Here is a 468,253-nt window from a genome sequence, read left to right on the forward strand (position 1 = left end):
TAATTAAAAATTCAATAAACGATATCGATAATAATTAAATAATATTGAATAAATATTGTTTATCGTGAATTTTGTTTGTATAATAATATGATTGTAGTCATTTTTTGTTATCTCATCCTATACATTACGTAAGTGAGAATTGTTTAGAAAAAATGATATGTTGTATCATCGAGACGGACAATTTTATTTGCAATCAAAATTGATAAATAATATGCTTTGTATAGGTACAATACACAACTACATAAGGTGAATGGTGAATCACCTGCAAGCATACTCACCATATTTTTCTTTAATAAATTAGTTAATTAAAAATCTAATTTTTGTTGTTTTAAATATAATAGGCACTTAAGACCATATTTAGACCATATTTTCTAATTCTTAAAATTTTAAATCTTCTTGCTTTGAAATGAGAACTTACCTTTTCTATACAGTAAATTATATAGAGATTAGATTTTCTGAAAACTTTCAAGAGTCAAAATCAAAATTCTAACATCTAATGTTTTAGTTAATTACTTTTTTGTGGTAATAAAAAGTAAAAATAGTAAGCCCATAATAATTGGTTTGGAAGATATGAGTAAATATTAATATTTATCTATCAACATTTATAATTAGTAATTATAAATTTTAATATATGCTTCAAGTATAATAAATACAAGATCAAATATTGCATCCATTTTATATGTCTGTAAAATCGTTTTTAAAGACCATTATCTTTAATATAAACCTTTAAATACCTAACTGAAAAACTACACGTTCAAATTTCGAATCAGATACATAAACATTTTCGAAAAAATTATTCAATAAATAATTTATAGTACATTAGAGAGTTTCTCACTTGTAAAACAGAGTTTGCACGGTTACAGAAAACTTTTTACATGGTACGAAAAATATCAAAATTTGAAAAGATCGTCTTCAACTCTTCAAGTAGGTATGAAAAAAAAAATTAAAATTTCAGTAAATTCACACAAAAAACGGGGGTGAAGTTGATTGCCGATCGGTGAATCGTCCTGTATAATATATTTTAATTATTATTGTTTAAATAATACAACGGGCGATCGCATCCGCCAACAGGTCACGCACGTGCGTAGTGTGTGTTTTATGCGGTAGATGTTGCCACAGTAATATCAATGACCACCGCTTTTATCATCGATATCAATCGTCGCGGCGTCATCATCTCTGGAAATCGGAACGGGCGGCGGGAAAAGTTCTCTCTTATTTTACACGACGATACGCGGCACTCGGCCCGACAAAATAATAATAATAATAATACGACGTGTAGACGTACGATTTTTCCCCCCTCCATTTTAAAACATTTTTTCTCTGCGGACACATGTGGCGGCGGCGGCGTGTCCTTCCATGCGCCGCTGCGATCCCGATATTCGTCGTCGCCGTCGTCGCCGTCGTCGTCGTCGTCGTCGTCGTCGTCGGCTTCGGGAATCTCAAACGGCCCGCAGTAGTCGGCTACGGAACACGTGTCCGCTCGTGTCGTCCGTTCTGCCCTCCATATCGTCGGTACACGCTCTACCCTCGCACCACCGATCTATCTGTCATCGTCTCTTATGCATATATCTTATCGTATTGATAATGAATAACGATCGTGTTTTACAAGTATAACGTAATAATAACAATCATAGTTGTGCACGATATTTTCGTCAAGTCTCGTCGTCCGCGAGGTATCAGCTCCTCTCCGATCCCGGTAAGATTTTTTTTTCTCTATATACAGTTTATTATTATTGTAAATCATCGATTTCTATACACAATATCATACGCATAACTATAAAGCAAACGATAACACTTATTGTGTTACAGTAATACAGTATGATATATTATTTTATATTATTATTATGTTTGTGTGTACGTTTGTACAGAAATTATACAATAACAGTATGATGTGATTGACGTTTTAACGCGTATTTTTAATTTTAAAATTTTTATTATTTCCATTATTATTATTTATTATAAATTCTTTAATGTGACATTCGCCGAGATTTATTGTCGACAATATAATAATGTTTTTAAAACACAGATCGCAATTAACATTAAAAATAATTTACGCTTACCACTAGAATATAGTGTGGCGTGTAGTTTATAAATATTGTTCGGTGCATAGCGATTCAATCCAATTCGTTTATTAGCATTCGATGTTTATAGAAAAACTTTCGGTGCCAAATCGAGTCGCGTGCTATGGAAACGGCACGCTATGATGCTATTGCTTTTAACTTAAATAATAAATGGTAATTTTTGGTTTATTTTTTCTGTATTATATTTTAATTACGTTTTTATATTATCGACGTTTCGGTGTTATTTTAATCACGCTTAGTTTTATAATCATAATGATATGTATCAATAGATTCAAGTGTTAAAACAAAAGGAACAGAAAAGTTATTAATTATCTTTCTGAATGTGGCTGTGGCATTATTCTAAAGCAGATATATAATTGCAAGGTTGACGTTTCTGTCGATTATTCATTAAACACGGTCCAAAATCTATGGTTAATGTTTTCATACGCGTTATTACACTTGTTAGTTATTGCATAACAATTAACATTAACCAGTTAACCGTATATATGCATTTAACATTGTAATGAATTGACGACGTTTAAAAAAATGCATTATCTGATTCTGATATTATTTACGTTTAGTTTATTATTAATCAAGACGATTTGCCATTAGCGATTTAAAATATAACGCTAAAATTAGGTTTTAATATGCATTATTATTAATGTAGTAAATGTCTATTCACTAAAATGTTATGATCTTGTATTGTCTTGAACTTTTCGATAGCGAGTTAAAATCTGATAAACGTAATTGTGCCTTATCTAAACCCAACACGGTTCTTTTAATATTATGTAAATATAATAATATGTGAATGTCACCACACTATTGTCGTTCATGTAGAAGAGTTCCTGTTACTTTTGTCCGAGACCGACGAGTTTATTACTATTTTCGTGTTTTTTATTGGCAGGTGAAAACTTGCAGGGGTCGGGTCCATATGTCCTTACTTCTCAGGTGACAATGTTTTTTTTATCTTCTCCCGAAAGATCAGAGCACGTTTAGTAAACGCATATTACGCGCATTATAATATTTAAATGTACATAAATATATAATCATAATATATTGGTTCATTTTTTTAATAACTGTTAATAATTATTATTGCGCTGCGGACATATTATAATGCTCAAATCGTATGCCAGCTCAGACTCTATTCGATAACACCAACCAGGTGTTCTCACCAAAACTGGTCACATGATGCATCTGCCCCTACAGTACACTAGTACACAGTATTTAAATATATATTATTGTATATTTTATATGTGTACTAGCTACTTCGTCTTTTGTAAGCATCGCCTTCAGATAACGTACTTTTTCGAATCCCAAAAGTAATAATCCCAGGTATTCCATTCAAATGTTTCCGCCCCGCGTAACGCGATATGTAGTGTATTATGTTCATCTAAACTCCCCTCGACAAAATGTTGAAATTGGGTTAGAAAAAAAACAAATAACAATATCAAAACGTTTTAACCTCCAATCTTGTATTTAGTATTGTCGTGTCGGACGTGACAAAACTGCTGGTTGCACATTTGCATAATAAAATCATCATTGCTCATTATATTCGACTTGCATAAAACATTTATTGTGCTTTTAGGTTAAGCCGTTGTATAATATGTATTATATATTATATATTATATAATAATTATAATTATTATTGTTTGTCAATACATATTATTTGTGTTTATTCATGGTTTATTCCGTATTCGTGAATTGCCGCCTTAATGTCCGTATTTGTCAATATTATATACCAGATTTTAGATTTTCGTCCAATGTCATCTAGTACCTATGTCTTATATAGTATGAATGCATACTAAAATATAAAGGTATTAAATGTATATAGGTTTATTGTGTATTTTATATATGTATAGGTAATCATACTACCATGTTTGTATATATAACGTACAGTAGCTGTGTACTTATAGGTATTGACCATATTCTCGTATAGATTAGGAACTGCTATACGTACAATCCAAGTAGAACATTTCCACGGGGTTCATTATAGCCTACTTGTCAGTCGCGTCTGTACTATGTAAACGTCATAATACTGCTGCAATGATATTTTTAACCTTTAAAAGAAATATTATGATTTTTATTGTTTCTATAATATTATAATATATTAGGTATATACAAGTCGATAAGACGATTGCCGAAGACACAGTCCTCATTGTCGTCCCACTTGTCTACTCGTTAATACCGATTTATTTCCGACGATAATATGTCATAACTTCCACCAGGGTGGTATACAGGGTGTATAATTGTATTTCTATGTATATACGAGTCATAAGACCAATCGGTATAATGACACGTTGTGTTCTGTGATGTGTTTATAATATTTACCCGTCGATGGGAGGCTCAAGACGTTTAATATCTAATTTTTTTTATGGACGTTTATTATGTATACATCAAACTGTATATCCAATGGACGATGACAAAAACAAAGGATTTAAAGGAAGCTCGTGTACGAGGCGAGCCCCGTGCGTACAGGAAACCTCGCCCATTCTATACAAACTCAATTGCCGGATCACGTCTGCCGGCTGTCGTCGAGAAATGTTAAACCGCTATAATATAATATATCTGGTGACCCATTTTCCTTAGTAAAATTAGGAAAAAATACTATATAATAGATTTTAACCGTAACATCAACGTGTACATAATCAGAATCAATAATAATTCTGCATATACATGCGAGAATTTTGATATTTATATATCTTAATAAAATTTTAGTATACAATTTTCCCATTTTTCTAATCGTTTGTACTATATTATAATATAAAAGTATTGGTCATTCAGATCTCAGATAAAATCAACGGAGGTCTCGATATTTTTAGTATTTTGTATAAACTGTTTTAAATAAGCCTTTTAAATTTTAATACCTGTAGGTATACAGCTACAGAAAACAGTATATTATTTATAAAACGTTCACTATTTCACGTGTTTTTTGTCCTGTGGGGTATGACCCGTTGTAAACATGTTTTCACGAGTAGGTATATATTATGTATATAATAGAAAATCATTCTTTTCAACCTTGCATTGTATTATAAATCACAGTTATCAACAAACAATGTTCTTACCTGTTGGTTGTTGTTTATTATGTTTGACTTGAACAAATATTGGCTTATGTATAATTCGTATATTCATTTGCCAGCTTAAAACAAGAACACAGACGAGCGTGCAAATATTTCCTGTACATTAGGGTTCAACGAATAAGTTATAAGTTATAAATTATAATTATACAGTAATAATAATATTACTGAAATTTCGGAATCAAAATTAGACAATTAAATTTAAAAAAATACCTACCAATCTAAAAATGTTATATAACGGCGTTTAGCTGTAAATCAAAATATATATTTTTATTATATGAAACCAGTTGTTGAAACCAAAGTATTTGTGTGTCATCTCTGTAGTAGGTACTGTAGGCGTTATCAAGAATTCGTCTTTTTACCTTAAGCGTTAAGCACTAAACCAGAAAAGTTATTCTGAATGACCCGTCTAATTGGTTAGGTATGCTGATATATTTTGCAGCCCACCGCAAATAGGTTTTGTCTGATTTTAAACAGTATATAGTATCTCTAATTATCTTGTTATATTTACGTATTTATGTAAAAATACTATTATATATTATCGTCTAAAAATAATTAATTAATAAAATTATTGGATTGACAATAGTAGCTACTTATTAGTTAGTCATTACTCATTTATATTATCGCTTACTTAGATTTATTAAACTTTTGTAACTTGTTTATAAAATATGAATTATTACTTTAATAACAATTCAGTTTTCATCAAAAAGTGAATGTTATTTTTCTTAAAAAATTGATGCTTTTAAAAAATCAAATATCAAATGATTTTTAAATAGGTAGATCGTAGATCATTAAACAGTAATTAAGAAAAACTCATTAATATCATTAAAATAGTTTTTACTTTTTACGCCCATAATAATGTTTATACATTGTTTTAGACTACGATAATAATCGTATTTATTTATTTGGGTTTGATTATAATATTTGTTTCCATATTTTCAAATCACACATGTCAATAGCAAATGTTTATAGTACTGTACTCTTTCTTTGCTATCCTGTGCGAAGGTTATTTATAATTTATATTTATCTTCAAACATAATTTTTGTCTTTTGGCTTACGGCTTATGCTCATTATTATTTGAATATGAATTCAAGTGTTGACTTGTTAAATATATTTGAGGTAAACATTTTTCCTTCTTTAAGCGTGTGTTGGTGTTATGGATATTTTAACCAAAAGTGTATTATATCAGAGTTTAACGCCAACAACATTCAGTGCATGTTGGGTTCCTTGAATGGCGATTTCTCTTCGTTTGTGGAAATGCCGTCTGAAGGGTGAGTGCCAGCAGGTAGCTTGTCTTTATTTTAAAATTTGGGTCCAAAATTCCTGAACCCAATGTCCAAGCAAGAAAGAAAGAAAAAGAGACCTTCAAATATATTGCTCTCGTTCCAGTTCAAAGAAGATAAATACAATGCCAGATATTCAGGTATAGGGTATAACACGTGTTTTGTTGTTGGGATAAAATATAATAATATGTATAATGCCTGTTATACTAGTACCTATACTAGCTATACTAACATAACCATAGTTCATAAAAAAAATTAAATGTTTTCAATTTATATAGTTTCTTAAAAATATCCTGGCTTTTGGTCACCACGATATTGCAGACTGCAGTGCATGACATACATGATAAAATATTATAAAACTTGTAATCCATGAAATCTAAACGTAAACGTCCGGAACGGATGGCTTTACATTTCCTATTAGGTTACGAATGAGAGTTGTGTATAGAACACGTGACAGTAAAACAAAATAATAATAATAATAATATCCATGCATTTTTCAATTTTTCACATAAAGTTTTATTTTTAAAAAGCATATGAGAAAGGTCATATATGATTCTTCTTTCGAAAGATAACGCCAAGTCCCATTATACGTATTATTACGTACACATACGTGAGTTTAATGACACTCGTAGAGGTCATTGGCGACACGAGTTCCAGAAAATGTATAAATCGCTATGCCCGGACATTCGATAACGTCAATAATATAACACATCAGTTTGACAAAGGTCGTTTTATAATGTATATGTGTGTGTGTACATATTTAGTCATAACTCGTGCAATAGTAGACTACCCTCGGTCGTAAAAATTTAAAAATATTGTCGTAAACCAGCTATATACAACTAATATAAATTATAATATTGTAGTTTTCTATTTTTTCTTTAACTGTCAATAGTGAACGAACTCGGTCATCAGATATAGAGAAATTTTTTTTTAGAATTTTATTTTGCCGGTACATAAGCATATTCCAATTTCCAATGTATGTTTACACTTTTTAATGCGTATGGAGGTGTTGTCTATATATTATTTTATAACAATGGTTTTTTTCTTTTTTGATGGCGTTACCCCAAGTGTTAGTATCTACGTATTAATGTATACACTGTACTAATACATAATACGGTGAACGATTATATGCATATCTTGTTTGTTTGTAAACTGCGTCTACAAGTCGGTGACATATTATTTTAAATAATGAGAATTGCAAAATAAACCAATCGTTGGATCGCCGTTATTTTTTGCGTGCATTTTCCTATTGTTGAATTATGCAACAGGTAGATAATATAAAGAATAACCGAATAACCGATATATATATCCGTATATCGATCTGGTGTAGCTATATATATGTCGCATGTATTTGATAAATAAATTATGTTTAGAAAAGCATTGATTTCGATACGGAAAACATTGCATAATCGCCATAGGTCGTTGGCACCATCTCTCGGCATTTTCGAATTATTCGTACCCACTTGATATTATTTTGTTTTTAAACCTAAAATGTATGTATACCTTCATCATTTATTAATTTACATATTATCCCCGTATTATATATTTATATGTTTATGTATTAGGCATAGGTACGTAGTTTATAAATCATATTTTACGATCTCATATTTCAAATGCATATTGTTTGTGTACAATTTGAGAATTAGCCGTATCACACATTTCTGGGATTGGATAAATAATACAAATTCATACAGTTAGGCGCTATACCCATTTATATATAGACGATTGAAATAAAAGCGTTATTCAATTTTAACGTCATGAAAAATCTATGCGTTGTTTAACTTTTGTGTTTAACGTTCTAAAATATTTACATAAACTTTATACGTAAAAACGACAAGTTAAAAAATTATTGAACAATTATTATACGACCGTATTTTATATTGTCCAATATGTATGGCAGTTCTTTATGTTTTGAGTATTGCTGATAAGATTTAAATTTTATTTGAGTATAATTTTTAAATAATGGCTGCTCAGCTGCAGTGTTATTATTTCAATAGTTATAAAGTTATAAATATATAATTTTTATAATAGTTTAAAAAGTAGCTAATATAACGTATAATGTATCCTTTGTACAATAAAATATAGGTAATGAAAACATTTTAAGATGTAAAATAATGTTTTACTATGTAAAATCATTTGTTGAATTTGAATTTAACCTCGTTACCATTTATATTTTTCTGATATCCATTTCAGTTGAGTAATTGACAAAGTTAAATATATAATAATTATTAATTATATTAAAATGTTAATATTTACCTAATATTAAAACTATTTCACCTACGTCTTAGCAGTACCATTACTATAGCCTATAGGTGTAGTTGTGTAGATTATATAGGTAGGTACCTACTTAATTGTATAGCTTATATTATAGGCATAAGTATGTAATGCTTTAGATCTTAACCTGTGAAAAACGTACATAGTTTAATAATTGTGGAATACTGATTAAAACCAATTATGTTCTATTTGAATAAAATAATAAAATACAGACCATCAACTTTTATTGGTTTAACATTATGAGTTTACATATAAATGATTATATCATTATAAATCATACATTTTTAGTGTTATTGTACCTAAAATTTATCGGGGTTATACGCTTATAATAATTAATACACGCGTGTTTATTCTGTGATATTTATATGAATTATATACGTTTTAGATGTAATACAGTTATCTAAGTCTAAATCATTCTTATCATTGGCGATATAAGATAACACGAATAGAAACTTATAGCCCATAGGTATACATATACCTAACAATAATATGATGTATGAAATTATTAATTAGTATTATAATATATTATAGATCAATAGATGGGCGCACATTGTAGGAGATATTATGATTCAAAATAATAATAATAATAATAATAATAATATCTAAATTCATCTGTGTAATAAAATTATAATTTTTATTTACTATTATTTAAATTAAAACTGTAGTAAAACTTTTGTAGTCGAAATAAAACCAAAATATTAAAATAGTATTTATTATATACTTTTTAAATATTTTTGCGTGTCTTGGTTGGGTAACCTTTGCCATTTCTATTATAAACCGCCAAGTTGTAAGTTGATAGATTGTCCGATTGTTTAGTATTGTCATCCCAGATCGTTGACTATAGTGAAGTTGAGTAATATTTGTGTGTAAGGACTTGATTTTGACCAATAGGGAAGTGTTATTTGGATAAAAAAAATTACATATATATAATAATAATAATAGTTACTTCCTACCAAGGGGGAGAGCGCGTGTGTTGTAAGAACGTATACTATAAGCTTGTAATGCAATGAACAGGAGGCCGATAATAATAAAAAGGAGCAGATGTATAGGAGTTTCATAATCAGCTACGGTTGGCCAACAACTCGGCGACAGATGGTAACGGGTCCGAAGGAATAGTTTTTTTTTATACGCATCCCTTTTGAGTTCATCCATCTTCATTCAATATTATTTTGAATATTACACACACTAAAAAACCAACGATTAATACCATAATTATTATGTGTGCAATAGATAAATAATAATATGTAAAATGTGGTTACCGTGTACACTGCGTATAGTGTATACGTAGAGTAAGTGTGCTGAGAGCAACTGTTGATTCGTATTATAACATTTATTATGATGATCACACGAGTATTTGCTTTTGTAGGTCAGAGTCATCAACAAATTAATTAATTTTGCTGATACAAAACTCGGAGAATAATTAATAAGACTTGTGGAATACATAATATTTAAACTTTATTTGTTTTTGTTTGATAGGCATGTGTAATAATATATAATGAAATATTATTTATGTATTTATTACAATAAACTCTGCTTAAAATAGGATTATCTCGCAAAAACCAATTGAGAAATAATTTAAATTTCAATATTAATTCTTAATTTCTTTTCATAATGAAATATTGAACGAAATATATTAGAAATGCTATTGTCCAATTGGATGTTCGACAATTGAGCTTGTATGTTGGATAAAACTATCTAATTATATGTATTGTGTCGAGTGCCTACTATCTTGATTAAACCTGATAGTTTTATACAAATTGTGATAATTAAAAGTATGTTTTCACATACCTATATCACGTGGATTATAAATACATATTAGCTATTAGGTTATATTATATTTAACTAGAGTAATGAGCTAAGTGTATATTATAATATAAAGTATAATATTATATAATGATTTATATTATATTATGCAAGTTAAGATATATTTTTTTCTCGCAAGTCTTGTTATTTGAACTTAATTCTCCGCTGTTATAAGTAAAACATAATTTGTCATGCTGTTGCCGTAAAATAGTTTCTTGAAGAGTAAAGAATACTTTTCGGTACACGTGCAAAAGTTGCTTGTTGGTGTCTCATGGTGAATTTCGTTTTTATAGGTTAATTGGTTGATATACAGTGAGTACTTACACTGAACCATACCGCTGATTCAAATAAATAATAATTTCACCTCAAATAAATAAACCTGGTGTGTAATACAATATACTTTTTGCATTATGTTTTAATAAAGAAAATTTATTTCATGATGCGTTTCATAATCAAAATGACGAATCGAGTTTTCCCCTATTCACATGTTATATAATATATTATGTGTTTATATGTGGTGTATTTTTTTTGTTCTCGATAAATTTTGCAACGCTCGTCGTCGGCTGATAAAAACAACAATAATAGTAATAATGAAAAAAAGAGTTGTGCAAATAAATATTCACCCTCAAAGCCTTTGCGCAGTGTTCAATGTCACGTAATCGAGTCCCTGTATTTCAATTTTTAAAATGGACCTTTATCGGTATAATAATGTCCCTTTAATGGTCCAGCCGTCGCGAGGGTTTTGAAACGATCATCAAGACGAATCTGCTCTCTACAAAAAAAGTCTACATCTCCCCTCAATAAAGTCATTTTCATATGGTCGTAAAGTATGGATGAAATAAAAAAAAGTTTCCGGGGTAATTCTGTGGTGAGGTGGCGCAGCATAATACATTATATTAAATTTTTTACCGATTGAGAATGTTTTATTACATGTTTTATATATCATTCAATATATTGTATAATATTATATGTATACCATGATCCATTGCTTTTGAAAATATATAAATATAGCAATATCGTTTACGCGGTGAATGATATACACCCTTCTCAGATTTTACTAAGCCCAGAATATATTATTGTCAGCGGTTTCGTCTCGCGCACGCGCGCTCTGATCAATCATGACTGATGACAGATTATTCGCGCGATCCAGGTGCGGGCGGAACTCGTATCACAGAGTTGTAGTATATTGGCTTCGAAAATCGAATAAAATCGAAACGAAAATACTGTTCGGGTCCAAATAATATGCAGCAGATGCTTTTTCGGTGGTTTCCATTATATTATTGTGTTTCATCTGCCGAGCGGCGTGCACACGTCGACTGCTGCTGTGGGATTGTTTATTTTGCCACTGCTGCGGTGCTGCAGTTCCGATAAAACCAATAACTCACGTACCTCCCCAGGACAACGCATGCACGACATCGATAAAATGGCAATACTATTTCGTATATACTTGGGAAATTCGATAATGTCGATTTAATACATAAATTATGTACGACACGTTTGTTTGGTCGCATGAAAAAATGAGTCGAACTTAATGTTATATTAAATAAAGCAAAAAAGCTCATGAATAGGGCTATATTATGTGTTTGCTGTATTATTCTTATACAATTCGTCGTGTATAATTCATATAAATTCATATTCGTATGTATTTAAAAATATAACTGCAGTTTATAAGTAAACATGCCCACGATTTATTTCTTCACTAGATAAAAAAATTGTTATATACATAGAAACTATATACCTAATAGAGTGAGTATTTGGAGGAATTTAATTGTAAAAAAGAAATCTTAGCGTTTGCGATCACTTATTATTATTCTTCCTCTACATACATATTTTATTATTTTTTCATTCGGCTGTATATGTACACGAGAGGTATATAATGTTTTAATGTGTATGATGTATAGGTATATATTGTATACGAAAATAAATATTTTGAGAAACCATTGGACGGCGGCGGCGGCGGATGTTTCCGTTACGAAAATCGCACTCGCAGTCGGCTGCCGCAATAATACATAATATAATATAATATATTATGTGCGCAGTATAAATCGTAGTAGGGGTGTGTGCGCGCACTCTCTCGTCCACGCGGTATATCGTAGGGGTGGCGCGTACGCCCAGCGGAGGGGTTGGCTCGGCAGAGAACGCGTTTCACGTGCGGAGTGTTGTCGACCGGGGCGGGCATCGCAACCACCGGCACTACTATATAGTTTATGTATGTGTATGTGTATATATAATACGCGTTACCAAAAACCTTCAAATTTCTCACGCGGGGAGAGGGGTGCAACCCGAGCGCCGCCACTGCAGCGCGAACTCGTTGTTTTGGTTGCGCACCGCGTGTTCGTGTTTACAATATTATTACTATTATTATTATTATTATTGTATATACCTATATACATTATATACGCGTATATTCCACAGCTCGAGGAAACTACCCTCTGGTGCTGTTGCTGCGTGGAGGCCGCGCGCATCCCAACCGGCGATCTGTTGTCCCAGGTTAGGGGCGTGCGGGTGCGTGCGTCCGATGATCGTTCGCTACCCGCTCCGCTGCGCTGTCGCCGTTTTTATTTCATCTGCGATTGTCGTCCGCAACGCCACGTCGCACCGACGATTTTACCATCGAACCGCGTTCTTTTATATAGCGACAAGCGATTTTAAAACCCGTGTCGTATATTGAATAGTTTTTTACGCCGTTTATAGTGATCTATATTTATCATATAATATAGTGTATTCGCAGTGATATTTCGGATATATGTTGTGTCCTTATTACCGCAGTTGCTGCATCACGTCGTGTCCATCTATATATTTTAATTGTCCGTATATATAGCGGTAAGACAATTATTTATATTAACTTATTATAATATTATACATTTTAAAATTACACTTAATGTACTGATAATCCCGGGTTAGGTTTAACTGATTAACTGCAATCATTAAATATTTAATTAATCAATTGTGATCTAATGGTCCTTTTGAAGATGATTTAGAGGCCCGTGATTAAAACATTTAATTAATCAATTTTAATGCTACTCGGCATAAGTCTATATATTAAGTTCAGCTACCGAACCGAAAACTATAGTCGGTATATTGTATAATATATAGTTTATCGAAGCGATATAAAAAAACAAAATACGTTTTTGGTTATATTACAGACTCGAATTTTGTTTCGTTGTTTTATTTTTATGAAGCCGCGAAGTATTATTGGAAAGACGATTTATCTAGGATATTTTTATAAATTTTAAATCATATTATGTGAAGTACATATTATTATATGTATGTATAAATATAGGTATAATACTTTATCATGATGTAGGAAAATTAATTTATTAAGCACCCAATAGCGGTCGTCTTTGCACACTCGCGTACTATTCTCTAGAGGGGAGGATGTGGTATTATTATTATTATTATTGTTATTATTATTGCTTGGCAACGACTATAAAGAACCATGTGCACTACAACCCTTTTCTCGCTTTTCGAGTTCTGCGCAGCGCAACACGTGAGATTTCGTCATATTGCATACATTATTATATTAATTTATTGCATTATCAAACGGGTGTCGGTAACTCCGCGATATGCAAATTGGAAAAGGGGAAACTTAAGCAACTTTTAGTCGATTCGTGTCACGCGCGTATATTCGCATAATCTTATATTATATTAATGTATATATCTAAACTCCGCAGTAAATAAATACACACATACATATATATTTTATTAATGTGGAAGATTTTAATGCACTCATTATTCGCCTGTGTCGTGCGCTTTGTAGTAATGTATAAGTAATTATACCTGAACTCGTGGTTAAGCGGAATTTTATGTTAGATTTTAAGAAATTCGTCAACGCATACATCGCACTCTATGTTTAAAAATATATAATTTATGCGTGTTGAGAAGTGAGTATAGTACACGTTTTTATAGAGCGTGGGCCTTCAACATACACTCTGCACGTATACACATGCCGCAAAGTTCTTCTCGCGATGCATTACACGAAATCGTTTTGACACGAACAAACATAATATATATACGTATAATAAATGTGTTGGAAAAAACAGCTTGGATTTTGAAAAAAAAAACAGCCGCGATACAAGTCTATACTGTGCGCGTTGCTCGGATGACTGATTAAATTATGCATGGTGGACGGTTTTTGGAAAAAAATTTTTTTCTTCTTTCTATTAATTTCACTTCCTTGGCATTCGGGCGCGCAATATAGTATAAAAACGCTGCCGACAAATATAATAATAATAACGATACATACTTCATTACATTTTTTTGTCGGGAGAAAAAAAATTAGTAATAATAATAATCGGTCTTGTTATAATAACGTCAGCCAGCAATAATGTCCGTGTACAATACACACGGCGCGGCATTACATCGCACATACCCGCGACACAACGAGATCGTATATTATATGATACACAATATAAGTAGTACTTCAAAAAAATAAAAGCCGCCGACTCCGCCGTCGCGTCTCTATCAGCGTTCAAACGAATCGACTCTGCGGCATAGCATATATTACATTTACGATAATATGTGCGTGTACAAAATATGTATTTTAAAATAATTATTATGCTGTAATATAATATTCGCGCGAGTGATAAATGCGCGTTTATGCATACCTATGTATACTGCATATTATATAGATAACGTTCTCATATATATATATATTGTACAGTATTGTAATATATTGTTTAGGAATAATATAAATTATATATTTTATGCACCCCAATGCATCCTGCAGCGCTCGCGGTTTTCCCGCTACAACCTTTTTCTGGAAATTTCGTCGGTGACTCACTCTGTATATAACTACGATATTAACACGTATATAACAATAATAATAATATAGGCTCGTATAGTTTTATTGAAACTTCACTATATACGTACTACCTACAATACGATATCGTCGGGGTAACCGTTGAATATTGTTATTGCGCAGTGTGCTAGGGGAAACGGACGTTGCCGAATCTCGGCGGCAGCTGCTCTTGTTTACCGCCACGACAGCGCTCGGGCGTTATAACGTATACGTCGACGTGATTGTGTGTATGTATATATGCGCCGTACCCTGAGCAAGTCTTAAAAAACGTACTTGAAGGGGGATTAATTTTTTTTCGATAAAAAATGATTTCCATTGTGTAATGTTCTCGTTTTCTGAACCGAAAATGAGAATGTGGGCCGGCGGTAGTCGGTCTCCCGTCCGTGCGCGCTCTCTTCGCACAATCGCACTGCACACTTCATATAGTCCACGTTTGTACCTACATAGCAGTGTACGTACATACTATAATATATTATATTATAATATATTGTGTTTATAGGTATGCCTCGCAGAGGGCTGCGCTGCTAATGTCTCTTTTGTGAGGTCTTTCATTCAATTCTTCTCCCGACCGGGGAGGCCGTGTCAGATGACAAGAACCTTCTGCCGAGACCCGGACACCTCCTCCTCCTCCTTCTCTTCTTCTAGAGTTTTGTTCCGTACGGGGGGTATATATTATTATACATTATACCTATACACTTATGTGCATGCGCACGTCACTCTTCATAATATATTGTGCTCTATAAAAACTATCCCTTATATACCCTTCGTTTTTAACTTATGTATTATATTATGTACATATACGTGGATAGTGTCGTATATAGTAGGCTGCAATGTACACTATATTATGTTGTACGCATTTTCGTCTCCCGGTCTCGTGTGGTATTTCGTCGATCCGACTGTATTTTATTATATATAATTTTTAATATAGGTATAGGTTTATGCAGTTTCCATCTAGCTTAATATATTATAATACGCATTTAAGTATATACTTACACGCGTTTATGCAGCAGTTTTTAGTTTCCATTCGGTTTAAAAATATTTGATTTTGTCAGGGTTCGAAAACATACTATTTTGACTTCAAACACGTAATCGTGTTGTTGTGCGTACACTTTATATATTATAAATAATAATAACGCTTTGTTTCTCGCGTAACTCGACACCGCGGCGGCATGTGTATATAATGTATATTACTATATACATATATAATTATGATACTATGTATACAACGATGTATATATTATAATTTAATATCGACAGAAACAGATCGGAAACCGTCCCAACAAAGAATACGCGCTCAACTATATCATTATTATATATTATATATATTGTACTTAATAAACTAAAACAACGGGGACGAGTAAACTGGAACCTGTTATACGATCGGTATGGATAGATCGTGTGTACACATGACACACGCACACACATCGTGTGTATAGAGAGCGCGATAAAATTACGGTCCTGGGTCAACCGGTACTAAACGAACAGCATCGCACTAGAGACTAGACCGAACTTAATTAAATTACTGCAAGCCGGCGCAGCAGGAAATGAATAAAAATTAAAGACGATCGCTCGCTTGTAGAAGTATACACAACAATATTGTCACGCCTAAATGATATAAACCAGTTTGCCGCACTTGGACCGACCCGCGAATAACGCGAGCGTTCGCGCATGTGCACCGCGGCCGAGTTGTAACAAAAAAAACGACTTTATAGCACTCTGTTTTAGCCGTAACTATAACACACGTGTGCGCGTTTTAATATATTATTATTATATATATATATATACAGAGCGATTCACAAAATCTATTTATTCATTCGACGATGTATAGTTATTCCAAATCTGATGTTTGAATTTTTAAACACACCAAAAAACGATATTTTCGTATTTTCGTTATTTTTTTGTAACAGTTACTTTAAGGAGTGTCCAGCTGTGGTGATACAAACTTTTGATTTTAAATAATTGCGATTTTGGAGAAAAAGGGGTGAGGCATGCTTGCAGGTGATTCACTCTGTATGTTATACATAGTTATAGTTATATTATTTATTGCGCTTCGAATGACGAGTGTGTAATAATTTAAGTAAGTTATTAGAATATATCTATATGTATAATATAATTGGTACCCGCCCAGCCGACCATTTTAAGTTTTCGCGTGACTCGAAAGACATTATCTTCGAAATCGTATATCTGGAATTTGTAAATTAACAATTTTTATGCATAGACTCGCAGTTAATATTACATGCTTAAATATACACACATATTTTTTTTTTAAACTTTTTGTTCAATAGTACATATTATATTATACGCGCCGCGGTCGATTCTCAGAGAAAGATTATCGTCGTTAGCTTAAAAACAACGACGCGTATGAGGTCATTCAAAAGCGATTTCTTTTATGCGGTACACGATGTACAAATAACGTTTATGATAATAATTATAAAATAATCAACGTGAGATTTTTTTATCGTATTTCGGATAGTGTTGAGATTTTTTTCGTCAATTCCATTGTACTAAAGGTAAATTACTTATTAAGCAGATTTTATATATTTTAAACAAAATAAATGGAAGATACCAAATAGATACACAAAGTTTTGAATTCAAAGCATAATGCTCGTAATTACTAATTAGCATAATTTTATAGAAATTTCATGAAATAAAGTAATAAAAAAAATTGTATAATATACCGGCTTGCCGCCAACTGAATAATCTATGTACATACTAACCTTGTTTGGATACCGTCGTCAGGGGCACCGACATTCATAAGTTTTTCACGTTCGTTCGTATCGTCTATTTTGAGACCAACGTGTTGGCGGGGAAAATTTCATTCCTAGGATCGTAAATTTTTATCCTATTCTCGTTTCGGTCCATAGCGGAGTTGTTCTCGAACAACCTAATACTTATTGACGGCGATTTGTTATTATTTTAAAATTCAAAAAATATACTTATTTTTGAACCCCGCGGAAAACAAAATATTTCTACACTACGACGTCGTAGATCGTGGTGTGCTATTTAAACTTTTGATTGGAAGAGTGGACGGTGTATCGCCGTTAATGAAGACATGATGGCTCTACAAAAGAGCTCGGATTTTTTTGATAAAATCGAAAATCGTTTCCGGGCGACCCTGCAGTGAAGGATGGTAGGGTCATAGGGTAATAAGATACCTCTCCTATCCTCTCTTAGGCACGCGTGAGTACGTTTTAACCGGATGAGAAACTAAAATATGTTAATATAAGCTGCAATAGTCGCGTCGTCCTTATATTTTATTATCTAAACGCAATAAACGGCACGGGTGACAACGTCGACGACACTACGATGATCGTTATCACGCGTATGCTTATAACAACACGTGGATTTAGATCGCGTGCTACGTATAACTCGTATATTAGTAGGCATAATAATAATATAGAAGGTACATGGTATTCGTACTCACACACTCCATCAATCGCCCACACGAGAATACACGATGTGTAATAATATAATTTTCAAAAACGACAGATGTGTTTTTTGTTGGTGGCTTGGTGGCTGGCGCGAGCGTGCGCGCGTGACACGGGTCGCCTCGGCGATCAGATGTTCTTTTTTCACCTGGTCGATGCGCGCTTGCATTTCCGCCGTCCGTTTGGTGGAATCGTTCGCACACACAATAACAATAATATAATAATATAATTCAATGGTTCTTATGTGTATTTGGCATTTTCAGTATATTACATATTATTATTATGTGTATAACATATTAAATATGGGCGCATAAAGCCCGCACGATACCCTGCTGCGGGGGACCCTGAAAACCGTATTTCATCGCGTCGTTATTTTTACTATCATTATGATTATTTGAAAAAATCGCTGGCAACCTAACCTTGTCTTCACGACGTAACTTCCGACCACCGTGATAACTGCAGTCTTTTTGTCGTTCGAATCCGGCATACCAGGGTCAGTGCTGAACCAAAGTATTTTTTTAATTGTGCCTATTAGGTCATGAAGTTTATTCGTTTAGAACTTTAGAAGTATAAACATTTTTTTACGTTTTTTGAAGGCATTATACATTTTTGGTTTCATGTTTTAAAAATGTTAATAAATAAAAATTAAATTTTAGATGACTAAATAATTAATTACAACTTATAACTTTATATTTACTTAATATGTTTTTAGATAATAATATTATGTAGTGCTATAGAGTAGTGAAATAACGTTTTGCATAACGCTTAATTTATTTCTAAAAACTATAATAAACCGATTGTACCGTGGCATATAGTAGGTTATTAATTAATATATAAGTTATAGCGCTGCAAATCATACTTGGACGGAAGTGTCATGCGCGATCCGTTCATTTTTGGTGGGGAGGAGACTATCGTTGTCGTCGATTAGCGGTTGCAGGTTTGCGGTATGGGCAGTGTAAAATAATTCATAATAAATAAATAAAAAAACTCGACGTCGACGACTGATAGGTAGGCAACAGCAGCAGCAGAATGGGTATAATAATAATTAATAACATAAAGCGAGTGCATGCGCCGATAGCGACTCGTACGTATTGTAGGCTGTGGCCAGAAGCCTGTTGACGATACAATATAGGAGCGGTTTTTACCGTTCGGAACGAGATTCTTCGGATGATTGGCAAAGTTCAACACACAGCCTCACAACATATATATATTAGCCTCACACAAATGTAGTATAATATGTATCATGTGAAAAAAAAACAGACCACAGTAGTGGCAATGAGCGTTTACGTATTCATAACATGTATATAATTATGTATTTATAATAGTTTAAAGTTTGTGCGTGCAACAATCGTTATTATTTTTATCATAACCTACATGACGTACAAATAGATGTAACTGTACAGCTTTTAGACGTATTCACGTATTTGTATACATGTATTATCCTACTACGGGTTCCTCGGTGTCGCAGTCGCTTCGATGTCGCGTATTACCTCCGTTTTTTTTAAATAAAATAGATTATATGTGTTTCGACTTTCGACTGCACCTTCTATAAACGATTATCATTTATCTTTATTATTTTGCATTTTAAATAAATAGTCTAAACATCAAAACACCTATAGTTCCGCGACATTTTCGATACAAAAATCAAATCCAATAGTTTTTAGAAAAGGCAGAAACACGCAAACATTTGCAAATATTTCATGTTCATAATTTCGTAAATCGTATATGATATTATGTTTAACAATATTGTGATGTCCGTAGCTAATTTATTAAACGTAAACTCGTACGTTTGTTCGTGGTCAATATCTCGTGTTCGATTGATTAAAAGATAGTAGACTCGCGTGGTGGGGTAAATCTTCTATTATTGCGGGAGATCACGCGGTATACCTATGTATAAATATTCTAATACACCATTCAATATTTACTCGAAAAGAAAAAACTGGTTTCCGTAGATTTTGGGTATTATTTTGTTCAAAAAACAAGTAGTTTCTCTCGACCGAGTTGTATCTATGTGGTGTATAACCACAATCGTTTGATAAAAACCCATCACCGCTCGCCAGAATAAAATAAAATGGGCGCACTCATTTATACTAAATAATATCAGGTATATAATGATTCTTAAAGACAAGCGTTCGTTTTCTCGAAGACTTAAGAGTATTTACTTTTTACGAGTACTTATATAATACTGACAATACAGTAAAATACTTACAATGTACTTATATAGTTATATCTGTATAAATTTGTTTTAAGTTCAATTTGCAGTATACTTTGAAATGCTCAAAAATATATACTGTAGCTTCTGACGTTCCGAAATATTATGTATGAAATAAAAAATGATGTTTTATAATCTTTGAATTATATAAAAAGAAATATTTTCTGAAACGATATTTTTCGAGAAAATTTGTGAGTTTACCTTTACTTTAATCGCGATACCACTGTACTCAGGTCTCAGCTAAATCGATACAGTATTGGTTCAATCGAAAATTCGAATCTAATGCACTCATATACCTAAATATACACATGCAGTGGTCGTTATATAGTCGTAATCTCTTCTCATCATATAGTTTAATCTTTTCTCGTCCTTCCCACCATGCTTCACTATTGACAGTTCAAAGTACATTTTTAATGTATAACACGCGTCTCATACATTCGATCATCGCTGTCTTTTAATCATATCGTTCTCACTATCAATAACATGAGCCACACAAGCTACTACAGTGATGTTATTCAACTATACAATGAAAAACTAATATTTTTTGCGAAACTGTAATGTAAGCGATATTGGTATGTTCGTAGGAATGGTGGGAGGAAGGTGATTGTGATTATTGCTTAAATTTAGAATCAAGTGTTCAAAAATGATACTATAGAATAGTATTTAAAATATTTTGTTTCATATAGCGAAATAAAAAAAGAGTTTTTTTTAATAAAGTATAGCTACGAGTATATTACTTAATAGTTTATATATGTGATAATATGTAAATAACTTTTGGGGAAAACAAACAAGTAGGACAAAATCAAGGGATTTAGTTATACTTTTAGTAACCCTATAGTTTATTTTTATTTCTTGCTTATAATATTAAACTCGGGGGTATAATTTTTTAATTTTACGTGGATGCAAAATGTTCACCAATAACCAACTGCGAAGTCAACCAAAGGCGCGAAATAACGCTTCTAAATATGAAATTTTAATAATTTTTCGTGTTTTCTTTAATACAAATGAAAATAACAGTATACTTAATGAAAAACTTCAATAATACATTTTCCAGCTATATATGATTAAATCAAGAAAATAATTTTAGATTTTTAATTTTGAATCAATTACTTATTGTAAACTCTCTGTTACAACTCAAAAATGAGCAATTTATAGACACGTCTCATGAATAGAAGTATATTAATTATTATGTAGAGCTTTGGAATTATTTTCGCCCTAAGCCTCGCAAATTATGTGGACGTTCCCGCGACGATACGTTATAATAATACAATATATTAAACGTCCAAGGACGATGAGCTCGTGATATACTTGCGATGTAGTCGCGGTGTACTATTTATATGTACGCCAATATATATGTAGGTAGTGTGTGTATTGTGTATATATGATTATCGTATGATAATTGAACGCGCGAATCACGAAGTACGGTACAAAACACATAACCCGCAGATAGTTCAGTATTATAAAACAATATTAATATATAGGTAAACCGCTGCTGCAATAAAAAAATTTTGTCATAGAGGTACATATGCGAGTCATCATTATAAGTGTATATAACAGACGTTGTATACGTACAATTTATATTATTCCGTCCGCACCAAAACGAGAGCACGCATCGGATTCATTGTTCGCCGTAGTATTTTTAAATTTAACATTTGGTCGCGTGGTGGTCAAAAGGAAGATGGCAGATGTTTGAATGTTTCGTCGATAGCCCGAGGCCCGGTGGTGGTGTCATCATGTACGCGCATACATCGCGTTTAATATAATAATATAATCGCAATAGTATCTATTATATTTAAAATCGTATTATATTTATTAAAATCGTAGCCATCATGCGTTATGCGTATGTATTGAGTGTTGTACTGCTCATCCATAACGTTATTTGCTGGAACCAATCATTTATAAATTTATAAATAATGTTAAGTGGATTCAGTGTGTATCGATTATACCTATGTATATAAAATGGAAAACCTCATTTTCATACATTTTAAAATCCCTGTCTCTCTCTTCGAATATTATTCTTATGTTATAATTAGGAGGTATTTTTATGTAATAGTAAGATAACCGTAGATGGGACACGCGGTAAGAGTGGTCTGACATAATTTCCCACAATTGGAAACGCACACTCGCCGGACACACAACCACTGTGATAATCGACGTAAATATAAACTACAATCGATGTACCATCATCATCGATCTGAAGAGTGTCTGCCGAGTGAATGTCTGGTTTCCGGTTACAAAATAACACAAGGTTTTAATATATACACAAGTTAAATGCCTTTGCTGCAGATCCCGTTACAACACGTACACGCATTGAGTACGAGTATAATAAACCTATTTCATGTTTTTAATTATTGTGTCATTCTTAATCGCTCTGTATTTAATATTTTATGTTTCCCTTTGCGACGTAATAGTGAATGAAAAACAATATAGATATAATAATAGGTATAGTTCGTTACCGGGGATCGAAGACCCTGTATATTATGTTATTATCGTATTAATTACCTAATTTTTGTTTTCTTTATTCTGATATACAGGGACACGCGACGGAAAGCTTGATTATTACTGCGAAGCGTTTCACCAGTTGGTCGTTGACTTGTGCAACTATTGTATTTTGATCAAACTAATATTGCACATGTCCCGGCCAATTGGGGGACTATGCTAAAATTCGACGGTTGCTGATACAGTGCTGCAGGGTTCTTCCGAAGTTTTCGAGGCCAATGTAGTAGACGGTTTTTTTATTCTGTACGCCGGCGACGAAAAACAAAGAATGTAGCAAATTAGGTTGTGTTGTTTGCAATATGTATTATATGCATCACTGTGTGCGATTTGTACACGATCTCATATTGCACTTGACCCAGCCTGCAATGCACATTTCGCATCGACGACGATCTACTAAGACTACGCACACAGACATAAGTCATGACGGAAATATGGCGGCGAAGGCTTTAATTTTAAGTTGGCTATTTTACACACACATTGTCTGTAGAAAAAATGTCACATCGTCATCGCAATACTACCTATTGCGGCTATTCCTGTAAACACATCAGAATTTAGTGGATATGAAAATAAATTATGTACTATATTGTAGATATATACGTCATCTATTCTGAGGTTGACGCACTGTGATGTGGCATAATGTAATAATTAATAATAGTGTTTTAATTTAGTGAGTACTTTGTGTATGTTTATACTGTTGAGGCAGTTGAGCATTATGCACACACACACACTTACACACAAATAATTTATTATTATGTATGTTAACTTGTTAACATAAATAGATTTGTATTTTCTAAAATGATACTTTTGGTAAAATATATAATACTAAAGACATTTTACTAAATGTAAAATTCAAAAATTGAGTTGTAATTTGTAATTATAAGATACCTACTACAAATTTAAATTATGTATAATTATCAATATCTACTAAATGAATTATACATTTTGAATAGGTATTTTAAACTATTTTCCATAAAAACTTTTACAGTTGTATTTATAATTAAAAATATTATAATTGTAAATACATTATCAATTTAAGCATGAATCTGTATGTTATGGACAACCGACAAACACTCATAATAAGATTCTATTAGCTTCTAATTAGTGTAAATTCTTGTTAAGCAGTTGTTAGAATCAATTGTTTAATTAAATTAACAGTATAATTAATTGTAATAGAACATACTTGTGTAATATCGACTTTGAATAAAATTAATTACTAAGACAATATAGATAAATGTTCAATAAATACTTGCTCATAGAACGCCTGTGATATTTTCTTTATCTGTTAATTATTTACTATTTTCAGCTGCTGTCAATGTTGTTACAATTATTACTATTATTGTTCGTTTGTTATTATTATTATTATTATTATTATAACTGTTATTACTACTATCTTTAAGTCAAAATACAAATGTCATATTATATGCATAAATAAATTAATACTAGTAATAATAGTGTTAATGCATTGCTATTTATTTATCTCATCAATAAATCATTAAAAAAAATGGAAAACACGTGACTAAAATTGTATTACAATTTATCTAATGTAAAAGTTACTTATAATTTAGTTGTTTTAAATTATACGAACATAGGTACATTAATTTACAAAAGTAGTTATGGAAACTTTGCAAAACTTTTTTAGATCAGTAAACAGAGGCATATTTAGAATTTTGTTGCCCTGGGTACATATATATATATTTTTTACAACTGTTTAAATTAGTTTAAAACTAAAACCTTCCAGTTACATTTACTGCTCCTCAAACAAGTGCTGCCCAGGGCAATTGCCTCCAATACCCCCCCTAAATACGCTACTGTCAGTAATGTAGCAAAACAATGTAAGAATGTTACACAATATTAAATAAAACATTTTTTCTAACAGTACTAGTACATATAATTATTTACATGTATTAGTATCTAGAATACAAAAACACATACTAATTAAATTAATTATTAAAGTAAGACAGTATAAATAATTAAATATTTTGTTAAAACGCTTTATAACAAACAACGATAAACCTTTATTAGAACATATGAATAAAAATAATAAAAGTACAAAGGTCTTTAACATAAAAGTATAACACATCGAGATGTATGGACGAGAATGTCAAAGCTCAAGTGTCGAGCAAAAAGTGAAAAGTAATTGCAGGGTGGTAGGACAAATAAGCTTAGACAGAGCGACATGGTCAGTGTTGCCAAGTTGCTAACAATTTATAAGTGAATACAAAAAGTACTGTGGAGTTAAAAATTAAAGTTCCTAACATTAACTAAAAAATAATATTTATTATTTGTCAATACTTAAGTAGATTTTATATTTTATTTTTTATGACTTACAAATCCATATTATAGTTATGTATTTAGAATGTTCAACTATGAGTCTTTAATGAAACATTTTGAGTAAAACTACATTGCATTGTTTTTTCTTTTTATTAATACTTAAAAGCTACAAATTGATGACTTTGGCACATGCAATACTTTTAAATCAACTTGCAACAACGAAAAACAAGCAATAATTTATACTTGGTTAAATGATTTTGTAACTACTAATTATGTTCTTAAGAGTTATAAAAAAAAATGCGTAAAATATTCTATAATTATAGATTGAAAGTTTTCATAAGCTATTTGATATAAAAAAAAGCAACTTGGTCTTCAAAGAGGTCAAGTAATGTAAATTTTTGGTACACATTGGATTTATCAGTTTAAGAACTTTTAAGCAATTATTAATAATTATAAGGCAATTGTAGAAAATTGTAAACTTATTTACTTATTATATAATTTTGTGTACATAGAACACTAATGTCTTTATAAATTTAAAAAATAAGTTGAAGATTAATATGACAAATATGTAGCACAGGAATAGGTGTTGTATAGAAATTATTATGCATGATTCATAAAAAGTTAACAATGAATTTCTAAATTAAAATTGTTTTTTTTAGATGTTTTAAATTCAATACAAAACAGTGATTTTGTTTTATTAGAATTCATCCTTTATAATAAATTGTTTTTAATCTTAAATGTGTCAAGTCACCAGCTTCAAAGCAAATTAGCTACTTTTGATAAATCATTAAATGTCATGAAGTATTATCAATACCGTCTACAGGAGGTTAGTTAAAACATTAACATGTTATTGAATGAAATGAATAGATATCACTTTTATTTTTAACTATAATAATTTCATTGTGATATGTGGTTATTTATTAGTATTACTTTATTTTGTTCAAAGTACAGGCAATAAGTAAAAGAAGGAATCTATACTTCAAGACTATGCTTTGACTACTCCAACAGGGCCAGTATGTAATTTTAATAAAGATTTAAGCGCGTCTATTAATTATACTTCATAGTTTTCCTATATCGGCTATACTTATATTATATTAAACCGTATTATACATTTATTTCACCAATTTTTATTTGTTACCATGTAATTATTAATAATATATTTATGTATATATTTTATTTAAATATATAATACAAATTATTTTAATAATTGATTTTGTATTGCTAGAGAAGATCTTCATTAATATTTAGTAATAACACAAATAATTAATAAAAACAATATAAATAGATTATTATTAGGTATATACATATTACATATTATACTATATTACCTTAATGGAGATTGAAGAATTAGTTAATAGTTCCACATAGTACATTTTTTTGTTCACAGGTGACAAAAAACAAAAAATGTAATAAATTAGGTTGTGTTGTTTACAATATGTATTAAACACACATCATAGCGTACGATCCATAAAATTGCACATAACCTAACCTTCAATGCACATTTCGCATCAACAATTTACGACTATGTGCAAATAGGGCTGCACTCAGCTTTGGTGTAGGTTCCGAACAAACTGAATCTTCCAATTCAAGCACATAGCCACTAGCCAGAATTTTATATTTTATTTTACATAATGGATGGTATACAAAACCATTTATTTCTAATTTTTAAAAACTTTGGTGATGGTAAGTGGTGAATTTAGATCCTATAGACCCCCCCCCCTATAACATATGTGCATATTCTTAGGGCCATACTTTCTTTTCTTAGGGTTAGACATTATTTTTAAAAGAAAAAATTGTCTTATTTTAAACAAAAGTTAATAATTAATTTATAAAAGTTAATACTACAATATGTGGATTAATAAGAAACAGGGAATGGTTTTAGATGTAAGGATGTAACAGAAAAGTACATGCTTACTAGCCTACGCTGATAATGTAATGATGTTTGAATCAAGCGAAGAGTATGTAAAAATACTACTTACGAAAGAATTAATAACCAAAACACTAAATATGGGATTAATAATAATGATAAACTTCAAACGATGAGCAAACTAAACATATGGTAGTTACGAGAAGTAACCAATTAAGACTAAAATAGAAAGTTAAAGATAAAAAGTTATTGTTTGAAAATGAAGTAACCTTTAAATATTTTGAAGTTAAACATAAATAACTGCAATCATTTTCACAAGGAAATAAAGCTAAGGATAAAAGCTGGTAACAGATGTTATTTTGCGCAACAGAAAACTTTCAGGTCCAACTTATTATCAAAGAAATCAAAATGTGATTATACAAAGTTTAAGTAAAACTGGTAATTTTATACGCATGTGAAATGTAACCAATACTCCAATATTGAAAGAGGACTAAAAAAGCTGACAGTCTTAAAAAGAAAATTCTTCCGATGCATAATCAGACATAAAAAAAATGATCAAGCAGGAGAAGATAAAATAATGAAATTAATGAACTTAAGGAGAAAGGGACATCATACAAATACTTGAAGGAAGACAAATGAGCTGGCTGGGATATGTATGGACAGTGACGTAACCAAGAATTGCCCAAGGGAGGGAGTTTATCTTTTTGCATACCACTAAAATATGTTACCAGCATGATTAATCATAGATCATAGAAACACGGATAAGACAATTAAATTCTCCATTTTTCTAGGTTAAGGGAAGAGTTTTAAGTTTGAACCCCCTCCCCTGGGTACACCATTGCATATGGAGATCGAATGGGATAATGAAGGATGCATTGAACTAGAAACTATAAGGTAAGAGACTGCTAGGCGAGTCGAAGAAAAGGAGGATAGATGATCCAAACCAGATATTCCAGATCCTTATGGTCGATAACCAGAAGGGAGAAATTGAGAATGCTATGTGGAGCATTGTCCAACCTTAATGGTATATAAAAGCCGAAGAAGAAAATGCATGGAAACAATGTTAATAAACGAATAAATTTTAAAGAGTGGTTGAGCCTTATAATTTTTTTGAGCAACAAGGTTTCTTAAAAATAGGCATAGGTCAAACCTAGGATAAATAACCTGAGAAAACCTGGTTGAGAACCCGGTAATGATATAATACTTTTGTAAAAACAAATAAATTTGTAGTTATGATTATCATTGAAAACAATAATACTAAAGACATTTTACGAAAAGTATAATTCAAAGTTTCTTTAAGAGTTGTAATATGTAATTATAATAAATTGTAAGTTAAATTAGGTAGGTAAATATAATTATCAATCCCGCAAAAATAAATGGTACATCTTTTGAATATTTTTCATCAAAACATTTATAATTTTAATTATCATTATGATTGTAAATACATTATTAATTTGAGCATGAATCTGTATTTAATGAACAAACACACATCATTAGATTCTAGTAGCATGAAATATAGATAAATGTTCAATAAAAACTAGTAATAATCATGTATTTTGAAAATACAATAATTGTAAGTATATTTGTTTATCTCATCAATGTACAAAAAAAAAAAAAAGGAAAGTACATGACTTAAAATATTTTATTACTTTCTATCTAATATAAAAATTACTTATATTTTAATTGAATTAAATCATACAATAGTGTATAAAATTACACAAAGTAGTCATGAAAACTACACAAAACTTTATTAGATCAGTAATGTAGAAAAACAGTACAAGATTGTAACACATAAAAGTATTAAATAAAACAGTTTTTTTTGTCAAATTGTACATTAAAACAAATAAATTATGTAATTTTGTTTATTATCCTAACAGTACAAGTTAATATATTTATTTGTACCTATTATTATCTAGAATACATTTAATAATACATTAATACATACTAATTAAATCAACTATTACAGCATGACCCTATAAATAACTTAATATTTACAAGTGAATACAAAAGTACAAGTACTTACAGAACTTCCACTGATTTTAAATAATCGACGACTAATCCAGAATTCAAACAGGCCATTTATCATAATATACCTGTTTACAAAAATGTATTATAAAACAATGTTTAAGTTTAAACACAAAATTAAAATTTATTGGTTTATAAATGCTTTTTTAATTCATACATTTATAAAAAAATGTCTAATAAATTCCTGATAGTAATAATAATTTTTTTTCTAAAATGCAATATTACCCTATAGATTACAAGGCTTTATTTAAACAGTCTTTATCATTTACAGATAAATCCTAATAAAGTTATGTAATTTATAATTTAATCAGAACCTTACATAAAACCAATAAAAACTGAAGTAAAACAGAACAATTAAATATATTCCCATGGATTAAAGGCAAAATAATTACTATGAATGTTTTCTAATTTTTATTCTAAGTTCAATATTGAAAGAAAAAAACAATAGAAGTAATAACATGAAATAATAAATATATATAAATATTGAATAAAATATTAAATAGCCAGTCTCATAGGAAAGCGATTTGGAGATGACTAATTGTGTTCCAGTTCTGACACATACTACTGAATAAGTCAGTTGTCATTTTTTAAGCTTTCATGTTCAACAATCCACCACTGCATTTTACCTCATTAATATAAGTAAAATGCAAATTAGGCAGTTGTTTGAATAATTAAGAAATTCCCTGAAGTGTGCATTAGTCAATACTATGTACAGAAAATCATCGACTAATGTCACTCTTATACGAGTACGAGTAGGATAGACATGAATCCTGATTTATTTTGGTAAAATAAATTTATAAAAAAATATAATATTGTGATACATTTAATGTAATATGATACCATGATCAACAGTTGATATTATTCGTTTTTAAATTTTAAAGACATGATATTGCAGACATAATTTTTATAGTACAAAATATATTTTATATCTTTAACTTTCTGTTTTTTCTTAAATAAATAAATATAAAGAATACTAGGGTAATTGGTTTATACTCAAAGAATAAAAATTAGAATTATTTAAAAAAATAAAACAAAAATAGGAAATAATATAAATATATATAATATATGTATAAATTTGATGATAAAATAGTTGATTTTATTAAGTGGTTATATAAAAATAATAAGTATATGATTCTACTAATTATTTTAGATTAATATTGATATTTTTTACAATATATTTGAAAATCAAACACCAAAAATACTATTAAAGAAATAAAACATAAAATGAAAAATATTCAATAATTTATACAATGAGGAAGATGGATTTAATATTAAAAGGTTGGTAACAACTAAATATAACTTACATTATAGGGCTTTGAAATTCTGGAATTGCATGTTTTATGTGGCCATAGGAGGTGCAGGTGATGCAGGAGCAACATGTTCAGGGTTTGAAACCGGAGGAGGAACACCTGCAGCTTGTAATCTATGATGAGCTTGTTGGCGAGCTCTGAATTCAGCAGCTTTTAGCTGTTCTAAATGAAATTGTTGTCGCTCTTGTATCAATTGCTGCCTCTGGTATTCTAATCCTTCACGTTCCCTTTCCATAGTTGTTTCCAATTCTTCAAAGTGTCTTAGCTTTATTTCTAGTTTTTTCATTTGTGTCTCTACTAGTAATGCAACAAGAGATTTTATTTTTCGTTCTTCTACAGCTGCTAAATGTTTTGCTTTAACAGCAGCTGCGGCTAAAGCTGCTGCTGCAGCAGCTTGTACTTCAGAATCCTAATAATTTTACAAACAAATATTAGTAATTGAGATAAAATAAATTTAACATTTTAACTTACTTTAACAATTCGCTCAGGTTCTTCTTCTGCAGTACGGTTAACAGTAGTAGACTGTGTACTAGCTGTAGTTTCTTCACAGGGTTTCTTGTCAACATCCATAGGTTGCTCTTTATCTTTGTCAGACACTACTTCTTTATCGGCTCGGATGGATTTATCATTTTCTGATGTCAATGATGGATCTTTGACGTCTTCTGGTTCTTTCTTTTCTTTTTCATTTTCTTCTTCTTTTTCTGGGAAAGTACCGGCAATTCCACTCTATACATAAGAAGAATTAATATTATAATATACATTGTTCAATAAAATTTGAATATACAGTAATACTTTATTATTTTACCTGTAAAAGTCCAACAGCAGGATCATATTTTCCATCCGTAGTGGCTGCTTCAATGTTTTTAACGTGAGCATCCATCAACGCAGAAGGAACTTCATCCTAAAACATATTTATTTTAAAAATTGTCTTTTAAAATAGCAGCAATATTAAATTAACTTACCCGTATCGCAGCAAATTCTTCCATAGCAGCTTTAGCTGCTGCAGCAGCAACTCTGGGATCTACTACAGATGCCAAAAAAGCAACAGTAGACATAATTGGATTACCAGATTTACTAAATGGAATTGGTTGATAAGACAAAGGACCCAAAGCACCACCTAATTAAAAGGATTAGTACATTGAATTATTTGAGAAAATATAATGATATTAATCCAATTATACTGGATATAATATATTCTATTATTTAAGTATACATAAGATGTTTAAGGTAATTTAATTTCATACCGATATTGTGGTATTACATTAGAATGATATACCATAACACCAGAAAACCATTATATTAGAATTCTGAAAAACCTTTATAGGGTTGATGGTTATTGAAATCAGAAGCTAATATTAAAAGCCGTATACAGAAAAAACCACCAACCCATAAAATTTATAATAAGTAATATTATAAATATGTTTAACATGTTTAATATTCATACCAGTTTCAAAATCTTCTAAGTAGGGATCTTCTATGGGTAAACGAAGAAAGTGTAATATACATTCATCTTGAGTTCTTGTGCCAACATGTTCACAAACTTTGTTCCAATCATCTTTATACATTTCTAATCCTTCAAGTAGTAATAAAGTTTCTTGTTCAGTCCAATCTCTTGTCATCCCAGCAGCTGTCTTATTTCGTAATAAACCAGGTTTTTGGCATATCTAAAGAAAAAAATAAACAATTATTAATAAAAAGAAAAATATAAATTTAATATTTTTAAAATCATAAATATAATTATCAGATTTTTAAATACTTACTGATCTAATTTAAGTCCAAAACTAGATAATGGTTCTGGATGATGACCAATATCTTTATCTGCTATTACAGGCTTTTTCTCTAAATCTAATAGTGTTTTAGCAGCTGAAGGTTGTTGGGTTCTAGGAGGATTAACAGGTTGTAAACCAGAGGGTGTATCAGATAAGATATGAAAATGAGATGTAGGTGGTGGACCCATTGCAGTTGGTCTACTATCAGCATCAACCTTAATTATTTATTATTGTAAATTAATATATACAAAAAATATTTTAAAATTTAAATAAAATAAAATACTTACTTGATAGTTAATAAGACCCCATTGTTCCAAAAAAGCATGAACTCTCATTATTGCACAAACATCACCAGCCAAATTACGCCTAGCAGCAGTACTTGTCATATATTCAGTTGGATTGAGTCTATATGTATCAATCATGAAATTTCGATATGCCAAGTATATTTCAGGGGTTTTCGATTTATTCTTGTCTGAAAAATTATATTGGAAAATTATTAGCTTATTTAAATCATAAATATAAATTTATTAGATACATACTATTGAAAAATTCTGGTAAGGCACGTTTCTCAACTGTATGAATTGAATTATAATCAAACCATGCAGCATAACTTGGTATAACAATATGATGCATTTGTTCAGTAGCATTATCTTCTGGTCCTTCTTCTTTAATAATTGATAAAGCACCTCCAGTACTAGATACTCCAGATGCAGGACAACTCGTACCGTCTTGGGCGTTATTATCATAGTTTTTATTATCTTCACTTTTATCCAAATCTTCATCTAAATCCATAAGAGTACCACTTCTAATTGGTTGAGAATCACTATCCTTCTTAGATGAAGATGATCCTTTAAAGAAATATATTATGTTTAATAAGTACGTTATGTATAAAGCATCATAAGAAATTACCAGTTTTTATTTGAGAAATATTTAAATTAACTTCAGAAATATTAGGTTCTGAAATCGGGTCTTCAAGATCTCTAGTTAGGTCATCACTATCATCATCAACTTTATTTTTCTTTACATTCATTACAGAACCTCCACGTCCACTATACAATTTATAGATAAAATTAAATTACATAATAATTATCAGTTACATCATTAAATAATCTTATTACCTTTTACGTTTATTTGGTTTTGAAGGTGGTGATGGTGTTCGCTTTCGTTTAGGTTTTTTCTTACCTCCAGATGGGTCATTACTCATGAAATCTTCAACTGAGAGACGCAACTAGTACAATAATACAATATTAAATAATATATAAGATATGGTTCATGTTTTATTATTTTACTTTATGAACTTTTTTTTTGCCAGTTTCATCAACTTCATAATCTTCTTCATTCATCCACTCATTATAAGTATCTAAATCTAAGACCCAAGATGCAGTGACCTAAAATATAAAAATTGTTTATTGATCTTAAAAAAGAATTTGGTTTGTAGAACTATTCTTTATTATATTTTAAGCGTTTTAATTTAATAAAATGTGTAATGTTGTAGTACTACATCATACACAATTACATTTGAACTGAAAAGTTAAATAATATAATAATATCAGAAAACATATTTAAAATACACATTTAAGTATTCTACAATTATAAGTTAAGGAAAAAGTAAATATTATAATATCCCATAACAGAAATCAGTACTAATTCAAAATTAACAAATTAATAAAAAAATAATAATAAATAATTAAACTAAGTTACCCTCCATGGAGTAGGGTGTTGATTGCCGTATAATACTTCAGGAGGTTCAACAGGCAATTCAGTAGTTACCCATGAATCATGAGAATCAGGAAAATAATACCAGTGCATTTGTATCCAACGTTCTTTATTTTTGTACACAGGGCGAGCATATTCTTCATCCAATGGATCAACAACCGGAAACAGGATATGAGTAGCTTCTTGTTCGTTTTCTAAAAGATTTTTTTTTTTAAGAATCATAGTTTATTAAAATGTGTGATGATTAATGCACTTTGTGAATTACCAGTAAGTGTTCCTTGATGCCTTTTGATAATATCCTTAATGCGGTTTTGAACTATTTTATCAACATCTGGATGAATAAGTATAACTGGCATAGATAGACATTTGGCATGAATTAAAGCCTTTTCAACATTCATAAACATTTCAATACTTCTATCCATTCTAGAAGGACTCTGTGAATAAACCAGAACAACTTTTATGATCAAGTAAAAATGAATTTACATTAATAAATATTAGAATAAAAATATTATATACACAACAACTTTTATGAAGGATACTAGAAAAATAATAATACACATTTCCACAATTTACAATTGCTACTAAATTAATTTATAAAGTAATGTGATTTATTAAAAAAATATGTATAAGTAGCTATTTTGCATAGAAAATAATATAGCAACATCACAAAGTTATAAAACAGTGTTTATGAGAATGTGATTTTTAATGTAGTATACTTCATAAAAGTCATAATATATAATTTTAAAATTATATTTATTTTATTTTAGTATATAGTTAAGACAAAATAATTAACATGTACAGTACTTTAAAATATTATGTAATATCAGAAATGATTAATGACAATGATAATAATAAAATAATGTTGATCATAAGTAAATGAAATTTTAAAATGTTAATTAAATTGTAGATATGATGGTTTTTAAAAAGTATTAACAAACATATATTTTGGACTACTATCAATGTCTTAACATTTTTAAGTTCTGTACATTATTATTCATGATATAACATATTGACAAGTGTTCTCCCTAACATGTTTAATAACTGAATTAGTATAAGAATATAGAAGAAAAATATTAGTTCACATGAACAAGCACACAAATGTTGTTAAACTATTTCTATATACACCAAAATATTTATAATTTTAAACATATAAAGCAGTTCTTAGTCCCAATTATACTTATAATACACTTGTATATTCCCAATAAATTTTTGTTTGCAAGTAGTGCATTGTGAAAAATTCTATAATTATTTATTATTGATAACACTATTATTTTATACTGTATAAAGATTTTGTTAATGGCTGATAACAATTTTATTTTAGAGTATATGTTATATTTAAATAATATAATAATTTAGAAGATACACATATCACATATTATATCTATATTATTTTGATAAATAATTTTAAAAAAGACCAACTTTAATAAACTATTCAAATATCTATAAAAAGAAAATAACTTAACAAATAGTTGGGAATTTATTACCAGAACATAGAAACAATTAATTATAATTGTAATTATGTAAATACCATACGACTAAAACATGTTTAACAGTTTTGATCATATTATTAGCTAAAACATAAATTTTTTTTTTTCAGTCGCCCAATCGTAAAAAAAAAATTAGGCTTTTAATAGCAAGTGTTACTGATCACTTATATGCCTTATAACAGAATCATGCGTATAAGGCGTTTTTTCCAGGCGTATAGCTTAAAATATTTACATAGAATACACATAAAATTAATTTTTGTTGATGATTTTAAGAGTGAAATAATATTTGTTTAATGGTTATATTATTTCTTGTATTATTCTTACAATTATGTAGACTATATGACTTGCAATAATATCAATAAGATTAGTGCTAAAACAAAACAATATTAAGTTTTAACTATAACATAAGTAAAATTAAACTAGGATTATTTGAAATTTTAAGAAATCACTTTCAACATAATATGTCGTCTTCATCTAAGTAATTTATTACATAGCAAATTATACATACAAAATAATTCAATTTATTAAAATAAAAAAGTGAAATGATCTGTTATCAAAGTTAAAAGTAAGAACATTCTCCAGGATTCCACATTTGAAACAAATAATATGCATTTTAAAATTAATTTTAACACAAATCGCAAATAACTTGCTTAAGATTAATATATAGGTATATATAAAACATGGAACCCTGCATAAGGTCAATTGACACTAATATTAACAGAAACAGAGTAAAACGGATTCTTCTGAAAATCTAAGCATAAAGATTTTCTGTTATGCGTTAGTATAATAGAGTTGATATATGAGAAAACAATGTTTTTTTAAGTAAATAACAAAATTTGCTAGAGGTACAATCGTACAGTGTTATAGTTAACTTTAAGTTAGATTTAAGTTTTTGAAAATAGTAACAAATGAGTAACATTGATTGACTTTTAATAGCTGATATATGACACAAGATAATTTGGTGGACTCAAATTAGTTGATGAATATTAATAAAAATAAAAAATATATCCATAATTATAGTTTCATTGGTACCTATTTAATGTAATTTAACTTTAAATATAATATTTAAAGTAAAAAAATGACTTAATTTATGAGATTATATATTATCTACCCTAAGTATAAATAGTAATTTAATAAAATATATAGAACTTATATAGATAAACTGTAGGTACATAATTATTGATAAACTACTAAATTGTTAATCTACATATAATACAAAAAAGTATTTGAGTAGTTTGTGTTACTTGTATAATCCATTGATGTACATATTGCAAAGGATTAGGATATTATCCTATAGGAATAAGGAGAGACAGGTGCAGAAAGTACGTGCTCGGCATGTAATTAACTTTGTGGTCACCACAGAAAAAGCACACAACACGGGCAACATGAACAAATTTTGTACACATATTATAATACCAATAATAATAAATTGGAGACGAGCTATAGCAATACAAATTGACAGCGTGGGATTATAACAACAGGTCAGGCGTGCACGTCCGATTAGTGGTTAGTGGTGAGGTGAAATGAAGGCTCGTCTCGCCAAATCATACCTTACTGACCTGGAAATCGAATCTTCGCCACCCCTGTTCCACCTTAAACTTGTACACGGTAGCTAGCAAATGGCATAGAGCACCTCCAGGTTTGAAGTCCATAAAACAGCGCATCTACGACAGAATGAAGATAACAATCCAATTGGTTGATTAAAAAATCATAGATGAACAAATCTAATAAGAATGTGTCAATGTCATTCATTTGTCAAACCAACTTACAGGCAAGCGAGTGAGTGGTGGTTTGCTGACATTTTTGCCAAGATTGTCTTCTTGGAATTGAATGAGCTGCAACACAAGAGCTGCAAGGGTTTTGTTGGTTGGTGGATCTGCTTGAAGGTACTGAACAAGAAACAGAACGAAACCGTCAAAACGCACAATTCAATAGTCGATACCACGAATCATGAATACATCGGAACATTAACATAAACAAAAGTGTACGTACCTTTTTGTGATTTTTCATTAGCCACGTCCTAACGCCCTCCAACATGTTTAGCGTTTCGGGAGATTCAAAAAATTTCACGTTCGGACTGCCATCCTTTTTCGGACCCAAGGCCAACATCGTAGCGTCGAGAGGTGGACGATTGGACGACGAAACAGGGCGGTTTGTCGAAAAACCCAAAAACGAGCTTTCGGCAAAACTTTAGAAGTTAATATCTAATACCACAAAACCCGGTGAACACGACAAGCGAGAAACAATAACAAAAAACGTCGATAATAAATATGGCCGAATTGTTTGGATTTTGAGTACAGGGCTGACAGTACGCCAACCCAAAATTACCAGATACAACCTTAAGAACTTGGAAGTATTATTTTTATCCTTAATCTGGTAGTTGTTATTTATATTGATAATAATTGTACTTAACGAACCCAGCACGAATTAATCCCGATATATTGTGTTAAATAATAATTTCTAGTAATTAGTAATTAATTACCACGAACTATTAGTTACTCCGTGTAGTTGTATTTAATTTTTAGAATCATAGTTTTCAGTGTTTTCAATTGCATTTAAATTCATGTCACATGGAAAACTAGAATTTATATGTATTGGCACGACTGTTTGGTAAAAATACCGATTTCCCGCGAATTTTGTTTACATCGGTATCTATTAGAATTATATTGTATGGTACCTATGTTAACTCATAAAGTTATAACAATATTTTAATAATAATTGATGATAAATTAATGTTGAATGTTGATGTTATTATTTTAATTATACTTTTAAACTTTTTCGTTGTTACGATACCACGCCATTTCGGAGTGTTGTTGAGTTTCAGCTTAAGAATATTTTTTCCAACAACTATATGAACGATGAAAAATATCGTGCAATCATATTTCTTCAAAGGCACAAAGTGTTCGACTGTAGTTTAGCCAATTCATCGCGGTTGCTGTAGTGTAGGGGTTTACCAGTCCGAGTCCGGCTTTTGTTCGGTGTTGTTCGTCATTTATATACTATAGCGTAGGCCGATAAAACGCTTTTTCACATAATATATGTTTATATTGTTAACCGTTTCACTACCGTAACATTTTACATTACTACTTAATTTTCATCGGACCATAGGACACAATATCGTTACAGCTGACTTTTATACTTTCGCACGCTCGAATTGGCCAAATCATACATTTCCTTTGTACGTTGTCTTCCTGCGCGAATTGTTTCGTAACGATACCGCGATGGCTGATGTAGAACGAAAACTTAAATCCACTGTCACAGATCTATCTGGTAAGAGTTGGGCTGAACTCTGTGACAGTTCTCAATCATCACAGTCGCAGACAGACATTGATTCGCCACTAAAACTCGTCGACGATCCGAGCACTAAGAATGGTGATGAAGAAGACGATCTATACGACATGGTTTTCCAGCCAGTCAAAAAAGAGTTTGTCAAAACCTCGACACAGGACGACCTCAGTTTGACTTCCTTCATGAACAATGTACACATGGTAACACCAGTCAAACAGGAATATGATGAAAAGACACCTACATTTGATGAAGACACCATTTGTAGTCCATTTGTTAAGGAAGAGTCAAATAAAACACCAGATAATAATTCTAAAGAAGTGGTTTGTAAGGAAGAAAACCTTAAGAATGATTTACAGCATGCCAAAAGAAGATTGACTTCCGAGTCTGAGTCTGTGGTTACTGATTCTGTATCACCTGAGCGAGTCAACAAAGTTAACAAAAAATCCACAGAGCATAAAAACATACATGATTCTGTAACAAGTCCCAAGTATGCATGCATTTCTGTTAAATAATTTAATAAAATAAATAAAGAATTACCTAGTTAATGAAATGTTTTTAATCTTGTCGATTTTTGTATGTTTTAATGTTTTAGTTGGAGGAGTTTATTTTGAAATGTTTCATATTTATTATTATTTTATTTTTATAGAGTACAATTGGGACGTGAAACAGACCCATTAATTTTAGCAAGAAGACAAAAACAAATAGATTTTGGTAAAAATACTATTGGATACGTCAAATATTTAGAACAAGTTCCTAAGTATGCATTTTTATATTTTTAATAAAGTAATTTAACAAATTATCATTAGTGTTATTTTTTAGACATGAACGTACAAAGAGGCATCCTAAAACCCCTCCAAAAAATTTAAAATATACTAGACGAGCTTGGGATGGATTAATTAAAAACTGGAGAGTTAAGTTACATTTATGGGATCCTGATAGAAGACGTGGTGGTGATGATGATGATGATGCTCTGACTACGGGTTCAAGTTCAAATTTGTGCTCGTAAGTAAATGAATATATAAAATATGTGCATTATATTTATATAACAATGAACAAAAGTAAAAGTTGCTAGTTATATATATATATATATATATATTTAGGATTGATCGTTGATCTGATAATAATAGCACCAAAGAAAATCGGTTAGTCTTAGTGTTAGCAACTCAATTTGATATTCTATGACCAAAAATTATTTTTTTGTGAATAAACATTTTATAAATACAATTAATATATTAGTACCTACTTTCAATTTAATCCGAGTAATCAAGTATATTACATCATGAACAGATGTGTATTTTTATTAACTGGATATATTTGTATGCCTATTCAAAAATAAAATGCTCTCAATACTTTCAAACTGCTTATAATATATTATACTAAACAATCAAATATTAAAAGATAAATATATTTATTAATATGATAACAATTTATTTAATGTACAACTTCAAGCAGCTTATTTCTTAATAATATTATTTGAATACATTTTATTTAATCAATCATCAGCATAAAACATTTTTCAAATGTCTTAGACCCATGTATTTTTTTAGTATTATGTTGTCCAGTTACAATGAATGGTACTAATTTGGTATTTGTTCTATATAATATGTCGTTTTGATTGCTTTTTATTTTATTGTTTATTATCTCATTTGGCACTACTGTAGTGTAGGAAAAAATTATCTCTAATATGTCTTCATTTGTGCCACATATTTTCTCAAGAATTTTTAATTTGAGACTTCCAAAGACTCAAAATTTTTTTAAATTTTGGTGTTAACATTTTATCTATGGTAGAATACAAAACATTAGTTCAGTATACCAATACTACTAATATACTAATACTTATAATTAAGTAGTATACAAAACGATTATAGACTGCATATTGGGAGATAGCCATAATTTGAATGACAATGAATATCTTCTATAAATTGTTAATATTAATGATGATGAAAACAAGAACAACAATTCTTTTGATACTATTATTTAAAATTATGTGAAATAAAAGTTTAGCTCTTTTAAAATAAACATTAGAAAACGTGAAATTTGAAGATTTTTGTGTTTTACTTAATATTGTTATTGTTAAATTATGACTTAACATATAAAATAATATGCAATACCGTCATGTTTAAAACATAATACATCATAAAACTTAATTCCAAACTATAAATTGACTTTGATGTGTAGATAATATTGTAATTAATTTATAGACTAGGATCAATGACTAGTTTAGACTCAAGTTCTCAAGCCTCAGATTCAAGGCCATCAACACCACCACCAAAAGTGTCTGAAGATTCTTCAAAACAAAAACGAGAAAACCATGAAGATGGTCTTAATCAAAATCAAATGAAATTTAAGAAATCTAAAACTGATAATAATTAGGTATCTATGTATGTATACATTTTACTCCCATAACATTTATTGACCATTCATTAAAATATTTTTGAAGTCTTGAGGTTATATATTATGTATATTATATTTAGTTATAAAATGTTTATTTCTCTATAACTCAAAAAGAATTTTATTTATTTTTCTATGCAGTAAAAACTAAATATGTTAAATGTTAAAATTAATGGATACCAATTTTTACTTTATTTTTATAACTATATTTGATTAAAAATATTAGTAACTTAATTTGGATATATGTATGACTATCTAGATATGTATATATAATCTTTATTTTTTATTTTTGTAATAATATTCATATTGAGTCAGTTTTACAATATTATAAACTATGTGTTCATTTTCATTGATTAGAACCTTGTTCGAACAATTAAAAGCTTTCATAATTATGTATTGTACCAATTTATAATTATTTTAAATTTATTATGTCTATTTATTACTTTTATTTTATTACTATGAAATGTATTAAGAATTAAATTTTGAGTATATTTGTATTACATCCTATTTTGTATATTTGATACTTTAATAGGTGTCTATGTAATGAATAGTACACAATAATATTTTAATTATCTAACTATTATTCATTTAATATTTTGTATATATAGAGGAAATTGTTAAATACGCACATAATCTTAAGTCTTAGTTGCATTTCTTTGTATCATGTACAATTTTTCAGTGCATTTGATCACATTATTACGCTAGTCCTTTTATGTCACACATCATATTAATGAAATTCTACCATTGGTATATTAAATATATTCAATTTTATTTAGTAGATTTGAAGTGGAAAATTAATTTTTTACATTATTATGATACAAGAATGAGAACTGTTATTAATTTATTACAAAATAGACCTGGGCCCTAAGCTTTCAAGAATACATTAATTTTAAACATTATTAAAGAAGTATTAATTTGGAAGACACATTCAGTGAGTTGGGTAGTTATGAATGTAGTTTTTGATATATGACGGACCTTCAAAGAGGTTCGTTATAAATATTGTCAAATTTATAAGCAGTGTCAGTAAACATAGACCTTAAAATAAATTCTAAAAGTTTTCAAATTACTTTCTTTTTAGATTTTTGAAAGTCAGTATACTATACTAAGAATAAATTTGGCAGCAAACTTGTGTACAAAACATAAAAGTATAACTTTACTAAATGTTGAGTGTACTGATATTAGATATTATGAAGATCACACGACGTTTTTTTTATCTTAGCATGATTTTGTTGGAGGCCAGGACACCAATTGGGGAGGGTAAAATAGGGCACTTAACCTGAACTTGTAGCTCAATAAATATTACCATAACTTTATTATCTAACATTTGAGAATTTTTTTATTTTAACCCCCCCCCCCCCCCCTAAAATGTTATTTATGGGTGCCAATGTTGGAGGCACAGTCTGCCGGAGTGGCCAGTGCCCACCTGGCCCCTCCCGTAAACACGCCTATGGAGTAACATAGTTACATAAATTAAAATAAATAAATTATACTAGTTTCTCATTAGTTTTTATGTTAAATATTTCAGTCTGTGTATTCAATAAAATTAAAATATACATTAAAAATAAAATAAAAACCATTTCATAGTTTGTGAATTACAGTAACCATTTAAACAAAGCAATATTATAACAAAATATTCTTATCACAAAGTGCACTTAATAACAAGTCAAACTTTTTATTTAATGTTTCAATTTTATTCTCAATTGTATTCATTTGAACAGCCATAGTTTGAAGTTTGTCTTCTACTTTTTTTTCAAAATGTTTGAAACTATTTGATAGGAATTGATTGCCCTCTGGATTACTATTTGAAAATTTGGAGCTTTCCTCATTATTAAAATTCGACATTAACATGTCATTATTAATTGATTTTGATTGCTTAAGATTTAATGAAGAAAATAGTTTTAAAGCATTTAAGTCTAATGGTTTTGATCCCAACAAATTTTGAACATTCTGCATATTTATAGGGCCCAAGAATTTGTTAGGATGCTCTTTCATCTCGGTTAAATAAATAATTATGCCAAAAATCCAAATGAAACCGGAATCCTTAAATTGTTTTAATTTCAAAGCACATTCTGTACTGTCGATGGGTATCAAATGAGAGTACATTTGTAATCCATCAAAATCACTGTGACTTATAGACTGATGTATAGACAAATATTCTCCTGTCTTTGCAAATAGTTCGATGATCCTGGCCTGAAAAACAAAAAATCAATTGCTTCCACTTTTAATATTCATAATGCAAAATGACATTATCATACCTCAGAACACACAGCTATTGAATCGATTACATACATCGGATCACTATTGATATTTATGAATAGGTCACTTAAATGTTCAGGTTTCTCAAAATTCACACTCTTACAATCAAATTCCTGTATTGATTGCAAGATATCACTGCAACAATAATTATAACAATAATTACTATTAATTACATTTAAAAAAAAATTGTATTACAGATTTTTGGCATCAGTGTAAGATTGCTTTGGACGAGTCACAACACAGTTTTCGATGTCCAATCCACAAACGTTTGACTGCCAGTCACACTTGACTTTTATAGTATTAGCATGAAGCATAGTGAAATTCATAAGGTCATTTGACATTTAAATTCTCAAATTAGCAATGTCGTTGAGACTCGATAGTTCAAAAAGCTTAAAATTAAATATTATAAGCTGAGAATTGTTTAACCTTAGTACTGTACTGTTTACTGAGTGACTAGATTCTTTTTATTTACAATTTATAATATAATATTCAATAGTTATTACAAAATATTATATTATTTGTTCATAGTCATTAGCTAAAAATGAACTTAGAACTATAATACCATGATATAATAAACTTAGTTTAATATTAGTTTATTATATCACGGTAGTTAGTATTTAGTATTTACTACTTTTTGATCCTAATAAACAATAAACATTAAACAGTTAATAATATAATCACGATTTAAGATTAAAATTATCTTAATTGTTGATAAACTAACTTTCATGGATAAAGTTTACAATTGATCTTTTTCCCCATGACATTATATACCCACATATTTTTCCTTCAAATCAACGGAATTGTAAAGGCTAGAATTCAAAAATTTTTAATAATCCATTTTTTCGTAAAAATCAAGAGGTATTGTTCTACGTTTGAGTAACATAATGTCATAGTTGATTATTCATGTGTATTTAAAACGATGATAATGAATGTCTTCTTACTATTTTGAACAATCGTAGGTTGATTTGTTCCAGTGGAGCTCTTAAAGGTTATTGACATTTTGAAGTTTGGTAACACTTGGTTTTATGCTTATCAGTAATGACGTCATGAAATTTTTCTCATTTATTGAAATTTGACTTTTAGCTAATCACAAGGTTACAAGAAGTTTCAATTTTCACCTTCAATAGTTCGTTAGAAGACTTCAATATTTCCAAATTTCCGATTTTCATAAGAAACACAATGGCTAAGTACAAGGTAGTAATGGTTAGACACGGTGAAAGTGAATGGAACCAAAAAAATTTGTTCTGTGGATGGTATGATGCTTCGTTAAGCCCCAAAGGTTAGTAATATCATATTATTTGTAGACTATGTGCTATTTGCATAATTTATATATTATTTATTTTAAATTATTATAATATTCGGTTCTTCCAATGTTTTGGAATTCAATTGTACCTAAAGCACTTAAGGCTTCTTTTGAGTTGTGTTAGAATTCGATTTGATAATGATAATCTGTTAATTTAAATTTAACACATTGACCGCTACATGGCCGTCGATGGTCATTTAATTTGTATTTGTTACACACCTAGCATATTTTTAATGTATACCAAATTTGTATATCCTAAATATATGAAAAAATAGAAAAATAAAAAAAAAACATTATATCAAAAAAATTGTAATGATTCCCGTTATGCCATGGTTCTTATTTTAGTGCATTATTGTAGCGCCATAAAAAATTTAAAAATACCAAACCAGATTAATTTTTGGTTGCTGGCAGTCATATGGCATGGTAGTAATGATGAACTATGGACGCTAGCATTTACAAATGCATAACATTTGAGAATTACAGATGACTGTTGGCGGCCATGTGACAGTCAACATGTTAATAAGGATTTGTGCCTTAATTTGTTAAATAGGTGAAGAGGAAGCAGCAAACGCTGGTAAAGCATTAAAACAAGGCAATTACAAATTTGACCTAGCCCACACATCTGTATTGAAGAGAGCACAAAACACTCTGGGTGCAATATTGAAAGAACTTGGCCAAGAAGACATTCCGATATCTAAAACTTGGCGTTTGAATGAAAGACATTATGGTGGCCTCACTGGATTGAACAAGTCTGAGACCGCAGCCAAATATGGCGAAGAACAGGTAATAATCTCACTTATTTAAATTTTTTGTTATTCAAACATTATATTCATGTTTAAATTGTTTAATTTTCATATCTAATTCTAATATTAATTTTTATTGTTTAATATTATGTTTTTAGGTTCAAATTTGGAGACGTAGTTTCGACACTCCTCCACCTTCCATGGATACAGACCATGCATACTATGATCAAATCGTAAATGACCCTCGTTATAAAGATGAACCTTCAAAGGAGGAATTTCCTATGTTTGAATCATTGAAATTGACAATTCAAAGGACACTGCCTTACTGGAATGATGTTATTATTCCTCAGTTAAAAGAAGGAAAACAAATATTGATAGCTGCTCATGGAAACAGTCTTAGAGGAATAGTCAAACATTTAGACAGTAAATTTCTTACTTATTTATTTTTAATTATGTGCAATCAGTATTCATTTTTGGGTTCTGGCTATAATTTATAAATTCTACTCTGGCCAGCGAGTGATCGTTATTCTTTGACGCATCCAAATGTACAAGCTCCCATTTTACTACCTAGTCGCGCTTTAAATTCCCTCATTTGCTTCTTGGTGACTGGTGGCCAGTGGTAGTGTGAATTTATTATTTCAATGACAAAGTAAAAAAATTTTCAATATCCACCCACCAACACCAAAGTATTATAATTTATTTTATGTATTTTATATTAAATCGATGGTGTTAAAATAAATTCCTAACATCAACTTTCTACATCCACCTGCCTACCCACTATTTTTATTTGTGACTCGGATGCAACCAATTTAACCTTGTTTACGCCACCACTGCTGGTGGCAATGACAGCCAGCATTTGTACAGGTTTAGTGATGGGAAATGCATGAGTTTTGGTAGCCACCCTGTAACGTTCTCTTGCTGGTGGGGGTATATTCAGTCTATAGTTCTGAGATTTGATTGAGAAAGTACATTGATTACGAGATTTTTTTTTTCTGCTATTTCATATAAATTTAAAAAATAGACATATGTTTGTTTACATAATCTATATTTTTCAGATTTGACAGAAGACCAAATCATGTCTCTTAACTTACCTACTGGTATACCATTTGAATATGAATTAGATGAAAACTTTAAACCTGTGGTTTCAATGAAGTTTTTGGGTGACGAGGAGACTGTAAAGAAGGCAATTGAAGCTGTTGCTGCACAAGGCAAAGCAAAATAATTGTTAAAAACAACAAGCCTAATTCATTAAAAAATATTAATACTTATTAGTAGCATCAACTTTTTTTAATGTATTCTTTACATTGTATGTTAAATTATTTATGCAACTATTAGGTAAATATAAAACTATTTATACACTAGATACAGTTAAAAAGTACTTTAATGTATACAAATAATATACATATTTTAGATTCTGAGTGAAGTGAGAAATGTATTGGTAAATACAAATAATGATGTTTATTTCTTTTTCTTTTTTATTCTGGAAACACTTTTTCTCTCCATAACCTTTTTAAACTGTTTTTCAGTTGATTCCTTTTCTTTTAATAATTCTTGATCCTAAATAGATAATCAATAATTATTATCAATACATTTTAAATTGTATACAGTTATAATCTGCTATGTATATATATATACATATTTCATGCAACTATTTTTTTAGTGTGAAAATATTGAAATATAAATTAAAATTTAGTGAGTCTTGAATGTAATTTGATTACCTAGAGCCTAGAGGTATTTATTTGTTATTTGTAATTTAGAATGTAATTGTTAATATTGACTTTTGTTTGTGTTATTACAATATGTTGCATTTATTCCTTTTTACCTCCAAAAATTATAAATATCTTTTTAAATCATTGAATACCTATAGTATAATTAATTTCAATAATTCAATACATCAGTGTTCCCCAACTATGGAGTTTGTTAACTTTTTGTCTTGTATATAAGTATGCTTTTAATTCTTTTATCGAACTTTCCTTAAAATTTAATTTTCCATTTTTTTAAATTAGTCAGTTTCTGTATTCTAATTCATTTTTAAATGATAAATGTGTTTCGATCATGAGTATTCCTTAAACTGTATTAAATAGTTTCATAATTCGACAATCGCAAGCGTATCTATCCAACTACAACTTATATTACAGTCTCGTTATTTGTGGAAACTGGAAATAATTGTCAATTGAATGGATAAGATATCTATCATATTGCTAGTTGAGAATATTCAGGTAACGGGCAATACTAGCTGTCGGGTTATAATATTATATTTATACGCTGATTTTGATGCACAATAAATTTAACGATTAACAGGAATTGATCGGTTATTAAACTACAACACTCAAAATAAAAGACGCGTCATTAACTAATTTGCAGAACCGATTGAAAACCATCGGGATTTAATTATGTTAATTAAAACTGTATTTAAAATATTTTAATTCTATTATTTTAAATATATATTATAATCATATACATTACACATTTAATAGGATAAATTTTTTTTTTTGGAAAAAAGTGGGTAGGCCCAGGCTTACCCATTGGCTACGTCACTGCTTTTTCTATATTAAATAGTACATCTATAACATCTTACCTCTTTTCATTTTTGATGTCTCTAATAGTATTTTTAATGATATACCTATCAAAGATTATATATGAAACAAGTAAACAGGAAGTTTCTATTATCAATTATCTAAACACTGTTGCAAATAATGCTTTAAAAAATATTCAAGAATTTACTAAAATACTAGTATCAAAAAAACTTAGATAGAGTATTACAATTACTTTCAAATACAAAATAATTCAAATTGCTACTGTTATATTATTATTTTTTCAAGCTTTCCATAATATGATTATTGATTAATCACAATTGTAAAAATTGATGGTTACCTAATGGTCCGTGTGGAAAAATTTAATCATATTATATTAATGCCATTAGGTATCAATTTTTTCATTGCTTATCAATTTTACAATTATTTAACTTAGCAAGTAGTTACCTATTGTGTAATATCTTGAAAAAGACGAAAAAATTAAACATTTTCATAATTAGTATATTATAACACCAGAAAATTAAACCTATTTACAAAAAATATATTTAATACATAAGCATTTTCTAATATTCGATTCTAAGAAAAATGTTAAAATACCGGTACCTACTCAAATGCTTCACAGTAGTACAGTACTGTTAAAAGTTACATATAAATTAAAATCATAGGTAACAGTCAAGAATATTAATAAAAGTTTAAGCAACGGATTTATCTTAATGAAATTCCAGAAATACTACTATAAAACTACGTATTTCAATATAAATTCAAAGGCGTCATTCGTTTGGTCGGCTCTTCCTAAATTTACCCGAGTAGAGTATTACTATGTGGGCGGAAAGTAACCGATGAAAACAATGCGTTTATAATGTCCATGCGTAGAAGTCATGAACTTGTGAATATTCATCTCCATGTAACCGAAGTGTACGTTGCGAGGGAACAGGGAAGTAATAACATCATATAACAGGGATGGCCACTAACCTTAACTTTGGGAGCCGCAAATTTATAAAGTTAGTTTGAGGTGAGCCACATTGTAAAGAAATATTTATAAAATAAAGATACATTTTTCATTTTAAATCAAATGAAAGAACATTTATTTACATTTAATTTTAGTCTAAGTTAAGCCTCGTTGTGGCCACTCCTGTCATATAATATGGCTATCAAATTTTTAACCGAAAATCCTAAAAAAATGGGAAGGAAAACGTATCATCATCCATATAAATTTTGCCCAAATCCAAAGTTAATTAACATCAAACCATTAAGTTTTACGTTGTGTAGACAGCAGCAAAACACATTTTTTTGTCAATTTTATGTTTTTTACAATTGACACCCGCTGATAGGACAATATTGGCACCGAATATAAAATTTATAAATACTGAATAATCAGCGTATAATCGTATAATATAATAATACAATTCAAAAGTCTATTCTATTAAAATTAAAAGATAAACTATTTCGTAAATATTAATTAATATAAATATAAATAATAGGTGATAAAAATAAAAGATAATATTCAAATTTAGTGTTAAATTACTTTAATTAATTAATTTAATGTTATAATCATTTATTATTACTTTTGTTATAATTATTTCAATTATATCGGAACATTCTGAGTCCATATTGAATGAATATTATGAATCTGTTACTTTTAAATAAAACTGCAGAGTACAAGACTTTGGTCTATGACTATACACTACTATACAGACACTAACTAATAACTAATAACTATATTGCCTATAGGTACTTACCTACTCAGGAACATGGACCTTATACTACTAGATAGGAACTGTAGCTGATGACAACTGCATTACGAACAGCGTAACAACATCCCGCAATGATGGTAAGCCGTTTTGGACGACAGGCGTGCGTATGTATATTATGTATTAGAATTTAGAAATATATAAATTGTGACATTAGGCAATTAATAAAATAGCTGATAAATCATTAATAATAGTTCTAATAGTCAATAGACAATATAAATAACCCATGCTGCGGAGTTACCAATATTACCGTGCGCATGATAAAATAAATAAATAAATTTATTTTATCATGACCGTGTGTACGAGTAATCGGGTAATCAAACAGCACCCTCTATCTTGTTATGCATTCCATACGCTCATTGCTTATCTATATAGCAGTATAAGATCTATGCTCAGGAATTATGCGATTATCATAATCGTAATCGCTCGGTGTCAATTGTCCGTGTTCTAAAAATATCGGGTGTAAAAAGTCCGATTATCGGCAAAACCGTCGGGTGTCAATTGTCCGAATACCAGGGCCGTATACAGGGGGGGGGGTAGGGGTTCAAACCTCCTCGAAATGTTTAAAGTAGGTATATATTTATAATATAACAAAAACTAACAACGTCTTTATGTGTAAATGTATATTTTAAACCCCCCCCCCAAAATTGATCCTGGATACGTGTTTGCCGAATACCCACATTTTCGTATCTTAACAATTATTATTGACTATTGTAACGTTTTTATGGCGTAGGCCGTAGATATACACTGCCGGAGTGTTGTTTACTTGTTGTTTCCAACTGTTGCTAATCTACTGTGTATATATCTAATAAACAAACTCAACAAACATACGTCGACAGCAATAATAAATACGAATTTTATTCATAAAACGGTCTGATTGCACTTGGTAATTCGTTGATGTACGGCGAACGATGACCACTGCTACGAAGATCGAATTGGTGAGGAACATCATCGACGAAGCGTTGAACGACAGATCGAAACCTTGGGACGCGGCGTTCCGGCGGGCGGAAGCGCTGACCGGTCTGCCCAGGTTCAAGGTGCTGCTGTGCGTCATTCTGTTCACGTCGGTGCTGTTCGTGTACGGGGCCAGCGCGGAACTGATGAGCAACGCCATCGGGCTAGTCTACCCTGCGGTGACCACCGTGTCGCTGATGGTCTCGCCGCCGGTGTGGCGCAAGTACGACCTCGTCACCGCCGCCGCCGAGGCGCGCAACGAGAAGTACACTTACTGGATGACGTTCGCGGCGATGTTGATAGTGGAAACGCTGTGCCGGCCGATCCTGCGGTTCGTGCCGCTGTACCAGATGTGCAGGACGTGGTTCCTGATCTGGTGTTTCGCGCCGATCCGGCGCAACGGTTCCGCGTTCATATACGACGCGGTCATACGACCGTGTTTCGAGCATGGCGTCGTCGGACTCATCTCCAACAAGTTATTTTAATTTTTTGATTAACAGAGCTGAAAATATAAAAACTGGAATTTAAGTATTAATTATACAAACAGTTAGTTTCTTTTATCATTGCGGATTTTATTTACACGCCTAAAACACGTGACATGGGAATAAATTAGATCTTTTAAAGCTCTGTTAATCATAATCATGTTATTATTTCATCGTTTTAATTAGTTTACGGTGTAAAATAATGCGTTAGTTAATCATGTACCTATGTTAAATAACAACAAATCTTGCAGTGTTCTCATACAAATCGACGTGTCGCACTACTTTTTTTTAGTCGGCGATTCGAGCGTTAAAAACTCGCGACAATCTCAAAAACGACGTGACGTCTCGATTCGTATGAGAATTTCGCAAAAAATACAATTAGAACGCTTATTTTTACATTTAAGATAATGTTCTAAAAATAACTAGAAGAAACCCAGATTTTGAAGATAGAAAAAAATTTGTCCTCATTCATTTCAGAAACACCTTAATTTATGTATATTGTATAATACAATATGTATAATTTTTCCATTTCGCATCTGACCCGTTTTGCAGGGATGTAATGGAAGGAGTCGCCTTTCTATTTAATCTCTTATCATTATATCATTATATCATCATATCTATATCATTTATGTCGATATGTCGCATCCATTTTACAAAACGGGTCAGATACGTCATAAGCGTTCTAATTGTATTTTTTGCGAAATTCTCATACGAATCGAGACGTCACGACGTTTTTGAGATTTTCGCGCGTTTTTAACGCTCGAATCGCCAACTAAAATAATAGTAGTGCGACACGTCGATTTGTATGAGAACACTGCAAGATTAACGGTGGTATTAGTTATTTGTTGTTATTTAACATACACGATTAGCTAACGCATTATTTTACACCGTAAACTAATTAAAACGATGAAATAATAACATGATTATGATTAACAGAGCTTTAAAAGATCTAATTTATTCCCATGTCACGTGTTTTAGGCGTATAAATAAAATCCACAATGATAAAAGAAATTAACTGTTTGTATAATTAATACTTAAATTCCAGTTTTTATTTCAGCTCTGTTAATCAAAAGATTAAAAGACCTTATTCAGAGGCGAAGCTAGGATTTTTTTATGGAGAGGGCTAAACACTTTTAACTTGAGTTATTGAAAATCAAAAACAACAAAAAAATTAATAAACACTTTTAATAATACTTTTTTAACTCAAATATTCTATTATACAAGTATAGAATTAATAACAAGAAATATATTAGTAAAATGTTTAAGGAAATTTAAATATTTCAAAACAATATAAGAAATACAGCCAATGGGGGAGGCTATAGCCCCTTTAGCCCCCCCCCCTTGGCTACGCCACTGACCTTATTGGAGATCAGTCCGACGACGCCATGCTCGAAACACGGTCGTAAGACCGCGTCGTATATGTACGCGAAACCGTTGCGCCGGATCGGCGCGAAACACCAGATCAGGATCAGGAACCACGTCCTGCACATCTGGTACAGCGGCACGAACCGCAGGATCGGCCGGCACAGCGTTTCCGCTATCGACACCGCCGCGAACGTCATCCAGTAAGCGTACTTCTCGTTGCACACCTCGGCGGCGGTAACGGGGTCGTCATTAAGACATCAGAAAATAGATAAAATCGCTACGACAACGACACAGTGGAAATTCTAACTTCTAAGTATCTTAAACCATTCGCTCATCAAAAACAACTTACTCAAACCGCATCTCTCGCCAATATTATAGTATGTGGTATTGTGGTGGAAGAGTGTTCGGACAAATCAATCATTAGCCGATTATTCGTGACGGAAGTAAAATCGGCCGCCACCAGTTCACGCTCTTGACGTGCGGTAAGTGTATGATTTATAAATATTATGTGTAGCAAATAATTTTTAAGGATAATGTGAACACTGTCTCTACTATTAGTCTGAACCGCGCAATTATAAATATTGCATAAATTACGGATAATGTGGCATTGTGGTGTGGCGTCTATTTTTAAGTAATAAACACGAAGAGAGAAAAGACGCAACGTCTAAAATATTAGGCTAGTCCGGATTTAAATAACGTATTTTACTCTAAAATCTATTTAAATTGTATATTTTATTAATTATCTACACCGTATTCCTGACGATAACAACAACGCTGTCTACCGGCGTGCATTTAAAGTTATCAAAATCGACTGGTAGACCACTAGAATGTGATGTCGCATATGCGATTTTCGTGTTTTTGACTTGTCCAGTTTACAGATTACACTTTTTTTCTGTGTTATTGTCAAACGTCATTTTCCGTGGAGGAAGGGGAGGGCGATTCGAAAATCTTACCATTGACAACGAATGTTATGTTTATTCAGATCTATCATAGTATCATGTAAAATAGCTTATTACCTACATGCCTACGTATCATTATTGATAGTATCGATCATAATAAAATTATTATTATTAAAATAAATAATGATTGACGATGACATATATTATCATGCATCGTAACAGAAATATTTACACTTTAAGTCGATGAGCCGATACCGAAAATATCCAAACCGACACTTAAAAACGAAGGGCAGCTAGGATTAACACATTTAATTAGAATTTAATACCTCCCTTGGGCTCTTCTCAATGTTCTAACTAAATGCAATATAGTAAAATAAGAATATTTCATGGGTTAAACGTTTGTAAACTATTTTAACATTATTTTTTCAACTTTGATTTATTTTATACTAAATACCTAGCTAATTACGTTTTCTATAAACGTTAATACTTAATATTATGCTTTATTTTTAAATTTTTTTTTAAATGTATTGCTATTTTTCGTTTTAATTAACATGTTTTTCAACTGTATATAGTCAAAATACAACTTTATAAATTTATAATCATTTAATCTATGTAATTGTAGTGTTGTACACTTTATTATTCCATCCTCAAGTTGCGTTATTTTGAATCGTCAATATTTGTATTAAGGCGCAGATTATCATCATTTTACTCTCTAACTTAACCTTACCTAACTGTGGAGTGCGTTTGAATGTTCAAACGTAGCGTACCGTTTTATGGGTATACACTTTGATGACTGTGTACAATGCTCAATTAATATTTCGATTGGATTTAGAGGTCATTCTGTCTCTGTTTGCTGTTTGTTTGATTTTAACTTGATCGTTATATCGTCTATTTTATAACAACATAATTAGCTTGCCGCCGTTAGTTTAATCTAGTCAAATAGTAGGTAATATATTTGATTAAACATTTGAAAATAAATATCGACCGTATATAATGATATTGACTAAAATTCAAAATTTATTTCACTATTCCACAACTTTTAGGAGGTGTTCAAAGTTTTAATTAGAGAACGTGTAATAATCATATTTATTTTATATTAAACACACATATTATATACATATAGTATTTATGCATATGTCACAATAATATAAAGTTGGCCAGACCACTCAGATATATAAAATAATAGTTCGTGTGAAATCCTTATTTAAAGATACCTACTATATTTGAAACTATATTTATTTACATGATTTTAGTCCCACTGTCATTCTAACGCTGGTGTTAAAATTTAACGAAATTATAATTGTGATTGTAGTAACGGCTAACGAGGACGGTGATTGATTATTTAATGCGAGCGTATTTATTCGCAATGGCGTTCCGTACAAAAGAATAATTAAAAACACATTAGTGACGGTCGTTTAGTGTTTTTTAAGATTTCGTCCGACATGATCGAAATTACGTAGCTAATTAATATACATTATTATAAACTTCACACTTACATAGTAAGACTTAAGCTTATCGTTTAGGTACCTAATATTGGCAGGGTAAAATACTATTTTCATGAAATCGACTGTGCTTAATCTTTTACTCGTTGTAACTTACATTTAAATGTTTATTTGTATTGCGATTTTGCTAACATCTAATCATCTCAAAAAGTTAATGAAAATATATTTTTTTATAATATAATAGGTGTATAGTTTGAAATTATTATAAAATATAATTTTGAAAATATTTAAATATGTATATGTTTTACTATTATTATTGTTATCGTATTGTTTTTTACTGTTTTGAACGACGATATGTCAATATATCTTTTACCTCCACATAGAGCAAAATATATTTCTGACAATTTTCACGACGTATAAAAACTACCTAATGAATTTCGAACGAGTGACCTAGCGAATTAGTTTTAAAAATAAATTCAAAAAATATAAAAGCTATTTTCAAAAACAGAAAATATACTTATATAATAAATATTGAGTATTTATAGTTAAATAATCACCCTGTATATGTTACACGGGTGCGCATAAAATTAAAAACACCGTGTCGAGACGATGAGTGATATCGAAAAGCGATCGTTTTTTCTTTCTTTTGTCGTCGTATCGATAATAATAATAATAATAATAATAATAATAATATGACCTCGGCGAGGCCGCGATCACCGAATCCGATTGTTTCTGGGTCGACCGCGAAATTTGTCCAAGGACTGTGTATAATATTATTATTGTTATATAAAAACAAGACGAATGCGTTTTATGTTGTATAACGTTAGTAAAGATATTTTGCGTTCAAGGCTGTTGTAAAAATGAAAATTAACGAAAAATAGCTGCAACCTCTACAGATATATAAACATCTCGTCGGCGTCTTCGAGACGTATTCTAGACAATGTATAAATGAAAATCGTCTACAGCGGCGGGCTTACTTATATAGCACATAGTGTTCATGGGGTCCCAGTGGAAATGTGCCACATTTCAACTGTCATCTGGTATAGATTGTTTTTGCGTAATTTAAGCGACACCGGTGTGAACGGGGTGGATGGTAGGAAGGGAAATACCTTCAAAACGAGAACAAGTGCCAAACACACACACACACACATATACATTATATATATATTGTACAACGTACAAAACACAAATCGTCCTCGGAAACGAACCTTTTTCCTTTTTCTTTTACTTTGTTTTTCGAACGCTAATCACGTGCAAGAGACTAGAAAACCGACCCCAAAACGAAGCATAAATATAGTGTCCCATAATGACAATAATTCACAGTATAAATAGATGTATATACCTAGTATCTAATGTGTCTCTTGCGTGGTTGCTGTAAGTCGGAGGGTTAAGCTAAAAGTATATTATGTATTTATATTTTATATATAAATACAGCTGATATGGGTATATGCTGTATCAAACACATCTGTAAATTTGGTTTTTTAGTAAAAATATAAAGATTTTTGATGTTAATATGATAAATATTTTTTAAAACGTCTACGGATTGGTTGCCAATTACGGAATTGGTTGTCAAGTAGGTACTTCTATGTTAAATAGAAATTAATTTCTAGGTGGACTAAATAGGTAAAATACTACTTGATGATGACATTTTGTTTTAATAATAAAACTGTATTAAAATATACTTTTTCAACTGAAGTTGAAAAATTATTGTATATTCAATAATATTTTAATAACCGAAAACAGTTTCCTTATATACTTGTAAGATTGAAGGCGTGTTGTTGTGTATTTACTTTATGAGAATTAACACGGCATAACACCCTGCAGTATATATGGAATATGAATGTGTTATGGATATACGTAATTCAGTACTTGCAATTTTTTAAATCAAAAAATTTGTATCACGTGGTTTCTGGTTTCCACAAACTTAAAAAAAAATAAAAAATATAGACTATAGAGTTTTAAATAATTGTAGATTTATTGCAGATTTTATGATAAGAAAAACATGTTAAAAATAAAAAAATACTTAGTTAAAATATGGGATAACAAACTATTTACTATAATATTATATAACAGTTAAAGCTTGTAACACCGATTACGCATAAACTTACCATATTAAACAGAATAATTAAGCCATTTATATATACCTACAACCGTTAAGTGTTTATAGTGTTTACACTTAACATATTTATTCTTCACATTGTCACGTACTATTTTTATTCAAAAAACACAAGTAGGTATACCGAGCAAACATTATAGGTGCATTATTATATGGTAATGTAATAAATACATACCTAGCTAATGTGACTAAAAGATTTATTTTTATCATTTCAAAGGATTTTTGATTTTGGTTATTTTTATTGTTTTCAGGAAAAAGAAAGTGCTTGAGAATTATTTTTATAAAAGGATTAAAATAGTCCGACGCTTTTTTCACCCGAACCTCCAAATTATCATATTATAATAATTTGGACTTATAAAAGTCCGTTTCACTCGACGAATCGATAAAAGCAAACAAACAGACTGACGAGGAGGAAGAGGAGGAGAGGAATAAGAAGAAAAAGAGAAAGAGGTGGAAAAGAAAAAAAGAAGACGACAAAAAATAGGGAACGCGCGAAAACAGCCCTTTAAGCCGGACGCGTGCTGCAAACTCGCTGGGAATAACTTTTCAATTTCTTCAGCACAAACGTAAACAACACAAATAAACGACCTGTGGGACTAATTACACCGCACCCGGTATAGGATTCACAAACTCCGTTTGTCCCGAAACTGCAGAGTGAGATTGTATTTATTTTGATCGTCATCGTGAACCGTAAACTTATGGAAGGGACGTTAAATTCGTTTTTGCCAACAATAATAAACATTAATTACTGCAAAGAAGAATATTATTATTATTTATCCACCGCGCAGAATCATAATATTATATCGCATAATCGGCGTTTATTCAGCGTAGGTACCTATATAACAATAATTATGCCGGCTAGAAAGTACGATGAATTTAATATAAATCTTATGTTATTTTAATATACTTATTCAACGCGTTAATGAAATTATTGAAACATTTATTAGCTTATTACGTAGTTGCATGTACATAATGATAATGATAACACTCATATTATTATGTGTTTGTATTGGGTACATAAATGTGTACTGTTGTAAACAAATTAGTTTGTTACATTATCAATGAAAAATTACACACATAAAAAAAAATGTTTCGTACGATAAACCGCTAATTTTAAATGTAATAATTACGTATACACTTTAGTCGTAAACAAAGCTACGGCTTATACTAATCTGTCTGACATCTGTAACTGTAAATGAGTTATTAAATACTATGAACGGCTTTTGATAATAGTCGTTGTTTTGATTGTCGAATCAAAACGAACGTTTTATCTTGTCTACGGACTACGATTTAATAACTACATTATAGTAGTTTCACAAAGGATTCGTTCAAATTAACAATTCGCACTCGATAAATTAAAATTCTTAATCGTTCAACACACATGCGTAACCATAATAACATACAGTGTCAGATGTCAATATACTTATAGTACCTGTATAGTAATATCGCAAAAACTAAATACGTCAAAACGACAAAAGTGTCGTTAATCAATTGATTTGTTTTCACTTTATTGGCATAAATAATATGTGTAAACATACTGGTTGAGGTCAGTGTGCAGTGTACGATTTTAAGCATCTATTTCTATAATAGTATTGTAGGTTCATGTGTAAATATTTTTTTAAATGTAATTATGATATCTTGTCTTAAAACGACGAATAAAAATTCATTCAACAAGACTAAAATAGTTTTGTATGTTCACATTTTTGAAGTCGCATTAAACAAAAGGAGCATATTTCATACACAAAGAAAAATTAAAATACCTACTGTAACAAAATTCGAACGATTTTAATTAAATTAAATTCTTAATTCAGGTTTCAGATTTAAAAGTGCATAATACGTACAATAGACATCATACACTATAATATAAATATTAAATATTATTTAGTGAATGAGATTTTTTTTTTATAAAAATTTGACATTTTTGTGCCGGTTACAATTATAAAATATTTAATAAATAATGTTGTATATTTTCCAGATGTAAGTTAATATAAAATTAAATAGAGTAATTACGCTGGAATTTGTATTTTCTTACCTCATCTACTAGGACAAATATTTTTAACCGCAACGTATATTTATTTAAACGGTCTATAATAGTCAAAAAAAAAAATATATATATTATTTTGATATTAAATGTTTGAAAAATGTAGAGTTATATATTAGTATATATATAACGAGTGCATTATGATTCATGTATTTTGTTTTTCTATTGGTAATCAATGACCAAGGCACCTCTCCCCTTTTTACGATTTTCGTTATTCGATCCTACGAAACATTACACACCACTATCGTATGGGATGATATGAGGGACCATAATATTATATGCATGTCGTATCAAATTTTAGTATAAAAAAAGCCCTTTTATAATGAATTACAAAAACGGGAAGTGAGAACTTTTGTTTGCGTAGTGTGTGATATATATCTATAGGCGTAGCGTGATCTAGTGCACAAGGGAAGGCTTTAGTCGCTTTAGACCTGGCAATGGTTTTTTTCCTCTTCATACGGTCTTTGTAACGATATAGTAGTGTCGTATTAAAAGTAAATATATAAAATAACCGAACTAAATAAATGCATTTATCATTGTATACCATTTATCATTTTTTATTCAAAACTAAATAATACGAATCGCAAGATACGCGCATCCGAAATGTTATTTAAGATAACAATACTTACTGGTTTAAATAACAATTAAAAATGTGCATTATAAAAAATTCAAAATGATTTTCTGTTATTTTACTGAAGCCTAGAGGTACATTTTATAATATTTGTTTAACAATTGAAACAATTAGTTATTTTGAATACGCGTGTAATAGAGATGCGTATTAATAAAATTAAAATATACAAATATTATTGTAAAGGATTATTGAAGTAGTTATAAAAACCAAACCAGAACACGATCATGTTTTATTTCTCGTTTATTTTGTTTGAACAAACACTATTCCGGCAGTAATATAATACTAATATTGCAGTATTGCGCTGCGAGGTATTCGAGTAAATAAAAATAATAAATGGACTTTAATAAATGAAAGTTTTTCATACTGTGTAGAGATTTAATACAATATTGAGGTTTTATTTTTTTTTTTTGGTGTAATGGAATAGTATAAGTATGTTAAAAAAAATGATGGCACAACAATATTAAATTACTAAAATGTGTCCTATATTATATAGGTAAATGTAATAAAAATGTTAATTGATTTTTAAAATTATATTAAACTCTCAACGCCATTTTATGTTTAATTTATTAATATATTTAGTATGTACATATTATACACTGTGTAGGTAGAATGTAGATGAATATATGTACCTACCTGTTGTTGGGCAATGAATTTATTTTTTATTATTTCTACGGTAAAGAACTCGAAAAATTGATTTTAATTTGTATTTGCAATAACAATTGTTTATGAACATAAATTTACAAAATGATATATACATGCATTTTACACAGTTAAAATAATTTGAATACGATATTGTTCATTTTAAATTTATTTAAAGTTGAACTATATACTGTATAATATCATAGTATTATTACTTGTCAGTAGGAATGATACATGTTGTGTTTACTCTTTCAAACATAATAGGTATTACATAATATTTTCAATGTAATAAACATTTTTTGTAGAAAGCTCAGTACTTTTTTTTCTGACTACTCCATAAAAATAAAATATAATATTTATTTAATATTGAAATTCTTTTACTCCTATAATTCATAGACGATGGATTCAAATCTTTTAAAATATTATGATATCTATTAGTATTGTTAGGATTTCAACAATATAATGGAATTGGGTAACGTGTAAAAAATTAAAAGCGTTTTTGACATAATTTTCAAATATTATATTAAATAGAGACTAAACTTAAAGTGTTTAGTGCGGAAAAACTCATATAATCTAACTATTAGTTGACACGCCGGGTCGTTGGCAGCGTGAACAATAAAAATGGAAGTTGGATTATAAAAGGTTCACCGCAGCTTTTCGAGTGTATCGTTTATTTATAAACTCGAAGTTTAATGCGGAAATCGATTAAATTCTATACCTAGGCATATCGCAATTCGCAGCATAAATGTATAAACCGTGAATTACTAACCGTTTGACAGGTTATCATTATTCACCGACCATTGTATATTTTAAACTATAAAACGAATCATAGACTTCTTTCAATACTATAAAATAGTTATTTACTCTTAAAAAATATTAAATGCTTATAAAATTCAAACATTTTCATGAGTTATAACATACTATATACTGGTCCATTACATTGTTATAAATATATGTTTTATCAATTAATTCAAAACAAATATATAATTATAATTTATTTCATATTAATTTTGATTTTGGTGATAATATTTTAATTTACATTTGCATAATATATATATATATATATATAATACTAGCTGTCCTGTCTATAAAATGCGTCTTTGTTAAATTTGGTTGCTAATGTAATGTTTAATATTTGATATTAATAATAATATTTAATTAGCGTAAAGTGTACGCGGTAAAAATAATATTTTCAGTTTTTTTGATTTGGTGTACCTAGGTAAAATAATATTTTTGACATATCAACTTGATACAACTATTTCAACTGTTGTTGCCTGTGTTTTTTTAACCATTTAAAACTTGCATTTTATTAAAAAAAATTTTCACTCGGATGGTTATGTATTTTCTATCGATTTTTTATTATGTTATTTTCTATATTTTCTTATGTGGTTTAAACTTTATTTAATTTGTTATTTACAGAATACATGGCATTCCTTTTATACTTTTATGTACGTATTTACCAATTGTTTTAAAAACTTATAATTTGATTGTTAATTAGTTTATAGAATGGACTTAAAATTATATCCGCCTGAACGTTCTAAATCGTTTATCAATTAACTGCCAAATTATAATTTTTTTTTATCATTATTTAAGTTAATACAATAGTGATAATTTTTCTAGTTGTATTAAGACTGACTTTGCCAGGAAAAAAGTTTTACCATTTTTTAATTAAATTAAAATTTTAAAGAATGTTTCATTGATATATTATTAATGTTTTATCGCTCAATATTCCATGAACGGAAATTGGATCCATAAAATTATTTGCTTAAAACCGGCTCCATAGAATATTCTTTTTTTAAAAAAAAAAAAACTACACGATGATGGGATGAGTGGTTCCCGAGATCATTGGCATCAAAGATACACACATATGTGATATTTCATTTAAGACATATTAGTGTCAACATTTCCTAGAATCCGATTGCAGAATTACTACCATGCCAACTTTGAATCTAAACTATCCAGGGAACCACTTAAATAAACAACAATTTCATCAAAATCGGTCCAACTGTTTAGGAGGATTTCAGTGACATACATATTAATATGTACAAAAGAATCATTTATTATTACTAATGTTTTAGTAACTACTCATTACTCATATTATCAAGTAATAGTTATAATAAAATATTTATACAATATATACAGTTTAGTTAAATTAAATAAAAATGTTTGTTTCAATATAAATAGGCAGATAAATTATTTTAAATTGTTTTAACGACATAGTTTAAAAAACAACATATTTTCCGTGCAAAAAATACTGGTACCCGTATACGCGTTTGTTATAAATAATTAATCAAACGCGTATAATAATATTATATTACGCGCACTCGAAAAATAGGTATTATCGGTACTTCATCGTATACACTCCGTGTGAAAATTGTTGTCGACAGTATAATATTGTTTTCGCCGTACCCGGTACAGTCGTGTAGGTAAAGATCGTGCGCGTCCGGTCGTCTTGTACGACAATCGATTCAAACGATATATAATATACATATTTAATACACCTAATGTAAACTCTGCAATGTATATAATATGTATTCGTTACGCCGTCATCGGGGTCGACGACGGAAGACGGCAGCAGCGGACTAAATTGCGAAGAGAGATTGTTCTGCGGCCGACACGATTCCGCGAATGCTCGGTCCGTTTGACGCCGCGACGAATTCACGCGAATCGCAGTGCAAAGAGGAAGAGAGAAAGACACGGAGGCAGAGAGAAAGAGATTTACCGTTTTGGACGCGTGTAAAGGACCATAAGACCCGAGAGAAACGGAGAGGTAAACGACGATATAAACGGACTGCAGAGGTATAGCTATAGGCGCTTTCGCTCTCTCTCTCTCTCGCACACACGCACTACACCGAAACAATACGATAAACTAATATAATAATAACGGAGATTCATCGCGAAACCCGCGAAATGTATATGTCTGCGTGTGGGTTAGTAGTGTGGGTGAGAGAGAGAGAGAGCGCGATAAACGTGGCGAGAGGAAATATTATATGTATATATATACGAATGGCGAGGTGGCAGAGACGGCAGTCGGGTGTGTTTTTGACGGCTGTCATCGATATCAATTTCTTGTCCCTACGCGAAAGTCCCCCGAGGGGTCTTATTCGTCCCAGTCACTTTCCGCTCTCCCTTTTAACCATCGGCGGCGGCGACCGGGGGGATGAGGAATCGTCTACTGCTGCAAGGGCTGCGGCGGCGTGTTGTCGCTTCGAGAGGGGGTGCGCGGAGGCACGGTATACGCGCGCAACAAAAACCGGACAGACGTCCGCAGCCTCGCGCTCGCAGTAACCATGGAGACGGACGTGCCGGTGTATATATACATAGGGTTGCTGGCACAGATCAAACGGCACAATTCAATCCTCGGCAGTCGTGGCGCGTCAGTCCCAACCTGGCGCGCACCTACCGCGGGGTACAGCATCCCATCCACCCCCCACGTGTAGTCGTCTTCCGGACATCAACCACCCCCGCCACGGGTCCCTTTAAGGAGGCATATTATATATATATATAATATATATATATATATATATATAATATATAAGTAATATCACGTGATATACATCACGCGCGCGGGACAACGAAATAAGAGGGGAGAGAAAAAAGTAAAATATATAATAAACTCTCTCTCGAAAAAGATATAGTATATAGGTAACGAATTCATTTCTATACAAATCGAAAAACCGTCGTTTCTCTAGACGACCGCAATCATCGAGATTACATCATTATATTATCGTCGTCGGATGTTGCTGATGCGTCGTCATCGTTATATGTATACATATCGTATTATTATTATCATTGTTATCCAGCGACGAGATCGTATTTTTTGCTTCTTCATCTCGCTATACGTGTACGAGTATATTATATATATATTTATAAATACACACGCCGGCTAATAGTTATGCGAGTGGCTTATTAATTTTTTTTGCGAGTTTATTTCGTTCTAGATTTTTTTTTTTTTTTTTTGATTTATCTATAACCAGAGAAATAATTATCCATGAATCTTCTGTTTTCTTGGCGAGTATACGCATTACGCAGTTGTCAAAATTTAATACACATTCGATCTGCTCCTGCAGTAAAAATCCCGGAGATAGCACCGACGACTGCGGTGACTGCAGCCTCAGCACCTATATAAATCAGTATATTATATTCTAGAGTTAGCGATGTTTTTTCGATTTATTTTTTTAGATATCTTTATTAATAAGGCATTTATGCAATAGTGGTCACGCGCTGGTTTTTTTGTCATTTTATCACGACTCGTCTTCTCGTACGACAGTATCTGATCGTCGTCATCAAACGAATAAAACCTGTAGCAGCGGCCAGCCAACTGAGAGCAATAAAATACGTGGATCGTTCTAATTATTCATGATCATGACCATTTGAATAAAATAAAATTCTAGGAATAAAGGTATACGTAAAAACAAATTTTCTACGAGCACATAATATCAATTAAGGTTTTTTTTTTATTGCACTGCTACTCTCATAAAAACACCAAGAATTTGAATGTATAGTTTGGTTTTTTTTTATTATTGATTTCTGTATACTACTTTATGTTACTGATAAATACTGTCACGCACTGGTTTAGACCTTCATGGTTCATTCTGGTTTATTATGATATCACAATATCATAATATTATATACCTACTAAATGTTATGTACTAATGAGACTATAGCTGTGATAATATTTTCTGCTGCAATAGTATACGAAAAATAATCGACAATCTAAGTGTGTTCAGCAAGGCTGCAGGGGATATGTTATAGTCATTACAGACGCACTTTTGGAATTGGACATACTTTTTATACTCCCATTAACGCAGCTATAATATTATTATAGCCAAAAAAATAAAAATTCAAATAGAGAAATTAGTGAATGTTTTTTTTTTTTTTTTAAATATAAACAGCATAATATATTTTATAGTTATACAAATTCCTAACGACACTCGTGTCAACAATAGATGGTATTGAAGTATGGTTTACTATCTGTATCGAATACAATGTAATTAATAAATTATGCATACAATACTTTAGGTTCTAGTTTTGAGAGCAAGAGATAAACACGTAATATCAAATTAATAGACCGTTTCACCATTATTATAGGTATATCACCGCTATCGGATATAACGATAAATCCTTGAAATTAATTGTGTTATATAGATGTTATTTATAATTCTGTTTGAATATTATTTTATCTCAATTTTAAGAGTATTGTTTGCCATTAAAAAATGAGTAATTATGAGTTTTTACTTAGTAATGAAATATAAAATATTATAGATAAAAATAATTTATAGTCCAACAAAAAATTTTTTATCATACAATTATTTTATGATACATATTTTTTTTGGTTGTTCATATTATTCTTTATAGCAGCATAATACCAATACCTACTAGGTCAATAAACAAAACTCAACATTTATCATTCAATAATTGTATGTTTACATTTTAGTATGCTTCACCTGTTCGTCGCTATTACTTGTACATAATACATACACATTATTTTTGAGCGAATAATTTGTAATTAATAATAATAATTATATTATTATTTACAATTTAAGCCTATAATTAAGGCATAAATTAATAGTAAAAAGTGTAAACAATAAAAAGTTTTAAACTAATGCAGTGGTTATTATACTGGTTACATAATATTATGACATAAGCAAATAACATATTTGTATTAACCGATCAAATATTCAATAATTCTATGATACTGATTCACTGTTATAGATAAGTATTCTCATAATAACTCAAGTACAAGTAGGTAAATAGAATGACATGAAATAGAAAAATCGATATTATAATTTATAATATAATGAATATGGTTTTGATGTCTATGATTCCAAAAATAAATACAAAATTAATGACAAACTCTAACGTTTAGGAAGTAAGTTCAAGGTTAGGTTAACCTAACCTAATCCAAGGCTATGAAGTATTGGAGATGTCAAGATTCAAGAGTTAATTGGTTGAGATTCGAGATGAATAAGGTTAGACATTATTAAATTAATACTTACATCTTTGTTTTTAAACGGATTTATACTACATGGCTTAAAACTTAAAATACATTTATTAAATAAAGGTATAAGTATACTATAGTACATTGTAAAAAATAAAATTTTTATTAGTCATGTGTTATTTACTTTTTTAAATCTTAATAATATTTAATATTCTTGTTTTTTGAAAATTTTGAGGTATCATTATATTATTATTATATAATTTGGTTTTGAGAAAAAAATTAGAAATATGATTTATTGTAATTTTTATTTGAACTGTATAGTATTATACCACGTGTATTATTATACAATACACGTGTTACAGGCATATTTAAATTATGCAATGAAATCGATTTGTAAGAAAAAAAATTTTTTACACCAAACGATTCCTGGAATGATAAATAAAAAAAAATACCTTTTTATTCCAGTTTTACCATACTGCATGCCGACCTTTTAATGAATACGAATAAACAATATTAGGCATTACATAAAGCTAGCCACAGGATTTACATAACTAAATCCAAAAGGCGATCAATTATAAGACTGTTTTTTAGCTTCTATACTCTTTCATATTATTTTGTTATTATTATTGTTATTGTTACGGTACAGTACGCTCGTAAAACGGAACCGGTCTCAAACTGAAAGTTGTCTTCTGAAGTATTTTAGTGTGTTTTTACAAAAATCGTGCAACTCTGAAACTGTCATCTTGTACTGTACTATGCGATTAGGTTGGGCTCATTGCCTAACTGTAATATTACCGGGTGTCTAAATTATTATGTGGTTATTCGTGACATTTGTTTTTTTTTTTAATAATACTAAGTTATTTCAATTATTAATTTCTCACCAAACTCACAACGCACAATAATATCGTAGTAGTTTTATTATGCATGATTACATATAATCCGTAAATATAATTTTTAACTACAATGTCACATATTAGAATATTTCGACAATATACAGAGCGATTCATAGGCATGTCCAACCCCATTTTATCTTTTAATAATGAATTTATTCAAATTGTGCTTTTAGACATTTTTAAATAAACTTAAAGATTTTTTTTTACAGTTATTAGATATATTTATGCTATTGCTTAACAGAATTTTTAAATATAGTCTTAATGTATACTTAAAAATTCCAAAATTTGTATTTTAAATAATTATTAATTACACGATTGTAGAAGACAAAAGAGATGAACATGTTTTGTGAATCACCCCGTATAGTATAGATCGCCTTAGTCTTAAAAAAATTACTAGATATTACCTATATTCAGTGATATTAACTGATGTCAGTTAATTTTTATTTTATTAGGTTTAATCATTATTACATTTTGTAGTTATTAAAATAAAGTAAATCGATTTTCAGTATTTTAATAACAAAGTGTGAACAAAAAGTAATTATTAATTTTATACTTACCAGACACAAGTTCAAAAGATAAGTTTATACTTTATTGTAAGCTCTGTTATATTTTAAAATATAAGGAGCTGTTAGTAAATTGTAATATTAGCTGTGGTTTTATGTTTTATAACAGGGGTAGCTAAACTTCTTTTGGTCACGATCTACTAAAATACACTTCACTTTTGAGGATCAACTTCCAAAGAAAATTTTTTTTATTATTCAATAACTATAATTATAAAGAAACATATAGGGCGGGTGGCCCTAAAAATAAATTCTAACATGATCAACTTTGAAATTGTTCTCGATCGACCGGTCGATCGTAATCGACTGTTTGGCTGCCCATGTTTTATAGTAATTATGATAATACTCCAATAGTACAAAGAGAATTGAACAAGATATGTAAATTATAAATGTTTAGAAACATAATTCCAAATCTTGGTGTTTTTAAGATGTGCGTATAATTACAGAAAAGTGATAAAAGGAAACAATTTTAGAATAATGTTTATGGATTTAATTATGCAAAAGTCAATTAAGGCGTATTCATCTGTTTATTTTCTTTTGTTTTTATACAAACAATAATCAAAAGGGTGAACGCCACGAGAGGGTGTATAGTACCTATAATATAGTACCCTTAAAATAAATTTTCTAACGATAACATTAAGACATAAAGTGAGTAAACCGACAACGATAAAATAAGTGTATTTGTAAATCGATGAGCTTAATGGCAAGTTTATACCATAAACATAAAATTGAAATTATTTTATATGGCCGTTTGAATAGAAAAAAATTAAATAGAATTAAATCAACCAAATGTATACTATTAACCTATTATTATAATCCTAAATTAGTACGTTATTGATACATACTTTATAATAATTCTATTGAAATATCTATTATTATAATATAATATAATGGTACAATTCATAAAAAAGGTTTTTTTAACTATACATTTTAAATTTACCATACTATAAAAGAATAAAAAACACTCAACTAAGTGATATATCAGATACAATTCTTTAAATACATATTCATATTTTAGCAAATAATAGTTAACATTTTAACTTGATTTATAATAGATCTTAATTTTTAGACTTGACTATTTTATTATTAATTTATATACATCTTAAAATCAGTATAATATTTTTATAAATAAGAGTTGATGAAGAGTATTTATTTGAATTTTAAATGTTAGTTTCAACTAAAGGTAACCTATTCATATCATTTTTTTAAAAACTGAAATTGTATAATAATTAATAAAGAAGTAATAATATAAATAGAATATCTTTAAATATAATAATTTAAATACAATAATTTGTTACAGTTTCAATTGATGACAATAATATACAAATTAGCCAAATTCTAAGTATACTCATATTTTGTCTGTGAATTATGGTAAAATAAATCTATTGCATAAATTAAATTGATGATTTTTTAAAATAATAATAAGGTCATCGTAATTTATTAATACTTTTAATTAAATCATGAAAAAGTATTTAAATACCAATTTGCTACAATATACCAGCTGAATTACTTAAACGTTTTAAATTTTTTTATAATTTTCTTTAATATAGTAAATTTATTCAGTTGCAGTGTTCAAATATATATTGGAAATATACTTCCATAATTGTTTTAAAAAGACACCAGGTTTTTATAAAATATTACTATATTATTAAAAAATAATAGAAATAATCATTAGAACTTCACGTTTTAGTACCTATACTTTTTAAATGATTAAAATGATTAACTTCGTGAAACAATATGTAACTTATTAATTAATTTATCAAGTTATACGCCGTTTAACCATTTATAATTATAAATTAATATATCAATATATTTATACAGTTTTTATACATCCGTCTATTGAAAAGTCAATCAGTTTTAACCATCTTATAGGCATTGAGTTAAAATGGTTATTATAAGTTACTATAAATTAAAATAAATTTGTAAAACGCCGACAAAGTAAAACAAAGTGACATTTTTAATAAATTGTTTGAAACTCGTGCCATTTTTATAATATAATTTTATCAACGAAGAAAAAATATTTTATAATATGCAGGAGTTACGCGTCATGCACGTTAAAATACTTAATAAATATTTGTTAAATTTATAATTATTTTCATGACAACCTAAAATACCAATACTTTGTTTTGTAGATATTAAAGAACATTATAAAAAATTTATCGAAATATGTATTATGTATATAATATTAACTTCATAGCTAAAATTTACTTAAAAATGTATACCTAATTATAATTGGCGTTTACGGAAAAAAATTAAGTTAAGGGCCGTTAAACAGTGGTTCTTTAAGAAAAATCCTTCATGTTAACATACTATCATATGTACTAGGAACTTATAAACTTACTGTACATTTTATTGTATAGAATAGAGATTATTAATTTCATAAAATAATAGTAATGAGAATAGGTACTTAGAACTTGGTACTTATACTAGTTATACTCAACTTTGAAATCAGATGGTATTCTTGTTTTTAGTTTTTATTGAATATTTCTATGTTCTTTTTTTATAAATAATTTAAACATTTAATTCAACTTTAATATTATCAAGCAGTATTAAAAGTAGTTGGTTAACTACTTTATGAGTGATACGTATAACTTCACTGACGTGCCCTAAAATTTTTAAAGGGAGAATACCAGAGGGGTTATATTAAAATATTATAAAAACATTTTTAAATTTTTAAATTATAGTTAAAAATGCTAAAATAGAGTGTTTAAATCCCCACCCCACTATCATCCAGGTTAGGTTGAAAAACAATCATGAATAATTATTTAACTTTTTTACATATGTATATTAATTAATTTTCATTGTAAATTACTTTCCTAATTACTTAACCTACTTTTTATATTTTAATTTCATTAAATTATAGTAAATTAGCTGCTAAATACAAACATTATTTTTTTAATTATTCCGGTATTGGTAAAAGCAAAATAATTCTTACTTCATCATACGTACAAGAAATAAAAATGTTATCGCCAAAAATACACCTGTGGCTATATGCCTATATTATAAATATTTACAAGGTAAAATTATAATTATACATAACATACGTGTATCATAAATTATAATAATATTATTTTACTAGAAAGTTTAATAGAAGATTTTAAAATAGTAATGCTATTTAGTTGTATCATTTTACAACGTGCCAATGTTTAAACATCACTCACCACTCGCTAGCGATTAAATCATCATATAATTTTATTAGCTTAAATTTCTTATTCTAGTTTCATCCATTAAAACAGGAAAATAAGAATATTGTGCAGATGTTTTTTAATGTTATACCTTATATCAGTTGTATCTGTGTATTTTAGAATTGTTGATTTTATCTTATACTTAGTAAATAATATAATAACGTTTGGGAAATAATACTATTAAAACTAAAGTTTTAAATGTTTTAATATTTAAAAAGTAAAACAAAATCTGCCGACTTCTACTGAAAGAGTAAAAGACACACTAGGTTGTTTACAGTTATCTTAATTCTTAGTACCTTTTTTCCCCCATAAAAATTATATTACATAATTTGTGTGAAACACAAAAAGAACTTTAACTCGAAAAATATATTCCCACGCGCGTGAAAGCTTTTGTTAGCAATTATTAATGATTCTTAAATCAATTTGTGTATTTTTTGCTTTATTTGAGCATGAGCGATAATAATGAAGAAAACTATTTTCTTTTCGAAATTTATTTAGTGTTTATTTAGTATATATTATATTGATTAATTAATTAATTTAATATTAATCCATCGAGTTACTATAATAATAGTAATAATAGTAAAATAATTATAATAATGGCTACCTATCGTAAAATATTTTTTTAAATAAATGAATTAGAAGATATGTATTAGTAAGATATGGTATTTTATATAGTTTGGTGTTGATTATTTCAAAATGTTTACTAAATGCATTTTTAGATTTTTTTTTTTTTAAGAAAATTATTATTTTCGTATCTTATGTTTAAATACATTGCAGGTTATAAATGTTGTAATTTAATTTGGTTTTTCAAATGAATATAAAATACTTTTAAATATATTATTTTAATATCTAGATAACACGTTGAATTATATGTAAGGTTTAGTTTTTAGTATAATACATAATATGAACACCTTAAGGAAATACACAATACACATAGTATCGTTTGAATGTTATAACAAGTATAAGTAATCAATAACACGTAATAACAAATTAGTAAGTATAATAATATGTGCACTTGATTACGGACCGTGTAAAATTGTTTTATATCAAAAGAAAACAATAAAAAATCCAAAAAATTAGCAACCAAAAACCATTTACCTATACTTAGTATTTTATCGTATTATCTATATTGCAGCATTATCCTATCAATTTAAGATGAAAATAATATACAGTATATTTTACATCAATACATTATAATGCATGTAAATAGATGTGTAATCTATATGTGGTCAAACAAAAACCTGTCTATATACTTATATACCACATAAACTATATTATTATAAGTACATAGATCATGCAATGAGTATATCATATAGTATTATTATGAACACAGACGAACGTAGAAATGAATAATATACACATTACATGTGTTGAGGAATATTATTTTAATATATACGTAGTTACAATATCTAAAAGTAAAACGGTCAAGTCAATCCGCTGTCACCCTATAATATATATACAGATTACGGGCTTTCGAGCCGAAAATTACACATACTCGTAGTTTTTATACACGCATCCTGTTTTCACCTATTATAGTATTATGCAATATTATTATTATTATTATTTTATACTTAAATGTAATCGGTGTACATACCTACTCTACATAATAGTAATATTATTACATTATCCCAGCAGCAGTATTTTGTGCGTGTGAGCACTCGCAGTTTTCGCTCGTTCCGGTATAGGTATACTATACATCATCGACATGCTAATTGATTTCCGTCGCCATGTCGGTCCACGTGGCTGTGACGTTGCCGCGTCCTTTAATGTATAATATACAGACGCAGTCCTAACAAGTATATTAATACTGTATAAATGAAATATAAACGTGCCAACGTGCAACGGTCCGTTGCGCAATCTAATGATAAAAGGTATTGAGAACCGACGACTATACACATTTTTATATATACGACGTCGTTTCGCGAATCACGAGGAAATCGGGTCAAATCGTCAAAATTAAAGCCACGTGCATATATTATAACAATATTATATAACCATAAATGCACTGTAACAGTTGACATAGACATAACGTTTAATTTTCATGCAGTGTCTATAATATATATTGTGCAATTTTTGAACACTGATTAGCCATTGTGAACTTTACACCCTCTCCCCGTACTCCAGTAAAATATTATGTGACATTTTTCTTTTATACTTACAATATTAACTATGGACGATTACAGCAAAGACAACTTTAGTTTGTTTTTAGAAATGTTTTAGTCTTAAATCAAGTACAAACTTAAATAAACCATGGTACCTATTAACACTTTTAATGAACTTTACGATTTGAACAATGATACAATTGTATAAAAAACAAATAATTGCTTGACAAAATTATACGTTTTAAGATGAAATCAAGTTCAGATTATTATTTATTAGTATTAGTCTAGCCCACTCAGCTACCTTACAACTGCCAGGGGCCAGTAGCCAAATAGGAACATGTATATATTTAAATCACTATTATAAGTTGTGACTCGGACATTTCAAATTATTTTTTACTATATAATGAAAAAATCTGATTCAAAATATCATTGAAATACGTTCTTAAATTTACACAAGGTTAATGTATGAATAAGTATTTACAAAACTTATAAAATATTAAAACTCAAACTTGGATCTTTTCATCAGTCAATAATAATATCTGCATCTTTTAATTGTATGTTTGTAAAAGTGGATATTTAATTTATATAACCTTATAGATTAAATTATTGCTATAATTGCTAAGATTGATATATTTTTTGTGTACTATTATAATATGACAGAGGAATTAAAATACTGTTCATTATATATATATTTTTTTTTTTTTGAATAGGTAATTATAAAAAATAATTGTTTTATTATAAAGTAGTTAAATTTTTTCTAAAATTTTTGTGGGGCGTCATATAGCGGTAGCGTGATAAAATTTACTGCAGGGTCTAAGGATCAATCATGCAAATTATTTGAATAAATTTTATTTATTTACAAGAATTCGATTAAACATAATTTTAAGTAAATATGCAATCAGAATCCCATTACGTCTAGCCCGGGCGATTAAAGCGTTTATTATATTTTATTCTGATTATATCTATTAAGCTTTTGAATTTGCTTTCTTCTTTTGAACGTTGACTCGTTGGTGGGGAGGAAAGATTTAAAAGACAGAGCTACGATTTTACTAATTGTCAACAATGAAAAAAATATTTCAGGAACGACCAAAAAATTATTAAGGGGGTGGAAAATTAATAATTCAAAAAATAAGTGTTTTGTGCTCATTCCTTATTGTCTTTAATGTGTAATATTATACATATAATTAATATTCATAATGTATGATTCAATAATATATATATATATATGATATTTATAGCGTATTATTAGCTTATTAAAATGTAATAGTAAATATTATATAATAGGACATGATTTAAATACAGCTATGTATAACTATAATACACTCGTATAATATGCGAAAATTACCTACCCCCGCGGTATCGTGAGCAGGAAAAATATCAAGAAGCGGTACCTATAGATAGGTTTTCATACAATAAATATTAAAACCGTTGATAACAGTATAACGATGTCTGGGCTAGATGATTTTAATATATATAAAAAAAAAAATAGTAAAACATAATATAATATTAAATGTTTATTACCAATTAAGTATTTTCTTTTTTTTACTTTTCCTGGATCACGTGCACGATATGTTAAATAATGATAATTTAAAATGACAAAAAAAAAAATACTACCCAACAATAAATAAATCTATTAGGTGGGATAAAATCTTTCTAGCGACGTACTTCGAAGGTTCAAATAGTCCTTATTCAAAATTTCCGTTTTATACGATTTTAAATGTTTTCTGCAATTATTATAAAACGTTTACTTTATATATACTATATAAATATATATAGAACTCGTGCTTTCTAACGATAGTATAAGATTATTCTTTTTGAAAACTTTATATGAATTTGTTTTCATTTCTCATAAATCACAGAAAACATAATTATACATAATAGGTTTGTTATAATTTGCATTTAACTACTTGCGAAATAATAATAATTAATAACAATTTTTACAGGAAATCTTTATTTTATCTTCAAAGTTATAACGCACAAGGCACAAAATATAAATTACATCAGTGCTTCCGAAAATACACTACGTGTAAGAAGTTTATAATCGGTTGTCTTAAAGTTGTCTTTGTTTTTAAAAGTTACAAACCACCCTTAAGTTCAGCTTTTATAACCGTACAAAACGATCCTGTATTAACTCGCATATTATTTTACCCTAATATATTTTTAATTTAATTTTCCCACTAATTTACACGTTTAAAATTTTAGATTAATTTGTTTATATAGGTATTAACGAAGTGGGTATTAAATTTTAAACTTTCACTACGTATAGGTTAAAATATAATTGAGTAAAATAAGTGGTAAATTATGGTAAAATGCCGAACTAAACACCTATACTATTTATAAGTTACCTTTACTATTATAAATGCTAATAAAAGATCAAAATAAATCATAAACACTAGTCACCATTATACATGTACGTTTACTGTTTAATTTTAAAAAGTAGAACGAATTAAATCTATATAGGTAATTCAATAATTATGAGCTGTGACCTACCTACTCGAAAAACGCTTTTAAATGCAATATATGTGTTTAGAAAAATAATGTATTTATTACTTTTTTGGTTAATTACATTTACTTTTACTCCACTTATTCTGGTTGTTTTCTAATTATTATATATTTTATGAATATTAAATCAAACAATACGCATTAATAATTTACCTTTTTTTAAATTATTGTGTATAATATAATCAAAACAAAAACCCTCCGTCTAACTCCGTGTAAAAATTAGCTAAGTAAAAAAAAGAAGAAAAAAATCAAAAAAAAAAATCATTGTATAACCAAAACTTTTTTCGCTTCATATAGAATTTATAAAACCAGTAATTTCAAAGCACTATAAAGATGTGATATCATAAATAAATGCTAAGTAAACTGAATTTAAGTATATTTAGTCTGTTTCGATAATTTATTTACTTGGCGAGGAAATTTTAGTATTAATATAGAGTATACAGTGTAAAGTGTTATTATTGGTTGTAGAGTATTATTTTGATTAGTATAGAAATGTTAACTGTAATATTTTTAATTTATAATGTCTTATTGTCTAATTATTCATCCAGCGCCACGGTTCTTATATTGTATCATTGTATCGTATGAAGTAAAAAATTTCCTCGCCAAGTAAATAAATTATCGAAACAGACTAAATATACTTAAATTCAGTTTACTTAGCATTTTTTATGATATCACATCTTTATAGTGCTTTGAAATTACTGGTTTTATAAATTCTATATGAAGCGAAAAAAGTTTTGGTTATACAATGATTTTTTTTTTTGATTTTTTTCTTCTTTTTTTTACTTAGCTAATTTTTACACGGAGTTAGACGGAGGGTTTTTGTTTTGATATCACCAATTTTATCATTTATACCTAAATAATAAATATATTAATTAATATTAATTATATTAATGTTTATTTAACATATCATATATTAGTGTTTATTTCCCGGTCGGCACGACAACGCGAGAAGCGGCCGCCGTGATTCCAGATTTCAATATAATTTTTCATTAAAAATGTTTCACGTTTCCTTTGATAACTTAATTTCTAACAGTACGATTTTTATGATTTTTACAAAAGGATCATCTGCATGATTTTCCTCATGTTTTGCAATTTACTAGGTATAAATTGATTCAGTAGATAATTAATTATCTCATCTGACAAAAAACACCGAAATTTACACGGTTTTAATGTGAAACTCCTGCTTCGAGATAATATACACTGTCGTGCCGCCGCTTTTATTTTTTTTACTTAGCTCGCGCCACGACCGTGGCGCTGGATAACAATATATATATAAATATAAATACTTAATTTATGATTATTATTAAAAGTACCGTATTCAGTATTCAAAATAAAAAGCTGTATAATAATTATATTTTTTTTAGTAACCAAACATTTAAAAATACAAACAATGGTTATTCTGCAAAAAAAAAATGTATAAACATAATAAATGTAACGTAAATAAAAAAAAAAATTATTAAATACTAAATACTAAAATCACTAAAATATTATACGCATTACTGGTAGTAGACCTTGTGTGTTAGAAAAAACATTAATTGACTGACATTATTGAGATGGCTTATTAATCAAATTAAATCATTATAATATATTAATTATATAAATAAAAAATATTATAAATACTTTAATATAATGTATTAATTTACTGCTCATAAATATGTCTTACTAAAAAATATAAAACGTTGCAATTACCATTAATTACACATAACATTATGTTATTAATTACATTAAATGAAAATCAAACAGAATAATTATTGCGACGTTATTATTACACTATCCGAAAATTGAAATAATAAAACCTTAAAGTAATTAGTTGTATTAAATTTATATGCGTAGTCCGTAGCATGATGATTATATAAGTTCATATTCAATCTGTAGGTACTCATGTATATGTAATGTGTTTAAATCATGTAAAGTCACATTCAAAGATGATTGAGTTTCTTAATTAATTTATCGACTATTATTATTAAGATCGGTATGGTATAAATATAGCACATTTGAAATGAACCTTGCATTTATTTTAGTTTATGCATTACTTTTTTTTGGAGCATATTATCGTAGGAAGATAACGAACTGCTATAGTGTTCAGCAATAGCTTCAATATAATTTTATATTATAAATAGCATAAGTTTCGCATATTTTAAATTTTGCTATACATTTTGTACAATATAATTTACACTTTTAAACTAATCAAATATTTCTACTTTATATTCAACTAAAATAAATATAATTAATTTTAAATTAAAAAAAATTATACACATTGTAAGAAAATGACATCGTTTCAGCCATATGGCAAGCATAACCTCTTGTTTAAATAAACATAAATTAAATTACATTTATCGGACACTGCCAGATTTAACAATTTTGATTGATATTTTCCTTTCAAGCTAGATTTTTTTTTTCTAATCAAGGCTTATTGATATTACTTTTTTTAACTAAAATAGTTTCGAAATATAACATCCTATATTAAATAGTCATACAAATTTATATACAATTATGGAATTTTTATTTTTCATTACCTATCTTATATTGCGATAATAATAGCGCATACTGTAAGAAAAGTATATTGTATATAATATATAGGGAGTGATTTTCAAGTTTTAAACACCGATTAATACTGTTATATGGTTGTTCATTTTTAGTTGTAGAACAGAGAAGTAATGATTTACTTGAGCTCTATTAAGCTCGAAAATGATTATATTCTATGTTTATAAACCACACACGATCAGCAATAATTCCAATATATGCGAACGAAAACATCATCATCACGTAGCATTGTTAATGTTCTACTGGCCTCCGTTTCTTTTAAAAGTGTAGGAACCCCATATTATATTATATTATTAAACAGATTTGTATCAGAGACGGTTTTGTGCAAAAGCGATAGTTTTACTACGGAGCAGGTACCTTTGTCACCCAAATGTTTGTCATAATTTACTACATTGTTTTTTATTTTTAATTCGACAATTATGTATATCACACTATCACGCAGTATAAATTGTATGTAATCAAATGAAATATTATGTTCCGTCATGTGTTCTGTAGCACGCTTCCACAACACAGACATATCGTCGTGCCCAGACATATAATATAGGTACAGTAGTGGCAGACATTTGTATAGGTATATATTATATACATACTAATCAATAATCGCGTCGTAGAAGTCATTGTGGACCTATACGTATATAATATACTGACAACAAAAGGTCGTTTCGATTTGGATACGCGCGTGGCTGATTATATACAGTCGGGTGGTGGTGCGTGGCAGAGAAGTTGTGGTGAGATGGGTTGAAGCACCGGAGGCCAGGAGAGGGTTGTTAAAAATGATCGAACTTTGGCCGTTTAACGAAACGAAAGTTTTATACCCTTTGCCGGTGCAAACCGCGGTGGTTTGATATATACCACCTATTTACCTACCTGAGTCTTCGGCCGGAGTGGAGGATAGGACGATGTTTTATAATAGCAGTGGATGTAATAAGGACAAACTATTACTCGCGGAGTGAGTGAGAGCAGATTAAAAAAAAAAACTTAACTTGATATGATATTAAATGACGCTGCTGCAGTCTTATTATGACTATATTATCAAATGGAACATCAAATTGAGTTTTTGTGTATGTTTATATCAATGTATATAATTATAAATCAAACGAATTGATTGGAAAACCTTCGAGACAAGTTTATGTAAGCCGTACATCGAATTCGAGGACAAGTGATGACGGCATTTAATCTAGAAAACGTATATACTGTGCAGCAGTCATATATAATATATCAGATGTATTTATACATATATATGTGAACCATGTTTAAGTGGAATTAAAGGGTTAACAGTGCGGCCGGTCGATGCTGTGGTATATACTGCGTAGCTAGTCCGGCGGAAAAGTATATTATATATATTATTATATTGTTCGACGCAGAAATCCTCGTATATGCAACGGCAGAAGCGGTTATCTTTGCCGAAAGTCACGCTCTACTTAACCGCTAAAGTTCTGCGGACCGACAATAAACGAGATGGATGTTCACGCAAACGTTTTGACCCAATCCGGAACTCTAGAGCTGTCTAGTATATATACCGTGAATGAATAGTATTAAAGTTTATTTGAGACCAAATAAAACCTATATAATTCAATATTATAAATCTGCAATAGTGTATAATTATAGCAGTGTTCAATAGTTGTGTTCAACAGTGGTATATTTATATTTTAAAAATCTAAGCCAAGACAACATTACATTACTCCCTCGAAAAAATCGTCATTTCTTTTTTATAGCTGATTCTTATTTAAAACATGTTATTGAATATATTTTTAGACAGTAAATAATAAATTCTAAGATACAAACAAAAATTTATGAGCAGGTACAGGTGTTATAAAAATATTAGCTTTAGAGCACCTTTGTAGTGGATTTCATTTTGTCACTAGTATCTTACAGTAATATAATATCTAGTATCCACTCTTGGTTGATAATACACATAGGTACCTATAATTTTGACTAGAGTGTGTCTATTTTAAAGTATTGTTAATTGATTTTGTTATTATATTGGTTAACAATAATTATTTAATACTAAGTTGCAGGTTTGCTTTTTTCGAGTGTTTATGTCAAAAAGAATGAAGTTTAAAGCTGAATTTAAATGTTTATATTTATCAGTCATCATAGGTGAAAATTGGACTGGTTAAATGGTTGGAAAATTCACTTACAGTGGATTGGATACAACGCCCGCAGTGTATTTCGGTTTAAGTGTGTCTCGGTTAGGGTGAAATAATTATATAGGCAATCAGTTCAGGTTTATATATTCGCACTCGATAAAAAATACTTACATAACTACCACTGATATATTTTTATCACAATTCTTATTGAATTTTCCTTAAAATTAGGTACTCGTTGCATTTTATCTGTAAATTAGATGCAACTTGTGCAATCAATGGTTACTATATAATATAATATAATATTTTTTAATTCATATTTTTTCTCGCCAAATAGTTGGTTATTGTATATGAGTTGGAGACAATCATACGCCCCCATTGCCACAATGATTAAAATGACCTATATATGGCTATTTATATCACTAGTTTAGTGACATATTATATCGTAATAATAATTTATATGATACTAAATTCGTGTTAAAATAAAAAATAAATAAATTCTATGTGTTAATAATTATTAGAGAGGTAACAACATAATTAAAAAAAAAGAAGTAACTTTTATTAGTTTTATTTAAATAGACCTATCTACGTAGGTATTGCAGTTGTATAATAATATCATTAAAAACCCTTAAACCTATGTAAACAAAATATATTGATCGGCATTCTCCGATACTCACTATACAGATACATAGAATATACACCTATATTGTTATTATGTATATATGAACGTATGATTAAATCGGAAAACATGTTTCCCTACTATATATATATATATATATATATATATTTGATATTATTTTACTCGAACAAATTAATTTGTATGTCCGACGCACGTTGCGGATGCTATATCGTGAGAAAAAGGGATGACAATCGAACCACCCTGTTTTACATTATAATATTATACGTACCGCGTACACGGGTATTAATCCAATTTTGACGTGTTCGTTCGTGCGTGTCATTATATAATATTATTTATAGAATTCTGTCAATTTGCCGAGTGATTTTATTATTATCTCATAATTTAAATTTCAGAGAACAAAATACCAATGTCCGCCGTCCGGCTAAAATCAGAGGTAGATACTTATGCACATTTATATATGTATGATGAAATGAGTAAAAAATAATATTGATTTAGGTTATAAAGAAGAAAAAAAGAGAAATTCGTGCATTTATTATTATTTATGTCTATCACTGTAAGCTATTGTTTAAACGATTATAATTATTATATTATGGTGTATGTATATATTTTTTCAATCATAAACGGACCTTGTAATCGATTTTATAGCATAACATTTTTATATATTATAATTGACTTTCGTAACTAATTATTCAAAAAAATTGTATAACTATATATTCTTAAAACTATTTGTGGCGATGTACATTGTTCGCCTATAAAAGAATAATAGGTAGGTATGTAAAAAAATATTTAATATAATATTATTTTTATCAAAAGCAGCATTGCTCACTAGGTGTAATGCTGTGAATATACACGTTTAATGGCTAAATTAGAATTTATTTTATAATTTATGATTTTATTCTAGGTTAAAATATTTATATGAATATTATATATTTTATTTTTCACTTTACATGTATATCTATTTAAAAATAAATTATCTTAATTTTGCTATTAACCAATATGAATAACAAAAATCGTTTTGTTATTATAAATAATTTCTGTAGTAATAAATTATAATTATTGAAAAAAAAATGTTTTTTTTTTTATCATTTTTATATAACTATTAATCAGTAATTATTAGTCATACGAATATTAGTTTTTCAATGACTAATGACTGTATTATATATATACCTACACTAATTATTTTAATAAAACATGATCCCAATAATAAAAATACAAAATTCTATTTAGTATTTACCATAAATGCATTGCACACGTTTTCAGTTATGCTTCTACAAGCGTGAAAGTGGATGTAAATTAGTTTTCCCGACCAAAATGTAGCTTTTTTAGTTGCGTGTATTGCACTGTGAGTACAAATGGTACAATGGTACAAATATATATAAAATCGAGTAGGTTCCTATTTGAATTTATCTGTTTTTTATGTATTTAACAATTGAAATAAATTCATATACAACTGTAAAAATATATTTATAAATTATAATATATTAAATAAAAAGGTAGAGTAGAATGGCTCGAAAAGAACTTAAAAGGGAAATACTCAAACAACCATTAACCGTCATTCCTTCTAATTTTGAGAGTCGATTGAAATAGTGTGAAAGACATATAATTGCCAATTGAAATAATATTGTTCGATGAAAATACAATAATAATGTGTTTTTTTTTCTACGTAGTAAAGCAACGTTTTTTGAACTTCTATTTAGAAGTCAACGTACAATCACCATCGGATTTCACTTGGAATATAATTAAACAAAACGTTTTCCATTCTTTTGTCGGTGTTGATGAAAAAAATTCTAAACATGTTTCCTATATGCATTATTTTAACACAATTTTATCGTGGTGTATCATAATAAAAAATAATGAATTATTAATTGCTATTGTGTTGGCCGCGTCAAATAAAAATAATAATCGTTCATACATTATTACAGTGTAACCACTCAATTTATGGGACGGTCACGCGATTGGTTAACAGCTATAGTTGTGTGCACAGAAGTGTATTAATATTGTGCACACGTAAACATACAAAACCTGAAACCAAGTTAGTGCAAACCAAAACTGTCCCCCAGTGATTAATATAGCTTAATCAAAATGTTTTAACAAACATTTAAAAATATGTAAATGTATTCAATAACTTTTTGTACACGAAAACATTTTCAATTTGATACAGAATTTCATTTTCAATGTTGTTTACAGTAATTATATTATAAAATAGGTAAACGCGCTCATCTTTGAATTCATTATTGAATAAGTTGTGTTAATTAAAAGCTTTATTATTCGTAATAATTTTATAATTTTACTGTGTGTTCTAAGTTTATGACTAGGTATTACTATTGAGTATAGAAATCTATAATTCTATTTATCTTTATAATCAATAATACTTAATACTAATGAAAATTATTGGATATAAAATAAAATGTTCAGCATAATATTATTATGTATTATAATATTCATTCTAACTTTATTATAATCGGTTATTAGGTTGTATAACTTAATTGTTGCAAGTTTGAAGATAAAAATATGACAATTTAAAAAGGAAAATAAACTTGATAAGTATAATTACAATAATTTTGGTTTAACTTACGTAATGTAGAAATAAAATAATGAAAAATGAAATTTATCTTATATAGTTATATATATAATATAATATATGAACAGTATCACGCGGTGACCACGGTAATATTTTAAACGTTAGGAAACAGTTTATAATTTCGTATCGCTTTAATCAGTGGACCATTTCAAATGAAATCGGTACCTACTGGCTACTAGGTACCTACGTTAGATTAATAAAATAAGTCACGAGGCCCGGAGTTCAATTACCGATATACATACAAAACATTTCAGAGAATTCATTCTATTATAATAAACGTAAAAGGTATAAGGTATGTGATTGTGATATTGACTAATAAACTGAATAACGATACCATGATGAACTGTGTTATCAATTACAGTTATTTTATTGAATAGTATGTATTATTACATTAGTTAATTAAATATTCATATACCACATTAAATGGCAAAACAAATAAATTATTTCAAAGAAAAAAAATATTTTAGTAATTCATACAAAACAATAACTAACTTAATATTATTGCAATTTCTATGAATACACAAAAATAAATCAATACTAAACATTTGTAGATAATAATACCTAAACTCTGGAGTAATCAATTCTTCTTGTAGTTTTGCAGTATTATTAGATTTTTGAATAATTCCAAACAAAAAATAATTATCCCAGCGTAATATTTTATATTTAGTACATTAGGATTGACTTCAAAATAAATTGTTTTCATAGGTAAAAGATAGATATATTCTTAATATAAAATATTGATTAAGTATTATGCACATCAGCGGCTCTGATCTATTAATTTTTAATGTTTTCTATAATTATTCCTTTAGTAAAAATATGTATTTTTAAAATTATTGGGTTTTGTAGGTTTTGTTTAAATTCTAAATTAATAATTAAATATCTGTTGACATTTTTCAAGTAAGAATGATGAATTATGTAATTCTTACTGGAATATAAACGAATATTACATAAATTAACTAAAATCAAAATTGTTATGTTATAGGTATATATTATTGGAAATGTTGGAATATATTATACTATTTTCAACAAACCTTTTAGTATTATGTTAAAAGATGTATAATGTATATCTAGTCATTTAAAGCTAATGATAAATCATCGTTAAAATATGGTGTCAAGTGAAGTTCGTTTAATGATGAACAATAGGTTGACAACTTATTTAAAGAAAAAAATATATACACTAAAATGTATTCATGAGATATTTTAATGAGAGTGACCGAGTGAGAATAAATCGCTGACAGTTAAAGATAAGACAAAAACAATAAAATGTACAATCTTTTTAATTATTAATACACTGCAATATTGTTATCTTTTCGATTACAAATTAAACCTTTTATTATATGTATAATCAATAATATAATGAATCAATTTTATTGTTAAGGCATAAAAAATAAACTATTTAAACTTCCTAAACTAACGGATTATAACTATAACTTAAATATTACAAAATATACAAAAAATACATCACTACACCAGAGTTATTTAGTATACAAATAGGCGTAAGTCATATATAATACATGTTATATTATACTATATTAACTAAATAAAAGGTTCTAATATTTTACCATTTAAATCTTCAATCTTTAGTAATAAATAATAATATTAAAACTAAAATGAAAAAGGTAATAATACTTATAAAAATAATTATTTTAGTACGATCACGTGTTAAAGAATATCAATTTTATATCATTTTAATATGTACAAATCTATTGATTTTGACATTACATATAAATAAATTAAATTACGGTATGTTTTACTTCTTAAGTCAAATTCGTCATTATTTAATTTTAATTTAACGAAATAAAATCACTAACTTAAGATGGCATAAGGTTTTGAATCAAAATAAATAATTTATACAGACACGGAATGTTGGCGAGAGATCTTCCCTCCATTTAGAATTTTGTTAACAGCCTTTATTCTGTAGTTTTTTTCGATGAAATCTCAAGACTCAAGAGGGTTGAATAATAATTTGGCCAAATGCGAGCATCTTTATGAAATTTGAAAGAAACGATATGGTGACCATAATAATAACGAACGGATTTTCTATGTATAAAAAAAACACATCAATTTATTTTTAATCTGTTTAATATTAATATTTAGTATAAAAAAGCATTTTATGTGTATACAAATAGACAATAGTACATGGTTTTACTCGTAAGTATTACATAAACGATTTGTCGTACAAAGTACTGATACGGTTAAAAAATATTTGAATATTAGTTTTATAATTTATAGTACATATATACTTTTATATCGTTAAGTTGTCAAGACCATTAGAAGTAAAATAAATGTATTTATGATAAGTTAAAAGCTTTAAATGCCATCTCATTGTGTAGTTAACACACTATTGTTCAATATTAATTATTGGTATAGTATAGTTTTTATATAACTATACTTACAATACTAACAGTGGGAAGCGATAATACTCTGTCAATAAAGACTTTAGACGTTTTAATAATTGATCCAGCACATAATGTATATAATAATATATACACAATAGCATTGAGAACTAAAGTTCGCCAAATACGTCGTTCACAATTTTCAGATCAAAACTTCTAATTTGTTCGACAATTAATTTCAATTTTTTTTTTTCATAAGAGTATAGTTATATCCGTCCAAACATACGACATGCATAAATCGTTGATAGAAATTGTCGGATTTTAAAAAAGCAAAACTGTTTGTAATATCCGTCGACTGTAGAAAATGGCTGATTACAGATTGGACATAACGAGATGCGATGTATGATGAATTGATGAATAACACTGCAGTACATAATATGTAGATTGTAGGTAAATTGTAGATGAATAGATACTAAATCGCTGCGATTATAAACACTTTCTTCGGCCATCATAATCTATATTTATTAATTTAATTTGTATAGCGAGTAGAGAGTCCTTTCCGAAAATCTATACAGCAGTATAACATCCGCGCATATAGTGGCGAGAAAAATTTACGTAAAAAATGATTGATAATTATTTTATAGTACTTTGTAACTAATTACACACATATAGGTACTAGTACAATGATTGAATTGTCAAAAATAGAAGGGAAATACAAAAATATAAAAAAATTTGCATAATCAAAAATTTAAATATTTTAATAATTAGGATGTAATTAGTACAGGGGGTACGCTTAAATATTTTTAAGTAGAAGGGGTGCTCTAACCTCAACGGCCCCTCCGATTCGTATTACATTAATTTAACTAAGAGTTCACCGTCGTCGGGTCGAGAATCGTAATATTATATAGGCAGGAAAGCGCACGGCTGTGGAGGCTGCGAAAGAGGGAGAGAGAAAGAGACGGAGTGAGAAAGACAGAGATGTTTATCTCTGCAGCACTGAGTGAAGAAAACGCACGTCTATACACTGAGAGGAAGAGAGAGACTATGTCAGAATGGAGAGAGAAAATCATATAGGTATATATATACGCTTGTAAGTACACACATGTGATATACATACATACACACTCACGTAAATATATATATATATATATATATATATATATAACCCGTCGAAAAGTAATTTAAGGTGGAACCGTTTAGCTTTCAACAAGCGGCGGCGAAGTCGGCGGCGGACCCTATAAAAGGGTGGGGACGGCACGAGACGGCGCGGCGGAGAGGAGCGCACGCCCCGCGCACCCGTTCAGTAGCTGTTAAACTCGCATTACAGTCACGTTTATAGTCATCGGCCGACCGTTCGTACGGACGTTATACACGCGCGCGCGTCCTCGTCTTCGTCTTCGTCGTCGTCGTCGTGGTCGTAATAATAATAATAATAACAACAACAGTGTAATATTATTCTCACTCACCAGTCGAGCGTTTGCGTGTATTATTGTCGTGTACGGATTTTTTTTTTTTATCGTTACTTAATTTTTTTTTTTTTTTGTATCTCGAACCTCTCTGCGTGTGTCCGATCGTCTCTGGCACGACGGATCGTACTTAATTGTTTTCGGCCGAGTGACACGCGCTACGTTTCGTCTTCGTTTCTCGGCGGTGACAAAAATAGTGTTCCGATTACACAATATAATATCATACAGTGCATCGCGAGCCGTGCGCTAAGGGTGGTTTTTTGTTGTCCGCGGGCCCCCGCGGGTGTGTGTCGCACGCGCGAGATGCGTCGTCGTCATCCGTCGTCGTCCGTTGTCGTTGTTCGTACCGGTGTGACGCGATTCGTGTGAAATGTTGATGATGATGGACTGCAGCAACAGGAAGCCGCCGGCAGACTTGTCATCCGGCATGGTCGTAGCAACCGTATCGTCGCCGGAGCTGGCGGTTGCTGGCACGTGGCACCCCCACGTGTACGGCAACCCCCCCAGGACGCCCACTGCCCATAATGTGGCCGACATACTCGGATGGACCAAGTCCGGTACCGACGAACAACCCCTGAACCTGTCAACGGCTAAACGGCCAAACGGTACCGTGCTGGACTTGACCAAGATCAAACGGAAAGGTAAGTCCGCTTTAGTTTATTATTATTGTGATAACAATAGAACCGGGTTCATCACCACACGAATATCGTGTAGAGTCGAATATGTATCCCAATTCGTAGGTACAGGTAACGTGTTACCTAAGTACGTATTAAATACGGCACGATGCGGTGAAGTGTAAACCCGGCTTAATAATATTAAGACGACACGACAAACATTTATTTTAACGACAGACCCGTTATTGATACCATGGGTTACGTATATTAGTGGTAATATGCGGTATTGTGGATACCGTGGTTATATTTGCATCTATGTATCGCGGTCATGATGTAGTTACCAGCAACAGGGTTCAGGTGTATTATTATTTATGTAACATATTACGTATATTAAAATATTATTTTATATTCGTGGAATTTTTTTTTTTTAAACGTTCTACTCTATCGCCGCGTCGTGACAATGCTGTTTTTATTCTCGACACAAAACGCTCCGTGCTCTGGGCATTCGTTCGTTGTTTTTATATTTTTCCTTCGCCTTGACTGCCGCAGTCTTAGTTTTTCAATCTCACGCTGTTTTCGTTCGCGCGTATCTAATCACGACAAAAAGGATGACGGCGACGGCGCCACGTCCTTCGGTCGCGGAACAAACTACGGATCATCACGGATTTAAGATAATGACACACGCGAAAAACGTTTCCAGCTACGACCTCACCGCAGCAGCCGAAATCAATCTCCAGATCCAATTTTTTCTATCTTCCAGACGGAGCACGGCTGATTTATTGTAAATCCATTATGATGCGCGTGAGTTTAATTATTATACCGCTTTATAGACAGCTAAATTAGGTTTATTTTTTCCTCTCGTCTAACGATACACTATACACTATTACAGTCACATCTATCGATTCGACCGTCCGTTGTTTTTACGACAAACTATTTTTTTCCTCCTCTCTAGGCCGACGGTATTACATACATATACAAACTCGTCGAACGACGTTAATTATCTTCGTGCAGTGTACGATAAACAATAATATAGCTGCAGTTTTTTTCTTCCGTATCGAACCATTTTAAATAGCATACTTGATTGCACAATAAAAATTCTATTTGAAAACGATATAGGTACGCGTTTATTGTCGTGTTAATACATAAGTGCGTGTGTGGGTACTGGGTGCGTTTTCGATATTAAGGTGTAATTCCGTTGACGTCTTAATAGTAATATGTCGTTTACGCTCGGCAGGAGTGCAGCGGCGTCGTTTCAGGTGCAGTGCAGGCGCCAATAACGAGAATTAAATAAAAATAAAACCCGTACTAAGCGCATTACTCTAATAATAATAATAAAAGTAATAATGGTTATAATATAGTATATAGTACATAAGCCTATTATGAGTAAACTGTATATCGTTTAGTTACAACTTGCTTTCTCCCGTTAAACGCCTTGAATTTAAATTAACTTTTTTTTATAAATAAATGAAATAAAACATACAAATTTTCAAAGACATATCGTAGGTAGTCGAGAAAAATGTGCGTAGATTAGGTGTAACGAATAATCAGGTACAATACAATTTGTATCGTGTGCGAGGGACACGACGTTTGGTGGTTCGAATGTCTAGAAAATAATAATAAATATAACGGTCACCCGTATTGCAGCGAAGTGACAGGTTTTCCGCGAGCACGCGGTATATTCTGACGTGCGGGGTAAACGTTGCGTTATAATATTATATCCCATCCCGTCATCCTCGCGCGTGGTGACTATAGGTCCGTCAGTGACGACGGCAGCGGCCGGTGTAGTATAATCGATCCGTATAATTCCCCTCGTTCTCTCGCAACTATAATTGAACGCCAAGCCGTATATAATTGATAATCGCCCGGCTTGTTTGCGTCTACCGAGCTAGTGATCCGCGTTATGTATTGGTATTACCGTCCGATACCACTGCGATGTATGGTACCTATTTACCTATTTATTAATATGCAGGATAATTTACCGAATATGTTCACCTAATTTTTTTTCTCTTTAATGATACAGTTACTCAAAATCCGTTTATTGTAATTTTTTTTTACTTAAAAATCATATTTTAAGATTCTAGACATTTTTTTTTTTGTACTACTTACTTAAGAAGTATCCTGTGGAGGTACAAACTTCTGCTTTTTAAACGCAACCTCCCTCTTTTGTAAAGCAAATTATTTAGTTTGGATTACTTTACTGAAAATATTGATTTACCAAAATTACAATTTGAATTATAGTAGTTCTTAAATCATTTAACTTAGTGTAATAAAGATGATACGTATATGTCTATGGTAAAGGGTTTGGAAGACATGGGTTGTATGGTGATTTTTAAATTTAGTAATTAATATCAATTTATCAATATTAATAATTTAATAAATTATAATTTGAATATATTTATTCTAAAGAAAAAAACGAGGGCGAGTATATATTATTATGCTTGGCGAATCACTCTGTATATCATTACACAAACGTCACAATCAACCCCGTAGTCGTCGAGATCTATAAAATACAAGTGATAATATTTTTTTAAGGCAGGGTACCTCCTATTTTCCCAACCGGTTCGAGGACATTTAAAATTCCGAAATCGCTATTCGATATTTTTATTTTTTTTTTGCTATGAGATACGCTTAAGACGAAAACTCTATTTTTTAATAGACAAAAAACATGTTTGTTTTATGAACGGAGAAGAGAAATTTCGAAGAAACGCCAAAACATCAACGAACGATTTTACACCGGTTTTCAGTCGTTGCAGTTGTTTGTATATACTGTAAATTTAATATACCGGATTTGTCGTACGCATGAAATGTATAGGCGCAACTAGACATTAAACTTTTGGGGTGCTAAAATTATACAAAGCTTATGCGATAGAAATTACTTTATTCCCTTATTTACAATTTGCATAATGAAAAATGATTATTAATTATATACTTAGTAAAATACTAACTGTATGCAACTATATATATTAAAGAAATTCTCCTGTCTTCAGTAGCAAATTTATTTATTATGTCTTCAGTTTTCAATCGATTTACATATAATATTTAACAGTACGACAAATTTTAAAATGATTCTTGTCATGTTAGACAGTAGCCAATTATTTATTTGTTGTATTATATATGAATTAATACACCATAGATTACTAGAAAGTAGAATAAGTACATAATAATTATAACCATATTATTTTAAGGTAATAAAAAAATTAATTAGGGCCATAAACACCCCACAGCTTAAATCAAGTCGCACCCATCGTGTTGTGGTAATTGATGTATTAAAATTTTGAGTAACGTTAAAAATGGGAAATTAACAATTTTTTCTAATAATAATCTATAAGAAAATTTCAATTTAATAACATACATTAAGTATAGATTATTGTTGAAAAACGACATATAGATAAAAGATATTATTACATTGATTTACCCGTGAAATAATAATAATTAGTGATGATACGAAATTATGGGAACACAAAATATATTGACATTATTTCGTGGTATCTATACTATTTTAATATTGCTGTACTTTAACGTTATATAGGATTAAAATATATATATATATATATATATATATACTAGAAAATTGGAAACGTGTTTCTAGACAATTCTTATTATAGTAGTAAGTTGAGGTGTCTTCTATAAAATATAGTATAGTTTAAATATGTAAGTACCTACATAATATAAACGTCACGATGGAAACTATCTTGTTAGACTATTAGGTATATATATTAATATTATAATGTTTACGGTCGCGGTATTTTGCACTCGTTGATTTCTTTTTTTTCCTTTTTAAAAATATTTTTTACGGTTTCGAATCAATGAATACTATATACGCGCCGTCGTTGCGTGTTTAATAAACGTTTTGGAAAGCAAACACGACGAGGACTAATTATTATTATCGTACAGTTCCTTCGCATGATTCATTAAAACATTTAGTCGTCATTCGCATAAAATATAATTATATTATTTAAGGACACTAAAGGAAACACGCGTTCTGCTTTATGTATAGCCAAACCCACACACAATTATTATTATTAATCTTCATTTTTTTTTTGTGATAGTAAAGTAATATAGTGTTCAATCTCCTCTATATATATATGTATACACACAATAATAAATTATAAATTGGTATTTTTATTTAATATCGATAGTTTAAAACTCAGTTTCCGAGTATTTGTTACTTTTTTAAAAATTTAATTTGAAATCATACACAGCACCATTATAATATTATATTCGTATTGAACCTAGTTAATTTATATTATGTATACATACAAAATGTTTTTACTCGGAAGTCACGTTTGGAAAACGTTTCAATGAGTCACATTTAATGATCGTAATTTTAATTTTAATTTTTTTTTTTTTATAATAAACGTATGCAATACAATTTGCGTGTATACTAAACATTAAAACATGGACATTTTTCGACGAATCAGACCATGTGATATTATTAGTTTTTTTTTCTGTGGAAACACATACTCGTTTCATATATTTAGTGAATCCTGCTATGACATACTATGAACTACATATTTGTCATATTTATAATATTATAACATAATATCATCATCCCACGCTTTGTCTTTCAGCGTTGTAGTACTACACGTCTCGCTCGCTATCGGTCAGCACAGTCGTATATTTTGTTAAACGTTTGCAGTCATACATGATATCATATTATTATATTATATACACAATCTACAAACATTATTTTGTATAAAACGTTTGGTTTTATTTTTTCGCACCGACAGCAATTGAAATCGATTACTTCAAAGGGTCTGGAAGGGGAGCATAATATAGAGGGGACGGGGTCTCGGCGAGAATCAATAATATAATATAGAGTCGTTATAATACGCAAAACAAAGAGTATACCCACGCGTCCTATATATACGATGTATATGTATATAATGGTGCAAAGGCGCGCGCGTAATCGGTGGTGGTGGTCGGTTGTCGAATAATAATATTATAATAATGTTCGGGCCGGGCTTCTGAGAGAGATGATATTATTGGCGAGCCAAAGGTTAGCGAATATTATTGTTGTATTATTGTTCGCGTCAAAGTTTCGTTTTGTAGGTACCGCCGTTTTGCACTGTCATATTATTATTATTATTATTATTTTATTCTTCTCTGCGTGTAATATGATAAACAAACAAAAGGGGCTTCTACTGCTGCTGTTGTTAGTAATTCGTTTTGCCACTGTAATCCTTTTTTCCTGTTGCCGACGACGACGTGCCTGTATATGTACACGCTGCATGTATATAGATATATACTATATAGATATAAATATATTGTCCTCATGTCGGACGTGCGTGCACAAAAATTATGTTTGTTTTGCTTGTTGTTTAAATATAACGTGCACATTTTATTACACATTACACGTATAAGTGCCAATTCAAGATTGTAAAATTAAAAAACAAAACTGACGTCGATCATGCCCCAATAAACGATGTTGTGTTTCAGTAATAATTACGAAGGTGATATCATTTAAAATTTTGCTGTTGCGATTGTCGATCCCGATCAGAAATATCAAATGCTCCTAAACTTTTAAACAATGAATCATAATTTTTTGTATGAAGGTACTCTTAGTATACGCTGAAACGCATAGTATGGTATAACTGTAACTTAAATTCTATTATCGTAGAACCTCGATTATCCGTCCCCCGATTAACCGTCAGGCCACACTTGCACGGACTCTACTTGCGTGTTGAAGTAAAATCTTATTACCTTGTGTATGCGAGTATGTATGTAAATTGTAAATAATAAAAAAAAAATAATAATAATGTACCAATAAGTAATAGTATCTAATTATATCAATATGCATGTTAAAATTATCAAAAAAAATAATAAAAAATAAGTACTTCTGTATGTTTAAAAAAATATTTGTTGCTCGCTTAACCGTCTTTTCGATTATCCGTCAAAGCTCCAGTCTCGAGACTGACGGTTAATCGAGGTTCTACTGTATAATCAATAATCATCTTTCTGTTTCTCACTATAGATATAGTAATGCTTAAGTCTGGCCTCTCGCAGTACACTTTCGTATTATATGATTATGTTTGTAAACAAAAACAATAGTCATTAGGTCGGCGTTGCGTTTAAAATAGGACATACAATAAATCGTTTACACGCAATTTATCCTAATGATAGAAGACGTAGTGCAAACTCGAAAATTATACATTCACCAAAAACAACAAATAATAATAATAATAATAATTTGTCATATGTCCACCAGGTCTGTAGCCTATAGGTGTAGTAATTAAGATGCAAGTGTACTATAATATAATACGTACTTAAATATACAATTTATACTCATGCGTACTAAGTATTAGTACAAAGCAGAGTATTAAAAAAAAAAATCGTTTTATAAATTGAAAAATACTCATATGTGTACATAATGCAAGCACTCTTAACGTTTTTCTACTGCGTTTACTATTAATGATTCAATATAAGAATACGTAGGTTTATTGTATGTATGACCTGATAATAATAAAGTCGTTTATGTTTATTTGATAACGAATTTATCATCGCACATTATATATTACGATCAAGACTTCCTCTGTTTAAAATATATCAATATATTATACAACATGTTGTGTATTTATTATTGTTAAATGCACCTCACACCTGTCCGTGAAATAGTAACAGTAGTCAAATTTTTTGTGGAAGAGTACCTAACATCGGTATTAATAAGCACTAAATTGATCGTGTGATGGCTATTGTGGCGTCACGTTGTGTTTTGTTTATAATAAATAATAATGTAGGTATAGAAACATATTTTATGGAACACTATATACAAATTCAGTGAAAATATCAATGTGTGCTGTGTTCATAATGCAAATGTGTAGTATTCATTGCAATAGCTTTGGTTTAAAGCTTGTAAATAAATTGTAATCAATAATTATTTTTATATCGAAAATAGTGTAGCCAACTACTGTAACCAAACTATTGCAGTTATTATTTAAACCAAATACAATTTTTATTTGAATACTAATTTTTTTTTTTTTTGAAAATTAAAAAACGATTACAGTTGGTTATAACATTCTAAAAAGTGATTGCAACGACCTAGGAGGGGCAATCCATCGTGCGGCGCTCGTTGCAGTCGTTACGGTTGCTGATTTGTATACAAACACACTCACATAATAATATAATGTAAACCGTTTAAATGGATTCCTGATGTTAACTCTCTTTCTCTCTCTCTCGGGAGGGCTCGGGTCTGGTCAATAAATTGTTCATATATGCGGAACGGTTATATTAGCGTATAAATAGTGTCCTCTTTTTTTATACAAACGATATTATCATTATTATTGTTGTTTAAATATATTCGTAAAGGAGTTCAGAGAACGTTTTTTTCAAATTTCAACTTTTATTTCGTCTCATAATTACTGCGTCAAAACCACCTAAACTAGTTTCGTGAACTATAATAATATAGGTATTTATTTATTATTTGGTAATAATAATAATTTGTATTTAATATACCATTATTATCATAATAATATATTAATATGTACCTATACAGCATACTTCGAAAAATTAATATTTTTTTTTTAATACAAAAATGCTGTATTGACTTTATTATTATTTAGTATTCATTCACATCGTTTACTGCTGTTGTTTGTTCTTTACTGATGAACGCCATTAGTTATTAATTTATTATATATAACACACAATACGTCGTTATTTAATAAAACATAAATTCCCATTAAAATAATATTATACATCAAACATTACAACGGTATTTTTTAGTCCAATTGTGATTTCCAAAAACTGCTGAATGCGTCAGTTAAAAAAATCACCCATTTATGGTTTTATATATGTCACTGTTATTTACTCAGTGCGTTTAAAAACAATGGAATCGTTCAATTTTATCGCCCCCTTCTTTCAACGACACACAATGATCAATATTGTGTCGTGTCGTTGCTGTGAACGGCCAGTAACCTTAAACAGCCTGCAGTATCTGCGTATATTATGTAATGTATTAAATCATAAACAGCAGTGTTTTATGTATCAATAGTAAAATGTAAACAATATAATAAATAATGTTTATACTTGTGATTTAGGAAATATTAGTATGCGTGTTCCCCGTCTCCCAACCGATTTTTTTTTAATTTTTTGAGTATTGTATGTATCCTTAGAATATAAAATATTACATTTATCGTCATTGTAACGATGTTCATTAAACCACCACGTTTTGGCAAGCTCTTTTGCAACGTTTGTCATGTGCATAGACGTATAGTATATAGTCGTCGTGGTACCCAAGTACCCAAGTAACTAAATTCTTAATTCTTATACTCTATAGGCAAATATATTTATTATACCATACCTGTGTGGCTGTGTTCGTATACCTACAGTTGTTGTACACTGTCATAAGAAATATTTTTGTGTGTTGGTCATGACTCATGATCTACCAATTTTACCGACGTAAATCACTCTTATGAGTTTTCCGTTTTTCATTGTTAAAATACTATAATTTACATTTTATACCCACAGCTTATGTTTGTAGTCATCGATAAAGTAACATAATATATATTTTATTATAACTTTTACTTATAATGATGATTTTGATTTTTAAATCTATAAACATAGCTGCCTCCTCCTTTTCGTTGGCTATTTCGACAATTGACTATCATATAAAAATAATACATATCCTTAATTTGTTGGTAAAAAAAAAACAATTCATGTAAATGCACTTTAATTGAATCAAACACGCACTAGACGGGAAACGTAATTATTCACGGAACAAGAATAGAAAGAGTTCAAAGTGTGTTCTCTTCGTGTGTAAATTATTGTTTATTGTTTGCAACTACGCATTATGTACACGCCATTATAATTTTTAATCGACGGTCAGCAGCGATGGCAATGTGATTAGGTACTTATGTATACACGTAAAATAATATAAGTTAAACAAAAGGTCAAAACCAAAAATACATTTTTCTATGCACTAATTGATCGATTTCGATCAGATTTAAATAGTCTAAAATTCTACAACAAAGGTAAATCTATCTATACTATACAAATATATTTATTACATATTATTTCTCTAAGCATAGGAATCCTGAATGAACAACCAACTTCTGTGTAACATCCCGACATCCATTCTATTGTCTCGATATCAGTAATACATTAATACGCGTAAATGACACAATTAACAATCCGTGTATATTATAATACCTACGTTGATACATATTATTATCATTTTATTATTATTAATACATATTATTGTACAAGCAGATTAGCAAATAGTGGCAACATCGCGTAATCGTTTCGTTCTTAACAATCGGCGACTATAACCTATTTGTTTTCTTTCTCTAGCCCACACACAACATAGTCAATTTTCGTTTAGCAATTTAAATTTTGTATTGTTAGCTTTACTATAAGAGTGTATTGACTTATCATCAAATTTAAAGGTAAGAATAATATCTAGGATACCGCATAGTCCAGCGGACTCTATTTATAGTTTAATTAAAAAATTAATTATAACTATTATATGTAAAATATTACGTTTTTAAAATGTCCATAACTCATTTTAAAATTAAAATATCAATATGAACCTTAAGGTATCAGATATTAATATTCTTACTTTTAAGTTTGACAATAGGTCAATTCATTCTAATATCAAGACTATCTACATGCAATTGGAGTTATTGTGAACGCAAGTTTGCTAAATTTCATGTGGGTTAGAGAGAGAAAACAAAATGGTGCAACTAACACCTCTTAGTTATTTTACTGTTGATAAAATTGCGTGTAACAAACAACTGGCAGCCAATCAACCATCCAATTTATGATGCACACGAATATTTTAATCGTTATTGGAATTTAATGAGTGAGTTTAATGTGTTACGCAGCCGACCGTGGTCTGCGATTTCCGACCGACTTCCTCCTCAAGTACTATAGTATCCACGACAACAACGAATTAATTATTATACTATCTTGTAGCCTATAAGTAAATAATATAATATAAACTTCGAAAGTGCATTTTTAAACACATATGAGTATTTTATATCTTTACATTTGTTGTCGAATCGTTATTATCATAGTCACGAATATATTCTATCGAGGGTTTTCGGATATTTGGCAATAATATACTACATTAAGGAGCGCGTTTGTTACAATGGTCATAAAATATGCATATTTAATGTGATGTGTGATATCGGTATAATATATTCTTTTAAATTGTTATTGGATTAATACTTTATATACGTATATTGTTGGTTTACCTAATTTTGAGATAACGTTTAATATTATACTCTGTGGCTATTATATTACATGCGTGCAATTATTAGTGTGACTGTGGCATATATTTTACATTTTGCTGTGTATTATAATCGCTTCGTCGAAAATGTATATTAACTCTATAATATGTACTCATGTGCCGCTACCGTATGCTAAACCTATTTATATACTAAAATACTATACACAATATTTGCGCGACTTATAAAAAAAATTATATAAGTCCTCGCGCGTCGCAAATACTTGTCAAACCAGATAATTTTTTCACAAATTTGGATCACATGAGAAATCGGATACGATAAGATCAAAACTAGTTCACAGTTTTCAGTGTTAAAATATTATTATCGTCAACGGTAATTTAATATTTCGCAGCAGAATTCGTGTTAATATTAGTTAAATTATATGACGTATTCTATAATAATTAACTGACTGTAGTAAAAAAAGTAAAAATATATAAAAACGCAACTATTAAAAATATATTTTTAATCGTTTACGAATCGTCTTAAGGAGCACTGCACGATAATCATAGTATACCATCAGCAAATTTAAATTGAAACTATGCGCAGAAGGATATGTGAACACACATTTTTATTTGTTTGTTAGACCCGATAAAAAATTTAAGAAAAAATGATTTGACAATTTATGAGCATATATTGAAAATAATCGCAGGTTGTTGCAATAATTGTGTTAAAATGTATAATATATTATTGTGAAATGTGTGCGCATAGTTGTAATACCAATAGTAAAGAAAAAAATAAATGCGAATCGGCAAGCGGTGAGAGTTGACGATTACCGAAAACAAAACCATAACAATCGAATACTGCACGCGCATATATTATTATATATACATGCATATATTGTTGTTATGACAACGTGTTGGATATGTACATAATTTTATTATTATTATATTTTATATAGATACGCGAAGAAAGCCACCTGCGAGTACATAGGTATACCGGAAATCGGTATTATCATTATATAGGTACATAAATAATAATAAACGTGAAGCAAGTACGCGGGACGTGCATAATATTATTTCTGAAATCATTGTGTTGCGCATTTTACGACTGTGACAAGTGCGTCGGTTATGGCCATTAACGTGAAACGGAGAGTAATCATAATAATAATATTATAATATAATATAATATATATATACATATCTATATAGTGTGTGATGTCATTGGTGTGGCGGTAGTTTTGACATTATTATTATTACTATTATCATCATCATCATTTGTACATTTTACCGTATCTCGTGAGCGGACTGTTTGCACAATACTAATGGGCACACACGCGCGGCTGCGTAAAGAGGAGAACCACCGTCGGTTTTTTGGACGCTCGAATATTTACATTTTTTATTCCACTCCACCCGTAATGGTTTTTCTCCACTCTTGTTTGTTTTATTTGTACGTGGCGTACGTCTGTGCGCACGTGTGTGGGTGCCTATACAATGGATCTATCGAATATCAAGCGACAAGCATATTATATGGGGTGATCTGTGAAAATCTGTGAAAATACCACAGTGTAACCCGACCCTAAGATTCATTATTTCAGAAAAACTGAGGTTTTTGAAAATATTTCTGTTTACACTATTTGAAGTAGTTGCAAAATAATAGTTGTGAAAAAATTATACTTTTTTTATTTTTAAGTTTTGTACTGTTATAGATTACAGCATATATTTTTAATTTTATATTCCGAAGTAGAAGATTTCAGTCTATGAGAATCAAATTTCGGACAAATAGATTAGTTTATTAGTATTTAAAGCTTGATTATAGACACACGGAGTTGTGGATGAACATTTTGTGGAATGCCCTGTTTGTACTTCTCTTCTTCGTTCATCAAAACTTTAAATACTCAGTCATAGGTTTTGAAATAATTAATAATGCCTTACGTTAAATAAATCACCCGGTATGGTGTTATCCACACGGCACACACGAACGCACGATCACATAAGGGTGTGTGACTATAATATTTATTTCATAAACATATCCATTGTTAATGGTGTAGTTTGTACATTTCTCTCTTAGTCCTCTGTGTTTATATTTGACTAATTTCCATTTATTGGCTTCCGCCGCGATATACCCGGACTCTACGCGTCGTATAGTTTTAACCCAATTTATCAATGATTATTAATAATTAATATATTATAAGTATTCACCGAAGTATTCCTGTGCTGTGTTTATTGTTTAGCGTACCACAGTAATAATGATTATGTTGCATAATATGCAAAACATATTATGTTTGTAGGCTAATAAGTAATAACCCATGTTGTCAAAGCATTTACCTTTAATTTAAAAAAACGCTTCCGTATTCAGAGTTCAGCATTCGAAAACCGTTTTCATCGCGACTCGCGATAATCAACTTCTCACACCTAATCTAATAACGACTTACAGTGCCAGTATATACTTGCAGGATACACTGCTTTTTTAATTTGTACGAATACAACTGTTCGTGGGTGCACGTGGCAGCGACCAGCGAGATTAAATTTCTAGCACGCTTAAACTCGTTTATTATACACAGTAGTAATGATCATAATATTATTAATGCGTAGAGTAGTAATGTATAATTATATTATATATCTATGTATTTTAACAATAATAACATTCATCGAACGATTTGCGTTTACTTTTTAAAAAAAAACACGTGCCAGATTTTAATTTTAATTAAAGTGCGAATACATAATCTACGCGTATATAAAGCCTATGAATCACCAACTATATAGTAGCCTCCAGTAGGTATTATAGGTATCATTATTATAATGGGAGACGAGATAAAAAAAACTTTATATCAACGATTGTTACAATAATTCCGGCTCATGTTGTTTTATCCTCGAATTTAAATTTAGTTCAAAGTGAGTGTCAACAGTTATACATTAACAAAAACGTTTTTTAATTTTTACGACTCCGTAAACACCCGGCGGAATATTATTATTTTTATAGTAACGTATGCGTACAGCGGTAGTAGGTATATATTAATATATAATAACCTATCCTCAGAACCGAAAGACATAAAACGAAAAAAAGATAAGGCCAAACCGACAGTAATAATATAATGTAATATCTCTTTAAAACTTTAAAAATCCTATAAAATTGATTTATAAGATTTATGTCTATGAAAAGCCATGCGTTTTTATTTCGTTACATAGACGTGTGACATGTCGTTCAAATTTAACCAACATGTTATAAGCAATGAAATTGGTTTTTATTATTTTTTTATTTAGTTTCGACAGCGAATACGTAGAAATGAATATAGATTTTGTTTCTGTATCATAATAATATAGAAGTGTTGAAATACATATACTCGTTTAAATTTTAGATAAAAACTCTCAGCACGTTAGTATTTCTAATTTCATGTCTTTTCTTGTTAAATTATTTTTTTTATATGATAACAAAATATATACAATTAATAATAAATTATACACTACACATTGCATATAATATTTTATGTTTACATAACATTTGACAGGTCGTATTGTATCATAGTCGTTGATATCGATAAAATAATAATATTATTAGGTAATGTACGTATGTTTTTACTTCTTACATTATTACTCATTTATAATTAGCAATTAACAGATTCTAGTATTTGTAATAAAAAAAATAATTCATTTTTTTCTTTTATAAGATTAATATGATCATTAATCATTGAATAATAAGATAATATTATATTATGGTACATTTTCTAACTCTATTTATTTAAATCACGAAGAAATCTAGGTACTCGTTTTATCATAGACCTAATTGTTTCTATAAACATATTTTTATTAATTTTTCATTAGTTTATTACCTTTGAACATGATTTACTTATATACGAATATATATAAGGTTAGAATTTTTGATACCTATTAATCATCATATAAAATATTTAATGTATTTCTTATGTTATGACTTATGAGTCATAACTTATGACTTATGGTAATATGATTATATATTAATGTAATGGGATTAATATGGGACTAATATTACTTAGGTTTATTATTATTTATGCTATAATAATATTTTGTTGATAGTAACTCATTAGTTCATTAGTAATTTTTCGTTAATCGCAAAATACTAATAATAAAAATAAAACATATTTTGCTTCTTCGAAAATGTTGATATAACACACAATCAGTTTTTGATTAGATTAGTTTACAAACTACGACCCATTATACATTAACCACTTAAAGTTTCTTCGAAGGAAAGTGAAAATAAAGACGGTTTTGAAGAATCATCGTCGCCGCACCATTTAATATTCTTTTAATCACTTCATGTCAACTCGATAAATAATAATAAATAATTATTGTAGAAAATCAACTTTGATTTCTGAAAATTTAATTTACCAAACTAATTAAAATTAATCAAATGTTTAGATAAACACTTGTAATGGGTTTGTACATATTATTGCAATACATAAATACACTCATTTTATATGATGAGAAACGCTATAAACGACGGCTATAAAGTCAACGGAATACTATAAAAATAAAAATTTTACAAACTCATAGATTTTAATATTATGTATATTATAATCTATGTAGACTTTAATTATCATAGGTTTAAATAGTATATTTGCTGGCGACCCTCTAAATCGTTTAAAAAACGGCGTATGCCTTATAATCAATATTGTATAACATCCAGCGGCATACGGTAGTGACTAATAGCTACGTATGAAATTAAACTTATATTTTTCAACGACTACGACGATAAAATACAAAATATTGATAGATATGTTAAGAACTTTGGTACGGTTTCATTTGTACTAATGTACCTATAAATATATTTTTGGAATTTTTGAACAAATCTATAACTAAATCAAATCTATCGAATAATCGATATGTGCGATATATTTATTCTTTATATCTGGATGGTACGTTAGGTTATACTTTAACTGACAACTGTGATGGTTCGTCAGAAACAAATGTCTGTGACTAAATGGAGAGATAGATTTTGACAATTGTACAGATTATTAGGCCCATCTCTGTTCTCATACTAATTATAGTGTGCAGACTATAATATATAATATTATCATAATATGTGACAATCCTTGTTTTAGTATATTTACCTGCAATACCCTAACCATTGAGGTGCAGGCATTTATCCTCGATGCATTTGACCGTATGCTCTGTCGATTGCTTATATTATAATGTATCATCAAATGCCAAATGACAGGTCCATGTCCTCAACACCCCCACTGTCCAATTTTGAGATGAACCCATATCAATCGTTTGTTTGGTGTATTTGATTGTACCTCAAGAACCGTCGTTTGACGTTTTGATTGTGATCATATGTGATAATGATATATGATACATTTTATATGTACAATGTACATGTGCCTTAACACACACACATATACACTCATATACATATATTATATACATATTTACACCGTGATATTCAAATCACATTATGTAATGTTTGCCTTTCACTATAGCTCATTTTATCGTCATCGTTATGAGTGCCTGTGTGTGTTTTTGGTCGGGTGAGAGTATACAGTAGGCATATTATATATTATTATAGTATATTATACGCATCACGAAAGACCGGAAAATGATTACTAATTAAATTATCTAACTTACCTATCTAACCTATATATATGTATATTATTAGTTTATCGAGTACATATCTATAAACTATAAAGTTTAATATCTTATTCGGAAACTGTGCTGCAAATTGCAATAATTATCATATACCTAGTGTAAATTACTTGTGTACACGGACGGCGGATACCTACACAAGTTTTAATCTAAAAAAGTCACATATAACTATTTTATGGTACCTATTCTTAAACTGAATTACATAGTAAATAGTGAGTTTCATATTTGAGAGTTTTTTTACATATGAAATAATATACAACTATAATATTGCAACGTTGACAAATGCCACTCCAATTTTCATACTTCAAAAATCGAAGTTTTTATGTAGGACTTATAATTTTTTATATTAAACGAGTGCATATAATTATAATATTATGTGTATACAACTAAAAAAAAATGCTTGTAAAAAATAATATAATTGGGCGATGAATGAAAGAAGAAAAACAAATAATTGCGCTTATCTGCCAAGAGGTAATCATTAGTGTTACATAGGTGTACCTCTATATTTATATGAACGTGATAAGACTAACTATTACAATTTTATATTATTATTACATGCATGTAATAGCTATACACGTTGTTAAATAAGTCTTTATCTCCGAGTCAATTTCACGAATAGGCGGAAAGTGTACGTCGTTATGATTAATCGGTAATAGAATATATTGGTTTTATTGTGATTTTTTTAAAATACGCATACACACGTTTTTCGTTTCATAATACATTTTATACTTCATTTGAGTTACATGATCATTAAATGTTTTATTTATTTTTTTTTGTTTTGCTAGACTCCATCGCATTATTATTGTTGACACCGCCAAAATCGAAATCCAATAGAGAACAGATTTCGTTTGGGGATTTTATTTTTTATTTCCACCGAAAACTCCATTGTCCGATTTACGAAGACCGTCATCGTGATTCGCGCGTTTATAATACATCGTAATATCCTGTCCTGCGTGTGGTCTAGTGGTCTATTGTTCGTGCGTCCAGCATATACCCATTAGATGTATAATGAGCGTGTAGGTCGTTGTTGTGGTGTTGACTGTTGAGCTCTCGGAATAATCAATTTGGCCGAGAGGTAAATTTGATATATTTTATATCGTGTGCATCGCATATTTTTTTCTCGATCGATTTATAATAATACATATATGTATTATATGTTAAGTTTGTATATATATTATGCTGCCCTCGAGAAACCACGACGAAATCGATTGCGATAGTGATGATGTTAGTGTGTATGGTATATTTTAGCCGGGGTTGGGAGAACGTTGATGCGTGTTAGAATACTTCAATGACACGCGCTGTGCTGCAGCAGTTTCTGTTTCCCCGGAGTGATTTTTGGCTCAGCACTGAGTTTTTCTCTCCTGCTGAGGCCCGCCATCATGACGCCAAATAATACATATACTTAACTTGTCTATATTCGTAAACGTGCAATCGGTAAACGGATATTAATCTCGTACGAAAAAAAATCGTCTTCGTCGAATAATATACAATATACAATTTATATATGAGTATGTCCCCGTAGTCCAAATGCTGCCAAACGAACGGACAGCGATGCAGCGGGATCCGAAAGGGACGATATACACTCCGCAGAGATAATTTTTACGGCGGAAAAGATAATATTATTATTACACACGGACGAAATCGTTTTACTATAATTATAAACGAATGGTAAAATCACATCACGCGCGTGCAATAGCAGTCGTGTATTACACAGCAGTTAGAACGTTGCCAACGAATCGTTTCATACGCGTGGACGCTCCTTGTCGTGTATAATACCGTGCCAAGAAATGTAAAAAGAATAAATATACTAATTTTCGCTTTCCTTGGTGGACCCATTATGTACAGTGACCCAAAGATTTCCTCGTGTGCGAAATACTTTCACGTCATCACCAATTGTCATCGAGTGCAAGTCATAAATCTCCTATTACTCCTATACGTTAGATATATTTTATTGCAAATATAGAAAAACCTGAATTTTTCCCGAAAACGTGACTAAAAAAAAAAATTTCCGTTACTCTGCTTGGTTTTCGATTTTTTATTGAATAATTATCATTGTAGATCCACTCGTATTATAGATATAGCTATATAATTCATATACCTATAATTATTCGTGTTACTCATTATTCATTAAATATATTACCTATATAATTCTGCAGCATATTGCATATAGATTGGTTAATTGTTATACTGATAAGTTCAAATAGCTGATTTTTTTTTATTAATATTGATCAGATAAATTGCTCACATCTTCTATATTTATTGAAATCTAAATAAAATGATTGTATCTTAGCATTATATAAAGTTTAATTATGAAAATAAGAACAATATGTCACATTTTGAATATAGAAAAGATAATAATTTATAATTATTATACAATTTATCATAATTCACGACTCATAGTTCTACATTACTCTATCTCTAGAAGCTCAATATTATTCACAACTTTATTAATTTAGTTTAATTTATTTAAAAACTTTTTTGACAAGAACATATTATCATAATTTTTTCTTAGTTACAGCTTACAGACAATAATTATAAATAAAGTACTACTTGATGAGGACTTGATTTGGGGGAACTCAATAGAGCCCACTCTTATTTCTTCAATGATGTAATATTGATTTAATAGCTTCGTCATAAATATACTTAGTGTTTGTTATTTGTTTATTAATATACCTAATTATTATGATAAATGATAATATTTCAACCGAAAATATCCTTGGCTGTGTCAAAAACTCTAGCTCTCTTTATGTAATTATGTATTATTTTATCAATTAATTTTAATTTTATACCCAAATATACGCGGGCTGCAGCACGTCTGTTGTATTTGACATTTGTAGGTATAGAGATAGCAGAAATTTTTGTTTTTATTTTAAATAACTACGTAGTGTATACTATTTCGTGACATTAGGTACTTGTAATATCGTTTTAATAATGAAATCGAAAATATTGTGTAGAATTTATAATAATATTATACTTATAGTATAGTCTATATAACATAATTACGACTTTTTTCTTTGTTAGTACAATTTTTATCGTATTAAACATAAAGAGGTAGATATGTTCACTGTTCTCATATAATATTTTGTTTATTATTCATTCAACGTTTTTGCGTCTGATGTTAACCGAAATTTGGCTGTAGAAATGAATACCAAGTGGTGTAAATAATGTGTATGAGGAAAGCCGCACTACACATAAATAATAATAAAAAAAATGATCTATACCCTGCTGCATAATATCATTATTATATACTTAACGATAATAAAATGCGAATTGTTATTTTAACTGCAGCCGCTGCGATCTGTTCGTTTCATTATGCTCGAGTGCCCATAATATAATATATGCTATTATATTATTATATACGATTTGTGTGTGATTATTCATTGAATGAGCACAAACACGAACGTTTGGCGATCATTATTATCGAATAGCACCGAAAACATTATTGTAGTTAACGATGCCAAACATTTGCTTTCTGCCGGCATATGGGTTGTATAATAGGGATTTTAGGTTTTTTTCTTCACGTGCCTGTGCGCGTGTGTGTGAACATATTGAACGTGAAAAAGGACTTGGCCAAACGCCATGAGACATAATTATTAATTAAACGCTACTTGACCGAAAAACACATTTAACGGCGAGTGATAAACAAATATATACTGAATACTCCGTATGATATATATTTGTTTTTCGTATTAATATAACAGTGCCGCCGCAACCCACTAGAAACCGTTTACGCGTTTACGCGCTCGAGTCGCTTATAAGTTATGCTCATGACCGTCGTACGAGACAATGATACATATTATAATAATAGTGCTTCTACAACGATAAAATATTTCGTAAGCAACACTTCGGCCGAAAGTTTATTTTCGTATTTATATTATATAACGGACGCGTTAAGTATGTACCTTTACGAATAAAATAGAGCTCGGCGCCGCTTGTTATATTTTATAATATTATAATAATAATATAATAGGTACTATATCTGCAGATATAATTGTACTCGAGCTCACTGACGTCGCGTTTATTGCATTTTTTTTTTAACAAATGGAAACTTATACAGAGACATGTTCAGGGATTTTCTTTTAGTTGATAAAAGTTTAGTAATTTTTTTTTAAATATCCTTAATTGAAAGGGAAAAAGATGAAATACTAAAAAAAAAATACAAAATTGATAAGGAATGATAAATATTTTAAATAAAAAATATTATATTTGTTCTAAAAATTATTTATTTATTCAATTTAAAAAAAATAAAACTAAGAACCGTATAATAATTATATACATTTATAATCCACTTAGTGTTTTTATCTTTTACATTGAAGAATAATTTGTAAGCAGTATATTGTATATAGTAGAACTATTTGTTATGTAGTAGATTGCCTGGTTGAATCAAAATTTCATAAATCTAACGGTGGTTTAACGATTAAACCTTAATGGACCGATTCCTGGTCACTAATTGATGTCTAAAAGGGTCTGATAAATATTTTAGGATCTGTGTTGAAATCTGTATAACGGAAGTCTATGAAACCCAGCAAAACATAAGTGTTTTGGTTGTACATATATTATATTATAATGAGCGTCTTAAGAACAGCGTGACGCACAGCTGACGATCGTTTGCAGACCATTATTATTATATAATACGTATAATTTACATCGATATATATATATTTTTTTTAACCACGCGTGTGTTGGTAAATCAAGAATGTCTAACTTTATCTGAAATAAGCATAATAGAGTATATGGCGTTGATATTTCTTTGATTTAATCCCTTTGCACCGTGTGTAACTTTGTCACAAGCCCAAAACTAATAAAATGTATTTGCTCATAATATATACATAAAAGCCAGTCTGACATAGACAAACCGTTCATATGTATAAGTTGAATGGCTTAACTACAAATAGAAATCTAAAATTTAAAAAAAAAAAAACATTTTTCTTTTTAATTTATCATATTATATTATTATAATGTATATATACTTAGACTAAATAATATAGTTTAAAAAATACGTTTTGTTACGTATATAAATATCAAAAAATGTTATATCGTTTATTTCTAAATAAACGTTTCATAAGCAAAATATGAACTTGTGTATAATTATATAAACAGTTATCTTATTCGTTAATCCGTTAAATAAATTAATTTTTTTGGTTATTTATGTCATTATATAAATACCATTTTACAAAATATAATATTTATATTGCATACACAATAGAATAGCCCATATAAATATATACATAGTGCCACAAGTGCCATGGGTGTTGCCATGTTGGTCCTTTGGGGGTGCCACACATCTCCAATTAGGGCCATTAAGTCATTTATACCAAGCCGATCAGCTAAACTTTAAATTGTTAACTATATTATTAGGATTTATTTTATTGAAATATTATAACTGTAATCATTCGGACCATACAAAAGTGCGGACTGTGGTATTCAAAATGTTTAAATATACTTTTGATACGTATCGCGAACTGATTTTTAAAAATTATAATAATCTGAATAGACTGCATAAAATATGTTTTCATTTGCATTCCTTCTGATAAATACCTGTGTTTCGCGGAAGTAATGCGAAAGCTGTTCTTGCGGCGCCGTCGCCGACCGTGCAAACAGAAAAAAAATACCTGTAAATAATTACCCGTGGCTATGTGCATGTGTACCTTTTGCTAAAAAAGTATGAAAAGGAATATAACATTGGTTGGAAGTTGCGCGCACTACTTTTTAGTTTTTTTTTTTTTAATGGTACAATATAGTAACTGTATTGGTATTTTTTATTTTAGTAGTATAATAATACATATTATACATTTTTGAGTAACACAATGCAAAAATGTAAAACTAGTTATCTCTTACAAATCTTTATAGCTTCAAAATAATAAAAATCTTAAGTTAAAACCAATAAGATTCATTCTTTTTCTAATTTAAAAATGTTTACACATGGTATACTATAAGTCTAATTATTATTTGTAGTGATCACTACATCAAATATCAAAAATACTGAATTCTACCTCTGATAAAAGTAATATAGTTTTATACGTCGTGATTAATAGTTAATTTATACCTGCTATATTATCATATTGATGAAATAGGTTTTAATATCGATTACATGACAGTTATTAACTAGTCTACATACATTATTATTATATTATTATTGTATTTGTCCATGTTAAGTCTGTTAAGATGTTATTTATATGAAAAATAAATTTAAACCAATAACTTAACAGTTTATTGTAAAAAAATATTGAATAATACTGAAAAAACGATAAGAACCCTTCAGCTTTTTCTCAACCAAGATTTAAAGTTAGCCATTTCATCATCAGAATTCAATTTTACTCCGAATAACTCCTGTATTTCATGGAAATCATTTAAGATCTCAGACATAATTCCAGTAATTCATTCATAACAGATACTATTCGGTACTATAAACTTCGAGTAACTTGACCTCGTTAAAAAAATCCACAAAACCCTCAATGTATGATCAAAATTTTCTTCGAGTGATTTAAAAAAAACGGATGAAAAAATATATACAGATACATCCCAAAATCCAATAAGAGGTGTAGGCTCAGTAGTAAAAATGTGGAAAATATTGAGTATAAGCCCAAACTCTATTACTCATGTTTTATATACAGTTAGCAGAATTTATAGTGGTACTAAAAGTTCTCAGTCTAATTAAATAATTGCATCTTCCACGTACAATAATTTCAGACTATCTCAGTGACATAATTAAATAAAAATAATATCACCAACATATATATTATAAATTATTTAAATATTATTATTATACAAATTTTAAGTAAAAGTTCGTCTACACAGCATATTTAAATATAAAGATATTACAATAAATCTATGTTGGGTACCAGGGTAATTGCGATATTGAAGGCAATGAAAAAGCAGATCTATCAGCAATATAGTTAAAAGCGACACCACCTTTAACTTCCCAAGATCAACATATATTCCACAATAAGATCAAATTGCAACTCCAACTGACAAGTTATTTGTAACTCTCACACAAAATTAAATTAAATAAAACAAAACGAAATACATAATGAACATACCTCCAAAAGATTCCAAGAAAACTCAGAAGTAGTTACCCATCATGTTCGTATCGGCTATAGTGCTATACCCATCTCAGTCTCTTACACTACCTATAGATCTCTTATTGATGAAAAAGAACATTCAGTGTGTTTTTCATGCAAAATAACCTTAGTAACCAAAGTACCTTAAAGTAAAACACATTATAAATAAATTCCGCACGTCCTTAAAAACCTTCCAGACCAATTATCTATTTCTCAACCCATACTCATACTTCGATTAAAACAATAATTAATTTTATAATTAGGTACCTCAAAAACTTTAAACGTATTACAATACTGCTATAGTATATAATATATAAAACTATAACATGTATCTAATGTTTTTTAGATACCTGATTCATTATTATTACATCAACACTACAACTGTAACTCCTTAAATCCCACTAGCTATAATGCCAAAGAAAATAACAATAATAAAAATCCAACCTATCTATCTGGGACTACTCTGGATAAAAAACGCCATGATAATCGAAAATTGAAATTAATAAAGACTACATTTTTACATTCATCATTTAAAATGTAAAATTTCAATAAAATAAATATATAAATTAATTAAATTAAAAGATTAAGATGCTGTTTAAATAGATTCAACCATAAAAAATAAGTTGTTAAATGTATCATACTTATTTTATTATAATATATTGACTCATAGGTAGGTAATACATTTAAAAAAATTCAAGAGTAATATATGTATCATACATTGATATTTATACATTATATATTTATATCTAATGATATATAATATAATATTTAAGCATAGATTAATGACATCAAGTGAAAGTATCACTACCTCTGTATGATATTATTCTATATATTGCCTATAATATTATATTATTGATGTATACATGTAACATGTGCATTAAATTTATGACATTTTTTTTGGTATACATCAAAACGAATTTATTATATGTTATGATTTCAGCGGACGTGATACCCACGACAGCAGTGAAGTTAAACAACAATAACAACAATAACAATAACAACAACGGCGTTGGTAGTCATCTACAACAGCATCACCATAATCATTTTAATCATCAGCTCCAGCATCATAATCTTCAGTCGCTGCCGTCTACCACGCAGAATAATAACATGACAGCGGCAGTAGTGGCTACAACAACAACGGCGGCAGCGTCAGCGGCTTTAGCCACGGTCACGGCGACGGCCGCTCCACTGCCGGTACGGAAGAAGTCTCGAAAGGATGTACCACCTTCGTCGTCGCCGGGTTTACTGGTGAGCTCGTCTTCCGGTTCACCGGCCGGGCAGCTGGCTGGAGAGAGTGACGGTGGACACTCGTCCGATGGTTGTGGTGACCGGAAACGGAAGAAGGCGCGGACCACGTTCACCGGCCGACAGATATTTGAGCTGGAGAGGCAGTTTGAGTTAAAAAAGTACCTCTCATCGTCCGAACGATCCGAAATGGCGAAAATGTTGGGCGTCACCGAGACACAGGTAAACAATAACAAAATACATCACATGTGTAATATAAATTGTTAAATATAAGCGCAAACCAACAAAAAATATTAGGTGGCGCTTAAGCTTCAAATAAATATTAAAGCATGAGTTGCTATTGGGTCTAAATCGAATATGGGAATATATAATTTTGGATGTGGCCCACAGGATTATAATAAATTTCATTCGTAAAATCTTTCGAGTTTACCACCGGGTTTTAGAAAAAATGAACCAGTGAGGGGATTTGCCACTCGCGTTCTTTATTAACCACACCATCTCCGATAGAATTAAATTAATCTCCATTAATAAAATCAAATAATTTATAGATTTAAATAAATTACAACATCTTATGCAAAAAAATTATTTTTATTTATTTATAATCAATAATTATACTAGATACAATGTAGGTACACTTATTTTCAGAATATGTATTTAAAATATTTTCATTATTATTAGGACTATATCTCTTTCGATGTGGATAGTTAAGTTCGATAGTTCGCCTTTACCCTTAGTGTTACGCGTCCAAGATTTTAAATTAATATTTAAGATAATCAAGAGATTTGGAGTGCTAGTAAAATTGAAATTTTGAACACCCTTAGAAATGCCTCTCTAATTTTCACAAATATACCGTTGGTTATTATAATATGTATTTATATTTTTAATAATGTGGTTGGATATATTTAATATTGCAATATTTTAATTAGCTGTTATACCTAGCAACATCAATCGGTAATAGTGTGTTTATAAAGTATTAAGCCATGGTAGTAATCAGGTATAAAATTCATAAAAACCTAAAATTGTATTAAATACCACACAAATACATAATAATCCTAAAAGTATCACATCTACCGGGATCTACCCACTTGGCCACTTAAAGTACATAACTTATTAATCATTAGTTACTCATGATATGACTACATTTTTTAAATTTTAAATTACTTTTTCCAAAAATTAGATATTCTTGATTTAAGTCATTTGTACCAAGCAATTATCATTATTATTATAATAATTATCATTATCATGGAGAGCGGTTGGTATAATGGTTGGCGACCGTAAAATAACTACAACTTCTATTTAATAGTGGTGCGCGTGGTTACGGGTCACGACACTCGTCCATAAATCTTCATTACCGCCGCCGCCACTGCTCTCATTATTATTGTTATTACTTATTATCGCCGTCTCTGTTATATCTTATATAGGTATTAAATCGGCGACGGTCGTGTGTTGTTTGTTTGTAGACGTAATCGAAAATCGTTTTGTTTTCAAATAATAAACGATAAATAAATAATCGTGGTAGTGAGCTAATATAATTTATATTATAAATATTATTATTATACTGCAGAGAAGGTAGTGTGAGTCCGTAATTCGGTAGCCGCACGACAGACCGACCAATGAACTATCCACGCCTTCGCGCGTAAAACAATATTTTTTTCACACGATTTCGATTTCCCAATCATTCTTTATTATTATCAGCGACGTTTATTGTTATAAGTTTACATTTATTTGCGCTGTTGGCATAATATATACATACATTTTATCACTTAATCATATAATAGAATTCTTAATGTGTGCACAGCAGTATTGTATATAGTAGTTCAAACTATATATAGTATATAAACCGTTTGAAATAAATTGAACGTTAAAAAATGACTAATTGCTTGGTTCTGTGCCAATAACATTTCTTCATCGCGTTATTATTATGTAATAGCACGCACGAGGTTTTTGATTGAGCGCAAACCGTTTTAACTTAAATATTATATGCGCGTATTATTAAATCGAAATAAGTATACATTGTATTATTTATTTTATCCGATAAAGCGGTGTTGCTGGGAAAACTGAAAAAGTGTTAAATTTAATGCAATAATTTGTGAGACAATATCAAAATATTTAAAAACACATCAATTATTTAGATATTTAAAACCTCATAATGTTAGGTCTTGAAGAAATATAAGTAGGTAACTATATTATGTAAAAGTGGCTTACATCTAGTTAATAGTTATTATACCTATAAGTATTTAAGTACATAATATACTATAGGTTGCAATTATATGTCATACTTAAACAAATTTTAAAAACTTTAATTAGTTTATCTCTGATGAAAAAAAATTGAATTTTCCGTACATGGACTCGATATTATTATGAATATTATTACTATTATTCCTAGTTTGACTGAGGCAAATGTATGTATGATGTATGTACGTATAACAGGCTTTGGACGATTACGTAATTAAAGTGGATAACACATCACGCTTATAAAATGATCTCAATGATTATCGAGTACCTGTGGTGTACCTGCTAATTAAGTTTTATAACAAGATAATGCGCGTATAAAGTATAAACGTTACGCAATTGTAGAGGGAACTAAAATAAAACATACTATTTTAGGACTTTATCGACCAGCAGCTTTTCGAATAAATTCTTACAACAATGTCGATTGTTGTTTATACAGCGTACAATAACGAAAATAACAAATATATAGGTACGCGTGAATAGCTCCGGGAACGATTTTTTTGCGTTCTCTTCCACGAATCGCAAAAAGACAAATAAAAATATAATATTGTCAAGGAAATTTTCGCAGTGGTTTCTTTGAAAAGTAGATAAATTAACGATCGAGATACAACGACCTGAGTTTCTATCATATCACAATTAAATAATTAATAAATAAATCGTTTTTACTATTATTTCACACGTTGCACACCAGTAGACTGTTTAATAATAAGACACACGAGTCACGTATTTTTAACGCGTTTTTTTTAATACTACGACGGAGCTCTTACTGTAGTGCTACGAACGTATTCGTCTCGTCCGCTAGCTACTGCTTTAGTGACTATAATAATATGATAGTGTTTAATATATATATATATATATATTCAATATTTCTTTTCTATTTCTAGTCGTCGTGGTCGTGTGCGTGTCACAAGAATACGAGATCCCGCGGAGTTGATCCTAATTAATAAATCGGTTTCGTATATCACGCGTATACTATGCAATTTATTTTTATTATAATTTATAATATGTATATGTTATACTGTATATTATAATAGGTACACCTATATTGTACATACGACGCGTTTATTTCGTGCATGTTCGCCACCACGCCTTTTAATATCTTCTCATCCCGTAAAAACATCACGAGCCTACCTGTGCGTATAGTTCCGGCCGTAACGCGTTTGGGTTTATTGACCTAAAATAGAACTCATTTACATTGATTAAAATATATTATATTCAATACATTCAATCTGATCGTTGTCAACCACAATTTATAATATAATGTACGTTTCGGATTTATTACACTATAGATTCATAATATGTCTACCCATATAATTCTGGTTCAAAAATATACCTATTTAGTGTCGTTGATATTTGTGTAGAATATCTGAATATTACGTAATATTTATTAGTTTTATTTCAGATTTTTTTTTAAATAAAAGTATATTTACAATATGTAATATTATTATATTTTCAAAAATATAAAATATGTAAATAAAATGTAATGCCGACCGACCGATCAGCGTAGCTTTATATTACAGTAAGTCTATATTATAATATATAGATACCTAAATGTGTTTTGTGTTTCCTTGTCTCCATTTGTCGCTGTCTGTCCAAGTCGTCCGTTCGTCTCTTTCAGATTTCGTGCAGCTATGTACATAATAATATTATACGCGTATTAAACGGGTGCACTGATATACACGCGCTCGATTTCCGTTCGGGCCAAACCAAACACACGACGAATTTATCTTTAGACAGCCGTCTAATTTCTGTAGGGGCTAGCACATACCTATATATGCACACGTGTATAATTATGTGTTGTTATTGTAATATTAGATACCGAGACGGTGGTTTTATTCGTCTGATGCTGCGGGAGTGCAGATTGCGTTGACGGATTTCTTAAACGCGGCGATTACGTTGTTTAAAATTAAATACGAAAAGCGTCAGTACCGCAGCAGACATATAATATACAACTTGCACATTGTACACATCTACAGACCTATTCTGCAACGACCATCGTTTTTGCCCATCCAAGTTTTATACATTTATTCTGCATGTTCAAATTCTGATTTTTGGAAATTTACAATTATACTAAACATAAATATAGACTATAGAGATTGTATGTACAAAAATTAATGCTTGAATTTATGAATTTGTTTGTGTTATTTGAGGAGCACGTCTTGTATATTACACATCATATAATATACTCATATATCTCGTTGACATATACTATGTATGGTTGAACTTTAGTGAATTGTTCCCGTGCGTGTGCGGTTTACGATGTCTATACTATATAATATTATTCGTGTACTATACATCTCTATTTGAAACAATTAATATTATACTCATCGAACGTCTAGACTACAACGCGATTTTTGTCTGGGATCGACTCGTGTCAGGGTGACCCAAATAATTGTAATAATAATAATAATGTGCGCAGTATATTATATATGCGACTAAAAGTTAAATATGAATTTATATAATAAACGTTTCGAGAAATTGTGTTGTTGAATACTCCGCTCGGCTTGACGCAATTAAATGATGTGTTTAATGTGTATATATTATGAGCGAGCGAGTAGACACGCGAAAATAATTATTATGACATTACGCATGTGAATTTTTATACATCACATAATATTATAATAATGCTATACGCGTATTTCGCTCTGACGGATTTTTTAAACTGTATTCCTTATTATTATTTAATATTATGTCAATGACATTTTTTTTTAATACTGTGCAGTTACTTAGTTGCATATTATTTATATACTTGTTTACGTTTTAGTTTTTTAATTCATTTAAATTCGGGTTTTACGAAGCTTCGGGCTAACTAGTTAATTTCAATACTTATTATATTTATTTCACAATAAAAACCTTATTATAATGACTTAAGCTAAAATCTTTTGAAAAAACGTTGTACAATAGTAATAATACAATGTAAAAAAGTTTTTTACTTCCCCCCCCCCCCCCCCAAAAAAAAAGGATTCAAATGCCGATTGGAATGTTTTACAATTATCCGGAGAAAAATTTTGTAACCTAACCATAGCGTTAGAATCAAACGCATCCTAAATAACCCATTGCACTAGTAGTCTCGAAAGCCATATAAAATAAATAATAATAACAGGCAACAAACAAAAACAGCTTCACACGCGAGTTGTACTAGTATAACTATATCTTCTCGTTTCCGTGATTTATGGCCTCCGAATTAAAAAAAAAAAACCATACGTATACATTTGCAAACATGTGCAAGCTAATTAGTCATTGTGCTATATTATTTAGTGTCTACACTACTGCAGCACATAAAAATTTATATTTTAAGACATTAATTTCACACCAATTTATCGCCAGTTTTTTTATTTTTGTTAATTACTCAAAAAAGTTTGTTATAATTATATAATGTGCAGCAGTAGCGCCGCAGCTGTCTTTGATCGGGTTCCACTTGTTGAATGCGTGCACGACAGTAAATAAAATAAAGTACATATTTCAAGATTGATTCCGCGTAATTACACATCGAGCACACGCGTGCTAGCATACGCGTGACAACTGCCCGACATTTTAAAATTTCGGTAAAAATGAATAATTTTTCGTTCACCGCTCGATTTACAAACAACTTACTGCAATTATTAAGAATACATCAAAACGTATATTTTAATATTATGTCTCTCGTCACGCCGCGGAAAGTCTATTACGATTTTTCGCCAATTCGTCGTCGTCGCTGTCGTGTGCGATACAGTAATATAAATATAGTACAGCAAATAACGACTAATTATTATACACTCGACCGTGAGTAAATTTTAATCTTCAACACCGCGTTGTATTAACGATTTTTTAACTGCTCAACGTCGCTTTCAATTAGTCTGCTGCTGTTACGCGTACAATATAATGACGGAGGGCGTTTCGTGGCTATCGCTTTGTGTATTTTTTTTTTCAGTCGCTGTGCGATAAACTGCAAAAGATACAAGTATAATATTAACTATCAACAAACTATTAATTTAATTAAACATTAGATTAAATTACGGTTTCAAACCTTATATTATCATATAATTATAAATGATTTATGATCGTATAAGTTCATTCACGAAAAATAGCCTTTATAGCATCTCGTATATAATATATATATATTATATACTAATAATAATATATATATATTAATATATTATACTAACTATTATTAATCGATGCCCGGACGATTTGTATTTAAAATTATATCAATAGCATATTATTAGGTCCAACATTTTTGGAGTTAATAACACTGAAATAAATGCACTAATAAAAAACTTCCTATTATTTTATGTCTACTTATTAAATCATCTGGAACTAATGATTAATAAACTATTTAACTATCGTCGCCCGGGGACAAAAGATCTTCACAGACGGACGGACGAGACCAGATTACATGTGTACGTAATATAGAAACCATAATAATATACAGTGTCTCTTTTTACCAACCGTTCCTTTTATACATAGGTACGTTTCATTATAACATTTGTCAAGTCTGATCTCGTACACCGAATACCTCAACTGTATAATATATTTATGCGCGTAATTAGATTCAACGCGTGTATACGCGCGTAATATTATATGATATATAGTATGTACGTATCTACTTATTATTGCGTTCGTTTGTATTACTGTCGTTTGCTTTTTGGTTATTCGATAACACACACACAGTAATGTAATAATAATAATAATAATGTTACACTCGCTGCACACATCAAGACGGACGTTTTCCGAAACATGTGTTCTTTATTTATTTAATTTTCGTTATTTCGTCGATGTAATCAACTTCTGTCTCTCGGGCGATTACAATTTATTGTTATTTTTGGCACGTTTACCGCGCGCGCGAAACGACGAGTAAACAATTTTCGAGTTCATAAACACCGCCGTCACACACACTAACACCACGTATATTATATACCTGTTGCCAAACGTTTCTGTTCGGCTGTCCGTCGTTCTAAACTCGTCCGTATGCACCTTGTGCGTATAATAAAACGTAAAATGTCTTTAGCGCCAGAGATATACATACTAAAAACGATGGAGGGGAGAGATTGAAAGTGTCCTTGGATTTTAAGGGTTCTAAATTTAAATTACTCACGATTTTTTACTGATATTATGAATTTTTAGTGTGATTTGTTTGAACGAGAATACATAATATAATTTTCCCAGCATATTTAAAATATGTAGGTTCACGTCTATTGGCGTGATTGTTTATTTTAGAGTACCTACCTATGCACACAGTTTCGTACATTTTCGGTAATTAAATAAAAACACATTCATTTTTAATACCCAAATCGATCGATAACACTATATCAATAATTACAATAACATGATAATTTCTCCGTCCACTTTTATGAAATTAAAAAAAACTAATCTGCAGATTTTTATGATCTCGGACCTCCTATGGAAATTATATAAAAAATATTTCCACTTATACCTAGACATTATCTATATAGGGTGAAAACTACAATCGTCTATTATTTTTCATAATGGATCGAGTGGCGGTGATTTAAATAAAAAGCCGGGATTGCGATATGTTATGCAAAAAGAAAAATCTAAAAAACTAAACTGTAACATTTTTTTGTATTATTATGCTTGTAAAATGACGTGTTTTTAACGAGCGCCACAGCTCAGTCGTTTATGTCAGGAGCTGACTAAGATGATGAGCGATGGCCTTTAAATTAAAAATAACGCCGTAAGATACCTTAATAGTTAAAACAAATATAATTATTATATTAATCTTCTGGTGGAATTTCATGAAAAGTGGATAAACATATTTTGTTTTAACATTAGCGTTGCTGATTGTAAAACCGCTGAGAATTTATTATTATTATTATGATTATAAATTGTTAATATTTTTTTCTGTATTGAAGCACGTAAGTGACGACAACTGCTGTGTGCATTTCTTTTGATAATGCCGTTTATATTTTAAAAATGATTTTAATCTCAAATTATACGAATATAAAAATAAAAACAATAATACTATAATACCTAATCTATAATATTTTTTAGAATTTTCATTTTTCTATCATATAACTTTAGAGCCGACGCTAGGTTTTTCGCTGCCCTGTGCCAAACTGCCAATTACCTATAATATGCCGCCCTTATATAATTTATATATTTTTATTTATAAACAATGCCACCCCTAAAATTCCAAAAAAATTTGCCACCCAGTGTGGTTGCACAGGTCGCACATGCCAAGCACCGGCACTGTATAACTTTGTATTGGCGAATATCAAAGGTAAATTTTTATACAACGTTGGAGACCTCGTGGGGATTTAGATGAATCTGGATGGTCGATAGGGTATACTATATATTATATTGTACACATTATACTCGTATATATACATATTTCAACTGAACCAATATGTAATTGCTTTTAATTACGCTGGCAGTCGCGACAATGGGAAACTTTTAATTGGCACGTTTCCAAACGAAAGTGACGATGGCGAATCGCGCGTGTATAAATTGATTTATGCACGCACTCGTTATTTTCATGGTACGGACCTGTCGCAACAGTATATTATAGTTATTTCGACATCGAAATCGTCTCCGAAAAACCATACGGTATGTTCGTTTGTGAATCGCATAATATATTATGCATGTATAAATAATTGTACCAAAAGTGATTTCCCGTAGTCTAGAAAGACAAAACGTAGAAAAAAAATAAAATGTAAAATGTGACTTTCGATCGAAAAAACAAAACTACAAAACCGCATACGCGCGCCTCCGTATCGAGTTCATAAATTTTCTAATTGGACAACAACGATGAATTCCGAACAATACCGTACACGTCGGATACGCGTTTTTAATTGGCCAACATCTGTGCTTGGGCTGTTTATTGTCTATTGTGAGAGGCGAGGAGGAGAAGGGTGGCCGATGGACCTCTCACAGCGTCATTCGTTTGAAATAGGCATACGACTTTTTTTTTTATTCCCAGTTCTCAAACCCGACAAACGGGAAAAACTTCGTCATCATCGTGTACCTACACTTCACACACTCGCACGAAAATATCGTCCAATAAGAGATTTCCTACGAACGTCATTAAAAAGGTAATAGCTATTAGCGAGTCTGCACACAATGTGTGTATTAAATCTGAGTTCAAAACGATACTTGCATGCATGCGTGAGTGCGTGCGCGTGTGGTTGTGTGTGTGTGTGTGTGTGTGTGTGCCTACGGACACTTGCCAGAGACGACGGATGTGTGGTGTTTAGTGTTTACCAACCAACCCGGACGACTAATTTTACAGCCAGTGTATAATGTGTGCTTATATAATACACCCGGGGTGGGTAGATTGGTCAGGGGTGGTGGTTTTGTCGGACGTGTGGGGTAACGATAAGGGTGGTTCGCGCAGCCCCACATGTCGATCCACCATGGGTCCCTTGCAATGTTGAGACACTGCACAGCGTTATGATATTGTTTACAACACGTTATGATGAGCGTGTTTGGTATTTTTTTTTTTAAATTTAAATTTTCATTTCTTTTTAACGCGACGTATTATACCGCACTTCCGAAGAATACGGGATACCCGCATATAACAATACAACAATATACGTGTTTACAATTATTATTATTATTGTTATTACCACTCGCTTTTTATTCACCTGTCAGGCTATATGAGTATAGAAGGGTGTATAATATAATGTATAGTTATTATTGCTCTACATCTACTGCATGTCTGCATTTAATTATTTACCTATAATTAAGTACAGTTGCATCGACGGTGTCTTAGCTCTTAGATAAACAATATTTATCAATTTTTAGATTACAAATAAAACTGTATAAAAAAAATCAATTTTTTAGTTATAATGTTTGTTTTTGCAAAATTTTAGGCTTGAAGCATCAGAAAATTATAATTACTTAGAAAGGTATTGGATATTTAAAAACATTTAACTAACTCCGCCTTATTTCAGTTTAAAAAGTCGTAATTATTGTGGTGTAGACTATTTTAACGTTTAAAACATTTGTATTTACTGTGTATGATGTATCAACATTGTTAGTTTTATGTATTAAAAAAGGGTGTCTGAAGATAGACGTATATTTTTCCATGTAAAATAATACAGTCTGCAGAGTACTTACTTATATATTATTATTATAACCAGCAGTCGTTGTATACCTTCGGACGATGTATAAATGCGGTCTGAAAGGGATGTGGCGAGGGAATATTGCGAACGGCTTCAATTAATTCAATCCTTACCCTGCCGCGCAAGTTGTAACATATATTATTACTATTATTATTATTATTATTATTATTACTATAATGCCGCGTGTAGTATAACTCCCTTGCCGTCGCCGCTGCCACCGCTGCACTCTCTGCCGAAGGCTTCCTTGCCTTCACTGCCGCCGCCGCCGCCGACGGGTTTAACGACACTGCTTTTAAACTCCATCTCAGGCCAATTAATTAATTAATTATACAACGTTTGCCACCGCCGGCAGTCGCGATTGACTCCCGTAAACCATTATCGTATTATAATATGCTACTGCAGCGGTATATATAATTTATATTATAGGTAGGTTGTAGATACTAGATAGGTAAGTATTTGATATCGATACTCTACAAAGATATATACTTTTATTTTGTCATACGGTTAATTGTTTTTCTTTCACGTTAGTTCTGCAGTGGACGAATTTCGTTTGAGATTTCACCATTGAAAGTTGGACTTTTGTATCAATGTTTTATATAAACAAATAAATAAATGTTATTATTTTTTTTTTTTAATTAAATTTAGTATATATTATTCGAATATTGCAAACATATTAATATTTTTTATTTCATAAAGTATAACTTTTTTATAAGTGTATTCATAACCCCCCCCCAAAAAAAAAGTATAATTAAGCCACATCAGAGGTTGAAGCATCTAAAAATATGTGTTGACATGGACGAGACAAACATGTTAAGCTCCCCTCCTACAAATGTGACCAATTATTCGCTTATGTGCGGCACAATCACAAAATAGATTATTACGTTTTTTTTTCATGACCCACAAAATGATGATATTTCATAGTACTTGTCAATTTAGCTCTCTTCTGGACCGTTATTTATAGACTATAATAGTGACTAAATAGTAAATAGATTTATAGTTATCGTATCTTGATGTTCCACGCATACACTAGTCATTTTAATCCATGGATAGTATGCGAGAAACTAAGTAATTACAATATTATTAACTATTATATAGGTATTCGAACAATCTAGTGGAATTAGTTATTAAGAATTGGTGTTTTTTTCCTCTATCGAAATCCGGTCGATCAATGTCACTTCTCGGAATGCTTTCTATATGCCTTTAGGTCCACTCATTTTGTTTGGCGCAACTTGCAGTATAGGTTAAAAAAAAATACCTACACATGATTCTCGATGATTCATCAATCTTTCGCATTACCTTTGATTTCCGTTCTCAAATGAATTATTTTTATATTTTTTTTAGCAAACGTTTAGATATTAGTTGAGGTAAATAATATTTTCAATGGCAAACAATAATATTACCAAAGTAATATTGGAAATTCGATGGTTAAACATGATGTGTGATGTTTAATTTTGTTTTATTTTTGATTTTAACTTTAGAATTATATTATGTTATATTTCATTAGTGAGATAGTTGAGTTTTTATAATTCAATTAAATTATTTTGAATGTTTAATAACACAAAAAAACATTTCTAATAGGGTATTTATAAATGTGTGGATATTCTAGTACTTGTATGCGTAGTATTGTGAGAATAATATCTATACATTAAATGCAAGTCTTTAAAGAATTAAATAAAAAGTATGTTCATGTAAGTAGCTAAATTATGTAATATAACAACTACCTATAAGTCTTCGATTTGACCACATTTTTATAAAAAATATTTACGCGTCTCACCGTCGTATAATAACAAAAGTACCTAATACTTGTATTGCGTATTATTTGTTTTATTTAATTATCAGTTTTAAAGAAGCGTTCTCAAAAATGTTATTTGATCAGTAAACATTACTAAATACCGTCGTGCGTTAATCACTGAAGTTATTAAGTTGCTATAAAACTATTTCTTTTCACTCTATAGCATATTCTCTAGTTAATCACAAATGCGATTTTAAAGAATATTATGCAATAAATTATTATATGTCTTTAACAAGTTTGATTATATATCTTAGATGTCTACATTTCTGTTGCAGTACCTACTCGACGAAATAGGTATTCATTTGTTTTACGATAAAAACTTCAGACTATAATTCGCACTTTTGACAAACAAAAATACTATGTTTCATTGTTCAATCGTTTTTAACAATAGATGAATATTTAGTGAAGAGAGATTATCACGAAAACAACTTCCTACCTTGGGAAATCTAATCGGAATTTTTGTCCATATTGTCGTAAACGCCCTAAATTATTACGCACTACCATTAACCACCATCATTATTATTTATTATTATTATTATCATGTATAATTTATTAAAACAGAATATTTCAATAATAATATCTATAGATAATAAGCATTGAAATCATTGAATATTAAAAACGTTTTGGTCAAATTGGAGGAGTATACGAATATTGTAATGTCTATTATATTATTATAATAATACATACATATATAGGTACCTATTAATTTTTATACTTAACGATTCTCGATCACCTTCTGCAGACGATAATGTGCTTACCTACATAGTATCTACAAAAAAAAAAAATAGGTGTATTTATCTCATAAAATTTATTAAACTAATATTGACACTCTATGCGCATATTTATAGATTTTACGAAATCCGTTTATTTGAAGTGAATTATGACTAATGGCAGCAGCACAACTTACCCACAGTTCACCTTTTTATGTACATTCATTATCGGCATCAATGAGTATGATCATGTGATAATATTATTATATAGTTATAGTTGTATTATAACTGTACGTCGTATGTTCGGTGTTTTTTTATTGAATTCTATTTTTGTATAATTATAATGTATCGAAAGATAAACATTTGTCGTCAATAACGTTATTACTACTTTGCAAACAGTGTTTATCAATTGCATGCCCGCAATTTGTTCAAGTTGTACCCGAGTCGGTGGCTCAGTGCACGTTTGCCACATATATTGTGTTTACCTTTAATTTATATTTATGTATATTGAGAAAGTGAGAAACATGGATCATACGTGATTTCCTTTTCTGACTAATTATTATCACGATTTTCAAAACCGTACGTGGTTATCGAACTGTTTTTGTTTGCCAATAATTTATACATAAAAGTATAAAACCGGCGCAAATCTGTCTCGTCGGTGGCAATAAACACATATAATATCATTGTATAAATTGTCGTGCGGTGACGGTGTGGCGATGGCGATACGACAAATTGCAACATGGAAAAAAAACGTCAAATCGACGATTTATCACTCCGTCATATTATACACGTGTGGTTTAAACGTTTAATCTCCCCTCCTGCAACTGCGAATATGGGTACACACATACGCCACTTATACCTTTTCCACCACCCCTTATTCGACGCGTGTATATACAACACACTACAGTTATTGTGATCATTCGGCGGTAAAAAAAACCTTGTAAAATACCACGCGTTGTACAGTCGTATAGTATAGTGTAGGTAATAGGTATACTGTATGCTTATTTGTGTGAATATAATATTATTATAGTGGTATATATTATGGAATTGTGCAGCAGTGAGGAGAGAGAGAGACAAAGAGAGAAAGATTGTATATTCGTATGTATGTGTAGACTGTAGGTTATAAATGTAACCAGAAAAAAAAAGAAGAAAACTGTCGGTAGAGGAAATGAAGGACAATAAGAAATCGTTCTGAAAAGAATCGATTATTTTTTATTTGTTCTCTCTCACTCACACACATACTCACAATTTTGAACTTTGTTTCTCACCGTTTCTCTCTTTCGGTACGTCGTTAATTCAAATACTCGAATCACCCGCGAGCTATACATCTTCTCAACCCTTTAATATTTCCCCGTACATATATGAACATAAGACCAATTAACACCTACAGTCATCGCTGTAAATGCAATGATTACCTAGTTTTTCTACTCTATATAATTCTGAACGATTATGATATTTTTATTATATAGATTATAGGTATTTCTGGTATTTAGTTTTCATATAAATATATTGGTATTACATAAAAATAATTCGTATTTATCAATCACTTAAATATATAATTGCTATTTTATTTACGCAAGCAAAGGTAATATATTTTTTATGATTAAAACAAAATTATATAAAAGTAAATAATGTTCAAGAATAAAAATTTATAATTTCTCAATGAGAAATAATATTGTATACATATTTTCTAATTATCATATTCAAATCTTAGACACCATAATTGCAAACTTGAAATCGATTCGTTTAACTTAATACATTTTTCAACCTACATTTGAATCCAATAGAAAATACATAAAAAAAAAGTCTTGTCTTATAATAGATACTAATAATGAATATTTGTAAATTAATTTAATAACAAGGTTGTTAATTATATTGTATGTATTACATTCTATAGTTATTATTTATTATCCAACGTTTTAGTAAATAAACACCAGAATATTAAATCGTATAATATACATAATTGATAATAATGTAATATTGCCAACGACGGTGGAGAATAAGACAAACGGTTCGTATACAATCAAACCGCACGTTTAAAATCAAGCAAGTTTAGTGTGGATAAAATGATATAATACCGCATTACCACGGACGATATATATTTTGCAGTCCCTTATTATTATAATCAGTTTGTGAGCTCGAGCAGTGAGCGCGCTATTATATCAAATTATTATATTCAGCACTAATTTAATTTAAATAAACCGCATACAGAATAATTTTTATTGTAACAATACTTGAAGCTATTGCTTAGTATATTTAATTAAAATAAACGATAGCGTTTTTAAAATATGGCTAATATATAATATAATATAATAGTTGCACGTACCTATTATAGTAGATGATATCATACAATTTTATATAACTTCCTACCTAATGTACCTACATAGAATAATATAAATGCAACGTCATCATCATCGTATATAATACAACCAATAACGTCGAACAACGTTATTGTTTTTCGCGATAAGTACTTATCAACAAGTAACAATTTATTCATTAATAATATAATATGTTCGGGACTATAAGATTTGTAGGCATAATATAAAATCGCATTTCATTTTTAACCTTCATTCTACATCTATAAAGAAGTTATTTTCTATGTATAAAAATAGTAAATGTCACAATGGTAATTGTTGGTGTTTTCTTATAATATCTATTTTATATATTTTATTTTATATGCATTAGGTATACCGGTATACTAAAGGTATGTAGATTAGTACTATATTTTGATATTAAAAAATATAAAAATGTACACGGACCATAATCTATAAAATCATCCTTTTTTGACGTCGTATTGTATAGAGCAGTTAATAAACCAAATCAGCTATACATATTATTGTCATTATATTAATCTTATCAATGTGCCTGGTTTTCGTAAATTAGTCCAATAAAAAAACAGATGATAATAAATAGTTTTCACACGTGTGGTAGTATTGTTGAAAATGAATAGAAGTTCTGTATGTGTGAGCATAACATTATAATATGATGGGTATAATATTACACAATTCGAAAAGGTTTTAAAAAATAAATACACCAAGACCGTTGTCATAATCTCATAGTATAATGTTTGCTGTATAAATGTATAATATGTGTGTGTGTATAATGTACATATATAACAGCAGTAGCTGCAGTGCGAAGGGAGCCAAGAGAGTATTATAATTATCGCGACGGGTCGATTTATAGAAAATTAACGTACATTGAACACGTAAATCGTATTTATTTTTTTCTCCGGTCTCGTATGTCATGCTCACAGGTTTCCTCCACGCGTCTAATTAAACTGCACCCTTGTATGTATAAAGTACTAAAGTGTTAACTGTTTACCATCTGGTGACACCAAAGTCAAGTGCAGTTCTGTAATTAATACAAGGACATACACCTTATATTATATAGGTACCCTTTTTAATAATTTAATACACGCGCGTGGAAACGAATCGCGTTTTCTCGTCTCCAGGTATAAAGTGTATGTATGTATATATTTTATATAATAAATGTAATAATAATAATAATAATAATAATAATAATAATGGATTGCCGCAGTCGTCGACGAGTGCGTACAACGTAATAGTGTCAACAATAGGGTACCATTAAAAACGTCGGCGGCGTCTATCCGTCCGTCCTTCGCTACATGTCCATCCGCTCGCACCCTCGTTGTCCGTGAACACGATTTTCCCGTCACACACAAGAGTATACGAATCATATGTGTGTATGTGTAATTCATTAAGGGCCGAATCGTATATATGAAATGTGCGGCTGTCAAAAAACTGTCAGCCTTTTGGAGTTCGGGTGGGCGCGAGAACAGAGAGCCACCCCGGGCTAACGATTTCCTCGGGGAAACGATGCCGTCGCTATCCCCCAGTAAGCCGAGTTCCGTGGCGCGTAAAAATAAAAACGAAATACAAAAAAAGAAGAGGGCGTTTCGTAACCCTTACGATGACTACCATACATTATATACTACGTATACGACCTTATACGAATAATCGACCACGTCAAATTCGTGAGAGCGCAACCCCTGTATATACATGCTATTATTTTGATGCACATACTAGTATATATAATATATACGATAACACCATAATATATGTACGCATTTAAGTGGCTAAACGCGTCGCAAATGTACTTTTTACTGGATATGCGTTCATGTCATTATATGCATATGAATAAAACATGTTTGTTTTTATTTTCCGTTAATCGACGTCAGACTGTAGACAAAAATTGTTCACCCTAATTATTATTACTGCTTTTATTTTAAGCTGACTCGACTACTTATAATATTATTTTTATTGATTTGTTTGTCGTGCGTTACAACAGTAGCGGCGGAGAAAGTACAACGGATCCAGTTTATCCGGATCCCCACAATAGTGTATACAATATAATGTCACACAAACACTTGTTATTATTACTCTGACTATTGCTGCAACTTTTTAATGCAGCATGTTTCATCGTGTTCTCGTCAATTACTTTTTAATATTTACTATTTTAGAAAAATTTTATTAGCTATAAACTTGAATTTAAAAGCAAGGTTTTTTTTGTTTTTTTTTTTTTTAATTGTAAGGTATACAGATATATTTCTCGATTTGCGATTTTTTAATAGATACCTACATTTATTTAAAATCTTTAGTATGTTTTCAATAGCAATCCAATAATCAAAAACTTGTTAAATTAAAAATAAATATATTGATTTAAGATTGTATTGAATTCATGACCAATAATTGACGAACAATTTATTTTGTACTTCAAAGCTCGTATATATTTGTATAAGATTATACGAACTACTACGTAGTCAAAATATGTACCTACCTACTGTTAATTCGTTTGAAGATTTGAAGGGTATAGATAATCATATTAATATATTAATATATATATAAAATATATATTGGTTGATATGCAAGATTAAAAATAAAAGTTGGTTTTAAAATTGAAATACAAATTTATATTAAGTGGGTACATAGTGTTGACTGGTGGGTGGGGATCTACTAGGACAGATATAACGTGACACTGTATATTAGGAGGTACCTGTTCCTACCGGTGTAGCAATTATTACTTATTGACGACAATTTTATATGAGAAAATAATGCGACTGTGCATAAGCATCATCTCCTTGCTGTAAAATACTACAAGTAGAAATTCCCATAGTGAGAGCTTATTAATATATTGTCAACAACGCACTTAAATAGTTTACAGTCTGTTTTTGTTTTGCGCACGTATTATGTCGTCTTTATAAAATATCAAAGACAGCGAAATTTACTCACAATAGAATGTTACACGTTTACGAGGTACGATCGATCTTAAGTTTGTGGATGCAATAAAGAGCACGTCATAATATTTCGTAATTCGCATAATGTATAACACCTATAACAGATTTATTTAATTTCAAATAACCAAACCGACAAATTTTTATTTTACGTCATATTATTATTGTTTTAGTTATAAATCAAGCATGCTCACCCCTGTTTTCTTTTTCAATAATATTTTTAGTTATTTCTGATACAATATTTAAAATACTTAATGACCATATTATAGTTGAGATTTTCTGTACAACTTAAGGTGTATTTTGTAAAAATACAAACTTCTATTTTTCAAATTTTTATCCACCTGTTTTTTGCTATAAATCATTTAGTGAATATTTTTTTTTTGAAAATGTATTGAAATTCAAATTCAAACTAGTATAGTTTTTAGTTATTTAACTTTATGCTCTAAGGAAATGATAGGTGTATTAATAGGGTGACGAAAAGATATCGGGATATTTTTGATTGGGCAATTTTAACATTAACTGACATTAAACTCTCAATATTTATAACTCTTAAAAATGATCCAAGCACATATTATCCTATTAGTATAAACATTTTGATAATTAAAAAATTGCTCGCTCGAATTTTTTATTAATTTAAAAATTACTTTACATTTTAAAAAAAATTATCTATTAAATAGTTTATATTAAAAGGGAAGTTTTCATTTGAAAAACTGATGTTAGTATCGCAACAGAATACTTTTTTAATAGTGTAAAAGTGTCAAATATTTGAAAATACGGTGTTCATTTAATTATAAGTTAAAATTTTAAAATAAGAATTATAAGATACAAAATTTGAATAAATTCACGCATGTCTTACTTACTGTCGATTGCCGTGTTGTATTATAATATTATCATTGTATAATATAACATGTTTTGTTTATACATTTCTGAGGTTTTTTGGTTGACTCGCGTTAATAGCATTTTTATTCAATAAAATAGGTATTATCTGTTTCGTATGTGACAGTCGTATTAATAATATTATATTATAATTTATGGTATATTATATACCTTTAATATTTATGCCGTTCTCGCCACGTGGAACTACATCACATTGTATCAGTCGCAAGCGGAGAAACGACCATAGAAATGTCGACATGTACCGCATAATATAGAATATACGTTATAATAATAATAATAATAATAATAGCATAACAACATAATATTGAAACGGTGTAGTGACCATCAGTGGTCGATGTTCACATTCCGACGATGATATTCCACTATAATGTAGGTGGTACGTACGATTGCAAACACCGACGATTCGTCAAATTAATTGTTTCGGCATGCGCTTATTATAGTATATTATAGTAATAATATTAATAATATGTAATCATCCAACGTACATCTATGTATATGAATACATATTTTAATGTATGCGTAAATTATCTCCTGATATTTTGTACACAAATACACATTACACGATATAACATGTATATGCGCTTGATATCAAAATAATAATATTATATTTTAATTTTTCAAACTTCTGGTGGTTTTCAGAGTTTCAATAGTATTTTGTTAATTATAAAGTCATAACTTATAAGTCATAGGATTTGAAATTTATTGTATCTACATTCTACATGTTAGTTTTATTTTTTTATTGTTGGCTTACTTGATTATCAGGTAAACTATATATTAGTTTCATTAAATCTTAAAAAATAAAAAATTTAATGTTTTTAATGATTTTTTTTTTATATTTGGCGCATTTAAAAACAGTAAAAACAAATCTCTTGGCTATTTACTTTTATAGAGTATACACTTGATGATAATATATAACATGTTTAATAGTAATATACAAATCAAAAATAAAGACACTGATATGAAATTAAAATTACACATTTTGTTTTTTAAATTCATACTTTTGCTTTTAACTTATAATACTACCAATAATTGTAGTGCAACGAGTGAATTGTGATTAATAGTAGTAATAAAACAGCGCTCTAAAGTTTTTGGAGTGATGCATAATAATAATAATAAAGAGTGGAAAAAATCGAATGGATGGACTAAAAAATACAACAAAACCGACACGTCATCCGTTATTTCAGTTATTTGTTTCCGATCGATACTACAATATTATTATTATATTATAGTTATTTCGCGTGCTGCGTATAGTGAACATTTTAAAACTACACACACAACACACTCATACACATATATTTTTTTCGATGTTACGAAACGTCGAGCACTGACTTCCGAACGACGACGTTTCAATGTTTCAAAATAGATTCGTTAAATATGTATAAGCTTTGTAGTGGACGTTCGCAGGCCAGTAACGCGATTAGACGGTGCGAAAAAAAGTCACATTTCGCTATTGTTTCGACCATAATAAATTATATATTCAATAATAATAATAATAATAAAAGTCTTCTAAAATGTTAAGTCGTTGATGCGAAATCTATGTTGTGTATTTATTTTTATTTTGCTCTCGTTTCGTCGCGTTGTCGTGATGTGATAATAATAATATTACATTTATACCTCAATATTAATATCTGCAGCGGTGGTTCGAATTCGTCATCGCACGTGTAACATATATTATAATTCGTTCTGAATAGTTTTTTCTGTCTAATTAAAAAAATAAACGTGCCGACTTGAAAAATATTATCGCTGCCCCCTGGGAGTTGAACATTTATATACGACGTTGACGTCAACGACGGTGGAATATCATTTTTCGGCCCCTCGTGTAGAGCCTATGACAACGCTGTCGCGGTATATACGGAGTGATCCCCGGTTTGTTCTATACTTATTTTTAGTCAATTTTTGTGATCTTGAAAAAGATTATCTCATACGAAGGCATCACGCAACAAAAATAACGAGTGGATAGTAGTTGCAGTATATTCTTTATTGCCATTTTTTCGTTTAACTCGGCTCGTTAAAACTATATTTAAATGCTAATAAAAAATTATTTGTTCAATGTTTATAATATTATATGTTGACATTTTTTTGAGAAGTATTCCTCTTCCGGTTATCAATAATATTCGTAAATGCTTCAAAACACTGAACCGTTTTAAAATCCAGTCCTTCAAAAATCGATTTGGAAAATTAATGCGTAGTATTAATATAGTCTGCTATGTTAAATGGATCGCCCCGTATATGTAAAATACGTTCTCCTAAAAACACGTGTGCGTTTGATTGCGCATTTTTCCCTCGATCCTACCCACCCCATTACACCATCAACAACTCGTTCCCGCATCGCACTGGCTGCTCCGAATGTTAAAACGCTGAATGTAAGTGGATGTTTTATAATTTTTTTTTCTACCGTATACTACTCTCGAGTCCTAATAAATCTGGCCGCCAACGCATACGGCACCATTATATATTTATGTTATTATGTTATTCATATAATACACAAAAATGTGCAACGATGACGACGAATATTATTTATATTAAATAATTTTTCGCTTCCGATTTATAATACACGAAATAGTATATTATATTACTATTATATAATGGAAATGTTGCGACGCATTTTTACGTATATTTTTTTTTGTCGTGGCGACGAAGCAATGCCATATTATTTTTATTATTATTGTCATCATCTCCGATTTCGCGACTCGGCGTTTGGACATTTTAATTATAAATAATTCGTTCATCCCCTTCGGTATGCCATCGTACAATATCGCCCGACCGCCGCCGGTTATTAATATTGACAAAAATCCGTGCTACCTCCTCATCCTCCCCCGTTTATCGCATTGCTGCATTTTATAATCTTTCTACCCCTCTATCATCTTTTTGCAAACACATAATATTTGAATATTTCTCGCTGTGATTCTGTCAAAACGTTCCGTTATCACCCCTCGGCGCCCTCGCGGTTCCTCGTCTCCGCAACCACTACGCACTCTAATATAATAAAACTCCGATACTCGTATATATTATAATGCGGAATTGCAAACACGTGTAATATCTGAATCGCTTACAGCAAGCCCAGACAACAGAGGAGTGTCTAGTATTTTTTTTAGGGAGCCACTAAATTCAAATTATTAATACCTACGCATATAATTAATGTATTATTATAAAACATTAATATTGAAATAAGTGCATTCGTGTTGAAGTGTAATTATCACGGAATGGAGTTAAATTAATAAAATTAGCAATCAACTTCTAATTCATACAGTTAAATATGTTTAAATACAATTGTAATTTATTATTATTAATCATCAAAATGACAGTAATAATAATTGTGTTATTCTAATGAATAATCCTAGTTAATATAGTTGTTGATTTAACCACAATTAAAATGAAAAAAAATACATCGCAAACTACTACATTTTTACAGTTTTTTTTATATTTATGAATTTTGGATGCAATATAAATTAATTTATGTTAATGATTAATGATTTGTTATTACGAAACAGGTAACAAAATAATTTAAACGTATCCTTTTAAGTCCCAATGTCTATGACTCGAGCGCATATTAGCGTACCACATTCTAGTTTTAAAATACATTCTGGAAAATGCCTAATACGCTGTTCCGCTGTTCTGATACCGACTGACTGTACTGATTATAACTTATAAGTAATCTTTTATATTTATATGACTCGTTGTAATAATGTTTTTTTGTGATTTATTAATATTTTTTATTGATTTAGTTATATATTATAACTAATATATATTTTATTTATAATGTAAGACGTAAAAAAATATTATAATCCAGTTATCTAAGTAACCCTTTCTAAGGAAGATGATGAGATTCGAATTAAACCACTGAGATTGAACGATAAAAAAACTCATTTTCGGGCATTCATCACTGTGGCCATCTTTATACTAATAATGACTTATTTAAGACGTCATGGCTGTGCCAATCGGCCAGGTGCTTTTTTTATATTAGTAGTTTTGAATTAATTCGGTTAATGTTTTGATATATATATATATATATATATATTATGTTGTTTGAAAAAACATCAAGCGCATTCCGCAATAACGTGCTTAAAATTTCATTGTCCTGAACAAATTACACTGCAGTTACACACATTTATACATATATATAATAGGCTGCAACAAACGGCGTGTTTACGAGTAAGCAGAGGGGATGACGAGATGGGTTTTTATAACTTTTCAAACCGTTAAAGAGTTAAAACACGCGTTCATTTGACCCGTTTTATTTGTAATAAAAAAAACCTGTACCTAATTTAATCGGTTTTATTTGTTTCCGTCGAAAAAATCCTACCTCCCTATTATAAACAATATAATATGTATACATATACATATATGTAGGTTATTATGTGTTGTACTGCACTTATACATACTTGCTACAAACTTAAAAAAAAAGTATAAAATACTGTTAGGAATAAAAATTATTATAGGGTTGATTAATTAATATAAATCAATTAAATAATTAAATTAAAATACGTTTACAAAACGTTGATGGTTTTATTTTTTTATTATATTTAAATTATTTGCATGAACACGTATGGCACTTTATACTCATATAGTCATATATACCTAAGATATTTATATAGTTTTTAATTCTGATTTATTTGCGTTACATGAATAAAACCTAACTACGAGTTATAATATAATATATATATATATATTATTTAGACATAATATGTATCAAATAATATGTAATATCGTGGGAATTTTCCCGACTCAATTGCTCGGCGTCGTGTCAATCTGAGTTGAAGTCGATATTGTCTCAATCGGTCGTTGTTGTCGTCGTTGTCGGCATAACGACATTACGTGCTGCAAGTATATGTAGTTATAATATATGTATTATGTACAGTATAGTGTATGTCGTATATTATATTATTATAGTAGTTGGTGCCCGTGGGCCGATCATTAATTTGTCGTTCGGTCACATTATTATTATTATCATTATTGTTATTATCTTCGCGTCCTGTTTGACTAGTTACCAAGTTTGAACGGACGAGGTATATAATAAAATATAATATGATGTCGCGCGCGCGTTCGAGTATCGCGTTTATTAATTCGCTAACAATTCTCGACTAATAAATTGTACTTTTATAAATAGGTATAATCATGTACAATAGGTATTAGGTACGCCGCTTTCTTTTTGCCAAGTGACGTAGATCCTCGTTCACGTTGCCACGTGTCGTGTAGTACCAGCTATAGGCCTTATCCCAAGGATTCTATTCCAGACTCTTATATAGAATATATTGATGTTTAATACTACTCTATCGTAAGTACAGTAGTGTATTTACAATATTTCGATCAGTTATTAAAAGATTTTGGAAATATTTTTCTTATTAAAAGCTAAGACGAAAATATAATTAAATTACTTATGTCTTAATGATGAACATAGTACAACAAGGCCACAAGGGTCATACTTTTATATTTCAACTGTATTCATTTGCCATGAGGTTTAATATTTTAATAATTTATTTTGTATTTATAATATACCGAAAAAAGTAAAATAATATTGCATTATCAAAATTTAAAAGTTGCTAGGATTTTATATCCCAAGTAGTTCTTGCTCTATGTGAAATAGTTTTTATTTTTTAACAAATAATTTATGTCCGTGTGACGTTAGCTGTACTTTTTTAAATACCCATATACGGGTCATTTTGAGTTGTATTACCCATTAGAATAAGTTAACATGATGTGGCTAGACTACTAGAGCAAGAAATGTTTTTGTGCGTATTTGTGTAGTCGTTGCCAAAAAACAAACTATAGAATCGCTGAGGGATGTATATCACTATATTTTTACGTTATTAAATTAAATATGTACCTAAGGGACCCATAATGGCGTAAGTACATCTACATGCGGTGGGTGTACCTACCTATTTGTAAATGTTTAAGCGTCGAATTATGTTGAATGCGAAACAGCGGCCGATTATTATTTTGTCGGAGCAAACGAGACAGGCGGCGGTGTTATAGTTATAGATGACGGTTGTATTTGTACACATATAAATATATATGATATACATTATTTATTGTAAATAGTATCTTCTCACGTGTTACAAACAATTATTATATTTTTTTTTTGTGTACACAACACAATAAACGATTGTAATCCTTTCCGAAAACGGTCATCGAAAAATCGAGTTTTTGCATTCAATACTATATATATATATATATTTATATATAAAGCGCATAAATAATACTGACAGACTAATTGCCGTGTAATGGTGTAGTTGTAACACAAATGTAAAAGCCTGCAAAAGTGCGATTTGTCAACTGTCATTGTTGTATTTCGGCTGGCTTGAATGGGAAAAATAAAAACCAGAGGTACCTAAATTATAAATGTATGCACTAAAAATATTCTTTTGTTAATGTCCTACCTGCGATTTTTTAAAAAATAAAACCATGAAAAAAATAAATTTTATATTTCTTTTTTTTAAAACACGTATCATTTATTATGTCGCATAGAATAATATTATAATACGTGCGATAAACTGTTAATATTTGTATAATACAACTATTAAACTACAAGGGAAACGTGTATACCTATTTTCGTGGTTGATTTATAACAATATAACCGATAATACGAGTTCGAGTTAAGTAGGGATAATACTATATAGTATTGTTATGATTTTATTATAATGTAGAAATTATGATATTTTAACGATACAAATAAGTAAGTAAAAATAATAATTGATTCTCTTTTCTCTACACAACGGTTTGCAGCTTAATTTACCGAGACTAAATCAAAATGGTGTTACTACTTTTTTTTTATTTATTTTATAACCTACGATAAAATAGTTTTATTTCAAAAATATACTGCAGTAAAATCGACTTTAATTTTACCGTTAATTAATTATGTTATATTGTTATAGAAAAAAAAGTAGGGTTTTAATCATTTATCAAATTAACGTTATAGATCTATACACGGATAAGCTTAGATTAATAAAACGATAAAATAAATGGTAACTAATAATATTAATAATTATATTATACGAAGAATAATATATTTAATATATATATATTTTTAATAAAAATAACCTTTAAATAAATATAATTTGATTTAATCCTAAAATTCTATCGTTTACATTAACAGCTAATAACAAATATTTATTATTGTCTTGTCTCGCTTTCTGCTGCAGTGCTCGTATGTTTAACATAAACCAATTTTAATATAATAGAGATTAGGATTTTAGTGGTATTGTGAAAGGGGATCCTCGTCGTTATTAACAAAACTCTTATAATACCATATCAAATGTATTACCTCGAACTCGTGCTGATCCGCTCTTTTCTATATGTGTTTAAAGTATACTGTATAAACACATGGGGTGATTCACCAATCATGCTCACCCTTTTCTTCAATAATACAGTTACTTTATTTTAGCATTTTTGTTTTTAATTTTAAATAAAAACTAAAACTACTGATTTGAATTTTGACATGGATTTATCAATATTTAAAAAAAAAATATTCACTAAATAATTTACTATTAAAAGAGATATTCTCGTTTGAAAAAATAGATTGCCACAAGATACTCCTGTACAAACATCTTAAGAATTTAAAAGTATGGTATTTAAAATTATTATTTAAAAATTTTAAAAAATCAAAATTTGAATAAATTCACTATCAAATGAAAAGTAGTAGTAGTAGTAAGCATAATAATTGCATAAATTCGGATTCCGCGCGTCGATACATTTATGTTTTTCACTTACTGCAGAAAATATACTAACCTATTGACTTGAACAAAAGTGTTATGACTTAATTAAAATATAAAACATAAAATTCGTTGGGTTTTATAATTATGTAATTATACTATGTATATTTATTAATTATTATGTAACTTTAAAACCAATATGTATCATAACTCATAAGTATTAATTAATAGGTCGTCGTAGAGGCCTGAGGCGTACTTAATTTATATCAGAGAATTTGGGATAAACTGTTATTTTCAATTTAGGAAAAATCAACACTTCAGTACACAACGACGTAGTTTATTAATACGCCACGGGGACTGTCGGCATTCCGTGCGCTGTCGGGCGTCATCATATGAGGGAAAATGACAACCGGGATGATATTATTGTTATTTATTATTATACAGCACTTCGCAGAGATGTGTGATGTAATCCTCGCCATCAGAAAGCTATAGTGGTCTGTCGATTTTATAGATTTCTCGTAGTCATCAGATCCATTTATTATTATAGATTATATAATACTATATAGTATCGCAACTAAACGATTTCCGCCAAAATTTAAACACAATAAATTACAATGACGGCTTACTGTAATATTTAACAAATATATTTATAGTAGGTAGTTATCTTTATCGGCTGAAATATTATAATATAATATCGTTTTTTTGTTTGTCTCTAATTTAATATCATATATTATGTTTATACCCTTCAACAGAGTTCCTAAACTGTAAGTCACGACCCAAAATTTTCACATTTTTAAAAAAATAGCTAATTTTTTTCTAAACAAGCTATTTCTTCTACATTTAAATTATTGCAAACATAATATTATATTAATATATTGATTATGTTTGTGAATAAAAATCTTGAATAAATAGTTTTCATTTAAAGTTTATAAAGATGAAGTCAGTCTTCGATAATAGACTTTAAAAATTTAAACTTAAATTCGAATGTTTTTTTCAAAAACTCAATAGTTTATTCTTTTATAAAATTAGCGTAGCCGTTAAACACGTTAAACAGATTATTCCATACATAAAACGCACCCATTCATCTAAGCTAAATACCTTTGGCTTTTTAGTCTTAAATTCCAAAGTCTTAAATTCCTCCAAAATTCGATTTTTATGTATAATGTGTAAAAATGTATAATGTTATTAAATAGAGTAAAAAAAAAATTTAGAGTAGGTAGTACACAAAAATTCGTTTACAAAAATGTCAATATTTTTTTTAATAATGAGTGTCTTACGTTTTATGGATCACCCGGTATACACATATGCGGGCGGTAGAAGTCGTGAAGCGGCTGCACTGCACTGTTGCCACTGTACTGCATATATATTATTATTATACACACGCACGCAGACGGCTGAATGGATCGTTGGAGCTCTTGTCACCCTCGTTAAAACTATATACATACGTACAATATATATATATATATATTATATATAACCACGTGCAATAATAAATGAGCCGCCGCCGCTCCAGTTGTCCGCCGTGACAAACTACAACTGCACCGCACTGCATAAAGGCATCCAGCCACTTTCCGCGATCCCTTGTTTTAGTCCGCACCCTGACAAAATATCTAAATATCATAGAAGATATACAGAGTGGTTCACAAAACTTATTATAATTGCCGGTTTATAATCTTCCGTTGACCGTTCATTCGTCAGCTACGTATTTACGTGTGGTGGGCACAATTTTGGCAACAATTTGGAGGAGAGGTGCACCGCGGACGTATGTTTGAATTGTTTGATCACCAGGATTTTATCTATTCTATATAAATATCGAATTATGAATAGAGCTACCCACGCGTTGGTATTTAACAAAAATATTATATATTATTAAAACTATACATTTATTTTAGTAATTTTGTATTTTACCTACCCAAAAAATGTATTTACGAATTAACGACACACGTAATATCGTTTGACACCGTCGTTTGTTTTTATTAAAGTCGGTAGGTGGTGGTCCAAATTATACTGTGCAGGCCGCGGTAGTCAAAAATACAATTAACGTTCTTATTAATGTTCTTTATTGCATATATTAATTATTGCGTGATAAATGATACCATATTTACAAAAGCAATTAAATAATATATTACACTCCTAAGTCCTAATGTGTTTGTGTACTAAATGATGTATAATATAGATGCCGACACTTGTAAGAGCTTAAAAAATAATCGTCAACGTCTTAATATAGATGCAATAAATTTACTCTCGTGGCATGTTATGAGGGCTAAAAGATTTTTAGTTAAAATTAACTTAAGTAATGTAAATCTCATATAAAAGTAGAATATAATTTATAATTGTTTAATTTAATCCAAAAAATGTTATGAAGTTTGAGATTTTTCAAAGGCGTAGATTTTTATAATTGTTGAATTTTTCTTAGATGTGATCTAACAGCATTTTTATTTGATTTTGTATTGATTTTTATATGATAGATTGGACAACATTAGTGATGTATTACCATATTGCCAATATTTCGGGGTAATAGTATGATCACGGAGAGCGTAAATATTTTAAATACGCAATATGTATTAAATATTTGACGGTTTTTTTTTATGTTTCCGTATACGTTTCACACTTACATTCCATATCATAAGGGTATACTCACGGGATGATAAGGGTGTCATACCCCCTTTTTAAACTTATTTTTAACTATTAATTTCTCAAAATTTATATTGTTTAAATAAAATTCAATATATTTTTCTGTTTTTTTTAATTTTCATACAAATTTAATTGATTGATAACAATAAAAGAATATTGATATTGATATTTACCGCCATTACGCCATCACAGGGTGATTTATACCATTTTGCTTCTAATAATTAATAAATAATGATATGCATAATATAAAAAATTTCTCCATTTCATCCAATTATTAATGATAATTTATTATTATAACTAAACTAGCACCCTGATATAGGTAATTGCGACAATATAATAAAATTTCGCAATATATAATATGTACTATATAGGTTTTGTTATATAACGTGGTTCGAGAAAAGTCAAAAATCTTTCCTTCCAAAAAATCTAAGTACGCCATTTTCATACCACTCAAATAGTTTAATTTTATCCTTGACAATGACAATAACGCCGAAACGATATCGACGAAAAGCGCCCCGTATAATCGCACGGAACAGCCGTAATCGCAGTACACACAGTGTATATACTGGAGAACGAGACCGCCATTCGTGTGTAAATACACGTTTACCCAAAACGGGGTCCGAGGACGATCGACGTCCGTTTCTCCGAACGGCACGGGCGGTGGTCGTCGCCCGACATTTCCATTCGGGTCGCGTGTGCTGTGACGGTTGCGCGCCTTTTACGGCCCCGGTCGTCCGACGAACGCGTTAATTGGTTTACCGAGAAAACGATCTCTGCGCTCGCGTATCGTATTTTAAGTACACCGCGACTCACACGTAACATCGGGGCGAGTGCCGGCCAGCATACTGAACAGTGGTTTAAATTTATTGTTCCAACGGTCTTCTAAAACTACTCGACATTCTTACCCAACCTTACAATATGTTGTTTTTGACGAATCAATCGGGGCTCGCCCATCAGTCGAAGTCTCGGTTTGAGCACCACTGCTACAGCATAGACTACATAATATGGACCAGAAAATAGTTAGGTACAAGAAACGGAATTTTTCTAAACAATTTTGTAATTTAGGAATAGTATTTTCTTAAAATTATATTTAACAGGAGTTATAAAACTATGGGATTTTTTCGGAATGAGAGACAAATATTTTCACGAAAAAAAGCGGACAATGATCCATATAATAATTTTCTTAGTTTATATAATTATATAGTCCCAATTTCAAGATGAAAAATAAAAAACTCCACAGATAGGTAATTTTTTCCATTAGATGTTATGTTACACAATATATCAATATATTATTGTTTATAATATTAATTATTGCCAATGAATTTTCGGACATGTGGTCCCGAGTATTCTGAAAGGACAAAATGTGAAATGTTAGTTTGTAAATGAATTATAATAATGTGTCAGTCGTTCGCGTTGGAACTAATGATGTATCTATTTTATCGATTCATGGGGTTTCTAGGGATTGATTTATACTTGTAATGTTATATAATTTAGCAAAAACGTCATTTTCCGCGTCCGACTGTCATATACATACTACAGAGTTATACATTACTGGTATTTCGTGTACATGAATTTTACATTTCGTCAAATATGCAATAATAATATTTATATCGACTAATTGATTTGTCATTTCTCATAATGATACGTTGAAAAAACTACCGTAATATATAATCGACCGGTGTAAACGTTTGATATTTGACGATCGAATTAACCTGCTACAAAATAATATAATATTATTTTAAGGTATGTATATAGATATTTTATATTCATATATATATCTACTTGTCGGAACAATGGGCTATTGTTGCAATATACGACGAACGGTGGTGTGCAGTTGTGAATAATTAATGTGTCGATGATTAAAATTAAAAACTGTTTAAAAATAGTTTATTGTCCGCCGGCGAATAAAGGTGAACGACTACAATAATAATATTGTTTAAAGGACTTCCTTTTCGATAATATAATATATAATAATAACATAACAACGATAATAATAATTAATAGACTCGACAATATTATGTTTTTTTTTTTATGAACCCAGAGTTACATTATAATACACCTCTATAGGATAAAATATAATATCGTTTGTCTTTCTTTATTAATATAGGCATACTATAATATTATAAATTATTATGCATATTGTGCTCGATGTACTGCATAGCTATTCCACATCTACCAGTTAAAACTGAAGTGTAAAATTTAGATTTTGTTATGTGGTTTTAAACGAAAGAAATTACTTATGACTTATAAGAGATTACCAATCATACTTTAAAAAGCATATTACGGTTGTAATATTGTATAAGATTTATAACCTATATCATAACATTCATAACGCTGTGCGTATTTTAAATAATTTGTCTTCCTTGGGTTAACATCGATTACGTATGATATGAGTATATATAATATATACACTGTATACTTTATATATATATTTACAAAGTTAGTTGCTTTTGAGGGTGGCAGTGGCCACGTCGGTGACTGTGTGTAAGACTACGATATACCTATAATATATGTATAAACGTAATTTATACGTTCATAGAATGGTCGAGTTCTGCCAAGTTGACACCGTTTGAGCACACAGCGAGATCATCTCCACGGTGATAATATACCTATACCCCAATAACATGTATGAAAACCATGGTATTCAAGGGTTATTATTTATTTTTTACAGCACTAACGATTTATGTGTAAAGACACCAGCTATAAACAGTACATTAAAATAATTATCACAATTCACAATCGTATATTTCATTCTTTTAAATTTATAAATTTTTTAAATTGTGAACTATAGTTATCTAATTCTATTTGTGTCATGGAGGATATTCGAATAAGAAAATCCATACGCTGATGTATATTGTATAATATAATAATACAAAATAATACAATTAACACAATTAACGAACACTGATAATACTCTCTTTTTGTCAAATTTATTTTAAAATGTTGATAAGTAGATAACCTTAGGTAGTAGAAGAGATTTCAATAGAAGTCAAAAAAAATTTCATTTTCCTTAAACATTGACTTATCTAAGTCCCATTGTATACGTATATTATAGCGGCGTAGGTACTTGAAAAAATCTAAGCCCACTTATACAGTGTGGTACTGATATTATTATTATTATTATTATTATCATCATACAGTTGTATTCGAGTTTTGGTCACCAGCCTGTATATGTATAAAATACTGCTCACCGTGTATTACTGTCGGTTGCTGTACACGAAGGGGATGAAGAACGAGGCAGCGGCGTTGGATATAACGCGATATGAATTATTTATGGCCGGGACGACTCGCGGATTCGGCAAAGGCGAATGAGCGACGGGGTGGCAGGACGACGCTCGCTGTTTGTAAGCAATTATGCAATACGCGAGCGCAGGACGAAGCGCGTAATCTCGTCGTCCCTTACGTATATATATATATATGTGTATACCATCACCCGCCGGCAGCTCGTTCTTCTCACACTCCGGTTCCGTCGTCCTCGTCGACCCTTTTAAACGTTTTCTCTCGTTGCGCAGTTTGCACTTCCAATTAAGCCTCGAGCAGGAGACCCGGGGGTTGTAGAACGGGGCAACGGCTGTCCTTTCCCTGACGCGTGCTATATTTATGCGACGACTGTCCCTTATATTCATATATAATAATAAATAAAAGTATACCTTCGTTGCCGCCAACTACTTCCATACCTATCGAAGTGCCTTTTCGTCGTCTTCGTCCCGAGTGTATACATGTATAACACTGTACGCGACTTGCTTTCAGAAAAAAATAAAATGTTTTAAATATAATATTTCGAGCTTAAATATTTTATATTTGACGTTTATGGCAACGTATGTAATATTCGTCAAAAATGTAAATTAGTTTTTATTTTTATGATTTATTTTCTATGAAATTAGGTTATATTTATTTAAGTTAAAGCATTAGATCAAAGTAGTGGTTCTAATTTATTTCTAGATAATACACCTCCAGCAAAATTCTCAGATATTCAAATAATAATGAACGAATACATTGATTACCCTTTAAATACTTTACAGTATAATTAGTATATTTTTTACTTTTTATGGTTTATAAGTTATAACTATACAATATACGTTTATCTTTACATAATTTAGGTATACCTTTATTTCATTTATATTTAGATGACTATTATTATTATTTATTGGTGTATGTGTTGTCTAGCCTCTCCTCGTTTTGTCATTTTTAGATCCGCTCCAGTAATGGCTTAGTATAAAATAAAATGATGAATGATGAATTGATTACTGATTGTGAACTGCGTGTTAGTTGTTAGTAGTTATTCTTCTCTGCTGCCGACGGATTATACGTACTCTATAGGTACATATATGTATATAAATATATTATGCGACGAAGAGGTATGCTGCACCTGGACACGCAGGGCGTAAGCGGTCTCAAATAGACACGCGCATCGAATCGATCGTTCGTTTCGCGCGGATTTGTAGTCAAGCTCTTTTATCACGCGAGTGTGTGTTTTGTATGTAGTCCCCTATTCGCGTTAACGTTTAAAATATCCTTTATACACGTGTCTTTTGTATCGTGCGACTGAAATTTGTCTACATTTTGTGGTTTCCATTCTAGTTACATTTATATACATATACATATACCTCGGAAACAACATCTGAAATATTATAATACTCTGACATAGAAATTAATTTTAGTACCTTTTAGACCGGTATTTGATTCGTTTAGTAGAACATTAGTGTAATAAATTGTCATATATTATTACCATCATACAAATACTTGTAATTTGTATATATTAAAGTTTAACTATACGCTCTTATGGTCATATATATGGTGTATTTATGTTGCATATTATGCTACTAAATATTTTTAGCATAACGATATTATAATATTATTTTAGTATCTGGAGTATTTTAACAACCGCTCATTTTAATATTGTTGTTTGTTAAATTCTTCAAACACCTACAGTTACTGGTTATAAGCGCACTAATAAGAATGTTTATTTACAAAATTAAATTATAATTATAATCTTATAAAACAGTATAATATCACAGAATTTAACAATACAGTTTATACAGTGTAATATAAACATATAGGTTATGATGTTTATATTATATTAAACATAGATTTATAATAAGAATAATCTTAAATTAAAATAAAATATAATATAGGTACTTATATAATAAAACATTATATACAAGGAAAATCGGTTTAATAAAATAATATACTTATTTTATATATTTTGCATAATTCTGACAACATTGCTTGCACATTTTTAGCGCGTTCGCGTGTACTTTTTTTTATTAAAAAAAAAGGGTTTTCTTTGATCCAACCGACAACGACTCAGCTCCAAAAAGGTGTACTTATCAAAAATGCGTAATCGTAATCTACCCACTTCATAAATATTATATTCCAACTAAACGGACACCGTATACTATCTTAATATTTAAGTGTGACGTTTATTTATTTTTATCTCTGCCGCTATATATTATATACACTATACATATTATAGACTTAAGTAATTCCATCGATATAATTCATGGATTTTTTATCTTAGTCGGCTGTTAGGCAGCATGTATCAATACAAAATATGTCAACATATATATGAGGATATGTACTATACTGAACATCCCACATACTTGTATACAATACACACACACACACACACACACACATATATATATATTGTGCATACTGCATATAATAGATTTCGTTCAAATCGATTCGTGACGACTGATGATTGATTTCTTGACTGATATTTTAACGAGTACCGTCACTATAAATAAACAGTCACAATGACATTTGAAATTAAAAATCATTAGTTCAACGAAATAATAAAAATCTGTACAACTATTTAATGATTTATAAAAATAATTATAATAGAATTATATAAAATATTCGGCAGCGGTTTTATTGCTTTGCATTATGACGATGGTCGTCAATTTTTAAACCTAGGTTTACTTATTTCATTTTTTGTTTCATTATCCATCGTTAAAGTTAGTGCGTTATCTCAATTTCCTTATATTTATTAACTTGCTTGCTATGTATGTTTTATCGCCACGAACGGCCTAAAATAACGTACATAATATTATACAACAGTTATATATAGTTACTATAGTTGATGGTCATGTTAACTATAAATTCGAGAAAAAAAGCAAATTTAAAAGTCCAGAAATTTACATATATATATTATAGTTTGGTATTTAAAGCCAAATTTCCATCTTATATAAGTATTTTTATAATATATTATATGTATATCATTATATGAATATTCGGGGTGACGTCCAAGGGGTTGGATAAAACTCTCAGACTACACGTGATATTTACTTAGGTTAGGTGATTGATGAATAATTTAATATTATTGTATTATACCAATAACCAGTGCGTTACTACCTATGTGATATGTTATACATAAATAATAGAGTACGTGTGCAATATCAATAATAAGAATACATTATTTATAGGTACCTACAATTATATATTTTTTGTTTACGTCTTCTATCGTCGATATATCGCGGTAAATAATATGCGTGTAATACTGAAATAGGCTTATTGTTTCATAATGTACCTATTATTATCGAAACCTTTGAACACGATTTTCTTCGCGCATTTCGCCTTTTATGGGACGTGCGTTTCAAGATCGTTTTTATTTATAATATATTATAATATATTAAGGATATATTATGCTCAATGGTATTTTATGTTTTTATGTCGTAATCAGCCGCGCGCACGTATACGCATATCGGATCTTATTAATAACAAAACGCATAATAACTATACTACAGGGTGTCTCACTGTGTTTTCTAGTTTTTTACATTTAACTAACTTTACTGGAAAACGCGAAATCACGATGCGGGTCGCCCTGTAAATTGTACAAAATAAATCGTAGTAATATCGATTTCGCGCATAATTTGTATTGAGATTTTCGTAAGCCAGGAGGAAAAAATCCTGATACGCTCTGAGGATAATCGATTCACGCGCTACACATGTAGTTTATAATACATTATATACGTTATACCGGTCATAAACCTACCGGTATGTGACATGGAAAGATATAAATAACGTAAGTAGAGAACCCGATTTGACCCGCAGGCGAAATTCAAAAAAAAAATATATATATAATAGCCTTATGTTTTCTCGTTTCGGATTGTTTGTTCAACTGTCATCGCTGCCGCCGTTGTGTAATTGAGACGCCGCCGACACTGAAGCAGGAGCAGGAGCAACCCAGAGAGTTGATTGATTATTATTATTTTCGTCGCGCTCGAATAGGTCTTCGGGGGCAATTAGCGGGGGAAAAAACAGATTGACTGCTACCGCCGCTATTGCCGATAACAATATAGGTACCGCGAACACTTGCATGTGAGTTTTATTCTCACATATTACATACCACTCTAATTTTCCACGTTTTAACGGCACTGCACAAATTAAACTCGAATTTCTGGAGAAAAAAATGAATGTAGAAATCGTAACAAACCAAACCAACGCATCTATATAGACTGTTCAGTGTTCAATACATTACATTCACAACCGTTTTCGGTACTAGATGGATATTTTCAAAGTAGAGTTAGACGATTGAAGCAGAATAATATTTAAAAATTTAAGACTCAACGTAATTTCGTGTACATGACGTTATATTTATGATTGTATACCTAACAATGTATTTTAGAATGAGTATACTTGACGGCCGGTAGCAGCAGCAGTTAATCATCGCATAATAAGCACGGCTCGCTGAAATGGAATTTTAAGCGATTTATAATAATAAAATAAACGTCGTAAACTCGCCCCCTCCCCTTACGGCGTGAGTTTTCCGACAACCGACAATAATAATAATAATTACTATTATTGTTATTATTATTTTAATCGGCACTGATACTAATTAGTATAAAGTAAATAATTGCTAATACGTGGTTATAATTTTTGTTTAGTTAGATATTACTATCGTTTTCGTAGTCAATTTTTTGTGTTTTCAAAGAATTTAAAATACCTACCTAATGTACTCAGAAAACGCATATTAATAGGTATAGATACAGTGTTTGCGCAATAAACGGAAAATATGTTTTTTTACCGACATTTCGTTGTCATAGCGATCGTCGTTTTTTTCTCACATCGTTATTTTTAATTTTTCGTAATCGGAAAATATCGTTTTATTAACACGTGTTTTGAGTTTATTCCGCTACCTATATAGTTGAAAACACAATATGACTAACCTAATTTTATATAAAAAATGTCAAAAATTCTCCGGGGTAAAAAAATATATCAAATTTTAAACATTAGGCTTGACCTTCCTACAGTCGAAAATTGTTTTGGAAAAAATTCTCCAAACGGAGTATTTCGTTTTTTAAATTGCACTGTTATTACAAATATACATACACGTATAAAAAAATGCAACTACAAAATATTATTATTTTACATTTGTATAAGGCAATGTGTGGTTTGCGGGGGAGTAGCGGTGGTTGTCGGCATCGTAACTAAGTCCAATATTTTTTTATAATATATATATATTATATTGTAATATAAAGTCGACTCTGCTCGTGTGTGTGTTCCGTTTATCAGGAATTTCGTTTCGGTGTATTTTTTTCTTTTTCCCGGAACCTCGTTTGTACGTTTATAACTACGCGTCGTGTGTGTATATTATTATTATTATACATCTTTCAGATACCGCCACAGGACGGCCCCACACGAGTGTCATCCGATTTACACTGGACCGCGCGTAAAATAATCCCGCCCGAGATGCATGAGTTAGGCTGGATTGACATTTTCTTTTTATCCTTTCAAAAACCAAATTTTTTTTTACCTTATTTTTTTTTTTGTTTTATCTATTTTGTGCGGTCCACACGTTGTCGTTGTTGTTACCCATATATTATAAAGTCTAACAGATACCTATAGAGAATTAAAATTATCTATGATGCCGTTTAACTATTATATAATATGCGCTGACTGTTTTTTAATTCAAATCTTTATTATTTGTTGCTTTTTTTTTCTTAGGAAGAATATCCAAAAGTATAGTACTATTATGTGTTTACCAATTTTATGTGTTTAAACAATAAGTGTGTGTGTTTATTAAAATATATATTATATTATATATATTGCTAGGACTGGAAATCGTTTTTTATTATTTATTACATTCAAACTTTTTACTACCTACTTTAATATGATATTAAAATAAATAATTTTTTAAATTATAACCATTGCACTTTTATATACCAAAGTGATACGCAATTAGCTGTCAATTATATTTATTTAGTGGTTGTCAAAGCGTCAAAACTAAAAGATCTCTCTTCCTGCTGAATTTCATAGAACTATACTCCGATAAAATAAATAGTAATATATAGTATTATATTGTTGGAATTTCACCACTATAATAGGTACTATACTGCAGACTTCAGTAAAATATATTGTTAATATGTAGAATACAGAATAATGATATGATGAGCATTCGCTTTAATCACAATAATTCATTTTATAATAATATACGTATTATACAATTAAACCTTTTGGATTTTGAATTTTGTAAATTGCATATTATTACTATTTTTCGATAAAATTATGACATGAGCAGTGTGCTATGTAACTTTGTATTTTACAGATTTTTGATAAATCGTTTAACACATTTCTAACATGAACATTTAGTCATTTTTAATGATAATCGATATTATTTTAAATTTAAATTCTCCTTCTTTTTTCATAATATTATATTTCTTAAACTTTAAAAGTACTTATAATTGTCTTAAAAGTATCTAATTGGTAAATAAATTATATTATTATATTACTGTCGAAACTATAAAATATTCCACCACTCCTCAGGTATGGTCCTAACCGGGGTGACCGATGAAAATACATTCTACTACTATATTATATACGTAGCAGGAAGCGTTTGTCTGAAATGTCCAATAATTTGCAGTGCTTAATTCCGACGACTGAAAAATAATGACGATAATATAGTATAATAATAATAGGTACTGTATGCGTATGTACGATAAATACACTCTATATACATATAATAATACATCTGTGTGTTGTATATATACATATATATTGTACGGATTGTGTTATTATGCTTAGAGGGATTCTCTCGCGGTATGGTTAATATTGCTATATTAATGTAAATAAAGTTATTAAACGCTCGACGGGCGTTCCGCATCGTATATAATAATAAAGCATATACAACGTTTGTTCCGCTAATTACTATAATGGTGTACGGAGGTATATATGTATGTATGGATTTCGTGCAGATAACACACATACACACGTATATATATATAAATTGTAATATGGGCATTGTAATAATAATAATAATAATAATACGATTTATACTGCAGCGTATATATATGTATATGATATCGACGGCGGTGATCGTATATAGAACAAACCCCTGCAGCCCGATGTCGACGACCCTTTCGCACTCGGCTTTGTACGCAACTAGGTATGAAATATATTATAATGTGTATATACTCTGATCACTCGGCGACGGGATATAATAATAATATTATATTGTATATTATGTGTGTGTGTTAATAATACTATAATCGAGAGATTATACAGGTTCAAGCAATTGAGATACTCGATAGATTCATTGGAAATATTTAAGTATATTTAACAAAACGAAATGCTCGTCTGATATTATGTTGTATTAGGTATAATTCAAAAATCATAAATAGGTTTTTTTTCTTGTACGAAATGTAATTTGATTAGAAATCAATAGACTATATAATTACCTATACGTTTAAAAATTAACAAAATTAAATATTTTTTGATTGTATAGACTAGTATAGGTATAATAAATTGGCATAATGAATATACCTCTTCTATCATATGTCCTGATATTCAAGTCCAAGTTGTGAAAATGTACACTTATTTATACTAAGATGGTATAAAAACATTACAATGTTTGAGATCTAAGCAAATTGAACAAACACACTTATGCCCAGATAATAATCTTTGTAGCCTTTTACTCGTGGAATATAATGAACACTTTTAAATAGTAACTATATAGACTATATTTTCAAAATATATTATTTGTAACATAACCTACTGTAAAACAACTTGACAAATGTAAAAAAAATCTAAATCTTTAATAAAAGCTCATGTCAAAACAGTGATAACATATTGTTCTCAGAAATTATTTTGATTATGAATTAACTAATTCAACTTAAAGTGATTTCCTTAAAATATAAAACAGGGATTTCATTTATAATGCTTAATATAATTTATTTTAGTATCATCTTTTGTTTTGAGTTTGTAAAACCAATCAGTTATTATTACCTATTTAATATTTATTAAGACTACGTCATTTCGATTTAATGGTTGATATCGGTGGTTGGAGGATACCTCATCTATATTTTATTAAATTTTAATTTTCTACTCTTTTCGCGATTATTTCCATCAATAATAATTATAAATCGCTAAACATTTTCTCGGTGAGCACGTATACAGATAATATTATATACTTATATTATTCATATTATATACATATATATTATGGATGTATAGTTTTGATGACAATATCTATTTGGCACAAAATCTGTTGCTTTCGCAAAACCGTATTATAAATTTAATGTATACCTATAGGTATATAATACATTATACGATAATAATATTATTATTAGGCATTATTGTTGTATTGTACAACTGAAATAATCTTTTTACGGTTGGGTTGGTTTTTTTTTCAATCGACATCGATATTGCAGCCTATATATTATTATAATGTTATATTCAGCAATTCTCAAACGTCCTTGTTTCTTGTATACATTTGTTACTTTAACAAAGACGTCATGCCTTCACGAATTGCGAAACGAACGACGATTAAAAACTAATATAATCACACATATTTGGCCTTTGGTGTACCTACTTTTGATTGTTAGGTATTATTATCATTTTCATATTAAAATAATTAATAATCAAACAACTAATATATTATAATTTTATATTTTTAAATTAAAAGTTTCGTCAAATCATTTTATTAATTTATTATAATATGCACATTAATTGCTATATCGTAATAATATTTAATAGTAGATAAAAACTATAAAATATTATAATAACTGTTATTGGAATTTGTATTTATTAAACATAAAAATGATTATATTTATATAAATTTTAAGTGAATTAAAAAAACACATTTTGTAATCTACCTATATCTAATTATAGATAATTCATTAAAACTTAACTTTCATCCAGATTTTTCTTATTTTTTTTATCTAAGTACTCGTATATTTTTATATTTTAATTATTACTTTTAATTTAATTTATTATTTAATCATATATATACCTTGTAGATATTTAATGTTTAAATTAATTTTAAACGAGATATTTTAAACGAATGATATTCATTAGTTACAAGTTTACTGGCTATAGCTTAATTACTAAAAAGTTTTCAGCAACTTACATGATCTTATAAGTTGGCAGCTGTAAAGTGAGAACTCGATAAATGACGTGTATAGTGAAATGCGACCGTTTATAGAGTTATATATAGGTACATAAGTGTAATAAGTGTATTACATCATCACTTGTCATAACTATTTGGACGAAAAACAGATTTCAATAAAATAATTATTCTAACACTGAATTTTAGTGATATGTAATAGAATCGACATTTGCATACAAAAAAAAAAAAACGTGATAACACTGATAACTAAGTCTGGGTATTATTAAAATAATGGAAATTGAAAATGATATCGTAATTTATAATAATTATCTCTCTTATTTTGTTTTTATACATGCGTGGACGAAAACGATTATATATGATGTGTTAACAAAAAAAAAATCGAACAATTTTACACATTTGATATAAACGCGTAGGTATTACAATTATATTTTTAAAGAGCTGCGGTGTGTTTGTGCACATAGCCGCAATCATTTATATTATTTCTAAAAACCCCTTTGAAAACGTATTAAATAATAAATATATATAATGGGAGGTATTTGTTTTGTTCGACTAAACATTAAACTGATTAAACGTGATACAATATATATGAACTAAAAAACTAAAAACGTTAATGTGTTACTTAATATAAGCAGTGCGTTGTTATTATTTTTTATTGATTTAAAAGTGCAAAATAAATAATACATTCTACTATGCAGTTCCTCTATAGATAATAAAAAAAGAGTCATATGTAAATTGACCTTGTTCGACGATTTTGATACGAAATAGGACACCAATAAAGTTATAAAATTGAATATGGAAAATTATTGATTATTTATTGTAAGCCCGTTGTTTGCGTTTTGTTGATTTAGTTCTGTGTACATACTTTTATATTATATTATATACATATTTATTATACGGATGATATAGCCTGCTTCGTCACATTCGAGAGAAATACGAATTTGATCTAAACCGAAAATTGTTAGAATATGGCTTTATGCATATTGTAATATATTGTATTCTATGTACTACACTTAAATCTAGATGCTAAAAGATCATGTTTCGTAGACGTACATCTGACAATATATTTATAATATTGAAAATAACGCGGTCTACTGCGTATTGGTTTCCTAGTTCGCCTGGTTAGGGGTACAATGGTTACTGCAATATATAGCACACACTAACACTATCACATAATACATACAACAGATTTAATAAGTGCATAATATAATATACAAAGTACATACTCGTACATATATATTTTATAAACGTATATAATACAACATATATTGATTATAGAAAAAGGATAAAATTGCTACGATGGTTCTCAATTGTGTACTCACAAAATATTGAAATAGAAATGTATTATATACAATATTATTAATGCGCAATTAATATAGCAATATTATATAGTATAATTCAGCGCACATTATATAATATAAATATGGTTAGTCCATGCCGCTTGGGGTTGTTTAAATTTTTCTAAGCCCTCGTCGAGTATATTAAGCGAAATACTATAATAATATATCAGTGAATTATTTATATGATGTTATCTTTCATTGACAAAAAACCCTCGACAGCAATCAGTGTGACGGCGATTACAAATATATGTATAATATATGTGTAATGATATTGTTACTTGTTAGTATAGGTTACGATTCTTTTTATACTTATGATACAATGAAAACAAATAATTAACAATAAAATAGTAGAGCTAAATTATTTTTTCTATTCCCGATTCTTTCATCGTCAGATTATGACCGATATAGAGTTGAAATACCTAGGTCGTCACGTATAAAACCGTTATTACGTATTACGTTATTAACATTTTTTTATAGGTAGGTACCTACACCGGCCGCATAAATTGCCATTAAAACAAAAATATAAAGTTCCATAATTCTTTCAAAATCTTTTACTAATACATTTATAAAATTATTTTGCTTTACACTGCAACGTTTCGAGTAGAACTATACAACATTTTAGACTATATAGGTAGTACACTTATTATATTATATTATATGACTATTGAACATATTATATGATAATATATTGCAATATTATTGTTAATAGGATTAAAAATTTAAAAAAATGTATATTCTTCTATTGAAATATCATTCAATTTTGTTTCTGCATAAGCACAAATTTACATATATAAACGAATAAAGTGCTTGTTATTGCGACTAAAAACGTTTCCATTGTTAACGTGTTATGTTTTTATAATATTAAAAACTAAAGTGACCGGATGTAATGTTTTTAGAACTCTTTAAAGCTTATATATATATATATATATATATATATTATGGTTTTCGTTGCATTGTTGCGTGTTAAACAAAATTTTTAACGTGTGCAAACATAAATTGTATTAATGAATATATTCATCAGATATTCAGATTATCAGATTATACGCATGTTTACTTACACGAGAATAATAATATACCAAAAATTCTAAAACTGTGCAAAAGTATTAACGAAAAAAACATACTCGAACGTATATAATTATAATTGTAGATAAAGTTATGTATTGTGTTTATGTAAGGTTAATAAAGCCATTTTATCGATCGATGTATATTCAAACCGCAACAACAACGGCGTTTCCAGTTATATTGTTTATACCATTACTGTAAGGTACCTGCAATATCAATGTATTATAAAAAATGTTATTACAAAGCTGTAATGTGTATGGTTTTACTTTCGATTTTGATCGTTTGATTTTTTTCATCTTTCGCATTCTGCTGTCGTCTAAAATATGATTATTTGCACTATTTTTTTTTTATCGTACAATAATAAATAATACATTTTGTTTATATATTATATAAATATATATTATTATGTTAGTGTATGTTTCGCATGTATATTATACCTTTTATTTCTATGATTCTTTTATTTTATTTTGTATATATTTTAATTTAACCGTTTTTTTCTAATTCTTGGGGCATACCATGTGGCACTTATATACGCTTCTTCTTCTTTTTAAAGTTCTTATATTCACTCTTGATGTTAGAAACCTTAATGTTAAAATCTCTATTTAGTTTAAATCAACGAGCGGGAAGCGTGTGTTATATGGATATCGATGTTTGCTATTTTTGCAGTATCTACTACTTACTCATCAGTCTGATCTCGTCAATACGTCCTTCGTAATTTCCCGTTGAAACGATGTAATAATAATAATTGGTATTTGTCATAATAAACTACTTTGTTACAGCAGTTTAGGTATATTATATTAAACGGGTTGTTCAGCTAAGACGGTAATTATCGCAACGTTTTTCTGACGATTATAAAAACGAGTAAACTTCCACCGACCATAAGACTATATTATGTTTCTACGTGTTCGATCAACACGTTTTTAAACACGTTATTATTATTATTAAGCCGTTGTTGGAAACGGAAATGGATGCAGTAGATTCGAAGGAGTGTTCAGTCTGTGCAGGAAGCTATTACAGGTTCAGTTTTCGACGATTTCGATGCATAGTAGGTTATATACACACGTACATCTTATGTTATATACTCGTATACATTATACATATAATATGTAATATACTTATAATTTATATATTCATTGATGCGAAATATATAGGCATTGGCATATAGTTATTGGCAGTCATAGAGTGTTTTTATGTTCGTTTGTCCTGTACAGTGTACATTAATAATATTAATATATGTATAATGTTGTTGAGCGTAGTGTTGTTTCTGTCGCCGTTAGTGTCACGTTGAAACGGTTTTGCAGCTCTAATGAGACGCAATTTATCGTATGAACTACGACAGTATACAGTACAGTAATACCGTACATACTTTAGCTTACGACGGCATTTTGTATAGTTAAACCACGTGATTTGTAAAAAAAAAGAAAACATTTTCTTGTATAATATAAGTATATAGGAACGTAAAAATTATTCCCTATACGTAATATACCTATTACCTAATATAGTATTTACTATACAAATACAAATGCAATACAAATACGACAATTTGTCATTCGTTTGATGTGTAAATTCTGAATCGCTTTTCAATAGTCATATCGTATTATTCACCGTTAGACGATTCTTACTCATATATATTATTATTATTACACACATTGTATCGAAGTATAATGTTGTATAGGTATCATGTATCATGTATTATACATTATTATAACACAAACTTATTTTTGCACTGTTAAAACGCTTAAGTTATTTACTTTATCCATTGTCAAGTCCCGTATATGGATATCTGGTACCTACCTATATATACAAACTAATACGGTGTGTTCACTATTATACTTATTTTATACTTAAACATTCTACAACAATACATATAGAAACGTCGTCTGTATTCTTAATTCTTATAGCTCATACAATTTCAGCTCGTGTCAAATAATTTCAAATCGTGGTGAGGGTTGTTTTTATTAATTTATACTATTATATATTATTATTTACACAAACGTATACAAATTTGCTCAGCCTTACCCCATCTACAAAACGTATTAGGTTTTGTGAAAATGTCTCAAACTATATTGATAGTTTCCGTATACAGCTGTATATATACCTATTATGTGAATGTAACGATCTATATAGGACGAAAAAAACAAATTTTACCAATTAAATTTGATGTTTTTGACGTGTATCGTTTCCCATAAAACTACGAAATTCGTTGTTTACTTTAAGTATAAAAATGTATTATAATATAACTCTTAAAAAAACATATCGTGCACATCAATGTCGTAATTCCTTTACAGCCATACCTACATTGCTTGTTTGTTTATTATCCGAATGTCGTTATACATTTATAATATATGCGTTTTAAAGGTGTAGGTAAGTAGGTACAAAATTAATCAACATACGACAGTGCATGTAAGCAAAATACGAAAATAATAATATTATCCCTATGATTTATGCGCAATCGTTCACGAACAGTGACGTCATTGCCATCCGCTTTCTAAACGTCTCGCTTGTCGTATGTTATTCAAATAAATAAAATCATAATATCTATAGTATAATATATATTATACCAAACAATACGATATTGTCGTCTCGGCAGCATTTTTACGTCGCCCACTTGTATTATAATGTAATAATAATATAAGGACGAGGACTATTAAATGGTAATTTTTGTTTTCTTCACATGAACCTTTATTTTATCTAAACGTCGTCGTATGTTAAACATTTCCCTATACATATTATATTATATGGCGTACACATATAATACGCGACAACAGTTTATTATGAGACCACTGTATATTAATATTTAATACATAATATTGTTAATATTATTATTATATAATGCTGGATAGACATAATATAGGCTGCAATATAATAAAAATTATATACATAGCGAGAGATAACGATCGAGATGGTCCGGCGGAAAATAACTATCAAATTAAAATATATATATATAAGCCTATAGATCTGTATCGAATGAGAGAAAGACCTAATAATATTATACAGTATCGTATGAGTGTACGCACAGTGGGCGATAATCTTTGAGCCGCACGTCATATACGCCCACACGATGTTTAATATTTTCGAGCAATATTGTGTACATTTATGGAAAAACAATACCGTTCTCAATGGATACGGAAAAAAGTGATTTGCTGCCTATCTTTTGGTTTTATAGTGTAAGCACGTTAATAAAAAAAAAACCATCAAATTACATACAGCTCGTATAGTATCGTTTCGTATTATGTTTTTACTTGTCGATTTTTCCCTACTATTAAAAAGTCAATATAACATAGATAATATATAATTTTATACTTAAATAAACGAAAATCGATCTGTTTAATACATTATATAATATAACGCTGTACGTATCTATTATATGTATCACAACGCTTCGATTCGAATGCGTCACTAGAAGTATAAATAAGGTATACATATAATACTAAATTGAGCAAACCTGTGTCAATTGCTTTTGAGGGAAACTGTGTTGATTTTTCTATATGTGATATGTTTATAATATAAGTATTTATATTGTATTTATTAACCAATGCAAGGAGAGATGGAGACCAGCACCTATATTCCCACTTCCTGTAAAAACCAGTACCTACAAATATTTAATTTCTTAAGGTAGCAGCTATAGTCCTTTAATAGGAGTTTTTAAAATTTAATTTTATCTATTACATATTATAATATGTTATTATATTATACTGCTACTTGCAGCGTCATCCAAATCGTTTGTCGCATGTATTAAAAGAACAGTTACTATTTATTTAACGCATAAAATCTCCAGTAATTTTGAAAGGACTTATTTGAATAAACCTGTATAATACACGACTATATGAAATAAGTAAAACAAAAACTGCTGTTTGTTATGTTGAAAATAATAGGATACCAGATAACAGAGGCCCCCACCCCTACCCGACACCCAATTCATTCGGCGCCGGCGCCAGTGCGTCGATTATAGAACGCATTGCAGTTTGATAACTGTCTCGTGTAAAGCAAATAATATATTATCGTATAATTTACACACACATACACACACAAACCTGAAGGTGTATATAGAGCAAAAGTTAAGCTCAATATGTGTGTGTGTGGTGCGTGCGTAGATTGCCGGGGGCGGCGTAGGCGTAAGATATTCGTGTCGATGATGGGCATCGGAGCGTTGCGTGCCGAAACGAGTTTCGCAATTACGGATATTAATTCGCTAACGAGCCGAACATTCCATCTGTACCGCTAATTATCGTAAAGTATTTCAGTGTCGGGGTTTATTGTTATTGTGAATTACCTCCCACGTTTTCATCGAGCAATTTAGGTTATAATAATACTATACGCACACAACTTAAATACCTGTACTGTGCCCATCAGATTCGTCTATCCCCTTTCTCCTAGCTCCTACTTTACACGCCTACTATACTAATATTATAATATATAGATCTGCATATTATAGTTATATACACGCGTCATCGGCGGTATGCGCGTGTGTGCGGTCGGGACACATGAGTCAATCCACCTCCGCCACATCATTTCGATATTCCGAAAATTCGTTCATTGTCGACCTTTACCCGCAGTAAACTGTACGAACACGACTTTTCGTTGTTGTTTTCTAATTATATGTTGCTTAGAATCTATTATAATATACACTACAGCAACAGCGTAATATACCCACGTAAAGTTAATAATTAATGAAATAACGATGAAATCGGTGGCATGGCGAATATTTAAAAGTCATGAACGGCCCCAAAAGCATGTTTACCATCATCATGCACCCCCTAACATGCTATTAAACCACGTGCACGAACCAAATTAGTATTACTACGGTTTTAACCCAAACGCTTACCATCCACATCCGCCTCGAAAAATTCTTTTCCTTCCCTCTCAGACCACTGATATTGTCACTCCTTAATTAAAATAATATAACATAATGTAATGTATACATAGCTCGAGAATTTCGTAAAAATAACTCGATAAACTATAACGTGGGTGGTGTAGGGTTAATTGGGTCCTATCGTCATAGTAACATACGTATGCGTAGTTTTATGCATGGTCAAAATCACAGTTTTACATTTTTACCTTCTCCAAAAATCGATATCCTGATCTACCACTGCTGTGGGTTTGCTACGCAGCACACCTTTTCTCGGACCAGTAGATACATATATATATATATACATTATTATGAACTACGGAACAATGGTTGTGTGGATACGTGATGTGATTTGTGAATTTCAAATGGAGAAAAAAACGGATTTATAGTTCGGTGAGTGTGGGAAACGTATACATATTATACGCGTAATTGCTCGTGTCGGTGGCGGGTTGGTAGGTACAAGCGCTATGTTAAACGTATTTCGTAGACGACGATGACGACGACCTCGGGCACAGTTTTTGCGTATGTGTGCTTCGTCGGACGAAGGGGGATAAAAATTGTCAATTCCGATTCGACAACGAGAGATAATAAAAAGAAAAATCGACTGCGCGTGCAAATCGCGCGACCAACGGTAAAGATTGAATAGAAAAAAAATGAAAATTGTTTAAAAAACGTATTTTACGTGAATAATATCTATCTGTGGGCGACGATTTAACATAAACGTGTAATTTATTGTATCTCATCTCACACTCCCGCCGACAAATGTTTGAAAAATTGCAGATAGGGGCGTATTAAAATAATATCGTATATGAACGCTTCGCGTGTAATTGTTTTCTAACCAAGTCTGTAGTTAAATTATACGTTAAACGTACGCACATACACTGTTTATAATACTAATACAAATAATTTATTAATGATTGACGTTAGCATCGCGATCGACTGAATATCGATGAAGATAATAATATATTGTCGTCGGGACATCATAATAATATGCTCGCCACCGTTTAAGTGCGTTGTCGGTTAAAATATGCAAAGTGATTCATCAATCATGCTCGCCTCTTTTTTTCTTTAATTTTGCAGTTATTCGAAATCTGATTTTTCTAATTTTTAAATAAACTTTTAGATTATTTTTAAATTCTTAAGATATTTTTGTACCTATTGTTTAAAGAGTTTCCTGTAAAGATGCCAGCTTTTGTTTTTCACATGAGAACCCCTTTTTCTATTTGAATTATTTAGCAGATAATGTTTTTGAAAATGTTGACATATCAAAATCAAATTTCGAACGAACCTGTTTTAAAATTAATAACTATTTATTTATTTAAATTATCAACATATATTTTATAATTTTTTAAAGAAGATCTAAATTTAGTTAACACTTGTTCCGACATTACATCTTTTTTATATTCTTATATTGTTATTTTTTAAGGACTATTATTGTATTATCCGTAGTATCAGTATTTTCAAAAAAAACTTTCCACTAAATAATGTACAGTAAAAAATGGATTCTTATTTGAAAAAGCAGAAGTTTAATTTACTGCCATAGAACACTCCTTACAAAATTCAAAAAATCAGAAATTTCAATAAATTATTCATTTTCAAACTAAAAAAATTGGGGTGAGCATGCTAAGTGAATCATCCTGTATATTATAAAATAACCCGTATACATCGTTTTATTATTATGTATTATGTGTAAGGCGCGTGATTTGGGACGAGGGCAATTCGTATAGTCGAGTCCCGTGCCACATCATTAGGGTGGGTAGGTCGGCAGGTATAATACAGGTATAAATGTATAATGTATATAATAAATAGGTGGGCCGGTCGTTGCAGTACTTAATTGCCGATGAGAGATAACTTCGTTATTGCAGCAGTCCGTTTATATAGCTGCAATCTAAAACTACTTTTCTCTCTCAGATCGCAACTCTCGATCCGTTTATAATGTTTATATCATCATTATCATCTGGTATACTATGTAAGTACAAAACGAACTCAATAGGCAATATAAATGTCCGTCGTTATGTGATCCGTTTAGTACATTGCCTACGTATGTAACGTCACAACTGTTTAATGTGTAATATTATTATACCTATATCCAAAATAAATGTCGATTAAACCTATATATTATTATTATTATTATTATTATCGCAATCACTACCATTATTTTCATGTATTGATACATTTAACTTTGATATGTAACAGTTTGCCGTTTGGCATTTAAGATTATCCTAAATGCAGCTTAACTTTTATTGAATGTAGAGATTGTCCTGTACTTATATACCACGTATATGGTCATATTATACAAACCATACAAACGGTATACTTATACCGTTCTGAGCATTTATCGTATAATATGATGACCATATTATTTATTATTTATAATAATGTGTATGTAAGTCTTCGTCGTCGTCTCCAAATAGTATTTGAATAAACACACAAGTAGCTTAATAGCTTATGTATAATTTATATTTTATATACTCGGATAATATGTCTTAAAACATACATAATTATGCCTGCAGTATTTAATAATAAAATGTGCTTTATATTTTAATTCGTTTTTCATGTTGTAATATTATGTGATTGGATGACTGTTAACACAAAAGCAGGTATTACGTCACGTATTATTATATAGTTTGTCACCACACGAAATGTATTTTAATTAATAAACTTAATTTACCCAGCCGTTTACGAAACTGATCCGTACGTAGAATTTAATTACAATTCTCATACAGTCACCACGACAAAAATACCTATGAATATATGCGTTTAGTATAGACTATCAGAATTTCAAAAATTATTTTTCTTGGCCTATTGCTGTATATTTGAAAATTTTATCTGTTTATCTAATTAACTTAAGACTCGGGCTGAGTAAAAATGCATAAAACCAGATTCAGAAATAATATTATCGCATGAATCTGGAGTGAACAATAATTTCAAACGGAAGAATGTTAGATTTTCGTACACGGGAACAAACTGTTGTTGAAAAGGGCTACGGACATTTTTGAAGTAGAAATTCTTGAAATGAAATTCGGAAAGTGGCGGAAAAAATATGCAAAAACTTCTTGGGTTTAACGTGAAACGGCCGTACGGAAAACGCTATATTTCATCACTTGAATTACTCGTTTGTTGACGTCACGTTCACGTTTAAATGTAACTTCCTTTTATGTTCTTTGTAAAATTGTTCAGATGTCACTCCAAGAGTCTGACGTATTAAAGGGGTTGCCTTTCGTTTTGTTTCCCATTGTTCTGTGTGTGCATATACAACTACCGAAGGGAAGTGCAACCAACGAAAAAGTATATCTAATATGCTAAGAGGTCGTTCTTTACGATAGTTCATATTGTACATTATGTTGTATATTGTATGTATATGGCTATATGTGTACTTTGTATACAGCGCTAGAGCAATGTGGCAGTTGGTCAATAATTCACTATTTCACGAGTACCTACGTAAAGGTTTAATGCTTTACACTTAAACGAAACTCAAAATCAAAACACACCTAATTACAGCGCAGTTCATTGCATGTAGTGTAGATAATATTATAAGTATTATTAATTTTATAATTATTATTCATCCACGAATGTTCTAAGAGAAAACTCAGAATACGCTCTATTCGGTAATTGTTGTTGGTGTAATATTATATAAACGAAAAAAAATTAGTGCTTTGTGCTTCGATGAGGTATGAAGATAACGATAACGACGTTGATGATAATAATAATACATCATATATTATAAACTCCGCGGTAAACGTTATATTGAGGCTTTTAAAAATAAATTATTAACACTAAAATAAACTAAATCGTTTTTTTGGCAGCTTGCTCGTGCAGAATAAAACGACCATTAGTCACAAGAATAAAGTTTATTAATAAATGTGTTGTTTTGAAATAAGTCGGACCAAGCGTAACTTTTTTATGGTTGTAATTAAAGTGTTAAAATATTTTTATAGAGAGTATTTATCAAATTAAAACTTTGATTTAAACTAGTTATGGTACTCGATAGGTGAGTTATACAGTATTATATAATAATATATATTGTGCATATATATCAATAATAGTACTATTATTATTCCCCATCACGCATATTTATTTTGCATGAAGAGTAAATAATATATATATACATCTATTTTATAGTATTGTTTGGAATTATTAAGAGTTTTAAATAAAAAGTTTGCCTGTTTAACATTATCATATTTAGTAATAACAATGCAGCGTTTTTTGTTTTTGTTTTATAACGATGGTTCTTGCGTATTTTTGACTTTTTATAACATTTTTATTTCAATAACTCAGTTATTTATTATTAATTTTGACAAAAAATCAGTTACGTTATTGTTGTAATATAACCATTATATTTAAATAATACTACCTATATAGTTATTATTATGTTTTGCTTTTCAGAACATTACACGAGTCGTCGCAAATTATTTAAAATTAATGTATTCACTATTCAGCTATTGTGTATTATATTATTGTACCATTTTTCTTTTTATTTCGTTTTATAAACCAACACTTCTGCACCCACATATCACACGTAGATCTAATAAAATCCATAAAGAAAATTTATATAAATAAACTGCAAGAAAGACAAAAGTTATAATATATTATAATAGTATATAGTATGGTACCTACGCTTTATTCATAGAAACAATGATATTATAATCGAATAGGGATCATAATGCCAAGTTGAGAAAGTTTACGACCGTATTATACAGAGTGATCACCAATTATATCCAATCTCCAATTTTCTTGTAAAAGGAATTTATTCAAATTCTGATTTCGGGGATTTTAAGTGTACTTAATAAGAATTGATTTTCTTGAATTTTTTATACAATTATGTATGTAACTATATAATTATATATGTATTGTGTGACGGTGGGGTAAAACTTTTATTTTCAAAAGAGTGTACCACCGTTTTTGATAGTTATAAATAACAATTAATATTTAACTTGATTTTTTAACAAAAAAAAATGTTGAAGTGGATAAATCGATAATTGAACGAGTAGTTACTATAGTTTCTTAGCAATTAATTTTTAATTACCGAGGATATACTATTCAATGATAATAGGATAAAAATAAAATGAATTAACCTTCATGGCTATATAATATGTACCTATTGACAATTATAGTAATGCTTATTATTAAGTATTACAATTTTGTAACATGTAAACATTGTTTAAATATTATAAGTTAATACTGGACTAATATAGGTATACCATTTATATACTTAAAATGTTATGTATAACTATTATTGATATTTCAGAAACTAATTTCCTTCAAATATCAATTAAAATGCATTAAAAATTAATAATAATAAAAAAAAAATGTTTCTCATTCTGATAATAATGTGTATTTAACCATTTACAATAGATAGGTTAGGATACTTCTTAAATAGTAAAAAATCTAAGTATTTGGAAGTAAAGCTTTTAATTCCAAAAAATTATAATTTATTAAATGTATTATTAAAGAAAAACAGAGTTTGTGAGTCATGCTATAGGTAAATAGTCAATCATCTTGTAAATATTATGTACACTATGCATGTGTTTATAATCGACCCATCGTTTACCATCATAGTTATAATATTCGTATATGGTATATGGTCGTGTTTCCTCGTGGCCCCGTCGGCTCCGAGTGCTTAAACATTAAATCGTATTCATTTATTGAGAAATCGATTTTTAAACATGGCTTAATAGACGCAGTTAAAACATAACATATTATATTGTACATGCTGTAACTATGTATAATAATAATATTTCCTGCGTTTATGCGGGAAAACAGATCTTGTCCATATAATTAATGGGATTTGATACGAAGTGTATTTATTGCTATAATCATATTATAAATGGATAAAATGTTGTACTCAAAAAGCTTATTTATACTTGTCTTTATTATCCCGATTTTAAAATCGTTCTTTTGCGCTAACAAAAATCTTATATATACATTGACATTTCAAGCGTATACATACACGAGGTTAAACGGTTAAACCTGTTGAATGTACCATTTAAAATATTTTCATTTTATCGTACGTAGTGCTAGTAATTTATTCGGTGTCAGAAAATTAAAATATTCAAATAAAAGGAGACTACTGGCTGCTATAATAATAATAGCCTATAATTACCCTTACCTGTATATAAACAGGTCGTCACGCTTAATGCTTATAAGTTAGAGTAATTTATACTAATAAAATATTCGATTTTATTATTTATGTTATATTTTTATACAGTTTCGGTTTTCCAAGTTTTACAAGTAATATAAATGTTCTCCATAAATTTGTCTGACCGTTTAATTTGGCAGTGTTTAAATATTTGATGTTCGGAAAAATTATAGCCTAACTTCACACTCTCGCATGCTTGTATGAAGTTCGCAATACTATATTATGTGTCTACATAATATAGATAGGCGTCTATCTATCTATCGGCGCACGCGAGTACCTACCAATAGAAATGCGAATTGTGACACGACAACTTTATTATAATATTGTAATCTACAAAGACTACAACAATTGCCGTATAAGTCCTACGTAAAACGACGCAGTCCCACGATACACCGAAACGGAGGTTTACATTTACATTAATTATTATTATATACTTACTGTATAAGTATATCGTACCTATAATTTTATGTCCACACAGTTATCGCCTAAATCGGGTGTGTGTACCTATGACAAAAACGAGCAGACGTCGAATGTATGTTTATTATCGTGTAAGGGTATATAAGTCTGCGTATGTGTTATTTTATCGTAGTTATAGTATAATGTATGTGTACCGTTCGAATAGAAAATCGAAAACTTAAACGGGAAAAACATACCGCTCTCGTCTACTGAATTTCATGTATATATATTATAATAAACTTATTCGTTTGTTATGTGATGTGAGCATGTGCATGGAAAACAAATAAAACGTTTTTCACGGATCGTGAGTTTTATTATTGTTAATAAAACGGCAACGGCTATATGATATGGCGGTGTCGGTAGTATTACTCGTATTATATAATAATAATAATAAAAAAAAAAAAATCAATAAAGAGAGCGCTCATTGCGCACGTGTGTTATTATACACACATTTTCGTATAATAGTATTATTGTTATTGTTATTTGTCGTTTTCCGAATAACCACGACGAACATTATCGTACTACAATACTTTTGTATTGTGAGATTGTCCGGAGGATAATTAGGTATTCGTTAAACCACTATAGGTATTATTTTGTTATTTCAGTTATTAAATTATATTATATGATTAATTAATCAACTGTAGATGATTAAGTCACTGACGAGAACTGCTGCTCTGTCGCCCAGAGAGAGTATGTATTCACTCTTTTATACTTAATTACCCATATTTATATATATATTATTATTATACTGAATAAAACATTTGATATTAAATCGTATTAAAATAATAATTATGATGATAATATAAAAGTTTTCGGGAAGCGACCGAAGACCGCGCTGTGCCGCCGCCCACTTCACTGCCACCATCAACCCCGCGCAGTTTCTGTCGGTGCTCCGCGTGCAGCCAGGACGCCGTGACAAAGCCACTCCTCTCTACCACTATACACATCCACCCTCCCCGTCGTCCGCCGAAAGTGTAGCGCGCGTGGTACAAAAGGTATATATATATATATAATAGAGTTAAAACGAGCGTTTTATTCGGTACAAACGGTTTTCTAACAAGAGTCGTAGTAATATCGTTTGTGTGTATATATATACACGCGTATACCTTCCCCTATCCCACCCACCCCGACGGTGAGTACGGACGATTTAGGCGGCGGCGGCGAGAATGGCATACGGTACGGTAGTGGGGGTGGCGTGCAGCGGAGGGAGATCAATAAAACGAACTGTTCGCCGCCGCCAAGAGAGTATATAACAACGAAGGGTGGCGGAGCAAAGTGTTTCGGGGGTTGCGGCGATGGGGACCGCTACGACGGCGGCGGTGACGCCTATTATAACTACATAAAACACGCTAATGGCTCAATACGCGCGCCACACACACACACACACATACACTCATAAACATTTTTCATATATATATATATATATATACGAATTAACGACCCTCGCCCGCCACCGCCGTTTCTTTTCCACTTCCTCTTTTGCGCGGAGCGCCCTCCGACGACGAAGGATCTCCCCGAAAATGTATAATAATATAACACTGTGCAGTTTAAGTACGATTGGTAGTGGCGGTGGTGTGCTTAGTATACGAGGTGGTGGCCGTGCGGGCGGTGGTGGCAAGGCGACTCTCCGCTCGCGCGAGGTCATTAATTCGGCCCCGGCGACGTCGACGGGATTGACACGATTATAACCCCCGCCAACCCTTCGAGCCCGGACCGTTGAACTTATACAAGGGTAGTATCATCGGCGGGCAGCTATATATAGTATTTATTCCGTGTCGGTAGTCGTATTTTTTAGTTTTCGTATTTTTTTTTTTTTTTTTTTTTACCGAGGTAATCAATCGCGTTGGTCCATCCCCTTCCTTCGCCTCACGCGGCCCGGAACGATTAAAGCGCGCCGAAAAAAATAATTATATATATATATATTAAACAATGTATACATATATTCTATGTGCCTACATAGGAATTGCCATTATGGTAATTGGATTTTGTTTTTTTTCTTCTCCATGAAATCGTGTTTTACCTTTTTACAAAAACAATAAAATAAAAAAAATATAACGGCAAATCGCGTGCGGTGGTAAGTGTGCAGTAGTTGTATACTTGCAGACGGCAGCGATCTATGTACCTATAATACATATAAAATATGCACACAATAATGATTGTTGTCGTCGAACTATACGCGTGTCCCGTAAATTACATACGTGTATACAACTAATATATTATTATATATCGTGTGCGATCGCGTTTGTCGGATTTATAAAGATTTATAAACTACATAAACTATATAGTATGCTATTTATTGTAGAAAGACCGGGAGGTATGGCACAATGAATGCGGTCATTATGAAATTCTATTCGATTGATCGTGGAATAAAATTAAATCGATTTGAATATATTTTAATATTAAATAAGTGTATCGATTACTCTATAATGATTTAATATGAATCCAACTCGTGAGTAGTCATGAATTGATGAAACAATTAAATCATGTTTATCAAACCGTTTAAAACTTTATGATTTCTGCAAACCATTGAATATTAATCTCAACTAATTCTCGAGTGGGTTGGTTTTATTACGAACACGTTTTTTTTAGAATATTTAAATGTACTATCACCTTATAATTGAAAATTAACTTCATACCAGTTATTTATAGTTAAAGTTTTCGCCGAGTTTTCGGCACGCAATATCTCATTACCTAGTTTATGTTGTTGTAATTTATTATACTTATAGTAATATACCTAGGCGCATAATATTTTTGACAAAAATGAATGTATATAACACATATTATATTATGTGTTATTTATATTAAATTTTTATGTTTTTAGAACTATAACCGTTAACTAAGGTTTTATTTATCTGTAGGTACATAGTACACGCGTCTCTTAATAAAGTAATTAACATTTTGAAAAAATGAAATGTTTATTGTAATATATTATCAGGGACATATTTTTTATCGGAACAAAAACATTTTTACCGCCCTAATTGATTCGTTGGCCAGCGTAGACTTATCTGGCTTTGTGCCCGATTTTCAATTATCATTATTATTGTTGATGAAAATAATATTTATTTTTCTTATAAATATAACCGCGGTTTAGTCGTGTATACATTTCGTTAAAATTCAAATGGTAACATTCTATAAGAGTTTTTTTAAATATTAAAAATACTGCAGTTGATGCACCTTGATAGCAGTGTTACTATATTCGTTTCATTTTTTACATGCAGATTTACAACACTCAACGTATTATATTGAGTTATTAAACAAAAAAAAAATAATAAAAATACTATCAATCCGTGAAAACTCAGACGAAATGCTCCGACTTGTGGTGAAACTGCTGTAGATTATTATTAAAAAATAATTCGAAGTGGCGTGTAACTGTGTAAATTCGATTTGTGCGCAAGCTCGGTTCATTACACTAATGGTAAAATGTCGAAACGTGAGCATATTAGTAGACCGCGTGCAATCGTCATATACCCGATAGGAGTGATCGGCAAGGGTGGCACCGTGTGGTGTAGTGGTTCGTCTGTAGCGGGTTTTCCTTTCGTGCGTTTTATCGAATTAATAATTATTAGTCTGCCGCTGGCGGAAAAAAATACAAAAAAAAAAAAAAACTTACAAAACTTCACCGAAGCGATCGTTAAATGGTTAATCGAGTTATATTATAATAATGATGATATTTCGTAATAATACCTATATTGTTGATAGGGTTATCATAGCATTTATAACTGCAGTTGCATTATAATACTCGCGTATAAAAGAAAAACTAAATCAGGGTTTGTACGATACAATTGCGCGATTTTCCGAGTAGAAAAATGAAAATCGATATCGTTATTACTTATTACTTATTATAAACGTGTAGGATACGATTTTATGTTGTACGAATATCAATCTACGTGACAGAAATATCAGCGACTCAGCTCTAAAATATATATTATGTAGATTTATATATATTGTTATGTCGTTAACTATATCATCAATATCTTAATGGGGTATTTTTTTTTCAATGTTTTCTATTAGCCATATAATATTACTTTATTCGTGATATTTATTATATTATTATTATTATTATTCTACTCGTATATTGTAATAAATAAATATTGATAGGTATTTATATAGTGTTGATTCCTATAATATTGTATTTGTATGCAATTTAACTTTATATTACGACTTATATGGTAAAAACATGACGCAAATATATTGTTGGATAAATATATATATATTTATTATTAATCATAAAAAATATATAAAACTAATTCATCCCTTATTTAGAATCTGAAATTTAAAATTACTACAATAGAACGAATCTTAAGTTTAAATACTTATAATTTATAAATAAATCATATCTACATGGTGTTACAATGGTTATTGATTATCTATGTTTTTGATTTTAAACAGTTAAGTGATAAAGTTTACGCGTATAGTTAAGTTAAAATCATATTTGTCTACCTATATCCAGTTTTTAATGTAAATATATATGTGATAATTACATATATACTTACATAGTCGTAAAAATAATGAGAAATCACACGACTATACACTGTGTGTATCCATTTATTTAGAAGTTTGTAGGATTTAGCTTTTAAAACTGCCGACTAGATTTAGAAATGCTAAACTTTTAATTGCCAAACAAATTTACCAAGTACCCACTGTCAACAGAAAGTCTAATATTGATACTCCACCCCCAAAACCCCTTCATTATAGTTTATTCCTGTAGAAAGGATGTTACTGTTTATCATCAGTTATCGTAACATAGGTACGGTATATACTTCTATAGAATATAAAACTTATCTAACTATTTAAATACTTAATTGTAATTACTAATTAGTAGTATGACTTGTTAAATATTATTAATTAGGTATACAAATTGGCAATCTCAGATTCGTACATCCTGTATTTATTTTAATACTCCGAAATCATGTTTCAAGAATTTCAATTACCTATAGAAAAAAGTGGTTGATGGCTACGAACGTGAGATGCATCTCACATAATATATTATTATTTCTGTATTTTGTTATTCAACCGAATTCTCGGCTGCAGCAAAAGAATAAAACATGTATAATATATTATAAACATTATTATCACGATACAAAATATTATAAACTAATATGAACCCGAGTTGTGGTGCTTAAATGCGACGCGTAATTTATTTTTCGTTTCAATCTGAAGCTCTACCTTGGCATTGATAAAATCGTATAAATATTGCAGTTTAACATCATCGCCTGAGTGCTTTACACGTACACTTATTGTGTAGTCAATATCGTGTTAAAGGGATCAAATTTTGGGGGAGGTGAGATGGAGATAAGTCCCCCCCAGATACGGTCTTGTAACTTACTTTTAGTAAATGCAGTTGTTTTAGTTATATAATAATAACACGGGCAACCGCTGTATAACAAGAGTGCAAGGTACCTCCGTACTCTGTAGTGCTGCGTGGTAGGTTATACATTATTAAATTACTCCAGATTTTGATTCGGTTACATAGCTGCAACGCTGTGGTACGCGTGAAACGACGATTATTATAATGTGATATATTATTATATATACCTACCTTGTGCCTACCTATATACGCTCGCGGTGCACGACGTGTAAAGCAATCCACTTTGCTTTTAAATATTTTATTAACGAGACCCTATTAAACACTCACTGCCACGGTTAGCGGTTCGTAATGCATTTAAAACGATATTGTGAGTAGTGACGGTTATTTTGATTAATATTTCGTTTTCGCTTAGAATAATAATATATCGTGGTCGAAAAAAACGGTATTCGTAATTTTGTCATTTTACGTAGGTAGAAGCTAATAGGTAACATTGTGTGTGTGTGCGACGAGTTGGTAACGTTTTATTAGCATACGTATCTATACGTGTAATTTTTCAAACGCGTTAAACAATGTGCAAGTGAATTAAAAGAGATTGTTAATAATATGCTAATATCGTGTACAGTATTATAATTTATAATAATATAATAGGACCCGGTGTAGTGTAAGCGATATTATACGATCAGGTAATAATTAAGTAGTTACCGATATAGCCATATTAGTATAATATGTAATATAAGTGAATTATGACGGCAATTTATTATAATATGATTTATTAATATACCTATTATTCGTGTTATCGATAAATACTTTGAACTATCAAAACGAAAAAAAAAATTAATAACTAACCCATCTAATCCATTCAAATAATGTCTCACCGCTTATTATGTAATTATAATATACAAATTAATTTATAAAATATGTAATTATGCTATTTGTGTTTTATATTGCCACTAATTATGAGTTATGTATATCTAAGTACACATCTATATTATTAATAGAAGATTATCTTTTTTTATGGACATGAATTAAATACGATTAACGGCGTCAGTGAATGATGCTATTAAAAATTGTAATTTTATTATATTATTAACTCACTTATTTTTATTATTGATTTAATTTTAAATTTGAAACTAATTGATGCTCGTTAAAGCTTTCTATAAGTCGACATTATAATAATATTATACTCTATTACAACACTAATTTAAACGATTTAAGCAGAAAACAGATTTTCTTTACGAATTGTTCATCATGATTTATACAATTTACATTTAATTTCCAAACTTTAAATTGCATTTTATATAATATAGAGAATAATAAACCTTGAGAATTATTAAAGCACTTAATTGAGGTTATCCATATTATTTATTTATTTTAATTTTCAATTAAATAAAATGTAAAATTATAATTTACTTGATTATTATTATGATTCGTGTACCTCTGTATACATAAACTATAATCTACAGTCGATAGTTTGTTATAAATTTATAATATTATAATTATAAAATACCTATAGTTTGGTTTTGTTTTAAAGTATAAGTTAAATTACGAGTTTGTTTTATTTCGTTTATTAAATTACGTACCTGTTAAACGTTTTATTCTATTTATTTTTTTATTATTATTTTAGGACTAGTATTCACGTAGTAGGAAATATAATACTAAAAAAAAAAAAAAATATTCGCACAAAAAAAATTATGATCTTAGATAAATTAGCTTTGTAATTTTATACTGGGAAATGTTTTGAATTGCAAATAACACTTGTGGACGTCTTTGTGAGTTATGGGGTCTACATATATATATTATGTATATATATTGTATGCGCTCGCATATATGTGTGTGTTTATGTTTAGACAAGACCCCTTATATATATAAAATAATAGATGGTAAAAAGTTTGCAGTGGTATTTTTTTTTTACGAACCCATAACGGTCCAGTTGCTGCAGTAAGGGTGTTTACAAATGGTCATGAAACGAACAAGCTTTCGTGCAAAAATAAAGAGGAATTTGATCGAAAAGCTTAAAAAGAATAAAATGCTGACCCTATTTGTCAGATGAAACTAATTTTTATAGCTGCTTCTCATTGTAGATTATTACATTGAATACTTTTTGGTATTAATATTGTTCTTCAAAATCTATCATAAAACATACGAATAATAATTATAATATGTGCATCTTTTGTTGATGAAAACTTAATATTTTGAATGATAGTATGTGTAATACGTGTACAATATATAGTTTATAGATTATAGGTACTTACCTATTTTACTATTTTATTTATATGCATATAGCGATGATTATAGGTTATGTACATTTTACGATTATGTTACAATTGAAAGAAACAACTTTTTTAACCACTATTAAAATAAATGATTCTAGAAATGGTATCCTAAATTATTGTGGATGGTTAATTGATTTATTTTACAAAAATTTGTTTTAATTTATTATAATTTTTTTCTTCTCCAGAAATGTATATTTTATATTTTTATGTATCTCTAAACTCGTGAAATATATCTGCGTTATTTTATATTAATTATATTAAAAAAAAAAAAATTCCTTATTTAATACTGTTGATTTTTTTATAATTATAATATAATCTTTATTATCAGTACTTGTTATAGTAACGTTATGCTATAATTATACATTTATAACTATAATATTCTTTTTATTATTAGGTATACGATAATAAATTAATTAAACGATACCATTTATTTATAGTTATACTATTTATTTACAATTCATTATATATTATCATTGAAAAACGGAGCCAAGTATTATTTTTTTTTTTTATGCGATTTCAAAGTATAAATTGATTTAAGCCCCATTTGTCAGATCTTTATTATTTACTCAAAGGAAAAATATAAAAGAAAACGACTTAAGAAATACAAGTGTTTTCTTCTTCAATTGCCATTTTACATTTAAATGGTTTCCTCTCGTGAAATCGATATAGGCGTGACAAAAACAGTACAAATGTTTGTTTTTGACAGAAAAGTATTTGGAGAAATTGCTTGTTGCTATTCTATGCAATATCTTTTGCGTTTTGTTATGTAAAATCGAATTGAAAATAATGAAAAATCGAAAACTGTTATACAACCTTTCTTTAACTGCATTCAATGAAATTTTACTTTATTTTTAATATTTTTTTTCGTTATTTTTTGTGGTTTTATAAAATAAAAACGAGGGAGTGTTATAATTTTAATTGACTGGTATTGTAATGGTATCGTGTTATTCTTTTTTATTCTTTTTTTCTATAGTGAAGAATGAATACACCGATTTGTACATTCAAACGGACGTCCAATCCAGATCATTGGTTGCATTTTTACGAACGAAGGGTGTTTAAACTTTTTATTTAAATTATTGAATTCACAATATTCATTAAATACTTATGGGAGGTAGTTTTTGGACAACAATACCTATACGACCTACCTATAGTTTCTATATCAAGGCGGGTTTGGGGATTTTCAATGTGAAGGGCGGAACCACTATTTTTTATAAATCAGCGATAAGTGGGACGTAATGACGGTACTGTAAATCAAAGATCACAGATAAAAATATTAAATAAACTAAATACGTCATATTTTCAGTTTAGAAGGTATAACGATATGCGATATTATATTATTGTATAATTATATAATTGCTCATTCTTCACGATTTATAATGAAATTTAAATGCCTCAATCGAGTTTCCAAAATTTATTCGGACAGCTCTTAAACAGATAGCTACGGATATCCTTGTAAGTCGTAGTCCTTATTAAATCGAGTATTAATTTATTGTTATACGTCCATACTTAATAATCCATCATAAATAATTAAGTCGATAAGCAATATTATGTTTCTCTCCCTCTTTTAAATTATCGAATAAATCTCATATGACCTTCCTCCCACGAGCAATACTATGTATAATATATATATTTACATTAACTTTTATAACTGTCGTTTCGGGTACCGGCTGATGTCGCATCGAATTGTTTTCGTCGAAAAGAATAAAATATTGTATTATGTGGTTGGAAATAAGTTATCATTATTACATCTTTTGTTTCGCGTGTACGTGATTGTTTGAAAATTTGTAAAAAAAAATGCCGACCTTCGAGGGTGGCGTAAACGCAATAAATATATATATATATATGAAAAGGTGTCGGCTTAGTATAATATGTTTTATAGGCGTTCACTTGGATTTGAATAATGCGATACGGTGTTTTAGTCAATTCCTCGTACTTATGTATTATTATAATATGCACTGTTTTACATTATATTTACCCTATACACTGCATCACTGACAGCACATAAGAGGCTATACACTTCGAATACTCGCGAAAACGTTTTTGGTATTATATATGCATATATTATTGAATTGTATTGTGCTCGATATCAAATAATTCGTGTCCCGTTTGGAACAATTCGAATAGGGATGAAATAATCATATCTAAACCATACACTTGCAGAGATACAATCAAATATTAATATATTATAATATACATAATATAATGTTTGTCACGTAAATAATATTATAATATTGGAAACCTCGGGAAACAAATACTTCATAGTGCAGGTACCATCGAGTGCCATTGAACGGGATAGGTATTTCGTAATAGCATTGTGTACCGTGCCCGGTCGTGGTATTTATTATAATCATTTTAAGGCTATTTATTAGTGTGAAATGCATACAACTATGTATACGAATTAGATATTATACCAACTATGTACAATATAGTATTCTATAATGAAATATAATAGGACAATAAATACATTTTATTCGTTAGTGAATTAATTTTTATATATTTAACTCGCTTCTGTGCGTGTGTATGTCAGTGAACTCTTTATAAATGATGACTGCTGGACCGATTTAGACTAAAGTTTGTTTTGAATGTTTGAGTGGGTCCCTGGATATTTTAGATTTAGACCCGGTATATGACGCTGAAATCGAGTTCTAGGAAACAATAATACGACTGATATGTCTTAAATAACACGTGTGAAACTTAGATGACAATGATCTCGGGAACCATTCATCCCATCGTCGTGAATTTTTTTTTAAATGAAAGAGAACACTATGAAACCGATTTAAAGCATAATTTTATGGATCCGACTTCCGTCCACATAGTATTGAGCGATAAAATATGAATAAATCAGTGACACATTCTTTAAAATTTAAGGTTAATACAAAAAATGGTAAAACCTTTCTCTTTGTGAAGTCGAGATTAATGTAACTAGAAGAATTTTCAATATTATATTATATATATATATATTTTTTTTTTTTATTATTATTTTTAAACGATATTATATACATTCTTTTTTCAATTTAAATTTTTTTAGTTAATTTGGAAATAACGGATTAAAATACTTTTGAAAAAAATTAACGATTTAACAGTTAACTAATAGATACATTAAAACCGTAATATAATGATGTAGAACAGCACGTTCGTTCGAGCGGAGAAGGTTTTAAACTAATTTTCGATTTTATAAGTTATTAACAAACAAGTTATTAGTTTTTTAAATAATCGGCAATTATACATAAAAGTATAAAATAAATAATTTAAAGTCTATACGCTGGTATCAAATACAAATAATATCCTATCATGTTAACTCGATATAAATTAAAGCTTATACATTGTTATTAAGACGTGGGGTTTTCGCTTATTTTTCCAAATCTGTCTTCATTAGGACATTTTTGGTAGGCTTATGCACCTCTTCCTCTGTGATTTATAAATTGTAATTGATTACTGGCAATTTTTTTATAAACTCTATTATAGTAGCTGATAAAACTTATTATCATTTTAGTTAAGTTAAAGTTAGGTTAGACTAAAGCTCCTCGACCATCCTTAACGATATTCAATGTTTCTTCTTATATTTCTCTAATTTTCATTTATGCTATTAAATACCATCAATTACACTATAGTAAAGTACCTTTAAAAAGTGAATGATATTGATGTTAGATCATGTCCCATATTTTATTTCTTTCATCCATATTGCAAAATGTATTTATACCCAACTAGTTTATTTTCTGTAATGTTTTCAATGATTTGTACGAAAGGATAATGTTGAGAGCTTCTCTCCTTGTATCACGATTTTTTCTATAACGATTCTTCGTCTTGTCAACAGGTGAAGATTTGGTTCCAGAACAGACGGACAAAGTGGAAAAAGCACGACACCGTGACGACCACGGAATCCGCAGATCCGGCTACAGCTGCCGCCGCCGCAGCATCGGCAGGACTCGGCGGCGGAGGTGGACTGGCTAAGTGTTCGCCAAAGGCCGCAGCCGGCGCCAAGTTTCTCAGCGAGGGCGACGACCACTCGTCGTTGGAAGACTCGGAAAGCTGCTACAGCAGCGTGGACGCTGCAGAGTCCAAGGTGGTCATGGCCCGGACGCCCGAGTCGCTGCCACCCACGTCACCGACGACGGATAACGATACCGCGGCCACGGCAACTACAACGACAGCCATGGCCAGGGCGCCCAGCTAGAGGGAAAACTTTAGTCGTTTTTCTTAAAACTTATATAAATGTAACGATATTCGATCAAATATACCTTACGAACGGCTCGCTCTATTGAATATAATATTGTGTTTGTTTTTTTGGTTTTTTTTTTTCTAGACGCGCGGTGCGTGTAATAATAATAAATTATTATTATTTGTCTGTGTGTGTTAAAAATTAATAAATAAAAAAAAAGACAAAAAAAGCGTCTCGGGAGGAAATTAAAAAATGATTTAACATTAATATTAATATTATATTATTGATGTAATATCGCTATACTATTATATACATAATATATTATATTATATATATATTATATTTTTTTTTTATTAGATTCCTAACATTTAGTAGTATAACACATGCAATATATATTTACCGTGGTGTGATCAGCAATGATATTGTACAGCTAACCTTTAACGGATAGACGTCGTTCACGACGCGAACCCAAACTTTATTATGATGATTACCCATATATATAAAAGTAATATATATTATATTATGACGACGTGTCGCCTGCAAACTATTTTCGCTATTATACTTTCGCACTGTTTATTGTTATAATAATATTGTGTATTTCGAGTGTATAATACTGTTATAAACTAAACGATTAGGAAGAAAGTATGTGTGTTCATTATTTTCTGTATTATACGCGATTGTATTTATTATAATATAACATTTATCATTAAAAATGTTGGACACAGGGCCGTGTTTGTGATTTTTAACCTCATGTTTGAAACAAAATAATACTCTCTTGTTTAAAAAATAGTAAATAAATAATTCGTTACACTCTGGAAAATTAAAATATATATTTACATAAGTATTGAAATGATACTTTACGATTACTGGCAAAACAAATAACACTATTTTGTAGTGTTGATAATAATTAATAAACGATAAGGTGAAACGAGCAAATATAGGTACCATCCCTCAATTCTCAAATACGGCTCTGGATTGTTGTGTTGAATTTTTCATTTATCGTTTTGTAAATAACATAATTATAATAACATTTTATCGATGTAGATGACACGCGCACAAGAGGTCCTTTGAATGTTTTGAATAGGTGTTCCTGATAAAGCGTCACATTTCTCCCATCACCCGTTTGCACACGGGATTTTTAGTTTTTCTTTTATCCGTTGACTCGCAAAGTACAAAATATGATTATAAACATCGTGATTTTTCATCTCCGAGTATTAAATGTACGTACCTCTACCTCTCTCTCTCTCTATCTATTTACGATTATGCTCTCTTTATAAAATATTTTATCGCTGTACGTTATCAATATTATTATTATTATTATTATTACTATTTGTATTGTTTAGAGTGTATCTATCGTCCATACGAATATCTTGTATTTGTTTTTATGTTATAATGTGTAATAAAAACGTCTTTATTTTGTAACGCCTTCCTTGCGACGGACGAATTATATTAAATAGGAAAAAAAATATGGTCTTTAGAACCTAAACAACGATCGATTATACCTACATAAAAATATTTTTGAATATTAATTAAGCAGAACTCTCGCGATACTTTTCCTTAATTATTACCTATATGATAATTACGTGTCCATGATTATTAATTGTATATCTGTGCACGCTGCACGCGCATCCGTGTGTTTATTATTTATTGTGTATAGAATGTGTATTGTGTATAGTACCTTCATAATAATATTATGTACCGCCTTCAATGGATATTTGTGTATAAAAATCGAACGTGTATAATATGTATGAAGATTTATTTTCAGTGTGTTACATGTTATTTTTTTTAAAAAACCAACATAATAAATGTGAAAGGAGAATTATAATATTATTTGCATTTTTTTGCGTTTTCAATGTTATTAAAAGTGATATTATTGTAAAATAATATTATTTTTCTTATTAATCCGTACTTACTCCGTTATTACTCCACGAGGATAGTGTACGTATTCAGTCACTTTAGCGACACCTGTTATTTAAATAATAATAATATACCACTTGAAATGTGCTATATAATGTGTGAGACGCCATCTAGTTTACACTTCGTCAACGCGTACTCTGGTTGAGAAAATACCGACATTGGGATAAGCAACAGTAATACGAATAATATATTAATATTATTGGATTGTGTTAAACCGCAAACTAAGAATTAGGAAGAAAAATTCCTCAATTTTCATCGTCTCATACTATGTAATGAAAATTCTACTCCTTTCAACAATACTCTTTCCATCTAGCGGTAAAAGAATGATGCTATATTATGTAAAATACATGAATACTTTATAGCTCACATTTTCATGTGTTTACACATTATATAAAACATATATATATATACCTACAAAAAGTATTATACAGTAAATTTAATTTATATTAAAAATCCATCTTTTATAAATGAATTTTAAAATGCTGTTTATGTCTTATGGTGTTATGATTAAAGTGTATTTATTTTATAGTACGGTGTAACAATTTATAAACAATCGCTTATACTTATCGTATATCTCACTATAATTTATTTAGTTCATTAATTAATGTACTTGAAATAAATTTTAAAGAACTCATTAGTATAAATAATAATCTATCTTAGTTCATGAGTTAAACTTAAACTTAATAATGTACTGAACGTGTTTATAAATAAAAAATAGTTTCCATTCGACTTAATTTATATACCAGTGATGGTTCACAGTTAATTGTCGAAACAACCATCCTCAACGACTGTTTGACGTAATTAGGAAAAGTGAACTACTTTTATACGCAATCAGTCTCTTTTTTAAATATGCATAAGAAATAATTAGAATTATAAGATTATATTAAGATATTTACGATTTTATTTATAATAAATATATGAGTACTATGGTGACCGTTGACTGCTGACATTATTATATACCTAAGTCATATTATAATAAATTATTTCACAATTCTTATAAACTTTAGTTCTTGAATGGTAAATACTATACCATTTATCTATAGTTGGTTCTACATAATATAACGTTGAACATGACATGCTAAAAAAAGTTACGACTTAAGGCTTGTAATTTAATTACAATTTAATACAACATTTTTCTTGTAATTTTTGTTTGTATAAAAATCTAAATTAAAGAAATATATTGTAGTTATTATAGTAGATTGGTAAAAAACCCATCCCTAGGGTTTGGTGACCTAGAGCAAAAATAATTGTGAAACCTAACATAAGTTGATATTTACAAGTGTCTTAAAAATATCTACTGTTTTACTATTATTCGAATTTTAATTGATTAAAAATCAACTAGCTTCAGAATAGATGGTTTCTATTTTGAGAGAAGTGAAAAAAAACGCAGTCTGAATTATTATTCAACAAATTCATGGCAGCTGTTATGATAATATACCATATTTTTTTATATATTATCAGTTATATTAACAAGAAGTAAATTAAGGAAAAAACAACTCTTTAAGGCTTTCTTAAAGTATAACTACTATTAACTGTACTTCTATACCTCTTGGTTTTGTCTTACCATATATTCCTCATGATCATATTGTGATTGACTGAGATGTATACTTATTATTTGTAATTTAAACATTTTGCTACTCTAGTCTTCAACGATACAAACATCTTTTAATGTTGTGAAATTATATAATGTTTAAAAACAACTTTATTATTATTATTACCCTAGGATCAGGATTTGATCTGAGCCATGTTCTACGAATAACTTTTAATAGGTATACAAATTATTTTATGCAGTACCTATCTAAGTTTAATAGTGCACATTATACGATCGTGATTTGTGAAGAACGATAATATATTATGAAAATGTTGTCTATGTATAGTGTTGGAAAAATAACGTTATCCCTATGATTAACCATTAACCGATGATTGAGGTTTATATTTATATAAAATATATAAAAATAATATTACATTAATTTTATTATTTATAACTTAAAATATTGATAAATTTCAATATATTTTAATTAAAGAATTCGTTAAGATCGATGTGACGTACTATTAATGTTAAAATAGATACAATTTTATTATGAAAAAACAGGTTATTAATATTAATCATATTTCACGATTAAAAATGCAATTACCATATCATGGCTAATTTGTATCTATTTTATTGATTACTGAAGATATTATTATGTGTTAATATTAGACAATATAAAGAATAAAGATGATCGCCGTGTACGGTATTATATTTTAATTCGTTTTGTATTAGAATTGCATATACAAAGCGCCGTCTTACAATTTTGTTATTTGAAATATAAATTTATTTTTAATAATTATCAATAAGAACTGTTAATAACGTCTTAAACTGTTGATGATTTGAATATTGATGATCACAGTTTATTTAATTGTAAAATAATAGCACTATTAAATTCAAATAGAATGTACATAGTTTTCCGTATAAACTTGGAGAATGTTTTTATGTTATGCAATCGAAAATATAATATTTAGCTTTTTGTTATTTCAAATGCGAGATTTATAAGGACGTTTACAGTAGTCTTAATTATTATTTTAAAATTCCTTAAATTTAGAAGTAAAAAAAAAATCTAAATTTAATGTGACGTATAAAAATATGAATTTTAAAAAACAATAATAATATTATCATGGTGTTTTTACTATTTGTAATATTTTTTTAATTCTACTCATTAACATGCGATTATTCTTAATATTTACATGGGAAAAATTAAAATATCCTGTAGGTAAACTATAAACAGATCGTGATGTGGGTGAGTTGAAATTTATTTAGTGCTATTAATAGGATCAAAATTAGAGGGTTATTTATAGATTACAAAGTCTATTATGTACGTAATATAATAAATGTATTTTATACTTCAATATTTTATTGTAATAATACACAAAGAGTATAAAATACATACGTAGTGGTAATTGTACAAACGAGACAAATTGAGTAGACGTACCTACATGCATTTTCTACGTGTGTATGAGTACATAACCTATAACCGTGGTCGCCAAACGTTTCAAACAAGTGAACTGTATTTGAAATGTTAAGTCTCTGGTGATCGACATTCAGGGCTCAGGTAGATGAGTAAGAAAAAAAGGTTTACAAAGAAAATTATTTATTAATTTTATTTTTTCATTATAATAAATAATAATAGCAATTTAAATATTGATATAATCATATAGTATACACGAGAATAAGTGTATTTTAAAATTTTAATCATCTAATTATTTATTACGTGAACGACCGATAATGGTAAAGTTAATTTTCTTATAGATCGACCTATGTTTCTAAAAAAGTCGACCAGTTGATCGCGATGTTTGGTGACCCCTGACCTATAAGATCAATGTATTACAGTAACGGCAACACAGGTTAATCAACTAATAATTTCCGAATCTTGAACGAATTTGGATAAAGCATAAGTAATAGATGGAGATGGATTGTTAAGGTTTCTTGGGTTACTAAATACTAATGGATATAATTTTCTTTTAAAGGTTATGTTTGTGGTCAAATTTTTCGGTAAGTATTGCAATTTAATAATGCAATAAATAATGATATGAATCATCAATATTATCTATCATTGGCTGTAACCTCATCATTCGTGTGAAAGGCTCGGTTTTTAGCATTTTGTCTCGTCTTAGCTTCTTTGCCTAGAACTGTTTGATGTTTTTTATTCTACCACTAGAGCGCAGTCTATATACCTTAAAGGCAGTATTACAATTATATTTTTTTACAGGAATAGATAGTTATATATATATCAGTATAATAGGAGATAGAGTTTCTCTCGAATCTTACTTTTTGTACTTCTATTAACAGTGAAAAAGGCTAGATTCTCTCGAAATGTTTAGATATTTTTAGATATTAAAGTCTAACAAATTGCATTATTGAAATTCAATTATTTCGTTTATTTATTCTGGTTTCTCGAGCGTTTGTATTACCCAAACTATCGTTAGTCATTTGAATCAACTAGCCGCGGTATATTGAATTTTACTGTATTAAGTTTTTAAAAATAATTTAAAAACTATTAACGCTACTTTTATAAAAATACTTTATTATGCATTGTTTAAAAGACATATTTAAAATATTTATAGAGCTCAGTCATAAACTGTCAGCTCACAAAATAACAAGAAAATAAAACCGAATGAGTTGTTTAGACATTTTATACGGGTTTTTATGAAATTTTGTGAGATTGAGTGACCAAAGGTCAAGTATAGAATGATATATTTACCAAAAATACTTAATAGTATGGCCATATGTAAGCAGAGGGTGTAGTAAGTAATTGTTTATAAATAAGTAGGAAATATTTTTTCGGTATTGTATACTTCCTATTATACATTTGGGAACAGAATGAATCGCTAAGCGTTGGTAAGTATATACAATTCAAATGATAAGTGCGGCCACCAAGTTAATCTTTTGTCTAATGTTACTCCAAAGTTACTTGACGGTTGGCTTCCAAGGGATATTTATTCTTAAATACATTGTTAAAATTTAACAATGGGGAAATATGCTTTGATATTGAGTCGTAGGTTGAACAACATGAAACACGATTACCTATACTTTTTAGTTTTTAATGGATTTATTTATACTTGTTTTCAATTATTCCATCATTGTAGACTAAGTTTATAGGAATATGGTTAGTGGTTATACTAAATAAACAAATGTTGCCGAAAACAAGAACAAAACAGAAACCCTTTGCTTTAAAACAATATTTAATAAACATGATTTTATATTCTTGAACATTATTTACCACTTTTGAGCTGATACAAAAATGTCTTAAGAAATACGAAAATGTGTTGTAAGTTTGGATTATGTCATGGAGTTTAATCCATTTTGTCTCCTATTTATCGCAGATTTGTCGGAAATAGAAAGTTGCTATTTTATCGACTTTGTGTAAGCTTGTCATTAAGCGCCTATATACATAGCATTTTCAAAGTCAAGAGATGAAATTTCGTTTAACTTTTTGAACAAAAATTAAATAACCATAAACAGAATTAGAGTATTTTAATTGTTTTTAGAATATGGTATAATTTGTCTTGGTAATTCCATTGCCTTAGGTTAGTCACAGTTCAATATATTATAGTTGCTGGTAAGTACTGAGTCGTGAAAATACTTTATGACTTCGTATATTTTTAAGTATTTATAATATAATTTTTATTGATTTTAAAAAAAGAATAACTAATGAAAATTATGAAATGCTTTGAATATTTTATGTATTTTTATAAATTAATCAATGTTCCCTTTAAATTTTAAATTATAATGCAATAATTCTGGTACTTAATACCTTCACTCATATTATGTGTTTACATATTTCATATTTATCATTTCTACGAAAAGGTCAAATAGACATAATATTTTAGAGTTTTTACTATACTTATACAGCACTTAAGCATATCGACCGTCCTAAAAAGCGTTTTTTAATTTACACGTATTTAATATGAGAATAAAAAATTAGTTATAACTTATAATACAAATTTAATTTAAACATACAATATAATAAAACACTATTGATAAATAGATGATAATTTAATTTGAAATATTAAATAATTATACTCAGACCGATATTATGCCTATGTCACATAATACTCGAAATAGTATATTATTCATTGTAAGTAGATTGCAGGTTGTAACTTATAAGCACTTAGATGGTACTAACGTCTAACACTGCTCACTACTTAGTAAGTATTTTACATAAATTATATTATTATTAACCCTATATACATTTCAATTTTATAACTTTTTATATTAGGTACCTATCTACAAAATATTAGTACTAGTATAAAAGTATAGGTAAATATAATCTTGATTTTTCTCAATAAGATAATTATCATAGATAATATTATTATATTAGAAATTAAGTTTTATCGAGATTATGATTTTTCAGTACCGATACTTAGTTATTACTTTATTAGTTATAAATAAATTTATTTTTGCTTTTTCATGTAAATGCTGTTTTTGCTTTTTTTTAATTATTCCAGCTGTGAAAATTGTGTTATATATTTATTATGTTATAATAATGAAAAAAAAAAATTAATAATTAATGTAAAAACCCAGAATGCGGAAATTGGATTATTATTGTTTTCGTTATCGGCTTGTTCATTAAATGTATTAAATGTATAGATTATCAATCTACGTATAACCAGAAGTACTTATACAGTGGTCAGTATGCCTATAACATCGAAATCGATCGTTTCAAAATTTAAGATTTGGTGCTGTAATTTGAAACCTCTTGTATGAAGTATTCATCGATAACTTCAGCGGAGTTCATTTTCTACGTTTAAAAATATTCTGTCGGACAATACTAAAGAAAATCTAGGGAAATATAGGTATGCTAGTTAATTCTCTTTTTTAAATTTAAATTAATATTTCAAAATAGTTTATTTATTCTTGTGACTAATTTATGTTAATTTTTGATCATGGTTTTTTTTCGCTTTTTTTTTTAAAATAAATATGCTTATTTTTTACTTTTTTAAAATAATTGTGTTCTTTTAGTCGCTTATTATGCTTTTAGACATTTTTTAATTTACAAATAAAATAAAATTGATTAATATTTTAAATTTTTGCAAAAGTTCAAGTTTAAAAAGATCATTAAAAAAAACGTCCGATCAAATACATATTTAAAAAATATTTATTATTTTATTATTGATTAACCGTTTGATGATATCAATTATTTTTTATTACATGGTAGATATTACCTATCCACCTATCTATTATATGGCTTTATAGATACCTTTGAAAACCTAACCTTTATAATTATAATATGTAACCATTGTAACCTATATACTACTACGATACGCTATAATTAAAATAACTATACCTATAATTATAATTGTATTTATAACTATGAATTAAACATAGTAAATACTAAATAGGTGCTAAGATATTATTAGTATAAATTTATAACAAAATGTTATAACTACCAGGCGTCTGGACCCGGGTGGAGAGTTATTTTATGTACCTCGCATGTGGGCTAAATTTATTTCTCTAATTATGTATATCTACTACCTAATACTTATATACATTTCTGCAAAAGAAAAGCGAGATTGTAAATTGCAATGACTTTTAGATATTAGAATTTAGGGTTGGATTTATTACGTGTAAATTTAATAGGTATTTTTATTTTACCTGAGAAACAATGTAAACTTCACCGATGGAAAACTACACTGATTACTATTATTTTTATAGTTGTATAGATAGTAAATGAAAATTTAACGATAAATATATAATATGACTTTTTTTATTCATTCTTTTTTATTTTTAACTCATTCTTTACAAAACATACATCTAATTATACACCATTTTAAGACAGAATAGACAGATCTATTATAAATTTGAACATTCCCTAACATTACACCACTGAACCTAATAACCTCAACAATTTTTTGTCAAAAACAAGCTAATAATACCTACGTATTTAAAAAACCATCATTACATTAAAAAAAAAAAAAAAAAAATAAATAAATAAAAATATTACGATTATGATGCAATTTGTCAAATTTGCATTTATTTTCATCATTATATACGAGTACATTATTATAGTTTCAAATTTGTATTTAACAATAATTGTTTTTATAAATTTAATTTTAAATTAATAAAATAGGTATAAGTTATATACCTAATTGTAATGATAGCGTAATAATATTGGATAGGTATTCATATTATACCTACTTATATTATATTATGTTAATGTTAATTTATTAATTTTTTTAGAACTAATTATTGATTATTTTTGTTAATTATAGAGTTTTTAAATGTATGTAAAAAAAATATTACTATCTGTATGTATTATAATTTATAATTTAAAATACCTATATAAAATAATTTAGACTAAAAATTCGTTAGAATTCAAATTAGGTATTGTTAAAATGTATTTTAATTTATTGTTTTTAAATTATAGGGTTTGATATATTTCAGATTGATTTAAAAATACATAATTAAAAACTAATAATTTGAACTAAAATGTAATTCATTATTTTTATGGATTTAGCTTAACTAAACATGTTTTCGCATTCAATCTACATGTCAGGATGGCCGAGCGGTCTAAGGCGCCAGACTCAAGGTTACACCTTGGCCTGTAATGCAGGTCGTATCGAGCATTCTGGTCCTCATCTGAGGGCGTGGGTTCGAATCCCACTTCTGACAAACTTTTTGCATTTTTTTTCATGATCTTTAAAAAAACAATAACAATATTTTTTTGTTTAAAATTAATTATTTCTATAATATACGATTACCTGCTTGATATTTTATTTTGTTTTTCTGTTACGAAAGTAATAATATGACAGTTTTTAAGTTACTGAAACATGGATACGCATAGCGTGAGTATGTTATCATTGTTATCTATCCTAACATTTAAATTTACATTGTATTTTTAAATTTAATTTAATAAAGAATAAATCATTATTTAAATTTTAAATACAAAATTGTAGTATAAAATTCAATAAAAAATTATGATAATTTCAATGTTATAAAATATATTATGTCTAATATATTTTAAAAAATAAATTAAAAAAGTTAGGTATTTAACTAGTTTTTATTGGTATTAAGGTTTTTGATATATTATATTTTGATACGCTTAATAAATAATAGTTTAATAAATCTATTTAGCAAAAATTTACAGACTACAGAGAGCACTATGTCACTATGAAGAGTTGATTTCTATTGAGTACTCTACAATAAATAAGTATTTGTAATTAGTTGTTAAAAAAATATTTAGATCATATTGTATTTGATGTGATTATTAATTAGTAGGTAATCAAGTGATTGACGATTGTATAGTTGAAGGCCAAGATTTAATAAATTCATATTGACTTAACTTTCCTCTATTACATTGTCGGATTTTAGTTTCGTTTTATAATTGACATCATTTTATTTTCCTATCTTCAGAAAAATATCGTAATAAATAGATACTATTTAATTTAATATAACTATACAATAATTATTTTAATACAACTTCATGAATACAATTTTTTAAATGATATAATAATAATTTTTATGTACACTAATAAAATACATTTTTGGAGAGTAATAGAAACCGCTACCTCGTAGTGCTCTATGGGTTGTGCTAAATGGTTTAATAATTAAGCCAATTTTGATACAGCGCTTCCTAAAATGTTGAAGCGAAACCGTGGTCAAAACGAATGCAATTATTTTTAGGTAAAAGGAGGAAACTACTCTGTCGTATTTGGTTGTAAAGAGATCGTGAGGGACAAGATGATGGTAATTTTTGGGCAAAAAGAGTATTTCCTATACATTGATTAAAGGATTAAACTATATTTTTTCTGTAGTTAAGTAACATATTGAACCACAGCCAATATTTGTACTTGTGTGATAATACTACTTGACTATCATATCACTACTATACATGTCAACATAATTTGAATTAACCGTATAGTGTGCATTTGGTGTATAGATTATATATTGATAATATTATATCAATCGTATATAATTATTGCAATACGAGTTAATTGACCTTTCAGCTGAAAGGTGTTCGAGTTGTGCCAGTACACGTTGTAGTTCGTATTCATTAAATACGAGGAATGGTAAATAGCTAGGTACTAACAATAATAAGGATAATGGACAGATTAATCCAAACAATAGTGTGTAGGTACCAACAACTTAATGCACATTATATTGTACATTATTGAATTATTATATTATGATGTTGTGTATAATGTACATGTATTGACGCACTGTAGTACATAGTGACTGCAGTTGTATATTGAGAGTTTAGTCTTTGACTAGTGATTATTTGACGTAGATAATATTTTATCTATAGATCATTTTAGGTACTTAAAATATCCAATGTCTATTTTGTCAGAATCAACGTTGAGTATATTTCAATAATAATTTTTATTGTTAGGTACGTTACGTATTTAATATTTGTCCATAAAATAACTCCAAAGTTGACTTCATTAAAGAGTTCTGACGATGGACAGTTAAAGTCATCTTTCTTGTTTTATTTATATCAAAAAATAAGTTCTCGGAAATATTTTGTTTTGAGTCTTTTGTTACATATTTTTTTGTTACAGATCGAATAAATTTCAAAATTAATAATAATAAAAAAATTCAAAAGAATCTTGAATCTTCATTTACATTTAGTATATTTTGACGATAAAAAATAAGATATTATATCCAAGAAAAAAGTAGATATCTAGACACAACATTAGATAAAAACCATACTTCTTTGGATATGTGTTTATTCAGAATTTTGCGTGAAAACATAATTCTATGAATAAATATTTTTTTGGAATGCAAAAAAAAAAACAAGGTTCCTAAAAACGTTAATGTGTGTTAGGTAACGTTTATGTGTAGGGCGCTTAGTTATGAACTGATTTGTCTTCATAAAATATGTACATAACATTTAGTTTTCCATTGTAATAGTGACATTATTTTAAACGACAATGATTACAAATAATAATTTATTTGTTATTTGTGAAACAGTACGCTAACTATACGGTACAGTAAAATCCGTTAGTACAGAAAATAACGTGTGGTTGACCTACTGAATTCTTGTTTTTTGTATAATATACGGATGGGCAGAATATTATTCAGTCCTTCAGATATCTAAGAGATCTAAAAATCTTATAATTTATGGCTTCGTATACCTGAACATGGATGCCCCAACTTCGTTTTATAAATTACATTGTACTACTGAGTGAGTAATAATAACACTCATTATTTTGAAAAGATTAACGCTTTGAAAATATTTTTTCTCGCACAATTTTAAATTCAAAATAACATGATATATACCTTACGATTTTTTTATATTTATCATGTTATTCTTTTTATTATTGACATTGTATATCTATAATTCCATATTCCAAAGTATTTTGCAATTTTATAAAAATCAAATTTTCTACACGGTTAATTTATAAATCAATACAATAATAGACTAATATTTTGTAATATCATTCCGCCTCGCTCATATAGAAACTTTAAATTTATTTATAACTTACGGTTAGTTTTTATAAACAACGAATTGTTATATTTCAAAAATTTAAATACAATTTTCATTTTTGCGTATAAAATAAAACATTTGTTTATTTTTTTATATTATGCATGATTAATGTATTAATGTTTAAAACCCTATGATTTTTTTTTTTTTTTGTAGATCTTTGTTCAAAATTATGAACATGCTACATGTTATTTTAAATAAATCTAATGATTTTCACAAATGAAACATTCAAAAAATAAATATATACTTCATATGTACGTTCGATTATAATAATAAAATGAATCTAAAACTGTATGCCTAAAAACAAAATATTTTTTATTGTGCATCAAATTTTAATATTAATAGAGGGAAGTTTGAAGAAGAAAAACAAATTGTTTTGTAAATAAACAACATAACTTATACATAGTATAAGTGATTATACAAATTGAATTATTAAAATAATAGTAAAATCCAATCAATATTACAATAATAAGAACATTTAATTTTGATCTTGAAAATAATAATAGTAATAATAACCATAATTGATGTATATTCATATATTTTATGATTGTATATAATTAAAAATGAGGTTGACAACGATCACGCAAACTGTGAGGTTTAAAATTTCTAATGTGCGTTGCATAACTTATATAACTAGGTATATTTACATAAAATATACTTAAGTGTTGTGTTATTAAAGAAAAATCCAGTCTAGGTACATGCAATAAAGTAATTTAAAATGTTTGTACCTAATAAAATTATTATTACAATACCTACTACCAACAAGTATTTTAAACGTTCATATTATTTTGTCAAAATTTTAAAATAATATAATAAAATTGGTGTGGTTAATAAATGTATTATTATATTCTATATCTTCAAATTTAGGTTAACCGAAGCTCAATGTGGAAAACCTAACTTCGTTTTCTAAATTGACTTTCGCTAAAAATAGTATAATATTGTTTGAGTACTTCATTTCTTTATATTTAACGGTTTATTTATTTTTATGTGTACTAGGTATATTAAATGATACATGTACAGTGTACATTCATAATTCAAATTACATTTACATGTTTATTTTATAGGTGTATAGTATGAAAACTCACAGAACTTATTTTCAAAGTTTATATATTTTAGAGGTCAACTAATTATTTTGAAATGTTTTACACACACATTTTTATAGTAACCTAAGCTCTTAACATTTTACGTCTTTTTTTATAAGTTCTAAAATCTTTTGAGAATTATATTACGACTTAAACGCAAATAAATGCATTTTTGTTCAAAAATAAATCATTCTTTGGAAATATTCAACATAAACTTGATTTTTAAAATGAGAAATATAAACAATCCATGTACATATTGTATTTATTGAAAGTAAAAAAAAAAGTATAATGTATGTATAATGTATATGTATCATAATTTATTGTGAATGGAAAGTTGAGTATTAAAGGAATACCATTTAAATTAAAAAAATAAATAACAGATAAGTGATAAAGTTTTTATAGTTTTGATTCACAGAAGAATGAAGTTGAATTTTCGCGTGTCGTAGTTAGACGTATGATAATAATACGTTTGTCTTTACACTAGATTGCTTTTGTACAATAAAATTATTTTTTTTCCAGCACATAATAAAAAAAAGCTCATCAAATGTATATTTATTTATTTATTGTATTACAAACTTTTTCTAGTATGTTATATCTGTTTTATTAAATTCAATTTTGTTTTACAACGTTTTCAAGTTAGTTTAAATTGTTTAAATTTTCGCAACGTAATTACATTATGTTAAAGTATTCGTTTAGTTTTCAACAAATCACTAGAAAAGATAAAATAGTTATCTTTTGATTGCATATTATTTTAATTGAATACATTCTATTTGTATGATAAACTTTCAGAATCATAAAAAGTTTTATATTAGCTCCGTTCTTCCATGTCAGGATGGCCGAGCGGTCTAAGGCGCCAGACTCAAGGTAACCCTTGGCTTGCTAATACAAGCTTAATTGAGCGTTCTGGTCCTCATCTGAGGGCGTGGGTTCGAATCCCACTTCTGACAAACTTTTTGAATTTTTTTTCATGATCTTTTTATGATATTTACTTATAATCAGTGTTTGAATTAGTGGGAGTAGGGTAGGGGGTACGTAAGAAGAAGCAAATTTAATATTTTTGAGTATCCATTTATTGTATATGTTTTTTTACTGTCTCATGAAGGACGTGACTAATGCTCAAATACATTTTTCTTCAAATGGAATTTAAGTTATTGTTGAAACGACACTGCATTGTTATTATCAATAATTCATTTAGAAAAATTTTAAGTAGGTATATGAATTTTAAATTCTCAGTACTCATCTTAATAATTAGGAATAGGGCATTTTTACGCTAAACCAGTTTACGACAAAATTGATTTCTTTATTTTGTTATAATTAAAAAATTAATAAGCATTAAAACTTGAAACATTGATAAGTGTTTACAGTGGCATATCTAGGATTCATTTTACGGGGGTGTTTTAATATTTAATTAATGTCATGGAAGATGGGGGAGGAACCCTCACACCACCCATACCTTATAATACATTAACAAAAATCATTTATTGATATAAATTATTATATTAATGAAAATTACTATAAGTATGTGTAGGTTGTATAAAATTTTTTTATTCTAAAGCACATAAAATAAATAATACTAATACTAAGATAAGATAACAATAACAATATGCATACGGCCTATGGGGGGGGGGAGTTTTAACACCCATATCACCCTCCCTCCCTAAATACGTTACTGAGTGTTTGTATATTATTATCCTTTTTTATACATGGTAATTTTCAAAATATTTTGAATCTTTTTAAGCTGTATTTAAACATTGAAATATTCAAAAAAAAGTTTATGTGATCAATCTATAAACAATATATGATATGATTTTCAAAATATTTCTATACACTTGTTGCGTTATTTATAGACAATTTAAATTTTCTATTTTTTAAAATTATTTTTTATAAATGTCAATGAAAAATTATTTGTTAGGAAACAATTCTTGAAAATTTCATACATTGTTAGTACCTATAGATACCTACCTATGTAAAAATATGTAAAAATATTTACAAATATGTAGGCGTACACAATTTATTTTTATAAGAATTTGAAGTTCAAATGTTGACAAAATTCTTTAAAATAATGAAAATTTACATATCCTTTCGCAGTTGAAAATATATAAAATATGCAATATTTTTAGCTAGAGCTTGAAAATTTAATACAAAGTTTCTCATAATATGTACTATGTAGTTTATATAATAAAACCAAAAAAATCTAAAATATATATACAACAAAACTTTTTTTTATACATACGTTTTAAGTTCAAATTTTGAACAAATTACATACTTGAACAACGTTATTCGTTAACATTATTTTGTTATAGTTTAAAAACATTAATTAAAGGGGATATACAACTTTCATGTATATTATTATATTTTACACCTGTATGCGATATTTTCAGTAAAAATTATTTCAACCTTACTGTATAACTAATAGTAAAATAAATTGCTTTGCCTAATAGCAATACCAAAAAATGTAACATGAAATATACTTAGTGATATAGGCTGATATACCGTCTTCTCTATTCATTAAATTTTCTTTTTCTCGTTTTGAAATAATTTGTATTTTAATATATTTCAGTTAAACCAAGTGATGATTGCCGACTGAAATACTAAAATTGCTGTGTGGGAAGGGGGAGTTTGCGACCCTTTCCACTACGATCTACCTTCAAATCGTCATAATACTGCATAGGTATAGCGTAAAAGTCTTAAAAGTAGAAAGTTTTGACCAAACTTTAAAATTTGATTTATTGTGCTCGCATAATAAAATATGTATTAAGCATTACAAAAATAAGAAAATCGTATTTTATAGTTGAATCAGATCTTTTTTTACTAATTTTCAGTATAAAATATAGATAGTAATTTCTATAAATTCCATGCTTGATTGTTGTATACATTCATAATAATTATGTTATGCTGTATTTCTGTTTCCAACAATAAATATGTGATTCAAATTTAACAATTTTCTTCTGATATAAATATTTATACAATTATTGTTTTATTCTTAAATTATTTATTTTGGTTAATATAATATTAAATTAAGTTGAACGTTTGAGTACTTAAAAGTACACATATTTTCTCGTTTACCAATATCTATTTAAAAATAACTTGTTGCATTTAAAAAGTGTAAATACTGTTATTACAGTTAATATAGTACTATTAAATTATGGTTATTTAATTTGAACAATCCATATTTATAAAAACAATACATTTTACTAATATAAATATTAAAAAATTTAATAATTGTATAATTTATAGTTAATATTTTTATGTACTATTAAGGCTAATAGATCTTAAATATTAATGCTTATGATTGATGATCTTATTTCTATATATAAATTTAAATCAATTGTGTATTATAGAGCTTAGGTATTTATTTATATAGTATTTACGTTTTCTTAGGTAATGATATTTTTTTACATAACACTTATATTACTATAAATAAGTTCAATACACATAATTCATATAATAACACAATATTATATATATTTTTGTTTTTATAGGTATTTGGACGATAGTCATATTATAATATTATGAGTATGTTGGCTAGAAAGTATTGATTAGTTAAATCATAATACTGTGCTGGCTAATTAGTATAACATACGAGTGTATTATAATAATATTTAAACCTATTGTTGTTTTTATAATTTTTATCGTCAGTCAATATAGTTATTTGAATTCAATTTCATAGTTTATATTATTTTTGTACTTGAATAATTTATCTGTTAATTGTTTTCATTCTTAGTACACTATCAGTTTTTTTTTAAAAAGTGTTGTTTTACAAAAATTATCTTTGATTTTAAATGTTTTTATTCTAATTTATAATTTTAATTGAGTGTATAATTTTTCAAGAATGCATCGCGATCAGATGAGTATTTGCGTTTTCTAATATTACCCTCACCATTCTGGGTATAGAATCATTTGATTTGTTTTATTTTATTTTTATCATTGGTAAAAAAATATTCAAGAAAGACAAGCAAGATTTTAGATGTACAATGGGTTATTAATAATGATACGTCAAAAACATGTTACTTTCTATTACAGAATTATTAAAATATAATTGATAATAAACAGGTACCTAAGTTTAATAAGAAATAATTTTAATAACCTATTATTCAAGTTAAAATACTACTCATTTCAATAGTATAACCACCTAGTATTATAATATTAGTTTATACGTATTAATTATATTTATTTTAGCTATATGTGTACACATATTATACCAGTATTGAATTCAGTAGACAAAAATATATTAATATAAACGAAATTATGTAACAATGTTAATATATAATTTTTTAATTGTGGAGTATGTTTTTATAAATTTGTAATATTTAATCAGATTGGACAACAACGATTACCGTTTTTTAGATCACCATTAATATGATATATACGTCTTGAATTCAGCACTGCCGATGAGGATAATGGCAGATTTTCGGTCGTATAAAAGATATTATTTCATTAAATCAAAAATTTATTTTAAACATTAAAATTTTGGATTAAAATATGCATAACACGATAAATCGTGAAAATTTCACCTACTATAGTTGCCCGACAGTTAACCATTATCCTCTATGTGGATTAGGCCTAACGTTTATACTCGGGGATACCACATTAAAAAAAACGCGCCACATGCAATACCTCATGCGACATTAAAGTTGATATAATATCGATTTTCATAATGTGCTAAGGTGGTGAGGAAACTTGCATTGAAAATTGAATACAAAATTCTTCATAAGTTAGTCTTATAGTGATTCAACAATTATAAGAATACATTGGTAGGCACAAAAAAGGTTGTTCAAATATTGACAACATATCGTCAAAATCATGAATATTTGCAAATTATTTTGTAGTTAAAATTTATAAAAAAATTTTTGTAAGTATCATCTAAAAGTTGAAAATTGAATACTAAATTTTCCATAAGTTTGTCTTACAATGATAATAAAAAAACTTGAACGTTGTCAATTTTTGTAATTTAAGGTGTTTATAAATTCTCATATATATATTTATAGATAATAAAAACAATTTTTTCCTCACATTAATATCATTATTCTCACGCGAGAGAAATATGTTACATAATAATATTATATGAATAACAATAATAATGATTATTAAATAAAATAACATTGGGCATGGCATTTGTGGGCTTTCGCATAATACAGCCAATCAGTGCGCTACTGACTTATCATACTACTTTTCTATTGGTTATTAATTTATTGTAATTATTTTATGTGTTTTTCCAATCTTAACTACTCGAGTCTCAAGATTAAGTACTCCAATCGTAGTTAGAACGCATCGATTTATACTTCAAACCCTGCTAGACCGTTCAAAGCACCCAGTCGTTGTCACATCTCATTTACGTCGACAATAATAATTGATTCATCGTCGATTCTATACACTCATTCTGAGGTGGGTCGTGGACTATTCCTTAACCAGGTACGCTTTAATTAATTATTTTAATATATTATAATATAAATACATCATATACGTCGAAATTTAAATTTTATAGGAAAGACACATAACTTATTTTGTGTAAATTATGTTTACTTTTCGAAATAAATTAAATAAAGATAGGTACACAAACTGTTATACTAAAGGATTAAGGCTAGGGATTATTAGGAATTTACATGTTTTTCAATAATCATTCAAAACATAACTAAGTAGTTTAGACATTTGTTTCATAATATTTGAAGTTTAAAGCAGTTATTTTTATTTTGCACACTTTGCATATTTAGCTTCTTTTTCCTCTATAAGTTCATATTTTGATATATTTATATTTTAAACACACGTTTATCCTCAACCATGGTTATTATAAAATGTATATTTACAAATTTATGTATTAAAAATAAAGGTTAAAAAAAATACAATTTATTTCATATATTTTATTCTAAAAAAATTTTATAACAATATGTGATATAGAAAATAATATTTTAATATTTTATACTTACCTACCTACAATAATTAACATGTGCTTTTTAAAAAATTGAAAAAAAATAAGATTAAAACGATTTAATATAAATGATTAAATAATCTATCTACCATGTATTTTCCCAATAATTTGTGTACTGTAAAAAACATAAAATTGGTTGATAAGAAGGAATACGTCGAATACGATCAATTGATGTCTATCGTTTTTTTGTCTAAGCGTTTCCATTTTGTGTCAATATAGTTAATGTAATATTCTAGATTAGGTACAGTTTTTTTTTTAATTCAATTAAAAATGCCTAATTTAATAATAAATAAATTTGTTAATTTTTAGTTTTTTTATGAAAATTAAAATATTTTCAAGAGTATATTTTAGCATTTTCGCATATTTCTAGAGTATATTATATGATAATTTTTAAGGATATAAATGCATGCATATTTTAAGGTTTTTTAGAGCACGAAATCCCTAGCCTTAATTATAATATAAAAAAAAATATTACATTTTTATAGTTTCGATTAATATCAAAATAAATTAATAGATATACTTGTAGGTATTAACGGTTTTCCCAAATATGGCCATACATTTTGTATGTTATATATGAGTATATTTCTATATAATAATTTAAAATTTGTTAGTGCATGTTATGGGTACCTATCTTAGCTAGTCCTATTTAATGGAAAAGTTAAATTAATATTATACGAGGTTTTATTTGCTATTAAATCTGTTCCGACATTGAACATTGAAACAATAAATAAAACTATAGTTTTTCTTTTTTGAAATAATAGGTACTTAAAATTGTTGATGTTTGTTTGCTTGCTTTTACTATAGATTCTACTGATTCAAAGAAATGCTATACTATTAATTGTTGTCCAATATGTATTTAATTTTTTAGTTTATAAATCATAACGTATGAGCAATTTGATACGAAACACATGTAACTACGGAAACTTAAAATATATTTTCAACATAATTAAACAAACTCATAAATAATATTTGAGGTGATTCACCAAGCATGATCATTCCCGTTTTTCTTTTAATACAATTTTTTTCCAAATTCTAGCGGTTGTATCTTTTAGTTATACTTAAAGACCATATTTTTAAGTTTTTGAATTTTTTTAAGCTACTTAAGAAATACTCTGACGTTACAAAATTAAAAATAATAAATGTTGAAATATATTTGTACTAAAATTTTCAAATCCTACCACTGTGGTATTCAGAGCGTGTATTGTCATATCTTGAAAATATATTAACATTATGGAATTATTAAATTCTTGGTATATAATGCTTAATGACTAAAAAACTACTCCAATGAATTTTTATTTTTATAAAAAAATGTTTTTATAAATAAGGCCGCTAAACAATTTATAGTAGAAAGGGAAATTATTTTTGTAAAATAAAAGTGTGTATCTCTTGAGACTCTAGACTCCGCACCACACTATTTATTTTATGTGGTGCACAAATTCTTCAGGATTTAAAAATATAGTCTTTAAATATATTTTAAAATTCTAAAAACCAGATTTTGAATAATTTAATTTTTAAAGAAAAAAAGTATGAGCATGCTTATTAAATTACCTATAATTTACATAATATACAACACAAATAAAATATATTATTAGTATTCTTAAGGATTAGTGACGCAGATATAAGTAAAATTAATTTTTTTAAAGGATTGTGTTTATAACACGTATAGTTATAGTGATGATATATTGATTGTTTTGTCAAACCATCGGCCTTAGAATCTTAGAAATTAAAAGTAATGATTTATCATTGAATTAAAAAAATACATTCATTAATAACTAGATAGGTACTTTTAAAATCTATACTATATAGTAGAGTTTTGCTATTCATATCGTAAAGAACTATAGAAAAATATTAAAAATTCATTAATTTTAGTGAATATATTTTTTTATTTAAATATTTACAAAATAATAGTCACGAAAAGAGAATAATAATAATAATTTATGGTACCATCTACTTATAATTTAATAATATTATATTAATGAGTGTAGCTACTGGCAGATTTTATACTTATATTATTTTTAAAAAAAGTTCTTTAAGACTTTTAAAATTTGTTACTTATGAAAAAATAAAACAAATATGAAATAATAATAAAAATATAATATTCTACGTAGAAAGGTATGAACCACAGAAATACACTTTATTTTGGTTTCTGTTTGTTGGTGATATAAATATAATATTAAGTCCAAGAAAATAAAATAATTTTGAATTTTCTGAAATCTTTTTAATATTAGTAAATTAGAAGAATTATTTGTGAACTTCGGGTATCCATCTATAATTTATTATACAAATGTAAATATTTTTAAAAGTAGATAAATTGTCAATTTTTATTTCATTAAATGTGTGTCATATAAATATATATAGGTATGTATACAAGCCGGTCTCATTCCCCAAACCTAAATTAATATTATCATAAATTCCATTATTTTAAAAGTTAATTAATAGAGCCAGAAAATAATATTTATAATCTTTCGGTTAGAATTTACTTCCTACCCGTTTAAGTTTTAATTTTCATAATTGACTTCGAACCTCTATTCTTTTTCAATTCACCGCTGTCATCATATTATACGTAATACATATATATAAGTATATAAAGTATATTACCTAAAACTTTCCAGACTATCAATTTGTTTAAATAATTATACTTAATATCCATCAACATTTAGTGACGCATTATACTTACTTGTGAACAAATCTAAAATTAGGATTTTATGGTCAAGGTAAGTGGTTGTCAGGCAGGCATTTTATAATAAAAAGTTATAATATTTTAAATTTCAGTATTTTACATACAAACAAGTTGTTTTTCCAGGAATCCAGTATAAATTTAATGGCTGTATATAATATCGATACTGATAGGATAATGAATTGCGTTGGTTTAATATTTTACTGTTATTTTCGTTATAATAACTTTGTTGTTGAGTTGAAATATTATAATTTATTTAATATATATAGGTATGTATACAAGCCGGTCTCATTCCCCAAACCTAAAATATTATCATAAATTCCATTATTTTAAAAGTTAATTAATAGAGCCAGAAAATAATATTTATAATCTTTCGGTTAGAATTTACTTCCCTACCCATTTAAGTTTTAATTTTCATAATTGACTTCGAACCTCTATTCTTTTTCAATTCACCGCTGTCATCATATTATATGTAATACATATATATATATAAGTATATAAAGTATATTACCTAAAACTTTCCAGACTATCAATTTGTTTAAATAATTATACTTAATATCCATCAACATTTAGTGACGCATAATACTTACTTGTGAACAAATCTAAAATTAGGATTTTATGGTCTAGGTAAGTGGTTGTCAGGCAGGAATTTAATAATAAAAAGTTATAATATTTTAAATTTCAGTATTTTACATACAAACAAGTTGTTTTTCCGGGAATCCAGTATAAATTTAATGGCTGTAGGTATATAATATCGATAGTGATAACTGATAAGATAATGAATTGCGTTGGTTTAATATTTTACTGTTATTTTCGTTATAATAAATTTATTGTTGAGTTGAAATATTATAATTTATTTAATAATATATAGATTATTATTATATTGTAAACGTTTTAAACATTTATTCAATGTTATTTTAATTTAATTAGTTATTAATTTTATCTACATAAGCTAAAATTTATCGATTGCAGTATGTCAGGATGGCCGAGCGGTCTAAGGCGCCAGACTCAAGGGGATCCCTTGGCCTACTATGTAGGCTTGATTGAGCGTTCTGGTCCTCATCTGAGGGCGTGGGTTCGAATCCCACTTCTGACAAATTTTTTATTTGAATTTTTCTTAAATATTTTAAGCAATTAGTAGATAATCATTATTATATAATGATATATTTTCTTTATTATTTTAACTAATAGTTTAAAATTGTTTTTTTTCAAAAGTACCTATAGCATTTTTATAATATTATAACTATTTGATACGTATTATGATATCAAGGTTATCGTTTAAAAACTAAAAGTTAACAGTAATTTTACTAACAATAATGAAAGTGAAAAACCATTAATAACGAAAATGAATGTTTTTAATTTTCCAGTTATATGTTTTGTTATAGTTTATATATGAATTTAATTTATTATTCCTTAATAAAACAGTATAAAATATAACGTATAAAATTAGTTTATAGTGATTTTCATGTATGATTTAATTTTTTTGTACTTTCTTGGACACTCAAATTTCCACCGAGACTCGTTACTGATAATTAGATGAATTTGATTAGTGATAATCGTTTTAGTGTATAATTTGACATTTTTTAAGTGAAGATTCATAGGTAATCTTATTACTATAGCTATAGCATAATTAGGTTTAATTATATCGTTGATAGATCATAATAATATGAATAATATTAGAAATGCTATAATTATTGGTACTTTAATTAATATATAATTAATATTACTTTAGTTAATACTTTAATTATAGTATTAAATGTCTGAAATGGCATGGAATAAAATTGATTATAATCTGCTTAAACTGATACGTGTTGTTACAGTTTGTGGCGAGAAATATAATTCCAAGTTAAATCAGTAGTATTATTGTAACAAATTAGACACTAACGAATAAATATGCTCAAATACGGTAGGTACCCACCTAAATACATACATTACAAGGTACGCTTAAAGTTATAAGTAATATGCAATGAACTTTTGTTCAATTATTTATTGTAATTTAGAAACTTTAACGATATGCAGGTTTTACCAGCAGGACTATACTGAAAGTTTTTACTTACCTACTTAAATTGCGTTTGAACGTGGCTAAAATGATTATCGGATAGAGCAATAGAGATTAGGTTAAACGATCCGAGCAAAAGGTTAGGATTTTAGTAGAAACTAGAAAAGATACAAATAAAATAAGTATAACTATACAAACACTAAATAATAGGTACCACTTTTACTAATAAAATATACTAAAATATAGCATTGTTAAAAAAACGGAAGTTAAATAAATGTTATGTGCGGCCGTGTAGGACTGTAACATAAAATTCAAGCTTTGACTGCTTAGGTTTCATTTTTTTAAAATTAAAACATACATAATATATATTATTTAATAAACTTAAAACAATTATTTAAGTTACTATCTATGTGTACATCATTGGTTTGAAATTTTAAATTTTTTATAGGTATTTTTTTACAAAAAAGCTTATGGCTGGTGATAAAATATTTACTTTATATAATAATCACGTATTTACGTATATTGAATTATTCACACTACGCGATAAAAGTACTTTCCATTAATCTTTCTGGGTTAGGCGCTGGACAAAATTGATTGTGCATAATAATAATAGTAATGTGTTGCTCATGGAGTCGTAGCGTTTACATTACGCTCGTTGATTACATGAATATTCAGAATATTCCAATACGTTTTCCATGGTACATATATGTATATGTATACGTAATGTGTACCTAGACTAATGCTTACCACATTGATAAACACGCACGTCATTGGTTAACCACAGCTGGGGTATGAACGTAAATATAATATATTAATATTATTATTTTGATTTTAAAAATATATATGGCATAGCAATTAGTTTTGACTTGTGCGCGCACTTTTTTTCTGGTTTACCTTAACAGTTAACATCTACCGCATCTGATCGTATAAACTTTATATCGTGTATGTACCTGTTGGATTTCAAATATTACGATTAATTTCACACTTATAAAAACAATATGAAACAATAACAATAATAGGTATTATGCATTAAAAAAAAAAAAAAAATAGAGATATATTTTCGTTTCGTCTAGTTTTTATTATATTTTTAATGGTTTTATTAAATTTATGGTAAAGTAGTAGTTAAGTAGTAGTTAGTAAATTAACGGTAGTTAGTTTGTTTTTTTTTTAAATTTTTATAAATTCAAGAGTTTCAGCGGTGGTCTTTTGTTTTAAAAAGCCGTCGCTAACAAGATATTTTTATTTTGAGTGAGTGACTTTTAAAAAAATATTTTTTTTTCTAAAGCTGTTATTTTTTCTTTGAAATAAATTTCTCAATTTCTTGGGGATTTTGATCCATTTGGAAATTGTCAGTTGTATACATCGTTGGAAAAATTGGTCTTATTCAAAACTATAAATAGATAAAAGTTAGCCTGTTGGCTCACGAGAATGAGCATAATGTTCGCTGCTTGTCAAAAAAAAAAATTAATGGACTACATTGTTATTATAAACGTTAAAGAATACATTTTTTTTCGCCTCGCCGAGGATTAATGTTTTCTTTGTTTTAATTGACCTATCAAATTCTGAGAATATTTCGTTTGTGGAATATGCACGAGAATACGAGAAATGAACGACGAAAAAAACATTTTGCGTCTTATGAACTCTACTTTGGAAGGTCAAAATTATATTTAAGCATAATAGAAACGATAATAACCGTTTTGTGTAGGTATTATTGTAAAAAACGCTGCTTCAGTAATATATAGAAGCCCCACTAGTCACTATCGAGAGTTGATTCGGTACACTTCTGATTTTTTTTTATTTTCGAGTAAAATATTATTTTTTTACTTATTGATATTGTAGTCCTTCCAAACCGTTACAATATATTATTTTAATAATATATTATGTACAACGAGTACAATGCGTTTCGTCGCCGTCCATTTCTCCGGCAATATTATAATAGAAATGAAATGTGTTTTTATATTGTTTGGTTACCTTGACTACGCAATTAACGTATTGAAGAAAAAAATAAATTTTTAATTAACAATGGACACGAGAGAGTTCTAAGTGAGCTTGGTTAACCTTTTATGTTTTTTTTCCCACTTTTTCTGCCATGTGTGGGTACCCTCAGAGTTTGGGTTTCATCGAGTTAAAAATACGGGGATATAAAGTAATTAAAACCAATGGGCTTTTCAAGTACGAGAAAACTGACAAATTTGGTTTCACGAGTGTTGTTATATGCTGTACGTATAATAGGCAATACATATTACAGTTGTTGGTATACAAAAGAAACTTTCTACGTAGAAATGCCAACAATGTATTCGAAATCTTTCAAGAAGAATGTTTTTAGTTTTTTTTTTCTAGTCGATTCACACATACATGGGAAGAAGTTTTGTGACAACATTACGTAGGTACGTGTCTTTGAAAATACATTATGATTTCGAATTTCTTATAAAAATTATATAAGAGTTTTTAGGAATAAGGTCTTCTATTAATTATTACGATAGCAATTAAAAGTTAAATTATGCTACTTAAATATTTTATTATTTCACTAATATACGAATAATAAATATGATTCAAAAGATTCAAACAAACGATCAGATTTTCTAGACATCTAGACAAATTATTAAATTGGTTTTTAGAAAACATAGTATAAAACTATAACGTCTATAACTGAAACTATATTTTGTCGTTATTTGGTTGCTTATTAAAATTGATTTAAGATTAAATAGTGATTTTTGAACTTTATTTGAAATCAATGAAGTATATAGTTTTTATATTTATTTTAAAACTGACATTTTTAATAAAAAACAAATAATAATAATGTGTAGCAATGTATATATTTTATGTTAAACGCTTTGATTTATAATTTTATATTATATCTTTGAAATGATCCACAAATAATTAAAACCAATATATACGTTTTACTTATGTTATTGATGTACCTACATTAACATTTTATTATTTTAAATATGCAAACTAATCTGTTCAGTTAGCTGTTGTTCAATACCTTAAATGTCAATTTTAGTTTTCAGATTCTGTTTAGATTAATGAAAATAATTGTTGTAATAATTTAACAAAACTCTATACAGTGTCTTGTAAATAGGTTGCTATTATAAAACTTGAAACAAAATTAACTTTTTATAAAAAGCTTATTTGGATTTGATCGTTTATTAGAATATAACTCTTGGGAGTACTATATCAAACTTTATCAAAGGGGATTTTTTTTTAGAATGGTACATCAAGTAGTAATTTGTAATTGTTATAGTTAAAACTTTCTAATGACGAAATATACGTATATTAATCACACTAGTTTTCTTGATAAATAAATTAACTTCGGTTGAAACTTTAAATGTATATATTTCGTTTTAAAATATTGATTATGATATTTTTTTTCTTATAACATAAGCGACTCAGACAAATACTGGAATTGAACATCTATATTATGTAAAAAGTGCAAACAAAGGTACTACATAAAATTAATTCATTAGGTACAATTTCATTTTTGATTACTATATTCATCGCTTTTAGATAGTGTTATAGACTTTGATCAAATATGTTAACAGTTTAATTATTATCGTAAAATATATACTTGGCCTTAAATATTGAGTTTTTCTTTTTGACCCGTATAACTATAATGTAGTTTGCTGATTGTATAAAAACTGTGGAAAAAAATTTCACTAGATAATAACTGCATAGTATGTAATATGTTTGCATACAAGGACGAAGATGTACATACAATTTATTATACAAAGATCGAATAACAGAATGTATATAGTGCTACATCGTTTGGAATCGAAGGTTGTGGTTAGATTTGACGTAGATTGTAACAATAGTATACCACCACCAGACCATCATCACCACATCTACCCTCAACACCATTTCCACCAGTCCATTCGTCGAGAGGAAATTCAACAAGCGTGTCTTAGATAGTTTATAGACGTCGATCTGGCTGCACAACGAGAAAGAAAATGCAAAACGAAAACAACAGCTTTGAAAAAAAAAAGGTCTTACGCTAAGATGAAGTATTGATCAAATGACGCTAACAAGTCACTGTGTATATTATACACGTGTGATGGTATTCATTGTACCTATGTATACCATAAATATACGCGTCGGAGACAACTCAGCCTAAAGCCATATTATATGCGAAAAAAAAGTTGCGATTGTAACAAACGCGAATGGCACTGTATGGACATTAAGAACTAAGTTTGAACAACAATAATAGTTAGGTAATATATTCTCGAGAATCAATTATGGCTGGCTCGTAGTAGAAAATCAACGAGTACAACATGTAAAACTCTTCGGGCTCGTCTGGTTGTATATATTAATACATAGTTACGCTTTTAGTCTGTGTACGTTTACATATTATACATAATAATAATGATATATAATATCATAATTCATAGCTCGCATATCATTATCATAGGACGGTGGTAGGTCTGAAGCTCGAACATGGTTAGAGGGAGGGATATACGTATATCAAGAGTTGTATGAAAGTTACCTTCTCAGTTCTCGACAGTCTTAATTGATTCCAAGAGACTACTTGAACTATTGTTTTTTAACGGTTATATTGATATTTTATAAACACAATTAAAAATGCATAAAAAAACCTAACATCTAAAACCCGATCCACTATTTTACTTCCTGTTTAAATAAGCCATTGTTCACTACAGATATAGTATGCATTAAATCATTGTTTAGCCGTTAGCCTTACACATCCATTCATCGTACACACATCACGGATATCCGTAATTCAAATATATTATAAATGTACAGTTAGATCTTTGTAATAGGCTTTAGTTGTATTATAGCTGTCGTAATAAAATATTTTAATACATGTGGTGGATATAAAAAAAGTTCGTAATAATAACAAATTATTAAGTATAAATCGTTTGTTCTTTTGGTTGAGAAGTTGATTGCAAATAGATTAGAGTGGAGGAGGTCTATAGTTTTGTTCGTAGGTGGAATGTAATGGCAGATGACCACTTTTTTTAGATACATATTGTTATGGGTCAGATGGGTTTAAATAACGAAAATAAATAGCAGACAGAACAAGACATTATATTCATTATAATGTTTGAATTTTATCAATCCATAGTTATTTAGCTTTCAAGTGTTAAATATATGATTATTAATTAATTACTATTTTATCATTTTTAATAAATCAACCAATAATACTCGTTAAAATACATTTATAAATAAATAAATGTATAAATAAAACGATGACGTTACCTGTACTTTATGTAATTTGCTTGATTAATATAATAATACGCGTCATAATATACGCGTGCTCGTATCATATATACACGCCGGGAGCCCACGAGACGAATCATCCCCATGGAATATAATAATTTATAAATACCCACAGGCGATACAGATTTGTCTTCGTGCAGATTTGAATTTTTGTGTAAAAAACAATGCACATTTCGCATTTTGCACATACGTATGCTTGCAATTCAATACTAAAAAGTAAATATTAAAAAGAGCGTATTTTACTGTTGGGTAATTTTTATGCAGTGCACTTTTTTTCTTTTTAAGCATTTTTGCTGACATGACTTTTTGAAGTGCAATTATCACACCGACTATAATAGGAATTTAAAGTTACAGGAGTACATTTTTTTTTAAAAAAAAACGATTAATGTTAATATCGTCTTACTATTATATATAATACGATTATACTTTGATTAACTTTTAAAAACTCAAGTTACAAGAAATCTGGTTTTAAGCATACATAGATTTTAGTAAAGTTTATTTAATATTAGTGTGTGGAAAAATCATATAATATGGATATGATCGTAAAATAACTGAAATGTAATATATTAGCATTTTCATAAAATTCACTAGTTATTTATATTGTAATTAATTGCAAATTTAAAATATATACTATATTTTATATTACAATTTTTAGATTATTTATTCGAAGAAATTGTAAGGTTATTCATAGTGTATCGTATCCTGGAATCTATATAAATTTAAAATGAAATAACTAAAGCTAAAAAATTTAAATTTCAAATACATGACTTTCCATAGACGGGCAGTTTTTTAATAGACGAGTTCTCACAGTTTTTGTGTATATTAACTGTTAACATTTTATTGTTGTATCGATGTAATGGAATGTGTAATGTGTATTTGTGTATGTACAAGTATACGATTTAACCTATAAATATTTTACGTCACTAAATACTAATAAATAATTTTCTCAACCATTATAATATAAAAATATTTCATTCAATGTTTTTTATTCGAAGAATATTGCTCTCTCATTATTATATTTATAATATATGACGTATAACATAAGTACACACACATGATACATTACATAGCTTCGGTACTAGCGGTATTGCATATCGTTATCCTATGTACATACGTGTTGTCAACAATGAGGTTAAACATTCAATAGTGATAGTGATGCATGCAATTCTCAAGTTTAAAATTCAATGGCGTACCTATACCAATTTTACTAAAACGTGAATAGTACATAATAATTTTTGTTCCTTAACATAACTTACAACAAAACTGGAGTGGATGAAGGATTTAAATTAATTAATTTATATAATATGTGAGTTATATAAAAATTGATACATCATAAGGTTAACAAACCAGGTAACATAAAGATATAAGCGACTTAATGATCAGTTGATGGATACTCAAGTTTTATGATGAAATTTGAAAAATTTTGTTAAATTTATGGCGGTCGATGGAGATAGAGTCAGGGTTCTGATTATTGAGCGACACGTCCAATGATTATTCTGAAAACTAATGCATTCAATGCATTATGTTGTATAACAAAATAATATTACTTTGTTTTAGTACTTTTACTTCTATACACTAAAAAAAAACATGATAATTCTTACTGACTTGAAAAACAATTGTTTTTAATATCTTCATAGATACCTATCATAAATTAAAATTGCAATTGTTCATATTGTATATTTCGCACAAATACTTCTACTAAAAAGTTATTCAGTATCATAAAAAATAAAAAATTACATTACACTATAATTTATACTCTATTTATAATTATAAATAAGTGTAAAATATTATGTAATTATAACTATGTGATAACTTTTGTTCTTGTTAATAATTAATTTGATTTTAAATGTATTACTAAATAAAATAATAAAAAAAAATAAAATTTAAAATTTAAAATTGATTAAGAATAAAAATAATTACATAGTTAGTTAATTACAACAAATGTCAGTTTTTTATGTGACATATCTTTATAATATCTGTGAAACATATTCTTTCAATAAACACAGTTCATGTTGTTTGATAAGTATTGTTTATTATAAATAATGTCAAAAATTTGAAATGTCTTATAAAATGAGGATATAATAGTTTCTTTCATAAATTCGATATAAGTTTGGTATAATATGTGTTTTGTTATCATAACTTACATAAGCATTTTTAACTCACATAAGCAGTATAAATATTGTACATTCGCATCGAAGTAGATAAATAGTTTAGTGCACTTGGTCATTATATCATAATTATCAAAATTTAAAATAATTCATAAGCACACAAACTTTACTATATAATATAAAAGAAATGTATTGCATTTTTATAACTGATGTAATAGATACTAAAATTCTGTATTTGTAATTATTTATATTCTGTAAGAGATTAAATTCATTATCGCTGTCGATTATTGTTGAAAACGTTGTCTACTACACGATGGCAAGCGATTTTCACAAAATAAAATCGTAATATTCTAAAATCTACAAGTATATAAATCTGTATATAATAACGTGTACCTAGTATTATACTAGTATATTATGCAAGGATAACTGATATTTTAAGGTATGTGGCTAAAAACCACTATCGTAAAAACGACTTATGACCGAACACCTATATGTATAATACCTATATCACGATTATTACTTAGATTTACTCGACCTTATATCTTATATGCAAATTATTAATGTTCAGAAGAACGTATAGCTTTATTGATTTAATGATTTATAAAGTTTGAAAAACCATCTAAAACAAATAGGAATAAACATTATATAGGAGTATAGGACACATGATAGATATTTATTATTTATAATAATTTTTTTTTAAATTATAAATTTCGACCGATAAAATAAAACACACTGCTATTGCGTATTAGCTACAATAATTCCAATAAATATTAAATCAGAAATATGAATACATGAAAAACAACAGAGTAGGTAGGTATAATATCTACTCTAAAAATGTCGCAGTGAAGGTAATATAATATTAATATGCATGTACATTTTTCGAATATAAAAAATAAATATAATGTTATAAATTGTCAAAGTTCTTTTCGTAAGGTCAATAGTATATTAACTCAAAGATAAATTTAACAATAATATTTTATTGCGTTATAAGTATTCGTACAATATAATATGTATATGATACCTACAAAACGTTATTTTCCCACCGTAAATAGAGACAATAAAAATTGTTTTAAGTAATATTATAAAAATCAAACGTAGTCGCGTTTGTTGTGATTTTTTTCATAAAATAAATATTTTCCATGTCCGATGAGAATTTTTTGTCACGCAGAATATTATACTACCTATTAAATGCGAATTTGCAATATACTACATTTTAGGAAGGACCTCATTCATATTGAGCCGTTCGATTAATTTCCGATGTGTATTCCATTTTTTTTTTATTTATATTTGTTTTCATTACGTTCTGCGTGTGTAAAAAAAAATATATATTCATATAAATATATGTAATAACAAAACGACCGAAAGTTTGAAGGCGCTTTGAGCGGAGAGTTGTACGTGCTGACGCGATTGGTGCGTGGACGGAGATGCGCGAGACCGCTGAACGCGGCTACAAAAGTACCGGCTTTTGGGCTGCTTGTGATTTAATAATTATTTAACTCTTTGCGGGATAACATATACGCCTTGCCGGACACTAGTCAACCAGGTAACGTTTTAAAATTTTTTTTATCGCTATTTTAATCTTCTTCGTGTATATATTATATAATACTATATAGGTGCTAATTATTAAATGCATTGGTAAAAATATTACGATAATATAATTTGATGATATATTTTTTGTGTCGGAATAATTATTTAATATTAGTATTAAATTTTAGCATTACCTACAATATCCACTTGATTGTATTTTTAAAGTACAAACATTCGATTTAATAATATAGCGAATAATATAAGATTTTATAAAACATACAATGCATAGATATTTATCGGTTTTTTATTATTTTACATTACCACGCGAATTTATCAACAATAATGATTTCAAAATATAGTAGGTTAAACAAAAAAAAATGGAAATTTTAATTCACTCAGTTTATACACACTAATATTCAAGTATCAAAATTATTTAGATTTTAAATATTTTTTGAACTATACGTTTAAAACGAAAAAACACTGATGGACATCATAATTAAAAATACATTTAAATTAAATCGATTCAATTGAATTTTTAGAACGACATAACTCCGTTACACAAAATGAAATAAAAACGATTATTGGTTTAAAAAACAAAATAACATTGCATTACTTACATTATTTTATTTTTAAACTAAAATAAAATACATATATTTATTTTATAATTTATAATGATGATTTTTCTTTATACATATTTTTCATTAATATATGAATAAAATATTAAACAAAAAACTATCATTTTTAAGTTTTTAATATATTTTAGTCTTATTTTCAACAGCCATAATTAATTTAATTTTCAACAACTATAAAATATCTTTTTAATTATTAAATTATCTAATATTTTTTACTTATAATATGTTTGTTTGTTTAGGACGGTTTAATTATTACCAAAATATTATTTTAATAACCAAAATAAAATAACAGCGATACACACACAATATGATTGCAATCTACAATATTCTAATATACTTCATTTATTTTTCACGGTGTTTAATGGGTATAAATTATTATTTTTAGTTTAGTAATATATTAATATTAATATATTACTATGTATGCAATTAAAAACGGTCTTAATTTTTACATTTTATAAAGCGTATTACGTTAGAAAAAACCGTTACCTAACTATGTTATTATAATACTTTAAATTATAAAAAAAAAAAAAATATTTTGAATATAATATACATATACGAGCATGCGTACTTAAAATCGATTAGGTGATATTAATTTGATTTAGTTATTTTATCCGATGTTTTGTTATTTGAATCAAACATTCCCCACATTTCATATCCATTTTATTTTTATAATTGAAATTTAAATATTCAAACTATACACATGTTTGTCTCAGTTCTAAATTATTTACAGTGCATATTTATCATTTACCATTTATTTTATTATTATTATTAATAATATTATATATTGCCGTATTTTAATAAGTATTGGTGTGTAGAACGTATGTATAGATAATCAAAATTATCTTTAGGCTTTAAAATTGTTCATTATCGATATAAATAATTTTATGATTTGATTTATTTTAACTAATAAGAAGGCAACTCAAAACGATCAGTTTGTAATAAAAAGTTCTCTAAAGGCAATTTTTAAACTTGTCATCATATATTATATTGGTTAAATGTATTATTTTTTTATTTATGTATACCAATTAATGAGATTATCGTCTTAATATAGTAATAGTAGGTATGTTAAATTTAAATTTTTGATCCTATAAATTACACGAATTTCCTCGAATTCCATTTATTTATTTTAAAAAGACGTAATTCACAGTTGTATATTGTTTATAAATGTTTACGTTTTTAAGACTAATTTTGATAAGCTAAAGTCCAAACTTGTCAAAAGTTGTTAGTAGGATTTAAAGAAGGCTAGACGAAGAATTAAACTTGTTTTCAAATTTTTATTACGTAATCAAATCGATCATTGCTTAATGGAAAAACAGGACTTTTCAGCAGGAAAATGGTTTCGAATCCTATTTGTTATTTTTATTCTTCTATAATCGTATACTACTTACAAGTAACAGCGTATTACCAAATATAACATACTAAAAAAGTAAAAAAAAAAAAAAAAATACATTTATAATAAAAATATGTTATTTTAAACTGTAACAATTGACTTTTCCACTGTCAACTGCGCTGGGTACTTATAATTCTATTCGATTTTACGTTTTGTATCACCGCATAAAATCTATTACGTATAAACTTTGTTCAATAAAAACATAAAACTTTGGATTCCGAGAGGCATATTTATGTGAAATTTAAAATGATTTTAGTCAATGTTCAAAAAATTATTGAAAAATAATCGTCATAAAAAAGGAGTACGAATCCAATGCCCATGATAATTGATTAGCGTTAAAAATTTGGAGCGCGAGTTTCAAAATAATAACACATTCATATTTTAGTAATTTTTGTTTACCTAAAATTGTAGTAGTGATATTATCGCGCGTATTATGAATTTTTAAGTTCCGGCGTACACCGGGTCTTGACGTTTATTATGTTGTACCGTGCAAGTTTTTTATAGTCTAGATTTCATAATATTTATATAAAAAAAGTTTTCGGCGAATATATAATATATAGGGTGATCCAACAAGTGAGCATACTTGCTCACCCCTTTTTTCTTCTCAAAATAAAGTTATTCAAAATCTAATTTTTTAATTTTTAAATAGACTTAAAGACCCTACTTTTGAATTTTTGAGATTTGTTTATAAATCTATAAGAGTGTCTTGTTGGAAACAAAAACTTTTTTGTTCAGATGATAACATCCCTTTCTAACGTAAATTATTTAGTGTATAATTTTTCTAATAATATTGACGTAACATAATACAAATTTAAACGAGTAGTTTTTTTTATTCATTTTATTTTGTATAGTATGGATAATAAGTTTATGTTTGTATTTAAAATTTTTAATAATTATTATTTATTTATTAATATTTATATATTAGAAAGATGTTCAATCTATTAAAAATACTATGATATATTTTATATTTTTATCAAACTATTTTTAAGGATGATTATCCTTTATGTAAAAATGTTTATATCTGATAAACTTCTAGTTCAGATTTTAAATAAAGTACACCAATATCTTACACTAAATAGTTTACGAGTTAAAAAGGGTGTTTCTTATTAGAAAAATAGAAATTTGTAACGCCAAATGACATTTCTTATAAGTAGTATAAAAATTTAAAGAATTTTAATACATTTATGATTAAATGATAAAATGGGGTTGGTGAGAATTCATAGTGAATCACACTGTTATACATATATATATGTAAATAAATTATGTATCTAAACTAATCTTTCCGGAAATGATGGAAACTTTCGTGGCAAACGAATCTCGGTGGAAAAAATAAATAACTAAGACAATCTGTGGTAAAAACAATATCGTAAATCGAGTCATCCGAGCGATTCTAACGACGATGGTGACGCTTTGCCTTCTCGATACGTAATACATTATTATTATAAACTCGACCCCGTGGTTTTTCAGACTATCGTCAGACGTCACGGCGTTCTAGGAATATGCTACCGTCACAATAATAATTTAATAGTCCCACAACGTAATTAATTTTTACTACTTAATTGTTTAAGTTAGTGACGTCTCAAGCGGTACAGTATTGAATATAATGTACTCTAAATGAGTTCTTGATGAATTATTACCACGGAAATGGCGATAATTAGGTACGTTACTAGTTCAATTCATACTCGTATTGTAGGAGAAATTTTATGTTGATACTAATACACACGTTGATTTGCCAATCACCTATACCTCTATTTATTATTATCTTTAGGACTTTTATGCATTTACTGAAATGTTGGTTTTAACATTTCATATTTTATAAATTTTTATACCATAATGTTATCTAAGTACTTTTAGATTTTTTTATTGGTTTTTTAATCCGAATGTTTTAATACATTAATATGTTGTTTAACTTTATATACCATCTACAAAGATAAAAGTTCACATTCTAAGCCATAGAAAAATAAAATTAAAATTCTAAAAAATCACACAATTTGAATTAATGCATAAATAAATGTAAGATGCAAAAAAAAATATCACGCTCATCGAATCATTGTGCGTAGTCAGCTAAGACTTTACGGGTCCTTTTGTACATCTATAGTATTATTATTGACACACTTGCGTCTTTTCAATTTTAATTATGGTTTTAGATAGTTATGGTTAACATGGTGTGCGATCACAAAATCAGATATTGGATAAATTACTATCAAATGATGGACGCCCAAATAAAGCAGCACAATGTTACTTATCGAACAATGCTCTGCAACCTACGTATATATTCATATGAAATATACGCAGTATCTATGTTTAATGTATAAACGCGCAATTACTTGCTTAAAGTTAAATGGAAAAACTTGTTACTTCTGTTTTGAAGTCCACGCACAACCACGTATTGTTTACTTGCGTTTCAATCGTGATAAAACTCAATTTGCCGCTTAATTCGTTACACATATATTATTATACAGTAACAAGACATGATAGCTCTGCAGCCGAGACTATTGTTTAAAAATGTATTTTTAACATTTTTTTATAGGGTCCTTTGGTACCTGTCCCTTATAAATTTCCCATTATTCCCATTATGCAATTATCATTATGATATCATTAATTACGTTTAATTTGGGTGATATAGTTTCAATTTAAATGAATTCTAATTCGTTGATTATTGACGGGTTTTAAAAGGAGCTATATAGATATATGAATATTTTGACCATAAAAATACATTTCAATTTTGTAGTTATTTTAATAAATTATTCATCCTTTTTTATTTTTATAATTTAACCGGAATCACTATTACATTCAATTTTAACGGACGATTTTTTATTTTTTTTGGTAAATATATAAGGTGTAACAAGACTATTTAACAAATTTACATTACAAATGTTACTACATTTGTTAAATAGTCTTGATACATCCTGTATAGTAACTTTGTCAATTAGCGTATCTTTTAGAAGTTCAAGTGAAAATATAATATGATATGACATATATTATTTTACGATATACTTGTTGATAAACTACTACCCACGAAATTTAAAACCTTTAAAATGTTAGGTTTTTTTATAGATATAAAGAAATTAAATTAAATCAAATATCAATTGATTTAAAATGAATTAAATTTATCACTGCAACGGAACAAATTTAAGTTATTAATTTTATTATTGTCAATACGTTGAACAATGGTATAAGAATTGTATGAAAGTACAATTTATGTACTTACACTGGTTGTTCATATAAGGGTGAAATTGTAACACAATTTTTCACGGTCAAGACGTTAAATAACAAACTTAAACTCACAAGTGACAATGTGAGAAGTTTAATGGTTAATCTTTGAAATATACTACGTACTTGAATCATACATCAAATAGAAAGTTTGCTCAGTTCAAACAATTGTTTATATATTTTTTTTCTTTAGAAAAAGGTTTCAAACATTGAAGCTAATAAATTATAAAATTAAATTTGCATAGATGATGACACAATAAAAATATTTTTTAATACGTTTTCTCAACAAATACATTAATTCGAATTAAAATTCCAAGTCGATGTTATTTCAATTATCAGTATTTGTTTATTTATCGTATGGCTACTATAATTATTACAATCATTAAACACTCACAACATCAAAAATAAATTAATGTTAATAAATATTTAATTATAAAAATCTATAAAAATCCTATACAGTCAACATATAATAATAAAAACAAAACAAAAAAAAAAATAATAATTGATCACTACAATTTAATATCTAATTTTGGTTATCCAACCTACAGTTGTCTCTGATAGGTTTATTAGTTCTTTCTTGGCAAAAATGCTTTCTTTAAATTTCTTTTTTGGGCAATTCATGATAATGTTGTTAATTGTTTGCTGACTCTCGTAGCAGTTACACGTCGGGTTGTCTTTAAAATGCTATCTGAACATAAGTTGTCCACATCTACCATTCCCTGTTTTTAGACTGTTTAGAGTAACCCAGTCATGGCGTAGAAGAAAAAACCAAAATGTGAAAAAAAAATCCTGGGATTAGAGATAAGTTTATTCTTTCTGAGCTTCACGTTTTTCTATTCATTACATCGGTTTGTGGTTCCTCTGAACACGGAAGTCAATAGTGCCTTTTCTGATACCCATGATGATGGTTTTCTAGATTTCAATCGAACTCTAGAGATGATTTTCATCATCAAAAATAATACTGATTTATTTATACCTTCGTGTTTTCTGAAATATTTACGAGGGTTCCTTTACTGCTACAGAATAACAACATTCTCAAGAAAAACGTATTATTTATTTTAGAATTGATTTTTCCTGTTTGTCTAACTTTTTCAAAACGATAAATTAAAAAAAAAATTGTTTTATAATTATTTAATCGAATATTATGATAATGCAGATCATATTTGTAATTATTGTGGTATAATATATTTTTTATATTATTATTTTCCTATTACTTTTAAGTCTGAAACGTATTAATTTTTAATTTCGAAATACTTTCAACTTTTTTACTATTAACGAATAAAAAACAATCATAACGTGGGATTGATATTATAATATATTCATGAAAATATTTAAAAAACATATATATAATAAAATTGAATTATCGTTACCTCAAAAACTGAATACATATTAAAATTGTCGAAACTCGTATCGTTATTGTTGTGTGGGTAGTATTTAGTTTTTTTAGATGAGTAAAGCATTAGCCGCGTTGTAATGTCCGGATTTTGTAGTCTTCGAGTTTTATTACAGACACATGCCATGTTGTTGTTGTTGTTTTTTTTTTTTTTAAAAAAATGGTATACTAGTTTAATGGTATAGCAATGTGAACTAATTTGATGTATTATCTATTTTTCGAAAAGGAAACGTGCAATTGTGGGGATCCCCGAGGAAGTGTGTGAAAGCGTGTTAAAACGCACCAGGCGTAAAATAAAAATAAAAAACCCGTTACTAATTCTTTTCGTCGTCGAATTGGGACTTCGCGTACTTCACCCGTTCTCCTCGTGTATTATAATAGTAGAGGTGAACAAAAGGGGTTGGGGGGATTTCTGGATTTCGCCTCAGGGAATCATATCATTTATCAAGTTTTAAAAACACAATTGGTGAGGTGGAGGGAATTGAGAAATACGGAAAAACTTTGTATATACAATAATAACAGTACCGAAGAAAGACATTATTTTTTTTTTTTATAAAAAAATTAATCTCCCGAATATTTTATTTCTTAGAGGTTGGCGTATTATATATTTTATATGTATGCTGTACTATAATCATTCTCACGTTAGTTCGTCGAAAATTGTAATTATTAGTCAAAAGCATAATTCCAAACATTGATATCGAAAATATCGACGTGATTATTAAAAAAAAAAAAAAAACATTTCCAATATTTTTGAATTTTTTATATTTTTTAATATTTATAATCAAGCTAAATATACCAATCAGTATTACAATACTCATAGTTTTCGTAGGATTTTTTGTACTCATAAGTGCAGTAGTTTAATTTCAACTTTTTTCTAAAATCATTGTTGAGAGTTCATCGGATAAGTGTTTTAACTCTCGAAACCTCGGGTCCGTTGTAGCAGCTAATTTCGATTTTTCGAATAATATTCTAAAATGACACCGGCATCGAATACAATATCGATATCGTTAGCCTCCACTTATAAACTATGTACAGTGTACACCTACGTAATATGTAAATTATTTTTATTATTATTGTAGGTCAACAATTAGTATTGTTCTTTTTTCGTCATTGCGTCTATACATACTGTAGCCCCGCCGAAATTCCAACAGCAGAACGTGCTTTTTTGTTACCTTGTATTGTTAAGTACAAGAAGTAGAGCCGTTTCTTTTTTATAACAGGAAAATAATATAAACTAAGCAATAATAACGAAAATAGATTAATTTTTAATCTTAAATTTTTCGTGTTGTACTGCGAACTGTCATGATTTTTAAGGGGAAATAAATTTTGTTTACAATTACATGAGTATCTGTATAACTTATGTTCGTTTTAAATTTTTAATGTTCATAATGCTGTGTATTGCTGTTTTTAGTGCTCTTTTTGAAATGGTATAATATGTCTAAATAATTGAAAACGTGGACTCTAAGTATTTAAGTATACTTAAATGTTCCTAAAATCAAAGTTTGAATATAAATTCATTATTAAAGGAAAATGGGCACTGCTAACATGTAAATTTTAGTGTTGATTTTATTTTTCAAACTATTCACATGCGGTCACCGTCCGCGGATCGTTCCTACTCACATATATCGTCCTCAGTGGTTAGAATTACTTATAGTAACGCGAATATTATTATACCGCGTGTTATCTCTGGATTACGCAGATGAGAAATGTACACGGCGAGTCGGGCAAATAATAGAAGGCGTATCCCGTGCTTCGTGCCCGAAATGAAGATATGCTTATACATCATACTAATATTACAATATATAGTGCTCGATAACAACTATAAATGCAAAAAAAAAAATATATGATATTTTCGTCCCGCGCATATATATTATAATATTATTGTGCACGCACCGCATTTGTCCGTGTACGGTTATAATATATCGTGATGAATTTTTACATTCATACTCTATACATTATATAATATTATTATTGTGATGAATGACCGCTGTGCGAGTTCCGAAATCGATTTCAATATTCTCCGGAGATAATATTATCGGAATATACGTCGGATTCGACCCGGCCAGTACACACAACGTTCCGCCCCTTAACGTTATTATTATATTGTTGTAGATGTCGTTGTGTATATTATATTATTATTTTGCCGTACGAAAAATGTGTTCATCTTCCTCCGTGCACGCCTCCAGCGCCGTATAATAATAATATTATAATATTATATTATTATCAATATCGCGGACGAATGTATTTTAATGGTATAAAATTATTGCGAGTAGCGGTACCTTTTTCACGAGCGCATATTTGTCATGTAATCATATCATTATTGTGTGTACGATTTTCCAATATGTTTAATTTAAAACCATTTCTGTATCATGATACATACATTATATATGTGTGCACAATGATTTCGTATGACGTATCACTCCGTGCAGACGTTTTCCGTCCTTCCGGCGCGTAGGACGATCCGATACGCCACCGTCGTCGAACCCAATCAATCGGTCGGCCGTCTGTCCGAGTGCTCCTCTCGGTAATACAGCCGTCATCCTATGTACATATATTATTATTCTGTTGACTGCAGTGAACTCGCATGTAGTGTCGTTGGCCGCTTACGGGTTCGGAGACGAGATGATGATTACCATCACTAAGGGGTCTAATTAAATTAACAACAGTATTTTATTAGAGATAGGAGTAAATGTATTCCCAGAGAGACGGCGGAGACCTTTTCAAACCACAGGGATTACTACTATTGTGTATATACCTTTACTTAGCGAGTTGTTTCTACGTGCAACGGCTTCCGTTAAAATAATAATTTATTTCCCATCTTTTTTGTTTAATCTGCATAATATTATATGTTGCAATACACCGAGCGTTAAATATTTACACAGGACTCAAAACCTAAAAAAAAAAAAACCGTATTTGTTAATCAGTATAAATTATCGAACTACAAAAACGTTTTTCGCTCATAGAAATATAATAGTGGTGCACAAATACGATGTAAAAGTTAATTTTAAACGAAATATATTACCGATGTTAAAAACAAATATTATAAAACACTTATTATTTGACAGTCCAAATAAAGATTTCAGAACAATATTCGTTTGAATAATATTTTATAATATCAAACGAAAAATAATTCTTATTATTTTAGTTTGTTTAACCCATAAAATATGATACAAATGTTTAACGTAAAAGAAATTAAAGATTTATAAATCTAAGAGTACTGAGTAGAATCAGTTTTTATAAATGTAAAAGCTAACAACCGTAATTTGTGATAAAAAAAAAAACTTATAGTCTTAAAAAGATTGATCTTAAGATTACATGATATTTCGCCTTTAAATATATTTATATTTTGCATTTTATTAAAAACTTTTTAATTTGAAGAAGTTTTAAATTTATTATTATTAATTATAGTGACTTATTTATTTACACTTAAATAACAGTCAATTATTAAGATTATTAGATCGACACAAAAATATGAAATACAATTTGTTGATGTTAAATTTGGATTGTGTACAGTTTATAATATTATGTCAATAACAAAAATATATAAATTAAATTCTTCATATTAATTGGTTTCGAAAATAAAAGGATTTTTTCCAATGTACACCTGCTGTCGACTTGTAAAAGTCTTCATTATTTAGTATTTATCACAGTTTAACGGGAAAATCACTGAACAAATAAATACATAATATTATATCTTATAAAACTGGGTATTTATTTTAATTTCTGTATAATATTATACTCTCATTAATCTTAGTTTATAATTAGTTTTATTATACATATATATTACTTAGTCAGGGATTGGTGAATTATAGAACTTTATCACATTATTTTATCTGATACGAAGTTTTCTATTTTATTAGTCATATTATTTATATAACGTTATTATATAAATATTTCATTTCATTAACTACGTTAAAACGTATTTCTATACGAATTAAATTATTTTATAATGAATATTTTCAATAATTAAAAATATTGTTTTAAAATAAAATTATGTATTACATCAATATCGAGTTTCGTATTCTTTTCGAATTATTAATGATGCTTGTGTCAAGCCATACATCGATGAAGTATGTGTGTGCGTTAATTAATATATAATATTATTAAGTTATATAATATTATAATGAAGTCTTTGAGTAACTTTGTTTACGTTAAGTGAAAAAGTATTCGTGGAATTATATGTTTTAATGTTTTATGAATATGTCAATCGTCTATAGAAGTGTGTATTTCGTATATTTTAATTCGAAATATAACATACATGGGTAATAGTTTCATTGAGGTTGCGAATATTGATATGTGTAGACGTGCAGCGACGGCATCGTCGTAATAAATTTATTTAATACTAGAAAAAAAATAACGTCATCGTCACCGAGTTTTTAAATTGTTAACTTTACTTTATAATTTCAAAAATCCGTTGGCTCATCGAAAATATATTATAGTATACTAGAGTAGTACTTAAAATAAAATCATGTTACCAAAAGGAAGTCGTTTTATAGATTCATTTTAAATACCGTGTCGTATATAATTATTATATAGTATGTTTACAGTTTATGTAAAGTTTAACCAGCCAGGTTAGGTTAGGTTAGTTTGGGTAACCCTTAGGTTAGATTATGTTAGGATATGTCTGCAAATGAGAAATAACTAATATTTTCTTACCATTATAATATGTGCATATACTAATATACTTTATCTAATCCAAAAAATTAAAAAAAGGTGTTGTTATGTGTGCAATAACAAAACAAATTGCAGCATGTGTCTGTATTCTAAAAATAAGCTGTAATTTTGATGCAATGTTATTTTTTTCCAGTGTTATAGAACGTAAATTCATACTTAGAAAATGTGTTTTACACGTTTATGATTATATTTTGAATGTAATTTTTATTTTACAAGTTTAAAAAAATATACTTTTTAGGGAATTTTACAACTTATTGAATATAAAATAATATATTAAATTCCTTTATTATAACAATTGAGTTAAGATTTCAATACTAAGTGTATTATTTTTTGGTATTCAAATACATGGTATTCTAAGTAAATTTCAATTTTTTAGTATTGTTTTAGCATATTTAAATAATTTTAATGATTTTTAGTGTTTAAGAAAGATGCTTTCATAATATTTGGATACTTTAAGTATTTTTATCATTACAAAATGCCAATCTGCAATAATTCTAATTATTTATATGAATATGTGTTATAATGTATTATTTTTGACATAACATATTCATATATCTACAGCAATTATCGGTCATGGTGTACTCGAACAATTAACTACTTATTATTGGTCAGTAAGCCTTTGATTGCGTTTATTTCGAGTTTACTGTTTATTTATTTTACGAGCTTAAAAAATTTAACTTTTTTTAATCAGTACTTTATTTTTGCATTATTATTAGTTTGAATAATATAAAGAAGTAACAACATTTCTGAAAATTAAACCGTTGATTTCGTTTTGCTTGCATTAAAATAAATTGGGTTATTATTTAAGTAAACCCTTTTTTACATTATTTTAAAAAGGTATTTTTGGTCATTTTTTAGAGAATTTCTTGATAGTTTTTAGAACATTTAAAACTGGGTTCTAGTCAAAAAGTATAACAGTACAAGTTATAAAAACCCATCATAATTGGTTTAGGTACACAGTGGACATAATATTTGGTGAATTTGTTTTAAATAATATTATATTAATATAATATGCAACACTCGTCAACTAACGTGGCCATTTTGAAATCTGTTACATTTTTAAAAATGTGAAAAAATAATTTTATTTTAGTTTTTCTTTATCAAGCTTTATACGGTCTATAATATCACTTATCAGGCCGTATTTGAAGTGAATTTTTTTTAAAGAATTTTTAAAATTTAAGAAAAGTATATTTTAGATAGCTTATTGTAGTGAATTTTTCCAATTTTCATACTATCAAAATCTTTACTTAAACCTTAGCTTATTAGGTTGAATGTTGTCAAATTTTTTAAACAAGCCGGGTCAACAGAATTCAATAAAATACAACTCATAAAAAATAATCGTTATCTCGATTTCATTTTATATTTTTGATCGTTTGCTTTACAGGCGTTTGCTGTTCCGCAGCAATACGTTATCGATGTCTGTAATCTCTGTATGTTATTATTTTGTGTATATGCGACACTCGAAGCTCAATACTCATTTATGCGAGCATTTCAATTACGCGACGTTCAAAAATGAATAAAAACACAAAGACTGTACGACTTCTGTGTATCGCACACAAAATAGACGGATTGTTTTAACTTTTGTTCCGAAGTCTATTTTCCGCACACATACCTATTTGGCGCTTTTCTCAACGATCGCAGCTGACGACGATGACGCCATAAAACCATATTATATTCGCGTAACGACGGCGGCGCCGCAGTAAAATCGTAGCGAGCGTGGGTTACAATAATTTAACACAACGATCAAACTCGAATACGACCGCGGACTTATACGATCACAGTAATAATAAATTATTATACGGAAGCACAGATCGCCATTAATTCAATTACTTAAATTTAACTCGCGTGACCGAGACTGCGCAAGTCTTTCGAAAGTATAAATCGTCGGGCCGCAGTGTCGTTAAAAATAAACTCCTCACATCATTGAAGCAATTTGAGCGAGGAGTGAGCAATATAGGCATTCGATTCCGATCGTTTAATCGACAGACCGGCTTAGTTTATCAAGCCTCTCGCTATAGTTCGCTATAATATCAAGAACTCACGAACGAACCTTTGTATACAAAAGTGCAAGGATGTATTCAATTGATGGAGGGGGCAGTCATAACCCCTACCTATAGCTCATCAATGTCTTGACAAATTTTAAATTTAGAATATTACTCAGGAATCCACGTGAGTTTTTGATGTTTTATTTGATTCTGAAATTGTAAAAAATAATATTCTTGTCTTCAAATTGTTAACAAGTCATAACTAGCGATACTATTATGTTATGTTATGCATCAGTAAGACTGAGACAAAAAATGTGGCTATGGCGACGTTCTCTTAAAACCAATTTACGAAAGTAAATAATATGTAGTATCATCAGATGTTGCACTTCAACGCTAAAAGTGCAACGTAAACTGCAAAATCTTGTTCTAAATTGTATAGTGTACTTGTACAGTATAGGTACAATGAGTGTTTAAAAATATCGAAGTTTATGTATTAAAATGTAATAAAAAAAAAAATTCCCAGTTAGCACAAACTATTATTTTAAGGGCCGGTCTTAAAAAAATATTAAAATGAAGCCCCTGCTCTCTAAATTCGATTGTATTACAACTACTATCGATTTCACGACCGGATTGGTTATCAAAGCCATGCCGGGTATAGACCTCAGCGTCGTGCGTGGGCGGTTTTCATGTTTATATTCCGACGGTCGAACCTGCAACTATATAACACTCGTGAGTCTACGTGCGGTTCGTTCTACTCTGATAATCATCATCATTCGTCACCCTCGGGAGAATGACGTATGGTAAAGTGCTGCACTTGTTGACCGGTTTTTCAGATCAACGAGCAATTTGTCAGAGGCCTCGTGGACTTTAATTACTTAGAGTACTCGCCTACCTATGAGCTTACTGAACGTATAGACATATTAAAGTATATGCTTGCTCATTGGAAAATTCGCATAATATGTGTACATATTATATACATACAAAGTGTAGATAAATCAAGCATTCTATCTACCAATTTTTCCCTTTGAAAATGAATTTATACGAATGAATTTTTTTAAATGTTCGTGTTTACTTTATGACCATTATTATGTACATAATATAAATGCCAATCCGACATTATTTTTTTTTCAAATGAGAATCTTTTTTTACTGTACATTTTTAACTATCAGACAATTATTTTGAAAAATTTTTGTATCTAATAAAAATTCGAACAAATACTTTAATTAGGTTACTAAAATATTTATACTAATAATAATAATTAATATGTTTAAACATTTAAAAATCACTTTTTTAATAACTGTATTATGTTGAAAAAAATAATAATTTCGTTACAGCGTGTGTATTGGTGAGATTTAAAAAATGTATTTAATGTTAGCCAAACTAAATTTTACGTTCTCGTACAGTATAACGGTATAATAATTTGGTAAACGAAACGATCAATTTAAATCGGAGAGTATTTAACTCATATTATTATTATAAACTCTTATAATCCCTCCTTACATAACCATTGTCAACTTAAAAATATTTATCACATTCGGCGTTACGTGTTAATAATATTGTTTGGATGAGTATCGTAGGTATGATGAGAAGTAGGAGTCCTTTGTGGCTGAGTTTTCGATGCGAGCATCAAGTGTTTCGATATTAAACTATAGATCGGTGTTGAACTAATTTTCGACGTATTTTATGTAAAACGTTATGTACAGTCCATCCGTGTCAGTGTGTTACACTGTTACGTATTATAATATTTTATCATATTACAATTTCAAAAATTCGTTTTGTATACAAGTAAAAATCTCTACACATTATGTATAGTATTGTTTGCTATATTAAACTTAATACGTAGTTCTATTCAACTCACAAATTGTATGGCTCTTTTTATTTACGATTTTGGTATAGTAAAGAACTTTTTAAAATCTATCCTAAAAATCGTATACTCAAGAACGTGTTTTACATATAACGCATCTGAGAGCACTTTATGAAAACATACTTTATACTTAGTGATAATATGCTAACGCTTCATGCAAGTTAGAGTTATTTTATTTCAGATGCGTCTTACCCAACAAGTACTTTCAGACTAACTCACGTGTATATTATAAAATGGTTATCCAGTCATTTCATATAATTTGACAAATAAAATATGTATATGTATACAACTAATTCGATTATAACTGTATTAGACATAAGTTGTTAATGGAAAATAAATTTTCTGTACAAAAACATAGAATAAATATCATATAAATAATGTTTTTGTATCAATATAATATATCACACACACGTGGTGTACTGGTGTAATGGTTTTCTAATGGTTTAATTTTTAAAATGGTTATGTATTTAACGAACTTTGATTATAGCGTGTAAGACGTTTTTAGGTCACGTAATGGACAACAATTTCACCCATTTCATGAAATTAAAATTTTAAGTTTATGTTTGGTATACATTGTATTTTTTCAATTATACCACGTGTCTGAGTAACTATTTGTGAAACTCTTTTTGTGATTTTTTTTTTTTACTTTATATCATTGTGTGATTTTTAATATCACGTATATATTATATTGTCATATTATACTACGTTCATATAGTTTGGAAAAACTTTTTAAGTATGACTTTTCTTAAGCAAATCAGTTATGACAAAAACTATTTGATGATATTTCATTTTGCGTGTGAGATTTGGACAATATTTTTCCGATGACCATTTCAAAAAAAGTTACCCACATAATACAGTGTAAAAAAAACTAAAAATAAAATAATGGTTTTCATCTTACGAAATGCATAAAAAATGTGTCCATTATATGAATCTAAAAAACACTTACTATTGTTATGATGGATATTAATGAAATTGATATCCGTTTCGTGAAGAGTTCTACAGTTATATGACATATCCGTATTTGTATAAGTATACAAATACTTTTGACATAAGCTAGGTGGTAGTTGAAAAAAAATATTTTGAAATACACTGTACACATCGTTGTATTCCTGTTTTCGAACAAAAATTAATTGAAGTTTTCAGCTTTATTAATCTGCAAGTAACTCTTAGTTTGATTTTAAGGAGAAAACGTAGATGAATTTTAAAATTACCTATTAAGCGAATACATTTTTGGTCTGAATATTTATGAATTATGGTCGTCACTAATTTATTTATGATGTATTTTCAAATGTCTGGACAACTGTTCACCCTTTCACAGGAGCGTTAATAATAGTTGTACTCTCGAATGAATTTGATATCATTTAAATAATTTAATTACAAAAAGAGTTTATTTTAAATTCCGCTTATTTTACTTATTTTAAACACAGCTATCTATAAATATTGTATTTTTATGTTATCAAAAAACAATAGAATGAAATGCTATATTATTAATAATGCTTTGCTGATATACTTTTTAGATATTTCAAATGAAAATATCTCTACATAACTATTTTTTTTATTTTTAATAAATAAAATATGTATTCATGTGTTTATATTTTTAATATAATATGCGCTTGTAATAGTTTAGAATAATATACTATTTTAAAACATAAAATTTCATTATGATTGAAATTAGTTCATCATTTGTATAAAAAAAAAAAACGTTATGCATGTATTGTGATATTGGATCGTGTGTTTTAAATGTTTAAATGTCATTATTAGATTATTAGATAAGTATATAAAAATATTTAACAATACAATTACTTAATTAATTAACTTACTTGCTTACTTACTTAATAAACTAAATATATTAAATCTATTTTATATTTTAAACAGAAACATTTTAGACTAACATAATCATATAAAATAAAAATAAAAATATAAGTCAAAAACGATAAAAACTAATTATGTGCAGAAAAACAAGAATTTACAGAATAAAGGTACATTTTGAAAAAATATGTTTATATAGCCGTTTCTTAGTATAAAAAAAATGTGGTCTGTAAATATACTTAAAAATTCCTAAAATCAGTATTTGAATAAAAGTATTATTAATAGATAAAAGAAGAGGGGTGAATACTGAACATGCTTGGTACCATGTACGGTTCCCATTTTTCACGGCGCATTTACTTTGTATTTTTACCGATACAGTATCAAAATGAGATTCGATAATGATTTAAATATTACTTCGTATATACTTTGAAGTAAAATTACATTTTTCCGAAACTCGGAGTTACCACGAAAGTCTTACAAGACTCAATATTTTATAATAATTGTAAATATCAATTCCGGATAATATACTAAATAATAACTTGCTTATACCAACATATTAAATATAATATTATACTAAGGTCTAAGAATTAATATTAATTAATGACGTTGTCCTTTCTACATGCTATACTTTCTTACACCTGCACACATACACAGATACACAAGTATACCTATATTTATAAGGTAATTTACCAAGCATCTTTTTTCACTTCATGGAGTTATTCAAAATCTGGTTTTTATAATTTTTAAATACAATTAAAAACTAAATGTTCAAGTTCTTGAAAATATTAATTGTGCCACTATAGATATTTCTTGTGGGGATACCATTGATAAAAATTTCTATTTTTCAAATAAAAACCTCTTTTTTTATTGTCAATTGTTTAATGAACAGTTGTTCTGAAAAATATTTATGTATCATGATAAAAATTAGGAATTTAATTTTTGTCATAATATTTATCATTAGTTAAAAAGTATAAAAGTTTCATTATAACGGATTTGGAAGATATGAGAGTAATAAATAAAATATTTGGTTTTTAAAATTGGATCGATTAATATTAATTTATTAACATTTTTAATTTTTAAAAATGGCCCAAGTATATTACACTACATCAAATATTAAATTTATTTTTTTTCCTTGTAAAATTATTTTTAAATATTGTTATTATCTATAAACATTTTTGTAAATGGATAAACACACGAATTTAAATTAAGGGCCATGTTTATTTCCTTAATTTAAAATTCGAATGGTTACTCAGTCATAAAAATGTTTATGTATACTAACAATCCTTAAAAATAATTTACAGTAGAAAAAGGGGAGGATTTAGTTTGAAAAACAAGTCTGTATTGATAATATCAAATAACTTTTCTAAAGCAATTCAAAAAAATCCTAAAATTTCAAAATATAATACATAAAAATATAAAAAAATCCAAAATACAAATTTGAATAAATTAATTATTAAAAGGAAAATTGGGGTGAGCATGCTTAGTGAATTACTGTATAATATATATCAATGTATTGCTCCTATAAAAAATGTATTTATAATATGTTTACGCATTATCGAGTACTCAGTCTTTTTTATTTTGAAATTATTCACGATCGGTCAACAATAGCAATAAAAACTGCACACAGCTCGTAATTTATTTTCATCGTTGTTGACGCAAAAAGGTAGGTATAAATAAAAACACGTAAAATAAATCATAATTTTCGGTAGGTACAATTATATTACTCTTCGATTCTTGTCTTTTTCGTCTCTTTATGTTATTAATTTTTTGCGATCGCATCGTATACGTTATTTTTGAAAACCTATACAGCATATTATTTATTAATAAAGCCCACTCGGTCGTCATTCTTTTGTCTGATGTTCGTGATGTCCACTCATTGCACCGTCACGGAGGTATTGGTGTAGGCGATTTTCTCTAGGGAAATCATTTTCGTCTATATGTCTGTGGTCATAGCAAGATTAATAGCCGATTATCGATAGATACATGTATGTACGAGAAATAATTTCCGGAGTTCCAAAGTAACAGTCCATTACAATTTGTCGGTGCTTTGCCATTGAAGTATCATTTGTCTGACAGCGTGCTTACACCGTCAAAATGACGTACGTAAAACCGTCCGATAAACAATATAATATAAACTTAAAAGTTAGATAATGTTTTATCTTATTTTTATCTCATCTTCAGATCGACAATAAGGACTATGCAATCAATGTGTGTATAATAATATATCGAAGTACAATATGTATCAAGTCTAAGAAAATCTAAAAAGTATATTTTACTCGATTATTGGTTATTAGACGTTCTATTGTACAGAAATATACGTCTTAAACTATTATAAAATTAAAATTAAATGAATTAAAAGATAATAGTTTATTGTAAATAAATTCTACCCATTATCGTCTGTGACTTTCGAAGTAGTTAATTTCCATTTGTGTATAATAATATATTTTAATACTTGCACTTTTGTAATATCACGTTCCTGCGTGGTTAAGCGTCACTCTGCACTCAAGCGTTGTTTCCTCGAAGTAAGGTCGAATTTTACTTTGATTCAAAAAATAATAATGGTCGAATTGCATTTGGTTTAAATAAGAAAATGATACACTCATCCTGATTATTACATGAAACTTATTTATTAATGGATATCAATCGATGGTCAGGAGAATAATTTGATTGTTTAATAACCTAAGTTTATTGTTTTTATTATAGTATTAACATATAAATGTAATTTAAAATCAATAACATGAAAGTGAGTAATCATGTTTGTTTCTAAACAAGTTAGATTATTATGCAATTCAAATTGTTTTATAGCTTCATTTCAAAACCTTATTGATATATATAGTTATCAATAGCTTCTATATCTTATTGTATAAAACGCAAGTATCTCTTAAGCTACCATTAAATCGATGTTTTTTTTTTTATATGACAAAAAATATACTAACTGATTTTTAACCACTAGTTAATCGAATATTTTTGAAATGTTTCTACAAAAACAGATGTTGTATTAATTCAGCTTTACCTTAATTGACCAATAAAATAATTTAACTACTAAATAATTTTACAAGAAGCAATATTAGTTTTCGGTGTTTTTAAACAATGGGTATTCTTTTATTAATTTTTTCATTAAATTTTGGTTTTCAACAAATACAATTTACAAAATAATAATACTTGCACAGACTAGACATACTTTTTTTTATTCAACTATTCAAAATTTAAATACCTAAATTATATAGTAAATATTTTCAATTAAAAATTATTATTATCACAATATGTTTCGTTTCATTTCCGCATGTTTGGAGAATTCAAAACAAATGATATTCGATGATGACATGCATAATATTATGATCAGTGAGATGTATCAACTTGTATGTATTTTAACAGTGTTATCGTAATGTAATCAGTGAGTTGTCTGTTGAAGAAATTTTAGTTAGGCATTTATTAAGGACTATACAATTTATAAGTTAAGTTCATTTGTGTATGTACAAAGTCATGAGCACAATATTATTTATGATACGAGCACAAACCGTATACGATGACGTTAATTATTATCAATCGATGACTGTTGTTATATGTGAAATATAATAAAATGTTCGAATAATTGTAAAACACAATAGTAGTACAATACGAAAAAAATGAGTGGTACAAAATAACAAAAGTGGTCATTAATTAGTTAAACAATTGAAAATAAGTGTTAAAAAGTTATTTTTTAAAAAACTATAAGTAAATTATATTGTTAATTTTTTTAAACTTAAGTTGTTATGAAATCCACTGTGATACTACTAAGATTTTCTAGTCAATTTTAAAAATAATAGGTACTTTAAATTAAAACCATGATTATACGATATACATATATAACTACTATGTAGTTATAACTAATACATTTATGATATTTTTTCTATTTTTTAATTAATCTAATAATCTATATATTATTTCATAATTTTAAAAAATAGACACTATCATTATAATATGTGTGACTCAGTCAGTAATCAAAAAGAATGAATGGGCTTATTTAGATTAAGTTAATTTAATACTTTCTATATACAAACTTTACATTTTTTAAGTAAAATATATTATTTGCTAATTATTAATTTATAGCTTAAGGATCTAAACATAAATCATTTTCACTAACTTATCAGCCTTTAAAAAATAGTTTAACACGTGTATTGTAAATTGTCACATCAAATAGTCAAAATCATATCATATGTAATTTTGTAACTATAAACAAATTTCGATTATCATTAGCAAACAAATGATAAACCTAGAAGCTCCTTTTTATGATGACGTAAGTGGTTGGTAAAGCAGATCACGATTAGATCATCTAATATTTAGATAACTGATACGTCAGTCAACAGTTAAGTACAATCCTATACGTCTGTTTTTCGAAAAATACGTCGGAGTGCAGTTAATTTTAAGTGTACAACTAAAATATAAAATATTAATAGATTTTTTTTTTTGAGAAAAAGTCCTTAGAGACGTATAAATATGTGATCAGTCATCCGCTGTTTGCTGTTAAAATGATTTTTAAGTCGATGCAGACAGTTGACAACCACTTTGTGTACCTACAACTTATTGGCATAAAACTCTTTAGGGAGAACAAAAACATCATAATATTATTCGCTTACACGAAATTCCTTTCACTGTTTTGTGACTCTTGCACGGTCCATTGATATTAAGAATAAATGTATTTATTTTACAACTAAAAAATCGGCTAAAATTGTTCTTATTATAACGGTTTGATATCCAAAATTAAGGAATAAGTATTGTCATATCAAATTAAGCATACGCACAAGTTACGCGTTGACTTAAATATTTTAAAAGAATTAAAGGACTATATTATAATGTGTTCACCCATTAAAATTCCCACGTTTTTGACATGCCAAATCTCTCTTAATTTGTTTTTTGAGTAGCTCAAAGGACTATTAATGACTAAATTGGAGTCATCGTGACTGCGTCGTATAATACAATATCAACTCTCTGTCACCTTTAAATTTTTATTTGATTTATTTGTGTACAATAATGATACCTCTGAATTTATATTTTATATTCGTCTTCATATAATAATAAATAGTGAATATATAATATGCTGTGTTGCTCGATTTTACACATAATTTATAAATATTTAAGGTTGCAAATCATGTGAACGGGAAAAAATAATTGAGCAATCGCAATAATAGTAATTAATCCCGTTTACACATTATAAAATTCGTTATACGTGTCACTAATTCGAATCATTGTGTGTGAAAACGATTTATTATTGAACAATATTGTAATTATAATTCTGCAACATGATAACTATCGGTTTCCCCGCAAAATGATATGATTTCAAAAATGTTATGTCCTATATAGGGAGATTCCTTGACCATGCTAAATCCTATTTTATTCATTTAATAGTATTGTTACGCAAGTCTTGATTTGAAATTTTTAAGTATACTATTATTTTAAATACTTAAATTATTAACACAATTTAAGGAAAGTTCTGTGATGATACAAAGATAATTTATTCAAATAAGAACTAATCTTTTTTATTGTAAATTATTCATTGATTCTTTGACGTAATATAATATAAACTAATAGTTTTTGAGTAATTTAATTTTGTGTACTAAGGATAACAAGTTCGTGATAATGGTTTCGGAAGGCTTACCTAAAATTTATATTCATAATTTGTAAACATGGTCTGAGTATAATATATACTAGATCATGACATTCAATGTTACATATATTTTATGATTTTTAATTAATTTATAAGAAAAAAAAGTTCTTATTTGAAATTACAAGTCGTGCAAAGGGAAACTCTTTATTTAGTACAAAAAATCTCAAGAATTTGAAAATATAGTCTATACGTAAATTTAGAAATTCCAAAAATCAGAATTCGAATAAATTAATCATTAAAAAAAAATACGATGGAGACGTCCACGATCGGTGTATAATTGTCCTGCAGTATAATACGAACGTTATCAGTAAACGCAGTTTTAATTTCTCCTCGCTTGGGCATAGCTACACATATATCATAATATTATATAATCGTGTGTGTGCGCGAAACACATAAATCATTGACTACAGTGGTATAATATTATTTTATTGCATCGCATGATTTTTTTATAATAATATTATACACATATATTAAATACGGATATTGCGATCGATAAACACGATCGCCCGCAAACGTTTTGGCGTCTATGCAATATATGATTGATGTGCTTGACGGGGCTTCCTAACCATATGCGATGTATGGTATACGGCCGATATGTCGTTGGATTTGCCACGAACGTTTTGTGGGGTGCATAAAAACTGCACACCGCACACGCATAAATCAACTTGGACACCATCGCTACCGCCTCGGTGGAGCGGATTTCGGGTTTAACTGCTTTTTAGTGTAGTGCTCATAATATTATTATTATTATTATACACCGAGCCACTGCAAATGGGTAACGTTTCTCATGCTTTCAATTAGTGTTCGTACACCTTCGCGACGCGGTTCGAAGGGCGAGTGGGGAGGATAATGTAATGTATCGCGTCATACCATTATTATTATTGTTGCGCGTTTGCGCGACGATCGGTACGCAGCGGGTATATCAATGTCAACCGTGCCCTTAAATTGCATACACGAGACGCCGCGTTACACAAATCATCGTGATGATAATAATTATTATTTCAATCGTGTATAATTTGTTACGTTTATGGTATTATTTTAATATAATATAATACGATTAAAATACGCGAATTAATTATATTAATGCGTCGTCGAACGGTGACGTATAGTCACGTAAATCCGCCATATCGTCATCAGTAGTAGGTATATATTATAATACGACTGCTACCTATGGGGCTATTACGATCGAAAATCCATTTTTATTCACACATTGTAAGTTATAACGTTCCCAATGTCAACAATATTATTGAATTGATTACATAACTTTCAATTTTAAACGGTATATTATTACGACTTCAATACTTGACAGTTAAACTCACAAATATTATCGTTTTAAGTACCTTTTATAAAACAATAAAATAATCTGAGAGTCTGGATTACACTTACCGTAGATTCACGTTTAAAGTAGTCTACGTTCTAGGCTTTTTTATATGATTAATTCAAGTAAACTAATAATGTGCTGTATTAATAGCGAAACCAAGATTCAATTCTTGGAGGAAGCTTTTGAAAAAATTACCTACTAAGTGAAACAGAAAAAATTACGTGTGAAACCAATCATAATTACAAAAAGTAGATTTTTTTTAAATTAATACTAGTAAGATGCTTATAAAATTCATGAATGAAAAGATAAAAAAAAAACAGTACCTAACAATAAAAAGTAGTTTGTTAAAAAAAAAATGAATGATCCTCTTTGGAAAGTTTCGATAAACGAATATAAGGAGAATTAGACACATATAGTTATAGGTGGATAAAGAAATACAAAAAGAGCCGTGTCTCTAGTGATGCTTATTGGAATAACGCTGAAACTGAGTTCAGCTAGCAAATAAGAGTCAATATAATGAGAAGTCTAGCTAGTTGCTAGATACTTATGACCAAAAAGTCTGAAGGCGTTTGTTTATTCATCAATATAATAGTATTGGTATAATAAGATTGTACTAAAAGTTTGGACAATATTACTATGTACAAAGATTTTAAAAAATTCAAGAAAATTAATTTATTGGATTATTTAGTTAACTTATTTTCCATATCTTAAACTGGTGGTAACGATAGTGTATGACGTTTTATGTTAGGCGTGATGTAAGTTTGAAAAAAGTGGTTTTCTTTTCTACTTTGTTTATATTTAATGAATAGTTGCTGTCATGATTTGGTATGTGAGTTTTAAAAATTTTCCCTTAATCCAATCAAACTAATGATATTCGAGTAACTTGCAGATAATACGTGCATTTATAAACGTAATACCTTATTTTTTAAGTATTTTTATCTTCCGAAAAATATATTATTTTTCTGAACTATAAAATGTTTTGTTAAAAACATATATGTACCAATAACTGTGAAATATTATTAAATTAATAGATACACTCTTATGCTCTTTTATTTGGGCTAAAAAAAAAGTGTTAACATTACGCCATGTGAGTCTAAATGGTTTTTTTTATTCTCGTGCATTTTAAGCTTCAGTGACATCCACCTTGTTTCGTGAATATATCCACAGGGAATTCGGTGCCTTCTAGTTGTACACATTTACTTTTCGTGACTTTTATGTGAGACCCGAAGAAGTTTACTTTACAAAGCAATTGTTCACTTTTTAGTATATGAAATAATATATTTAAAAGAAAGTTGGTTGTTTCTTCGAATTGTAGTTTTATATTTTAGATTTTTAGTGGAAGATGAACGTATTTACAATGATGTGTGTATTTTTTGTTTGTCTAACCTTGCCTTTACTTATAGGAGCAATGAAAATGCTTCAATTTTAAATTGAGATTTGAGAATGGTTTTTGATTAGATTATATCTAGTTGATTTTTTAAGTGTGGGTATTTGTGGGAGGGTTAAGAGTAAAATATTCGCAGTTATTAAGAAAAATGGGAATTTTTACTCTTAACCAATTCACTACAAAATATATTTTGTTTCATTAAATATTGTAATTTTAAAATTGCAATTTTATATTTATTTTTAAAAAAAAAATTCTATTTGGTTTTTGAAATATTTAGCACTACGTTATATTATTATTCGTCAACGAGTAGAACGAATTTCCCGGTTATTATATATTCGAGACATGTATGATTTTCTTGACAATTATTTAGTAAAAGCATTCACAACAAACCAAATAATAAACATAAGTACACGACATAGAGTATAGTATTATTGTGTACTATATAGTGTTGATAGGTATGTTTTTAAATCGTTATGTGTAATAATAATAATAATAATATTATTTTTATTTTTATGTTCACTCTCATGCAAATATATTATATTTTTTATTTCCATACAAATAATTCTATATAAGAGAGGTCGAGTAGTAATAATAACACGTGTAGGAAAATATAATTAATTTTATATTTATATTCAAATATTTTATGGTATCATTTTATTATTACTCTATTGTTGCTTATGTTTTATTATTTCCTGCGTATATTATAGCCATTCATACAAAAACAATTTCAATCAAACTCCTTTAAAATATATATTTGAAATAGATTTTTAAATTAAACACAATTAAAATAAATAAAATAAAATATTAGAATATCAGTTTAAAAAAATAACTTAATTTAAAACGCAAATGTAGAGGAAATCATTTGTATACGCATTCCCTCGATTGTTATAAAAATATACTTTTCAAGAAACGTTTAAAAATTATTCTTTACTAGGAATTATTGTTATTTTTATTTTTGTTTTTAATTTACTCTTGAGTAAAATATTTATTGAATTTAACTATATACAACAAATCGATGCCATTCATTTTATTATTTTTAAAAAGGCAAGAGCTTCAAAATTATTATTGGAAAAAATAAATTTCATTATTTTATAGTCACAATTTTTATAAGTGATTTACACAAGCCCACGTTTTAATTAAAAATTTGTCAATAACTTAGCTACCGTATCGAATTGAAATAGAATTATAATTTATCATTTTCAATAATCATACCGAACGTGTTAACAGGTTTTGGTTTTTAATGTTTTTTTGTCCAAAATAATTATACCTAGTAAAAAAACCATAGTAATACCTACAAGTTTAAAAATATCATATTTATTAATTTTACATTCTAGCTATAGGACGATTGTATAACAAACTGTTTAAAATAATTAAATTACTTTTATGCTAAAAACTCCTTGACAGTAGTTTACACGTTATTTATAACTTAAAAAATAAAAAACAAGCAAAGTATTTTAAAAAAACATTAAAATTGAATGTTAATGTATTATATTTTTTAATTATACTACGAAGTGTAGTACTTTCTTATATACATAGTTATAATACAAGAGCGAACGAGTAATAAGTTCGTACAAAAATGTCTGATTTTAATGAAATAATTATTATAATTATTCGACAATTTTATAGCAATTCAAAGGGAGAACAGAATACATATAGTATTCTCTCGAACTAAAAATCAAGTGTAAAAGTTAAAAAAAACACCGGCGGGCGGCCAAATTGTATTACACTCGGTAATATGTATATCATGTTGTTTTAAATTAATCACGCTTTGATGGACATTCTCGTTAATCTTAGGTAATGATTACGTGTAAAAGCCGAGAAACGGAGAAAACTGAGCATGTGTATGTGTGTGCGTGTAAGAGAGAGAGAGAGAGAGAGAATGAAAGTGAAACAACGATAGTGCTATAGTTCGAATGAGTTGCGGCGAGGAAGGTCGGGTAAAGAAAGTCGTCGATATATCGTTTAAAATCGTGTCAGTGGCGCATTTAGTAGTGTCGCGTAGTTGTACGACGTTAGTGACAAATTATTTCAAACTATTCAAGTGGGTGTTTCGTCGAGTCTTCGTAGAGTAGGTGGAAAAAAGCGACGATTATCACAATAACAATTTTATTACTATATCGTGTGTATACGGAATTAGTCGGATTGTAATCCAGTCGCAGTTAGAGCTATAAACACCGGTCGGAACGCGATCTATTTATAAGATGATTGTTATTATACGGAAAAGTTTTCGGTAACAATTCGATTTGACCGGATCAAGCGCGTATATATTTCAATGCACAAAATCGGGTATTAATAGGGGCCAGCGAGTTTGATGACGAGTTTCCGATGACTGAGCACTCTTGTAAAGTTCTTTGTGTGTGTGTTTGCGTGGAAAACGGTCGTAGCGAAGTTTCTCTTTAATCAAATCCTGTATACATGTCGGTGGGGGCTATAAGAATCGAAAAGGCTAAAATAAGAACAAGTATCGACAACTGTCTGCGTGTATATAATAATAAACCACGGGTCTTCTGCAAAAGGCGTGAAGACGAGGTCCACGTGATCGTCGGAGTGTACGAAAAAAGCCTCCCGGCGAATATTTTAACAGACCGGAATCGAATCGTTCATGCGAGCTGTTCGCCGCCATGTTTACTTCGAACTTAAACGAACGACCGTAAAAAAATATTTAACGTTTTATTTTCTCTGTTTTAATGTCCAACGTTTTTTTTTTTTTTTGTAACAGTCGTTTTGACAAAAATATCAATTGTGAAATTGTTATTGCTCGGAATTTCGGATAAACGACATTTCATGAATACATCAGAATACATTAAGAACGATTATGGTGTTATTGTTGTAATCAAAGGCGTTAAAAAAATATTATCAATTAAACGATCAATATTGTTTTATTTTGTATTGGTATTGTCACCTTAATAGTGTTGTTAAGTATGACGTTGCTGATGCATCTGTAACAATGAAAACACGAACATTTTGTTAGTATTTTATTAATATTTAGAATTCTAAATTTTTTTTATATTATTCATAGTAATTATTTTTTACTGTAAGTATTTACTTAATGTATTCAAACAACTCTCCCATATAATATATGTGATGATTCAACGTTAGTGTTACAAATTTGAACAAATGAATCAAAATTAACTGTCTTAGAAGTTGACTAAATAATATTGTAATTTAAGTTTATACATGTCATTTTTTTTTTAAATTTTATTTATTGTAATTAAAAAGTTGCATTTTAGATGTGAAAACTAGATATTTACAATAATTAAATAATAATTACATTCGGGTGGTATAATTAGACTCGTAGATTTATTGTAAACATAATACAAAAACTTTATAAAATACTGTCAAAGCTTTTCTCTTGAAACTTTAAATTTATATTATACTTTATAAACATATAATGTACTTAAGAACACGTGGCAACAAAATTAATGGCTCATTAATTTATTATTTGGATACTAAAAATAAACAGTAATGTTTCCAATTGATTATGCGTCTTTTGAGTATACTAACAAATTAACAACTGTAATTTTAAATACAATTTATATATTCTCAATGGAACCATGAATGAATTTGTATTTGATATTACGATTTTGTATATTTTAAATTTAAATTTTTACTATGCTTTTACGCAAATATCCACAACGGGGCGTTGACACGTTATGTTTCTTTGTTGTATCTTGTATACAACAAAGAACCTGTAGTGATTCGTTTTACATATCATGAAGTTAACACTAGAGAAATTATGAATACTTCCAAAACGTTATAACTTTTAAAGAAATTAAATATTTCGTTTAAAATAATTAAAATGTATACATTAATATATTATGAACATATATTTAACTATGTTAGCTCAACAATATTATAACTAACAAAAGATAAATATGTAATAAAAAAAAAATTAATGTATTATAAATTAAGTTTTCAGTATAAATGCAATCATACTATATATATGAAAAGTTTGGAATTAGTTAGGTTAGGTTAAAGATGCAGAGGTGGTTAAGAGATTATGGAGAACTGAATCTAAACGTACGCTTGCAGACAAATAAGTCAATCGAAAGGGAAATTACTGGATCACAATATAATGTATGATGTGAAAAATTGTTGCGACCTGGTTTTAAAGCATGATCAGGTAATAATAAATTATCCATAGTAAACATTATGATACATCACAGTGATTTAAAACCAAAAATAATACATCAATGTATCGTTATATTTTAGACCACATGTACATATTAAATCATGTACGCGTATTATTATACAACTAATATTACGGACTTGACCGAACTTGACCGTGTTCGACTCGAATACATAATATTATAATATCTATAATTATATTTTAAATAAACACTAGAGTTAGTTTGGCGAAGTTGAAAAAACAAGACCATTGTTTATAAAAAAAATTATTATACGCGAAGAGTTCATTTTCATATTAATTTAGCACTTCAGTAAATCCTTTATTATATTTTATAATATAATATAATATTATGCGATATTTTACCGTGTATTACCCTCTACATAGTCAATTTTATTTTTTAAATGGTGCACATATCACCGGAAACACGATTTCCGTAAATTAAATCCAATCATCTGTAGTACGCTGTTGAGTTTCTTGGAGTTATTTCTACCAATGCAGGACAATCACAGTTAAAGAATACCAAGTCAAAGTTTTTGTTCACATTCTCGTACGTTTCTTTGTGTACAAACTACACGGAAAAAACTTTTATTTGTGTGCTCAAAATTGTTTGTTATAATAGCAGTCAGCACGGTCGGTTATTGTATTACCAATTTAAAAAATAAACATATTGGTTTTGAAAGTTGTAAGTAAATAGCAAGCTGTGATGTGATATATTAAACGTCAATTTTTTATACTCAACTGATGATTTTATTTTTTATTTTTACGCATGAGATATAACACTAACTAATCTGTTGATTAAATTTAATATAGTTTATTTGATTTTAAGTACTATAATATTTATTATTTACTTTTATTTTTGGAGTAACACGTTAATGCTCATTAGTCCGTCATGAAAAAATATAAACTGCGTAAATACTGTAAAAACCGACATAATTTAAAGTTGAAATATGAATTGCATTAAAAATATATATTTGTAAGTATATTATTAATTTTGAATTTTAAAATCATATTCCATTAATTATTTTGTGCCCCATTACGTTTAGTTACTATAAACACTCAAATATTAGTAAACATGTAATTTTTTAAATCATTTACCGAACCCAGTTTAATAATAATGTAGGTATTTCATTAACGTAAAGTTTTAACCTAAATGTGTGGTATATGTAACACAGACTTGGATGACTTGGCTATTATGTATAGCAGGGCAACCGACTAACCATAATAATATTTTATTGGCAATTTTTACATTTCCACGCATACTTTATGCACTTTTATTTAGTTATCAATATTACCGCTCAAATTTCCATTGTTACTTCCGACTCTCTATCTATGTATAGTGTATACGCATATAGTCTTTAATTATTCGCCACTCTTCAGAAATTTTTACCACTCCGTCGCTTTTCGCCGAGAATATGTAATTATGAACTTAATATTTTAAAGTCCGATTCATTTATTCAAAGGTACGTTTTGAACTTTACCTACATAGACTCCATAGTCCATTTACTATGTACCTAGAATAATATTTTCTCATTAAACTCTATTTTTTGTCATGAATCGAATTCAACTAGATTCGATGCGATTTGAATAACTAATAACGTCATAACTGCATTATAATGGTATACATTTTGTTTTTTTTTTATTTCAAGTAGAATAAAATATACAGAGGAAATGATATTTTTTTGTCTTTAGAATGACGAATCGTTAAAAATGATGCTTATTGCGTAATTGTAAAAATTTTAAAGTGTTCATCTACACGAACATTATGAACAACATTTCCGGATGAAATAAACAAGAAAAATATCAATTACGCCGACATTATAAAACCATTAAGAAACGATAACCGTCATATTCCGTACATAGTATTAATAAAACCACGAAATAAAAAACTGTTCGTTTAAATTCTTAGTTGAAAATAAAATATATTTCATGACACAAAATCGGCAAACCACAATGATAATAATGCGTTATGTAAATTTATTTTAAGTTGTATTATTATCCAAACACAAATTCTACAAAAACTCGTCGAGGTCCGTTCGAGCATTCTACACTCATAATATGCGTTTTAGATAATTTCCATTTTTCATGCAAAAAATTGATAAAATGGAATAGATATAAATCTATACTATATGCACTCAAATTAAATCGATTAGGAACGCATTGAATGGTCTGCATCAAACATGCTATAACATCGTCACTGTAGAAGATTTATCAAAATCGATTTGATTAACACCGGACAAGGTCTCTCACCAATGTTAATTTCCAGTGTTGTTTTATAGTTGTTCGTCATCTTATAAATGTTTCCTCATAATATTATTTCATAAAATATTCCATTATTTTAAAATCTCATATCTTGCAGATGTATATTATTACATGTAGTTCGATGACAGTTATTACCAGGGTTAGATTTAGGGTACTGCTTTAATAGTTAAAGCTGTAATCGCATTGAAATTGAAATATTTTAAAAAATTACAGCACAAATAATTTTTTAAAATTTAAATTTGATAATAGATTAAAGTACTATTAACTACTAAGTCATGCTGAACTCAAATTACGTTTTGCGCTATGTTGCTAGTGGGTCAAAGAGAAAAAGCAAATAATGTGCTGACATACTACTAAAATGATTTTATTAAAATTTAAGTCAAAGAATTAAATGAAAAAAAAACAAATTTCCACTTTTTAAACGATGACTATACATATTTTACATAGTTTAAACGTCTTTTATTGCGTCACCAACAAAACACAATTATTATTATTAGATATACAGTAGCACTTGTCAATAGAACAGCAAAAAACTCCACGTCCATTGAATACTAATCGAAAATAATTACTGAAGATAAAGAGGTACAAATACGTGTATATATGCTATTCGTACATATTTTGAATGATTAATTTTCGTTGAATGATTTTAAAAATCCGTTACAAAAAAAAATCCACTACAACTAGTCGACGGCGATATTGTGTTCAATGCAAAATTAAAATAATAATGATAATGATGCACGGTTGGTCATAGCGACGACGTCGTAAAAAACGTTTTTAAAAAAATCAATTTACAGATTGATGCATTGTGCGTTTTATACATAATATTAGAGCACGTAAAAAAAAAATTAATTTAAACTCATTTTTAAAATAGTTTCGTAGACAGAGTGAAGGAACAATTCTTCTTTAAATGTACAGATATGCGTTTATTATATTCTTACAGTACTCGTAAATAGCACCTTTTTCGTTTAGTCATTTTTCTTATCACACAATTAGTAAAGAACACAAATAAGTTTCTCTTTTTCGTGTAAATAAAACCGACCATTTAAATTTGTTAAAGACAATCGGATACTGTGATCTTCTTGACCATAAGTCCATAACTGGCAGTTAAATGTTTTTGATACATCGGTCAAAAATAATATCAGAGCTATTATTAAATACTATTTTATTTTATCAGATGAAAAAAAAATGTCAACGTATTGTGTTATAGTATACCCTTTTAGTGATACTGTTGATCAAGACAATGTAAATACTGTCGTAAATTACAAATACCAATGCACTTTATATAATTTCGTACTACTCACAACGAATTTCATATTGCACAAATTGTGATGTGTAATACACAAAAATATGCTCTGGTATAGCTGTGTATATCAATTTAGTTAATAGATGACACACTTGAACAGTCACTCAGTTAAGACATAAATTGTCGGATAGTTAAAACATGTTTTTTTTTTTAATCGTAACTTTTATAATTATCCACTGAAAGCTATATATTTTATACCGTTACGAAACACTTGTAAACAGAAACTCTCGACTAATTGTTGTTTTCGTATAGTAAATATAAACATTATAAACGATACGACAGTGAGGCGACGAGGAAATTAGATTTAATCACTTTATCGCGTATTTTATGGGGAATTATCGGAAAAAAACTTTTCACATATTATATTAATAATTCAATTTAATGTATTAAAGTACTTTAAAATAACATTACGAGAGCTTTCAATGCAACGACTGACAGACTTGTCAAGCTAGAAATTCGAAATTTCTATAGTATAGGTACTATATATTATGCTAAAAGCTAACATATTTCTAAAGTGTTTTTTTTATAGTTTGTTAATGAATATTTTTATTTAAAAAAAGTATTTTCGTAATAACAGCTTTGGATCCCAAGTGATGTGACAAACAAATTGATTGTTGACAATGATATATTTTTTTCATTTATGTTTTCCATATATTATTTATAGATGTAGGCTACCAGGCTGTTCAAGTGGCAACCAACCCTATAATTGTTACTGTATTATTTTTTTTCAGTAAGAACCACTACTCAAAAAGTGACTACATAATATTATAACGCATTTGGTATTTTAAAATTTTAGTTTATTTATTTGAATGATATTATTCAAAATTCACATAATAGTTATTGTAACTATTGGTTATTGGTTCGGAATGTATCACAAATCCTCCCAAAAAATTATAATATAATGCTTAAAAACGCAATATTATATTCTGTTATTTGAAACGATTATAACTGTTACTATATGTGTATATAGTTTCTATTTTTGGATACAATATACTATTATCGTACACTTTTGATCAGGGTCTCCTTCAATAAAGTTGTATACAAAAATGTAAGCACATCGCACATGTATTGCTAATTGACAATCTTGACCCAATTTCGAAGTGTATTATTTATTTCTATTGCAATGTTCACTATTCACTTATAATAAATAAAATACATTTTGTATATTGACTGTTGTATTCTGTCGATTTACCCATTTATAAAATTCCAAGTGTAGTGACTATAGTATTGAATTGCTTTCAAATTAAGCGTCAAAGTATTATTTTGTATATCTACCAGTCAAATAGGTTGAACTTGAAAATTATTGACCATGTGTAACATAACTCATAACTCATGAACTAATGTGAAGTCATTTAGCAATGTGGTGGTCAAAATATAATTTATATCTCGCAGTTAAAACACCTCTGTATGCATATGAATGATTTATTCAAATATCGACATAACGATAAAAAAAAATTCGAATCTATGTAATTAACGTTTCGTTTTTAGGCGTACACTCTTCAATTCTATAAAATCATCGTAAATGGTTTTCGGGAAAAAAATAGTAGCAAGTAATAGCCTGGTAAATCCCGATTCATGTATATTGTAAATTGCAGCTCTTTCTTGACGGACGGATTACTTCGCCAAATTGCGTTGAGTAAAATTAAATGGTTTCGAAAATATGATTTATATACAAATAAATAAAAGTTTTGTTTTTATAACGAATAAAATTGTACAGATATATAATTTAAAATTTATTATTCAGATGATTTTTATAATAACGCATATTGTAGGAGACTTTGAGTTTAGTGATGAGTTACCGTAGGACAGATAGGTATCTAGCGAATCAACGCATACGAGTAAAATATGATTATAAAACACATACTATAAAGCATAATATTATTATTTATTTAATATTTTTTTTGTTGTAAAAATAATTTTGTTACCTTAGTAATATTATAATATAGATTTTTCTAAACGAAGAATACAATGACATTCTTAAACATTTATAGCGTGTAAATAAAAATGCGCATAACTTAAATCAAAAGCTTTTATAACAACAAGCCTCGTGTTACCTAGAAAGTTTTTATTACGTTATCAAACCGTTAGAAATTTGTCACAAATTACGTGTTTGTTTTCCACGCAATATAATTAATATCGTTTTAAATAATTTCTTAGTCTAAAACTAATGTCTGGAATAAAATTTTATCTCGAAAAAAACTTTTTTTTCTGTTTTTTAATCTTAAGTTGTATTCTTTATTATGTATCATATTACTCTTAGTACTAACAAGTTAATACCACAATATCTTGTATAAATATAATATTTTCAACTAGCATAACATTTTCCCAGTATTTTTAAATCAATGTTTATTATATCAATAAAATTCAGGAAATATAAATAAATAATGCTAACACATTATTTATAACATGTTCTATGTTCTAAAGTTTTTCTTTGAGAAATTGAAAACTTGGGTATTTACATTTTTTTTTTTTTTTAATTTAACATTTTTTATAGTACACAGTTTTGGTATTATTACTAACATAAAATATTTGAATTTTATTGAAAAAGTTTGTGTGTTAACAAAAATATTAATTTAATATATTTAACATGGTCTTTTAAAGTATCTCCTTTTTTTTAACTTAAACAAATAGATTATAAATTAATGGTAATAATATAATTTTTTGAAAGTATGTTATATTCTATAGTATAATGTCATCATTATATCATTTATAGTATCATATTGTCTATTGTACCATATAATATAAACTTTAAATCTTAATAGAATTATCCGATGTATCTGTTTCTAGCATATTATTTAAAATTAATAGTAGTTAAAAGTTATAACTAATATCTAAATAAAATACTGTTTATTTTATAAAATATTAATTAGTTTTATTTATTCAATTACATTGATAAAATTAAAACACTTATTTGTTTTCATTATTAAATGTAACATAAAATACTAATTTATTATGAAAATAATATTGAAAACTTAAGCCTATTCAGTTTGTGAATAATATATATCAAACTTTTAACTTTCAATAATAGCATTGTTTAAAAAGGTTATACTTTTATATAATTCAATAATTATATATTTTATAATATCGAAACAATAAACAAAAATATTTTTTTTTATGAGTGCCATATAATCTTTAAATAAATTTAAATTGATTGATCCATAAATTCAATCCATGATTTTTGTGGAAATTCAGTTATTGGATTTCCTTACTCATTATAATATATTTAAAAATTGTTGTATATTGATAAAATGATAAAAACACATCTTTTAAAACAGTATTTTACTATTATAATCATGATTAAGTAATTTTTATCATGCTATAATCCACTCAAATAGTATAATGCTATTTTTGATATAATATAGCATTTAAAATTTTTAATTTTACTATTAAGTAAGTATAAAATAATTGAATAAAAAATAAATAGTCCAATTTTTTTCATTTTTTTGTGTATATTATGTTTTATTTTATATGCTACAATAGTGCACTTATTTAAATATAACTGTAATAATATTTAAAATTTAATATAACTTGACTGCTCGTTTAAAATAAACAAATTAATTTATCCCAGCTGAGTGGGTGACACTTAAAGAGCAAAATAAAATATTAAATTTGTTTTAAGGTATATTATCTCGAGCTTTGAGATTTAAAATATACAACCTACGATTTATTTCTGTAGTACCTACGTGTTCACTTTATTACGTCTTAAGTCTTGATGTTTTAGTTTCACTATAGGATATATTGTTATAATTTAAAATAAATTGTAATTTGTACCTAATCTAAATTGTATGGTACCTTTCTACAATTCTAATAAGAAAAGTTGTAAAATTTGAGAATACAGAATTTGTCTAGAGCATTCATTATTCATTGTCATAGCATATCATTATTGTTGAATGATACTAGTTTTTCTTTCTTTCTTCTTGAATGTTGTAACAGATTTGGTCTAAAAATCTTGTAGAAATCTTCAATTTATAATAATGTTCAATTATTTAAACACTAAATAAGCCATTAAATAATGGTACAAATTAACGAATTAAAAAATGAACGTGTTATTGTTAGTGTTCTTGTTTAATTATTAAGTTAAGAAAACCCAAAACCAAAAGTTGCTTCGTTTATTTTTAATCACAGTGTACAATTATATAATTATAGTATAAGAAAGTTCATTTTGTTTTATATTTTAAAATTACTTAGTAGAAATATTTAACGTATACCTGTTAATATTAGTATTCCTACCAGTTTGTTATTAAAAATTTAAGCTTAATTTACCACGCATTATTTTAAATTTTCACTTTTTTAGATAGGTATTTGTTATTATTCTCTCCCCCCTCCAATAATTTATATGATAAATCAATATAATTATTTGTTTTGAATTTGAAATGGATTTCATAACGGATAGCATTTTCTCAATTGCTTTATTGAAATTTAATATTTCTTTTTTTCTGATATATTTTTTATATATATATATGTGTATTGTTTTATTTTTTTTTCAACAGTAAAGCATTTCAACAGCGTACGAATTCCGAGCACAACGGTAGTAAATCGTTTTTGTTTTCGTACTGTTATTTTTTCCCCGCGCACTTTGCTCCTAATGTTAATTGTGCAATGACAAGTGTGTGGCTTTTAGAAACCAGCAAATGCCATGCCCAAAACAGAGGAAATTATAAACGGCTATGCGTGTTGTAATGGATCCGTGTGGTTTGGAAAAGTGAGCATTTTCGTCCCGACCGTTTGTGCGTTTGTTTTTCGCGGAAACGGTCGGTTATATGGCTGGAGTAGGTTGACGCACGTGTAGCGCGAACTCGAATTAATGGTCAGCTGAGGTTTATTTATCGTGACCCTGAACACCTCATATACTCACCCCTAGTGCAGAACATTTTATACCAGAGATGATCCCCTTGATTTTAGTGCCCCCGTGTTCGAAACAATTACCCTCGGACCATAAACAAAAAAAAAAAAATCTCTCAGATTTTGGTTACATTCTAAAAGGTTGTCGTGCGAACACGCAAAGATGAAGTTGTAATTATTATTTTGAAATCAATTAACATATACTATATAAAGAATTTAAGAAATACTTCAGTGAAAATCTTAAAGCAATAATTTTAAATCTCAATTTTTAAGATATTATTCAAAACTATTTTCATCGTAATATTTTTATTTGCAAATTATAAGTGATATATAACAATAAAAATATTCATTGCAGTATTTAAGATTAGTGATTACTTTTAGTGAATGCATAAAAATAACTTTTACCCACACTTTATAATTTATAATGAAACTTTATGTATCAAAAATATTAATCTTGTCAGTTTTTCCTAATTGTAATTATTACAATATTAAATTCGAAAAACGAAAATGCATTAAATAGTTTCATAAAGTGATATACAATTTTAACTTAAATTAAATGTTTCTAATTTTATTTTTATCAATTTATGAAATAAGTGATAAAAACATATTTAAAATAATACCAAAGCATATAGTACGTTTCTAAATGTGTTCAGATATTGTTTAAAAACATTTTGATTTGAGTGGAATACCTACTTTGAATGGTGTATAGAAGTGTTAATCAAACACATTTTGTTGCATACGAATAAGTCGAATAATATAAATCCAGCTCATAAAAAACAAATAGAATTAAATCAAACTATCGCAGTCAATACTCACTGGTATATTTTATTTTAAAATTTCATTCTCCCAGAAAACAATATGCTTTTGAATAGTTTATAAAAGACTGAGTTTTAAAATTTAATTCGAAGACCGGTTTACAAAGCGATGCTTAAATGATTCAAATAACGTAAAATAGTAGGTGTACTATGTATATATTACATATTATACTAAAATGAAGACATTTCTGACAGTTTAACGTTTCATTTAATCAACTTTTTCATTTGAACTTTCTGTAAATCTTTGTGCAGTATACGACGTTCTCCGATCAAATATTTCTTGTTAACATTATAAGACTTAAATACATCCTACGCAATCCTCAAATTGAAAAATGTTTAGTCTTTATACGAAGTTATAATAATTTTTATATTTATATTTATATGTTTGATTAAGTTTTGTTAACTCTATTCAAGTAACTATTCAATTTATCTAAAAATTAAAACGATTAATCTGATTAAAGTATTATAACTTATCTTCATGCAGAAACAAGTTTATAATAATAAAATAATAATTAATAATGTGTTCAATATATTATTATTATAACATCAGTAAAACACTATTTAGGTTTAGAGTAGAAATTGTAATTATAGACATCAAATCACGCATAAAAACAATAAATTACTTTAATAGCTGTAGGTAATCATAAAACGTTAAATTGACATAAGATATACATTTATTGTTTTATAAAATATCACACTGAAATATACAGTACGAGTACATTATTTATGAATTGTGTTTAAATAATGCACTTCATATTTAAAATTACATAAATATTTTATATCAAAGGATAAAGAAAAAAATGTTACATTTTCGCATTGTTCACTATAATACAACCACCTTAAACAGTCTTAAAATAATTTTGAACGGTATTATATTCTTCTTTAATTATCTGTATTCCATACAATAAAAATTTCAAGTAAATAAAACAAATACAAAGTTAACTTTTCATTTTTTTTTTTTTTTCATTGCGTAGGTATATCAATTGATATCAATAAGAAATACATATCTAATAAATATATTAAAAATAATAATGAAAATAAGTACATAATTTACATTGGAATAAATATGAATGAAACAATTTGAATGCATATTTTTAGCAATTAATTTTATTAAATATCCATAGTTAAATAATTTTATAGTTAAATGTTATTATAATTGTATTATTTAGGTATTAACTAAAATTATAGCGAAATATTTCAAAAAATAATAAATAAAATGTGTATATAAAATAATATTATGTTAAACATACGATTGAACTTTGAAGTATTACGAATAGAATAAAAATGATAACTACAGAATAAAAGTTGTGTAAGTCCTAAAGTATTCTTGAAATGAAAAACAATAATGCAATTCCTGAATAGGTATTGTTTAATTAGTAAAATGAATCCGTTGTGTAAATTACTAGGTATGTAGAGGTAATTAATAACTTTATAACACGAACACTAATTATCATGTAAATTACACATTGTTAAATTCGTGTTGTATATGAAATGTTCAAGTTCAAACATTTCGAGACGTATCTAGAAATATGATTATCAATACGGATTAATTGTAATTACAATTAATTTACAGAGATTTTATAATGACATAGTGCTGTTTTTTTTTTTCAAATTTGGGCATATAACAAGCTAACCCTCTGATCTCGTCAAATCGTTACCCACTTAATTACAAACTTACCGCACATTGTGTATACCTATCTATTAAACTTCTTGACATTTTCGTTGGTTATACAGACTATTATTTCAAGAGGTTAATGAACGACAATTAGTGTATAGACATAGTGTATGTATTCAAAATATAATTATATATTCTGTAAAACATAAGCTAAGCTATATGTACGTCAAAATAATGAAGCGTGTTAATAATTATTATTACAATTAAGCATACATCGAAATAACAATAATTGATTTTCTAAATTGTTTTAATCCAATCAATTCGTGTTGTTAACTTTTGTCTTATATTCATAATAACTGTCGAAATATACATAGTATATCACAAAATACTGCCATACTATAATATACATTATTATATGTTAAATTTTTGATATTTTAATTATAATATCCGTAAACCATAATATGAAAATAATAATTATGAGAATTATTATAGAGTAATAATTATCAATACTATTGAATTAAATAGATAAAATAAAGGATTAATAAATATCAATTTTTGTATTTTAAAAGTTAAGTTTGTCATGATCAGTTACGTCTAGATATTATTCTAATTGAAAATATTTTTAAAATTTTATAAATTTATCTCAAAATTAATTGATTAAAACTTTTCAAACTTAAAATACAAGTATGTGACACATCACTATTCTTGGTCAAAACAAATTTTTATGACTAACAAACAACCTCAGGGTCCCAAGAAAATACATTGATAAAAATACGAGAATTGCTATCTGTATTTTGCTCGTGAATATCTCCATTAATGCACTATGCACGTGAACATAAATAAAATGTAAATTATAATCAAAGGTTATAAACAAAAATCAAACCATGGCACATTAATATTACAGTTATTATTTAAATATTTCATAACAAATTTATTAATATAATTTACCAATAAAAAACTGATGTTTAAGCGAAATTATCTTTAGTCTCTACTGTCTCAAACTATTTGTTTTAAATGTAGTTAAGTATATTATATTTTATTATTACAATACAATTATATAATATTCCATTAATTCACAAATCATTTTTGGCAATAGTTGAAAGCAAAAATTTTTGTACCTATTATTTATTAATAATTTAACAAAATATATTGGTAAATTATAAAATGTAGAATTCCGTACTAATGCTGCTATAATTCTAGTGCACCTGGGTTCGAGCGAAATGAATATATTTTATTTGTTATTTTTTATTTTTTTTTGACGTTAAAGTAACGGGTCTAGATCAACAGGGTCAGGTGGTACCTATGACCATCTATTACATAAAATATACCTATAAATCATAGTTGGTTACGTTTTGACGTGGACATTATTGGTTAAATGTCAGTAAAATTGTAATCCACTAACGATTAGTTGGATACAGCCGCATATGCTCATATATGTTGTAATTAAAATGAAAAAAAATAGTATGAATATGTCAAAATACTACGAAAAATTGGTAAAACGGCCAACGGTGTACTTAGATTGCTATTCAAGTCATTGTTCTACCAAATCTGCAGTATTATTTCAGAGGAAAATAAAAAACGAGTCATCTACTCAAATCGGTATAGATATACCTGAATAAACGATCGAAATAGCGGTACAAAACCTTCATTTAAAATATCGAAAAATATGCCAACGCCGTGCGCTTTTAAGTTGAAAGAGAAACGTTTCATGTTATTCGTAAGTTACAAAGTTCTGTTTTGTCTGACGTTTTCATCGTAATAATATTAACATAATTGTTTGACGGCCGACTTCTTCAGAATATTCGCGTTCACTGTATCGTCTCGCATCAACGTGAACCGACATCGCATACTTAACAAGGTTCGAAAAAATCTCTTTTTAGAAAAATAAAGTAGTTTTATAAAAATTATTTTTCAATTTCAACTCCGTGAAATGTTTTTATCTAAAGTCTCCCCAAGTGGCGATTTGTATAATACCGTCGTCGGCCATTAATCAGAACCGTTAGGAATATATTTGTTCAGGGCCGACAGAGGCTAGCGTGATTAAAATCCTCGACTAATTTGTACGGTAAAAAAATAAATAAATAAAAAAAACCGTTCCTATGAAATTTACTTCCGTCCATAGCGCCATATCGTACCCACGGCGGTGTAATACGCCTCCCTCTTCCCACCTCTAAATCATCCATCTCATCCACGTGTACAATGCATTTCTCTATTTCGCTCGTTCAGCCCTTTTAAACGGTTCAGTAGGGAATAGTATCACGTACAGTCGTACAGGAGGGCTTGTATAGTATTATAGTAGTGCTGATAAAACTCCTCGTACACATCTCATCGTTAAACTGACAAGGGTTGTAAAAAAAAAACGCACACAAATTTAATTTAATTTACCATATATACATTATACGAGCATAACTTTTTCTTTTGTTTTATCCTTTTTCGGGAGAAAAAAATTACACATACTTCATGCTCGTTTATTGTGGCTACCAATATCTATATTATACATCTATCTTTGTGTATTATTAAGAAAGTTCTTTTAAATAATATAATAATGTACGTCAATAGATTATGTAGATTCTAGATTATAAATAATATACTTTAACTTGTGAGTATTCAACTGGTCAATCAGGACAGATGTATGTTAGACATTTTGTATTGTAAGGTATTTTAATCGATGGTTATTAAGTTTAACGTCAATCATAATATTTTAAAAAATATCAACGAGAAAAATTAAACCGACTTGTGGCAGATTCAACCTGTGATTTAACCTGCAGGGCTTTAGATTGTAAGTACTTTATTAATTATTATAAAAAACGCTGATTACACTTTTTAAAGAATAATACTCTCGGCTCGGGGTCGTTCTGTCTTAAGTTCGCGGGGACGTGGATTAATGTTAAACTAATACAACCGAAACTTGATAGGGGTATGCTTACGGTGTACATATGAAGCATAATAAATCCATAAGGTTCACTGCAGTGCACATACCTATTGATGTAGTTCACAGATCACAGGTGAAATCGAAATAATTTACAATACATGGAAATCGTGATAACATAAAACAAACAAATATTTGTAGAAAATATTTTAAATTCGAAACGAACGAAACGAAGAAACTGCCGGGTAAATGTTATGATCATAATAATACATCTTCATTGAATGAAATATATCATAAACAAACGTAGTGGTAGTAATAAAAACTTAAAATGTGTTCAGAATACAAAACTCGCAATTTTTTCAATAGTTCCACTATTCATAATAATAGATTATCTCTGTAGAACGTAACATCGACAGATGAACATTTTCAACACGTAGGTATATGTAAATCGACTAACGTTTCGTTTTAAGCGATTATTGTAGTAGTATTACGCATATTATAAAAATGGAAAACACTAACATTATTAAAGGCTTTTCTTTTTATAAAATATTATTTTAACAAAGAGCCACAATAGTCATAAAAAGGAAGAAAATATCTTTATAAATTTAGAAATATACTTAACATAACAAATCACTGAAATGAGATTCTTTATAAAAAGTTTTTATCTTTCATTTTCACAAATAGTGTTTAAGCTATAAAAACAAACCAGAAACAATAATTGTAGAGCTAACATGTTTTAATTATTTTTCACAATGATTTCTTTATCATAAGTAACAACAATCTACAATTTTATGATAGCATAAAGGGTTATTAGCTTATTACTCGTTTCTAATCAAGGTTTACGCGGGGCAGGACACTAAATCCCGCGAATTCCGATCGCCGATGGCAGTGATATTATATATTATTTATATTATTATTGTTATTGATTTAATCGTGTTTCTTTCGTGTTCGCATATAGGCGTGCAGCAGAGCCCGATAAATGCCACACAAAATCAACGTGGGCCTCGTGGCGCTGGCCGCACTGGCGGCGGCCGTATTGGCCGACCCGTCGGTCGATAGGCGCGCCAGCATGGGGTTCATGGGCATGCGGGGCAAAAAAGACCGGGATCAGGGCGGTGGAAGCGGTGGCGGTGGCACGTCCGACGAGACTTCCGCCGCGGTCGACCTGGACAAACGGGCCATGGTGTTCCGGCGTCCGATGTTCGACGGCAGGACCTCAGTGTACGGCGTTGGTCCAGCGGAGGGCTTCAAGAGGGCCAGCATGGGATTCATGGGCATGCGGGGCAAGAAGGGCTACTACAGCAACAACAAGGGTTCCGCGGCCGGGTTCTTCGGTATGCGAGGTAAGAAGGCTCCGTCCGCGGACGCGTTCTACGGCGTCCGCGGCAAAAAGTGGCTGGACCACGAGGACGCCGTCGACGAGGACGGCCAATTGTCACCGGCATATGTCCTGTACAGGATCATAGACGAACTGAAGTCGGAACTCTCGGACAGAGGTGAGAGTTTTGTTTTATTATTATTGTCCTGCGGTGGCGGATAGATGGTTAGGTAATACCGTAAATCGACCAACATTTCCCCGCCGGCAAAATGTAGTAAAATGATATAGAACACTTATAGGTACTCTTTGATAGTGCAATTTAATATATTTTATATTCGATTAAAATACCTATGACCTCAATAAATACACAACTTGAAGCTATTTACATTTTACTAGTAATTTACTGATGTACAACAATACTATGGTAATGATATGATAAAATGTCAAATTCGTCACTGTATTAAATATATAGATTGCATAGATTATAGCGTGATGTGATGTTAAAAAGTTTGAGCAAAACTGTTCAAGCAAAGAAATGTCACACGTAAATAATACCTTTTAATGATGAGATGGTTTAAAATTTTAGATTGCGTAATGAAAATGACTGGTGTTCGTAAGGAGGATGCTAAGGATCGTAGTAAGTAGAAATTGAGGATCAGGGTGGTCAACACCAAATAGTTGGGAGAGAAGGCGAAGGAAAAGGAGAAGAATCGTATTTAACACTGACAAATTCGATGAGTGTGTCTTATGTTTATTGAGTTTTATCAATATTGTATCATATAAATGTGATCTTTATAAATTTAAATCGTAGGGACCGTCGAAATTTTCCGTTCAACAATAAATACAATGTTCATAATAAAACGAGCGTTTTGCGTTTTCTAATGACACATTTACAATTCTATTAATATACGCACTTGAAACGCACATTTTCTGAAATAATATTTGGTTGTCTCCTAATTACTCGATTGTACATACTTAAAATCATACGTGCTCATATTATCTAATAGTTAGTAATAAAAACTAATTGATGGTCGATCGGTTCTCGACGTACAAAAATATAATTAACGACGATATGCGTTTTGTTTCAGAGCGAAATTTGGTGGCAGCTAAATTCGACGAAGAAAGAGAAATGCGTTGAATTCGATTTTATTTTTTTTAATAATAATACCGTAGCATGACATTAATACCTACTATATTATAATATGAGTTTTGCTATTTAAATTTGTTTAAGATTACTAACTTAGTAGTTAATATCTATAACGTTAATAAATAAAAAAACATTCTATTAATTGTATAAAGGAACTACATATAATAACTAATTTGTTTATCTACATTATATTATTATATTAGATAATTATATTATATTATTATATTATATTGTTTACAACTATTAGTTCCGCGTTTTATTTTGTCCATTTAATTTTTTATCTAAAGAAAAAAACACAAATATTTTGGATTATTGTGCGGAAAATAAATTCAATGATGTTAGTTACACCCACTCTTGGTGAATCATTAATCTTTCTTAACATTCTTTTTTCTCGGCGTTTTATTTACATATATAATATTCAAATAAAAATATGACCATTAGTCACCACTAATAACGAATGAAGTCGGTAAAAATATTAATGGAAGCAATTTTTGCCTGAAAATAATTGCCAGCGATTGGGTGCTATAACTGTGCCTATAATAGTATTATATGTTCCTATATGATTATTTGTACAGGTTTATGTAAAAAAATATTAATTTATCTCGTAATTTATTGTTTTTCTCTAAATTTAAGAAAAAATATGAGTTGATACATATTTATATAATTTAATACACAACTCGAATATTTTAGTTTGTGACATTTACTGGCATCTTCTTTATTACAAGGATATGCTATATATTATTCATTTTTAAATTTACAATAAGTACACACAAACTGGCTATTGGTTTAAATTAGATTTTTTATAAATGTCGAGACATTGACCGACTAGATATTCAATTAAACATTTTTTAGCTCTACCATTTCCTCGCTGGAATATTTATTCGTAAACAAATAATGATAGTTAATCTCTTGGTTAACACAAACAAATAAAACCAAATAATATGTTACGCAAACACAGTTTCACATCAGAAAATAAATATGATTAAACTTGCATTATAATTTTATTATTTAAAAATAAAAACACGTTAATCCGTTTTTTGTTTGAACTAGACTTATACAATATGCATGATTAAATATAATTTCAATTTCGATGCGACGATACCAGAACACAAAATGTTACACCGAATTTTGATATTTTTAGTTTAGGTATAAGTTATCTCATACATTTTTCCTAGAGCATAATATAAATATTTTAAAGAAAAACAGGTTGGTATACAGATTTCAGTTTATAACAATCAAAAATAACTCTTTGAATTAAAAATAAAACCGTTGTCATCGTATCGTACCTGTTGACTATTCTACCTAATATGCATAAAATATAAGGTACAATAAAACGATTATGTTTTTTTTTCATATATAAAATAGTGATGGCATTTAAGTATTAATAGATAAATACACACTACTACCCTTCCTCAATAACACCCCTACAGATAAAAAGGCCAGTACTATAGTTCAGTTTTGGTATCGCATAATGTAACATGATACACATGGATATTGCACTTGAGCCAAGTGCCTAAACCCCAAGAGCAACCAATATTCATCTCCTATATTTTTTTTTCCTCATTTATACACTACCTGTTGTATATGAAAATAAAATGTCTATAACATTTTCATTTTCATATTTGTCCATAACAATACTTGATGTATTGTTTTTTTATTATCTTGATTTGTAGTTTATAATAAAATAAAGGTAGTCAAAAGGTACGTAATTTATTTTTATTAATCTACTATAATTTATCTATTTATGTTTTATTGTAGGATATAATATTTATCGAAATTAAGTGCAGAGATAACGATAATATTACAATATCATAGTCCTCTTCCTTCCAATAACTACTGAAAAAAAAAATATATTTCCTACCCTAGTAAAAAGAGTTTGGTGCGGTGTCTATATTGATGATATACAATGTGTTGGTAATATTTTTGGTTAAAAATAATAAAGACGTAGATTTTAGTATATAATAAGTGTATATTTTTAGCATCGATAGACAAGATTTTAAAAGATATACTGAAATATGAATTTTTTAACATATATTATTATGAATCAAAATCCAAACAATCTTACGTATTTTCTGAAATAATGAAATATTAAATTAATCATAAAACATTCTTTAGACCGATCTTCCACGTGGGTGTACTATTTATAGCCATGGTTTGTGGGTGGGTTGTGGTAAAAACTAATAACTATAGCACAAGAACGGTGAATAATGTGCGTAACAAATCGACAAGAACGTATCGAGTGGTCAGTTTGACTTGAGTAGGTGTACATTTGTACATTAACATCATTACATGAATTGTAAAGGAGTTCAACATCAATGGTGTCGGATCTCAAAAGTGTAGACGAAACATGACGTAACTATGGTAAAGATATTGTTGTAGAGAAAAATATCAACAACAATAATACAATTCATAAGCTACATTCATATTACACAAGTCAATAAATGACTATGTGAGATGAGATACTTAAATAATATTTAATATTGTAGTTTCGATAAAAAATTGTCAGATGTTTGTAATACGCCACGTGTTTGATCCTCGTATCACAATTTAAATACTATTACGGTATGCATTTTGTTTGTCATATTTTAAACAGCTTATTCGTTTATAATAAAAAAAGACAAGACTTATGCTTTAAGTTTAAACGTATAACGATTATATATATATTTGTTTGAAACACTAAAAAGTATAAATTATTAAAAATGCTATTCTTTTTTCTAAAATTCTTTATACCAAACAAAAGAAATCTATAGGTCCCTTTAATTGTTTTTATAGAGAATATTACGCTGTATAATATACTATTATGATTTATATTTTATAGATACGTAGATCATATTTCATTATTAAAATATTGAAATATATTTTGAATAATATATGTATGACGGCGACTTGTATAGGCAATTTTGATACTTACTACAGTATACAAAATTGGCAGATTAGATAAAACATATTGTAAAAAATATTACAAACTATGCTCCTGGATAAAGCCAATACTTAAATCATACTCTACGAGACAAAAGAAGTGAGTTAAAACTAAAAAATGTATGTATTACCTTTGTAAGTAAACAATGAACAGCTATTAATATGAATAATTGCAGAATAAGTTAATTTTAATAGTAAATATTATGCATACAAAGTTTAAAAAAAATATATAAATATATAAAAATAATAGTATTGTTATAGTTATAATTAAATGTTTCAATTTTTACATTTTTTTTTTTTTTTAAAGAACATCAGAAACCAAAACAAACCCTGATTTTTTCAATCTTTATTCCATACAAAGATTAAAATATAATAAAAATTGTTTAATTTAGATCTAAATCTACTTTACATGTAATTATAAAGGTGTAATTTGCTGAAATCATAGTATTTGCTTATGTTAAATACCTAAATGAAATTTCTGAAAAAAAAATTATGATAATTATTTCATTCAACGGGTAAACCATCAACGCTTAGAGCATAGTGATAAGTTACCCACATGACAATGGCTGCACGTTGAAGACAAAACGTCTAAATCGTGTATATGTGTAAATGTGCAACAGGTATTTACTATTTATATATTATATGCCTATATTAACACGTTTGGTTCACTGTTCCTTTGTATAGTATTACTATATGTAATATATATTATCTTATAGTTGAACTTTTTTATTTTCTCGCTATAATTTTTTTTATCAGAAAATAATTATTACCGTATTATATCATCGTGAATTTATGAAGTTTCGAATACATCATAGTTTGTTAATTTTATTCTCAAGTAAATATTTTGACCTAAATCACATAATACGTACCCTACACGAACCCTAATTTGGTAACGACTAATTAAGAATTTTTTACCTATAAACAAAATTAAATTTAGATTTTATTATTAAATTATTTATAGTATCAGTCATTTATTATTAGGCCTTTAGAAATATCACTGATCTCTACAGTCCTTATTGTTCCTCGTAATTTTGCTTTAGTCAAGCCGTTTATCATATAATACAAATCCTAATTTAAAGATTTTTTTTTTTTTTGACATTGTATTATTGTATTGTATCTAAATATTTTTCTTTGAAAATTTGAAATTGTAAAATACAAACTTTTAAATTAGAGCAGCTATAGATAATAAATTCAAGTGAATGGCGTCAATGCGCCCTATACCCATGGTTCCCATTATGCAAACATTCAGTGTAAAAGGCACTAAAAGCATAATGATTACGATGCAATAGTTCGAGGGTCGACAATAATTACGAAAAAAATAATTTGATATTAAAACGTTCAAATATTATTCCTTATCAAACCCTTGAATACAAATCGTGTTCAAACTTTTCAGTCAAAATACCTCCGTAAAATCACTACTATGTCTCCAATCACACACTATATACTTATCTATCTATAATCCCTCTTGTCTCCTTGTGTCTATAGTCACCAATCTTTTTATAAAAGATTTAATAGTCGTCTTCAAAACTACCACAATCCACTTGTGAAGGAACTAGTTACCCTCCTCCACACATCTAATGACCCTAAGAGGCATCTAAAACGTAAGTGGTGTCAGAGCCTATTAACTAACTGAAAACTAACACTTCACACCAAAGTGCCTTCGTTTGGAAAGTCTCTTCATTCAAGTATATACTAAAGCCACTAAATACCCACAATACTTACATTTATTGTAAAAATATTTTTTTTATAAATGATGTAATAAAAAAAGTTAATGTTAAAGAAATTAAGTAACCATCCAAACAACCTTCCCGACGAAACAGCGTACGCACTAATAATAAAAATATACATAATTCGCAGTCCTGGCCCAAAATATTTGGCACACTATTGCTTCGTTAAATTAAGTTACTGAATATCAACACTCGACCAACGATTTAACGTCTGGAGTACACAATTTTCAGAAAAATATAAGCGCTGATGAAATATTAAAAAAAATAATAATAATAAAACATTTTCTAGTTACGTGTAGCCCCCCCCCCCCTTTGGCGATCTTTCGATCTTATACATTATCCACTCGTCGTCAATCACCGTAATTTAAGTAGGTACTTTCCGTCGACGGAGATCGATCAGAGACATAAAAATAACCTCATTCGTGGCATAAAACGTGAATGAAATATTGATTTCGCTATTTTTATCTACGTCTCGACAGCGATCGAGTCGAATACCTAAATATTTGAATTGAACATAAAACTATATAATGTCATTATATTATATTATATTTACGTATTGCGTAGTTAAAATATACCATAAAGTCAATAATCGCAAAGGTGAATGATTTATATACCTTCGACATTAGTATTGCATTTTTTTCATTGTGGCGTGTACACCAATCTGTACATTAGTACGGCTTTATGTGTGTTCGATCTCAAATATTTCTAATTTAATTTATTTTACGATACGGTTTATTCATATACGTGCAATCACGTATTCTCGTAAGTTCGCTGCAGCAAAGTTCCCTATATAAAATGTATGTATGTCCAACTGTAGAAACAAAATATCAATACATCGCGCAGAAACTCTGTCGAATCACATGTGTACAGATCTTAGACTAGTCTTTCACTACGGCTTTATATCGTATAACTTCAAAAGGCTCGCTACACGACTATTTATATTTAATACCTACCTACGCTCTGACGAAGATGACTTTTCAACTAATTGCATTATGTGGAGTTTGTAACAATAGGTATACAGACAATAAAGAAGTCATACAACATGGCCAATACTCACTCTTGTTGTTGTTTTCGTAGGTAAATGTTATTCTTGTAAATTTGGTAACAGTATTTGATATATTGGATAGGACTTCCGAGGTTTGCGAAGCCAATTAATGTTTCTATTTTGATAAACAACATTTAATGAAATCCTTTATATATTCGTGATTTCGATTATCGTGTAGTTTTGACAATAAGTGTGTTATTCTAATGACGCGATAGTATACTATGTACTGGCTACTATGTAACCGTCCAATAGTTTGTACATGAACTCGTGTAACAGATGAACCGCATCTCCTTTCAATCAATATCAACATTTCTATAGATATATAACGTTTAGATTGATTCAATCATACACTTTACCGACTATGATGGCATATTTGGATTGTACAACAACAGGTTAGAATAAGAAAAAACATAAACAAAATAACTGAAGAATTTAAATATTGTGTTATTCAAAATAACTACATACGGAATTAAAAATTTAGTGTATCAGTATTAGAAAAAATGTGTTGAATTTTGATAAAGTAGGTATAAGTAAATACCTGATGATTAGTTTTGATTACAAACAAATTGATAGAATTGATTTAAAGTAACAATAGTGCTTGTACTACTTCGTTTTTTCTTATATGGCTGTAATTTTTCCTATTTCAGTGTGCTTAATAATTGAGAATTACATAATTCTACGTATTTTTTTTTATATTTATACTTTTACGTAATGATACTTACTTTATCCACAGTATAAATCAGAAGAGCTTATTTATTCGTCCTATTCGCTCTTACGTCTACGGTGCAAGTGCTTATAAAATAACATCGATATTTTTGCACGGCCCTTACATATAACTGAGGGTGTACATATTATTGTACATCGTATAATTTATAACAATATAATACAATCCTCTGGGATTCGATGCATATAGTTAAAATATCGAAAACGTCAATGTTGTAAAACGAATTGAAAATCGTCCGGAAATATAATATAATTATCCTTTTTATATGTATCGCTTTTACGCGTTGCGTTGACGAATTGTTTTTGAGTATTTTGGGTAGCACGGTCATATTGCGTATGAATTTCATATACATAATAGCATCAATATAATATGGATTTATTTTTAACGACGAGTTAAAATATTAAATGCCTTCGGTAATGAATTAACTTTCGAAACGTCATATATTATATTATGTCGCAACCGAATCCGATACGGTTTTGTCACCGGCTGGGCGTATTTTTTTTAAAAGGTAATACGTTATTAATATACCTAATATAATATCAAACATCGTAATTCATCTAAATAATGTAGGCGATGTGTTAGTGAAATAGTAATAACTAATAACATTATATTGGTTTGATTGATTTGTTTGATGATTTTTATTCGATTAAAATCATTTTGCGTGGCCACCTGTCATTCAAAAAATATAATATCCGTAATATCGCAACATCGCTTTATTCTGTGGTGCACAATACAGCAATTCGGTAATCGGTATCTTTAAATGAATTTGACATTGCAAACACGATGACGACAATCAACAATAATTTTAATAAAATATGTCAATAGTCAATACGGTATTATCACGGGAGTACCTATTTTTATATACATTATATTTTGTACGGTTATGTCAATTTAACATTCATTTTTCCTGAAATGATATTAATGGTATTACAATATTTTAGTAATTATTTTCCTGCAAATTGGAAGCTTAAATAAAATGACAATTTTCAAAGCTTTAAGAAATGGTTATGTGTAATATTAATATCCCAGTAAACTTAGCTTTCATGTTGTATTTCTAAAGCGAATATAACACATGTATATCTATATATAATAATAATAATATATTCTCCGTATAGGTATTTTAAAATAGGTAGGTACTTTCTTTTAAAATATATTTCATTGATCCAAAAATTTTAAAAGCATTTAAAATAACATTTATATTAATATAATAAAGATCAATATTCAACAGATATATTATATTACATTATATCTTACTTATATTTATCGAACGAACATGGTTTAATTAAATTAACGATGATTCACATATCACAAAAAATTCATCCAAACAAATAGCTATGTGTATGTATAGGTTTTTTTACGATTAATTTTTATAATTTATTTACTTTATAATTTTTTGTCTATTTACCTATCAATATTATAGGTGTATTTTATTTTGTATGTTGGGTGTGTTTAGGGTACCTATTTTGTGATTGTAAGTGTGTAAATAATCTGTGTATACTAAGTAAAATAGGTTTTGAATATGTTTTATATAGTATTTTAGCAATTATAATTATAATTAAAATTAATCTATCAACATTTATAAATTGTAAAATCGTTTTTAAGGACTAGACACTAGTCTCAATAATATCCTACTTATTATCCTTAGTATAAACATATTATTAATAACTAGAAAACTAGGTACTCGATAAAATGTTGAACTGATTAGGTATATACACGTTTTCAAAAACATATCCACTAAATAATTTATAGTAAGACCTAACCTAACCCAACATCTAAAAAAATATAATTACCTGTACCAACTATAAACTATAACATGGTAGATTACATTGGATACTGGATATATTATATAATATATAGGTATTATAATATATTATATCCACCTTGCATTTATCCATATATTTATCATAGATCTCATAGGTTAATTTGATAAATAACTAGCGGTGTAAATAGGAGTAAAATAAGAAAGGATCATGTAGGAATATAGAACGTCTTTGAAGAACTTTAAAATTAATTAAAGATAAAAGGTACGGAAAATCAACTTTGTGGTTTTACCTCATCGCAACCCATTCGGGTATCTACCTAACTTCCTTTAATCCCAAAATAACTCTACGATAAGCCAGCAAGTTTAATTCAAGGAGTTTGGCAATATGGTTCATATACTTACAATTATATATCTTATACTTACGTGTTCTTGAGGTCTAATAATTCTCGTCGATTATTGTTATGTATGTTTATATATTGACTTAAAAAACGCTTACGTTTACGGGTTAATTCCAATTATTGAAAGACTCGGAACAACAACCAGATAAATCCACTTTTTCATGAATTATTGTGTAGGAATGCGTTTATGTAAAATTACATGCATTATTAGGTGCATAACTATCAGTTCAATTCGATAAATATATTTTATAAAGGAATTGGATTTATTTTGTTATTATTTTTAGTGCCGCAACCAAATAAATTCGAATTTGACTGATTATTATTCACATAATATGAGTTATCTATATTATAGTTTATGGTTTTTACTTTGTCGTTATAATATTCTAAAGTTAAAATTCAATGAGAATTATTTTGCTATTTTTCATTGTACATAAATATTTTATTGTAAGAAATAAAAGGAAAAAAAAATCTGTGATGAAACAAGAATTTTTATACCATTTGCTTTATTATAACTCATTTTAAGACTTAAAATACCTACTGTTTTATTGCTATGTTGTATTTGTATTAAATAGTAAATAAAAATTTAAAAATTATGGGTAAATTTGATTACAAGTTCCCTTGAAAAACAATAGGTACCTAACAATAAACAGATAAATTCATAGGGTCCATAATTTTAAACTAAAAAGGTACTTCTATCAAAAGATAAAAATAATTTAACTAAATTTCAAGTCCACAGTATTATTTATCATCATGTGGATAATTAAAAATATTTTAGCTGTAATACCTATTCTTAGCATTGTTGGATCATAAAAATAAAACTTGTTTATCAGCCACGAACAATTTCAAAAAGTAGCTTTTCTGGTTGTTGTTCCAAGCCCTTCAATTGCTTAATTGGTTCCCAGGTAGTTTAAAGGCATAACAATGTACAAATAAATTGGTTATGATGAACTTTCACATTTTAATTATAAAACTTTGTTAAAATTAACTTTTTCAACTTAAATTGAATAATTATTGTACATTAAACCGACAACAGTTGTCAGTTTCACAGTAAGTACATGTTAATTTATTATACATTTATTGTACATAAATTAACAGATAAAAACATTAACAACAAAAGATATAATATCATCATAGATGACTGACGAATAATGATTAAAAATTAAATTTATTTATTAAAGGTTTATTTTAACAATATTATGTGTAAATGTGTAATATCATAACATTAATATCTACATTATGTTTTACTCTTTTAGGAACCCAAGTACAAATTCAGTTGTACCTACTTATAATATTTTATGTTAGTGTCGATTACTTTTCTAGTAAATACAGTTTTTTTTTTTTTGTTATTTAGTAAGTGATATACTGATATAGTGATATCAAGGTTTTTTCTGTAGATATGTTATGTAATACATTATTATTTAACATACATTATTCATTTTTTTTTAAACGTCTAATCAATAGGTACCTCACCTAATAATTACTTAATTATTAAATAGGTTACTATAATCGCACAATCCGAACCTGGGACTAATCCAGTAAGTATCTAAAAAGTAAAAACCACATCCTATGTAGACAGTAGACGCAGCAGCCTGCGAGAAAAGGTTTGGCTTATTATGAGTCCCGAAAAACCTAACCGCAGCAGCTCGTCCGATGTCCGTGTCACGGGTTTAGTCCATTCGAATATTATCACCGTTAATTACCGTATTTTAAAGGTAAAAATATTATCTAGAACACCTCAAAACGTCAAAAGGTTTTTTGTATTTTATCTTTGAAGAAACTTGTAAGCCTTTAAAATGTTCAAATTCTGAATTCTGATCATAAAAATTTCAATGTGATTCATTAGTAAGACGGTGACAACACATGTAGATAATATTATATTATACTATTAATTATACCAAGTATATGGAAATTGGAAGATTTAACAATTTTTTTTTGAAATTACATCTGAAAATATAAAATTTTCATAATATACTTTATCATGTACCTATTATATAATAATATTAAGTCACAAAATGTAGTCCTATGGTTCATTATGACTAGGGCTCGGATTTTAAAGCATATGCTTCTTTTTTTTATATATAATATGAAATAGAAATTTAATTCTTATACATAAAATCCGTTTCATGTCATTCTAATTTCAAATAAACCAATTTTTTTTTTTTGTGAACACTTTTTTTAAATTATTCCAGCTGTGGATTTTTTATATGTTTATTATGCCATTGTAATAAAAACAAATTAATTAACAAGAAATCTAAAAACCCAGAATGCGGACTAAATGGTTACCTATATTGTATTATTTTTGTTTTCGTTATCGGCTTGTTTATTAAATATATTTAACCTATAGATAATCGATTACATAATATATAGACTGCAGGCAGTGCTACAGTACCTATACTATCAGTATGCCTTTAACATCGATAACGACCATTTCAAAATTTAAGATTAATTTAGTGTTTTAATTTGAAACCTCTTGTATGGAGTATGCTAGTTACGCACCGACCACTTCAGTGGATGTAGTTAGTTTTCTATGCTAAATGTTAAACATTCTGTCGGAAAACCGAGTCAGTTTCACTACTGCAAATCTAGGGAAATAGGTACATAGTAAATAATTCCTTTTTAAATTTAAATTATTTTTCATATTTATAACTAGTTGGTGTTAATTTTTGATTATGCTTCTTTTTTTGCATTTTTAAAATAATTGTATGCTTTTGTGGTTGCTTACTATACTTTAAAATCCAAGCCCTAAATAACTAATTATAACCATAAATACATAAAATAATAGCTATTTTCATTTTAATAGTGTGATGCAGCATAATAATATGAAGAAATCTTTACCTGCATCGAAATTAGTTAACACTATCACATCATTATTATATTTCATAATTAGTAGTAAAGGTAAGGATTAAGAATGTGTAAATTGGAAGTAGGTATGTAATGTGATAAAATTATAATTGTTTTATTTTATTTTTTTGTTATGTACCTAATTACTACAATTAAGTACAAGCATGTTTATAATTTCTATTATATATTTTAATAGGATCCAACCCAAAGGAAAAACATTTTTATCACAACACTTACACATAGTACGAAGTATATATTAAAATAAATAATAAAAACCATCAATTTGAGGTACAAGTATAAAAAATATATTAGGTATGTATAACATTCTACATGTATTTATCATATTAGCAATTTTAAATACACACATATATATATATATATATATATAAGGAACACAACATAGGGGAAAAATGAAACAAAAATATGTCATGGGATAAAAACCTATATAATATACAAAGAGGTTTGACTAAATAAAACCAGTAAGAGACAAAATTAAATTACTAGAAAGCAGTGGCACAACTTGAATATTTTCAGGGGTCATGTAATACACAAAGTTAACTAAACCAATTTTTTTTAAATCCGTTTTAGGAGTTTAAGACTGAATACAAGTTTTTTCATATCAACCGTTACTGTACTTGGAATGAATGTTTGATTAATATTCGAATATAATTTGCAGTGATATTGTCTTTCAAAATGTCGTAAAAATTATCAGTCAATAAACATAATATAATGTACAATATTGTTTTAGTTTTTACAAATTACATATGCTACCAATCCTACAGCTCACATTGCAGTATTAAAGATGGTTATGTTATATTACAATGACTTATTATATATTTATGGAACTTCGGGCTCTTGAATAGGTATGACACCAACTCCGACTCCACCTTCATGGGCGCACATGGAAGCTGCGAACATCCAGCAATCAGCTTTGGGGTCATACACTTCAACAGTGGGTAAATTCAAAAATCCATCATATCCACCAATGGCCCACAATTTTCCAGCATTGGCAACCAATGCCACCCGGCTTCTTGTCACATTCATCGAAGCCACAAATCTCCACCTACATAACCATAATATTCGATTGAAGTACACTATGATTAAACATTATTTAATAAGTAACTACTTGTCTGTCTGAGGATCATATTCTTCAACAGTTTGTAAAAACGTTGATCCATCATATCCACCACATGCATAAAGTTTACCGTTTAACGTGGCCACTCCTAAGCGACAACGTTTCATTAACATAGGTGTTACAGATAGCCATTGACCTGTATAAGTATCATACCGTTCAACCTATAAGTAAATATATAATATTAATTATTAATACAACAATAATTGTAATACTTCTTTTAATTGTTTAAGAGATTATGTTTATGGGGTCACATAGTTGGAGTTACTTATGTAAAATTAAATTTCTACTTAACATTTTAGAGAATTTTTACAAGGTTTTGTGGCATATTCAAAATTTATCTTAATTTTATTGTATACATTATAACTTTTATGTATTTTTTTATTAGAAATGTTATGTATAAAAATAAAAGGAAGATAAATTTAATTTCAAATCATACTTAAAAAAAGAGATAAAATTTTTGATACAAGATTTTATAGCTATTTAATCACTTATTTATTAATTTTATAGGGCATAAATCATATGTATTAACTTAAATCATTATTAACTTACAGAGTCAAAAATACTTAGGCCATCGTGACCTCCAAGTATATAAATATAACCATCAAATGCTACAACACCACCAGCACTACGATGTTTTTGCATTGGTGTAATGATTGTCCAGCGATCTAAATCAGGCTGATAACATTCAACAATATTTAATGAACTGACTCCATCAAATCCTCCACACACGTATAGTCGATCATTTAGAGCGGCTGCTCCAAGGGCACTAAAGTATAATATTATTTTAATTTTGAACAATATTTTTATAAAAAAAAGAACTGAATAATTATATCCATAAATGTTAAACTAAATAATTATTTCAATAAATTTAAAATTTTAAAAGCCTGCAATATGTCAAAATGACTAACCTGCGTTTACGATGCATTGGTGAAACTATATTCCAAGATTTTGTTATAGGATCAAATACTTCTACTGAAGATAGTCTTTCAATTCCATTATAGCCTCCAAATGCATATAATTTATTATTTAGTACAGCTACTCCAACTCTACTACGTAATATGCTCATTGCTTCGGCAAGTTCCCATCGTTCAGTTATGGGATTATAGACTTCAACAGTACTTAATGAATCACCTTAATTCAAAAATTATTCATAATTTATTATACATGTAAGAAATGTTATCAAAATTATATAAATACACAAATACCTGATTTAGTAAGTCCACCTACTGCATATATGTGTCCTTGAATATAACTGACACAGCGAGGTCTAGTGCGAAAGCTTTGTAACAAAATTCGTCTTTCGGGCATTAAATGGTAATCTTTAGCTTCATCTAATAGATCTCTAAATAATAAATAAATAAATGTAATATACCTATTGAAGCTTATAACAATATAATACATTTAAGGTAGTAATTGTTTTATATTATAAGATTTTAAGATTTAATAGTAAGTACAAAGCATTTATAAATGAATACCTATATAATTTTGACAGTAACCGCCTTGTTCAAATATACTCAATATACTCATCAATTAATTGGTTAAGTTTATTAACTAACAATATTTAGGAATTTTATAATATTATTATATAAACTGATTTCTGTTTAAATATTATTAATATTATATTATATTATTTTATATATTTTTTTTTGGTTTCAGTCAATTGAAAAATAGAATAACAAATTAAATAAAATTCTTTTAATACACTAAAAACAATTGATTTGTAGACAAAATTTAATCATATGAATACTTTAAATAATACCAAAGGTACAGCGAAGTTAGTATGAATGCAATAAAATAAAAATTTTAAAGATCATTATTCATTATCAATAAAATAAAACAATTAATATTTATGGATATAGGAACACTTATATTATACTGCAAGAATTTTTAACCTGCATTCGTGAGAAGATCTAATTAATTCTTCTGTAGCAACTCGATCAGCCAAATAATGAGGTGAAAGTAATGGCAATCTTACAGCAGCAAGCAACTGAGAAAAACATTCTTGTCTCGATTTTTCTTGTTTAACCCAGCGAATAGCTGCTTCGAATACCTAAAAAAAAAAAAAAAAATTGAATAGGTATTTATTCCATTAAGTTTTTACTTGATTATTACAAATCAAATAACCTGTTCTTCCGATGCTTGTAATTCATCTTTATAGACAATGTCTATTATTTCAGATATATTGAGATTTAAGAAGTCTTCAGACAATGATATATCAGGAAAATACTGAGCTATATATCTATTAGCATCAGCCAATAAGCCATAGCACCCTAACGAATCAGCTAATGTACGTACTTTTAAAACATTATTTTGATGAAACCTAGAATTTAATAAATTATAACATTACATAAACAATCCAAAAGTCTAAAATATATATTCAGAATTTTATTGAATTTGAAACTTCAGATTTATGTATACAGAATATTGATACATATTTTAATAGTATTTAGGTACTGCACACCATAATACAACATTAAATTTTGTTTATTAACCATTTTTATTATTATTATGTACAATTATATATTATGTATAGGTACAAGTATTAAAATAAAATTATGTAGTTAACAGATTGCACAAAAAATTTAAAACTATAATTTTATTGACTTGGATTAAATAATTGTATATTGAGTTTATTAAATTTTAAGTTATTTTTTCAACATCAATAACATAAGTAACCTCTCTATTAAAATAATGTATTTTAATCATTTAACCATAAAAAACAAACATGATTTTATTACTTGTATTGCACAAAATATAAAAAATTCTCAAGAAAAATATTAGGTATATGAACAGATTTGTGTTAAAGTCAGAGACTATAGGTCACTATATTTCACTAGTATACTACACGTTATGTAAGTTCTTGAATAATCAATATTGAACAGATACGTTTAACACACTCCATTTCATTAAGATTTGAAAATCTTAATACACAATTTTATAATAACAAATTAATATTTTATCTGTACCTGCTCACTAGTATTATCACCTATTAAGTCAAATGCTTTTAAATATTCAAAAAGAAATATTAAAAAAAACCATTTAATTACAAATTATTGTTGAGTAACATGTAAATGATACTAACCACACGTAATTAAATTTTAATTACCTTTCTTTAATGAATGTTGCACATGCATTTTGCACCCATTTCAACTGCAAATACGAGGCCCCGATTAAAAGTGACTGAACATTATTAATATTTATTGATATTCGACTACTGTATGCAAAATTAATCAATGCTTCCAATGCTCTTTAGAAGATAAAAAAAAAATTAAAACATTATTTACAGGTACCTATTATTTTAATATTTAATAATTTCTTTAGCTTTTAAATAAATCTTACTCAGGATCAATGCCATGAATCACAATATCTTTTTGAGTACTTTCAATCATATTATGTGTAAACATAGCATTAAAATACGGTATTGTGGCGGCCAACACTATACGATGAGCACTAAACGACATGTTGTCTACCTGAATAAAAAAAATTAGTTAACTAATTTATAGACGAAGATTAAAGAACAATAGGTAGCCATTTATTATAAATGAACTTACTGTCAGCGTGACATCGCATAGTTTTCCCATACGACGTATGCCCTCAATCACCGAAAAACTCTGAGAGAACAGATCCGACTGATTATAGACAAAGTATTCGCTTTCAATCGATGAAGATTTCGGGAACGGTATCTTAATTGATGAATGCAACTTGGCCGGATTAAACGCCATGTTTTGTTGATCAATCATCGTCTCCAATTCCATATCGAAAAGCATCGGTCTGTCTTCAACGACGTTTAAGGCTTAATCAAGCAGAAAGGGATAGCAAAAACTAAAATCTACCAACAAACACGAGTGGAACGGACCATTTAAAACTGAATAAACTGATACGTTTTGGACAACTCGATAATATCGGGAATTTGGTAATTAAATTAATTACGTACATTAAGTATTATGCATTGTTAGCAGTTAGCCATAACGTTAGGTATATTACTTATATTAATATTTTAAATATAATAATTGCTTCATGCTTGGATAAAGTTAAATAAAGAGGGAAATCCCTTAGCTAATTATTTTATTTATAATATTTATATGAGTCATAAATAGACTTAATACCTATTGTTCTGTGGTTATAGTAAATATTTACTCTTCATCTTATCTCAAAGTATTTCTCTATGACTTATCTGTGGGTTTTATCAGCGGAGGAACTACATTTTGTTCCATTTTTCCTTTGACGCTATTTATTCTAACGACCAATTGTTCCACAAACTATTTATACCACTACTGTTTGGAAAAATAATAATTTGCAGAGCCCAGTCTTAAAACTAGTTTTAGGCGATATGGGCATATGGCCTACGACTACGACATAAGTGCAATAATAAAATAGGTACTGAATACAAATACATTATAATTTATGATTATGTTAGTGATATCACTGATGTCATAATAACTCTTTTTCACGATTTAAGATATTAAATTAATATCTTAAAACATGCTCTTTTTCACCTCCCCCCCATATGAAAATTTTTGGATCCACTTCTGCATTGACCCAACTATCTTCTAATGCAACATCTTTGTCTAGTTTTTTAGTAAATAACAAGAGATATCTCTATACTTAGGTATTTTGTGTGTATGAATAAAAAACCCTATATAAATTACAAAACAGTACACATATTTTTTTACTTTGTTTTAGATTATGTTATTGAGACCAAAGTTTTGTGTTATGAGTGGCGGCAAATAATTATTGTTTGCCATAATGTACTATTCTCTATTGCCTATTTGAGGCATATTACAGAGTACTTACAATTCTATGAGCCTTCACAACAAAAGCTACTCTTTACTTTAGAAAATAGAGAATAATTATTATCTCCAAAATGAAAATTTTGTTAACAATATTTAGAGGTATTATTTTAAAGTTGAGTCAAAATAGTTTACTTTGTTTTTTTATATATAGGTATTGTTTTATGTAATGCTAACGCTATATTTCAGTAATTAAAGGTATTCTATTAAAAAAAAACTATTTGTTTCCCACTACAGAAAATTGCCACTTTACCTATTTTACTTAATTCGTATATTTTGCTTAGATTTGTGCCCATTGCTAAATTTAAGTTACCACATTAAATTTAATTTGATTTGTGTTAAGTGTTTTGAAAATTCACGGAGTTTTACTAGGTCTACTTTGAGTAGATATTTTCTGAACTGTTTTATTTAATCTTTACAGTGCAATTAGTCATACTTTTAATTTATTAATTAATCGATTATGTCTTGTATCCTAATTTCTTAATGGTATATAAGTTATTAATTCCCATTGAGCTCTAATTATTCTGTTTCACCTAGATTTTTTTTTTTTAAATATGGTTGTTTCATTTCTAAATTTTTTGATACAGTATGACAGTTTTCCTTGAACTGCTGTTAATTAATCTATCGTTAACTACTTTCATAGGTACTACATCCTTATACAAAAATCTTATAATAAGTAACACATTTTTTCATAATTATAATTATTTTTTTATATTTAATTAATGACTAGTTTAATTTTGAACAAGCTCAAGTAGAAAAAAAACAGACAAATCAACTGCTACTTACTGGTATAAATTTTTAATCTGTAATTTTAAATTTACAGCATTAAAAATATTTTTTTTAGAAAAATTAAACTAAATAGCAGTATGACAATAAATAAATTTAAAAAATAATAAATCATTAAGTTGTTCTTAATACTTGTTCTTTTACATACAAATTTGTTTATAACTATACAATATAACTTAATCACCTAAAACTTTTAATCATAATTGATTTTAATAAAAATATGTTGATATCATATAAGGTTTTAACCACTTTATCTAAAAAGACAGCTATAAACTAAAATACATAATAGCTTATGTTATGTGTAAATTGTATTGTTGATGAAATTTTTTAAGAGCTATCTGAATCGGAATCATGCATTCGTTGTTCAAGGAATCGGGATTTCATAGCATCTTTTTCTTCCTTATCTATTTTTTCAATATTTAAACTAAAATAAAAATTATTTTAATTACATTATAATATAATATATAAATATTAAAATATAAAATAAAGTAGGTACAAACCCTAGTCGTAAAAGTTTCAATTCTTCTGGTGAAAGAAATGGAAATCTATGATTTCCTGAATTTAAATCATATTTTATGTGTTTTACATATCTTTGTTTCATAGATTGCCATGTACGATATTTACATACCTATAAAATAGAGAAATATGTTTTTTTTTAACTAGTTACAAAAATATATGACAATAAAAATTATTATTATTTAATAGTGTATTATTACATATTTAAATATTTAACAAAGGAATAAATTTAGATTTTGAATTACATTAAGAATTCAAGAAATTAAGTAAATATTTTAATTTTTTTGAAAAGTTAGTTCAAGTTAAATACATACAAATACATTTTATTAGCTTACTCTGTCACGTTCCATTTTTTGCCACATTGTTACCCCGGTGACGTTGAAAGCATAATTGTTTTTGATTATGTATTTCACAATACTTATCTCTTCTTTATGCGAATAAGGCATTCTCGTGCTTCATAAAAATGATTTAAACAAAATACGATAATTATAATATTATATACACTAATAAATAAATGTGTAATATTTACTTTTTTTTAATTTTCTGATCATTAGACATCATAATATCATCAAAATCATCATTAGATCTAAAATTAAAATAATTTTTATTCAATAATATAAAATTTAAATTTGCGTCATTGAGTTATAAAAATTTTTCATTTACATTAATATACAATGTGTTCCGGGGGGAGGGGGGGGGGTTGTAAGCCAACATTATATGAAAGTATTCCATGGAATGAGATATATACTTGTATTTAAAAAAGATTCATACATCTAACCGACTACAAAATAAATTAATAATAATAAGATGAAAATAACAATTAACAAAACATTTTAATTTTATTTCCTACCCTTATGTATTATGAATAATCATGATCATCAATCTGTATCTATGTTTGATGTAAAATTTTATTTTTAAGTTAATAACTTTTAATACATATAAAAAAAATAATAACTTAAAGTAAAAATTAAATTTAAATAGTAGGAACATGACATGGACAAAATCAGTGACGTCAAAGTTTTTAAAATGTGGTCGGACAATTTCAAAACTTTGTGGCCTTAATACCCATTGACGTAAAAAAGTATTCAATAAAGGGTATAAAATAAATACCAGCCACATTTTTCAAAAGAGGTTGAGACATAGATTTCAGTGCCACTGGATAAAACCATTTTATCTGTGGCACTAATAGAGCCAAGAGGTTAATTTTTGAATTCCTAGTTGACAATGTGTTCTTTCACATAGCATAAATATGGCCTAAACCAACGATCCATCGAATGATGTGATTAGAAAGTTATAATCTCTCTTGCCTGATACCTCTTAAATATAAGTAATATTAAATGCATATATATTAATGTAAACAGTATTTTATGGTTATAACAAAAAATAAATAAGTAAAATAGAGCTGGATTACTGGATATACAAAATTGCTTTGTTGAAATAACTGAGTTTACTTTGTATGTGTGTGTGTCAATATGTTTCAATACATACCTTTTGGCTTTAGAAATGAGATTAGTAGATGACGAAATAATCTTATGATTATCATTTTTGTTTTCTGAAATTGAGACTAAATCAGACCATGATTTATTTTGATAGAGCCAACAATCAAAAATATCATTTTTTGTATAACTTGCAGGACTAGTGTTTTTAATTCTATAAAATAAAAACAAAAAATAAATAGTTATCATAATTTTGAAATGTAATCTTTTCTTCTAAAACACTTAATCAATATAATTATTTAGTCTAACATAAGATACAAAGTAGTACTTTTCATTACATCAATTACACTCTTAATGCAAATAAGGATATAATATAATATGTGTAATAATATAATAATATAAATTATGTCAATTGTCTTTTATTTATATTTTTAAGTATTGCTAGACTATGACATCCATAAAATGTTAGAAAAACATTTGGATGAATTATAGTAGTAGATAGGACTAATTATTTAGAAAAAGTATATAATATGCAAAAGCTATGGTAAAAAAAAAAGAACAATAATAAAAAAATTGTTTAAATTTATGAGAATTTTTTCAAAGAGAAAAATTATTAACAATAAGTTGACCAGTTTTTATTTAACAACATGTTAAGTAAACTCATTGTTTCATTAGAGAAAAATACTTTGATCTTTATGATTTCAGTGGGTACCAGAGATATGCTGATACCACAGTAGTCATCTAATGCGCATCACACATATTGAAGTTATGTAATTACTGGTTGTAGATCAATTTGAAATTTAAATGTAATAGGTATTAAAATACATTTATTATTTACTAATAAAACAAATAAAAATTTTACTATAATTATTATAATAGACGGACATGGTGGAGTATTATTGAAACTGTTCAGAAGTTTATAAATGCTTAAGCATATAAAAATTACAACAAAGTAATTAGAAAAATTGAGTTGTATGTTGTATCCCACAATCCCCTCTCATACAGAAATTTATGATTAATGAACAAAAAACAATAATGGAAATACTCTTTATACTCACAAATATTTGGTTGGATCTGGGAAGTCTTTGATTTTAAAGCAATCTTCAATATATTTAATATCAAATGCTGGAATCTTTAAATGAAAATAATTGGTTTTTCCTGGTTTTGCAAGTACCATTGAATGATCATTTGGTACATCTAGTATATCTGCATAGGACTTCTGTTAAAATAAAATTTAATTTAAATATAAAGATTAATAAAAATATAAAAACAGGTAAGAATTAAAAAGTTATAAAAACTGTTCACCTTGGCAATAAACAACTAATTCAATCAAAAAAAAAAAAAAAAACAAGTCGAAAAATTTTGCTACCTTCTATTTGCATTATACACATTGCATAAAAGATTTCAAGCACTAGGTACAAGTTAGCAGAACAAAATAATAAATATTAAAGTTTTAAGAGGACACTTTACCCACATGTGTTGTCTCTATCTTACAATACACAAAATAGTAAAAACCGTTTCTTGAGGGCAAGGACCACTCTGGTTATAGTCAAAGTTAAGCAACCAAACGTTCACACTAGAAAGAGGAGATTTTTAGCTATGCAAAATTGTTTTTATTTTTTCAACATCAGAACTACAAAAAAAGTTTTTATCGTTTCAAAACCCATTAATTTTGTGTTTTTCAAACTTGAATAACTCGTATTGTAGTTCTGATATCAAAAAAGTAATAACGATGTTTTATAATCCAAAATTTTCTAATTCTAGTGTCAAAATTTGGTAGTTAACTCGGACAGTTGGACTACAGTCCAAGTGGTCCTTACCTGCGAAAAACAGTTTTTAGTTTTTTACTGTAATGTATGTTTGTTAGATGAAGACAACATATGTGGGCGAAGCGTCCTCTAAAGGAATTCCACCTGGTGATCTTCTATTTTTAACTAACTTACGAGTGACATAGGATTTTAGATGTTTTTTTTACAAACGTACCTACCGATTTTAATACAGTTAAGCGATACGAATTCTGAAAATAGATTTGAATTTGTTGTCAAGACGTCTAATTTAGATGAAATTACCCACATTTTTTATATTACCCTTACACCCCCTAACTCCTAAAAACTGTAACTAAAAAATTGTCAAATTTTATCTTTAGATAAGTTAAAACCAAAAAATCAAAAATGTGGAAAACTCAAACTCAAATATATTTGTTAAAAAATTCAAATCCGTTTTTAGAATTCTTACCACTTCATTGAATCAATTGGTATTTTTGGCAAAGAACACATCTGTCGTCTCACGGACGTTAGACAAAGACTAAGACAGAGTATCGCCAAGAGGAATTGAGTTTTAATTTTTTAAATACGTACGTTTTGTGTGTTTTTACAAAATTCTAACAGTAAGTGCTATTAGTAATTACTAATGTTATTCACTACAGAGTATTTTCACAATGAAATTGAATTTTAATAATTTCTTATTGTTTTAAAAACACTAAATTGCAAAAAAAAAAAATTTAACTTTTGCTAGGTATAGGAATACAATTAGAATTTTCTTTTCAATAATAATAAAAAAAAGCATTAAAAGATATTGTTTTGTCAAAAATGTACACACTAAGGATGAAATGGGAATTCTAACACATACTGTATATAAATATTATGTGTAATATATACATGTATAATATGATTACCATGCATATTCAATATCATTTTTTATTTAGTACTTAATGAATTTATTCAAACTCAAACCTTAGGAATTGTTCAATAATCTTAACGACTATAAGTAGGTAGGTGTATTCAAATTCTTGAAATTATTTCTACCTTTTAAGAGATAAGCAAATATGTGATTGAGTTTCCAACTTACATACATATAAAATAGTAAATTTGTGTTCAACAGAATCTATTTTATATTTTTAGCTTTAGTAAAATTACTTTTTATCAAACTTAAAGGTAAGAATATTACCTAAGACTTTTATTAATATTAAAATATTAAAATTTAAAAGTTGTAATACTTTACATAGCTATATAACTCACTTAAAAATAATAATATTCATAAGTCTGACAAAACATGAAGATGTGGCATCTTCTTAAAGAATATAAAGCAATAATGCTAACTTTGGTTTTTTAAATGAGAACCTACTTTTTTATTGTACGTTATTTTGTTTTTAATTCAAAAATCTAAATGAGTACCTAATTTTAAAATCATTAAAAATGTTAATAATAAAGATAATAGTCCTTAAAAATGGTTTTAAAAGTATATAAAATAAATGTAATATTGGATCTAGGTAGTGTTTATAATATTTGATCAATTTTTATAAATTATAAATGTTGATAAATTAATATCAATTATTAAAAATTTCCAAGTCACAATAAACTCCATTTTTCAGACCCGTTATCATGGACCTAGCACCCAAAATTAAAAACTCCAAAACTGTTCGTTCAAATTTGTACACATTTACATATTCAGAAAATTTATTTGCTAAATAATTTATTGTAAAAAAGAGAATTCTCATTTAAAAAACAGAAGTTTGTAGTTTGTATAGCCACAGGGTATTCCTCGAGGTATTTCTTAAGTAGGTACTCATAACAAAAATCTCAAGAATTTTAAAATATAGTACCTATTTAAATATAGATAACTTATTAAAATGTCAATAATCAGAACTTGAACTATTTCTTCAACAAATTCATTAGTAAATGAAAAAATAGAGGTGAACATTCTAGGTAAATCATTCTGCATTATAATATAGATATGAACCAAATAACGATACTCACCCTTAATAATGTCGAATAGAATTTATCTTTTGTATCCCAGTCAAGCACGAACGCCAAACTTTGTATATCAGCATTGTGGAAATAAAATACGTTTTCTGCCAGATCAAAATCCGTTGACATAAAATCCATGTTCAACGGTAGTATGGCACTTACTTTTGATTTAATAGAATCTTCAATCTGTACTCTGTAGACTGTAGAGTATAGAAAGAAATATTAATATAATTTAATTGAAAAGAATATAGATTTAAATCAATCGTTAGGTACTTAATCACTGGAAATACCCGAAATAGTTAATAATATTATGTATAATAATACCTAATGTACACATATAAACAACATCGTAACCATGCCAGAAAATTTAAAACTATGATTTAAGATAATAACGAACAGGTTGTATATGATAAAAATAATAGGTCTTAAATCGTGGCTCCAACCGTGGTTGGATATCCGTTATCAGTGCGTTTATTAAACATTATTATATATAATAATAATTATTGTTGATATTTCTCTTCGTATGATTATAATATTGGTTATAATATTATATTTTTTAAATAGGTAATGGTACCTATGACCCAATAAGTGTAACAGCTCAGCTATCATGCAACTATGTGGCGGCGACGCGGCGTAGCACAATTTAAAAAAAAAATTCTCTCCCGTCGTCTGTTGTTTACTCTACTAAAATAACAATCATTAGTCGTGATTGAGTTTACCAGTTAATTAAATAAAACAGCCGAATGTGTAAACATGTTTTTTGTGTTCCTAAAGAGAAAACAAAATCCCGCGTTTGGTGCTCACCACTGTTGTCGGTTTAAAGCTACCACAACCGAATGCACGTCTGTATTTCCGTTTTAAATCTGTGATTGTTTTTATTCGACACTCGCCGCCATGGATGAATCGACGTTCCTGATGCTGCTGTCTGTCCTAATGCTGGTGGCCAGTTACTTATCTGGCAGTGTTCCACTAGTGATGTCAATGTCTGAAGTGAGAATGATTCATGCTCGTGCACAACTATTGTAATATCAAATACTTATATTGTGTTTCGTAGGCCAAATTGGAACTCGTATCCCTATTCGGAGCTGGCCTCCTTGTCGGTACTGCGTTAGCTGTGATAATACCTGAAGGAATCCATTCCCTCTACTCGACTGTGGCACCTCACAAAAGTTTGTTCATTGATTTATATGTAGGTGTACTATAGAGTTAGATAATTTTGAACATTGAAAAGAACTACCATAAATGTTATGCACTGTCAAAATATGTCCATTAACTACCAAAGAGTGCACAATACTATAATAGAAATTAGAAAACACTGAGATTCATTGTGTTAACATATGGAAGTGTAATTTTATTAACTCATGCTCAAATAATTCATAAATTATGGTTTACCTATAATTTATATAATTCTCTGATGCTGGTTTTTTATTTGCTATTGCCCCTACACAACATAAAAAACATTAATCTTTTCAATAAACTTATAACTTAATGCTACATTATAGGTATGAATGTACAGTAAAACCTCATTTATCCTGATCTCATTAGTCCGGAATTTGCTTAATCCAGACAGTTATTTAAAACTCATAAATTTTATGCCGTAGATGAAACTAAACATAAAAACGAATTCTATAAATTGTCCATGAATGCAGGTTATTGTGATTACTTATTTATCAATACCAATTGTCATTAACGTTATCTAATTGTTATCCATACGTATTTGATTCAACTCCATACTTCGGCTGTTTTATACATACCATTGTGATGTCGTTAAGTAAAGCTAATCAAGGTAAAAAGCGTAAACATATATCTCTTTCTCTTAATGATAAACTATGTGTAATAGAAAAACTCGAAAAGGGAGCTTCTGTGTTAAGTATTTGTGCTCAATATGGTATTGCCAAACAAACCGTCTCGGATATAAGAAAGAAAAAAGATGATATAAGAAACTTTGTTCTAAAATTTAATATGGAAAAAGAAACAAGTGCTGTAAAAAGAATGCGGTTGCCACTAGATCAATCCCTTGATGATGCAGTTTACAAATGGATTTGTCAACTTCGTTCTTCTGGATTAGCAATCCGTGGAGTTGAAATTCAGGCTGCAGCTGATAGATTAGCTAAACAGTTGAACATAAATAACTTTAAAGCCAGTTCTGGGTGGCTGTTTAGGTTTAGAAGGCGTCACAATATAACAAATAAAAATATATGTGGTAAAAGTCTCAGTACTGACAATGAAACTATTGAGACATTCAGGAAAAAACTGAGTGACATTTTAAAAACCGAAAACATACTGCCTTCGCAACTGTATAATTATGGTGAGACAGCGTTATATTGGAGAGCATTACCAGATAGTACCCAAGTGTCCAAAGCTCATACAAGCACACCTGGTTGGAAGATCAGTAAAGATCGAGTTTCTGTACTGCTGTGCGCTAATGCTGATGGAAATCATATGTTAAAACCTGTGATTGTAGGAATAAATAAAAAACCACATGCTATAAAAAATATTATGGACAAGTTACCAGTTCACTACTACAACTCTAAAAATGCACGGTTCACTTCAGACATTACAATAGATTGGTTTCACAAAAAAGCAGTGCCAGAAATTAAAAGATATCAAACAGAAATTTTGAAAATTCCTGACAATAAAGTGAAGGCCTTAGTTCTACTGGATAATTGCCCAGCACATCCACAAGTTGAACAGCTTACTAGTGATGATAAAAAGATCACATGCATGTTTTTGCCAGCAAACACAACCTCTCCGATTCAGCCTATGAATCAAGGTGTCATCTACACAGCCAAGCGTCTATACAAAAAGAAGTTTTTAAATGAAATTTTGGAAGTTGATGAACCAGGTGCAGGAGAAGAGGATAAAAGAGGTTATAAAACGTTACAGAATCTCAAAGATCACAATATCAAATCCATGATTTACAATTTTGCATCTGCTGTCAAAGATATAAAACCTTTAACTTTGATTAACTCATGGAAAAAACTTTTAATAAATGAAGAGGTTGAACCAGATATGGCTGACTTGGAAACGGAGGATTTTCACAAAATCTTCCTCCGAGGAGGTGAAAAATCAGTTACACTGGAAGACATTGAGTTTTGGCTAGAAGCAGATGAATATGATCTGGATAATCATATTTTAACAGCAGAAGAGATTGTTGAAAATATGACCACTGCAGAAAGCTCTGAAACAGATGAATGTGATCAAGATGAAGCAGAAAATAATATCAAACCTAAGCAAAAACTTGGTGAAATTAAAGATCATCTAAACATTGTCATTAAATATGTTGAAGATAACGACGATGAAAACATATCTGCGTATTATGAGCATCTAAGGCATCTTCGAGAGTTAATCATTAAAGATTGTGAAAGGAAGAAAACCAAAGATTAGCAGTCTTTTCAAAGCAGTAAGCATGTCAAATATGAATAATAAAGATGTGCCTTAATGCTATATTCATATATTTGCAATGATTGTAATATTACTATGTAATATTTTTTTAAGTTAAAAGTAGTTAGTTCTTTATATTAGATTAAAATTTTCTTAAATTTATAATTTACAATTTTTGGTTGTTTTGTTTAATTCGGACAACCTAGAGCCCCAATCATTCCAGATTAATGAGGTTTTACTGTATTATCAATATTATATTATGTATATTGAATAATTATGGTATTTAGTCTATAAAGAATAAAGAACATCACTTATTAATCATATTCTGATAGTGGTAGTAATTTCTGAAAGTGTTTTCTTTATCCCATTTTGATGATCTTGTGTAATTGTTATATTTGTATTCCTTAAGTCTAGACTCTAGAATGCATCGCTTATAAATAAAAATGTTACTAATTACCTAACTTTTTCATATTTGAATTTATTGTTCATTCTTTAGTTTATCCAAAATTTTCTTATTCAAAAGAAGGTCACTATACAATAAACAAATTTAAAAAGTACTGATACCTAATAAATAAAATTATAAAACATTTACTATGCTAATTAATATTACTTTTATGTATAATATACTTAATTATAATTTATGATTGAATAATGATAGTGTCCTATAGGTAGTCCTCTATTTTTTTTCTAAGTCTTGTATGTTTTTATATAATTAATTAGATAAGATTTCTGCTATCATTCAGATTTCAAACACAACAATGTCTTTTAGTTGCAGATATAGTTCATCAAATGTCTATTTGTATTGTATTGAAATTATTAATTTTTCAGTGTACAAAATTACTCTACTTTCTTTTTAAAAATATAAATCGTTAAATTAAATGTGTATTGTCTAATAATTACAAGCTTGATACGTCAATAACAAACTAATACATTTTTAAATTTTTTACAATACCTAGTTGAGCTTGAATAATATGTAATATTTTGGTAATCTACCTATTACAGATGTAATCTCATATTTTTTCTACCCTTATACAAATCACTTTATTTTTATGTATTTTTTATGTCACTACTGCTTATTTTAACAATACTATAATTAAAACATTATCCTTAACGTAAATTAATTTATGCTTATATTTTAAAGACTTCAGGCACGTACACAGAAAGTTATATTTTTTGTTTTTGGATTTTCATATTTGTTAATCTAATAAGAAATTTACATAATTTAAATTATGAATCTATTTATTTTTCATTTAAGAGAATGTAATTTATATTATGATGGCAATGTGGTGTGCGTGATATCGCTATATTTTAAATTAAAACGTTTAATTATTAACAAAACTAAAATTATATTTGTTTTCCTTATTGACAAAACCACTTTTACTGTACATCGATTTACTTAATAATTTTCCTAAAATGTAGGGGGTGGAGAGAGGTTTGAACCCTTATCTCGCCTCTACTTGTACACGTGCCTGAAAGACTTACAACTATCAATTTAATCTATATCATTCACTTACATAATTAATATGTCACTAATTTTGTATTTGAATTGATTTTTACAGCTGCTGATAATATAACAGTCTCAGTAGATTTTAGTGAAGTTAATTTTCATTCAGTAATTGGAGTTACATTAGTATTAGGATTTACACTAATGTTGCTAGTAGATCAACTGTCATCAAAATATACAAAAGGCAAGTATCTAAAAATGTCTTGACAACCAATATATATTAAATTTGTGAGTTTTTAAAGATTTATTTTTGGAGACTTATACTATATTTTCAAAGATGTAGAAGCCGGATTAGCCAGTCGTAACTCTGGTAGTATGACAGCTACCCTGGGTCTTGTGGTGCATGCTGCTGCTGATGGTATCGCTTTGGGTGCTGCAGCTGCCTCGACTCAAACAGAAGTGGAAATGATAGTTTTTATTGCAATAATGTTACATAAAGCACCAGCAGCCTTTGGTTTAGTCACCATTCTATTACACCATGGACTTGACAAAAAAAGAATACGTAGACACCTGTTAGTATTTTCTATGGCTGCACCGGTGGGTGCACTACTCACTTTCTTTTGCATAGGACAGGTACTTGAAATTTGATACAGATATTTGCTGAATAAATTATACTTTATGTTTACAGTTATTTAATTATTGTGGTAATACATTTCAGGAGAGTAAAGAAACATTATCGTCCATGAATGCCACTGGAGCTGCCATGTTGTTCAGTGCAGGAACATTTTTGTACGTAGCTACAGTTCATGTACTTCCAGAGTTGATGGTCAAAGCTTCTAGAGGTGGCACTGATACTTTTAACCCACTACAATTGTTGTGCTTAGTATGTGGTACTGTGACACCATTAATGTTGTCGGTCCACCACGGCCACTAAGTACAAGGCCAAATAAATTTTTATAACTGTTTCTTAATTATTACATGATAAAAATATTATATCAACAGCTCATAAATTATCAAGTTTAAACACAGTTATTCTCAATATGCTACAATGTTTCTGAACCTTAATTTTGTATCTTGTAAAATACAAATGCCAACATCAAAATGCCTGTACAGAAAAATAGAATTTCAGTTAAACATTGTAGTTATTTTTATTTATCAATCATTTAGCATATCTAACACATTATAGAGCTTGAATTTCCAAATATTTGGGTTCAAGTAGTAATATTTTAAGAATCAATGACCAAACCATTTTTAACTGATAAACCTTGAATTTTTTTTAATTACCATAATCGATGAATAAAAGAACACATTTTATAGTTGTTTTTAAATTGTTTATTGTTGTTATTATGTTAATACTAATTTTTTTAAAATAGGTATAAAATGTATAAATAAAATTATAAGTTTAACCTAAATTAAGTTTATATATTTTTTTATTAATTGAAAGCTGGGTTACAAGTTTTTTTATATATAAATATACTTATGTGATTACAATTTTTAGTTTAATAAGACATTTTATTATATTATAATAAAGAAATAAACATATTTTTTTTTAATCTTCAGCTTCTAAGTTTATATTGTTACCGAATTTTCCATATAAATGTGTTTTTAGATCGCTCATAGTAGATGAAATATCTTTGAGTTTTGTTTCAATATCCTTCATCTCTTTTCCAACAGTTTTTTTCAGTTCTTCTAAATTATTCTATGCAAATATCACATCAAATGATTGTAGAAATTATTGTTTATTATAAATTGTAATAATAGAATTTATATCTTTCATACCTGTGCAGTTTCTAGATTATAATATACAAAAGTTTCTCCAGAAAGGTATGGTAGATTAGGACAATCATCTTCGTCTAATAACATTAACTCTTCAGAAGCATCTTCCAGGTTCTTTAATGTTGTCTAAATAAATAAATTAAAGATAAGTTGATTTTAGAGTTACAGAAATAGATTGTAAGTATTTTTGTTTATAATTAGGGCGCAGATTTTAATATAAATACATAATTTGATTAAATGCAAAATTCTTAATTCTGATTTAAAATAATCATTAATCATGTTTCATAACACCCTAGATAACGGAAACTTTTATTTTACAGATTTTGATGTAAATACATAGTTTCAAATGTACTAATATTCACTTATTTTGTAAATATTTCAGAGCAAACATATTTCTTGACAAAAAAAAAAAACATAAAATCTCATTAATTGAAAGTTTTGCAGTAGTGGAAAATACAACAAACAAGTTAAATGAAGTTTAAGAAATTTGGGGTTATAATAAAGAATAATTTAAACACATACTTGCTAAAAATGAAAAACTATAAATGGATATTGAATTAACACTATCTGACATATCATAGTCTAAAATATGACCCATTATCTTATTGGTTGATGTTTAACACTCCTTTAGCTACTAAATACAATGTTGAGACTTAAAATACATTAAAACGTACATTGTATTCAATTTTATCCAAAAAGAACCATGAAGATTATTAGATGAATTATTAATTACAATTTCGAAAAATATATATAATAAACCTATAATATGGTTATATTTACAACTGGTACTGTGATCATTGATAAGTAATTAAAAATTAATGGAAAATTGAAAATACCATTTTTTGTGTTAAATATTTTCATATTTTGACTTTTTATTACATAAAAATCAAATTATATTAAATGTTATTTTAGTTTACAAAATAATACAATTAAATACAAAATTGGACAGTTTACCAATGTCTTTACATTCTTAATTTACAAGTAACTAAGATTTTATAATTTTGATTACTTAAGAAAAACTAACTTACTTGTTTTGCTTTTAATTCATCTCTGTATTCATCAACTCGTGCATTAAGCCTTGCAAATTTGTTGATTTTTTGTTGATCTTCAAATGTAATATGGACATCAGAATCCTATTTGTCAATATAAAGTATAAATATCATAATGCAACTACTATATTTATAATAATAATTCATTTATAATAGGCAAATCTATCAATAATATAATTTAATCCGTTAAATTAAATAGTGTAATCTATTATATTGTTAAGTGTTTATGAATTTTACAATTTAAAAATGAAAATGGAAATATCGATATCTAGTGGTGTTAACAAATACCTAACAAAAAAAGATTATAATTGATGTGTGAATTAAACAAATATTATTTATTTGTCTTAAAATTTTTTTCATAAATATTAAACTGTATAAACTGTATACATAATACTATAATAGGTATGTAAAACAGTTGCTACCAATAACTTTGAACATTACAATAAAAGTTGAAAAATTTACCGGTTGAAATGTTCCTTTAGACACTGATGTTGAAGCCATTTTGAACAGTTTTATAAAATATTTATGATTTTAGTAGTAATTGAATATTAAATTTGTTTGTATTTTGTAACTCGATATGACGAATACTCGTGTTTCGTTAGGAAATTTACTGTTTACACCTATTGAATACTTAACTGGCTACTCGACACTCGTGTTCTTGAATGTCCATGTTCGGTGTTGATGTGATAATGTGATACTGCAGTGATATGGTATCTGAATTATTCAGTGATATCCCAAAGTGATAAGAAATAAAATTAAAAAATAAACCATCGCATGTCATGCACTCGCGACTTGCGTCTCGCATAGTCGCACAGTCGGCAGGTCGCACTTAGTAGTTAGTGTTTCTCACGAGTTACGACTTGCCATTCATTAACGGACTAGGTATGTTATAATTGAGCGAAGGTATGTGAAGCCACTAGAACATAAAAACATAATATTTATTAATTAAGTGGCCGCCACACCAACATTTATTTTCTTTGTCTATCTCCCACGTAATATTGGATATTATGGGAACAAAGATATTCCGTATTTTCACGATTAAGACTCTGATTCAGTTTAGGACAAAGACATCTATTAAGTATTTTATAAAGGAGAATTAAATTTCCTGTGCATTGACCTAATAGATTTTTAGTATTTACATTTTTTTTTATAAATATAAGCATGTTGTAATTTAAAATGATTTCGATGATTAATTATTAAATAACTTATTAAAAAATGTAAATATTAAAAAATCTATCCGGTCATGCACAGAAAAATAGGTGCCTTTGCGTAAACTGAATCAGAGTCCAGAAAGGCGTAATCGAGAAAATACGAAATATCTAAGTTACTATTTTATGTGGGAGATTGATAAAGAAAACAAATGGTGTGGCGGCCTCTTAATAGTGTTCTCCGTCTGTATAAAATTCAATTCAATATAATAAGTATAATTAATATTGAATTCATAACTCTGAGTACAATATTTGTACTTGAATCACAGAATATATTTATTTATTTTGAGCTTAAACTACTCTTGACTTATGAAGATTTTATAATATTATGATTATTATTAATATGCCTATAAAATACGTAACTATACATATTCTAAATCATGATGCACGACGATCATAAATAATAATATTTAAAAAGTATAGTGCGTTGTACGTATACCTTGAACATATTATGATGTGTGTACGTGTAGGTATTAGGTACCTATTTTATTTCTTTACCTTAACCCTTTTATATGCAATTTTTTAAGCTTATGTAGTAAGGTACATATACTGTAAACGACTCAGTGAATTCAAAATTTAGTGATTGTAGTCTTTTACTTAGTTTCGAAGTTAGTCATTGAAAATTTGTAATTAATCAACAATGGAACTATTGGTACCTACCAACTGCAGCCAGATAGCACATTATTGTTCAAACTGACAAATTCTGATTTTATCGTTTTTAGCATACCTGTATAAGCACTGAAGTGCCGAACATAGTTAAAAGAAAAAAATGGTAAAAAGGATGTGCGGTACCTACAGTAACAAAGTTCCATCAAATTATATACCTATCATCTATGTTGGATAATTAAGTAGTTAAAAGGATTTCGTCTATTTGTCTACCCCGTCGGCCGTCACAGAATAGATTTATTTTATAATAATGGATGAGTTATGTATTCAGGTATGTTTAAGATATGTTTACAATTTATATTTAAACTACAATTAAATTAGGTTTACATTTTCATATTAACTCCAATTTTTCCGTCGTTAAAAACGTTTCTAAGCTATGTATAGGAAGTATAAGTCTATACTCTATAGCATTAATTATAGAATACAATTTTTAATTTTTAAAACTTATACTTAACAAATTATATACATAGCTTCGCCAATAATACATAATATATATATATATATCACTATATCAGTATATGTACCCATTACCTATCTAATAATTCCATTTCAATACACGGTTAGACAGTTTAAGTGATATATATATTCTTTATGAACACATTTTGTTTGTTTATATAATGGACATTGTAGTATAATTAATATGTAATATTATATTATATCCTCTCATTTCATTACTATCACTTACTCGTAATCACGTATAGTTGTGTACCTATTCTTAGGTATGTCCCGTTTCTCGCGTGTTATATATACGAATACGACTAAACAATTATTTATTTTTATAATACATACAGGGCATTGTCCTATTTAAGAGGGCGTAAGTGAATCAACTAAAATTAAAAAAAAATTGGAAATTTCTATAATATATATTATAATAGATGATAATGTTTATTCACAGCAAAATAACTTTACAGTATGTTTTTATAGTGACTAGTGAGTAAACTAGGTGTATAAAATATACAAAAGTTATTTTGCATAATATACAATTCATAGTTATTATAAGCATATACATATATAATCTAGAAACATATTATGATCATGTTCTTGTAGAATATCTATTGCATAAAGCGACCTAATAGTAGGTACTAGATATATACATTCGGTGTTCGAAAATAGTCACACTTGTAGATATACTTTTGTTTTTACACTACAGTACGTCTGCATGTTTTATATCTATAAACGAAATATAAATTATAATCGACATTCGACATGATATTAAAGTGTCCAAATATTTAAATATTTTATATCTACTGCATCACTCGCACATTAAAGATATAGAAATGCTGTAGGTAGTTAACTGCAGAATGCAGATAACAAGTTTAAGTATACCTATTTACAATAATTAATAGTTGGCTTGATAAGTATAAATTCAGTAACGCGTTGATAATTTTTTTTAGGAGCGGCTGCTCCGCCAAAATTATAAGCAAGGCTAGATCTAGGGGGACTATATAACTCCGGGCCGTAAATTGGAAGCGCGGGGCACAATGTATTCAATTTACCCAAACTGTTTTGGATTTAAAAGGGCCTCGCCAAAAGTAATAACCACCTTATATCATGACTATAATTCGGCCGTAAGACTAGAGAGATCAGAGATATATTTAATACTACAATATTATATGTATTTAAATGTATAAACATGTTCTATTACTCTGTAATGAACACGAACATACATAAACGTTGTGCTACGAGATCGTTATCTATGACTATGTGACTTTGTGAGCGTGCGAAGTATGTAATGCGAATGAAGAGAGCGGTTTTGGAAAATAGGTACATATTTAAACAAAATATGGGTGGGTGTTATGTTCAAATCGTTGTTTTTTTTCAGTAAAAATAGTTCAACGTGCCATTGGATGAAATGACGTGTACCTTGCTACCGCTTTATTTAAGATATTCTTTAAATACTATAAAGAGCAATAAGGTATTGCCACATGTAGGTACTCGTACATTTTCTAAGAACTGAATTTTACACTAAAATCTTCGTAAAACCAACACACGGTAAATGGTTTCTCCGCTCCGTGGTTCAGAAGTTGGAATTTACTTGTATAAAACCTACCTAATTACTTATAATGTATCCGGCTCATTCAATAAATAAATATAAGAGAAATCAAACAAAAATTCGTTTTTAAAATAGTTGTTTTTCATTTCTGGAACCATTAGCATAATTTACAAAGCGCTGGCAGGCATTCGCTTTCAAATGATAGTGTCTGTTTATTCGTTATACGCCTATATATATATATATATGACTGTATTCTATATAGTTATAAATTATAATATAGTTGTTCAATAGGTAAATAAACCCATCAAATAAGTTATCTGTTCTATTTGGTAGCTCGATTTTAATGTTTGTTAGAAAAATAATAATATTTTAAGACTTTTTTTACAACATCTTTGAATAATCGAAACGTTAAATCTTTTTCTTTTTGGAATGTACAGTTTTATTTTTTTATGATAGGTATTAAATAAATATGATTTTAACTATTGTTAGAACTTGTAATTTCTCTAAATTAAAAACTAAATGAATATGTTTTGAATAGGTTGTAGGTGTCCACCTCGTAGTTTGAACACGGCTTTTATTTAATAGCTTTAAATTATGTTTCTTTATTTTAACTTTTTTATTTGAAATTATAAAAATTACAAACATTAGTAACAGTGCAGAGTACAGACTATATTTTATATTATTAGACAATTATAATGATTATTATAACTAAAATAATTTCATTCCAATTTCATTTCAAACCTACTTATTAGTTATAGCCTATAATAATTGTTATACATATAAGATACTCAGTCAATCATTATTTCAACTATTAACGTTTTTTTAAAAAATTGTTTACATAATTGTTAGTCGTTTCAAAACAATATTTTTTATCGTCAACATTTTTAAGTTTTATTTTTTATAAATGATAATACACAGTTTTTTTATATTTTGTAGTAAAATACTGTTACAAAAAATAACATTTTAAACAAATGGTTTATATTAGTTATAAATTTATAATAATTATTAAAAAATTAGATGATCAGAGACAAATATTTTATAGAGTATATTTATGCCATCCCACTTTGCTCATCTAAACTTTAAACATTTAAAAATCATAAATTACATTAGTCTAAAATTCGGTTTTATTTCATAGGTATATCAATAAAGTACTTCAAAAAAATATTCTATTTTGAAATAAAAAATAAAAAATGTATTACCTATAGTATCTTGTTTTAAAAAGAAGTAAAAAATAAAAAAACATAATGATAATAAAAATTTTATTTTTGCTTAATGATTATAAAAAAGTTTATAGCCTTTAAAATAATGAGTATCCTTCTCTAAAAAAAAATCATTTTGTGTAAAATTTTAATGGTTTTCATTTTAATGTAATATAATCTTATATGAAATAATGTTATTTATAAATAATTTATTTTGTCTTGTATACGTAGTTACATTAAATATACAACTATAATCAATGATAATTGTTAAAATTAGGGCTCGTATTTTAAAGTATATACTTCTATTTTTTATATACAAGAAATAGAAATCTAATGTTTATACATAAATTCGTTTCACGTCATTCTGATTCTAAATAAACCAATTTTTTTTTACTTTTTTTTATGTAAATGCTTTATTTTCAATTATTCCAGCTGTGATTTTTTTATATGTTTATTGTGCTATTGTAATAAAAAAAAATCAATAAGAAATGTAAAAACCCAGAAAGCGGATATTGGATTATTATTGTTTTCATTAATTCATTATCGAATTGTTTATTAAATGTATTAAACGTATAGATTATCGATCTACATAATGATTATAGTCTGCAGTACCTATACGGTCAGTATACCTATAACATCGATATCGACTATTTCAAAATTTAAGATTTAGAGTTGTAATTTGAAACCTCTGCTATGAAGTATGCACTAATCACTTCATAGTGGATGTAGAGAATTCGTTTTCTACGTATAAAAATATTCTGTCGGACAATAGAGTCAGTTTTACTACTGAAAATCTAGGGAAATACATGGTAGTTATTTTTTTTTTAAATATAAATTAATATTTCAAATTTTTATATTCATTTTTATGACTATTGACTAGTTCGTGTTAATTTTTGGTCTTTCTTTTTTTTTGCTTTTTTAAAACAATCATGTGCTTTTTTAGTTGCCTATTATGCTTTAAAAGTTTAAAATCCGAGCACTAGTTATAATTAATAAATAGGTACAGTATTAAATAAAAAAAAAGGTAGTGGTAAGTGTAGGTTATCGTATTTTAAAAATTATTTTTTTGAAATTGTTTTTTGGTAAATATTAAACGTTAGGATTTAAGTATTTGTTAAGTATTTAAGTATTTTTAATGTATTGAATTCAAAGACATATGCTCTATAGAGCGTAATATATTTTATAATTAGTGTATTAGTGTACTTCCCTCTATTAATGTGGTGCTTTAACTATTGCTTAATTGTACTTAATAAAGAGTTTAATTTAAGGTGTGGCGTATCACATACTAGTAAGTATATATATATTAAATAAGTCAAGGAATAATAGTGTACATATAATTTATATTATTATATATCTTTCATAAAAATACAACTCTTTTTTTTTAAAAAAGTCGTATTACACAGCGTAGGTTTTATTTACAATAAAAGTAGGTATCCGTGATAGATATATGTTTTTAAAAAATAAGTAGATACGTTATTCTAAAAACAAAATTACAGTTATCATATTGAATTTGGTAAAATACTTAATTAAAAAAAGAAAAATGTTTGATTCATATTGATATAAAAAAAATAGTAAATTTTATTGTTCTATGTGTTTATTATTTATTTATACTTAATTTTTAATAGTACGATTATTACATAACACAAAAAATCAATTGGTATTTATATTTAATTTATTTAGTTTTTTTTTTAATAATAGTGACACATAATGTACTTAACGTTTGTAGTTCAATTTTAACAGTAATAATTATTATAAATTATAATATTGTAATAGCATTCCCGTTTGACAGTATATATTATTGTTCGATATTCGATAGATATCAAAGCGGAAGCTTGTACAATAATTTATACAAGTTATTAATCATATTGCATATTATAATATTATTATGATTACTATATTATACGAATCAAAACGTAAATGGTAAAATAATATAATCTACGAAATTATTTCATAGACACAATATTTTATAACTTTACTTTTATACGCCTATTTCCTATTACATATCCTTGGCTGTGCCTATATTTAATATGTGTACAACTATACAAGACGTGTTCAGCCTACATTATTTTATTCTTCTATTTCAGAATATTGGCATGTAGGTACATAAGGAGTTTTCTTTGTATATTACTGGTACTTATTTATGAGTATAGGATGTTCTGAAACTACCTATTAGTGATGTATAGTAACTAAATTCATTTCGAAAGAACCGATATTATATCCAGAGTAAGACTGTGAAAAATATTTTTAAACCATATAGGGGACAAACACTTATGTATTAGATACATATATACAGTGTTTTTTATTTTAAAGCAATCACTGATTTATATCAAAAAGTATTTAGAATTTATGCAATGTTTTTGGAAATATTTTTTTTATGTATTATTTTCAAAAGACATAATAATATGTATATTTTTTAAAACTTTATATTTAATAGTATATTTCGAAACAGAATATATTTCAATATTTATAAAAACCGAATTTCAAAACAGTAGTTTTAGCCGGTACAAGTACCTACTCCTAAAACAATGTAGGTAGTAGATTAATTAATGGTTCTCTCCACTCGTCTGTACTATAAATAGTTACTATTAACAGTCATAACAGCTCATTCGTACTAAATGAAATTTTTACATATTAAAAGCTCCGATAAATGTTTTACTTCGGAATAAGAAATTCAAAATTTAAAAATATAAAAAATTAAAAAAAAATTAAAAATGATAAAAAAGTAAAAACTATAATACAAGAAAATTAGTGTTAAACTTTTAATTATGAACTTTTTTTTTAGGAATTACCTTATATAATATATATTAATCACAAGGTATATATATAGATTTTGGAAAATCACAGCTATGTATGTATAGTATAGTATTCCCATAAGCCTAACGGTTACCTATACACAAGATTGCCGCTACAGTAGCGTAATCGTTTGACCGGTACAATAATTTGCAGTCATTATATCTCCGACCTAGAAAAACAGCAACATTTTTGTTTTTATAAACATTTTACAAATTTTAGTGCAGGTATAGCTATAAAGACATATTTATTTAAAAATATTATCAATATTCATCATAAATCAATCGAATAGTCAGTTCCGTTGAAAAATACATAATCGCAAAACTTATCACAAAACTATAATATTTTTTTATTTTAATTATAGATCAATAATTAAAAAAATATAAGCATATTATATCAATAACATGTATAATTCATCTTATAATATTGACATGCAATATATTTTATCACTATTATAAATAAATCCATTAACCATTTTAAAATATAGTAATATATAAGTATGGTTAAAATTCTAGGTACTTATAGTATATTATTAATTAAAAATTAAAATTTTTAACTGCGGATGCATCTGTAATAAATGTGTAGTGCTAAACAAAATTTAAATGTAATACATTATTTTAAACTAAACCGCGTGGTTATAAAAAACTTAGGTGGTATATTATAATATATATTATACGTACATAATATGTAAATCTATAAAATTACACTTTATAGGTTATACCTATATTTGAGAAACATTCGTTACAAATTTATTTTTAGCCAATATACATATATATTATATTTTTCCGAATAATATTATAAACCCGTGTAAAACTATATAGACTAATATTATAAAAAAAAAAAATTGTTTGTTTAGGTCTGAATCTGTCACATATACTATTGACAACCGCGTTAATTAATATACATTATGTGGACTCTGAAAAAAAATCTGAGTAAATACAGTGAGAAATTGAAGGTTTTGGGAGAGAAATCGCTAACTGCGTATAATGACAATAGTTATAACTTATAAATTAAAATAATACATATATTATGTGAGCGTGTAAAAACGGTACAGCGCACTGTTGGCATTTAAATTTTTAAACATTAGCCGCGCGTGTAACATATAGTATATTGTATTGTGATCAAATGTTAAAATATAACCTATAGCTAATATACCAAACACATAAAGTAGTGCCCGCCACAGATTGAAATTGCTTATGGAAATAAAATATGTATGTAGCTTATATGTATACTTTCAATAATTATCATCTACGCGTTTAGCTCGTAATAACCTATATTATATTATAATTTATATGATATTTGATAAGAGTTCAATCCTTGGAACAAAGAAATGTGAACATAATACGGTTATGGTGTTATATTATATGTGTATTATTATATTGAATTTAACTCTGTGCACAATACGATATAATTATTATTTTTTGTACGAGCGCATAATAACGTATAGGTATGATACAATAACGATAAAACAAATAAGATTCTAGTCCGCTGCAGTCATAAATATATTACCTCCATCGTTGGAACAATATTATATTTTGAAATTACGATTTATTACACCTATACAATATTTATTCGATATTATAAATTATTATATGACGACATATTAAACGAGGAACTCTGCGATTAAGCCACGCACACGTAAATAAAATTATAATATGTGAAAAATTAATTCTCGTTCTATAGGCTTTAAGCACCTACCATATTCTTTTGATACTAAATTATTCCATTAAAAAATTGTTATTCAGCGTGTTTCATAATGTTTTGCATCATTGATATTAAATTAGGCTATCTATATCTATTGAACCACGTGGAGACTTGACAACGCTCGAGGGCGTATCACGTATATTAAAATAACATAATAGGTACTATATGGAGTACACCATATTATATGTTGTATAGTGTATATTATGTATAAGTATATATATATATATATAGGTATTAAAATTAGATAGTATACTTAACAATGAAAGATTTTGTAATGATTTATTTATTTTTTTTAATATTGTAGTATAGGACTTCAGCTATTAACTGATAGTACCGCCAACTTTATATAGTCTATAAGTATCCAAAATGTTTATTGTTTATACAGAGTTAGTATTGAGTTAAGATTAAGTTAAGATTTTTTTCCACGGTAGCATTTTTAAATTTTTTAATAGTTATATGGTTATTATGGAAGCCTTCACGAAATGTATAGTGCAATTAAGTGTTGTTTGTGCTCTAGTGCTCGAGTACGAAATTAATCTCGTAGTTCGTACGAAATGATAAGATTATGCATTATTACGGGAGATTAATGATTTATGCTAATTTTTTACTAAGTATTTATAAATATTATGTATAATTCATCACTACTACCAGAACGAGTATTTACATAAAAAAAAAAACTTTTCCCGTAACTTTTGAAAACAAAATCGTGTGCACTATAATTAACAGTAGTAATTTATATTATTAGGTATTTTATTCTTACTTTCCTCGTCGATCAAATAAAACAAATTTTGTAACATTAACAAACAATTTACAAACTACTATAAATGCCTAGAATTTAATGTAGCGTGTCTTGTTAAAAATTTTTAATAAGGTTTTTCGTCTATATAACCTTGCCAAGTTTATGTATATACAAACTTATAATAATACGTAAATATCGAGGAAAGTCTTAAAATAAACAAATCAAATCAAATCTAAATTTATTTTTTTTTTTTTTATTAGACGAATAAATACGCGAATTTATATATGGTTTATGCCGTGTGATGGACTCAAATTCAATACAGCAACGTAGGTATAATATAATTTGTGCACTGTCCGGTCAGCACGGTGCGTGTATAGTGCATTTGGATTTTAGCCGTTGACATTTAAATATAAGGATAGGTACCTATTAAGCTCGGAATTTCGTACGGCCTCGTGCGCGTGTATAGGTATATTATAGTCGTTATAGTATTTATGTGTATAACTATATAAGCTGTACGGTATTGAACTCAAAACGTCTCTCAGTCTATTAAAAATAAAACCAAACACGCGCACACACGAGTACACTGCAGTATCGAAATACCGACTAAACCCGAACACGATCGCGTTATAATACGATACATATATAAAAAAAAAATCATACCTACATCTATAATATAGTTATGTGTAACATATTTTTAAAACCATTTATATATATATATATTTGTGTTGTGTAAACACGAGTACACAACGCAAATACGTATAGCCTGTATGTATATGCTTATAATAATATGTATATTATTACTGACGTTCACTTTAATATTATTATTATAATAACTATAGAGCATGTGCAATGTGTGCACTGTGTGTGTAGTGACACCGCCGCCGTGCGGGTGCAGGTTTTCTGAACACAATAGATCTAGTTTTCGCGTATATATTACATAACACATATAGTATATAGGTAGGTTACAAAGAGGATATACAATACTCGTATCGTGTGAATTTTTCTCTTTTCCTCCTCGCGGACTTGAACCGATTTGTATAGAATTGTTTACTATTTTTTTTTTTTACTATTGCGCGTTATTATAATATCAAAGGGCATTCGTTTTAATTTGGAGTTGATACTCATACTTAATTATTATTGTTATTATTATTGTTAGGGTGCACTACACTCGCAGGTCACTGTTAGAAATGTTGCACTTACCGGAGTTATAATACATCATTGATATTATATAGACATACGTTATTTGTATGAGATTAGAGATCGTATATTAAATATAATATTCTAGACATTTTTTTTTAATCACCTATAACAAAATGTTTATTTTTACTAAACAATAAAAAGCCTTTAAAAACTAAATCTATGCGTAATAATATATAGTAATTTCAACAATAAAACTTTTAGGTCTTTTGAGCAATTGTTTTTTTTTGGTAAATTACTGCATGTAATATTGTGACATTTTAAATCATTTCTGATCGAGTTTTAAAAAAAAAAAATGTTAATATTAATTAGATTCGTGTTTCACATTTTATAATAGTTCGTTCCTGTACATTATTCTTCTAGCCAATCTCGTCCCAACAACGTATATGCTGCCATCATTCGAATGTTATGGTCGCGTATACCTATATGTCATACTCATTCGTTTAAATCATAAAATAATATAATAATGAAATATACGATATCGAAGAAGAATTATTATTTTCTTTAACACACATTATTTATTATTTTGTCGAGGACCTAGGTATACCACGATAAAATACGAAGAGAAAGAAAAGTCTCGCGTCGCAATAATAATAATAATAAAAGGTGTCTGCGCGGTGGGGGCCGAAGACGTCCGACCTACTCTCGAGGTAACCAGCTATAGAATTACACAAATACTCGCGCGCGCATTATGTTCCGAGACTATGATACGTCTTGTACATAGTTTATAATTTTATATACCTTAAACCGCCGCGGCTGTCCGTCCAGAGCGGTCCGTGCACGCGAGTCTGTCGGCTTGCCAAATTTTTCGAACGCGCTTGCGGGCCAGAAAAAAATATTTACAACGGTCGAATATTTGATCGATTGCGGTACAAATTTTTACGACAATAAGTCAGCATACGTTTTTAATACTGTGATCGTAACTCATAGATCATAATCTTGTATACAATAGGTACATTGCATTTTGTCGTTTTCCACATTTCGGTTTTACTTAGCGTGCGCATTTCAATCGACATTAATAATAATTATAAATATCGTTTGCGAAATCATAATTTATCGTAATCGCGTCACCGCAGAAAAATTGACAGGAAAATTGCGCGCGGATTTCGAACTCAGTACGTCGTCGTCCGCCGTCGGGATTCATTCGAAACCGCTTTCGTAAAGTTTTTATTACGCCAACCGAAGATCTCCTCGACTGCACATCCTCTCAATCTTCAAGCATAATATAGACGTAAGTGATTCATATGATTTTACTATCCATTTTGTATAGATATGTTTTATCGACGCGTATTCTCGATTTACGATGATTTTATTCCAAATTTAGACAGAAATATTATATACAACATGTCCAGAGCATTAAATAATATTATACATTATATTATTAAATATGTATGTAATTAATCACTGACATTTTTTGGAAGAAAACACATCTATTATCATTCATCTCTCGATTTTTACGTAAACGATAATACAAAGGTTATAGTCAAAAGAATCTAAACTTTTTTTTTATTTAATGTTTTAAACAACATTTAATTTAAATTTTTATTGTGTTTTATTAGGCACAATTAAAATTTTAATATTTTTTGATTTTCAAAGTAGATATACATTGAAAAATAATGAATAAGTAAATATAATCGCTTCATAGTAGATACCTACCTAATACAGATGTATTGTTAAACTATTATTATCTTATCTTTATGCTGCACGTTTTACGTGGATTTCGTGTTTGATAAGAATTAAATTGATCGCAAAAATGTGCGAATATGTTTACACAAAATGTTTTCGGTAGCTAACACAAAATCTTTGGTTAGCATTTATAATTATATTGTTATTTGTAATTAAAGATCCAATCTGTCCCGTAAACTGAATACTTGATTAGGTTTTTAAATTAATTTTAAAACAACCTGCGCTATGCACATAAACATAAAATGAAATAAACTAGGTATTTAGTAAACTATAAAATTAATAAACAATAAATGGTAAATATTGATAAAAATGTTGCGAAAAATATAATTTTACTATACACAAACTTAATTACATAGTTTTATAGTTACAATTAATAAAAACTCATAATTTAAACTATACTTAAATCAATATTCTATAATAAGTTAAACTAACACGATTTATTATTGAAGGTCAACGCAAGAAACCTATTTTGAATTTTGTAAATAAATAATAAAGCATTTTTTAAGCATTCATTTACTGTAATCTTCAATAAAAAATGTAATTAAACTAACAATTAAAAAAAAAATTATCACATTATTCATGCTAATATTTAATAATATATTAAATAATGCATTTTATACATATATAAATATATAAAATGTTGTAATTTTGATATCGTTACAAAATCAATAAATGACTCAACTGTTAAATAATATTTAGGTATTTGAATAATATTTATAAATAGAAAGGTATTATAACGTACCTATGTATTATGAATTACAAAATATATTTAAATTTGGTACTTGTTTAGTTATTTTTAACTTAATATAATATGTTATAATGTCTGTATCTGTTAGCACTAGTCAGTAATTATACATATCAACCGTATAATATTCAAAGTATCTTTGACTTTGTTGAGAATTAATAAATAAAAAATTCATAATTATGTTTATATAAAGAATAAAAAATATAGCTTATTTTATATTTTATTTACGTGTTTATTAGCTACCAACAGTCCGTATAAAAATAAGTAAAAAATGTAATAAATACGTCTAATTTTATAAAACCTTTGAAAGCTTGGTCAAGGTTTAATCCATGACGAATAGAATGTATTTTGAGAAAACTACAAAAGTTCAATTATACGAGTAAAACATATTAAAAATTAATTTTGTGTTTATTGTTTTTAAAATAGTATATCATAACATTATGTCATATCATATCATTATTACATTATTAAATAAATTATATTTATTTCATATATTTTAATTATAAATACTTTGGTACCTGTGTATAAAATATTTAAGTATTAGATTATAATTTTAATATCAATGTGTTTATTTTTTATTTTTATTTTAGAGTAGTTTCGCTATGGATTTTTCTAACAAAATTGGAAATGACAATACACCACTTTCTGACGAAGTTTTGGAAGTTCTCGAGTCTCAATTTAATAAAGTCAAAACTCTTCATTCTACTGATTTAGAGATTATTGCAGCTGAGTTGGGTGTCAGAGATTGTGATGTTAAGGTAATAAAACATCATAATATTACATAAATTATAACCATTTGAAAATTTATTCCATATTACTAATTGGTTAAAAAATTAAATTAATTATTACGTTGCACTATAAAGACAAAAATATATCATACCGTGTATGACAGTTATATATACTTGTAATATTACTATACCATTAACCTACATCAGGGTACTATGTAGTTTTAATTATATGCAATTGTGTCTAATCAAAAAATTATTAAAATACGCGACCATCGGTTTTAAGACCATCCATAGATTTAAACTTGATTTTTATGGGACTTTAAGAACAATATAGTTAAATAATAAGTTTTTATTATTTTTATCGTATCACACTATAACCTTGCAAGCTGTAAGACAACAATAATAAATATTTATATTGTACATTATTTCTCTTCTATTAAATAAATATAGGTACATACCAATTACAAATAGAAACTACAGAAAATTTATTTTGGAATAAAAGTATATTTATGATTTTATTGTTGTAATTAAGTCTAAAATCGATGTCCTGTATGAATATGCTTATAAATGCATATACCTAGGTAGATACTAGACTTTTGGTAACCATATAAGAAATATTAAGGATAAAATGAATAAAAATCACAAGGGTAATTTTTAATTTTTTTTTCTCCAGATTTTTTAGTTGTGAAAGGTTTTGATAATTTCAAATGTTTATCAATACTTAATAATATAATTGATATTTAGTCTTCCGGTATCCATATAATAAATAATTACCTATAGTGTGTATGTATAAATAATTAAATAGTTATAAAATCTAAGTACATAGTATAGATTTTGTTTATAATTGTAGAAATGATTAAAATTAATAAATTATAATATAAAGGAGGTATATTGAAATAATTAAATGTTGACGTTCTTGTACTTTACTTGTCAATATTATCAAGCAAATGAAACGAAATTAGTTCTGTTGATTACTAGGACAAGGATTTCAATAATTTGCAATGCTATATTAAAATTAATTTTCTATTGTCTTTTATTGTTATCACGCAGTATTATAACAAAAATATACAATACAATGGTGTATTAAAAATAAAATATATCATTTCGTCAATCTGAAGATAAAAATCTGTATACCATCTGTATTTTTGTTCGATTTGCGTGTTGAGACTCGTGCGTGGTCGTTTCAGTTTTAAATTTTGAAACCTCATTTTATGAATGAGTTATGAATTTTATAATATTTATTTTACGTTTAAAAATAAAATGTAAAGTAGCCAACAGTTTGGTGCCAATAATATAATACGTGTTTACGTTTTTACTTATTTTTAGTTAAAATAAAATATATAACTCAATTCATATTAGTAAACGAAATGGAATTTTAAACGAATTGGTATAGGTCTATATGTTTAAATGTTTTTATATATAGCTAGATACTTATTAGTTTTTACATTAAATATTTTATTTTGTTATTGTTTAGCTTCGGTTTCTCCGACCCGTTGTAAACATTTATTGCAGTTTAGTATTTACATACCTAAATTCATATAAAATCCACGCTATAGTTCATAAAAATATTAAAAAAATAAAAATTATACGTGCGAATATTGATTAGCCTTAAATTATTATTTATTAGTTGACATCATAAGGCATATTATCCATTTATAAAAGGTTTAATGTTTATTATTTATTTTTTATTAATAATTTTGATGTAGTAAATCACGCAAATAAATTAACAAATATACTTAAAAAAAATAAGAACTAACAAATAATTTTTTAATTTATATTTTGTAGACAGCAGTTAGTAATCACAACAATTTAAATAATATACTGATAAGATTCTTGATACTTAAAATATTTATCAATGTTATTAATGAATCTCAGCGATTTGAATTATTTGTACACTCCCTTGTTCAGAATGTTCAGATTTAAGTCAATCGGCCGCAGTTGATTATAGAAAACATTATTTTACATTTTTACTGTAATTTTATAGGAAGCTTTAAGCGTTTTAGGTATACTAAAACCTGCAGTATTAAAAACATGTTTCTTACGGGTATTACCTATGTATACATATTAAATAATTGGAGATACATTTAACGATTTTTAACTCATAATATACGCTATTAAAATTGTGAAAGGTTAAAAATCCAGTTCAATATAGTTTTAACGGAGATCTAATTTAACAACAACAACAAATAAAAACCAAATAATTATTCTGTACCTATTACAGCTAGTTATTAAATAAAGTGTTTAAACCAAATTTTTTGCAAAATCGTTTTTAAACAAATTCCAGGTTTAGAATTCATTTCCATGCTCGTATAAATAAATTTAAGTTTGTATTAAATATATTATTATTATTAACACATTTTGTTTTTTTTTTTATTATTGGTAGCGATAATTATTTACCTATATTTACCATGTACCATTGTAAATTGTAATGTATTTATGTATTATAGATGTGGTATACCAATCGTTTGGCGGCATGGAGAAGGAGCCAAGGACTTTCAGATTGTTTTGGGCAATTGTGAATTTAAAAACACACCAACAATAAATTATAATTACTATATTGTTTAAGTCAAAGTTTGTTATGCATAATATATTATTATAATAGTTATTTTACGATTTATATTATGAAATTCGGTAAAGTTGCAAACCTATTTTGTTTTTGTATTTTATTTAGTTGTTATTAGCACTCATTGTTTTATTTTGACTATTTTGACTATTTTATGAATATTATTACTATTGTTATTATTTTACACTCACCGAACTTTAAATCATGAATGTATTTATAATAATATATATTATGTAAATTAAAAAAAAAAAAACATTAATTATTATTATTTATTTCAATTACATTCACATTAATTAATGTAATGATATATAAATCGAAATTATTACTTTACAGCACGTTGTTTAATTAAAATGAAGATGCATAACTTTTCAAAATATTGTCCGTGATTTGCAATATTCTACATTTCAATTAAACCATGTGGCATATGGTATTTTATGAGTTTAAACTTCGTATCACTCGTGTTTATTTATACTTACCTTACGTAATTGTAATAATTTTATTTTAATCAATTATGTAATACATAACAGACGAATTAGATTTAGAATGACGATTCTCGTAAAGTACCTCGTAAAACTAAACTATATAATAATTGTTTTATAAATAAAAAGTTTCTTTTATTTAAATGAATATAGTTTTTGTGCATTCCATAAACGACCGTCGAACTACATTTTATCAATTTACATCCATAATAATATTGCTATCGTCCACGTGCAGTAAAACGATAAAATATCTACTAAAAATATGTTTGAATAAAAATTATATTTTAAGTTTTTCATAAAACGTAAGTGTAATTTCTACGTTTAAGTATATGCACAGTTTTATCTTCATTTATATACGTAAATTGTATAAATTTTAATATACCGCGTGTAACAAATACAATTATTTATTTAGGCACTTAAACAATTTACAGTTTTCTTGTTAACGCTTGGCGCTTACATACCACCGTTATTTGAAACATTCAAAGTAAATAAAATATGTAGACACTCGATCGGACCGGGAAAATCACACAAAGAAGAAAAGAGTTTAAAATGACGTTATTCAAACTTCTAAGTATCCAAATATTACTATTATAAGAGGACGCCACATCCGCATACCTATGTGTTGTCTCAGTCTTACGAGTATACACAACATGCGAATTGTACGTATATCCATTTTACTCTATTGTTTTTAAATTAAAGTGGATCGAATTATTGTAATAATTATAGATAAAGTTATTGTTCAAGGCATCTCAGAGGTTTTTAGATATTTTATCTACGAAGAATATTATGAGTAATTTAAAACTATAATTTTATTATATTTACTAGATTTTAAAATTATTAATAACTTGTTTAAACACACGTGGCATCGCTGACATCCTCTTATGATGGTTAATTCTTACGACGATAAAATACATATTTTTACTATTATGAAACTCAATAACTTGGCAAATTTAATAGTTTTTAAATTATCATATTAGGTATAATGTAAGCCTACTTTGATCGTATTTATTTTTTTACTCGAAAAAATATTTCTACGTTTAATGCCTATATACTACTGCAGTCAGTCTACAGCTTATTGATACTTGTTGTGTAAATTTAGAATGAAGACATATTACAAACAAAAATGTAAAAAGTTGACACAGGTAATAGGTAGTTTTATATTAAATTAAATATCTGTATTATAACATATTATATAACGATCATCAATAAAACATGGCAAGATATGGTTTTTCCGATGATTTTTATGATCAAATAGATTTTTCGAATGATTCGTTAATATTGTAAATTTATACGAATTATCAACTTTTACTCGACGTTAAAACATTGAGTTATATTTTAGCAAGAGGACAAAAAAAAAACGAAATATTTAACATTATTTTGTCACGATTATAATAAATTACAAAAGTCTGATGTTGTGATAATTATATAATAGGTACATTTTATGTGTGATAATATTTTCGACTTATTGATTACCATAGTTAAGCCAGCAAATAAAGTAAAGAAATATTTATCACATATTTATACTCTAAATAAATAAATTATTAAGGTAATTAAAAAAAATACCACTAATATAACAAACGAACCGAGGTGAGTGAAGCGAAACCAAAGTGCTCAAACAACCGGTCTGTGCACGACAATGCTGTTTTTACGTATTCTTCCACTGCGACCTTACTATTTGGTTAACACGTCTTAATACTTCAGTGTTAATACGTCACATAAAAGTGTTTATGTCGTTTCGTTATGTTTATTATTTAAAAGCGATTTGGTCGGGTAGTTATATTATGAAACGACAGGACAATCGAAAAGACAATATTATTATAGTATTAAATATGTGCCGTACGATGTTATTAATTCATTATTATTTCTAGACGTTAGAAAGTAAGTTGTTATTAATAGTAAATGATACAACGTAAAACTTAACGGCTAGAGCGCGCCACGTAATACGAAGTGGTTAAATTAATATACTACTAAGGACCAATAGTAAATAGTAAGTTAACGATAGTTGGTAATATTAACGAAATGATTTGAATTTCAAAAACTTATATCTCGACAGTGTTTTAGATCCAGAGCGGGGCGACAAATGAATTGATTTTAAAATGCTGTTTTTTTTTTTTTTTGTGAATGAGTACACGGTAAGTGATAAATAAAATACTTCGATTTTCAAAAATAAAGAGGGGTTTGGGATATAGATCGGATCATAATTTGCACTTTGAACAGGTTAAACTAAAAAATTTCCAACACTTATATTAATAATTGGGATAAATAAGTAAAAAAAAAGTTAAGGAAAACAGGAATTTTTACACTAAAACAATTTTCAAATAATGATTTTGGTTTTTTAATGTAATTCGAAAACGAATAACCGTAGACACTTAAAATTTTCACCAAATATTTATAATATCGTTTTTTTATTGACCATAACCTTTTGAATTTTTTAATATATTTCAATTTTCTTTTAAAATTATTTATAGACATAAGCAATTTTCAATTCTTTTAAGATTTTTTTTTATCAATGTCGATAAAAAATTATACGGTGATTCAAAATGATTGAAATTTGAATATAAAACTCCTCATAAGTTGTTTGTTATTTTATTAATCAATTAAAAAAAGCTAAACTTTGTAGTTAAAAATTTTTTTTTTATTATTTGTGAAAATATTTTTACAATAAATACAAGTGAGAAAAGCTCTTAACAATATTTACAAATAAGTTATCATTGAAACAGTAGTTATGATCGTAGAAGCCAACCGTTGTTGAGATTTCGGGTTATGAGCATTCAAAGTTTTTTGATAAAATTGCAAAATGTTCATATTATTGGAACCATAAAATCTAAAAAAATATATAAAGACAGTTATTTATTATAGATATTTGAAGTTTCGATTTAGACTAATTACTCATATAAATTATTAAAAGAGATTTTTATATAATTATTCTGTTATTGTATAAAAAATTTAGCGTGGGAACTTAAACTTTTATATATTTTACGTAATATTACATTATTACTACGTATAGCCGTCATCCGTGTGCTCCGCCTCCGTGGATAGTTGTTTGCAAATTCTAGGACGGTTTTTTGGTCTCATAGTTATTTCGATCATAAAATGGTATAAAGTGTACCTTATACCTACGCAAAATAATATTAATTTAAGATGTTTATAAATTTTCATAAATATACTTACGGCCAGGGCAATATAATAATATAATATTATAATTAACAACTGCCGGTCAATAAATTTAAGTACAAAATATCTATAGATAATCGAATGATGGTCCGGGCGAAGATTTCAGTTAGTAGATAATAAAAACAATTTTTTTATCACATTAATATCATTATTTTCACATCCGGTAAATATATTATATAATAATATTATAATGACATTAAATGAATAACAATAATAATGGTTATTACACAATAAAATTGGGCATGGCATTCTGTGGGTCTTCGCATCATACAGCCAATCAAAGCGCTGCTGACGTATTATGCTACTTTTCTATTGGTTATTATTTTATTATTATTATTCGATGCATTTTAGCCTATTTTAACTACTCGAGTCTCAAGATTAAGTTCGTCAGTCGTACTTAGAACGCAGTGATGTATACTTCGAATCCCGCGCAAGACGTTCAAAGCATCGGGCCGTTGTCACATCTCATGTATGTCGATAATAATAGTTGATCCATCATTGATTCTATATTATATACACGATCTGAGGTAAGTCGAGGGGGATTTCTTAACTACTATACGCTTTTAACATTTATTTTAATATTTTATAATACAATAGAACCTTGATAACTCGGTAGCATTTTCGATAACTCGAAGGAATGCCTTGTCCCTGCCTTACAATATATATTTTATATATTTTCTGTAAGTCAAATTTTTGTTAACTCGAAAATTTTTTTTTGCCCCAAACCGATTTATTTAGATTTCACTGTATATTATATCTATTATACATATACATCGAAATTTAAATTTTACAAGAGAGACACAAAACTTATTGTGTTCCCTTTTCAAAATAAATTAAATAAAGATACACATACTGCTGTTACTATAAGAATATGTAGATATGTTTCGTTTTCACACCAAATATTGTGTGTTTAGATACAAATAACATATTTCTGTAAAAATTTGAAAATGTCAAAATATTGGACATGTTTTCAAATAAAAGTGATACTAAAACCTTCAGCAAACTGTCATTAATATGCGTGATAAAAAATTGGGACTTGCTTTTAAAGTACCTATAGATTTTATACGTAATAATATTTTTAGTTATTTTAAAATATTATCTATTTAAATCTATAAATTTCGCATACATATTATAGTGTGCTTACGAACATTTTATTCATCAAAGTTAATGATACATTTTATCTAGATAATATCATAAACAATGTTTTAGTTTTAATTTTTTATTGGTACTAAACAAACAAACATAATTCATAGTTAGGCGTAAACTAAAGATGAAAAGAATTAGGCTAACCTACTTATAACTTATTGAAATATCTCTGAAGACCGTTCTAGGCTTAGTACCTAAATGATTCATATATTATATTATTTATTATATATTTTTATAAATAATTTGATTATCGTTGAGCATTAAATTTATGATTAACACAACTACAGTTTATATTAGTATGAACCCAGTTCATGAAATAAACAACTATTTTTTAAGTATACATTGTTATATAATTTATTATCTGGGTAAAATTGTGAGAATACTACACATTTATCCATTTATTAATTTATTAGACAATTTTAACTTTAAAATATTTACAATCTTGATATCCAGAACAGCAATAATATTTCCAGAAACTGTATCTATATCTCCTTAGTTTTTTGGTGAGTATTTTTCTATATTACTATTGTTTAAAAATAAGTAAAAATAATGGTATGTGTACAATTAGCTAGTCGCTTTTATTACTTTATTATATCCATAAATTACTCGACCTTATAATGCCTTACTAACGCTGATTGCACAATATTTTCTGAATTCTACACATGAACGCCCCTAAATTGCATACTTTCTACGCCGTTTTAAATGTTCACATTTCAGTAAAATTCAAACACCATAGGTTAGCTTTATATATAGGATAGCCTTTATATTATTTATAATATACCCATTACCTATAGATTTTGACAACTAAGCTTTCAAATATTGTTAACAGACTATTACAGTACAACATGAAGAGGTTGATAGTTTTATCTTATTTAGTAAGGAATCTTAGAATAAATATAAAATGATGTGCACATTATTATAATATAGCTATATAGCTATAGTAATGCAATAGTAATAATATGACTATAATAAGCAAACATATTATACATACAACTTTTTTTGTTTGTTTCTTTTAAAAGATAGCGTTGATTTTTAACTTCACATTGAACAGAGTATTATTGTAATTCATCGAATAACAATCTAATCTCGAAAGAGTGGTTAATTAGTTATCAGTATCTATATTTTGTTATTTAGGATTAATTAAAATTGATGCATAAAAATCAAACTGTGCGCAGTATATTAGTTTTTGTAGAGAATCAATCGTTTACATAAAATGATTATTATACAGATAAATATAAATGAATAGTTATATGATATTATACAATAGTAATTAGTAATTACTATTTGTTTTATGCTACAGGTTATATCGTAATAACTGTTCGTTGTCGCCTGAAGTTGCCGGTAAACATGGATTCATTTGAACTTTGTTATGGATAATTCTGCAATTCTAGATTAGGTAACTAGTTTTTCATATGTCCAGTACCGGGTATAAGGGGAAAGCTATACGATCTCATGCATTATGATATTCAAAAACTATAAAACTATTTTAAAAAACCAAAATACAAATTATTATGTATTAATTATTAATAATTATTAAAAAAATGAATTAATAATTTAATTTAATTTAAAGGTTGTGATGGTATTGATGACAAAATTGTTATATTTGGAACAGAAGGTGTTTTAAGGAGACTATGCAGTAGTGAAAATATTTTTATGGATGGGACATTTAAATCAGCACCTCAGCTATTTACCCAAATTTATACATTGCATAGCCATGTCATAGGAATAATGGTACCATTGGTAATTTTAATGAAGTTATAAGTCATTTAATACGATTGCTTAGTACATAATTATTAATTATAATAAATTCACTTTTAAGGCGTATGCATTGCTACCGAATAAAAATACAGCAACTTATTCGAGAATGTTTAATATAATAAAAGAAGCTGCTGTAAGAAATGGTTTAGTATTTAACCCAAATACATTTTAAATAGATTTTTAAATAAATTGGTATGATCGTGTCTATTAGAGAACCATTTGGCTATGAAACATCTATAAAAGGATGTTTATTCCACTTCGGTCAAGCATTTTGGAGGAAAGTTCAATATTTAGGGCTTGTTCATGATTATAATCAAAATGACGAAATACAAAAAAAGGTCCGTCGTATTTGTAGTCTTGCTTTAGTATCAATAGACTAAATAGATTAATGCTGGACAGAAATTCATGCTCAAGCGCCTCAACATGAAAGTAATATTTAAAATTGTTATAGTACAATATATTTTTTTAGTATTTAACTTATTTAATAAATAATTTAGATTTAGATAGATTGATGAGTTACTTCGTAGACACTTATTTGGATACCGACATCTGTATATTTCATCGTAACATATGGAATCACTAAGAAATGGAACATACAAGGACGATTAACCACCTCGAGGGTTGGCATGCAGTTCTTAATAGAACTATATGTCGACCACATCCAAACATTTTTATTCTGATTGAAGAATTTAAAAACCAACAGAAAAATTTTGAGCTTGATATTCTGTCCTAAAAAAAAATGTGATCAAGCTCCAAAAATGAGAAAAAAAATACAGAACGTTAGAAAACAGATTAACAACTACGAAGGAGCGGTAAATAACAGTTAATTAATCATTAAATTATATTATATTGATGTCTAACATGTATGTTTACATTTAGAATGGAAAATGGACAACAAATAACAATCATGGAGTATCTAGATGCAATTATGTACGACTTCCATCTTGATTAAAATTACAAAACTATAACTATAATTATTATTAATTTGTATTGACTAATATTTGATTTGTACCTAATTTATTTATATTTGACTATATTGTATGTAAAATGAGGTATTAATTTTTTTTTCTAGTTATTCTATTTGTTTAATTTTTTTATAATCTTAATGTGCTCCCTCAAATATTATTTATTATAACAATTGATTAATATTTTTGATTGATTTGTATTTGACTATATGTAAAATGAGGTATTAATTTTTTATTTATCTAATTTTTCAAAAATTATTTATTATAGTTTATAACAAATGATAAATATTTTTGATTGATTTGTATTTGACTATGTGTAAAATGATGTATTAATTTTTTTCTAGTTATTCTATTTATTTAATTTTTTTATAATCTTAATGTGCTCCCTCAAATATTATTTATTATAACAATTGATTAATATTTTTGATTGATTTATATTTGACTATATGTAAAATGATGTATTAATTTTTTTTCTAATTATTTATTTATCTAATTTTTCAAAAATTATTTATTATAATTTATAACTGTAATTTTTTAATATTTTTTAATAACTTTTTAAAACTAAATTCAGTGTATAGTATTTATTATGATTCGGTATAAGATGGAACTTGGCGGAATGAGTTTTTGGCAAGATGGAACTCAGCGAAATGGGATGTAACGGTTCTAAACAACGACTTAGCGCATAAGATACAAAAAATATGTACCTCTAAATGTTATACACACTCTCTAATTTATTATTTTATATTTTCAAATTGTTTCTGTAACACTGCATTACAGTATACGGAAAGTGGAAATTAGTCATTAATAATAGAAGTTATTCATGACTCTATGCACAGTTAAATCTAATGTAGGTATGAAAGTAAAATAACTAAAATAGGTATATAGGTAAAATTGATTTTATTTAAAAAAAATCCACAACACATTCAAATTTCAAAATATCTAAAATTTACAATAATTTATTAGACTCTTTATAATAACAAAGTTTATTAAAAATATAAGTATCATAGTCAAGTGTGTAAAATTTCAAAAAATTGATTCGTGATCTCAACTACAAACTGCTCTGTCTAATTCATTTTCATTTATTTTTATTTTATTTTAACAAAATCACAATTCTTTGTAGGCTTGAACATTAAAATGTATAATATTTTTTTCGCTTATAAATCACTTCCCAATAATTTCATGCATATTTTCTATAGAATTCATGAAATTCAGAGTTTTATCAGAGAGTTTCTTTTTCCCGTGAATGTGGTTTCAATAAATTTGATCCAAAAAAAATGTGCTGTTTTGGATCATTTTGAACTAACAAATTAATCAGAGTTAATTATTATGTACAGATTGGCATACAGAATTTAATTGACTAAGAGATAACAGTAAAATATTATACTTAAAAATCAAAATATTTTTAACTCCACTCCATATTATATGTATATTATTATTTACAACATTCGACTACAGTACATATTAAACTTAAAAGATACCAAATGTTAATTATAATATACAATATTCAATTTTTATTATTATTGTAGATTATAACTTAGTTGAATCAAAGATTATGTTTATGTGCTTGTGTCCTTAACAAATAGCTTTATTATTATCATATATTATAAGAATGTATTTTTTTTATCCTCATTTTAGATGGCATGTAAGAAGTTTATGTATTGTTGCCATTTGTGATATGTACTCTATTATTTTAAGTCTTTTAAAGCATAGATAAACATTTTATTTGTATTGCATTTATAAAAAAGAAAAAACATTCCATTTTAAAATAATATTGTTGATGCGTATATCTGTCCTAACAAACGACTGGAAACTTGAGATTTAGTTTTAAACTAAGAATTGTACTGTTAAATTTTATCAAATTATGTCTTATATATTAATTAAGCTATAAAAAAACATTGTATTTGTAAATGTATTAATTAAGGTGTACATTTAGTGTAAATAAATTAAATCACCCTTTTTTGTACCTATATCGGCATGTACTGATTATACACCTATATACACCTATATATTTATAAATTAAATTGATCAAGAATTTATAATAAATGTATATTATCCTAAAACGATTTTAAATATTTTTTATTATTCAAAAAGTATAAGTCGCATAGATACTTGAAAATTTCACCAGTTATTTAGAATGGCATTTTCTTTATATGTTTTAATTTTCAAAATATTTCCCCGCTGCTCCGTGTCGTGTCAGTGGCCGTCGAATGTTGCGGCGGTCCCGTGGTCTGTTCCTGACCTAACCTAGTCATCTGACCGGTCGGTCATGTACCGTCGACGAACTCGGCCGGCAGAGTCAGCAACAGAACACGGGACCGGTGCAACACTCGACGGTGACATAAGACACGGAGCAGTGGCGACGAATGCCTCGGTTGACCAACGTTATTGCCGCCGTGCGGCCACGCGCAATATCCAATCACAGCTCCGCAGCAACCACGCGCAATATCCAATCACAGCGTCGCTGCGGCCACAAACCTGTCAAAAAAAAAAAAAAAAAACGTTCATATTGTTACCCCCTACCCAAAAAGTGCCAAACGCGGCTAAAGAAGTTTTCACTTCAATAAAAATTAAAATTAAAAAAAATATTGGCAGTACATGCAGGGACTGCCGATAGAAGTGAAAACTTAGAACTTTTAATATTAAAAATTTGAAATTTCATTATGTTTGAATTATAATTACCATTTACCAACATCAATCTGGTTGACAACTCCGAGCAATAATTATATGCATGTTTATTTTATAATTTTTTGTGTCTGTACAGCATAATTTGTTAGATTCTGAACTAAGTGATGAATGTATTGATGTTACAATGATGTGTGTGTGTGTGTTTTTAATCACTATTCCAAATTTAAAGTTCGTACGATGAGTCGTTGAGTGATTTTTGAGAACAGCAAGCGATCAGTGAATGAGTGGTATTTGGAATCTATACAAATAAATTACTATAATTTTGCATAAATAACCATGTTTTAAACTTCAACACATTAATCTTAAATTATTATTAGATTTTATAAAAATTTTAATTTCAAAATGCACAATAAAAATATGATTGAACAACAGAACAACTAGAATTTTTTTTTACCACGATAGTAAGAAAACGCCCAAGTCACTGTTAAATACTAATTGCGTGATTTATTGCAGAGGTTAAATATTAGAAAATAAAAATAATACAAAGTTTTCAATCGCCAAAATAAATACGAGGATTTAAAATAATTTTCTGTTATTTATTTATTTTTTTTTTACTTGTATCTTAAAATAGTAGTATATACTCAACAAAATATTATACTGCGCAACGATTCTACAATTAAACAATTTAAATAATATTTAAAAAAAAACTGAAAGATTTTGTGCACCGCATTCGTATCTATAGCTTGGTTTCGCACGCTGCGGCGCTATGGTTAGATATTGCGCGTGATCGCACGGCAGCAATAACGTTGGTTGCCCGAGGCATTCGTCGCCGCTGCTGCGTGTCAGTGGCTGCGTCGAGTGTGTTGCAAGGTAGTTATAATACATGGTAGTGGCACTACCCTATAATAATTGTATTAACCAGCTTGCAATAACCATAGATAATATATTATCTATAACAACGACCGTGTTCGTATCTAACACCGAGTGATAAGCACTTGTCCGAAAAATGATAAGGAATCGAGATATGATAATTGAAAACTATTACCAACCGTTGGTATTATTACCAACTCTCCAACACCACTGTCGGATATTTACAAATTTGAAAAAAATAATCAATAATCGTTGTGCGTTGTGCGCATGCGCACGAGACGTCGTCAAGACAGCGTCCCTAGCAACCACTAGGAAATTAATCAAATCAATATCACTCTGCCAACGAAAATGGCTCGACTGCACGTAATTTTTAGCACCGCGCACCCTCGCCGCCGCCATTTTATGTTCAACGTTCATTATTCGTTCAGTCATTATTCTCTTTTAGTCTTTAGGATTCACCGGCGACCTATTAATTATCCTCTACTATTTCGTTGTCGACTTTTCGACTATAGTTGATAGATTCTCCGTTGGGTAACGATAACTAAAACGGTAACTCCTCGTACACTAACCAGAACGCTCGTCTGAATATCACCATTAAACTCGACCACGAAAATCAGGTTATTAATGTGTTTTGGATAGTTTTGGTCATGATTTAGAAATTTGTACTCTTAAAGGCTGGCCGTAGGTACGAGCAGATAAGTTATCCTCGCTGAGGTCATAGCCTAACCTAACCTAACCCGAACGCTAATCCAAATATCGCTAATTAACTCGATGATGACATCAAAACAACTATCCATAACACATTGATAACCTGGTTTGCGTCATAGAGTTTATTAGCGGTATTAAGATTAGCATTCGGGTTAGCGTACGAGATACCATTCAAGTTATCGTTCGCCAACGGAGAATTCATCAACTATTGTCTGAAAAGTCGACAACGAAACGGTAGAGGATAAATAGGACGCTGATGGGTTCTAACGGTTGAAAGAGAATAATGACTGCACAAGAAAAACAACGTCAAACAGAAGCTGGCGGCGGAGAGGCTGCGGCGGTGCTATAAGTCACGCGCCACACCCGGTCGAGCCAATTGCGTTTGACAGAGTGATCCTATTCAATCTTTTCCCAGTGGTCGCTGCGAACGCTGCTCTCGTCAACATCGTCTTGTGCGCATGCGTTTATCGATTATTGTGGGCATTCGAAGCAATACACGCACACGCACGCAATCATACACACACAAGTATGCACAACAATAATGTCATACCCCATTAATATATATCCTATACCTATCATTACATTTTCCTGTCAATTGTAAGATACTGTCACCGAAAAAGTAATTTGGTATATGTCATTGTCATATGATTTACTGAAGACCAACGTTATAACTGCTAATGTGTTGCGTATGGTAATAATTTAAATGATATTTAAAAAAAAAAAAGTCGGCAAATGGGTACCGCTCTGCTGTACATTAGGGGATGGGGTGGACCTCGGACTAGGGTAGGTTAAATTTGAATGCAATGATAGGTATTGTATACGAAAAATGATTCTGAACGGAGATGATTTGTTAGTCTAAAATATTTAACGTTAGATATAAATACAAACAATTTTATGAATTTTGAACTACAAAATAATTTGCAAATATTCATGATTTTGACGAATTTTCGTCAAAATTTGAACTTCAAATGCTAATAAAAAAAAATTGTGCCTATGTATTCTTATAATTTTTTAATCACTATAACAATAACATATGAGGAACTTTGTATACAATTTTAAAGTATTTTGATTGGGCCAAAAAAATTTTATCGACACTTCAAAAAATTTTTTCATAAGAATTGAAAATTTCAGTTGACTATAAATAGCTCCAAAAAACTCAAAATATTTTGAAAATTAAATCATGTAAAGAAAATTCTAATCTAAATAACTAGTAAAATTTTCAAGTATCTACGACTTATACTTTTTGAATAATAACAAATATTTAAAATCGTTTGAGGATAAATCGTTATCGTTACGTGATTTCGTAAAAATTTAAAATTCAAACGTACTTGAAATTTTTCCTATAATAATGCTTCGAGTTTTCTCTATAGCTACTTGAAGAAAAACCTATGGAAAACTTAGTGTTGTATTTTTAATCCTTAGTTATAAACATAAAACATAATTTTATGATTTTACAACTTCAAAATTACTTGCAAATTTTCGCGTTTTCGACAGATTTTGTAAAAATTTGAACTATAAACACGCTTATAAAAAAAAAATGTAACTAACGATTTTTAATTTTTTTTAGCTACAATAAGAACAACTCATAAGGAACCTTGTATTAAATTTTCAAGTTTTTTTGGTCATCTAAAATTTTTTTACCGACACTTCAAAAAAAAAATTCGCATAAAAATATCGAAAATTTCAGTGGTCTATAAATAACTCAAAAAGTCAAAAAATTTTGAAAATTTAACTGTATATAGATAATACTAACATAAACATTTGGTCAAAATTTCAAGTATTTACAGTGATTAGTTTTTAAATTACAACCATATAAAAAAATCGATTCGGTCGAAAACTGGTTTTGCGGTAAAATTCCCGTTTTTCCGTCATTAGATTTGTCAGTCTAGAATATTTAACGTTAGATATAAATATAAACAATTTTATGAATTTTGAACTACAAAATAATTTGCAAATATTCATGATTTTGACGAGTTTTTGTCAAAATTTGAACTTCAAATGCTAATAAAAAAGAATAATTGTGCCTATGTATTCTTATAATATTTTATCGCTATAAGAATAACTTATGAGAAACTTTGTATTAATTTTTCAAATATTTTGACTCCGCCAAAAAAATTTTATCGACACTTCAAAAAAAAATTCTTAGGAAAATTGAAAATTTCATTTGTCTATAAGTAGCTCAAAAAAAGTCAAAATATTTTGAAAATCAAATCACGTAAAGAAAATGACAATCTAAATAACTGGTAAAATTTTTAAGTATTTACGACTTATACTATTTGAATAACAACAAATATCAAAAATCGTTTGAGGCTAAACCGTTATTTAACGCGGTTTTATAAAAATTTAAATTTCAAACACTAATAAAAATTTTTTGTCTGAATCCGGTAGAGTTTTTTTTACAGATATTTGAAGAAAAATTTATGGAGAATCTTGTACCAAATTTTCAAAACTTAGTTATAAAAGAAAAACTTTTTACGATTTTCCAACCACAAAATTACTTGCAAATTTTCACATTTTCATTTTTTGACATATTTCGTATAAATTCGAACTTAAAGCACTTATAAAAAAAAATTGTGACTAACTATTTCGGATTTTTTTTTATCACTTTAAGAACAACTTATAAGAAACCTCGTATTAGATTTTCAAGATTTTCTGGTCAACCAAAAAATTTTTATCGTTATTTAAAAAAAAAATACTTAGAAAAATTGAAAATTTCAAATGGAAGATGGCTATAGAGAAATATAGCCTATGTCCAACAATATCCAGATGTGTACAATCGCATGCAAACATTTTCATTTGAGTATGTTATCAAAATATATATAAGTAAAATATGAGGTTTCCATTCTAAATAAAATAAAAATAAAAAAAAAGCGGGCGAGTTGGTACTGTTCTGCTGTACATTAAGGGGTGGGGCGAACCTCGAACTAGGGTAGATTAAATTTGAATGCAATGATAAGTATCATTGTACTTATACAAAAAACGATTCTGAACGAAGATGATTTGTCAGCCTAGGATATAATTTCCAGTGGTTGGTGAAAAGGGTGGTTTATGTTTTAATGGCCTGAATACAACAAAATTTAAGTTATTTTATAATTATTGTAAGCTAAACTTATAAAAAATCTTGAAATAAATTTTCAATTCTTAGCTACATATGCAAAAAATTTTATGAATTATACCTACAGAATAAATTGTAAATATTCATGATTTTGACGAATTTTTGTCAAAATTTGAATTTGAATTTCAAATGTTAATAAAAAAAATTGTGCCTATGTATTCTTATAATTTTTAATCACTATAACAATAACATATGAGGAACTTTGTATACAATTTTCAAGTATTTTGATAGGGCTAAAAAAATTTTATCGACACTTCAAAAAAAATTTTTCAGAAAAATTGAAAATTTCAGTTGTCTATAAATAGCTCAAAAAAACTCAAAATATTTTGAAAATTAAATCATGTAAAGAAAATGCCAACCTAAATAACTGGTACAATTTTCATGTATCTACGACTTATACTTTTTGAATAATAACAAATATTTAAAATCGTAATCATTTCGCTATTTCGTAAAAATTTAAAATTCAAACGCACTTAAATTTTTTCCTATAATGATGCTTCTAATTTTCTCTATACCTAGCTACTTGAAGGAAAATTTATGGAAAACTTAGTGTTGAATTTTTTGTTCTTAAAAATTTAAAATTTTAAAATTTTTTTGATTACCTATTCAACTTCAAAATTACTTGAAAATTTTCGCGATTTTGACATACATCGTAAAAATTTGAACTATAAACGCATATAAAAAAAATTGTAACTAACGATTTTTAATTTTTAGCTACAATAAGAACAATTCATAAGGAATCTTGTATTACATTTTCAAGTTTTTTTGGTCATCCAACATATTTTTAATGACACCAAAAAAATTTTCATAAAAATCGAAAATTTCAGTGGTCTATAAATAACCCAAAAAAATAACTGTAGGTAGATAACACTAACATAAACATTTGGTGAAAATTTCAAGTATTTACAGTTATTATTTTTTGAATTACAATAAAATAAAATTATCGATTTTGTCAAAAATTGGTTTTGCGTAAAAATTCCTGTTATTCTGTTACTTTAGGGTTTTTCCTAATGCTTTTGAAAACTATTGGAAATTTGTTTACTTTTAACCCCTCAAAGTACCAACTAAATTCACTTTCCTATCAGAAACGAGGCTGAGTCTAAAAAATGAAAGTACTGCTTTTACCGTTCCAAAATGTGATGACAAACACAAAAAATAATAATAATAATAAAAAAACACACAAAAGTTGGATAATGTATTCTTATAATTGTTGAATCACTTTTTAAGACTTTAACTAATGAGAACCTTGGTATTAAATTTTCAAGTATTTTGACTTAGTCAAAAAAATTTTATCGATATTTATAAAAAAAAAACTAAAAAAAACGATTATTTCAAATGCCTATTAATAGCCTTTTAAAAGCGAAATATTTTGAAAATTAAAGTGTGTAAAAAAAAATGCCAATCTAAATAACAGGTGAAATTTTCAAATACCTACGACTTTTTGATTATTCTATACTATAAACACAAAACACATACACACTATTAGGTGTGAAAACGAATCGTTTTACGATTTACGTGGTTCTATAGTAACAGTATATATGTGCACCTTTATTTCATTTATTTCGAAAAGGGAACACTATAGGTTACACAAAATAAGTTTTATGTTTGTCTAGTAAAATTTGAATTTCGCGACATAGGTATAATATCTATGTATTATATATTATAATATATTAAAATAATTTTTTTAAAGCGTATAATATAGTTAAGCCTACGACATACCTCAGAATGTGTAGATTTATAGGATCGACGATGAATCAATTATTATTATTGTCGACATAGGTATATGAGATGTGACAATGGCTCGGTGCTGTGAACGGTCTTGCAAGATTTGAAGTATACATCACTGCGTCCTAAGTACGACTGACGAACTTAATCTTGAGACTCGAATAGTTAAAATAGGTTAAAACGCATCCAATAATAGTAATAAATTAATAACCAATAGAAAAGTAGTATAATACGTCAGCAGCGCGCTGATTGGCTGTTTGATGCGAAGACCCACAGAATGTTATTGTTTAATAATCATTATTATTGTTATTCATTTAACGACATTATAATATTATTATTATATAATATTATATAATATATTTCCCGCGTGTTGGAATAATGATATTATATAATGTGAGAAAAAAATTGTTTTTATTATCTATAAGTATATATTTATGAGAATTTATAAACACCTTAAGTTATTATTATTTTGCGTAGGTATAAGGTAAAGGTATATAAACTTTATACCATTTTATGATCGAAATAAGTATAAGACAAAAAAACAGCCCCAGAATTTGCAAACAACTATGTACGTTGGCGGAGCACGCTGGTGCAGCTAGGTACCTAGACAGGTAGTGACAAATATTTAAAATTGTTAGATATCGGGATTTTGTAAAAATTTAAAATTCAAACGCTCATAACATTTTTCATACTATGACGCTTCGAGTTTTCTCTCTAAATATTTGAAGAAAAACTTATGGAAAACTAAGTGTTGAATTTTTTAACCTTAGATATAAATACAATATTTTTTATCAATTTTCAACTACAAAATTACATGTAAATTTTCGCAATTTTGACATATATCGAAAAGATTTGAACTTTAAACGCTTATAAAAAAATTGTGACTATCGATTTTTGATTTTTTTAAACTACAATAAGAACAACTTACAAGAAACTTTGTATTAAATTTTCAATGTTTTTTGGGAACCCAACATTTTTTTATCGACATTTCAAAAAAAAATAATACTTATTTTAGAAAAATCGAATAATTCAGTTGTCTATAAATAGCTGAATAAAAAAAAAAATATTTTGAAAATTCAACTATAGGTATATAGATAACATTTATATAATATACATTTTGTGAACATTTCAAATATTTACAGTGATAACTTAGCTTTTTTGTTAGGTACAACTATAAAAAAATCCTTTTTTTTTTTTTGAAAACCACTGGACAATTTTTACTTTTGACCTATAATGCTCCAAGATTACCAAGAAAATTCACTTTGCCATCAGATTATCAAAAACCAATGCAACCATCCCCGAAGTTTGAAATTGAAACATATTATTTCGACAAGTTATGTTGTACAGAGACAAAAAAAAACACACACACACATCATTGTATAAACAATAAAAACCTATGCTTTAAAATTCGAGCCCTAATTATATATATGTATGTTCATATTGTAGATGCATAAACCTTATAATTATAATTTATAATATATCACATAAGGTAATATGAATTAAATAATAAATAATTTATTTAGGTATTTATCATTTACAAAACAAACTGTAGCCTTTATTTTTTTAGCTATTTCGTCAATAATTTCTTTAACATCTAATCTCATGTGGTTATAGCTTTGTAAGTCCATTCAATCTGGACTTAAATTTAAACAATTAGGTAATAAATACAACAAATATTTCATTAATGAATATTTACCTACCTCCTTTATAGAGTTTCTCAAATATGTTTTTAATGTTTTCATACAAACTAATGCAGTGATATAAAAAAAAAAAAAGGTCGAGGGGGAAGATATATCTCTCTCGTCTCCTCTCATAAATTCGTCACTGTAATTTATAATTATTTGAGATAGATGTACCTACATTGTACATAATATTATGGTTCAATATGTATTTCGTACCGATCGATGGGACAAGACTGTCGGTTGTATATTAGACACTCTGGAGCGAACGACTGTCGACCTAGTCATGGAGTTGTTCGAGTTTTTCTCTCGTAGCGCGATAAGGCGTGTGATAACGGCGAACACGAATCTGTTTGGTGATTAATGATTGTTTTCGTTTACAGGAATTCGGTTTTTTCGTTGATTTTTTGATTAATCTATCTTAAACAGAATAATCAGAGCAGCCGACTTTCGTTAATTCATAGATAGGTACTGTCTGGTTTATCCGTCTGTCCATACGCCATTGCTGGTCAACCGACATACTAACAATTTGAAATGGTAAGTCCTACTAGTTTGATAAAGAATTTGTTTCGTTTTCTCAAAGTGTAATTAGACAATAGTTATAGTAAACAACCGCAAATCGAAAAACTATGCATAATTACAATTTGTTTTTATTGTTTTTAGTGTTCAGTGTTAGTGATTGGAGATATGCATGTGCCGTTCCGTAGTAGTGGACTACCGGCCCAATTCAAGAAACTGTTAACTCCGGGTAAAATACAACACGTCTTGTGTACAGGCAACTTGTGCACGAAAGAAATGTATGAGTTCTTAAAGTCGATCGCCAATGATGTGCACATTGTTCGTGGTGATTTTGATGAGGTAACGTATTGGAAAATTGTGTACATCAGCATTTTGACATTTCTAATTCAATTTAATATTCTTAGAACCTCAATTATCCAGACCAAAAGGTAGTGAATGTTGGACAGTTTAAAGTGGGCTTATGCCATGGCCATCAAGTGATACCATGGGGCGATCCAGAATCTCTGGCATTACTACAAAGGCAACTAGATGTAGATGTACTGGTGTTCGGTCACACTCACAAGTTTGATGCCTTCGAACTTGGAAATAAATTTTTCTTAAATCCAGGATCAGCTACTGGAGCTTTTAATCCATTGAACCCGTAAGATCTTCTAACTTAAATAAATTAGTTTTTTGTATTTGAAATAAATATAAATTAAGATTTAATTATAATATGTCATAGTAAGCACTATATTTTTATGTAATTTAAAGTATTATTGAATAATTTCTATTCTTAATATAATATAGTAAGTATTTTGCAATATTACTATCTCCCGTTAATAATAAATTTCAATAGTGTAGAATTATTGTTTAAAAAAAAATATAAAGTTAAAATAGACCTGAATTACAATTAATTTAATTTTTATAAAAAATGGTTTTTGATACTATGCTAAAAATATTCATATTGAAAAATAAATAATATGCATTTTTGATGTTATATAATTATACTTAATTATAATCGTTTTAAAGCATATGCCAAGAGTCAAACCTTTTTTCAAGCAAGCGCTTATTATTCACTAAACCTTCCTTTATTTAAATTAACAGAAGCCTATATTAATTTATCTAACAAGTAGTATAAAATATGTGGTAGATAATTATTTATAAGCTTATAAAAATTGATAAAATTTATCTTATAGATATGTACCAATTGTCTTCTATTAAAGTAAATACTGCCTTAATTACAAATTAAAATTAAATATACATTTGTACCGTTTTAGAAGATAACATTTTTGAGATAAAGTTGATTAAGGGTTTAATATTTTTAAACAATACTTATAATGGTCACAAATTAATATAACAATTATAGTATTTTATTAATGTATATAAAATAAAAACTATTTAGCGTATGACTGCAATCACTTAATAGCATTGTCTAGCATTGTCAGCTCTTAGATGGGTGATCATACCTTTCCTAACTTGGATTTTTTGTGGTGAAGCCATGTTCCTCATAAGAAAATACGTGTTCCAAAAACCTAGAGTTCCATACCCTATAGTAACAAACATACTAATCCTACAGCTAATGGTCTGTTTTCAAAGCTTTTAAACATAAACAATAAAAATGTTATTATTATTATTTCATGATTTCTGGATAGATTTTACTGCATGATAATGGCATTTTTTTTATTAACAGTACTTTAACACATTAAAAACTATTACTCAATGTTTAGTATTCATGAAAATTATTTATTGGCTTAAATAAAATAAAATAAAAATATTTTGAATTATTAACCTTGTAATTTTTTTATTTTTTTTTAGAGACATTATTCCCTCCTTTGTGGTGATGGATATCCAAAGTTCAACAGTGGTATCATATGTTTACAGGTTGGTTGATGATGAAGTAAAGATCGAAAAAATTCAGTACACAAAAAAATAAACTGTGATATTTTGTACCAATAATTTTCATATAATATATTATTTTTATAATGGCTTCAAATTGTTATCATCCATATTATTACTTTTGTTTGTACACTTATTTATTTATTGCAATTTTTATAAACTATATTATAAATTATAATATAGCTTTAACTAAAACTTATATAATTTAAGTATAATATAATTATACTATAAACATCTTCTCATTATACAGAGTTATATTATATCTCCACAATTACACTATTTTAATTTGTAAAATTGTGTGTATATAGTAAAAATATAAATTGAATCTATAAAATAAATGTTTTCTGATTATCAAAGAATTGACCCTAAGGGTACAGCTGTTGTGTTTCACCTTGTCCTTTAGAATGATATTTTTTTTTAAGTTAATAACCGGTTTTTAGAAGAGAACAAGTTGGAATACAGTCATTAATTGATTTGTAAGTTTTATTAATTTATTATATATAAAGGCGCCTTATGGGTAACGTTTTTGTCGTGTTAAAATTTTATATAAAAAAAAAATTGTATCTCGAAACAAAATATGTAAACAATACAATATTTTGTTAATTCCTAATACCGATTGCCTACTCGGAAGTAAAATGGCACTATAATACTATATAATGTGGCTCTCCAAAGAAAAAATGTTTATCATCGCCGATTCACATAAATGCGAACGATAGTCATGTCCGTCGATGAAACGGGTGAAGAGGTCGAGGAATCTTTGCACTCGGTATTCCTACCTCCATCGTCGAGGAGAAGTGCCTCCGTGCCTAAAATACGCTTAACCTCACGCACCCCTTTCAAGAGTAATTAAATAATATTCCGATAACGAATTCAATACCATCAGTGTCACTACGACGGTGCACTATTTCATGTCACACGTGACCCGTATTATAATAATATTATTGTGTTGTTGTCGGTCGGCGCTGAAAACGAAAGTCGTCAAGACGCCAACCGCCACGAATCGAATGTTGTTGTCGGCTTGTCGCGACTACGATATCCGCGCGCGGCCGACGATCGCGTGACGTCGCGCAAACGCCGGCCCGAGATCACCTTCGGAAACCCGGTCTAACCGGATAACTGGTTAGGTTTTATTTTTATTTCGCGCTCTTATTACAAGTACACGACATAATATACATTTTTAGTGTTATTGAATTTTGGCGGCGAGACAATAATATTAGCCGCTCGCGTCCAAGGACTACCGCAATCCAGCTGCTGCTCTGGCGTGATCGTGAGTCAGACTGCTGCAGCTACTCTATGCGGTGCAACGAGTTTCCTGGTGTGCGCCGGTACCTATAGAGTTATCGTATAAAGTGGACGATAGTGTAAAATGTCTGCCGCGTACGTCGGTTCGCAGTGAACGTTTGAACAGTTCCGTCGTCGCAATTTCTCGTATCCGGCGTTTCGCGCTATCCGTTATCGTTTTTTCCGTCCTGTTATCGATCACCCTCGTCGCGGTTGAGGCGACCTCGTAATCCTCGGGACTTCCGCGACCGGCCAGCATGTACCAGCTTTTCGGAAGCGCGGGCATCTGCAGTTGTTAGTAAAATCGAAATGGTGATCGTGGTATCGTCGTTATAACGCATAACAGCAGCAGCACCAACATGAACAGGATGGGCAAAGACCGGAAGTCGGCGAAATCCCTTTCGCTGGAAGAAAAAAAGTATCTGTTGGCGGTACAGCGGGGAGACGTGGCCAATGTACAGAGGTGAGTTTTCAACCGTTAAAACATGACTTTCCGGGACTTCTCGGCAACCGCCGTGATAAAATATTTATATAACATAACGTTCTCTCACCCAACCCCCGTATAAAAACTATATTTAGTATTGCATGTTCAATATGGGCCACGGAGACTAAGGTCATATAAGGACCATATCTTCTATACTGTTTTTGATAATATCATAGGTGATTTTTCGGGGGAAACATCCTCAACGCCCATTGTAAGAGGAAAATAATTTAGCTTCTTCTCCGGTAGCGAATTTAAAATACAGTCACTAGAGAATCTATTTGTTATAAAATTGTAAATGAATAGAAGGGTCCGCTGACCCACATAAGGCGATTTAGCCTGGCTAAACGCGAGATAATAGGGAAGCTCACAGAGTCCTAACTTCCCCTTAAATAGTTTGAAAGATGTGGCCGAATAGACCAAGGCGTTTCAACGACAGATGTAAAAATTGTTATAATTATTTAGTTCTCGACTATGAGATCTACAACCACGCAATGTAGCGCAATAAAATCGGGTTTTTTTTTAATCTACGCCCTATCATATGCCAGTGATGCATCTAAAGCAGAATCGAACGTAGCATTTTATCTCCGAGAAATCTGCATGTTCGTAAGTATAATATATAATGATACATTGTTATGTTAAGAAATCAACAAACGCTCACAGAACACTAGACTACTAGAGTATCAAAATATAAAAATTGTAAAACATTGTAAATTTGAGTAAAGCAAAACCAATTTAGTGTTAAATTGTAGGTTATAGCTTTCAATTTTAATATTAGTGTTAGTTTACGTATTTTTATCAAACTTAAAAGTAAGAACATTATATTTAATATGTGTTTGGTAAAGCGAGTTATATCAAATAATAAAATAATTTAAACTCAGTTATTAAATTCTAACCTTTAGTTAAGTTAATATTTATAATAGCTGATAGGTGATTTCACTAAAATATATAGGTATTAAAACTAATAACACAAAATTAAGTCTGGTTCAAATGTGTTATATTTTAGGTAATTGTTAGAAGAAAATAACACATTCGGGTAATCGGTGTTATGTCCTGTCTTAATATAAACGAACGCGGGATAACATAACGATTTACGACGAAGGACATGCTTGTAAATTCTCGTGTAGATTAAAGTGACCTTATGTATAATATAATATTATAATTATGTACTCACGTATGGTACGTATGATAACACCAACATGTTATAAAATTGAGATGTGACAAAATTTACATACACACACACACACACACACACACACACAAACATATATACAGTATATCTATAATCATTGTTTATTTCAAATTTTTTATCCGGGGAGGGGGTGTATCGTAAATTTTCAAAGGGTATGGCTTAGAAGTAAATAATTAAGGGAAGTAAAGATATCATCTTAAACTCAATTTATTGGTATCAGATAGATACCTAAGAATACATAAATTCTTAAAAATCTAATCTTTGTATGAAAAAAAATATAACAGACATTTACTATAGGTTCATACTTACTATAAATTACTATATATTACTAATGATACTTCATTATGAGCTTATATATATATTATATATAATCATATATATTTTAATATTTATTGTGTTTAAATTAAATTAAACGAATCCGGAGCTGCTTTTGACGCTCGTACAAATCAATTTACAATTACCTCATGCGCAGTATCTTCATTAAGTTCTAAGGATCCCTCTGTGCTAATTTTCACGCAGGATTGCAAAGTTTCTTATCCCATTGGAATTTCTTGTTTTTTTTTGTAATCCCATATTTATCGTACTAAAAAAGTGCTCCGTAATGGCCGTTGAAACTGGTACACACATTAAACATTCAGCCAGTTTTTCCAAATTTGTATTTATAAATATGGCAGTGAATTTTTCACGTTTTCTTCTACCAAACTATTTGCAACATACTTATATAATTCAAGTATATCCAAACATTGAATCATTGGTTGGTTCAAGACTATTTAAAAATATAAACAAATTTTCAATACATCTTCTTCGGTTAGGTTAGGTTAGGTTAGGCAAGATATTTTTTCTATAGCTCGCGCAAGAACTTGCGCAAGCCAGGTGTTGATGTTTCTAGATAGTTTAAATATTCTGTGTTGAATGTTGATACACTTTGTGGATGTATTTCCTACTAATAAATTTATTTATGATATTGTCGTACATTCACTCGTTTTAAATTATCGACGAGGCCAAACACTAGTAGTAATATTGGACAGTATATTATACAATTGTTTATAGACGTTATTTTATCGACACCTGTAGTTTATGAATTTATATCTTTCATACGCACACTTAAGGTAAATTATCATAAAATCAAATCATTGTCTGTACGATAATGATATGCAAGTAGTTTATAACCTATTGGATTTTATTGAATTATTTATTATATCAATGTAGAACCCAATTCGGTTAACATTGTACGGATATTTTTAGATAATTTTTGAATTGCAAAGATTTGTCTGCATGCCTAACGATTTTATATGAATATGAAATTATCGTGATCGAAACATGTTATTAAAATTGGTAATAACTATATCGTGTAGAATATTAAAATATTAACAAGGTAAGTAGTACCTAAGACTATATTCGTGTTAAACTATCTACAGAATATTATAAATGTTAACATCATAGCATTTAATATAAAAGCCAAGACCCGTAAAGTTTTAAAAACAATAAAAATGATCAGTCGTGAATTTTAATCGGTTATATAATAATTAGAGCATGAATAAGACATATCTACTTAAAAATATACCTATATTATATAATCAATGTGATATTGGAAACCATAGCGAGAAAACAAAACGATTGTTTACATTTCGATGAACTATTATTTATCGTACATTCGACTTCGTGCAAATTAAGCTCGAGGTCGTGAGTATATATTAAGTATATTATACATACTGTTGACGAAATATAGGTACTCACAGTAATAAATTATAATATATTTAACTCCACTTAACCACGAATGTAAATATAATCACTAATAGAAAACTCCGTTCGCCTACCTATAAAATATTTATATTAAAAGTTTAGAAGTTGTACAATTCGATTTAACTGTACATACGGGACGCGTTTCTATCCATATTAGCATACACATTACATATCATTACTATATTTGATAACAAGCGCCCACTCACACATATAGCTATATTCTTATTTAGTGTTCAGGATCAGTGACGTGTGCGTCAGTCGACTTCGTCGGTTGTTTAATTAATTGGATTATGCCTTTGGTCGTACCTAATGACCGCGACCAGTGATATCCGAACCCAATATTGTTGGATAAATTAAAACTGCTCGCCAGTGTCTAATGAGTCAAGGACCAAGGTTACGTGCACGCGCTGTATATTACGTTTAATTATATGTTCAATAATAATAATTAATAATATTTTATATATGTAACAAATGCGCACTATATAGAAACAGATTGTAGCCATCAACAATGTCTACGGACTGTCGTACCATCACAATATTATATTATATACCACACTATGTGTACTGTGGCACACATAATTTATTGGCAACGAATTTCCAGACAAAATTATCATGTTAAAATATTAGAAAACATAGTATAGTATTTAATTAACAAAAATTGGTTTAACCGTCTAGAAAAAAAATGTCTGCTAGATGGTAGCACACAAATAAGCAATTTGTGCAATAATCAAACATAGCTGCAAGTATTTAATCAATTAGTTTTAGTACCAAGTAACTTAGAAATATCAATACAGTACAAAATTACAGACAAATAGTATATAGATTAATTTAAATGTTTGAATTAAAAAAAAATAATAATAATTCTTTTTAGGAAAAACACAAGATTATTATTATGTATTATGACAAACCATAAAACACATTAATAATTTTATGTCCTGATCTTGTTTTTTTATTTATTATATCAACAAGTAATTGTAAGTTATGGTTTACGGTAGGAAAAGTACAATATATGATTTTGTATTTGTACACGTTGAACATGGAAATGTTAGAATATGTATTTTAGTATTTGGGAACATGTTACTCTGTTAATTTAGTATTTACATCTCACAAAATAACACGTTGTTAGGGAAACTATCGTTGCTACATTCCAAAACCGTTCCATTTTTTTCGTTACATTTATTATATTTTTTTTTGCTCCCAATCAAGTCACTTTAATGTTATTAAGATATCAATTGCTTAACATTTGAAAATAGCTCATTGTTTCTTATAGACTTTTCAGTACTCAAAATTCATGCGATTTCAGATCTCATTAAAATTAAGGCAATGTGTGTGACTTTCATTTGTAAATTTAAAAATAGGCATAATGAAGTTTTAGTAGGTACATGCAACAACATATATCAAGTATTTTTAAGAGTATCTGATGTAACCAAAATGCAGTATTAATAATATTAAATGGCTATTGAAATTATACATTTAATTTCAATTTGAAAATTCTATTCCTACATACTAATGTAATGATGGTGGTTCGACAATTTTATTTGACCGGGACAAGCCTACAATATACCATCCACCACTGCACAAATTCGATATTTGACTAAATAAAATATCAGTTTGACTGAGTTATTAGTACTTATAATACTTATAGTTTTATATTATAATGTATTAATATATATTATTTACTCATAATACAGATAAAAAAATATTAAAAAAATCTCAGGATAAATAATAAGCTACTATGATTGCTATTTCAAACAATTTCAATATAATCAATGATGACCACCCGACCACCCACCCTAAATTTTGACTCATACATGTTTAAATCACCTCTGAATGCAATATAAACGGTTAGTTTTCCTTATACGGGTGTGAAAAGTACGCACATATTATTATTACGTTCAGAGTGTTAGGCAACCATTATCATGTCTTTTGCTGTAAAAATGGTAAACCCAAAACTAGTACGGTATTTATTAATGTGGAATACTGGTACAATCCTCAACCGTCAAGGTTTCCTAAACTATAAAAATAAAATAGACTCATCACTCATAATTTATAAAGCTATAATCTTATCTCAAACAATATGAAAATATAAAAAATTTTAAATATTTTAATTTTTACCGTTTACGTTAATGAAATGTGCACAAAACCACTTTAAATTATGACAACAGAACAAACAATATCTTTATTAAGAGTACCTAAAATATGTATTAGAATAAACTTGTAAGAACAAATAATCCATAATTTTAGTTAGTTATTATAGAATAGTTAAGTTAAAAAAAATTACTTTGCAAGACAAACTACACAAACAACTTATGAGCCACTTAAATAAAGATATTAATTTAAGGCATTTTATGGATTTAATACATTTTTATAATTAATGTATAATATACTAGTAATATTATTATTCTTTTTAAATATTTGTTTTTAACATATTATTTAAATTTAACTATATAGTAGAGAAAGGTTATTTATTAATTATTAGAACTATACAAACATTGTAAATATTTTAGGACCCCTGAAAACGAAGTATTGAAGAGAACCAATATTCTGCGTTTTTAATTTCCTTTGTTATAAAATCTTTTTACCGTACTGTCCGTACTAATATTTTAACAATTATAGAAATTAATTCGCGAGATCTCGTCGGAAACTTGTTATTTTTCAAATTACCTACTCATTTAAACGTCGATGTGAAATATTCAATTATTTTTCTCCGGCCAAGTTGTTGTAAGTTTTAAAATATTTTAATATATTCCCGTTGAGATGAAATTTTTTATTATGATTAAGTTCTTTAAAAATAAGCATGTAAACAGAATTTAGAGCTCTTTTAACAATTAAATACAAAAAGATGTACAGTAATAATATGTGCATTTAATATTTAAAAACATTATTTTACTGGCCTTATAGAAATTTGTATTATCATAGGAGTATAGAACATTCCTTAAGTAGTACAAAAAATTTTAAGAATTTTAATATATTTTGCTTCATGAAGTATATTTAAAAACTCAAAAAATCAAAATTTGAAATGTGAATGAATTCATTATTGAATAAAAACGGGGTTAATCGGGGTAGTTTACACAGGAACTGTTAATTACTTTGTAATATTATTATTTTTATAGTAATATACTATATATTATAATAAGTTATATATATTGATATAATCGGGTTTTGGGATGTATTGAAGCTTTTAGCTTTTGATATTAAATTAGAAAAAAAATTAGATAAGACTAGTAAATATAAAAAGCCTGTGCCATTATCTTATTATAATGAACAAGCTGAACCCGTGCACTTCGTTGCCCGTTAAAATGCCAATTCTATAATATGATTCGAATTTTGATTAATTTGTTATATAATATTCAGTTTAACGGTGGTCAAAACTTAGACATTTTCATTGGCTATTTTGATTCTCAAAAGTACTTGTGTGCGCACCACTTTAAAATCCGAATTTTGTAACTTATCACGCAGCGTAAAAACTTCACAGAAACAATCTAAATATCAATCTTAATATGCCCTGAAATTTTTATCGAAATCGGTTTGGTGGATCTTCAGTTATAAAATTTATTCAAAATGTACACTTCTTTTTATATATATAGAAGATTAAAAATCCCTATTATAATCTTTAGACTATTTACAATTTCACAAAATGTACGACACGATAAAAATAATATTAAGTAATATTATGTTACAAAAATCCTCCAATACTATAAGTGTATAAACATATCATACATATATATTGCGATTATAATATTTTTATCTATTGATTAACCATTAATTACTTGGAAATAATTATATTAAAATTTTGTAAATTTTATTTTTTTTTTCAACGGGCACATAAAATAACTTGGACCCTGTACTACAGATCCCATTCTCCCCCTCTGTTAGGACTTTGAGTGGTATTGTATCACTTTGCAAGTCAAAAATCTTTAGTAAATAATGTTATTTATTATAATAAATTTTATAGACGTAAAACTGCTACCATTATTTTATGAACGTAAACGAAATCACGTGTTATTGGGAACCGATATCACGGTAATCCATATAAAGCAAGTATAATATTACTTGTAAGATTGATAAAATAATTAATTGAGGTATGGATTCAACCGTAAAGGATTGGATGGACATCGATTATGCAAAAGGTATATTATCATAGCCCTTGCGGCGTCATTAATAATGAAGCCGCCAAATATAATACGTATTATGATATAGGTATAAGTCGTGTGTTTACAGAAGGAATTGGAATAATTAACAATTATACTTTATCATAGCTAAAACATTGTTAATACGTCTGCTCAGTTGTATACGTAGCTATTTACGGGGATTGGTGATAGAATATTTATTTTTTAAATTAAGTTCAAAGGTATTAGAGAATAAACAATTCTCCAATTAAGGTGGTGTACTATCATAAGTTTGCGATACAATTATTAAGAGATATATATTTCACTACACTATTTATTTATAGCCCGTTAATGATTATAGCTGATATAATTGGTATACCTAATGTAGTTAAAGAGTAGTTAATAGTAGGTAGGTACCTATCGGCTATCATGTTATACATGATTATATTTGTTTAAAGCTTAAGTCAAAAGAGATATAATAATTAGATATATGTTTAGATACATTTTGTTAGGTACTATTAAAAAAAAAATAATAATAATTGTAATTTAATATTAGTATAGTTGATTTTTAATTAATATATACGTTTTCACTCATCAACATAGTTAAAAGCTAGAATCTATAATGAATAAAACTAACAATGTTTGACCAAAAATAAGTTATTGTATCTGAGAAAAAATAATATATAAATTTTTTTAATTCTGAAAATTCTATACATTTAGAACTTTGTATGATTAACAAAATATATTGAATAATGAAATGGAAACTAAAACAAATAATGAAATGTATCACGATGAATAATCTACAAAAAACAAGTTGCACAATATTTAAAATATCTATTATTATAATTATTGACAATCAAGTTTTAAAATATAGTTTATAATTTAATAAAAATGATAACCTATCAGCAACGGGTTTAATATCTAAACACTTCAACAAATGTCGACTAAATGAATAACAAATAGTTTACGAATCTTATTATTTCAATCACGCGTATAATTTTATTTAACAATATTATAATAACATTTAATAATTATTTTAACGTACTTTTACACTTGTACCTAAGTATATTTAGCGAATAAACATAAAGCGGTGACCTGTCTTTTGTGTTGTACTTTGTAAAATATTAAGACTAGATATCGATCACAAAATAATTACAGTATTATATAACTATTTTCATTGTAAATTATAAAGCAAATCATTATATGGATTGTAAATTATTATTTAAAAGAGGCAACACATTAATAAACTATATTTATCTACATATAATTTTAATGACATGTATAAATATTAAACATACAAATATTGTATAGTAATATTTTAAATATAATTATTTAAATTCAAATAATGAATACCTACCTACTAATTATACCCAATTAGCTCCCATATCTTTATAACTAATTATTCTTAATACATCAAGTTAAATAACTCAAAAACTACTGGTTCGAATTTTGATTTTGATACGTCAAAATTTTCAGAAAAATTATCTTTTAAAAGCATTTAACATATAAAAACAACATTTGTATTTCCATAGGACACTCCTTATAATTAATATGAAAAATCTTAAGAATGTGGTCTTAAAGTATATTTAAAAATTCCAAAGATCAGACGGCTTAATCCAAAAAATTAATTAAATATCATATTTATAACGCTGTTTGGGTAATTAAAATTTATAAATAATACGTTTGATACCTATTTTATTTTTATAAAATTATAGTATACGTTTATGCAATAAAACAACTAAGATTTTTGATTCAATTTTGCTGTAAATAATATTTCAAAATTTTTTATACTAGTATTAGTATTATCTATTTTTTAATATTAAATAGTCGCAAGTAAGAGTTTTTAAATTCTGATAGTGTGTATATTTTTTTAGGATAATATGCCTTACGTTTTTGGTTTCAAATGAATAAATAATATACAATGTTTTAAAATTATACATGTTATAATATGTACATTAAACATTTTTGTGGAAAAGATAGTGCACTATATAATATTGTTTATAAGGATTTTTATCATCCCTGTTTGCCGGGCGCCGTCTGTCTAATGTAATATGGCTCTGATTATACTACGACATATTATTATATTACGTTGACGTCACAGTTTATAGCAGATAACAATATATATTATAATATTACCATCCCCAAACACATGCCATACATAGACTATCTGTTGAATAATTATCTGTACTTATATTAGGTATATCGTGTATAATATAATAACAGTATATTATATTACGTATATTATATTCAACGAGCGTACGCAATAACCACCGACGAAAACGTGCACCTATAGTTACGCGTTGATTACGCAATACGAATTTTAGTCCGGCGCGCACGTTTTCGTTAGGTGTAGTATAGTGAATATGAGTATATCTTAAAATGATATTATTATAAATCATATACCGATATAGGTACAAATAAATGAAATCATTAGATACCTACGTTATTAAAGAAAAATAAATGTAAAAAATATTGGGATAGGTGTAGTACAGACGAACGTTTGCATCGTAAAATCAACACACTGATGTAAATATATAAAATAGACGTACCTTTATAAAACCTACGACAGAACGTCTGATTTTATATAAAATTAGAATGTTGAGATAATGACGATTTCTTTCAAAAATTCAACAATGTAAAAATCGTAAAATATTTTATTTATTAATGTGCGCCAAATCGAATTGACAATTGTGCGACCAACATAGGCGTTGACAATTTTTTTAATTTTGAATAGCGATTATTATATAGATGATTCATATAATAATGTTATTTTCAATCGACGATTATACAAACATCGCGAATCACTGCATAATATTATAAATTATAACCAATGGCGTGCACTAAAACGCGCTTACAATGCACTGATCGTGCACATGATGCACATTTTGCGTTAAATTGGCTATTGTGCGGATTAGTTGATTGTAAACACATTTTGCGCTTTATTGTTTTTAATTACGATAATTATATTTTATAATTATTTACAAACAAAATCAACCATACCTTCTTTATTAATATTAAAACGATTATTTTCGCATTCGTACTAGATAGTAGATACCCCTACCCAGTCATTAGAATGTTCTAATCGTAAAATATTGTATTCGATATTTAAACTACGGATCTAGTTTTATCAAATAAATAAATAAACTTGTCAGAAACTCGTTTGCAGACCTATGTATTAATATTGTCTTAAAATGAAATGAATGTAAAGTTTATTGTTCACGTGATTTTGTGTATACGGCGATTTTTGAAATCCTGCATGTCGGATAACTTTGATTTTGAGATTATGGTCACACTGAAACTAGTTTAGCTTGTAATTTATTATAAATTCAAATAATTCAACGACATGAAAATATTAAATGCATAAAACATACTATGTTTTGTTTATTTACTAATTATATAGTTGATATTATGCACATTTATACTTGACTTTTGTATTTATAATCCAACAATATTTATTTTACTACTTTAAAAATATTTTAAGGAAAAAATAAATAAATTAGTTACCTACCTACTTATAACGATTATATATTAATTTAAACACACTATTTTTTCCATCTTAGAATACCACAGGTATACATTTTTCCTTAATATAATAAACTTAAGTGAAAATTGTAAGTACCTAGTAATATTTACTATTATTAGTGTTATACAATTTTAGTTTAAATTAAAATGTGTTTAAGTTGTTTTTAATATTTTAATTTTAAAGTAGACTAGTAACTATACAACTTATTGTTGAAGCCTAAACAGTAATAACTTTATTACAGAGATAGTAATAAAATATATATATATGTATATTTCTTTTTCGTGTTTTAATTATTAATTTATAAAATTTACATATTTTACATATATTTGTACGAATAATATATAGTTCGACTATTTTGTTTATTAATTTAATTTTTAATCATAAAAATAAAAAATCGAATGAAAAATAATTAAGGTTTATTATTCAAAAAGTAGAAAGTGATAATAAATATTATACTACAAACAATGCGAATTATAATGGAATTAAAGAAATATTTGAATAATATCTTTTGTATAGTATTCAATATAACGCACATAATAATATACTGAATTATCCAATTATTCAAACTATTTATTTTTTTCATAATCTTTTTAATTTTTCAATCGTTAAAATGTTTTTTTTTTCAACTAATTAGGTTTACATATTATTACATACGGTGAACTTTGACATTAACACGCAGTTTATAATACTATTTATTCATAATTTATTTAAATAACTATTCGTTCGTAGTCTATCGTTTCCAATAATTTAAAGTAGGTATACTATGTATACTCCAATTACCAATAGCTAGGATAAATCAATTAATTTATTATGAATCCAATAAAAATATCATTAAGTATAATTATTTTTAAGTATTCATGTTATAATTGATTTATTTAGATATTTATTTGAGCATATTATGTAATTTATACAAACCGTTGTTTCGATTTGTTGAATATTGTTATCGTCATTAAAACATCATGTCTGTATTCGTAAATTTCATATAACTATGCCCGAACCAATCATTATATAAAAATGTTCAAACTGCATTCAGTTTGATCATTTCATAGAACTTATAAATATTCATTTTATTTGAAAGTTGTATGCGTATTTCGATTAGCTTAGTATTACATAATGTCGTTATTATACAATATATAAATAAATATAAATACGTACTATTATAGTATAATTTTGAAATAATAAATACCTACCTATATATAGTATCTAATAATATCTAAATTGTAACTTTTTATTCATCTTAGAGAATATAATTCGTTTTTATACTATTGTTATTTAATTTGAAAAAATTTAAATATTTTTATAACACATATTATTATTTAAACTATATTTCAATAAGTAACTATTAAAATAGAAGCAATAATCTATATATTAAAAATATTAATTATTCTTACGACCATTAATTGGTATTCATCATAAAATAGATGTTATAATAATTATATTATATTATATAATGATCGGTATGAGTGCAATTAAAATAATACCTTCTTCTGTCCTGTTTGTAATTCTACCCTCACTTGTTCACTTATACGAGCTTATTATATTATTTTCCAACTGTATTTACTTGTCATAGAAGCTTAAATATTACATCTAAGTTTAATCGTATCGAAATTAGCTCCATAACAGTATTAATTCACGAAAAATTGTTTTTTCTTGAATAGGATGATCCAACGAGCTTTTCGATCGGGGCACATAGACATCAACTGCGTTGACTCTTTTGGTCGAGGTGCCATCAACCTAGCGATCGAAGGTGAAAATTTGGAGATGCTCGAAATGCTGGTGGTAATGGGTGTGGGACCCAAGGACAATCTATTACATGCCATTAATGCCGAGTTCGTCGAAGCTGTGGAGCTTCTCCTCCAGTATGAAGAGCTAGTGCACACAGAAGGTGAACCATACGTGAGTAACTGTAAAACGTCTAATTTATTGTATTCAATATAATATATTTTTGTTTAACAGTTGTTACATTCAATCTATTTAAAAATTAAAAAACGATCAAGATCAAAATTATTATTATTCGTTTGGAAACAACCATTTAATTAAAATAATATTTTTCAATAATTTTAAAATTATATAGATCATAATATATTACTACATAATTATTTTAAAATACCTTAAATAATATTCTGATTACTATTTACTATGCATGCTAGTTACAAATTGTAGCTGTTCATATATCTAATATATGAGTATTATATGCGTGGTGGTTAAAATTTTATGTTATCCGTTTATATAATCATTATAAGTTATAACTAAGTACCTATTTATTTATTTGAAACCATTAATCATTTAACCTTGTCATTATTAATACGTTCAATTATATTAATAAAACCAAAACATAGCAGTTGTTATTATTTACAAATAGTGTTAACTAAATAATAAATGTTTACATAAACATTAATTATAATATGTATTTATTATTTATAAATGATGCATAATTTATAGTCCTGTTATCACGGTTCTTCGCAAATACCATATTCTATTGGCAAAATCAGTACATAAGATTTAGAAGAAACATATAAAAACCATAAATTCATAACATTCTAATTTTCAATAGGTAATAAATACACGACACTTAGCATTAGTTTTTGTACCGATGAATTTGAAACCCATAAACAAACTTTATATTAGTATATTAAATGTAATTTAAAAATGATAAAACAGTGTTTAATATTTAATATAGGTACCTACTCAATAACAGTATTATTCTATCGCTCTTTATCTACTTTGAACGACTTCTTCAATGATTAATGCTATATTACGATAGAAGTTTAACGGAGTTACAGAAAATAATTTAACCCGCTGCCTACCCAAATGCCATACAGTGGCATTTACAATATACCAAACTAACGTCCAAACTCTCCAAACCCTTTTAAAAACTAAAAAACACCTCCTGGCCCCTCTTGAACAAATCTTTAGAGTTTCTTCTCGCTACTACGAGTTTGACCCACTAACCAGTTAGCCCAATTTATTATATATTTTATAGTTTATATAGTTGAATTGATACCAATGTCCGATAATAAAGTATAACCAATATTATACATACCGAATGTATATTTGGTTATGCCAGTCAATAATTGTTGTAAATATTCGTAGATATACGCGTATATCAGAACATAGATTGTTTTAATAATCCTAATAATATTTTATTAGAGTTGGGAAAAAGTCGATTGGAACACTGCTTATTTCACTCCTGATATCACACCGCTCATTTTGGCTGCACACAAGAATAACTATGAGATCATTAAAATGTTACTGGATCGAGGAGCAACACTTCCGATGCCACATACAATCAAGTAAACTTATATTATCTATTGCGATAGACACCACATTCGTATATTGTACTATATCCGTCTTAAAACATAATAAAATATGGTGAATTAGCGTTTAAATTCTACAATACCGATTTTGTTTTTTTTAGCTTTAATAGTAAATTGAACTAATACATAAAATGTAAATTTTAGAACATTTCTTGTGTTTTCTTGCTGGGTTTTCACGGTATTTATTTTTAAAGAAATTATGTACCTAGGTAGTTAAAATATCGTAAAAAGTCAATGAAAGAACACAAATAATGTTCTTTATTTAAATTTAATGATATGGCAATTCACTCTAATAATATTATTTAGCTAACAGGATAAAATTGAAATAGGTAGCTAAACGAAAATTTGTTTGCGTTATACATTTATACGTTTGAAAGGTGGAGACAGCATATACGGGTATGGGTGTTATTCCTCTTTTAAATGTTATTTTGTTTTATATAAAATCTTTTTTTATGAAAATTCGCATGCTAATACCAACAACACTGTCCAATGTATTATTTTTATTTTTTTCTCCCTTTTTCCTTCGATTACTTTATTAATATAGCATTATAGTATATATTATCAAACAATTTTTTATTTTTTTCTAGATAAATTCTCTTATCTTCAATTATCCGCGTCTTGAAATTATTTGAACTACATCCCATGCTTAACAAACGTTTACTACATATATTGTACAATTACGTCATAAATACTATAATCTCGGCGTAGTCGGTTACTATTATAACTGTTTAAACGTATTGATAGTTGTATATAATATTATACGCATACAGAGTGGCTAGTCAAAAACTAATTACTTTATATTATAAGAAGAAGGGTACATATAATATTTATATGAATAAGATTTGAGAAATTTAACTCTAGTGGGTTAAAAACCTTGAATCACAGAGAAACTCTATTTAATTATCATTCGTAAAAGCGTGAAGAAATTGTCATCAGGAAATTATGTACCCGTTTTATTATTAATTATTCAATTGATTTTTAATAAAATTATATTGATTATGCTTGCACAACTTATAGAAATTCTGATACTATTTATGACATCAACCGATTTATCACGCTAAAAAAAATTAATAGTTACATTTAAATATTTAATAAATTATGATATGTATACTGTATAGTAGGTATATAAAATCTTTCATAACATTTAAAAAAATATAATTTTCTTTAGTTTCAAATATGGTATAGTCATCACATTCAATAAGACATTCGTTGTTCTATAGTTATATAGAGTGGGATCATCATTATACTATTCAAAGGTCAAACGACTCCGAGCTAATGATTTTAAAGTTACCTACTATTTGAATTTTTAGCATTTTAAATACCACCTATGTACGTAAGTAATTACTAATTATATAGTATACGAGTGAGTTAAAATTGAATTAATGTATATAATCAATCGACACATTATTATACATAATATAGTTTTTCAAAAATCGGAATAAAATTATCTTTTAATTCGCGTGGCTATTATATAATTATGCAGTAACTGGCACGTAGAATCATGAACAGATTTTAGCTTATAAATTGTGTTTTAAATTAAAATATATTAATTATTCTACATAAAAACGTTTTTTAGTATGCTGACGGAAATATTATATATTTTTTATTAACGTATATAAATAAATAACGTATATTTTATTGTTTTGCCCGTACTGAATTTCATCGATATTTATATGAGTAAAATAATATTATAGTCCCGAATTAATGAACGTTAGTCCGAAGAGCACGTTAATTATTTATATTAGTAATAAACTAAACAACAGGCTCACACCCATTACATTTAACCATAGGTTCCTTCTTTGAAATGTATATTAATTATAAGTACCTACCTATTACTTACAACCCGTTCGTCAAAATACGAGTTATATAATATTTATCAATTTTTTTTTCTATTTTATCTAACAGCTTGTTTCCATTATTTATTACGCTTAAATTATTATTATTATACATGCTAAATCACCAATTTAAAGACCTATAATTTTAGTACCTACCTATAATCATGTTATCGTTTTCATGTACGTCACAAGTAAGGCTCGGAAGAAAATGACTTTTTTTATTATTTGAACATCTTAAATAGTGCTTTCATTTCTAGAACATGTGTTTAATATTATTCGAATCTAAATAACGAATTTTTGAATGGCATTTTTTTTTTTTGTAATTTACATTATTTTAAACTTATTTCCAATAATTTTAAAAAAAAACGATCATGCCTTTTTTCATTTATTATTTTTGCAACATTTTACAACTAAATTTGTTTTTAAATATATTTTTAAACCATTAAACAATTTTAATTAAAAATTAGTTTTTTAAACAAAGAAGTTTTAATGATTTTTTTAAAAAAAAATATATATATATATATAATTATACTATTGATTCTGTTATATTTTATTACTTTTTATTAAACATAATTTAAAATATAAAATTTAATACATTTAAGTTAGTTAAAAAAAATTGTTTTATGATTTTTTTTCAAAGTTTCTTGATTATTATTTTCTGTTTTTAATTTTGGAAGTATGAAATCCTATATTTTTTTTCCTATTAATTAGCTTTTAGTAAAAAACTATTCCAACTTAATAATTAAATTTTCTTCATAATTTTAAACAATTATACACCATTATTGACAAAACAAATAATATGATAAAAACAATATGAATTTAAATGACAAAACCCGCTTCTAATATAAAGATTATTGTTTTAATCATAATTAAAGTTGAGAACGGAAAAAAAGTTGTGAGTGATATTAGGGAATCGAGTAAAATTTAACGTTTGGAGACTAAGACGACTAATCAAAAATTATATGTGAAAAGTCGTTAACACTTTCGCTAGAACCTTTATAAGTGTGCAAAGAGGAGAGTAATTTAAACTAAGTAAAAAAGGCATGCTTAGGTAAAAGCGAATGACACGCACTCAGAGTCTGTTGAAAAGGACAATAGATAGTAGATCTGTGTTGTTGAACCAAGTTTTTTTTGGGGTATCCTGGGGACAATATTTTTGTACTTGAATTTTATAATTTGGGAGTTAAGTAAGTTCCCACACGAAAGATAGTAGGCAAGTGGTTATGTATGTAAGTTCTTACACGAATAAAAATATATCTGTACATAACTTCTTAAATACTAACAAAAATACACCGACCGGGTATAATTCTTTACGCAATGATACAACACGATTACAATCTACTTATCTCTATTACCTATGATTAGATAAAGGGTAATCCACTGGTTGAATTCAGTACTCGTCAATCAATTATTAGTAGAAGTAACAATACAAGTTATAAAAATGGACGTAATTTCTTATATGTACAGTGAAAAGGGAAAACTCTTTTAATTCATAATAATTATAAATTGTATTAAAACACATCAGTAAATCAAATATATGTATAAACTTGGATGTATTATTTATTATAGATTAGATGCATTTTTCGTGTAGGATAACTTACGTATGCATGGGTTATTTTCATCTTCTACATCTTGTGTGGGAACTTACATTCGCCCATAATCCGGCGCATCCGAGTTGGGTCCCAAGTACTATCATCTAATCGCAAGTACTACACTAGTTGAGTCAGGGATTATTTTCATTTTTAAGAAAGTAACAAACTTCTTATGTAAATATACAATACAAATGAAAAAATATTAAATATGTTGACATTGAAGGACACTTGTCAATTTTTTGAATTCTCATAGCCCTCTATTAGCTATTTTAGCGATTCCTTTTTTTGATCTTTTCTCATATTAAATGTGTAAATGTCAAATTATTATATAATTTTATTCACTAAAAGAAAATTAAGGACCCAATTAGGATGCAGCTCTATAATTATTACGATAAGTATAACAAAAGTACCTATTATATTGCTTAAATTATTATTATTTTTATTATATAATATATAACTACACGCATTCGATATTTAATCGATTTTTAAATGTTTTATGAAAATCTATTTTATGATTATAATACTATGATAATGAAAATAATACAATAAACGATGATAATAATAATAACGTTTTATTCAGGTGTGGATGTGATAAGTGTATTACATCTTCGAAAACAGATTCGTTGCGATACTCGATGTGTCGAGTAAACGAATATAGAGCATTGGCTAGTCCATCGCTGATTGCACTTTCATCAGCTGATCCAATACTCACTGCGTTCCTGCTGTCTTGGGAGCTGAGAAGATTAGCCAGAATTGAAAAAGAATTCAAAAATGAATACGTGGTAAACACATTTCCAATTTATAAAATCGCAAGCGCAGTGGTATTTTGTTAAATTTCACAGAAAAAAACCGTCTACCTAGACGACTTTCGTTATCGCCAATAGACGCTTACGTTTTCTTTTTTTTAAGATTCTGAGCAATAAATGTATTTATATTACAATGATGTGTGTATTTTTTTGTAAATATTTACAAGATTTATAATTGAAAAAATCCTTTGACTGTGAACTTACAACTACTGAAATACTTTTGTTAGAAAAAGTGAATCTAATTAATATTTGGGTCAAAATTAAAAATTCCCAGTAGTTTTCATAATAATTGGTAGAAACAAAGTATAAATAGGGGAAAGCTAAAATTTCTAGGCAAAACTAGTTTTTGAAAAAATTATTTTCTTATTTTATTGTAATTTAAAAACAAATAACCATCGATACTTGATATTTTTGGCAAATGTATAGATATGTTAGCATTTTTAATATACATGGGATTTTTTATATTTTTATGGTTCTTAATAATTGTGCCATACCTAAAAAATATTAAAGATAAAATGAAAATTTATGCAAATAATTTTGTAGTCTAAAATTTTTAATTTTTTTAACTTAGACTCGAAAATGTAATAAAAGTTTTCTCATAAGTTGTTATTAGAAAGCTATTTAAAAATATTACAGATATTATATAGGAACAATATTTTATATAGATATTTGAAGTTTAAATACTGATAACATTAGATATTTTAACGACGAAAAAACATTTTAGTTATTTAGTTTTGGTCAAAAATATTATTCACGGAGACTTAAATCTTTTAATATATTTAATATAGAATATATATATATGTTATACATGTTTATTTTAAAATAAAGTTTTGAAAATAGTATATAGATACCTATTTAGTTGTATGACTGTTTTGGAGCAGATTTGTTTTATTTATGTACTGAATTAATTTAATTCAAACTTAACACATACATTTATTACAGTAACTTACTTAGTGACAGCACAGTTACATACTTTCCTCTCTTTTTTTTTAAGATTTATTAAAGTTTCGTATTTCTAATATTTTCTACACATTATTTTCCTTTTATAAATAATTATGAGATTATTAAATGACTTATAATTTACAGGAATATTCAAATAAATATTTATTTTTATTTTTAATCATCTATTGTGTCTATAGAATTACAAGGGTTATAAATATAGCTCTCAATCTAGTATATAGAGGTTATCATTGAATAAAAAGAGATGAAGTGATAAAAAATTGTAATTTTAATATAACTTAATAAAACAGTAAATCTAGAAACTAAAAGTTCAAATTATCATCAGAATTAACCCAACCTATATTAATTAAGACATATTATAATATTATACAGTAATATTTGTTTATAATAATAATACAAAAAAAAAGTATTTATAAATCAAACTAATTACATAATATGGTTCTATATATAATCATATCCTAATATGTACTCAAATAACGATTTTTTTTTTTAAATATCTTAAATTTTCGCTTAGAAGTTAAAACATTTTTCGCTTTTTCGGTAATTTTTATGTTTGATTTTAGGCAAATAATATCTCATGATTTTCAATACAGTATCAAATAGTTTTAAAATATATTCAATTTTAATGGTTGATTTATTAATTTATATTCAATAGGAACTCCGACAACAATGTGAAACATTCGCTGTTGACCTGCTTCGACAAACACGAAGCTCTCACGAATTAGATGTGATTTTAAAACATGACTCGGAAAATGCTCCTAGCATAGGATCCATGAAGCTAAGACTCATTGAGCTTGCAATAAAATACAAGCAAAAAAACGTAAGTTGGTAACTTTTTCATATTAAACATCAAAAATAATTTGATATTTTAAAATTATTATATTAATTATTACATAATATATTTTTATGTATCGTAATTACAATCATTTTAAGACTAATAACAATAATATAGATTATAATTTAATGATACGATTTTGAAAATATAGAAGGTATTTCGAGATTAGCTTGAACATTGAAAGTAAGCAAGACGTATAAAATAATATGATAGAACTTTTTGTTTTATTTTTATTGTAGTTTGTAGCACATCCGTATATACAACAACTTTTGGCAACTGTCTGGTACGAAGGTCTTCCTGGATTTCGTCGTTTACGACTTTATAAGCAAATAATTGAAATCATCAAAATCGTTTACTTTTTTCCATTCTATTGTCTTGTGTACTTATACGCACCCAGCGCTCAGATTGGAAAAGTAATGGAAAAACCATTTATGAAATTTTTAATTCATTCATCTTCCTATCTTTCATATTTAGGTAAGTAAATATACTACATAATATGCATATCATAATATTAAAATTGATAACAGTAGGTTTCAATCATACGTTTAGAATTTTTAGATAAGACAACTATTACGGCGTAGGTAGTTGTCACATTCATTATTAGTTATTACGTATTGGAATTATTTGACATTTTTTATTTTTTAATAATGTTGGTGAATTTTTTCCCGTGCCTAAACGATAAGTTCCTTATGTCTCCAATCGCAATATTTCCGGTAGTTTAGAATGTACTTTGAAATATTTTTTAAATTACAAGACTTTACCACATTGTATTTAATAAATTGATTATTATTTTTCATCGTAGTAATATTTTAGATTTTACTTTTTAAATCCATATTTTTAATTTATTGCATAAACACTTAATTAAATTTCTTTTTTATCATTAATTATATATCTATCATATCTATTAATTTCAAAATTCTTAGTTTTTTTTCTGTATAAGCATTTAACGTTTTTACTTTTTATGACCATAGTGGTACTGTGAATATTTGTCTTAGTATCTTGTGATACTATCTTAACTCAGCCGCCATAATGTCATACAACTCTTGCTTTTTTTCTAAATATGCGGAGCGTCGGAACCACGGCTATAGATAATATATATATATATAGAGATAATATAGATAATATAGATAATATTATTATCTATAGCCATGGTCGGAACCTATATAAATAATTAACTATTAGTTCTATGTCCGATGTTTAAAATTAAAAAATGTTTATCCATGTTTAAAAATGTTTACCACTATCTCTATGTTTAATTAAATGAAGTAAAATGACTGCAAACATTGAATTCGGAAACACTGAGGACAATATCTCGTGAAGTATACATACGCATGTTATATGAGTATTATCAAATTTTATTATAAATTAAATTTTATCTGTATTAACGGTTTTCTAGTAGTTATAAAAAACAAAACTATTACACAGATATTTAATTTAGAAGATATAGTGGTTAACGTTTTATTTCGTTTTGTAACGTCAATACCTTATGTTAATTTTCTTGGTTAATCAATGTACCTATGTGTTATTTCTCATTGTGTCTGTATACATATTTATATAGGAAATTATAATATTATAATAGCCACAAAACTGGTGAACGACCTATTTATCATATTATATGATTCAATTACGTATTTGTTATTGCTTTGTAAAAATTTTGAATAATAAATTCACATATATTTAATAATTTAAGTTAGATTATCTATGTATACGTACATCTGCTGTTTAAATATGTTTTAGTAGGAATATGTTTACGTTTTTAACTAATAAATTGATAAAACTTATAGCTAATAGTTACTTTTATTTATTTTGTATAGAAGAGATGGACAAAATAAAAATAAAACCATTAATTAATACATTCTTAGCAGATTCCTATTATCACATCCCGTTATTACCCGTAGAATAAAAACTAAACATCTATCTATGTTTAACAAATATATAGGTCAAATTAACAAACCGTTAAATATTATGTTAATTTGAATTTTTTAAGTATTCAAAAATGGGGTATTGTATCATATAATGTTTATTTTCAAATTGATTTTACACAATAACAGTACTACAAACACAGTGAAATTCGTTTATTTTTAAATAGTTAATAGTATCTACACTTAGATCAGTGGTTTTCAATGTTATTGAACTCACTCTCCATTTTAGTAATATTATTATTTATTTTACAGCCGATGATTCATGTTTATTGTTTATATGTGTAAATTTTTTTTTTTAATTAAGTTATTGATGTTACAATTGTGTTTATTTTATTTACTTTATACAATTAAAAAAATATATTTTTTAAACTATTTAAAGTATATCGCGATCCAATTTCGGAATGTGAACCAACAGTCATCACTGATCTAGTTCATTTATTATATTATTGATGACTCTATACATAAATTAATTAATTACCTAATAATATTTCCTAATTATACATACAATAATAAGGATCTACAAACTACAAAGTATAATATGAACTAGCTTATAGGTTCAGTGCATATTATTATAGTTAAATAGTTTCTACCTAAAATATACGAATCATCTTACATTCTTATCATTAATAAAAAAAAGTCAGGAAGTTTCAAAATTCCAAAAAATGTTCACGCTATAATTACATTTATAAACTATAATTATAGTCGGGATACTAATAAATTATAAGTTTTAATTCTTAAGTATAAGTGCAAGTCTAATTATTAAACAAACGGTTAATATAATTCAAATGATAAGAACAATTAAAAAATTAATTATCATAAGATAGTATCAAAAGTAAGAAGAAGGTATTTAAATATTTGAGTACATTTCCGTCATGTGCACAACTAAAAGATAAGAAATTTATTTTTTATTTTTCATTTTCGAATAGAAAGTCGTACTTATAGGTCTAATACAAGACAAATTAGATATTCAATTTTTTTTTACCTTTATACGATTATTTTTGATACGTATATTAGAAAAAGACACAACTAATAATATCGACGCACAAAGAAGATTTACAATAGTATACTAATGTAGCACACGTGGTTGCTGCGCGAAAATTCTAGAACGTTCAATGATTATGACGGTACATATACAACGATATTCAACTATAACATTGAGACTATTGAGAGATATTTAAAATGAGATAAAGCTCTACGGTATCATTTTTTTTTTTTTTTTTTTAGGGGGGGGGGAATCGTACAATAAGTTATTTACCACGGTAAAATTGTTTATAATTATTGCATAAATAATTAAATGGTATACTTACATCAAGTAAGAACATACTACACCGCTGTGCTTGCAGTAATATATTATTAAAACATAATCACTTAATTGTATTACTTTATTGTACATATTGTGCAAATTATAATTTAGAAAAAAAATGCATGGTACCAATTATTTCATTACATTATTAACTTTTTGGATATATCAGTTAAAAAGATACATAATAATCTTTATTATTTTCTGTCCAAAATGCTAACAAAATAATAATATAACAAAATAAGTTTTTAAAATCCACGTATATTTAAAAAATTATAAAACATTCTAGTATATGGTTTACGTATAATTTTCTGAATGATCCTTTTTCCATATGTATTAAAATAATAATATTTATCATACCTAATGGCTTATTATAATAGATAAACAATCAGTACATATATTTACAAATTTTAATATAAGTATAAAATGTCTATATTCTTACAAATGTTACTATAAAATGTAGTTCCCGCTACCTGCAATAATTTACTATTCAGTTATTTATAATTATAAGTACACATTGTTTCCAAATACCAATAATAATCAGGAAGGAAACATATGAACTGACTTTGATAAAAGTGTGCAGTGGTGCTGTAAGAAATATATAATAATAATAGTAATTCGTCATGATTTAAATTTAAACCATATGTATCGTATTATATCAATGATTAAGTGCGTACAAATGTTAGGAATTTTTTTAGTATTTTTAAACTTAAAAAGTACAAATTTAATTTAATTTAAAATAAAAATACATTACTTAATATAAATATACTTATGAGCTTAACAACATTGACACTTGTTTTTTTTACTATAGGTTTATTGGTATTGGTGTCGCAGAGGGCCGAAACGCAGTTTATAGAGCTCTTCGGGTCCGAGTCAATGAATAAAAGTTTGCGATTGCGACAACTTCGGCAACGCGGCAATGGACCATCGTACATAGAGCTCTTGATCTTGCATTTTGTCATCGGTAAGATGAGTGAATAGTGGATCCATATGTAAACGCGTATTGCATATATCAATATAACATAAGACTGTATAGTGGAGTAGGACAAAATTTCCCCACTGATCAAAGGTCGTCATTTTTAATAAAACATGACGTAATAGTTGAAAAAGCATGAGTTTTAATTTAGAGAAACTAATTCTAGACGTAAAATCAGAAATTCGTAGATTTCGCCAGATCTTTTATAATAAGGGGGAAAGTATATTATTTACAACAGTATAAGATAGTTTAAAACAATCTATCAATTCTGCCGATTTGAAAATGCAAGTTTAACCAAACTTGGAAGTATAAGGAGAAAATATAAACTTCCCGACCCAAAACTACAGGTTTATTTCAATGAATTTTTACGTAAGTATATTATAAATGTAATTTATGATTATAGTGTTATACAATATTTATTTTTTATGTAATTTAGCGTCATTCATGTACTCCGCCCCCGTGGATAGTTGTTTGAAAATTGTGGGGCTGTTTCTTTGTCTTATAGTTATTTCGATCTATACTATATAATACTATAAAGTGTACATACCTTATACCTACGCAATTTAATAATAATTTAAGGCGTTTATTTAAATTCTCATAAATATACTTATAGATAATAAAAACAATTTTTTTCTCCTGAATATCACTACATAATTTCCATAAATACATTCCCTAGAGCCATTGTGGAGTGTTGTCGAGTAGATAATATTACAATATGAGATGTATGTAACAGTTTTACACTACTCTGTGTATACAGTTAAATTTATCCTCATATAAAAAAACATTGTAAGATAGACAGACAGGATTTGTGGAACCATTAAACAGTCCCACAATTTGCAAACAACTATCCACGAAGACGGAGCACGCAAGTGATAGCTAGTTACCTATAATTGCGACTTGCGAGTAATGAAATCAATATAAATTATTTTATCGTTTGTGTTTGATATCAAATTATTCTTAAACATTTTTCCATAAAACTTTAATCGCCAATCATATAAAAGTGTTATTTTTAAAAACTAAATTTTTTTTTTTTGTATATAAAAAAAGACAGTAATATTTTTAACTAGACTCTACTAATTGAGTTTTTATTTAAATGCTCAAGTAGCTATTTTCTATAGTTGCCCTATACTTATAAGTTCTGAAAAAGTGACAAAGAATATATAATATTTAAGTCTACAATATTTGCATGCCATGATAACAAATATATGGTTTTCATATTATTCTTCTTTCGATTAAGAAACATCGTAATATACGTAATATTAGTTCAATAGTAGGGATATCAATTGACTTATTATCTCAACGATAGGCACATTTTTACATTTTTTCGTTTTTATAAACGAATGCTGGTTGACAACTAAGGTGGGGTTTTTATGTAATATATAATATATTTTTATATGCAGGATACATCTGGCAGGAGATACTGGACGTGCGCAGGGATGGCCTGAAGAGATACCTAGCACACAACGCTTGGAATTACGTGGAATTTGTCAGAAACAAGATGTACGTGGCAGTGATCGCGCTGCGAGTTTACGCATATGTGACTGAAAACTCACAAATATTCTATGACCCCTCTTCGGCGTTCATTCCCAGAGAGAAATGGGAAACTTTCGACCCTCAACTCGTAGCCGATGCCCTATTTGCTGCTTCGAACATACTGAGGTAAGTATTTTCTCAGTGCTCCAGTTTTCTTCGAAATTTTGTGTTAACATTTAAAAAATTATCCTTAAAAATAATATAATAAAATTAGTATTTTTCTTTGGTGAAATCACGTTTGGATCAAATAAACAAATGTATGATTTCACATCTATAAAGTGCTAGATAATTAGAATATTGATATATTCGTAAACTAAAAACGGAAACCTATTTTAATCTTACAAAAATATAGAAAAATGGGATAAGCCATTGTTTTTTGTTTTAATTAAACAAAATAGCATCAATAACAAAAGTTATTATTTTTTAGTTTTACGTCGTAGTACATAATATGTGGTTGATTAGATATAAGATAAAATTAACAATCCTTATATTATACTAATCGTGAATTCATAGTAAATCTAATTTAATATATTATACATATTTTATACAATCAAATTTATTAGATTGTATTGTATAAGTCAGTTTTTCTTGAGAGGTTAATAAGTTTAAGATGTTAACAATGCCTGGACCTAATATTTCGTACATTATATTGGGTGGAATGTTGTATTTTTTAAGTATTGATTCCACTCTGTTAGGTAATAAATATGGATGACTATTAAAATAAAGTGTTGATCTATTAAATTGTTAGAACTGCAAATTCGGTACAAAAATTAATATTTTCATCAAAAATCAATACGTATAATGATATGTTTTGTTTACAGTGCTTTAAAGCTGATCCATATGTGTTCAATAAGTTCACATTTAGGACCGTTGCAACTGTCATTGAAACGTATTCTGATCGATATACTCAAATTCTTCAGTATTTACAGTTTGGTTTTATTTTCATTCGCATGCGGACTCAATCAGTTAATGTGGTATTTTGCTGATCTAGAACGGAAAAAATGTTACAGCTTAATAGAAGCTGGATCTGGCGAGTCATGCTCTAAATGGAAGAATTTTGGAAAGTGAGTCATTAAATAAAAATACATTTTAATAGTTAACTGGAGTCAAATTAAAAGTTAAAGTAAAGTTATATTAGAAAATATTTATTTTATAGAAAAATGTAATTCTATAATAGTTGGTTGAAGTAAACTTGTTAAAAATTAATTTTGGAACAAAATGAACGCAAATATAAATTTCTAAAATGTATTTAGAAATCAAAAACTATAATTAATAATAAAAATATAATAATACTAAATAATAATACAACCTTTTGTACACATTTTTTTTTACCAAGTTAACAATACAAATAATAACAATAATAAAACTGGGAAGTAATTATTAGCCTATTGACCCATATAAAGTAACAAGTTTGTTTCAAATAGGTTTTTTAGATTATGACTTAATAATATTATATACAAAACATAGATAGCATAAAAAAATATATTTATATCAAATCTACGATATTCTTATATAGTACAATTTTTTTTATTTTTTTAATAAGATTAAATATAAAATAATGTATTTATTGCTAAATAATTAGTGTCTTATAAACTTATTGGAAATTCATTAATGATATTCAATAACAACAGATTTTGATAATATCTAGTTCTATTTACCTACTGCTATAGACTTCTGCATACCTATTGATTACCTATTTTAACCATAGAAACAACGATTCTTTTTACAGTACTAAGTTTAAAATATATGATCCTAGTGAGTAGTAACCAAATGATTTCTAAACGGTTTATATGGAAGGCTGGACATTTACGAGTTAAAAAGTTAAAGTTAAATTACATTTATTTTCATAAGTAACTTCTAACTTCGAGTTAATTTATGTAATTCATACAACTACATAAATTTTTTTTTAAATAGTAAAATTTTTATTGTATTATATAATTTATTAAGCTTTAATAAAAAGGTATGATTATTTATTTTATATTAAAAAATAATTTTCAACTAAGTTAAGTTACTTTTTTCATTTTAACTTTTAACTTTTAACTTTTAACAAGTTAAAGAAGAAAAAGTAACTTTTAACTTACATTTTTCTATATTAACTTAACTTAAGAAGTTGAAATATTTAGTTAACTTGCTCAGCCTTGTTTATATGATTCTACCATCAAATAGTTTTTCATGGTTAAACTTATTTTAGAGGCGTTGATCGTTTTTTGACTTTGATATTTTTCCGTGATCTGTAAAGTTCAAGATTCAGACTAAATTATAAAGTATGTATGTGTATTATGGTCAAACTTATTAAATTATTTACTATAAAAACAATCACACTCACGCCCGTTCTTTATATACTGAAATTACCAATATTCATAATGTAATTCATGAAAATTGTACATCGAACTAGGTAAAGAGCTTTTAAAATGATTGATCATCACTTTCAGATATTATTCATACATGATACATTATGGTACCTATATTGTACCAGCTATAAAGTCAACCCTAATTTTGCGTTATTGATTATTGATTAGAATCGTTTCATTTTAAAAACGTCAATAGTTTGATATATAATTACCTACGTCTTTTTTTTAGAACAAGGTCGAATATGATGTTTACGTATACCACGTGATAAAGATTATATTACAATAACTGGCCTTATTAATTTCTAATTATGACTTAAATTAAAAACAAAACTACGTAGTAATTGTAATATTTATTGGTAAAAAAATATTTGATTTTATATCCGGTATCCGAATAAATGGGTTTTTTTTTAAATTCACTATAATACCGCATGTAATATAATATAGTAAAGATTCCGTTAATTGTAAAATATTAATACTTTCAAATCAATTTTTGTACACAACATTTTAGAAATAATACAGCCTGAGTGGTGGTTTTTAGATAGTGCATGTGGTAGGTTAGGACTTAAATAATAATTTTTTAACTTGGTAAAAAAACAAATATACTGTCATATTCCATAGAAACTAAAATTTGCACATCAATAGCATTGCAGATATCATACATGGTTGACACTTGACAGTTGCTGTTAATTTTTTCACTACTACTTTTTTAAAAATAAATACACGAACAATAATACTTCTCTTTACGTTCATACTTTAAAATATGTTAAAATAAAAATAAAAAACTTCAAGTGATATATTATGTATATTTTGTTATATACTGCAGTAATATATGTATTAATGATTTATTATTTGAGTTCCGTATTATTATCTATGTGATTTATATTCCGTCTAATTACATTTTTTATAGATATTTGCTTTGTTAATTATTGCATATAACTTAAAAAAAAAAAAAAATAGCAAATGCAGCATAAATATACGTGACAAGCAAAAATGATAAATATTTTTAAGTTTATAAATCAATATAAAATATTTAAAATATACAAGAATAAAAATATAAAATTAATTTATTTGTTTTTATAATGTAGAAACATACTAATGTAGTAACAGCTGTTACAATATATTATTATACATTATAAAAATTTTAGACGTAATAACATTATGTACATACCTTTATATGTCTTGTCAAATATTATAATTTAACAATATAAATAAAATTTAAATTGTACATTTTTCAGTGTGTTTGAATCCATACACACTCTGTTTTGGACGGGTTTTGGTGAGGTCGATCTTGAAACCTTTGATTTACCAGGAATGAAACCTTATACGAGATTCTGGGCACTATTTATGTTCGCTACTTACTCGGTAATAAACGTTACAATTATGTTGAACTTGCTTATTGCTATGATGTCTAATTCCTATTCTGTCATTGAGGTATATATGATTTTTTTCATAATTTACCAGTAAAATTAACAACCATAATATTAATAATTGTATACTTGATAAACTACAGGGTCAATCAGACGTGGAATGGAAATTTTCCAGATCGAAACTGTGGTTGAGCTGTTTTGAAGAAACACCGACACTCCCTTCGCCTTACAACGTATATCCAACTCTGAAACACTTTAAAAAACTTTATTGTTACATATGGAAGTCTAAGAAAACTGATTCATGGCCTCAGGTATAAAATTTTAGTTTCGTGATTGAAAAAAAAATGATTTTTACAAAATAATAGTATTAAAATATTCAATATTTTCCATATACACTGTTCTTTTTATTCTCTCAAAGATAGGTCTAACTTTCAAGGATGTTCCACTTTTAAAATAAATGTGAAATTCAAACCATCTTTAATACTTTTTGTACGGAGACACACTTTTTTAATTAATTAATTTTCTTTTTCGTCTTTTAGACGATTCCTACCATGTACATTTTATTCTTACACTAACAATCAAAGTTAATAAACAAAGCGTACCTATTATTATATTTATATATTTATATATTATTCTTAAATTATATAATATGTAGTCATATAATAAAAAGTCGGTTAGCGTTAATTTTAATAAAAAAAGTTAATAATAATAATAAATAAATAAAATATTGAATCTATATTGATAATATATATATTTTTTTACCTGGGAATGGAAAAATCCGTTTTCTTTTATCCAGTAATGCAGCAGATGAGTAATATTTATAGATGACAAATTAAATATTAACTTTATTCTATGCTAATTAAAATGTAAAATTATTGCAGAGTAGTAGGTTAATTGTGTGTACCTACCTATTATAATAGTTAAAAATATTTTTCTAACGAACTTTAATCAATTGGTTGTAAATAACAATTATATAAGTATATACCTATATTATAATAAAACTATTTTACTATATAGTACTATGTTTATGTCGATTAAAAGTTGACATAACAATTATCTATGTTTTTGCAAAACATTCGTACAATTATAATTATTGTATTATTTTATGTTGTATGCAAAACGTATTTTTAGAAAAATAATAAAAATAATATCATTCTGCTATTATAATGGAGTAAAGTAAATATAACCTAACCTTGCATACTATTTAATGTGTGTCTGTACTACACATGTGAATCATAATATAAATTATATTATATAGGTATGATAATTATATTATTAAGTACATTATCTCAGACGAATTGATCTTTGAATATTTTTTTTTCTAAACCCATTAAAGTGTCTATAATTTCTAAGCATTAGCCATGATTTAATATATTATAATACTGAACACGTAATGAATTACAATTTGTATGTCCGCTCAATAACCGTCTACGGTGTGCACACTGATATAGGTACGAGCATAACGATGAAATTGAAAATTTAACTATTATGTATAGGTATTAATTCACTCTAAATATTCATATTTTTATCTCTATAAAATATAAGCTGTTAAAAGTTAATCATCCGGGGAACAAGTACATATGGCTATGTTGTAATCCTTATTAAAAATGCAATCTACTTCCAAATTATTAACACGATTAGTGTTTATATACAATCTTGAACTATTAAAAATTATTATTAAATTAAATATTATTATCATTAGATCATTACTATTGGTAGTGTTTATGTCCTTCCACATCATAATATTTCTAATGCAACTTTTACTGATTACTTAGTGGTAACTTTAATGCTAAACTCAGTTTTGGAGATGTCGTTGAAATAACCTCCATGCATCATTATATATAATGTTGTTGACATAAATAATTTGAATGTATCTACTCTCATCACAAAACCCTAATACATTTTTTCTTCCTAAATTATTTCTATTAATCAAAATATATCTTACAGACCAAAACTATTATTGGTTTGACTATAAAATTTTATTTATTAAAATATTTTTAAATATTCGGACATAAATTTATTATTGTTATAAAATATAATTATTTAAATTTTCCTATTTTTTAATATTTTATTTAAGATCGAAAATTTTTTTAAAATCAATTTTGAAGAAAACAATTGAAATTAATCGAATTATTTTAACTTACAGAATGATAAAACCAACAGTTTCATCAATCAAAGTCAAAGAGAAAGTGAGTTTGCCACTGTGATGCGAGCCCTCATCTGGCGATATATTTCCATGAAACATCGAGAGATGGAAAATGTGGGTGTAACTGAAGAAGACGTAAACGAAATAAAGTCGGAGCTCAGCACTATGAAATACGACTTTCTTGAAGTACTCCGAAAAAACGGTATGGAAGTGCCCAGCGATCATCGTAAAAAGACCAGTATGTATATCATTTTAAGAATTTTTAAAAATATGCAAACCGATTTTGATTTCTATTCAAATAAAAATTAATTTTAAATATGAAACATACACAATTATACTAAAATATAAAATGTTCCCTTCACTACAAAATTGCTATGAACTTAATTAATTAGTATAATTTTATGATTAAAAAAACAGTTCAATCTGTACCTTAAGTTTGATTTAAATATACGGATACCTAATTAATAACTACTAAAATAACTAATAACAATTATGTATAGGTAGGTACGTATGTTGTTAAACCATAGTAACGTATGTAGTATCTGATTAGTATTTTGTGAGTGTAGTGTAAAACATAAATATACATATACAAGAAAAAATTCAACTTTTATTAGCCAAAATGGAATTCATATTATGTTATCTATACTATAAAGTGTAGAGATTCAAAAACGAAGCAAAGAACACTTCCCATAGTTTTATTTTTATTTACAAAATATAATACAAACGTACATTTACTTTTATACTCGTGTATACATAAATTCAATTTATGTGTTATAGAACTAGGTATTTGGCAATAATCAACACAAATAAAAATATATAACTATACATTTTTATTTGTGTTGATTCAGTTTAGTTTAAATTGTGATAAGACATTTGTACATCTATTTTAGTATTTTCAACCATCTACAGAGTGTAAATACAAATAAAAAATATGCACTTCAGAACTGTTTCTAAAATTAATTGGTTTTGGAATAAAACTTAAATTATTTAAAACATTTTGCTCATGCTGCTTAAAAAAATTTCAAATATATACAAAACAACCCCTGAAAACTATATACCTACTGTATAATAATTAATCTTAACTTGAGATTTTAACCATATTATGGATAACTTATAAAATAAAAACAGTACCAAAAGTAGTAAAGCACTCATTATCTAAAAACATTGTTTAATGTATAAGTAATGTTTACACTCGTAAATAATCGTTTAATCGAATGTTTTAATACTTAAAAGTTTAGTTTAAATATTGTATTATAAATAAATACAACCTATTTTAATGCCATATATAAACAATTTAAAACAAATGCAAACATTTACCTATATTTTAATATTCGTTACATTTGTACAAACACTTTTGACATAATACACACATTTTATCACTCTGTATAAATATATATAAATTACAATATTATTAGACAAGAAGAGAGGAAAGGTAATGAAAATTTATCATTTTTTTTATTATCTTTTACAAATATATATATACATATATTATACATTTTATCTGAAATAAAAATAATTAATTGAAATTATATTCTTTAATTTTTTTTATTTACTCCAACAATTTATAACGTATAATAGTTATAAAAAAGTATACTTATCTCAATTTATTCTAGTTTATCGTGTATTTGTCTTATACGTATATATTTCATTTAAATAATTGTTTTACTACCTGTCTTATTGTTTACCCTTAAATAATATTTATGATGTTTAAATATAAATATGCTCAAAAGTATCATACTATGTTATTTAGTTTTGATTACGTATTAAATATGTTTGTTTATTAATCAATTGGTTCGTATAATCAAAAGTAACTGTTTACAATTCAAATTTTGCGCGTTTTTAAATTTCCGATAGTTATACTTTGAATACGACACACCATTCATAGATCACTTGAAATCTTGTCAATCCACAATATGTTGGTGATCCACGACATGATATTAATTCTTTATTAAATAAAAAATACTTAAAAATGCATTAATACACGTTTATAGCCAATATTATTAATGAGAACTTTATTATTTCTCTTTATAAACCTATCACCGTAGAATTTCCGACGAGAACACAAATAATAAATTTGAATATTATTACATAATATAATTTAAAACTACGATAAGTAAACGAAAACACGATGAAACAAGAGAAGTGTTTCCAGTAATTAATGGAGATTAATTAATTAATTTTAATTAACCACGGTCTTAACTACTATATTTAACTATTTAAGGTTCAATTAAAAAAGAGTTACAAGTTTACAACATTTAAAAGTTATCATTGAAAAAAAACGATTTGAACTTGTAAGTAAATAATTATGGCCAGCTGCTATCAACTGTAAGTACGACAATCGACGAGTTTATCAATTCTTTCTAAATATTAGAGCTGAGTATAAATAATATGGCGATGCACCATAAGTATATTAACTAAAATATTTAATTAATATACAAGGTTGATGAATATAACTTTATTTTAACGTTTTAATGATTTATTGAATTTGTTATTATATCATTCGTATAAGTCTGGCACGCTCAGGCCTTAATAAATTGTTTATATCATACAATGAACTTAAAGCAACGTTCAATTTGCTGTTAAATATATATATATATATATATATATTTGTTTTTAATGATATATTATAAACTAAAATACTAGAATTATAACGTCATAACGTAATACCATTACAAGTATTCGATGTCTGATTGACTTCAAAAATATGCTAATTATAAAAATAAATTTAAATATAACATAAAACTATTTGTGCTATAACCGATAATCGCGTATAAAGATATTCAAGTGTGTATAATGTACATAATATAAAACACGTCTTGTACCTACTCATGTCGCCTAAAAATATTTATTATATAATCATTAAAAAATACGCGTTATTAATTATATCGAAGTATCGAATTGGAATTAGGCATTAGATTTTAAAAATATAAAGCATTATATTATTGCCACGAAGTACTATCGTTAAAAATACTTATAACTAATACCTTTTTAATAAAAATATTTCACGAATGGCCAATACAATTTATACATAGGTTTTCGTTTTTATTATCATGATTTAAAATCATTTATCTGCTCTAACAGTTGTTCTTTTACATATTTTGATATTATTCTGAATTGGATTTAATTTAAATAATAATTTATTAATTAATCGACTGTATAGTATATGCTAAATGTTAAAGTAGAATATATCAAATCTGAAATCAATAATAAATACTTACATCCTACTATTAGCTATTATTACCAATACAATTTACCCCAAGAAATATAGGCACATAGTAGATAGGTACTTTTTATACCTACAATATCAATTATAATTATGATTAAAAATGTTAAACATTGATTTTGACCCCGTGACACTAATGTTGAGTGTCCGTGGAGACTATCGATGGTTGCAGCCTGGACACAACGTGAGATATTTAGCAAAAAAAAGGTATTCGGGAGAATATTTGCGAGAGTCTCGTGATTTCTGAAGAAAGTCTTTCATCGGAGATATGTGTTCTATAAAAATTAAAGAATCACCGATCTATGTTCTAATCATTTCTGGCGTAAATCGTAGCCGATTGGTTTTCAACAATTCAATATATTATGTTAAAAAATGTCTCGAATTGTGTACGTATAAAATTTATCGTCTACATTGTATAAAATGTGATGTCTTAAGACGTACTATCCACAATTATTCTGCAGTTTTTTCTTGTTTGAAATACAAATGTTATTATTATTATTATTATTACAAAATAATTCCTCGGTTTAAACTATGACCTAAAATTCTATTATAGATACCACTTGGGACCTCTTTCCTACCGTCTGAAAATCGTATTAATAAAACACTATGTTTAGTTATTAGATACTATTTACCTAAATACTATACTATTATATTTAATTTTCTCTCACAGTGGATAAAAAGTCCAAAATCTGGGAACGACGGTTAATGTCGGACTTTTACGTGGCACCAGTGTTTCCGGGCGGTAGTACTTGCAGTAGCAGCAATAGTATTGATCAGTCGCTTGAACATCGATTGCGGCCGATCGATCGGTTCCGACAAGCTGTTCGAATGGTGGTGGCCAACTCGGCGTCCGGCAGATGGCGGACTACCATATATGGCGTGTATCAAAAGTAAGCATAATATAATATTATTAAAAGTACTCGATGTAACGCCGCCTAATGTTTTATTTCAGGTGTAATTAATGTCTGAGTAATTCTTATTTGTTATAATTATTTTTTAAGATCAGTGTCCAGAAATTGAATAACTGTAGATACCTCAACAAAAACTTAAAATATATACTTAAAATTATGACTATAAAAATATTGACATTGGAAAAATTAGAATTATGTATGCATAAATACTTTTTTAATTGACATTAGATGACGTTTTTGTAAACAGTTATTCGATGCTTCTGTTTTTTAGCACATCGTTACGTAACTAGATGTAATATGATTTGATAATATAGGATTATCTAAAAAAAAAAATACTATTATTATTATTATTCAATAATTAATTATTACTTATTATTATACATTTATCTCCAATTTTTATTAAACTACTATTTTTCTATATAAATATGATTGGCCTCAAAGTATAATTGCAATTTTTAAATATGATTGCTCCTGAGAGATCAAAACGTGGGTTACTCGTATTGTATATTATATTATATTATGCATGACTATTAATAAAACTTGTTTTACGTTATTCGTAATCGTCGAGAATCTAAAAGACGTTTAAAACGAAAAACTGCTCACCAAATAGTAAAATTACAAAGTTGTTCAGTTATTATACTTTTAAAATATTATAATAATATTATAACTAATGCCGTCTTTGCACTACCTATTACACCGTATAATATAGGTGAATGAATTTATCATATTAGACGCATGACAACAGTGTGTACGGTCATTGAATTTTGCAGTTCTCCGAAAACCCTATGTAATTCCTATTTTTCGCATCATGATTTTATTATCATCATAAAATATACTTGAGACGGTATTGTTTATTGTTCTTGCAAAATATTACAATAGTGTCTATCTCGGTGGGCGTGCTATTTTACATGTATTATTAATTGGTATTATAATGTCTATGATCTATTAGGTATGTATAGGAATTGAAGTCACCCGATTTAATGTTCGTATTATTTAAATAATACAATACAGTAATAGTATGTACTAATCACAAGGCTATTGTAATTATTAATTGTATAATAACTAACAAATAGTTAATGTAAAAATTGTAATTTACAATAGTTGTTTTCTACCGTTTTAAAAAAAAAATGTAATAAATAATAAAATCGATGATTCTAATTTATTAAGTTTTATAAACTTTAAAGTTATTATGTTCATAATAATAAAAACTCCTTAATTCATTTTATATATGACTCATTATTCACTCAGTAACATACTTAACTCCCTTATCAATAATATTTTACAAAATGATAATTCTATCAATACTCATTTTGATTTTTTTTCATGAATCTTAATACATTGATACATTTTTCTTTTATATTTTCTCTTTTTTTGATTTTGTTTTTATCATCAACTTATTGCTATTTTTCTCGTTATGAATAGCTATTTTATTAATCTTTTTATTTGGTTCAATTTGTCACTTAGCTATAAGTTTTGTAAATCTAATACTGCATTTTATCTTGTAATTGGACCTAGGTCTGTAATAAATAAATGATATTGTTGGCCAACGATTGAAACCTAACCTTTCTGATACACAACTTTTGACTGAAGATTTTGTTTTTCTACAGCTCACAGATAGGCACCACAGCTGGGCTGGGGTCTTTCGTCAACAAGCAGAATCTACAATGGGCCATGAACGAGGTGTGGGCTCTACGTGAAAAACGGCCATCGACAAATTCCACACCGACGACGAAAGTACAGACGGTGTTTACGTCGTCCCCGTCATCTAATTCGTACCCGTTCGAACTACCGGAGCGCCGGAGCACTCTGCGTGCGCTCATCGACGAGTTCCGCCGAGGTGAGCATCAACTCCACCGCGGGCCCGGTGGGGACGCTACATCGTGGGCGGCCTCCGCACCGGTCCGCGGACAACTGCTGAAAGCGCCTCCGCCGTTACACCAACCGCAGCAACATACCATGAAAAAGTCCGCGTCAGTCTGGTATGCCACACCACCCGCACCCGACAGACCGCTAGTCACCCGGATGAGCATGCCAAACTTGCAGTCCGAAACTACCTTCGACCGTCGACAGCAACCACAGCAATCCTCAGGACCCATACCCGAAGAACTCTGACGTATTGTATGTATATAATACTGCTGCAGTTTTCGAGAATTTTTTCAACTTTAAGGAACTTATCACCTGATCTAAAACGTTTTAAAAATACTTTTATTCCATTAATTTGTGTATTCAAGAATTTTTGCTAGATTGAAATGATTCTCTTATTAAGTATTAAATCTGCAAGATAATAATTATTTTCTTTAAAATATTTTCATATTTTTATATCATTATTTATTTAACATATAATATTATTCCAGGGACATATTTTAAATCATAAAAATATTATTGTCTTTTTCAAAATTAAATTAATATTTGAAAAGATAGAGACGTTACGACTAGATTATTCGTCTCTTGGGTTAGACTCGATCGTCTAATGCACTCGATAGTTTGATAAGGTTAATTTGGTTTTGTACTTAATATTAATACACTATCAAATTTATGTAATTTATGATTAAACTATTTATTATTATTATGTTATCTGCACATATAAAACTATTGTTTTTCAGTTATTATTTTACTAATAATATTATGTATTTACATTATTAATATTATTTTTATGTACGATAATTTATTGACAATATGTTTTATCGATAACTTTATTATTTTTGAGTTTGTGACTATAATCATAATAATCCTTATAATTTCTTATTTATAATTACAATCAAATTTTTTATATAAATTTTACGTTGTTAAATTTTTAAAAAATATATCATTGTAATATTATATTTATGATAAGCTCAAAATAATTAGGAAAAACACTATGACCGTACAATGGATAGAAAAAATCTGTAATGGTTAAATTATTAAGTCGTGTCTTAAACCTTAAACAATGTTCTAAGACTATTATCATAGACTTTTATCCTTAATACACATATTTTCAAATACTTAGATTGTTCATTCCATTAACATGTCAACTTATAGACTATAATAAAAACTTTCTAAAACACATTGTACACCAACAACACAGTTTCCGCTTTACTAAGAATTTAAAATATGTTAAAAGTTTAAGTGTTAATAAAAATGTATTTAAATGATTTAAGTGCAATTATTATATTATTATTTATCAGCTTATTATCATACAATTAATTTTTACAAATACAATTTATCAAACAAGTATGTTATATTGAAAAATTATGAAAATGATTTGCAAATTGTTTTGCTCGTGCCTTTTATAAGGACATTCTAAAATAGCTGTCTAGTATCTGTTAATTTCTTAAGTATAAAATATTAAATATATCATGTTAAAGCTGCTTAAGAGTATAAAAAAAATTCTCATTAGTTGCTGTCGTGTTGACTATTGAGTAGTTTAGTTATAATAGCAAAAGTGTGCATTATAGTGTCGACAATAAATTGAAAGATTATATCACAATAATAATAGGAGGTATTATATTATATATTTTAAATGTTTCAATAGAGCAATTTAGGCAACTATTGTAACAGTTTCGATACATTCTTCGTTTGTATAAAAATAAAAAAACAAATTTTAGAACGGCAACAACTTACTTAATTTATTTTTACATCTCGAAATCATAATATAGGTACGTTGGCATTTTACGGCCACACGACGCGTGACGAGAACTCGGAACTTCTGCGATTTACCCAAGTCTAAAGGTTTCGCCGTTATCATAATACAAAATATATAAGTAAGTATTTATTTCAACGGTTCCGTGTGATGAAAAACCATCAGCCGTCCCGATTATTATAATGTGCCTACTTATAATTTATAAATATAATGTGCAATACAATGCAGATTTTCAGTATACCTATATAATATTATTTATGTGTGATACGAATTAGTGTTTTATAATTAAAGATTATTATTATTGTTATTACCTATACGGCTGTACACTGTACAGTAGTGCATATTCGTAATGGTATTTCAATTGTATTCGTTATATTTATACTATCATAATCCGGGCGCGTGTTCAAAAAAATGCATACCAAATTTGTGTGTATGTGTGGGCGCAGATGTAAAATTGATATCATTTTTTTTTTGTATTATTCAAAAATGACAAATCGCACACGCGCGTTCATACAATTGTATAATGCTTGTTAACTTATAATAATATCCGAGTTATCAATCGCGAGTTTTTGTTTTATGCGAACAGATAAAATTGTAACAGTATATAATAATACTAATAATAATTCGCGAGAGATAAAATAGCGACAAGGACAAACATTATATATAAATTTCATACAACCAAATACGAAATTAGCTCAAGAGCCAGATACTGTAAAATTAGCGACATACTCGTTATTTTTACAACCCGATTGAGTGAATAGCGGCGTGTCAAAGAGATGCATTATTTAATAAGCTGAACTATGAAAAAAAAAAAAATAAATACGAGTACCGTAAAAAAAATTGTCAGCGGAACGTTGCCAAATCGTACGTGTTTTTATGCTGAATTAAAATTTTTTTACACTCGGACGAATTTGTGTATGGTCCCACTCTAAAGTGATTTTTATATAAGCTCACCCTTTACTATGACCGTATTGCATAAAATGTACTCAAGATAAATAAAAATATACCTCTAACCGAGAATTAAGTTTCAGAAATTTTAAAAGAAACTTTAGTTACCCATATTTATTATAATAGTCATAATTCCTGAACAAATAACTATATTATATTGCTATAAACTCGTATTGAATCAGAATTGCAACAGTATTATTATAGTATTATTACATAGCATTTGTTGACGTCTGCAAAAGTTTACAAACCCGCAATGAGAGTAATAGTGACTTATTATCGATACATCAGAACTAGTCATGTACTCGTGTGTACCTAAAAAATAATTGGAAAAACCAAATATGTTTGATTAAAATATTATATATATATATGGTTGATCGATCATCGTGTTAGTATTTTGCGCTGAATAATAATTGTGAAGGAAAAAAGGCACCTACATATTATAATGATAAAATGTATTATATGGCTATATTATAATAATTATAATTTATCATATTATAGGTGTATATATGCTCGATCTGCGTTCACCCGTAAAATTCCCTTTCTTCCCTGTTCTGTTATTTTTATTTTATTCAATAGATACGTTCAAGTCCAAATTCCAAAACAATAACGTTATATTATAGCATTGTGTGTAATAAGTAATAACACTAAGAATTGATTAATTTAAATAAATTGATATATTTAAAACCTATTAAATACTAATCAGTTTTTATTAAATACTACTATGTATACAGAAAATAAAATTTGATGATTCGTTTTGTTTAAAATTCACTAGAAACGGGTACTTAATATTACTAAATACATAATAATATATTAATATATAACATACTTACCTATATAATGTACACTTTGTTATTATTTTGTTTTGTTATTTTTTATCGTTATACATAAATCCTTCGAATAAATCTAGCTGTCGTACTCTTATGCAAATCGTAAGCGTTTGGCGCAAGGACCCTTCAAAGTCCTGTATATAATTGATCAAATCAATATCTTCATACGTCACCGCCATTAGCGAGACATGTAACGCCAGCAATTCTATAGTCAGTCATGTCCTGTAAAACTATGCGTCGAATATCGTGAGTATAATATTGTACATGGTTATTTTCAATGCAAATACAGGGTGAAAACATTAATTGGTTCCAAAGGTTTTAAAAGTAAAAAACAATTTAGCAAAAGTTGTATCATATATATTTACTTATCAGTCATTAATGTAGTCATAATAGTTCTGCCGGGTAAATATGGCACTCATGATTATTCGAAAAATAAATTCAACGAGAACGAAATAAAGGTTATACTATATAAACCATTTAAACACACAATACTAAGCATGAGCCAAAATCATCTTTATCAATTTTTATTTACGAGTTACATCGTATTAGAATAATATATGAAAATAACAACATCTAAGATAACTAAAAAATATTGATGTACTAAATTAAATTAATTTTTTAGAAAATCAGAAAGAACTCATTCAACGATATCGTAAATATCACCTAGCATGATATTCAAATGCCAACTTAGTAAACAAAGAATTAAACCAATGAATATTTACGTATATGAGTATATAATAAATCGATAATCACCAAACATTTATAAAAAGTTAATAATCAAATAATATATAAGTGAAATTTAAAATTTAAAATATTATTACGCTAAATAAGTAATAACCCAAAACACTTTAAATGTACTATAATATGTAGCCCACATAGTGTAAGTACTGAATAGTTAATACGACGTATAGTGTTTCTATAGGTAGGTACGTCGATTTCTTACAAATATTATACAATCCCATGAAGTCTATTCATTAATTATAACATAATTTGCTAGTATAATTCTCTTCGCAATCAAAATATATAATTCGCATTATAGATAATTTAATAATTGGTATACTATAATATTGTATCAGACTCATATACAAATAAAATAAATACCTAACAATGCATTTTTATATCATATATTATATGTGTTAGAAACAGATTAGAAACAGAACTAAAGATTTGAAAAATCCCCTTACAGACTTGATAATTTACATTGTTTTGAACTAGAATATAATTTACCTTGAACAGTTAGTTATTTATCTTATTGTACAATATATATATTATTGATTACCTAGGTATATACCTACCCAGTCGTAAACTTGAATCAGTTGAATCATGTATACATATTTTTTTCATACATATAATTATCTAATCATTTTTATAAATACTAATTGTATGGATTGTTTTTTATCCTCAAATCTACTAATCAATTCTTGTATTTATAAAATAATTGATCCTAACTCGTGGGTTAGGCTAGGTTTGCGTATTCGAAAAAAAAGAATCTTATGATAAATTATAAATTTTACAATATAAAACCTTAGATCGTAGTTTTATACATACATATTCCATATATAAAAGTCTGATTTTTTTACTAAGCTTTTGATATTTATTTTGATTCTTGTAAACTTTCGGACAAACGTTTTAGTGCCGGTTTCATCATTTTATTTTGAAATGACTTATTCTAAAATTCATTGTTTTTGTTTCAGTTCTGATTCTAACTTTTGATGATTGTGCTGATGCAACTACATTACGGAAGTAATTAATGTAGTTATAGATTCATGACGATGTTTACACTAACGTAAGTTACCTAGCATATACGTATTTTATGTTTAATTGTGATTAATATTTAATTGTCACAGTTATATTTAATATTACTACCTATACATTATTCATTGTAGTTTTTAAACATCAAATTATCATTAATTCGTATAGTATCCAATTACTTGCGGATAAGTAAATTATTTTATCGAAAAAAAGTTTAATATACTTTTTAACGGTTAACACTCACGTAGTCACGTTAATCAAAATGTGATAAATTTAAAAATTACAAATTTATATTAACAATATAATACATGAATTCTTGAATAATTTTAAAGGTGTGTGAATGCAACATGTACACCGTACACGCTGATATTCCCACACTCTATATGTATTTATGGAAGTGTTGCATCGTCACATTATAGCTGCATATACATAAATATTAAAATTGATATATATGACAATTGTACGAGAAATTTTTTTAATGTTATACTGTAGTCACGAGTTGCAATTGTATATGTTAGTGTGTTACAGTATGAAATTGACGGACAACGAATAATAGATATTACTTAGATATTTATCTAACACGTCACTGATTTTGTTAGACTGAATTCCGACGGCCGATCGTATAGCCACTAGGAGGTCGCCACATGTAGACGGAGGTGGCAATCAGGATTTCTGTGCGCTAAAATTAAATTTGCGAGCAATGGCACACCACCGCGATGAAAACACAAACATTGTCTGGGATTGCAACAGTATGAGAAACAAATAATATAAATAATATAATATAAACAGTGTTTAGTTCATCGTTGCATAAACGTTTTCAAAGATTTGTTAAACATAGTCGGAAATACTTAGATGATTCTTACTTAAATTTAGTCACATATATTATATGATTATGACTTAGAAAAATCCCGAGTACTCAGTGATGTTATTTTATTGTCAATTCTTCATTTTAATCTTTATAATGTAATTTGCTTTAAAACTTCTCTTCCTATATTTCCATTAAAAAACATAAAACATATTTAAATGTTATTTCTACCATATAATCTTGAAATTATGTTAACATTATATTGTATTATGGTTATTAAATTTTTGTTTATAATCGTATTTTAACTAGCAAAATATAAGTATAATAAACTATAAAGTTAGTAATAGCTTAAAGAATGCATAGACAATATATTATAATTTTAAATTACAATCACATAAAATCAATATGGATGTAGAATTTGTTTATATATATTTTTATATTTCGTAATAATTATTATTATTATTAAATATTGTATCAAATTCAAAATACATTTTACAAAAGTAAACCACTTTTAAATGTTTTTCGTTTGAGTTCAAATACAATCCAAATAATAAATTCTTATATAATATTATTTTTTTAAATAAAACAATATATTTGGATATTGGATATATATTATAATGAACAAAAAGATTAGCTATCATTATATATACTTGTTTTGGTGTTCTTAAATAAGAATATAATAATTTGTTTATAATAATCAAATGATTAATATGGAAAGCTAAATCTGAACATTGAAAATATAATAACAAACAATTGTTATTTATTTACATAATTTTATCACCAGAAATCATAACATAGTTATGAGTTATTACAGATAAATTGAAAACTAAGGACCTACCACAACAATATTTGTGAAGTTTATCCATGATAGTAGTTAATAACTGTAATAAATATATTTCGTATTATTCAGTTATTGTACTTTAGCACTCGTATAGTCATGTATTAAATTTAAATCGAATACGCTCGAGCCCTGATCCCATTGCATTTAACTGTAATCACATCGTAACACCATTCATAAAATCCTATTGCAACGTTAAAATAAAACGTGATGTCAAAAAGTAATCAGTAATCAACGAAATGCTTAAAAGATCAAAATGTTAGGATATCCAAATTTAATTTGAATGTTTACACTTGTCTTAATAGTTACTATGTAAACAAGAACAACATAATTACTTTAATCTGAATAGTGCAGTGGTCCATCGGCCAAGTTTCCTTAAATTTGAGAACAATACTTGGTGTTCAATAAACGATCCTAGCTTAAATTCTGTCTCTGTTATATTATTTTTTTTATTTTTTATTGATATCATTTTCATTAAGTACCTACAAAGAAATTCTAAAAACAACACAATAATAGTTGTAATCAATACAGCAGTGCACATATTTTAAGATTTTCACTAAATTACAAAACCTAATTATTTAATTCTATACGTCATAATAATATCAATATAGTAATCGATATTGAAAATCATTCAATAATAATAATTACTCATAATGTATACGATAGATATTATATAAAATATATTATATTGTATACTTAATGGTACATTAAAGAAATATCATTGTATAAACAGAGTACTAATAGAGCAATATAATTTTATGTGTTTTATACGTGCTATTTTAAAATAAAGTCATAATACAATAAAATGTAATTCAAATAATTTGTTTAATAGTTATTATTGTTTACACTATGTTATAATGTGATTTATGATAGTTTCATAGATAGTTTTTATATATAATAAATATATATTATATAGCTGACCCTGCAAACATTGTATTACCCACACATATTTTTTTTCGGCAACAACTTAAATATATAAATAACCACGCCAACCGAACCTAATACATGTGTGATTTGACTTCGATGGCTTTTATGGTTTCTAAAATTACCGCAAATACTAAGAAAATTACAATAACTTTTTTAGTATGTATTATATAAAGAAAGTTTTTTTTTAATGAATAATAGTAAAAAGTATACTATAAATTGCAATACATTTTTCTAATTTCTTTAAACTAATTTTAATTATATTGTATAGATATATTTAATTTAGACGTATAAATAGTTTTAAATCAATTTTTGATCTTTATATTTTTATAGTTATATAATATTTGTTGTTTTAGACTTTGTGCTGTTGAATAATGGTTATAACTTATAAATATAGTATTCATATACCATAAGTATTGAACAATTGGTAAAACTAAGAATTCGTAATCGTGTATACACTAAAAGTATGTACACTTCTGTAAATTATTTTAATAGCATTAAATTTTAAAATATATTAATTCTAATAGTCACTTTATAGCAATAATGTAAGATTAATATTTATATTTCGAAGATGTTTTATTTTCCATAATTTACTGAAGATCAGTGTATTAAGGAGAAAAAATTTAGGCAATTTCTACAGTTAATTTGCATGGCGATCATATATTATAATAAACCGTACAGAATAATAATATTGAACCATTTTGCCTTGTAAAATAATCAAATTTTGATAATTGTTTTTTTTAAATTTAAAGTTTTCATATTTTAAATTTAAAAAAAATATATATATTGAAATCTGACACGACTATTCACGATACATGGGTTTTCCTGTCAATGTTTGTGCAAGTTTTGTACTAAACACGCATTGATTCCAAAACCATAAATTGTCCGTAATTATTAACCGTACCTAGCTTTTGTACATGAAAACAGCTTAAGTTTGCCTATCAGAAAAAAAACACGGAAAATTCGATATTTCTGTGGCTTCAATCAGCCAAAAATTACAGTACTAAGTTCTCGTATATTATAGTAATCCTATAATAACTGTAAATGTGGCGTATAATTAAATCGCGTCAAAATATTAGTCATTATTGTTTTCATTAATCATAATTGTATAACGTCTTAAACTTTGAAATAATTTATTTCTTATAAAATAAAACAGATTTGTAGCAAAATTAAAAACTGTGTTTTGTATGAAACACCCTGTATAACTAAATAATAATATAAACATACATTATATGGTGCAAGTGTAAATTAACACATCGTACGTTTCTAAATAGTTAATATGTAAATATGTACATATTATGTAAAACAACGCCTACACAGTGCCATTTCAGAGTTTAGTCAATAGTCATGTCTGTAGTTTACTTTTAACACGTTTAATGTCTTCAGAACGAGATCATGAGTATACAAATTTTATTACACCGGAAACGTATGGATAATTTAATTTGTTTTTTAGAAACATTATTATCACAATACTTTACGGTGAGTCTCGTCTGTCAATAATATTATACTTGGTTAAAAAAAATTTGCGGTATCTAAAAATAGTTTATAAATCTACTGGAATTTAATATAGTACATAGTACATACACTAATACGATTAAAAAATATATGACGAGTAACTTCGAAAATATCGTAGTATTATTACGAAATAGTCGATAAGTATGCTAAAATTAAAAACACACTCATGCGTTTACATTATGACAGTGGTATTCGTGAACTCGTTTCTACTATAATCCACATGTGGAAAATATCGAAAAAATCCCTTGTTAGTTTTCGATTAAGTATAAATTATAATTCTTAGATGATCACAAATCACGATCGTCGATCATTATGGTTTAATAATAAAATAATTATGTTTGTTATTGTATAATATATTTCAATATTTATGACTTTTTGTGTTTACCAAACGAATAAAAATAATTACTATATAATATATTAAATTTAACCCGTGTAATGTGTATCAGACACAACAAATTTATTTCTTCATACGTTGTTTAAATACGGTTTATGGACTTACCTCAAGTACAGATTAATAAAGAAACTATTGCATAACGAGTGTGTACGATGTAACGCGATGACAACTCACTGTACCTAAACACCTATGTTATTATTTATTATACGTACACGTGCCTAAATATTTTGCTTACTGTAACTTATCTCATGAATTGATTTCGGTCAACGGGTCAAAATCAAATGACAATATCAATTATCATAATATACCTATTTCAGTGGTATCGGGTAAATAAAATTCAATTGATATATACCGCATAAAACCTTCAAATGTACCTAATCGTATATTCGTATATAGTAACTTATTGCGGTCGAGATTAGTTTTGCACTATAAAGTGCAAAAGCTTCAATATAAACAGTATGTGTAATTTATTTTTATATAAAACATTGATTAACTACTACACCGTTACTCGTTCAAAAGATCAAAAGGCTAATTATTTCGTACCTTACTCATACACAAAGTATTCACTAATAAGTAATAATATGGTATGAATAATTATAATCTTTCATTGCATAAATATGCCTTGTTATAAATTGTTATACAATAAAAATAAGTATTTTATATTAATTATTATTTTAGTATTATAGATACCTCAGACGTGCACGTTGTACCTGCCTACATCTTTGGTGCAAACCAATGGTATCGCTGAAACTAATTAATATGGTGTCATATTTTTTCCATAAGGTAGATTAGGTTATAAGTCATACATTTAAATGCATAAGTGGTGGCTGGAAAGCTCAATAATTTAAGACATCAAACCAAGACGATGTATTATTTCCACGTATCAATAAAAAGCAAAATAATATTTCATAAAAAAAATATGAAATAAGTTTTTAACCATTTTAAATTTGTCGAGAAGTGTATTTTAATAAAAAGAACAGTACAGTTGTTTTCATTTATATATATATATTATTTGCACATGAACTCATTATTCATTTTAAAAATGATTTGTTATTAAATCTTTTGAATTATTTAGCTTTTGTTGTATTAAATTAAAAAATATAATAAGTTAATCAAAGAGTACCTGTTGAGCTTTAAAAAATTACTTCGTTTAGTTCGCCGTACGAATGCAAAACGCAAGTTACCTACAAACCGCAGCGACCTCAGTGATAATAACAAATTGTAGATCCAAGTACATGATTAATGTGTATAGTTTTTTCAATTTGTCTACATAAATATTTTGATTTTTGGGTCAACTTCATATTGAGGTCAGAACACTCTGAACATTTAACATAATTATTAACATTGTTGATTAGTGCAATCATTATTATATTGTTATAAGTCTTGCAGTGTCACACGATCAAGCAGAAGAGTAAGGATCACATTACTATAATAATGATAATATAGCAGTGTGGACTGTGCATACGTACTACAGGTGGCGTTCTAGATATGGCGCGATAAGTATACGCTATATCATGGGTGTCCAACATGAATATGTTCGCGAATCACACTCATAAATACAATAATGATATCAAGAACCGAAATGTTTATAATTACATTTTTTATAATTTGATTTATTTTTTATGAATATATACCAGAAAAATAATAATTCATAATAATAAGTACATTTTTATTTCATAAACTATATACTTTACTAAGCTATACTATACTTTATTTTATAACTCAAGTCGTATCTCTATGACAAGAGCCACAAGTTGGCCACCCCTGCGCCATATAATAATGGTGACAATCAGTTATCGTGATTTATCAAAAAATATTTTGTCAGTAGATGCTTTAAAAATCGTTGTAGCGTTGTCCTTACAAACACATGAAACACAAGTCATATCTACAAATATAATAATACAATAAATAATTATTTGAAAGTTGAAAATTAAGTTCGAAGAATTATTTATTTAAGAAGAATTGCTATAGAAAAAAAACAAATTCTTCAGTACCCATCAACTTCTTAGAAGTCTATATGTGTAGTTAATTAGAAAGATTAAGATAAATGTGTACCTACCCAAGATTAAAAGTCTAGTTAAGAAAAGTGTGATTTGACGTAGAAGTTTCAGGCGATACCTTCTTCGGCAAAATGAACCTTTTCCTTTTCAGCCAATATAACTTTTCACTAAATTTTTAGCCAGTACACTATTTTGATCGCCAATGTAAAATTGCATTATTAATTTATTGTAAAAATTATATCACTAGTCTTAGGACTTAGTTCCATATTTTTGCCTATTGCTATAAAATTACTATTTGTAACATCTCTCTAAAATATTATACCTGTATGTAATATACCATAAGAGGATCGGAGGATTTTCATTTTTCTGTTGATATTATCATATAGGTATTAATTGTAATGTACAGTATGTGTGTGTAAACTGCAAAGCAACTATAGGTTAGGTGATTCTTATTAAAAACTCACTGGCGTTTAATTTAATAATTATAAGCACTTCTAACAAGCATACCGATTTAATATTTTTAATATAATAGTGTAATTTTACGTTTATGATCAAAGTAAAGTACTGACCAAAAATGATTATTATACAAAATGACCAAAATGTCATATTGACCGAAAAGGAAAAATTTCGTTTTAATCGAAAATGATTTCGCCCATAGTTTTCATGTCAAAACTAGAGAGACGTTATGAAATAACGCCAACATAACGGTTATGTTGTATCAATACATTTTTTTTAACAGTTTGATAAAAACTATGGACCTTCCCCACGTTAAGTTATTTTTCCCCTTGTAATATCATTGTATGCAAGCGCATTAAATTTTATTAAAATAAATATTACCAGATTACCTACTGTAAATATTATATTATATTGTTTAATTAACGTTAAAAACGTATATATAAAATAATTTATCAATAATAAAATCTTCCTATATATCTTCAGCAGTATAACATGATAAATGAAACATCATGTTTTCAAGTTGTGGGTATTATTTTTTCCGTTCATATATAATTATCTTTTAATAATTATTAAATAATCATTTTTGTACAGAGAAAATATAACTTCTTCTGAGTCACGTAAAAAACAAGTGATCCGTAAACAAACATTCTTCATTATTACATTACACACTTTTGATTACATGTAATACGTTATTTTCAATTCAAAGTATAAAATTGTGCAACTTGCATTCCTAAAAGCTAAAAACTATATCATGATGTGGATTATTTATTTTATCCCGACTTGATGCAAAAAAACTACATACCAAGTAAAAAATTGTAGTTAAGAATGAAAATTATTCTCGTCTGCAATTTATCTACATCTTGATATTATTCATTATAATAATTATATTACATTAGAAATAATAGCCGATAATTTATAATTGTAATTAATTTAAAATAAGTACAGTCTAATATATGCTTATAGGTATTAAAAAACGGACAATTTTTCAACAATTTTTTATAAAACATATAATATATAAATATAATACGAGAAATGCAATTTAACTTTTCATTTGGATTCATAAAAATATGTATAATATAAAATTAAACTTACGTATTATTTGGCATTACTGTCTTATCATAATATTATATAGAGTGATTTATCTTAATAATCATGCTCACCCCCGTTTTTATTAAATTTTTATTTCAAATATCTATAATTAGCTTAAACATCTAAAAAAAAAAATGAAAATGTTATTACACATAGACAATGCTATACACATTTAGTAAAAATTCCAAGCATCTAAGAATATTTTATTTTGTGTCACAACAAAAAAAAAAAATTTTGAGTGTATCAAATAGGAACATTTTATGGAAAAATATCGAGTTTCCTTTGCTTATTTTTTTTTGATTTTCGATTTTCGATTTTTGATTTAATCCGCTGAAAACTAAATCACACATTTACCAGAAAACATCTTCAAAATTGAAAAAATCAAAGCATTCTTAATATTTTTTAGTGACTAAAGGTAATAACAGATAGAAAACAAACAAATCATGGTGAAATCAATACACTCGTCATTCCATAGAAAAACCTAAAAATTTCATTACTATTATATTTTAACTAATATCCATTATTGGTACTAAAAATTGAAATAACTCAAAACTATTTGTCTGAACGAATCCTACTCTGTTCCTATTTAAATTAAATCTATATAAATAATGGGTCTTTAACGTCATTGAATTCATATCTAATCTCTGGATTTATCTGTAGTATGTTCATATAAATGTTATATAATTGTATAAATGTATTAGTATAACAATATCATCTCTTTAATAAAAATTATTACACGCACGTATTATTTATACCAACGTATATCTTAACCCACTTTTGGTCGTGAATAATCTTGAGTGAATAGCTGACAAATTAAAAATTAGAATAATATTTTAGTTTTAATTGTCTGAATTGTTGACACAAAAAATTGTATTAAACTTATTATGTTAACTATTATCCTAACGAACTCTTAAAGAATATTACATATTCCTCTTGAATGCGATACATCGTATAATCAATTATGATTAATCATTAAATTAAGGGTGGTGTGGGAAATGTAATCTATAAAAGGTGGCATAAAAATGTGGAAAAATATAGTAGGTCACATTTATACACAATGATGATTAACATACACAAATGTTGAACAGTGTAAAACGAATCTCTTAGTAAGTGGTATAACACAATAAAATCTACAGTTAACTGTTGCTCAACAGCAATCGCTCGTACAAGAATATTATAGCGATTTCGAGAACTATAATATATCATTTTTGCATGCAACTATTTTCAGAATAAATATATTTTTAAAATCACAATATTAGCTTCTCTTCTTAATTAATCAATAGTCGTATAAAGTTTTTCGGAGAAAAATAACCTGTTGCATAATAATCAGCTACTTATATATCTTCTCAAAAAATATATCTCACCTAATTCCTAGTAATCTCATAAAAGTATTGAAAAAATACTAGTATTGTACTCTATATTCCGAGGTATAATTGTCAAGGTAATTCTTTTATTCTATTAATACAAAAATATACTAGGATGGGGTTAGGTACGAGTGCTCTTCAAAATTATTTTTAATTATTTTTTTAAAAACTCAAAAAATTAAAATTTTAATAAATAAAAAAATTGGAAAATTCCTGTTTGGTGAATGACTCTGTATATACCATTATATTAGTTAAAACTATTAAAATAATAAAATAATTAACTTTATACGTTCATCAATACATAGGTAAGTACATTGTATTAAATCTACGACGAAGAGATGGTTATGCTATCGGAAATAATTTTAATATTTGATAAACAATTTAAAATTTCATAATTATTCAGATGTAAGTGGGGAGGTAATAATTTTAGTTATTTATTTATTAATAAATAAAACTATTACAATAATTATATAATAGTATTATTATAATGTATAACTATTTAATAATATTTTAATACACAATTATATAATAATATTAAATTATAATAAAAAAAAAAAACCTAACCTTTGTAATTATGGTGAGGAACCACGATGTACATATTATATTTTAGTATAAAATAATTTTCGGTCAGTTCATATTTTAATCTGAACAGCGATAGGTCGCCACGGAAGTCTATTTTATTATAGAAATGTTAAACCTATTATTTAATATCAGAAACAACAAAATATCCGATTACCGCATGTACCTCACACGTGTCGAAATATATCATATGATGTTCAGTATAATAATATAGTAGGTAGTCGGTACAGTAACATGTACAGAGGCTAATTTCTATATTATACGGTGTTTCGCACGCGCGATAAGTAAACTCGCTAATATACATCAATTATAAACTAATAACAATATAATATATTGGGTAATAGTAATTAAAGAATAATATAGTTTTATTATTATTATATTTCGTGATTATTATTGCACTTGCGAATAAAACTATAGTAAGATGAGTGTTATTGCCTACGACGTCGACCAATAAGAACCCCGAAAGATTATTTGGTTTAAGTCTGATACTTATATAGATATGCGTGTGTGCTGGCGAGCTCGCGCGCGCTAGTATGTGTTTGTGTGTTGTACGTATCTATGTAATATAGTTTACAATACGATTTTCTAATTGACTAATTACGTATGGCATCATTATTTTAATCAACGATATATTTATATACCCGAGATTGTATTTAAAAAAATAAAAATAATTTTTTTAATATTTTTATAGACATTAATATGTGTTGTCTATATTTAAAAATTGTTATTATTTACATAATCATTAGGCCAAATAATTGGCTGGAGTACCTAATCTAAAATAGGATTCTTTAGTATAAATAAACAGTATATTTTAAAACGTTCGAATTTCAGATAAACCTATGGACAATTCTAAAACTAATAATACCTACTGCTTATCTTTTTAAATTTTAATTCTAGTTCATTAACTAGTTATGCCACTTACTTACTTTTTTAATACTCAAACTTTGTAGCAGGCGTCTGTATTTTTGTAGATCACATTCCAAATTCGAAACAGGGACATAGGCCACAATACTATGCTATATGAAATTTTAAATACATAAATATAGTATATACCTTATGTGGTTCAAAATATTTTAAATACTATTAGTACAAGTAAAATCACTATCTACTGACCGTTATTACACGAAGCTACTGATCAAAACATCATGTAAATTTCACTCATTGGCCGTGTAGGGCCGTATTCAGACCGCTTTTCTCGGGTCATATGTCCGCCGCCCAAGCCTATAAAAAAATAAAAAAATATTTAAGTAATAAAAAAATTACCTAATTAATAATTATTTGTATTTCTATCAATAAAAGAACAAGAAAAAAGACCCTAGGACATGCAATAACATGATATGAATTATAAATTTTAAGTTTCATATTATTATGTTTATGTAGTTATAATAGTTATATATAATATAATAATGTTAGTTATTAGTTATTATTTATTTAATTTATGTCTTAAAATTATTTAATTTTCTTTCAAAAACATAACAACGTAGTTACTAAAAACATTATCAGTATATAAAATGAATATTATTTTGAGAACAAAACAAAACATATTAAGCACTACGATTGAAATATTTAATGCCAAAACCATTCAATTATTAGGTTGTATGTATAATTAGACAATTTTTTCGCGTAAAAATTAGACCTAACCCTTAAAAAACGGGGCACGGAAGATTTAGTTTTCCCGGGGCCTGGCAAAACTCAATACGGCCCTGATGCTGTGTCGTTTTCGTAGTTCCTCAATATTTCGTCGCATCGTCTTCAACCGCGTCAACAGTATTTTACACTAAACTTTTTCAACTGTTTTGAAATGGCTCATCGTGACATATATAGTGGAGGCGAGTGTAGACCTAGCGCAAGTATAGTCTAGTTAATTTTCTAATCTAAGTGAAATAGCAAATAGCGGAAAAAAATCTTAACATAATATGTAAAAAATTTATAATCTCGTATTATGATTTCGAGTTGCATAAAAAAAAAATAAAAAGATGTTTAGTTTTTAACGATTCGCTAAAAATCGTCGGACCGATTGTCGGGCTTCAAATCGTATTCGAGAAACCGTTAGCTCAGCGCTGAGTTCATATTATTATATTGAATGTTTAACGATTGTTCGTGCGACCTGGCTTATTATATATATATTATTATTAAAATTTACACCTATAGTGATGATTATGATAATCGCATAACGCTCGTCGTTGTTCTCGAGAGCATATTATTATAATATTAAATAGTAAGTCGTTCTAATAATAGCGCACACACTCACACGGCAACGGTGCGATTACGCGAATATGCGAACGCGCGCACACACACACATGCCGTCGGCCAGCGATGGTGATGATGATAATAATAATATAATAATGGGATAAATAGAGGGTGATACGGAGAGCAGACGGAAAGCCGACAACGCCGGTCATGTGCAGCAGTCAGTCAGTTAGTTAATGGCTCAAGACCGGAGTACATCTACTCAGACCGACCGCGTTGTCCGATACCTCGGCGATTCTAGATCTCGGCTAGAATAATTACCCACGAATTACAGGTAATTAAAAAAAAAATGAAATAAAATCAATAACACCGGCAATAATTCCAAATCTGTATGGAATTATTATTATTATTACTATTATTATTATTTTATTATTTTAGTCTTATTCTTCGATCGACGCGCGTTGTGCGTTTAGTTTTTAACCGATCGATGTTACGATCGAGTGTTGTATCTTGTATAGGTATTCAAACGTTGACAGATCTCGTGGGATTTATACAGGGTAGAAAATATTATACTAATATAGATAATATTGATAATATTAAATTATTATTATTAATTTTTTTTTTTTTTTTTTGTTATAAATCTCGATCAAATTATTTAATATTATTTAATTTGTTCAGACAACCTGTTTTTTTTTTCGTGAATTTCAAATTTTTGAAACGTCTCAGTATTATCATTATTAAAATTAATTTTTTCCCCGAATGTTAATCATTAAAGATACGGATTTTTACAAAAAAATCCAATGGTTCTCTACTAGTTTACTTAGTCAACTAATGATCATCATTTTTCTGAGCAACCGTAACGATTTATTAATGGATTCGAAAATAAATAAATTGTATTATTATTCTATTTTTTTTTATATCTTAGTGGGATTTCAATACATATATTTATACATTTTTTTAAATTCTAATTTAAATTAACGAATTCGTAATAACAATTTAAAAAAAAAGAAAGTTAAAGTTCAATAAATTTACAAATTTAATTAAAAAGAAACTAGAAAATAATAATTTACTGTATATTATATTAGATTTAGAGTACCTATATCTCATCATTGAGTCATTTTTTAAATCACTATTGTGAGTATTAAATTTTAATTCAATAGTAATCATTACATACGAAAAATGATTCTGAACAGAAAATGTCGGCATCTATTTCTAATTATTATTAAATTTTATAATTTATTTATATAACTTTAAATAATTTGTTTTTAAATAAAAACAGTGACTATTTAATTTCGTTATTTTTGAATTGATGTATGAAAAACTATTAACTGAACACTTTATTAGACATTTTCAAACTTTTTAACTAAAAGAAAAGATATATTATATATCAACATATTTGATCGAAAAAAAAAAATTAAAAATGTATAAAAAAATATATTGTCTGAATATATATATTTTGAGAAAATTTGGTCGAGTACATTTAAATCAAAAAAAAATTTAAATAACTAAAAAAACAAAGCCTAATTTTTCGTAAATTTTACCGTTTTTCTGTAATATTACTTTTATTTTCTCCCTTTATATACACTGGGAATTTTTTTACTTTTAAGTACTACATCCAATTTTATACCAAAAACCATGTTCATAGTAAGTTGTAGTTGTAGGCTGAAGCATTTGAACTACTCCAAAAAGTTTGATACATATCATTGAGTAACCAATAAATTCATTACTTCATTACTCAGAGTCTAAAATTAGTTGTAGAAAACAATTTCATTGGGACTTTGATCTAGATATTCTCTAGTTTAACATAAATATTTTACACTATCACTATTTACCAAAATACTAACTGTAATAACTCGAAAAGATAATAATATGAAATATATCTTATGGCCTTCATCTCTCTTATTTCTGCGTGTAATAAGCTTTATTGGCTCGTTCTTCAGACTAGACAAATTATAGACATGCCGCGCGCAATTTACGCACATCCATTATCTTTTGATCATCGGCCACTTAAAAGGGATGTACTATATCACTAGATCTCTATGTAAGTCAATAAACTAGTTATGACATTATCGTTTAAACACTTGATTACGCTGTTGTCACAATAACAAAGGTTACTTAATTTATTAATTATAATTTGAAATAAAAATAATTTTTTTTTATCAAAAATTTGATTTTTTGGATTTCACTTCAGTTGCAAGTCAGATAATGAACTTATGTTATTTTATGTTATGTTGTTTTTATTTATGGTAATGTGTGTCAAGTATATCTATTGTTTACGTAATTTTCATACATAAAAGTAATCATTTTTAATTTTGATAATAATTATCAAACAAAAAATATATTTAAAATATAACGGTTAATACATATACCTAATAAATATTAAATAGATATATAAAAAAGTTTTTAGTTAACTCATATAAATAAACTAATTATTATGGTGTAAATGTACTATGTAGTTATATTTATTTTATATTTTTAAGACTCAAACAAAATTTAACTATAAATATTTGTCTTACAAAACTTATGCTTTGACATTTCAAGAACATGTAGTATGTTTGTTATTCTCTTAGACGAATAGGATTTAACGTATTTAAGTATGTAGAGATATTAAAATAATACTAAACCATAACTTTGGCATAAACTTTAGTAGTCTAGTTTTATATCTACCAAATAAAATGAAATAATCTTAATAATCATCATGTGTAAAAACGTCACTCATTCTAGAAATATTTACTCGCACAACTACCTGTCAAATTAGCATTATAATTTTTAGGGTCTACTAAATTAAAGAATTTACCTCACATTATTTAATTTTAAATATGAATGATACTATAATATCATTTGTTCTAAATTTAGGATACGATTTTTTTCAAAATTGATATTGTACTAAAATTTTGGCTGCGATTAAGAAATAATAATGCACTCCGATTATCATGTAATTAACATATTTACTATTCAAAATATTTTAATTATTTTGTCAGATTACTCAGATTTCTACATTGTAATGTGACAAATATAATGATTACAACTATTTTCTTTCTTACACAGTGGGTAGAATAACGAAACGAAGTTCAAAGACACCATATATCTTATTTATTAAGAGTTAATCCAGGTCAACTATTTATAAATCGTCTTCACTCTTCAATAAAAAAAAACAATATAATATTAAAATATTCTAAATTATCATCTATAAAATTCCACAGTTAGGATGTCTGGCTTGCAATGTTACTATTATACATACATTCCATTATGCTAGAAAAAATCTTGAAATAACTTTTGAAAAAATTATGAAGTCAATTTTTTGTAACATCATCATCTTTAGAGTTTTATATTTTTTATCCGTTTATCAACGATCGCAATCTCTCTTAGTGTTTATTTCGATTTATTCTCGTGGTATTATTTTATGTAATTTGATAGGTAAATTAAATTGTTATATTATACCAGATACACGATTATGTAAATTGTTGAATAATAAATTGAATACTTAAAAAACTACATATTTTGTTAGCTTGAAATATAATATATTTACGAATGCTTCCTTTGTCATAATCATAACATACGAACAGGAATACATCCATAAATGCAGAGGTCAACAAAATTGTCGTGCATTTGTTTTATAAAATGTAACGATTCTCACGTAATAAATTGACGAAGTAGTCATGAAACCAATTGTCATTGCTCTTGTTGTATTAATATATTTCAAAAATCGGGATTGATTGAGACTTTTAAATCCCATACAATTTAAATGACAGAAAAATATAATAATATTATATTATAATTTATAATTGTATACCTACATAATAATACTATGATCTTTAATATTTAGATTTTTATAAAACAATGAACTAAACTAAACTCCCTTTAACTATTTTATATATGATTTGATTTGTTTAACCTTAACTGTTATGAATTTACTCCTATAAGTTTACACAATCTGAAGTATTTGAAAATAAATCAAAAAACCTTCTATTATATTGCAATAATTTAATGTTTTTTAAGACTTATCGGAATACAACAATGTTTATGGATAATCTTAATCATTGTTAGTTGGATTAAGCTAATATAATACCTAGATAATTATTTCTATTGAAATTAATATTTTTAAAATATTTAGTATAAAATATGTAGTGTTGCACGTTTTATAAAAGTGTATAGTATATATTATATACAGATTCAGATATAATATTTTTTGTTTTTTTAACTAAACAATAAAATTAGCATTATAACAACAATATTATAAATTTCATCGTCTTTATCTATTTATTTGATATATTATATACCATGATTTATAGTTTAGATTATTTTTAATCATAAAATAATGAAAAATGATAAATACGATGATATAAACAGTTATTATACCTACAGTATTATGTTGAAGTCCATTCTACTATTTGCAACTCACAAATAATACCTAAATTTATTTTCGTTTTGCAGTAAGTAGTACAGTTTGTTCATACTGTTTCCAAATTCTTAATGATGAATTTATTGATGTGTTATTCTCAATTACTTCTCAATTGCTATTCATCTAAATAATGTATAATCCATTCGACGAACTATACTCGAAACACCAGCCGGTTTTAATGTCATATACAGTGTATGTTCGTTATTATTGCTATTGCCTATTGACTGTAGGAAACGAAATTATTATTATTAATACTGTCACTCGAAGGTACCTTAGTATAAAGTTTCAACTACTATAATATACAAAATAGGTATTATAAATGCCAAATAGATAATCGAGCCACTAGTCATTTAGTCATATGAAAGCTGTTTAATACTTAAAATAAAATAATACCAAAATATAGTTATTTTATATCTAGTAATTATAACGGTTAAATATTAATATGTAATACAGAAAACAATATTTCAAAGGAGACTTTGTATGTATGCTATACGAATAATGAGATTTTGATTCATTCAGTCGTTAAATATCCAAGTAAGGTACATTTATAATGACTTACATTTTAAGCAAATTCGTTTTAATATCCACACGTAGGTGTGCACTTAACTGTTGTGTACTCTATGGAGAATGATACATACACAACTCTCTTACACCTTATACCCAAAATTTTAGCAGCTTTAACTTTCATTACAATCAAAAACCTAATCAAATTTTACATACGCGTGGTAAAACTTTGCATATAGGTACGACTACGACTACGACTTCAATGTCTATGAAATATTATTAATCATTAAAGACATATGAATATAATTTACCGTAGGTACCTATTATAATTAACAGACTATACGATAACGACGGTTGTATGTACAATTGTAAAAATTATCAAGTTATTAAAACATTTTAATGTGATTTGATAAAATATTATAAAGTATTATATTGAGTATAATTAAATAATAATTGTTGTTTACTCGTTTTTTTACTGTTTCTGGTGTTCGAATCGCTGACACGTGTTTGTCTTGAACAATATATTATATATATGCTCGCGAAAATAGCCGCACTGCTACAGATGATTTGTAGGTACCTGGCCATGTGTATAATTTTAAATATTAAACCGAAACCATTATCACACGTTTGTAATGATTTGTAATTAAAATGTTTTTTTCGTTAAATTGTGCGGTTCCTCGTCTTTGACCCCGCGACACAAAGTTCACATCGATACTGTACAATATATTATATTGACTGCTAAACGATAACAATTATGGGAGTAAACTTATTCTTTTTCCTTCTGCCTTATCGCCGGAAAAATAAAGGCTTTTTATTTTACACTATTATGAAGTGAAAATATCGCGCTTGTGTATGTGTATTCTACAAGGTGTAATAGGTACGACGTTAATACAAGTCATTAAGTACCTAATTTATACTATACAATGTTCTTATTGTGTTATTGAAAAACGTTTGCCGAGCGAATAAATCAATCGTCGAGCGGCTTGAGTAACAATTACATTATCGCATAATACATTTTAAATTAACATTTCAATTGAAATTCAATCTGTTTTTCTTAGCCCTTGATTTTTTTTTACTTTGTAATATAATATTATTGTTATATTCTATTTTTATTTTTGCCGTCAAATCATATTATAAATCATTGTGCATAATATATAATTACTGTATCATCCCTACAATATAAATTCCTATATATATATAATATGCATAGGTATTATATATTTATATCATATGGTTAAAAATAGACTGCAGGCATGACGTTGTAAAAAATTTGCAGCATTTTATTATTTTGCGAGGTCATCGTCACCTAAATATACAATAATATTTTCATATTTTTATGCTATATGCTATATTATGTCCATCAAGTAGAGTGTCAACTAAGATTTTATTTAATAAGATATAGGTCAAATAAAATGTAAAATATATAATAATAACAATACAACTGAATAACTCAACGATTTTCGATTTGGCTAATTCATAAAAAAATTTTTACTCAAGCCAAACAATTTTGAAGGGTTTTAAATACAAACTGTAGTAGTTTTAAGATTCGTTGAACTCTATCGTTGGAATTTTTAAAGACTGAAAGCATTTCGGCCAAACAACAAATGTTAACAATCATTCATCGATATAATTTTATAAATATTCATATGGTTTTTTTGAAATTAATAATATTAATAATATGATATAGAAAGACCATCAAGTGCATTATTCCGAGTAATATATCTCCCCCTCAGAATTTGGTTTTTTTTATATATATAGGTTAATATCAATAATAATTTAAGGAAATTATTACAGTAAATAACATTATAAAAATTTTAAATTAATAATATATAATAAGAATAAAACTCAAGTTCTCATTTAAAAAAGTTTCGACGAGAAAATAGAAAAATACATTTATTGTGCCTAAGTTAAGCATTAAACTCCCCCCGCCTGTCGAAATCAAAACCAGTACTGATGTCTGATCATACTCGCAGCTTGTGAAATATTTAAGAACTTTATATAAATTGGCATATTGTATAGATAATAATATTCATAGTAGTATAGTACCTATTATCACCGCAGCATAAATTATTTAAGAACGTTAATTATTAATTTGTATACCTACGTGTTTTTTGCCGCTAACGTGTTTTATTCTTATATTATAGCGTGATCAAAAGTGTACATTGTACTTGCACAAGCATAAGAATTACTTAGTTGTGTACGAAAAAAGTTTGGTTTAATTGTATTCCAATTTACAATAGTTTACAGTATTATATAATATTATTAAATTGTCGCGTGCGCAGAGGATATAATAAATCCACTTAAATTCGTCGAAACGTTTCGACCATAGATCAGGGGTCACCAAATGTCGGCCCGTCGACGAATTTAATCCGGTCTGCTAACAAGAATTTTTTTTTTTAGTAAATTAAACAAAATGTTAATAGATTTTCATTTTATTTTTTAAATTTACCTTTTTTTGCTTTAAACAAACACACAAATTAAACTTTTATGGCTCCTTAAAGCTTTGTATATTCCTGAAGTGGCTCTCCAAAAATATTACGTTCTATCGATCTTTTCTATCTCTAGATTTGTTCGATGATTTGTTTCAATCTGAATTGAAATTGAAGAGAAACTTTTTTTTATCGACTTACGCGAACAGTAATGACTATAAATTAATGTTGAAATATTTTCTACTACGTTCTGTCGATTTTGATTTGTGGTAAAAAGCATAACATACAAAAATTAAAATTAATTTATATCAATATCGACCGCCAAACGATAATACATAGTCATTACTCATTAAACAAAAGCACTAGTCGTATGCGATTTCGAATTAAATTGAGGACAAACTTGAAACCGTATAATACGCACGTTTAGTATAGATATAACATTATCTCTTGAATGACCTTTCGAAAGTCCGATTACCGAATTTCATGGTTCATTTTATCGGACTTGCGTACTCGAAAAATTAATATTTATAAAATTATTAGCTTCTAAATATATATTATGATAATATTATAACCTCCGACATAACCGGTTGATAATTATTATTTTATTTATAAACGGGACGTCGATAAATAGGAGCGTCACGCGTGTAAATACAGCGAAATCACCGGACGTTTTAAGTATATAATCGTGACACTTTCAGATTATTATCCTTAGTTGAGGACGAAAAAAACTTTTAAACTCAGCTTGTAATTCCGTACAAAGTAAAAATCCCGTCTATTGTATTATCAAAATCATATAGGGTGCAGTTGAACTAACTCTGAGTTTATTTGGATTTCAAATATTTAAAAACATAATAAAATGGTTAATTATTTGTACACCAAACATAACTCGAGATGAATAGTTTTTATTGATTCTAAGTATTTAATTTTAAGCCAACACTTTCAAAGCTTACTATAGCATTTTATAATTTGGTTATTAATATAAATGCTCACTCTACAGTTTTATAATTTTAGAAGCACGACCCACGGTGTGTGACGGAGTAGCCAACACAAGATTACCCTGTCGGTTCAAAAAACTTAGCCAAAACAACAAACAAAATATTATTATTATCATGTGATTACCTTGTCACTGTTTTATGTTTTATATTATTTTATATACGAGACCGACTGACGCCCTTTTGGCACGAGTCAACGTCTTTTTGGCGACCTTACCGCGGTACAGCTGTAAACGTTATTATTAATTAATATTTTCAGTGATCACGTATAGGTACACCTTTACGCGTAACACAATTTAAAAATCATCAATCCTCATTTATCAAGTGGTTATGGGCACCTCGCATAATTCCATTATACATTTTTATATGCACATATACAATATATAAACGATGTACAATAAAAATAATCCTCCGTGTAGACGAATTTTTATTGAAACCAAAGCGCCCTTGAACGAGCCATTGCCATACGCGCGAAACGGACTTTCGGTTCATTCGGATATTATATTATATTTTATTAAATTATTATACAATATACAGACGGCGATAAAGTATTAACGCATTATCTCGTCGGAGCGAGGCGGTTTTTGAGGGACGTTTTGATATTATATAAATATATACCGTCTAAATGTCTAATAACTTTTAAACGAGAGAACGACAGCGATCAAAAGTCGTTATTATTCGCGAGGGCAACGAACAATTATTTCCTTGGTTAGAAAGACATTCGAATACAAATAAACAAATATGATAAAAAAAAATATCTTACCTAAACATTTTACTCAAACTTCTGGCGTACTCCCATCACAGATATAAGACAACACGTCTGTCACAAATCCAAGCTTGCAAATATATCGTAAACTCTTCGATCTCTCCAAAAAAAACATAAGTTCTAATATAAAATAATATGATATTACAACTATATTTTACTTCCACTTACTTCACAAATTTTCGTTCAATCTAGTCCCATTTCGGTGAGGAGATGTCACGGGTCGACATGACCAACTGAATAATAATAATTTCTTCCCGCGATCCCACAATAATACTAACTATAATAAATTTAAGCCACAGATCTGTCTTTCGAGTGATGGTTTATATTTTGACATATATATGACTTTACTTTTGAAAACCACAGTCAATATTATAATGTTTAAATAACCTAGATTTTGTGATGAAAAAATTAATATAGGTACAATAAATATAAAATATACAAATAAATAATATTCGCACAATTCGTGTACAATTAATTCCATCTGATCGACGTAGATTTATATTTTGTTCTATTGTTACATTTTCTTAAAAGAAAATCGATTGTTTCACGCGCATAATGCATATACATAATCAGCATTATAAAATAATTTATTGTTTTCAATATGTCAGACATTTGAAACACATATTACTCAACAAAAATATGATATGATATAATATTCGTGTTTGTCGTTGAAATTAAATAGAAACGCTATGTTGTTCAAAAAATAGCATTATTATTATTATTATGTCACCAACTCTTGCGACCGCATATTGTGCAGTATCTAGGAGCAAAGATCGATTTTATATCGTCGGTGTCAACATAATTTTTATAAATGTATATATTATATGTATATTTATATATCATTATTATATAACGAGCATTATATTATTTTTATTATGGTATGATTTATATACACTCACAGATACAAATAGTATAAATCTTGGAGGCTAAGCACCCAACACCTAGAAGTCCCTAAAAAAAACGAAAAAAGAATATAAGTTGGTAAACATTTAAAAGATAACTCTGAAACGTTGAGCCATCTTAATTTCATATTCACTCGTATACGTATGTTGTACTTATCTTTATCTCGAATACGGAAAACTTTAATATTAAAAATGTTCACACCATCGATACTATTTTGTTCGAAAAATTCCATATTCTTGTAATTTATTATTCAGTGGTAGATTTCCAAATTGTTTTCTAATTTCTATATCTAACATACAATAAAATCAGCAACGTGAATTCCACTTCTACACATTTACGTGAGATATTATATTCCTCTGTTTGCCCATACATAAGACAGGACAGTTTACACGTTAGTAAAAATATTTAAAATTATTGTTCAAAATATTATTTTGACGTTTGAGAAATTAAAGTAAAAAAAAATAAATAAACACCATTAAACGATTATATAAATTAATTTAACAGTATTCAACACAGAGTGAACTTTTCAATTGTAAAATTGTAAATTTTACAAACAAAAATAGTTAATTTTCGAAGTGGTCTTTCTACTCTTTCTAGTATTTAAGTTCAAAAACATTTAGGAACGACGAATTAATGAAGGCAGTGGGTCACCCCCGTGGAAAAAATTACAAGCCTTAAATAAAAATGTAGAGGTCTATATGAACATGAAAAAAGAGCAATGGTTATTATATAATTTTAAATAGTACTTACCTCCAAATTTATTTTCAGTTGTACTATACTATATTATTACTACCATTAATAGTATAATCCATAAACATACATTTATGTATTAAATAACTTTGAAATTATCTTTTTTAAAAAAAAAAATAAAACATTAAGTATATATGATTAAGTTGGCTCTTCCTAAAATATTTTAAAATTTTACTAAAATATCTAAACATAATTTCTAACTTGGTTGATAACTGATAAGCGAATATGTATGTTACATCCATTGAATTCTATATGATAAATGGATTGTCATTTGTCACCTGTGGCCTGCCATATCATAAACTATAAAGTAACAAATTTTTTTGTCAAAAATCAGTGTCGAACTTGTTTGGCTGTTTTGAATTAGAGTTTCCACAGATGTAAAAAATGAAATGGATCCAATAGGCAATAACATTTTTTTTAAATTTATTAAAATTAGAAAATATAAAATTTGAGATCATAATTTTGCAACTTTTGTCATGTATAAACAAACACAAATTTTCTTATAAATACTTAATATACTACTTTATTTTGCTTTGTTTGTGGCGGAGCTTTTAATATGATTATCTGAAAAGCTGGCGTGTGCAATCAAATCTCTACAAGAAATAAAACATTTTATCAGTTTTTTTCCTAGTAAATTTAAAAATTTACATTATTTATTTGTTTAATTTTAATTATTATTTATGATAAAAAATATTGTAATGTTTTGATGCATAAACAAAATGTATTGAACTAGTGCATAAACTATGGAAAAAAATAGTATATAAGGTGTAAAGAATGTCATGATGATATGAAGAAATCTGAATTGTAAGGCATCCTTCCACTTATTTTAAGCCATTTTGACCACTGAACTTTAATCCAGTAAATAATAAATAAAATAATGATAATAATTATAATTATAATTATAATAAAATAATTTTTAAGTGAACAATTTTGACTGCCAGTCGTATACCGTGTTGTAAAATTTATATTACCAGATTACCTAATTCATTTGTTTTTTACACGTTGGTCAAACTTAACATTTTATTTGGATTATGAAAAATGTTAAGTATTTAAATTTTTTTTTGACAATTATTATGATGTTACATCAATATTGATATAATAGTTGTATAATATAGTTATATTTAGCAATTATTTGCATTATACATTAAGACGAGCGTAGCGATGAATCGCTATTCTTTTTTTAACTTAATAATCGCAGTTGTTTGAGAACAAATATTTACACAATTTTGTTTTCCATTTTAATTTAAACAAAATCGAGTCCTTTAAGAAAGTAATATGGTGTTTCATAAAGAACGCAGTTTTTAAAATGCTGGGTAATTTTTTTGTTATTAGGTCGGTGACACTATTCTTATAATTTCTGTCATTTATATAATTGTTGAGGTTTTTAGTGGGTGTATTTAGTGATAGTAATTTTGTTTATTGTTCGTCATGGAGTGGTATACAATTGAATTCGTTAAATTGGGTTTTAACGAGTCAACGTCCTGTTGATTTTGTGAAAAAAATCATCTTAAGTGATGAAGCACATTTCCACTTAAGTGGATATGCCAATAAACAAAATTGTCAAATTTGGGGAAGTGAGAACCCAAGGGCAAGCAAGGAAAAACAAATGCGTCCACAGTGAGTAACCGTTTGGTGTGGCTTTTGGGAAAGTGGAGAGATAGCAGTCACTGCGTGTCGAGCAATTAGGGGGGGGGGTCATATGCACGAAATAGTATTTCAGATTTAAACCTCAAGTCATAGTAAAATAATATGTACCATTAATAATGTATTTCTTATAGAATAAAATTTCTTTGTAGCAAAATTAAAAACTGCGTTCTTTATGAGAAATCCTATACTTATTTAAAGGGCTCGAGTTTGTTTAAAGTATAGTGGAAAACAAAATTGTGTAAATATTTGTTCGTAAAAAACTGCGATTATTAAGTTAAAAAAAGAATAGTGATATGCAAATAATTTCTAAATATAACTATATTATACAATTATTATATCAATATTGATGGAACATCATAATAATTTTTCAAAAAATTTTTGAATACTTAACATTTTTCATTATCCAAATAAAATGTTAAGTTTGACCAACGTGTAAAAAACAAATGAATTAATGTAATCTGGTAATATTTTAACAATAGTTAATAAGTCATTAGTCATTATATTTTTCATAATGACGTGTAATAAAGGTCCTGCTCAGATGCAACCGAAATGGACTTTACCATCGTCATAGGTATACTTTTGTTATTATCAATATTTTGTACCAGAATCCTGCGTATAATTTTTTATATAAATTGTATATATATAATATACCTACCACTTTTTTTTTTCTGTTTGAACCGACGACCGGGAGGGAACCGCTTTCGCATTACTTCCTCCCCCTAATATACCTACCACTATTCCGTTCGAACTGATTTAATTATTAATTTAATTTTTTAATAATTAATTATTCCTACTCCGCTAATACCATATTGCAGATTGCTATAATCTAGTTCCTGCCTGTGTGGCGGGATCAGGAATTCATAACACGTAGGTATATAAAAGGCGCTCACTCGCAATTATCGTCAGTCGTCACTGTTTCATTTCAGAATTTCGCTAATACTGATCGTCGTTGACTACGTGTTTGTAAAAATTCATGATATTTGGTATATAGGTAATATATTATTATTATTTCAGTTGTATAATTATTATATCGATTTATACACCCACGCCGATCTACGGATAAAATAATTTACTAATTATTATTATCATTATTATTATTATAAAAAAAAACATATTCGTACATCGACAATTTCTTTCAAATCTCAGCAGAACTTTTCATACTAAATTTACATTCGTAAACGTATCTACAGAGTGCATACAATTTGATCGAGAACTACGTTCCAGTAGCAACTCGCTCCGATAACTCGACAGAAACGTAACAAGAATTATACATTTATCATTATAATATACAACATTTGTATAATAAGTGATGTTTTTATTAACCTTACCTATGTAAGATTCGATCAAAAAGTTTGGATACAGTTTTATATCCACAACTTAATATAATATCAGTTTCCAAACTTCTTGAACAATTCGCAGTATACGCGAACAGGGTTTGAAGTTGAAACAAAATCTAATATGATATAATAATAATATGTGTAGGTACTGTTATGTATTTCAGGTGTGATTTGCGATGAACTCAGCTGTGGTATTGGTGATAGTCATGTTGCTGGCCAGCCACGTTAGCAGCTCACCGATCATAAATTTTTCGTGGGACACGCCGAGGCATTTTTGTGGATCACAACTCGCCAACGTATTGGCGTTGATCTGCAGCAATGGATACAACTTTCATCCGGCGAGTGATGGTAAGTCCGAATCCACTTTAATATAATAATTCTATACAGATGCCGTGATTAATGTTTTTTCCTTAAAATAAAACAGAGATTAAAAAAATAAACCACCGTTTTTCACACTTTTTCCCCGCTCACAAATCCTTTGATATTAGGTAATTTATAGTTGAGAACCTGAGGCTAATACATTGCACGTTGGTATGATTTTTTTTTTAAGTGACATACAAAATAGTTATGCGATTAACAACTCGTCTATCTATTATAGATACAAATTATCTATTTTTTTATTTTTTTATTTCGCATATTTTAATTTTTTAACTATAAACACTAAAATGCATTATGAAATGTGTCATGTTATACGTTGGTAATTTCAATTCCATAAGACCAGTGAATTTTTATTGATTAACACTCTCTTCTCTTAATTTGAAAAATGGTTTCTTCTATATGCCAAGTAGCTTAATTAACGGTCTAGAGCTTAAATCCCAATTGATACTGCTTAATCTGCCATAACTGTTCAAACAAAAATTAAAATTACATTTTCTCAAAACTCAAAATATTTAAATATTTTATTCACCTTTATTGTGGAAACATAAATATTTTCTTTTAAATTTAAGACAAACTTTTTTGAAAAAATATTTTTGTGGTTAGAAAATGTACCTACCTACACGTTTAAAAGAAAAAAATTTGTTCGAAGTGCCAATATTTATTTATAACCGAAAATTATAACGTCGTTCTTGCAATCTTGCTGAACACTACTTATGAAATTCAGTGGCACGCTTTACACATATATTTACAAATGTAGCAAATTAGCGAGCCACTAAAAATTGTAAAGAAAATTTTTTCCGTCTTAACTACATAATGGTCTATTAAATATACTACTAAAAAGTATTATGGTTTAGCAATTAATTTCGTAACCACTCGCAACGATTCATTAACGCTAATATCGCATCATATATTTGCAAATATTACATACTCCCCTACACTGCAATACGACCCACCTCAGTAATTTTTAAACTAAAATTTAACTTAAAAACATAAAATATATTAATATCATATACTTACTTGCTTTATGAGTTTTGGCGTTTATAATGGAATACTCGTATGTGAAAAAGATTTTGAATATAATATTTTTATCTAACCAGTATAACACAGAGTTGCAAAGATAATCCTTGAATAATTTTAACTCCTCGGTCATTATGACATTAAAATATTACCTAAACGTCCTAAACATAATATTATGATTCGTAATTACACTACGAATCACAATGAGTAATTAAGTAAATAATAAAATCAAGATTTCCTAGTCTAAATAAAAATATTTATATATATTTAATACGAAGGGGCACGTACGGGGAGTTTTATAAATTGACAAAATTCTAATATCCTTTTCAATACGTTTCACATATTTTGAGATACTTTAACAACTATTGATTCTACTCCGAAAAGTGTCTTGGGGCTACACATTAGTATGCGGTCTACAAAAATGTTCCCAACTATATTATATTATTACAATATAATGATTAGAATTTGATAATTCGACTGTACTTGCTGAAAATGATTAACATCTGCCGATTAGGAGATTCGTTCGATTTCAAACAAAATTGTTCGACGTACCTATAGATGAAAATTAGGGAAAAAGTTAACCATTTTATATTAATACCTACTAATTATTAGTCTATACTCTATAATCACTGTCGAATACGATGACATTATATGGTTATTATAATCTACGAGCGTCTCTAATATGTTTAAGTGAGCATATAATAATATAATATATAATACGTCACGTACACGTTAGACATGTTACATAACGAACATTGTTAATTGTTATTGTTATTTATCACATTATGATATTATTATCATGTTGTAATATATATTTTTTTTCAAACATTACGGAGCATTATTTTGACATTTATTTTTTGTTTTTGTTCCAGATGTTACCGTCCCAAGCCGTCGTCGAAAAAGAGTAATAGTCGAAGAATGTTGCGAGAACACTTGCACGCCAAAACACCTAAAATCCTACTGCTGGGAAAATCGAAGGTACTTTTACATTTAATGAATACACTTAACCACTGCATTTGTTCACACGATCTCGAAATACGAATCAATAAATCAATATATACACACGGCCTGTAGTGCGCGACGATATTGTTAGAAAATATCACGCTTGTCGGCTGTATTTTCCGTGTCTCGTTTCCACTCGCGCACTGATGAATGGCTATAATATTGTATATTATATATACATATATAATATAATATCTAACAAAAATTTCATAATTTTATCATCAAAAATCATTATAATATAGGTACCTACTGCAACTAACATTTAAACACGCCTAATAATATATAAGTATTGAAGTTTGCTTGTTCGCTTAACTGTAGAAGTCTGCACTGTTGTCGGTAGTTCCGATTAATGACGTGCACATCCACGGTTGAAATATACAACCGGGTAACGGGATGGGTTTTTGTAATCAGTGTTGTAGCTAGAAACCTTGCTTGGAAGGGGTTTAGTGAATAAATAGTAACATATATGTAAGTGTATCCACAGAACATAGAAAGCATTTTTAAATTTTGGGAAAAGGCTTCAACTTCCTCAGCCGAGGAGTTCATTGCATGCAGATATACTCTGTGTGCTATCGATTACAATATTACATTTCATCATATTAAAATATGAATTTAAATAAACATCACCTACTTATGGCATAGCATAACCATGGTTAACCAACTGCTTAAAAATAAATGTTTTTTAAGTACAAAGTAGGTATATAACATAAGAACAAAAGAACAGATTGTGTATACAGATATAATCGAGCTAATAATTTAATCGTAAAAATTATTTAATGAAAAAAAATGATGTTTCGAGAACAAAACAACCTAGAAGGTTTGCAATAACGTGAAAATCGTATCCTAACCGTGCCGTCTTTTGCGGACATTATATTTGAATGTCAAGCATTTTCATTTCTAGTAGCGCCAATGGACACAGATACTTAAGCGTGAATTTAAACTATTTAGCCAAATAGCCTTTTTCGAAAGTTCTCCAAACACAATTCAAAGAAACAAAATTCGTAAAAAAATAAACAAGCACATCGTATTATAATAATATTATTTGCTGCGTTAAGTCAGGAAGTTTTTGCAACTCTCTGCTGTAGTACATAATACGCTTCCTCATTACAGTATAATATGTTAATAGGAATTAACACTCATCGCTGTCGCAATGTTTAGATCTTATTACAAATCGTATATCTACTTATATAATTATATTAACGTTTCGTTCGATTTCCTGAATTGTTATCACCATAAATATGATATTATTATGATGCTCTAATGCAGGGCTTATAATATAGGTATAACCGTTGTTAAACGCGAGTATATGCATCTTATGTTCTGAATATATTTACTGTTTTTTTTTCTTAATGTTATTATAAAACAATAAATTATTGAAAATGAAATCGGATACTCGCTGGGGCAGTAGATTGCGAATTTTTTTTTTTTATTATTATTCTAAATAACCATTAAAAACGACACGCGCGTAATCGATATATTTTAATCGACAGCGTTGATAAAATTAACAATTATTATAATGCGCGTTAGTGGATTTTATGACATTAGTCCAACGCGATAAATAATATTAAGAATGTTTCTAATAATAATAAATTATATCATCAAACGCGTCACGTGACGGAAACGCAAATGAAAAATCTTTTTAGCAAAAAAAAAATGTACGGTGCTACAATATGCATTTTTGTAAAGATATAAAAATGTTAAAAACCTAGTGTTGCGTTATAGTAACAAATAATTAAATATTATAATATCTAATAACTGTAATAATACTAAATACTATTGTGTTGGAAGTATATTACACTGTACTCGGTATACGTATTGTAAGTTTTATTAAATACACGCTATAACCACTGCAACTATATATACGTATTATTATAAGTTTAATATATTATATTATTATTTAAGCATCTAGAGTCACAAAAAAGGGATTCTGATTGGCTGTTTAATATATTATTACAATCACATTTTAATCGTCTAAATACATAGTTATAATAATAATACATTCATGTTCACGTACCCATAAATACACACATAAATCTATAAACACCACATTAACTCTCATATATTAATGTATCATATAATAATTATGCAACGTCAGATAATATAAATCTTACCAGTTTATTTTTTTCGGTATTATTATCTAGGTACCTAAGTACCTATGTATATTGTGTTATTATTTCGTCTGCTTCTGTTTTACACTCATTCTCATTTTTCATCAACAACCAGCACATGATTATCATATACTATTTTTTATTCTTATTTCCACGATAGGTCGATGAGACCTACACAAAATATTATAATTTATTACTGTATGATATACTTTTGTGAACGAGTGGAAATATTGACACAAAAATAAAAGAAATATTATCGTTATATACGGTCCAAATTTAAACGTACTTTACTTATTAAATTTATTTCGTATTTCGTACATCTGCGAATTCTAAATAATCGTCTTGTACAACATATTATATTATCTTCTGACCTATGAACAATTTGTACAACTACATTTAGAAAACACAAATATATCTTATTACGATGATTTACAGGTCTGATACTCGGAGTGTTTTGGAACCGTCCACGCCTGTAGAGAAACCCTCGATAGACAAAAACGTGAAACCCCAGAAAGACCCCACGAGTAACACACTCTCCCAAAGCCAAAGCAACAGTCTGCTGCAGACTGAGCACACGACTACCAAAACGAAATCTAATAGTATTATACCCAATTCTAAAGAGCTCGGTAGGCAAAACGACATTAAGACTATTAAATACAACACGGTCTCGTACGTCCCAAAGAAAGAAGTAAGCCAAACGACAATAATAATAATAATAATAAGATAATTATTCAACCACTCTCTATAATAATACAATAATAACGACGACAATAATAATATGTATAAATATAACAATATATGACCGATCAGAATCGCTAAATGCGGCGCTCGATGCTCTATAATTATAATAGGTATTATTAAAAGTACACGAAGTGTATAATGTATTTTTGTTTTGTATATAAACATAAAATACTGTACATATTATTTTATTCATATAAACATTGTGGTTGTGGTATACAGGGTGCGTTCGGAAGAATTGACGACTTTATTTATTTGAATATTACTGGATTTTTTAATTACGCAAGATAATCGTGTTGATAATCCTATATAGCTGCAAGTATGTGTGCACTGTGCATACAGTGTCCTGCATAACAGACGTAAAATATATAAGGCTTAGCCCTCTCCAAGCCTTTACTCTCAATACCAGGAAACATAAAAAATGATTCACTAAAATTAAAAGAATCGTGGGTCACGAAATCATGTTTAAGGAACCATATGAGCTGACTACATTGATTAAATGTTTCGAATGTTTAGTGAGTGCATTAATGCAACTTACCAAAAGCGCATTACAGATTTAACCGTCTTCAATGTACCTACAAAAAGAATATTTAACTATCAATTTATCAACCTACCGTATAAAATCATTACAATAGCCAATAATGGTACTGTAATAATATCGTACCAGTGTACCTTGTGTGAAAAGTAGAGGCGTTAAGGATACTGAGCGAAGGAAATGCATCGCTCTTATTTCGTTGTACAAACAGCTATATTATATACTGAATTCCAGCTCCGTGAATTTTCTAGGCCCTATAAATATTGAATATTTACGTCTGAACATGCGAGGAAGGACAGTCGAAATTATATACTATAATACTATTTACTAATTAGTATAAAATATCAAACCCTCGAGACGCACCCTGCATGTTATTATTATGCATGTACAATGCAGATACATATTTAAACTGTAGTTAGATGCACGAACGAATTTGTGTAACACTAATTAACAATTAGAAATTAGGTACTATATCCGTACGTAAGGCACTTAGTAAATACGTACCGGATATAGTGTTTCAACATTACAATCATATTATTTATTATTATTTGTCCATATTATACCTATAAACTCGTTTTTCACGACGTGACCCGTCGTCGTTTTCTTTTCATTCTAATAACACTTAAGATAATTATTTTTTTTGTCGTTTTTCCAGGCGGTGATCGTCCAGGACCCGGTACCAGGACGAGTGAAAACTGTAACACCATATTTTGACAAAATGCCATCGGTCATCGTTACTAAAACCACGCAACACTGAAACTCGGGAATAACACCGCGCCTGCAGCTCGTCTTTCATTTTGACTTACATCGTCAAGCACATTGAAATCTCTAACACTGTTTGGTTCTACATTATACGTACTCAACATATCGTATACAACGTTTCATGTACAGTTTTATTTTTCTTTGTAACAATGCGCCGCGCAAAACCGAAGAATTAAAAACAAAATATTGACTAAAGTTCTGCTGTGTTAATTTTAATTTAATTTTTATAAGTATGATAAGTCGTTAGTTCCTGTGTTAAGTTTGCACGATTTTAGTTCACGATATACGATTGTCGGTGAATATAATATAAATAACGATTTTTAAAAAATTATTATAAAAACAAGTCTGTGATTTTACGGCGATTTATATATTTGCTCCATTATATGGAACATTAAAATATAATATATTTTAAAAAAATACAAATAATTATTAGTGTATTTTTGTGTATACGTACTGACTACTGATAATAATTATTACCCATAATTTAATAATAAAACAAGGTATATTATGTTAAAATGTTTTTGATTATATTGTTTATTTTTTCTCGCATATAAGACGGAAATCTGTAATAGAACAGTTCTTATTGAGGCAACACTCTTTTAACGACATCATTATTTCCCGTTTTATAACCACAGCCTTTCCGGAATCATCACCTAAAATTATTTTTCAAAAAATTGATTAATATGGAATTAACTCGAAGTGTTGGAATCATACGTGTTTTCATGTGTCTAGAACTATCTTTGAAACGCGATAAGTGAATTGGACGCTGCAGTGGAGAAACATTTGATTCTAAAACAAAAACAAAAAAAACAATTAATGAGTATTATACAAATGATAAATACGATTTCACTGCAAAATTGACAATTGCAAGGACTACAAAATGTTATTGAGTACCGTGTATTAAGTATTTATTAAAATATTCAATATACATTTATAAGCGGCAGATCCAGAAACCTTAGAGCCTCAGAGGCCAAGTCCTTTTCCTACCATACCATCATCACCTTCACCACCGCCCCCTATCCACCGTCTACCGTCACCACCAAAACGTTTAGCTTTCCTTGATATTTGACAAATTATCAATATATTTATTTCACTTATTTTTAAAACCATTGCGAATAATATCAACTATTATTAACACTAAGACTGTAATATAAAATTATAATACAGAATAATATGCAAAGCTATCGGTATTATTAGTATTTTAATTTCTAAGTACCTTATTAACTGCAGCAATCTATATAGCCTATATAGGCGTTGATTTGTGTGTTATGAACATTAATCAACTAATTAAGTGTATAATAAAATAAGATTCACAATGAATTAAATTTATGTTTAATCGACTTATTAAAATTAAAAAGTTAGTACTTATGTAGGAGATAATTGAAAATTTGAAAAAATTAAAAAAAAAAATTAAATAAAGAAATAAATAAATGAAAAATGAATATATTTCTGGCTACGCTACAGCACTATTTGTGTATAATGCATATTAGACTTCTATATTAATAAGATGTTTAAAAACATGAGTACTTCTCTATACTTTTTTGTTAAAATTTTTTCTTGCTTAATAAGAAGTATTTTTCTAGAAGCTCCCCTCTACAGTATTTAATCCAAGGTTCACAATTGACCTATATAATGTTTGAAAGTTAAGATGAATTTAAGAAAATATACTGTGTAATTGTCAGCCAAAAAACCGTATTTTGTGTATAGAAAAATGATAACTAATAAAGTTAGTCAGTCAGTATAAAAAAAACTTGAAATGCAAACATTTTTGTTTGTGAAAAATTGTTCTTGAGAAGGACAATATTATTTTTATTCTTCTTATAATTGCTTAATTATTCAATTTTGAAGATAGTTTTTGATATAAAATTTAATTTAGTAGGTACTTAGGAGAGGTCAATAGTAAAAATTCCCAGTACTTTCAAAATAATAACTAGGTAATAAAAAAAGCAGTTTTACGGAAAACCACCGTCAATATAGTTTCTCGGGTATGGTACTATGGTCCACTATTTAGAAAGGTGAGCCTTATTGTAGCTAAGTTATGAAAAACAAAATATAATTAAAACTATATACATAGTTAAACTTAGATACAGCTATACACTATAATCAAAATTCATGAATAATATACCTTACTATCTAAACTGGCTGTTATTCCTTCGTGATGAATATGGTATAAATAATTCATCATTTCTAGGATATGGTACAAATTATAAACCTATGAGTTCCAAAAAATGATTATATACAAACTACTTTAATTGTTATTAATTTTAATTAATAGCTACTTAACATTTACTGTTATAGGTATTAATTATGGTAGGATTACGACGGCATAGGTACTACGTAATGTTTGGGCGAGACTGTACCGGTTTTAAATATAAAGAGTCCTTGATTACTAGTATTCTGATAAAGACAGTATTGTCCAAGATTTAAACTTTAAGATCTCTGGTAGAAAAATAGAACCGTTTCGATAAACGATAAAATAATCAAATAGAAAAATCTATTTTCAATGATGATTACGACAAATATTAATTACAAATTTACAAATATCTCACAAGTTTTGTTATCAACTATCGCTAATTATTAGTTTTCACATTATAACTCTAATTTATGGGCCATTAAAATAAAATAAATTTTAATCCAGAAATAACACTAAAAAAAAATTAATTAAATTAATTAAAAATAAAAAAAAAATACCCTCAAAACTGTTAAATTTACTTAAATTATTTATTTATCTCAAATCCTGACAGAGAAATGAACATAGGAATATAAGTTTAAAACGTTCTGTTTTTATATGTATGACTTTTCCTTAAGAACAATAAAAATACTTCAATTTCAAATTTTTAAAGGAGTCGAAAAATTCCAAAAAAAAAACAAAGACAAGTGGGTACCGCTCTTCTATCATAAGGTGTTAAGTAGACCAATTTTATGGTCTTATGGATGTATTAAATTTTAATTCTATAATTGAATACGAAAAATGATTCTGAACCAAAGTCCATAGGCATGTATCACTAAGTATATATTTCATTATGTGAGTTTTGGTATTGCTATTAAAGTAATTTATTTTACAATTAATATTATGGCAGATTAAAATAATTGTTATCGAAAGCATTGTAATTATTATTAAAATATTAAAATTATATAATCATAAATTCATAACTAATAAAGTAATAGAAATAAGAATAAATAAGTAGGTAGATACCTATATATACCATTTATACCTATTATTGTGATGTTACTAACTTAATATTTTTTAAATGTTATTGAAAAACTTATCGAGATATTTTGTACATAATTTTCAAATCTTGAGAACAAAAATATATATAAAAATAAAAGTATAAAAATTTTATATAAAAATATATATATTGTTTTATGAATTTCTAACGACAACATAATTTTTAAATTTTCAGAATTTTAAGAATTTCACGAAAAAAAAACCAAAAAAAGTGCGACCTACCGAATTCGTTTCATTTGTTTAAAAAAAATCGACACTGATCAGTGACGGCAGTTGTATCGTTTTACTAGTTTGCCGAGAAAACTATTGCGAAAAATTAAACAATTGGTAGATACCAAATTATGTTTTCACGAGTTAACGATATATAAAAAATTGTAAGATTACTATAACCAGACGTACAAACATTAATAATTTTAGTTGGGCACATCATGATAAAATTATAAATACCTTTTGGTTTATGCTCATAAGATTTTTTCAGTTGCCAATCTGCTTCGACGGTATCTTCGACCAGGCGTTTGAAATCGCGTTCGGTATCGCCCAACATTCCCCTTAAATTTAACCCGAACAACGAACCGCGGTTGCTGTTATCAGAAAATGAGCGTTTGATATTCATTCCACAAATACTCACCATCATATCTTTGATGATTTTATCGTTGCAGGAGTCTACGGATACCTGCATTACAAAAAAGACGGCCACCTGCACTAACACTGCGATCGTCTAAAATACCACAAACAACGTTAACACAATAAATAGACAGACGTTTATTCTAAAACAGAGATACTTTAATAATTTTTTTAAGAATGTCAAAAAAACTTACAATTTTCGACATATTAGTTATTTAGTTCTGTTTCACAAATCACAAGTGCTCATAAACTCAGAGTACCAGACGTCAATACTAACACACTGGCTTATAGATGAATCCCTTAAATAGTATTTTTGAGTCTATTTTATCTGTTTTGTAAGAATTATTCTTTTATTGTTCAGACGTGTTTTTAAACAACAAAAAATGTGATAAAATTATGACGCAAGAATAAAAATAAAATAAATAACACATTCCTACCCATAGACGAACGATGACATTGTTATTTTAAAATATTTTATTATAAACAAAAGACGTTTTCTAAATAAATGTCTAATGATAATACGTAATTTAAAACACAATATAAATAGAATATGTATAATAATAAAGATAAACTCTTGAGGTTGATGATTTTATTTGAATCCGCAATGTAGACTTTAGGCCGCAATTGCTTTATATGGTCGTTTTTGCATCATATTGATTTTGTCACCAAGACTGAGTGCCATTCCCTAAAATCATTTTTATAACACAATATATTATTACTCATGGATTAAATTTAAACAAAAATCATTATTACTAAATTACAGAAACATCTTTTGCTGATTGTGAATTCAAAATTTCACTGTATATGCGAAAAAATTGAATTATCTAATTGTTGTAAAGTAATAAGTATAAAATTAAATACAGATTTTTAACTACGGCTAAACAGTACTCAACAGTTTAATGTCATATTATCATTTATATAATTATATATTTATAAATAATCCAGATTTAAATTAATTTTTGCTATTTAAGAATATTCACAAGCGGCCAGCTTATTTATTCATGATAATTAACAGTCACAACCAAAACAAAAAATGTAATCATTATGAATTCATTTTTCATTTTAAAAATATGCTTATGTTTCATTGCAGCTGACATGCAGAAATACCAAATAGCCATCCAATATAAAGTTATATAATAGAAATTAAAATATAATCAGGTATACTGTATATTTGCTAAGTTTTGTACTCAATTACATTGTGATGTTATCAGTAAACCAGGGCTAATATTTACAGTTTCTGTGTTCATTGTTATTAAATTCTACTACTGAAGGATTATTTCCTAAATCTTTTACATGCATTTTTTTTAATGATAATTAAAAGTATTCTCTATTTAAAAATGTTAAGAAATATCAGTCACAAATTATTTTAAACTATTAACACTATACATTTCAATTTGATTAATATTAGTAAGACTGAATCATTATTTACCTAATATAATATCAAAGAACTAACAATGGATATACAATGACAATACTGAATGATTCTTTTATTAAACAACACGCATTTTTTCAATATCTATTAAAGCTTAAAAATATTTTGTTTACATAAATTCCAGTCAAAATAAAACAACATTTTTAACATGTTTTTTTTTTCTTTTTTGAATACTAATATACATTTTAAATTTCATATTCTAAAGCAGAATACTGTTTGGACTATTTCGATACATAAAAATTGAATTTGGATAAGTTGTGTATGGATTAAAAATATTTAAAGTTTAAGTGAGAGAAGTGTAGTAGTATAGGGATACCCTGAAGACAATTGAATTACTACTTCACTTATCTAAACATCAAATATTTATAACTCATGAGCTACTCGTTCAAATTGCAATCGTTATGTATTTCTAATGTATTTTTATAAAAAAGTTGTTTACATTGAATAGTTTTAAATTTCTCTCCATAGTAAAGAGTATTTTTAAAATCTAATGACTCAGTTTTACAATAATAGAATATTATTTAAGTAGAATTCTATGTATAATAAAATATTTGTTTTCAATACTTCATTCACTATCAGTTCATAATAACAACTTAATTATTATGTTTACATAATACTATAGGAATCCGTACAATGTACAGTATACAAATTTAATGTTTTGACCAGACATTTTTTAAAAAAAATTAAAAACCATGAAAATGTATTAGTTAAAATTCAGTTTAAACATCTAAATATAAACAATTGTGAGGTATAAATAATATTTTATTCTAATTTTGTAATTACCTGACTTTTAGCCCGAATTCTAATATGACCAATAACTTGTGGCTTATCTAATCCCTTTTCAATACTTAAATTTGCCAAAGCATCTTCACCAAATATCGATCTTGCATATAAATTTGCCGCCATAAACCCACACTGTCCTGACAAAGCTTTTTCTGGAGTTAAACATTTCATATTGGTACTCTTCAATAAATGTGCCAAATATTCATTAAGATCTGTCAAACTAGTGGAAACGGAAACCTAAAACAATTTTCAATTAGCATCTAAACACTTATATACAAAACACAAAAGAACTATACTTTGTTTTCCCACTCAAATTCGGTCCACATTTGACGGAACTCAGAGTCATTACACACGGCAGGCATTATGTAGTCCATTATGTCTATACGAATGTCATCTAATACAACCACATTTCGATCACCAATCGCACCGCCAATATCATAAACTGGAATAAAAATAAAAATAAATAATAATTACCAAAAGTTGTAATAAAGAAACTTGTTTGATTTACCAATATTTCCAAAGATTATGCCATTTTCAGTAGACGCAACTTTAACACTTGCTTTAATATTACAAAAATCATGAGGAGCCAACACAACAGGTTGTGGTTTTTCAACCAATTTTAAATCTCCCATTGTGGCCAACTCCAAAGTACAATTTTGCAATGTGTCACCTTAAATGTTACATAATAAATTATTAGTTATTAAGATTAGAGTTAACTTGTACTCTTATCTAATTTATAATTAATTTTTACCTGTTTGATTAACAATCAATACATCTAAAACAATATCATACTGATTGACATGAACATAAGCCTCAGCATACACTGGATCAGAAAATCCAGTCAGTTGTGTAACTTTATTAAGTTTGCTATTGGTAGAAAGACCTGATGCTCCATCACCACTATTTTGATGAATAGAACCACCACCAACAACGGCTTGATTTAAGCTAAGTTCAAAAACATTTTCTGTACCTTCCGTGCCGTTACTACTAGTACGTAAGAATACAATGGCATCATCGACATTTACTTTATGTCCTGGCTTTTCTTTAGCCTGAAAAAATTAAAAATGTATAATAACTTTACAATAAAAAGAAAAAAAGTTTTGTAAATTATATTCATTAACTTACTTTTTTGTTGCTGCTTTCTTCATCTTCTTTAGCAGCCAACATTTCATTTAATGATTTGCTGCATTCCTTGGTATAAATTTTTTCGATTTCGCTATCTCTATCATTTAATATTTTAATACTTTCCATAATTTTATCCCCATCATCAATACCAATTGGTCTAGAACAAATTCCTAAAAAAAAAAAAAGCAAAAATATAAAATACATAAGTTGAACATAGCAAATATTAACATAACTTTTGATATTAGCTCAGTAACACTCCTCAGAAAGTATTTTCTTACTACTCAGTTTAAGGTAACACCACTTTTTTCTATCATATTTTCTTATTATTTATTACAACTTTTATACTCTTTACTACAGATAAAAGAAATATGAAATAGCTTAACCTGGTCTACATATCATTTATAGTTTATACTATCTATATGTATATGAAATTTACTTATTAGATATTATAAAAATAATGATTGATAAAATTCTAATGGTATTTTACAAAATAATATACTAATAATTTAAACCACTCAACAGTTAACTACAATCATATCTTAGTAGACCCTATAAAAGTAGAACTCGCGCACATGATTGACACAACATGGAGTATTTCTAAATAGGGCAAAAATAAACAAATAGGGACTAAAAAAAACATCCTCTATACATATTAAATAGTTTAAGTAGCAAAGTAGATATCTAGGACTTAACTTGGATAAGCGCCTAACTTGGAATAGCCATATCCATATTAAGAGACTTGCCTTAAACGCCCGTCTTCGCAGACTACGAACTTTACTCATAAATAATAAACACACGGAACTAAAAGTTCTTATGTATAAAACACTTCTTAAACCTTTATGGACATATGGTCTCCAATTATGGGGTACTGCAAAAGTATCCAATACAAATAAAATTCAACAATTTCAGAATATTGCCCTTAGGAAAATAACAAATGCTCCACCCTTTGTTTCTAATTACACTTTACATAAAGATCTATCAATTAAAACGGTGACAGAAGAAGCTACACGCTTCTACAAAAATTTTCACACCCGTCTACAAACACACCAAAACCCACTCATTAAAAACCTCTCCACCCAAACACTACCTGGTAACCCCAGGCGTCGACTAAAAAGAAACTGGTGCCATGACTTGTTAGAAAACTGAAGAAAAGAAAGAAAAAAAAAATGTATATATTATTATATAATTAGATAATCGAACAACTCCCTATCAAGTGCCACTAGTGGGTGGCTTCTTATCAAGAATTCATGTTATTAAAGCACTTATCACATATGCTTATTGTGCAACAATTGTACAGATTGTATATTTATTATAAAAATAAAAAAAAATAAAAGTAGCAAAGTAAATTAAATAGACACTGTCCATTAAAGGAATTACTAAAAGATAAATCAGTATTTTGATGACTAATATGATTTAATTAATTTTCATGAGTTTATGTTTTAATCATATATATTTTTTTCAGATTTTATAACATTATTGTAAAAATGTTCATACATTTACTTTATAATATATCAATTTACTTTATAATTATTATTAAGTTTTATTTTTTATTAATGATAGTATGAATTTAATACTATAGATCAGGACATTGAAAATATAAGAAAAAAAAACGTAGCATTACCTATACCTGAGAAACGGCAAAATACTTTTTAAATGGACAGAAACCTTAAACCAGTACTTTTTTTAAAATTATAATTACCTGATTTTCCAAGCTTCAAAATATAAGTTAAAATTAACATTAGTTTGACACAAAATTGATTAGCCTTTATAGAATCTTGTTCTTCCCAAATTTCAGCATATCTGATGCCTAATTTAGTGAACGTAGTGCCTAATGCAGCACCGACATAGAAATCTCCATCAATTAGATACTGACGTAATGGTGGTCGTTTTGCCTGATTATTACGAGGAGTGTTTATAATGAATGCTGATTGAGTAGCATATGTTCCATCAGATGTAACCAACTGTGAACCACTAGACCCAAATTCTTCAACGTTTTCTGAATCTCCAGCCGCTTTCTTTAATTCATCTTCAACTAAAGGCATCTAAAATAAATCAACATATTCTTGTTAATACATGACATAACAGTTATAAGTTTTAAATTATGAAACAAAAATATTTATTTCCGTCATTAATTAGGACTAACATTTTAAACTTAAACTTAAGTATATTCATATTAAAAAAAAAAAAAAAAAACTATTCAAATACACACACGGCTTTTACTGGAAAACTTTAAGATTAATGCAAACAATGGACAAGAATATCTAGCAAAATAAATTACACTGAAATATACTAAAACAAATTTAAATTAAATTGTTTAAAATCAATAATTTATGTTATTATTTAAATAAATTTCATGTTAATAGTTTAAAATAAATATGCCAAATTTTAAACCCTATTTATATTGATGAATTATGTTATTTAGCTATAACATATTGATTTATATGCATATTTTATGTTTTAAACAGTTCAAAAAATAATTAGCTAAGCTACAAGTTTGAATTATAGTCAATAGATCCGAAATATAAAGTTTTATATTGCATATTTTGTCATTTTTTTAACATGTGCTGTACATTTCTGTATTTTACAATTTTGTATAGCAGATATACGGTTTTTTAATGCATAATATGTAATATTTTGTTTATTTTTATTAAAATAACATATTTATAGTCATATTTTATAGGGTATATTCAAACAAAATAAGAGCATAAATGCATATTTCTAAGATTTTTAGAGCAAATAAATCCGGGCCTGTTATAACCAAAATTTAAAAAATAAATCTAATTAATGACATACGTCTCCAAGTGATGTTTTTATTTGTTCAATTGTTGCTTCAATATCTTCTTGTGAGTTGGCAAATTCACCGAGTATCCATAATGCAGCTCTATGTACATTGGCTGATTTAATAGATTGGAAAACTTCTAATAGACGCTGAATTATGAGAGGACGTAATGATTCAAAGAGGTAAATAGCTTCACGTAAAAATACCATAACATCTGTGGCAGCCAATTCTATACTATCTGACAAGAATTCAATGAGTACAGGTATTACTGTTGCGGCTATATCTGGGAACTAAAAGACATTATGAGTAAAATATAAAAACTCAAAAATTAACTTTATAAAACTGTTACAAACCTTAATAGAGCATGTATGAAGTGTGCGCACCAACAATTGTCTATACTTTCCAGTATCTTCATGTTCAGCCAAATTATGGGTTTTTTCCACTTCATTTTTAAGTACGAACACCATTTCCTCAATATTTCGAGATGATACCAAATCCAAAGCTATATAAATTGACATGATACATTGTTATATTTCAATAAGATACTTGGTATCGTACGTAAATAATAGCTTTAATGATTACCCAAATTCAATGTTTTCTTTCTAACTTCCAAATCAGTGCTAGATAATACTCTAAGTATATCCATGACCAAATCCTGAAGTACTCTTTCATGTGAAGGGTGTTCTTTAAGAGCAATTAAACGATCCAATACAATAAGTTTTACATTGTTATCACTTTCTTTTACAATTAATTCAATATAACAAGAAGCTGCTGCCTATATAAATTTTTAATTTTAATATTTACATCTATAAATGCAATAAAAACATACCTTCACAGCAGTAGGTGCATTTGATAAGGTGACCAATGTTCCAGCAGCTTCATAACGAACAGCTGGACTACTAGAATTCAATAAATTGTAAATACAACGTATGAAACGGGATCGTTCTGATGGATTTGCATGACACACCTAATTATAATAAAACGTCGTAATTGTTAATAGAAATCATTTAATTTGTAGAGTGTTTTCTTACTTTATAAATGAGTTCTACAATAACTAGTTGCAAAATGTCACCAAAAGAAGCTACTTGATCCAGACAAGAAGCCAGATATGTAAGTGCTCTATCTTGATCAGCGTGTAGTAACATCATAAAAGCATTACGTTTGCAAGACATGTCTTGCTCTCCATCAAGAAAATTAGCGATAAGTTCAGGAGCATCCGGTATCAGAAATTCAAAATTTCTTTTTAACAAGTATTTTATAAAAAATTAGAATTTAAAATGAAAATAATTTATCTGAATAAATATAAAAATTCAAATTACCTATAAATAGTGAATATTGCAAGTACAGCATTACGTCTTACATATGAATGACGGTGTTCAAGACATGCACGTATAGTAGGCATCAATGGTTCTAATAACTCTGGTTCTTTCAATTTACATAAAAAACGAAGAGTTGATCCTCTCAAGTATTCGTTTGGATGTTGTAAATCCTAAAATACAAAATGATAAAATTTAGAATAATGAATATTATGATTTATAATCAACATTATTAATATTTGAAACTAAAAATAGGAATCAAGTAAATCAAAATCAGTAAATAAAATATTGTAAAAACGTAACATATCTAATGGCTATTATATAAATTAAAATCTTGATTAAAATGGAAATTTTCAAACCTAATAAATTAGCTTATCAGCATGACAAATTTTACATTGGGCAATAAATATAACAAAAATATAATATACCACTTCATATTATTTATAATAAATTAAAAAAAAAAATATCCGATTCTTATTTACCTTACGATATGCATCACAGACCAATATCATTTCCTGTAATAATTTACCATCAGCTGTCGTTTTTGGTACTATTTCCCAAAATATTAAAAGCAATTTTTTAATTGTATGATCTTGTAATGGTAGGACAAAACGGATTATTATCATCAACAATCCTGGCAAACGTTCTCCATTAGCTATCATATGAATGACTTTTTTTAATGCTTCGATTTTTGTTTTGCTATCACCTTTTTCTATACAAATACCAAAATTAAATATCATTAATAAGAATAATTTAATACATAACTACAACAAATTCTTAATACTAACCAAGATCAGACTTGAGTTGCATTTCGTTTGGCATCTCATAGTCGCTAGAGATATTGATCAAAGTATAGCAAGGCTGTTCTATAGTTGACATTTTGACTGAGAAATACAACTATTCACAAATAAAATACAATCCAAACACGGTTATTTAAGTGGAAACGTTGACATTCGAAAAGTAGGTAAAAAATAAGTCACTAATAAATCCGAAAACTGTTGTATAATATATTTGGTAAAGTTTTCATAAAATCCAATATTGTTTTATTATGATAACACGTCATAATATGATACGATACGATACATACTATGAATAGGTATATACCACGGTTTTGGTATAAACCGATGAGTTTACCGACCGGCGGCAATATTTCATATTTAAAACATACTACCTAACCCTATTCCACATAAATACGGAATTTTCCTCCTGAATAGAACGTGGCAATAGTTTGATATATTTACTAAAAACGCACAGTTTCTATTCAATATTTCAATCACTCTATACATAAATAATATATATGACAGTCAATGACTCACTGTACGTAGGGTATATTTGATCGTATCAATTTTAAATAGTTATAAATTCAATGTAGATTGTTACCTACAATCTATTCCATGATGTAAATTCTATAATGTTTTTAAATCCCAATAAAGGTATAGCCCAAAGCTTTTTGTACCTACTAATTTATAAGTATGAATAAATAAATAATATCAAACTACGTAATCTTAATACTTATAATCATAAAATGATAATATAGGTATAGTCAAATATCTCAAACTGAAATTGTATCCTAATAAAACTGTATAAGCAGAACTCAAGTCACAGTATTAATTTAACTAGTATTAATTCACTAGTCATCTGAAAGTCATATTATTTATCATTAAATATTTATCGTTATCTATTGTACTTAGTAGTATACCTTAAGGACTAAGGTATATCTTAGTTCATGGTAGTCACATTAGTAACCTCGCAATTAATATTATAATATTGTATGAAAAATAATAGTATTTAATCTTTATGGGTAATATTATTGTTAATCAAAATTAAATAAAAAATTTAATATGGTCAAGAAAACAATAAACATAATATTATATTATTATTAATTTCCATAATTTTTATAGGTTACCAATCTTTGAAGTAACATTCCCTTCACTCAAGCCGTCAACCCCAGTAAATCACATATTCATATCATATTTATTACTTATTGTATTTTTTTATACAGACTGTAAAAATATGCATTTTAAAATAATAACAATAAAAAATGGCCTGTGTTAAAATATTTATAAAATAGTATCTATGGTAAAAATTGACATTTTATATTATCGTTAATGAGCATTGTAACATTTTGTACGTAAAGCTACTGAGTATTATTATAGTCTTACCTATTACACTTATAATTATATTAGACCACTGCATATCAGGTACATTTTTATTGATATTTTTTAGACTTGTTGTAAATATTTTATTTAATTACTTCAATACTTCATATACCTAGGTAAACACTATGGCCGATTGGCATACACCGACACAGGTACAAAGAGCACTAGCAATCATGTGGACAAAACTTGAAAAATCTACTGTACCATTAAAGGTATTATTTATTAATTCATAGTCCAAATCAACTATTTTATATTAAAATATAGCATAGTATTATAGCATTTTAAGTACCGGATAATAATCATGGGGACAACATGCAGCATTCTAACAGCAAAACTTAAAAATGTATACGTACCTAAAACTTTTATTATTTGGTTCTTACTACTCGCAGTAAAAGGGTCCCAAATAACAACGACATAATATTCTAGAATAGATATATGAAGCATACAATTTAATAATCCTTTAAGTAGTGCTATCAGAATAAATTCCATAGAGACTATTTTTATATTAAATACAATAAACTTCATTGATTCAAATATTAAACTTAAAACAAATTAAAAATTACAAATATATTAATTATAACTATTAGTGCATTTGCGAAAATTTAGACTGTCGTATAGTTAATAATGTTTTAAAAAAAGCTTCACCTATAGAATCCATTATGACAAAAATAGAGAAGATAATAAAAACTTTTAAATTCCATTTTATTGATATTGTATATAATATATTGGCTGTATTATATCAATAGAATAAAATTATACCAAATTGTAATTATTACAAAAACCTCACATATACGCTTAAAATGTAACAACTGCACAAATTTAGACACGTATACCTGCTCACCATAAAAGTGTAATTTTAATATTTAAGATTGACCTTATATATTTTTTTTTAATCTTTATATTCATTGATAAATCCATAATGGATTATCCATGTACTACAATACAATGATAATAATATGCTTATTATATAAATAAACTCATTAATTTTTAAAACGCCATCAGCTATGTATACTTTTTTTAATTAATTAGTACCTAGTGTATACACTAGGTCCTAGTCTAAAACCGATTACATAATTTTGCATCAATACATGAAATATCTATCAATTATATGACCTAATCGTTTTCTTTTATTATTATCATTTATATAGGTAATCATAAATAGTGTCTATAAATTTTACTTAGTGTTTAAGTACCCTTAATATTCAATATTTATAGACTATTTATACACTTGTGATTTAGGACATATCAGAAGAAAATCTAATAAGCTACTTTGGTATCAAGAAACCAGTCCCACAAAAATTGCAGTACGAATTGCTTTTTAACTCGAATGAGTCATTCGATCTGAAATCAAAAAAAGATAGTTGGAGAAGTCAAAAAGAAATACAAGACAATATTTATAAAGAAGTATGTTACGACATAAAGCTCCTAAGTATCCATATATCAAAACAATACATTTAAATATTCGTTGTATTTTGTGATAATGTGATTTTATTATAGGAAGATCAACGTACAATGCCTGTGGTGACATCCCATTTTATTGGTCATCGACTCAAAAATCTGGAAGGACGGTTGTTAAGCAACTACATATGTAAAGAAAAAAATAATAAATAAAAAATAAATATTTTAGTAGGTATATAATTCTATACTATAAAAGCAATAAGTCTCGATTTTTGTCACTCATACAATATAGTTCACCTTTTTTTTACTGTTATACCTGGCAGTTTGTTGGAAGTTTTAAAACCACTTTTATTAGGGAACATGTCTAAAATTAAGACATTTTCAGATTTTTACAGAAATATGTTATTTGTATCTAAACACACTATCTGATGTGAAAACGACTAAACAACGCATATCAGCTAAGTGCTCCTACAGTAATCTTTATTTCATTTATTTCGAAAAGGGAACATGATAAGTTACACAAATAAGTTTTGTGTCTCTCCTGTAAAATTTGAATTTTGACGTATAATGTGTATTGTATTATATTATTAATAATAATATAATTTATTATAATATATTAAAATAATTGTTTAAAGCGTATAGTTAAACAATCGCCAAAGACCCACCTCAGAATGTGTATGTAGAATCAAGTATCAACGATGAATCAATTATTATTATCGAGTGTCGACGTATGTATATGAGATGTGACAACGGCCCTGCAGGGCTTGAAGTATAAATCACTGCGTTCTAACTACGACTGACGTACTTAATCTTGAAACTCAAGTAGTAAAAATAGGTTAAAAACCATCCAATAATAATAATAACAAATTAATAACCAATAGAAAAGTAGTATAATAAGTCAGTAGCTCGCTGATTGGCCGTATGATGCGAAGACCTACAAAATGTTATTGTTTAATAATCATTGTTATTGTTATTCATTTAACGACATTATAATATTATTATATATAATATATTTCCCGGGTGTAAAAATAATGATATTAATGTGAGAAAGTTTTTATTATCTAAAAGTATATTTATGAGAATTAATAAACACCTTATATCGTTATTGTTTTACTTAAGTATAACTAGTATAAGGTATGCAAGTACAATAAATTTTATGATCGAAATAACTGTAAGACAGAAACAGCCCCACAATTTTCAAACAATTATCCACTGGGGAGGAGCATGCGGATGATAGCTATAGTAAATTAATAAATAACAGTTTATTTCTTACATTCTGCTTTTGGTCGACTTTCATTTATTCGTGCAATAGCAAGAACATTGTATTATTATAACAATAAGGATATGTAATAAGAAATTAAAATGTCTCTATGTATAATTCAAAAATCGTGAAAATATTTTAAAAATGTTAAGTACTCACGGTTAACTATAACCGTAAACTAACTTATTTGATTTTGAATTATTACGCTAAAAACAAAATCGATTTTGTTAAAAACTGATTTTTTAAGTGAAAATTCCCGTTTTTCCTTAATATATATATATTTGTGTTATTTTTATTATTATTTTTGATTAAGTATTATATAAAAAGTACGAGGATTTAGTTAAAAATATAGGTCTAATTCGTTATAAAAAATCTCCATCGAAATTAATTATTAGAGAATTTATTCTACTAGAAAATGTGTTAGGTATATATTTTATAGTTCATATAATAATAATACGAAAACTAGATAATAATAAAAAATACAATATTTGTACAGTTTTATTATACTTTTTCATGCGGTTCATTTTAAATCGTAAGGAAGGTAATTTATTATAGATATAGCTCCCTCTTTTTGTAACATAATTTTTCTCGCAGTTTTATGTGTTCTGATACGATTTTGTATTTTGAGAAGCGGTTAAACAAATTAAGCCCTTTGTATATTATAATAAATTAATATAATAAATATTACTACGTATAAAATATGAATCTCTGAAGTTTTATTAAAAAAAATTGTTATCTTAATTGAAAATATATCCGTTATATTTTAACAACGATTTTTGAGAATTGTGATGGTATTTTAAATGTTTTGAGAATTTGAGATAGACAATTTGGCTAATCTAACCTTGTAAAGAAGGCTTAAAAAATATAAGAAAATATTTTTTTTAAAAAAACTCATATGTATATGTTATTGAACGACCTTCTTAAGGATGCAAAAAGAGTCGATCACAAATCAGGCTTGAAGGATACGTCATCAATCATCGCGTTATGTTTTCAAATACATACACACTATATAGGTATTATATTACAAAGTCGTCCACAATTCATCGCGACAATAGACGAACTCTGTATACATTGCATGTAAGTATCTACATATCTATGATCTATATAGGTATTCGTATGTATTCTATGATGATCTGGATTCTTGCACACAATAACCTTCGAAGAACAATGGAAAGTTTTTGTTAAAGAAAAACCATACAAAAATCTCTATTAGTTTGATGAAACGGGAACTATATTATAGCATTGCCTATATATTACATATTAATATATAATATTATATAAATATATTATAGATTATAGAGGCTCTTAATCTTTTTATATTTTTATATTTTAGTATAGAGCACTACAAACTTTGAATATTTTCACATAGGTACTAATTGGTAAAAACAGTATCATATAATAATTAATGATTGTCCGTGATAACCTAATATTATTATAATTTTTGGAAAAAAAGCCAAGTGATAAGTGTCTTTCTATTTTTCACCTTAGATAGACTCACAGATTACCTACAACGACTAATAAAGAATTCTAATTTCTTCACAAAATAGGTAGGTATAGTGTATAAGAATAAGATAGTTATATAGGCTATAGCGTATTAGCGTATAGCTTTCCGCGTACCTTTAGTCGCAAGAGCCATTGGTTATACCTCATTTATACCGGGTAATATTTATTATTTTGAAACTAAGTATTTTTATAGTAGGTTTTATTTTCAAAAAAAAAAAAAAAGTATTTACAAAATAACAATGAAAAGTATATAAATTATAAATTATTTAAACAATTTTTCGAGATAGTGTATGTTTACTGCTTAATGAATCTTCCTAGCTGTATGTGTTTAGGTATATAATATATAATGAAACGACTTAGGACTTAACACATGTATTTTTATCTCAAATACTTATAGATAGTCAATTAAATTATAATTAGGACGTGTATAGTATATAATATTCTATATTCTATATAAAATCACACAATAATATGTTTAAAATCTATAATTTATCACTAAATGACATATTATATAATTGTATATTTATATGAAGGTACACTTTTATATTAAAAACTTTTGGTGCACTCTTGCCACTCTTTCTATTTGAACATTTAAATTCAAAAATACAATTTAAATATACATGTAAATTATATCCACTACATAACGTGGTAATATTTTAATTTATACAATTCATAGAACCTAAATAAATCATATTTTAATCATCCATATACCTTACAGTTGTATGTAATGTATAAGGACATAAATAAAGTCCCTTATTTAAGTAACTATATAATAAGTAAGTTATGAATAATAAGTAAATAAATTATTATAGAAATTAAAAGTAAAAATCTGAAAATGTTTACTCCATAAACCACTGTCGTTATTCATTTCGAAAGAGTAACATAAAACATTGTACAATACTCACTGGGTAAATACTTGAAACTATAATAGGTGATTAATAAATAACTAATAAAATATGTCCATCGTTACTTGTTTGTCTTTGGCCTCTGCAGTTCTGCAAAGTTATGCATTGTTTTGGACCTAAACAAGAACATTGTTATATAAAAATACTCTTGCGCTATATACACCTATATGTATTATTTATTCTACTACATTACACGCGTTGCAAAGTAGTCTTAAGGTCACTTTTAGAAATTGTTCAGAATTTTTACACACAACGGCTATGGTATAAGACTATATCATAATGTATAACAATCGATGGTAATATTTTATATTAACAATAGAACCTTTTAACCCGAAAGCGATCGGTTTATTGTACAAGGAGGGGGTAGTTGAAATAACACTTCGCCCCTTGGGGTGATATAATTTCCCACCGATTATTACATAGAAGTCGAGGTATATATAAGACATATTTGATTACGCACAGACTCAATGTAATATTATCTACAGACTGAAATACCATACATCAACAACCCAGTACATACCTACAGCAACGAGTCTAATAATACAGTAATTTTGTTCAGTTTGCTCTAACTATACCTACTCTATCGCCAATCATGCAGAACTTTAAGGTAAGTTGCACGTATAATACCTAACTTGATACTCATATTATACACATATTAATACATATTAATGATTACAAAAATAATGAACACTCAAAGTTAACAAAATAAGACATAAGTATTTCATTGGATTATAAAACTTAATAGTCCACAGTTAGTAACAACTATAGAGTAAACGCTACATAATAGGTACCTATAATCGTAGATAAAGATTTTTGGTGCATAGTATTATATTATTACTATATATTTCAGTATTTTTATACATAAATAGGTAGTTAGTTATATGTATAATATCTCTACGGTCAGCATGACATTATGTTTGAATATCTATCAATAAATAAATAATAAAATATTATAATGTAATAAAAAAAATTACTATACTACACAAACGTACAATAATTCAAATTTTAGGATTTACAAAAAAAAAAAGAATAATACCTTACAAAATTGTTGAGTAAATACACAAAATATGAAAAAAATTCCTAACTCAAAAATATAATTCATATTAATTCTACACATAGTTTTTCTAAACAAATATTTGCAAAACATAAATATTGTCATGTAGATAGGAACTCAATGTCGTGGTGAAACGGGTCTAGAAGAGTGGCCGCTCCTACAAATTTTGGGTGGGTCGTGGGTTAGGTACATACTAGAATTAACAAAGTACTATATAATATAAATAAAATAATAATAAGCAATAAGATAATCTGATTATCAAGTACGTTGTTAAATGTTAATACGTTTAAAAACAGTATGTTATTATTACCAATGTGTCAAAACCAAAAATTATTATATTATGTTCTATATTCGTTGTAACTTGTATATAAACTCTATAAGCGTACGGCATTTTTTTTATTTAATAAAATATGTACATTGTACATATATTTATTGTATGTTTGATGAAATATTGTGTGGGCAGACTAAAATTTTTTTACATTGCGTATACATACAAAAATTATTAACTTTAATACATACTTACAAATACATTTGAAAAAATCTTTAAGTCGAATTTTTTTTTCTGAAACCTCGGTAACTCGAAAATCTTAGTAAGTCGAAAACCTCGATAAGTCTAAAAAATTACATTTCTCTTGAATTTCGACTTGTCGAGGTTCCACTGTAAAATGTAAATTATCTGAAAATTTATACCGACTTGTGGACATCAACTCGTCTTTCAAAAAAAAAAAAAAAAACAAAAAAAGCACTGTTGATGATTACACTTACAAGTAGTAGTGTAACTGGTACGTCAATAAATTAATTAAAATACCAATGTTTGTGTTTGTGTCTTTCGTTTAGACGTTGAACGTTGTGCAGTGGTTCGGCATCGCGGCTGCGTTGGTAGTATTGTCCGCGGCGGCGGACGAGCCGACGGCCGAACCGTCGGTTTACTCGCCGGCGTACTTGCCGCCGAAACCGGTGGTCGTGGCCGGCGACCCGCTACACTACAACAGCCCGTACGGCGGCGCCGTGGCCAGCACGTCGACAAGCGTGTTCCGAACGCCCGGGTACCCGGGACAGGTGTCCGCCGTCCACAAGACCGTCGAAACGCCGTACTCGTCCTCGCACAAAGCGGACGTGCGCTACACCAACGACGTGCAGGTGCCGTATCACCCGGCCGCCGTCCCGTACGGTTACGGACAGGCCGCAGCCGTCCCGTACGTTCACGGACCGGTCGCCGTCCCGTACGGCCACGGACCGGTCGCCGTCCCGTACGGCCAAGGACCGGTCGCCGTCCCGTACGGCTACGGACACGCCTCGGCCGTCCCGTACGGTCACGGACCTGTCGCCGTCCCGTACGGCCACGGACCTGTCGCCGTCCCTTACGGCCAAGGACCGGTCGCCGTCCCTTACGGCTATGGGCCCACTGCCGGTGCCGTCGTCACTCCTCATCATTCCGTCTCGCACACCAGTTTTTCCGGACCGCACGGAACTCACTACTCGTACAGACGGTGATTCGGGTGATTCGCGTACTTGAACAACGAACAATATTACCGGTGAAGTGTATAATGCGCATAACTATATTGATATGACAACGATTGTATACCGACGTTCTTTTTTTTTAATTTAAGCAAATTATTTATTGTATAACAAAATATGTGATGAAAAATTATATCGATAAAATATTTAAAAAATAATATTACACGATTTTGAATAATTATTTAACAATAAAGTCACAATAGACATTAGACGAGTACATATACTTCTGTGTTACGATGACACGTCATCACGACAATCGATCATTATAAGTCGGAAGTTTAAAACTAAGCACAGCGACTATAATACCTGTTTGTTGTCCAGTATAAGACCTGACATTTATAAAAAAATGTTTATTTAAATGGCCTGAAACTATAAATTTTTTTGTATTTACATCAAAAGTTATAAAATTCAACACTAAGTTTTCAAATTGCTTAAGACGAAATTGCAAGAAACCTATCATTATAGAAAAAATGTCATGACCGTTTGAATTAAACATTTTTACGAAATGGCGTAGGCAATGATGACGATTTTCAATATTTGTTATTATTCAAAAAGTATAAGTCGTAAATAGGTACTTGAAAATTTCACGAGTTCTTTAGATTGGAATTTTCTTTACATGATTTACTTTTCAAAATATTTCGCATATTTTTATGGCTATTTATAACAATTTAATACATTTATTTATAATAAGTGATACTTACTTGACCACGCTTTTTAATTTTTATACTGCATTACTGCGTGATACTATTACCATATCACATGTTTTGTAAGTTAAATGAAGAGGGTATAAAAAAAATGTGTAGGTACCCAGGGCAGCAAAATCTTAAATACTAAAATACGCCACTGTGTATAATGCAGAGCATTGGTCGATTACTACTTAATCACTACTATATGTGATATTTAAATTGTTTATACTTTAAAAGATCAGGTATGTACAGAGCCGATACAAGTAAAGTGTTTGAATTAGAAAAAAAAAGCAAAAAATTTAAAAATAAAAACGTGTGTTACTTATAAATTGTCTTATTGATCTGAAAATAATTAGAATAGCCGATAGGAGGAGTAACTACTCTAAAATATTTTTATTTTTTTAAGAGGGACTACGTAGTCCCACGTCTCTCTTCAAGTATCTATATTCTATATATAAAATATAATATACAACCTGTATTAGTCTATATTAGACTTTTCAGCCATATCTTATCGAAAATCAAAAATCAAATTTTGTACCTTTACACTATACAGATAAACCCAAACCAAACAATGTTGTAATAATATTGTTGTATAACACGTACTATATAAATAATGTAATACAGGTAAGCTGTTGATTGAACACTCACACAATTTCGCCTGTAAAGGTACCCTTAATCTATAATAGGTACCTACCTATATAGATATCAATAAGTACATAATATGGTATGAGAAATAATGTTGGTTTAAGATTAAGACATAATTATTATTTATAATATGGGTATTGAAACAGTTAAATACTCAATGACTTTAAATTTTTATATATTTACTAAGTATACATACATAATCAAAAGCACTTAAAACGTAAGTGTGTTGTGTATAGTTCTATAACACTGCATAAAGAATTATCTTTCGAAATTAAGATAGATATAACCAACTATAGCAATAACTCGGATAGATCGAGTAATAATGTTAGTGGGTCGGATCTATGAATTGTGTATAGCCTACATAATATGTATAATAAATTGTCAAAAATACAGTAACTCCTGCATAATTAATTATATACATACTTAGAAATTTATTTTTAATAAATACTATGCGGCTTGTAAAAATAAAATATTGTTTTGCTTTTATTGTCATTTTACTGACGCTAATAACATTTTTAATAAGTTTTAATTTCATACCAACTGGATTTAAACATAGGTATGTATATATAAGTTATATAAGCTATTAACACTTAATTTCACATCTTAATTCAAGTTTTCGTGTTATTAAATAACTATATCTTTTATTGTAAACATAACACACTTTGTAAAGATTGTATAATTCAAATAAAAATATATTGTAATCATGATAGCATATTTTGTCCATTAGTCCATATTATAATAAAACTTTACCTAACACTTAACTATAATTGTATTTAGGTTTAAATTGTGTTATAATATATTTATATATTTTTATACATGTAATATTAGGTAGGTAGTAGGTACTTATAATAGTACTTTTGATAATATTATGTCTAATATGACACATCTGCAGGATACAGATTGCAAACAACAACTGTAAATGTAGAATATAGGTAGATATATATAGTTTTTTATATTAATATTACAATAAACAAAAGAGTTATTTTTTGAAATGTTTTAAAATATTTTAGAAATTCTCTAGGTAGATATAAATTTTAAAAACATTCTGATGAATACTTTATTATAATTATATTTCAAAAGCAATATTTTCCTAAGGCTGTGTGGGTAACTAACATAATTATAATTTAAATAGGTACTTAATGAAAATCAGTATACTAGCCAGTAGTTATTTGACTCTTAAAATATTTATATGAAATTATTAAAAAATAAAAATGACTATTTTTTCTTTGAATGTTAGGCAAATAAAAAAAACTATTTAACAACTGTTACAAGTTTTTTCAGGACAATCATTGAATCAAAGTCACCTCAACCAGTAACAGTAACAGAGAAGAATCATATATTTTTCTTGAAAACACATAAATGTGCTAGCTCCACTGTTCAAAATATACTGATGCGATTTGGTCATATGGAAAACCTTGATTTTTTATTACCAACTATACATAATTACATAGGAAATCCTATACATTTTAATACCAGTATGGTAAGTAATAAATATTCCACTGTGGATGGCAAGTTTGACATGTTCGTCCATCATACCAGATACTCCCAAGAAGTAAAATCTGTCATGAGATCCGGTACAATTTATGTCACTATTCTTCGGGAACCTGCAGCATTATTTCAATCATTGTACTCATTTTACCATTTTGATAAAAAATATAAATGTAATTTAACCGAGTTTATCACCAATAGACTTTCGAACAAAACATCTGCAAACTATATAAAACGTTACAATAATAAATTAGGAATAAATCAAATGAATTGGGACTTAGGAATGGTTACAAACGATTTTGAAAACATTGATATGATAAATAAACATATAAATATGATCGAAAGAGATTTTGATTTCGTAATGATATTTGAATATTTAGATGCATCTCTTGTTTTGTTAGCACATATAATGCAATGGCCATTAGAGAAAATGGCTTACTTACCACTCAACAGCAGAAAAAATACATATAAACAAATATTATCAAATGATGATGTTGATCGGTTACTAAAAGTCAATATGGCAGATAATATGTTATACAAGCGGTTTTTATTGAAATTTAAAAAAATGGTAAGCAAATATGGAATAGAAAAGTTAAAAAAAGAAATTAAACGTTTAATGGCCATAAATCAAGAAATCTTAGAAATGTGTGTACAATCAGTGGCAAATAAAGGTTATGCTGGAACAATATCATACAAACTAAAAGCAAATACAAATGCAATATGCAAATATATTGCAATGAATGAATTGAAATACACATCATATCTAAGGGAAATACAATATGAAAGACAAAAGAAGTATAATGAATTGGATAAATTAATGAATAATTAAAATATTATAAAATATATTATGATACAAATTGAAAAACATTGTTGAATTATAAACATATCTTTTTTTATATATATAAATAAGACAAATACATTTAGTAGAGTGTAAAAACTCACAAATTATTGAATGCATTTATTCTTACACTAATATTTTAATCCATTATCAAATCACTATAAGCTAGATCCCAATAATGTTCCACTCCATGTTTTTTCAATTGTTCACGGGCTAACTTTTCAGAAGCACATACTTTAAACTTTATTTCTCCAAAATTACGTTGCTTTGACATACCCTGAAATTAAATCATAAAATATAAAAATAATTAGGAATTATGTAATACTGTTTTTGAAAGTATATAAATTTAAATTACAATACAAATTATAAAGAAATTAATACAATTTCTTCAATAAGAATATTGTTCATTTACTTTCAGCATAGAACTAGGACTTGCCTAATGAAGAAAATGAAGACATTTTTTTTCAAAATTTTGTCTTATCTAACAAAATAATTTAATGAAAAAATATTTAATTCTATTCATTTAATTAGGAATAATTATTGTATCATAAAAATAGTTACGAATAAACATGCAACTATATGGTAATTACACGTTATTCAATACAATAAAATACAGTAAAAAATCTTGTTTTAAATTTATCTGTTATGAAACTTTAATAGTTACTATATAAGTTTTAATGATTTTTTTTTTATTACCTCCCATACTAAAGAACATTTATTATTTGATTTTGGTTCTGATTCATCTTTTGTTTTAATAACATCATCTTCCCATTTCATTCTATGTAACATCAATCTAAACATACACGCAAATATTGTGTATTAATTTATGTAATAATCATTCATTGATATCATTTACCAATTAAATAAATATAGTTTAGTTACCTTTTATACTTTTTTTGTTGTTTTGGACCACCTTCAACAATAACAACATTACAGTCCTTGCATAAAATCACACAACCGGTCATAAATAGTTGTTTGCTATTGGTTTCTATTTTATATTTTTTTGATGGGTTACTAAGGTCTTTTATTCTAAAATACATAAATATGTTAAATTTACATATAATTAATCCAATAACTCTAATATCAAAATTACCTATATATAGCAATGTTAACACCTAATGTAGTATCTTCCTGCAACTTTCTAATTTTTTTATCACGTCTTTGTTCTGGATTTAATCGGCGTGATGCATTAGCTTCTTCGTGAGCTTTTTGACGTTTAGCCATTTGTGCTCTTACATGAGATTCCATTTTAGTTGGATCTTGAACTGCTTCGGTTCCCAATACTCTCATCAAGTTTGAAATACGTAGCTAAAATAAAATGTTATAAAATTAATTGAACTTGTAAGACAAAAATAATATGAGAATATGTAGTTTATGATTTCAATACCTTAGGTTCAGCTGGAGGTTCTAAACCAAGTCTAATTTTTTCTTGCTCTTCTTTCCATGTTTCACGGCGGTTTTGACGACGTAGTTTCTTTCTTTCTTTTTTTGTTAAGAACACTGGCATAAAAACTGGTTTCAATGGATCAGCTGAAAATGATTTACATTATTTTAACAATTTATTAAACAATGTTGTAATTACAATAATATAAATAAAAAGATATTAAAAATGTTAACCATTTTACTCTTTTATTAGTTATGTACATTATTATATATATACTTGAAACATAAATATATTTTATATTGAATTTATATCATTTGAATTTGAGGATAAAAAAAAGTTTTTTCTGAACTAAGTACATCAGTTTATTTACATTTTTTGATTAATTAAGTATTTAATCTCACCTAAAGATAGTTATAATATTTATTAATATTAAAATTAATAAAGTTTTAAACTTTAATTCAAATTTAGTGGTATACTTATACTTTATAGTCTTACTTGGTGGTCTCATTTGCAATGGATGTTCAACCAAGTGTGATATATTACTTCTTTTAAGCTGAACATCGCCATTCTCAGCTAAATAACTAAAATTTAAGTCATTATTATTCATAGTTAAATATCAAAGTAACAATATATGAATAATTATAAACTTACGATGCTCCATCTAAAATAACACTATCCCACCATTCAAAATCAGGACAATGTTCAGTTAATTGTTCTTCTTTGGGTACTAATAATGCCATTTTTGTTACAGATGAAATTCCAGTTTTTCGAGCAATTTGTGAAATTTCATTTTGCAATTTTTCTAACTGAGCCTATATTAAAAAATTGTATTTAATACGTATAATGTATATTAAGTATTAAGATATAACAACTAATTTATATTAATACATGGATTAAATATGTACAAATGTTTATAAATATTTTAATTAAAAACTTATGTAAATAAAATAAATTTATATTTTAAAATACCTTCATTCGTAGACGATCAGCAATTTGTTGAAATTTGCCAGGTTCATGAAACTTTAAGGATCGTTTTGTACGGATATTTGTTTTTAATGTTAATCGTGGATCATAAAACTTTAATTCAGAAGAATCGTCATTAGATTTTTCACTAAATGTTTGTTTAAATTCTTCTCGTTTTTTTGCTCTAATATTGGCTTTTAATGTAGGTATAACTTGTGTTAACTGAACTTCTTTTCCAGTTATATCAATTGTACGTCCTTCGCTGTCAAGAATTAGAGGTGTTGGTTTTTCTGCAGATGAACTCAGAGTTTTGGGAACACTTGGAACTGTCTTTATAATACCAGTAGCTAACTTTTTTTGTATTTGTGCCTAAAAATTCCAAAAATATAATATTGATATATATTTTAAATATTTTAATCTAGACAGAATATTTTATAAACAAACTATAACCTGCAATTGAGCAATTTTAGCTTGTTTCTCAAAATCAGTTGTAATTTGTGGTTTTCTATCTTTGCCATTAGTATTTTTTTGAACACCAGATGATGGTATGGACAGTGCTTTTTTTCGTTCTTCAATCATTTTTTGGGCATTTAACATCATATCTTTTATCTATTAAAAACAAACAAATTAATGTAAGATTAAACACAAACAAAAAAAGAAAGAAAAATAGATACGTACCTGTCCCATGGAAAGGGCTTCTTCTTTGACCACAGTCGTATCATCTTCTTTTTTACGTTTAATATTATTTTCGTCATACTCAGTTTTAATACTACGCTTTGTAGTTACAGGGATATTATTAACCTTCATTGTCATTCCTTTAGCCAAATCAAATGCCTTATCAGTTAAGGACAATGCCTTACCCGGATCCAACAATGAAGACCGAAGTTTTTCTAAGAAAAGGTAAAGAAAAATTTGTTGAAGTTAGACACAATTCCTGTATAATTATAAAATTTTGTTGGTTATGTTACTGTTTATATTTTACTTTTGTGTAATGCACTAATATGTTAAAATTTGTTATACCAGTTATACTGTCATGTAGCTTTACGTTTTTACGTTACTAATTTTTCTACAATATTATGTTATAATAAATTGTTTCTATTGCAAGTGTGTTTTTTCTTTTTATTAAAAGGTATTACGTTTTGATCTTAATTCAGTAAAATTAAGTTTTTATTTTAATTTATTATATTATAAATAATTAGTAAATGATAGAGGAATGATAGTTTGTAGTTTTTGTATAGGTAAGTAGTTAATTTGAGGTAAAAATATTTACCTGCGGTTTTAAACTTGTCATAACCTGACGATAAGCAATGCATCAATGTGGTCACTAAAGACGGTTCTCTAAATCCCAAAAACTTGGAAACAGTTTTCTCTAAGTATGGTTTGATGTCCTCAACTTCTTTTTTACTTATTGATAATGCCATGTTTTTTGATTAAAATATGATGGTATTTTGTATTAATAAAATAAAAACAAAATAACTTATCCCCAGTAAATATTGAATAATGAAAATTAAATACTAAATAGTGAAAAACTCAAATACGTTTGTAAACGTTAAACAACTTAAACCTGCGGACTGCGGTCGGATATCAAAGTGTCAGTATCACTGTGAAAAGATAAAACAATAATAAGAAAAACGACTTATTGAGCCATGAGATTATGGAAAGATAAAAATCGGATCACTACCTTTTACTCCATGAAATAGTTGTTCCAAAGTCAAGTTGTACGAATTGAATTAATATCCGAAGGGTACATTATTATTTAATATTTTATTCCAATGAAAAAATGTATTTATAGCCTTTAGGGACATAAAAGCATAATAATAACAATAAAAAATAAAAAATTATAATTAATATTCTTGATAGTTTGTTTTCAGTAAATTGAGTAGGTATTTGAGTGTTCCAGTGTTCTACTGTGTCATTTGCATAGACGATAGTGGACCATTAAAAAATTATTTAAGAAAATCATTTTCGTATGGAAGGAGATTTTGATGAAGCATTTGAAATATTTGATTTTGTTTAGTTTTTTTTTTTTGTATAAATGTCGATAACATTTTTTTGGCCTAGTTAAAATACATGAAAATTTAATACAAAGTTCCTCACGAGTTAGTCTTAAAGTGATTCAAAAATCTTAAAAGAGTACATAGGTAGGCACAAATTTTTTTATTAGCTTTTGAAGTTCAAATATTGACAAAAATTCGTCAAAATCATGAATATTTGCAAATTATTTTATAGTAAATATTTATAAAAAAAAATTGTGTATACCTAAGTACCTATAACTAAGAGATAAAAATTTAATACAAGATTTTTCATAAGTTTGGCTTACAATAATTATAAAAGAACTTGAACATTGTCCAATTAAAAAAATGTTATCCTTAGCTTAAATTTTCACGAAATGCAAAATTCACTAGTAAAATAACGATTTACTATCAAATAGTTTTAGATTTTTGTTATACTTAGTTAAAAATTACTATTCGTAGAAATTTGAAACATACCCCAGTTGTTTAAATTGGCATTTTTTGTACATGATTTAATTTTGGGGTAGGTATTCAAGCCATTAGAACATAAACCACTCTTTTCACTAGATAGGTACCTGCCTAATTAAAAATATAATATATTTTAACTATTATACGCATAGGTACTTATCATTGGATTCAAATTTAACACTTCTATATAATATTAATTATACCTATTAGTTATCGATAAAAAACAGTGTAGATTCTACACAACCACACGGCACCTAGTATACCTACAGCAAAGCAGTACTTACTCGTTTAACCACACTTTTTTTTTTTATTTGGACCATTTATTTAAAGTACCTAATGACTAATACATTTCTATTTTCTAATTAAGTTAATATTATAATACCAAGTTACCTCTGTATTTTATCAATTTAATATGTTTTTACTATCACTACAGTCTACATTCTCGGTGTTGTACTCGTATTTACAATTCGATATTTCAAATATTTATTGATATTATATATACCTATATGTAATATATTATATAAGGTAGTATTTATAGCTTATGCAGATGGATGCATCGACTATGAAAATATTCATGTAATACTTTATAATATACAAACGAATTTTCTGTTAAATATAAATATTTTATTATATCAACGATTTTATTAGTCATTAATCATTATTTTGTTCATTAGTGAACGTAAATTTGGTGTTATGTCCTCGATAATATAAAAATAAAATAATTTTTTACAGATAAATCATATTAATGAAAAAAAAAATAAACAATATTTAATTCGTTGTAGGCCAAAATATTTTGAGCAAAAAAAGTTGCCGAAAAGTGGCTTTTAGAACATATAAATAAACAAAAACTTCGAACAGGACGCTGGACGACACAAAAAACTAGGGGAGATGGCGTAGTCGGTGCAACAAGATTTAGCCAGTTTTATAGATCACTGGTCACGTTTGCACATTTCCACGACCGGTCCTGCGGGCGCGTTTACTCAGACATGCGACGCACGTCGACCATCATGACGGAGAGCGAGGCCGCAACTCGCAAGTGGACGACGATGGAGCTAGCGCGCAATGTGGTGTATGTCTTCGGGGTAGATGACGATTTTGGCGACGGAAAACGGAAAACCTATCATGGAGCGAGCGAATAATATTGCTATACGAAACCTGCGGCGTATAAAATTTAAATTAAATAACTTAAAATTTAAGCCACGATTTGATATTATGCAACAAAAACAAGCTCAGCCATCCTATATTAAAATTATTATTAGTGTATTAATTTTTTAGTTGTAAAGAAATAAATCTCAAAAAAAATGTTTCCTATTACTAATAATTACATGTTTGTCATTAAATAAAGTTAGATTAAAATGGAAAACAATGTAAATTTGTTTATTTTAAATGTTCGTATGGGAGTCAGATATTTAATTCAAAATCAAAAGGAGCCGTGCGCCCAAAAACGTTTACAATCACTGCACTATATGTTCATAATAAAATGTAATTAATATTAATTTTAAAAAAATTAAAAAATATGTGTGTTGTACATGTTATATTATTATATTTTCTTATTCTTAGGGACAATTTCAAAATTAAAATTAAAATAAATATAAAATAACAAAATAGTATTTATTCGGTATATTTTATTTTATAATTTTATATAATGATATACACTTGTATAATATATTATATGCCTTTATAATAAATTATAGAACTATAAATGAAAATTGAATAGAATATTTTGGACTTTGGACTTTTTGACCGATTACTATAGGTGCTATAAACATATTTTTACTTTTTAAATTTAATTTACAGAAGTCAGAAAGATGTTATTAAATCTTGAGTTTTGTAAGTTGATATAATATGGTATAAATACATATTATAGTAATACGAGTATGATAAATGTATTATTTTGGGAAAAAAATTATATCAAGCTATCACAATAAGAATTTAATAGTTAAATTGTAAATCAAAGAAAAAGTTTTTTAAATTTACTTGAATTATTTAGATATTCACTTTTTAAGTAGGTCATTAATTGTTTGTCTAATACTATTTAGGTACTAGTATTTTCAGACAACAGGCTTGTTTCATCACATGTTATGTGACATTATATCACATATATTTTTAATAAAAACTATTAAATGTCTTATTTGAAAATTTTTAATTTGTCAGTAGGTACTAACAAGTTGACTTTAGTTCACTGGACATGATTTAAGTAAGATTACCAAAAATTATGAGGTGTTAACAAAGATCAAAAAAAAAAGTTAATGACTAACACAAATCAAAATCCATTCTTAAGAAACAATTTAATAAAGTAAAAACCCTGAAGTTAAACTTCAAAAACACTCATCATGGTTATTTTATAAATAAATATTACCTATTTTATAATTCATAAATAATTATCTTCAAACAGGTTTATTAAAAATAATATTTACAATAAGTAATAACTAATAACAAATAAGGGAAAGATATTATAAGGACTAGTCATAACTCATAAATATAAACCTAACACTATAAAAAACTTTTTTTAGTTTCTTCATAATAATAAATTATAATAGATAAAATATAAACTTTAAGACATTATTACCTTGATTATTTGACTATTATTAATTGATTATTGACTTGATTATTTCAATTAATTCTAAAAAGATCTTTGATTTTGTGTAACAATATTACTATTATCATCTTTTAAATACATTTTTTTTTTTTTGTACAATAAAGTAGGTATATTTTTTAAGTTTTAACAAAAACAAAATTATTATTAAATAAATATGAATTTAGTATTAAAAAAAAAACATAAATTATAGTATAATTCATCTAATAACAAAAATAATTTACTATCTATAAAAGGCCTTTGGAATTTAACTTATAAATTTTTAAACATAAATTAATATTCTGAATTTAAAAACAAAAATACTAGTAAATTATTATTGGTGATCTTTCAAAATAGAAACAATTTTCTTGTGAGCATATTCTAGGCACTTTTCAAATTCAGGACTACAGCCATATTCTGCAATTGTATTAAACCGGTATGTACGAAAAATATTTTCTTCAACAAAAGTCACAGCATTCATTAATGGACACAATATAACTTTTGTATGATCTGTGAAGTTTATCTAATCAAAATTAAAACAAAATTTCAATTTTTAATTTTTATATAATTTGTATATAAATTATTTTTATTATGTACTTGTAGAGTCCCATTCGTGAGTTGCAAAATAACTGATGAATTAGATCTATACCACTGGTACAAATATGGAGTACGACTCAACTGATCTGTATCTTTAGCTAATATATCTGCTCCAGCTTTGATAAGATGATCATTCATGTACCGCCTAAAGTACATTAATAATTTCATTTTCTTTTCCAGTGTTTGAGGTGTATGATCAATAGTATAGTATTGTTCAGAGCCATTTCTTTCTATATAATGTACATCCCTAAAATATTTACTTTTTGTAAAAACATTTTTATGGCATACCAATTTAAGAAACACCTTACTTTAAATTAGCCAATAGTACAATTCGGGTAAAATCATTAAACATGACACCTACACAGTCATCGGATAATTCATAACCAAATCCATATTTATCAGAATAGTCAACCCACTTACTAACCCAAATTAAAGGTTGAGCAACTGGATCAGTAGTTTCTTCTGAAATTAATAATCATAAACTATATTAAGTATCAGTGCCGCAACTACATATTTGAAAGCATATACAAGAGTATAATGGGAGGATTTTCAACTATCACCAAGTCATTATAATTTATAAATAAACTTCTAAATTATATGTAATATGATACACCTACAGTAATGATAATGGTTAAATTTTATTAAAAAGTGAAAAAAGTAACTTTTATTTTTTTATTTGGGAATAAAATGATCACACACTTTTTGAAGTTATCTTTAACCCTAAGAATTTTTAATTCAGAAATTTAAACCCTTAAAGTCCAATACTTATAAACTATGAAAATGATTTTTATTTAATCTATATTTCAGTTTCAATAATTTCACTAAATAATTGGTAACATAACCATCTCATGTCAAACAAAGATTCTCTAATATGTGAAAAGTGTGGAGTAGCCTACATAGTCAAACACATAATCACTGAATACCAAAAATACGAAGATTCGAGAATAAAACACCAAATTTCACTACAGATTGGAGAATCACTAGGACCAGACCTACAATCATCAATCAACATCTTATGATTTCTAAAAGAAGCAAAACTATATAATTTAATTTAAGCCACAAAATACCTAAATGTAACCATTGTACGTAACATGTAACCTAATCACTTTTGGTAAATTAATTTTAAGTTAAAATAATGGCCCAAGCAATTGATGTTTTAAGAGATCAATAAAAAAAAAAAAAATAATAATAATTTTTGGTAACTAAAATATTTATTAAACTAGTGTTCTTAGAGGATTACCTTTGAGCCATAATAGGAAAAATATCAATAGAACTAAAACTGTTTTTTTTTTTTTACAATTTTTCTAAAAACTAAAAACTTTAAACAACTATTATTATAAAAATAAAAAAAATATTCCTTTCTTTGATTAATAAAAACAGAGTAAACTGACAATAGATTAAAGATACCTACCTTAAAGTGAGGTATAATTGTATAAATGTATAAAATTTAAAAGATAGAGTGGGCCCATGTGCACACCTTGCACTCCTAGCAATTGGGGTACTGTTAATTATACTAATAAAGCAACATACTCATAATCTAAAAAAGCATACCCATGTTTCTCATTCTAGTTCTAGATGGTTTACACTTCAATAGATTGCTCAATTCTTTTTCAAGAGAAATCATATAATTTTTACAGTCAATTTTAGATACACCATTTCCAATAGAAGGTTTGCTTGGCACATTCAACACCGGGGATTTGAAAACTGAGTCTTGAGGTTTTGAAGCAGTCTTAATGACAGAAGTTTTTGGACTGTTGAGTTCTAAAATTTGAGAAAATAAAATTGACAAAATATAAAAGGCTTATAAAAGCTATTTAGTTAATAATTACCAATTAGTGGTTTACGATAAGAAATTGATTCTCTGTAGTTAATAGAATCAAAGCGAGGAGCCATAGTTAGGCAAGATGGTGGCAACTTTTTAGGCATATAACCAGTTGTAAAGAAGTCAGCTTTCATTATTTCAGAAATTACAGGACGTTTTTTAGGGTCAGATTGGAGAATTTTTTCAATAAGAGTACTGGCATTCTTATTTAAATGAGAAGGTATATTATAATCACAACGCGTAATTCGAGCATAAGTTTCTTTCAAAGAGTTTGTTTCAAATGGTGGTTTTCCAACTAACAGTGTATACCTTAAATATAATACATTGTAAATATTGAAAAGTATTTTTCTAGATTACATACATAATACAACCAATAGACCATACATCAACTTCAAAGCTATGACCAGTTTTTTTGAGAATTTCTGGAGCAATATAGTTTGGAGTACCACAAAAAGTTCTAAAAATAATTACTTTCAATATTTTTTTTTAAACATTAATGCTTATTGTACAAAATTGTAATTTATATAAAATTGAAAAACAGCTATAATTACTTTTTACGTTCACCATCATATTCAATTTTAGCAGCTAGACCCAGATCCCCTATTTTAACCTCCATTTCATCATTTAAGAATAAATTCCCTAATTTTAGATCCCGATGAATAATGTTTTGTTGATGTAGATATAATGTGCCTTCAAGAATTTGATACACATAGTAACGGGTTTCAGGTTCAGTAAGTGTTTTCCTTCTCCTATGTTATAAATTATAACGCACAATTAATGTAAAATTAACAGAAATTGAAAATTCATTTTTAATACACATACATCATAAATTTAACTATTGATTAAACTTTTAAAGTCTGTTCAAACAGTTGAATCAAAATACTTACTAACATACATTTTTATTAGAAATAAATAAATAGTTACAACAAATGCCAAGTTACTCACTTATGAAGTTCCATCAAAGATCTTTTTCGACAAAGTTCTAAGACAATATAAACAAAATCATGATCCTCGAAAAAACTATGAAAAGAAACAATATTTTTGTTTTTCAATATTTTATGAATAAATATTTCTTGGGTCATTTTATCTTTTTGGTTGTGTCTCAAAAGATATTTTTTAGACACAATTTTTCCTGCAAATACCTCCTTGGTTCTCATATCAATAATTTCATAACATTTTGCAAAACCACCCTGTAAAATTTAATGAAGAACTAGTTATAAAATAATATTGAAAAATATATTAATACATATCACAAATTATAATAGTGCAGACTGAAGAATGATGCAGAAGTTAGTTAATAATTTTGAGTAGTTAGTGGTTCAAAAGAATGGTGATTTTAAGGATGTCAGAAATAAGATTATGTGTAGATACATGAAGTAGAGAAAAATAGTATTTTATTTGATAAAAAGATGTTATTGAAACTAAAAGATGGATTTTATAAAATAGTTTTAAGGCCAATCATATTGGGCAGTCGATACTACAACAAAATAAAAATTGGATGTAGCCAGTCTCGGATTTAGAACAGGTGCCGCCCTAGGCCCTTTTAAATATGCCGCCCCTAACCCAAAAAAAAAAAAATGTAGTAAATATTTATATGATTTTTTTCCATTTTTTACAAAATTTGGCACTTTAAGTCCGGACCTCATGGGCCTAGGCGTAAATACAAGTCTGGATGCAGTAGAAATGAAAATACTAAGGTATATGTGTAGATTCATTAAGGTGGGTATAATTAGAGGTAGTATAGGAATGGTACTAACTGTAGACAAAATGAGGAAAGAAAGGTTAAAATGGTTTGGTTTTTGTGTAGAGAAATAATTTGGAGGCAGTGAGTTGCTATGGAAAATAAATGTAGAAATATGAGAAAACAGAAGATTGAAGAAATACACTATAGAAAATTACATGAAAATAGCTGGATTGAATAAAAGTGAGGTGAGGAACAGAGCCCTATGGAAGTATAAGGCAAGAGTGGTAAGTAACTCTACATAGATTAAAATTAGAAGTGAAGGATAAAAAAAAATACTCTATCACCAATGATAGCGCTATAATATAAACCCCATTTACCTTTTCTCATCTCACCAAAAATTATTTTTTTTATATCAAATACAAATAATTTTAAAATAAAAATAAAAATCATTAGCTAACACATTAGTACATTATAAATAAATTATAATTAAGAACTACACAAAAATACAAAATATGAATGTGTTTTAACTATTTTTCAAAAAAACATTACTAGAAATTATTATAAATAAAGGCAAATTTGGATTACCTAAACTTTTAAAACACCCATGTAAGTATTAAATATATTTAAAAATATTTCTACCAGAAATAAAAATCAGGAGTGGAACATAACACACTGTTATTTAATAGGCCATATTATATAAATAAAAAAAAACAGATGTTGGACGTTTGTCACTATTGTTACCTTTCCTAGGAAGCTGCATTTCTGATATTTCTTATTGTTCTTAGTGTCAATGATCACATCCGGAATTCTAACCTCGTCTTCCTTAGATTCGGACATATCAGTAGTGGCCACTGGTCAATACCAATTATTTTATTATAAAATTATATCGCTTTTGTTGAACTAAAACTGCGATTAGGAGTACACCTATTTATAAAATATTATTATTATGCCGTATACGATTTGTCCATAGAAAGAACCTACAATCTACGTACAAATACAGGATGACTATATTTGTTTCATCACAAGAGATGACACGCAAATCAAAAACGTATGATGAAACCTTTACATCACAAAGTATAAAAGTAACAAAATACAATATTGCTATTATAGGTATGTTAGGTATGTTTCTGTAATTTTTTTTATAGGTATCAATAATAAGAATATATTACCGGAATTCAGTATTCTACAAATTAGACGGGAAGATACCCATTAGCACAACTTAACTGACAAGTGGCAACTATATAAAATTATAAAAGATTAATACTTTATATATAGTACAGGAATATAGTATATACTAGAAAAGTAGATAGAAACAATAAAATGTCAAAATAAATACAAAATTACAGTTTATAATTATCTCTAAACGTCAGTGTCGCTCCATGCACATTTAAAATGAAATATAACATTTCAATGTAGCTGTCAATTATATTGGTAGTTGGTACACTACTGACAAAGTGAACATTGAATGATTTGAAATTTGAATCTATTATTCTATTATTCATGACCACGGTCTTAGAGGATCTTCTAAGACTTTAGAGTTTAGACTGTGTTCACTGTTCACTGTTCATGACTATCCGACTATGTTTTAGGAGCATAAAATTTTCATCTGTTGACTGTTATATTTTAAATATTAAAAGTGGGTTAGTAGATGCTTGGAAAAGAATTTTAAACAAAAGTGCTACATTTTTCTTTGTAAATACCTATCTACTAATTGATGTGGATTTTAGTGCTCCCAAGTGGCTAAATCCTATTAATATATTCGTTCATTGTTCACTTTAATTTGAAATAATATATTAATATTTATTTGTAACATTACAAAAAACAATTCAATGTACAGAAAGTATTTAAAAACCATTTTTCTTTAAGTAAAAAATTTACAAAAGTAATTTTAATTAAAAATGTTAATAATTAATATATTTTAAAAGTAAAGTTCAAAAAATTGAGTTTTATTTTTCATTTTGGCGTCGATATCAGTGTATCGCGAACAATATATTTCGAATATTTACGTCAATTATTTATGACTGAAAGAGTCATACTCTTTAGGTACTTTTTAATACTCGTAAAGATTGACCAGGTATAATATAAAAAGGCATATTATAAAAAATCTGATTTAAAATTTTTTCCATATTATTGACACCTTCTTTACCGGCTTTACTCGTAAAACCATAAGAAAAATATTTTTATTGTATTAAATGTTTATATTTTGGTATTTGATGATTTAGTATAGGTACTCTCAAAAAAATTAAAGAGAACACCAGCTCTGTTGGTACGATATAAACAAATAAAACAAAATATGATGAGTTTGACAACAGATCGTACCGAGCATGACCCCTTTTAAACTATAAAAAAATAATATCAAGTCTATGAAGGACGTGACTTACTACTTTTCTGTGTCCTATGTAACGTAAACACTAAACCGTGATTTACGAAAAAAAATTAGAGAGCACGATTTAGATAACATTTTAATTACATGATCGCGCCGTCGCGGGGAAAAATAAAACATTATCTCTTTTCTTCATGATATCGGGTTGCGCGGGATTTAGAGGACGTTGAATTCATAGATCAGAGTTCAGATTCTTATCAGTATTCACTATTCGGTAGTTATCAATTTTATTATAGACAAGTACTTAATATTGTTAATAATATACAAGTAGTTATTATCATTTATCAGCAAGTTCGAGCATGGCCGGCGGCCGCATGGGTTACGTTCGCGTAACGTCGACAGTGGCCAATACTCAATATTGAATATACTTCTTTTTTCATCGTCATTGTACCTGTTATAATTAATACCTTACTTGGTATTTTTTAATATTTACTATTCTGTTGAGACGACAAGACGTATTTACAATGTCGACGATTTTACCCTCTGCTAGTAAAACGGTCTTGATAGGTCATCCCGATTACCAATCGCTCTTGGACGGAGTTCGACTCATTAGTTTGGGATTGACGAGAAAAGAAGACACGGTGGCGGTTGGGTTAAAAAGTAACATTTTAAATACATTTAGTACTTAAACCGTGTTTAACTAATGATTGGAAAACTTGAATTTCAGATTTGGAAGTTGATAAAAATTATTTGTTGGGTCTACACTGTACTACGTGTCAAATAGCGTTTGAACTTTCCGAAGAACACAAAGCACACTATAAATCAGACTGGCATCGGTACAATTTAAAGCAAAAAATACGTAACAGACAAACAATTGACGAGCCAAAATTTCTTGCCCTAGAAAGTATTAACTATTGTTAATTAGTCTATTTTAATTCTAACAATAATATAATCTACCTATTATTTTATTGATGTGTTAACATCTTTACACACCACTCCCCTAAGAAAGAATTTTATCTTATTTTTTTATGGTCATTTATCTTTATTTAAATTATTTGCTACTAGATATTAAATAAATAATACTATGTTATAATTTTAAGTACATTGTATATTTATATTAATTTAGATAAAGCTAATGACAGCTCATCCAGTTGTGAAAGTGATGATGAGATCAATGCTTACAATTCACATTTTTCAATCGATTCAAAATTATTTTTTGAGAATAATTTTGGTAATGCTTTTTCTGTATACAGATGTTTATTGACTAATAAAAAAGTAATATTAATAATAACTTAACAGCATCAAAACAAAATTAAAATTAATATGTCATTACCTATTGATTTTTGTTAAATAGGATATTCCAAACGAAGATATTGTGGTTAATTCATTGAAATCTATTAGCACTAAACCAATGTGGTTTATTGTTATGTTAGGTGGTGGTCGTTTTTCAGCAGCTATATTTAAAGGTATACCAGAATATAATTAATTCTACACATTATAGTTGATTTATTTATTTTAATTTATTTTAGGAGAGGAAGTAATAGTTCATAAAACTTTTCATTCGTATACTGTTAGAGCAAAACAAGGTGGATCTCAAAATACACAAGATCGATCAAAAGGTGGATGTAAAAGTGCCGGTGCTAGTTTACGTAGATATAATGAAGCATCCCAATTAAAAGTAAAGTATTTTAATTTTAACTAAATGCTATATGTATCTAATTAGTTTTTATTTAGCATATTCAAGAAATATTATCATCATGGCTACACCATATAAAATTATGCAACCATATATTTTATCGAGCAATTGGTCCAAACAATCGAAATATTCTATTTGGTGGTTCAACACCATTAATAAATAAAAATGACAGTAGACTATGTCAAATACCATTTGGAACCAAAAAGGCAACTTACGCAGAAGTTCAAAAAGTTCATAATCAACTATCAACAGTTTTAGTATATGGTAATCATCAAGATAGAATTATGAACTAATAATTATAAAATATTAATTCTGAATGAAACCTACTTTCTTACAGATTCCAAAGATATTATTAATAATTCTATTAAAAATTATGTATTAAAGTTATTTAAAAAAAGAAAAAATACAGAATCTAGAACAAAAAAAATTGTTGAAAAACCTATTAAAGATATTCAAAATTCAAATGAAAAAATGTCTGAAAATATTCAAGTATCTTCAACGTCAGGTATATCATTTATTTTATACTAAATTATTTACACTATAAAAAAATCTAATATTTCTTCTACATTTATCTTAAATACATGATATTATAGATATTAATGTAATTTTGAGAACATCTTAAGTTAATACTATCGATAACTCATTCTTAAAAACTTTTTTGTCATGTTAATATATTTTACTTTGCCATTTAGATTCTAGTGAAAATGATGATGAAAATAAAATTGTAGAATCCCCACAAAGTAAAATATTAATTGAGAATAATGGCAGTGTATTATCCAATGACTTAACAAATAAGAAACGCAAAAAGAGGAAGAAGAAACCCAAAAATACAAATACAATTATTGTGAAATGTGCTGAAGTTGAAGAAATGAAAAAACTTTTATTGCAGACAATTGAAGAAAAAAATTCTGAAACTTTAAGTAAATATCTTTCATTAGAAGATGAAAATAGTTCTATCACAAAGGAATATCTAGAAAAAAGTTTAAATGAAGCTATTGATGAATCAAATAATACTATTCTTCATTTAGCCTCTACTTATTGTCTCCATGATCATATTTAGTAAGCAACTGTTTAATTTTTTTTCAATATTATTTTTAGTTAAACAACCTTATAAATATTTATTACTACCTATCACTATAAATTGTATTTTTATTTTTAATAGTTTACTTTTACAACACGGATCAAATCCAATTCATAAAAATAAAGATGCCAAAACACCATATGAATTAGCACCAGATAAGTCAACTAGAAAAGTGTTTAGGAAATTTATGGCTGTTTTCCCTGATAAATATGATTACGACAAAGTAAACTATATAAATTTTTAATGTTTTCATTGTAATTTAATGGAATATTTCATTATATTCTTTGCAGTCCCGTTTACCAGGGCCATTAACTGAAGAGTTACAAGAAGAATTAAAAGAAAGAAAAAAAGCAAAACAAAAACGAGCCAAAGAAAGAAAAGTGATCGAAGAATTAAAAAAAGAAGAAGAAATTCAAAAGCAAAAATTTCTTCAATTATCAGATCGAGAGAAAGTAATATTTTATAAAAATATATATATATTACTATAAAATTTACTATATTTTTTTTTAATTTTAGTGTGCGATAGCAGCAGAAAAACGTTTTATGGCAGTTCAAGGGGCATTTAAATCATTGCGATGCTTCTATTGTGGCAAAAATATTGAAGAAAAATATCCATTTGAATACATGGATTATAAATTTTGCAGTGTGCAATGTGTCAAAAATCATAGACAAAAAAATATTGTAAATTAAAATTGTGGTTTAATAAAATTTATATTTTAATAAATAAATTGCTTAATCCTATGATAAATGATTTGAGTTTACCAAGAATCCATGAGTATATTATTGTATTATTATTTAATATTTACTAACTTTGCAACCCCTACTAAATTGTCAAAATAAAACCATCGGGTTGCTATTACCAAAGTTTGTTGTGTTTTGAACAATTAAATTTAAACGCAGAGATGGGTATTACCCCTAAGGATACTCAAACTTGTGATATAAAAGACACAAATGAAAAAAAATAAGAATTGACAAATTTACACTTATTGTAAAAGAAGTGAGAGACTATTTCGTCAATTACTTCAATAAAAAACTGATTCATGAATTAAGTTGGCAAAACAAATTAATAGGTAATTAGCATATGGGAATGCTTAAGCAGTTATATCTAAAATATCATATTTTTATTCATGTTATGACAATTAGTTTATTCTTTTTTAATCATTATTAATAAAATACTTTATTATTTTAGTGAAACAACTAAATTATCGATTTGTTTGTTTTTTTTAACATTATTATTTATAGATGTAATTAAAAATATTATGTATGTCTATTAAATTTGTTAAATCTTTTTTATTTTCATGTAATGAATTAATTTTTTTAATTTATACTATTATATTTGAATAGGTATATAAATGTACTTTATAAAAGTAAATAATGCTTACTTTTATTTGGCCGATTGTAAATTCAGCCCGAAAACTTTTTCTTAAAATAAAAATATATTACTGAATAAATATGTCACACACGTGGCTTTTTACATAAAAAAATAGATTTCAATGACATTATTACACTACAGTTTTATTTACATTTAAGATTCTGAATGGAGTGATGAATCTATTGATTTTTCTGCCATGTGTGTTTTCCTTGGCGCATTATATAGATCAACAGTTAGAAGTTTCCAACAGTTTTTAAGAAAATCGGAAAAACAAGAATTTTTACGCAAAACCAGTTTTCGACAAAATCGATTTTTTTATAGTTGTAACTCAAAAGCAAATCACTATAACCGAATACTTGAAATTTTCACCAAATGTTTATGTTAGCGTTATCTTTACACGGTTAAATTTTCAAAATATTTAATTTTTTTTTGGAGCTATTTATAAACGACTTCTGATATTTTCGAAGTATTTTTCTAAAATTTTATTTTTTTAGTTCTTATTGTAGTTAAAAAAAAAAAAAATCAAAAATCGTTAGTCATATTAAATTTTTTTACAAACTTTTAAAGTTCAAATTTTTACTAAATAATAAGTCAAAATCACGAAAATTTTGCAAGTACCTAATTGTGTAGTTGAAAATTCATAACATTTTTAGTACTTATATCTTTGGATAAAAAATTCAACACAGTTGTCCATAAGTTGTCCTTTAAATAACTATAAAGAGAATTCGAAGCGTCATTATAAGGAAAAATATTATGAGCGTCTGAATTTTAAATTTTTACTAAATGGTGTAACGATAACGATTAACGATTTATTCTCAAAAACTATTTTAAATAAATGTTATTATTACAAAAGTGTAATATAAGTCGTAGATACTTGAAACTTAAACACCAGTAATTAAGTAACTTAGATTGGAATTTTCTTTACATAATTTAATTTTCAAAATAGGTATTTTGCTTATTTTAAAGCAATGGGCTATACATAGGCATTTGAAGTATTCGTTTTTATTCAAGTTTTTTTTATAAATATCGATAAAAATTTTTTGGCCAAGTTAAAATACATGAAAATTTTATACATAGTTCTTCACGAGTTAGTGATTCAAAAATCTTATAAGAATACATAGGCACAATTTTTTTTTTTAGCTTTTGAAGTTCAAATATTGACAAAATTCGTCAAATTCAAAAATACCTATTTGCAAATTATTTTGTAAAATTATTTAAATTATTTTTTCGATTTTAGTGACCTACTCTATGTCCGAGGTCGAAATACACTCTAAAGTCTATACCCAGTACCCACTGCGAACAGCCAAGGGTGATTACCCACTTGAGTACTTGACCACCCTTTTTTAGGGTTCCGTACTTCAAAAGAAAAAAACGGAACCCTTATAACATCACTTTGTTGTCCGTCCGTCCGTCCGTCTGTCAAGAGCGTTTTTCTCAGGAACGCGTGGAGGTATCAAACTGAAATTTGTATATGATACTCAGGTCTACTGTCCCTGGAAGCTGTAGAAAAATCAACCTTCTAAGCCAACGCAATCAAAAGATACAGCCATTTAGGCCGCAAATTTCCGCAAATTTTCGAAACTCGCACGGGAATCAAAACCTACAGGGTACTTCCCGTGAACTTAGAATCTTGAAATTTCGTACGAAGTCACGTCATATAGTACAGATATAGGAAAAATTACGAAAACCGTAAATTTTTAGTTTCATCATATAAAAAAAAAATATTTTTGACAATTTTGAAAATTTCAAGTTACTACTCCTTATCTCATGAACGCGTTGAGGTATTAAATTAAAATTCATATTAAATACTTAAGTCTATAATACCTTTAAACTGTAACAAAATCAAACTTTTATGTCAACGCAATCGAAAGAAATAATAACAATTTAAGCCGCATATCGTCCGTCCGTCTGTCAAATTTTCGAAACTCGCACGGGAATCAAAACCTACAGGGTACTTCCTGTGAACTTAGAATCTTGAAGTTTCGTACGAAGTCACGTCTTATAGTACAGATATAGGAAAAATTACGAAAACCGTAAATTTTTAGTTTCATCATATAAAAAAAAAATATTTTTGAAAAATATTTTTGACAATTTTGAAAATTTCAAGTTACTACTCCTTATCTCATGAACGCGATGAGGTATTAAATTAAAATTCATACTAAATACTTAAGTCTATAATACCTTTAAACTGTAACAAAATCAAACTTTTATGTCAACGCAATCGAAAGAAATAATAACAATTTAAGCCGCATATTTTCAAACTCGCGACTACTTGCGAGGGAATTAAAATCTTCTCTGTAAACGATATTTGATGTTTATTGAAAAAATACAGCCGTGAAATTTCATTTTGCAATAAAAATAAAAAAAACTTTTACTTATATACCTACAGGTTTGTACGGAACCCTCGGTGCGCGAGTCCAACTCGCACTTGCCCGGTTTTTTTAATATTAAATATACCATGGTAATTGGTTAGTATTTTGAAAATATTAAGGATTAAAGTAAATAGTTTTGTATCACATAAAAATACTAAATTTGTTTAAATATCCAATTTCAAATGTAGAAAAAAAATGTTCATTCTAACAGGTGCTTTTATGTTTTTGAGAGTTTTAAGAAGAAATTAAAACCGGCAAAACCTAATAGGTAACCTACCTATTGGCTTTTATGTATTTACTTATAGAAGGATAAGAAACATTCTATTAAAATTTTAAGGTATACCTTTAAATTTAACAATGTATTCATTTTAAGAACATTATAATCATGACTAAGTATATAACTATATGTCTAAATATAAGTATATTTAGCCATGATAGTAATATTATTTTTATTTGTAATTTATCATAAAATCAATACCAATATATCCACAATTTATCGCTTCATAATAATTAGGTAATAATGGTAGGTATTGTGTAATGTGTAAACATAGAATCACGGCGGTTCTTCATCATCGCAGAAAAGTAGATTATCACGAATCACGATAATATTATTATTTATTATAAAATACTTAAAACGTTATGAATATTGACTAATGACTAATGACATTGTTTTATTCTGTGGTAATGACATGAGTTACAAGCAGCAGAAAACAGAATGATGGCGTGCCGTGTGCGGTGGTAGCCGGCAGGACGCAGGTGTAGCTTATCAATAGTGTGTTTTATTTACAAGTAATTGCTATCAGTTTGAATTTTTAAATATAACATTAATAGGTACATTACCGATTACTGAAATTTCATAGTAATAACCGGTAATTTAAAGTTTCTAAATTTTAACTTCAGTTCTTAATTCTTGAATTTCCAGGTTATTGTTTTTTGCATAAAAATTAAAGTAATACAGACATTTCAATAATGGCTGGCGAAGTTATTGTTGATGCTCTTCCTTATATTGATCAAGGGTACGACGAACCAGGTATCCGCGAAGCTGTAAGTACCTAATTTTAATATTATGTTTGTAACAAACACTAATTATCCAATTTAATTGACTAACAGGCGATCAGTATGGTTGAAGATGAAAAACGTCGTTATAGGCCGTCGAAAAACTATCTTGAACATTTACCACCACTCAATATATCAGCGTTTGAAGTAATTATTTTGTATTTTAAGATTGATTATCTGTTATTTTACAGCGAGTTTTACAATTAGTAAACTTAATTTAAAACACTAGAATCAGTGCAAAAAATCTTGAGGAATGCTTAATTTGATTACTTAAAATATAATGTTTACGAAATAACGAAATGTTTTATTATATCATTATTCCATAGACAGAAATGATGCGCACAGAGTTTGATAGACTTCAGCAGCGTTTACCAATGGAAACAATGAGTATGAAACGCTATGAGCTACCTCCACCGCCAGCTGGAAAACTCACAGATATGTCTGCTTGGAATGAATGTTTAGAAAATTCAATGGCTCAACTTGAACATCAAGCTACCAGGTATGTTTATTATTATTTTTTAGTAGGCAATAGGGTAGCTAGAAATTTTTTCCTGAGTAGATCCGTTATTTTGATATAGGACTAAGGATTACCAATGAATATTTTTATTAAATAAAAAAGTAACAGAATATGGTGTATTATACATTTATTATAAAAACATTATATGCATTTAGTTTAAATTTTAAAACTAATAATACCTTTTGTAATGGTCACATTGACGATACAAAATAAAACATTTTTTTCTGGAGAAAATGGATAGACTTGAGACTATCAAGCCTACCCGCTGGCTATGCCTCTGTTTTATAGGTTATGGACTTATAAAGCGATTTCATGTAACAATGTCACAATGATATTTAACAATTTATGATACCTATTATATTTTAATTTTCATTGCATATATTTTAATTTTTTTTTATTTCTAAATGGCTACATAATTTTGGAATTTATTTTGATTTATTTACATCCCCATTTACTTGTATACACTAATAAAGCCAGTCTTACGGTATGAAATTCTACTTTGTATTGCCCATGAATATTATACTACCTGTATTGGTTAGGATTGTAAAGAGTATAATTTTCATTTTATTCCTTTCTTTATTATCCTGCAATTTTTATCTGACTTCATAATGCTAGATTAACATTCACGTGTGAAAAAATATCACCAAGTCTCTTATTAACTTTATAGTTCTAATACCTCTTCTTGTATCCACATATTTTATGAGATTATTGAATTGAAATCAAATGAAAATCTTAAATTTGTCAAAATTTTTTATAATTTTGTTCAAATTCTATTGTTATATATCAGCTTGACATCCATGAACTTTATTATAGATATTCTTATTATACTAGTCATTATGTTTTCTTAGTATACACTGAACACTATTATATGTAAATGAGATCTATGTCTATGAACCTTTAATAGTCAATTGTGGACGGATTATATTAAAAATACTTTTGTTTTGCAGAATTACAAACTTAGAATTGATGATGGATTATGGCACAGAAGCCTGGAAATCTTATTTGGAAGTTCTAGTGAAATGTGTTGCTGCTGCACAGACACAAGTGACTAAATTGAAGTAAACATACATTTAAAAACTGTAGTTATATGCTTTTTGCCTTATTAATGAGTTATGTTTTTAGAAAACAAATTCAAGAAGTAAATTTCCAACGAAAGAATGTGCAGATGCAAGTAGGCGAAAAATTACGAGATTTAGAAGCCAATTGGGTAGGATTGGTGAGCAAGAATTATGAAATAGAATTAGCATGTGCTCATTTGGAAAAACAAATTAGAGCATATGAATTAGCCAAAACAGAAAAGATGGACACAGATTAAAAATTGTATCTTAACTTTTTTTCATAATAATGTATAAAGTATTTAAAAACATTTAAGGTATAAGAATAAGTAAAAACTACATTCTCTTGTATTATTTTTTTCACAATTTTATATTTCATGTAAAAAAAGTATAAAAAATGTGTATTATAAAATAAAGCATTTTGCCTACATCAAACTTATAAACTATATTTAAAAAACACATAAAAAACTTGAGTATCAAATATGTATGATAGTCATACTATCATGATAAATTGCACTAGTATGTATGGAAGCCAGTCGAAAAGCAGACATTAAACATGCCGATTGTGAAAACATCGAAAAGAATGAAATATCGACAAACCAGATAAAAATATATTGATAAATTAAAATGTATTCAGATAAATGGTTTGTTGTAAAAATATTTATAAAAACAAATTTTTTTTTAAAACCGATTTTAAATAATCAAAATTATTTAATTAAAAACATATTTTTTATTATCAGAAACTAAAATTCCAAAATTGTAATTTTTATTAGGTATAAGTGTATAACAATACTTTTAATTTTTTATTATTAAAAAAAAAAATGGTCGATATTTTAATATGTCAATATTTCATACTTTTCGATATTTCAATTGTCGACGTTTGGTACCACACTCGGTAAGTATTATATATTTATATAATTTAATTTGTTAATAGTAAGTTGTAAAAATATAATAAGTATATTAATATTAAGTATTATTATTATGTAACAGCTACATAAATATTATAATATAATAATATAGCTTAATAAATATCTAGGGTTATTCATAATATTGTAGTCATACCATTAGATCATAAAATTTGAGTATTTTACGGCTTAATATTATTTACTATGTTGTACTTAAGTCGTATATTTTCAAGGAACTGAAGTAAAGCCTAGCAATGCTCATTAATTTTAAGCTAAGGATACAATAAATAAAATAAAAATATCGCACAAATATTATGATTTATGACTAATTAACTTTGTTTAAGTTTATAAAGTAGTTTCGTTTCTTTTAGTGATCTCATTATTCATAATGGTTGATTCCAATACTGCAATCCTTTCTTTTAAAATGTTCACCTAAACATCAATATAATAATTGTAGTATTAAGTAAGTACATAGATTTATGAACATGATAAGAATATGTTACCTGAAGAGTGTGTGTGCTGACCATAATTTCAATTTCAGACTCCAATTTCTTTAAACGTGATTGAGATTTACGTTTAGCCCTTTCCAAATTACGTTCCAGTGTTCTGTGGTTAAAAACAAATAAATAATTATTGTTAATAATAATAAAAACTAGAAATTCTCACGTGTTCTCATTGCGGAGTTTTTCAATCAATGTAATATTTTGCTTATGTCTAGTGTCAGAATTTCTTGTTGCGAGTTGATATGCTGTTGTAACATCTTTTAGCTGTTTCTGTAGCTTAACATTTACACTAACATTACTATCAAAGTCTTCAGATGACAATTGCTGCTCTAATGCTTGAATTGTATCTGAATCTATTCTAGATCGTTCTTCGCACTCTGCTAAACGTTTTTCCAACTCACAGTTATGTTTTTGCAATGTTACATAACGTTCTTGAAGTTCACTCTTTTCTTCTCGTATTCCCATCAGTTCTTGAACAAGAACTGCCATTTCTAAATCAATGCGAGTTACTTGATTACGACTTCTTGGTTTGATTGTCTCTTCTTCACAATGATATGATTCTAAAGCAACTACTGTTGATCCAATTTTTTTCTTTTCTTCATCTAAACTGTGCAACAACTTTATAATTTCATCTTTCATCCTGTTCAATTAAAATAAATTAACAATTTTATAAAATAAATACAAATTTAAAAATAGTAATCAATTACGTTTTCTCTTCTTCGTTTGCTGAACCGTCGTAAATGGACAATAAAGATGAATAACAGTTCATTATTTCTTCACCAGTTTCTACCTCTAATTTTAGTGCAATCATGTTTGATTCATATTTTCCCAACAATAAATATAACCTTAAATGTAGAAAAATATATATATTAATTCTATGAAAATACTTGTGTCATAAAAAATTACAATTTAAAGTAAAAAATCATACTTATCAGTTTGAGCAGCCGATTGTTCAAACATAAGCTCAAGAACTGCCATTTGTGCACGTACATGATCTAATCGTGTTTGCAATTGTTCTACTTGGCACTTTAAAACTTCCTTGTCTCCAGATTCTAATAAATTGCAATCAGAAATTGCAGCTGATGCAAGACGTTCAGCTATAGCCTTTTGACATATCTAAAATTTCAAAAAAATTTTGATTAAATAATTAAAATAAATGATCCAAAGATATAACAATAGTCATACACTAGTGCCTTCAAGGTTGACTTCTGCACTGTCTTCAATAAGTTTTTGTAGTTTAACTTTTTCAGCTAATTTAGATGTTTCCATTAATAAACGAGATGGCGACATTGGACCGGATGAAAAACTACTTTCTGTATCCTGTAGCTATAATTGTAATTATTTTATCTTTACTTATCTTAGCTATTAGTAAATAAATCAACCAGTGTGATTATGTCTAGATTATATTTAATACATTTGTGTGTATCAATGTTCTAAAGAATTTTAATTAAAGAAGTTAAAAATTTTATAAATACCAAATTTTACCTTTAATAATAATTCTTCTTTTTCATCTGTCACTTCTTTCAAATTGTTTCTTGTTTTCTTTAATTCATCTTCTTTTAAAGCCAATTTAGTATGTACATCATTATATATTGTATCAGTTTTGGTTTCATGGTCATCAAAACAAGCTCCACAGTCACCCTTAAAAAGAAAAATTTAGTATAAAAAATAAATTAAAAATTATGTTTTTTTTCAAGACAAATATTTTTAAATTGTAATATTTTACATATTTCTAAAAATTCATACATTATTAAAGGAATTATACAAATAAAAATTAATGTTTTAAGTAGGTAGTTCAATAAAATAAATTTATTCATTCTAATAATGTTAAAGCAACCAATCAATTTTGGTTCTGATAAACATAAAATTGTTAATAGTTATAAAATGAATACAAACTATTATAAGAATGTAGCTTTCTTATAAGTGTTTTAAGACATAATTAATTTAATAATGTTGATAATGTATTAAGACTAAGTCAATTCCTAAAACTAAAAATACATCTCAAAGATCTCTCTAATATTTTTGTCAAATACAGTCAACTTGTCATAGGACAAATTTAAAATGACCGAGAAAATTTAAGTTATACTGAGAGTTTGTTACATCAATATTTAATTTATATCACAATATTTTAAAAATAATGACATTTTTGTTATGCTGAGCTTTGTAATATTGCGAGTTACAAAAATACAAAAATACATTTTGAATCATAAAATAAAATATTCATAAGTGGTTTCAAATTTTCAAATTTTATATCATAATAACTAAGACTTTATTTAATGAATGAAATAACTTTATGTTGATGATTCATAGTACATATAATAATAATATTTATTTGATTATGACTAATTCTAAAACCAATTGTAATAATACTTTTTTCTTTTAATATTACTAATTTTATAACCTATCTTTTGTACATACCTCTTTAGATAAAACAATAGATTCTTGAATAAATGAGGATGTTTCAATACTTTGTGCATCAATTTCTAAAAAAATAAAAATAATATAATTCATATAAATTAAAATAATAAACACTTTATTACCTGATTGGCTTTCTTCTATTTCTTCAGTAATAACCTGAGATCTTTGAACTTGTAACTTACGGGCTAATTCGGCAATGACTGAATGCAATTCAGTTATTCTTTCTTCATATTTTTGTTTTATATCGATTTCTGTTGTAACCTGTACAACAATTGAATTATTATTGAATATAAATAATGTTTAATAATAAAATATTTTTAAAATTTAAGTCCTACTTTGATTTGATTTATAGATGTTTCAAGAATATCATTTTTTTCATTGGCCAATTGCAATTGTTTAGTTAAATCTGATATTTCAGTTTTCAATGACTTCAATGCAGCTAAATGCAACTAAAATGAATGGATAGATTTAGTTTAATAAATTATTTTTAATATACTTATGACTGTATAAGATCAGTACAATTTTAAAATATACTAAATTCAATTATAATTTTTGTTTCTTACTTTGTTAGCAAGATGTAGTAAATTTCCAGAGTTAGCTGATCCTCCCGTTTGTAACAAATTTTGCATACGAACAGAATTTGGTTCAGGACTTAGGTCTCTAGCACCACTATCAAATTCCCAGCTTTCATGTTTACCACCAGATAATGCTCCTAACATAATTTAATTAAAAATAAAATAACCCAAATCAAATGTTAATGAATCTTACCCAAGCTATTATCACTACTGGTAGGCAAGTATTCAGGCAATGGGTCATAGATGTGAACACGAAGTGCATTGATTTCTGTTCGTAATTCCAAACGACGTCTAACAAACTCATCAAATGATATACGACCAGATTTATCAGCACCCAATTCTTTCATCAAGTCATCAACACTATCTTCTAAATTTAACTGACGACAAATAGTCAACAGATCTCGGCTAAAAATATAAATCATAATTTAAATAACAGATATATCTATTTTTTTTTAAAGGAGGGGGAAAGGAGATAAATTAAAATTTATGTTCAAGCGAATAGCCATTTAGAGGTTACAAGAAAAAGTGTTAACAAGAACTTTTAATGTTAAAACTTTAATGATTAGGTAACAGATACTGATTAAATACATATTTTACATATTCTGCAATATTAACAAAGTAAAATTATCATGAATTAATGTCACATTAACACGTCTTAAGATCAATAAAAATTAATATATATATATAACCAGTATGATTAACAGTTTGATTACATTGGAAGATTATTATTTCTGTGACCCTCCCTTACCATACTACTGTCTATCATAGTAAAATCGACCATTGAAATGGAAAAAAAATAGGTACAGTAAAAATCACGACCATAATATTATTATATTGTTTTCACCTATCGATGTAACCATCGCCATCGCCATCACAGGCTTGGAATAGTTTCCTAGCCCGTTCTTCTTCACATATAGAACTCGTTTCCACGCTTTCGGACACTGATTGTTGCTCGTCCATAACGATTCATTTTGTGGTCAACATTTTCAAATCCAACACCAACGCGAGACTCCAAGTCTTCTTGTAAAAACAATCTATTCGAAAGAACATTACATTCAGTTTTTAATTAAATTTTCAGCATGGAATCGTTGAGGTCTTGTAATATCAGTCATAATTTATAAATTATAATTTACATGAGTAAGTAATAAGAGTATCTGAGTATAACAACAAATATAGACATTACGGATTAGGGAACATAACTGATAACAAGTGAAACGTGATAAGAAAGCGTCAAATATAAACATCATTATCGATATTTACAGAAAAATTTAAAAAAATTCGAAATTTCTCAAACCTATAAATAGTTAACCCGCCATGAGTCGCATCACGGTCTTTTAGACCGTGAGTTTATTATTTTACTTATAACTCATTGTGAGTAATTTACTTTATTTCATGCATTTGGTTACCTTCAATGTACACGTTGACCTATTTTTTAAAACTATTTAGAACAGTCTATTATTGTTCATCGAATTTATAGCTATTTGTAAAGTCCGTAATCTGTCAAAAAGGCCGTGTGCGACTAAACTCGGTATCAGTTTTGTTACGCATTATTTTCGTCGGCATACAATTTTAAATGGAAAAACCAACAAAAACAATATATCTAGTCACTTACCTCTTATATCTTCGAACCTAGCAATATTTTGGTTTATTTTCGCCGACAGTCGACTTGGTGGGAGAAATAGACCTCAAAACCGCGCGGCCATTTATTTTCATTTTAATCTTAAGTATAATAGTTCATTAATACCAATTTTTATTGTAAAATATAATAAATAAATAAAATATAATTTTTGTAAATTATTAATAAATGCATTTGTACGTAAAATGTTAAAAAAAATATAAGATCTAAGTGAACGGTCAAAAAGACCTTGTGCGACCACATGTGTTACATACAATGGTGCGACTCATGGCGGGTTAAAAAAAGTTTAAAATTTTATAAATACGAAGTTTCCACGACTAATGTTTTTGAATTAAAACAAAATACTAACATCCATAACATCGTAATTCGTTGTTAAAATCAAGGTGTATTGATACACCTTTGATAAAATACCTACTAATTTCGTCTAGGTATATCTTAATAATTATAAAATCTATAAATAATAATTGTGTTTTTTAATATTGACCTCTTTAAAGTTCAAAGTTTATGCGAACTGTATCCAAAGCCACCCTCAAACTTCAAAGTTTAAAATTAAAGTATTTTATTTACAACTTATTGAGTTTACACACATAAAAAACATAATGTACACATGTATACATTGTGCAAGTACCTACTTAGTACACGACAGTACGACACACATGGGCGCCCATTGGGAGGGGCAAGGGGGGCACTTGCCCCCCCTAGACAAAAAATATTAAAAACTTGTAACTCAATAAATATTACCATAATATAATTATTATCTTTACATTTGAGAATTTTTTATTTTGACTCCCCCTAAAATTTTACTTATGGGCGCCCATGACGACACACACATCATTATAAAATCAATATAATATTCATCGCTCCGCTCAGAATCTATAAAAATTTTAAACATATAAAATTAGAAAAACTTAATTTATATTTAAAATAAATTGTATTTAATAATCGAATATTTTTTTGGTACCTAAGGTACCTTCATTCATATGTTTACTTTTATACCACTTGCAATGGTAATTATAAACATATCTAAATATACTTACTTACCTAATAGTGGCGAATCCAGAAATTTCTCAAGGGGCGGGGGGAGCGCATACAATAAAAAGTAATATGCCTAAATACTTATATAGGTATGTACTATGTATATTGTACCTATAGATAATTTGCATTTATGTTATAGTATCTTATTTTTTATTTCATTTAGGGGGACACCTAAACACCTTCGTCAACTCCCTTGGGTCCACCACTGCCACAGTGCTACTTAATACATTGAGCATCTATATAGGTACATGTGTTTGGTATATACGACAGTCCCGTGTGTAAGAGGAGGGGTTTTGGAGTTTCATTGGTTTCAAATGAAATCATTAAGGTTTCCGTCAGCCATGTGACAGTTAACGTGTTAATAAAACACCATTATTCTATAATATTATAATGTTAACTATAATTTAAGTTCTATTATTAAGTAGGAACTTAATAATTTTTTCTTCTCTTTTTCCTTCGCCTTCTCTCCCAACTATTCGGGGTCGCGGGTCGGCCCTAACATTTTGTGATAGAATTGTTAGGTTTTTTTTTTATTGTTGTTATTGAAAAAACCCCTAGGAAACGGTCCATTGGGTCTGTGGGGTTATTATTGATTAAGTATTAGATACCTAACACATAATCAGCAATAAAGATGTTAATATGTCTTACCATCGATTATACGTATAGTATTTTGATAGTAGTACCTAACCAATAATTTTTAATTATTAAATGGAAAAAACCTAAAGTTCTCAAACCCATAACTTTTTCATTTAATTATTAAAAATTATTGGTATCTACTATCAAAAAAAATAAAAACGCTACATCACAGGTAAAGTTCTTCTCAATGCATTTTAAAATTTTGGTAATTTTGATATATGTAAATATCGAGGGAGTAATGCTGTCCCGCGCAAAACACTTTTTAACTATGTTACGCGTGTATAAGACAGAGACAACACATTCGGATATCACGTCCTTATACGATACCTATAGGTACCTATTTCTTGAAATTTTTGCTAAAGAAATTTATTTTACTTTAAATATCAAGTAAGCACAGACGGTACAGTCAGCAGTGAGTGGTAGATTGATTCAATTTTTTTCCAAAATCATTGAATTTGTTGTGCTTATTGCTTATAATCCTTTTATAATATTTAATTATTATAATTGTTATTAACTTTTTTATCGTAAAACCACAGAATTATTCTGTGGTAAAACAGCGTATTTTATCGTTTCGTAATGTATGTATATATTATATAGATAAGTGGTGACGTAGGAATATATTTTTGTACAGTACTTTCGCGGGTTTCTCATGCATTAAGTATACGAGAACATTTAGCTTTAACAATTAAACTTTTAATAATTTTTATAATTTACAAACATTGTCTGCCAGCTTTGTATAGATAGCTCTAATTGCTCTTTTAACAGGTAGATATATCAACGCTAACGATGTCGTAAACCGTTTACTACGAGCTTAGATCAAACACACGTAGTGCTCAAAAGTTAAAACCTAATTGAACGAGGTATACCTACAGGCTACAAGACTTGATGCAAAAAATAGAATTTATAGTATTTGCTTGATGTTATAGACATTAGACGATGACATATGGGCACAGTCGCACAGATATTTGTGCACAATGCACATGGGTTTTCAATTTTCTCATATCAGTTTGGTATGACCGTATGATGCCTATTGGCTATTAATATATGTAAGTTAAAAATAATAAATTGAGATTTTTTGAAGTTTGTTGTATTCTATAATTTACATAGGTATATACAGGACGATTTTTTTATTCAACAACACAGAAAATACTTTTTTAAGTAGCTTATCGAAATAAAACAATGTATTTAAAAATATATATGTCTCAATACTTTTTATCGTTATAATGTAAGTTTTTTAATTTTATGAATGATTGCAGTCAACAGAGAAGTAGTTAGATTTGATATACCTACTACTCTGATCACCTAAACTTAAAATACTTAAAACAAATTAACTTCTTGTCTGAATTTCGATTTTTATGTATCAAAGTACTCCGAAAAATATTCTATTTATGAATATGAAATTATAGGGATTAGGGAACAAAACTAGTTGAGCGAATTTTTCAATTTTTTTTTTGGAAATCCATGTATTTTAACTAGTTTTAAATGAAGGTGTAAAAATAATTTGACATAAATCATTAATTTTTAATGTATAGCTTTGTATTACAAAGGTAGCAATAACTGGTGTTTTATGCATTTTTACAATGCTCTGTTTTACCGTATATTTGGAATTTTTTTATTTTACTGAACAGTGAACAAACTTTTTTTTTTTGCAATTTTTATTTGTTTTAACTATGTACTATGTAATTAAGCATGTTGAAAACTATTGTATAAAATGTATAAGAATTTTTTCTTTTGAAAAATAAATTTGTAATAATAGACATTTAATATCTAAATTTGTTTTTATGATTTTAATAATTATTTATACTAAAAAACAGTGAAATAGGCAACTAAATTAATTTAGTTTATTGGAATGATTTTGATTATTTATATAATAATATTCAGTAAATATAATTATACCTATTTAAAACAAACAAATGGCACAAAATTAAAAACTATTACTCTAACATCACATTTTGGAATTTAATAAAAATATATAATCTGTAAATAACTAATTAATTACTCAAACTAGCACTCAAAATAATGGAAATGTAAGGATATCATATAAATGTAATATTGAAGGATGTATAAGATAATCACAGTAAACATAAATAAATGCTACATTAAATTGGTAACTATGTTCATTAATCACGTTTCTTGCTATCTGATTTAGGATATTTGAATATTAATCCCAGCTGTATCAAACACAATACAACAGCTACTACGTTTTGAACCTAAAAAATAAAAAAATTTAGTATAAATGCATATTAAATAGGATTTTTTTATTTTACCTTGATAAAAATGTTGTCTATTAACAACCCATATATTAACCACAAGAATCCAACAAAAGCTCCAGAAGCAATCATTGGTAATGGTAGCATTGATGCATCTTTATTTTTAATTATATCATTCTGTAAAATAAACAAACAATAAAAATATTCATGCTTATTGATGATTATTTATTAGTTTATAACTAATTAGTAACTTATAAGTAACAGGCAATGGCTAATATTCAATAGGTATCATTCTCTAGCCTACAGAGAAGAACTCGTTTCAAGCACAAGATGCATTATTTCTCCTCATTTGTAACATACTAGTCAACATCTATGTAAAAAAAAAAATATATTTTTGTTCCCTCTTTCATAGACCAGAACATTGAATTGATTGTAAATACTGTCTGATGGGGTGGAATGAATAGAATTGATTAATATTAGTCCTAAAAAATATTTACTTGATAAAACAATTAAACATTATAATCAAAATTTAATTTAAACTAGCTTTTAATTTCAAATTGATTAAATTTTTAAACCATTGTGCAAAAAAGTTATAAAAGAAATAAACATGAAAAATGTTATTTTATATAAATAAATAATAAGATAATGAGTAGTATAGCCAGGGGAGTTAAGGGTTCAACCCCCCATGGACAAAATAAAAATAGGAGTACCTATAATAAATCAATAAGTGTGTACTGTGTACAATAATTAGAAATAATAATAACGTTCACAAAGAGATATCATTATTTGGTCAATCAAAAATGTATTATTCAATCAGCGTACAATTCAGTGGCGCATATTTTACAGGTTTACCATACCAGGACACGTAAATCCGAACCTGAAACTGAGCTGGGGTACTAGTGTCCCTGAATCCATAGATCATATGTACTAGCCTAATATTTTAAGTTGAATATAGTATACATGACAACAACATTGTATGGTTCATAATTTAAACATTGTATATATAAATATTATAATTGATGTAGGTACGAAAAATATGCTTTCTATACAATTATTAAATAGTGTGCTAAAAATCAGTTAGGGAACATAGTGAAGACCCACACAATAGAGTCCAACTGAATTCGGGCACTAGTGCCTTAGCTCAGTTAGAATTTGAAAAAAGATCAAATCTCTTTTTCTTTCAAAAAAAAAGAAGCTGATGATTTTAACACAAATTATTTAATTAATACATAATTTATAAATAATTCGGTCTATTTATGTAAGTAATTTCAATGTAAACTCTTTTCAATCTCATTAACTTGATATCCACTAATCTAAACGTAAACCTTGATAAGCTATATTGATATTTGATCATCCTTCCACCTACAATTATCCTAGATCCATGTCAAAATGGAGCACTTAGAAAAATTTACCAAAGAAAATAGAGGAGATCCAATTAGTGTTAACATTAATACAGTGAGAATAACTCCAAAGCGGTATTCAATTAGTTTTTCATCTTCAATTGTTGAATATCCCCATAATACACCAGTGAACAATGTAGCTTTTGTTAACATTGAAAATAATGGTTTCTAAAAATATCAAAATATAATAGTATTTAGACAAACATTAGATATTTACAAATAATAGTAATTTATTTACCGAATCAGCAGTATAAAAATAAAATACTAAAAAATATATCAAGTTTAATATAAATCCAAAAATGTTAACTGGTATAATATTAGGATCATTCATCAGTAATCCATTTTTGATCATAAGTATGGACCTAAACACATTAAATTATAGTGAACAAATGAACAAATAAATTTAAAATATCAATATAATACTTACATAGCCATACCTCCAATAAAAGGTGTAGGATCAACATTTTTGGTGCTTTTATTTTTTATTATATCTCGACATATAAGACTGAAATAGAAAAATATAAATTATTAAATGCTAAAAATGTATAGGTAGCTAATCAATAAATATATTTTTGGATTATATTATTAAGGTTATAATAGGTTAGGTATTAAGAATAAGATAAGTTCAATAATGAACGGATAAAAAATAATTAAAAAAAAAAAAATTTTTTTTTTTAATATAATATATCAATAGTTATGTAACTTCAATAAATTAATATTTAATATGCAATACAAATAAATTCTAGACTAATTTATTTACTATTAAACATTTCATATTAAAGAGTTAATAAAAGTTTTAAGCAACACAATTATATTTAAATATAATTAAAAATAGTTAAAGTTATCTAATATAAAATAATTATGCTAAGGCCATGTATTTGTCAAAAAATTATACAAATGGGTATGCTTTGGAATACATTTTGAAAATTAGTTAACACCAATACACTTACAAAGTACAAAAAATTATATTTCTTACATACTTTAAAATAAATATTCTTTTAAAAATATATATTTAATTAATTATCATAATTCTAATCTATGTGTCACTGTGTAGTGTGTATACTGTATGGTATATTCTATACTTATACTAATATTGACCTATTTACTATTCAATAAATATGTATCATAAATTCATAACCAGGGAACTAATTTACAAGATTTTTCATACTTGTTAAAAGGAGCTCATCATTATTTTTGTGTATTTTTAATTTTTAAACTTTTAAAGATATTTTAACATTTTATTTTGTTTTTAATCACGATCTGTTGTATTTTATAAATAAATAGTTTAATAAAAAAATAAACATGTTTTCCAATTATTATCAATCCCATGTTGATAATTTTATTATTTATTAAACAAGAACACATTAAAAAAATGTTATTTCAAATTTTGTAATTTTTATTACATTTTTCATGATATTTAGGGGATTATTATAACACATATTTATATGATTTAGATAATTAGATGTTATAATATTACACTCTTAATTTTAATTTAAAATTATTATAAACTGTTATGCAGATTAAATATAACTATCTTGTATCCTTTTTTAGCTATTAGTTGACAATTGTAAATAATTTTCAAATACACATAATAATACTATTAATAAAAATTATGTTTGTCTCTTTAATCAATCTTATATTTTAAAATATGATTAACATTTAACAGCCTATACGATGTCAAGAAATCAATATCTGTGTAGTAGTATAAAGCCATTTGGGTACCTACTTCAATTTTATAGTTTAAACTATTGTTATAATATTTATTTAAAATACTTCACTTATTAGATTAACTATTAAAGCCTTAAAATGATCTCATCTCAATATTTTCGAGAGCCTAGTATTGGTTTTAAAGACAACTATTTTTAGATATATATAATATTTAAATATTATTAAATTAAAAGTAATAACACAAAATTGATTCTGCTGAATATAAATTTTCTGTAGTAAATTTGTAAGATGGAGACAACATAAATTATACTAGTTTGGTATATTCTTAAAAAAGAACAAACTGCCTATATGAATATACTTTTAAATATATTTGAATGGTAGTTAGTATAAATTCTAATAATTTATTCAAGTGTCTTTAACTATTTAACCATTGATTAAATATTTAAATATATTAGTAAAAATCATGTCTTTTACTTTTATTTATTAGTTTTGTATGTAACAGGTATTTCAAACAATCTGTAACATATTAGAAATATAGAAAAATAAAAAACTTCAAAAAGAAAGACAAAGAAACCATAATAAAGTTAACCGAACTAATATACTAAAACTACCGTGTTACTTAGTTGTTAGTATTTTTTTCTACAATATGCACCTAAGTAATAGTTAACTGCTACCTAGTTGGAATTTAAATGTTATATGGACTTATTGAGTTAATAGAAAATTAAGTATTAGTGTTATTGAAATAAAAAATTAAAATGAAAGCAATTCAAATTATGTTATGATCAATCAAGGCTTAAAATTTAGTTAAGTAGGTACCGATTACTTGTGTGATTTTGAGAATTTTTTTTTTCAAAAAATAGTAATAAAAATTAAAAGTATAGGTAACAGGATTTTAAAATGCGTCTTAGCCAATTATCAATTTTAAATATTACAAAATACTGAATATTTTAAATTAAATTACATAGGTACTTACACAGGAGCAAAGAATGTTCCAATAGTTGCAATTGCAGCACATTTGCCAACAGTGTCTGTGAGACTCATATTTCAATACCAGTTATATGTAATCTATAAATTATGATTTAATTTTAAAATTTAATTACAAAAAGTTATGGGTTTAGGTACCTACCAAGAAAGAATTTCAAATAAAATAAACTAATATTAAATTATTGAAAAGTGGGCCAAACGATTAGACTAATATAGTTGAATAAACACCATAATATTAGTTCATATTTATTTATACAGGAACATTAATTACTGAAGAGACAATAAGCGACCACCGGAGGACCACTTGTGTGGTTGACCTTCGGATGTCGAGGTTTTTTTTCATACTCCAACAAAAAATCGCTTACAAAATACTACGCAAGGCGCTATAACTGATTGATGATTAAGAGGTGTAATGCATAAGTATTCGAGTAGGTAATACTGAACATCAAAGCATATAGAGTGGGATTGTGTCGTTTGTGAATGTGGGAATAAAAATTGCCGAACGCCAATATATTTTTTACTTTTTATTGCTGATAAAATGATAAGTAATTTTTATCGCTTATCTCATACATGTACACCAACGTAATCGAATAAAATCTCTCAATTATTTGAAATTCTGTATAAATTAAATTTACCCAGGGGCCGGGATCACAAAATTTTATTTTAAAAATGAAAATTCAGTTTGGCATAAGGGCTAATGCTCAGGATGGTCATGGGAGGGGGTCTATATATTTAAAGGTGCTTAGAGAATCTTTACTTACGATTGATTTCTACTTATTAATATTCATACCGAATGTTATAACATTATAATTTATAACTAAAGGTTAAGAACACCACTTAGTCTTTTAGTTATAAATAAACAATGTGTATTATTTTGTGAAAATCGTCAAAATGCATTTAAGCCAGTGTATTAAAATATTACGTAACAAAACAATAACATATAACGGTAAAACAATAACTAGACTTAAATTTTGTTCAGAGGTTCCTTAAGCAATGTAGCGGCGCACTAAGAAAGGATTATTCAAAATTCGCATTTTAAAGGGTTGCTCAATTGGGGATTTTGTGATTTACGATGGAATTTTACGTTTATAATTTTTGTTTATAAAATTGTTACTTTAACAACCTGATTTATGTGTTGATACATTTACATTTAGTCATTCTTGCCGCAAGTGGAAGAACAACCAATGTAGTATTTATATAGGTGCTAATAATAAAAAAAAAAAATATAATAATATTCACGACCTATAAATGTATGTTTCCAATGAAGCTAATAGTGCTATAACAATTAAAACACCCACACACATAAAATTAAATTGTGAATTCGACGTAATATTAGCACTATCAATACAATTCAATTAAAAACTAACAAACAACATACGAAAATGCAAAAAAAGAAAGTAACACACGAGGAACGCCGTGTCGGGTCAGCTAGTAATTAATAAATTTCATTTAAAACATACACGATAATAATTAATTAGTTACAAGTTAAGCTTTATACGTATTTAACTTTAGGTGATTGAAATAATTGAACTAAGCATAACATAAATACTTATTAAAAGAAGACTTCTTTGAGTTGTTGTGTTTTTTGTAAAACAGATTTATTTTGATTTTGTTTTTGTTTTCTATTTTCCGGGACGCATGTAAAATCACGGAAAATAATAGAACGGACCGTAGAATTATTAACCGTAAATATACGGAAGGAAACATCACGGACCGTTACATTACGGAGATAGATAAACCGTATTTTTACAGAATGTCAAATTACGTTAAGTCTAAATGCATTGAAAAACACACTCTCAAAATAATTAAATA

At 27.8% G+C, this 468,253-nt stretch overlaps 26 protein-coding genes, 6 long non-coding RNA genes, 3 other non-coding genes and 1 pseudogene across 53 annotated transcripts; 22 read left to right on the forward strand and 14 right to left on the reverse strand.

Annotated features, from left to right (window-relative positions):
• Positions 1 to 21,937: 21,937 nt before the first annotated feature.
• LOC126549255 (uncharacterized) lies at positions 21,938 to 25,407 on the reverse strand. The gene is made up of 3 exons (XR_007603405.1): positions 24,681 to 25,407; positions 22,882 to 23,967; positions 21,938 to 22,817 (listed from the first exon to the last, which is right to left on the reverse strand). It is a non-coding gene; the product is annotated as an uncharacterized LOC126549255 (long non-coding RNA).
• Positions 25,408 to 29,119: 3,712 nt separating this feature from the next.
• On the reverse strand, positions 29,120 to 38,138 carry LOC114124198 (SWI/SNF complex subunit SMARCC2). Its single transcript, XM_050197918.1, is given in 17 exon segments — positions 29,120 to 29,665; positions 30,902 to 31,316; positions 31,379 to 31,633; positions 31,713 to 31,808; positions 31,870 to 32,024; positions 32,352 to 32,571; positions 32,664 to 32,891; positions 32,964 to 33,148; positions 33,216 to 33,524; positions 33,586 to 33,725; positions 33,795 to 33,904; positions 33,966 to 34,064; positions 34,378 to 34,586; positions 34,658 to 34,826; positions 37,439 to 37,543; positions 37,649 to 37,768; positions 37,872 to 38,138. Coding segments are annotated over 16 exon segments (2,898 nt in total). The 5' UTR covers positions 37,989 to 38,138; the 3' UTR covers positions 29,120 to 29,665; positions 30,902 to 30,935.
• A 423-nt stretch (positions 38,139 to 38,561) lies between these two features.
• Positions 38,562 to 42,338, forward strand: LOC114124206 (histone RNA hairpin-binding protein). Its single transcript, XM_027987397.2, has 4 exons — positions 38,562 to 39,654; positions 39,814 to 39,924; positions 39,987 to 40,169; positions 41,369 to 42,338. Exons 1-4 carry the CDS (start codon positions 39,101 to 39,103, stop codon positions 41,538 to 41,540), a joined length of 1,020 nt encoding a protein of 339 aa, XP_027843198.2. The 5' UTR covers positions 38,562 to 39,100; the 3' UTR covers positions 41,541 to 42,338.
• Positions 42,339 to 43,062: 724 nt separating this feature from the next.
• LOC114124205 (uncharacterized) lies at positions 43,063 to 44,466 on the reverse strand. The gene is made up of 3 exons (XM_027987396.2): positions 44,010 to 44,466; positions 43,814 to 43,949; positions 43,063 to 43,748 (listed from the first exon to the last, which is right to left on the reverse strand). The coding sequence occupies exons 1-3, from the start codon at positions 44,153 to 44,155 to the stop codon at positions 43,179 to 43,181; spliced, it is 852 nt and encodes a 283-aa protein (XP_027843197.2). The 5' UTR covers positions 44,156 to 44,466; the 3' UTR covers positions 43,063 to 43,178.
• A 431-nt stretch (positions 44,467 to 44,897) lies between these two features.
• LOC114124209 (phosphoglycerate mutase 1) lies at positions 44,898 to 47,321 on the forward strand. The gene is made up of 4 exons (XM_027987400.2): positions 44,898 to 45,093; positions 45,668 to 45,900; positions 46,019 to 46,283; positions 46,916 to 47,321. Exons 1-4 carry the CDS (start codon positions 44,994 to 44,996, stop codon positions 47,080 to 47,082), a joined length of 765 nt encoding a protein of 254 aa, XP_027843201.1. The 5' UTR covers positions 44,898 to 44,993; the 3' UTR covers positions 47,083 to 47,321.
• Positions 47,322 to 50,791: 3,470 nt separating this feature from the next.
• LOC114124214 (receptor expression-enhancing protein 5-like) lies at positions 50,792 to 58,309 on the forward strand. The gene is made up of 3 exons (XM_050197912.1): positions 50,792 to 53,259; positions 53,325 to 53,423; positions 57,655 to 58,309. The coding sequence occupies exon 1, from the start codon at positions 51,057 to 51,059 to the stop codon at positions 51,582 to 51,584; it is 528 nt and encodes a 175-aa protein (XP_050053869.1). The 5' UTR covers positions 50,792 to 51,056; the 3' UTR covers positions 51,585 to 53,259; positions 53,325 to 53,423; positions 57,655 to 58,309.
• A 29,077-nt stretch (positions 58,310 to 87,386) lies between these two features.
• Positions 87,387 to 181,246, forward strand: LOC114124199 (homeobox protein MOX-2-like). The gene is made up of 3 exons (XM_027987386.2): positions 87,387 to 88,192; positions 111,945 to 112,471; positions 179,062 to 181,246. Exons 1-3 carry the CDS (start codon positions 87,922 to 87,924, stop codon positions 179,419 to 179,421), a joined length of 1,158 nt encoding a protein of 385 aa, XP_027843187.2. The 5' UTR covers positions 87,387 to 87,921; the 3' UTR covers positions 179,422 to 181,246.
• Positions 181,247 to 189,351: 8,105 nt separating this feature from the next.
• On the forward strand, positions 189,352 to 189,472 carry Trnal-caa (transfer RNA leucine (anticodon CAA)). The gene is made up of 2 exons: positions 189,352 to 189,389; positions 189,427 to 189,472. It is a non-coding gene; the product is annotated as a tRNA-Leu (tRNA).
• A 4,720-nt stretch (positions 189,473 to 194,192) lies between these two features.
• Positions 194,193 to 194,313, forward strand: Trnal-caa (transfer RNA leucine (anticodon CAA)). The gene is made up of 2 exons: positions 194,193 to 194,230; positions 194,268 to 194,313. It is a non-coding gene; the product is annotated as a tRNA-Leu (tRNA).
• Positions 194,314 to 202,944: 8,631 nt separating this feature from the next.
• On the forward strand, positions 202,945 to 203,065 carry Trnal-caa (transfer RNA leucine (anticodon CAA)). The gene is made up of 2 exons: positions 202,945 to 202,982; positions 203,020 to 203,065. It is a non-coding gene; the product is annotated as a tRNA-Leu (tRNA).
• Positions 203,066 to 212,714: 9,649 nt separating this feature from the next.
• On the forward strand, positions 212,715 to 258,690 carry LOC114128027 (tachykinins-like). The gene is made up of 3 exons (XM_027992433.2): positions 212,715 to 212,851; positions 256,938 to 257,475; positions 258,386 to 258,690. The coding sequence occupies exons 2-3, from the start codon at positions 256,959 to 256,961 to the stop codon at positions 258,433 to 258,435; spliced, it is 567 nt and encodes a 188-aa protein (XP_027848234.2). The 5' UTR covers positions 212,715 to 212,851; positions 256,938 to 256,958; the 3' UTR covers positions 258,436 to 258,690.
• A 10,715-nt stretch (positions 258,691 to 269,405) lies between these two features.
• On the forward strand, positions 269,406 to 270,431 carry LOC114128026 (uncharacterized). The gene is made up of 3 exons (XR_003592722.2): positions 269,406 to 269,613; positions 269,820 to 269,914; positions 270,057 to 270,431. It is a non-coding gene; the product is annotated as an uncharacterized LOC114128026 (long non-coding RNA).
• LOC114128025 (kelch-like protein 18) lies at positions 270,143 to 275,121 on the reverse strand. The gene is made up of 10 exons (XM_027992431.2): positions 274,547 to 275,121; positions 274,335 to 274,465; positions 274,102 to 274,242; positions 273,120 to 273,315; positions 272,888 to 273,045; positions 272,201 to 272,337; positions 271,904 to 272,126; positions 271,545 to 271,761; positions 270,987 to 271,156; positions 270,143 to 270,923 (listed from the first exon to the last, which is right to left on the reverse strand). The coding sequence occupies exons 1-10, from the start codon at positions 274,760 to 274,762 to the stop codon at positions 270,698 to 270,700; spliced, it is 1,815 nt and encodes a 604-aa protein (XP_027848232.1). The 5' UTR covers positions 274,763 to 275,121; the 3' UTR covers positions 270,143 to 270,697.
• Positions 275,122 to 276,469: 1,348 nt separating this feature from the next.
• Positions 276,470 to 282,677, reverse strand: LOC114128021 (uncharacterized). Of its 2 annotated transcripts, none has more exons than XM_027992428.2 (8): positions 282,543 to 282,677; positions 282,279 to 282,469; positions 279,582 to 279,742; positions 278,576 to 278,737; positions 277,617 to 277,673; positions 277,423 to 277,540; positions 277,072 to 277,199; positions 276,470 to 276,995 (listed from the first exon to the last, which is right to left on the reverse strand). In XM_027992428.2, exons 2-8 carry the CDS (start codon positions 282,405 to 282,407, stop codon positions 276,899 to 276,901), a joined length of 852 nt encoding a protein of 283 aa, XP_027848229.2. In that variant the 5' UTR covers positions 282,408 to 282,469; positions 282,543 to 282,677; the 3' UTR covers positions 276,470 to 276,898. The 2 variants fall into 2 exon arrangements, with proteins under 2 accessions (XP_027848229.2, XP_050054797.1); XM_050198840.1 differs by having other exon boundaries at positions 282,594 to 282,621.
• A 156-nt stretch (positions 282,678 to 282,833) lies between these two features.
• LOC114128020 (zinc transporter ZIP9) lies at positions 282,834 to 288,650 on the forward strand. Of its 2 annotated transcripts, XM_027992426.2 has the most exons (5): positions 282,834 to 283,259; positions 283,324 to 283,438; positions 287,213 to 287,341; positions 287,435 to 287,730; positions 287,816 to 288,650. In XM_027992426.2, the coding sequence occupies exons 1-5, from the start codon at positions 283,164 to 283,166 to the stop codon at positions 288,029 to 288,031; spliced, it is 852 nt and encodes a 283-aa protein (XP_027848227.2). In that variant the 5' UTR covers positions 282,834 to 283,163; the 3' UTR covers positions 288,032 to 288,650. The 2 variants fall into 2 exon arrangements, with proteins under 2 accessions (XP_027848227.2, XP_027848226.2); XM_027992425.2 differs by lacking the exons at positions 282,834 to 283,259; positions 283,324 to 283,438; positions 287,435 to 287,730; positions 287,816 to 288,650 and adding an exon at positions 283,468 to 285,672.
• On the reverse strand, positions 288,407 to 290,662 carry LOC114128023 (probable prefoldin subunit 4). The gene is made up of 4 exons (XM_027992429.2): positions 290,385 to 290,662; positions 289,902 to 290,006; positions 288,877 to 288,999; positions 288,407 to 288,796 (listed from the first exon to the last, which is right to left on the reverse strand). Exons 1-4 carry the CDS (start codon positions 290,421 to 290,423, stop codon positions 288,647 to 288,649), a joined length of 417 nt encoding a protein of 138 aa, XP_027848230.2. The 5' UTR covers positions 290,424 to 290,662; the 3' UTR covers positions 288,407 to 288,646.
• Positions 290,663 to 290,715: 53 nt separating this feature from the next.
• On the forward strand, positions 290,716 to 307,767 carry LOC114128024 (homeodomain-only protein-like). 4 transcript variants are annotated; one of them, XM_050198841.1, is made up of 4 exons: positions 290,716 to 290,825; positions 291,853 to 292,067; positions 304,440 to 304,607; positions 307,025 to 307,767. In XM_050198841.1, exons 2-4 carry the CDS (start codon positions 292,047 to 292,049, stop codon positions 307,094 to 307,096), a joined length of 261 nt encoding a protein of 86 aa, XP_050054798.1. In that variant the 5' UTR covers positions 290,716 to 290,825; positions 291,853 to 292,046; the 3' UTR covers positions 307,097 to 307,767. The 4 variants fall into 4 exon arrangements, with proteins under 4 accessions (XP_050054798.1, XP_050054799.1, XP_050054801.1 ...); XM_050198842.1 differs by lacking the exon at positions 290,716 to 290,825 and having other exon boundaries at positions 292,036 to 292,067; positions 304,445 to 304,607; XM_050198844.1 differs by lacking the exons at positions 290,716 to 290,825; positions 291,853 to 292,067 and adding an exon at positions 302,095 to 302,649 and having other exon boundaries at positions 304,445 to 304,607.
• A 3,423-nt stretch (positions 307,768 to 311,190) lies between these two features.
• On the forward strand, positions 311,191 to 314,862 carry LOC126554800 (uncharacterized; annotated as a pseudogene).
• A 1,389-nt stretch (positions 314,863 to 316,251) lies between these two features.
• On the reverse strand, positions 316,252 to 323,871 carry LOC126555850 (uncharacterized). Its single transcript, XR_007606981.1, has 3 exons — positions 323,700 to 323,871; positions 317,342 to 317,585; positions 316,252 to 317,137 (listed from the first exon to the last, which is right to left on the reverse strand). It is a non-coding gene; the product is annotated as an uncharacterized LOC126555850 (long non-coding RNA).
• A 1,855-nt stretch (positions 323,872 to 325,726) lies between these two features.
• LOC114127131 (vacuolar protein sorting-associated protein 29) lies at positions 325,727 to 328,137 on the forward strand. Its single transcript, XM_027991270.2, has 4 exons — positions 325,727 to 325,921; positions 326,048 to 326,242; positions 326,308 to 326,543; positions 327,698 to 328,137. Exons 1-4 carry the CDS (start codon positions 325,919 to 325,921, stop codon positions 327,813 to 327,815), a joined length of 552 nt encoding a protein of 183 aa, XP_027847071.1. The 5' UTR covers positions 325,727 to 325,918; the 3' UTR covers positions 327,816 to 328,137.
• Positions 328,138 to 328,702: 565 nt separating this feature from the next.
• On the forward strand, positions 328,703 to 368,312 carry LOC114127134 (transient-receptor-potential-like protein). 2 transcript variants are annotated; one of them, XM_027991272.2, is made up of 14 exons: positions 328,714 to 329,522; positions 341,766 to 342,003; positions 343,258 to 343,400; positions 347,432 to 347,633; positions 349,273 to 349,437; positions 349,692 to 349,926; positions 353,486 to 353,638; positions 355,051 to 355,309; positions 356,005 to 356,247; positions 358,770 to 358,965; positions 359,045 to 359,212; positions 361,048 to 361,285; positions 364,941 to 365,160; positions 366,789 to 368,312. In XM_027991272.2, the coding sequence occupies exons 1-14, from the start codon at positions 329,419 to 329,421 to the stop codon at positions 367,291 to 367,293; spliced, it is 3,069 nt and encodes a 1,022-aa protein (XP_027847073.2). In that variant the 5' UTR covers positions 328,714 to 329,418; the 3' UTR covers positions 367,294 to 368,312. The 2 variants fall into 2 exon arrangements, with proteins under 2 accessions (XP_050062555.1, XP_027847073.2); XM_050206598.1 differs by lacking the exons at positions 364,941 to 365,160; positions 366,789 to 368,312 and adding an exon at positions 363,269 to 363,540 and having other exon boundaries at positions 328,703 to 329,522.
• A 2,164-nt stretch (positions 368,313 to 370,476) lies between these two features.
• LOC114127142 (uncharacterized) lies at positions 370,477 to 373,436 on the forward strand. Of its 2 annotated transcripts, XR_007606991.1 has the most exons (4): positions 370,477 to 370,526; positions 370,656 to 370,821; positions 372,270 to 372,361; positions 372,927 to 373,436. It is a non-coding gene; the product is annotated as an uncharacterized LOC114127142 (long non-coding RNA). The 2 variants fall into 2 exon arrangements; XR_003592658.2 differs by lacking the exon at positions 370,477 to 370,526 and having other exon boundaries at positions 370,560 to 370,821; positions 372,927 to 373,434.
• Positions 373,437 to 378,537: 5,101 nt separating this feature from the next.
• LOC126549603 (uncharacterized) lies at positions 378,538 to 384,558 on the reverse strand. 2 transcript variants are annotated; one of them, XR_007603700.1, is made up of 4 exons: positions 383,933 to 384,558; positions 383,405 to 383,512; positions 383,218 to 383,307; positions 378,538 to 378,688 (listed from the first exon to the last, which is right to left on the reverse strand). It is a non-coding gene; the product is annotated as an uncharacterized LOC126549603 (long non-coding RNA). The 2 variants fall into 2 exon arrangements; XR_007603701.1 differs by lacking the exon at positions 383,218 to 383,307.
• Positions 384,559 to 384,655: 97 nt separating this feature from the next.
• Positions 384,656 to 404,946, forward strand: LOC114127147 (uncharacterized). 3 transcript variants are annotated; one of them, XM_027991290.2, is made up of 5 exons: positions 384,656 to 384,815; positions 398,376 to 398,559; positions 400,479 to 400,584; positions 403,152 to 403,404; positions 404,645 to 404,946. In XM_027991290.2, the coding sequence occupies exons 2-5, from the start codon at positions 398,388 to 398,390 to the stop codon at positions 404,744 to 404,746; spliced, it is 633 nt and encodes a 210-aa protein (XP_027847091.1). In that variant the 5' UTR covers positions 384,656 to 384,815; positions 398,376 to 398,387; the 3' UTR covers positions 404,747 to 404,946. The 3 variants fall into 3 exon arrangements, with proteins under 3 accessions (XP_027847091.1, XP_027847092.1, XP_050055166.1); XM_027991291.2 differs by having other exon boundaries at positions 384,670 to 384,815; positions 398,357 to 398,559; XM_050199209.1 differs by lacking the exon at positions 384,656 to 384,815 and adding an exon at positions 397,847 to 397,865.
• A 1-nt stretch (position 404,947) lies between these two features.
• Positions 404,948 to 408,964, reverse strand: LOC114127148 (uncharacterized). The gene is made up of 4 exons (XM_027991293.2): positions 408,799 to 408,964; positions 408,428 to 408,698; positions 405,466 to 405,540; positions 404,948 to 405,404 (listed from the first exon to the last, which is right to left on the reverse strand). The coding sequence occupies exons 1-4, from the start codon at positions 408,808 to 408,810 to the stop codon at positions 405,286 to 405,288; spliced, it is 477 nt and encodes a 158-aa protein (XP_027847094.2). The 5' UTR covers positions 408,811 to 408,964; the 3' UTR covers positions 404,948 to 405,285.
• A 96-nt stretch (positions 408,965 to 409,060) lies between these two features.
• On the reverse strand, positions 409,061 to 417,069 carry LOC114127146 (coatomer subunit beta). Its single transcript, XM_027991289.2, has 15 exons — positions 416,828 to 417,069; positions 416,522 to 416,751; positions 416,043 to 416,212; positions 415,755 to 415,962; positions 415,553 to 415,690; positions 415,306 to 415,498; positions 415,077 to 415,225; positions 414,738 to 415,013; positions 413,644 to 413,986; positions 411,945 to 412,114; positions 411,571 to 411,868; positions 411,328 to 411,489; positions 411,116 to 411,261; positions 410,820 to 411,056; positions 409,061 to 409,289 (listed from the first exon to the last, which is right to left on the reverse strand). The coding sequence occupies exons 1-15, from the start codon at positions 416,916 to 416,918 to the stop codon at positions 409,218 to 409,220; spliced, it is 2,883 nt and encodes a 960-aa protein (XP_027847090.2). The 5' UTR covers positions 416,919 to 417,069; the 3' UTR covers positions 409,061 to 409,217.
• Positions 417,070 to 418,122: 1,053 nt separating this feature from the next.
• LOC114127145 (uncharacterized) lies at positions 418,123 to 419,858 on the forward strand. Its single transcript, XM_027991288.2, has 4 exons — positions 418,123 to 418,240; positions 418,315 to 418,410; positions 419,438 to 419,602; positions 419,696 to 419,858. Exons 2-4 carry the CDS (start codon positions 418,324 to 418,326, stop codon positions 419,807 to 419,809), a joined length of 366 nt encoding a protein of 121 aa, XP_027847089.1. The 5' UTR covers positions 418,123 to 418,240; positions 418,315 to 418,323; the 3' UTR covers positions 419,810 to 419,858.
• Positions 419,859 to 423,717: 3,859 nt separating this feature from the next.
• Positions 423,718 to 425,997, forward strand: LOC126555878 (cuticle protein 76-like). Its single transcript, XM_050210819.1, has 2 exons — positions 423,718 to 423,872; positions 425,157 to 425,997. The coding sequence occupies exons 1-2, from the start codon at positions 423,858 to 423,860 to the stop codon at positions 425,811 to 425,813; spliced, it is 672 nt and encodes a 223-aa protein (XP_050066776.1). The 5' UTR covers positions 423,718 to 423,857; the 3' UTR covers positions 425,814 to 425,997.
• Positions 425,998 to 427,368: 1,371 nt separating this feature from the next.
• LOC114127136 (galactosylceramide sulfotransferase-like) lies at positions 427,369 to 429,604 on the forward strand. Of its 2 annotated transcripts, none has more exons than XM_027991275.2 (2): positions 427,369 to 427,724; positions 428,441 to 429,604. In XM_027991275.2, exons 1-2 carry the CDS (start codon positions 427,618 to 427,620, stop codon positions 429,483 to 429,485), a joined length of 1,152 nt encoding a protein of 383 aa, XP_027847076.2. In that variant the 5' UTR covers positions 427,369 to 427,617; the 3' UTR covers positions 429,486 to 429,604. The 2 variants fall into 2 exon arrangements, with proteins under 2 accessions (XP_027847076.2, XP_027847077.2); XM_027991276.2 differs by having other exon boundaries at positions 427,386 to 427,724; positions 428,450 to 429,604.
• Positions 428,751 to 433,429, reverse strand: LOC114127135 (U4/U6 small nuclear ribonucleoprotein Prp3). 2 transcript variants are annotated; one of them, XM_050210818.1, is made up of 12 exons: positions 433,112 to 433,429; positions 432,520 to 432,731; positions 432,292 to 432,450; positions 431,848 to 432,210; positions 431,530 to 431,690; positions 431,374 to 431,459; positions 430,882 to 431,024; positions 430,588 to 430,802; positions 430,377 to 430,523; positions 430,191 to 430,287; positions 429,625 to 429,771; positions 428,751 to 428,881 (listed from the first exon to the last, which is right to left on the reverse strand). In XM_050210818.1, exons 1-11 carry the CDS (start codon positions 433,260 to 433,262, stop codon positions 429,634 to 429,636), a joined length of 1,872 nt encoding a protein of 623 aa, XP_050066775.1. In that variant the 5' UTR covers positions 433,263 to 433,429; the 3' UTR covers positions 428,751 to 428,881; positions 429,625 to 429,633. The 2 variants fall into 2 exon arrangements, with proteins under 2 accessions (XP_050066775.1, XP_027847074.1); XM_027991273.2 differs by lacking the exon at positions 428,751 to 428,881 and having other exon boundaries at positions 429,482 to 429,771.
• Positions 433,430 to 436,998: 3,569 nt separating this feature from the next.
• On the reverse strand, positions 436,999 to 443,512 carry LOC114127137 (serine/threonine-protein kinase PLK1-like). Of its 4 annotated transcripts, none has more exons than XM_050197019.1 (10): positions 443,381 to 443,512; positions 441,741 to 441,923; positions 440,261 to 440,505; positions 439,867 to 440,064; positions 439,677 to 439,772; positions 439,323 to 439,624; positions 439,045 to 439,254; positions 437,802 to 437,955; positions 437,494 to 437,740; positions 436,999 to 437,419 (listed from the first exon to the last, which is right to left on the reverse strand). In XM_050197019.1, the coding sequence occupies exons 2-10, from the start codon at positions 441,834 to 441,836 to the stop codon at positions 437,231 to 437,233; spliced, it is 1,737 nt and encodes a 578-aa protein (XP_050052976.1). In that variant the 5' UTR covers positions 441,837 to 441,923; positions 443,381 to 443,512; the 3' UTR covers positions 436,999 to 437,230. The 4 variants fall into 4 exon arrangements, with proteins under 4 accessions (XP_050052976.1, XP_027847080.1, XP_027847078.1 ...); XM_027991279.2 differs by lacking the exon at positions 443,381 to 443,512 and adding an exon at positions 442,169 to 442,298; XM_027991277.2 differs by lacking the exon at positions 443,381 to 443,512 and adding an exon at positions 441,981 to 442,121.
• LOC126548929 (uncharacterized) lies at positions 440,654 to 442,237 on the forward strand. Its single transcript, XR_007603045.1, has 3 exons — positions 440,654 to 441,283; positions 441,970 to 442,081; positions 442,145 to 442,237. It is a non-coding gene; the product is annotated as an uncharacterized LOC126548929 (long non-coding RNA).
• A 142-nt stretch (positions 443,513 to 443,654) lies between the features above and the next one.
• LOC114127138 (ankyrin repeat and zinc finger domain-containing protein 1-like) lies at positions 443,655 to 446,827 on the forward strand. 2 transcript variants are annotated; one of them, XM_027991281.2, is made up of 11 exons: positions 443,655 to 443,982; positions 444,050 to 444,226; positions 444,449 to 444,597; positions 444,677 to 444,788; positions 444,852 to 445,000; positions 445,057 to 445,282; positions 445,356 to 445,523; positions 445,711 to 446,077; positions 446,181 to 446,322; positions 446,390 to 446,551; positions 446,616 to 446,827. In XM_027991281.2, exons 1-11 carry the CDS (start codon positions 443,847 to 443,849, stop codon positions 446,787 to 446,789), a joined length of 1,962 nt encoding a protein of 653 aa, XP_027847082.2. In that variant the 5' UTR covers positions 443,655 to 443,846; the 3' UTR covers positions 446,790 to 446,827. The 2 variants fall into 2 exon arrangements, with proteins under 2 accessions (XP_027847082.2, XP_050052975.1); XM_050197018.1 differs by lacking the exon at positions 443,655 to 443,982 and having other exon boundaries at positions 444,082 to 444,226; positions 444,449 to 444,553.
• Positions 446,828 to 450,557: 3,730 nt separating this feature from the next.
• On the forward strand, positions 450,558 to 452,906 carry LOC114127130 (pre-mRNA-splicing factor SPF27). Of its 2 annotated transcripts, XM_050210836.1 has the most exons (6): positions 450,558 to 450,712; positions 450,766 to 450,887; positions 450,954 to 451,046; positions 451,226 to 451,398; positions 452,364 to 452,474; positions 452,539 to 452,906. In XM_050210836.1, exons 2-6 carry the CDS (start codon positions 450,813 to 450,815, stop codon positions 452,729 to 452,731), a joined length of 645 nt encoding a protein of 214 aa, XP_050066793.1. In that variant the 5' UTR covers positions 450,558 to 450,712; positions 450,766 to 450,812; the 3' UTR covers positions 452,732 to 452,906. The 2 variants fall into 2 exon arrangements, with proteins under 2 accessions (XP_050066793.1, XP_050066792.1); XM_050210835.1 differs by having other exon boundaries at positions 450,662 to 450,887.
• LOC114127129 (colorectal mutant cancer protein) lies at positions 452,813 to 458,050 on the reverse strand. Its single transcript, XM_050210834.1, has 13 exons — positions 457,717 to 458,050; positions 457,066 to 457,277; positions 456,861 to 457,009; positions 456,633 to 456,746; positions 456,420 to 456,558; positions 456,298 to 456,362; positions 455,365 to 455,520; positions 455,065 to 455,205; positions 454,808 to 454,995; positions 454,587 to 454,724; positions 454,043 to 454,519; positions 453,880 to 453,982; positions 452,813 to 453,808 (listed from the first exon to the last, which is right to left on the reverse strand). Exons 1-13 carry the CDS (start codon positions 457,830 to 457,832, stop codon positions 453,722 to 453,724), a joined length of 2,085 nt encoding a protein of 694 aa, XP_050066791.1. The 5' UTR covers positions 457,833 to 458,050; the 3' UTR covers positions 452,813 to 453,721.
• A 3,948-nt stretch (positions 458,051 to 461,998) lies between these two features.
• Positions 461,999 to 466,922, reverse strand: LOC114127141 (sugar transporter SWEET1-like). Of its 2 annotated transcripts, XM_027991283.2 has the most exons (7): positions 466,584 to 466,922; positions 466,431 to 466,522; positions 464,217 to 464,294; positions 464,028 to 464,151; positions 463,802 to 463,957; positions 462,447 to 462,566; positions 461,999 to 462,389 (listed from the first exon to the last, which is right to left on the reverse strand). In XM_027991283.2, the coding sequence occupies exons 2-7, from the start codon at positions 466,496 to 466,498 to the stop codon at positions 462,300 to 462,302; spliced, it is 636 nt and encodes a 211-aa protein (XP_027847084.2). In that variant the 5' UTR covers positions 466,499 to 466,522; positions 466,584 to 466,922; the 3' UTR covers positions 461,999 to 462,299. The 2 variants fall into 2 exon arrangements, with proteins under 2 accessions (XP_027847084.2, XP_050053015.1); XM_050197058.1 differs by having other exon boundaries at positions 466,431 to 466,800.
• Between the last annotated feature and the right edge of the window lie 1,331 nt (positions 466,923 to 468,253).

This window comes from Aphis gossypii, chromosome 1 (assembly GCF_020184175.1).
Source record: "Aphis gossypii isolate Hap1 chromosome 1, ASM2018417v2, whole genome shotgun sequence".
NCBI lineage: Eukaryota > Metazoa > Arthropoda > Insecta > Hemiptera > Aphididae > Aphis > Aphis gossypii.

Coding starts and splice junctions, on each gene's coding strand:
- LOC114124206 (XM_027987397.2), top strand. CDS start 39,101: ATGGCTGATGTAGAACGAAAACTTAAATCCACTGTCACAGATCTATCT. Junction 39,655..39,813: donor GATTCTGTAACAAGTCCCAA/GTATGCATGCAT, acceptor TTATTTTTATAG/AGTACAATTGGGACGTGAAA. Junction 40,170..41,368: donor TCAAGTTCAAATTTGTGCTC/GTAAGTAAATGA, acceptor ATTAATTTATAG/ACTAGGATCAATGACTAGTT.
- LOC114124205 (XM_027987396.2), bottom strand. CDS start 44,155: ATGTCAAATGACCTTATGAATTTCACTATGCTTCATGCTAATACTATA. Junction 43,950..44,009: donor TACACTGATGCCAAAAATCT/GTAATACAATTT, acceptor TTATTGTTGCAG/TGATATCTTGCAATCAATAC. Junction 43,749..43,813: donor CAATAGCTGTGTGTTCTGAG/GTATGATAATGT, acceptor TTTGTTTTTCAG/GCCAGGATCATCGAACTATT.
- LOC114124209 (XM_027987400.2), top strand. CDS start 44,994: ATGGCTAAGTACAAGGTAGTAATGGTTAGACACGGTGAAAGTGAATGG. Junction 45,094..45,667: donor TGCTTCGTTAAGCCCCAAAG/GTTAGTAATATC, acceptor TTTGTTAAATAG/GTGAAGAGGAAGCAGCAAAC. Junction 45,901..46,018: donor CCAAATATGGCGAAGAACAG/GTAATAATCTCA, acceptor TTATGTTTTTAG/GTTCAAATTTGGAGACGTAG.
- LOC114124214 (XM_050197912.1), top strand. CDS start 51,057: ATGACCACTGCTACGAAGATCGAATTGGTGAGGAACATCATCGACGAA.
- LOC114124199 (XM_027987386.2), top strand. CDS start 87,922: ATGTTGATGATGATGGACTGCAGCAACAGGAAGCCGCCGGCAGACTTG. Junction 88,193..111,944: donor GACCAAGATCAAACGGAAAG/GTAAGTCCGCTT, acceptor TTATGATTTCAG/CGGACGTGATACCCACGACA. Junction 112,472..179,061: donor TGGGCGTCACCGAGACACAG/GTAAACAATAAC, acceptor TCTTGTCAACAG/GTGAAGATTTGGTTCCAGAA.
- LOC114128027 (XM_027992433.2), top strand. CDS start 256,959: ATGCCACACAAAATCAACGTGGGCCTCGTGGCGCTGGCCGCACTGGCG. Junction 257,476..258,385: donor GTCGGAACTCTCGGACAGAG/GTGAGAGTTTTG, acceptor GTTTTGTTTCAG/AGCGAAATTTGGTGGCAGCT.
- LOC114128025 (XM_027992431.2), bottom strand. CDS start 274,762: ATGCTTTTCGATATGGAATTGGAGACGATGATTGATCAACAAAACATG. Junction 273,316..274,101: donor GCAACATTCATTAAAGAAAG/GTAATTAAAATT, acceptor ATTAAATTCTAG/GTTTCATCAAAATAATGTTT. Junction 273,046..273,119: donor TACAAGCATCGGAAGAACAG/GTTATTTGATTT, acceptor TTTTTTTTTTAG/GTATTCGAAGCAGCTATTCG.
- LOC114128021 (XM_050198840.1), bottom strand. Junction 278,738..279,581: donor CCAGATCCAACCAAATATTT/GTGAGTATAAAG, acceptor TTTATTTTATAG/AATTAAAAACACTAGTCCTG. Junction 277,200..277,422: donor AAAAAATGGAACGTGACAGA/GTAAGCTAATAA, acceptor TCTATTTTATAG/GTATGTAAATATCGTACATG.
- LOC114128020 (XM_027992425.2), top strand. CDS start 284,031: ATGTCGTTAAGTAAAGCTAATCAAGGTAAAAAGCGTAAACATATATCT.
- LOC114128023 (XM_027992429.2), bottom strand. CDS start 290,423: ATGGCTTCAACATCAGTGTCTAAAGGAACATTTCAACCG. Junction 290,007..290,384: donor CTAAAGGAACATTTCAACCG/GTAAATTTTTCA, acceptor ATTGACAAATAG/GATTCTGATGTCCATATTAC. Junction 289,000..289,901: donor ATGAATTAAAAGCAAAACAA/GTAAGTTAGTTT, acceptor TTATTTATTTAG/ACAACATTAAAGAACCTGGA.
- LOC114128024 (XM_050198841.1), top strand. CDS start 292,047: ATGGATGAGTTATGTATTCAG. Junction 292,068..304,439: donor TGGATGAGTTATGTATTCAG/GTATGTTTAAGA, acceptor TTTTTATTTTAG/AGTAGTTTCGCTATGGATTT. Junction 304,608..307,024: donor TCAGAGATTGTGATGTTAAG/GTAATAAAACAT, acceptor TATGTATTATAG/ATGTGGTATACCAATCGTTT.
- LOC114127131 (XM_027991270.2), top strand. Junction 326,243..326,307: donor TTCGTGGTGATTTTGATGAG/GTAACGTATTGG, acceptor TAATATTCTTAG/AACCTCAATTATCCAGACCA. Junction 326,544..327,697: donor GCTTTTAATCCATTGAACCC/GTAAGATCTTCT, acceptor ATTTTTTTTTAG/AGACATTATTCCCTCCTTTG.
- LOC114127134 (XM_027991272.2), top strand. CDS start 329,419: ATGAACAGGATGGGCAAAGACCGGAAGTCGGCGAAATCCCTTTCGCTG. Junction 342,004..343,257: donor ACACAGAAGGTGAACCATAC/GTGAGTAACTGT, acceptor ATATTTTATTAG/AGTTGGGAAAAAGTCGATTG. Junction 353,639..355,050: donor GATCTTGCATTTTGTCATCG/GTAAGATGAGTG, acceptor TTTTATATGCAG/GATACATCTGGCAGGAGATA.
- LOC114127147 (XM_027991290.2), top strand. CDS start 398,388: ATGAACTCAGCTGTGGTATTGGTGATAGTCATGTTGCTGGCCAGCCAC. Junction 398,560..400,478: donor CTTTCATCCGGCGAGTGATG/GTAAGTCCGAAT, acceptor TTTTTGTTCCAG/ATGTTACCGTCCCAAGCCGT. Junction 400,585..403,151: donor TACTGCTGGGAAAATCGAAG/GTACTTTTACAT, acceptor GATGATTTACAG/GTCTGATACTCGGAGTGTTT.
- LOC114127148 (XM_027991293.2), bottom strand. Junction 405,541..408,427: donor TTATGAGCATAAACCAAAAG/GTATTTATAATT, acceptor TTTTTGTTTTAG/AATCAAATGTTTCTCCACTG. Junction 405,405..405,465: donor TTCTAGACACATGAAAACAC/GTATGATTCCAA, acceptor AAATAATTTTAG/GTGATGATTCCGGAAAGGCT.
- LOC114127146 (XM_027991289.2), bottom strand. CDS start 416,918: ATGTCAACTATAGAACAGCCTTGCTATACTTTGATCAATATCTCTAGC. Junction 411,490..411,570: donor ATTGATTGTTAATCAAACAG/GTAAAAATTAAT, acceptor GTAACATTTAAG/GTGACACATTGCAAAATTGT. Junction 411,057..411,115: donor AATTTGAGTGGGAAAACAAA/GTATAGTTCTTT, acceptor AAATTGTTTTAG/GTTTCCGTTTCCACTAGTTT.
- LOC114127145 (XM_027991288.2), top strand. CDS start 418,324: ATGGCCGATTGGCATACACCGACACAGGTACAAAGAGCACTAGCAATC. Junction 418,411..419,437: donor AATCTACTGTACCATTAAAG/GTATTATTTATT, acceptor CTTGTGATTTAG/GACATATCAGAAGAAAATCT. Junction 419,603..419,695: donor AAGACAATATTTATAAAGAA/GTATGTTACGAC, acceptor ATTTTATTATAG/GAAGATCAACGTACAATGCC.
- LOC114127136 (XM_027991275.2), top strand. CDS start 427,618: ATGCGGCTTGTAAAAATAAAATATTGTTTTGCTTTTATTGTCATTTTA. Junction 427,725..428,440: donor CCAACTGGATTTAAACATAG/GTATGTATATAT, acceptor AACTGTTACAAG/TTTTTTCAGGACAATCATTG.
- LOC114127135 (XM_050210818.1), bottom strand. CDS start 433,262: ATGGCATTATCAATAAGTAAAAAAGAAGTTGAGGACATCAAACCATAC. Junction 432,211..432,291: donor CTAAAATTGCTCAATTGCAG/GTTATAGTTTGT, acceptor TGGAATTTTTAG/GCACAAATACAAAAAAAGTT. Junction 431,691..431,847: donor CTGATCGTCTACGAATGAAG/GTATTTTAAAAT, acceptor TTTTTAATATAG/GCTCAGTTAGAAAAATTGCA.
- LOC114127137 (XM_050197019.1), bottom strand. CDS start 441,836: ATGTCCGAATCTAAGGAAGACGAGGTTAGAATTCCGGATGTGATCATT. Junction 440,506..441,740: donor AATGCAGCTTCCTAGGAAAG/GTAACAATAGTG, acceptor TAAATTTTACAG/GGTGGTTTTGCAAAATGTTA. Junction 437,420..437,493: donor TCACGAATGGGACTCTACAA/GTACATAATAAA, acceptor AATTTTGATTAG/ATAAACTTCACAGATCATAC.
- LOC114127138 (XM_027991281.2), top strand. CDS start 443,847: ATGTCGACGATTTTACCCTCTGCTAGTAAAACGGTCTTGATAGGTCAT. Junction 445,001..445,056: donor ATGAAGCATCCCAATTAAAA/GTAAAGTATTTT, acceptor GTTTTTATTTAG/CATATTCAAGAAATATTATC. Junction 446,078..446,180: donor TGTCTCCATGATCATATTTA/GTAAGCAACTGT, acceptor TATTTTTAATAG/TTTACTTTTACAACACGGAT.
- LOC114127130 (XM_050210836.1), top strand. CDS start 450,813: ATGGCTGGCGAAGTTATTGTTGATGCTCTTCCTTATATTGATCAAGGG. Junction 450,888..450,953: donor AACCAGGTATCCGCGAAGCT/GTAAGTACCTAA, acceptor ATTGACTAACAG/GCGATCAGTATGGTTGAAGA. Junction 451,047..451,225: donor TCAATATATCAGCGTTTGAA/GTAATTATTTTG, acceptor ATTATTCCATAG/ACAGAAATGATGCGCACAGA.
- LOC114127129 (XM_050210834.1), bottom strand. CDS start 457,832: ATGGACGAGCAACAATCAGTGTCCGAAAGCGTGGAAACGAGTTCTATA. Junction 455,206..455,364: donor AAGAAGAATTATTATTAAAG/GTAAAATTTGGT, acceptor TTACAATTATAG/CTACAGGATACAGAAAGTAG. Junction 453,809..453,879: donor TCAGCACACACACTCTTCAG/GTAACATATTCT, acceptor ATTGATGTTTAG/GTGAACATTTTAAAAGAAAG.
- LOC114127141 (XM_027991283.2), bottom strand. CDS start 466,498: ATGAGTCTCACAGACACTGTTGGCAAATGTGCTGCAATTGCAACTATT. Junction 464,152..464,216: donor TTTATTGGAGGTATGGCTAT/GTAAGTATTATA, acceptor TAATGTGTTTAG/GTCCATACTTATGATCAAAA. Junction 462,567..463,801: donor GATCTCCTCTATTTTCTTTG/GTAAATTTTTCT, acceptor TTTATTTTACAG/AATGATATAATTAAAAATAA.